General features: G+C 43.0%; 4 protein-coding genes and 1 long non-coding RNA gene across 10 annotated transcripts; 1 reads left to right on the top strand and 4 right to left on the bottom strand.

Moving 5' to 3' along the window:
* Positions 1 to 74301: 74301 nt before the first annotated feature.
* Positions 74302 to 75234, bottom strand: LOC308345995 (small ribosomal subunit protein uS5-like). The gene has a single exon (XM_080808620.1). It carries the CDS (start codon positions 75219 to 75221, stop codon positions 74340 to 74342), a length of 882 nt encoding a protein of 293 aa, XP_080664746.1. The 5' UTR covers positions 75222 to 75234; the 3' UTR covers positions 74302 to 74339.
* A 20284-nt stretch (positions 75235 to 95518) lies between these two features.
* Positions 95519 to 98526, bottom strand: LOC308346449. Its single transcript, XR_013967182.1, has 3 exons — positions 97735 to 98526; positions 97343 to 97387; positions 95519 to 96344 (listed from the first exon to the last, which is right to left on the bottom strand). It is a non-coding gene; the product is annotated as an uncharacterized lncRNA (long non-coding RNA).
* A 71423-nt stretch (positions 98527 to 169949) lies between these two features.
* On the bottom strand, positions 169950 to 325441 carry LRRC28 (leucine rich repeat containing 28). Of its 3 annotated transcripts, none has more exons than XM_080807662.1 (10): positions 325291 to 325441; positions 321235 to 321462; positions 307323 to 307363; positions 292164 to 292201; positions 290984 to 291121; positions 229449 to 229655; positions 212785 to 212887; positions 193783 to 193958; positions 192033 to 192192; positions 169950 to 170420 (listed from the first exon to the last, which is right to left on the bottom strand). In XM_080807662.1, the coding sequence occupies exons 2-10, from the start codon at positions 321400 to 321402 to the stop codon at positions 170348 to 170350; spliced, it is 1104 nt and encodes a 367-aa protein (XP_080663788.1). In that variant the 5' UTR covers positions 321403 to 321462; positions 325291 to 325441; the 3' UTR covers positions 169950 to 170347. The 3 variants fall into 3 exon arrangements, with proteins under 3 accessions (XP_080663788.1, XP_080663789.1, XP_080663790.1); XM_080807663.1 differs by having other exon boundaries at positions 321387 to 321462; positions 325291 to 325360; XM_080807664.1 differs by lacking the exon at positions 229449 to 229655 and having other exon boundaries at positions 325291 to 325366.
* Positions 325442 to 327218: 1777 nt separating this feature from the next.
* TTC23 (tetratricopeptide repeat domain 23) lies at positions 327219 to 431225 on the top strand. Of its 4 annotated transcripts, XM_080808302.1 has the most exons (12): positions 334004 to 334081; positions 346700 to 346899; positions 352661 to 352784; positions 356107 to 356257; positions 356682 to 356807; positions 376289 to 376466; positions 393806 to 393911; positions 411295 to 411422; positions 416133 to 416282; positions 423978 to 424100; positions 429743 to 429825; positions 430695 to 431047. In XM_080808302.1, the coding sequence occupies exons 1-12, from the start codon at positions 334030 to 334032 to the stop codon at positions 430807 to 430809; spliced, it is 1536 nt and encodes a 511-aa protein (XP_080664428.1). In that variant the 5' UTR covers positions 334004 to 334029; the 3' UTR covers positions 430810 to 431047. The 4 variants fall into 4 exon arrangements, with proteins under 4 accessions (XP_080664426.1, XP_080664427.1, XP_080664425.1 ...); XM_080808300.1 differs by lacking the exons at positions 334004 to 334081; positions 423978 to 424100 and adding an exon at positions 327219 to 327433 and having other exon boundaries at positions 430695 to 431225; XM_080808301.1 differs by lacking the exons at positions 334004 to 334081; positions 423978 to 424100 and adding an exon at positions 327515 to 327655 and having other exon boundaries at positions 430695 to 431225.
* A 2173-nt stretch (positions 431226 to 433398) lies between these two features.
* SYNM (synemin) lies at positions 433399 to 460303 on the bottom strand. The gene is made up of 5 exons (XM_080808298.1): positions 459396 to 460303; positions 452747 to 452871; positions 442428 to 442495; positions 437280 to 439729; positions 433399 to 436373 (listed from the first exon to the last, which is right to left on the bottom strand). Exons 1-5 carry the CDS (start codon positions 460203 to 460205, stop codon positions 436035 to 436037), a joined length of 3792 nt encoding a protein of 1263 aa, XP_080664424.1. The 5' UTR covers positions 460206 to 460303; the 3' UTR covers positions 433399 to 436034.
* Between the last annotated feature and the right edge of the window lie 12996 nt (positions 460304 to 473299).

Genomic DNA, 473299 nt, shown 5'->3' with positions numbered 1-473299 from the left:
TTTAGTGACGCGGCGCGTGGCAAATCGCCGCGCGTGGCCGCCGGCTCCAGCCAACCCGGGACATTGAGGGGCGGGGCACCGGGGGCGGGGCCGGGGCTCCGGGGCGCGAGTTCGACAGACGCCCGGAGTCTGGTGCCAGGCGGAGTCCTTCGACCGGCCCAGACACCTCCTGCCGAGCTCGTGGGGCCGCGGCCAGCTTCCTTCTCCCCCCACCCCCGCCCTCCGGCCACGCCGGCCCCCCGCAGACCCCTGCTAGCCACGCACGCGCCCACGCCCTCATTGTGGTCAGGGCCGCACCTGTGCTCGCGTCTGGGCCGCCGCCCGGTCACCCTCACTGAGCAAGCACAATGGGACTCCGGTCCCTGGCGTTCCGCGGCTGCTCGGACCCGGGCCCGGAGACAGTAGGACTTGCAGGGGCCTGGAGTGGGCAGCCCCTTTCAGCCGGGCGAGCCCAGCGCCCCACGTCCGGGTAGAGACACAACCTCCTACTCTCCAGTATTTGTAATAGCGAATTACTAGCGGGCATAGCTATAGTATGCCTTGAGCACCGAGCTATGGGCCGAACATTTTGCACGTGAGAGCTCTTGCATTCCTTACAACACCCTCATGAAGTAGATTCACTTTCTATTCCCATTTTATAGAAGAGGAAAGGGAAGCTGAGCGCTAAAGTGACCCTTTGAGGTCACAGTCTAAGAGGAGAGCATTGAGGATTTGAACTCCCAATCACTCTACATACGTACGGTGGTCTTTTCTGAGTTTTCTGAGGTGCAAAGGAGACGTGCTTGGGACTGCCCTTCTGTTTTGTGGGTTTATTGGTTTTGTTGACGAAGGTCATCAGGAGGTTGAGCCATTGTTGTTCCTCGCATCTTGAATCCTGCTAATCTCAAGAGCTTCTACAGCCACGCTGCCTACATCTGCACCCAGAGGTGCCTATGCAAGGAACACAAAGCCAAATGGTTATTTTAATCGGAGGATGAGAAATTCAGTACCGCAGCACTTTGAAACAAAATGATTGGGGTGGGTGAGCAGATGTACAGAGGCTGGGCAGAGGAACTGGGAAGTTACAAAGGAAGCTGGAGGCTCACAGGCTTCCTCTCTCAAGGACGGGGCAAGGTACTGGGGAGAACCCATTACAAAAGCAGCACACAAACACCAGACACTGGAAAATAAACCTGGAGTTCTGCTCAGAGTCCCATAGTACCAGTTTTCAGAAGAACCAGCAGCAAGGGCTATAGGCAAGTTTTGAAAACACATTAAAATTTGCTGTAAATCAGCGAGTCATGTGAAAATGCATATTTTCTTAACCTGCCAGAAGTTGCATAAGACAGCTGCATTTGACTGCTCCAGGAAAATAGAAGACTTTGATACTTTTCCTTCAAAGCCTAGGGTCTGAAATGGAAGGGACAGTGAGCAATAGGTCTCTCATTCCCCCTGCCTTTCTACCCTGTAAAGAGAAGAGAGGCAATGAGAACAGACTGTTCCAAAAGAGATTTTCACCCTCTCATTGCTCCAACCCATCTCCCACCCCTTTAGAAGCTGACCCTCCTGGGACACAGAAGTCTAGCTGAGACTACCCACCCCCTACCCATTCAAATGCTATTGGCCACTCCAGAAAACCAGACAGAAAAGCTGGTCATGACTTCAGCCAAAGTAGAAATGGGGGGAAAAAAAAAAAAGTTTCTTCAGCTAAGAGAGCACCTCTCTCCCTGCCACCTCCTGTATGTCAAAGCCCTTGTCTGAGAATATCAGGGAATGGTAAGAAGGAAGGAAGGAAAGAAGGGAAAGAAAATGGAAGGAAGGAAGAGAAAGTGTAAAATTCCAGAGCACAGCTATTGTAAAATACATTAGCAAAACATAATCACTATTATTTGAGATTAAAATAACCAATTTTAGAAAATCATTGCTGCTTCTATTCAGGTCTCAAAAGCATGTACGTGAAGTTCAGTGTCTCTAGCAACTTCCAGCGCTCACCTTGGCATAGATCATGTGCAGAACACTTGTGTATGTCACTGGCTTGGAGGGAACTTGTGAGAAGCAGTGTCTTCCAGTCCTCCAACTCTTTCCAGCCTCCTTCACGCACTCAGGTGTCCAGGTATGTCTGTACTGAAAGGACTCAGCATTTTAGTAGGCACTGTGAAATGGAAGTGAAAAAGAACAGCCCTTTCTTTGAAGGGGCGGAAAGGCCACGGGAGAGATACACCTTAAAACACGAGCCAGTCTGCTAATCACTAAGAGAGAGGTTTTCCAGGACACCAGAAAAGCACAGAAGATGAGTATCTAAGAAGGAAACATAATTACTGAGGGCTCCTTAGAGGAGGCAGTCCCATAGTGAAACTACAAAGCCTTCTGAAGGATGAAAAAGGGGCCTTCTCATTGTCTTGATCTGAAGAATAAAATTCAAGATCTCTTGGAGGCAGGGATCCCTGACCACCTGGCCAGCATCGCCCTCATCTCCTCCTGCCAGACCCCTCATCATCCTCATTCCTAAGAAGTTTCTCTGCATACACCAGGCTTTATCTTCCTGTGTGCCTGGTAAAACCCCCCTTCTATCCATCAAGTCTCCACTTGGGAATCATTTTCTCTAAGAGCATTGCTGTAACATGGTGCCTAGTTAAAGTGCTTCTGTATGTACGTCTGTCTCCTCGCCTTTGGAACTCCTTGAAGACAAGAACTGTGATTCATTCTTCGTGGATCCAAAATACCTAGCACGGTGCCTGGCCCATAATAGAGAAGGAAGTAAAGTTTCCTTAAATATTTATGAGCAGACTTTAGGCAGAAGGAGTGCTGTATGCAATGAGTGTGGCTCAAGAGAGAAACCATGGCTAATATCATGTGCCTGAGGCCTGGACTCTGGATTAAGTGCCCAGGAGTGGTAGGAGAAAAGGCTGGGAGAGTGAGACAGTGCAAAATCTTAGCAAATCCAGCTAGGCCTTTAGATTTCTTTCTGAAAGCAAAGGGAAATACTGACAAATTTCAAATGGTGGAATAATTTGATCTATGACATTTTGGAAGGATCGCTTAGGGCAGTAGTTGGGATTTGGTGAGAGAGACCAAGACTGGAGGCAGGATGACCAGTGAGGAGGCACGGCCACTGCTGTGACAGCACCCCACACAAATAGTTCCCATCCCCAGAGATCTCCACAGACTGTCTCCACACATGCTGATGCCTTCCTGTGTGTCTCTGTCGAGGGCATACTTTGGCCCTAGGAGAGGGCTTGGGTCAGCAGGCAGATACCCCAACTTCCTCATGCCTCAGGAAGACAGTTCTGAAGCATGCTCCCCAAAGTCTCTCAAGGGTGGGGAGGGGGGCCCCAGCTGTCCTCTGTGGTGACCCACTCAGCCACTTTTTATTGTCTCTCCTCATCTCCCCTATCTCACGTCCCCAATCCCTTAGAGCCCTAGCCAGGATCACCTTCCAAATAAAAAATCCACACCAAAATCCTTGTTTTGGTATCTGCTTTTAAAGAGACTCACTCAAGACAGATGGTAACTGAGGTAAGGAAGAAAAAGGACCTAAATGAAGACAGTTCCCTGACAGGAGAGAGGAGGAGGAAAGCAAAGGGATAGCTGAAAGGTAGAATTGACCTGCTTGCTTTTGCTGAATGAGGGGTTAGGGAAGGTAGAGGAGTCTCTCTTTGTCCCCAGGTTTCTGGTTTGGGCTCTCAGGTGGATAATAGCAGCATCATTTAAGTGGGGACACTACTGGAGGGGGCTGGACAGGTGAGGGTAATGAGTTCCATTCTGTTTATGTTGAAATTGAGGTGGTCGTGGGATAAAAGTGTCCTTAGCCTTTTGGGGTTGGAGAAAGATATAATTAGATGAGACCAGATAATTCAGGGAGGGCTTTCTGGAGGAGGAGAAATTTAATCAGAATTTTGAAGTTGAAGTATAAGGGCTGGAGAAAAAGGGAAATAGCTTGTGGAGTGGAAGAATGATGAGAGGGATGGACAGTAAAAAGAACGGATTAAATAGAAAAAAGCAAGGTTATCTCAACCAGGGAAACCTCAAAGGATTTTTAATTTGTGAGCTGCTCGAAGATAGGAACCATGCTATGTTCAATCTTGTGTCCCTGACCCTTACACAAAGTTAATATTTATTAAATATGGTGTCGACCTGGCAAAGTGTCTCAAATATTTTTCACGAAGTCTGTCTTGTATGAGTACAGATTAAAAATGGAAGGTTTTCAGATGGAAAAGACACATGAAACGATGCTCAGCATCACTCATCATCAGGGAAATGCAAATTAAAACCCCAAAGAGATATCACCTTACATCTGTCTAGATGACTAGAATCAAAAAGACAAGAAATAACAAGTGGTGGTGAGGACATGGAGAAAAAGGAACCCTTGTGCACTGTTGGTGGGAATGCAAATTGGCACAGCCACTGTGGGAAAAGTATGGAGTTTCCTCCAAAAATTAAAAAGTGAAAATACCATGTGGTCCAGTAATTACACTGCTGGGTATTAACCCAGAGAAAATGACACTAATTTGAAAAGATATATGTACCCCTGTGTTTATTGCAACATTATTTACAATAGTCAGTATATGGAAGAGACCTAAGTGTCTATCAGTAGATGAATGGATAAAGAAGGTGTATATATGATGGAATATTACTCAGCCATAAAAAGAAGGAGATCTTGTCATTTGCAACAACAGGGATGGACCTAGAGGGCATTAATGCCCAGTGAAATAAGTCAGAGAAAGATATATCCCATATTATTTCATTTCTATGTGGAATCCAAAAAGCAAAACAAGTGAATAAACAAGTAGAGAACATAGAGAACAAACTAATGGTTGCCAGAGGGTAGGGATGTGGAGAGATGGGCAAAATGGGTGATGAGGAGTTGGAAGTACAGGCTTCCATTAATGGAATAAATAAGTCCCGAGGATGAAAGGTACAGCACAGGGAATATAGTCAATGATATTGTAATAGTGTCGTATGATGACATATGTATAGAGATATTGAATCACTGTGTAGTGCACCTGAAGGAAGTGTAATATTCTGTGTCAACTATACTTGAATTTTTAAAGAGATGTAAAACAAAATGGAAGGTTTTAAATGTGTTGCCCCAAATTAGTGAATTTTCCAAATTTAACTTTGTGTCTCTTCAAGAAATATCACATATAAAAACTACATCTTACTTGTAAAGCCACTTGCTTTACTTGTTTATTTTACTTGTAAACCTGACATGAGATTTAATGACTTGTAAATATTTGAGAAAATCAAGATTCTGTATTTAAATTAAACCTAAAGACAAAACATAATCCACTTCATGCTGAACATCACAGGTTTTTTAGAGTTAAAATCATTACTGTATGTGTGCGAAGAGAGAGACCGCTAGTGCATTCTTTTTCTATTCCAAGTTCCATGATGAGCACTCAGATCGAAATATTATTTTCCAGGGGTTCCTCGGTGGCTCAGTTGGTTAAGCATCTGCCTTCAGCTTAGGTCATGATCTTGGGGTCCTGGGGTCAATTCCCATGTCAGGCTCCCTGCTCAGCAGGGTCCGCTTCTCCCTCTCCCTCTCCCTCTACCCACTTCCTGCTCAGGCATGCTCCAGCTCGCTCTCTCTCTCAAATAAATAAAATCTTTAAAATAAATAACTAAGTGCCATTTTCCAGTAAAGGAACCAGAGCTCCTTGGAGAGATGGTTGATTCCAGGACTAGGAAAGGAAAAAAAACTAGGTAAACCTATGGTGTCAGAAGGCAAGGGTTTTCTCAAAAAATGGTGGGGGCTTGTCAAAGAGACACTGCCAATGGCAAAAGCTACACCAATTTAAGTAACAAGTAACACTAGCATTGAGTATAACCTATAGAATAAAATAAATATCCATGAGCTCATACTGATTTAAATAATTGATTGAATAAATAAACGAGGGAAGAAGTACAGATCTTGCTTAGAGGAGAATTCCCATTGGGGTGGGGGGAAATGCAGAAGGAATGGGAGCAATACATAAACCCCCTTTATGGAAACACCACAGTTAACAACCTGTTGCAGGCAAGAACTACTAGTAGATGCAACAATTAGTGGGAAGAGGGTGATGAGAAACAGGACATTCAGATAGTCTCAAAGTAGTTCCCTGTAAGACATTAATTACAAACAGGAAAATAGTAACTTCTCAATAGAGAAGCCCAGCAGACGCCACCTTAACCAAGTAAAGGAGTAACAAAGTATATGGACTTCATGGACCCCGTGACATGTGCAATGAGAGGGGCACATCCCTTCTTTGGCGTTCTTGCCAAAAGGTTATAACCTGAATCTAATCGTGTAAGAACATCAGACAAACACCAGTTGAGGGACATTCTATTAAATAACTGACAGCTACATGCAAAATAGGATTCAGGATCGGATCCTGGTGCAAAAAAGAGACTGTAGTGAGAAAACTGGCAAAATCAGTATAAAGCCTGGAGTTAATAGTATTACATCAACGCTAATTTACTGGTTTTGATAATTGCACTATCTTTATGTAAGATAACACTGGAGGAAGCTGGGTGAAAGCTCTGTATGATATTGATAACTTTCAGTTCAGTCTAAAATCATTTTAAGATAAAAATTTTTTTAGGTGAGAGAATATTTTAGTATCCTATCATTTACTCAACTCCACAATAGTAACTATCATCTGAAACTCATATACCTGGTAGAAAACATTTTTACAGTATCTTACTATAAGAGGCTTAACTTCAAACTGGCCAACATCCAAACTATCGGTGAAATGTTTATGTATGTTTTGAGATGGTCATTGTTCTGAATTAAGAGGAAAAGAAAACACAGAAGATAAAATGGTTCCAGTTACTACACAAAGCAATAGGGTCCATGGCTGCCACGTGGTTGTTGTAAAATATCAAAATGTAAAACACACACACACACATGCACACAGACACACACACCACACATGTTTAACTTCCAACGTTACCTATTACATCTTTTTCAGGCCTTAAAAATGTTGTTTTCACTTTTCTTATTTGAATATCATGTAGGCTTTTATTCTCGAATGCCTGATGATGAAAAGGATGAATTCAGATTCTCAAAGAAGAGGATAAAAGAACTTTCCTTTGCTCAATTTGTATTCTTATGTGTCAAAGTCTACATAAAGATTAAACAAACTTTAAAAACGTACGAAATGGAATCTTTGACAGCTGGATGTTTTATGCGATTGAACTTCAAATAAGTCTTTCGATTTCTATTATATGTTGTCATTTTGTTATACTGTATTTTTTATCTTCCGCACAGAGTTTATTCAGACTTTGTGATTCTCTCCACAACTAACAATACACTCACTTGTCAATTATAGTCACTCCAAACCTTGAGTTTATTCTGTTCACTTTCTACATTCCATCCAAAGAGAAGGTACATTTCACTACCCTCCCCAGTATCCCATTCATGTCTACCCCATGCATATGCAATCATGATTTCTCTCTATTGTCCACTTTGCTTGTGTAGTTCTGTCATAGATGTTTCTTCTAAAGACTGCAATGGTCCTAGTTCCCCCTAGTAATTTCTTTCAATATGCATCCCGAGAATTACCAGGCTCTACCATGTCTAATAGGATGTCCATTTAGACCTGTTCTAGACCTATATGTCCCTCAAGATCCCATAGCAAAGTCAGTTCTCTCTGTGATGGCCACATTATACAAATCATTCCCAAACTGCAACTTAAAATCTAGCAAGGATTTTTATCTGTCAGAACTTTAGAAGACTGGGACAAATCTGGGAGTCACTGAAGAGGTAAGGCCACACATTGTAGAGTCAAAATGTTCTTTGTTTAAATCACACCTTTGCCATTTCCCAGGCATGTAACTTTGGGCAAGTTTCTCAAGCTCTCCAAAGGTTGATTTCTGGATGGAAAGTTATTTTGAGGATAAAGTAATCTACATAAAGCCCCCACAGAAGCACCTACATGTACCCACGTCAGTCGTAGCTATGCATGTGGTTGTTTCTTGATGCATTCCACAAACTTTTCCTGAGCTCTTACAGATGCCAGGCCCCTTGCTAAGTCCTGGGACTACAGAGAAGATCCGTGTTCTCATGAAGTTTCTAGTCATGTAGACAGACAATAAAAAATAAATAAACAAGAAAATGTCAGATGATGATGATAAGGACCATGACAAAAATAACACAAGAACATGCAACTGGAGTAATGGAGTAGATACCTTAGCTGGGGGTTCAGGGAAGGCTTCTCTGAGGCAGTGACACATAGCTGGGTGACAAAGGAGCCGAAAAAACGAAGACCTGGGGAAGAGGGTCTCGGGCAGAAAGTAGAATAAAGTCCCTCAACATGGGACTGAGCTTATTTTGTCCAAAGAACAGAAAGACGGCCATTATGGCTGGAGGAAAGTTGGGGCCTCAGGAAGGTTGGTAAGCCATTGGTGTCTTGTGTTATCTAGGTAAAACAGTAATAAAAGAGCAATAAATTAAATTGCCGACACGTAAGCCCAAATTGTTCCCTTCTCATTCAAAATGTGCAAGAGAGGCAACTGTCTATCAGAATGTTAGTCAGCAGTTTTTAGCTTCAAGTGACAGGGACCCAAGTCAAATCAATTTAAGCCAAAAATTAAAAGAGGGAGAATTTGTTGGCTTTACTGAAAGATTCGGGAGTATTTCCAATTCCAGTATTGCTGGATTGGAAGCCAAAAATTACAAATCCATTCTCTCTCTCCTCATTTACCCAGTTCTGTGCCCCAAAATGCATGCTGTGAAACCTAATCCCCAGTGTGATGGTATTAGGAGGTGGGTAGGGTCTTTGGGAAATGATAAAGTATTGAGGGTGGCTCCCTCACAAATGAGATTAGTGCCCTTAGGAAAGAGGACTCCCTTGCTCCTTCGGCCATGCAAGGGTAGAGTGAATCCAGCAGCCTATGAAATGGGCTCTTACCAGACATTGAATCTGTCTGGACATTAATCTTGGATTTGCCAGTCTCCTGAACTGTGAGAAAAAATTTTTATTATTTATAAGCCACCAAGTCTATGATATTTTGCTATGTCAGCCTGAAGGAACTAAGACAATTTCCCCTTAGGAAAAGCTTTCTTTAAATTTTATTTGCAAGATCCCAAAGGTGAGCCTGGCCTAGGTCACATGACTGGTTCTGATCCAATCACTGGGTGGGGTTGGGGGGGTTGGATGGAAAGCTCTGATTGGTCACTTTCAGGTCACTAGCCTCTCCCAGAGTCCTGGCTGGGGGGTTGAACTCACCAAAACTCCATGTCCAAATGGACTAAAAGTGAGGGGTATAATTCCCCCCAATTGGGATGTTATTATCAGAAGAAGGAGGCCAAATCCCAGGCAGACAGAAAGAAACTAGACATCACAACATCTGAGCAGCAGGTGTTGATTGTAGGCTTATAGTTAGACTATCTGTTGTAGGAATTTGGTCACTCCTCTCAGTGCTAACCCTGGGCTCCCAAGGGCAAAGAGACACAAAATTTCAGTAAGAAACCCAGCCGGCATGAAGTACCATGTGCTACCTTGACATCTTTGGCCCTCCCAGAGTCCTAACCATGAGTTCCCAGTTCTCACCAGGCATGCATGCCCACTGCCCAAGTTAGCTCCTTCATCAGCCAGACCCAACCGGGTCCTGAACCTAATAGGTTTCGTATACCTGCTGGTCCACACAATTATCCAACACACAAATCACATTCTCCTGTAAGAACCAGGGGCATCTCACCCTTCTGTTACTATAAAACTTTTCTCCCACAGCTCTTCCTGGTTCACCCGCTCCCCAGTGCAGCCCCCATATGGCCCTGCATGGGGTGGACAGAGCCCAGGTCTTGGCACTGCTCTGTTAACTGAGCCCTCACTTCACTCTGATAAACCACAAGAGCTCCTGCCCGTGATTCTGTGGGCCTCTGGGCAAACTGGCAAAGCTTCTCCATACTCTTGGCTCCCAACCTCTCCTCTCAGATGATCTTCTTTAACATGAGGCCTGACACCAACCCCAAGACATCTTGTGGATCATTGCCTTGGCGGGAGTCTAGCTGAGGACCTAACACATAGTAGGCTTGGATAAATGTTCCCTGAGTAAAAAGAATGGATCTTTGTCTTCAATCAGGCAACAGCAAAGTGTGGAACATTTTGGTCTGATGCAACTGCTTGAAAACTTGGTTTAAGTTAGAGCCAAAGTGACCAACCCAGAAAATCTGAGAATGGAAAATCTATTTTATCCTGGGCTGTACAGAGGAAGGAAATACTGGAGGTCAGAAGCCATGGTTTTCAATGTTCACATTAGAGAAGTATCAAAATGGCCCCCTCCCTTTTTTTTTAATGAGGCTTCATTTTTATGCTTACATTTTCAATGAGGTCCCTGTTTTTGTCAGAAATTTCAACCTCTGCTGGGTAATTGCACAACCCCTGGCTTCACTTGGCCTGCGTAGCCTTGGCACAACTGTCTTTTTTTGGTACATGCTGTAGGCAAGATTTTTATGAGGCTTGATTCTAGTCTTGACTTTATTTGATCATGTATATCTGTAATTTGGCACAGAGATTAAAGCAGACAGCACCTCTCAACACCGAGAGGGTGAGTACTAGAGAAAATGGCAACAAAGTATTTAACGTATACATATCTTTCCAGAAATCATGCTGCTTGTGAATGAAGCACACTGTTTCAAGGGGCTGGGTCCTCTCCTTGAGAAGCGTTTGCAACTGTGCAGCAGTTTGGGTAAGTTGAACTCAGCCGGCCAAATAAACGACTGAAGAGGTTCGGCAAAATTCTTCCCTAGCATTCTGTGTCCTGGCCTTTGGATCTGCGAAAGGGTGAATTCTTGAGCAACTTCTCATCAGAATACCTGTTCTAGAATGGAACACAGTGGCAAAGCTGAGGTTACAGAAGGACTCCATTTTTTTCACCTTTTGGATTTAAAAACATGAAAAGGTTTGTTAACACGCTGCCTTGGCAAGGGCATCTAGAAACAGGCACCCTCATATATTGTTAGTGAGAGCGAAAATTGGCACAATCTCTTTGAGAAGCAATTTGGTTAATATCGGTCACAATTTTACATGCACATACCCTTGAACCAGCAATTCCATATCTAAGAATCTACCCCATAGAATATGTATATTCATTGCAGAACTGCTTATAGCAGCAAAATAATTCAAAAAAGAAATGAATACCTATCAAGGGGAGATTGGATAAGTGACACATAGTACAATTGTGTAAGAGAATATATTCAGCATATATATTCAGTATATAGTATAGTATATACTATAAGAACATACTGTGTGTATGTGTATATATATATGTGTGTGTGTGTGTGTGTGTGTGTATATATATTCCAAATTTATTGACAACTGTTACAGAAGATGCAATTCCAACAGCACCTACCATCTGTGGTTTTAAGGTATGCAGAAATCTGAGTTATGTTAGACTACACAAGAATATAAAATACATTAATTCAAGCTACAGTGTAAAAAGAAATAGTATAACCTCATTAAATTAAATGTTTTCAAATAGTTTTTTTTTCCTTAAGCACTAGGTACAGACCATTTTAAAAATCCAATAACCAAGATTAAATTCAATGAGAAACCCTATACTTATTGTGGGTGGCTCAGTTGGCTGAGCGACTGCCTTTGGCTCAGGTCATGATCCTGAAGTCCTGGGATCGAATCCCGCATCGGGCTCCCTGCTTAGGGGGCGGTCTCCTTCTGCCTCTGACCTTCACCCTCTCAGGCTCTCTCGCTCTCATTCTGTCTCTCTCTCTCAAATAAATAAATAAAATCTTAAAAATAAAGGTGTTCACATTAAGACTCTTCAGTCCCAACTTTCACTATATAATATATACATAATTAATAACATAGTAATGTTGTTTGTGTGTGTGTCTGTCTGCCTGTCTATCTAGACTAGTGGTTTTCTTTTTTTTTTTTTAAGATTTTATTTATTTATTTGACAGACAGAGATCACAAGTATGCGGAGAGGCAGGCAGAGAGAGAGAGGAAGAGGAAGAAGTGGGCTCCCCGCTGAGCAGAGAGCCCGATACGGGGCTTGATCCCAGAACCCTGGGATCATGACCTGAGCCGAAAGCAGAGGCTTTAACCCACTGAACCACCCAGGTGCCTCTAGACCAGTGGTTTTCAACAGGAAGAACATCTGATAATATCTGGAGACAACTGGAAGGGGGGTCTAGTGGGAAGAGGCTATGGGCATCTGGTGGGTAGAAGCCGGGATGCCACTACCCATTCCATAGTGCAGAGAACAGCTCCTCCTCCCTAAGAGCAAAGAAATTATCCAGAACAAAATGTCAACATTGCCAAGGTTGAGAAATCCTTCTCTCAAATTTTCATAAGTAACAACAGTGGCTTCCTCTGAGAAGGGAAACTGGAAGACCAGATAGAACCCTTTCATCCCAGTGGAAATTTTACCTGTGATATCGTCTGTATTTACTGTACTACATATTAAGCAGTTTTTTAACGTGCATTCTCAAGCTTTTTCAGGCAGGGTATCAGTTCGGTTCCACAAGAGGCGCTTGTCTATTTTTGTCTCAGATCTCCTCCTAGCTTAGAGCAAAGGACAGATGCAGTGAGTAAGCTTGAGGACAAGAAAAAGTGCTTTGAATTCACAAGTTCCTGGGCCATTTCTGGTCACCCAGGGACAGAAATATCCCTGATGCGTTGACTCTAGAAGTGAAGAAAAGTGTAGCTTTCCTGTACTGCTCTCCTCTGCTCATGTTGACTCTAGAACTCGGCAGTGCAGAAAGACAAACGTTCTTTTCCTGCCTCGCATGTATTGCTAAGATAAATAACCTCAGGGATATACCTCTCTTATGGCCTGAATGTGCAGTTTTTATAATCCAAGCCATAAATGATCTCTTAAGATACTTTAAACACCGATTTGAGGTTAGCATATAAAAGTTACCCACAAAAGTTTTTGCGGGTAGGTCTACAAGGATGTCCATTGCAGCATTATTTATAAATGGCAAGAATCTGAAAATAAGAGAGGGATCTAAGAGAAATGATATGTAAACTATATCCCAATTATTCTACAGAATATTCTGCTACCATAAAAAAATGAAGTCAATCCAGAGTTCCTGAGTGGCTCAGTTGGTTGAGTGTCTGACTTTGGCTTAGGTCATGATCTTGGGGTCCTGGGATTGAACCTTGAGTCAGACTCCCAGCTCAGCTGGAAGTCGGCTTCTTCCTCTGCTCCTCCCCCTGCTCGAGCTCTGTCTCTCTCTCTCAAATAAATAAATAAAATCTTTAAAATTAAAAAAAATGGGGTGCCTGGGTGGCTCAGTCATTAAGCCTCTACCTTCCGCTTGGGTCATGATCCCAGGGTCCTGGGATCGAGCCCTGTGTCGGGCTCCCTCCTCAGCGGGAAGCCTGCTTCTCCCTCTCCCTCTGCTGCTCCCCTGCTTGTGTTCCCTCTCTCCCTTTGTCTCTCTCTGTCAAATAAATAAATAAAATCTTTAATAAATAAATAAATAGAATAAAATTAATGAAGTCAATCCACACATGTTGATATGAGATGATCTCTAAGATATGTCACTTGAAAAAAGCAAGTTTCAGAACAGTAGATATAACAGGCTCCTTTCTGTGTGAATTACAAAAAAAGAATCTTTTAAATTCCGTCTTGGCATATGCACATTTCACTTTCTGGAAAGAATAATAAGAAACTCTCAACAGTGGTTAAGTCTCTCTTTGGGGAAAGGGATGAGGACAAGGGGCAGAGGGAGTGTCACAGGCAGCTTTCATTGGTATTTCATACCCTCACACACTGTTTAAACATTGACTGTGTACCTGTGCATACATTATTTAAAGTTTTTCAACAGAGGTTGTCAGGATGGTAGGAGCAGGGACTGCCTAAAATATTTTTCTTCGTATTACTTTTTATCTATAAAAATGTACACAATATATAAACATTATACAGGTATATAATATACAATATTATATGTACAAATATATACAAACTAAGAAAACATCTACAAATGTAAAAGAGGCAAGAGACAGTGGAAATTCAAGAGACAGTTGAATTTAAACTGGTTTTTAAAAATTACAGCCAAGTCAATTTACAGGAAAAGGGCACAGAAGAGCCTTTTTAAGTGAGCGATGCCATTGAACAACTATACATAGAATATGTCTTCTTATTATAATTATCATGTACATTTATTATTACAGTCACCATTGTCCCTTTTCTTAAAATTTAATTTTATTTTTTCAGTGTTCCAAGATTTATTGTTTATGCACCACACCCAGTGTTCCATGCAATCCGTGCCCTCCATAATACCCACCACCAGGCTCACCTAACCCCCCACTCCCCTCCCCTCCAAAACCCTCAGTTTGTTTCTCAGAATCCACAGTCTCTCCTGTTTCATCTCCCCCTCCCATTTCCCAATTCACCTTTCCTTTCCTTCTCCTAATGTCCTCCGTGTTATTCACCATTGTCCCTTAATCTGTTAGCATTTTTGAGCATTTACTATCAAGCAAAAAGCACTGTGGTTCATTCCACAAAGGAAGCTGAGACAGTCTAGACAAGGACACAGACATATACCCCTTGACTTACCCATCAGCTGAAGCAATAGATTTACACTGCATTATGTCTGCAAACCAGCTAACCTGGGCAAGAGGACTCAGGCAGCTCCTTGGCAAAAATTAGATGCATGAACTGAGCCAGATTCCTCCCTTGTGGACCAAGACCTGAAGACTTCACCAGCACGCTGAGACCCAGACTTGACAAAAGAGGCTTATTTCAAATAAAATGCTCATGATTACAATGCACTCAAGCAGGTACACATTTCTAAAACCATGTAATATGGTGTCTAAATATATCTTTAAACAAAAATTTCTCCTATTAGAAGGGAATGTAAATCTTAGCCAATTGTGGGCAAAATGGGTTATTTAGAGTTGCATCTTATCTAATTCAAGAACTTCTCCCCTCCTTTCTCCTTGACAATGACCTATACTGGGGTTGGGGTGGGAAAAGGGTGATGCCAGTTCCTGGCCATTCTCTGTAATCGGTTGGCATTCCACAGGGTCCACAGTCTGCTCTGGTTCTTAAAAACAGTTATCCTCCTGTGTCGTCTGTCAAGGCTGGGGTACAGTGTCCCTCACCCAACTGTGAGGTTCCTCCAGGTGTTCTATGGGTCATATGAAGTGTGTAGTACCTTTTGGGACAAAGATCCATAAATAGGCTACCTAAGTTTTTGTTCCAGTTTTGTGGTTTTTGAACTCTGGGTACACAGTAGAATCAATTGGAGATCTTTAACAAATGTCTGAGCCCTGTCCTTCCCCCAGATCTCCTGATTCAACTGGTCTCGGAGGACAGCTTGGGCATCAGGTTGTTTGTTGTTGTTTTTTTAAATGTCTCCAGGTGACTTTGATATGTCTCCCTAGCTGAAAACCCTGCCCTACTTCCTCCAGACAACCCACTCAGCTCTCTAAGGTCTCAGGTGAAGAGTTGGGCCCCCAGGTGGCCTCCTGATCAATCAGATTTCATCCCTTCTTTACCCTCGGACATGACTTATTACTGTGCTAGTTCGTGCAGACACAGCTTTGGTAACAAATATACCCACATGTGTAATGGCTCAACATGAGACATTTTTTTTTTGCTCAGTCCAGGGAGTTCTGGATAGTGTTATGTGCGTGGTAGGGGACTTTAAGCAGATCTCTGGAACCCAAGGTGGCTGCAATTCTGCTATCCTTAAGGGTCAGCTTCCAAAGTTCCTCTGGAGGTCACCAAAACAGTCAGCTGAATGGGGCCAAGAGCACAGAAACACATGTATGCAAGCTTATTGATGGCCAGGCTTGAAAGTGGCCCTTAGATATTTTTTCCCATTCTGTTGAGTAGAACCAGGTATGTGGTCACGTCTAACTGCAAGAGAATCTGGTAAATGTAGTCCAAACATGGTGCCAAGAAGAGGAAAATGAATTTTGATGAACTCTGAATCATCTCTACTGCAATCACTATACAGTTGACCTTGAACAATGTAGGGGTTTGGGCACTGCCCGCCAACCCCCACAATTGAAAATCCAAGTGTAATTTTCACTTCCCAAAAACTTGGCTACGAATAGCCCACTGCTGACCAGTAGCCTTACCGATAACGGAAACAGTTGATTACCACCTACTTGGTATGGTCTTGGCTTTATAGATTGTATTTTTAAGGTAAAGTAAGCTAATGAAAATGCGGTGAAGAAAATCATAAGGAAGAGAAAATACATGTATAGTACTGTGCTGTATTTATTTACAAAATTGGGTACAGTTCAAATGCAGTTCAAACACATGCCTGTTCAAGGGTCAACTCAAGTTACCACCCCTCTTTGCCTTCATCTTAATTAGCTGGCAACACCCTAACTGGTGATGAGCTCATCACCTGCCCTCTTATTGCCAGCACCTAAATAGCTGAACACAGTGAGACATGGTTTCACATTTTGTTTATGATTTTAAACCTCAAATGGGGACCCAACGCTTGTGGCCATCTGACATTTCCTTGGTAAGCTGACTCTCCTACTGGCCGGTGTGACCATTTTATACCTCAACCTCTACTCAGTCTCAGTATGTTGAAAATTGGGCTTGAGAAACCCAAACGTGGTCTTCCCCCATACTTCCCCATGTCAGGAAGCAGCACCATCCAGCAAGTTGCTCAACCCAGACACGTGGCCACCATCTTGATTTCCCTCATTCTCTCCCCTTCATCCAACCCATCATCAAGTCTCATCAGCTTTGCCCCTAAAACATATGCTAATCCCACCCTCTCCCACCTCTCTGGGCCAAATCACCATTATCTCTCACTTGGAGAACAGTCCACTGGCTCATGCCACTCCTACCCCCTATTCTCCATAGACAGCCATGGAGGAGTGGGTATTCCTGAAATAGAAGCACTAACATGTCACTCCCCTCCTTGATCCCCTAGAGTGACTTTCACTGCACCTATAGAACTCAACATGGTTACCGTGGGCTACTTGGTACCCTCTGCAGAATTCGCACCCCTTCCAGTCCAATCCAACAACCCTCCTCTCCCAGTCCTCAAGCCTCAAGCCTCTTTCCTTCCACAAGATCTTCACACTTGCTGTTCCCTCTGACTAGAATGGTTTTTCTCTTGTCTTTTTAGGGCTAGCTCTTAAATGTCCTTTACATCTCAGTTTAAATCCCAGGGAACAAGGCTTCCCTGGCCACACTTCCAAGCAGGTGCCCTTATCTCTATCACACTGCTTTCCTCACGGCTCTCACACCTATTTGTCATTAGTTTTGTGTGTTTATATTGTTCCAAGCTATGAGATTCTTAGCGCCAATAGAGGGTATGTCTAGGTCTGTTATGTTACTGGCTCTCCCAACTGGCTCTGACCCCCAGAGTTACTGGCTCCGACCCCCAGAAAGCCTGTTATGTGACATCACTGAGAAGGTGCCAGAAGGGGAGAGTCCACTTGCAAGGTCATCATTGTGAGTTCCACCAAGGGCCCTCCAGAGATGTTGGAGAACTCATATTTCATCTTCTTGGTAGCTGTGACCAACAGGGGTGGGAGCAAAGTTGATGGCGAGAGCTCTAAAGGTACCTCTTCCCTTGCCTGGATTCCTTCAGCACTTCCCCATTTCTGTGCGCTGGAGGCACCTCGGGTCCCATTGTGTCTTTCCTCCTAGATGGCACGGTGTACACAGCAGCTACTGCAGGGTTGTACACGGAGCTCCTTAGAAATTCTTGTAGGGACAATAAACAGATGTCATGCTGGGACCAAGGCATTCACAAGCCCCAGGGGAGTTTCCCTCTAGGGACTAGAGGCAGGAGCCCCATCCAAGGAGCCCCTCCAGAGAGGTGGGAAGCCAGGTTGTACAGGAAACTTGAGGACCAGCACAGCTCATCAACTCTAATGTCACGTGATATGTGACAGCCCAGAGTCCTCAGTCGAACAGATGCTGGGGCACCTGTCCAGCATATCTGTTACAAATTCCAGTGAATGTCCCAGAAAGAGCCCAGGGTCAGCTATCTGAAGGTAAGAAGGGGTTTGGGTAACCACGGGGTCTTCACCTACAGGTCACAGCTGTCCCTGGCCTCAGGCAAACAGGCCAGTAGCCACTAGTGTGTGGCACCCATAAGTGCTGTAGCCCACAAGTTGATACCTTGATCATTCAGCTGTTGGACACTCTGTAAAGCATGTGTTGTCAGTCACTGTGGTGGATGACACTAGTGCTTAAAATTCTGAAAGGAGCTTTACAGATGGGCTATGGTCCCAGCAATTATTTATACAGAACAACTTCTGTACAAGGCAGAAAATATCCTGGATGGTATCAGGGCCCCTTCACTCCACATCTACCATCAATGGACAGTTTTTTTTTTTCTTTTCTTATCCAAGACATTTTGAAAGAGGTCATGATCAGCATTGTATATTATTTCAACTTCCAGTTAATAGTTTAATAATTAAGTTGGGACTCTATATTGTCTAATAGATGCAGTTACAACAAAAATGGGGATGGCTTATACTAACTTCAGGAATGTGGAACCCTCGGTGATGGAAGGAAAAGGGGAGGAAAGAGGAATCGAGAGGAGGGACTCTTAGTTATTTCTGTTTACATGAAAAAAAAAAAAATCCAAACCGCAAAGAGCTAAAGCAAATATAGCAAAATACCAACATCTGTTAAATCTGGGAGGTGGAAGCTTTCTGGATGAGTGCAATATTATTTTTTGTACTTTTTTTCCCTAAATTTGAAACATTTATAATCAAAATAAACATTTTTTAAATGATGGGCTATAGAAGGAAGTAGACTTTATGGAACATAGGTGCATATTGGGATATCTTAAAGTTCTTCATATGCTTATTATGCCTTGGAGATGAGAGAAGGGAGGTAGATGTCCCATTTAGATATGTAAAGCATAATAATAATTAGAGCAAACACCTACATATGTGCTTGGTATATGCTAGGCACAGTTCTAAACCCATTACTCATTAGCCAGATGCCAGTGCAAACCTCCATCTGGGGACCAGATAACACAACCAAAAAATGGTTTCATTACTGGGGTTTCCACCTCAGACTAAGTGAAATGAAGCAGGAAAGCACTGGGCCAGAAAAGATTAAGCTTCTGTTTCTCAGTGCATGGGTCTCAGAAGTAAGTGAGCCAGGGAGAAACAAAGCTCTTCCTCTGATGTAGCATTTGGTGGGAGTTGGACCTGTGGAAAATATGCCCCACTTCTGAAAAAGACCAGGGACCAGATGCTATAAGGGGACAGAAATGCTGGTATGGCTGCCGTTCCCAGTTACTCTCCCTTCCCTTGAAGACAACCACTCTCACCCTGCTTACCCTACTGATCGCTCTGGCTTGTTTGTGACACTTGCATTAATGGTATCATTTGAAGGGTGTTCTTATGTCTTGCTTGTTTTACTTCACATTATATTTGTGAGCTTTATTTAAATGATTGCACATACCTATAGTTCATTCATTTTCATTGCTATAGAATTTTCCAGCATATGAATATGTTATAATTTATCATTCCATGATACTATTGATGGACATGTGGTGAGTCCCCAGTTTGAGGCTATTTTGAATGGTGATATACTGAATGTTCTTGTGTCCTGTCTTTGGATACAAGTAAATATGTGCATTTCTGCTGCATATATCCCTAGGGTATGCCTTTGTTCAGCTTTTGTACACACATCAAACAGTTGTCCAAAGTGATCACACCAATTTCCACTCCCTCCATCAGTGTGTGAGAGTTCAAGTTATCCCTGAATATCATCAAAACTCAAATTTTTCTGGTTGTTGTCATTTTTTAATGAACACCTAATCTATGCCTCTTTGGCTCATATTTAGTATTTTTTTCTAGGAAAGAGATTTCTGGGGAGAAAAAAACCTCCTCTCACTTTGTTTTTCTTTTTCAAAAAGTTTTTTCCTTGCGTATGTTTTTTCCTTACATATGTTCTATTCTAGGTGATGTTTTTTCCTTTCATGCTTTCTATTCTAGGTGAATCTTTCAACAAATTTTTAAGTTCTGTAGAAATGTTAGTAATTGCTAGCTTAAGGATATGCACATTTACAATTTTAGTGGATCTGGCTAAATTGTCCATCCAAAAGACTGTGTGAATGTGTAGTTCTACCAACAATGAAGAAAAGTAACTATTTCCCTTCACCTTCACCACACCTGGATATTAATAAGTTCTGAAATTTTATGACAAAGAATCTTATTACATTTAAATTTGCATTTTCCTTGTTAATAAGGAGGAAGGTTAAGTATTTCTCACGTATTTATTGGCCATTTTCATTTCTCCTATGACTTGTCAGTTCATATCTTTGGCTAGTTTGTCTACCTATTTTGATTTCTATCTCTATCTGCAGGGTTTTTTATATTTTCTAGTTGCACTGTCCAATAAAATACCACTAGTCATATTTGTCTACTTAAAGTGAAATTAATTTAATTAAGTAAAATTTAGAATTCAGTTCCTCTGTCACACTGGTCACATTTCAAGTTCTCAGTAGCACATGTAGCTAATGGCTATCCTGTCGAGTAGCACAGAGAGATTATTTCCATCATTCCAGAAAGTTCTATTGGACAGTGTTGGTCTAAATAGTAATACTTTTCCTGTACTGATATCGAAATATTTTCTCTTAGGCCATCCTTGTATTTTGACATTTGAGTACTTTCCTTCATGGTACAGAAAGAATACATTTTTATGCGGCCAAATAGATTAATCATTTTTTATACAGATCTTGCTTAAGAAAATCTTCAGAAGTTATGAACACATTTCCCCATGTTTTCTTCTATTTAGAAGATTTGTTTTGTTATGCAATCTAAAAAAAAATTTTTTTTATCGTAGTGTGAAATAGGAGCCCTGTTGAATATACTCACAATTTTTAAATTGTGCTTAAAAGGAGAAAAACCAGAAAATTTAGTGAACACAATAGCCAAACTATGGAAAGAACCTAGATGTCCATCAACATATGAATGGATAAAGATGTGGTGTATATATATATATATATATATATATATATATATATATACACATACATACATACAATGGAATACTATGCAGTCATCAAAATAAATGAAATCTTACCATTTGCAATGACATGGATGGAACTAGAGGGTATTACGCTTAGTGAAATAAGTCAATCAGAGAAAGACAATTATCATATGATCTCCCTGATATGAGGAAGTTAAGAGGCAATGTGGGGGGTTTGGGGGATAGGAAAAGAATAAATGAAACAAGATGGGATCGGGAGGGAAAAAAACCATAAGAGACTCTTAATCTCACAAAACAAACTAAGGGTTGCCGGGGGGGAGGGGGAAAGGGAGAGGGTGGCAGGGTTATGGACATCAGGGAAGGTATGTGCTATGGTGAGTGCTGTGAAGTGTGTAAACCTGGCAATTCACAGACCTGTACCCCTGGGGCTAATAATACATTATATGTTAATAAAAAAATAAAAAAATTTTAAAAAAGAAAATTTAATGAACAGTACTAATTATCACTACCTCTTATCAAGGCAATGAAAATTTCCTTATAATTTGAGTTTGCTAGACATTTCTTGCAGGAACAGATATTAAGTTTTCTCAACTGGTTTTTCTGTGCCTCTCAAGAGGACCTTTTTTTTCTTTCTTTCTTGAATTGGGACAAATCCTACTCTTAGTTGGAGGTAATATATTATTTTTAATTCACTAATGGACTTGATGTGCTAATATGGTATTTAGAATTTTAGTATCTTTGTATTGGTGTTTTGCTAATTCATTTAAAGACTGTCCATCTTTGAATGGCTTGAATTTTCCTGAACTAAGAGCTTTCTGGCAGGGGACAGTGTAGAAAGGAGGAATCGGGCCAGTATTGTCTTCCAAACTTCATAACTCAGAGACAGGCTCCTTCTCTGCTACCACAGAGACAGACTACTTCCTGCAAACATGGCTCAACTTTGCCATTCCTTGAGTGGCTCTACTCAAAGAATCTTCTTTGAATCTGATCAGGTTCAAGGGTGTTTCTGCTGCCAGTCTTGCTTACTATAGATCTTGATATTATTACTGAAAATAGGAGATAAAAATTTACACTTCAAGGAGATCTTCTTATTAATTTTTACTGATGCTTCCAGATCTGCCCCCCTGGACCTCAGGCTATCTGGCCACTTGCTGAGCCTTTTTCTGCAAGGCTGCCCATTCTTCTTGTAGCTTTGTTTAATATCAGCTGTTTTGACATTACTTGCACATATTTTGGAGTCTGCATATAATATCTGGCTGTGTTAGGTTCACTGAAAATAGAGTAAGGTTTTTTTTTTTTTTTTTTTTCCCCTTCTCCTTTCTGCTTTTGCAGGATTTCCTGAAGGGCCACGGGAAAGATGTTGATTTACTCAGCCATGTTCTTATTTGAAGTCTGACCCTGTTCTTTGACCCTGAAGTCAAAACATCCTGTTGCCACTGCTCTTGAATATTCTGAAAAATGAATTCCTACCTATGTCTTTCAATATTTCAGTTACCTAGTTTTTATTGATTTGGTTTTTATTTTATAAAATAAAAGAATGAGAAGGTAATAGTGAAGTAGTGAATTGGGGTGGCAATTGACTCTCACTTATTATGGAATTGACATCAATACTTAGGGGGAGAACTTCTCCCTGTCCCTAACTCTTTGGTACAGTAATACAAACAATCAGTAGGTAATATCGTGGTCAATAATTCAGAAATATCATGATCACCTCTTTTTTGTTTTACTTTCTTCTAGATCTATATTTTAGGATATATCTTAGGATAAATACTATTACTATCCTTCATTTTACAGATGATGAAATAAAACTCAAAGAGTTTCGGTTCCCAAGAGCCGATAGCCAGGAAGATGCCCAGATAGGATTTGAATCAAAACCCACCAAACTCTGAAGTCCGCATTCATTTTATTATAGTATACCATACCCTATACTGTCCATACTATGTGCCATAGTACACTATATACTATCTGTACTACAAGCCATACTATACTGTCCTGTACTGTAATATGCAGTCTCCCCACTTTTCTGAGGTGAATTTGCACTTCTTGAAAATATACACACTATAAAGGCCAATTAAATAGCCATTATTGAGTTTAAAGACATGTACATTAGTTAAGTCATTAGGTTGCTAACGGTAGGCTGGTAATGGCTTTTTCCTTTAAAAAATGCATATGGTGTTAGTTTTCGTTTTTATTTTTTTGTTCTCTCAATGTTTGTTATTTTAATTCCTGTTTGGTTAACATACAGTGTAACATTAGTTTTAGGTGTGCAATACAGTGATTCGACACTTCCATGCATCACCCAGGGCTCATCAGGACAAGTACACTCCTTAAACCCCACCCCCTATTTTCCCTATCCCACCACCCACCACCCCTCTAGTAACCATCAATGTGTTCTCTACAGTTAAGAGTCTGTTTCTTGTTTACTGACTATTTTTCTTTAATTTTTAATTTCCAAGTAATAATCAAAAATAAGCCTTGCAAGGGAAAAGCTTTTCCCCCTCAAATTCTTAAGTTTCTTACAGGGACTGAATTTAAAGAAATTAAATAGAGCAGGGACATGGGCAGGTCACAAGGCAGCAGGATGCCAAGACAAAAATCCAGGGTTCCGTTCCTGACTCTGACTCTGTGGCTCAGGAGCCTTGGGCAAGGCTTACATATCCTCCTGGGATTCCAGTTTTCTCATTTTCAGAAAGAGTGTGTTGGACTCGGTATCTTATGTAACATCTCCTTTGGGGCAAAAATGATATAATTTCATATTTTTAAAAATGGGACTATGTGCATTATACTGTTACAGTTGAAAAAAAAAAAACAGAGCTTACCAAAGTAGTATATACACTATAATCCAAGTAACATCTTATAGGAAATGCAACACATTAAAAAAAATCTGTATCTCTGGCTGGTAGAATTTTCTTCTGTGTTGCTTTTCTGCCTTTTTCAATCTCTGTACAGTGAATATGTATTATTTTTGTAATCCGAAAAAAAATGTATTTTGTTTTTTTTAACACATTGGAAACTGCAAGAGAACCAAAAATAGAATAAAACAACCTAAATTTTAGTGTAACCAGGATACCAGACGAAAGACCCAACATCCCACATATTATGGAATGTTTTAAGATGTCAGGGGGTCAGGATCTCATCTGACAGATGCACTCACCAGCAACCCGGTCCCTCTCAGCAGCATCTGGGGACAGTGTTTCCACAATGACTCACAGGGACAGTGCCAGCCAGCCAGATCACAGCCTTTTCCACTTCCAGCTCCAGAGTTGTGACGGCCTGACACTGTGGTTCTCATGGAATTCTGAAACAGGCCTGGCTTCATCATAATGACTGTCTATTCAAGGCAGAAATGGGAAGGAGGATATGACTAATGACATTTGGAGGGAGTATGGGAACAAAACCAAAAATTACAGTGACTTTCTGGTTGGGACACACTGGATAGGAACAGAACTGTGTATTCACAAATCCAAGAGTCTGTGGTCTGGCCAAAAGACCAGAGGCAAAAATAAACAGCAGACCTGTCCAATTTGTCAGTTATGAGTGATGGGACTTGAGAATCGGAATGGGAGTTGGGCAAGAAGCCTTTTGACAGGTAGACTCCTCAGCCCTGGGGATAAACTTCCTTGGTCTGGGAGCCACAGAGAGAAGACCCACTTTGGCATAAAGGACTCTCTCAGTTTTCCTGTGACTATGTTTCCTCCATTTTGCCCCAAAACTACCCCCATGGTACCTCACTATGCTCATGGTAGATTCAAATAAAATCATCGCCGTTTCATAAGCTTAACCAGTTGTGTAAAACCGACAACTTCCAGGCACACCAGTTTCCATGTATTAAAATAGGTGTTCTTTCCCATTGCTTCTCGGCCTTTTAGCTAAGATCAAGTGTAGTATCTGTTCTTACCGGTTTAAAATAGGTGTTCTTACTTTGGATCTGTAGACCTGTAAGTGGTGTATGGATAGAATTCAGGGGTCCTTCAACCTGAATGAGAGAGCAATTGCATGTTTCTTTTTACTAGCTTCTGACTGAAATTAGCATTTCCTTTCATAATGCATTTGGCAACAAGCTACTGTAATATTACCAGTACCTTGACATGGTCACCAATAGAGAGTAGGGATTTACTCAAACCACGTTGCAATTGTTTCACATATTTCAGAATGTTTTTATGCTCATTACTACTTGAAAACTAAAGAACTTATTAGACACATTGCTAGATCTTGTCACTTAAGGCATTAATTAAGAAATATATCTATTACTATAAAACAACATCACAGAAAAATATTCTAATAACTATATTTACTGTTCTCTCTCTCTCTCTCTCTTTTTGGTATTTGTCTGTGTTTTACTGTGTATACTTGAAAACATTATTCTGAGAAGCTGTACAGAGGTTTCAAAAGGTGTCCAGAGGGTCCAATGTATAAAAATTATTTAAAATGTCTGCAATAAACAAGGTGATACTTTCTTTTTCACCCACATTAAATGTGAGGCTAAATCTTTAGCATTTCACTACTGCTGAAGATTTCTGCTTCCAGCCAAGATAGAATAGCAGGGGCTGGATTTACTCTCCACTAGGAAAACTTAGAAACTGGGAAAAATATACAAAAAAAATTTTTTTTTCAAGACATTGGACATCAGGCAACAAAAGATTGTGATCCTGAGAGATAGGAAATGAACAAGGGGAATCCTACAATCCCCATATTTCCAGAAGAGAATTTCAAGAATTTCAAGACATCAAGGCAGGGGGAGGCAACACAAGTTGAGTCTGGCAGTCTCCCTGGATTGAGGAGCTGGAAGTCTGAGAGGCCAAAGTGGCTACAGAGTGCAGAGCAGAGTATCAGACTAGAAAGAGTTGCATGGAGAGAAGACTCTGAAGATTTTCAAGGAGTCCCCTCAAGTCTTCATCTGAGGATAGATCAGCACATATGTGAGAGAACATGACCCGTAACTGAAGAAAGAAGCACCTTAAAGGATTAGAAGAAATAATTCCCAGAACTCAGTTGAGCAGGGAAGAGTTTACAATTTATTAAGCATTGGTTTTGCCTCAAATAGTGGGAAGAAATTTAGCCCTAAACTATACACCGCTCTGGTCTCTCCTATCTAAGCTTAAAAGTAAGATCTGAAAGAATCAAACTGATCCCAAGTAATTGAACTGAATTTCAAAACAAAACTCAAGTATATTCATAGGACTAGGGATACTAAAATTCTTGGTATGGAACAAGGTAGAATTCACAATGCTGGTATCCAATAAAAACTATCTACTTTGCAAAGGAGCAGGAAAATATGAATCATAGTGAGAAAAAAATTGATAGAAACTGACCCCAAAATGACATGGATGAAATGATTACTAGCCAGTAAAGACAGTTAATTATAACTATTTCATGCATTAAAGAAAATAGATAAAGATTAAGCATGTGAAGTAGATACATGGTAGATTATATTATATATAGAGAGAGAAAGAGAGAGGATTGGGTTCAAGATGGCAGTGTAGGCAATAGCCAAACTATGGAAAGAACCCAGGTGTCTATCAACAGATAAATGGATAAAGATGTGATATACATATACAGTGGACTGTTATTCAGCCAACAGAAAGGATGAATACTTGCCATTTGCATCAATGTGGAAGGAACTGGAGGGTATTATGCTGAGCAAAATAAGTCAATCAGAAAAAGACAATTATCATATGGTTTCACTCATATGAGGAATATAAGAAACAGTGCAGATGATCACAGGGGAAGGGAGGGAAAAATGGAATGGGAAAAAATCAGAGAGGGAGTCAAACCATGAGAGACTCTTAACTATGGAAAAGAAACTGAGGGTTGCTGGAGGGGAGGTGGGAAGGAGGATGGTTTAACAGGGTGATGAGCATTAAGGAGGGGATGTGATGTGATGAGTACAGGATGTTATATGCAACTGATGAATTCCTGAACTCTACATCTGAAACTAATGATGTTCTATGTGTTGGCTAATTGAATTTAAATTTTTTAAAAAAGATGACAGTGTAGGAAGATTCTGAGATACTTCTCTCCCCTGGATACATAGAATAATTTACTCTGAAAAAAACCCAGAAAAGTAGATGAAAAGACCTCCCCAACAAAGGACAAAATGGACAGCATGAAAACGGGTGAGAAAGGCAGAAACACTGTCTCAACAGAAATACTCCACCTCAAGCACAATGATACATAATCAGGAAGGATGTCAAGCACTGGACTTTTTTCCCTGAATAATGAGGGGTCTATGCTCCATATCAGACTTCTCAACTCTTAGATTCTGTGTGACAGAGAAGAGCTCCCAAATGCCCAGCTTTGAAAACCAAAGGGGATTATATCCAGGAAAACCATAGAGTTATAGGGAATGGGGAATCTGTACCTAAAGTTCTTATGTACAGATTCACTTACCCCAGGACCCAGTGCACAAATACCAACTTGAAAAGCACCCAGACCATATGTGAAAGAGACCCACTTACTAAGTTTTTTTGGTTTTGTTTTTGTTTTTTAAAGTAGCCTCCACACCCAGAGTGGAACCCAACACAGGGCTTGAACTCATGACCCTGAGATCAAGACCTGAGCTGAGATCAAGAGTTGGATGCTTAACTGACTGAGCCATCCAGGCACCCTACCCGCCCCCCCCCCAAATTACTAATTTTAAAGCGCCTGCCAGCAAGCCAGGAAACCACTGGGACTTTCTTCAGAGATAGAGATACTGGCAGATTGCACATGTGCAATCTTATACTAGCTTGCTAAGGTCAGGTGCCAGTGGGTACCATTTTGGAATTACCCTTTTAGCCTGCTAGAGCTTGTGGGCATGTTCAGCTGAGAATCTCGTCCACCCCTGCAGTGCAACCACACATCCCAACTGGGCCAGGGGACACACTTGCCCACATCTGCATCCCAGTAAAGCTACTAGTTGCAGCCAGGCTGACCATCAAGTCTACCCAACACAGCAGTGCAGCTGTGTGTCATGGCCAGGCTGGCACCAGCCCCCACCCACTGTCACACGGCAGACATGGCCCTGCCACAGAGATGGGCATGTACAGGCCATAGAGGAGATGGCCCTATCTCCTGTGGTCAGAGAGGAGAGCTCTTCCAGGCACCACATGGCATCTCCTACCCAAGTCCACTCCTTCAAGACTGGGAGAAGTGGTTGGCTCACCTAATATATAGAAACAAACACACAGAGTCAGACAAAATGAGAAGACAGGGAGAATATGTTCCAAAAAAAGAAAACGCAAAACATTAAAAAAGAAGACATTAATGAAATGGAGATAAACAGTCTACCTGGTAAAGGGTTCAAGACAATGGTCATAAAAATGCTCACTGAACTAGGAAGAAAAATGGATGAACAGTGAGATTTTCAAAAAAAGAAAGAAAAAATCAAAAAGTTCCAAACAGAAGTTACAGAGCTAAAGAATACAATAAATGAACTAAAAAATACACTAGACTAGATGAAGCTGAATATCAGAACAGTGAGCTAGGAGACCAGAGAAAAACAACTTATTACATACAAAGGAAACCCCTGAAGGCTATCAGCAGATTTTGAAGCAGAAACTTTGCAAGCCAGGAGAGAATGGCATGATATGTTCAAAATGCTGTGAGGAAAAAAAATCTTCCACCCAGGAATTCTCTACTAGGCACAGTTATCATTCAGAATTGAAGAAGAAATTAAGACTTTTTCAGATAAGCAAAGGCTAAAGGAGTTCATCACCACTAAACAAGAAATGTTAAAGGGATTTCTCTAAACTGGAAGGGAATGGCAATAATTAATAACAAGAGAACTTGCAAAAGTAAAAAACTCACTGGAAAATATAAATATATTGTAAAGATTGTTGATCAATCACCTATAAAGCAACTATGAAGGTTAAAAAACAAAAATAGTAAAACTGATCAAACTGCAATTATTAGTTAAGGGATATATAAAGAAGAAGTAAAATGTGATATCAAAAATATAAAATGTTATGAGAGGGAATAAAATGTTTTTCAATATGTTCAAATTTAAATTTCTGTGAACTCAAAACAGACTGTTAATGTGTACCTCAAAGTAACCACAAATCAAAAGCTTATAAAAAGAAAGTGAGAAAAGAATCTAACCATAACACCAAAGAAAACCATTGAACTATGAGGGAAGAGAGAAATAGGAAATGAAAGAAACAGAGACTATGAAAATAGTCCAAAAATAATAAACAAAATGTCAGTAAGTACACACCTATCAGTAATTAATTAAATGTAAATTGACTAAACTCTCCAATCAAAAGACATAGAGTAGTTGAATGCATGAAAAAACAAGCCCAATCTATATGCTGTCTATGAGCACCTCAGAAGTCTCAGAAGGACATACACAGACTTAAAGGGAGGAGATGGAGAAAGATATGCCATGCAAATGGAAACAAAAAGAAAGCTGGTGTAGCTGTACTCAGACAAAATAGACTTTATTTATTTTTTTAAGATTTTATTTTATTTATTTGACAGAGAGAAAGAGATCACAAGTAGGCAGAGCAGAAGGCAGAGAAAGAGGGGGAAGCGGGCTCCCCGCTGAGCAGAGAGCCTGATGTGGGGTTTGATCCCAGGACCCCAAGATCATGGTCTGAGTTGAAGGCAGAGGCCCAACCCACTGAGCCACCCAGGTGCCCCAAGATAGACTTTAAAACAAAGACAGTAATAATAGACAAAAAAAGAGCATTACATAATGATAAAGGAGTAAATCTAACAAGAAGACCTAACATTTATAAAGACACATGCACCCAACATAGGAACACCAAGATATATAAAGCAAATATTAATGGACCTAAAAAGAGAAATTGACAGCAATACAATGATAGTAGGGGACTTTAACACACTACTTACTTCAATGGAGAGGTCATTCAAACAGAGAATTAGTAAGGATGGATTTAATAGATATATACAAAACATCCTACAGAAAAAGCAGCAGAATATACATTCTTCTCAAGTACATATGGAGCACTGTCCAGAATAGATCACATGTTAGGCTACAAAACAAGTCTCAATAAATTCAAGAGGATTGAAATCCCATCAAGCACTTCTCCAACACAATTGTATGAAACTAGGAATGAATCCCAAGAAGAATACTGGAAAAAAATCTCAAAAATGTGGAGGTTAAATAACATGGTACTGAGCAACCAATGGGTCATTGAAAAAATCAAAGCAAAAATTTAAAAAATACATGGAGACAAATGAAAACAGAAAGAAACTTGAAGAAAACCAAAGCACTTTGTAATCAAATTGCTTAAAATCAGTGATATAGAGAAAATCTGAGGTACTTGGGTGGTGCAGTTGGTTAGGTATCTGACTCTTGGTTTCAGCTCTCATCGTGATCTTAGCGTCATGAGATCGTATGCCATGTCAGGCTCTGTGTTTAGAACAGAGTCTGGTTGAGAATCTCTCTCCCTCTCTCTCTGCCCCTCCTGTTCATGCTCTTTCTCTCTCTCTCAAATAAATAAATAAATCTTAAAAAAAATAAAGACAGAAAATCTTACAACATCCAGAGAAAAAAGATACTGTACAGAGGAACAAAGATGATGATGAGATATTTATCATTGGAAACAATGCAAATGAGAAGAAGGGGGAGCAACATCTTCAAGTACACATATACACAACACATATACACATACACACAAATCTAAGGCCAGGTCGTTTCACTGATTGTTCTACAAAGCATTCGAGGAAGAGATATTATCAAGTTTACAAACTTCCCCAGAAAATTGAAGAGAAGGACTATTTCTCAACTCATTCTATGAAGTCTGCATCACCCAGATACCAAAACCAAGGACATTACAATACAAGAAACCACAGGCTCAGCTCTTTCATGCACATAGATGCAAAAATCTTAAACTAATACTTGTGAATCAAATTCCTCTGAATAATCTAAAGTTCCCCAAGTAGCCTCATCTTCTTAATTCTTTATTAATTAGTCATCAGTTTAGTCTGTGTTTATTGAATCTTTTCTACACCAGTCTCTCTGGGTGTGGATGGATAGATAGATAGACATACATAGGTAGGTAGGTAGATAGATATAGATAGACTCCAACTTACAATGGTTTGACTTACACCTTTTTGATTTTACAATGATGTGAAAGTGATAAGCATTCAGTAGAAACCATACTTTGAATTTTGAATTCTGATTTTGCCTGAGCTGGTGAATTGTGGTACAATACTCTCTCATGATACCAGGTAGTAGCAGCAGTAAGCCACATTTCCCAGTCAACCATTCCATCATAAGAATAAGTAACTGATACAACCATTCAGTACCTCTACAACCATTCTGCTTTTCACTTTCAGTACAGTACTCAAGAATTTACTTTAGGGGTACCTTGGTGGCTCAGTCATTAAGCATCTGCCTTCAACTCAGGTCATGATCCTGGGGTTCTGGGTTGGAGCCCTGCACTGGGCTCCCTGCTCAGCAAGAAGCCTGCTTCTTCCTTCCCACTCCTCCTGCTTGTGTTCCTCCTCTTGCTGTCTCTCACTCTATCAAATAAATAAATAAAATATTTAAATAAATAAATAAATAAGTTACTTTAGACATTACACATTTTATTAGAAAATCACTTTCTGTTAGATGATTTTGCTCAGCTGTAGGCTAATATAAGTGTTCTGAGCACATTTAAGGTAGACTACATTAAGCTATACTGTCTGGTAGAGTAGGTGAGTTAAATCTATTTTGACTTAAAATATTTCCACCTTAACCATGGGTTCATTGTAACATAACTCAAAGAAGATCTATACGTGTGTGTGTATACTTACATATATACATATATGTAATGAAAACTCTTGAAGGTGGCTATTGTTAATCATATTATATAGATGAAGAAAATGAAACTCAGAGAGATTAAGTCCTCAAGATCACATAACTACTAAGTGAATTTGAGTCCAGGTCCTCCATGATGCTCTTCTGCTTGCTAAGGAACATAAAACTTTTTCCCTAAGGAATATTCTAGTTTCACCTTCAGTCCAAAATGCTGTCCCAAATTTTCAGCTCCCATCAAAACATCAGACATTGGTTTCTGTATTTAAAAACAAAACAAAACAAAACACTTTCTTCATGAAACTTGGCCCAAGCCATTTCCTCCCACTTATCTCCTACCAGAATAAAAGTTCCTTTATTGGTATTGTCATAGCAGTTTTGACCACTTGGATGTTCTCTAACTTCACCCCACTTGCATTTTTGCTACTTGGGTGTTACTTTTAATTACTAAATTAAGGGCAGGGTAGAGTCTTATTTCTAAATCTCCTTAACACCTCACAGAGGGTTTTATACATAGGAGATGATCAACATGATGACCTTGAATGAAAATAAGAACAAAGACAAGGTAAATGGCAAAGCTTTTAGAAGAAGTTAAAGGACAAATGTGTCTTCTTAGCACTAAGATTTCTTTCCATAGGTAGAAGTAAAATAAGGAGAAACTGAAAGATTCCAAATTTTGGAATGTGATGTTGATATAAAAATATTATTTTTAAAAAATATTTATTTATTTATTTATTTATTTATTTATGAGAGAGAGACTGAGCCAGGGGAGGGGCAGAGGGAGAGAAAGAATTCCAAGCAGACTACATGCTGAGCATAAAGCCTGATGTGGGACCTGATCCCACGACAAGACCATGACCTGAGCCAAAACCAAGAGTTAAATGCTCAACTGACTGAGCCACCCAGCTACCCTGATAGAAAAAGATTCTTATCTGAAATTGGAAACAGGAGGGAGATGGAACTTTTCAAGATATGTTCATTCATGAGCATTGTTTTTCTATAGAGCCTAATTTCTGAAAATGGAACTAGAGGAAGGGGGAAAGGTGCTTCTCAGATAGAAATTAACTTTCACATTTTATTTCCCTTTTACAAGCTAACTTTTCCAGATAATTTCCTACCCAGTTAGGTTGGACAAAGACAGTTTAGACCTCACCACAAAAATAGAGTGTATGGTATACACAGCTGCCTGCCATAGTGTGGTAACAGGCTTTGATAATTTACATAAGCACAGAATTGTAATGAAACATGTAAAATAAAGACTGGAGTGTAGCAGTTCCTGTGGTGGTTAAGGAACAAGTGTCATTGTGGCAAAATAATTTTTAATTGGGTAAAAATGTAAGAAATTAGAAATTCTAAAACCCACTGTCCTTCTTGCTTTTTGCTTTCCGTGTTATGCCAGGGGAAGACATGACCGTCTTTTGGAAAATTTCAAATACTTTCAAACATTTTCAGATAGCCACAAGTTCATGGAAGGTAAAGAAGCTGAATGCCCCAATTTTCCATGCATAGAATAATCATTATTACTAAAGTAATCTGTATGAAACATACAGTTCTGCTTTTAGACATGATGGCATGAATGATATTATATTTATTCTCATGCTTAAACAACTAGAAAACTGGACAAATATATATAAAACAATGGTTTTGAGAGATTGACAACAGGTAGCACAGGACTATACTTCTCAAGAGAGAGGAAACAGGGATGCCTGGGTGCCTTAGTCAGTTAAGTTTCTGCCTTCGGCTCAGGTCATGATCCTGGAGACCTGGGATGAGTCCCACATTGGGCTCCTTGCTCAGTGGGGAGACGTCTTCTCCCTCTGCCTGTTCTGCCTGCTGCTCCCCCCACCCCGCCCTGCTTGTGCCCTCTCTCTCTCTGATAAATAAGTAAATAAATAAATAAATAAAATCTTTTAAAAAGGGAGAGAGAGGAAACAAAGCAGATGAGCCCTGTGATTGCCTCAGCTTATAGCCTGGAAGCAGGTTTTAGGCTGCAGTGCAGGGATGGGGGATCTACAGATCCCCTTCCCTGAGGGCTTACTGAAAAATGGGAGTTAAGATCTTTCAGCTCTAGGGTTGGAGAACAGGGTGCCCCCATTTTAATTTTCATCCTCTAAAGCAGCAACAAAAGCCTTTGAGGGAACAAAAGCCACATAGATGAACCCCAAAGTAAGTGACCAAACTTACTGAGTTAGGGAGTCAGAGTTTTGAGAGGTCAAGACAGCTAGAGCAGAATACTAGAGATGCACAGAAAAAGATACTGGAGATATATAATGGAGTACCCTTGAATCTTTGTCTAAGTACTTTCTGCATAGGTATGGTATCCAAGACCAGAGAAAGAATCACTAGAAAGCAGTTGTTATACATTGAAAGTTGTGTTCCCTCCAAATTTATATGGTGAAGCCCTAACTATCAGTGTAGCTGTATTTGGAGTAAGAAGGTAATTACGGTTAAATGAGGTCATAAGGGTGGGGCCCTGACTTGCTAGGATTAGTGTCACTGTAAGTAAAGACACCAGAGCATTCCCTCTTTCTTTCTCACCTTTCTCCCCTGCACTGCCCCCTTCCACTCCTTGCACACACTGAGAAAAGGCCACGTGAAAGCATAGCACAAAGCTGCTCATCTTCAAGCCAGGAAGAGAGCTATCACCAGAAACCAACCACTGCTAGACTTTGACCTGGGATTTTTAGCCTTCAGAACTGTGAGAAATAAATGCTGTTATTTAAGCCACTCGGCCTGTGGCATTTTGTTATGGCAGCCTGAGCAGACTAATATAGTAGTAGACTAAATAATTCTTGGAGCTAATACAGTAGTGGAACTAATTCATGGTCCTACCAGCCAACATGGAAAGACCATTTGACACACAAGGCTTTGGGTGGTAGTGGGGCTAAGTTACCCTAAGACTAAAGACTGCTCTGAACTAACACTAACATATCTTAAAAGTAAACGTTGAAAGGATCGAATTGATCCCAAGAAACTTAACTGCATGTCAGAGCAATGATTAGCACTATTTCAAAAATACAGTAGAACCCAGCACCAAGCTTCATAAAATATGCCATGTCTAGCATGAAGATAAAAGCTAGCATTTATGGGAAGAAGTAAAAAAAAAAAAAGTATGCTCTGTAAGTAGAAGAAAAATTAGTCAATAGACACAAAAAGTTGATGAAGATGATGAAAGTATTATAAAAGTATTTGATGAAAACCATAAATGATGATAGAGGAAACTCAACAAACCCCAAGCAGAGTAAATATAGATAAAACAACATAAAGGCACATAATAATCAAATTGTTAAAACTAGTAAAAAAGAGAAAACTCTTAAAAGCAACTGGGGTGGGGGGGAAAGTGGGGAGAATATTACATACAGAAGAACAGTGATAAGAATGAATGACAGCAAATTTTTAGTCACAAACTGTGCAAGCCATTAGAGAATGGGGCAACAGAATCAAACTACTGAATGAAAATACCTGTCAACCAAGAATTATACACCCACAAAAAAGATTTTTTGAAACAGAAAAGCAAAAAATGACCCAAAAAAGGCAAAAGAATTTCTTCCTGGTAGACCTGTGTCATAGGAAAGATTAAAGGAAGTTCTTAATGAAAAAAGGAAACTCAGGGTGCCTGGATGGTGCAGTCAGTTAAACATTTGACTCTTGATTTTGGCCATGGTCATGATCTCAGGGTTGTGAGATCTAGTACAGAATTGGGATCTGCACTGGGTGTAGACCCTGCTTAAGATTCTCTCCCTCTCCGTTTGTCCCTTCCCTCCCCCCACTCATGTGCACACATGCTCTCTCTCTCTAAAAAAGAAGAGAGAGAAAGAGACCCAAAAAATAGAGAAGAAAAAGGAAAATAATATCAGATGAAAATATGTATCTACACAAAGTAAGGAGGAGTACAGGAAAATCGTGGTCGAATAGAAAAACGTTTGTGCTGTAGTCTGGCCATGCATCTATTCATCCCCATGTGGTAGGTGGGATAGATTCATGGCTACCTTTATTGGTTTGTGTGCTGGGTACCACTTTGGGTTCTGAAAGTTTGCCTCAAAGTCTGAACAGGTGCAGTGGTTTTAATTGTAGATACAAGTAAAAAGCTACAAGCCATTCATTCTAGATTATCTGCTGTGTGCTCCTGACTTCCACAAGGACAGTTTATAGCATTAGTAAGAAGCAACAGGAGTATTTGTTGCCACACAGAGTGACAGGAGTAGGCTGTAAGGACACGTGAGGTGGGTCTCACTGTGCCTAATCTTGTGGTGGGTACCTCTTATGCCACCTTCTTTTTTTTTTTTTTTTTTTTTTTTTAAAGATTTTATTTATTTATTTGACAGACAGAGGTCACAAGCAGGCAGAGAGGCAGGCAGAGAGGCAGGCAGAGAGGGGAGGAAGCAGGCCCCCCGCTGAGCAGAGAGCCCGATGTGGGGCTCGATCTCAGGACCCTGGGATCATGACCTGAGCCGAAAGCAGAGGCTTTAACCCACTGAGCCACCCAGGTGCCCCTGCCACCTTCTTTTTAAAAAAAAATATTTTATTTATTTATTTGACAGAGAGAGATCGCAACTAGGCAGAGAGGCAGGTGGTTGGGGGGAGCAGGCTCCCTGCTGAGCAGAGAGCCCAATGCAGGCCTCGATCTCAGGACCCTGAGATCATGACCAGAGCCAAAGGCAGAGGCTTAACCCACTGAGCCACCAAGGTGCCCCTCTTACGCCTCCTTCTATCTGATCTTTTCAAATAGTGTTCTCCCCAGTTTATAGATGAAAAAACTCAAAGACAAAATAGCTACTGAAAAAACAAGATGCAGAACAATGTATACAGCAAATTTCCCTTTATGGAAGAAATAAGGGGGGAATAGAAAAAAAATAGATGTATATTCACACACATTCATATTTCCTTATTTTTGCAAATAGAAACACAGACACTAATAAAAGTGGTAATGGGAGAAACAGTGGTGGAGGGAGACAGGAGTGTGGTAAAGAGAACAGAAATGGCAAAATTCCTTTCCTTTCTTTTTACTTTTTTTTTTTTAACAGCTTTGAGTTTTAATCTATATAAATGTTTTACATGGGAGGAGGGAGACAAAATGGCAAAAGAGTAGGGGACCATGTTTCATCTGGTCCTTTGAATTCAGCTAGATATCTATAAAATCATTCTGAACACCTGTGAATTCAACCTGAGATGTAGGAAAAGAATTGCTGGAATTCTACAAATAGAAAAGCAGCCACTTTTTGCAAGGTAGGAGGTGCAGAGGAGTGAATCTGAGGGGATATATCAGAAGGTAAGCAGTGGGGGGAGCCTCTGTAAACCCGCTACCAGAAACTGATATAGCCCAGAGCCCCAAATCAGATGCTTTAGAAGTCTGCTCCGGTGAGACATGTCCCTGCCTGAAAGGTGCTCAGGTGACAAAGCGGGACAGAATCCTAAGTGGGACAGTGCGGTTCAGGATGCCCAGGGTCACAGAAAGAAGAATGGGGGCGCCTGAGCCAGCAGAGATCCCAAACACCAGAGAGGGGAAGCCAACTGCGAACAGCGAGTGGGCTCTCAGCTCAGATTGCCATAAATCATGAACCTAACAATGGGAGGGCTGCTCTTTGAGTGGGAGCCCTTCAAAGGGCAGAAGTGTGGTGACCCTCAACCTTGTGTGGGGGGGAGGGAGCAATGCAGATGCATGCAGGATCAGGTGTCCACTCTCTGTGTGTGTGGGGGGGGGTGCCTACAAGCTGCAGGCCATTGGTGACTCTCCTCCCTCCCCTGGGAGAATTGGCAGGGGTGCCACTGCAGGATTCTGCAGAGTTTGGGACACACAGTAGTGAAGAGTGCTTTTCCCTGAAGGCTTATTGAAAAGTGGGAGTCAGGATCTTTCAACTCTAGGGCTGGAGAACAGGGTGCCCCCATTTTAATTTTCATCCTCTGAAGCAGCGACAAAGGCCTTTGGGGGAACAAAAGCCACATAGAGGAACCCCAAGCAGCTTACACTGAACCTGGCCCCCTGGCAAGGTGCAGTGCAGCTCCACCCAGGTAAAGACACCTGAAAATCAGCACAGCAGGCCCTCCCCCAGAAGACCTTCTAGAACATCAAGCTAATACCAAGTTTACGGAGCATACAGAACTGCAAATCTCCAGTGCTAGGAGAAAATAGTATATAGAATTCAAGGGTTTTTTCTCTTGATTCTTTTATCTTTCAGTTTAAAATTTTCCTTTTCTTTATTTCTTTTTTTCCTTTTCCACTAGTTTCCTATTTTATAAACTCTGTTTTTAAGTCTTTTTAAAATTTTCATTTTAACATTTACATTTTACAGATATGTTCTTCATTTTTGGCTTCCTTTCACTGTATTCAATTTTATTTTTGTATATATAAGTTTTTCTTTCTTTAGGGTTTTAGGACTTAGTGTCTTCTAACAAACAGATGAAAATACACCCAGGACCAAATGTATCACCCTGTTCTGTCTACCTGTTTGATTATAATCTCCCCCGCCAACACACCTTTTTTTCTTTTGCAGTTTCTGATCTCTTCTGATTTGTCTAGTGTATATTTCGCTGGGGTCATAGTTGATATTTTTATTTTTATTTTTTATTTCTTTTTTTTATTCTCTCATTTGTCTATTCTTCTCTGGAAAAAATGACTAGAAGGAGGCATTAACCAGAAAAGAAAGAACCAGAGGTAATACTCTCTGCCATAGATTTAATCAATATGGATATAAGTAAAATGTCAGACCTGGAAGTCAGATAACAATTATAAAGATACTAACTGGGCTTGAAAAAAGTATAAAAGACACTAGGGAATCCCATAGAGTAGAAATAAGAGAACTAAAATTTAATCAGCCCCAAATTAAAAATACTTTAACTGAGATGCAGTCTAAAATGGATGCTCTCATGGCTAGGATAAATGAGGCAGAAGAGAGAGAGAGTAGTATAGAAGACAAAATTTTGGAAAGTACGGAAGCTGAGGAAAAGAGAGAAAAACAACTAAGGGATTGTGAGGAGAGGCTTCAAGAAATCAGTGATACCATAAAGCAAAACAATATTAGATTGATTGGGGTCCCAGAGAAAGAGGAAAGAGAGAGAAGAACAGAGGGTATATTTGAGCAAATCATAGCTGAGAACTTCCTTACTTTGTGGGAGGAAACAGGCAATAAAGTCCAGGAGGGACAGAGAATCTTCCTCAAAATCAACAAAAATAAATCAACAGCCTGACATATAATTAAAGCTGTGAAGCTTGCAGATTTCAGAGGTAAAGAGAAAATCCTGAAAACAGCTCAAGACAAGAAGTCCTTAACCTACAAGGATAAAGACATTAGACCCACAGCAGACCCATCCACAGAGACCAGGCAGGCCAGAGAGACGCAGCATGATATATTCAGGGTGCTAAATGAGAAAAACATAGTGCCAAGATAATTTTATCCAGCAAGATGTAATTCAGAATGGAAGGAGAAATAAAGAGCTTCCAAGACAAACAGAAACTTAAGGAATTTGTGATCACTAAACCAGCCCTATAAGAAGTACTAAAGGGGAGTCTGTAAGTGAAGAGAGACCCCAAAAGAACATAAACCAGAAAGGAAGAGAGACAATATACAGAAATAGTGACTTTACAGGTAATACAGTGCCACTAAATTCATATCTTTTAATAGCTACTCTGAATGTAAGTGGGCTAAATGCTTCAATCAAAAGACACAGGTATTAGATTGGATAAAAGTAAGACCCATCCATATGCTGTCTACAAGAGACTCATTTTAGACCCAAAGACACCTCCAGATTGAAAGTGAGAGGGTGGAGAGCCATGTGTCATGCTAATGGACATCAAAAGCAAGCTGGGGTAGCAATCCTTATATCAGACAAATTAGATTTTAAGCCAAAGACTGTAAAAAGAGATGAAGAGGGACACTATATCATCCTTAAATGTTCTACCCAACATGAAGCTATAAAAATTGTAAATAATCGTGCATCTAACTTGGGAGTAGCCAATTATATAAACCAATTAATAATAAAATTAAAGAAACACATTGATAATAATACAATAAAAGTAGAGGACTTTAACATCCCACTCACAGCAATGGACAGATAATCTAAGCAGAAGATCAATAAGGGAACAAGGGCTTTGAATGACCCATGGGACCAGGTGGACTTCATAGATATACACAGAACATTCCATGCTAAAGCAACAGAATACACATTCTTCTCAAGTGCACATGGAACATTCTCCAGAATAGATTATATACTAGATCATAAATCAGGTCTCAACTGGTACCAAAAGATTGGAATTGTTCCCCGCATATTTTCAGACCACAATGCTTTGAAACTGGAACTCAATCACAGGAGGAAATTTGGAAGGGACTCGAACACTTGGAGGCTAAAGAGCATCCTACTAAAGAATAAATGGGAAATTAAAGAAGAATTTTTAAAAATCATGGAAATAAATGAAAATGAAAACATGACTGTTTAAAACCTTCAGGATGCAGCAAAGGTGAGCCTAAGAGGGAAGTACATAGCAATACAAGCCTTTCTCAAGAAACTAGAAAAGTCTCAAATACACAAGCTAAATTCACACCTAAAGAAACTGGAAAAAGAATAGCAAACAGAGCCTAGACCCCACAGGACACAAGAAATAATAAGGATCAGAACAGAAATCAATGAAATAGAAACCAAAAGAACATTAGAAGAGATCAATGAAACTAGAAGCTAGTTATTTGAAAGAATTAATAAGATCAATAAAGTCCTAGCCAGACTTATCAAAAAGAAAAGAGAAAGAACCCAAATTAATAAAATCATGAATGAAAGAGGAGAGATTACGACCAACACCAAAGAAATAAAAACAAATTTAAGAACAATTATAAGCAGCTATATGCCAACAAAATAAGCAATGTGGAGGAAATGGATACATTCTTAGAAACTTATAACCTACCAAAACTGAAACAGGAAGAAATAGAGAACCTAAATAGACACATAACCACTAGGGAAATTGAAACAGTAATAAAAAATCTCCCAACAAACAAGAGTCTAAGGCCTGATGGCTTCCCAGGGGAATTCTACCAAACATTTAAAGAACGAATACCTATTCTTCTGAGGCTATTTCAAAAAAATAGAAGTGGAAGGAAAACTTCCAAACTTGTTCTATGAGGCCCACATTACCTTGATCCCAAAACAAAAGACCCCACCAAAATGGAGAATTACAGAATTATAGACCAATATCCCTGATGAACATTTATGCCACAATTCTCACTAAGATACTACCCAATAGGATCTAACAGTACATTAAAAAGGTTATTCGACCAGAGGGGATTTATCCCTGGATTGCAAGGGTGGTTCAACATTCACAAATCAATCAACGTCATACATCACATTAATAAAAGAAATGACAAGGAACATATGATCCTCTCAATTGATGGAGGAAAAGCATTTGACAAAATAGAGGATATATTCTTGATTAAAAGTCTCCACGGTGGAGGGATGAAAGTACTGTACTTCAATATCATAAAAGCCATATATGAAAAGCCTACAATGAATATCATTCTCAATGGGGGAAAACTGAGAGCTTTTCCCCTAAGATCACGAACATGGCAAGGATGTCCACTCTCACCACTGTTGTTCAACATAATACTAGAAGTCCTAGCCTCAGCAATCAGACAACAAAAAGAAAAAAAAAAGGCATTCAAATTGGCAATGAAGAAATCTAACTCTCATTCTTCAGAGATGACATGATACTTTATGTGGAAAACCCAAGAAACTCCACCCACAAATTGCTAGAACTCATACAGTAATTTAGCAATGTAGTAGGACATAAAATTAATGCACAGAAATCAGTTTCATTTCTGTAAACTGAGACAGAAGGAAGAGAAATTAAGGAATCATTTCCATTTACAATTACACCAAAAACCATAAGATACCTAGGAATAAATCTAACCAAACAGATAAAGGATCTATACTCTAAAAACTATGGAACACTTATGAAAGAAATTGAGGCAGACACACACAAAAAAAATGGAAAAACTTTCCATCCTCATGGATTGGAAGAATAAATATTGTTAAAATGTTTATGTCACCCAGAGCTATTTATACATTCAATGCAATCCCTATCAAAATACCATCAAGATTTTTCACAGAGCTGGAAAAAATAATCCTAAAATTTGTATGGAACAAGAAAAGACCCTGAATAGCTGGAGAAATATGGAAAAAGAAAACTCAAGCTGGGGGCATCACAATGCCAGACTTCAAGCTATATTACAAAGCTGTAATCAAGACAGTATGGTACTGGCACAAAAACAGGCACATAGATCAATGGAACAGAATAGAGAACCCAGAAATGGACCCTCAACTCTGTGGTCAACTGATCTTTCACAAAGCAGGAAAGAAGATTCAATGTGAAAAAGACAGTTTCTTCAACAATGGTATTGGGAAAATTGGACACATGTAGAAGAATGAAACTGGACCATTTTCTTACACCATACACAAAGATAAACTCAAAATGGGTGAAAGACCTAAATGTGAGACTGGAATCCATCAAAATCCTTGAGAACACAGGCAGCAACCTCTTCGACCTTGGCCATAGCAACTTCTTGCTAGACACGTCTCCAAAGGCAAGAGAAACAAAAGCAAAAATGAACTATTGGGACTTCATCAAGATAAAAATCTTCTGCACAGCAAAGGAAACAGTCAAGAAAACTAAAAGGCAACCTACAGATTGGGAAAAGATATTTGCAAATGATATATCAAATAAAGGGCTAGTATCCAAGATCTGTAAAGAACTTATCAAACACAACGGCCCCAAAACAAATAATCTAGTCAAGAAATGGGCAGAAGAAATGAGCAGAAGACATGAACAGACAAACAAATGGCCAACAGGCATATGAAAAATGCTCCACATCACTTGGCATCAAGGAAATGCAAATCAAAATCACAATGAGGTACCACTTCGCACCAGTCAGAATGACTAAAATTAACAAATCAAGAAACAACAAATGTTGGCGAGGATGTGGAGAAAGGGGAACACTTACACCATTGGTGGGAATGCAAGCTGGGACAACCACTCTGGAAAACAGTATGGAGATTCCTCAAAAAGTTAAAAATAGAGCTACCCTATGACCCAGCAATTGCATTACTAGGTATTTACCTCAAAGATACAAAGGTAGTGATAAAGGGGCACATGCATCCCAGTGTTTATAGCAGCAATGTCCATAGTAGCCAAACTACTGAAAGATCCAAGATGTCTATCAACAGATGAATGGATAAAGAAGATGTGGTATGTATGTGTATACACACACACACACACACACACACACACATATTACTTAGAAAAATTACTCAGAAATATTACTCAGAAAAAAGATGTGGGGTGTGTGTGTGTCTGTGTGTGTGTGTATGTGTGTGTGTGTGTGAGAGAGAGAGAGATTGTGTAAATATATATATATACACTATATATATATACATATATATACACACACATATATATATATACACACTATATATCTCTTGATGAATATATATGATGAATATTTACTATTTACATCAATGTAGTTAGCAATGGAGGGTGTTATGCTGGGCAAAATAAGTCAATCAGAGGAAGACAATTATCATATGGTCTCAGTCACATGTGGAATATAAGAAACATCAAAGAGGATCATTGGGGAAGGGAGGGAAAACTGAATGGTAAGAAATCAGAGAGGGAGACAAACCATGAGAGACTCTCAACTACAGGAAGCAAACTGAGGGTTGCTGGAGGGGAGGTGGGTGGGGGGATGGGTTAAGTGGGTGATGGGCATTAAGGAGGGCTTGTGATGTGATGAGCACTGACTGTTATATGCAACTGATGAATTCCTGAACTCTACATCTGAAACTAATGATATACTATATGTTGGCCAATTGAATTTAAATTAAAAATAATAATTAAGACTTAAAAAAAAGAAAGAATTTGTTTTACATGTTCAAAAAGTAATAATTAATTTAAATGAATGGAAAAGAGCAAACATTAAAGCTGAACATAAACTAATGAGAACTGTATTAAATTGATAAAATATTCATACAGAGAATATTATTTCAAGTAACTTAAACTCAGAGTCCTCTGGTCATATCCTTAGAGATGAGTTTATCATTTATTATGCTGTAAAATGAATGAAAGCAACAAAATTATACCATAACAGTAAGCACAATGGAAAAGTTCCTGAACAGAAGTCCTGTGTCTATTCTATCTGTTCCTTCATGGAAAAAGAGTTTCCTCTATAACTTTCAATATCCTGTGTAAATAAAAAAGCTGGAATGTAATAATAAAAAGAAATATGAAATATCATTTTGATGGCCATTCCCCCAATAGTGAAAATATAATAGCATGGTATCAATGAAAATATTAAAAAGATAATTTTTTCTTTTTTCTTTTTTTCCTTTTTCTTATGTAGGCTCCATGCCCAGTGTGGAGCCCAAAGCAAGGCTTGAACTCATGACCTTAAGATCAAGACCGGAGTTGAGATCAAGAGTTAGACACTCAGTCAATCAACCAAGCCTCCCAGGTATACTGAAATGTCAGTTTAATTGAAGAGTTGATTGACACAGTTGGAAGAGGATGTAACAGTATACTTCCCACTGTAGTTAGTAAATAAGAACTTGAGGTGCTTAAAAATTCTTAGATTTCTTGCATTGAAACCAGAATTTTCAGAGAAACGAGTAAAATCTGAAGGTCCAGTTTTCAGTGTTGGCTATTTGTAGTATGTGGGCCATAATTTGGGGCATAATCTGGGCCCCCATAATTTGGGGTCATAATTTGGGCCATGATGGTACTGGTTTGGTGAATGAATAAAAGTTTCAAAAGCAATTTAAAAAAAAAAACACTTTCTATACAAAAGAAATGTTTGATACTTTCCACGATCTCTGCAAATTTTGGTGAATGAAAACAAAGGGGGTAGTGGTGTGTATTAAATTATGTCTGTCAAGTACTCACTGTTTACCATGGACATTGCTCAATTAAATGATGGAGAATTTACTTATAGTTAAATCAAAATGACTACCAGTTTTTGAACTTTAGCTTTGGTACTTGCTATTGTCAGATATGAATATCTTATTTTCCAGAATTTTTAATAATGTTAATTATAATAGCAAAAAGAAACATTCCCATTTTTAACTTCTTAAAATATATATTTAGAGCAAAATATTAATCTACTCGTTTAAAAAATATATATTTAAGAGTTAACTAAAGTAATTTTTTGAAGATTTTATTTTTTTTTAAGATTTTATTTATTTATTTGACAGAGAGAGAGATCACAAGTAGGCAGAGAGGCAGGAGAGGGGGAAGCAGGCTCCCTGCTGAGGAGAGAGCCCGATGCGGGGCTCGATCCCAGGACCCTGAGACCATGACCTGAGCCAAAGGCAGAGGCTTAACCCACTGAGCCACCCAGGTGCCCCACGATTTTATTTTTTTTTATTTGAAAGAGAGAGACAGCACAAGCAAGGGGAGGGCAGAGGAAGAAAGAGAAACAGGCTCCTGGCTAAGCAGGGAACCAGACTTGGGGCTCAATCCCAGACCTGATACAAAGGCAGGTGCTTAACTGACTGAGCCACCCAGGTGCCCCTCAACCAAAGTAATTCTTTATATTTACAAATTGAAGGGAATAAAAAACCCACTCATAACCTTTTTAGTAGATAAAGGAAAAGTATTTGATAAAAGTTCAACATCCATTTTTGATAAAAACTATCAGCAACCTAGAATTAGAAGGAAAAACTTTTAACTTGATAAAGCAGCTACAAACACCCTACAGCTAATATATTTAATTGTGGAAGACTGAATTTTGCGCTTAGGATCAGTGTGTTGGAGAGTGCATAGCTGATGTATTAAGTGAAGAATATGCAGATTACGATCTGCTGAATGAGGAGGCACAAACCACCCACATAGGATTATCAGGTAGCTCCTTCAGCATCCTAGTTGCTACTTTGGGCAAGTGAAAACTGAAAGTACAGTTTCAATATATTCACCCAAAGGAAATAAAGTCACAAGATTTATTACTTATATATACCAGAAATAGTGGGAGAGAGACACAATGAGACAGAGAAGGGTAGTCCTCCATCCCAGGACATGACTGAGCAGGGGATAGAAACCAGAGTAGCAAGCATCTATTACTTATAAAGTGGCTGGGGTGGAGGTCATTAACCTTGGGGGGCTCAACTCTATGTTATTTTAAAAGGTGTTCTGGAGAAAGCAAAGTGGGAACTTGTGGTAGGAATCCTGAGCTCAGGTTCTTGTCTAAATGTCCAGACTCTGGGTGTGAGCAGAGTTGTCATACTGTAAAATACATAGGCAGTAACTCAAAATAGCTGTTTCCTCATCACAATGGAGAATATGGCAAAGATGTTCCCTCTTAACGCTTCCTTTCAATGTCACACTGGTGTTCCTACTCAATTCAATAAGTCAAGAGAAAGAAATGAAAATTATGTAGATTTGATCCATTTGGTAAGGATGTATCATAAAATCAATATAAAAATAATTGTATTTATAAATAAAAATTGGCAGTTAAAATGATAGTACCAATTATAATAACAACAGAAATGTTAAATAAGGATACATTTACAAAATATATGAAAGAACTGTAGACTAAAATCTCCAAATCATTGCTAAAGAAAATTTTAAGAGACATGAATAAATGGAGAGATATACCATATTCATGGATAGGAACATTGTTATAATGTTAACAATTTCCATATTAATCCATAGATTCAATGTGGTACAAATTAAAATCCCAGCAGGCTTTGTTTTTGATGAATGTGTGTGTAGAGTTTGACCAAGTGATTTTAAAACACATGGAAATTCAAAGGACCCACAATAGTCAAACTTGAGAAAGCACAAAGTTTGAGCCTTCATACTGAGTTTAAAACTTAGTAAAAAAAATTACAGTAATCCAGATAGCATACTATTGGTTTAAAGATAGTGATATATTTCAATGGAGCAGAATAGAGAGTCCACAAGGTGACCTACACATAAGTGGTCAATTAAATTGCAGCAAAGGTGCCAGGTAATCCCATAAGGAAAAGACTGACTCTTCAATAAATGCTGTGGAAACAATTGGCTATTCATAAACAACAAAGAAACCTAGATTCCCCATATCACATCATACACAAATTACCTAGAAATGGATCACAGTCCCAAATATAAGAGCTAATGGTACTATATTTCTAGAGGGAGATGCAGGCATCTTTGCGTCCATGGATTAAGCAAAGATTTCTTAAATAAGACATAGTCAGTATGAGACATAAATGAAAAAATGATAAATTGAACTTCATCAAAGTGTAAATCTTTTAGTATTCAAAGATATTTTTCAGAAAATGAAAAGGCGAGGTGCCTGGGTGCCTCAGTGAGTTAAACCTCTTTCTTTGGCTCAGGTCATGATCTCAGGGTCCTGGGATGGAGCCCCACATCAGGTTCTCTGCTCAGCAGGAAGCCTGCTCCCCCCTCTCTCTGCCTACTTGTTATCTCTCTCTCTCTAATAAATAAAATCTTAAAAAAAAAAAAAAGAAAATGAAAAGGCAAGCTACAGAGTAAAAGAAAATATTTACAAAACGTCTATGTGATAAAGGACTTGTATTCAAACTATATAAAGAACACTTACAATGTAAGGATAAGATGAATAACCCAATTAAACATGATCAAAAGATTTGAACAGATACATAATTGAAAAACATATAAATTGTAAATAAGTACATGGAAAAATGCAAAATATTATTATTCAGTAAGGAAATACAAATTAAAGCCACAATGGGATTCTACTACATACCAGCTAGGATATCTAAAATGAGAAAAACTTGACAATGCCAGATAGAGCAATAAGAACTCTCACACACTGCTTGTAGGAATTCAAAATTGAATAGATCCTTGGAAAACAAGTAGTTTGGTTGTTTCTTATATTGATAATATACATTTACCATAAAACCTGTACAAAACTAGCAATGCTAGATATTTACCCAGCTAAAGTGAAAATATATTTCTACAAAAATATGTGTGCTGAAATGTTCATAGGAATTTTATTCATAACAGCTCCCAAACTGGAAAAGGCCTAAATGTCCATCAACTGGTGAAAGGTTAGACAAATGGTGGTATATCCATTCAATAAACTATCACTCAGCAACAGAAAGTAACACACTACTGATACCTCGAAAAAGACAGATATATTGATTGCAAAAGCATGCAAGCAAACTTCTTGGGGGTGACAAAAATGTTCTAGATCATGACAGAGATGGTGGTTGCATTAGACAAGCTTCACCAAACTGTATACTTACAAGTGCTAAGTTTTATTGTATGTAAATTATACTTCAATAAAGAAGAAAAAGTTGTATTTAATTTTTCTTCAGCTTGGTGCCTGCCACATTGTTAAGACCCATTTAATGTTAACTCCCTCCTCCGTTCCCTCAGATGACAGTATAATTATGCCTCCAAAGCTTCCCTTCTCCCACCAACCAGCCCAGGTTTTTCTCCAGGGAAGCACACTTTTCCACTTACCCATCCTCTTCAAGAATTGGCTTGGGCACATTAGAATATTCTATTCCCCTGACTGCAGTGATTGGTTCAAGGATGGGCGCGTGGTCTAATTTGAACACATGAAACTCAGGAGATGTTTTCTGGGGGATTCTGGGAAAGAGCTTCATTTCTCTCCTGTGGGAACAGACTCTTCCTCCCGAAAGTGGATGTGAGGATATGTGTGAGGGTATGAAGTCTGGAATGTTCTGATGGCATTGCTACTACTTGGAAGGGGACTGGCCTGGGGTAAAGTTAGCCACAGAAGAAGGCCAAGCTAAGAAAATCTTTTTTTTTTAATTATATCAATTTTCCCTAAGGCTGTTATGACAAAGCCCCATAAACTAGGTAGTTTAAATAACAAAATTTTATAGCCTCATAGTTCTGGAGGGTAGAAGTCTGAGATCCAGGTACTGGCAGGGTTGTTTCTTTCTGAAAGGCTGTGAGGAAGACTAAGTCAGGCCTCCCTCTAGCATCTGGCAGTTTGCTAGCAATCTTTGGCCTGTAGATGCATCTTCTTGATCTTTACCTTCATCATCACATGCTTTTCTCCCTGTGTGAGTGTCTATCTCTGTGTCCAAATTTTCCCTTTGTATAAGGACACCAGTCGTACTGAATCAGGGCCCACTGCAGTGATCTCATTTTAACTTGGTTACCTCTGTAAAGGCCCTAGTTCCAAATAATGTCACATTCTAAGGCCCTGGGGTTTAGGACTCCAATGTATCTTTCGGTGTGGGGGTGGGGTGGGGGAGGACACAATTTGACTCAAAATGGATCCCTAACTCTGAGAAGGGGTGAGTCAATTAATCAAACAGTACCTAAAGATTGCCTTACCACTGGACTTCTTAGTTCTTGGAGTTACTAAATATCATTTTTTTTACTTTAGAGCAATTGGGTTGAATTTTCCCTGTTTACATCGTAAAGACTCCATTATTGTAGACAGGCATCTGGGGAAGAATTTCAGAACTTTTTCAAACAATGGAAAGGATATATAATTCTTTATATATAAATGAGGTTCTCAAAGAGCTGTCCCCAGGAGCATCAGCATCACATCAGCTGGAAACTTAGCAGAAACACAAATCCTCAGGCCTCCCCTCAGACCTACTGAATCCAAAAATCTGGGTGTGAAACACCCTGTGTTTTGACAAACCAGGCAGGGGATTCTGATGCCCTCTTAAGTCTGAAAAGCACTGGACTATAAAATAGACTGTGGTTTGATAGGCACAAGCTAGAAATACTTTGTTATTCATGCCACAACCACAAAGGACATCATTTGTGGGGCAAATGAGCTGAGGCAGGAAACTATTCCACTGCCCACTATGCTTCTTTCCTCCTCTGTGAGTGTGTGTGTTTGTTTATTCTTGATTGTGGTAAAAGATACATAACATAAAATGTACCATTTTCGCCCATTTTAAGCACATTCACAATGTTGTACAATTATCACCACTGTCCATCTCCTGAACTTTTTCATCATCCTAAACTGAAATTGTGTCCCCATTAAACAACTTCTCATTTCCTCCCCTCTTCCCCCACCTCGTAAACTCTCTTCTACTCTCTGCCTCCCTGAATTTGTCTATTCTGGGTATCTCAGGGAAGCGTAATCATACAATGTTTGTTCTTTGTGTCTGGCTTATTTCGCTTAGTGAAATGCTTTCAAGCCTTATCCTGGGTTTTTGTAAATGTCCAAATCAAATGCCTTCCATCGGCTTCAGCTTATAACCCTCAAGTTTAATCCTGAAGGGTGGTCATTACTTTCCTGGTCTAATCTACGACTAAACAGACTTTTTCAGAGCTAGTGTGCCACCCACATTTTGACTATATCTCATCTGACCTTCCTTAAACATTTGAGGATGAAGAACCAGTTGCCGGGGACTCGGGTTGGGCATCCATAACACTTTAACAGATTTGGGAAATGATTTCTGTTCTTTGTGCCCTCTAAATACTTCAGATTTCCTCTAAGAATTTGACCTTTGATTGTGTGGAACCTGTAGATCACAATGAAAATCTTGAATTTCCTCTTTTTAAATTTAAATTCAATCAGCCATCCTTAGTTTTTGATGTAGTGCTCTCTTAAACAAGGAACCAAGTTTTCATCCTGGCGGCAGCTCGGGGATGTCCACAGTGTGGGGTGACAAATATTGGACCTCCACAACAATCACAGACCTATGCAAAAGGTGCCTTCCTCCTAGTCCAGTTTCAAAAGACACATGAAATAATTTTGCAGAAAGTGCTGCCGCTTACAACTAAAATAGATTCCAACCTTTGAGTTCCAGAACAAAATTCACTGTTTTAGCACTACCCTATTAACACACTTATTTTTACTTTTTATTATAGAAAGTTTCCAACATGGACAAATGCAAATCTCATGTATGCTTCACCATTTATCGACATTTTGACAAACGTGTTTAATGTATCCACACCTACAACCTGGTTTTTTCGTGGTTTTTGGGTTTTTGTTTTGTTTTGTTTTTTGCTGGAGTGTTTCAAATAAAATCCCCAACATTATCTAATGTCACCTGTATATTTTTCAATATGACTCTTTCACAGAGAGGGACTACTCTGCACGTCCATAATACCATTCTCATTCCTAGTGAAATCACTCCAGGTCCATCAAATACCCAGGCCATAATCAAATGTCTCCCTTTGTTTCAAATATGGTCCTTACAATCGCTTGTTTGAATTAGGATCCAAGAAAGGGCCACAAATTGAATTTGGTATGTCTCTCCAACTCTTTTAATCCACAATAATTCCTTCTTGCTTTTGTTTTATGCCATTTGTTGGGGGAAAAAAAAAGGCTTGAACTATTTATATTGAAGTATATGTTTCCAGACTCTGTATTTGATTATTTCCTTGTGGTATTGTTTAACTTGTCCCTTTGCCTCTCATATGTCCTGTAAACTGGGATTAGATCCTAGAAACTTGATAGATTCCTTTCTTTTCTTTTCTTTTCTTTTCTTTTCTTTTCTTTTCTTTCTTTCTTTCTTTCTTTCTTTCTTTCTTTCTTTCTTTCTTTCTTTCGGATAGAGAGAGAGCATGAGCAGTGAGGGGGTGGGTCAGAGGGAAAGGGAGAGAGAGAGAGTCACAAGCAGGCTCCACACTGAGTGTGGCTGGGGCTCGATCTCACAACCTTAAGATCATGGCCAAAGAGGAAATCAAGAGTTGGATGCTTAACTGACTGAGACAGCCTGGTTTCTGTTCAGGTCTCGTGCTTGTTTGTTTTTACTTTTGGCAAGAATTTTTCATAGGTGGGGCTGTGTATTGTCTGTTGCACCAAATCAAGGGGTGAACCTAATGTTTGGCTATCATATTTTTAGTGATGTTCAGATTGATCCGTATATTTAGGTGTTTTCTGCCTGATTCATCTTTTTCAAAGTTCTTCATCAACATTTCATCTCGCAACTTCAGCACCCATTGACAGTCATTGCAGGATGTAACCAAAGTATTCAAATTCTCAAAGTCCAAAAATGCATTTCTAGAAATGTATTCTAAGAGGGAATAATATTATATGTAACAGAACCTTAGGAACAAAGATGTTTGTTGCAGCCTTATTTGAGTAGCAAAAAAGAAAAGGGAAAGTAAGAAAAGAGGAAGGAAAGAGGGAAGGAAGGAAGGAAGGGGGGAAGGAATGGAGGGAGGGAGGGGAAAGAAAAGGAAAATGAACAGAAGCGATCTGATAATCCAAAACAAGAGAGAGAGAGAGAGACTGGTTTACAAAATGGCTCTAAATTCCATAGTGGAATAAAATAGGTATAAAATTATGAGTGCTGGGGTGCCTGGGTGGCTCAGTTGGTTAAACATCTGTCTTCAGCTCAGGTCATAATCCCAGGTCCTGGGATCAAGCCCCATGTTGGGCTCTCTGCTCAGCGGGGAGCCTGCTTCTCCCTCTCCTTCTACCTGCTGTTCTGACTGCTTGTGCGATCTCTCTCTCTCTGTGTATGTCAAATAAATAAATAAGTGAAATCTTAAAAAAAAAGATTGTGAGTGCTTTTTGGATTCTTTGTTCTTTCTCGTAATTTCCAATTTTCAAAATAAATGTATGCATTACGTTTATATTTTTTTAAAAGTTGTAACAAAAAGTTCTTAGCCAGATGGCATGGTACAGCAAAAATCTGGCTATTTGAGAGGAGAAGAGAAGGGAAAAAATATTTCTCAGATCATTTCTGGATCTAAAATTCCATGATTCTCTGTTCTCTCTAGTTAGCTACCACTCAGAGTAAATGGAGAGCAACTTCCATCACTGTGCACAGGCCGCCATTACTGAATCCTGGTGACCCTGTGTTCCTTGCCCCAAGACTAACCTCTCTGCCTCTCTCCAACCCAAATCTCCATCTTGGAGAAAGATCCAGTCAATTACATGGTTATATCAGTTATCCCTGTCCCAAAAATGTTTATGGACTCTACGCCATCGTCTTTTTGGGGTCCTTAGATAGTATTTTTAAAAATCTGGGGGACGTTTTCTTAATACACAGAACACATGCAAAATTAGATTCCACAGAATTATTACTTATATAATATTATGCATATTATATATAATATTATACCGAATACGGAACTATCTGGATCAGACATCTTGAGCGTTCTTTCAGATATTACAAATAGTGAAAGGTAAAAGTAATATAACCCTTACATATGTTGTTCCTTCCATCAAGAATGTTATTTTCGGGGTGCCTGGGTGGCTCAGTGGGTTAAGCCTCTGCCTTCAGCTCAGGTCATGATCTCAGGGTCCTGGGATGGAACCCCACATGGGGCTCTCTGCTCAGCAGGGAGCCTGCTTCCTCCTCTCTGTCTCTGCCTGCCTCTCTGCATACTTGTGATATCTGTCAAATAAATAAATAAAATCTTAAAAAAAAAAAAAGAATGTTATTTTCTCCTTTATGCAGCTAACTTTATTTCATCCTTCAAAGTTCAGCTGGGCCATCACTACCTCAGGAAAGTATTTCTGGACATCTCAGACTAGATTTAGTGCAGCTTTATGTTCCTGTAGTTCCTGGTTCTTTTCTACATTGCAAGAGGCAGCTGCACACTTATAACTAGATAATGGCTATCTGCCCTTCTAGAATGTGTGTTGTCTGGGCATAGGGATTGTGTCTGATTGCTCAGATAGAATCCCCACTTTCTTATTCAGTGCTTGACACATACCAGGAATTCAATACATATTTGTTGAATGAATGCATGAATTCTCCATCAAAACCAATGAGTTGGCTTCAACTAGGGTTTCTACTAGTAAGATTGAATTGACTACAATATATTTGCTTGACTCAATTAAGAGATCTTCATAAACCTACTAGTCCCAGATCCATATCCATGGACGATGCCATGTGTAGCTCATCTCCTCCAAGTTCATCCTTTCTCCATGAATTCTCCTCCTCATTGAATGTCTTCGGCATTGACATATTCATTCTGGACCACATCCAGTGCTAAGAGTCCTGAAGCTGTCTGAAGTACTTACTCAATGGTTCCTTGGGCCGGAGAATGTTTTTGTTTCTTCCAAAACCCCACAAAGGATTCAACATGATAGACAGTGGTTGAGTCTTGGTGGCTGACCTCGACTAACTTATCTAACATACTTCTTAAGTATCTGTAAAAGGAAAAATAACTTGCTCGGGGCGCCTGGGTGGCTCAGAGGGTTAAGACTCTGCCTTCGGCTCAGGTCATGGTCTCAGGGTCCTGGGATCGAGCCCCGCATCGGGCTCTCTGCTCAGTGGGGAGCCTGCCTCCCCTCTCTCTCTGCCTGACTTGTGATCTCTCTCTCTGTCAAATAAATAAATAAAATATTAAAAAATAAAATAAAAAAAATAACTTGCTCTGAGAGTTACTTCAAAGTTTGATAGTTACTTCAAAGGTAATGAAGCAATTTTGTCAAAGGTGGTCATATCTAACCTGTGGAGCTTGTGGTCTCCTTTCAGAATGATGAAAGCTAGGGACTTCCTGGAAAATGTTTCTCAGCAAACTGCAGGTTTAGTAACCTTGGACTAAGGTTTATATTGAGCAGAATGCACAGAATGTAGTGTAAAAATAGAGTTGTTTCATAAAAGCCAGTGATGTCTTCATATGTGATCATTTTATGAGTTCATATCCAGGATAGGCTATATAGAACCTGTGTCTCTGGGTGGCAATTATTTGAACAGTCTGGGAGATTAGAGGACGAAGAAAGAAATTAACGTGGGGTACCTACCACACAGCTGCATGGGGCAGGGTCGCATGTACACAGGATCCCATTTCATAACGCAGCAACTCTAGAGTCAGCTGTCATTGGCTCCATTCTAGAGCTGAGGAAAATGAAGCTCAAGGAATTAAACAACTAGTCTGAGGTAATGTCATTACTCAAGAGTGGACTCAGAATTTAAACCCAGATCGGTCTGACGTATAAGCTCTAGATCTCCCTGCTATACCGATGCCTCTCAGACCCCAGCCCAACTTTGTATAATTTTTGCTGCACACACCTCACTTTGGGTGACCATATAAGAATGTTGCTTGCAAGTCCTATAATGCGCATTTTCCTTCTAGGCACCAAGACTTGGAGTGCACAAACTATGAAAAGTGTCCCTGGGCATGTGACAAAGGAGCATTTTGGGGATAAGAATAAGAAAGTTAGCTCTTAGAATAAAAATAAGAGTGATCGAGGAGGAGTCAAGATGGCGGAGAAGTAGCAGGCTGAGACGACATCGGGTAGCAGGAGATCAGCTAGATAGCTTATCTAACCATTGTGAACACCTGTAAATCCAACGGGAAATCGAAGAGAAGAAGAGCAACAATCCCAGAAACAGAAAATCGATCACTTTCTGAAAGGTAGGACCTGCGGAGAAGTGAATCCAAAGCGACGGGAAGATAGACCCCGGGGGGAGGGGCCGGCACCTGGCAAGCGGCGGAGCGACGGAGCACAAAACCGGGACTTTTAAAAGTCGGCTCCACTGGGAGACATCGCTCCAGAGGCTAAACTGGGGGGAAACCCAGGCGGGGTCAGCATAACCCCAGGACCCGCGGGGTCACAGAAGGACTGGGGGTGTCTGAGTGCCGCAGAGCTCGCAGGTATTAGAGTGGGGAAGCCGGCTATAGCGACAAAGCCGAGGAGTGAGCTCTAAGCCCGGGGTTACCTTGTGCCGGTCGCAGGCTGGGTGGACTCGGAGCGCGGCCGGAGGCCGCGGAGACAAAAGCGACCCGGCGCTTTTCTCCAGCTCCAACAATTGACTGCCTTCCTCGAGGCGCGACCGCAAGCCAGGGAGGCGGGGCTATTGGGCGCTTTGCTCTGACAGCGCACTGAGGAGCGGAACCCCAAGCTCTCGGCTCCTTCGGGCCGAGAGATTGGGAGGCCGCCATCTTCATTCCCGTCCTCCGGAACTCTACGGAAAGCGCTCAGGGAACAAAAGCTCCCGAAAGCGAACCCGAGCGGATTACTTAGCCCGGCCCCTGGCAAGGGCGGTGCAATTCCGCCTGCGGCAAAGACACTTGAGAATCACTACAACAGGCCCCTCCCCCAGAAGATCAACAAGAAACCATCCAAAACCAACTTCAGTCACCAAGAACAGCGGAATTCCACAGCAGGAGAAAGCAAATCCTACCTGGACAAAATGACAAGGCGGAAAAACTCACCTCAAAAAAAAGAACAAGAGGCCGTACCGAAGGCTAGAGACCTAATCAATACAGACATAGGTAGCATGACAGATCTAGAGTTCAGAATGACAATTCTCAAGGTTCTAGCCGGGCTCGAAAAAGGCATAGAAGATATTAGAGAAACCCTCTCCGGAGAGATAAAAGCCCTTTCTGGAGAAATAAAAGAACTAAAATCTAACCAAGTTGAAATCAAAAAAGCTATTCATGAGGTGCAATCAAAAATGGAAGCTCTCACTGCCAGGATAAATGAGGCAGAAGAAAGAATTAGTGACATAGAAGACCAAATGACAGAGAATAAAGAAGCTGAGCAAAAGAGAGACAAACAACTACTGGAACACGAGGAGAGGATTCGAGAGATAAGTGACACCATAAGACGACACAACATTAGAATAATTGGGATTCCAGAAGAAGAAGAAAGAGAGAGGGGAGCAGAAGGTATATTGGAGACAATTATTGGAGAGAATTTCCCTAATATGGCAAAGGGAACAAACATCAAAATCCAGGAGATGCTAAGAACGCCCCTCAAAATCAATAAAAATAGGTCCACACCTCGTCACCTGATAGTAAAATTTACAAGTCTTAGCGACAAAGAGAAAATCCTGAAAGCAGCCCGGGAAAAGAAGTCTGTAACATACAAGGGTAAAAACATTAGATTGGCAGCGGACCTATCCACAGAGACCTGGCAGGCCAGAAAGAACTGGCATGATATATTCAGAGCACTAAACGAGAAAAACATGCAGCCAAGAATACTATATCCGGCTAGGCTATCATTGAAAATAGAAGGAGAGATAAAGAGCTTCCAGGACAAACAAAAGCTGAAAGAATTTGCAAACACCAAACCAGCTCTACAGGAAATATTGAAAGGGGTCCTCTAAGCAAAGAGAGACCCTAAAAGTAGTAGATCAGAAAGAAACAGAAACAATATACAGTAACAATCATCTTACAGGCAATACAATGGCACTAAATTCATATCTCTCAATAGTTACCCTGAATGTTAATGGGCTAAATGCCCCAATCAAAAGACACAGGGTATCAGAATGGATAAAAAAACAAAACCCATCAATATGCTGCCTACAAGAAACTCATTTTAGACCCGAAGACACCTCCAGATTTAAAGTGAGGGGGTGGAAAACAATGTACCATGCTAATGGACATCAGAAGAAAGCTGGGGTGGCAATCCTTATATCAGATCAATTAGATTTTAAGCCAAAGACTATAATAAGAGATGAGGAAGGACACTATATCATACTCAAAGGGTCTGTCCAACAAGAAGATCTAACAATCTTAAATATCTATGCCCCTAACATGGGAGCAGCCAACTATATAAACCAATTACTAACAAAATCAAAGAAATACATCGACAGTAATACAATAATAGCAGGGGACTTTAACACTCCCCTCACTGAAATGGACAGATCATCTAAGCAAAAGATCAACAAGGAAATAAAGGCCTTAAATGACACACTGGACCAGATGGACATCACAGATATATTCAGAACATTCCATCCCAAAGCAACAGAATATACATTCTTCTCTAGTGCACATGGAACATTCTCCAGAATAGACCACATCCTGGGTCATAAATCAGGTCTCAATCAGTACCAAAAGATCGAGATCATTCCCTGCATATTTTCAGACCACAATGCTCTGAAGCTCGAACTCAATCACAAGAGGAAATTTGGAAAGAACGCAAATACATGGAGACTAAACAGCATCCTTCTAAAAAATGAATGGGTCAACCAGGAAATTAAAGAAGAATTGAAAAAATTCATGGAAACAAATGATAATGAAAACACAACAGTTCAAAATCTGTGGGACACAACAAAGGCAGTCCTGAGAGGAAAATATATAGCAGTGCAAGCCTTTCTCAAGAAACAAGAAAGGTCTCAAATACACAACCTAACCCTACACCTAAAGGAGCTGGAGAGAGAACAACAAAGAAAGCCTAAACCCAGCAGGAGAAGAGAAATCATAAAGATCAGAGCAGAAATCAATGAAATAGAAACTAAAAAAACAATAGAACAAATCAACAAAACTAGGAGCTGGTTCTTTGAAAGAATTAATAAGATTGATAAGCCCCTGGCCAGACTTATCAAAAAGAAAAGAGAAAGGACGCAAATAAATAAAATCATGAATGAAAGAGGAGAGATCACAACCAACACCAAAGAAATACAAACAATTATAAGAACATACTACGAGCAACTCTATGGCAACAAATTTGACAACCTGGAAGAAATGGATACATTTCTAGAGATGTATAAACTACCACAACTGAACCAGGAAGAAATAGATAACCTGAACAGACCCATAACCAGTAAGGAGATTGAAACAGTCATCAAAAATCTCCAAACAAACAAAAGTCCAGGACCAGACGGCTTCCCAGGGGAATTCTACCAAACATTTAAAGAAGAATTAATTCCTATTCTCCTGAAACTGTTCCAAAAAATAGAAATGGAAGGAAAACTTCCAAACTCATTCTATGAGGCCAGCATCACCTTGATCCCAAAACCAGACAAGGATCCCACCAAAAAAGAGAATTACAGACCAATATCCTTGATGAACACAGATGCGAAAATTCTCACCAAAATACTGGCCAATAGGATCCAACAGTACATTAAAAGGATTATTCACCACGACCAAGTGGGATTTATTCCAGGGCTGCAAGGTTGGTTCAACATCCGCAAATCCATCAATGTGATACAATACATTAATAAAAGAAAGAGTAAGAACCATATGATACTCTCAATAGATGCTGAAAAAGCGTTTGACAAAGTGCAGCATCCCTTCCTGATTAAAACTCTTCAAAGTGTAGGGATAGAAGGCACATACCTCAACATTATCAAAGCCATCTATGAAAAACCCACCGCAAATATCATTCTCAATGGAGAAAAACTGAAAGCTTTTCCGCTAAGGTCAGGAACACGGCAGGGATGTCCGTTATCACCACTGCTGTTCAACATAGTACTAGAAGTCCTAGCCTCAGCAATCAGACAACAAAAAGAAATTAAAGGCATCCAAATCGGCAAAGAAGAAGTCAAACTATCACTCTTTGCAGATGATATGATACTATATGTGGAAAACCCAAAAGGCTCCACTCCAAAACTGCTAGAACTTATACAGGAATTCAGTAAAGTGTCAGGATATAAAGTCAATGCACAGAAATCAGTCGCATTTCTTTACACTAACAACAAGACAGAAGAAAGAGAAATTGGGGAGTCAGTCCCATTTACAATCGTACCCAAAACCATAAGATACCTAGGAATAAATCTAACCAAAGAGGCAAAGAATCTATACTCAGAAAACTATAAAGTACTCATGAAAGAAATTGAGGAAGACACAAAGAAATGGAAAAATATTCCATGCTCATGGATTGGAAGAACAAATATTGTGAAAATGTCTATTTTACCTAAAGCAATCTACACATTTAATGCAATCCCTATCAAAATCCCATCCATTTTTTTTAAAGAAATAGAACAAATAATCCTAAAATTTATATGGAACCAGAAAAGACCTCGAATAGCCAAAGGAATATTGAAAAAGAAAGCCAAAGTCGGTGGTATCACAATTCCAGACTTCAAGCTCTATTACAAAGCTGTCATCATCAAGACAGTATGGTACTGGCACAAAAACAGACATATAGACCAATGGAACAGAATAGAGAGCCCAGAAATAGACCCTCAACTCTATGGTCAACTAATCTTCGACAAAGCAGGAAAGAATATCCAATGGAAAAAAGACAGCCTCTTCAACAAATGGTGCTGGGAAAATTGGACAGCCACATGCAGAAAAATGAAATTGGACTATTTCCTTACACCACACACGAAAATAGACTCAAAGTGGATGAAGGACCTCAATGTGCGAAAGGAATCTATCAAAATCCTTGAGGAGAATGCAGGCAGCAACCTCTTTGACCTCCACCGCAGCAACTTCTTCCTAGGAACATCGCCAAAGGCGACAGAAGCAAGGGCAAAAATGAACTATTGGGATTTCATCAAGATCAAAAGCTTTTGCACAGCAAAGGAAACAGTTAACAAAACCAAAAGACAACTGACAGAATGGGAGAAGATATTTGCAAACGACATATCAGATAAAGGGCTCGTATCCAAAATCTATAAAGAGCTTATCAAACTCAATACCCAAAGAACAAATAATCCAGTCAAGAAATGGGCAGAGGACATGAACAGACATTTCTGCAAGGAAGACATCCAGATGGCCAACAGACACATGAAAAAATGCTCCACATCACTCGGCATCAGGGAAATACAAATCAAAACCACAATGAGATACCACCTCACACCAGTCAGAATGGCTAAAATTAACAAGTCAAGAAATGACAGATGCTGGCGAGGATGCGGAGAGAGGGGAACCCTCCTACACTGTTGGTGGGAATGCAAGCTGGTGCAACCACTCTGGAAAACAGTGTGGAGGTTCCTCAAAAAACTGAAAATAGAGCTACCCTACGACCCAGCAATTGCACTCCTGGGTATATATCCTAAAGATACAAACGTGGTGCTCCGAAGGGGCACGTGCACCCGAATGTTTATAGCAGCAATGTCCACAATAGCCAAACTGTGGAAAGCGCCTAGATGTCCATCAACAGATGAATGGATAAAGAAGATGTGGTATATATACACAATGGAATACTATGCAGCCATCAAAAGACATGAAATCTTGCCATTTGCGACGACGTGGATGGAACTAGAGGGTATCATGCTTAGCGAAATAAGTCAATCGGAGAAATATAACTATCATATGATCTCTTTGATATGAGGAAGTGGAGATGCAAGGTGGGGGGGTTTGGGGGGAGGTAGGAAAAGAAAAAATGAAAAGATGGGATTGGGAGGGAGACAAACCATAAAAGACTCAATCTCAAGAAACAGACTGAGGGTTGCGGGGGGGAAGGGGGATGGGAGAGGGTGGTGGGGAAATGGACATTGGGGAGGGTATGTGCTATGATGAGTGCTGTGAAATGTGTAAACCAGACGATTCACAGACCTGTACCCCTGGGGATAAAAATACATTATATGTTTATTAAAATAAAAAAATTAAAAAAAAAAAAAAAAAAAAAAAAAAAAAAAAAAAAAGAGTGATCTTGTTTCTCTTGCAATTCACCTCAGACAAAGATGTACAATTCCATTATTATTATTTCTTCTTCTTATTATTATCATTATTCAAAAGAGAACATTTAATACAGCAGTTCTTTTTTTTTTTTTTAAAGGGATTTGTTTATTTATTTGAGAGAGAGAGAGAGCACATGCACATGTGTGAGGGGGAGGGGCGGGAGAAGAGGGAGAGAGAATCCCAAGCAGACTCCATGCCAAGTGTGGAGCCCAATGCAGGGCTCCATCTCACAGTGCGGAGATCACGACCTGAGCCAAAATCAAGAGGTGGACACTTACCCAACTGCGCCACCCAGATGTCCCTAAGACAGCAGTTCTAATCCCTGTTAGACTCATTGCTTTCCTTTAAAACAAAAATTTTGTTTTTCTTGAGATCCTGCAACAAAATTCATGGATAACCTACCTACATACATAATTTCAAAATGATTAACATGCCATAAATAAATACAACATAAAGAAGAAAGAAAGAAGAAATTAATTTATAATAAAATAACATGTATTTCAATATGTAGATACTCAGGCATGTCCAGGCTAGAGGGACGTAATGAACTAATCAGTTTTTTGCACCAATATGCAGAATCACACTTACAAATACAGCCTGAGCCTAAAGTGTTATATTGAGGGTTTGAATAACATAAGCAGTGTTGCTAATGGAGATGTGATCTTCTGAAAAGGTGAACAATTCTCAATGGAGTTTCAAACAAAATGAAATACAGTCTTTTCTAAATTTATGTGATAGTTGCATTCCTGGAAAATTCAGTGCATATTAAAATGTGCAAATGTTACTTTCTGTTTATATGTAAAAGAGAGTATTATAAATGCAGATAATTACAGACAGATTTTTCCCCCACATCAATGTCTGGGAGGATATTCCAAAGTTGTGTGGGATGAGGGACAATATTTTGCATTGCACAGTTGCCCCATAGACATTGTCTAGTATTCTTGGTCTTTACCTTCTAAATGCCAGTAGTGTCTTCCCAATTATTGTAACTACAAACATTCCCCCCTACCCCCAACCACATTCCCCAAATTTCCCATTGTGAACCACTGATCTAATATGTGCTGGGTACTCTGCTAAATTCTCTAGAAATATCATTAGTGATTTATTATTATTTTTGTCTTATTCAACAAACATCACATCGCTTCTTACATGCTAGATGCTGTGCTATGCTGTAGCTATACAGTTGCTTGTTCGCAACTGTACACAGTTGCGAACAAGACAGTCAATGGTTCTTGACCACAAAGAGTGAATGATCTGGTAGAGGAAACAGATGACAAAAACTTACAAATGAATATGTAATTAAAGACTGTGTCAAGTGCTATGAAGGAAAGAATTATATACTGTGAGACAGAATAACACTTGAACCTATTTTAAAGAGGAGTATCAGGGAAACCTCTCTGAGTCAACAGTTTAAGCCAAGATGTGGAGGATGCCAAGGAGCCAGAAATGAGAAGTTATTCTGCGCTCCTTACGGAGGATGGAAACGAAGCCTAAGAAGTACTCAGCCCAAAGGTTCGATGCTCTTAAATTGCTGGACCTATTTGAACTCAATTCTCTCGAGTTTCAAAGGCCATTAACTTTTAGATTAAAAAAAAAATGGGTGGAAAATTCCTCTGTAAAATGTATGCAAATGGCCAATAAGCACATGACAAGATGCTCAATGTCATTAGTCATGAGGGAAATGCAAGTCAACATGACATTGAGATGCCACTTCATACAAAAATGGGTGTAGTAAAATACACACACACACACACACACATAACAAAAAACAAACCTAGAAAAATAAAAAATGTTGTCAAGGATGTGGAGAAATTGGAACTCTTTTGCTTAGCTATTAGGACTGTAAAATGGTTCATCCATGGTGGAAAATAGTATGGAGTTTCCTCAAAAAGTTACACATAAGAGGGGCACCTGGGTGGCTCAGTGGGTTAAAGCCTTTGCATTTGGCTCAGGTCATGATCCCAGAGTCCTGGGATTGAGCCCCGCATCAGGCTCTCTGCTCAGCAGGGAGCCTGCCTCCCTTCCTCTCTCTCTCTCTGCCTGCCTCTCTGCCTACTTGTGATCTCTGTCAAATAAATAAATAAAATCTTAAAAAAAAAAGTTACACATAAGATTACCATATGATCTAGCATCGAAAACAGGCTCTCAAAGAAAGCCTTGTACATGACTGTCCATGCAGCACTCTTAGCAATGGCTAAAAGATAGAAAAAACCCAAGTGTCCAACAGTGAATGAATGGATGAACAAATTATGATATACACACGCAATAGAATATGACTCAGCCATAAAAAGGATTGAAATTTTGATACATACCACAATGTGAAAGAATTTTGAAAACATTATGCTCAATGAAAGAAGTCAGACCCCAAAGATCACATATTGTATGATTCCATTTACATGAAATATCAAGACTGGGTAAATCCATAGAAACAGAAAGAAGATTGGTGGTTGCCAAGGGCTGAGGGAGGAGAGAGTGAGGAAAAACTGCTTAGTGAGTGAGGGGTTTTACTCTGGAATAGTGGAGATGTTCTGGAACTTAAAAAGAGGTCGTTGTACAACGTTGAATGTTCCGAATGCCACTGAACTGTTCACTTTAAAATGGTTGATTTTATACTTTGTGAGTTTCACTTGAGTCCTTTAAAAAAAAAATGAATGAGTATATTCTCTTGCCTTTTTAGATTATAGCCATCTGCTTCAGAAAAGACCTGCCTTGTTTTTATGTATTTTCTTCCAAATCAAGTTATATGGCCACGGAGAGAATGTGGCTCACCATAAAATTTCTTGTGAGAAAACCAGTCAGAATAATAGAAAAACTCTACTTACGAAACTTTGGACGTTTCTGAGCTTCCTTGACTCGGAGGTGAAGGAGGGGCAGGGCATATGGTGCCAAGAGGACACCTGTGGGTCTGGTGGACAGATGACACAGTTTGAGGGAACCTTTCCCTCTCCTCAGGGAAAGAACACCATGGAGGAGAGGAGGAAGAAAAGGGCCGTGTGGTGGGAAGAAACCACAGGGCAAGGAGGGCCAGCATTTGAGGAAAGCTTTCTGTGGTGTCTGCTAGGGAAGTTCAGAAGCCCACCCTCTAGAAAACACCAAAAGTTCTACATTACTTGTAAAGATTTCTAGTGATAGACTTGTTTTCTTCAAGAATATGGAGGAATGTGTAAGGATGTGAAACTCAATTGGTCACAGGTAGAAACTGAAAGTTAAAGGAGTTAATTTCCCTGAATTTTCTCTGTGAAGGTAGAGGTCATGATATTGTCTGACAGGGAAGAGGACCAGGTCACTGGAAGGATTTGGCAGAGGGCACCCAGTCCCAACTAGTGAGGACACAGCAGGGACTGGGATCCAATTTCTTACAGTCCTAAGATGCCTACTTTCTAAGTCAGGATTCACTTGTAGACATCCAAAACTGTCTTGGGTTGAGCAGAAAGGAATTGAACACAAGGAACGGAGTGCTTACAAGTTCTTTGGAAAGATTCAGGACGGGCCATGAGGAACAACTTCCAGCCCATTAAGGCATGACTGGTGTCACAGGGCTGCCACAACTGGGGGGAATGGGCAACCAGAAGCTGTCTTAGACACACTGCCAGTAGGTCACAATCTAGTTGCAATTCATTAGTGCAATCCAGGGTTCAGAAAGCTGCTTCAAAACTGACCCTCAAGCCAAGTCATGATTGAGGACGTACACCAGCAAAACTCAGTGGTCTTTGCTCTGTCTCTGGAGGTCAAGAGTGAAAATGGATGGACTTATGCTTCAGGACAATCAAACACATCTTCTGCGAACACATTTGTCAGGAGAAGCAACAAAGATATGGTCTCCACATTATGTCTGCCTCCCAAACTTCATGCGAGTGTTTTCAACAGGCCAAACTGAAATCATTTTTGAAAGTTGAACCATAAGGGATCCTGGAAAAAGCAATTGTTAAATGTCCAGGCTTGAAGTACAGAAAGGCCCCCAGAGGGGGCAAATGGACCGTAGGCCGAAACACAGTATCTTTCTTGATTTAGCCTCTCTTTAGATTATTTCTTAATCTTCAAGGTATTATACAGTAACATCAGATCAAGATTTGTATCAAAATGTAGAAGCTCTAATTATCGTCCTCAGTCTCCTATAGATTGCAAATCCTAAAGAGGCTTTGTGAAGTATTGGTTTCTTTACTGAATTTCATCAGACCTAAGAGAATCTGAGAATTCAGGAAAAGTAAGGGATATCATGTTGTTCTCATACTAAAAATGGAGAAGGAAAAAACGAGAGAAATCGAAACCCCTCAATGCTCATATTCAAAATTGGGGCACTCAGACACAAAATATCCCGGAGTAGGAAGTAGTTGCTATTCTAGAAGGAAGCTCCTGAAATCATATTTTCATAAGTTTTTGAAAGAGTTCATGGACCATAACGTTAGACGGGTAACTGAGCAGGCTTTTTATGCCTGGGGCAAGTTCCAACTGCCCCTCCAATTTGCCCCCCTAATTTGCCAAACCATGGAAAAACAAACCTGCAATTAGAGTTGTATTTTTAAATCGTCTTAAGTTTTATGTGGCAGTTTTTTTCTCCTATACACAGTCTCGCCAAAACGCTGTTATTTTCACAGAGGAAATACAAAGAGTGGGTTTAAAATTACAAGTCCCATTTTAAGTCAGAAAAGGGAAGTGGGTTCTCCGGGGCAGCGTCTAGGCTGGATTCTCGGTCGTTTTCCCAACCTCACGATGCCGCACGTCCAGCACCTGGGAGAGCCGAGGCCTCCCTCTCAAGTGCGAAGGCTCCTGCTTGCAATGCTTCTGCGCAGATCGCATTACCTCATTGGCCACTAGCCACGTGTGCGAACACGGACGCCTTTGGTTGAGGCTGATAAGGAGGAAGTTTGGTCCCCGGCTTCCCATCACTTAAATGTCAGAAATGTTCTCATTGCCTCCACTGGTGAAATGTCCCTGACCCCTACCCCCCCCCACTGAAGCTCATGACATTTTATGTGTTCTAGAAATGACAGAAGACAGGTCCCTCTGGGATTCATGCGCCTCAGCTGGGATTTTCACACCATTCGCCATGTTAACATGAAGCAACAGCTGGGTTGAAGAAAGCTGATAAAAATAGCAACATCATACTGCAACAAGCTGCATGGAAAAGAGGGGAATCGAGTATTTGACTTTTTTTTTTTTTTTTTTTCCTGAGTCCAGAGCTGTGTTTCTTGGAACATCTACTTACTCGGAAAGAGCAAAGCGAGTTTATTTTCCATCGAAGTGTCATCTGGGAGAACGTGGAGAGACGCAGACTGTTCCCAGCTCTTCCAGGGTCCACACTCACGGGCATCTGGTCTCCCTGATTGTTAAGTGGGAGGTCACGTGACCTGACAGCGGCGCCCCTCCCCCTCCCTGGACGGTTCAGTTCAACGTTGGGAACTGGGTTTTCCAGGTTGCTGTGTGTTGCTGCAGAAACTTCCTGTGTTATCCTATCTTTCCATTCATTAAAGTGTAGTTTGCAATTGAACATTCTGACATAACATAGCTGAGATTTTTTGGCAGCGAAGTTAACCATATTCAAGACTTTCCTTCAGACGACATTAAATTTTCATATCCTCATGAATGCTTGCCACCTTCTTTTAATAACTTGAAAAAACAAGCTTCTCTCAGGAACTTCATTGTTCCAATATTTTCCCAGCGCACATTTACTTCTTTTAGAAGTGTGTTAGGTGTGTGTGTGTGTGTTTATAGAGTCAGGGTGTACCTAGGTGGGTTAGAATGCGGCATTTAACTTATAAAAAGTCTGCAACATGAATGGATCTCAGAGGAAAGTTATTAGAAGTCTAGTATTTTCTTCACAAGATCTTATTTTTCTCCTTCTAAGCCATTTGGTCATTTTGCCACAAAATTATATTTTGTTTTAAAAAAAGGCATATTCACTAACTCTAAGCCCTGGGGTTTGAAAATAGCCTTTGAGAAAAATGTGTAAAAAATTTACAAAGGGGAGGTGGTAAAATGAGGTTTTCTTTCCCTTCCTCCATAGTGAAAACTTCAGTCTTACTATTTAGGTTACCTTAGGAGACTTTCTTTTTTAATGAAAAATGAATTGGTTTAAAGTTCTAACTACTTAGACAATTGGAGATTTTAAAAACCCATTCTTAACGAAGATGCAAAGGAAGAGAGTGCCAAATGCTGTGGAAAGCCCAGATGAATTTGTAAGTGCCCACACAAATGGGAAGTTGGTACTCCTCTTGGATGGCAAGTGGCTTAGAAAGTTCTCTAATTCTCTATTCTAATGTGGTGTTTGTTTGCAGGCTGAATTATGGCAGCAGAGTTACTGTTCCCCAAAACTTTACAAAGTGTTATGTAATATAACACAATGTGGTTAACAGAGATTTTCACCAAGTTATGACATTATTGAGCCCAACGAGCTCGACTTCAGTTTCGAAATTGAGATCTGGTTCTGCTTCTGGATCCCTGATCTGTCCCTCAGTCCTCATACACGAAGCATAAGCAAGCCGAGGACCATAACAGCGATGGGGTCAGTGGCTTACTTCACCTTGAATTCACACAAGCCAAGTTTCGTGTCCATTGGCTTACAGATGAGGAAAATGTTGCTTGGAGAAGTTAAGGAACTCATCTGATGTGATTGAATGGGATTGGAAACCGTGGCTTACTGACACCACAGTTAATAATACAACAAAAGCGTTTGGTTTTGTTACCTGAATCTTTGGGTTTGTCCCCTGTGGCTTGTTGGTATCTCTTGTCTTTAGGTGAGTTTAGATTAAGTTAGGATGGCTTTTATCCACTTCTGCTCCCAAACATGTGTAACACCACACAGAAAATTTAAATAAAAAAAAATCACAGATGGATTTCTAGAATATAATTTCTCCAACAAATGATTTTATAAATATATCAAGCCCAACTTGCTTGGTTAGCCAGATGCTAAAATTGTATCACAGAAGTTCGGGCAGCTTCTGAGGAAATGGGGCTGCTTCCTGTGTGCATTTGTCAAGCCTGCTGTGGCTTTAGCCTCCCCCACCCCCACTAGGGCACACAGGGCCAGAGTGTGTGTTTTGGGTGGACAGGCGGGGTCCAGCCCAGCCAGCAGCCCAACAGTGCAGAGCTGGGGAGCAGTCGGAGAGCCCCGGGAGCAGAGGCATATGGGTGCCCTTATTTCCCAGGGGAAAAAAATACTATGGGAATTATGAGCCAACAGCCAAATGTGCATAGCAATCAAAGGCTTGGGTGGATAAAAGTAGGCCATGGAAAGGAAGAGAATTAGGGGTGGTGTGGGGATGGCAAGAGAGAGACTGTGAGATGTAGGGAGACGTGTTAAAAGGCAGAGGGAGAAAACCATGTATGTGAAGGGAAGGGTCAGTGCAAATTAACTGGCATTCAGAGATAATTGCCTCGGTGCCCAGGGATATTCTGGAACCCTCCCTAACACTTCTTGTTTTAGTCAGGCTACTCTTGCTTGGGGGTGCAGAAAGAACCTTAAGTGAACAACTTCTAGCTACAGGGAAAGGAATGAACTGCCTTCAGCCACCAGACTGTGGAGGCGAATGGAGCCGGGACCCAGCTGAGAGTCCACTGCCCCCCGGCACTCCCTCTACCTCTCACCTTGGCCTTTCTGCGTGAGTGGGCTTTGCTGGTTCAGACCACTCCTCCCTTCCCTCTCTTCCCCCCCCCCCCCGTCCCCCACCTTTCACCTCTCCCCTAAGAAAGGTCTTAGGAGGGTTTGGTCCTATGCCCACACCCTGGGCCAATCCCTGCAGCGGGGGGCAGGTGAGGCATGGTTTTGGCGGTGTGCCCATCTATGGGGGAGGTGGGGGCAAGGTTCCCCACTCACCTACTCCACCGACCCCCGGGCAGGGCAGCCAGGTTTGCTGGGCGGAGGATAACAGCATAGGTCTGTTGTACTGTCCACATCTTTTCATCGTGTTCTGACAATGGTTCGATCTCTCAAAACTCAGCTGAGAGCAGCCACGTGTCCTTGTTGGGGGTCTTATCAGGATCTCGGGGGTGGGGGTGGGTAGAGGCAGTTTCCACCAAGCGTGTTCAATTATGTGATTCACTTGATTTGCTTTGAATCACAGTATTTAATATGATGTGAAATTTCCAATAACGGCACAGAAGGGCATACAGTGTTTACACTTATCAAAATGGGGCGTGGATGAAAACATACTGCAGGAATAGCGTTTTTAAGAGGGAGCTCCTCCGACTGTCTTGCCAACCACAGAATCCATTCCTGTCTGGAGGGAGGCTGACTTGGTCTCTCCAGCTATCTATGGGGTGAACGGAGGGTGGGTCATAAAATGGCCAGCCGCATTCGGGGAGAGCCTGGGAGGAGCCCCCCACGAACCGAGTGCCTACTGTGTATCAGGCACACTGGGAGCCTTTTCCCAAAGCGGCCCCATCTCCTCCTCCTGACAGCCCAGCGAGGTTCTGCTGTGTCCTGGGCTATTTGTCACAGATGCACCCACTAGAAGCCCAGCATCCTGGCGGCTGGCTGGGACTCTCTTTCCAGGTGCTTTCAAGTGCACTGCCCGGCTAACAGTCCATGACAGTCCACCGTGCCTGCGTCAACGTGTGGAGAGGATTGATGAGATGGTGTTGGCAAAGCTGAGCACGAGAGAGACACTCCTTCCTGTTCTGAAACCTTATTAGGAGACCGGAGAGTTCTTTCAATCCAGAATCCGCTAGGGAAAACTGGCTAGGCTGCTGCCTTGAAAAAAAAAAAAAAAAAAAAAAATTGAAGAAGAAGATGAAAAAAAAAAAAAAGGACCCGTGTGTTTCCATTTCCTGCCTAGAGCCAGGCTTTCAGCAGAAAGTGGTGGGGGTGAGTAAAGGGCTGGCGACCACAGGCCAAACACCTCTGGTGCCGTCAACTTCACTGGGACTTGGTTGTGACAAAGGCTGACCTGCAGGGGGTTTTGGGTGAGGGAAGGAGAATCACAATTAAAAAAAAAAAAAAGTTCCTGGCAGGGTGCCTAACACATAGGATACGCTGAATGGGAGCCGCTAGTGTTACAAAGGGAAGCGTAAACATCTGCCAACTTATTTTTTTTCCATTTATTTATTTATTTATGTATACCCTTAGCTTGGAGGCCTAGCTTTGCTCAGCGTTTTGGACGCAGGCCAGGTTAAATTAACACTCTTATCTTCTGGCCCCTGCTGTTGGCGGCCTCCCTATGGGTCCCGGGGGCCTCCACTTCAGGTTCAGCCACGTTCCCGGTCATCCCAGGCTGCCCTTGGCCAGGGGTCTCTTGGCCCACTTGCAGGAGAGACCCCTGCCCCCACCCCAGCTCTGTGTCTGGGGCCCGTCGGGCTCAGGATTCTGTGCAGCAAAAGGAAGTTCATGGGGAGGCCCCAGGCCCCAGGTCGCAGACATCTTGCCGTGATGGGGAAGGAGGGGACACACATATTCAAAATAAACATTTCTGCTGGGCAGAAGTTCACCCAATTTTGCCAGAGTGGGCTCGACCAGCCGTGTTGGATCCATCAGATAACAGCCATACCGTGGAATGCTACCACCTGGCTTTCTTAGGCTCTGGTTCTCAAACTCTGCTTTGCATTTTAATCCCGTAGGGACTTGGTTAAAAAAGGCAGGTTCTGATTGAGCAAGTTGGAGCTGGGGTCTGAGATGCTGCAGTTCTCACAAGCTTCTAGGCGATGCCAGCAATGCTGATGACCGCGGAAGACCTAAGGCTCCAAGACCATGATGTAGCAAACTTTCGTCGTGGTTCCGGTCACATGCTCTTTTTTTTTTTTTTTAAATTGAGCTAATACTTTTCTTCATATTGACCTGGCTTTTAACTTCAGTACATGTGTGTCACCGTGAAGTCACAGCTTTGAGGAGTGAATTTTGCCTTAAAATGAACGCATAACTGTGAAGATAAAGAAATATATGTCTGCAATCATTTTATGTTCACCAGTGGTATAACACAGCACTGTGTTCTAAGAAACCTGGTAACAGACCTTCTGGAGGAAACTAGAGTCTGGATTGCCCAGAACTTGTTCTTTGGACTATTTTTTTTTCTTTTTTCTTTTTTCTTTTTTAAGATTTTATTTATTTATTTTAGGGGAATACAGAGCGAGCATGCGCAAGTGGGGAGAGAGGCAGAGGGAGAGAGGGAGTCCCAAGTGGACTCCTCACTGAGCTCAGAGCCCAACGAGGGTCTCCATCCCAGGACCCTGAGAATGTAACCAGCGCTGACACCAAGAGTCAGATGCTCATCTGACTGAGCCATCCAGGCACCCCTGAACTCTTTAATTTCAGCCGAGTTGATGTTTCTGCAGAAGCACAGGGGATTCTAGAGGGAAGTCGGGGTGATTTTTGGACAAGGTATTCACTGTAGCAAAGAGCTCCTTCCTGTGCCCCCAGCAGGCTGTGTGGGGGGCAGATAACCTCCTATTGAAAGCAGGGACACCTACAAGGGTGGCTGGCAACAGTGGCTGTCATCCAAACTTGCATTCCCAGTCACTTTTTCTGTTTGGTTGCAATTTTGTGAAAATCTGCAGAGAGACCAGAAAATAGGAAAAAAAAAGAAAAGAAAAAAGAAAGAAACCCGAAAACAAACAAACAAAAAGCCACACACAAATTCCCTTCTGACTCTGAGGTGCTTGTTTACAAAGTAAAAAGTCCCTGGCGAATCGTTTCATTTATAATTAAATCTAATCATAAGCCATTGTGGCTAAATTAATTTTGAGCTAATTCCACGGGAACTCCATGTCCTGTATCACTTCTGAGCAAAAGAGCTTGGTGTCGTATAATCTGACTCATTCTGAGGCCAGGGCTCCACGGACGAGCTCCAGGAGGGCAGTGAATAAATACTTTGTGAAAAGAGCTGATGTCCGGGACCCGTGGAAGCAAGAGACGCTGCCATGACGGGTCCTGGAAGCTCTCAGAGGCTGTGTGAGGGTCCCTCAGCGGAGACTGGTTTTCTGCTCAGAGCAGAACCTCTGAATAGCCCTTGACTCATGCAAAGCTTTCCACCAGAACCAGATCTGCTCTGGCTGCAGCCTAGAGGAACAGGTGTCTGGGCCACAGGAAATCTTCGTACAGGTGTTTAAGTCCTGGGAAAACCATGATGTGCATATTCTCCTACTTCATCCCCACCTGAGAGGTCTGTAGGGTTCTCCTTTTTTGTCGGTATAATAAGGATGCTTAGAAGCACCCCAAGTGGTCACCCCAAGGCCAAGTACAATGGAAGGTTCGGAATTGGAGTTTCTATTCAGACCCCGTGAGTCTGGTCATTCTGTAGCCTCTTGGAATTGGGGACCCTCCAGAACACTTAACCCCATGCAGGTCCCCCCAGTCTCCCAGCAAGGATCTGGGACGTTTCTCTGGAAGCTCTTTCCTTTCAGATTTGAATATTGGTCCCTCACACTTGAGCACAAATGATTCTGAGAACAAATTTTGGGCTCTTCTGCTCTATGGTGGTGGGAGTGGGAGCCCCAAGGGAACCCAAAGACGGGAAGGCCTCAGAAAGGGGACGCTGAGGATGCCAAGGACAAGCTTGGAGTGATTCCTTTATCCGTGGAAGAAATGGCCATACTCGGTCTTCCTCAGGTTCCTGCCTTTCTGGCTTTGATTTACTTGTGTAACTGGAGGAAACATCTTCCCAATTTGTCTGTAAATCTCTCTTGGGCTGTGTTTCTGATTTCACTTGCTCGGTTTGCTATGGGGTGATTGCATCCAGCAAAAGACACAATGTGCTGAGGCCCACAAAAGGACAAATCCGTGAACATCCCGCCGTCTCCGGAATGAAGGCTCCGAAAACATGTGGGTCTTAATATTCCTGAGCAATAAGCACCTGCCTGTGGGTGTTTTCAACCAGATTAGATTAGGATTTTTTCCTGGTCATGCCAGTGGTTTGAATTATGAAGATGACCTTTGAAAGAATTCACGGAGTGGGTCCTTTACAGCCTTTCTGAAGTGATGCATTTTAATTTGGATCGGCTTCCCAAACAAAAAGATTAGGTCAATGATAGTGTTCCTGTGTTTCCTGTGGGCTTGGCCTTCCTCACAGAGACAGGTTGTTTCTGAAGGCAAGCACAGGGCCATTGGTCAGAAAATGTGGAGTCCTGGGGAAGCAGCACGGTGAGGCCGTTTGCCGGTGTTGGGGCCTGGGGAGCGTGACATGTATGTTCCTGAGCAGGATGGAATTTCCAGCTGAATAGCCCGGGCACCTCCCCAGCTTTTACTTTGGCCCCAACTGTGTATTAAGTGTGACTGTCATCTCTTTCAAATGCTCCTAACAGAAACCTGAACTGATGGGCCGATTCTGTTTCTAATCAAAGGAACCCGGTGGCATCAGCGAGGAAGGCAATCCCCTGCCCAGGGGGAGGATAAGAGCTGGACAAAGGGGCAGGAGCCATCTCCATCGGCGATCTGCTGCTCCCATGGGTGAGAACCGGCCAGAACTGCGCCCAGAACTGTTTTTTCTCTTCCTGTCCTGTGTCTTCTTTGTCTTCTCTAGGGCTTGCGTTTTGACCTTCCCAAACGGCTGCAAAATAGCAATGATTGCTTTCCCTGGGGGGAAGGTGACCTTTAAGCGGAAATACCATCCTTGTGAACAAGAGGCCACAGGCTAAAGGGCACCACATGGAACCCCAGGGAGCTGCCTTATGTCCCCACCTGGTGCCATGACCGTCCCTCAGCCTCAGAGTGCCTGCCCCTTCCGAGTCTTCTCAGGGGTGGATGGGAGGTGGTCTCTGACGTTCACATCCAGAAATGGAGGTCTTTGCCTCTCCCCCCTTGCCCTGCCCTAAATTATTTCAGCAGAACCTGGTTTTACCCCGAGTCATGGCAGGGAGGGTGGGGGACACAGTCTAATATTAAATAACTTGACTCCTGGCCAGTCAAGCGCTCCTGGCGCAGTGGTATTTCCTTTCAGTCAGTCGTGACTTCTAGCCAGTCCTCAGAGGAGGACTTTCATTGCAGTTGTGATCTCTCTTACTGCTCCCCGTGCCCTTGACCCTTGCCACGCCTCCCCACCTCCTCCTCAAGGCTGAATGTCTTTGTGCCCTCAGCCTCCCTCCCGCAGGCTGGCTCCCATCCTCGGGTGAGAGAACCTTCTCAGTCCACCTCTCATGTGTTTCGCACGTGGGAAGAGGACCCTGGTCATTCACTTTGCTTTTCTAGCATTTTCTTTGGAGAACTGCCGATGGTATGAGTCTCTCCCGTAGGTGCTGTGATGGTCAGATAGTTCTTTTCCCAGCCTGGCCCGCGACAGGGGCTCAAAGCAGGCTGCTTCACCTCTGCCAGGCGGATGCACCAGCACAGCAACTCAGGAGGCAAGAGCCAGTGGGGGCCACCGCGGTGGTGGCAGCCGAGCCCAGGCCCTGGGACAGAAGGTGGATGGTGCTCAGAGCGAGCGGTGGTGCTTTCCCATCAGCCCTGTTCTGTGTGGTGGCTTGACTTGTTCTTTAAAGATCAGCACGGAACCTTTTTCCTAGCTCTCACCATGATTCTGTGAGCTATCCCATAGTCTTTTTTTTTTTTTTTTTTTTTTAACAAGCTTTAGTTCACTTTATTTTGCTTGTATAAAACTATGTGGTAGCCACAGCTGGAGCCTGGGTCCTCTGCACAGAGACTCTGGTGTGGGTCTTCACAAGATGGTCTGTGAACTCCTGATAGGGAGACTTGGTGAACACAGTCTCCTTCCAGAGGTCAGGGGTGAGATAGCTGTAGGTCTTGGAGATGGCATCGAAAGTAGCCTTGGCAAAGTTCCCCAGGGTGGCAGTGCAGCCCCTGGCCGAGGTGTAGCAGTCGTCGATACCGGCCATCATCAGCAGTTTCTTGGGCACAGGGGCCGAGACAATGCCAGTGCCTCTGGGGGCGGGGATGAGACGCACCAGCACAGAGCCACAGCGGCCAGTCACCTTGCACGGGACAGTGTGGGGCTTGCCAATCTTGTTCCCCCAGTAGCCTCGCCGCACAGGGACGATGGAAAGCTTGGCCAGAATGATGGCCCCGCAGATGGCAGTGGCTACCTCCTTGGAGCACTTGACACCCAGACCGACGTGTCCATTATAATCTCCGATGGCGACAAATGCCTTGAACCTGGTCCGCTGGCCAGCACGCGTCTGCTTTTGCACAGGCATGATCTTCAAGACCTCGTCCTTGAGGGAGGCTCCCAGGAAGAAGTCGATGATCTCAGACTCCTTGATGGGCAAGGAGAAGAGATAGATCTCCTCCAGGGACTTGATCTTCATGTCCTTGACCAGACGGCCCAGCTTGGTGACGGGGATCCACTCCTTGTCCTCGGCCTTGCCCCCGCGAGCTCCGCGGCCTCGGCCCCGGCCCCGACCCCGGCCACGGCCCCGGCCCCGGATGCCGCTGCCGAAGCCTCCGCGGAAACCTCCGCGGCCTCCCATTCCAGGGCCCCCGGGCCCTCCGGGCCCTCCCGCAGCACCGGCGTCATCCTCCATTTGGTGTTCTCTCGGAGAGGAAGCTATCCCATAGTCTTTTAACAGACTCCTTTTCGCATAATTGGGCCAGAATGAGTTTCTGGTGCTTGCTACGAAGAACATTGTGGCAAGGGGCACTGTTTCCCTCTTTTCTCTATCCTTTTTTTCCTATTTATCCTATTTCCCTCGTTGACCAGTGTCCCTTTCACAATTTGAATTTCTGAATGGATTTTTTTTTTTTTTTAAACAGTGGCAATACTCTTTAAAAAGCCAGTGCTTTGGTTTCTTCAACAGATAAACGGAACGGGAGGGGGAAAGACGGGGAAGGGAAGGAAGCCTCTCACAGAGACCCACGTGCTCTATGACACCAGAGCAGGGATGGCCGCAGCATGGAGGGACCTCAGCAGATGAGCCCCCAGCACCAACTGGTGGGGAAGCCAATGTTTCTGTGCCACAGAGGGGGTGTAGGTGTGCCTCAGAGCAGGCTGGGGTGCTCTGGTGGTGGGATCAAGAGGACACAGAGGACCAGCTTGATCCGGCAACTGGAGATTGGAGGGGCCATAGATGAAGATATGGTAGAGTAGATGCTAATGTCCTGGGGCCAGTGAACATTGGACAGTTTGGTCACAGCCACACAGTGCCTCCCAATTCATAATGCATCTTCCTCAATCTTAACACCTAGACAGAAGAAGGGAAAAGAGGCATGGGAGGAAATATCCCTACCTGATTCAGTTTTTACCCAAAGGGCACTGAAATAATCTTGTAACCGGATGCAAACAAAGGCTTGGGAGCTAAGTTAAGTTGGATCAGAGAAAAAGAACGTAAGTTATTTACCTGCATGAGTCTGCAGGATTTATACCCTCTTTACCTCCTGTGGATAGCCTAGCTTTGATGTGTGCTAGATCTGGAAGGGCGTGGGGTTTCAGGGTAGAGACCCATCCTTCCGCCAACTCAGACATGTCTTTCTCTTTAAGAATTCCAGGCTCTCTGAACCTGATGTGGTCACATTTCTGAACTTATTGGCAAGATGCTCGTGACTGCAAATTGGCCTTGGAAAGTAATGCCTCTAGACAGGTCATCTAGAAGGGCCAGGATCCTTATTCTGGGAAATTCTCGACTTTCCTGGGAAGAAAATGCTGCCTTGAATGAAAACAAGGTGAAACAAAACCAAAGAAATCGATATGGTTCCATCCGCCTTTGCCACTTCAGCCTCGGCTTTTGGAAACTCAGATTTGGAGGCTGGAGGGAGCTCCCTTAGCAAGGCTTTTGTTTTTGTTTTTGTTTTGTTTTGTTTTTGTTTTTGTTTTAAAGATTTTATTTAATTATTTGACAGACAGAGATCACAAGTAGGCAGAGAGGCAGGCAGAGGGAGAGGGGGAAGCAGGCTCCCGGCTCAGCACAGAGCCCGATGTGGGGCTCGATCCCAGGACCCTGACATCACGACCTGAGCCGAAGGCAGAGGCTTAACATACTGAGCCACCCAGGAGCCCCTTGGTTTTTTTTTTTTTTTTTTTTAAACATCAGCATTCTTGGGTGATCAGGGCTAGCCCCGGAGCCCCAGTTTGCTTTGCAGGTCTCTCTTCTGGGCCCTCCAACCTCACATTGTTCTAGAAACATCTCCTCTGATCAAGTAGAAGTGGACAGATGGACCCCACCATGTCCCTTGCTTAACTGGCACCTTTCCTTAGACTTCGCAACACTTGGGCTGATCCTACACATCCTCCTTTGTGTGCTCGGGGCTCGGGGCCCTCCACCTTCGAGGACTGACAACCCGCCTGTTGTGAACTCGGGGCAGGGGTTTTGACAGGTGTCCTGGGCAGCCTTGGCTCACTTCTTCAGGAGCCTCACTTCATCACACCATATTCAAGGAACTCTCTTATGCCACAGCAGGTGACAACTTAGTCATCTCTAAAAAGCCACACATTTTCTCACCTGTGCCTTCGCCATGTTGTCTCCTCAACCTAGACGCCCATCACCCCCTGCCGGCATTCCCCACCTGCCTCCTGCAAGACGGTGTCCTGGGCTCTCGTAATGACAAAGCACAGCAGGACAGAGAAGCCAGGGAACAAGGGAAACATGAATGGTGAAGTCTGAGAAACCACCGTGAGCTCAAGATCAATCAGTTCATCTAAAATTGGGTGATGAGTCAAGGTGTGGCTTAGGCACTGAGCAGATACATGACATTGATGGTTTCTCCAGTCTCCGTAGTCTTCGCTTTCTCTTCTCTGAGCCGATGGGGCTGGATGGAAAAGCCCTGTCTACCACATGACCTTGCCACTGTGATTCTGGGCTTGCTTTCAAGATGGCTCACTCATGTGGCTTTTGAAAGGAGGCCCCAGTTCCTGGCCATGTAGGCTTTTCCACAAGGCTCCTTTCGTGTCCTCACAACGTGGCAGCTGACTTCCCGCAATGCGAGTGACCCGAGACAGATGGGCAGAAACCACAATGTTTTTATAACCTAGCCTCAGAAATGACATACATCACTGTGCCTTAGCCCATCAGTCACACCAACCAACCCTGATCATTGTAGGAGGGAATAAGGGCAAGATACTAGTGGGCGTGGCTCAATGGCGGCCATCTTGGGTGCTGGCTGTCACAGTGCTCCCAGTCCAAATTTAGTTAGGCTCACCTGCCTTACCCAAAAATCTGTTTGGGCATTTCTTAGCAGTGCCTTCCCATGGGTTTCATGGCCTGCTGATTTGTTGCCCAAGAATGGATGGATCCCGTGGAGCTGGATATTAGGGAAAATCCTCGTGTGAACAATGTAGAGAATTAACAGACCAACAGGAGTCAAGAAGGGGGATTTGACGACGGAAGGCCTTGGAATATCCGGAGGCACATGCAGTGTAGGAGGGCCTGGAGTGGAAACTATAGTTGGAGCTAAGTACAGGACCACGTGACTTTTTTTTTTTTCTTTGAAGGCAGGAATAAGTCCTTCCTACTTGCCACTGAAGTAAGTGTGTTAGAATTAAGACCTTGACTTATATTAATGTGCTTTCTTTTTTCACTTCTTCTTTGTTATTTTCCCTTATTTGGCCACGGTTTTCATGACTTTCACGAGTGGTAGCTGGAACGAAGGAGAGGGGAGAGACTGGAATGGAGAGAGAACGCTCAGCCTCAGATATCCAAACAAGCCCAGAAACGAGGGGATCGAAAGCCAAGTTTTCAGCTGCAAGATCAGGCCATTGAGAGCGGAAAGGTTTTCCTAAATCCAAATAGACTTCTTTTAAATATAACAACCTTGGAGGATGAATGTGAACTTTTTCCCAAACATCACAAAGTAGGGAAGGATGAGCAAGAAAAGTTCCCAACTTCACAGGTAAGGGAATGACCTTTCCTGGGTGGGGATGTGGAGGACAGAGATTGGAGATTTTGGTTTTTTTTGTTTGTTTGTTTTTTATTTATTTTTTATTTTTTTGCAGCTCCGAAGTGGCATGGAGATATCTTTAATCAATAAAATTAGACAAAGACACTATTCGTAGGGTTCCGGGTGAGATTAGGGATATACCAGACGGTCTGAGGAAAGATCCAAATCTTGTGTTCCATTTGCGGTTTAGAATTCCAGGCAGACAGTGCCTTGTAGGGCGACCTATACCCACATGGGGTGACTTCAGCAGAGAGAAATGCTGGTGTAGCACGTTTAGGCAGAGAGGGAATCTGAGCTCCATCAACCAGGCCCCCTGGGTCTAGCGTGTGGCTTGCACAACATCCAGAAGTTTCTGTGGAGGTTGGGAAGAGGGAGCAGTAGTGTGTGCTAAGTGGGCAGGGGAACAGGCAGAAGTGGTAGCCTGGTAGGAGACAAGATCCTCAGCTGGAGGCCAAGGCAGGGTCATGGTCAGTAGCAGAACGAGTCTGGCTTGGAGCTGTCGTCTAGGGACCAAAGGCCGACCCCAAGCACCTCCCCAGACAATCCAACTTAATTGGAGGACAAAAAAACAGACCAGGTATGCCTAACCTTTTTTGCCATGAGGAGTGTAAGCCAACTTTGTTCTGCTAAGTGAAACCCTGAATCGATGGAGTAATTATACAAAAGAGATCAAGTCGTTAAAAGGGAGAGAATTTACCTCCAAGCAGTAAGAATAGTTGTTTTATTTGTTCCTTTGTTTTGCTTTCTGCTTTCAAGAGAAAACAGAGCATCAAGAGGCAGTTGAGTTTGATTAAGTAGAATTTAACATTTCTGCCATTTGGGTCATAGCGGGTGCATTTTAAACTCAGCTTACCACCACCGAAATGGATATGATATGAAGTGGGATGAAGTCGTGGCAGTCATTCAGTTTAAGGAACCTGGGTAGCATGACTAGTGGCTACTGATTTACAAACCTTCCTCTGGAGGGTCTAGAATATATAAAGAATGCCTATGAATCAACAATATGAAAAAGATGAATAGCCAATTTTCTAAGTGGACAAAGGAGTTCAACAGGCCTCTCATGAAGAAGATCCATGAATGGCTAATAACCACGTGAAAAGGTGTTCAACACCATTGGTCATTAGGAAAAGGCAAATTAAAACCACATCGAGACACCATTTCACATCTACTGGAATGGCTAGAGTAAAATACAGTGAAAGCGGAGAAGTATGTGGGGCAACTGGAACTCATAATCCAATGAATCAAGAACTGGTTAGGTGTGTCTTAGAGTGGTGAACATGTATCCCCACATGATATCCCCACATGACCTAGAAGTTCCGTTCTCAGGTATTAACTCAAAAGAAATGAATACATAGGTCTCCACAGAGACACATACACAACTGTTTATAGTAATCATATTAGTAAGAATCAAAAACTGGAAACCACCCAAACGCCCATCAACTGAGCAGATTAAAAGAATGTGCTATTTCCTTTTAAAGGAATATTACTCAGCAATAAAAAGGAACCATTTACTGTCCAACCTATAATGTGGAGGAATCTCAAAACACATTTTGCTGAGTTAAAGAAGCCAGACCCCCAAGGGTACATACCATACAGTTCCAATTGTATGAGTTTCTAGAACAGGCAAGATGGATGTGTGTTGACCCAAATCAAGAAGTGGGCAGGAGCACGTGGGAATGTTCTCGATGATGATTATGTTCCATATTCTGGGTTTGTTATCACCCCTCATCTAACTGACTACCTTATACTTTAATTGATTATACCTTAATCAAAAAAAAAAGAAAATTCAAAAAAACTCTTTTTTCAGTTTTGGCCCAAATTCTTACAGCAAATTAGCCAAGCAAACAGAATTAACACACAAGTCCCAGAAGGTTCTGAGTCTTTGGGGGTGCACCTTCCCTCCCTCTGTCCCTTGGTCCATTTCAAGCGCATAGACACGCACATACTCACACACACTCACACGCACTCACACACGTACTCCCGTAGACACTGCGCGTACCCCCACAGCACACCCCCTCCCTCGCAGGGAGCCCGCAGGATCACCTCCCTCCCCCCACTGCCACCCTGTCCCTCAGCCAGCCCTGCCCACACCCTCGTCCCCCGTCCGTGGTCTCCAACTGCACTAAAGTCATCTCCGGTTCGAAACCTCAGCACAACCTAAATCATAGTTTGTGTGTGTTTTTTTCAGTGAAATACGGATGCCTTTGAAACCACTTTCTCCTCTAAAGGCCTCCTCCTTCCTTGTCAACTGAAGCTCAGCCGTTTCATAAATAATGTAGCTTCCTCTCTCATCTCAATTACAAATGTGGACGTCTCCTTGTTTTGAAGGATTGGACCGGCCTCTTTTGGGTCGCCTCCTTGTTTCTCAAGCCCGGCCAGCGGCCACCGAGACGAAGGGCTGGGCCTGTGCACCAAGCATGTGCTGGGTCTCAGTCACCTCATTGGAAGTGCACTGGTTGCCCTCTGCCTCCCTTTTCCAGAAGCGTAACTTGGCAGCTGGGCTCTCTCCCTCTAGCCTGTGGGTCTGTGGGGGAGGTTCCAGAGTGCAAATGGTTCCCCTGGGGAGTGGACATTTCCACAGGAACCGAGTGTGCCATGTCACCAGCCCCGAGTGACAAAGATAGCTGATGTCAGTGTCCAAATCTCAATGGCTCTGAGCCCCTGCCTCCTTTACTGTAGGAATTCTGAGACTCCCGCCCTCCAAATATTTACCAATTCAGCATCTGATGGTTGCGTCCCATCCCAGCGAGCCAAACTGGATGTCCATAAAGCCAGGCCCTGCCCGCATGGCCTAGCTCTGCTGATGGCCTCAGCGGGGCTGGGCCGACCTGCGGCTGGAATCTGGGTGCTCGCCATCCTTCCTGCGGATGCTAGCTGGGCCCCATTGAGGGAATGAAGAGCATCCTTGGTCCATCTCCTGAGCTCTGGACCAGGTACTTCCTGGAGTCTGGCTCATCTTCTTAGAATTTCTAGCCTTTCTGTTTTCCTCTCAAGTTTTCTGGGTCCTCGGTGAGGGCCATTCCACACCTGACCTGGTCTTCACTGCTGACAGCAGCAGCGAGGTCCCCTCCCGAGAAGAAGCTGGTCTTTCTGGAAGTTGTTAAGGAGGCCAGTGGGTGAAGCAGCCATACCGAGAGCGGGTTCAGCCACGGACTTATGGGTGGGCTCCCCAGAAATCAGCCTTGGGAGGTAAGACCCAATCAGTGTTCCTGAACACATGGCCTGACGGTCCTGAGGTGGTAGAGGGAGAGGCCAAGGGCATCTCTGAGTGAGTCCGTGTGGGCATTTCCCCATGGAAGCAAAGGGCTCCTCAGGGAGGTGGGGCTTCCCTCCACCTGAGGACTTGGGACTTGCACACCTTCCACCTGCAGGATGAGACACACCTGGGCTGGCGGTGCTGTCCACCCTGGTCCAGCACAAGTGCCACTGAGGGCAACTGCTGAGGAAAAGCTAACAATCTGACGTGTGATGTGGCAAAGGACATATCATTAAAATTCACCCTCATTTCTCTGGTTTCCATTCTTGAATTAAAAGAAGAATCCACTTCCCAGCTTCCCTTGCATTTTAGATGAGACAGAAGGAGGGGCGGGTCTGCTTCACGTTCTCTGAGAGAGTAGGGAGCACAGCCTTGCCATGGGCACCTATGTGGCCTGTAACAAATGCTAGAGTGATGGTGACAGGTACCAGCGGGCCACCAACGATCATGTAGGCTGACTTTTCAACACAAACTATACATGGCAGTCAGATAAGACATCTACGCCCTAATCACGGAACCTATAAATATCTTATCTTACATAGCAAAAGGGAGAGTACAGATAGGATTAAGTTAAGTGTTCTAAGATGGGCAGAGGATCCTTGGTGACGCAGGTGGGCCCAATGTCATCACAAATGTCCTTATAAGAGGGAGGCAGGAGGTCGGAGAAGGAGATGTGATGATGGAGGCAGAGGTCAGAGTCATGTGACTGCCGGGAAGGAGCCAGGAAGCAAAGAGTGTGGGCAGCCTTTAGGAGCCAGAAAAGCCAAGGAATGAGATTCTCCCTTGGACCCTCAATTAGGATCACTACCCTGCCGACATCTTGAGTTTAGCCCAGTGAGAACCATTTCAGACCTCTGGCCTCCAGAGCTGTAAGATAATAAATCTATATTCTTTTAGGTTCTAGGTTTGTGGTCATTTGTTACAGCAGCAAAAGCCAACTAATGCACTATAAGAGTTGGCAGCCTATCGAATGGTATCTTCCCGGTGCTGAATGGAATGAGGGGCAAGGTGGCATAAGTTTGTTTGTTTTTGAGACTCATTTATTTATTTTAGAGAGAGAGCATGATTGATTGTGAGCCAGAGGGCTAGAGGGAGAGGGCGATAAATCGCAAGCAGATTCTGTCCTGAGAGTAGACCCCAACGTGGGGTTCGATCTCATGACTCTGAGATCATGACCTGAGCCAAAACCAAGAGTCAGATGCTTAACCGACCGTGCCACCCAGGCACCCCAAGGTGCTGTAAGTTCTTAAATAAATAGATTAGCTGTCACTTTGGTCACCAGACCTCTTTCCTCTCCCTTCCTTCTTAAAGTTCTGGGAGCCTGCTAGCTGACCACAATAAGACCCTCGGATAGAAACTCTGATATCTCAACCAGTCTTAGAGACAGACTAAATTTAAATCTCTTGGGCGCCTGGGTGGCTCAGTGGGTTGAGCCTCTGCCTTTGGCTCAGGTCATGATCTCAGGGTCCCGGGATCGAGTCCCGCATTGGACTCTCTGCTAGGCCAGGAGCCTGCTTCCCCCTCTCTCTCTGCCTGCCTCTCTGCCTGCTTGTGATCTCTCTTTCTGTGTCAAATAAATAAATAAAGTCTTTTAAAAAATAAATTTAAATCTCTTGATCAACTCCAGTACCTCGCATGGTTCATGAAAATAAGAGGTAACATTTAAAACTAACTTTTGCACACTTCTTTGTTAGTGACCTCCTAGTTTAGCAAGAGGGAATTCGGATTACTTAGAGTTGGTTGAAAAAGGGAAAGAGACAATGTTCATCTCTTGACATTGAGGTTCTTAAAAGTCCGTTCCAGAAATTAGAGTAAAACTTTTTGACTTTAAGACCCAGGTACTTGAGAAGAAAAAGTCTTCAAAATTCCAGAAGACTTTGTTACATATCAAGAATTGAAGCCAGAAAGACTAAAAAACATAGAGTTTTGTTTTATTGGGGTAAAATAGACATAACAAAATTTACCGTCTTCCTATGTTTCGGCACATTTCACAATGTTGTATGTCTGTCACCCCGACTATCTTCAGAACGTTATTATCTTCCTGATCTGAAACTTTGAAACAATTTAACAATTTTTCACCACCCCACCCCTCTAGGCCCTGGCAACCACCCTTCTGCTGTCTGCCTCTGGGCAATGGACTACTCCATGGGAGTTTTTGGTTTTAAGCTGTAAAGGGGGGAAAGGAGCAGGGTATAACATACGGACCATTTCGGGCCACTCAGGAATGCCGTGTGTCCTGTTTTCTTGGGTTGGAGGAAGAGTTTGGAGGGAGAGGGAAAGTGAGAGGTTGGAGGCTTGAGTGTGTGGCCTCTGTACCCTCTGTCCCTGGAGTGAGGAAGGATCGGAACCCCCAGCAGGCTTGGGAATCCCGGCATAGAAGGAGTTTGCTCCGTACCTCCCAAAAGAAGGAGGTCAGCATGCCAGCCAGAGGCCCCAGCCTTTGGTAAGATGGTCCACGGATGTTCTCATGCTCCTAGTGCCAGCAGAAAAGGCTGAGCATTTCTCCGTAGAGACCAAGTTCATTGTACTCAATGGTAAGCCCAGGGTGACCAGGTCCTCCTGGAGGGATGAGGTTCATCTTCTCACTACTGAGCAGAAACGCAGCTCTTCAATGCTCTGAGCTCTGCTGGAGAAAGGAGGGAGAGTTACTTTCCTTGCATCTGAGTCATCGCTGCCAGTTTTATACCCGCTGCAAATACCCTGGCCCCAGAGAGTCTGTCATCTCGCCTAAGGGGCTTGAGACTAGCTTCCCTTGGCTTCCCTGGCTGTTTGGCTCCGAGCTGGGTGTGGCCCGCACGCAGGAGCAGGAGTTCCACGTAGAAAGCTGTTTCAGATTTCTCCCTTGGGCAGTGTGCCACACGCACACACTGCACAGACCGCTGACAGCCATGCCCAGCGCGCAGGCGGGCCCCCCAGCTCCTCCACGGCTCGGGCCACTTGCAAACGCCCACCCCCCTCCTACCCTCTCTTTTTCCCTGCCCCTTCTCCCCACACCAACTCTCCCTCCGGCTCCAGGAAAAATATTTGGATATTTCACGACCCTCCTGTCACGAACTACGCTCAGGCAGAGGAAAGAGGATGAAGGTGGGGTCCACAGAGGCCCCAGTGACCTTAGAGCCCTTCGTTCCTACAGCCAGAGCCTGGGGAGATGGGCTGGGCATGCTGCCACCAACAGGCTGTCCCACGGAACACGGCGGAGGGGAAGCACGGCCGGGTGCTCTCCAGGACTGGAGGTCTTGCAGAGTCTGCAGGATCCACGTGCCTGCTCTCAACCTCCAGCAGACAAGCTCCTGGAAGGCTGAGCCGGGCTCGGCTGCTTTGAGGCCCTCCAATCCCTGCGTCCTTCCACGCAGGGTGCCTCCTGGCCCTCCTCCTCCCCAGCACTGGGGGATCCAAACCTCCCGCCTCTCCCTGCAAAACCGCAGAACGTCCCGGAGCCCAGGCTGGCATAGCTCGCAGAATGAGAGGCCCCAGAGGGCACTCAGGGACCCATTTGGCTGAATTTCCACAAGAGCCACTGGCCTTTTTTCTCCGAAGGAGAAAGGAAACAAGGGCTGCAATTTAAAATCAGTCTGGGCTCAGTCTCCCCAGGGAGGAGAGATGTGTTCCTTTTCCTAAAACACCCCTTTCTTTGCGTGACCCTTATGTCCCCCCTGGCTGTCTGCTCCCGGCACCACACGCTGCTCAGGCCCCCACCAAGGCTTGTCCTCACCAACAATCTCTCCCGTGGCTTCAGAGGCCAACACGAGCACTCTGAGCCCCCAGAAGCTTCTGGAAGTTCGCTTAAAGGCACAGGATGCCCCTGGGAGGAGGGGCTGTGGGACTTAGGGGTCTTTCCGTGAGGGACAGAAGTCTCTGAGTGTTAGAGAGAAGGGCATTCCCCCTTTGTCACTCAGAAGAGAACAGGAAGCCGCCAAGTGAGCTGAGGGGAAGAAGTGGATGACGTTGGCTCTTCAAGCTTGCCTTGGTGCTGTGGGGTTTTGTTTGCTTGTTTCTTTTCGCTTTTGGTTTTTTGTCTGTTTTTTATCTCTACACCACTGAAGTATGGCATAAGAGAAGGCCTGACCCCTCTTCCAATAGCTTTGATACATTCCAGCCAATGTTTCTACTCTAATTAACATCATTTTTTTTAACTCCTCCTAGACAAGACCATTCTCCAGGCCACAACTTGAAGAGCAAATCCAAATAACAAGCATTTTCTTTTTTCTTCTTGAGCTCAAATATATAACCCCAGACCCTGAGTGGGCCCAAGCGCTGTAGATACTCATAGAAAGCTGCCCCCTAGGCCTGAGGTGGACCTCAGAGACCCTCCCCCAGGAAGGACCCTGAGTCCTCTCATGTCTTGTGACACTGTCAGGCCCTTTGGGTCCTCGGTTCCTCACCTGTAGGACAAGACATATGGTACCACATTCTAGCAGGCTCTTGGGTGTTCCTGGAAACTTCAAAGGCTAAACAATGAGAGCTAAACTTCTTTTAGTGATTCCTGTGTGCTAGGCACGGGTCTAATTAATCTTCACAATTGCCTCATGAGGTAAGTACTACTGTTAACCCCATTTTACAGACGAGAAAGCTAAAGTTGCACAATGAATAAGTGGCAGAGGCGGGACCCGAACTCAGGCCATCTTCAGAGTCTGGCCGTGTTCATCTGTCTCAGCTGCAGGCCGTTGATCCCATGCAGGGGGGTGCCTCAGTATTGTCAGACACTCTAGATTTTCAAGAGAAGCCAGAAATCTGGATACTTATGTGAAATTTCCCCACTGAAAAGTGTCATCAAGTAATTCAATCCTTTTACAAATCTTATGTGAGGAAAAAAAAATACCACTATCCTATCTCCATCCACACCTGGCTCATCTCCTCACCTGCCTGTTTGCAGCCGCTGGCTCAGGCCAGGGAAGGCAGATGAATTGAATCTCCTAAGTCAACATTCCGTTGGTAGTGGCTACACCGAGCGCGATGCTGAGAAGGATTCTGAGTGTGAGTCTGGCCTCCATGAGGTAAAGTTCTGCCATCCATTAGTCATGTCTGCCATGGGCACAGCCTGGAAGAAGGACGGCATCTGCCATGAGTTTGCCTTGACTGGGTTAGACATTATACAGAGTGGACTAAGGTTCAGTTCCTGATCCTCCAGAACTTAACTGTTTATGTCCCCTCCCCCACCTCACCTTGGCCCAGAGCACCTTCTGTTCGAGTAAGAGTTTGGTGGTTAAATGTTCTGGGTACCAAACACTTACATTCCTCACCCTTGTGAGAGAGGTGTAGTCACACGCATTGGACTCTGGGTCAGTGCCACTTTGGCCAGAAGCTAGGACTCCTGCATCTTTCATCATTGCTGCAAGAAATCCAACCTCTCCAGGGTGCTCTGTGACCTCCTTGGCGTGTCAGTGGCCCGTGGTGCACAGCCTTGCACACACACATTATTTTCAGTAGAAAAAGCCTCGGAAGACAAAATCCTTTTCTAGAATGCCTTCCCGCTCTCCCTGCTGTGGGGTTTCTTCTACATCTGGCACACCCCTCCCATCTCCTTTCAGGGTCTGACCCCACTAGCCTTTCCCTCATGAGGGCTTCCTCAGAGAAATTCTCAACCCTTCATCCCTTTCTGGAGTAGCCATCTCCTGTGGCTTTAGCACATTCTGTAGAATCACCCTTTATCCTGATTTGCATAAAAACGGATTTTTCCCAACAAACTGAACCTCTCCTTAGGGGATCTCATACCAACTCCTAACAGAAAATGGAACTCTCAGGCGTCATGGTTCCGCTACAGTCACACAGAGGCCGCCCTTGACACAGATGTGTGGCATTTCTGATAGACTGGTGGCCTCACCCACATCCTGATTTTTTTTCTTTTCATCGTACCCATATTCGGTTAGAGTCTCTTCAGCCTGGTATAACTCTATTTCCCATCTTTGTGAAATTGGTTTTTTCCATCAAATGATGAGGAAGCTGAGAGTCAATCCTATTTCTTTCACTTCATTCACACATTGGATAAATGTCACTCAAATGCCTGCTGGGTACCAGACACTGTTCTGGGGCCCTGGGACCTGGGATACTGACCAGAACAGAATTTCTATGCTCTTGGAGCCCCCTTTCTCTTTCTTTGACTCATGTAACCATGGGTTACATGACACACTAGCCTTGAGGATTCTCGAGGTTTCCTCGGGCACAGTCACACACTTGGATCTTGCCCCAGCTTGCGCTGGCTGCATGCTTTTGGCTTTGGTTTCTCTTCGTGGAGGCTTCATCGTCTAGCTGCGTTGACACGTACCCTGAAGAAGAACCACCCTCGCCAGGCCCAGGCATTGCCACTTGATCCCAGACCAAGCATTCTAACTTCCGGAGCCCCTTCCCTTATGTGTTAAGGACAGCCAGCTTCTCCATGTTGGGGTGTGATGAATTGTAAGTGGAGGAAAACATGTCAGCCTGATGCAAATGTTCCTTATCATCATAGCACGATCATGTTTAGAGATAAAAATTCAGTGTCCTCCTTCTACCACCCCCCCCCAACATTTTCTTATTGCCCTGATTCTTCCACGGGTCTCCTTTCCCTGCAAAGAGAAGGTACCACAGAATACAAATACCAGGGAATCAAATTCTTGGTTTTGAAGTTTCAAGATCAACTTTTAAAACTTATAAAAAGAGAAAATAGTCTTGGGAGTCTAGACTTTTTGTATGCAAGAGTGTTTATTAGTCATCACTCTCCTGAGAAAGACATAGAACCAGTAGGATATATATATAGATAGATATATACACACACATATACATATATTCTTATGTATATACATGATCTCTCTCCCTTATATCTATCATCTATCGATATCCCATTTTTTAATCTATTGTCTGTCTATCCACTGAAATGTGTAAGGAATGGGCTCATGTGATTATGAAGGTTGAAAAGTCCCAAGATCTGCAGTTGGCAAGTTAGAGACCCAAGAGAACCAATGGTATAATTCCAATCTGAGTCTGAAGGCCTGAGAACCAGGTAAGCAGATGGTATAAGTTCCAGCCCGAGGAATGAACAAGACCACTGGTCCAGTTCAACAGTCAGACTTGAGGAGTTCCCTCTTTCTCTGTCTTTTGTTCTATATTCAGGCCTTTAACTGATTCGATGAGACCCACCCACATCAGGGAAGGCGATCTGCTTTACTGAGTCTACTGATTCACATATTAATTTCATCCAAGGGTGCCTGGGTGGCTCAATCAGCTAAGCATCTGCCTTCAACTCAGGTTATTGTCTCAGGGTCCTAGGATCGAGCCCTGCATCCCCTCCCTCTGCACCCCCCGCCTGTGCTCACACACACTCTCTCTCTCTCTCTCCCCCTGTCTCTCTCAAATAAGTAAATAAAATCTTGAAAAATTTAATTTCATCCAAAGCATCCTCACAGACACACCAGAAAAATGTTTGACCAAGTTTCGGGGCATCCCATGGCCCAGTCCAGTTGACACGTAAAGTTAACTATTAAAAAGAATGAAGTTTTTTGAAGGGAAAAAAAAAAAAAGGGTTTGCTGAGTTTCAAAGAGAAATGAAAGAATTTTAAGAAGTTGCAACATAAGTTTATTCCCTAAATAGCAGAATGGGAAGAGGACAGAAGTAGCCAACTAAGCCACCTGCCATGTAGACCAGATTAGGGTTCCCAAGGCCAAGCACAAAGGAGCTGTAAGAGAGAAGCCCATGATTCGCCCTGTCCTGCCAAGATGCCTCGGGCTCTGGAGAACATAAAGAAACCTCTAGATGAATTTGGGGAAATCTTGTACCAGCTTCCTGAAGGAGAGCAGTCAAGAAGAGAGGGGTGTGGGGACTTTTTTTTTTTTTTAAGATTTTATTTATTTATTTGAGAGATAGAGAGAGAGAGCACAAGTGAGGGGAAGAGCAGGAGGAGAGGGAGAAGCAGACTCCCCACTGAGCAGGGAGCCCAACTTGGGGCTCAATTCTGGGACTCCAGGATCATGATGTGAGCTAAAGGCAGACGCTTAACTGGCTGAGCCACCAGGTGCCCCCGGTGTGGGGGACATTTGAGTGAGAGCCTGGGCTGGGTTTCCTGCAGCCCCACGGAGATTGAGAGAGCAGCCAAAACCCTGTATGTCCCTGAGATGCATACGGCAGCAAGCAGAGAGGGGAAGCTGGTGGCCTCAAAGGTGCCGGGTGTGTGACAAGAAGACACAGTCACCAGTGGCCGATTGAGCCATATCCAAACCAGAGGCCAGATGGGCATATGTTCAGTCCCATAGACACTGACACGAGGAAGTTCTGGCTGCTTCCGGATACCAGTGGACATCAATGTTAAATAGTGAACATTGAACAGTGGGGATCAGAACAAGATGGCTCTTGTCCTACCCAGGAGAGTCTAGACTCTAGTAACAGAAAGCAGTAGTAACAAGCAGGCACCTGGAGGAGCTTGGTACCTAAAAGTTTGCTTCTCTTTCACTTCGGTCTGATCCATTGGAGGTCCTCCTGAGTAGCTCCCTTCCAAGCGACAGCTCAGGGGTCCGATAAGCTGCATTTTAGTTAGGACTTCTGGGGTGTTCTCAGCAGGGAAGAGAGGACTGGGAAGTTCCACAGAGGGTTTTTCATTACCTTAGCAAATACATTATCTCCCGCATAACCCCTAGGCCCAAACTCATCACATGACCCCACCCACCTACAAGGGAGGATGGGAAATGCACTCTCCCTTTGTGCCCAGGAGGAGGGAAATGAAACAGGAATTAGGGAAGCCTCGTATTGTCTCTACCACCACCACGAGCCAGGCATATCCAGGACACGACAACCCATAAGTCTGCCGTGGAGCTGAGATGTCATCCCAGGGAGGAAACCCTACATTGCAACAAGTTTTAACCTAAATTGAGAAGTCCCTGAATTCTACTGGGTTTTTATGAAAATGACTAGGTTACAATTTTTATCATCAGAGAGAAATAAGGAAGGAAGATAGGAAATAGATTCAGGTATAGAAAAATAAATGAAGTTGAATCTTTATCCACAGGAGAACATGGATCCTTATGTTACTACATGGGTTGTTATGTTATTTTGGGTTATATGTTTTTATAGCTGGAAAAAAGCTTACAGTTGGTCAGACGTGGGATAGCATAGAAGTCTGAGGCATGGGAGCATGGGTTCAAATCTGCATTCGGTCCCCTGCTAGATGGTGTGAGGGGGAGGCGGAAGAGGGGAAGGGGGGGAAGGAGGGGGATGGGGAAGTGGAGGAGAGTGGGGGGAAGGGAGAGAAGGAGGAAGCGGAGAGAAACCACCACCCATTGAGCTCCTACAATGTGCCAACCAATTTACTTAACTTACCTCATTTAATCCTTGAAATAACGTTATTGGGGATCTTTATCACCATTTCATAGATGGGACAATCAAGGCTTACAGAGGTTGAGTAACTTGTGCAAGGACACTGGGGAAGTTTTAGAATTCATCCACACCGGGATCCAACACTGGCCTTGTACCCTCGGACTGACCCTGGGCAAGACACTTCCTGGCTCTAAAATATGCTTCCTCTGCCTATAAAAGGGGAATAGAAATAATGTCTGTTGCAAACACACAAACAAAACGTCCACACACCCTTTGACCTTCCTCCAGCCAAGGAAGGTCAAGTAGGGTCTCTATTCCCTCCCCTTAAATCTAAGTTCGCCTTAGTGACTTGCTTGTGGCTAGTAGCATGAAGCTCAACTTCCCAGGCCACTCAGAAAAGACCTTGTGGGTGTCTGCCTGGTTCCCTTGGGAACACTTGGCTTTGGAGGCTTGAGTTGTTGTGATGGGCTGAATTGTGTCTACCCCCCAGATTCATATGTTGGAGTGCTAGCCCTCATTACCTCAGGATGTGACCTTCTTTAGAAATTGCAGCTTTACAGAGGTAATCAGGTTAAAATGAAGTCAGTAAAATGGGCCCTAATCCAATTTGAATAGCGTCTTTGTAAAGGAGAAAAATTCAGACATGGAGACAGACGTTCATAAAGAGAAGATGATGTGGACACGGGGAGAAGAAGGCCATCTTCAAGCCAAGAAGAGCCCTGGAGAAGATCCTTCCCTCAGGGCCCATAGAAGGGGCCCCTTGATGTTGGACTTCCAGCCTCCAGGGCTGTGAAACAATAAATTTTTGTTGTACTAAGCCACCCAGTCTGTGGGACTTTGTTATGTCTGACCTTGCAAACAAAAACAACTTTTATATGAGAACCCCGACTTCCCTGGGGCTACCATGCTGTGAGGAAACCCAGGCCACACGGAGAGGCCCCGTTTCTGTATTCTGGTGACAGTCCCCCTTGACGTCCCAGCTGAGAGCCAGTATGTGGGACACATGAGCAAAGATGTCTCCAGATGATCCCCCACGTCGCCCCTAGCTACAGACTTACTAGTGAACCCCAACCACCCTTGTCCTGATGAGGCGCCCAACATGACCCAGGAAGTGGATCATTCCCTATCCCTGAATTCTCAACCCAGAGAACCTTCGAGCACCATAAAATAGGACTCTTCCGCCACCAAGGTTTGAGGTTTTACATAGCAAGGAGACTGGAAATGGTCTCACAGCCCGTGAGGGCCAGAGCCGGGGTTCTGTGACTCCGGAATGCAGGCCTTTCTCCACTCCCCAAAGCCGGCTCAACAGTTTTGCTGTCTCAGAAGGTGTCTGGGTAGGAAGGTCTTTGCTGAGTCTTGTCTCCGAGGAAGCAGGCTGGCCCATGTGGGCTAGACTCTGATTAACCCGTGAGGTCTGTCTGGCCCCTGAGGAAGCTCGCTGGGCTCGGCCTTCCTCAAGCGTGGGGGCAGCCCAGACTCCCAAAGGCAGCCATGGAGTCGGGGTTTTCTGAGGTCTGATCACTGGGTCGAGGGCTCCAACTGTGGGTGCCGCTCGTGCCTGTTCCCACGGCCATGGTGCTTCATGGCTTTGTATACGGAGAGGTGCCAGGAGGTCGACTGTCATCTGGACCTCAGATCGCCCGGGTTTAATTCTGGCCGAGCAACGTCTTAGCCGCATGGTCCTGGGTAAGTTCTATGAGCTCCCTAAGTCTGTTTCTTCATGAGCAAAATGGGAAAATACTAGCGGTCCCCTCGTAGGGGTTCTTAAGAGGTTCCGTCAGTACGTTCTCAAAGGGAGTATCGAGCTAGGGCCGAGCATCGAGTCAGCCCACAGCATAGGGGAGCTGTGACCGCTGTTCACCAACACGAGCAGTTTGCTTGTAGGAATCCAAGTGGGCTTCCTGGAAGCTTCCCTGCAAAGAGGAGAAGGGAGCTTAAAATACAAGCCCCCCCCCCCCATTCTGAGCTCTTTCAAAAGTTATCGAAAAGAAAAAAAGATGCCCGACACACGTAAGGCAGCATCATTATTACTGGCTTTATTATTCCGAAAAGCCCTGAAAAACTACAAAGGGTAGCAATAGGGCACAGGGCTTCACTTCCTTCCCCATTTGCGGCCACCGCTGTCTGCCTGTGGCCCCCACCAGGGTGCGGGCAGGAGTGGTGGGAGGGCCACGTGGCCTCTCCTTTCCTGGCTGGCACAAGAAACATTCATCGCCTGCCATCCTGATGAGTCCTTGGAGAAAGAAGGCGGACGGGGTGACTCAAAGTGTACCATCTCCTCCCCCCTCCTACGCCCCCCCCCCAACCCGGGCACGCTGCCGCCCTGATGAGCCCCCTCTTCCAAGAGTGAGGGTGAATCACTGCTCCAGGCCCTGGGATGCTCTTGCGCCCTTTCCCTAGCGCCATCCCACAGTGTGTGTGTGGGGGGTTGCTTTTAGGGATCAGAGCGAATTCCTGCCCCACAGCGGCACTTTGTCAGAAACCATCCCTGGGCAGGCTGCTGGCTGGCTGCAAAGTCTCCCTCCTGCTCCACGCGGGGCAAGGCTTGTCCAAATATTTGGCTTGATCCTGCTTTCTGATTCATCATGTGCAGGGACCTCTGTAATTTCATCTCCTGCGTGACTCAGACCAGGGCCGAGCGCAAGTGCCTGGCTCCGGAGGCCAGGCCCACGGCCAGCGCCCGCTGCTCCCCGCTCCCCTCTCCGGGAGAGATGCGGGCGCCCTCCAGCCCGGCTCGCCTCCGATTAAATCGCTGTTGTCTGAGATGATTAATGAAGCCCCAAACACGCCTCAGCGCAAGGGTGTGAGGTGCACTTTGTACCTTTTCCAAGTTTCTTTTTTTTAAAGGCTAAATCCATTTTCATCTCAGAAATTAGATTGGCTCCAAAATGACAGGTTCCTGACAGCAGCAGGCGGGGTATGGTTTCGCCTAAGACATCTCCCCCTCCCGCCCCGGGGTCCCCTCTCTCATTCCAAGACCCTAGAGAGAAACTCTGTTCATCTTCCAGAGGAGGAAAGGAGGCAGCAGAATGACCTAGATTCCAAGTCCGCAAGACAGGTACAGCTGTCTCGCCTGTCTTCAAAAGGCTGCCAACGCCCGGGGTTCCCGGGTTTTGGAAGGAGCCGGCAGGAGGAGGCTCTCTCGTGTTCCTGCTCAAGCCCTCCCTGCTTGGGGATGACGTACGTGGTCATTTTCTTCTTCGGCAGGTTTGTCTGCTTAGGAAAGGCCACCAGTTGGGCCGGTGGCAACTCGCGGCCCACAGGGGTACCCCTGGGTGATGCTACCTGAGTAGGGGTGCGGGAGAGGGGGTAATGTTGATAGCAGAGCTAAGGCATTCCCTCTGGAGGTGTGAAGGACAAGGCAAGGGGGCATCTGGAGAGCAGAGAGGAGGGGGGAATGACAGCTCAGACCCTGGGGTCTCCAGGACTCAGAGACAATGAAGTTTAAGCCCACCTTCCACCACTGTCCCGCTCTGTGGCGTTGGACAAATGACTCACCCACTCTGAGCCTGTGTCTTCATACATTCATTCATTTAATGCCTGTTTCCTGAGCACTCCCTCTCTGTCGGCCTTAGCCCGCCCCCTGGGCCCTCATATTCTAGACATTCCATAAACACAAGCACGTGCTTATGTCACCCTTCAGGGGGTGGTAAGGACGAAGCAGAACAGAGACAGCGAGCGAGGTGGGGGCCAGGATGCCCTGGGCAGGCTCTGCTGTGTTGGGCTAGGTACAGCTGAAAGAGGAGGGGGTCCAGCCGGGGAGCCCGAGAAGGTGCTGGCTGTGGCGCTGGAGGGACCCGGAGAGAGTGAGCATGAGGCAAGAGAAGGCCTGTGTGGCACGCTGTGGGAGCTCAGTAAACGTCCTTGGTCCTGGGGCACCATGATAATTCTCCCTCTGGCAGTGAGCATGGCGATATGCTTGGGGCCGAAGACGCTGCAGGGGAGGAAGAAAGGGCCGGGAGGAAGGCAGCTTAAAGGCCGGGGTAAAGGGCGCCCATCGGATCCTGCCATGCCACCTCCATGCCCGGCCTCTGAGGCCCAGGCAGGCTCCGCTTCACACCCAGCCCCAAAGGTCAGCTGGCTAGGGTTTCACAAGCAGGCATTCCAGGTCTGGGGCCCACACAGGGAGCACCCTGCCCGTGGTCAGGCCTCCAAGTTCCCGTCCAGGGCCAGCTGCCGGAACTTTGGCCCATCCCTGTTGGCCTCAGCTGCTGCCAGGCAGGGGTGGGGTGGGGAAGCGAGGAGAGAAGCGGGCCCCTGGGGGCAGCTGTCCTCCTGTAAGAACCTGAGTCACGCCCCAGGCAGGGAGCACTCCGGGCTCTGCAGGGAGGGGATGCAGAGCTCACTGCGTGCGTGCGTGCGTGCGTGCGTGTGTGTGTGTACATACATATACAGGACTTATTTCATGTATTTTTAAATTTAACTTAATTTATTTTCCCAAGATCCTGGGTAGCTGCTATTGTTTGTCCCCATCCGATAAGTAAAGAAGAAGGAGACCCAAGGAGGTCAGAAGACACTGAAGCCAGGAAGCAGGCGGCAGAACAAAGGTTCGAACCCTGTGTTCCGTGCGCCTTCAGGCAACCGCCATGGAGCCAGAGGATGCAGCCGTGGCGTTGGGTGGGCCTCTCTGGGATCTTGGATCTCGTTAGGCTCTACCGACTCACACAAGAGAGAGTGTCCTGTGTCCTGTTGTGAAGTCTCCGGGAGAGTCAACAGAAGGGAGTGGAGTTTCCACAAGGGGCCCCCCGCCCACCCGCCGTCGCCTCTCTGCCCAAGTGGGCGATGCCCGCACAGTGCCCCTGTCCACCGGATGTCCCTGGGCTCCGGGCTCCTGCAGGAACTCTGCACATGGTGGGTGGGCTCATTGCAAAGCCCACACTCAGCGCTTTCCACCGCCTTCCCCTTCCCCTTTCACTTCCGGACCCTATTTGGGTCTCTGCCTGCCTCCCCTGAGGGCAGACAGATTGCTGTGCTCATCTTGGGGTCCGTGGTACCGGGCAAAGTGAACCACCGTTGTGTCGGGGGGATGCTCCCTCTCCTTTTTTCACCTTGATTTCCATTAGGGAGATGCGAATGCACAGCAAACCAGGCCGTGAGACTCAGCTGAGAAGTGCAATCCTACCCAGGCTTCCTGGGCTGTAGCTCACAGGGCAGAGGCTGCCGGCCACGCAGAAGACTGCCAAGTGACAAGTGACAGGGGCAGCAAACCCACCTCAGCCTTGGCTGCTGCAGCCCGCCAGCCTGCAACAAAACAATTCCTCCAAGTGGGAATGGGCTCTCAGAGCGAAGCCACAAAGGGGAGGGCACCTTTCTGATGGGGGATGGAGGAGCTTTCCAGAAATAAATGAAAGTCGCCCTTACATCTTGGGGAAGTTTAAAGACACCCAGAGAATGAAATCTTAGATTTTTTCCTTCCTGAAAGGCTGAGGCTGGGCATAATTCTCTGCTTTTGTTCCGCTCCTTTGTTGAGTCAGTGTTCCTGGCCATCCTGTACCTGTGGTTTTATTGTCATCCGTTTTGGAAATGGGTAGGGTATAAATCAGTCCGTGAAATTTAAAAATGTAAGCTCTTTGGTCTAGCATCGAAGTAGACAAAGAAGAAACAGGGACTTAATAAATGCCTTTGGAGGCTTGTGATTTGCATGGGGCTTCCAACAAAAGGCGAAGTCTTTGCTTTGAGGTTACACACACGGAACCCGGGGTGGTCCTCGGGCCTCTGGTCACAGCACGAGCAGTGCTGGTACCTTGATCTACAACCCTGGAAAACGCAGCTGCTGGGGACCGTCTGTACCGTGGCCACCCCGGGGAACTTCCTGCAGGCAGCAGTGGATGGTCCCCTTGATCACTCCTCTGCAAAAGTGGTCCGGAGAGGGTGACACAGACCAGCTTGGTCGCTCCCCCACCCTCCCCATCCCCTACTCTATTTTGCCACCACTGGCTTCCCCAGCAAAGTCTGACAATATTTGGGGAGTCAGAGCTCCCAGGGGAGCCTGTTCTCATGTTGGGCATATGGTGCTACAAATGACTGGGTCTTGGGGCGTCAGCAACAGAAGAAGGAAAGCAATGTGTGTCCCTGTCACAGTGGAGGGCTTGGGAAAGGCGGCACCAGGGACCATGGGTTCCCTGAGTTGGGGGAAAGATCCAAGGAAGGATCGTGGAATTTTGAGGCAAAAGATAAAGCAGAATGCTTTGTATACTTCAGTTGTGAAGAGAAAAAAAATGTTACGGCAAGCCACTCACCTGCTATCCCTGCTTTTTATTTGCAAAGGCAGCTATGATGAAAACCTGTGAGGGAAGTCAAGGTCAACAGGCAGTCCTGAGTCATTAGCCATACATAGATTAGTAGGTTAATACAGAACAGTCTCGACAGATGAATTACACCCAGAAGCTGTGTATGAGTCCTTGGAGTTGACATTGAAAGGTTCAGTTATCATAGGGAGAGTGATGCCTGCTTAATTTTGATAGGGCTTAATTATTTTGATAAATGTCCTTGGAGTTTAACTGTTTCTCTTCACCTAATGTCAGAATGAAGAGCTCAGCCCCAGCTGGGCTGGTCCCCTCTCTCCCTAGCCCCTCTGACATCCTTGGGGAGGATCCTGGGGGAGTAGAAGTCTAGCGTTTCAAAAGGATACATCCTCCTCAGCCGGGACTGTTAGGACACTTTCGATCAAAAGTGACAGAAGTCAACTTCAAACAAGTCCATGAAATTTATGAGCAGGAAATTGGGTGCTTCCTTGGAATCAAAGGTGAAATCAAACAATTGGGCCTCTGGAGAGGTAGGAACCAAGCCTAGAAGATGCCAAGAATGCAGGAAACGATTTCCTGTCTGTCTCTGTCACAGGCCGCCTCTGGTCTTGCCTCTGCTTCTTTCCACAGACCCGTCTTCTCTGTCACATGCGGTTGGATGGAAGATGGTCTTTGCAGAGCCTCTGAGTTTCCTCTCTCCAGCCTCTGTCACCAAGCACCAATCGGTACAGCCTGATTTAAGTGTTCATGCCTGATCCAGCCCTCCGGGATCCGGGGGCAGGGCTGTGTATCTAGATAGGCTTCCTGGGAGGGTGGATGGAAAGGCTCAGCCCTCAGAGAACAGACATTGTGAGCAGGTCAGACACTCTGAAAAAGGATATGTCCTGTTCCTGAGATCAAAATGGCACCGCCAGAATTTCTTGATGCCAGGAACAGCTTGACAGAACCCTGGCAGTCAGGAGGCCTGGCTCTCCCACACTTTCTCCCCTTCTTTTTATTACAACTTGCTTTAGGAAGGCATCTGGGAGTGGCTTTCTTCAGTCCGACCATTTTTCTTGTACACTGCAAAGCTCGGTTGTCCCAGATGGGCTTTAGACATACGTGCCTGGGCTGGGCAGCAAGAATTGGAACCCCAAGACGGCCTTTTCTCCTCTCGAATCCTCCTTCGCATGGGGGATCTGTGTAGGGGGTAGAAAGTACATCGTTCGGTATCAGACACGCTGGATTCTTACCCACACTCAGCCACTTACTAATTCTGACCTTTCTAAGCCTTGGGTTTCTTGTCTGTAAAATCAGATAGTGACCTGTCTCCCTCAGGGTAGTTGTGAGAACTTGAGATCATCATATGGGAGACCTTTAGTTCACTTAGCTCAATTCTAGGCACAAGGAAGGTATTCGATACACCTCAGCCCCCTTAAATCCCCTCCCCAGCACAGGAGCTCTTCCAAAGGCAACATTTTTGTTCTTCCTGTCCCTTCCCCACCAGAGCAACTTTCAGCCCAAGTCCTAGTGGCAACTAGTGCCATCCACAAGCTGACTGAGGCATTACCACTCAGGTGTGCTCAGGTACCTGGGATAACTGGCTGTCATAAATATTTAAAGAGGTTCATTCATTTGTAGTCAAGAGTGGAATGGATACAACATTCCCTTGAAACCACCATCAGAGACATAGTCTGAGAGACCGGGCCATGGCAACTCTTGAACTTTTTTTTTTTTTTTTTAAGATTTTATTTATTTATTTGACAGAGAGAGAGATCACAAGTAGGCAGAGAGGCAGGCAGAGAGAGAGGGGAAGCAGGCTCCCCGCTGAGCAGAGAGCCCGATGTGGGCCTTGATCCCAGGACCCTGAGACCATGCCCTGAGCCGGAGGCAGAGGCTTTAACCCACTGAGCCACCCAGGCGCCCCAACTCTTTAACTTTTGAGTTATGTGTGTCGAGCAAATGAGTCAGCATTAATAGAGGATTCAAAAACCTAGCAGAAATCAGACCACATAGAAAGAATGAAGAAAGAAGCCCACAAGACCCAGGAGAATTTCTAAAGAATCTTCTCAGAGTGGTTTGAACTGAAAACCAAGGGATTCCATCCTGTCTCCAACATGGCCACAGCCCATCCATCGCCAAGGCCCTTTGGACGGGGCCATTCACATCTGCTCCCCCCTCTCAAGAGTCAGATCCTTAGAACATGACTTAAAGATGGCGGAGCCTGGGTTGTAAGAGGGCCCTTGACTGAGAACCTCTCCAGGATGTCACAAAGGAAATCACGGCTCTGTGAGCAGAGACGGGGGACATGGCCGCTGGGTAACCAAAAATCAACACAGGTTCCCCATGCCCAGTCCTGTCTATACGGCCTGCAGAGTATTTTCCAGATATATTTCAAAAGTATTTCTCAAAACCATTCCTGCCTTTCTGATTCCCTGGCCTCTACCACATCACAAGGGCTCCTTAGCAGCTACAGCACAGGCCCTCCCCGCACCGCGGGCCTCTACCCCTTCCCCTCCTCCCAGCTGCCAGACTCACTTCCAGAAACACACACTGACCTTGTGACCCTCCTGCTCATAGACCTCCCATGGCTCCCAACCACCTGCAGAATAAGAGAAGGTCAACATGGGACCCCAAGCCCGCTGCGGGCGCCATGCTCCCACTACTGGTTTCGGCCGCAGGTGGACCCTCTCCCGGCGTGCCTTGATCCACGCTCATGCTTTCCCACTTGGAAAACCACTTCTTTTCCTCTCTACGCAGCTCACTCTTGCTCATGTCTTTTCAGGGACCCCGTCTAACATGGCCTCTCCTCCTCTGAGGTTCCCCGGGGCCTCCGGCAGCTGTGATTTCAGGATCTCAGTCCACCCCGGTGACCTGAATGTGGAGGGCCTCCTGCCTGGACGGTGAGATCCTGGAGAGTGGGGACTGGGGCTGCCCAGCACCGTGCACAGAGCCTGACACAGCGGCTGGGCGGCTCCCGAGGTCCACGCTCCTGGCCCGCCTGCCCTTCTGCTGGGTTCCCGGTGCCGCCTGCCTCGGGAGGCTGGGAAAACCCCAGCTGGCGCCATTTCCTGTTCTCCACATCCGCGCAGATCTTCTTTGTCCCAGGCTCTTCCTCTCCGGAGACCTCCTTATCTGGGGACAGTCCAGTGCACAGCAGCGCGCCCGGAGGAACCGTCCTGCCGATTTCCTGCCTCAGCCTCTCTGGGTTTGAGTCAGAAGGTCTGAGTTCAGAGCCAAGCCCTGAAGCTCTTTCCAGCTCGGTGACCTTGGCCACTGCTTTCACCTCTGTGAAACGTCAGTGTCTTAATCTACAAAATGTAGTCTTGTTTGTTTCACATAAGTTTGTTGTCAAAAGTGAAAGCGTGTCTCCCAACCCATGCTTTTCCCTGCAAGGAATCTCTGTGAACGCTTTATGATGCATCTGCCCACACCTTTCCTAGGCATTTACGAAAAACTTAAATTTTATCATGTTTTGTCCAAAAAAGAATCCCATATACATATTCTTCTATGCCTTGCTGTTTTCACCCCACGGATCTGATGCTCCTTCTTTTGATGCTTACCTCGCAGCACAGGAATGACCCAGAGTCTGTTTAGCTAGGCTCTTCACAATAGACATTTTAACTGTTTCCCTTAAAAAATTTTTTATTATTAAAGTTTTTGTTTTGTGATAATTGTAGCTTCACGTGTGGTTGTAGAAATGCCACAGAGAAATCCCATGTACGCCTCACACAGTTTCTCCCCAATGGCGGCGTCTTTCAAAACTCAACACAATGTCACCACCAGGATATTGTCACTGGTAGCAACGATGAAAATGCTGAAGATTTCCATCACCCCAAGGGACCTTCCTGTCATCTTCTTTTGGCCCTCCCTCCCTCCCTCCCATCCTCACCCCGACTCTCTGCACCCCTCGTCCTTTATCTCTGGCAATCATGCACCCATCTTCTATTTCTACAATTTTACTATATAAATGGGAGCACGTTTGAGATTGTTTTTTTTCCACTTAGCATCTTTCCCTGAACATTCACGCTGCTTGTCAGAAGTATCAGTATTTCGTTCCCGGCTCCCCAGGACGGATCTGCCAGTTTGTTTACTCATTCATGGTCGAAGGGCAGCCACTTGCTTACAGTCTGGAGATATTACCAATGACGCTGTTACAAACATTTGTGTCCGGGTTTTTGTGGAAATAGCGATTTAATTTCTCTAGGATAAATGCCCCAAAATTGCAAATAGGGAGTCATATGGCAATTGCATGTTTTGTTCTATAAGGAACTACCAAACTGAATTCCAGAGTGGCCATCCAATTTCTCTATTAACATTTCATCTATTAACATTCAGTGTTGTTCCAATTTTTTATTTCAGTCATTTTAACAGGTAAGTAGTGATACCTCAGTGTGGTTTTCATTTGCATTTCCCTGGTGCCTAACGATGTTGAGCATCTTTGGGGCAAGGTCTCCTCCTATCATTTTCTAATTGGCTTTTGTTTTGCTTTGTTCTACCGTTAAGTTTTGAGAGTTCTTCGTAGGTTCTTCTAGATGCCGATTCTTGGTCAGATAGGTAGTTTCCAGATATTTTCGCCCAGTCTCTAGCTGGTCTTTTCGTTCTCTTAAGAGCATACAGTATAGAGCAGAATTTTAAATTTTGACAAAATTCCATTTACCAGTTTTTTCCTTTATATACTGTGCTTTTGGTGTCAAGCTTAGGAACTCATGGCTTCACCCTAAACCCCGAAGATTTCCTCCTATTTTTTTCCTAAAAGATTTAGGGTTTTTACATGAAGTCCATGATCAGTTTTGAATTAGGTGTGAAGTTTGGGTCCAAGTTCACTTTTTGCCTATACATGTTCAACTGCCCCAGCGCCGTTTGTTGAAAAGGCTATCCTTCCTCCATTGATTCGCTTTCACATCTTTGTTAAAAATCAGTTGGACGTTTTTGTGTGAGTCTATTTCTGGGTTCTCTGTTCTGTTCTGTTCATCTATTTGTCTATTTCTCTGCCAGTATTGCACAGTCTTGGTTACTCTTCTTTTTCATAATTTACTCTTTTCTTTTCAAAATTGTCTTGGCTATTCTTAGAAGTTCATTTGCTTTTCATATACATTTTAGAATAATTCTGTCAGTACCTACAAAAAAAGTCTTTGTAGGGGTTTTTTGATAAGAATGTGTTGAATCTGTGTTTAAAATGGGGGAGAGCTGATGTCTTTACTATGTTGAATTTTCCAACCCATAAATCTGGTCTGTTTCTCCATTTTTTTTTTTTTTTTAGATCTTTGGTTTCTTCATCAGAGTTTTATCATTTTCAGTATGTAAGTCTTTATGCTTTGTTAAATCTGCATATAAGGATTTCATTTTTCTGAGCAAATGTAAATTGTGCTGTATTTTTAGTTGCTAATGCTGTCGGTATATAGAAATACAATTGATTTTTGTATGATTATCTTGGATCCTGCAACCTTTCTGAACTCACTTATTAACTCTAAAAGGTTTTTGTAGATTCCTTGGGATTTTCTATGTCATTTATAAATAAGTACATTTTCATTTTTTGTGTGCAATTAAGCTGTGTCACTTTTATTTAATATTCTTAGATTGGGGACACTTTTATTTCTTTCGTTATAAATTGGATGCCTTTTATTTCCTTTTCTTGCCTTATTGCAGTGGATAGAAGTTCCAGTATTGTGCTACATTAAGAGTGATGAGAGTGGACATCTTTGCTTAGTCCCCAGTATTCAGTTGTGGGTTAAGTATAGTATCAGCTATAGGTATTCTGTAGGTGCTTTTTATTAAACTGAGGGAGGGGAGTGCCTGGGTGGCTCAGTAGGTTGAGCCTCTGACTCTTGATTTCAGCTCAGGTCATGATCTCAGGTTCATGAGATCGAGCCCCATGTCAGGCTCCCCATTCAGTGAGGAATCTGCTTAAAACCCTCTCTTCCTCTCCTTCTGCCCCTCCCACTGCTTGTTGTCTCTCTCTTTCTCTCTTTCTTTTTCTCTCTCTAAAATAAATAAATAAATCTAAAAAAAAATAATAAACTGAAGGAGTTCCTAGCTTGCTGAGAGGGTTCTTTCTTTTTTTTTTTTTAAATCAAATTATGAGTGGGTATTGTATATTGTCTAATGTGTTTTCTCAGTCCATTGATATAATCATATGATTTTTCTTCTTTAGCTTACAACATGGTGAACTACATTGATTGATAGTTGAATACTGAACCAGCCTTGCATATCTGGGATATACATTTGGTCATGGTGTATAATTCTTTTCCCAAATTGCTGAATTCCATATGCTAAACTTTTGCAACTGTATTCATGAGTGACATTAGTTTTGTAGTTTTATTTTTTTATAGTGTTTTTGTCTGGTGTTGGTGTCAGAGTAATAGTATCTTCATACTACTTTCATTTTATGAAAATGAATTCAGAAGTGTTCCCTCTTCTTTTGTTTTCTGGAAGAGATTGTGGAGAAACGGTGTTAATTCTTTAAGGGTTTGACTTCTGTGGTGTAACTATCTCAGTCTGGAAATCCCTTTTTTGGGCATTTTAAAATTAAGAATTTCTTTTTCTTAATAGTTACAGGACTATTCAAATGATCTATTTCACATATGGATGAGTTGTGGTCATTTTTGCTTTTCAAGAAATTGGTCCACTTCTCTAAGTTGTCAAATTTATATCTTTGGAATTGTTCATGCTATCCCATTATTATCCTTTTGACATCTACAGTGTTTATTTCCCTTTCATAGTGATATTTCCCATTTTGTTCTTGATATTATTAATTTGTATCTTTTTTTTTCTTTGTCAGCCTTGCTAGAAACTTGTCAATTATTGATCTTTTCAAAGAATTATCTTCTTGGTTTCATCAAGTTTCTCTCATTTTTCTCTTTTCAATGCCATTGATTTATGCTCATAACCTAATAATTTCTTTTCTTCTCACTTTGGTTTATTTTTGTTACTCTTTTTATTAGTCTTTGAGATAGGACCTCAGATTATTGATTTGAGACTCATCCTTTCATCTAATATAGCATTTAATGCTATATATTTTCCTCTGAGCACTGCCTTAGCTGTATACCATGAATTTTGACGTATTGTATTTTCATTTTTATTTAGTTCAATGTATTTAAAATTTTCTTCCTTGATATTTCTTGTTTGACCCATGGATAATTTAAAAGTGTGGATTTAGTTTTCGAATTCTGGAGATTTTCTTGTTATCTTTCTATTATCAAACTATTGATTCATAGTTTGATCCCATTGTGGCTAGAATACACATTCTGTATAGGTTCAATTCTTTTAGTTCTGTTGAGGTTTATTTTATGACCCGGGATATAAACCATCTGTTTCATGGGCTATTGTTAATAATGTATATTCTGCTCTTTGTGGAATTAAATGCTTTATAAGTATCCATGAGATCCTCTCAGTCAATAATGTTGTACTTTCCTATGCTGCTGAATTCCAATTGTGCTATCAATTCTTGAGAGAAGAGTGCAAAAATCTCCAACTGTTATTATGAATTTGTCTGTTTTCCAGTCACTTCTCTTTTCTTTCCTTCTTTGCTTCACATTTTTGTAGCTCTGTTGTTTGGTGCAGAAACATTTAGGATTATTGTGTATTCTTGGGGGATTTACCTTTTTATACCTGTGTAATGTCCTTCTCTATGCCTGGTAAATTCCTTCACTCTGATGTATAATTTATCTGATATTAAGACAACCACTCCTGCTTTCTTTTTAAAAATGAACTTTTGAGGGACGCCTGGGTGGCTCAGTTGGTTAAGCAGCTGCCTTCGGCTCAGGTCATGATCCCAGCGTCCTGGGATCGAGTCCCACATCGGGCTCCTTGCTCCGCAGGGAGCCTGCTTCTCCCTCTGCCACTCTGTCTGCCTGTGCTCACTCTCTCTCTCTTTCTCTGACAAATAAATAAATAAAATCTTTAAAAAAAAAATAAAATAAAAATAAAAATGAACTTTTGATTTTTGATAGATTTAGAGTCATAAAAGAGTTGTGAATATTTCCATATATCCCATGCCCATTTTTCCTTATTAACATCTTAAATTAGTGTAGTATAATTGTCACAAGTAAACAAACCAATATTGATACATTATTATTAACTAAAGTCCATACTTTATTCAGATTTCCTTAGTTTTTAGCGAATGTCTTTTTCCTGTCTGGCATTTTCCACTCAGGTTACCACATTACATATAGTCATAATGTCTCCTTAGGATTCTCTTAGATGTGACAATTTCTCAGATCTTTGTTGTTTTTAGTGACCTTGACAGTTTTGAGGAGTACCAGTAAGATATACTATAGAATGTCCCTTAATTGAGATTTATCTGATGCTTTTCTCATAATTAGACTAAGATTATGAGTTTGGGGAGGAAGACCTTGAAGATAAAGTACTATTCTCATCATACCATATAAACGGTACATACTATCAACATGATTTGTCATTGATGTTAACCTTGATCACCTGGCTGAGATCATGTTCGTCAGGTACTCCCTTTCCATGCTGTCCTCTTTGAAAAGGAAATCACTATGCACAGTACACAGCTAAGGAGTGGAAATTTATGTTCCACCTCCTCGAGGACCTAGTTATCTACAAATTATTTAGAATTTTTCTGCTTGGGATGTTCCTTTATATTCTCTGTTTATTTATTCATTTTTTTTTTTAAGAGAGAGAGAGAGAGAGTGAGTAAGGGAAGGAGGGGCAGAGAGAGAGGGAGAGAGAGACTCTTAAGCTGGCTCTGTGCTCCGTGCAGAGCCTAATATGGGACTCATGACCCTGAGATCATGACCTGAGCCAAAAATCAAGAAATCAGAAGCTTAACTGACTGAGCCACTGTGTCCTGTATTCAATTCTTGTTATAGCTGTATGGTCTCAAGGATATTTATTTTATATTCTGGGCTGTAATATAAGACTAATTTACTTTGTTGCTCAAATTGTTCCAGCTTAATTCTTGGGAGCCCTTTCAGTTGCCTCTTGTGTCCCTTTGCCATACTCCCATCATTGTGTTTTATTTTCTGTTAATTTGGTGTTCAGTACTTCCTTACTTTCTGGCCTTACAGAAAGTAAGGATCATCTAGTATATTCCCTGACCAGATGTAAAATTGGCCATTCCTCCAGGGAACTCTGTCTCCTTTCACTGGAGAATGGTATTAGAAGCCAAGATCTGGACACTAGGTGTGCTCCCGGGATGTCAATGCTTCTGGGCCCTCTTGGCTGAGAGAATAGGGAAGTCTGTGTGTGTATAAAACCGGGTTGTTGTTTTTTTTAATTGAACTATAGTCAATATACAATGTTGTATTAGTTTCAGGGGAACAACGTAGTGAACTGGCAATTTAAAACATATGCAATGCTCACCACGATAAGCGTAGTTACCATCTGTCACCATACAACTTTATGACAATATTATCGACTGTATTCCCTATGTTCTACTTTTCATCCCTGTAACTTATTTATACTAATCTGTGTGTATACACACACATCTCTATAAATAGTTCTATATGTGTGCATCTGTATTTTTATTAAGTTAATCATGATCTCCACCGGTATTTCCAACTCTAATCTATCACCCCATGGATCATGCTAGCCTTCTCCCTTTGCTTGTCTGTAATGTCCCATTCCATCAGTGAGAAACTTGAATTCCAACATCCACCTATCTATTCACTTAATTGTTCAATTCTAGTATTCATGTATATTTGTTTCAGACTGTTTGACTCATACCGCTGTGGGAAACAACTTGATCAATGAAAGTACAGTGCTTGTATACAGTTCTTATTGCTTTTGGTGATAAAATTTCCATTCATTCCCAAACTCACTTAGGTCAGCGCCTTCTCCCTCATCCCCTTCAGGGATGCTATTTCGTGCATTTGTAATAGAATTATAATGTTTTGTCACAGTCTGCCTTCCATCCTGGGATCTCTTGACCTCCTAAATGATTTTCAAAAATTTGCATACATTAAAGATCACTCTGTGCTGTAAAGTTCAATGTACTTTGATAAATGCCGTGTCAGAAATCCACCATTACAGTTTTCTACAGAATATTTTCTTAGCCTTAAAAATAATACCCTGTTCTTCACCTATTCAACCCTCCTCCCACTCAAAATCCCAGCAATCAGCAATCTGTTTACTGTATCTACAATTTTACCATTTCCAGAAGTCATATATATGAAATTATACAGTTTTTCAAATTGGCTTATTTCAATTAGCAATGTACATTTAGGACCCATCCAATTTTTTTGTGGATTTACAACAAATTTCTTGTATCTCAGAATAGTACTCCATTGTCTGGATGTACCAAGGCTTATCTATTCACCTATTGAAGACATGATGATTGCTTCCAGTTTTTGCCAATTATGAATAAAACTGCTATCAACATCCACATGCATGCTTTTGTATAGACATAGATTTTCAAATCTATAGGTAAATAACTAGGAGCATTATTGTGGATTGTAAAGTAAAACCATGTTTAACCTTGTAAGAAACCACATGTCTTCCAAACTGGCTAAACCATTTTGCATTCCCACCAACAATGAACAAGAGTTCCTGTTATTTATAGGGCCCACAGCAATTGGTATTAATTGCTTTCTTTTAAGTAATGTTTGCACAACAATGTCTTTTTTTTATCTTTCTACTTTCAACCTACTTAAATCATTATAGTTGAAGTGAGCTTCTTGTAGACAGTGCATAGTCTGGTCAATTGGTCAAATCCACTCTGCCAATCTCTGTCTTATAATTGGTGCATTTAGAACATTTACATTTAATGTAATTATTGACCAGCAAGGTCTTGACTGTCTTTTAATTTTTGTTTTCTATTTGCTGTCTCTGGTTTTTATTTATTGTCTTCTTTCTGTCGTCCAGTGGGTACTTGGACATTTTTAGAATCCCATTTTTATTTATCTGCAGTATTTTTGTCATCTCTTTGTGTAGCTGTTTTAGTGGTTCCTTTAGTTATTACATTGTATCTATCTTACTTATCATAGTCTACTGGTGTTGACATCTTATCAGTTAGGAGGAAGTTTAGAAACTGTACTTTCCTTTCTATCCTTTAACCACTCCCTGTTCATAATATAATTTTCTTACGTATGTTCTCTATATCCATGTAGAACTGCATCAGACAGTGTTATTACTTTTGCTTTAACTGTCAAACACAATTTAGAACACTCAGGGGAGGTAGGAAAATGTATTATTTCTGCTTATATTTTCATTATTCTTTCTTTGTTCCTATTGTTCCAAGATTCTTTCTTTTACCATCTCCTTTCTGTTTAGGGAAATTCCTCTGGTCATTCCTTTAGGTCTCTGGTGACAAATTTTCTGAGTTTTCTTTCACTTAAGAGTGTCTTGATTTCCCCTTAATCCCTGAAGGATATTTTGCTGCATATAGAATTTTGGGTTGTAACCTTTTCGTTTTAGCACTTGGAAAATGTAGTGACACTACTTTTTGGTGTCCTTGGGTATTAGTTTGTGGTTTTTTTGGGAGGGGGTGGTTTCAATAAGAAATCTACTATCATTTGAATTGTTTTTCTCCTATAAGTAGGTGTAATTTCTCTCTTGCTGCTTTCAAGATTTTTCCTTAGTTTTTAGTTTTCAGAATTATCACTATAATGTGTCTATACTAAGGTTTCTTTGAGTTTATCCTTTTTAAGACTTGATCAGCTTCTGGAATCTATATATTTAGTCTTTTGCCAAATTTGGGAAGTTTTCAGCTGTTTTTTCTTCAAGTATTTTTTGATTCCAGCCTGCTTTCTCCTTTCCTTCTGGGACCTCGATGTCGTAAATGTGAGATTTTGTTGTTTGTTGCTGTTGTTGTTATAATCCCACAGCTCCCTGAGGCTCTGCACAGTTTTTTCCCTCCGTCTATGATCCATTTGTTGTCAGATTGGGTCATGTCTATTCTTCTACCTTCAAGTTCATTGATTCTTCTGTCCTCTCCATTCTGCAATCTCCACTGAGTTTCTTATTTCAGTTATTGGATTTTTTGGTTTTAACATCTCCATTTGGCACTTTAAAAAAAATTTACTTATTTGAGAAAGAGAGATAGTTCATGTGTGTACAAGCAGGAGGAGGGGTAGAGGGAGAAAATTTTCAGCAGACTCCCCACTGAGCATGGAGCCTGACCTGGGGCTCAATCTCATGACCCTGAAACCATGACCTAAGCTGAAATCAAGAATCGGGCACTTAACCAACTGAGCCACCCAGGCACCCCTTCCACTGGCACTTCTTTATTTCTTTGCTTAGATTTTTCTATTTTTCATTCGTTTCAAATGTGTTTATAATTTGCTCTCTGAAGCATTTTTAGGCTTGCTGCTTTAAAATCCTTGTCAGATCATCTCTCATCTCATTATTGGCATGTATGGATTGTTTTCTTTCCTTCTAGTTAAGGTTTTCCTGGTCCTTGATATAATAAGTGACTTCCATTTGAAATCTGGACATTTGGGGTATTATGTTGTGAAATTCTGGATCCTATTTAAGCTTTTGATTTTAGCTGGCTTCTGAGATTGCTCCAGCAGCAAATGTAGGGATGCTGTTTCACTACTACCAGGTAGAGATAGAAGTCTAGGTCCCCCAACTTGGCCTCTATTAAGACTCGAGAGAAGGGGTACCATGTGACTGCTGGTCCAGGGTGGGAATTCCAGTTCTCCATTAGGTCTCCACTGGTACTACCCCAAAGGGAGGGAGATGGATGCCTCACTACTGGCAAGCAAGGGTAGAAGTCTTGGTTCTTCCTGTATTTTCCACCGACCATGCAGAGGGCAGGGAGCTAAATTTGCTTTTTAAAAAAATTGCTGTCATAAACGAAGCTGTGCTAAACATTTGTGCTCCAGCGGGGGGATCTAGACTCTTGGAGGTAGAACTGAAGGTAAGAGAGAATTCTCATGGCCCTTTGAGAGCAATGCTTTCAAACTGAGGAGTCCATGGGGTGCTAGGGACTAGGGTGCTAGGGGTGCTAGCTGCTAGTAGCCTATGAACACAGGGAGTTGTATGAGATGTTAGGCAGCAGGGGCTTTGAGTTCTCCACCTTGATTCACCTGAATCTGCACCCCCTCTCCTCTCTCCTGTTCACTCAGCTTCTGGATACGATTTCATGTGGAAAGGGAGCTCCATGGCTGAAAGGGTTGGGAGGTGGCATTTGGAAACCACAGTGAAAATGTCTGAGCTGCCTTCCACTTGCGAATGTCTGTGATGGTGTGAATCGTAAAATGTCCCAGCCACGTTTTCCAGGCTGCTTTCAGGAGAGGAGACATGAACTTGAGTATAACTGGCTCTGAAAGCCTTTGAAAACGGTTTGCTGCAGATTCATCTTAAAATATCAAACCATCGTGGTGCATTTGAAATGGCACTTGATTTATAACAAATGTAATTAACATCGGTTGTGTGAAGTAAGGTGCACCTGTACCAAAATTCCCAGGCTCGCTCACGATTTGGAGAACAGCTGTTTGGAGGGCCCCTCTGAGAGCACTGCTAGATTGGAAAGGAGGGACAGGTCAGGAGGCTGCCAGGGCAGGAAGAGAGTTGCAGCAGTGTTCCCAGCCTTAAGAGAGAAGTCCCTTGCTAATGGAAGTCTTTTACCAAGCATCTCTCCTCCCGATCTCCCATCCACTGTTCTCACCCCGCATGTGGGTCTCACTTCCAGAGGCAGCTGCCTCACATTCGGCTTGTGACACTTTCAGAAGCTCTGCTAATAAATGCATATCGGAAAAGCGTTCTGCCCATGGGACCAATTTCTTTTTCCATCACCCGTGGCTTCTCAACATGAAATTAAAGGCAGCAGCAACTAATTGCGGCTGGTGGCAGCTCTGAACGTTGAGCAGCTGCCAGGGGACCCGGGCTGTGTGCCTCCTCCCTCTGACACTCCTTCTTCCCATCCTGGGGTGGAGCGAAATGTGGGACTTGGCTTTAATGAGACAGACATCGTTCTGTTAGCACCCGGCTAGGCTTCGGCTAGTTGGCTGAGGCCAAGGGGGCCTGCCCGCCATCAGCCTTGCCCGGCCTGGGGCATCAGAACAACGTCTGCGGAAGGTGGTCCTCTTGGCCCAAGCACAGCAGCCCGAGGGGTCATTCTCAGAAGTCTCTGGAGGTGGCGCTTCTTTAGGCCTTGCCCCACGTGTAGGGCTTCACAAAAGATGTCACCAGCCCTCTGTCCCCCCTCAGGACCATGAGTGTCCCCGTAGGCTGCCCTGCTCTGTGACTGCAGGTTCTTCTGTGTTGAGGGAGAAGCTGAGAGAGAGGGCTTCTCATGGTGCCCTTGTGGTCCTAGCCAGCACCTTCGGTGACATCTCGCAGTCACACAGTCACACTCAGGTGTGCAGAAGCGAAGGCAAGTAGAATTTGCCCAGGCTCTGGATATAAGCAGTAAGAGAAACAGAGGAGTCGAGGACGTCATCACGGCTTTTGGCCTGAGCTAAGAAAGGACAGAGTTGCTGAGGAGTTAGGAGGAGGAGCTTTGGGGGTGGAACTCAGGAGTGCTGATTTATAAGCGGATTTATAAGCCCAGAGTTCAGGGGAGAGGGCCAGGCGGGAGATAGAAATGTGGGAGGCATCAGCTGGCTTGGACATTCTTTCCCCAACTACTTCATACCTGGCAAAGGCCCCATCCCCCCCCCCTCCAGGGGTGAGTTAGGTGCTCCCTCCCTTGGGTGCCCTGCCCACCTGCCTTCTCTCCCTTCAGAGAAGCAAGCTGGTGGGCAGTGGGTCACTGGGGCCGGCAAGTTCTCTCTGGGCCCCAAACAGAATATCCTCCAATAAGATCCCCCCAGCCCACTCATGGCTACCCACCCACACCGGCCAAGTGTCACGGAAGGAATGTAGTGGCAGCTGGGCCCCGATCACAAGACAGAAACACCCAGGACACGTATGTTGGGCCGGGAAGTGCCTCATGAAAGGGAGAAGCCCGAACAAGCCACAGGGTGTGGGGGTGGGGTGGGGGTGCGGGTGCGGGTGGGGTGCGCGGAGGGGGGGGCTCAGAGGAAACGGGCACTGGTGACTCAGCCTGCAGTCTGTGGGACGCGTTGTTGTCAGAGAAAACAAATTCCTCAAACAGGTTTATCTCCTTGTGGAGGAGGGATAATCAGCAGCCTGAAGTGGCAGCCGAGGGAGGCCATGTGCTCTGGCCTCAGCAGACAGAGTGGCTTATGCCAGGGTTCAGCCAGGCTTCCGGGAGAACCCGGTTCTAGAAGGGGGTGTCTGGTGAGCCCGTGTAGGAGAGAGGCCCCCCCGACACACACAAGCCAGATCGGTCCCAGCTCCCGTCGCCCTGGGGTTGGTTCCCACAACGGAGGGGCACAGGGCAGACAAGGTAAAGTCAATGTCGGCACACAATTTCTGAGGCACTGTGTGGAAATCTCCATGGTGACACTTGGAGCTTTCAGCAGGAAGCCTGTTGGGCTTGACAATACTGGGAGGCAACCGCTCTCACACCGACAGTCCTGATGGCCCCTGGGTTTGTGCAGTGCACAACCTGCCCAGCCATCCCTGAGGGCCCCGGGTGTGGGACCCAATTCTCCGTCTATATGGCTGCAATTATGTTACAAGAGACAGATTCCCATCCTCAGCAGGTGGATTTGGGAGAACCCATCCCTGGGGAGCCACATGTAACACTTAGGAAAATAAGACCAGGTGGGTCCTGCTCAATAGAACAGGTCAGAACATAATGGTTCAGTGGAACATTTCTTAGCTTTCCCTCTGCTCGTTCTTTTTTCTACTCCAGCGGTTCCCAGAATGCAGTCCCCCAGCAGCAGCACCTGAGAAATTGAAAATACAAATTCTTGGGCCCTCCTAAGACCTGCTGAATTAGACACTTAGGGGGCAGAGCCTGGCCACCTGTGTTGAACAGCTTTTCAGGGGATACTGGTGCCTGCTTGTTTGAGAGGGACCCAGGCAGTGTGGGGACAGCTGGCTCTCAGCCTTGAAACCACCTGAGGAACTTTAAAAATTGCCAGTGGCCTGGGTCCCACCGTAGAGATTTGGTGTTCATTGGTCGGAAGTTCGGCCCAAGCGCTGGGATTTTCATGGCTTCCCCGGTGAGAAGCTCCATTTCCAGAAGGGCTTGGCTCAGAGTTATCATCTGGAACCAGGTCTGACCCTCACACTGGGGAAGCAGTGCAGTGAAGAGAGAGGTCCTTGGGCTTTGGGGTATAGCGGAATCATCCCAGGATTGTGAGAGATGCCTGCGGATGCAGATTCTTATGTACCTTCCCCCCAGATCCTATTTCAATGGGTCTGGAGTAGGGCCTGGGATTGGCCTGGTGTGCAGTGCCCAGCGATTGGGCCGTGAGCTCAGGGAACCCTCCTTTGAGAACCACAGGTCAGGACCACCTGGTTCTGGTTCTGTCTCCACCATTCACCAGTCACTTCATCAACTGTTGCCTCATCTATGCCTGGGGAGAAGCAAACAGCAACTGCCCGGTCACCTAGGGCTGTCCTGAGATCACAGGGAGACGGTCAAGTCTGAGCATTGTGGAGGGCAGGGCAGAGGTAAAGGTTTGCTGGACTGTCCCCCTTTCTGCCCAGGATTGAGCTCACACGGAAGTCCTTCATAAAAGTGCCTCGCAGGGGTGAGGGAGCCGTGGCTGAACGAGCAGAACCGGAGTGGGTGGGCACGGCTCACAGCTCCTGGCGGCTTCAGGGAGGGGCTGTGGGCCCAAACCAGGCTTTGGGATGTGCGGTCGGAGCGGCGACAGGTGCAGGGTTCCGAGAGCCAGATCCGACACAGAGCAGCCGTAGGTAACCAGGGAGCCCTCATTTCTGATGGGCCCCACCAGCTTTGGGACTTGGGATTCTGTTCCGCTGCCCCTGAACACAATCAACCACAGCCACTTTGCCTGCTAAGAGTTTTGTTTTCTCATAGAACGAGGCCAGAAGCAGACAGCACTGGTGTCAAGGGGCGGGGTTGTCAAGGGGTGGGGTTGTCAGGGTCCCAGACTCCTTTGAGCTCTGGGCTCTGCCATCCTTAGTCACCAGGCGGCCACCCCTGGCCGGATTTCGCTTCTGCATTCAGGCAGGAAGAGCAGGAAGCAGCCAGGAGACAGGGCGGGGACTGTGTCTGGAACCAGCTCTTCCCCCGCATCCCTGCACCCCTGCCACGTGCGACTCACTGGCAACCTCAGTCACACTGGTGACCTCGAGCACATCCAGGTGCCGGCTCCCAGGGAAGCCGGAGGTGCAGCTGTCTAAAACAAAAATCCAGGTAGGGAGACAGGAGGCGGAGTCTGCTCTTGGCCGGTCACAGTGGACTCTTGACACCTGCTAGGACTGCCTCCGCATGGAGGTCACGGAGACCACCACAGGGCAGACCGGCTCCTCCGGCTCCTCCCGGCCCGGGTGTGGCCCCACACAGCCCAGGCTGCATCCAAAGAGACTGTGCCATGGGGAGAAACACACTGGCGGGAGCTCAATGAGGTCCCCAAGGATGCGCCCAGAAGCCTTGATTTATTTCCATGATGTTCTCCGACTGCCCACTGGTATGTCTAAGAATCCAAGGACGATCATGGGAACAATGGAAGGGTTGAAAGTGCCAGGCATCAAACCCTGACTCGCACACTTCCTTCCCACCCCAATTCTCAGATCCTTTCAATTCCCTACCCTCCCTGCTCAGCAGGATTTGCATCCATGTCCTCCTCTCTTCTGAGCTTCTAGATTGGGGGGTGGGGCTGGTGTCTTGGTGTCTCTGGAGCCTGGCAGCTGTACCCCCCAACCCCAAGCTGGGGTCTCCATCCTGCAGCCTCCCCCCTGCACGTCCACCCCAGGCTCCCTACTCAGTGTCCGTGCCTGGCCGTGTCTGACCTTGGCCCACGCAGGGACCTTCCTTGGTCAGCATTTCTTCAAACCTGTCAAGAGGAGATATTAACGTTGCCTGGACTCCGGCGGGGGCAGGGAGAGAAACGCAAACAAAAGACCCAGCACTCGGCAAACCTAGACAGGCCTGGAAATGCTTCACAATCAAATTGCTTTCTCCCCCTTTTGAAAACAGAAATGGAGGGAGAACGGCAAGGATGGAGAGAGGGGAACGAGGTCGCATCTTTAATGGGCAGGGAGGAGAACGAGAGAGGACGGGGAGAACGCCTCTGCGGAGGGCACGTGGGAGGGGGCTGGGAACAGCTCTCCTGGGAGGCTGTGAAGTACACCTGAGGGGACAAGCATGTGGCAGGCATGTGGTCGGCAGGCATGTGGTCAAGCATCGTGTTACTTATTGAGTGGTCTGCAAGGCGGGGGGGGGGGTCCTTCTCGGGCTCTGCCTCGCAGGGGGTGCTGGAAGGGACGGGACTGTGGGCGTGACTCGGTCCCACTGATTTAGGAGGGAGGAGGGCGGAGAGCACCCACAGCCTCTGAGCAGAGAATCTGGGTCACAGCTGCTGCCACTTCATCCTGGCAGTGACCTGGGGGCTGTCTCAAGGACCCTGATTTCACTGTCACAGAGGGGAGTTTCCAAACGACGTTCATCACACAGAGCAAGGCTTCTGAAGGAGGACCCTGTCTTCCTCATTAAACGTGGCCTTCCTTCGCAAACACCTCTCTTCTCGGTGTGGGAAATCGCCGTTGGTTTTATAGCCTAGAGTCTCTGGGTTCTCCGAGCTCCCAGGAGTCAGGCTCCTAGTTTTCTGGCTTGTCACAGTGATGTTGTCACCTTTCCACGGGGACAGGTGTCAACCACCCTTTTTTTTCGTTCCTCTAACTTGGGGGAGACATGGTGGGGAGAAGAGAGGGATGCTGATCCCATGATTTGGGATTATACAACCAAAACTCTAACAGTGAGGGGATGTGGGGCTTTGATCTTGGAGAGAAGTTTCCAGCGGCAGGGTCCCCTGGCTCCTTGTCTCCAGAAGGATGGTAGGAGATTTATTCCGAACGTGGCTCAGCCCCACCGTGGAAGAGGGTGTGTTGGTGAAGGTAGGAGCCAGAATTCAGAAACCAGCAGTAAGTGTTTTCCTGAAACCATGGGTTGTGCAGAAGAAATGCAGGCCAGCCCTGGTCCCAGGCCAGGGATTATCTTTATAAATTATTTATAAAAAATTTATAAAACCAGTACCCTCCATGGCACCAAAGTTCATACCCTACAGCAATGGTTCTCAAATGTGGTTCCTGGAAATGTGTTGGAAATGCATATTTCGACCTCCTGCCTAAGACACGCTGGGGCTGGCTAGCTGGCTGTGTTTGGACAAGATCCTGCAAGGGGCTCCAATGCGCCTGAGAGTCTGAGAACCCTAGCACACGGAGAAGGAAGGAAACAGTGAAGGTCAGCTTCTCGCCCTCAGTGCTCCTCTCCCAAGGGAACCTTTCTCAACTCCTGTTCTCCCACTAATGGGAGGAGGCTTCTACACAGGGCTCCTGCAACGGCTTCACCTTTTCACTTAATAGATATGGCCTGGGTCACACCCCCCGATGCCCACCCCATCTCGGAACTTATGAAGCGACCTTGGTCCTTTTAACACCTGTGTGGAATTCCATTCCAGGGAGCCAGGGGCATCAGTCATCCAATCATTGCCCTATCAGTGCTTTGAGGCTGTTTGTAGATTTTTTTACTATTTCAAAGGCTGGTGTAATGAGCATTCTTAGAGAATCTGTGGGCAGGCAGGTAGGTTTCCCCTGCTATCCAAAATCAGAGCTCTTCCTATGAAAAATTTCATAAGCCAAAATGGCAGAAAGCAAAGAAACAACTAGAATTCGTTCATACGGAAAATTGTTCGAGGGTTCCCAGACCCCAGAGAAATCTTTCTAAGGTTTTCTGATATCTTAGGACATACCATGTTAATGGATGCAAGGAATAAATTGAGGTAAGACACAGATGCTCCCAGATAAATTTGAAGCTCTGGTGGTCCAATGCTGAGATGTTGAGTGTAATCCCCAGGGAAGGAGTACAGTGGGGCCTTCCTTGTTGCTTGGGGTGTGCACTGTCTCAATAATGGCTTGTTGCAAAACCTGCACTGGATGTTATTTTTGTTTTTCGAGAAAAAGCAAAAATCTTTTTGGGTTTCTTCGTTTCAAAAACAGGTACTGCTATAGGTCTTTCGTAAAAGTGAAGAGGTATAACGTGAACTTTCGGAAAACGGGGGCTACCTCTACCTCCTGGCAATATTCCCTAGATACCTCCTAAACAGGTTCCATCAACTTATACTCCCTTCCAAAATATAGAAAAATTTCCCTTTCACACTCTCTCATCAGTACGGGAATTGTAAAACCTTTTCCTTTTGCCGCTTAATAGGCGAAAGTAGAGACTCAGTGTCTGATTTGCACTTCTTGAACTGTGAGTGCTCTTGGGTGACTCTTTGCAGTTGGTAGCTACTTACATTTCTTCTGTGAACTTCCTCTTCACAGCTTTTCTTTCTTTCTTCTCTCCCCTGCCTCCATTTTTCTTTTGGGTTCTTGGACTTTTTCTTATTGATTTGGAAGAGCTCATTATATATTAAGGAGAGTGGCAATTGTCACATTTTACATGTGGTTTTCCCTGGCCATGAAGGAATTTTGTTGAATGTTAAATTTATCAGTGTGTTCCTTTCATACATCTAGATTTCTGTCATGCTTTAAAAAGTCTTTTCCACCTTGAGATTTTATTTTTTTTAATATCCTACATTTTCTTCAAGTTCTTGGGTAAGACCCTGAGTTCCAGGACTAGACAGTCTGAGTTCAAATCCCAGCTCTCCCTCTTCCGTGGTGACCCTGTTCCTCACTTTGCTTCTCTTTAAAGTAGGAATAAGGGCATTTACATCATGAAACCAGGTTGAGCGTGTGCTTCTCTCCTCACATTTTCAACACAAAGAAGGTAAAAAGTTTCATATTAACCAGAGAGGTTAACAGGTGGTCCTCTGGGACAGAAGGCCAGATGAGATGGATCCAGGATCTCCCAGCTTCAAGAATGAGTGGATTTTCTCGAGCCAGGCTCCATGTTTGTGTCCTTCACCATGGATTGTCTACCTTCCAGGGAAAGGACCAGTTCTGGTCTGGAGTCCAGCAAGCCCCAGAGAAATTGTGAGTCTCTGGAATGCCATTAGGGGCTCAACTGTGTTCCCCCTTCAAAAGCCATATATGAATGTCTTAACTCCCAGGACCTCCGAACAGAATATTTGGAGATAAGGCCTTCAAAGTGGGAATTAAATTTAAATGAGGTCATTAGATGGGCCCAGATCCAATATGACCGATGTTCTTATAAGAAGAGGACATTTGGACATAGGGACAAAAGGAAGACCATGTGAAGACACAGGAGAAGATGGCCATCCTGAACAGATCCTTCCCTCAGGGTCCTCAGAAGGAATCAGCCCTGAGGACACCTTGATCTTGGACTTTTAGCCTCCAGAACTGTGAGAAGACAACTTTTTGTTGTTGGGTTGTTTTTTTTCTAGATTTTATTTATTTATTTTTGAGAGAGAGAGCAGGAGAATGAGTGGGGGTGGGCAGAGGGAGAGAGAGAGAGAATCTCAAGCAAACACCCTGCTGAGCACAGAGCCTGATGCAGGGCTCGATGCCATGACCCTGAGATCATGACCTGAGCCAAAGCAGGAGTCTGACGCTTAACTGACCGAACCACCCCAATGTCTCCAACTTTCCACTGTTTAAATCCAGTGTCTGTGGTTATTTTATTATAGGCTCCCAAGCAGATGAGCCCAGATGCTCAGAGGACACACTCTCTGGGCAGTCTGGCTGGGACCTGTGACTCTCCAGGTCCCAGGTGGGGGTAAGGGTTATCTGGGGGTCTCGTGTCCCCCTCCCTGGATCCGAAGACCATGACCCAGTTGTAGACAACTGTTCTGCTGGCTTTCTCCTCCCCCCTCGCAGTTGCCCTCCCAGAAAGACAGTATGTGAGGCTTTGGCTTTGGACCGAGATGAAAGCCAGAGGACAGGTGCTCAGGCACAGCGTAAGGACCCTGCCGTCACCGGGTGTGGACAGGCACATCCACGGGGACTTCCCGAAAGCAGCTTCCTCCACCGCAGACCCCCTGAGGCTCACTGACAGCTGCAGCAGAAACAGGTGTGGGGACACAGGAAGCTGGCAGCCCCCACTGGCCCCGGGATAGGTGGGTGGCACACAAGGGTGGATAGTGGTTAATGTTGGGGAGGGTGATAGGGACAAGACCGTGTGGCCCCTGTGGTGAGATTTCCGGTCCTCCCGGCTTGCCAGGGCCTTCTGTGGGTGGTGGTCATGTCCTCGGCACCACCAGAACGCTCCTGCATCTGTCCCCCTTCCCCTGACCCCTGCAAGATGGCTACCCAGATCCCAGATGGGGAGGGAACCAAACCGAGGGGAAGAACAGGGACGGGCGGGGCAATCTGGGAAAGCTGGAGTGTGGCTTCAGGGATGGCAATGAGGGTCCACAAGCTAGAGGAGCAACATATCTGTGTGGAGGACAGCCCTGCTGGCCAAGTTCATGCATGAGAGACGGCTGGTGCGTCCCTTTACTCTTCCCATAGGCTTCAATGAAGCTTCTCCATACAGGGCTGGGTAGAGGTTTCTGGAGCCTTCCACAAGATGAGGGCCCAGCCCCTCTAATACATCTGGACCTCTGCATGGGTAGGAATCCTCCCCCGGCCCTGAGAGCCTGCGGATTCCCCACCTGCTCCCCAGGGCTGAGCCGGGCTGGGAGTGGCACGGTGGGGAATGTGCCAGTCCTACTGTGATTTGGCCCCGAGGCCCAGACAGGCATGGGTGCTGCCCCCCACCCATCCCTGCCCACCATGAAGGCCATGTCTGCTCGTGAGCCAGCTGCCAAGGAGTGGCTGCCAGCAGCTGCCCGGGCCCCCGCCAGGTGTGTGTGGCCTGGGGCAGGCAAATAGCCGGGCAGGCCGAGTGCCACTTGTAAAGCTTAATAACCCGGTGCAGCAGGATAATCGCCCTTCCTGAGAGGCAGACGTGATCTCATTAGCGATCATACAGGAGGCTGGACCAAGACTCCTTGCTCTCTGGAATGGGGGAAGTGCTCCAAGCCAGGGAAGGTGCACTGTCTGCTCCAGGTGCAAAGGGGACCAAGCTCCAATTTGGGGAAATCATGGAGGGATGGGCAGGGAGACTGGGCTCTTGGAGACTCCTCCAAGAAGGAGAAAGAGACTCAGCATGCTGGGCCGGCAGAACACGCATGGCTCCTCCCCTGTCCATGCTTATTCCCACCTGTGAGGCTGTGCCCTGTATTCCCACCCAATGCACCCCCTCCTTGGACCAGACAAACCCTCCTCTCCTGGGAAGAGCTCTCGTCTAGGCCTCCCTGTCACCCTCTCTCTCTCCTGTCACCTGTACCACCGGGCTTGGAAGGAAAGAACGACCCACCCCTCACTGCACAGGGGAGGTTCTAGAGTTTGTACTGGGTTGTGTGGTTGTCAGTTTCCACTGCTTGGCCCAATTGGTTCTCCTCATCACTTTCCTCTGTCCAGGGTATTCCTACCCTTTTGTTTTTGTTCTTGTTTTTGTTTGTTTGTTTTTTGGATGCACGGCCACTTTTGGGAACCTGGTGGAAGCTATCAAAGTGTTTCCAGATTAATATATGTAAACATAAAATGTTGCATTCCATATCTAGGAGTTAATGGGATTCTCCGAATCAGACCCTCCGTGGATCTTTCAAGCCTGTGATTTCCACAGCGTGCATCAGAATCATCTGGGGCTTGTCAAAATCAAAGGCATCCCCAGGCTTACCCGCTGGTCTCGGGTAGGACCAGGAATCTTCACTCTGGCCAGGTCCCAGGTTGCTGGGACACCGGTTCCAGAATAAGACTTTGAGAAACACCAGTGGAACAGTATGTGAAGCCCAGTGGAGACAGCTTCAAATCCCCTCCTGATTTGTTGCTTTCTCGGATGTACAGAACTTGACCTCCCAAAGGAAGTCGCAAGCTCCTGGAGAAGGGACCTCAGCTTAACTCTTTCTGTATGCAGCCCCAGTGCTCCAAGACCTCACCCATTAAGTTCTCACTGATTATCAAAACTCCCTAAGATTCCCAGAGGAGGAGTCCCCCCTCTGAAAATCTACAACCCAACCACGGTGGGGAGACTTGGTTTCTCCTTCTATTACCAGCAGGGTCAAGCAGCATCACCTTGCTAGGATAGGATGGGATTCCGTCCCCTCTCCTCCCTTCATCTACCATTGGGGGAACTTTGCCCTCGGGGTTCATCTCTGGGAGGAGGTAGAAATAATCACCAGGGCTCCCGACTTTCCTGCCCAGTCTCCAGCGGCCACACACAGGCTGCCCATTGCAAGATGACGCGTGTGTTGGCATGGTTCTACCTCTGCGTTAGTGAGTTTGAATTTGGAATTCCAATCTGATTGACTAAGTAACTTTTACTCTAATTAGAACGGTAGGGTTTGTTCTTAATCGGCAACCATTTAATCTTTCGTCTCATCAATTGTACAAAGGTCTTTATGAATATGTAGATTGGGCAGGGAATAAAAGATTATTTGACCTTGAAGAAACACATATAAAATAGGTGTACACTCTCCCGGTCTCCCACTCCCTTTTATTATGCAGATGCAAAAATTGGTTCAGCTTCAAATCAGGCTATTGTGGGTTATCGGCAATCTTGCCGCCAATTAGGATACAACATTCTGATGAGCCAGAGAAGTTTAATAATTAGAATAGTATTCACATGCGAGCTGCTTACTGTGAATTTGCATGTAAATAAAAACGGGGCTATCAAAACCCGACAGAAACAGCCCACTGATGAAGCAAATTTCCAAAGGGTCAAATGTGAAAAAGGAAATAGGTCCGCGGAGGAACAGGAGAAGTGTCAAGGGCGGAAAGTGGAGGCCTCTATGAAGAACACATGCTTTCGGGTCGATGGCCTTCTGAACATACCTCCCTGCTTCCCTTTTAGAAATATTGATCCAGTGTCCTCTTCGAGCTGGTTAGCTGGTTAAGATCCTGGCCTGGCCACCAACAGGCTGGGACCTCCTCGCGTCTCAATGTCCTTGTCTGGAAGATGGGGACATTCCCACCTTCCTCCAGGCCTGTGAGGCTCAAGTAAAATGGGATTGAATGTGGAGCTCCTAGCATACAAAGACTGCCCAGAAAATATCCATTTTAAAATTTCCTTTCTGGGGAGCCTGGGTGGCTCAGTGGGTTAAAGCCTCTGCCTTCGGCTCAGGTCATGATCTCAGGGTCCTGGGATTGAGCCCCACATCGGGCTCTCTGCTCGGCGGGGAGCCTGCTTCTCTCTCTCTCTCTCTGCCTGCCTCTCTGCCTACTTGTGATCTCTGTCTGTCAAATAAATAAATAAAATCTTAAAATAAAATAAAATTTCCTTTCTTCCTTCTGACAACATACATGGAAACCTTGGGAGGAAATATTTTCTTAGCAGCCCCATCGACCCACAGGGAGAAAGTTGTTCTTGTCTCCAAGGAGAATGGGGGGAAATAACAAACCTATTTAGCAAACCATTGGCTTTTGTTGCACCTAGTGGGGTGTATCAGTCACAGCCCAGGAGACGGAAGTTCATGGTTTGCTGGGTTTGGACCTGGTGCGGTTGCTAAAAGCCCCCTGTTTGCTTCCAGAACACCCTGGTTTGAACCGTAAATTATACAGACACTGCTGTAAGAGCAGAGCTGCTCAGGACCATGAGGAAGGTCTTCAGAGGCTGTGTGGGACAAACGGACAGGATATCTGGAGGCCACTGGTGGCGGGAGAGCGGGCACGGTTCCTGGGGAATCATGTGTCACTACGTGCTGGGTGGTGATGGATCCTGGAACCCCTAAAATCATCAGCATGTTACCTGTTTTTTATTAACCTGCTGTGGAGTTGGATTTTTGAGTGAGACACAGGATGGCTGAGGATGGCCTCAGGGAAGGTGCCCAGGAAGAAGGTGAGGGCCACCCATGGGAGCCCACATCTTTGGTTACAGCTGGGACTCGTGTTCAGCTGGTGGTCCCAGTGATGCTGACCCAGCCAGCCTTCCAGACCATGGCGCAATAAAGACTACGGGTACTCCCACTGTTGGCTGCCCCAGCCCTTTTCCCGGGCACCTTCCAGGTACCCATATCTAAAGGATTAACACTTAATGCATCCCACCACCACCCCCGCTCCCTGACCTCCTCCCCCCTCCCCCACACTGATCACTGCCACATCTTCTGACTGGGAGATGCCCCTCCCATTCCAGGGTTAAGCATGATGACAGCCCACCTCCTGTTGCCTAGATCTGCACCAAGCTCAGGATCCATGTTCAAATAAAATTTCCCATGGCAATGTGTCCTGAGGATTCAGCCTTGTCATCCTCCAAGGGGGAACCATATACACCAGTTTCCAACTTGGTCCAGTAAGTACTAAAGCAAATTTCACAAAGGGGAGAGCTAGCCACCAGAGAACCCACTGTTCTGCTCAGTGATTTCTTATCAGGCTTCAGTGGTGTTGGAGCTGGTGGGGAGAGGCCACAGCCCAGGGAGGGGCGTGTTTTCCTGGCTAGTGTGTGGTGTGAGGTTTGGCTCCTGGCCTCTGACAGAGTTTGCTAATCCTTTCCACGCCAAGAGCCTGGGAGGAAGGGCGTGTGTGACGAAGATGGGGTGGGCCGTTCTTCTGCTTGCCATTCTCTGGAGCAAAAGGGGCCCACGTGACTATTATTACTTGTAATCTTTCGACGGTGAGCAAATGCGTGCTGAGCCATTTCAATGGTTAATCAGTTTTCAGATGACATATTTCACATTCCTTTTTGTATCCAAACACCAGTGAGAGAACTCCTGGCAGTAAGACCAACTCCATAGATGTTTGAGTGAGGGGGAAAAAAAAATAGTGACACAGTTTTTCCATTGCAAATCAAAAAGATATGATCTTGTGTTCGTACAGGGAAATGTTGGGGGGGGGGACAAAAACAAAAGTTGGCGTGTGTATACTAATTAAAAGTGTGTAGAAACAGCTCTAAGTACATCAGCAAAATCAGATGGAATCTCAAAGCTACGCCACAGGTTGGACTCCCTTCTGAATGCAAAGTTAAGTTTTAAATTATTCTTGTAAATATTAATTAGTGATCCGGACCTATAGTTCCAGGAAGAAGGTGGCATTCCCTGGGCCTATCCAAGTGTTTCACTAGTGTCTGGTGCCAGGTCCTCTCCCAGGGTAGTTGCTGAGGCCACCATCCCTTGGGTGACAGATCTGAAGAAGACCTCAGATGGAGGGGGCGAGGGGGAATGTTCTCCAAGATAGGGGGGTGAGGGAAGGAGGCAACGTAAGGCCCACTAGGAGTCACAGCCTGTGCACAAAACACACCCAAGCACAAAGGAAAAAACGTTCCCTTGGGTGTTTGATTTGTGTCTCACTGGACAAACGGCATTGGCTCTGGTATTGGCCTCCAAAGAATAAACAAAGAGTTTGGAGATGGGATAGGAGTGAGGCCTCACTAAACTCCACTTAGCACTATTTGAGTTAAAAAAAAAAAAAAAGAAAGAAAGAAAGAAAAAAGAAAAAAAAAAAAGGACATGCAAGCATTTCCTATTCCCAAAGGAACTTATTAATTATTTTAAATATTTAAATGGGCCTCACCCGTGCACACAGCTGGACTCCAAACAAGATGTCGTCTGGTCCCTAGTCCCCTGGGGTCACCAGCACTACTCCCTCTCTTTCCATCCCCCCACCACACGCCAAGGTAATGGCAGCTTCGGCTGTTCCTAGCTGGGTTGTGCAGAGAGACAGGAGCTCAAAAGATTCATCCCTGGACTGTTTCTTTCCTCAAGTCCCTTGTGATCGGCCAGAGACGGCCACACACTCATTACTTTCAGAAGTCATAAAAATACTCTCAGAAAGTTCTGGTGGGGATGAAAACAGCAGAAGACAGGCATGTGTTTAACAACAGCAACAAAAGTCCAAGAGAGCTTTTTGCAAATCCCCTTTGCCTCACTGGGAGGGAGGAGCAGGGTGGGCGGGGCTTCTGGGCGTTGGGGGTGGAGCTGAGGAGGGGGACAGAGACTCCAGGTGAGCCTGGGGTTGGCCTTAGGAGTTGCCAGAGGAAATAAATGTAAGATGCTGGTGAAGACTGGATTTCAAGTAAGCAATACTTTTCAAATATAAGTATTCCTTAAATACTGCGTGCTGCTTCTGCAGGCAAGGAAGCCTCCGAGTAGGTTTGGGGTGGGGCCGGACCAAGGTGAACTCCCCTACCAGCTACCACGGTATTGGAGCCCTCGCTCTGCAGGAGACAAGTGTCTCCCTGTCATTTGGAGCCATCATCTCCATGTTCTTGCTATACGCAATAGAAACCCGAGACCCAAAGGGCTTGAATGAATTACCCAGTGTGTTTGCCGTTGCCACCCAATCAGTGGCAGGTCTGGGTTCCCACTGAGACCGGGGCAGGGCGGGGGTGGACGTCCTGCAGGGCACCTCAGGAATATGCTGAAAGCAGGGAGAAGCAGCGGCATCTGCCTGCGCCTGACTCCAGCTCAGGTCCCCAGGCTCCTTGCTGCTTAGATGAAACACCGCAGGCATCGCTGGCTGATGTGTGCCCTGCCCTGCCCAGTGGATCACCAGCGGTAGGGTCCTCTTCATTCTTTCCCCTTTGGAACTGTCACCGCTGGAGACATTTCCGACGTCCGTTGGAACGCAGGTTGGCATCCGTGCCTCTGCCTTGTCCACATGAAGGGGACTATGAGCAGCCCCATCACAAACCCACCCACCCAGGAGTTGAAGCCCCAAGTCAGTATGCCACCTGCCTGGGAGAGAGTTCTCTATCCCTTGTGGACCTGCTTCCAAACTGGGTCTCAAGAAAGTAGAGAAATGGTGCGCCTGGGTGGCTCAGTGGGTTAAAGCCTCTGCCTTCGGCTCAGGTCATGATCTCAGCATCCTGGGACCAAGCCCTGCATCGGGCTCTCTGCTCAGCGGGGAGCCTGTTCCCTACCCCCCCCAACCCCCCGCCTGCTTATGATCTCTGTCTGTAAATAAATAAATAAATAAAATTTAAAAAGAAAGTAGAGAAATGGAGGACCAACCAAGCCTGGGAGTCGGCTCTAGGTTGAACCCATTTAACCCCCAAGAAAAATGAAGTGTGGGGAGATCAAGTTCCCTGCCTAAGATCACCCAGCTCTTCAGTGGAAGAGCCAAGAGTTGCGCCCAGGCCGTCTGACCCCAGATCCTCTGCTCGTCCATCTTTCCGGAAGACCCCGTGGTCCCTGTGTGATGTCGCAGTCCGCCGTTGCCTGCTGTCTTCCCAGCTGCTAGGTGGCTATGGGTGATACAAGCCTCCGCAGCGGTGTCCTGGAGAAGCCCTCCTGTCCTCGCACCCAGCCACGCAAGTGGTGGCATTCAAGGACAAAGCCATGCACCCTTCCACCTTCTCTGGTCTGGAAGGAGCCTTCTGAACCAAGCAGATGTAGTAGTATGGTGGGAAACACAGGGAAATTCAGGGCAAGACCAAGCTACAAAGATGTATCGCTGAGTCTATGTATAGTGATGAAAAGGCAGGCTTTGAGCATGCTTACGAAAGAAAAAAAAAAAAAAGAAATTTATTTCCATAATGCATTTCTGTGCAGTGGGGACAATTTCAACCTCTCTTGTCTAGAGGAGAACATTGTGGTTGAAACGCTTGCCCAAGCTCACACAGCAGATGACAGGGCTGGGATGGAGCCCAGACAGCTCGCTGCTCTATCCGCGAGCCAACAGCCACGACAGCGCCTGGGAGCTGGTTAGAAATGCAGAGCCTCGGGCCCCTCTTCAGCTCCCGATCAGATTCTGCTTCTGTTCTAACACGGTCCCATGTGACTTGTCTACACCTTCCAGATGGAGAAGTGCAACCCGGAGGACTGTGCTGGCGGAGTTTCCTGGACCATGTGGGTGATATCTATGAGAGTGGCCGGCAGGAATTCTTTTGTTTATTGCTGCGTGTCCAGCCCCTAGTACAATGCTTGGCCATACAGTAGATGCTCAATAAATGTTTATGGAATGGATGAGTCGATGACTGAGTGAACCGAATTTGGGTGTGTCTGGTTTAGGCTCCAGGCTCAGAACTACCTTGCAGCCCCTCCCCTGTTTCACCACGGGGTTTCCACTGGGTCTGGGACCCCTCCTCCCCAGTCATCTTGTCAGAAGTGGGAAGGGGGTGAGCGTGGGGATTACTCCCTGTTTGGGATTATCTGCGTCCCTCCTTAATGGTAGTGATCAATAGTGGCAACACTGACCCAGTGTTGGATCAAATCATAAAAACTGACATCTCCCGAGAAGCAGGCGGTTTCCCAGCCACATTCCTCATTTCTACCATTTGCTCATCGAACCTTCCCCACCTGGGGTGAGGGGGAGCTCTTGTTCTGCCTGCCACTCCCATATCTCGGCCGATTTCCTATATACCTGGGAGTTATTTCAGCAACATTCCTCCAATGTCTGCAAAGGGTTTTATTTTTGCTCAGTGAAAAGCCTTCAAAGCCCTCTCCCTGAGCTTTGAGTTTGGTGTGGACGATCTGAAACATTTAATGGGAATTGTTATTTTTTTTTTTTTCAAGGAGGAATTATTCTCAGCAAAGTCTGGGACCGGCCCGAAGGAGACAGCCAGACATCTCCAGGTAGAACGAGCTTCCCGCTGTTCTCGGGGAAATCAAAGAGAAGCCGGCAGCTCCCGCCCCTCAACACGCCTGGCCTGACCCCAGCCTTTCATGCCCAGCTGCCGCAGGGAGGAGAGAAAGCACAAAACCAGAACAGACCCCCAAAGTAAAGGCTTAAAATGAAACCATTTTGCAAGGACAATACTCTGTTCTTTAAACTCTACCCAAGAACAAATAGAAGTCTTTTTTCAATGGAAAGACTGGATTCCGGCTTTCATCCTCAGAGGCCTTTATTTTGGGTACCTCCCCCCCCTTACCTCCTTTCATTATGTCAGAACTTCTTAGAGGCCAGGGTGGGGGCGGGGAGGACAGGAGCCTCCAACCCGCCCCAGATGGGGACCTGCGGCCCCGGTCTGGGGACGCTTGGTCTTGGGCCAGCTCGGGTTTGGGGTATCATGAAGGGTCTGCTTTTATCTGGGCCGTCCCGAATGAGACGAGTCCAAGGAAAGCAATCATGGTGCAGGTACCCCTCCCCATCCCCAAACTGGGGAGCTGCCCAGCCACCTCCTTCGCAACGTGCATTCACAGAGAGGGTCATCACACAGTCGGTGTAACTGGGTGGAAATCTGGATGTTAAAATAAATCATTGTCACTGCAGCCCACTTAGCAGTGTGACTCTGGCTCCCTGCCCTGTGCGTGGAGCGGATGCACACAGGGAGGTGACAGGGAAGGCTGTGTTAGCCACACGGCCATGCCAGGCAGCCCGGAGGCCCAGGATGACTCAGGGAAAGTCTCTGGACTTCAGGGTTAGATGCCGCTCGTCACAGTAGCTAGGAAAAAGCACTTGCATTTGGCTAAATGCTAAATTCAGAGAGGCAAGCCCGGGTTTGGAGCCAGCCTGGGTTTGGAGCACAGGAGACCCCCCTTCTCCCCAAGGGATCCATCCCAAGACCCCCAGTGGATGCCTGAAACCATGGATTTCTGATTCATACGTATATATGATAAAGTAGAATTTAAAAATTAGGCAAAGCAGGAGATGAACAACAGTAACTAATAATAAAATAGAGCAATTCTAATACAAGTTACATGAATGTGGTTTCTCTCTCAAAGTAGCTTACTGCACTGTATGCACCCTTCTTGAGATGATAAAATGCCTACGTGATGAGGGGTGCCTGGGGGGGGGGCTCAGTCGGTTAAGCATCTGCCTTCGGCTCTGGTCATGATCTCAGGGTCCTGGGATCGAGCTCCACATCGGGGAGTCTACTTCTCCCTCTCCCTCTGCGCTTTACCCCCCTCCCCGCTCCTGCTCTCTCTCTCTCTCTTTCTCTCTCAAAAAAGAAAATCTCTAATAAATAAATGATCTTTTAAAAAAATGCCTCTGTGATGAGATGGCGTAAGCGATGTCGCGTTAGGTCACTACTGGCCTTCTGAGGCAGTCAGCAGAAGGGTCATCAACCAGAACACAGTTGACCACCAGTAACTGAAACCGTGGACGGGGAATCCACAGATAAGGGGCGAGGGGAAGCACTGTACGAGATTGCTGCTCCCTTGGGAACGAGCCTTGACAACCAGGGATGGTGAGGCAGGCTCCGGGTCTCAGCGACCCAGGGCTGAACCCGCTCCTTACCCCCTGACTCCAGGCATCAGGGTACCTCCCATGTGGGGAGTCATTCCAAATGAAGGAGGCAGGAAAGCCCAGCCCTTGGTGAGAGCCCAGGCATCAGGCTCCAGGCCGGCTGCTTTCCTGCCTCTCCCAGCATGGAGCAGATGCCAGGTGTTTCCTCATGGTAGGAGGGGGCCACGGGCTGGGGGGGGGGGAGCGGAACCAGTGATTGGAGCAGGTCCATGGCGAGAATCCTGGGAACCAGGGACCAGAAGGGGTGATGGGGGGAGGCTCCAGGGAGCCCTGTGGTGTCTCTGGCCCCGAAGGCACTGCCTGCCTTGTATCCTGGGGTTTTGTGAAGCCGGTCGCATCTCCCTCCCTGGTCTTCCTGAGCCGTGACTGAGGGGCTCCCCAGACCGTGATGGGGCTGATCTCTTCATCCAGCTCGGCTCCTCTGCTGTGGGCCGAATGCCCAGGCCCCACTTCAGATGGGTCCAAATCAGAGCCCTGGCATGAGGCTGGGCACACAAGGTGGGGACGTGGAAAGGCCCGTGGCTTCTGCTCTCCTAACCGGGCTGTCCGCCATCTTGGGAAGATGGCGGAGAGAGCAGGTATCTGGAGGGGCAGGGGCCAGGGAGGGAGCGCCAAGTCAGGGGGCAGCAGGGAGGGCCCGAGTGCCTCTGGCAAGAATTGGCTCAGGGCACACACGTCTCCCCAGCTTACTGCCCTGGCTCTGCCTCCCTCACTCGGCACCGTCCTCGCCTGCATGTGCCCCTCACTCTCCCACGGAGACAAGCTCTCCCGGGAGCAGGGAGCAGGGGAGACTCGGGAGGCTGACTGCCCTTGGCCTCAGCTCCTACTGCTCCAGCCTAGTGCCAGGTATACGATGCCGGGGGGCATTCTGGCACGTACCCATGCTGTAGGGAGAAGGGGGGTGACAGGGACAACACAGGGGAGCAGAAGACAGTCCCCAAAAGGGACTGGGCTGGCCCAAGTGCCAGTGTCCCCACATGGTCTATGACTTGACGACCTCCATGAAGGTGGCCCTGGAGGGAGAGCTTCAGGCCATAGAGGTCAGATCACTGAGAGATCTTCGTGCTTTCTATGTTACAGCCAAGGACTGGGGGACACAGAGGAATTACATATCTCTCCAAGGTCACACGCAAATTAATCTCAGAGGCTCATCCTACAGTAGCTCAACACGACAGAGGGCTGACTGAGCCCCCCACATACACAGCAGAGGGGATTTGCTGAGTGTGAGGGCTGGCAGAACAGGGTCCTCTTCATGGCAGCGGCCTGCGGCTGGTGGGGGACAGAGAAGGCTGCTGGAAGCAGTGGGCCTTGCCTGGAAACAGGAAGGATGAGTTGCATTATATCGACTTGGGAGGGCAGAGAGGTCCCAGGGTGAGGGCAAACCCACAGGGACAGGTGGCAGCCTGAGCTGTAGACGATTAACCCCCTCTGACCCCAACTGGTTCCTTGGATGCACTGAACACAGGTGAAATCAAATCCACTTTTGTTTCCTGTCTGGGTGCCCTGTGGGACTCGAAGCCCCAGGAGGGCTGCATCTGGGTGGCCCAGGGCAGGGGACACCTCAGTCCCTGCATCCAGCATGGTGCCTGCCCCCCTCCCCAGGACGGACTGGCAGTGGATGGAGCAAAACTGGGTCCAGAGAGCAAGAAGAGCCTGGAAGAGCCTCGGAGCTCTGTGCGACTTTGGAGGAGTTAACTATCCAGGAATCACCCTCCTCTTCTTTTAGGCAATGAAAAGGAGCGGGCTTTGGTCATGTGCACAGGGAGACAAACATGGGGCTTCCTTCTCCATGGCTGTGAAGCAGAGGGAGGGAGGTAGACCTTCCTTCTTACCAAGTCACTTTGGGCATGCCCCTTAGCTTCTCATCTGTGAAAGGAGACAGCACACGGGATGAACACATGTCCCTTCTCTCTCCTTTTACAGTAACAGGAACTTGTTTCTGAAGTGAAGCTTCGTTCAGAATTCCAGTATATGAAACAGACGAGACCAGAGCTTCCTGGCTGAAATTCGGGTATGTCACATGGGAGATGGGGCGAGGGGCAGGAAGCCCCCCAAGTTGGCCTCCTCGCTCTGCTGGTTGTCTCTACCCCCACCCCACAGAACCCCCAGGGTTCTGGGGCCCCCATTCAAATATCACTCTGGAGGCTTAGAACTCTCTGGAACAAATTCAGATGCAGCAAACAGAGCCACCAGCCGGAAGCCTGATCCCCCAGCGTTCAAGAAGCATCCGGCAGGTCTCTGCAGGTAACCGGAGAAGCGATCCCCGGGGGTCATCCACCAAGGGTGGGGCAGCGAGGGGTCCAGCCGAGCAGACACAAAGGCCCCAGCAGGCTGGGAGGAGGGCTGGGTGCAGGCCCGAGGAGGCCCCTGGGTGGCTGGGTTCGCATGTTCTCCTGCATCACTGTCACCGGGCTCCTCCCCTGCCATCCCCAACAGACTGCTCCCTGCTCCCGCAGAGGTGGTTTCTTGCCGCGCCCTCCCCCTGCGGGCACACCCTGCAATTCCAGCTGCTGCCCTGCCCCGGCTCTCGGCTCTCCAGCGTGCCCGCCTCGGCTCCCCACTCTCGGTGGCTAATTGCTGGGTTTGCCCTTCACCGTTTCCTCATGCGGTAACACTAAGGCTCATCCCTCCCAGCTCCAGGGTGCTGTTTTAGTAGCTACAGAGGGGAGGGAAAAAAAACACCAGGATGGTTTCAGCAAAACATTTCCCTGAGCCTGGGAGAAGAGGGCATTTGCGGACAGGCCACTGGGGCTTCTCAAACTGAAACATGCCCTCGCCAGGACCCAGGGGGTTTTGTTAAAATGCGGACTCTGGCCCTAAAGGTCCAGGGCGGAGGTTCCGAGTGGCCGACCACCTGCCGGGCGCCGGTCTGCAGGCCTCCTCGGGGTGAGGAAGAGCACCCTGGGAGTCAGAAGCCAGGCCCAGGGCCTCACAAGTGGCAGGGAGGATGGGGAGGGGATGCACTTGGGTCCCACCCCAGGACAGGCGCTCCTGGAACTACAGAGACCCCAGGGTCCTCCTTGCTCAAGCTGCCGAGAGAGTGTCCGCTCTTCTGAGGAGAGGATCGCTTTGATTCCTTCCAGAGGTATCGATGGAGCACTGGCCTGGTGCGCCAGGCAGAGCCGGGGTTCCCGGATTCAGAGTAAACAAAGCAGGCACAGCGCTCCCTCAGGGAGCTTCTGGGCTACAGGGATGGGAATGGGACCCGATGCTAAACAAGATAAATAAGCCCAACACCGAGTGTGTTTTTGAGCACTGAACGCCATGGAGAAAAACAGAGCAGCAGAAGGACATTGGGAATCCAGGCAGATGCGGGCAGGGGTGCGGGGCGGGGTGCTCTTTTAAATAGGGTGGCCATAAAGCTCCCCGGGGAACCCCAGGCAGACTTTTAGAAGGTAAATTTCTTATAGGAGCCAAAGGTAGAAGCTCTTGAGAAAAAACAAGTGGAAATAATTTCTGAATGTGTGACAAAAACATGAGCTCCTCTGGGAGGGGTCTCCGTCCCATGCGTGGCTGCTGTGGGGTACGGTGCGGGGAGGGGCGGTGGTCAGGCTGTCCCAGCATTGGCTGACTGTCCATCAGGATGCTGGCAGGTGGCACGGATGGGAGGCAAGCTGTGGGCTGGGAGCTTGGGGTCTGTGGGGTCATTTAATGATCCCTGCGGCTTGTCCCCTCGGCAATGGGTTGCCTTCCTGGTCCTCCGCCTCACTCTAGAGGAAGTAAGACGGAGGCTGTCCCAGGTCCTTGGCCCCTCCAGCTAGGAGAGTGACCGCACACGGCCACCTGCCCCTACAGCTCTGCAGGGTCCCTGCCATGGAAGAAGTTACCAGAAACCCCTAGAACCCAGGGAAGAGCTGGGGGGAGCCCCAGCAGGTTCTGCTAAGATGGAGAGAGGTGGATTGAATCACGATTGCTCTGATTTTCTCGGTTTTCCATTTTAGCTGCATCCCAGGGGTTAAATCGGGCCTCCAGCTGGCCTAGGGGTATCTTGACAGCCCCCATGCTGTTCTACAAGGGGGCCCCTTCCATTCCTCACCAGGGCCTGCCCTGCCTGTGGCCTCTGGGGGCCTCTGTTTCCATCGGTTCAGGTCTAACCCAGGACGGAGGTGGGGGTGGAGCGAGAGGAACCGAGCCAGGAAGCTGCAGAAATAGCTTTCAGGGGGTGGGAGGGCGTGGTGCTCGCTGAAGGCCGAACACCCACGCTGGGCGTTGTTCTCCATCCTCTGGGGCTGAGCGGATCTCAGAGGGAGGGCCACTCTCCCCAGGAGTCAAGACCCGCATTCAGTGAGGTCCTCACCCCACCATCCCGCCCTCTGGTTCCTCTCACTGATCACTTCACCACTGGGAGGGGACGGCAGTGTCCTGCCGGCAGTGGGCTCTGATAAGGGGATGTGACCGGAGTGTCACTGTGCCCAGCACACCCGGGTCCCTGGTTGGTGTCTAGGCTCCATCTGACCCTGTCCCACCACGGGGCACAGATCAGATCCAGGCACGAGTGTGGCCAAGGGGACACCTGTCTTTGGCATCCCTTTCTGGTCTCAATGGCCTTTTCATGTCCTGGGCTCACCTTGGCCCCCATGGGTCAGTTTCAAGGCTGTGCCACAGGCTGGGGCCCACCTCGGGGCAGCTGGGAAGAGGAGCACCCAGCATATGGGACGGCAGCCGGCTGCTCGGAGGGACTCAGGACTAGGAGAAGCTGTGAGCCCTCAGCCGGGGCCCAGAGTGAGTGCTAAACAGGCAGAGGGAAAGCCCAGGAATGGGACTGAGGAGCAGCCGCCTGGGGGATGGAGGCAGTGTGTGAGATGGTCTCCACTGCTTCGGTGGGTGCCCTGTCTCCTAGTTACCCGCCTGCCAGTCTCCCGATGAGGTCCCCAACCTCGCAGGGAGGCCAGACGGTCAGATCTCCATGTGGCTGTGGACACGGCTGGCCACAGCCTGCGGGTGCTCTTCCCCGTCAGGGAACCAGGTACCAGGTGGGGGAGGTGATAAAAGCCCAGGGCGAAGGGGGACTGGACGGGGCGAGCACACTGGGGAAGGAGGTGGATCTAAACAGTGCCTGTCTGAGCCCTCAGCTACTGAGCCCTTCTCAGAGGTGAGGAGTGTGTCAGCCCTTTCTGTCATCCAGGGCCACCCCCTGTATGACCTCCATTATATTACTTACCTTCCCTGTGCCTCGATATCCTTGTCTGGCAAAACAGGGATGGGGAAGAATCACACCGATGTGGGGAGGCTGGGTGAAGAGGTAAGACGCTCCAGCATGTCAGACACTGAGAAAGTGCCCCCAGGCTTGCAGCAGACATCATCACCGGGTGACAGGGATTTGGGAGCCACTGAGACCCAGGGAGAGGTGACTTGCCCAAGGTCACACAGCCAGCAAGGAGCTCGTCACACTGCCAAGAGCCCACAGGAAATAGATGGGGTTTTTAGCCTCCCTTCGTGGCAGAGGGAGCTGAAGTTGACCTCACTGCACAGAAATCGATAAGCAGGAGGCTGTTAAAAACCACCTCCCCATCAAGCCTGCCAGGGTCGGGAGCTGAGGGTTGCCCGGCCGGAGGGCACTCAGGGCTGGTCCACACAGGGTGGGCAGAGCACGCACACGGGGTTCCCGGGGACGAGGAGACAGGGCTGCTCCCGCAAGGTTCTGCACACACACCCCAGCTCCCCGCTCAACACGGAGCATTCCGGGGAGAGAGAGTTCTCCCTGCCGGCTCCACATCCAGAGGAGGCCAGCGGCTCTCAGCAAAAAAAATAAGGCAAGTGTGAAAACAGCTTTTTATGCCAATTGGGGCCCACACTTCCAGGAGAGGCCTTCTCTGGAGGTCACCCGCTCACTGCCCTTGCCCAGCCTGGTTTGAAATCACAGCCTCTTGGCAAGAACTGTTACGGGTGGGGCCAGACCCCGGAGCGAGCTGTTCGGGGACTTTCCGAGTCAGGGGTGCTGGTGGAGGTGCTGAAACAGTCCAGGGATTGGCCAGGATGACTAGATCTGACCCACCAAGAACCTAAGAACCAGAACGTTTTGGCCGTGACTGGAAGGAGAGTCAGGTGATTTTTCTGGGATTACTGAGAATGTTTGGACCTCAAACCTGCCAGGACAGGCTAAGTTACGCTGCGATAACAAAGAGCTCCCAAATCTTGGTGGCTAATAGCAACGAAGTTTTCTTTTTCGCTCACAGCCCATGCTCATGATGGTCAGCAGGGGGATTGCTGACCCCTGTTTTCTCTCCAGGGCCAGGCTGATGGGACAGCCACCATCTTGGACTTTGCCAGCTTCCGTTTCAGAGGGAAAGAGGCCTCTGGAAGGTCTTACACCAGCATTCAGACGCACATGGCTGGAAGTGTCACAAGTCACTTTGATCACCTCCCAGGACTAGTCCCATGGTCCTCCGCAGACACTAGGGGGCCAGGAAGTCAGCCCACTGTCTGTCCAGTCACTGGGTGGTCAACAGCACTAATGACACCATGAGCCTGCCCCAGACTCCACTCAATCAGGGAAACCCCCTACTCACCTGCTCAGCCCCTCCTGTCCCCCACAAAGCCACACAACAACCCACATCGGGATCTGATTTGGGAGCTCAGAGCCAAGTTTGCGCCAAGCCCCCTGGCTGGGCCACCACTGTTTCTGACATTCATGTTTGAGCTGATAATGTTCTCAGACCTCCAGGGATGAATGCACCTTGTTTCTTATTCTTACAAAAAAAAGTTATACAGGTATATATGTGTGTGTGTATATATACACACTGTATACCTTTGTTTTATATACATACATAGATAAGCATAGGTACACACATTCAGCAAAGGTCTTCAAAGGCCCCAAACTTTATATGTATATAAACATGTCATGACAGGGGCACCTGGGTGGCTCAGTTGGTTAAGTGTCTGCTTTCAGCTCAGGTCATGATCCTGGCTCCCAGGATCAAGCCCGACATTGGGCTTCCTCCTCTGCGAGGAGCCTGCTTCTCCCTCCTCCCTCCTCTGCTGCTCTCCCTACTTGTGTGCTCATGTGCTCATGTGCTCCCTCTCTCTCAAATAAATAAATAAAATCTTAAAAAAAATTTTCACTGTAGCTTTCCTTTGGGTCTGGCTTGCAGCTCTTGAGAAAACCTGGAATCCAAGTACCTCACCACTGTGAAACCGAGGGGGCTGTCAGTGGACAGTGGAGGTACCCTGAAACCATCTTGCTCCAGTCTAGGTCTCATCAGGCAGACGACCAGAAGATAAACATGGGGCCAGGAGGTCAAAGATGTCTAGTGTCACTAGCTAGAATAGGGAGGTGCCAACGACTCCCTCTCTATCTGGGGGAATTTGGGACATCTGATGCATTGTTCTGCAGCATCCATTCGCACTCAGGTCCCCTGGGATTAGTGTGCCCTGCCTCAGTTTGAGCCAAAGCCATTCTGCCCCAGACCACTCATTACTACATAGGACTGTGAGTGCTCTGGTCACTTAGTCAACTTACTTTCACTCACAATCCAGAAAGCCCAAAAAGTAACACCAAGAGGGGCCAGGTGAAGCAGCCAACAGGACCATCGCCCCCCCCCCCGTCTCCAATACAAGGGGACATTTTCAGTTGATTTTCTGTCTTTCAGAACCTTTACACATTCATATCCACCCCTCCATGCATCCATGTACCCCCACATCCATCCATCCACCCATCCATCCATCCATCCATCCATGCAGCCATGTATCCACATATCCATCCATCCATCCATCCATCCATCCATCCATCCATCCATCCTTCCATCCATCCCAGAAACATTTTCCTTTTCTTCTTCTAGCTTAGTAAGCATCTGCTATATGCCAGGTGCTCTGTGTATCAACTCAAGAAACAATAATGACCAAGCTGAGATGTTGGCTGCAAAAGAGAACAAATGATTGCCCTCTGATCCTTCCAGGAGGCAGATTTTGATCCGAAGAAGGGACCCAAGTGGTAAGAGGAGGGTGCAGAGGGGAGTGGCACAGAACAGTGAAGCTGACGCTGCAGACGGTCTTCGCTTTACTCACAATTCACGGAGCAAAACTACCAGCCAACACTCCAACTCAAGAGAAGTCTGTGGCCACAGGGCGAGGTCTGTCAGCCCTTCTGCACACTGTGTGCATGGAGCTGTCCTGCCCTATTGTCCCTTGAGAGTGGCTCAGCTGGCCCCTGTACTCTGGGCTGCACCTGTCTCTCCCCGCCAGGCCCTGTGACAGGGACCTTTCCCAACAAGATCTTCCAGAAGGCCCGTGGTTATGATTACACTTGCATGGTTATTGGCCGGCTTCCGGGGCCCAAGGGAGCTCTCACTGGGGACACCTTTTGTCCAAACTCACCAATGAACTCCTTGAAAAAAGAAAGGCCACTTGGCATCTTGAAAAGATGAAGGCTCAAAACAGCTCGACTCTGATTCTGTGTTCACGTGACCTCATGCAAGCTTCCATTTCCTCATCTGGAAAATGGGAGATTTTATAGATCGGGACCCAGAGGGGGTCACAAGGATCAAAAGAATGTGTGTCAAGCTGGAAAGGTCTTTCAGACGCTGGTGCTGTGACCAAAAGGTCCGTGATGCTTACGTCTGCTTTATTTCATGGTACACAATAGGTACTTAATCAATGCAGGTGACCGTGAAGCAGGACTGGAGAGTAAGCAGGTCAGATTCTGCTGAGGTGCTAAGAGGTAACACCATGGGAAAAGCCAAGGGAATAACAAGGACAGGACAGGTGGCCCTGCTCTTGGGGACACTGGCTCACAGATGGTGCCCCCTCTTCGCCTGCTCCCTAGTTGGGGAGCCAGGAGCTCCAAGAGGAGTGGCCCATGCCGGGCCAGGAGGCCAGTGGGAAAGCAGAGCTCGGCCTCCCACTGACTACAAAAGTGGCCAGAACAGTGTGCCTTAGCGTGAAATAATCAGACAGGCAACCGGGACTGGGGCCGGGACCCCGAGAGGCACACATCTGGAGCCATAGATGTTTGCCAGGTTCCTGGAGGAACGTGGGGCAAAGGAGGGGAGAGCTTTCCTTTGCTGACTGCCAACCCAGGAGCTCACTTCTGAGCTACTTCTCCCGGGGGGGCGGGGTTGGGAGAGGGGCTGAGCACCCCCAGTGGACAGCTCCTCCCCTCCTCAAAGTACATGTGGGACACAGATGTCCAGAAGACAGTCTAGAGAGAGCCCAAGCAATGAGCTGCCCACCGGGGTGACGGATGGAGACCTGGTCGGTGGGCTCCGTGACAGAGCAGCAATGAGTCTCGGGGGTGGGGGCTGGAGTTCCCATGTCTGGGCCAGGAAGATGGCAAAGGGCTTCCCGCGGGTGTGGCCACGTTAACTCCAGGCCAGGAAACCTCCTTCCTCCTGGCTCCGTGGTGGGCCCGCTGCCTTCTCCCTGCCCAAGAGGGGCCTCCACCTTCCCCTCTTGGCTGAGGAAGAACAAGGCCTAAGCGGGGGGCCAGACCCTCGTGCCAATCTGGCACTTGGCCTGAGGTGGACAATCCAAGCTCCCCCACCGGCAGGGAGGGCACTGCTAGAGCATCCGGGGCTCAGATGGGGGCCCAGGGAGCCGCCCACCGCCCTCCCCCCGACTCCCCGCCATCCACCCAAGGCCCCATTGTGGGTGTCAGTGACTCAGAGGACGTTCTGGTTTCTGTCGGATTCTTGAGGCTCAGGCAACCTGATCTTGAAACAATGACAAGCTTTGGAACAATCCTTCCTGGCTCCCGGAGGAGTATTTCAGGCCTGGCCAAAAACGCAGCAGAATGGAAAATGATGTTGGGAGGGAAAGGTCAGGTTCTGGGCCTCCCATGGCCGGAAGCAGGTGGCTGCTCAGGCCTGAGGGCCAAGTGACGTGGCCTGCAGGCACAGGTGGGTGGCAGTGACTCCACAGCTCCGTCTGGGTCCCGGCTACTGACACGGAACCAACAGCATGCCCGCTGGCGTTCTCCCCACTCCCGTACTGGGACATCTCAGAGTAGGACCCAGCCACAGGCTGCGGCAGGTGCCGGAGGAGGGCATGGGGGGGAGGTGGCAGGATAGATAGCAAAGCCCGGTGTCACACACAGCAGTCAGCACATGACAGATGCCTTCCTCGCTTAAGGAGACGTCACATGCATGGCCAGCACTCGGACACCCCCTGTATGTAAGCCGGGGGTGCGTTTATTATGACGGCCTCTGGACCCACTTTACAGATAAGGAAATTGAGGCTTCCCTGATGGAGCGTAGAGCAAAGGCTGCGATGCCTGTTCAGCTCTTCCGCTGGGCAGGAGACACCTACCGGCAACTTCTCTTCTTTCTCCCCTGCCAGCTTGGGAAATTGTCCCTCTCCACCCCATGACAGGAATTGTCCAGAAGTGCCAGGAAGGTTCATGCACCCCCCACCCCAAGGCCTTTTATCCCATGGAGAGGGGATCTTGGGGGTAAATGCCCCTTGGAGTCTTCTTGCCCATATCTCTCTAGGGTCCAGTGGGTTGAGCCCATTACTGGCAATAGAAACAACTCATTGTACATTTTCAGGGGCCCCCCTTCCTCCTCCAGTTCCCTTCCCCATCTCTACCTGGTGTTTCCCGGGCTCACCTCAAAAATAAATACCCCATGGAGGCAGCAGGAAAAAAGAAAAAATAAATAAATAAAATAAAATACATCACCCACAACCATATCCTCGTTGTGGGTCAGTTTTGGGGGACACCCAGAGAGAGAGAGAAGGACGGTGCTCTCGGCCCACTGTGCCGTGGGTGGGGCTGGGGGGTTCGAACATGAGTATTCAACTCAGAATCAAACCAGAACGAGGGAATCTGCTATAAAGAAGCATACAGGTGACTTTTCATCAGTTTAAAGGGGGAACAGCCGTTGGGTAGAACTGTAGTAGTCTAAATGCTCGGGGCTGCAAGTAATAGGAAATTCAGCTCAAACTGGTTTAAGAAATGCTCTGGCTGGGGTCCAGAGCTGAGGGGCTGTGGGTAAGGTGAGGTGCGGTGGGCTTCCCTGTGGCTCCTGCTCCTTCCCCGTCGTTCCTCTGAGTGGTCCCCCACCCCCATCCCAGGAGTGGCCCATGGCTCACACCCACTCATGTTGATGTCCAGGGAGCTTTGCTGGCCGGGGCTTACCCTGGGCCCTCGACCAAGAGAGCAAACTGGCATCACCCTAAGAGACAACCTGAGTCCTTGAGACGGAAAAGGGGTAGTGGAAACTGAGTGAGGAACCAAACAGTGTCTACTAGAAATTTTTTTCTTGGTCTAAGTTTCCCCCTGCGGAGTTACCCTTAAACCTTCCATCAGTGTGAGCCGTGGCTCTCCCGCGGGCACATGCTAGCAGATGACAAAGGCAGTGAACAAGTGGCAAATTAATCCTTATGGAAAAGCCCAGAAAGGACTAACCTTTCACAACATCTCTGTGTATAGTGAACCCGTGGACTGTGGTTTAGCTGTGTGCAAACATGATGAAGTCGTATTGTGCAAGTAAATGTGTTCCTAATTTGAGGGGCAGATTTCAGTGGAAGAGTGTTCTGAGGTCTTTTTCCAGCGAGCTGGGTGTCCTGTGGTGTCCCGCCATTGACCTGGCCACTCGCCTGCGTCCGTGGACAGCCGCGCCATGGCCAGCGTCCGAGTAGCCGTTTCCAGCGGCCCGTGGTGTGCGGTGTGCAGGGACTGGAGCCCGCCTGTATGGGATCCAATGATATCCCTTCCCCAAACCCAGCCACGAAGTTCAAAAACACCTCATTTAAATAATTCCCAGCTCCGTCCGTGTCCTCACAGAATGAAGACAATGCTCCCAAATGTCGAAGCAACTTGACCTTGGAGTTCCAAGTCCCCACCTTCCCTGGAGGAACTCGAGATGGCTTGTCCTCCCAGAGTGGCGGAGTCAGGGGTGGAGGGTACACTGTGGCTGCCGTTTGTAACCGTGTGGCCTAGAACCACCAGGCCCACCCAAGAGCTGGTGAAAGGTTCACGCCTACCTCGCAGGGCTCCCAGGGGGACGATACAGGAACTTGGGTCAGGCCCCAGGCACGGGGCAGTTCTCCGAGCCTGCTGACCCCCGCTTCCCCTTCGCTGAACTACTCAGGGAACAGTCCAAGGTAGAAACTCCACCAGCTCTTTGAACAGAGAGCAGTTTACCCTAAAGAATCGCCAACTCAGGGACGCCTGGGTGGCTCAGTGGGTTAAGCCTCTGCCTTCAGCTCAGGTCATGATCTCAGGGTCCTGGGATCGAGTCCCGCATCGGGCTCTCTATTCAGTGGGGAGCCTGCTTCCTCCCCTTCTCTCTCTCTGCCTGCTTCTCTGCCTACTTGTGATCTCTCTCTGTCAAATGAATAAATAAAAATCTTTAAAAAAAAAAAAGAATCACCAACTCAGTTCATGAAGGGGCAAAAAAGGGGAAACTGAGGTAGCACAGTTGGGGAGTGAGTGTGGGAACAAAGAGGCCGGGGTGAGATGATTAAAGCTGAGGGCTGAAGGAGCCCATGAAGGGAGGAACCGGATCTAACAGGAGGTGGGCATGGCTGGCGGCTGCTGTTCTCTGCCACTGTGGGGGTGCAGGCGAGAAATGAGGGAGCGGGTTCCAGAACGACCCTGTGCGTTTACTCCCAAATGCGCTCTGTCTCCTCCAGCTCCTTGGCCTTGACTGTGATTTGTTCCTTCTGTTGGTATTCCCACCTTTGGGCCATCCTCCCCGCTTACCTGCAGGCTGGACCTACTGAGTCACTTCTTCTAAATAGAGTATCTCGAAGGTGATGGGTTGTCCAAGATCATTAGACAACCAAATGACTGTGACCTCCCTCGAACCTTCCTTTTGGAGCCCTTGCTCTCTGACAAGCTAGATGCTGTGTTGGGAGCAGCCCCCACAGGGTGGCCCACAGGGCAAAGAACTGATGTCAGTTCAACCAACAACCAGCAAGCCCCTGACACCCGTCCATGGTCACGTGACAGAACATGGCCACAGATTCTCCAGCCCCAACTGGGCCTGAGAGCCTGCCCCACACCTTGAGGGCAGCCTTCTGAGGCTCTGAGTTAGGCTGCACTTGACTCACAGAAATTCTCGACCCACAGAAGCTGAGTGAGATAATAAGGGTTTGTTGTGTTAAGCAGTTACATTTTGGAGTGATTTGTTACACAGCTATCGCTAACTAATACATGGGTTCTCCTCGGTCTTGTCTGCTCATTCCTCCAACACACAGATACGGAGCTTCCGCAAAGTTGTGTACCCTGTGCTGGTGCTGATATTACAAAGATGACAGGAAGGATGACAAGGCCCCCGGGTCCCAGCCCTCAGAGAACCGGTGCGGCCTGCATTGGAGAAGGACGTGACCATGCCCAGGATTGTGCGCTATTTCCTCCTCAGGACTCTGTGGGCCTTTTTATGGACATTGCCTCAAGTCGTTTCTCCCATGGGTACAGCTTTTCCCACCTGCCCCAGCGAGACAGCATCTTGCCTGCACTTGGGCACCTACAGTCCCACATTTCTCCCCCACGGAGAAGTGTGGAGGTGCTAAGACACCACAGGCTTAGACACATCTTAGGCTGCTGTGACGCAGATGTGTCCCAGCTATGCCATGAGCTCCCGGAGCAGGCTTGGCAGAGCGTCCCACAAGTGCCCAGCCCAGCCCCTGGCACTAGCAGGTATCCAAAGATGGAATTAGGGTTGGTGTGACTAAATCTTGTCTTAGTAGGTCTCTGAAGCTCAGCATCCGAACTGGTGGCTACCTAGGCCTGGGCAAGCCGCTGGGGACCCCAGAGAACTTCCCCAGGATCCCCTTCATACCCTCTGTCTTAGTCTATTTGGGGCGATAGAACCAAATACCACAGATGGGGGGCCTTATACACAACAGACACTTCCTTCATGCAGTTCTGGAGGCTGGAAGTCCCAGATCGGGGGCCAGCTGATTCAGCTCCTGGTTCCTGTGTCAGCTGTCTTCTCCCTGTGTCCTCCCATGTTAGAAGGGAAGACGGAGCTCTCTGGGGTCTCTTCTGTGAGGGCATTAATCCCATTCATAAGGGCTCCCCCCCTCATGACCTAATCACCTGCCAAAGTCCGCACGCCCTCACACCATCCCACTGGCGGTTAGGGTTTCAACATCTGAGTTTTGGGGGGACACAAACATTCAGTCTGTAGCACCGTCCATTCTAGACCTACTTCCCCCGATGTGACCGCCTCCCACCAGTACCCCTATGATGTCAGGACAGCTGACAAACTCTCGCCTCCGCTGGGCAAAGATGATGTAGATTCTTTATTTCCCAGAGCTGGTGACAAAGACAAAATGTCTCACCCCTGGGAAGGTGACAGCTGAAGTGAGGCGGGTCTGTCCTGAACCAGGGATTCTGCTGAGCCCTGCTGACCTCGGTTCTCTTCCTCTGTGGCTCTGTCAGGGCCCAGCCTCGCCACGCAGACTCGGCCCGTCTTCCTCCCTACAGGTGCCGTCCTGAGGCCTTCCTGGGAAGCTCTGTGATTCTTCCCAACTTTGTGGGGACTAAACAGGTGACAGAGACAGACACTGAGCCCTCCCCATGACCAAAAACCTCCCACAACTGGTTTCCCAGGGAAGCCTGTGGGGCAGAGACTGGCCTGCAGGAAGGTCGTCAGGGTGTCCTCTGAGGGTCAGCCTGGTGGATGAAAAGGAAAGTGACAGAGCAGGACTGGGCAGAGGGAGAAGGTGAGCTGTGGTGTAGTCTCCGGGTGGTCTGGGGCTGGGCTTGTCCCAAGTTGGGGCAAGGGGACCAAGGTTTATATCCTAAGGAGATCAGTCACTAGACGTGGGCTGCCCTTAGACCTTGAGGTTCTAGGCTTCTCCTTCCCTGAGCTGTAGGCCTCCTGGCTCAGCTGCAGAGGTGGAAGGTGGCAAGGGAAGGGAGTCCCCTATCTGTGGGGGCCGAGGAGGAGAGGGATGCGAGTGGACGCTGTCCGGTGGACTCTCATGGTGAGCCCAGAAGCTCAGGGAGACGAGCTCCGGCAGCAGAGCCTGGATCTGACCCATCCCTGAGCGTCCGTGGCCCCTGGACTGAGCTTTGCCTGGGGCAGGTGCTCAGCAAAGCTGCCGGTGTTTGTCTTTGCCTCCTCGTTTTCTGCCCCTTTCTGCACTTTGGGAACGACGCGCTGCAGGGTGCCCGGACGCCCTTAATTTAAGGGCCACCCACTTCCCGATGCTCCACCCCGGCCGCCTCCAGCTCCACTCTGGAAAGAGTTAGCTCCCTCCCCACCCCGTGGCACCGGCGGGAACCCCCCCACCCCGGCCTGCCGTATCAGTGACTGTTGCCACAGTAATGCTGTGTGACACATCACCCCAAAACTCAGTGGCCCAAAGCCGTAAGCATCTATGTGTCTCACAGGTCTGCAGGCAGCTGACTTGGGCTGGGCTCGCTCGGGTGTCTGGAGATCCGCTGGCTGTTGACTGGCCTCATCTGGGGCAGCAGGGGACACTAGTTCCGTTCCGCATGTCTCGGCAATGAGCAGGCCAGTTAGGGACATTGTCGTGGCCGTGGCAGGGAAGCAGAATGATCAAGGTCCATTTTGCCAGTGCTTTCCAAGCCTCCACGTGCATCACACTTGCTAACAGCCCATTGGCCGAAGCGAGGTCATGTGACTGCCCAGGGGTCAAAGAGGGAGGGCCCAACGAGCTACTGAGGACAAACCGGCGGGGGCGTGTCGGGGGGGCGTGTCGGGGGGGCGTGTCGGGGGGCGTGTCCAGCGCAGGTTGGGTGAGAAGGAGAGGACCTTCCTCAACAAGGGATGCGTGGGTGTGAGGCCGTGCAGGGTGTGCAGGACCGCACCAGACTGCCCCAGACAACCCAGGTCCCTCCAGCGGTGACTCCTTGTCAGCCTTCTGTGATGTCCCCATTTACTGCTTCTGCTGTGCCTCTGCACGTTTCCTCCCTAGGACTTCTCCTCCCCTTTGTACTGGCATGAAATGTGTCTCCACACAAGGTTCCCTCCAGAGGGGATTCAGAACGTGGAACAAACACAGGGACTCGGGGCATTCAAGTCCTCCGGGATTATCGGTGGCCTGATTCGTGCACGTGCTAGGCATTAACTGGGGGTTGAAAAAGTCTTCATTTTAGTTTCTTTGATCAGTTTACCTTGAGCTCCAGGCTTCATCATGCTGGGCTGGAGGGAATGGAACCGCAGTCATCTGGGGACTTCTGCCTCAAGAGAAGCAGGGGTCCCAAGCTCTCCATCATTGGTCTGCCCTTGGGGGTACCAAGATCCTGGCCTCCAGCCTGTCCTCCTCTTCATGCCTGCATTTCAGGAGCATGAGAATCTGGGCAAGGGTAGGGGCTCTGGAAGCCTCACCCCTCCAAGTACAACTGGGAGGGCTCAGATGTCCACTGCCTGAGTCCTTCAGACACATCTCCCCAAGGAAGAAAGCAAATTAGCATCACAAAAAATATAAAGAACAAAACTCAGTTGAGTATCCGTTCCTATAAATAACAACCACTAAATTCGAATGCTTACTTACTGTATTTCTAGCATTGTTCTCAGCTTCTTACCAAAAATTAATCCAATTGGTTCTCACAACTGTATGGGGCCAGAGTTACTCCCATTTTACTGGTGAGGGAACTGAGGCACCATGGTACAAGTCATTTGTCCAAGGTCAAATAGCTAACAAGGATCAGAGCTAGGATTTGAATCCAGGAGGCCTGCAACACTTGACCTGTTCTCTGGCCTCTCTGAAGAGAGACACAGCCTTCAGTGGGAATGCCAAGCGGTGAATCTTGGCTTCCTCCCTATGCTCAGAGAGAGCTCTCACCAGGGACTGGAGGCTGACCTTGATGGTATCCACGTGCCTTCACTCTCTTCTTTGATCTCAGAGCTGAAGGTCTTCACAGAGGCCAGAGAGGAGCATTTGGAAAGAGATCCAGGACGTCAAAGCCAGGGTGAAAGGTAACCTGGACACATCTGTTAATTCGGGTAAATCAGTCTACAGCATCAATGTACAACAGTGATCCCCGGGACACCCAGACTACTCAGAGAAGGTATGTTTGCCATAAGTATGTGTGTGTGTGTGTGTGTGTGTGTGTGTGTGTGTGTGTGTGTTGGGGGTGGGAGGGTGGGAGTGCCCTGAGGAGGCCCCCCAGCCCTTGCTCACCTACACTCAAAGGAACCTGCCTCTATGAAGATACCAAACGACTGGAAAGTCTGTTCTCACATAAGTGGATGCTAGTATTAGGGTGGGCATCAGGGATGGCTTAATCCAGGGTCTCTGGCCCCATATCTCGGGGATTCTCTCTGCTTTCCCCTCCTTAACTGTATGGGCTTCATCCTCAATCTGGCTTCCTTCATGGTGGCAAAATGGAGGTAACAGTCCCATGCCTCACACCCACATGCCCAGATATCCAGAGGAAGGAAAGGTGTTTCTTTCCCTGCCTGCCGTTAGGAGGGAAGAAATGTTTTCACATCTCACTGTCTCCACCTGGGTCACACATCCTCACCCAACCATTTGAGGACCAGTTCTGGGGCCCAGGGTAAAGCCGTGTGCTGATTGGCTGAAGTGTGGATCCCTCAACCAATCACAGTGCCCGAGACAATGGGCTACCGCTGGGGCCAATCAGTCTGAGCAATGCAGCGATGCTTGGGACAGGCCTGGGGACCGGGGAGGGACAGAGTTTGGTGGGCGAGGGACAAGAGACCCCAGGTCTACAAGGAGAGGAGACTGGTCAAAAGGGAGTCTCGCCCCAGAAGATCAGACTCATCAGCTCAGATTGGTTCTTTGTCTCGGAGGCTGGGCAAGTAGATTGACTTGTGTTCAGATAGAGAGACAGAGAGAGGCACTGGGAGCCTCTCTCGCACAACCCCAGGGCAGGCATTGAGGGCCCTCCTGCCAATATCCCCTGGCTTGGAGGGGCATTTACCATACATAGAGCCTTTCTAGAAGGATTCCCTGTTAAGTGGGGCCTGGCTTATAGGGGGCTGATGGCAATGGAAGGAGCCCCTGCTGGCTGCCAGACCAGTGCTCTCAGATGCTTTTGACAGGTACAGATTAAACATGTGTTTAAACAAGGCAGCAGTCAGGGAGGCAGGAGAAGCAGGTCGAGCGTCAGTCTCCAGCATCCCTTGGGCTCCTCAGCTCCCTCTGCTCCTTGCCAGGATGAGGCACGGGATGCTATTCAGGGGGCCAATGCTGTCACCAGGTCTAGAAATAGTGTCATTTAGGCGTCGGCTGGTTCTGAAGGCCTTTGTGGTCCCCCTAAAGCAGCATGCAGAACCCACCATCAACTTCAGATTGGGTGAACGCAACTTGCTTTTTATTTCTTTATGTGACGTTATCATCATCACTAAAATGATCATGTTGTGGTGTGGAAGGAGCCACGGGGCAACTTGGCCAAACTCCTAGCCTCAGAGTCAGCAAATGATGGTCTTTTCTGGGGATGCAGGCAGTGGCCAGGAGCTCAGGAGAACCACATTTTGCAAGAAAGGATTGACGAGCTCCATCTCAGCAAAGCCATATTGCAAGTGGCACTTTCCAGTCGGTAAACATATAACCAAGTAGCAGAGAAACCCCAGACCATATTCACAAGACAGGCCACCCCTGTCAAAGGGGCCAGAGTCTTGGGGGTGGGTTGGGGGCACAGTATTAATACTGCCACTAGTATTATTCTTTCCAAGTCATTCCTGGGGTTGGCGGGAGTGGAGGCCTGGTGGCACAGGGAGATGTGTTTTGCTGTCTAACCTTGTTTGGGGTTTCGAGGCAGCCAAGTAACTTGTGTCAGCAGTTAGAAGTGTGTCAGGCCAGTTGTCCCCAAAGTACAGAGCAGGAGGAGAGGGAAAGCAGCCCTGGGTTTGGTGGGAGTACGAAGTGAGTGGAGGCAAACAGGACGCCCACGTCACAGGCCACGCACATCTGCTTTAGGAGGGCTTTGCATGTAGCCACAGGCCAATCAGCCTGACCTGAGGCTCTGCTGGAAGATTATCGAGAAAAATGGAACAATAAAACCACTGTTACTTAATAAAAGCAGGTTCCCGGCACCCTGGGACCTGTGTGCCTGGAATGAATCTTGTAGGTACATGGAGACCTGGTTGGGTCCTGGGGAACAGACATCAAAGGGTGTCTCTGAGCCCTCACTGCCTGTGGCTGCAAGCTTCCTGCTGTCTAGCTGCTCACCACCGGCTCTCCTGCCACCGTCCGCTCCAGTCAGGCAAGGGATCTGCACAGGATGGACGTCCATACAGACCTGTTGACCACCTAGCTAGGAAGCTGAGAGGTGTGTGACACAGTATGGGTAGCCCCCACACAGCATGCCTGGCTGGTTGGGAGGGAAGAGTTGGCCTGGTCTGTGCTCCGCCCACCCAATCCTGGTGCCTCCAACTGTGTGTGTGTTTGTCCATCTGGTCCCAGCTGTCCACCTGGATGCACCAAAAGCTCCCTCGGAGCAGCACGCAGTACCATGCTGGATGAAGGTGGGGACATGGCCAATTTGAAGCTGAGAGATTGAGAAGGACAACCTGAGCCTATGGAACCATCCAGCTCCCCAAGTCGGGTCTGGGTAAGCATCAGCACTCATTTTTTTTTGAGAATCTGCTCTTTTCCTCTTTGTTGTCTGCAGAAAGATCATTGAGTCTGTTCTATCTTTCATTTGGAAGGTATCTTTATCTTTGAGCTTCTAACCCTGGCGCATCCAAGCCACAGAGCGGCAGTTGGCGGGGAGCCTGGGGAGACCTGATAGGGCCTTGCAGGACACCTGGAAGGCTGCCATCCCTTTCAGAGCAGGGATAGAAATTCTTGTCACAAACCTCTGGCCCTGTAAGGCCCACTGAATGCCTCCAGACAAAGCAAATGCTTTTTGACTGAGACATTTTCAGGGGCAAGGATTATTTTTTGGAGCAAGAAGCTGTTGATGCTGCCATTTGACCCCTGCAAGCAACACATAGCCCAGGAGATGCATGTCACTCAGTCTGACAGTACCCTATCTAGCTTCTGTCACTTCCCAATAATGAGCGCGGTTGCCCTTTGTCCCTTGACCAATTGTCCCTTGACCTTGATCAATTCCTCCAGCCACAGCCTGTCTTGATGCCCAGCATGCCTTGGCCGGAAATGACAATGTTTGCCAAAGAACAGAGAAGAAGGTTCTTGGGGCCTCTCCTCCCTTCCCCTGGGCCCAGTCCATCCTCTTGCTTTGTAGGAACGTGATGCTGTGGGACAGTGACAGAGTGGTCAACCAAAAGCCCAAGCCCATGTCCGGGCATGGCGGGCATCATTTCATTTCTTATGACTTACGTTCTCATTCATTCCCTTCATTCCTTTGTTCATTCTAGAAGACACTTGCCTGGCCTTTGTCATTAGCCAGGATGGTAGGGGTCCCTAAAGGAGTGACAGTTGGGTTTCCCTCTGTCATGGCCAGAAGCTGCCCCTCCTCCTCTCCCCATCTGGGTCTTAGAAAAAAGGAGGTGAGGAGCCCAGAGACTCTCATGGAGGACCCTTTTCCTCCCCAAGTAAACTGCTTTCCTCAACCCAGCAGCACAGGGCAGTACTGAAGGGACTTCATGAGGCCCACAGGATAGAACCTTGTCCTTGTCGAGCTTGGTGGGGGCACGTTCCTGGGGAGGACTGCTATGGCCAGCACCCCCAGACTCCCTAGCTTAGTCGCCATATTGCAATGTCCTGGCCGGGAGCACAGAATGGATCTAAACAGGGTCACATTTATCCTTATCTGATGATAAATGTTGTCTCCTTCCTCTCTCCATTTCCCTTTTCTACTGAGATCTTTTCACTCCAAGGGCTATAGATGAATATACTATGAACTTCTCAAAGGTGTATGGGCCACGTTCCCTACGTACGAGTCTCTGGAGGGCTGAGAACAGTGCCTTAAATATCAGAGCTACCCAGCAAATATTTCTGCAACGATAGGACCCTGCATGGGAAGGACTGACGTGGGAGGAATGGAACGCTCCTATGGAAAGGAGGAAGTGATCTATAGCCTTAGAGAGCTATGAATAAAATGTTATGACTCAGGGAAGGGAGAGCTCACCGCTGACCAGCAGTGGTGAGCAGGGACACTTGCCCTGAGGAGGGAGGCATGAAGACATCCGACCCAGGGAGCAGAGTAAGCCGAGGGTGGCAGGGTGTGTCCCATGGCTCAGGCTGGACTCTACACTGTCACTGTCACCAGCTCGGTTAAGGAACAGGCCTTATCTGGGCATGGAGGCCCTTACCATAGGAGACCCTATCCTCCTGCATCCCACGCAGAGCGGGGCAGGGCCTGGCGGGAGGATGTGCTGGTGGAGGCTCCCTCCTTCTGTTACTCTCCCTTTTTATGGGGCTCATGTGAGCCTGGTTATAGGGGGAATACCCAGGCCGCTGGTGCCAGGAAGTCTGGTTTGGAGTGCCAGCTGTTGGAAGGAGTAGGTTGGGAGCGCCAGCTGCTTGGCAACTGGAGATCCTGGGCCCCGGAAAGGTGCAGAGAAACCACCTGTCCCCCAGGGAAGGGCTGAGCCATGGAGGGCAGCCCCTCTTGCTGGGAATAGGGGGCCCAAGGCCCGGGTGGCTCCAGGTCCAAGCAGCACAGTGTGAGAGCTTCTCGACTAGCCTTCTCCTTCATTGTAAAGACACGGTGAGGTAATCAGCTGCTCACATCTAGGCAGAGTGAGTAATTTTGAATTTGAGAAAGTAAGAGGATAAGAAAGCATTCTGCATAAGAAATTCAGGAAAACAAGGAACAGACGAACAAGTCGATACAAGAATGACTTAGCATTAGAAGTAACAGCAGGCCAGACGTGTGTGTGTGTGGGTAACAGAGTGGCCAGGACAGTCTAAAGTCCTGTAGGACAGGGGACGTTTGATGCGTGAGGTTGCATGGTGGGGAAGCGCCTCCTTCCCCACCCATCAGCGCCCAGGGCCTTCCATCCACAGGACAACCCAAAGCATTCAGCCAGAGGTCCTACTGCTCCCTGGGGGGCGGCGCCCCTGCTGCCACCCACCGAGGGGAGAACCAGAGCAAGGTTTCGTGAGATGACAGTGGGGGCTCAGGAGCGATGGGGGTGGGGGCGGACCTGGGTTTGAGGAATCCTGGTGGGCGAAAGTTGTTTGGCTGGTACCTTTCTGGGCTTGAGAAGTTACTCCACGGGAGGGGTCAAGGGTGATTCACGTCTGAGGCCAGCGGGGGCTCCCTGGTGACAAGGGCATGGGTATGGAAGTTTGGGATGGGGGCCAGAGCTGGGTGCTGTTGGACTTTTCGCTTTTTTCCCTAAAGCTTCGCTCAAGGGATCATTTACATACCGTAAAACTCGCCTGTTTTCAAGTGTAGAATTCAGCGGTTATTAGTGTATTTACAGAGTTGCACGGCCATCACCACAACCTTGTTTTAAGGAGTCCCTGGAGCTTTCCTGAGACCCAGGAGTCCGGCCAGGCCTGGGGGCGTGGTCAAGCCTGCCTCGGGGGCGTGGTCGGCCTAGGCTTCGGGGCGTGGTCAGGTCAGGCCTCAGGGACCTGGTCCGGCGTGGATGCGGAGTTGAGAAGGCCCTTTGTTTAACGCGAAGGTGGAACGGTCAAGACAGAGCACGGAGCAGACTTAGTTCAGCGCTTTGGGGACGGTGTTAACTTAGTGAGTGGAAGGAGGAGGAGGAGCCATAGACAGAGAGAGGTAGGAGGAGGAGCCTGTGGGACCAGAGACCAGGGGTGAAGACCACGGGTGATGCGGAAGGAAGACCAGAGGCCTGGGTGGCTGCATTGCGGGAGGTGGGCTGCCAGCCCCCGCCGAGAGCAAAGCGAGAGGCTGGAGCGGGAAGATTTCACAGAAACCTGGGCACCGGGGCACCTGGGTGGCTCAGTTGGTTAAGTGACTGCCTTCGGCTCAGGTCATGATCCTGGAGTCTGAGGATCGAGTCCCGCATCGGGCTCCCAGCTCCACGGGGAGTCTGCTTCTCCCCCTGACCTTCTCCCCCTCTCATTCTCTCTCTCTCTCTCTCTCTCTCTCTCAAGTAAATAAATAAAATCTTAAAAAGAAAGAAAGAAAGAAACAAACAAACAAACCTGGGCACCTCGGTCTCCTTTGCCCTGCCCTCGTCACCAATCCTGGCAGAGTTGCCCTCACTGTCTTGTCCCCTCCATCCATTTCTGGTCATCTCCAACCAGCCTCATCCTCACCAGCGCCACCTTCCCCCCACCCAGTCCGGGGCCCACCTCCAGTCCACTGTCCGCAGCGTGGCAGTGTGATGAGAGGTCCACCCGCCCCAAACGCGGCTTCACGGCTTCTCGTGGTTCCGGGGAGAAGACTTCAATCGCGTTAGTAGCGCTGCTGCCAGACCCCAGAGGTCCTGCCGCTCTGTGGGCCCTGGCCCCACTGCCTACCTGCCCAGCCTGCCCAGTCTGCCCAGTCTGCCCACTCTGCTCACCGCACTCCAGTCGCCGGTCTCCTCTCAGTGCCCCCCGGAGATAGCCAGGCGCTTCCCCACCATGCAGTTCCTCTGACTGGAACATTCTTCCCCCCAGCTCTTCCCATGTCTGGTTTCTTCTCATCTTTCAGACTCCCTGACCGCGACGGGTCCATAGAGCCCCTTTCCTGGTACCTTCTGTGTGCCTTCCTGACCCACGCCATTGGGGTATATTTTTGTTTTACTGTCTATTTTCTTTCACTAGACTATCAGCTCCCTGGAGACAGGCCCCAGCTCTGGACTGTTCACCCTTAAATCCCTAGAGCCTAGCACCGTGCCTGCTACTTTGAAGTGTGTCCTGCAGTTGAATGAACAGATGAAGAAAGCCTAACTTTATCTCATAGTTTTCCTTGGCACTGCTTTCGTGGTATGACAAATGTCGGACAAAATATCCACGCTCCCAATCTTTCAGGACTGCTAAGGAGAAAGGGTTCTTTGCAGTATTGTTACGTGGCTCTGGCTGGTTTTTTAGGGCACTGGAAAGCCTTGGCTTTCTTCTGATCTTGAGGCTTTTTTTCCTCACAGACTTGGTCCCATGCAGCTCCCCACACCGAGTTGTGCCCCGGACCAGAGGGGGTCTGGCCTGAAACCCAAAGGTGGTGGTGTCCCCCAGTCTGCATCTACTGGGGGCACGGCCTTTGAAGCTACCCAAAGCCATTTCCAGCCCTGCCTGTGGGTTTCTTTCCCAGAACCCGAAACAACTCTCCTCTTGACTCTTTGGTTTGGCTTTACGGCGGGTTGGATTTTCTCACTTCTCATGTCTGGAAAGGGAATCAAGTTTCTCTCCTCACCCTGCTACTTTCTGCCCCCTCTGTGGATTCTGGGACATGTTGCCAATCCGTAAATGATGTTTTAGTTCTTTCTTTGTTGTTGTTTTGGAGCCTTGGAGCCTGTGTTCTTAACACCAGGTGCTGAAAAATTAAACTTATCATCAATCGCCATCATCAAAGCAAGGTGGGGTAGGACGGTTTCAACTAGTCCCAAATTTCCTGAAGGAATTTGGCTTCTCATCAGTTCTCATCTCCTGAGGCTGATGTTACTAGTAGAACAACGCTCTCTTCAGCAACCCAACACAGTTTGGGATTACTCGATTAAAATGCCAGGCAAGGGTCTCAGTGCTAACCATGAGAAAGGAACCATTTCTTTGACTGATAAAACCTTAGCTGTTTTTTGCATTTGGACTGTGGGACTCTAAGAATAGTATATTTTTTCTGGAAGCGGAGTTTTAACAACCTAGAAAGCTTAATTAAGCTTTCCTGCTGCACTTTTATTTAATTGAGTTAGTAGCAGGAGAGTATTTTTAGAACCGAAGTGATTATTCATGTAACAGATACACGTCTGAATATTCTTAAGCCTCTATCTAGGGCAAAACGTAACTGAGGAGTTGACTTCACAAGTCTGAAAGTATGACCAGTGGTTTTTACACATGTCATCATTGTCATATCTATTTATTTCATTCATTCATTATTTATACCCTGCGTTCTTTCTCCTAAGTACAAATTTCTTCCTTTGTCTTTATTTTAATTTTAATTTTTTTTTTTTCAATTCCCTCAGTGTTTGCTGGTCCGAGTGAGCTCCTTTCATAGCCTTCAGTCTCTTTTGGATTTTTTTTCTTTTATTGAGAGGAACCAGGATATCACTCAGAGGTGAATGCTTTGTATGTTACTTTGAATGGTAAAAATAATATTAAAAAATTTTGGCCCGAGGGAGCTGCCGGTTAAAAAGAAAGCAGCCATTGGACTGAAACTATGAAGTGTGTGGTGTCCCAGCAATTACGGTGACAAAGTACCAGATGGCACGTTTTCAGATGAAGGCTCAAGCTAGATTAGATCTTTCAGACTCTAGTGAAAAACAGGACATTAAAGTGGTCCAAAATAAACTTTCAGATTTGTCTCAAAGGCTCCTGGTGTCCAAGTAGAGGAAAGGTGATTTTAGTATTGATAATGTGGAAAATGCACTTTGCAAATAATGGCCACTACAACTCCTGGTTAGATCGCTGAAATATCTCTGTGCAGATAATGGGAATCATCTAACAGGAACAGAGTAACTGATCTGAAGTAGATGTGATCCATGTTGGCATAAATCATCTACGAGTTTGGCAAAGGGGGTGAGAAGAAGGTACGAGAAACCTGAGGGCGGGGCGGGGCGAGATGAATTCTATTTAAGGAATTCTCCACATTCTCTGAAATGAGTTTGCCGGTTCAGATCCATCCGTGAGATCCACGCAAAGATACGGGACTGGGCAGGACTGTCCCAACGGAAGGTGGCATGTGAAGACAACTCCTTGAGGTGGCCACAGGGCACAGGCAAAACTCAAGTCATTTCTTGTTCTTTTTGATATTTGTGGTATCAGATGCTGCTGCTCCTGAAAGCCACATTTCCACGCTTGTCTTTATTTTTTAAAATATATATTTTATTTATTTATTTGCCAGAGAGAGAGAGAGGGGAAAAAGCACAAGCAGGGGGAGCGGGAGGCAGAGGGAGAAGCAGGCTCCTTCCTGAGAGGGAGCCTACCCTCCCCGCAATGTGGAGCTCAATCCCAGGACCCTGGGATCATTTACCTGAGCTGAAGGCAGATGCTTCACTGACTGAGCCACCCAGGTGTCCCCCATGTTTGCCTTTGGAGTGAGTTTCAGAATTTCCTTGTCCCTCTTCCGCTGCCAAATGCTGCAAATCCAGGGACCTGTTGGAAAGGCACCGTTTCTTCTGAAATCATAGATCTCATTCAATTAGGGCTTGTTGCACGACCTGCAAAAACTTCAGGGCTTCTCCTCATCCTCAGATATCCCGTGGCTTAGCGTCCCGCAGGGCACACCAAGACGTGCTCCCTTTCTGTCTAAGGTCAATGACCGAACCCAAGTGACTCAGGAGAGCCGCTGCCGCCACCAGAACCATCCCCCACCACCTCCTGTCTCAGGGAGGAGAGCACCTGCAGGGTCCTGCGAGTCCTAGCGGCACCGCGGTTTGCCCGAGGCAGAGGAGAATACCGGCAGCATTAAATGCAATTTCCTTCCTTAAATTCGGACTCATTTCACTAAGCAGGATCCATATTGTTAAAGCAGAAAGAGGATGAGAAGAGAGGCGCCTGGGTGGCTCAGTCAGTTTAAGTGTCAGACTCTTGGTTTCATCTTAGGTCATGGTCTCAGGGTCCTGAGGTCAGGGTTGGTGAGATCCAGCTCCAGCTGGGGCTCCACGCTCAGCGGGGAGTCTGCCTGAGACTCCTCCTCCCTCTCCCTCTTCCTCTGCTCCCAGGCCCCCTCTCCCCACTGCCACGTGGGCGCTCTCGCTCTGTCTAAAATAAATAAATAAATAAATAAATAAATAAATAAATAAATAAAATGAAATCTTTAAAAAAAGTATGAGAAGAAAACCTAGGTATTGGCAAAATGACGCCCATATGCCCACTTTTTGTTTTAAGTAATGCCTTCTTCCCCAGAGGGTGGTATTTTTCCTCACTTCCCCCACTTTCTTTTCTCTTTAATCTCTTTGCTCTTCACCCTTCCTAAGTCTCCAGGATTCCTGTCACTTGGACGTGGGCCAGGAAAACTCCCCCAAAGGTGCGGTTTGCACCTCAGCGCCTGACTCAGGGCCCTCCTGCGGGTCCCTGGTCTTTTCCAGGCCATTTTCTCTTTGCCTTAAATGCGGCTCTGGCTGCCAGCTGCCTGTTTGAAAGCCAGATTCCAGATCTTACTTTTTGCAGCGACCCCAGATTATCAGGCTAACTAAATATTTGGGTCGTGAATCGGATGTGAAGGCAGTGAATTTAATATGAAACAGCAGCTTCATTTTGGTCCAATTCCAGCTCATTTTGTTGTTGTTGTTGTTGTTCTAAACACAATACGCTACATGGCAGTGTTTCGAAGAAACCTCTTTATTGAAAACTGTGAGTGGCCGTGGCGTATTAGACAGTGACACAAATAAAAGCACACAGTGAATTAAACCTTCTTTCAGGTCTCTAGTCCCAGAGAATGTGACATTAAATAAAAGGGTGAAGTTTTCCGAGATTGCTCAGATTGCAGAGTTTAGGTGATAATGTGTGTTTCTAAGACTAGAAGCAATCGACTGCGGGCCGAGAGAAGTGTCCTTCTCCGTAAGCTTTCCCAAAGGAGCTGGTCCTAAGGAAACTGAAAAAAAAAAAAAAAAAAAAAAAAAAAAAGTTTTTTTCAACTGCAATAGAGACTTTTGTCTCACAATACATTAAATATATATATCACATTACATGATATTGGTAGAAATGGGATACAATACAGTCAGTGATTGTATGTATCGGGATTTATCAATGTGGGTTTTCACAATATATCAGTGATGAAAGCGAATTATAAAATAGTACGTATAATAAATGATATATAAATAAATAATAAATAAATAAATAATATATAATAATATTTAAATAATATAAGTAATATGATAAATAAATAATGAAAGATGCCACTTAAGTAAGCCCACATGGGTGGGATTCATAGACAATTCTGAGTAAAATGATAGGCAAACTCACCCAGAGTCTGGTGGGGATGGAAGGGTTACTAGAATGGGACAATTTCTCTTCATGCTTTCCTCGAGCCTGTCGTGTTGCGTTTGTAATCAGAAAAAGACTAATATGAATTATAAACTATAAAAAATACACGGATAGAGGGTTCTCTCAGGAAGACTGAGATTAAGGGGTATTCCTCTGGTAAATAAAAAAGACGGTTTTTCCTTTTAGGAGAGTCTACCGAGTGCTTTTATGCATGATTGAATTATGTAATCAATGTATAGGACTCATCAGTAATAGCTCAAAACACAATTTACCCAGATTATTTCAAATAGTAAGATCCTACTAACAATATTATAACTGGATTTTCTATTTTTTTCTCTACCAGTCCAATCAACTAAAAATAAAGTACATAGACATGAAGAAAGCGAGATATAACTACTATCTCTTACATAGCATTTAAAACTCCTTATATTTTATTTAAAATCTAGACATAGTTTGGGTTTACTCAATTAGATGGCATATACTCAAAGAGGGGTATTATTTGACCAATAAATCTAACAGTGCCTTTTATCAGTTTCAGAGAATTATGAACAGCCTTGGATGAAGGTATTTTTGGACTACCTGATAAAATAAACACAAATATTTAATAACTATGCTTAAAAGGTAAGACCTTTAGGAAAGAATACTTCCCTGTAGGGGCGCCTGGGTGGCTCAGTGGGTTAAAGCCTCTGCCTTCGGCTCGGGTCATGATCCCGGGGTCCTGGGATCGAGCCCCGCATCGGGCTCTCCCTGCTCCATGGAGAGCCTGCTTTCTCCTCTCTCTCTGCCTGCCTCTCTGCCTACTTGTGATCTCTGTCTGTCAGATAAATAAATAAAATCTTTAAAAAAAAAAAAAAAGAATACTTCCCTGTACATTTCTGTTAGAGCTAAAGAGTGGTACCAAGACAGCACTGCAAACCAGGAGAAAAGCGAATAGGACCTCCTAGTACTTTACAGAATTTTTCATGTGATTGTATTTTCAAACACATTAATTTCATGGTGTCTTACTTACACTGGGCTTTGGTCTGAGAGGCTGGTGCTGCAATGGTGGTTGATCAATGAATTAAGTGAGTCGGAAAGCTTACCAACTGGAATTTTTAAATTACTGCAGCACTGGCCTGATGCTGGTGTGAACCCGTGAGGATGGACTCTGAAACTTGATACGTTGTTAACGCTGAGTTTCCATCCCTTTCACAGCCACGGTGACTGCAGGTCCCATTCATGGCTTCTGGAAGGATTGCTGGTCTGTCCAAAAATAGTTTATCAACAGATATGCAAAGTTGCATCACTGTCTTTGATTTTAAAATTGAGATATAATTCAAGGTGCTTGGGTGGCTCAGTCAGTTCAAGGTCAGGACTCCTGATTTCTGCTCAGGTCATGGTCTCAGGGTTGTGAGATCAAGCCCGAGTTGGGCTCTGTGCTGGGCATGGAGTCTGCTTGAAGATGCTCCCTCTCGCTCTGCCCCTCCATCCCCCACCACCTTGCACACCCATGCATGCAATCTTTCAAAATAAATCAATAAATAAAGTTGAAATAAAATTCACATACCATAAAATCCACTCCTTTGAAATGTAAGACTCGACAGCTTTTAGTATACTTACAAAGTTGTGCAACCATTACCACTAACTCCAGATCATTTCCATCAGCCCAAAACAAAGGACACACCCATTAGCAGTCAGGACCCCTTTCCCCCTCCTCTCACCCCCTGTCAACCCTTCATCTACTTGGTTTCTACGAATGTGCTTGTTCTGACCATTTCATATAAATGGAAATATACAATATGCAATATGTGGTCTTTTGTGTCTGGCTTTTGTCTTGTTTTCAAGGTTCGGCCATGGTTCTTGCATGTGTGAGTACTTCATTCCTTTTCAGGGCTGGTAACATTTCCTCCTATGGATAGACCGCATGGTATTCATCTGTCCATTCATCCATGGGCATTTGAGTTCTTTCTCCTTTTTGGCTCTTGTGACTATAAACATCTATGGATGTTTGGATGTAAGTTTTCAAAATCTTAGGTACCTAGGAGTGGAATTGCTCATAGGGTAATTGCGTGTTTAACCTTTTGAGGAACTGACAATCTGTTTTCCAAAACAACTGAGTCAGCATTGTACAGTTGATAATCTCCCCCAGCAATTAGGTTTCAGTCACTTTATGTCCTTGGCAACCCTTGTTACTGGCCACCTTTTTGTTTATCCTAGTGGGTGTGAAGTGGCATCTCATTGTGATTTTGACTTGCATGTCCCTAATGACTAATGATATTGAACATCTTTCATGTGCTTATTGGACACTTAGATACCTTTTTTGGAGAAATGCTTATTCTAATCCCTTACCCAATTTTTATTTGGAGTTTTTTGTATTGTTGAGTTGTTAGACTTCTTTATATACTAGGCCCTTATCAGATATATGATTTGAAATAATAGTTCCCATTCTGTGGAGGTTTTTCATTCTCTATAATAGTGTCCTTTGAGTAACAAATGTTATTAATCTTGATGAAGTATAATTTATTTTTTTCTTTGGTTGCTTATGCTTTTGGTGTCATAGCTAAGAAATCTGTTTATCTAACATCACGAAGCTTTATACCTATGATTTCTTCTCAGAGTTTTTTATTTTAGTTATTGCATTTGGTTCTATAATCACTTTGAGTTAATTTTTGCAGGTGGTATGAAGTAATGGTCCAGTCTGATTCTTTTGCATGTGGATATCCAGTTATTCTAGCATCATTTGTTAAAAAATTTATTCATTTCCTCGTTGAGTTGTCTTGACATTCTTGTCAAAAATAAATTAACTATAAATGTGATGGTTTATATGGATTCTCAATTTTATTCCATTGATGTTCATGTCTATCTTTATGCCAGGATCATGTAGTCTTAACGTAACTGTGTAGGAGGTTATGAAATTGGGAAGTGTGTGTCCGACTCATTTGTTTCTCTTTTCAAGATTATTTTGGCTGTTCTGGGTCTTTTGTATTTCCATATGAATTTTAGGATCAGCTTATTCATTTCTGCAAAAAATGTAGCTGGTATTTTGATAGGGATTTGCACTGAATCTGTAGATTAATCTGCGAGGGACTGATCTAACAATATGGCAGTTTCCCTATCCATGAACATAGCATTTCTTTACATTTATTCAGGTTTTTAATTTTTTCAGTGACGCTTTGTAGTTTGCAGTGGGTAAGTCTCATACTTCTTTATTCCTAAGTATTTTATTCTTTTTAATTACTAATGTAAATATAATTTAATTTCCTCTATTTCCTTTTTAGATTGTTCATTGCTAATGTATACAAATCAATTAACTTTCATATGTTAATTCTGTGTCCTGTTGACCTTTTATTAGGTCTAATTGTGTGTGTGTGTGTATTCCTTATGGTTTTCTACATACAAGATCATGTCATCTGAAAATGCAGTTTTAATTCTTTGTTTGCAAGCTGGATTTTATATTTCTTCTTGCCTGTTGCCTGGGGTAGAGCCTGTATTACAAAGATGAATAGAAGTGGTGAGAGAGGACGCTTTGTCTTGTTGTTGATACCGGGGTGAAAGTTTGCAACATTTTGCCACCAATATGTTAGCTATGGGTTTTTCACAGGTGTCATTCATCAGGTTGAGGACTTTCCCTTCTAGTTTTACTTTGTTAAATATCTAAATGTTAAAACATTCATCAAATATCAAATGTTTTTTCTGCATCTATTGAGATAATCGTGTTGTTTTTGTCCTTCGTTCTACTAATGCAGTGTTATACATTATTTTTTTTTAATCTCACTCAATAGAGGTTTTTTTAAATTCTTTTTTTTAAATTTTAATTATACATTATTTTTTATTAAGAGTTTGTGAATAACTGGTGTTAACTATTCCTCAAATGTTTTATAGAACTCACCAGTGAGGATATATTCATTCTCAGACCTTTCTTTATGGGAACCTTTTTGATTACTAATTTGATCTCTTTTTTCAATCTATTTAATTGTTTTTTTCTTCTTGAGTCAGTTCGGTGGTTTGTGTCTTTGTATAAATTTCTTTATTTCATCTGAATTTGCTAAGTTGTTGGCATACAAATTCCCTTATAATCCTTTTATTTTTAAAGGGCTGGCAGTGGGTGCCTGGGTGGCTCAGTGGGTTGAGGCCTCTGCCTTCGTCTCAGGTCATGATCCCAGAGTCTTGGGATCGAGCCCCGCATCGGGCTCTCTGCTCAGCTGGGAGCCTGCTTCCTCCTCTCTCTCTGCCTGCCTCTCTGCCTACTTGTGATCTCTGTCTGTCAAATAAATAAATAAAATCTTAAAAAAAAAAAAAGGGCTGGCAGTATCTTTCATTCCTAATTTCAGTAATTGGAGTCTTCTTTATTTTTTTTTCTTGTCTAGCTAAAGGCATTTCTATTTTTTTTTTAAGATTTTAAAATTTTATTTATTTATTTATTTATTTATTTATTTATTGAGAGAGAGCACAAGTGAGAGAAAGAGTAGAGGCAAAGGAAGACAAGTGAGAGAAAGGGTAGAGGCAGAGGAAGAGAGAAAATCTCAAGCAAACTCCCTGCTGAATGCAGAACCCCATGTGGGGCTGGATCTCATGACCCTGAGGTCCTGACTTGAAGGGAAATCAAGAGTCAGATGCTTTACTAACTGAGCCTCCCATGCGCCCCTAAGGGAATTTCTACTTTGTAGATTGCTTTTTTCTAAGAACCAACTTTTGTTCTTTTATTTATTCTTTTTTCAAGTTTTGGTTTTAATTTTCTGTCTTTTCCCCTTTATTTCGTGTATTTTTACTAAAATCTGTAATATTCCTTTGTTCTGCTTTCTTTAGGTTTAGTTTGCTATTTTTTTCTAGTTTCTTGAGGTTGCAGTTTACATTATTCTTCTAAGACCTCTGTTTTGTAAACATGGACGTTTAGAGCTATATTTTACCCTTTAAGTATGGCTCTAGCTAGATCCCAGATGTTTTGATATATGTTGTATTTTTAGTTTCATTAATCTTAAGGAATTTTCTAATTTCCTTTGTGATTTCTTCTTTGATCCATTGGTTCAATTAGGAATGCATTGTTTAATATTCACATACTTGTGAATTTCCCAAATTTCCTTCTTCTATTTATTACTAATTCCATTCTATCGCTTCTCGGCCTTTTGGCTAAGATCAAGTGTATTACTAATTCCATTCTATTGTGGTCAGAGAACATACTTTGTATGAGTTTAAACCCTAATAAAAATATTAAGTTTGTTTAATGACCTAACATATGATTTGCCCCAAGGAATGTTCCATGTGCACTTTAAAAGAATGTGCATTTTACTGTTGTTGAGTATAATGCCCTACAGATGTCTGTTAGTCTTACCTGGCTGAATTGTTGTTCAAGTCTTTTAATTCTTTGTTGACTTCCTGTCTAGATGTTCTCTCCATTGCTGCAAACGAGGCACTAAAGTCTCCAAATGCCATTATTGAATTGTCTATTTTTCCCTTCAATTTTATCAATTTTTGCTTCATGTATTTGGAGCTCTGTTGTTAGGTGCATATATGTGCATAATTACTTCTTGATGGATTGATCCTTTTATCATTATGTAATGATGGTCTCTAGTAACAATTTTTGTCTTCAAGTCTATTTTGTCTGATACTAATATACCCACTCCACTTTTTAGTTTGCATGGTAGATCTTTTTCCATCCTTTTACTTTCAATCTAGTTGTGTCATTGACAAAAGCATGTCTCCTCTAGGCAGCATTTAATTGGATCATGATTTTTATGTGTTCGGCCATCTTTGTTTTTCAACTGGAGTGCTTGATCCATTTACATTTCATGGAACTACTGATAAGGTAGGATTTAGTCTGCCATTTTGCTATTTCTTTTTCTATATTGGGTCTTATGTCTTTTTGTTCCTCCATTCCTCCATTACTTCCATGCCTTCTGTTGTGTTTGTTGATATTTTCTAGCATATCACTTTAACTCCATTGTTGTATCTTTTGCTATATATTCTTTAGTTATTTTCTTATTGGTTTCCCTGAGTATTACAACTAACATCTTAATGTATAACAATCTAGTTTGGATTAACATCAGCTTAATTTCAGTAGTTTACAAAAATTTTGTTCTCATATAGGTTTGTTCCCTCCCCTTTCGTTTGTACTGGCATTATCATACATATTTTGTGTTTTTTTTTTTCACTTTGTGCCCATCAATAGGCATCTCTATCTATTCATCTGCCTATCAATCAATCTATCTCTATATATATTTGCAGTTGTCTTAAATCAGAGAAAAATGTTACAAACAAAAAATGCATTTCTGTTGTATTTTATATTTACCTATGTAGTTACCTGTATTAGTGCTCTTTATTTCTTCATGTGGATTTGAGTTTTTGTCTATTATCCTTTCATTTCAGCTGGAAGGGTTCTCATTATTTTTTTTGTAGGGCAGGCTTGCTAATGATGAATTCTGTTTTTGTTTATCTGGGAATGTCTTAATTTTTCCATTTTTGAAAGATAGCTTTGTTGATATAGCAGCAAAAAAGATATAGCATTATTTGGTAGTCATGTACTTTAGTACTTGGAGTATGTCATCCCACTGCCTTCTGCCTCCATGATTTCTTTTTCTTTTTTTTTTTTTTTTTTTGCCTCCATGATTTCTGATGAGAATCCCCCATATATATCTTTTCTCTTGCTACTTTCAAGATTCTCTCCGTGTCTTTATCTTTTGACAGTGTGATTATATGTCCAGGCATGGATCTCTTGAGTTTATCCTATTTGGAATTCATTGAGTTTCTTGGGTATGTAAATTCATGTTCTCCACTACATTTTGAAGTCTTTAGTCATTATTTTTTCAAATATTCTGCATCTTTCTCTTCTTCCTTGATGGGACTCCCATTCTTGGGCCTATAAGGCTCTATTCATTTTTCTTCATTCTTTTATTTTTTTTTAAGGTTTTTATTTATTTGAGAGAGGGAGTGCACTCTCTCTCTCTCTCTCTCTCTCTCTCTCTCGGAGCATGAGAGAGGGGAGGGTCAAAGGGAGAAGCAGGCTCTCTGCTGAGCAGGGAGCCCAGCAGGGGATCCAGTCCTAGAACTCTGGGATCGTTACCTGAGCCGAAGTCAGTCGCTTAACCAACTGAGCCACCCAGGTGCCCTTCTTCATTCTTTTAAAATTTCTGTTTGTCACACGGAATAATATCAATTGACCTATATTCAAGTTTGCAGATTCTTTCTTCTGCCTGCTCAAATCTGATGCTGAGCTCCTATCAGGAATTTTTCATTTCAGTTATTATATCTCAATGCCAGAATTTATGTTTGGTTCTTTTTTATAATCTCTTTTCATCGATATTTTCTATTTCGTGAGACATCATTTACATACTTGAGCTGCTTAATCATATTTAGAATAGTTGACTTACGGTTTTCGTTTACAAAGTCCAATGTCTGGACTTCCTCTGGTAGCTTATTCACGACTTTTACCCCTGTGTATGGAACATAGTTTCTTGTTTCTTTGTGTGTTTTTTTTTTTTAAAGGAAAACTGGATATTTTAAATAATAATGAGGTAACTCTGAAAATTACATTTGCTTACTTTTTTGCCAAGGATTTGATGAAGTTGCTGGGTTTGTTTGTATAGGGACTCATTTCTGTAAAGTCTATATTCTTTGCAGTGGTCACTTATGTTTCACTCAGGTGGTTTTGTGGTGACCTAATGATTGAAACCCGAAACCAAAAATCCTCCTAGTCTTTGTCAAGGGCTGTGTGTGCATGTTGGGACACCCTTCAACATTCAGCCAGGAAGGTACACTTTGGCTTCACCTAATGCTTGTACAGATGCTCAAACCTCAGGTGAGAATTTAGAATGTTCTCAGGCCTTTCCTGAGGCATACAATCTTTGGCTTGTGCAGAGCCCTATGTATGAGCATTATCATCCAAATTCATGAAAATATCAGAGATTTTTCAAAGCTGTTATGGATATCTCATTCCTTAGCTTTTCCTTTTAAGTTTTTGGTTAGCTTGCATTTGCTCTGATGGCTCTCCACTGCTTCAGGCAGCCACAACTGCCTCTGATGTATTCTCTTTTTAAGATTTTATTTATTTGACAGAGAGACAGCGGGCATGAGAGCAAAAGCAGGGGGCGTGGCAGGTAGAGGGAGAGGGAGAAGCTGGCTCCCACTGAGCAGAGAGCCTGATGTGGGGCTCAATCCCAGGATCCTGGTATCATGATCTGAGCCAATAGCAGATGCTTAACCAACTTAGCCACCCAGGTGCCCTGCTCTGATCTTCTTTTTTTAAATAAAGGTCCCCGTAGAAGAGGCTTTTCACACCCAGCAAGCTTTGATCAGGCAAAATAAAGACAGCCTTGCAAGTGAGATCTTTCAGGGAGTCACCAGACAAGTTAAATAATGACAATTCCCTGGGAATGAAGCTCTGAAGGAGCTCTAACCCCCTTCCTTCCCCTCCAGTGGCTTCTATGCAGGTGATTCTACATTGATTGTAGATTGTTGATTTTCAAGGATACAGTAGTGTTGAGGGGTGGGATGCAAACCGGGCAAATTAGAATGCCACAAAGCTTACAGTTCTTACTGAGATTCAGCTATTTCTCTTGAATAAATATTCCTCGGATTGCTGTAATCCTTTGGTTAATTTCCAGAGTTCTGAAAAAAAGTTGATTCTGACATGTTTTGACAATTTCCTTCTTGCTTTTATGGAGGGGAGAATTTTTGGAGGTCCTTACTCCATCATTTTTGCTGGCTTTAAGCATTTAATGCCCTTTTATTTTTAACAAAATGAATCTGGCTAAAACAATGAAGCCACCATCATCAACATTTCTAGGCATCCACATGATTCAAGCTCAACTATTCTATAAACAGAAATAGCTGTGAGAACCAAAGTGGATACAATATGAATTTTAGAAAATGTCCACAGTCCAAGTGAATGTTGCCATAGTTTTGCAGTAGACAGATGCAGAGTTTTTAAAAATCCTTTCATTATGCAAAAAAAAAAAAAAAAAAGGAAGATAGATAGAAGATAGACCATGGATTATTAGACTCCAAAATTCTATAAGAAACAAAATCTGATTTTTTTTAAGATTTTATTTTTTGAGAGAAAGAGACAGTGAGAGAGGGAACACAGCAGGGGGAGTGGGAGAGGGAGAAGCAGGCTTCCTGCTGAGCAGGGAGCCCGATGTGGGGCTCAATCCCAGGACCCCGGGATTGTGACCTGAGCCAAAGGCAGATGCTTAATGCCTGAGCCACCCAGGTGCCCCAAAACCTGATACTCTTTAACACAGGTAGCAAGGATACTCTACACTCTACTGTAAGGTGAGTTGGGAAAATACAAAACAAAACAACAACAAAAAAACCACTAGTCATTCCTTGCAAGTCTCTTAATTACATATAGAAATGATCTCTAAATGCTGTACCTTCTGCCCAGCCACCACACTGGACAGCCAGTACTTTTCTGTCTGCAAAGTACAAGAGACCATATAGTCATGCTTCAAAGAGAACATCTTAGGCTGTAAAGCAGCCTCTTTTCCCGACCAAGGGTAACAGTCACTGAGCTATGATTAGTCTCCTTTTCAGAGACACTGGCATTACATTCAGCTCTATTAGCTGATGACACAGGGAGGTGCTTTCTGGGTAGGGACAGTGGGACTTGAATGATCTGTAGATAGACATAGAGCTATTTTCCAAAAATACAGACTTTATTTAAAAAAAAAAAATCCCCTTTGTTTAAGAGAAGGCAAGCAAGATATTCACTAAATTCCTGGAGAAATGTAGGAGGGCCTCATTAGGAGTAAGCAGGAGTCAGTGGAAACTACAAAAATAATAAAGCATAGTAAAATGGCCAGGGTTATGTAAGGATACATTTTTAAATAAGATTCCTCAAAAGAGTGTGTTTACAAGTCTGTGAAGCAAATTTACATCTCAATATTTAATTACATCAGGTTGCATTAGTGTTGGCCCAGTTAGGAATCCACGTTTATAAATCACCTGAATAAAAATGTTTTGACTTCTGCTGAAGTAATGCATCATTTCAAGCTTTCTGCAGTAAAGATAAAAAATGGCTGATTTTTCAATTCAGGAAAGAAAAACCTAATTTTACTCCTAATAATTTTTAAAACCGGCTTTCAAAGTCCCCAGAGATTACAAAACAGGTATATATTTTAGGGAAAACCATACGCCAAGCCTCATAGCAAACTGATGGTGAAGTCTTTATTTCTGACTGTAAACGTTTCAATTCGTAACCCCAAATGTGGAAGAGAAGTGAGATGCACGTGAAGTTAGCCAGACAAGCCAGATGTGGAAGGTTTTAGTGAGTGGTAAGTACGTTGACCAAGATACTGAATGTGTGCCTCTCTTTTCTGGAAGAGGAGGGCCAGATAACAAAGGAGGTCATCACTCTTCTCTATTAACCAGAGTGGACTGTCCACCAGCCAGCCCTCTTTTGTGTACTGTCCATTTTAAAAAGTTCTTAAAGTGTGCTCAAAATAGGTATTTTATTCACCGAAGCTGCAACATTTCACTTACACTATGTTACGTAATCAAGGATTTGGGGATGATAACACTTAGGCATTTTGAAGAACACTGATAGGGTACTCCACTTAAAATAGCGACCCTCTTTGCCCTATGTCATAAGAAGGCCTATACCCATTAGGGTAGCCTAGATTTAAAGACTTACCCTGAAGGGGCCCCTGGGTGGCTTAGTTGGTTAAGCGTCTGACTCAATCTCCGCTCAGGTTTTGATCCGGGGTCGTGAGTTTGAGCCCTGCATGGAGCCACACCTCAGATCACTGAGGTAAACTTTACCCAAGCAGACTGTAGTTTCCAAGTAAGTCACTTTTGTTTGTTTGTTTGTTTTTGGCATTCCTATAATTGCATAAAGTATTTCTCTACCTAGTATACCCGTTACTTAAGAAAACACACATATATTAACTTTAGAGTTTTCTGCAAAGCTCTGGACTCCATTCAAAGACATAACCCATGGGCCATTTTTCTCCAGTCTACAACATTCCTTTAGCGTATCAGAGGGTTAAGAATGACATCGGCGATGGCGGTACAAAATTTTTCATCATCAACAGCACCAAGGAAGCCAGATTACTAATTCCATTTCTCATCAGTTAGGCTGGGGTCCGCCCTGAGGATTAGGATTGAGACTGCCCTAAAACGTTGGTGGCTGCACATTGTTCGTAACGGGCACAGAGGATGCTCCGCTTAAGTGTCTCTGTAAAATTTCCAGCAAGTTAAGACAAGACAGAAGTAGCACATATCCTTATCTCATCAAGCATCCCGAACGTCCGGTGATCACCTTCCAGAGCTCCGTTTTAAGACACAGGATCGCAGAGGGCGAAATAGAATGATGTTGTGAGATATTTACCATCACTTAAATGAGAGGCAGCAGGCACTTGGGCCTGAATCACATTTGTGAAGTTTCCTGCCGCATTTCCCCGCGGCCAACTTATATACATGCAGAGGTTACGCTAAAACTTCAATTATTCCAAAGGATGAAAGAAGTGTTATATTTTGATACAGATCTTCAGTTCCTATTATACTAAAAGCCTTTGAAATGTGAGGGCTGACCAGGCCAAGTTATGAAAGGGACGAGAGGAAGGAAGAACAGTGGAAATGCAGTGGGAACACACGGTAACGTTCTGTCTTCACCGTTCCACGGGGAGAGAGTGTGCTTTCCGGGCAGCAGGTGGTGTGACTGAAAAGATCACACATTCGTCAGGAACCGTGTAGGATTTTTAGCACTGCGAGAGCTTAGCATTACAGATTTAGGGCAGCTAATAAAATTCCAGAGACCAAGTTTTTGACAAGTCTGAAATTTTTTGGAAATAATTTTCCTACCAAGTAAGTCTTCTTGGTTCCCCTTTTAGTTCTGCGCTAGAGAAAACTCTGTATAATTAAAATTAAAAAAGAATCGCATCGCAGCAACCCGATGAACATCTGGCAGGAAAGCCACATTCAAATGCTCTCCTTTCAAAGGAAGAGCAAATATGTGGCTCTTCCATTAAGAGCATTTCTTCTGTCAGAGAATCATCTCACAGACTTTCCATTTATGGGTTTTTTTCCCCCCCAAAAGTCCAAGGCTGAATTTGGGCCCGCAATTTTTTCTGTATTTCCTCAGTGGTATCTGGACAAGAGTGTGTTAAGTACATAAGAAATCTAGGGTCAAAATGAAGAGAATCTAATACACCAGGTATTTAAATAAATGGGCACAGGTTGTACTTAGAATTACCTGGCAAAAACCCAGGAGCACGAGTAGCTGGAGCCTGTTTTTCATATGTAACAACAATATTTCAAAGATAATATAAATTTAATCATCAGCCCATCTCGCAAGAAGCACTAGAGGACATATTTTGATGTGTTTTATCTCTCCCTTTCTCGTTAGCCAGAAAACGTTTAAATCTGGAAAGAAGATCAGATCTTTTAAAGCCTCAAATATTCCTCAAACTCATATAAAAAAAATCATTTCGAAATAGCCTTTCAAAACCAGGGTGTATTTCATTTATCATCTGCATTTTTGCATTTAAAAACCCTCACAAAGTTCTCTTAATGTGCTGCAAAACTTATAAACCGGGTTGTAACTTTCTGGAGGGTGTATGCTAGGACCCTAGCAGGGCCTCCACTGGAGTCTGACTTTGCTGCCAACTCTGGCGCCCGCCCCCCCACCCCACCCCCCGCCCCCGCTGCCCCACACCCCGCCCCCCTCCCCGTGCCTGTTATTCAATAGTATGGCAGCCATAGAGCTTGCAGAACTTAGGTAAAAGCATGGAGGATAATCTCCGGGAGGAAAACAGTTCCCTGGGTACAAAAAGGAAAGGCAAAGAATAAAAGTATCTTGAAGGTACGTGTGTTCAAAAGTTCATTTCACTCTGTTATCAAATTAAAGTTCTTCAAGCAACAGGAACTTGGCTTTCAAGATCTGGGGAGGCACATCACACCGAATAGTTTGCTTATGAGACACACTCACGTGAAAAGAAAAACACGGAAGACAAGGGGTCCTTAATTTGGGGGAGGATATATTCCAACGTGGGGTGGGGGGGGGGTAGGGTGAAGGCATTTCAGCTCGGAAGCTCCATCACGACATTTCCAGAGAGTTCGGCAGCTCCCCCCCCAGCATTGCACAGGACAGGATGTGAGGGCCTGTTCCGCCAGGCTGGACGCAAACAGGGTGCGATCTGCAGGCAGCCGCGGTGTCAGGCTGGCAAGGCTCCTGGGGCTCGCGGGTGTTTATCAGCTCAGTAGGTCAAAAGTCTGCAGACACTGGGTGGAGCAGCAGTAAGCCACGAAGCTCACTGTTGTCCTCCTGGAAGGGGAAGAAAGGGAGAGAACACTGTGAGTTCAAGATTAAAGTCTCTGGATTCTTTCCATTGGGGGCCGTCTTTTCCTTTGTGAAAGTGAAGAATGAGGCCCCGCCCAAAAAGCCACCACACAAATGTAAATTTCCTTTTAAAACTGAGCTCTGGAATCAGGTGAGGTATGCATGTACTCATTTTATTAGCGGTTTTCAAGTGACATAATATCCCCCAAGTTAGCAGCTAAAGGGAAAAAAATAAGCTTTTTCCACGTTATGGTCTGAATCCTGCTTATTAGAACCAACAGTGCAATAACAGAATTTGAAATACGGTATTAAAAATCAGGTCACAGGGGCGCCTGGGTGGCTCAGTGGGTTAAAGCCTCTGCCATCGGCTCAGGTTATGATCTCAGAGTCCTGGGATCGAGTCCCGCATCGGGCTCTCTGCTTAGCGGGAAGCCTGCCTCCCCCCTCCTCTCTGCCTGCCTCTCTGCTTACTTCTGATCTCTCTCTGTCAAATAAATAAGTAAAATCTTTCTTAAAAAAAATAAATAAATAAAAAATGAAAATCACGTCACAGAACACATCACCAATTTAGCCAGAACACTTAATATTATTGAAGAAATTTTGAAAAAAAAAAGGGGGGGATTTTTTTAAGGACTTTATCCTACACATGTATTCACACAGGATTGTTTGAAGAGGTAATTTCAGAATCTCCGTAAGAAAATTGGAGGGGCTTCTTCCCGCAGAGCGGAGGAATCAGATCTCAGACTCTCATCTGGCACCTTTCCATACTGAGTCATGAGCCCTCTGACCCACTCTGGACAGCTCCAGCTACGAGAGGCCTGGTTTTCCCACCAGCAGTGCTATCCTCTGGAGTGAGGAGAGAATAATTTACTGTTGTTTCTACAAGACCTGCTGTGCTGATTATCGTCTGTTTCCCCAGCCCCTAATCCAGTCTTTGCTTTTCTCTGTTGCCCAAGAAGCTCACCTCCACAGACCCCACCACCAAAGCTGCCTGAAGGCTGGTTTTTGGACTGAATTAGGTAGGCAGAGGCATAGCAGGACAATGAAGGGCAGAGAGAGAGGAAAGTTGAATATTTTTCTTTTCTTCCTCTTTTTCAAGTCTAGTTAATTGAGGTATATTAACATACAAACATACAAGAAAATTCACCTGCCTTAAGTACACAGTTGAATGAGATTTGAATACAGTTATTTAACATCAAAATCAATATATGAAATAATTTTTATTCTCCAAAGTTTCTTGTCTTCCTTTGCAACCAACTGCCACCCCCCTCTTCAGCCCGCTGCCCACCAAGTATCGGGCATCCACTGGTCATTTTGTTTCTCTGTAAGTTTTTATTTACTTTTCCCTGGGCTCTGACAGTCTTCCAAAAGAAGCTTTGCTACCATTTTCATCTTGATTGGTAAATGCCTTCGAGGCAAGAACCAGACCTACCTCTGTGGATACTTTTGTCTTACATTTCTGGATCAGTCCTGGATTCCCTTACCAACTGGTTTCCAGCTAGGTTTGGCTGACCGGAGGATAAAGCTGCCCTAGGTGGCCCTTTTTGTAGTCCAGTAACACTTCAACACTCAGCCAGGTAATGCCCACTCTGCCTCAGCTTTTGCTTCCTGCTTGCAAAGGGCCTCGAAAATCAGCCAGAGCTCAGGACCTTCCGGGTCTTTTCTGAGTGTGTTTACATCCCTATGCATGCATGCGGCCAAACAGACTCCCAGAGACATGTTAGTGCTTCTTAAAGCCCCTACAGAAACCTTATTTCCCCAATTCCCCTTTTCAGCTTTATGGTTAGTCTACTGTTGGCCCCAACAGTTTTTCACTGCCTCAGGCAGCTGTGACATTAAGCAGTGGCCTCTAATTGGTTTGACAATTTTTGACAAACACCCCCAGGGAAGAGGCTTTTTGCATTGGTGAGCTTTGATTGAAGTCAAAAACAGATAGGCTGTCAGCAACCACCAAATCAGGACAATGACTGTGCTCTCTGGCAATGGACCTTTGAAGAAGCCCTAGCTCCCTTCCACCCCTGCTCAGTTGTTGTCAGAACGCTGGTTTTACCTGTGATTGGAGATTCTTGATTTTCAAGGTTAAGACTACAAGATGGGGCTGTGATACTTTATTACATCACAAAGATCTCTGTTGTGAGCTTCAGCCACTTTTCCTGTGTAAATGCACACCAGATTGCTGTAAGACTTTTGTTAATTTCCAGAGTACTGGGAAATTTGATGGTGAACATTTTTGCTGGTTTTCTTTTTGCTTTTGTGTTAAGATTGAGTATTGATACTCCATCTCTACCTCTCTGACTAGAGCTCCTACTGGGCAGCCCTTCTGTTGGCTCTGGTTCTCAGCAGCTTCCAGATCCCCCTTGTCCTTCAGGCCTAAAGGATAAGGATGGTAGAGCTTCCTACTGTTGTAAGTTTCCAGGGGCGTTATCATCCTTGTGGGTGCTCTGAATCCTGCCTCAACTTCTGCAAATAGTCTCTCTCCATTCATCTCTCTTCAAAATCCTCTTAATGTGTGTTTTCCAGCCAGTTTCCCAGCTGATTTAGTAAGTGTTACAAGAAGGGGCCTAAGAAAACAGCCCATCCAGATGGAATTCTGGAATTGGGTTGGCCAGTGCATGAACAGCCTTCTTACTAGGGAAAAACGGGACACTGCTAATATGCAGTGTGGTGTGGCGTCACGAGCACTCAAAAGTATCACTCAAGGAGACTGCCAAGGCAGGCTAAAGCGCTGGGAGGTCAAGTGGCTGTGGCATCCCAGCGAGTTCAGAGATTGTGCATGAGATGGCTTCTTCTGATGGCTAAAGAGATGATCGCTCCCCACCCCCCATCTCCAGCCCCACCCCCAATTAAGCACAGTGCCTTGAACTCTCAACTCAAGGCATAAGTGGGGAATCAACATTTCTGTTGGCTCTAAAGGAATTCTTATTCTGTGAAGCTACAGGAAGGACATATCTGAAGCCTGAACTTACAGGGTGCAGAACCCATGCCACCAAGACAAGAGTACATTTATGTGGAGTCTTTTCTATTAAGGTAAAGGTGCTGGCTGGGAAGGGGTAGGACCTTGAGACTTGAAATTGAAACTTCTGCCCAGACACAAAGCTGAGAACCTTGAACTTCTAATATCTCTAAACATTTCTTCACATCAGAAACAGCCTTTCTTACCTTCTGACACAACGAGTATTTCCTTGCCTAACAACATTTCACTGACTTCATCTGGCGGGGGGGGGGGGGGGTGTCACCTTAAAAGGAAACGCCTAGTCTCTTCAGAAGCCACCACCACCACCAGTCACTGTCTCTAGGCCCACAAAGGGTGTAAACTCCCAGCACAGTCTAGAGAATTCGTTGCAAGGCTGCTAATGGGGGAGAGAACATACACGAAGTTGCAGGATCTTGCCAAATTTTATGAGCAGGAGCCTGAGGAGCAAGTGTGCAAATGGATTCTAAGTAAATTCGCCAGCAAGACTAAATCTAAGGTTGGATCAGGCCAATGAGAGTGTTCACATATGCCTCAGGATTTAACGTGTTAGCCCAAGCACCTGTAATGGTTGACACAAGCCCTGAGTCAGTAAAGGCCTACAGTCAAGGGGGCAGCGATGCTGACACTCCCACTGCACACTCTAGAGGGAAGAGATCAAAGCTTTAGAGAAATGGGGACTTTGAAGTGGGTCCAATGTGGTGCAACTTGCTCAGCCACCTCCTGAAGACCTTTGGGAGAGCCAGGAAGGCACTTCCTTCACCAAGACCCAAAAGTACGCATCGATGAGGGGAAGCAGCGCACACACTTGATACTTAATAGGACACACGCCTACTAGAGGTGAGAGAGAAATCCTCCAAATTCTCTGAAAAGCCAGGGGTCTGTTGCATGGGTAAAGTTTCAGAAGAGTGACATTTAGAACTGCCCTATTAAGAAATAGATACACACTGTGGTCCCTTTGGATTTTCGGGGCAAAATATATTTGTGTGGGGATTTTTGGTTCTGCCAAGATGGAGGAGCCCAGTCTTTTCAGGTCCTTCCTCTTATGTTAAAACACAATGAACTGGCCATAACACAACAAACAAGTGTAGGAAGGCTCTGAAGAAGAGAAAAAAGGTGGACAGCTTAGGGACCTTGGGACCTGAGAGGCAACACAGCAGTGGCGAGTTCCCTAGGTTTTCTTATTACCTCTCCTATAGCTAGATAGGATGCTTGTAGAAACCCAGCACCACCAACAGGCACAGGGAAAAAAAAAAAAACAACAAACCAATCTCCAAGAAAAGCCTGTTCCCCCTAGCCAAAGGACCAGGACAGAGAGATCGGTAGAGGCAAAGTAAGTAGTTGCTTTGTGCTGGATATGGGGGAATACAGAGTGATAGCTCAAGAATACAAGGTTTCTTATAGGGTGAGAAAAATAATTTACAATGGACTGTGGTGCTGGCTGCACATATCCATGAATATAGTGAAAACTGCTGAATTGTATACTTTAAACAGGTGAATTGTAGGATACGTGAATCATCTCATTAAAGCTGTTTTAAAAATAACAGCACTGGGAGGAGAAATAGACAAATCCTCAATTAGAGTGCATACTTCAATATCCCATTCTCAGCAACTGACAGAACTAGTAGACAGAAAATCAGCAAAGACAGCAAAGACAGAAAATCAGAAAAACCAAACAACTCAATTGAACCGAAGAATCTAACTGACGTATATAGAACACTCCGCCCAACAACAGCAGAATACACTCCCCCCCCGCCCATATGTCCATGGAACATTCACCAGGATAGACTCTATCCTTGACTCTAAAACATAATTCAACAAATTGGAAAGAACTAAAATTATACAGAGGACACATGTGGTTTCATCCCTGATAAAGAGTGTAGCAATCATCACTCCTGTTCATACAAGAACAAACAGAGAACAAATTAAAAATCAACAACTTTTCTTCCAGCCACCAGGGAATAGAGTGTGTAGGACAAAGAACAACCTTGAAGTCTAGAGAGACCGGTGAATCTGGAGAGTCACAGCTGAGATCTGCTCACCTGGACAGAACACACTAGAACTGCTGGTGGCTGAGTGTAGGCTAGCCTGGGAATCAGATAGTCTTGGCGCTGTAGTCTTAGCATTGTCCCATACATTCCTGGGTTTTACCTATAGAAACCCTATAGGCTGTCATGGTAAAAATTTAAAAAAAAAAAAAAAAAAATCCCCTTGCAGCCCAGTCAGAGGGAGGAAAAGAAGCGGTGATTGTGTAACATGCGCAGAGCATTCCAGAACAAAGGACAGCTCTCCAGAGGAAAAGAATCTATCAGAGCCTTTTCCCAGCTGAAGAAAGGCACTGTTCCCACTCTAGCCCCCTCTAGTCTACCCACTTCGCCTAAGTGGGAAAAGCAAGTTATGAGACACAAGAGAGGCTTGTGAAAGTCACAGCCCAGATATACAGGCCCACTAAGATATTGAGATACAATCATAAAATCTCAGAACGCTTCTTCACCTCACACCTCAGCACTGGAGCAACTGGTTCCCAGCATAAGAACAGTGGATTACAGATAAAACAAGTGCAAGATGCTGACTCTCTGAGGAGGACTACACAGGGAAGCCCAAATTCAAGTGAGGAGACCAAAACAAGGACACTGAAAGAATTTGCATTTGAAGCCTCTGGCACCTACACCTTCAGCAAATGTAAGACACAGCCCGACTCCGAGCTTGGTTAACATAAAATTTTACACTAAATGGCTATTTACCTCAGTTCTTTTTACCCAATACAACATGTCTCACTTTCGACAAAAAATTACAGACATGACACAAGGCAAGAAAAAGCACATGTTGAATCGACAAAGAAAACTTCAGAACCAGAGCCAGGTATGACACAGATGTTAGTATTAACAGGGAATTCTGAAACGTAGAACAGAAAATCCATGATCTGGGGGACCGTTTCTAAAGGTGCAACATTTACATAATTAGCATCCCAGAAGGAGAGGAAGGAGAGAAAGGAAAAGAAATTTAAGTCCTGATGGTGAAGAACGTCACAAAGTGTGTTATAGAGCCAGTAGTGTACCAGCACCAAGCAGGATCAATATCAAAAACAAAACAAAATAACCCCAAAACAACTCATAGGCATATCATAGTCAAACTAGAAAAAAAAAGAAAAAGGACATTTTCAAAAAATCAGAGGGCAAAAAAAAAAAAAAAAAAAAAAAAAATCAACAAAAAAACCCCCCTTATCTATGGAAGAACAAGTACATGAACTATAGAGGCCTTATTAGAAACCACGCAAGCAAGAAAAGAGTGGAGTAAAATAATTAGTGTGCTAAAAAAAAAACTACCTTAGAATTCTATACCCAATAAAATTATCCTGACCTATGGAAGAACAAGCATATGAACTACAGTGGACTTATTTCGTGCAATCAAGAAAAGAATGGAAAAAAAAAAAAAGAGAGAAAGAAAAGAATGGAGTAAAATATTTAGTATGCTCAAAGGAAAAAAAAATCACTACCTTAATCCTATACCCAGTAAAATTATCCTTCAAAAGAAAGGAGTATAAAGAGTTTTTCAGACAAGCTGATAACTGAGGAAAATTCACTGCCAGACAGACTTGCCCTGCAAGAAAGGTTGGAAAGAGTTCTTTGGTGAGAAGGAAAAGAATGTATGTCAGAACCCAGATCTAAAAAAACTGGGAAGCCTACTGGAGAAGGAATAAAGGTAACATAAAATACTTTATTTTTCTAATTTCCAATTATCTACAGTATAATTTGCTTAAAGTAATAAGGGTAGCAACATGTAGTGTGAGTACCACAGATGGATAGTGACATGAACAACAGCAATTTCCTAAAGGGTGACAAAGGAATGTGGAATGTTCTGTTACAAGACACCTGCACTACACATTGAGTAATAGAGTATCCTTTGAAGATGGGCTTTTGTGAAAAAATGTATATTGCAAATGCTAAGGAAACCACTATACATTTTTGAAAAAGGAGTAGAATTGGTATGCTAAGAGGGAAGATAAAATGGAATCATGTAAAATGCTCAATTAAAACCAGAGTAGACAGAAAATGGGGGGGGGGTAGAGAAAGTTAAAACAAATATAAAAAATTGAAAATAATTATAAACACAGTAGATATTAAACCAACTAAATCAATAATCACTTTAAATTTGAATTGTCTAACTAAACCAATTAAAAGAAAATACATCAGTGGATGAAAAATGAGATCCAACTATATTCTGCGTACAAGAAATCCACATGAAACATACAGATGTGGACAGGTTAAGAGTAAAGGGAGGGGGAAGGATAAAGCACGTTAACACTAATGTTAAATAAGGCATGTTAACACTAATCAAAAGAAAGGTGGAATAGTTTTATAAATTTCAGATGAAGTGGACTTCAGGACAAGGAAAAGTATCAGACATAAGGAGGGGCATGACATCACGATACAGGTGTTAATTCTCCAAAAAGATGTAACAATGTGAAATGTGTGTGAACCTAATAACAGAGCATCAAAACAGTTGAGGCACAAAATGATAGAACTGTAAGAAGAAAAAGACACACTATTTGAGTGGGAGATTTCAACACCCCTGTTTAAGTAACTGATATATCCAGAAAGAAGAAAAAAATAAGGGAAAATATAGTTGAACTCAACACCATTAATCAACCGGACCTGACATTTATAGATACTCTATCCAACGACAGAGAAATAACACATTCTTCTCAAGCTCATGTGTAATATTATTCAGCAAAATAGACCACACTCTAGGACATAAAATCACAGCATAAAAAATTTAAAGGAAGAGAAATCATACAAATGTTGTTCTTAGACCACTACTGGAACTGAATTTAGAAATCAATAATAGAAAGACAAGTGGAAAAATCCCCAAATATTTGAAAATTGAATGATTAAATTCTAAAAAATACAGGGGTGAAAGAACAGGTCTCCAGAGAAACTAAAATGTTTTGAACTGAGGGGCACCTGGGTGGCTCTGTTAGTTAAGTGTCCAATTCTTAATTTTGGCTCAAGTCATGATCTCAGGGTCATGGGATTGAGTCCTGTGTAGTCTGCTTGAGCTTCTCTCTCTCCCTCTGCCCCTCTCCCAGCTTGTGCTCTCTCTCTCAAAAAATAAAATAATCTTTAGAAGAATATTTTGAATTGAATGAAAGTGAAATACAACTGATCAAAAAATTGTGGGTGCAGCAGAAGCAGTATTAAAGGGAAGCTCGTAGCAAATGAAACACATGTATCAGAAAAGAAGAAAGCTCTAAAATCAATAATCTGAGCTTCCATCAGGAAGTCAGAGAATGAAAAACAATTTATGCAGAAAGTCTAAAGTAAGTAAAAATCATAGAGCATATTCTCTGTCCATAATGGAATCAAATTAGAAATCCGTAACAGAAAGACAACAGGAAAATCTCCAAATGTGGAAATAAAATAACACAGTTCTTTGACCTCCTCTGACTCTTGGGTCAAATGACTACTTTCCCATGGATTAAAGAGGCAGTCTCAAAGGATATAAAAACTTACATGAACTGAATAAAAACGAAAATACAACATATCAAAAAATTTAAGACATAGTAAAACAGTGCTGAGAGAGAAATTTAGAGTGCTTAAATGCTTGTTAAAAAGAAGGAAAGGTCTCAAATCAATAATCTGAGCTTCTACTCTAACCCCCTACCCCCCTCCCCAAAAGGCAAAGTAAACCCGAAGCTAGCAGAGGGAATAAATAATAAAGAAATCAATGAAATTGAAAATTTTACTAGGACTAAGAAGATCAATAAAAATTGATACATCTTCAGTAAGACTGACAAAGATAAACAGAGGGAAAGAAATGAAACAAGTGATGTCACGACAGATCCTGAATCCATTAAAAATAAAAGAATATTATGAACAACTTCATAATCATAAATTTGTGAACTGAGAATAGATGAATTCCTTGAAAACTACAAACTACCAACCAACACTCAGTCAAGATGAAATATCAGCCTAAATAGTATAAATAAATAAATAAAATAAAATAAATAACTATTAAAGAATAGTTATAAAATAAAATAAATAACTATTAAAGAAACTGATTTTGTAATTAAAAAAGAAATTTCCAGGCTCAGATGATTTCACTGGAGCATCTATCAAACATTTAAAGAAGAGCTAGGAGGAATTTTTACACAATCTCTTGCAGAAAAATAGAAAAGGAGGAACACTTCCCTACTCATTTTATGAGGCCAGTATTACTCTGACTCTAAAGCCAAAGAGTACAAATCTAGAAAACTACAGACCAGATCTCTCACAAACACGGATACAAAAATCCTCAACAAAGAAATCCTCAACTAAATTAATATAGAAATGTAGAAAAAGAACAATACTCCATGATCAAATGGGAGTTATTCTGGGTACGTAAGACTGGTTTAATATTTGAAAATCAATTTCATCCACCATTTCAAAAGGTGACTTAAAAAAAAAAAATCGTATGATATCAGTGGACTCAGGAAAAACATTTGACAAAATACAACATCCATTCATGATAAAATGTCTCAGCAAACTAGGAACAGAGGGGACTCTTCTACAATTTGATAATTAGAATCTTAAACAAACAAACCAAAAAACCCTACTGCTAACATAACACTTTAAAGTAATATTTACTTTCACCACCTTAAGCAACAAAACTTGAAGTTTTAACCAGTGCACTAAGGCAAGAAAAAGAAATAAAAGGCATACAGAGTGGAAGGGGGAGAAGTAAAACTATTTCTACTTTCAGATGGCATGATATGATTGTCTACATAGAAAATACAAGGGATCCTTAATATATACTCCTAGACTCTTAAGCAAGTTCAGCAAGGTTGCAAGCACATTAGATCAAAACACAAAAATAAATCACATTTCCACACACTAATAATGAACACATGAAAATTGGAATTTAAAAATATAATATATAGTCACAAAGAAAGGGAAATATTTGGGTGTAAATTTAACAAAATAAGGATCTGAACACTGAAAATTATTAAATACTGATGGAAGAAATAAAAGAGCACCTAAATACATGGAGAATCATGGTATTCATACACTGGCAGAATCAACATAGCAAAGATGTTAATTCTCTCCAAGTTGATCTATAGATCAAATGCAGTTCTTTTTAAAATCCACCACAACGGTCTTTTATTCTGAGACAAAGATAAGCTTATTCTAAAATGTATATGGAAATGCAGAGGCCCTAGAATAGTTAATACGATCTGGAAAGAGAAGACTAAAGTAGAAATATCACTTTATCTGATATTAAGACTCAATATATAACTACAGAATCAACACAGTTTGGCGCTGAGAGACAGACACAGATCAATGGAGTGGAATGGGGAGCATCCTTATAACCTTGGGGTAAGTAAAGATTACTTAGGACACAAAAAGCACTAAATATAAAATTAAAATGGAAAAATCTGACTCGACCAAAATTAAAACATTCTGCGCTCCAAATTACACTCCTAAGAAAATGAAGAGGAAAGCATCACTTTTGAGATTTTCTCAATTCAGGAAACTACATAAATGTTAAGTCACTAGATACTTTGTTTTACCTTAATTAAAAAAAAATAAAGTTGGTTAGAACCCTATTTCAGATAATTTGCTAGACGAGAATGTACATATTTGTATACATCACAACTGAAATGAAACTCAGACATAAGATGATCTTAAATGGTAAGTGGATTTTTGAGGATCAGCTAATCAAACTTAACTCTCCTTGCTTTAAAAAAAATCATTATGTTATGTGACAATCACTCATAGAAGCAATACATTTCTGGGGCACCTGGGTGTCTCAGTGGGTTAAGCCTCTGCCTTCGGCTCAGGTCATGATCTCAGGGTCCTGGGATCAAGCCCCGCATTGGGTTTTCTGCTCCGCGGGGAGCCTGCTTCCTCCTCTCTCTCTGCCTGCCTCTCTGCCTACTTGTGATCTCTGTCTGTCAAATAAATAAAATCTTAAAAAAAAAAAGAAGCAGCAGCAATACATTTCATGCCACTGAGTTTTTTAAAAATGAAGATTTTAGGTAAAAGAATTCAACTCCATAAAGATTTTTTCTTTTAACTTACTGAAATGTCATGCCCATTGGCATCATTAACGCCTTATGATATTTAAGGGAGTAGGGGTGGGTAAAGCGGAGGTGTCATATTTGTGCTACAAAAAAAAAAAATCCCAACTCTGTGTACTTACTTACTTTTGGGGAGTGATCTAACAACACATTGTATCTGCTTGTTGCATTAATGATCTAAGTTGTTACAAGTTCACCAAGTCTACCACCTAAAGAATGGATTTGTGCTGGTTTGATCCTTTAAGATTCCAGAAATGTGGCTCCAGAGACAGGATAGTTTTAGGGAGAAATTCTGAGCTAAGCAATAAACTCTATGGTTAGGAAAAAGATACTAGTAAATCCTACAAAGAACATCAGACATGACATTTGTTGCTTTAGAATCTCTGAACTTATTTATAGGCGAGGCAGGAAAAAGCGCATTTCAGCTTAGTTTTAAAATACAGAAATACCACTATTCTTAAAAAAAAAATCACAATGTGGTTGGCACATACTGGAGCCCAAAATATCATAAGAAATATGGTATTTTCTTTGCAAACGTGCTTCCTGATTAGAAACAAAAAGCATAGCTTTGACTCATACAGAAATTCAAGCCAGAAGAAAAATAATATTTATTAGACAGAATTTATCAGATGACATCCCAAGCCTGTGCACATATTAACTTAAGGGAGAATCATCTCATGACATATTTACATTTGTACATTTATGTTAGCGGTGACTGTCTCTCATGGGAAGATCCTGTGTGCAGTACACATTGGCTTCTGCACTTGATGGGTCTGTGCCCTAGAACGTTAGGGGTGATCTATGCATGGGGAAAGAAGTATCAGCTGGTTTGGTCACAGCTGAATCCCTTGTACCTAGTACCGAATTTGGCACATAACACATGATCAATACATAATTGTTGAGTGATACAAGGAGGAAAAAACAGTTAAGAACAATTCACCTCATTTGTTGAAGAATATTTTGCCTGTGCAAAGTTTCATTAGTCACCTTAAGAGGGTGCCAATGACAAACCAGTAGACTGTGGACTCTGAGAAACAAACCAAGGGTTTTGGAGGGGAGGGGGGTAGGGGGTTGGGTGAGCCTGGTGGTGGGTATTAAGGAGGGCACGTATTGCACAGAGCACGGGGTGTGGTGCATAAACAATGAATTTGGGAACAGGAAAAAAAAATAAAATTAAATACAATTAAAAAAAAAAGAGGGTGCCAATTCTGCTGAAAGAAACACAAAAATTCCAAACACAAGTAAGCAAATAATGCCAGTATTAACTGATGTTAATTGTTTCACAGAAGAAAGTACTAGCCATAAAAAGCAAAGGTAAGGAAATGAGAAACATCTCCTACTAAGTGATCTGACCATGTAAGAATCCGAAGAGATTGTTTACAGATAAACTAGAGTACATCAGAGAAGGGAGTGCCAAGTTGTTCGGAAAGACAGAGGGAAGCCATAAGACAAAGAGCTCTACGTGCCTCTCACAAACAGGTCTATATCCCACGACAGTCACCGAGACAGCTGGCTCTTTCATGTCATCCCTCTGGCCTCAAAGACCAAGGAGAATTCCCGAAGAAAACCAAACTCTAACTCTGAGCTTGAAAGCAGTGGACAGCAGCCATTGGTGTGGTTACCTACTTACCTGCTTGCAGGGGAGGTGATCTGCCGTTATTCTGAGCAATTTGGAAGTAACGCCAATGGCACTTTTAAAACAGGAATAGGAAAAACAAAATTCCAAAATTCACGTGGAACCAACAAAAATAGCCAAAAATAATCTTGAGAAAGAACAAGACTGGAGGCATCTCACTTCCTGACTTCAAAATATTTTACAAAGCTTCAGTAATCAGAACAGTATGGTACTGGCATAAAGACAGATACACAGACAAATGGAAGAGGACAGAAAGCCTAGAAATAGACCCACACATACGCTGTCAACGGACCTTCCACAAGGAAGCCAAGAACACACGATGGGAGAAGGACAGTCTCTTCGAGAAATGGCGCTGGGAAGCTGGACACCCACAGGCAAAAGAATGAAATTGGACCTTCGTCCTGCACCGTGCGTAAGAAGATCAACTCAAAATGGATCAAAGACATATGCAAGACCTGAAACTATAAAACTCCTAGAGGAAATGTGGTATAAATAAGGGGGAATCTTGACATTGGACTTGGCAACGATTTCTTGGATATGACACCAAAAGCACAACAACAAAAGTAAAAATAGGCGAGTGGGACTGTATCACCCTAAAAAGCTTCTGCACCCTAAAAAGCACACCTGGGTGGTTCAGTCGGTTAAGAGACTGCCTTCAGCTCAGGTCATGATCCTGGGATTATGGGATTGAGCCCCACATCGGGCTCCTTGCTCAGTGGGGAGCCTGCTTCTCCCTCTGCCTGCTGCTCCCCTGCTTGTGCTAGCTCTCTCTCTCTGACAAATAAATAAATAAAATCTTAAAAAAATAAAATAGAAAAATAGAAAGCTTCTGCACAGCAAAGATCACAATCAACAAAAGGAAAAAGCAAATTACAAAATACTGAAAAATATTTGAGAACCCCATATTTGATAACAGGTTAATATCTAAAATATAAGGAACTTATATAACTCAGTAGCGAAAAACAATCTGATTTAAAAATGGGCAGAGGACTGGGGCACCTGGGTGGCTCAGTGGGTTAAAGCCTCTGCCTTCGCCTCAGGTCATGATCCCAGAGTCCTGGGATCGAGCCCCACATCGGGCTCTCTGCTCAGCAGGGAGCCTGCTTCCTCCTCTCTCTCTGCCTGCTTCTCTGCCTACTTGTGATCTCCATCTGTCAAATAAATAAATAAAATCTTAAAAAAAAAAATGGGCAGAGGATTTACACGGACATTTCTCCAAAGGCAAATGGCCAACAAGTGTATGAAAAGGTGTTCAACATCACTAATCATCAGGGACATACAAATCAAAACCACAATGAGATCTCACCTCATACCTGTGAGGATGGCTATTATAAAAACCACCACCACCACCACCAAAACAACCAAAACACCAAACAAACAAAAAATAACAAGAGTTGGAAAAGATGTAGAGAAACTGGAATCACTGTATACTCTTGGTGGGAGTGGAATATGGTGCAGCTGCTATGGAAAATTGTACGGCAGTTCCTTAAAAAATTAAAATAGAATTATCCTGTAATCCAGAGATCCCACTTCTGAGTACATAACCAAAAGAACTGAGATCAGAGTCTCCAAGAAATACCTGTACTCCCATGTTCACTATGGCATTATTCACTGAAATACCCAAGGTATAAAAACAACTTAGGTGTCCACTGATGGGTGAATGGATGAAGACAATATGGTATAAATGTACAAAAGAATATTATTTAGACTTAAAAAAAAAAGAAGGATGTCCTTCCATAGGCAACAATATGGACAGACCTGCAGGACGTTAAGCTAAGTGACATAAGCCAGCCACAAAAGGACAGGATTTCACTTATATGAAGTCTCTAAAAAAGTAAAACTCTTAGAAGCAGAGAGTAGAATGGTGGTTGCCAGGGGCTGGGGGGGCGGGCAGAGATGGGAGCTGTTCAGTTTCAGTTACGCAAACCGAACAAGTTCTAGAATCCTGCTGCGGAATGTAGTCCCTATCGTTAAATAATACTGTACTGCGCGCTTGAAAATTTGTTAGAAGGGTACATCTCATGTTTAAATGTTCTTACCACAATTTAAAAAACACAAGGAAATAGAGTGCCAATGATCTGATTCAACGGATCCTTAGCTAAGAGGTCAACTTAGAGAGATTCTACTTTAGCCTAAAATATTACCAATGGTCATTTCTAGTGGGAGTGCTTCCATTTGAAATAGGTTCCTTTTGCAGAATTGTATTTTCTATGACAATGTATGAATTAAATAGATACACTTTGTCCCCCCCTACCCCAATAAAAATAAAAAAGAAACCACGGGTCTTACTCATGTTTTAATAAACAAACATATTTTTAATTTCTAAAGCAGTAATAGTTTGTTGTAAAAATTTAAATCTACTCAAATGAAACCACTGTTATGTTGAAAGCAGTTTTTACTATATATAGTGTATATTCATTCATACCCATATTTGACAAATACTGGGTCACAGTATGCAACCTGTTTAAAATCTTTTTTGTTCTGTTTTTGTTTTTGTTTTTGTTTTTAGAGAGGGAGAGAGAGAATCTTAAGCATGCTCCATGCCCCATGGGAGACTGATGTGGGGCTTAATCATACAACCCTGAGATCATAACTTGAGCCAAAATCAAGAGTTAGACACTTAACTGACTAAGCCACCCAGGCGCCCCTAAAAATATTTTTAACTAAACTGAAAAATTTTTGCTAGAGAACCTTTTCTTTTTTAATCTGTATAAAGTTTTAAGCAAAGGATTAAGAAAAATCCCTCTCTCTATATATATATTTCAAATCGTTGGTTTGGTGCAATTGTAAAATACATCCTCTCTGGCAATATTCAAGACTCGATAGTATATGGAATTGAAAATTAAAGTCCCTCCCGACTACCCTATAACCCCACATGCCTCCCTCCCAAAACAACCAGAGGAAAGAGTTAGAGACATATATTCTGCTGGGCCTCTTAGTATACACGCGCGCACGCACGTGCACGCGCACACACACAGGTGCACGCACACACACACACACATTTCAAAAGTATTTTGTTCAGATTATTAGAACATATCTTCATTTTGTATTTGAGTACTGCTTCAACATTTCTTCATGCTATATGGTGATTCTATTAGTAACTAACCGCAGTGTAGCGTCGGAAACACAGATATGAAGCAAGACTGCTAGGGTTCAAATTCCAGCTCTGCTATGAAACCTTGGCCCAGGTTCTGATATTCCTGCACCTCAGTCTCACCTCTCCCCACCTGCTGTAAAATGGAGATGATGTTAGTTTGAACCACATGTAAGGGCCAAGGTACATGATTACTATGATTCAATCTTGTTTTTAAATTTTTTAATTTTATTTTTAATTTTTTTTTCCTGATTCCGTCTAGTAACAGACCTATCTTCTAGAGAAGTAACCGAGCTCAGCTTCCAAGCTGGATCTCCTGACCCCTAAGGCCAGGAAGTTCTTCCCACTCCAGCCTATGGCCTCGTGGCACAAAAACAGAGATGTTACAGCACCAATACCTAAGTGTTCACTTCAGTATCTGTTACAGCTAAACCTTCCCCCAATGATATGGGAAGAACCACTGGGATTCTGGGCCATTTGTAGCTCCTGTCCCAAAACATTCTGGTGATTTAAATGAAACCCTTTGAAAGTCTATGACAATTAATTTTAGTTGTCAACTTGACTGGGCCATGGTGCTCAGCTGTTTGGTCAAACAACCAATCTAGATGCTGCTGTGCAAATATTTTTAAGATGTGATTAACATTTAAATCAGTAGACTTTGAATAAAGCAGATTCCACTCCATGATTTGGGTGGTCCTCATCTAATCAGCTGATGACCTGAAGGACAAAGCAAAAAGGTAGAAAGACTTTTCTTTAAGACAATGACCTGCTTGGGGCACCTGGGTGGCTCAGTGGGTTAAGCCTCTGCCTTCAGCTCAGGTCGTGATCTCAGGGTCCTGGGATCGAGCCCCACATCGGGCTTTCTGCTCAGCAGGGAGTCTGCTCTCTCTCTCTCTGCCTGCCTCTCTGCCTACTTGTGATCTCTGTCAAATAAATAAAATCTTAAAAAAAAAAAAAAAAGACAGTGACCTGCTTGAGTTTCAAGCCTATGCCCTGCAGAATTCAGACTCAAGACCACAACATCAACTGTTGAATTTCCAGCCTGCCGGTCTGCCCTATAGTTTTGGATTTGCCAGCCCCCCACCACTCTGTGAGTCAATTCCTTAAAATCAATTAATCTCTATATATACAGATACAGATAGAGATTCCATTTTTCTGGACAACCCTTAACTAATACAGATAAAGCTACTGGGAAGTGAGAAGCTGCTGTAACAAATACTTAAAAATCTAGAAGTGGCCCTGAAATTGGGTGACAAGTAGAAGGTGGAAGAATTCCGAGCTGCATGGTAGACAAAGCCTACACTGCCTTGAAGAAACTGCTGGTAGAAATGCAGACATTAAAGAGTATCTGGTGAGGCTCACAAAGGACAGAGGGGGGCTGTAGACAGAGCTTCTACTGTCTCAGAGAATACATACATCGTCGTCACCAGAATGCTGAGTTGAAGGTGCATTTGCTGAGGTCTTGGGCAAAAGGGGGGGATGTGTTACTAGAAACTGGAAGAAAGGTGAGGGGATTATAAAGCACACAGGACTTGGCGGAACTGAGTTCTGCTGGATGGAAAGCAGAACTTGTCAGCAACGATCCTGGATGTTTAGCCGAGGAGATTTCTAAGCAAAGGGTGGAAGGCATGGCCTGGTTTCTCCTTGCTGCTTACAGTAAAATGGTAGAGGAGGGAGCTAAGTCAAGGGAACTGTTAGGCAAAAAGGAACCAGAATTTGAAGATCTGGAACATTCTCAGCCTATCCATATTATAAATAATGAGAAAGCTTGCTCTGGAGAGAACACCAAGGGACAACTGTTCATACAGTCAACCATTTCAGCGGAAATGCTGACAGCCTGGACTGAAGGGGAGAGAGATGGGGACAGAATGAAAAAGGCTGTCAGGCTTCAGGTATTCTCCTAGCAGGAAAGGAGCAAGAGAGCTATCAGGGAAAGGGAAGAAGGACCCTGGGGATGGGGCAATTTTCTTGGTTTTAGAAGACAGGCACCCCCCAAGACCAAGGCGGGTGCACCACTGTGGTGGGCCCAAAGGACAGAGCATCTAGCCAAAGAATGTTATTCTTTAGCATTAAAATCTAACAGAATTTGCCCTTCTAGGTTTTGGACCCGTTTGGGACTCATTACCTCTTTTTCCCTTCCGATCTTCTCCCTTTTGCAATGGGAATGTCTATGCTACACTTGTCCAAACATTACATAATGGAGCAGATAACTTGGTTCATAAATGGAGAAGAGTCCTGCCCGGGGATGAATTATACCCAAGTTTTACCCATACCTGATTTAGATATTTAAGATGAGATTTTTGAACTTAAACAAGTTGATATTGGAATGCGTTAGGATTTGGGGGGTATTGGGATGGGATGAATTTATTTTGCATGCGAGAAGGACATGAACTTTCGGACCAGAAGGTTACGGGTTGAACTGTATCCTTCCAAATTCGTATGTTGAAGCCCTACAATGCGACGGTATTTGGAGTACTGGATGGTATTTGGCTTTCTGGAGATAATTAGGTTTAGATGAGGTCATGAGGATAGGGCCCTCATAAAAAGAAGAGACACTAGAGAGCTTGTGCCCGTGTGCTCACACTCTCTCTGCCACATGAGGCAGCAAAAAAGCGCCATCTGCAAACCAAGAAGAAAGCTCCCTCCAGGTGCACCTGACTCCGGACTTCCAGCCTCTGAACTGCGAAATGAACTTCTGTTAGTTAAGCCACTCAGGTATGGTATTTTGTTACGGTAGCCTGAACAGAGGAATACGGTGACATTATCTGGGATCAGGATCATTGCAGGTGTAATTAGTTAAGTGAGGAGGCGTCAGTAAGGGCCCAGCCTACTGGTGTCCTCAGCAAGGAGGGAGGTGTAGACGCAGAGACAGACATACACAGAGAGAAGATGAGGTGAAGACACAGGGAGAAGACAGCCATCTCTAAGCCAAGGAGAGAGGCCTGGAACAGACCCTTCCCTCAACAGCCCTCAGAAGGGACTGGCCCTGCCAACATGCTGAGTTTAGACGTCTCGCCTCCACAACCGTGCGGCAACAGATATCCTCTTATTTAAGTCACCCAGTTTTGTGGCACTTTGTTGCAGCATTCCTAGCAAATGAATACGCACCTCTGAAAAGCTCGAGTAACCTGATTTCCTAATGGGAAATATAGAACTTGTGTAAATCATGATTGTGTGGGGGAAAGCCAGACATGTTGTTATAATAATAAATAACCTTCTATGCTGATGTTCTCCATTTTAATAAATGAACATAAGTTTGGGGAATGAACACTTGCTATGCTTATAAGGATTCAAAGTCATGAATATACTAGTCGTTCTTCTCTGTTATGGATATTTGAAAGTTTGGGTGTCTATTGTTTAGGCAAAATACTATAATTTCTTTTTACTGAATTCTGTATTAAATTTAGGTTGAAACTAACACTTGTGTGGGACTTGGTATTTTAGAAGAATATCCAATATGTTCTTTTAAAATAATGCCAGATGTCTACATTAATTTCGATATTGGCTGATACAATGCATTATTTTATGACAAGCAATGCGAACTAAACTGAATATATTATAAAACTTAAAAATATTATTATCAAGACCTTTTAGAGTTTATGATATCAAAAATATTGATTTTATCTTCAGCAGTAAGCTACTGAATTCAAGTATTTGGTTTTCAGTTACAAAAGAAAGTACTTTAAAGACTATGATAGAAACTGATGTCAATGCTTTTAATACAATCTCCATAGCAACATGGGAAGGAACAAAGTCTGGTGGACCAAATGAAAGCCACAGACTCTCAATTTCAACCCTAGCATTAACTCACCACAGAAAGCCATGTTTACATCTTGGCATTTCATCTTTGCTATAAACACAGGCACTGCTGGCTTTGCTCAACAAACGGGCATTGCCCAAGTCCTATGTACTGGATATATTCATTTTATTATGCTAAGACTATTATATTTACGTTCTGAAACAATACAAGATTATTTGCACTGAATTTCTAGTTTGTAGCAGAGAAATAAGTAACAGTACATAAAATATTCAAATACTGAATACATTCCCCAAATCTTACATAAAGATAACACAAAAAAATGACTTCATTTGAAGGATCTACTTTATTTTCACAAATTAATTACCATGAAAAAAAAGAGAGTTTATCTTTTTGAATAGGTATTCAGAATTTTATCAGCTACTGACAGAGTATCCTGACCTTATGGAAGTATCTTCATTTTCATATTTTCAGTAAGAAAATGTCTTCTATAGAGAATTATACAATAATGCATAAGGGTTTTACTAAGTTTAATGAATTAGGTAAGATTATCCTATGACGGTAGCTTACTGATATGAAGAGCATTTGCTAAAAACACATACACACAAGAAATTTTTAAAAGTCTCGGAGCCAAAGAAGACTAGATTAAAGTAGTTAACGTTTACGTAGTATTATTACATGCCTGGGCTCCTTCCATGAATGATCTCATTTAACCTCACAGTGTCCATAGATATTATTATTACGGTCACTTCATTAATGAGAGGCTGAAGCCCAGAGATGTTAAGTGCCTGGCCCAAGGGCTCCCAGCGGAGGAGGGCGAGTCAGGGCCTGTGCACCTGACCGCCAGGCACCGCGCCGATTTCGTCTGTTCATTTTATCCATGGCTTAATACACTCAGACACTGACTCAGTGCTTTTAACTATTCTAAATGACATTTCACTACATTTGGTGATGTGATCACCTCGGACTGGAAGGAGCAAATTTAGAAAGGTTTGGAAGAAGGCTTCTTGTGGGCAGGCACAACGAAGCAGGAAATATTAAAAAATACAGAGAGGGGAGACAGGAACCAAAACGTCTAACAAAATGGGATTATTCAGGGTAGGAAGAAGAGAAATGCAGTTTTGCAAGGGAGTGGGGTAGACAGATAGTAGAGGGGAGCTACCGTTTGTTGAACACCCATTATATGTCAAGGTTTTACCTTCACCATCTGCTAATCCTCAAGATGGCCCCACCCAGCCGGCTGTTCTAGCCCTGTTCTGAGGCTCAGAGAGGTTCGGCACCCCGCCCAGGCTCCCTCCTCGTCCTATAAAAATGCTTACAAAGGAAATGCTTCTTGGCACTGAATAGGGGTAACGAGTTATCTGAAAAAGTTACTAACCCAAAATACCATTTGATAGATAAGTGAGATGTTACAGTGGTTTTTTTTAAACTTTAAAAAATGTAAACTTAGAAAATCCTAAATTTAGACTATCTATATGCTGAGGTTGCGCTAATGGGGGATTTTTCATTTGATGTCCTAATTTTAATTGTCTGGTTTTCTTTTTTTAAACTACCAGTACAGGGGTTTTTACTTGGTGAACATTCTTAGCAAATTCAAGGCACTGTTCCAAGAAACAGAGAGTGGCAAGAGAATGGCATTTGGAAGTGTTAGAAATTCAAAACAGAAACACACACACACACACACACACACAGAGGCACGATGTTCACCATGCACTTTCTGTTAGCCACGCCAATTAAATAGAAGGGCTGGGCTGGTCCCATTATACAACAAAGATTTTGTTCTTACATTCCTTATTGCCTGAAGCCTATTGTGAATAGTGGAAAAGCAGGAAAGCACTCCTTACAAAGAATGAGCTATTCTAAATCATATATACAATAAAGCTGTTCTGTATATGATCAAAAATGTAATAAAGGGAAGTCCAGTTTTCTCGTGATGCTGAAAATGTGCTTTTGTGTCGTTCAGCTGTATCTCAGGAAGCACTGTATGCACCTTGACAGCTGCTGACTTAACAATACTTTCATGCAGGGCCTCCACCCCTCGCCCAGGTGTAAGCCCTGGTGCCCACTTAGGCATGATTACCCCTGGTGCAGCCCTGCCATCGGCGTCTCTCTCAAGGGAAAGAGCTTGGGGTAGACAATCGTAAACATGGGCTCACTACACCGGTGACAGTGCCCCAGGGGGCAGTGCAGCAGCTCCAGGAGACTTCTGGGTAATGAGATTGGAGACAGAAAGTTCAAATCTGGAACACAAGAGAAAAAATCAGGCATGAATTTTTTAAAAAAAAATCAGATTTCCTTAAACTAGGCTTAAAATATGTTTCTTTGTTACGAAGTCAATTCAGTTAGTTAAAAAGTATTGCATGGTGAAAATATTATGTGATAGGCACTGAATTACTTTTTTGATACTAAGAGAAAAACCCAAATCTACTCTTTTAAGAGCAAAGAGAAGCTATCCTGAGGTAGAAGCAAGAAAAGAATAAGACCCAATATTCTTTAAGAACAAAGATTTTTAAAAGGCATTAATTTACCCAGAGAGGGTTTGTACAACTTCCTATGGGAGACGGAGAATAAAAAAGGACCGCACCGAAGACTAACACTGACTTGCATTAAATTCTTCCTAAATCGATTGGGCATTGAGCATTACTCAAGCTAAATTATATTTACTGAAAAGAATGAAAATGGGAAACAAATCAAAGTAAAAGAAAAATAAGGAAACCAAGCTTTTCCTTATTTCACTCCTGTGAACTACCTAAATTGATAGAGAGGCTGCCTCCTCGTCCATCTGGCCTGAGCTATACAAAAGAAACGTTTAAAGCAAAACATCTCAGTGGCCCAGGCAATCTTGAGCACAAGTGTTCACTGGATTGCCACAGATGGTCAACATCCAGAAGACAGAGAGGGAAATTGTCACAATGAGGTGAAACCTAAAAATTACTGACTCATCTTTGGGAAGGAAATACAAATGATCTCATCATCCTTTACATCTGTCTGGACTTTATCAATAACCATTTATAAAAATGGAATTTACCCATAGATGAATAATTACAGTTTTCTTTTTAGTATTAAAAAATAACTTTGTGTTGGACATTCCTAGAAGGTTAATAGGAGATGTTTTTGAATGGATTTTTTTTTTAAAAGCAAAGACCAAACATTTAGCAGTTTTTAAAACATTTGGAATGTATCTTATTAAAATTGCCTACTGCTCTCTTAAAGCATCTCGGAGATCCACAGCACAACGCCCATGAAATCTACATACTGCCAAATCCTCTCCAAACCAAGAGTTAACATGCTGTGGAAATACTGCCCAAGACCCCTGGTATTTCCTCCCTCTAGGTATGTAATTTCTCAGATGTGAGGAGCCTGCATGGCGAAAACTTGTCCCAATTCTGCTTCAAGGATAAGCCTTTGGCATTTTTTTTTCCTGCTCAAGAAAGTGCCTCTGCCAGCCTTCTCACTTCCACCAGATATGTGCCCAAACACCAATTTCCTTCCTTTAAACCACAAGGTTTAACTTTTAACCTCGGTCCTTTATGACTGAAGATCACACTGTGGCAAATGCTCCTCTGTGTCCGTAGGGGATGCCGAAGGGATCAGTGTTGATGAAATATTAAAACCATCTTTTTAAATGAAAAAAGAAAAAAAAAAGTCCCACTGCATAACAATGTGAATGTGCTTAATGTCACGGAACAGAGAATTTAAAACTGGTTAAAACGGTAAATTTTATGTGTATTTTAGCACAATAAAAAACATGGACACCCCCAACAGGGAGCACGGAGCACAACTTCTAAGGTCACCCAGTAAGAGGCGGAAAGAGAGAAAGTCCCGTGTACCTTTAAGGAAACTGTGGTAGGTGTGATGGAGACTCCTCATGGCCAACTCCTGCAGAGGCAGGACGTGATCGTTCTCTGTCCCTATGGCCTTCACCTCGGCAGGGAGGAACACGGTGAGCTGCCCCGATGAGAAAGAAAGCAGCTTCACCTCGGAAACTTGAATGGGAGCACCACAGCTGCAGACAGACACATTCGCAGTAGTATTAGCAAAAGAGGGAAAGGATATATGTGCCAATAAAAATGTGTTAATCAAAATATACATTTAAAATCTTAAGACACTGCTGAATTGCCAGAATTCTTTTCAGAGTGAACAGATGCTAGCCAGGGTTCCTTAATAAAGCCTGGCACAGAAATGTAAACTCATCAGTTGGAACTCAGCTATCACATTGCTGAGGGCCAGTTCCTTCCAGTAAGGACAAACTCTGAAGGAACTTTCCTTCATAAGATCTACACAGTTTGCTCTGGAAGCGCCCTCTATCCTCATTTTATTATCCTTTCCAAATTCATGCTTATTGAAATTTTCAAAATGAAAAGGAGAAAAGAGTACTCGGTTAAGTTACAGCACTTTGGTTTAACTGAATTTTTGTGGCAGGGGAAGAAACCCCACGAAGCAAAGTGATTTTTAATGGTATAAGATAACTTTATTGGATTCTGCCATCAACTTGTGGGGAGAAGATTCATAGCAAAGCCTATTGAGTACACTAAGTTATGTCCTAGCCCCTACAGCTACTCAGAACCGGAAAGAAGGCAGAGGCAGCTTCATTCCTACAGCTGCACAGTTGCCAAAACTAAGAGGTCTGACCCCATCCTACCTTCTGTCTCAGACCACCAGGTTACCTATGAGTCTCAAGACTTTCCTTCTCTAATGACAAATGGGTGCCAACAAAACTTGTATCTGGTGTATCTGGAGAGATACACCATGAGGTAATCTCTCTGCCCTCTACTAGAAACAGGCAATGAGGGAGAGGACACAGGCTTGGGCTGCAGAAGCCCATGGGTCATTTGTGTGGCTTCATTTACTCATTCCTTCCACCAGAAAATGTCTCCAGAGATCAGCTCTACAGCAGCCAGTTAAAGACACTTAAAGTAAAACAACAAAAAAATACAATAAAACCAAAATAAAATGACTCCTTCCCTTGAAAATGTAATAATTACAATATAATTGTTCTAATGTTGGGTCAGAGAAGAGACAGTGACTGACCATCCAGGGGATTAGGGAAGATTTTTACAGAGACAATATCTGACTCAACTGACTTCACTCAACCAATTTCTCCATCTGGCTCAAAAGAAAGAACCTCAGAAGGCTACTCTGGGATACCGACCTGAGTCAAACCCACATCCAAAAGGGAACCACGATTTCAAATTCGAAAATTCTAGTATGGATCTGCCTTTTTCAACAGCATGACATAGTCTGCATCTGGCTCCTTTCGTCAACATCACATTTCTGGGATTCATCCGTGTTGCTGCACGCACTACAGTTTATTAATTTTCATCGCTGTGCCGTAACTGATAAACATATGGACTGTTTCCAGGGTTGTGACATTACGAACATATTTTTGTGTATATTATTTGATACATATGAGCATACAATCCTGTTGGGCGCATATGTAAGATCAGAACGGCGCTTAGAGACAGATGATGAAAAGGTAAAATCTATAATGAAACAGAGCGAGAGGGGAGTGAGAGCTGTATTAATCTGAATCGGTCTTTCGGAGGAGATGACATCTGAGCAGAGACCCGACTGAAGGGAACAGCTCAATCAGGGAAGGGGAACTTCGTTAACGGGATGGCAGGCACTTTAAATTGAGGACAAGGAACTAAGAGCTCAGGGAGTCCAAAGCAGCTAGAGGTTGCAGGAGAGAGAACCTCAGAGGAGAGAGATGCACAAAGAGAGAACTCTGGAGATCTGCAGAGGGTCCCCCTTGAGGACTCAGATGAGTACCGATCAGCACAGGCATGTGAGGAAACTGGGACTGGAGAAAGAACCAGCTGAAAAGATGAAAGAAAGGTTTATCTTTTTCATGCAGAATTGAATAGATTGCCTGCTCTTATCAGTCAGACTTGAACCTCACAGTTCATGATGCATTAGATAGAGTACATGGAAGGGTGTTATCTCAGTAGTGAGGAATAATTAGCACTAGATTGAACACGATTCTATTTCCATTTAACAAATCCTAAAAGCCCTATCTGAAAAGATAAAACAGTTTCCAATGAAATTAATCGTGTCCCAGAACATATATCAAGAATAGTTGTATGAATACAAAAATATCCAGCACGTAATGTGGTAAAATTCACACTGTCCAGCAACGAATAAAAAATTATCAGACTTTCCAATAAGCAGGAAAATATGACCTGTAATGAGAAAAAATCATGCAAGTAAAATCAACCAAGAACTGAGAGATGTTAGAACTGGCAGTAAATGTCATTATAATAATAATTATAATTATTGTCTAGTACAAAGACATATGACATACAGAGCTGTCACCTAAAGCAACTGGAAATAAAAGAGCAAATTAAGACTTAATAGAAGAAAAGCAATAAAGAACACCAAGAAAATCAATGACCCTACTAGGTCTTTATCCAAAGGATACAAACATAGTGATTTGAAGGGGCATATGTGCCCCAATATTTATAGCAGCAATGTTCATAATAGTCAGCATATGGAAAGAGCCCAGATGTCCATCAACAGATGAATGGATGAAGAAGATGTGGTATATATACACAACGGAATATCACTTACCATCAGAAAGAATGAAATCTTACCATTTGTAACAATGTGGTTTGGAGCCAGACGGTATTATGCTAAGTGAAATAAGTTAGAGGAAGTCAAATACCACAAAATTTCACTCATATGTGGAGTTTAAGAAACAAAACAGATGAACATAGGAAAAGGGAAGGAAAAATAAAATAAGATAAAAACAGAGAGGGAGGCAAACCATAAGAGACTCTTAACTATAGGAAACAAACTGAGGGTTGCTGGAGGGGAGGTGGGTAGGGGGATGAGGTAACTGGGTGATGGGCATTAAGGAGGGCAAGCACTGGATGTTTTATGCAACTGATGAATCACTAAATTCTACCCCTGAAACTAAGAATACAATATATGCAGAATTGAATTTAAATAAAGAATTTCAAAAAATTAATGACATAGAAAATTAATGACATAGAAAAATCAATTAAAAGGTGGAACTTTGAAAGGATCAATAAAATTGATAAATTTCTAACCAGAATAACCAGAGAGAAGACACAAATTATCAATATCAGGAATGAGAATGGAGACATTGCCTGCTTTTATAGATAATAAAAGGGCAATAAGCAATTTTATGCTAATATAAAGTCCTTGAAAGACAAAAATTACCAAAGCTCACTCAAGAAAGAGGTAAGATTAACAGCTCTATATTTATTAAAGAAGTTGAATTTGTACTTAAAAGGTTGGAAAACTTTTCAACTCAATCTATGAAACTAGCATTCTCCTGATTAAAAAACAAACAAACAAACAAACAAACAGACAAAAACATTATAAGAGGAAAAAAGCCTGAAAAACTCAGCATCACTCTTGAACATAGCTGGAAAAAAATCCAAACAAGAGTTTAGCAAATTGAATTCAACAATGTATGACCAAATGAGGTTTATTTTACCAATTAAGACTGCATTAACATTAGAAAATCAATGTAATTCACTATACTAAAATTAAAAAAAAGAAAAGCCATATAATCATTTCAACAGATATAGAAAAGTTGTCTAACAAAATTCAACACCCATTCAAAAAAAAAAAAACTTTAGCAAATTAGGAATAGAAGGGAAATTATTCATCTGATAAAAGCTATCTATGACAAAACAACAGTTAATATTATACTTGGTGAAAGACCGTTTTCCCAGCAAGTTCAGCAAGACAAACACGTCTGCTCTCACTACTTCTATTTAACATTGTACAGATAGCCATTGTATAGCCGGGGTAATAAAGCATGAAAAAGAAATAAAAGGCAAGCAGATTTGTAAGGGAGAAGTAAAACTGCCTTTATTCCCCCAAAGACATTACTGTGTACCCAGAAAGAGCAACAGAATCTACAAAACAAAACAAAACAAAACAAAACAAAAAAAAACCCAAAAAACAAAAACAAAAAGCAAAACAAAACAAGAACAACCAAAAACTACTGGAATTATTAAGGGAGCTCAGCAAGTCTGGAGCACACAGGTAAATATACAAAATTATTTGTACTTCTATATGGTAGCCATGCTTGTTGGAAATTGAAAAAAAATTTAAATGACATATACAATAGCATGAAAAATATGAAATAATTAGGGATAAATCTGACAAAAGATGCCCGGGACCTGTTCAGTGAAAACTACAAAATACTTCTGAGAAATGAAGATATGTATTGTAATCAAGGATTGAGAGGCTCAAAACTGCTAAGATATTAATTCTCCTCAAATTCATCTATAGATTCAACACAATCAAAACCACAGCAGTTTAAAAAAAAAACAACAACAACAAATTGAAACTCTAATTCTAAAATTTATGTGGAAATGCTGAATAATTAGAATTATTCAGCATTCAATTATTTTTTAAAGTTTAAAAAAAATTTGGAGGACTAACACTACTGAATTTTAAGATTTACAGTAAAACTATGGTCATTAAAACAATGTGGTATTGGTGTCAAAATGGACCAATAGATCAATGGAGCAAAGAGAGTTTCTGGAAATAGATCCACACATTATAAGGACAACTAATTTTCAACAGAAGTACAGAGGCAGTACAATGGAGAACGGACAGTATTTTTAATAGATGGAGCTGGAACAGCGGTATACTCATACGCAAAAAAAAAAAAAAAAAGGGAACTTCAGCCATACCTCTACCATATACAAAGATTAACTCAAAATGAATCATAGATCAAAATGGAAACTGAAACCTTAAAAATTCTAGAAGACAACCCACGAGAAAACCTTTGTGATTTGGGTTACACCAAAAGCAAGATCCATAAAGGCACAAATTGATAAACTGGGCTTTATCAAAATAAAAAATGTCTACTCTCCAAAAGGCCCCATTAAGACAATGAAAAGACAAGCCATGGACTGAGAGAAAATATGTACAAAGTATATAAAAGATAAGACTTGTATTCAGAATCTATAAAAAAACTTCCAAAACTCTGTAAGAACAAAAATACTCAAGAAAACAATGGGGGAAAGACTTACATAGACACTATGTCAAAGCAGATATATGGACGGCAAATAAGACAAGCAAAGATGTGCATTCTTATTCACTAGAGAAATGCAACTTAAAAACATAATGAAATACTACTGCGGAACAATCAGAATGGATAAAATTTAAGACTGACTATTCCCAAAGCGGCAAAAATAGGGAAGAACTGAAAATCTCTTATATTGAGTTGGGAATGTAAAGTGGTAGTTATTTTTGAAAATCTGTAGTTCCTTCAAAAATTAAGGATATCTATGATCTCTACTCTACTCCTAGATATTTATCCCAGCAAATTTAAGACCAGGGCCATTAAAGGACAGTCTACATATGTCCATAGCAGCTTTATTTGTAATAAAGTAAAAAACTAGAATCAAAACAAATGACCGTAAGAATTGAATAGAAGTAATCTGTGGTATATCTGTAGAATGGAATTCTACATGGTGATAAAAAGGAATGAACTACTGATACACACTACATCATCAATAAATCTCCAAATCTTTATGCTGAGTGAAAGAAGCCAGACAAAAACAGAGAATACATTGTTTGACTGCATTCATATAAAACTCTAGAAAATACAAATTAATGTACAGTAACAGAACATAGATCAGTGGTTGTCTGGAGACAGGATGGGGGAGAAGGAATAATTACCAAGGGGCATGAGAAAACTTTGTGAGTGATGAATATTTTTATTATCTTAATTTTACTGATGGTTTCAGAGGTGTGTGTGTGTGCGCACGTGCTCACGTTCTATATACAAATATAGCACACACGTGCGCACGCACACACACACATTAGGAAAAGCAAAGCAAAATAAATGCAAAGTATGAATAGGATATTGAAAAAGCTAAGAGCTGAAACTGATGAAAAGGAAACAGAGAATAGAAAGCAAAAATAAACCCTAAATCTGGTTTTTCCAAATAAAAAAATGTGCCTGGCATGTACTGATTAAAGGAATAAGAAAGAAATTAAAATATACAATATTAGAATAAAAGAGCGGCTGGGGCAATTGGGTAGTGTAGTCGGTTAAACACCCAACTCTTGGTTGCAGCTCAGGTCATGATCTCAGGGTCATGAGATAGAGCCCTGCATTGCGCTTAATCTACTTAAGATTCTCTCCCCCTCTGCCCATTCTCCTCTCTCTCTCTCTCTCTCTCACTCAAATAAATAATCTTAAAAAAAAAAAATAAAAAGGAACTAGTAAGAGATGAAAGAGATGAACAGATTTATAAAGAAGTTTCACTTCTTGTGATGGCAAGCCAGGTAACAGTAACCAACAGAAGACATTATCAAAAGCTGGATCAAATATCTGCTTTTCTGCCTCAGAAAGCATTCAGGAAAAATTATAGAGAGCCAAGATCAAGATAAGACAGAACCTGAGGAACAAGCCGGCATTTGGGGCTACTTCTTTCCTAAGGGTGTTTGTCAATTACTGAAAAGACTGCTTGGAAGCAGAGCAGCATTTAACAGTCTAAAGGGAGCTACAGAGGCAAAAATTGACGTCCAGAGCCCATTAAGGCAGATGCAAGACTGATAAATCATCCACACAAAGGGCTCCTGGAGTAAGCAGGAACTGAAGGTAGAGGGCATCTCAAGGGCTGAAGCCTAACTTCAAATCATCTCAATTTCTGAAATGGATTTGAAACTGTCAACAACTGAAAAGAGCCTGTGAATGGACAGAAGGTCATTGCATCGGTCAGGAAGAAGGAAAATTTTAAGAGTTGTTAAGGGGAAGGAAGCCTCTAGAATATAGGGTGCATGAGTAAGAAAGTTAGTTGGAAAGCGTCCCCCCTAAGACCTATTTGGGGGCATGGCCACCACAGGAATGTACAGTGCCATGGGGAAGGAACATGCTGCCGGGTGCAGGCTGCAGCTGGTCCACAGAAGCAGCCCATCAGGTAGCAGAGAAACTTGATGGAGACGCTGGCCTGCTGCTGGGGGTTGGAAAACATGCTGGAGGCTAGAGCTGGTTCACAGAATCAGCTCCCTGGGTGGTGACAGATCACCAGGTAGTCAGCAAGAGTGGTCTGCCAAGGAACAGAGAAATTTGCTGGAGAGTGTGGGTTTCAGCTGCACTGCTACCGGGTCTCCCTTTGCTAGCCACTGCACAGAAAACAGCAGCACAGAGGCAGAAAGAGAAACCCCTTCCTCCTGTTCTGACCCTGAAGTGTCCCTCCTCGGCCCTCTATTGAAAAACCTTAAATTAATCCAGATGATGAAGGAAAAAGTTCTACAGGAGCCAGTTTCAGGGAAAAAGGTAAATTCGGAGTTGAGAAGCAATAGATTGGTAAGAAGACACATACTTGAGTCCTCTCCGGGGGGAGGGGAGATAATATAATTTGGGGTCTAAGATAATATGACAGTTCTTTATATACCACACCTGGCAGGCAATCAAAACTAACCAGGTACAAGGGTAGAGAAATAAAACAGCCTAAAAGAAAATCAAGAGAAACAACAGGTATTAAAAAAGAGTTTTTAAAAAGATGCAAACTTTACAACAACCATTCTTAATATGTCTAATAAGCTCTAAGATTGAGAATTTTGATGGGAGCTGTAACACATATGGTGTTAAGACTACAAAGAAATCTGAGAGAACAGTACTCCAGATAGAGGAGAAACAGGTGCAAAGAGGCAGGAATCTGGTGAGCTCAAGAAGAAGGGAGGAGGGAAATATGGCCGAAGTGGAGGTAGGAAGGTAGAGAGTGGTAGGAGAAGAATTCAAAAGTCCGACCTAGAAGACAAGTCATGTACAGGCTCACAGGTCACAAGGGTGATGGCTGAGTAGCGATAACTGCATCTGGGTTATGACCTGGCTAGGACTGTCAGACACTTTGTAGAGAACAGACTCAAGGTGGTTAAGACAGAAGAAGACTACTGTTAGAATCCAGGTGAGAGAGGAAATGGCAATTTAGTTCAAGGAAACAGTAAATAGAAATGGTGAGAAGTGGCAAGAGCCCCGGTATATTTCTGAATGTACAGCTAACAGGCTCCATGATGAGTTGGCTGTGGGACGCAAGAGAAAGGGAAATCAAAGAAGACCCCCAAGCTTTTGGGCAGAGTAACTGGGAGAATGGAGCCTCCATCAACTGACATGTGGCAGATTGTAGAAGATTGAGTTGGGGGTAAGGGAATTAGGAGTTTGACTATGGATATGTTAGCACTTAACTGTACACATCCATGTGGCACTGCCAATTGGATGCTCTTGGATGTAGGAGTCTGGAGGTCAGGCAAGCGGTCCAGGCTGAAACTGCTTTTGGGAGTCATGCATGTGTAATATTTAAAGTATAATCATGATCGTATGAAATAACCAACCAAGAAATGTTTCTTGTCGGGGATGCTTTCAGCATTTCAGGGGCACACATATTCGTAATTGTTTAGAACTTCTGTGTGCACTGCAAGATATTAAGCATCCCACCAAATGTCAGTAGAGACCCAGTCTTAAAGCCATCCCCCTCCCCAACTTATACACATTTCCAAGTACCATGAAGTGGAGAATTGCTATTTTTGGTTACAGATGGAGAAGAGTTTTGAGTCCTGAGCCCAGTATGTCATGAACAGGGGAATGAGGATGAGCCAGTAGAGAAAGCTGAGAAGGGATGGATAGTGGCAGAGGAGGGAACCAGAGAGATGGTGTTCTGAGAGCCAGGCGAAGAAGGTGTTTCAAGAAGGAGAAACTGATCAAGTGTTGGACAGGTCAAGAAAGATGAGAACTAAGAAGTGAATTTGGCAACATGGAAGTGACTAGTGACACTGAAAATGCTGGCTTTGGTGTAGAATTGGGTTATCCTAGTTTAACTGGTGTGGGTGGATGGGAGCATGGAAGGAAGTGGTGATAGTAAGTACAGACATCTCTTTCAAACAGTTTTTCTCTAAAGAGGAGCAGAAAATGGGGAAGAAGCTGAAGATTAAGAACAAAATGTTACATGAAACAAAGCAAGTCACAGGGGCGTGTGCACAGCATGACCCATTTACAAAAAGACAACACTTGACTATATATATATATATGTGGAGGTACTTACATATATTGAAATCATAACTAAGTATAAGTGAATCATAAATACAAAATTCAGAATAGTGGCTAACCTTGGGGGAAGAGCGTACAATTGGAGAGGGGCATACAGAAGCTGCAAAATTATTGATAATGTTCTTTTGGAAAACTAGTGAAATTTACACTGATGTGTAGGGTCAAAATATGGGAGCCTTCTAACCTTCTAATTTTAAGAAATGACCCTCTTCCCTCTCTGTTGATTCAAAAGGAGGAGAAAGTAAGCAGGGAGGTGCCTATGGATGTGTGTGGCCTTATGTTTCCTTGTGGATTCTGAATCACACGCCTTACTCTAGGCAATGGTGTCTTTATTAAAAGGCACCATGGCCACTCCTACCTACAGGCAAATTGGGCCTGAAAATTTCTATATCAGGGCATTCTAAATACAAATCTTACTCATCCCCAAATCTAATTCTTTTATAAAGTCTTCCCTGATACCCTCTCTTACCAATGATCTACCACAACGTTTGAAGTTTCTATCACACATTTTCTAACTATATTATACGTGTTCTTCTGCTGTGAATTCATCTAATGTGTTCAATTTTCTCCTCTATCTAGCAGTTTCCATATTGATAGCTAAGCAGTTCCAAACACAGATTGGTTGTTTTGAGTCATCACAAATAGATAAAGAAGTCTGAAAGAGAAAAGATAAAAAGGAAATGGGAAAAAGAATACTGAGTCATCCACACGGTGTCAAAAAGGAAATAATTTGGGGTTCTCACAGGGGTTCATGAGAAGTCTCAGGACCAGGAGATGTGCTAGTGACCTCCTAAGCATTACAAATATCTATATTTGGTTGATCGCTACATTTCAGGAAATGATTATATACGAAAAATGGCAGTAATCCGTCAAACAGGATTTTGGAAAATGTGTTATTTACAGATTAAATTAAATGTATCTTGAGTCATGTGTGTGTTGGGTGGGTACCATGAAGTGTCACAATAGATACCAGTTGAGTGTGTTAAAATGACAGACAAGCCACAGACCAGGAGAAATTATGTGCAAATCACATATCTGATGAAACATATATTCAGAATATATAAAGAACTCTCAATAGTCAGTAATTTAAAACAATCCAATCTGTAAAAAAGGAGTGAAAGACTGGAACACACTTCACCAAAGATAGATGGATAGCAAATCAGCACATGAAAAGAGGTTCAACATCAGTAGTCATTAGAGAAATGCAAATTAAAAGCATGAGATACCATTACTCACTTATTGGGAGGTCTGAAAGATTAAAACAAAAACAAAAACAAACCAAACTGACAAGAACTTTCTTAAGCTGCTGATGGAAATGCAAAGTAGCCCAGCCACATCAGAAAGCAGTCCAGCAGTCTTTTACAAAGCTAAAATACACTTACCATATGACCCCCAGCACCTGCATTCTTGGGAATTCCATCCAAGCGAAATGAAAATTTATGTTCACACAAAACAGACCACTGTTTCCAAGGGCTGGATTGGAAGGGGAGAGGTTCATTTCAAAGGGACATGAGGGACATTTTTGAGGTGAATGAAAGGTCCTGTATCTTGATTATAGTTGTGGCTTTATGACTGTGTGCATTTGCCAAAATTCACAGAAATGTTCGCTAAAAAGTGTGAATGTTACTGTAGATTATACCTTATTAAAACAAACAAAACCCAACAGTATCGTGCTGCAGAGGCGTGGTCCTGGAGCCCTCTACTCTGTTAGTCATTAGCCTTTTGTTTTGGATTATGAGATCTTAGGCGGGAGGCAGACTTGGAAGTTGGGGAACTCAGGGGACTTCGCCCAACAGTTCTTCACCAACGTGGGCAGAAATACTTCAGTACTGTCAATAATTCAACAGCTGGCATGGGTGCACTAGTGCAAACCAGCTACACACTGGCCTGTCAAATAATGCCAAAGTTTACATAAAAATTTTTGCCTTTGGGGACGCCTGGGTGGCTCAGTTGGTTAAGCGGCTGCCTTCGGCTCAGGTCATGATCCCAGCATCCTGGGATCGAGTCCCGCATCGGGCTCCTTGCTCAGCGGGGAGCCTGCTTCTCCCTCTGCCTCTGCCTGTCTCTCTGTCTGCCTGTGCTCACTCTCTGTGACAAATAAATAAATAAAATCTTAAAAAAAAAAAAAAATTTTTGCCTTTGATCTTTACTTTGCCTTTATCCCTCTTCCTTTCAAATCCTCTGTTCAGCCCGTGTGATCACATAACCACAAGAGTCTGCAGCAGCACATCTGTGGCTTGGTATGAATATTTCCGTGGGTGGGAAGGATATTACCCTTATGAACCACTCTGTGAAGATGAGGAAATGAATCTCAAATTTACTTTATAATGATTGTTTCTTTCCTAATACAAAGAAAATTAAGAAGAGGGAATCATATCCGAAATGCTACTTACTATGCAGTGTGGTTGCGAAGTCTGGAAATGCAGGCAAACACACAATAAATGATTCTTCTGATGATCTACCACAACACATGGGGCAATGATTAAATTTTTGCATTAAGATGGCTAGGCCATGGTAGCCAGATATTTGGTCCAATACCCAGACTAGATGTTTTTGTGGAGGTACTTTTTGGAAAAGATGAACACTGAAATTGGTAGACTATAAAGCTGATCATTCTCTATAATGTGGTGGGCCTCACCTAATCAGCTGAAGGCCTTGAGAGAAACAGACTGAGTGAGGTCCCCTTCCAAACTGCCTTCAGACTCAAGCTGTCACATCAGCTTTCCTCTGGGTCTCCAGCCAGCCCCGTAGGTTTGAGACTTGCCAGCCCCCACAATCCTATGGGCCAATTCTTCAAAATAGATCAACCTTCCATCCCCGCACACATTCAATTGGTTCCATTGCTGTGGAGAACCCTGACTCGTGTACATGGTAGAATAATATTATTTGTTTTCAAACTTTATAGCCACACTGTAGTATGAGAGCCCTGAGCAAAACCATAAAACACTGAAAATGCAGAATAAAACCCAGGCAAGTCATTTGTGAATATTTACTTCATACTATTATTGCCTTAACAGCTGCTGCTGCCTAATACAATTGTGCATGAACTGTACATGGACACTGCCCAAGGAATTTAACAATATAGAGTAACAAATAAAGGTTGAGGGAGCTGAAAGCCAGATTTTCCCTAATGCTTTCCTCATCTCCCATCATTAAAAAGACAGGTGTCTGGCTGAAACCACTGAAAAGGCTCACGTTAAACAAGTAAGTGGATTCTCTTTTTATATAAGGTCTAATTTCCCTTTGACAATTCCTTTAGCAGAAGTTCCTACTCTTCACCACTGGATATAAAGGGCTAATTAAATTCATTTTAGGATACGTCTATTAAATGCCTTCTCTGCTTCACAGTGGAGAAGAGCCACAGCTATGAGGAATGCAGGCTGGGAGGGAGGAATTCACACGAGTAGGGGACCTTTTTGTTGGGCATGGCCAACCTCCCTCGACCTCATCAGACATGAAATATCCACCCCGTTATGTGAAATGATGCAGGAGTGAGAAAGGTATTTTCCGCCTCTGCTCTCAGGGAGCTAGCAGAGGGGCTCAAACATGCAGAGGTGATTCTAGACCAAAGAGGAGAGAGGCAGTGTGCATAGCACAGAGGTTCAGAGCATGGACAATGAAGCAGATGATGACGCCACCACAGCCCAGCTTGGTGAGCTGGGAGAGTTTACTTAATCTCTCCGAGCTTCAGTTTCATTTCTGAAATGGGGATAACACCACAAGGGTTGCTGGGAAGATGATCCCTCAACACATTGCCTAGCACAGAGTAATGGTTAAATCAGGTTTATAGCTGTTGTTTTCTACTGTTACAGTAAATTATTCTTCTGCTAATCTGCTACAATACAGTGTATGATGGTTAAATTGTATCATCTTGCCTAGATCACAGTACTAGGCTGGTCAAACACCAGCCTAGATGTTGCCATGAAGGAATCTACTGTTACAAATTAACATTAGCATGATGATATTCCAGGGAAACAGAATAGGGATTTGGCTCTGTGAATGCCCAGGGCACAGGGGGTTAAACAGTTCCCACTGGTCAGAGTGCGGAACTGACTCTGGAACTGACATGGAAGGGAATGACAAGTGGCGGAACAGGTGGGACAGGTATCTGCCTTGGAAGCGAGGGTCACTCATCTCCGAAAGAAGTCGTTACGAAATGGATTGCTAGCAAGGAGGGATGGAAGCCCCATATATGCCCTGTTCACAGTGAAATGAAAATCATTATTAGCTGGCAATTATTAAGCCTTGCTATCTCTGACTTCCAACACGGTAGTTTTTATGACTTTAGATTAAATGTTGGGGCGGTTCCCCAAAAAACTATAGCTGAACCCTTAAGTGAGTTAGGAAAATGAGTTGAAATCTGTTACAAATGTTAGTACTTTGAGTTTAGTTATGCAGAATAATTTATAGCAATTATCACACAATTCTCTTTCAGCTCAATGTTTTCAGAGCTGCCATTCAACATTGAACCCTAAAAGCGAAGTGAACAGTGATATCATTTGCCACTAAGATTGTGCTCTAGAACATGTGTATGATTTAGCACATGAACTCATGTGCATTTTCACAGTTCCCATTTTACCTAACAGCATGGAAAAAGAATTAAGTTCTTGTACTGAAAACACCCAAATAACTATCTTTTAATTCTTCAGAAAGCACACAAAGTCATCTGTACGTTTATTACTGTGGGAACTGCCACTAGACTTACCCTCCCTTTGAACAAAAAAGGGTTGTGTGTGTGTGTGTGTGTGTGTGTGTGTGTGTGGTTCTTTTTTTCCCCCAGTTTAAATTACAGGAAAAGAAATGGGAGAAGTGGACAAGAAGAAGGGAAGATGCTATGCCACCCAGAGAGGATGGCCTTGGTCTGGGTGAAGAGTCTGCCACTTTGACAGGGCCTCATTTAAGGCTTACTTCTGTTCTGGCTGAGAACGCATTTATTTTGCTTTCATTCTTAAAAAGTATTTTCGCTGGCTGTTAGGCTGACTGTTTTTTGTTTGTTTATTTGTTTGTTTAGCACGTTAAAAATGTTGTTCCACTGTTTTCTGGCCTTCATAGTCTCTGATGAGAAGGTAACAGTCTTTTGTACATAATTTGTCATTTTTCTCTGGTTGCTTTCATGATTTTCTTTTTATCTTTGGTTTTCAGCAGCTTTGCCTAGGCATCGTTTTCTTTTTAATTTACACTGCTTAGGGTTTGCTGAGCTCCTTGAAAATGTAAAAAGTCTTTCATCATATTTGAGAAATTTTCAGACATTTCTTCAAACATTTTTGCTGCATTTCTCTTAGGAAAGAGAAAAATTAGGAAAAGTCTGTTCCTTCTGGGACACCAATTATACCGCTATTAGGTTTTTTCCTATTGTCTGGCAGATCCCTAATGCTGGGTTCATTTTTTTTTTCAATCTTTTTTCTCTGTGTTCTTCACACTGAATCATTTCTATTGATCTAAGCTCACTGACTTTCCCTCTGTTAGACCCATTCAGCTGTTAAGCCCATCAAGAAAAGTTTTTATTTCAGATACTGTATTTCAACTCTAGAATTCCCATTTGTTTCTTTCCTATAATTTTTTTTAAATTTCCTGATCTTTTCATTCATTGCAAACTTATTTTTCTTTACTTCATTGTGAATAGTTGTTTTAAAATTCTCATCTGTCATTTCCAAGAGTTTGGGTCCTCAGGTTGGTCTCTGCTGATTGTCTTTTTCCTTGAGAATGGGTCACATTTTTCTTATTATTCCTATGTCATGTAATTTTGGGTTGTATTTTGGACACTATGAAAGTTATGTTGTAAAGATGGTGGATTCTGTTACATTCCTCTAAAACTTAAAAGGAGTGTTAATATTTTTGTTTTAATAAACAATTACTTTGTTGGAATCAAACTGCACACTCTCTTGGTTGACAGCTCAAGTCATACTTCGGTATTTTTATCTGTAGCCACACTGCCCCACAGGTATGATTCAGGATCAGATATCTAATATTGCTTGTTATTAGATGAGGGGGGGCAGCCCCCACATAAAAACAGACTGTGATATATAGGCTATTTATTTATTTTATTTTTAAAATTTTATTTATTTATTTGGGAGGCAGGGGAGGAGAGCAGAGGGAGGAGAGAATCTCGAACAGATTCTGTGCTGAGTGCCGAGCCCAAGATCATGACCTCAGCCAAACCAAGAGTCTAATGCTCAACCAACTGAGCCGCCCAGGTGCCCCAAGGCTATTTTCTCAGAGTGCTGGTTTAACTCAGAACTCAGAATACATTTCTCATATAAACAACTCTGTTACCTTAAGTGGTTATATTAACAAACCATTTAATCAAGTCATTTAACCAATTTGTACCAAATCCAGCTGTAATTGCTTATTTACATAAGAAAAAGCAAAGCAATGGTTCTGTTTTCCTTTCTGCATGGAATCTGAAAACTGAAAAAACAACTGGCATAGGGTCACTTTAAGCATCAAGTTCTCCTAGGTAAGTAAATGTGCCCATTACCATTTTCTAAAACTCTAACAGGAAAGACTTCTTTTTCTGGGTAAAATACAGAAGAACTAAAGACCTTTACTCCTATAGTAACAGTAAGAAAGACCCAGACAAAATAAAAACTGTGCTTTCCCATGAAGCTGGCAAAGAGCTTTGGATGCAAGGAAGCTGTGATAGCCCATCTCCAAGTGGCGCCCATTATCCTCCCCTCCTAGTTCTCCCCTTCTTAAATGGTCTCCTCCTGCAATGGACAGGGTTGTCCTGTGTAATCAACAGGGTGTAAGAGGAATGACAGGGTATAACGTCAAGGCTAGGTCATTAGATAGTCCCATGCTCTAAATTTCTATCATTCTACCTCTCTTAGGCTATTTATTTTTTGTATTAACAGTTACTTTTATATATTAGGATAAATATCTAAGTTATCTTTTTCTTTTCCACAATTCTTAGCACAGTGCTGACTTGCTACTTAATGTTCAATAATTACATGACAAATAAGTGAATATATAATAAGGAGGTGCTAACTTTATTTCCATGAATATCCAAGATAATTGTGTGAGACTTCTAAGATTTCTTGAAACTGTACAACATTTGTTATTTGCTATATTTACAGTTCTATATCCAATTCTGCATTTTCCTTCTGAGATGCAAATTGTACGTATAGCAGACGTTTCATATTGTGCCACAGCCCCTAAAGCTCTGTTTACTGTTGTTCTAATTCTCTTCAACTCCCCATCAGAAGATGTAGTTGTTTCAGAGATGGTAAAAGACAGCAGAAGCTAGTGTGTTCTTATATTCCAGGCCTACATCTAAGACGGAACGTGTGAGAGCCGTGGAGAAGCAAGTACATTGATCCTTAGGTTCTCAGTTTAAATATCATCTCCTTAAAGAGAATTAGCACCAAGTTTGATCAATTACTTATTGTTTATTTGGAGTCCTGGCTAGATTACATGGCCCACAAGGCCAGGTACTTAGAATTGCTCATCACCATATGGCCCATTATCTAACATAGTGACCAGAGTAGTTGCTCAATAAACATTCACTGAATGAACTCGGTGAATGAAGATCCTTGCTCAGAATCAAGAAGCAAACTTTCTAGGCCTCATGTACCCTTTTGCTCTTTATATTAGGTTTATCTCAGAACCTTGTTCTACCCCTGGCCCTTCCTTCTCCCAAAGCAGCCCCACTTTGAGTTGGAATAGGGAAGTCCCTCTGCATATATTCAGTAAGAGAGATAAAGGAGATCAAAGAAGGAGGACCATTAATTAGGTTGGCAGGCTTTGGTAGCTACCATCTATTAGAATTCAGAGTACGGGGCGCCTGGGTGACTCAGTGGGTTAAGCCTCTGCCTTCGGCTCAGGTCATGATCTCAGGGTCCTGGGATCGAGTCCCATATTAGGCTCTCTCCTTGGCAGGGAGCCTGCTTCCTCCTCTCTCTCTCTCTCTGCCTGCCTCTCTGCCTACTTTTGATCTCTCTCTGTTGAATAAATAAATAAAATCTTAAAAAAAAAAGAATTCAGAGTACATTTTCCCATATAATATCATATAATTTCAGGGGTGCAAAATGGATTAAATGACCTTTTAATGCACTGGCCAGGAATATAACCACCAGAATTGCTTCTAGAGAGAAGTACATCCTGAGTTAAACCAACAGACTAAAAATGCCTTTTGGATCACAGTTCATTTGTAAGTGGGGCTGCCTCTATTCCCAAAACTACTAATATCACAAAACCAATTGTTTGATACTATCCTTTGAATAATTATTTTTCTTATTACTACTTCCAAAGGAAGATGCTATAATAAATTATAATAGTAAATGCAGACTACTAGCTAATAATTTTCATATTTCATCCTACTACTTATTTTCTCAAAGAAAATTAATTATAAAATTCACTACTTCTGCTACCAGATACCAATCCAAGGATGAAAAAATGTCTCTCAGCATGTATAGAACTTTCTGGCAGTCAATCACATCTAAATCTATACAACAAAGTAGAAGGCTCTTTATCATAAGTAAAAGCTATTCCTTAATTGTGCTGGAGACTTGAGTGCAGTCTCTGAAGGCTTAGATGTGGGAAGAACTGCCTTCAGCCTTGGAGCTCGCTTGCATCATTCCGTGTATCTTGGTGATGGAGGGTATTTTATTTTCCACTTGGAAGAACTGGGCTGTATTACAGATCCTTTAAGAACTCATTAGGATTAATGACTGAGTAGTATCACAGCTGTCACATAATCAGCTGTCGAAAAATCACTGAGCTAAAAACCCCACCGCACGTTCTATCATCTCTCTCTGCTTCACAGAAGGTTCCGAAATACGTCTCTGAAGTTGCATTTCGTCAGCCTATACGAGCACTTCGAAGCGTCATTGAAGGCTCTTCCAAGATAACAACGGTATAATTTTTCCTAAGGGAAGGCCACTACTCCAAGGAAGGCTTCTCTGGAGCAATGGCTGCTCAGGGCCCGTGCCCTGGAGCCAGGCCAACAGGGGAGTGGCTGTGCTCATGCACAAACTTAGTGTCAGCTCTCTTCCTGCCAGAGCTACATATAGTAGGAGCCAGCTGATGCCGGGTGTTGGAATCACAAGGACAGAGCCAAATATGCTGGCTAAGTAGCCTTGAAGGTATCCCAAGTATCCTTTGGCTGTTTATGTGAGGAAAGGCAGGTTAAAAGTAGGTTCTGGTAGTTGAGCTGCCCTGTATTAATCTCACACCACTCTGGGAAACACTTTAAGATGATTCTGTCCCAACGTTATAGAAGGAGAAGCTGAAACCTTCTTTCTAGAAGCCTGTCTGGGAAGGAAAAATTATTGCTGCTCTGAAAATAAAGGCCTATCATTTCCTTTGAACTGAAACATCTGTTTTGGTTGCTAGAATCATGATTCGTATGAAGAGACTATTTCAAATGTTGCACTCCAAGTATTTCGAAACGGTCAAGTTCTAGATACTAGGGCTCTTCCTACAGTAGAACTGTCACTGTAGTGGAGTGCAGAGGAAGAAAAGCTTTTAAAAGTTTACGCTGATTTCCCCAGTTTCAGTGACTGAGACTATGGAGCTTATAATGGTACACATGGACTCATTTTTGGTTGGAAAACAATCAACAACTTGCTCACTAACTGTCCTTGACGTATAATACTATAAATTGCTTGCCCAATATTCTTAGCTTCTAAAGGTATTTGGTTTGACATAGTAAGGCCAAAGACAGAATTGAACAGGGTGATCCAAAATGGTTCACCTATTTCTAAGTTACATCAGGACCAAGCAATGAAATTGAAATGAACGTGGCAAAGAGTTTAGCGAGAGTATAAAAAAATGAAATCAGCCTTACCCACTGCACCCGATGACTTTATTGTACAGATAGGATGGCAAGCCTTTCAGGTGAATGTTGTTATCCACGTACACATACTGTAGTTCTCGAGATCGACCTAGATCTGGATTAGAAAGAAAAGTACTATAATTCCTAGAAATATGTACCAGGATAATGTGAAATGTAAAATGTAATCTATGATATTAGGGAAAGTCAAAATTTCTGTTCTGGAGGACAAATTGTTATAGATTTAACTGAACTCTGAGTGTGAAACTATGTCACCTGGAATGTTAGATTCTGCATCAGAAAACGTGACCGTAGAAAAATGACTTAGCCCACCTGGGCCTTGATTTCTTGAACTGCGAAATGAGATAATTAGGAAGAGATTATGATGAGATTTCCTTCCCACCTAAAAATTCTGTGACCTTTTACAAACAATTGTAATTTAAGGATAATGGCGGTTGTAGGTCTGCATTCAGTTTCATTTTCCTCCAATGGAAAAAAAGGCAATATGAACAAAGTCGGCACGTCAGATCAGCCCTCCTTAGTTCTACCCCTGTACCACCTACTGTGTCTCACCTTCCCTGGGCAGAGAGGGGGAAGCAGAGGTGAGGGAGGGCTGGGGAGCAGACCCTGGCTGGGCTGAAGTCTCATAGCAAGGCCAGTGTCAGAATGGAAAAACTGCCCTAGGCTATAGGGGGAGGAAGAAGCAAAGGGATCCCTAAACGCCAGCCCCCGAGTGAGGGGTGAAGATGCGGCGGACAACACTTGCAGGCCAGCGAGTAAGCACTGGAATGGGTATTGTTACAAAGAAAACCACTGGTCCAGAATGGAGTCGCGTATGCTAGGCCACGTCACCAAACCGGGCCTTGATACCTAACCTAATTGCAGTTTCAACCTCCCCCAGGAATGTAACCTTTAATCAGTCAACATGGAATTTCCTTGTGAGTGCTAGGAAATTTACTGCCTACACCCCATCCATTCCCCTCAGCGGGGCAACCTTGTCTAAAACAATGCATTCTCTCCCGATAGTTTTCTTTTAACTGCTCCCTCTCTGTCTTTAGAAACTTTTCCTTTCCTGCAGCTTGACGGAGCTCGTTTCGACTTGCCAGGTGGGAGGCTGTCCCATTATCACCTCATAAAGCCAATGAGATCTTCAAATGTACTCAGCTGACTATTTTGCTATTTAACGGTACGTACCAGGAATGGGAAGAGGTAAGAGAGAGGGTCCAGAAAGAAGGGTCTGCAACAGAACAGGTGTGCCAGAAAGAGACAGATGCCAGATGTTTTCCAGGAGCAGCTGGGCAATGAGGGAGCAATGGCTGGAAGGAGGGGCTTGGTGAAGAGACAAGCACAGAGTACGGAAGGTGATCTCTGGCCAACATAGGCGGCAGAGACACTTCCAAGTGTTGAAGTCATCCCTTCCTGCCTTCCGTGTGCCCAAGAATGTTGGGTGGAGGAGGGGGGTCTTTGTCTTCACTGCCATAGAACAGAGTCCTCAGCAGCCTTCCTAAACCCTCTCCTCCCTGAAGCAAGAACACTATCTTTGAAAAATTTTCTGGAGTTTCGCTTGTGCCAATAGGCAATAGGCTGACGGCCATCTCTCCCACGCCCCCTCCCCCCACTCCTTACCCCCAGACCTGCAGTTTGGGAAAGACAGAGGCCCAGATAGCTGAATTAGGAGGTTCTTAAATGTATTTACATTTCAAAAGGAAACCCATGTACCCATTAAGACTTTAAGGATAGAAATATGAATACAGTATAATATAGATGGAGACAGGCAGGAAAAATGACACAAATCACTGCTCTAGGGAGGCCTATAGAAAGTCTTATGGGTTCACAGATGGGTTCTGGACAATCAGTTCCAGAAAGGGGGAGGGGGTGACAGAAGACTGAGGTGAGGAAGGGTTCCTTGTGGAAGCGGGTGGGGAAGGGGCCATATAGCCTCCTCCTTCCCACTGCTTGTCCTATCACAGTGATCCTGATAATCCATCCAGGCCTAGCACTGGAGCAAGACGCAGAAAGAGGAACCAAAGCTGGGAGTGCTGGGGGGCATCAAAAGGGGAAGTGGCAACTCTCAGGGAGAAAATATAATTTTCGGGCTCCTGGCTCGAAATGCCCCTCCCCAGTGTGGTGGCTTAACAGTATCTAACAAACAGAATAGGCAGAAATGGTGTGTGATTTCAGACAGCAAGCCACAGAAGGCACTGTGGCTTCCTCTTTACTCTCTGCCTTGGATCACTCATTCTGGAAGAAGACAACTTCCTGGTCATGAGGGCCCTCCCGCAGATCTCTGAAGAGGAAATGGGGCCATCTTGGAAGCAGCGCCCCCACCACCTCACCCCAAGGTCAAGCCTTCAGACTACTACAGCGCCAAGGCTATGTAAATATCCTGTTCCTCCTCAAAATCTTGCATATTAATTTCAGCATCCACCAATGGATCTCGTTTGCAACAATTATTGTACAGTATTTATCTAACAATGATTTTCCATTACCATCTTTCTGTCTGCATTTATTAATTGCCATTCTGTAAGGAAAAGCCTACCCTTCCTTCCATTTATTTGACTTTTATTATCGGTACGGATCCATGGGTATTTATTTTATCACAAGGTCTAAAAACCCAATACCATTAGGACTTATTTTATCAGTCAAAATGTTCCAGTTGGCAATTAGGAGCAGCTTAAGGTTGGCTCTTATGTTCTTCTAACAAGTTTTCATCCTTTTTTGAGCACTTCCTTACTTTCTGCCACAAGATGTTCCACGCTCAGCTTGTGTTCAACTACTTTCTCCAAGGAGCCTTGATTCCTTTTCTTGGGGCGTAAGTGTTTACAAACCATGATCGGAGTGCCATGTGTGCTCATTAGTATGGGAATGCCATTCCTTCTAGGAGCTCGTAGCAGACAGACCTATAAAACATATGGAAGTGTACGAATCCACGTGTACACGTGGACGTCTACATCAGTACTGCTGGAGGTGTACCCTTGGCATCAATCACTCGAAGTGGACTTGCTAGGTCAAAAGATGGGCGGATTCTTGGTGCTTCCCTCCTCAAGGATTCTACCAGTCTGCTTCCACTCCAGCAATGTATGAAGGCACTGCCTTTCTCACAGTCTCAGCTTTTAAAACATGTTATCCTATTTAAAAGTTTTTGTCATTCTGATAGGTGAGAAATGATATCTTGGCATTGTCTTAATTTGCATTTCTCTAATTATGAGTGTGAACATTTTCAAATATGTCTGAGGGCCATCTTTACATATTTTTTTGGTGAATTGTCTGTTCCTAGCTTATGCGTCTGTTCTCTCACTTATTAGCCACGTGAGCAAAGCTTCAGTTTGCAAGGCGTTAAATGGCACAGTAGTGCCTAGCCTCTCAACCTCACCAGGTTGTTATGACAACTGAATGTGAACGTAATCTGTGAAAGTTAAATCACTACACAATATTTTTTGAAGCATCAGAATATACAGTACATGTAAATAACGTATAGTCTTACGTTAGAAACGTGTATAACATATCTACTGGCATAACGGGCTAGAAATTTATAGAACATAGATGGAAAAAATAGAGATAGAAATACCAGAATCCACTTGCACTGGAAAAGTCCTCAATATTACCCAAAGAATTCGTTTTCTAGATTTCTTTACTACTTCTCTGATGTGCCCACAAATCCTATCATCACAAATAGACATCTGTAGACTTGAAAGGCATATAGAAAACTGGAATTTTTCAAAAAATGAAACTACATTGATAAAATGCAAAAAGCTCTGGTTTCAGATTTGCCTTTTGGAGCCCCTACGGGACTTGAGGAAAGATTCTTGAGCTTATGCGGCAGTGAAGAGTGGAGGATACGAATTAATGGAGTAAGGACAGTCTTGGAGTCCGACGACCTGGGTCTGAATCCTCGTTCTTCTATTTACTAAATGGGTGTCCTCAGTTTCCCTAACCATATGAAGGAGAAAATAATGCTCTTTTTTTCTTCTTAAAGATATATTTACTTATTTTAGAGAGAAAGCACAAGTGGCAGGAAGGGAGAGGAGGAGGGGGGTGGGGAGAGAGAGAGAATCCCTAGCAGACTCTCTGTTGAGCATGGAGCCGGATGCAGGGCTTGATCCCATGACCCTGAGATGGCGACCTGAGCCAAACCCAAGAGTTGGACACTCAAATGACTGAGCCACCCAGGCGCCCCAATAATGCTGTCTCTTAAGTTTGGTGAGAATTACTAACAAAGTTCCTAAATTATCAAGCAGAATCCTTGGCATACACCTTCTCCAATATATGGCAATTATTATTATTCTCATTATTAGTAGGTGACATATTTGGAAGTGTGGCCCTACAGCAGAAGGCCAATTAAGAGAGAATTCTCCTTGGCATGTAGCAAACGGCACTAACACTTTTCTACAGTTTAATTGCGCAGAAAAGAGTCGGAGGCAACAGCCTCTAGAGACAGCGATGCATCCCCTCGAGTCAAGGGCACAAAAATGGGACATGACAGAGGAAGCACCTCTCCCCTCTAATACACACAAAAGAGCTTGTGCAAATGAAATGAGGCTACACGCAAGGATCATAATACAAAATTAAATAAAAGCTGACACTGGCTACTTCCTATATGGTTTTGTCCTTTCCTATCCTAGTTTTATAGGGGAAAAAAATGAAGAGTCGATGATTTTAAGATACTATTTGGTTTAGATCTTATCTTAGATTTTTCGATAGTCCACAGAATTCTTTTCCTATCTCCTGACCACTTCGGGGAATGTCCTGTGTTACGTATGCCCCTAATGGACGGAACTGTTTTTCACTGAAGCTGAAAGTTGTGATCAAATCCATCACACAGGAGTAAGTGTAACACCACACAGTCATGAGTATTCAATATAGACCCTTAACCTTTCCACATGACACAATCTTGTCCAGAGTAAGAAAGCAGTACCGACATCACAGGCATCAGAACGCAGTCTGAATCCTGGCTTTCTACTTTCTAACTGACTCAGGACACGAGGGGCAAATCCAACGCTCCTGGCCTGTTACCTCCTCCGCAAAACCAGACAGTACTACTACTCTCACAGGCTTGTCAAGAAGCCTCAACGATGTATACAACACCAGAGGCATAATCACTGGTTCTCGATACATCTCATCTTTTACCGCTCTCCTCTGATTACAAGGAAAGATCACACAACAGTGCAAGATCATAAAGAGAAGTGGGCAACTTTTGCTCAGGCTGGCCCAGCACAGCTGACTGGCCAGGCCGAGACCCCTAAATACCTGGCAAGGTCACAGGCTGTCCCGGCAGAGCTGTGACAGGCTCATGAGAGCATGCTCTCGGCCAAAGACTTTCTGCTCGCAAAACCCCAAGCACCATGGAATGGCATTTTGTAATCATAATGAGGCTGAAATATAAGTATTTTCTGTCTTACTAAACTTTGAAATATCCTTTCTGTTCCTAAGAGAGAAATTTTTCACTTAATCATGAACTTTGGAAGAGACCATTTGCGTACTAGCTAACGAGCTGGGTTGTTTTCTTCCTTCCGTTAATTTTAATATACTCCAACCTTGCAATCAGTATACCAGGTAATACTATTTTTTAAGGTTCCTGTGCAAAAATGCTCAGTACGTGAACTTTATAAAGCAAGGAAGCTGTCCATATGCATGCAGAGATGCTAAAGCAACAAAAGAACTTTTTCATGTGGCTTTTAATAGTGCTGTACTGTGTCTAAAATGTTTCCCCTTTTTTCCAGATGCACAGATCAAAGTATTGTTAAGTAAGAAATTAGCAAAAGCTAGCAGTCCTGCACAAACTCCAATTCTTTTTTATTTATTTTTTTTCCATCTTCAAGGCCCTGGCATATGCAGTGCACATGGCTGAAGAAGGAACAAAACGCTCCTGTGTAGCTAGGTTACTGTTCTTTTTTACTATAAAAGCAAGCACGGAATGACAGCAAGGGCCAGAACTTAATAGGTAGGATCTGTTTACTTCACGCTTACCAGTATGAAACTCATTTATTTTATCGTAAGGTGAATGATGTATCCTCTTCCACAAAATGATGGGGTATCAGAAACTATAACATCAAAGCAACAGACCCATATAGGTTATTTGGAAGACTCTGTCCATGTGTCAAGTGTCAATCAGTCAGATAATAGTACTTATTAGTCACGATTACATTTTTAATGTAATTATAACATGTGGGTTTCTTCACAATGAATTCAAAATAATTTACGGTGCATTCCAAAATCATCTTAAAAACAAGTTTAAAAATTTACCTACATGGCTTTTACAAAGAGAACTTTGCAACTGCTTTTTCAGAAGAATGACTTTTAAAGTGTTAGTTTCTTTTTTAATTACTGAAGTACAGTTGACATACAGTGTTAGTTTCTTTAAACATACGCACACATACTCCATTAAGTCTTTTACATAATCATATTCTTTCTGATCTACTCAACTTGCACAAAGATTTCACAGTGAATTATAATTTAATAAGATGCTTTCTACATAGATCATCGATAATTGTGAAAATAAATGGGTTTTAATGAATTTGAATGACTGAAGGCTTCTTTTGCTGTTGGTTTAAACATTCAAGCATCACCATCTCTAATTCCTTTTTTTTCTTTTTTTCAGCACCTCTATTTGTGCTGCATAGTTCTAGTGACAAAGAAATTATTACAAGCAATGAGCCAGACACTGTGCTAGATGCTTGGGGTACAAAAGTGAAGACACACACAGTCCCAACCCTTTCTAACAGTCTAGCAAAACAATAAAAATAGCTCATGTTGACCCCATGCTTACATAGTACTTATGAGTGACAGAGTATTTTAAATGGATCTCATCTAATTCTCACAATAGCGCTATGAGTAGGTATTCATTTTACCCTGTTTCTGAGACTTAGACAAATTAATTAGCCTTTCTAAGCCCAAGATCACACAGCAATTAAATGGCAGAGCCAGAATTTAAAAGCAGATAGCCTGGTTCACTGTGATGTTAGCTAGACAGCCTCCCCAAACACGTCATTTCCATACAAGCAGGGAACTCCCACATCACATAGGAGGTGGTACTCCCCAGCATGGGGGTGGGGTGCCAGAGGACAAGCACTGTGCCCAAGCATCCAGGTGTGACGTCAGGAGATAGAACCAAGGAGATAGATGTTGAACAAAAGAGCCCTTTGCTTCCTTTATTTTTTTACTTTTATCCTCCTTGTTTCCTTTAAAAGATCATATAAGTGGTGAGGGTAGTTTGGACTTAGAGATTTACAGCAGTAATTTCAAGAAATACCAAGAAATCCCTTAGAGAAGATCCCAGAGAAGGAGACTTCATGCTGACTGCCCAGCAGACTCAGGAATTACAACACCGAGTCTTCCAGCACTGTGGCCGCCAGCTGGAGAGAACAATGTCTTCATTCTGCATCTCAAGCTGCTGCCCAGCTGGACTTGTACCTGTTTTTTCCCCTGCCCCCCCCCCAAAACTGAAGAATTTTACTGTAAACTATGACTGATAGAAACTCCAGATTTTTGCTTTAGAGTCCACTGACAACATCTTCCAGAGTTCCCTGGGACTGTACATTCTTGTCACCATTTTTAAAACTCAGTTCCAAAATCAAAGTAACAAAAACTTTGCTGGCAAAGATTCTGCTCAAAGATATAAACTTCCTACTACTTATTTTTTTAAAAATATATTTTTAATTTCCTTAAAAAGATTTTTATTTATGAGAGAGAGAGAGAGAGAGAGAGAGAGAGGAGAGTCAGAGGAAGAAGCAGAATTCCCCACTAAGCAGGGAGCCCGATGCAGGACTCAATCCAGGGACTCTGGGATCGTGGCCTGAACCGAAGGCAGATGCTTAACTGACTGAGCCATCCAGGCACCCTCCTACTACTTATTTTTCTAAATTTCCTGTCTGTATTACTATATTCCCTATGCTAGGGCGCCTGGGTGGCTCAGTCGGTTAATCATCTGCCTTTGGCTCAGGTCATGATCCCCGGGTCCTGGGATTGAGTCCCGCATCAGGCTCCTTGCTTAATGGAGGGCCTGCTTCTCTCCCCAAGCTCCGCTTGTGCGTGCACTCTCTCTCTCTCTCTCTCAAAAATAAATAAATAAATAAAATCTCATATATCCTATGCTGTACATTATATCACTGTGTGTTATTTCTTTTATTACTGGAAGACTGTGCCTCTTAATCTACCCTTCACCTATTGTGTCCATCACTCCACCCCCTCCACTCTGGCAACCATAACTTTATTCTCTACATCAATCTATGTTCTCTGTATTTATGAACAAAACTCATAGTTTATAAGTTTCTTAGACTGTTAGTTTGTCTTGCTTTTTAGATTCCACATATAAGTGAATTCATACAGTATCTGTCTTTCTCTGTCTGACTCACTTCACTTAGCATAATACCTTCTAGGTCCATCGATGTTATCACAAATAGCAAGATTTCCTCCTTTTTTATGACTAATACTCCACTGTCTGTATATCTTACATCTCCCCTGTCTATTCATCTATCAGTAGACACTTAGGTGGCTCTCGTACCGTAGCTATTATAAATAAGGCTGCAACGAACATAACGGTACATCGTCTTTTTGAATTAGTTTTTTCTTTTTCTTTGGATAAATACCTAGAAGTGGATTTTCTGGGTCATAATACACTTCTATGCCACTTTCCAGAGTGACTACACCAATGTACCTTCCCACCAACAGTGCACAGGGTTTCCTCTTCTCCACATCCTCACCAATGCTTGCTATTTCTTGTTTTTTGGATATTAACCATTCTGACAGGTGCGAGGTGATACACCAAATTGTGGTTTTGATTTGTATTTCCCTGACGATGAATGATGTTGAGCACATTTTCATATGTCTGTTGGCCATCTGGATGTCTTCTTTGGACAAATGTCTATTCAGGTCCTTTGAACACTTTTTAATCAGTTTGTTTATTTTTTGACATTGAATTTTAGGAGTTCTTTATATATTTTGGATGTGAATCCTTATTAGATACATCATTTGCAGTATCTTCTCCCATTTAGGAGGTTACTTTTTATTTTTTTGCTGGTTTCCATCATGGTGCAAAAGCTTTTTAGTTTGATATAATTCCACTTGTTTATTTTTGCTCTTATCCTTGCCTGAGACAGATCCAAAAAAAAATAATCACTAAAACCAATGTCAAAGGGGTTAATTGCCTGGCTTCTTCTAGGTGTTTTATGCTTTTAGGTCTTATATCTAAGTCTTTAATCCAATCTGAGTTTAATTTCATATATAGTATAAGAAAGTGGTGAAGTTTCATTCTTTTGCATGTTGCTGTACAATCTTCCTACAAAAATTCTTGAAGAGACTAGCTTTTCTTCACTGTATATTCTTGCCCACTTTGTTGGAAATTAACTGACCAGGTAAGTGTGGGTTGATTTCTGAGCTCTCTACTCTGTTCTATTGACCTACACATCTGTTTTCGAGCCTGTGCCATACTGTTTTGATTACTACAGCTTTGTAATATGATTTGAAATCAGGTAGCATGACACTTCCAGCTTTGTTCTTCTCTCTCTGGATTGCTTTGTCTATCTTTTGTGGTTCCATACAGATTTTAGGATTGTTTTTTATACTTCTATGAAAAATGCCATTGGTATTTTGATTGGAATTGTATTGAATCTTTAGGCTGCTTTGGGCAGTATGGACATTAGAACAATATCACATTTGTACCCTTTAAAAAATGAGCAGCAGTTCTCTCTTGTTTTAAACTGGTATTTAAGAAAACAGGGCAGATCTTTTCATATGAATCACTTCCCCAGCCCCAAATCCTATTCCAAAACTTAGAGAAAAATATACTCTAGTGAACTTTTCTCTTCACCCATTAGCACAGTACAGCCAGTGTCTGCCTATGCTGCAGAAGCCATATTAAATAATCATATTAACTTCCTAAGAAAACCTTAAGGCAACAGCAAAGACCCACTGTGATGAAAGAAATACAAAGCAGAGGTATCATTAAGACAGTGGAAAAGGGTTAGATGAGTAAGCAGCATGAAGACAAACAATTTTTGTTACAAATACTTGCAAGAAGATAGGGTCCAAAAGAGACCATTGAATATCCATTTTCATGAAGAAATAAAAGTTATAATACCTATTACGGAAACAAGGTCTGCCTGGACTTTAACAGAATAATTCTCTCTCACTTTTTCCCGTTATTAGTTTTTGAGCCTTGTTATCAAACCCTTCTTTTCTCCTTTTTCATTATGCCTTTGATTAGAGATGTCCCCAACCATCCCCACAGAACATGGAACAGAACACGATTTCAGTGGCATGTCTGGGTCTCTCCTTGGAAAGCAGTCATCATAACTTCTACTCAAACACAGGACTAATTCCAACCACCGGGACTTCTGGTCTGTACTAGAACAAATTTTTTAAGCCCTGGGACTTATTTAAGGCCACACAACTTTGCAAACAGTTCCCATTAAACAAAGACCTCAAGGCAGTAGCTCTTCAAACTGCTGATCAAATGCATTCATGGTTCAGCAAAGTACAGTTTACATTCATCTCTGAGTCTGAGATCACAGGATTATTAGCTGGTTTCCATCTAGTTTCCACACTGGTTTGAAGTTTAGTAGGTTCACTGTGTGGACTTAAATACTTTCTTAAAAATAGGAAAGAGCAATTCTCTTCCTGACTTTCTAAGTCAGAGCGCACAAGAACGAGAAGCAATAAAAAACCAAGCACAGTTAACAGATTTGTGTCTAATACGCCATTTGCAATGAAAGAAGGGGCTGCTCCCAACTTGGTATAAACTGGAGGGAGCTCCTGTTATGGGATCAAAGGGCCGGTTTTACCTCCCTATCAAAGTCACGGTGTATAATCCATAGCAGCAATGGAACGGTCGCCTCACCCACAAGTGCCAGTCTTCGGCACACGGAGTAACTCTTCCAGGGGGAAACAACACACTGTACTACCAGACTCTCCAAGGACTGGCTCTAGGACTGGATTTGAAACCCAAATGGTTTTCTATCAGCAGAAAGATATTTTCCACTAAGCTCACTCCATGCTAGTTTGTGTACTAGAATATTCTATACATCTCATTGTCATTTGCCAAATGTTCTTGGTTAAGAATTCGCTCACTGTTTTTCTAACACTCAAAAATTCCACCTCCTGGGGTGCCTGGGTGACTCAGTCGGTTAAGTGTCTGCCTTCAGGTTAGGCTGTGATCTCAGGGTCCTAGGATCGGGCCCTGTATTGGGCTCTCAGCTCAGTGGCGAATCTGCTTCTCCCTCCCCCTTTGCCCCTAACCGCCCCCCCCCAACTCATGTGCACCCTCTCTCTCAAATAAATAAATAAAAATCTTTAAAAAAATGTGGGGGCAACTTTTGTCTCCTCATTTTCTTAAACCACAGGAGTTACTGACATTGAGTTTAAATGACACAGTGCTTCCTGGGGGCTAACTAAAGGATGCTCTTCCATAGCCAATTTGTGCCTGGGCAACCTCACAGTACTTACATCTATTATTCATCATTAAATAAGTTGTGAACATTATTGAATAATCGGGCTTATTAACTATGCAAGAGAGACCAGGAACACCTGGTAAAAAAGCCTTAGAGGAAAAAAACAAACCAAAAACCTTCCCTTTGTATTTTCCTACACTTTCAGAAGCCCAGAGGTGAGTCACAACTCTGGGAGCTATTTAGTGTGAAGAACTATATTGACTCAACAGCAAATACTCTCATTTCAAAACCTCTAGTAAATCTCATAGCTTGAGGCTCAAATGATTAGTCTCCCCGTCCTCTTCAGTGATGGTCACCGCTGTGGAGAAAGTTTCTGCTTGTAGACTAACCTGTCACTCAATCATCATGGTATCGTTAGAACAGGAACATCCTTCTTTCTTGATGCATCTCTTCATCTTAAAAAGAATGTCCTCAAAGAGTGTTATGGTTTACCTAGTCTTACTCATTACTTAAGCCATCCTACATATACCTTCTGCAGTTGTTTTTTGAGGACGCTAAAGTAGGACATTCTTTTAAGAAGTCCCATAAAAACTTGTTTTTCTTCTAAGCCAACTTTCTGTGGCAGGCAACTGAATTTAGTAAGTAACTCCCCAAAACAGGATTCCGACCTCCAATAACAGGCAGTGATATACTAGCACCCATTTCATAAGCCTTCAAGTTCCTGTACTGTGCTCACAGAATCACACTGAAACAGAAGAGACTTCTATATGAACACTTCAGTTGCGTGTGTGTGTGTGTGTGTGTGTGTGTATACACTATCTCCTAACTACTGTAAAGAGACATCCCTATTTGCTAGGTTTCCAAGAACAGTTCGGTTGTTGAGGAAAGGCAGTGCCCACAGCTGGATGCTCCATTTGACTCCGTCCGCCATGGTTCACAGCCTTAGACGGCTTCTAGACGGTTTATCAGAAAGGAGTTCAAAGAAAGCTTTCAAGTGCACAAACTCTGTGGCGGGACAGCTATGGATTTAATTCCTTTTCTCCAAAAGACCTAGTTGAATTCCTTTCCAAAGCCACCTTCGTGGTATTAAAAAATAAAACAGAAAAACAAAACTCCCACAAAACCCAAAAACAAAATGGAGAAGATCGCTGATATTTCTGTCAGATTCACTTTCGTCATCTTCACAGATTATCCTGTTCTCCAACCTCCCAAAGCCCTCTTTGGCTGTCTCATGGCGGTGCCACTCTCTGGCGGTCACTCCCACTTCTCTACAAAGGTTCACCCCATATAACAGGGGACAAAGGCCACCAATGCTTGTATCTGCTTCCTAACCCTGGGCTCCTGCTGTCCTCAAAGAATCAGTCTGAGGCCCGGGCGGAGCCCTGCTTCAGGCAGCCTGTTCCTTTCTAAGTGGACAATTTTCACCCTCCTCCTCTTGCTTGTACGTCTTTCTCTGGTAAAATCAAACCTTATCCACAGGCCTAAGTCCTGCCAGGGCCGTGAGCCTTGTGAGCCGGGATGGCACCCAGAGGAATGTGAAACTGCTTCCATCTCCTGGGTGTCTGCGGCCCCAGGCTGGAGAGCTGCGGTCACCTTGACTGCTGTGAGGGACCCTCCTCAGAGCCCAGGGCAGATCCTCCTTCCTCACGTGCTCTTTGACACCATATCAACCAGTTCACAAGGCAAAACCTCTCTGAACACAGAGGCAAGGTTTTGGCGTGACAAGACATCTAGAGACAGAGAGCAGTCGGCAAGGCTGTACTCAGCACTGAACCCAAGTGCTGAAGAAGAGATGCCCACTTCTTGCCCACATTGGCGCTTACCACAGTGCACAAAGACGACACCCCGGCAAATAAGTAACTGAGACGCTACAGCAGAAGAGCAGCTAGGCAATGTGTAATGGACTGTCCCTTTGACCCAACGATCCTTTCTATGACCTTGCACCAGGCACTGCCACTCATGCCATATGCTGCTGGATGCATTCAGCATGCCATACAAAGCCAACCCAAAGTGGTCAAGTTCCTATTGGAATGGCTTCTCTCTTCTCCCAACATCACTGTCACCACCCCCACACACAGGCTTGGCTGTGTCATTGCTAAAATGATAGGTCATAAGAGTAGCAAATGACCAGGGTAATAAGGAACGATGGCTGGATGAAAATAGTGAGGTAGGGAGAATAGGTAAGATGAAGGGCTTGGAGCCCAGCTGGACTTGAGACAGAACCTACCGGCTAAAGATTGGTAAACAAGATTCATTTAGTTTAGAAAGTTTGATTATAGGGGCGCCTGCGTGGCTCAGTGGGTTAAGTCTCTGCCTTTGGCTCAGGTCATGATCTCAGCGTCCTGGGATAGAGCCCCGTATTGGGCTCTCTGCTCAGCAGGGATCCTGCATCCCCCCACCCCCACCTCTGCCTGCCTCTCTGCCTACTTGTGATCTCTCTCTGTCAAATAGGTAAAGTCTTTGAAAAAAAAGAGTTTGATTATATGTGGGATTCTCAGCAGAACCTGGGCTCTAGAGCCCTAGAGCTAGATGGCGTTCTGGTAAGTGCACCTTTGGTATTGGACATGAGAGCAGAGCTGTGGATCAGAGCCACAGGCAGGATGGAGTCAGTTGCTGGATGAATGAATGGTTTAGACTTGAGACAAAGCGCATCTGATGGAAGAAACTAGAAAACAAGAAAAACAAGTTTTGAACAGCATAAAGTTAAGGAATCAGGAACTCCACGGAGGTTGAAGGGGCCAGGCAAAGTAAGAAAAATGGCTAACACCAAGAAAGAACTAGGTAACAGGTCTCTGGCCTAAACTTTTATATGATTTTTCTTGCTGTATGACCTGCTGATGATAGACAGATTAGAAATAAGTAACTGGGAGCACCTGGCTAATGTCCAGATCGGGCAGGTGAGACAAAGCTATACCCTCTGGCAGACAGACCCTACTAACCAAGTAGAGACAGACACTGAATTGGGCCAACTAGAGTGTCCATATGAGTGTTTGAATACAAAATGGCTGCCCAAATTTGACACTGGAGGTGGCTATACAACTAGAAAGATGTTCCGCATAGTTCAGCCCTATTCCTATCTTTCTTTCTTTTTTTTTTCTTTTCTTTTCGAGGAGGGAGAGAGGTGTGGGTGTAGGGGCAGCAAATCTTCAGCAGGCTCCATGCCCAGCACAGAGCCTGACATGGGGCTCGATCTCATGACCCTAAGATCAAGACATGAACTGAAGTCAAGAGCTGGGTGCTCATCCAACTGAGCCACCCAGGAGCCCCAAGTTCAGCCCTATTCCAAATGAGGTCCCTTTGCAGAGGGATCATGCCTGGGATGTAGAGAGAGCATGTCAAAGTGGAAAGAATGAGGAGTTTAGATCAGACAGAGTCTCTGTCTCTCACTAGCTGTGCTTTTGGATAGGTTACTTACCTTCTCTGAATCTCAATTTCCTAATCTGTATACAGGTTGTCAATAAGTTTTGTAATAACAGGTTCTGTAATAATTAAATTAGAGAGTCTCTGTACCGTGCCTAACAGAATACCTAATTCAATAAGTGATTGTTCTTACAAATAGTTGCAGTACTATTACTCATGGAGACACTCCCTATAGATGTGGTCAGTAGTAACAACAACAGTAATAGTAATAATTCTATGAACAATAGTACCAGCAACTCCAGACTTAACAAGCGAATCTGTTTCTGGGAACACCTGAGAGTCAAAGCATGGTTGCCTGTAATGGGATGTGCAGCCTGACCTCAAATGCTGACGTCAGACCACTGAGTTCTACATCACGCAGATCAAATCATCACATCCTATACTTCCCTCCCCCACCTTCCCTGATTCACTGATCGGCATTGCCTGCAACATCCTGGCCATCCGTTGGTAGGGAGCTGGCATCGGTACAGGCAGCAGCTCTTAGGAAGTGGTAAATACAAGTTTTGGGGGTTACTAGGGACGGTATGAATATGAGGAGGACGGAAATTTTAAAAAGCAGGGTATGGTAATCCAAAAGCTCTACCTTCTCAGTTGGGTCATCTGCATTTGTACAGGGCTGTAGTGTTCTTACAGACATGCTATTTTATTGGACTTCAAAATAACTCTAAAGTCAACAGGATAAATGCTATTATTTACAGGTAAGGTAAATGAAGCTCAGAGACGTTCTGGTGGTTTACTCCAGGGTGTGCACTGTGAGGTGGGGTACCAGGTGAGAACCTGGATCTTTGGATTTGTAGGTTGGTGCCTGACTACTTGCAATGGTTTTACGACCTGTGGTTTACCCAGCAGGCATTTTATTTTTTAAATCTATTTATACTTGATATTTTTCTCACTTGAAAGAAAACTCTGGTTTCTTAGAAATGTAACTTGCTTCTGAAATGGTCTTATTTCATTTTGCTAATTTTATAAGTACAAAATTCAATTATATTTATAGAAAAGTAATCTTTTTAAATTGGATAATTATTCGGTATTACTCAAACTGATTTTCAGATTTCCCAGTTATTTTTAATTGAAAATAATATGTGTACTGTATTATGGTAGAAAATATTTCCTCTCAGGGACTAGTAAATTATTCACTTCGCTGCCATCAGGGATAAATTATTCATTACAAAAAATGCTTTTATGAGTACAATCATAGGAGGCTTACTATGACAGTGTAGGGTTCTGTGGGGCTTCCTATCTTAATTTTTTTTTTTAAATGGCACATTTGTTTCTTACAAGTTAACAAAATAATGCAATTCTCAGTGAAAATAAATGTATTCTTTTATGAAAATGGGCCTGCCACAGAAATCTACAGTGAATAATATGTTATATGTTAGCCAGTGTGACATTTCTAGCTCAGCAGGCAGTTCGGCCAATTGTAAAGTTTTAAAAATTGTGTAGTCTGGTTATCTGACAATACTAATCATTAGGATACCCAATACAAATTTTTCTCTGTAGAATTCAACATCTAGATAGATATCTTTGTACCAGTAGCTATGCTTTCATATTGCTCAATATTCCCCATCAATTTTGTGGTCTTATATATACATACATATATGCTTTCATTAGAGTACATCATCTCCTATCACCTGTATTTTTGTCCCTATGCAACATTTACGCACAGATTTCCGTTTTATGATACGAAATCCCGGGCTGAAACCAACTTTGTTAACCGGAATTGATGCTTTGTTCATGACAGAAGTGGATTTAGAGAGGCAATTCAAGATAAGCAGAACGAAGGAAACTACCCTATCCTTCCTAGTCAAGCACACAAAGGCTTTCTGTCTCCGTCTTTGGCTTTTTTGGCTTTGCCAGCCGAACACGATCACTTACCAAGTGGCAAAAATGCAAGACGGTTTCCAGCCATGGAGAGCTCGTTGAGGCTGGGCAGCTGGCAGAGATGACGCGGCACGCACCATAGACGATTGCGGTCCGCGGTGAGGTACTGCAGAGAAAGGCACAGGTGAAGCCTCTCGGGTAAATTTAGCAAACGATTGGTAGAAATGTCTAGTGTCTGCAGCTCCTTCAAATCGCCAACCTCTACAACCAAAATCAAAATTAAGATAAATCGCATCCTGATTAGATTAAATAAAATGAATCAATACCGTTAACAGTTCAAAACAAATAAAATCAGTCGCTGCGGCAATTTCCATAGACGTGAATGCCAAGGTAGGCAAACAATCCGACAGAGGTAGGTGTCTTTAAATTAGCCTGCTAGATTTTTTTTTGTTTTGTTTTAATGGAGAAGAACAAGGGCCTAGAAAAAGGAGAGACACAAAGTAGCGAATATGAGCCAGAAGTCTGTTACTATGGTTTCTGCTTCTTGATGAATCAAAAGTTGTTGCTGGTGTGGGAAAAGAACACTTACGGTCACTTCCAGGTACCTGGGCTTTGCTGCTCTTGTGATTTTACCTTCTATCTAAGTAAATATTAGGAGACTTAGAAACAAATTATAGTAACCCACCAAAGTGCACTTTGTTTATGTGAACTAGACAGAAAACTATCTGGACTGAGAATTGAGATGCCTCTTGGAAATGTTCACAATGGCGAAGAATATGATGAGATGAAATTGTTGGTAGGCAACAGTTTTAGACACTGTTCAGCCACGTGGTTCCTTTTTTAAAAACCCACTCCAAGTGTACACATCCTATGAAGATTTACTTTCATTCCATCCAAATGAAGTCCTCCCATTCACTTGAATATTCCCTCGTTAATGATACTGATACTAGTAATCTGTTCCATGGTGAGTACGGTTATGTCCCTGTATTACGCCAAATCCCTGGGTCTGAAGGTTGGGAAGTTCTTTAAAAGGTACTTCATCCTTTTCAGGAAAAATCAGCGCCATGAAGCCTCTCCAGGCACAGAAAGCTCTGCTAAGCAGTCTCTAGGGAATGGACCTTTACTCTGTGAGTATAATCCGCTCAAGGCTCCACAGCAAGGGTCCTGTTGGTCAAGTCTACTTCTTCTACATTGTGGAACTTCCAAGTTGAAGACCACGGAGGGTGTCTCTCGGCTTTCTCTAATCCTGACGCTGTTCCATGAGCCATTCCCCTCGGGGTAAAGTTTCCCATGTTCCCACCACTTTATTGCAACCCCCTGGGCACATCCCAGTTTGTTCAGGGCTTGGGTTAGTATTAGTAATGTCTTCTCTCCTGGACAGAAAATCTCCCCGATGGGATGCCCAGTTACACAGACTACATTTTCTTACTGCTACAGACCAGGAGCTGGCAAACTCGGACTCACAGGCAAAATCTCTATGCCGTCTGCAAACTAGTTTTTACATTTTTAAAAGATGGCCAAAAAACCCAGCAAAAACAGGAACAAAAAAGAATATGTAGCAGAGACCATATGTGGCCAGCAAAGCTTAAAAATATTTATTATCATGCCATTTGCAGAAGAAGTTTGTCAGTCTTCGTTAGAGACAGTTACCCAGAGCATTTTTAGTAACTATTTTTAATAAAAGTAATACAAGTGCAAAATGTATTAATTTCTAGTTATTTTTATATTATTACAAGGGATTTGTGCTGGGAAATTCATACTGCATTGCCCAATTTCCCCCCTGCTGAGCAATGTAAGCATTTGAATATGGGCAGGGAGGATTCAGGCAACCGTCTATGGTGTTTAATTGGAGTTTTGTTCTGTTTGAACCTAACTGATGCACACGGGAGTCAATTTCATTCTTGGTTCCATTAGCACAGTATTTCAGTTAGGTATGCCTGCCAATCTACCTACCTAATTCACACACAAAAAATGTTTCTAATTTGGGATGTGTGAGGTGAGGGAGTTGAGGGAGGAATCATCACGTCCTAGCAGTGGGTAAGCAGCAACTAGAAACCTTCCTCACCTTGCTTTGTAAAGTGACTACAGGACTTAAACAGGACAGAAGTGCAACCAATCAGCTACATACCATGGGGTCAAGGTGCAGAGAGAATTCGACAAGGTCTCTGCCATTGAGAATCCCTGGACATACAAGAGACAATGTTTGGGGCAGCTGGGTGGCTCAGATCATGATATCAGGGTCCTGAGATCGAGGCCCACCTTGGGCTCTGGGCTTGAGATTTTCTTCCTCTCCCTCTGCCCCTCCTCCCACTCACATGTGCTCTCTTGCTCTCTCTCTCTCTAAAATAAATAAAATCCTTAAAAAGAGAGAGAGAGAGAGACGATGCGTGATAGGAGGTCAGAGAAAGAAGAGGTAGATGAGAGGTGGAAGACACTTTTGCAAAATGTATTGGAGGAGCCAGGCACTTGAATAGCTGAAAAGGAAAATGGACACAGCGGGGCCAGCAGGGCTTGGGGGCGGGGCTGAGCGGTCAGGAAAGGAACGGAAGTGAAATAATAATGGAGCAGGCCCAACGGGCTGTTCGGAGCCTAACAAGTATCAAAGACACCCATGGGAGAAGAGTAGGAAATAAGTTCCTTGCGAGGCCTTCATGCAGACACGAGTGACAGTGAAACTGGGGAGAGATGCATGGACTCACAGCAGTGAGAATTTGACATCTCTTACAGATTCCTCCAGAATAACAGCACTCTTTAGAAGAAACCAGAATGATGGATATATAAAAAGCAGTGGAATGGAAAGGGATTCTAGGCTGAGAAAGCAAGTAGACATTTGACTAGAACACCAGCAGTGTGACAAATGTAAAGAATTCCAGAGGTATTTTAAGAAAAGCATCAGGTACGCTTGATTAGAAACAGAAAACAGTGGAAGAAAAAAATGTTCCAAGATGATGTTAAAGCTTCTAGATTCTTATACTCTTAAGTATGGTGATGCCAATCCTAAAAACTTAATTTTTTAATGAAAAAATTAAAATTATATCAGTACTTCTGAATTGCAGTATCTACTGAACCACATATTGAAAGAAATTCAAAAAATGTATTAAAAAATCCCATGGGAGCAAGCAAAATAAATTATTTTAATCACTGGTTACAAAATAACTAAATGTGTAAAAAAATGTTTGGATATGGTCACAAAAATTACTAAAGCTTGCAACTGCCCACCATTTTATTCTTTTAATAAAGATTTATTTATTTATTTATTTATTTATTTAAGAGAGAGAGCAAGGGAGCATATGAGCAGACACGAGTGGGGGAAGGGACAGAGAGGGAGGCAGAGGGACAAGGAGACTGTGCACTGAGCAGGAGCCCTACACAGGGCTCAATCCCAAGACCCTGAGATCATGACCTGCGCTGAAAACTAGAGTTGGGCGCTTAACCAACTGAGCCACCCAGGCACCCCAATTGCCCACCATTTCAATTCAGCATTGCCTTACTGTATTGTGAGATGGGGAAATAATATTTGATTATGATTCTAAATTTTCCATAATGTGATGATTTACTTTTTACAGTGGTAACAGATCAATATTTATACTCTGCTTTGGCAGACATGCACACATATTTCAGAGATTAAAATTAATAACACTTTTGACCAAAAAAGGAAAACACATAATGTCAGTACCAAAGGTCAAAGTACTGAGGGATGGGAAAGAGAACGAAAAGTTGACATTTCTTACTTCCTATGTGAGATGAATAAAAGCATTTTATTAAATCTGAAACATGCAGGACTGCACATATTAAATGCATGAGTACAACAAAAGGACATTATTCTTAGTAGCTTACAATATTTTGGCCTTTTCAAGTGTTATAAAAAACTTAAGCTATTATTCCCATTAAAGTACTGAGTTGAATACTGTCTGTAATGTGATTGGGAAATTAGTGATTTTGTCAAACTGTGAAAGTATGTGGGAAAGAGAGAAATAAAAATTAAATAGCTTCTCAGATAGACTCAATTAAGCATAATTTTTATGACCATTTTATACTAGGCCGCAAATCTAGGACTACATATGGCATCCTAACTTCAATAATTGATTAAGAAATATACTTGCTTAAGCTCAGCCAATGCAAAGTATATTTTTTCCCCCCAAATTTTATTCAAGTTCTAGTTAGATACAATTCAGTGCAATGCTGGCTTCAGGGGCAGAATTCAGTGATTCATCACCCACATACAACACTCAGTGCTCATGACATCTAGTGGCCTCCTTAACACCCATCACCCATCTAGCCCATCCCCCACCCATTCCCCTTCATCCCCCTCAGTTTATTCTTTAAGAGGCCTTTTTTTTTTTTTTAAGATTTTATTTACTTATTTGACAGAGAGAGATCACAAGTAGGCAGAGAGGCAGGCAGAGAGAGAAGGGGAAGCAGCCTCCTTGCTGAACAGAGAGCCCGATGCGGGGCTCGAGCCCAGGACCCTGAGATCAGGACCTGAGTCAAAGGCAGAGGCTTAACCCACTGAGCCACCCAGGCACCCCTCTTTAAAAGTCTTTTATAGTTGTTTCCCTCTTTTTTCTTTCTTCCTTCCTTCCTTCCTATCTTCCTTTCTTTTTGTTGGTGTGGGAGAGGGGAGCACATGTTTAGAAAGCAATTGGGTCAAACAAAAGTTATCTAAGATTCTAACTTAAATACAAGAAATAGGAAATAAGCCTGGTGTAGCAATATATCAGGTAGAAATAAAGAAACAGAATCCAAAGTGTGGGCTCCAGTTAAAAACTTGAAAACACTCAGCTAACATAAATCTAGCAAAAGTGCTCAAGTCTGAAGATGGCACCGAGGCCAGGGCAACAGGATGAAGTAACTCTTCCTTCGTTCCTGAAAATCCAAGATTCCTGCTTCTGTCACATCAGTCAGACTGAAAAACTTGGAGCATCTCTTGTAGAGCAGGTAGGCTGACAATAAATTCCCAGGTAAAGTTTTCCTTTACCTGGGAGTGCCCTTCTACCACTGTAATTCCTAAAGACTATTTTCATCAGATACAGAACTCTGGGGTGACCCTTCTTTCCCCTCAGTACTTTAAAGATGCTGTTCTATTGTCTTCCAGCCTTCATGGTGTCCAAGGAAAACCCTACAGTCATTTGAATTGTGGTTTCTTTAGGTGCTTTCGAGATTGGTTCTTTAACTTTAGTTGTTAGCAGGTTGATTATGATGTATCTGTAAATGACTTCTTTGAATTTATCCTAGTTGGGGTCAGCTGAGCTTTTTAAGTAAACTCTATACGCAACATGGGGCTTGAACTCACTACCCCAAGAACAAGCATCACATGCTCTACTGATGGAGCCAGCCAGGCCCTCTTAGCTGAGTTTTTTTTTTTTTTTTTTTTTTTAAGATTTTATTTATTTATTTGTCAGAGAGAGAGAGAGAAAGAGAGAGAGGACGCACAAGCAGGCAGAGTGGCAGGCAGAGGCGCAGAGAGAAGCAGGCACCCCGCTGAGCAAGGAGCCCAAAGCGGGACTCGATCCCAGGACCCTGAGATCATGACCTGAGCCAAAGGCAGTGGCTTAACCCACTGAGCCACCCAGGCGTTCCTTAGCTGAGCTCTTTAAATCCATAAATGTATGTCTTTCACCAAATTTTCTGTTATGCTATTATGTCTTCAAATGTAAGAGTTACTGAAACTGGGTAAATGTAATAGACTATTTTTCTCCTTTTAAGTGTTTTGAGATGTGCATGACTGCTGAAGGCAAAAATCGTTAACGTTACTGATATGATTTTCAGTGTATATAGATGTACTACTTCTGGTAAGTATAACACAAAGGTTGATGGAGGAAAGCAAAAGGGATTCCCAAGTAGATTTTGAAAGATATCTATAATGTAAGTTCTAATGCAGAAAAGAGACAAGCCCGGGTTACCTGGATGGCTTAGTCAGTTGAGCATCCAACTCTTGATTTCAGCTCAGGTCATGATCTTGGGGTCAAGCCCCAAGTCAGGCTCCACTCTCAGCTCACCGCTGCTCTTCCCCCAACTTGTGCGCACGCTCTCTCTCTCTCTCTCTCTCTCAAATAAATAAATAAATAAAATCTTCAAAACAATAAAATAAATAAAGAGATAAGGCCCAAAAGCCAATAAATGAATTCAAACAGAATACTAAAATACATTTGAGTAATAACAAGAAAGGCAGGAAAGAGGGAATAAAGAGACAAAATCAGAGGTGACAAACAGAAAACTAACAATAAAACAGTATGCCTAAATCTAATAAGGTCAATAATAACATTAAAAGCAAATAGCCTGAGGACACCAATTAAAAGAGATTACTGGATTGGATTTAAATACAAGAAGCTAGTATAAAAGGAATCCATTTAAAATATAAATACATGGATAGATTAAATATAAAGTGATAAAAACACATGCCAGGCAAACCATAACCAAAAAAGAAACAAAAAGAAAAGCTGGACCTTCCAGCAGATGGAGTGAGGAGGCTGCCAAATCCTCTGCCCAGAAAGTAACTACAAAATTACATGAAATTGTCAAAAGCAACCATTTCAGTACTCTGGAAACTGACCAAAACTTTTCAACAAATGGAAAAGCACATATTCATGAAAAACTATGACACTTCCAATAAGAAGAAGAGAAGTATGTGACAGGCTCACTTGGGGTGGTTCCCATCCTTCCACCCAGCCTGGACAACAGTCCTAATACGGCAGGGCAGGGTGCAAACAACTGGCAGCTTCACCGCTGGAGGGGGCTGACATGATCTGGAACAAAAGGTGAAAAACCCACACCCAGTACTGTCCTTAATAATTAGTAATAATCTTGGTTGCAAGTGAACATGAGAGGCTGAGACATGTTCTTGGTTGAGGTAAGCAATAAATTGGGCAGGTAGGCCAGAAATTTAACAGTGAAGCAGCCCAACAGAAAATAATAGGGTACTCTTGTACCCTATTACTGCCTAATTATTGTACCCTATTACTGCCTAAATGTAAATGGGCTTTTGAACCCACACACAGATCTATTGACAGAGGATAGAAGCCATACCTCAAGGTGTTCAACCGCCAAGATACACAGAAACAGGCACAAATCCTAATAAGCTAAGCTTAAAAATTAGAACAAAAATAAGGAGGGGAAAAAAAAAAAAACACACAGAGACATCACCACAGAGACATCAATGGTCACATATTGTGGGGAAATGGATTTCATATTTTTAGCCAAGGCAAATTACTATGCACATCAAATAAGTAAATAGAAATAGCAATAATTCTCAGGTGGGGGGAAAATCAGAATTCAGAATTCCTACTAATATATTATTTAAAATGTCCATTTAAAAAAATTACAAAACATGCATTAAAGGAAGGTATAACCCATACTCAGGAAAAAAATGAGTAAATAGAAAATGATTCTAAGTGTACCCAGATGTTGAATTTAGCAGACAATTACTTCAAACCAGCTCTAATAAATACACTGAAAGAAATAAAAAAGTGGCACCTGGCTGGCTCAGCTAGGTAGAGCATGTGACTCTTGATCTCAGGATCATGAGTTCAAGCCCCACAATGGGCCTAGAAAAAGAAGGAAGGAAGGAGGAAAGAAAGGAACGAGGGAAGGAAGGAACAAACAAATGAACAAATGAATTAAAAAGAACAAGTTCGGGGTGCCTGGGTGGCTCAGCTGGTTAAGCCTTGAGCTTGGGTCATGACCCCCAGGGTCTTGGGATCGAGCACCAAATTGGGCTCCCTGCTCAGCGGAGAGCCTGCTTCTCCCTCTCTCTCTCTGTCTGCCACTGTACCTACTTGTGTTCTCTGTCAAGCAAATAAATAAAATATTAAAAAAAAATAAAAAGAATAAGTTCAAAGAAGGAAAGTATGATGATAGTGACAAAACAAACAAAAACAAAAACAAAACAAAGAACCCTGAAAATCAATTACAAGAAGAAAACTGGAAAATTCACAAATATGTAGAAATTAAATAACATGTAACTGAACAACCGTGAGTCAAAGAAGAAATCAAGAAAATTTTTTAAAAAATGCCTTAAGACAAATGAAAATGGAAATACAACACACCAAAACTTATGAGGTATATAGCAAAAGCAGTTCTAAGAGGGAAGTTCATAGCAAAAAATGCCTACATCATGAAACCAGAAAAAAATCAAATAAATAAACTTAATTTTGTATCTTAAGGAACTAGAAAAAGAACAAAGCCCAAAGTTCACAGAAAGAAGGAAATAATAAAGATCAGAGCACAAATAAGTGATATAGAGATTAAAAATAGAAAAGATCAATGAAACTAAGAGCTGGTTCTTTGAAAAGATAAACATAACTGACAAACCTTTGGCTAGACTCACAAGAAAAAAATAGGAGGACTCAAATAAATCAGATCAGAAATAAAATAAAAGAGAAGACTTACAACCGATACCACAAAAATACAAAGGATCATACGAGACTACTATGAACAACAATATGACAACAAATTTGACAATCCAAAAGAAATAGATAATCTACCTACCAAGAATGAATCATGAAGAAACAAAAGATCTGAATATACCACATCCTTTACTCGTAAGGAGACTGAATCAATAATCAAAAACCTCCCAGTGAACAAAAATCCAGGACCAGATGTCTTTTCTGGTGAATTCTACTGAATATTCAAGGAAAAATTAATCCCAATCCTTCTCAAACTGTTCCAAAAAAACAGAAGAGAAGGGAGCACTTGCAAACTCATTTTATGAAGCCAGCATTACCTTGATACCAAAACCAAAGAGAGATGCTCCAAGAAAAGAAAATTACAGACCAATATTCCTGAAGAACAGACACAGAAAGTGTCAACAAAGTATTAGCAAACTGAATTCAACGATACATTAAAAGGATCCTATCCCATGAGGAAGTGGACTCTAACTCCAGGGATGCAATGATGATTCCACATCTTCAAATCAATCACTGTAATAACACCACATTAACAAAATGAAGGATAAAAAGCATTATGATCACCTCAATTGATGCAGAAAAAGCATTTGACAAAATTAAACATTGTTTTATAATAAAAACTTTCAACAAAGTGGGTACAAAGGAAATTTACCTCAACATATTAAAGGCCTTATATGATGGTCACAGCTAACATCATACTCAACAGTGAAAAGCTAAAAGCTTTTTCTTTAAGATGAGGAACAGACAAGGATACCCACCCTCATTACTTTTATTAAACATATTATTGGAAGTCCCAGTTAGAGCAGTTAGGCAAGAAAAAAATATAAAAGGCATCCCAATTGGAAAGAAAGAAGTAAAAGTGTCGCTATTTGCAGATAACATATACAGAAAATTCTAATGACTCTATCAAAATATTGTTAAACTAATAAACAAATTCAGTAAAGTTCCAGCATAAAAAAACCAATCCATAAAAATCTGTTGCATTTTAATACACTAATAATGAGCTATCAGAAAGAGAAATTAAAAAAATAATTTCCTGAAATCTTGCCATTTGTGATGATGTGGATGGAACTAGAGGGTATTATGCTCAGCGAAATAAGTCAATCAGAGAAAAGACAATTATCATACGATCTCCCTGATATGAGGAAGTTGAGAGGCAACGTGGGGGGTGTGGGGGGTAGGAAAGAAATAAATGAAACAAGATGGAATCAGGAGGGAGACAAACCATAAAAGACTCTTAATCTCACAAAACAAACTGAGGGTTGCCAGGGGAGGGGGATAGGGGGAGGGTGGTTGGGTTATGGACATTGGGGAAGGTATGTGCTATGGTGATTGCTGTGAAGTGTGTAAACCTGGCGATTCACAGACCTGTACTCCTGGGGCTAATAATACATTATATATCAATAAAAAATAAAAAATTATAATAAAAAAAATTTTTAAAAACCAATTTCCTTTCCAGTTACATCAAAAAGAAAAATAACCTAGAAATAAATTTAACCAAGGAGGTCAAAGACCTGTACAGTGAAAACTGTAAGACACTGATGAAAGAAACTGAGGAAAATACAAATAAATGGAAAGATACACTGTGCTCATGAATTTAAAGTATATTGTCAAAATGTCCATACTACCCAAAGCAATCTACAGATTCAGTGGAATCCTTATCAAAACATCAATGGCCATCTTTCACAGAAATAGAACATAAAATCCTGAAGTCTGTATGGAAACACAAAATACCCAAAAAGCCAAAGCAATTTTGAATAAGAACAAAGCTGGAGGTATCATATCCCCTGGTTTCAAGCTGTATTACAGAGCAATAGTAATCAAAAAGCATGGTATTGGCATAAAACAGACATATAAATCCATGGAACAGAAGAGAGAGCCCAGAAATAAACCCATGCATAGATGGTCAATTAATTTACAATAAAGGAGCCAAGAATACACAATGAAGGAAGAATAGTCTCTTCAGTAAATGGTGTTGGGAAAACTGGACAGCCACATTGAAAAGAATGAAACTGGCCGCTATCTTACACCATACACCAAAATAAACTCAAAATGGATTAAAGACTTGAATGTAAGACCTGAAACCATAAAACTCCTAGAAGAAAATAGGCAGTAAGCTCCTTGACATTGGTCTTGGTGATTTTTTGAACCTTACACGAAAAGCAGACAAGTGGGACTGCATCAAACTAAAAAACTTCTGCACAGCAAAGGAAACCATCAACAGGATGAAAAGGCTATGTATGAGAGGGAAAAATATTTGCAAGTCTTATATTCGGTAAGGGGGAAATATACAAAAACAATAATAACAATATAACTCCTACAAATCAAAAGCAAAAAATCCCAAACAATCTGATTTTAAAATGGGCAGATCTGAATAAACATTTTTCCAAAGAAGACATACAGACAACAGACACACATAAAGATTCTCAACTTCACTAATCATTAGGGAAATGCAAATCAAACCACAATGTTGTATCACCCAATACCAATTAGATTGGTTATTATCAAAAGACAAGAAATAACAAGTGTTGATGAGAAGAAAAGGGAATCCTCATGCTCTTTTGGTGGGAATATAAATTGGTGCTGCTACTATGGAAAACAGTATGGAGGTTCCTCAAGAAATAAATTAAATAAAAATAAAATTACCATATGATCTAACGATTCCACTTGTGCACATTTATCCAAAGCAAACAGAAACATTTACTCAAAAGCACCCCCATGTTCACTGCAACAATAGCCAAGATGTGGAAACAATGTAACTATCCATGGATAGATGAATGGATAAAGAAAATGTGCAATGGAATATTATTCAGCCATAAAAAAGAATAAAATCTTGCCATTTGTGACAACATGGATGGACCTTGAGGGCATTATGCTAAGTGAAGTAAGTCAGAGAAAGACAAATACCATAAGATCTCCCTTACATGTGGAATCTTAAAAAAAATGTTCAAGATACAGAGAACAGAACAGTGGTTGCAGGCGGTGGGTAGGCAAAAAAGGAGAAGAGAGTCAAAAGGTCCAAATTTCCAGTTATAAAATAAGTCATAGGGATTTCATGTACAGCACTGGTAACTATAGTTAATGATACTATATTGTATATTTGAAACTTTGTAAAAGAGTAAATTTTTTTTTTTAAGATTTTATTTTTAAATAACCTCTGTACCTTGCAAGGGGCTAGATCTCACAACCTCAAGATCGAGAGTTGCACATTCCACTGACTGGGCAAGCCAGCTGCCCCTAGACAGTAAAGCTTAAAAGTCCTCATCACAAGAAAAAAAATTTTCTAACTATGGTGATGGATGTTAACTAGACTTACTGTGGTGATCAGTTCGTAATATATATAAATATCAAATAATTATGTTATACACTTGAAACTAACGTAATGTTTTATGTCAATTATATCTCAGTTAAACAAAGATGAAAGATATTTATTACCATAATAGAAGGCAATAAAGGAGATACAGAGGAATATAAAAGGTGTGAGTTGTGTAGAATACAAACAGGAAAATGGCTGATGTAAATACATCCATGCCAACAATTACAGTAAATGTCAGCAAACAAAACAATGCAAATCTAACAAGAATGTCAGATGGCCTAAAAAACAATATGCTCTCTCTAAGAAGCACACTTTAGATGCAATTGTACAAACAGGCTGAAAGTAAAAAGGATGGAAAGAATATATACCATGTAAAAAAAAAACAGGAAGAGGGAAGACCAGCTAGTTTTGTATCAGAAAAGTCAGACATCAAGACAGGAGAAATACATATGGAATATATATAACATATGGAATATATATATGGAATATATATTATATAATATATATAAATCTGGAATATATAACAATTTATAACTATATGCACTCTAAAAACCAAAACGTACATAAAGCAAAAACTGACAGAACAGAAAGGAGAAGTAGATATTTCAACAATGACAGATGGTGATTTTAATACATCACTCCCAAGAACTCATAGAACATCAGGTCAGATGCAAAAGACTGGATGCAAAAGACTGAAACCACATGGACCTAATGGGACATTTACAGAGTACCACAGCAGAATACACATTCATTTCAGGTGTACATGGTACAGTCTCAGTACAGACCATTCACTAGACCAAAAAACACATCTCATAAAGGAACTGAAATCATACAACGTACGCAGGAAGGAGTCTGGGAAATTGCCAATATTTGGAAATTAAACAACACACTTCTAAATAACCCATGAATAAAAGAAATTTCAAGGAAAATTAGAAAACATTTTTGACTAAATAAAAACAATACAATGTATCCAAATTTATGAGATGCAGTTAAGGGTGGACTTGGGGTAAAATTTAAAGCTTTAAATGCCTACAGTAGAATAGAAAGTTTCAAACTCCTTGCCTAAGCTTCCACCTTACCAAAAAAACCCAAAAAACAAAACAAAACAAAAAATCCTGAAAACTAAACCAAAATTAAGCAGAAGAAAATAAATAATAAAATGTATAAAAAGTATTCAGGTCCCACGGGGTGGATGAAGGCTGGTGTACATGGGGAACAGGGGAATCTTAGGGGGTACAGGAACTCCTCTGTGTTTGATTCTGGTGGTAGTTACACAACTCAAAGGGTAAATGTTCATGTTAAAATAAAAACTAAAAACAGGAACACAACTCATTTTCAAAAATAAAATTCTTTCTCAAAGTAAAAAATAAAATTTACATTAAAGCAAATTTTTAAAAATTCCATGCATTGATTCCCTAGACATTAGAAATAAGTAGAAAAAAAAAAGAAGTAAGTAGAAAAATAATCCTTGGTATAAAATATATATAATTCATCAGTTCCTTATCTGTTTTTATTTCTAGTAATGAGCTACTTGCATTTTGCTGAAGGCTTTTTTAAAAATATGGCATTATTACAATTCCCTTTTAATAACATTTCTATAATTACTTTACCGTTGATAAATTTGGACACTCTTAACATTTAACATGGACACCTTCAAAAATATTTATTGCTAGAGTATCTTGAAATTAATGTAGTCTTACTGATGCTGAGTTACAATGCATTCTTTCTGGAATACTAGTGGAATCCGACTCTTTTCAGCTGGTCTTCTGTCCCCACACCACTCCCCATGGAGTAAACATCAGTGAGTACACTTTATTTCTTCACTGTACCTAGAATAATCCTACCTTCACAGCTGCTACTACTGTTTACTTTTATACTAAATATGCAATATCTTAAAACTTTTCAGCTACTTATAGAATATCCTGAAAATGATTTCATTATTGCTACATAGTAATTACTTACACTAAGCATAAAAATAACATTAGAGTGCCAATTTCAAAGGAAAAAACAGTAAGTCCCCTTTAAATCATCACTCTCTGCTGATACACACTGACCTAACCTAAAATTTAAGTGGGAATGGGAAGGAAGCCACCCACTCCATGCCAAGCCAATGACCACAGAGAGTCAATAACAAGGCTTGGTGTTTTCAAGCACTGGCTTTTTCCAGTACCGCGAGAAACAGCTCTAATTTGAGCTCCAAAGCACACTGGGTTAGCAAGAGGATACACAGAAATAAAAGGCAATATTGCAAGGCCAAATTCCATCCTATATACAGTAAGTGTCTCTCTCTTTATATTCATTCTCTTCCTCTTGATTGGGCTGTGGAAGAGACATACTCTGGTACATAGATATACGTTCAAAGAATAATCCTACTACTTATCAGCTGTGCAACATTGGGTTATTTACTCAAATATTTAGATCATTGACTTGACGGTTAAAAAAAATCATCTGTAAAAAGAAAAGACAGAAGAACATGCGCCTCAAGTAATTAAATGAAATCTCTGGTATAATTCAATAATGCATGGCAGAAAACAATAAATACAATTATTGGCTCATTATACCATATAATATTCTAAGTGTAAATCCTAAAGATGGATGTTTTAAATTGATGTAGTTTTGTCACAGAAACAATTGCGAACACCGTATGTGTGTTTGTTATGTCGAGCATACAGAGAGAGGCTCTGAGGAGGGAGATTAAGGAAATGGGCAAGACTACTTTCCTTGGTCAAATAAAAAAATAAAAACCAACTCAGATTCCCATCACCTGTCAGTCCATTTTGAAGGAGGGCTCACAACAGCATCCCCTTGGGTTAACAGCAATTACCAAATGATACAACCTCTTCGATATTATTTGTGACAACTGGGATCAAATCCCACATATATTCTAAAGTCGTAACAAACATGTAAATTACTATTTCTGTAAGAAGTTTAACCCGCTTATCTGACATAAGAACTAGAATTCTGTAACAGTGAATACTGTACTTGTCTTTTTCAATCCAGACTGATCACTCTGCAAATAAGCAGTCCGTCTAGAAATGGCCTTCTTTCCACAGGTGGGCTGGAACATGTTTACAGGTAAAAAGAAAGTTTACCCTTTAAACCCTTTAAAATTATTTTTTTAATAAAACTAAAAAGGATATAATAAAGCCTTTCATTTTCTCAATGATATTTTATGAATTGGCTAATGGCCAAATCTAGGGATACCTTTAGAAGCTGTCATTTCCTCCACAGGGTAGAGACAGAGGACAAAGGCTGGATAACTGTGACAGGCCAGCCACATTGCAAAATCTGCCCCGAATGTCCTCTCTACCCACACTGATCCACGCTGAGCTCAGCACCGTATCATTTCCTGCCTGAATTCACCTGATAGCCTCCTTAACTGGTCTTCTTGCTTCCATTCTGCTCCCTTCCCATCCACTTTCTACAGAGAAGCCAAAGTGATATTAAAATGCAAGCCAGATCATGTTCCATCCCTGTCCAAAACTCTGCCCTGGCTTCCCTACTGCACATGTGCATCAAATCTTACACACCATGTTACTAGCAATGAGGTCCCCCCATCAGCCCCTGGCCTGCCTCTCTCATCCACCTCTGACAATCCAATTACTCTGCCCTCCTTTCTGGCCCAAGAAAGTGTCCAAATCACTTCTTCCCTCAGAGACTCTGAATTGGCTGTTACCTCTGCCAGGAATATCCCTTGCCCAGCTCCTCAAACTGTGGGCTCATTCTTGTCTTTTGGAACTTCAGGGTCATATTTTCACAATGGCCTTCCTGGACATTGTAATTAAATAGGACCACATATTCTCAATTATAGGATCCCATTTATTTCCTTCCCTGCATTTACCACGATCTTCACTTATTTTATTTATTCATTGATTTACCTATTAAACCACAGTCAGTGCCTCCCATTAGAAAATAAACACGAGAGCAGGAGTACTGACTGCCTTATTTATTGCCATTGCCCGAGCACCACGCAGTTTCTAATTCAGTAAGTAGGTGTTCAGTAAATATTCTTTGAATTAATTAATGAATCCCTTAAACTGTCTCACTTGTTAAACAACCACAGACTAGACTTGCAGCTGCAAAAAAACTCTCACAATTTATTATTCTAATTTGTTTACCAAAATCATAAATTACAGAACTTTGATACAACTCACAAATCCTTGACAAAGTAAATGTGAAAAAAAAAAGAAAAAGAAAAAAATGAATGTGAAATCCAAGACCCCCAGAAGTTTATTGTACATTAAAGAGAATTTAAACTCCCCCCAGTGCCTTGTAACTATCTCCGTGGACACAACTGATGGGAATCTTCGGCAAAAGAGATCGTTGACAGAAGACTAGCAGCTCATACATTAAATAGCCACGGACTGTTAAGCATTTTCAAATTCTTGCATGTGATTTTCTATAGTTGATACAATTGTAGAGAAATAAATACACATAAATTTACAAAGAATATCATGAAATCACATAACTAAAATTTCAGCAAAAATTTTAGAAGGTATATAAGCAAATATTGTCAGTCAAGGTCATCAGCCAGCAAAGCAAATCCAATTATATGTTTTCATTCTTATCTTTTGAAATTCCTGTTTTGAAATTGTCTTAAGATCTTGATACAGAATTGCTTCATGGAATCCAGGACTCAAATCCACCCTAAAGAGAACAGTATTTTCCATCACCAATTTTATTACAAACATGCCTCAAACTCTGAAGGCATATCCAAAAAAAATTTTTTTTGATGTTTAAATAAGAATGGCATCTGCAGAATCACATAGATTGAATATGTTCAATGACAGCTTAGGGGCATTTTTACAACAAAGTTGTTTTCACGTTTTCGGAAATTACTTAAAAACTTCATCAGCAGGTCTTATTCAAACTTAGAAGCCACAGAATCTTGTTGGAATGAGTGTGTCTATAGGATAATTAATTCAAAGAAATTAACAATAATTTGACTTTGTGAGCTCAGAATCTGGGTACATTTGTTCAAGTATGACATCCTTTTCACATTTGGTCACATTTGGGAAGGCGTAATCACATCTATCCAGTTGGGAAAAACTAAATTCATTCCTTAACTGGTCCATTTGATGGACCATCATGTCAGGATGCAACTGGACTGAAGGGAGTGACTATTCTGGGGTCCCAAACAGTACCAGTGTGTTTCTCCATCTTCATTCTTAACCTATCCCACTGCAACTGCATGCTTACTTGTATATGCTCCCTCCTGTGATGGAAGGTGCATAATGTATTTCTAGGCCACCATGAGCTAAATGAGGGTTAGGAGACTTGCTTCAGAACCTACTTACCAATTATATTATTTCCAAGGGAAACAGTTTACAGATTAAACAGGAACTTATAAACAACATTTTCATTATCTTTTGTAATATACAACTTAGGGTCTTTCAGTATAAGACAAAACTGTCCACTACCATTAGGAGCTTGCTCTATGTAACTCTGAATGTATGGAAGGTTACGTTTAATAACACATAATCACGATGGAGAATAAAATTAACAATACCAGAAAGTTCACTGGAAAAAAGTCTGTTAAGTGTGCATTTGCTTCATATAGGTAATATACAAGAACTTTTTAAAGTTAAGAACATCAAACTAGCATTTAAGACCTCCTCTTAATTATGAAAGATAACTAAGTATTATTTGGGAGCTTTAAAATAAATGCTGTGAAACTTATGACATCTGAAAAACACAAAAGAAACTGATTTGACTTAAATATTTATGTCTGAGTGTCAAGCTTGCCAATCAATTCCCAACAGAAATTTTTAAATGTGAAAGATAGTATAAAATAACATTGTTTTGACATTTTACCTGGTGCTCTGTGTGTGATTAAATTATACACTAGACTCTCATTCAATGTTCTTCAAAATAAGTAATTTACCAGGTGTTTATCGGTTATCTAACCAAATAGTCAATTTGGCATTTGAAGGAGCTAGGAAAATGTCAATGAGAATTTTGCAGAAGACAAGAAAAAGTATCTAGAAAGTATTCTTGCTAAGTGGCAATTATACCTGCCTGCTAGAAAATAATGGCATATAGCTCTTCTTCAGATATATTGTCTTTAAAACTTAAAAGCATTTATTCTAAACTTAGTATCTTTATTACTGTTTTATGTCAGTACATGGATTACTACTTAGAAAAATCCTTTATCTGCCTCACTCTGCAGAGTCATGGAGACAACTTATGCAGATTTTCATTTAATGTTACATTTCAGTGATTGTCTGTTTCACAGAATTCTTCTAGGGAGGTTTTTACCTCCTCACTGAGGATAGCACATGGGGGGTTTTGGGTTTTGATCGGAATGAGGTCACAAGGTAACTGTTGGCATAAATATCATAGTGTCATGATAGAGAATAAACATTTATTTTTTAAAATTTTACTACTTTGCAGAGAATAGCTAAAAGCAATCCATATTTCACTATCTGAAAAGAATGATATTATTAAAATGATTGCTTTCATCTCACTTTCTAAACTCAAATTAAAACAGGGAAAAATTTTAAGGAGAAAAATTTTAGTGTGTATATGTTTCAAATTGATCCATTCCAGTTTATTTGAAATTGCCCTAAGTAACTACCTTGAAAAATAGAAAACGTTGATAAAAAGAATGACCTCCACTGATACTGAGAGAACACTTCAAAACCACAGGAAAAACATATCATGAAAAACATATAAACCTGAGTTTTTAAAAAAATTTCCATTAATTAAAAGAATTCCACATTAAATTCAAAATACAACTCTGATTTCTAAATGTGTACCCTTTACATTATCATTAATAATTTAATTAATTAAATAATAATAATAATTAATTTACATTATTATCACATCACTTTTAATGTGAGAAATCTGACATTAGAAAATTCTGAATTTGTTCATATTGGCTGTCTATCTTAATAGAAAAGCAACAAGTATCTAGATTTATGACCTGTAGCTATTTAGAATTCTAGTGGAAATCACCAGCAGAATGAAAACAAAAAGGTACTCAATAGTGATTAACGTGGAGGATACAGTTGAAATGAGGGCACAGAAAAATGTTAGCTTTTCAGTTTTAAACTTTCCTATAATGTTTAATTATTTATTTCTATGCTCATGTGTCACTTCTATACTAATATAAAATTAAATGCTACATTGGACACTTTGGGATTCCTTAGAACAAGAGATGCAACAATTCTAAACACCTGTAATATAGATTTTTTTGGGGGGGGGGTTGTGTTTACTTTGGCTAGGAATGATCACACACAGACTTGTGATTAAGATTCTAAGAATGTGGACTTCCTAATGACATTTCAGTTCACTGACATACAATGCAATAAAAAATAAAAATTTAGTTGCTGTGATGCAAATCTATATTGCGGAGAGTCCTAAAAATTCTTACCAAAAAAGCCAAAGTGTAAACAGTTTCTGTTAAATATAAGGATTACACAAAATTGTATGCTGCTTCCAAAGAAAACACATAAAATATATTTCTTCAGATTTCCATTTATTCCTGATCCTTTGGAAAAATACTGCAAAGGAGTACCACTGCTTTGTTGTAAGCTAGTCAATATCCACCGGAGTTCAAAACCTTTGACTGTGCTCTATAAATCTTTTGCTGTGCACTGCATTAAGAAACCTTTCAAATGCCCCTCAATAACAGGAAGTAGCAGCACAGTGGAACAAAAAGAACATTAAAAACTCGTAAGCACATAAAGAATACCAAACAGTTTAATGTGAACATATGATTTATGCCCTATAAGCTGCATTTCTTTCAGAAATGAGTTAGTTGCACATAAAATATCCAAGAATATTAAAATTTTCCAAATTATATTGTTTTTTCATTTAATTATTTGAACTGGCAGTTTAGTAAAAAATAAGAAATTATGTCAAAACAACACCCTACAAGCAACTTTTTTAAAAAAAAGCTTTTTTAAAAAGGGCCCACATTTAATTTTTCTGTTAATTTTATCTAAACCAAATGTTTGCAATCATAGTTGCGGTAGAGCTTCTGGAATATCACTCATCTAGAGCGTGTTTACTCCCAAATATGTTCACAAGAACACTAGTTTAGAGCAATGCTCCCATGGTTGAGTAAGTTTAGGAAAAACAATATGCTATACCATTCATCAAATGCACTTTAGCATGTTAAAGAACAGTTATCAAGGCAGGAAACTCATTTAATTGTGTTTCACCAACAGTCTCCCATTCATTTGGCCATGGCACACTTTTTTCACAAAGCATGTAGAGAAAGTTTAAAAAATGCTGATCATCAACATTTAAGGCATGTTTTCTCCTATGTAACTCCCTAAGAAGGGTCTAGCACTCTAAATTTTAATACTGATCTTTACTTTTGTATAGGAAAAGTAAAAAGGAATTATCTTGAACTCCATTGAAGTGGAAGAAAATAAAAATGTGATACGAAATTCTGGCTTTATTTTAATACTAGTGGTCAGCAAAAACATGTATGTAGGACATCGGTGAGACTCTGATTATTATAACTATAGGCTGTCAGATTAAAAAAACACTGCCCTGAGGTCCAAGCCTGTATCAGCCATGGGCTTTTCAATACAATTTTGCAGATTTTTTTTAATTTTTGCAGCCCTTCTGAAGAATGTTCAAAGAATTTTAAAATTAAATCTTACCTCCCATCTGTCTTTATAACTCTTTTCCATCACACATCAACTTTTTGCTTTCTTCCTTCTAGGCAAACAGGCGTTAGCCCCTTATGCCCAATCCTGCCATTATAGTAATTTTAAAGTTACTAAAAACATATGGAACAAGCCATATCCATAACCCCTTCAAATTCTTTCGCAAAGATATGATTTTCATTATTCCCAGAGGAATTGCTTCTACCATAGAAATTCTTCAGAAAAAACTTCCAGGTGGAATATTAATAAATGAAATTAAAGGAGAAAAAAAGCCATCCTGGTTTGAAATGACCCAAGAAAAATACGGGTATAACTACTGATCAAATAATTCTGTATTCCCTTTGTATTTGCTTTCAATTAACAGATAAATAGTATATATTACAGAAGTTAAATTTTCATGAGTGAAATGATTTTTAAGCAACTTTGAAGTTTAGTAAAACTGTCAATACAGTCCCTAGAAGCTTTACAAAAAGCTTACTATTTGACTCAATTTGGCATTAGAACTTAATTACACCCATACGGTATTAACATTTGTAGGAGATATGTGCTCATTCCATTAATGGCACATAAAAGTTGCTAATTTGATGCTTTCTTCAATTTTTCAAAATGTAATGCTTTTTGTTACAAATTCGTATTTTAAAATACAAGTTTCATGGGTGGGAAACAGATTATTATTAGGCAAAGATGTTTCTAATTACTTAATCTTAATCATGACCATTGTCTTAGTTGGTGCTTAACAAAAAGGAGTGCCACAGAGTTTCAGACTTCAAAACTTTCTACATGGCCCCTTCTCATTATGCACAAAGTATAGTAATATCCAATTTTTTGCAAAATCAGGTAATAGTTGGAAAAAATTAAATAGAAAAATATGATTGGGTCAAAGCATGTGGACATATAACTACATGGGAATCTATAATTATCTCAAAATTAAAACTTTAATAAAAAGGCAAACAAACATATGAACTGCCAGTGGGGCTACAACGGGATGTAGAACTATTTCCGACCACGAATATTTTAGGATAGTAGCAACTTTCCACTGCAAGTTCAGCCTATAACTAGACTGTAAGAAAGTTAATTAGGTTAGTGATTCAAAACACCAAAACACTCCTGGCATCACAGAAACAATACAGGAACAGTAGGACCTCAAACAATAAAATGAACGAATTTACTCTTCTGTTGCCTAGATACTACTGTCTGCTGATCTGCTCTTGTCCTTAATAAAAAACTCAATAATTTTGTGTGTGTTAAGTAGTCAAAACTGAAGTTATACTGTGCTCTTCTGGGAATTATTACATGAGTTGCAAGCTTACTTGTTTTAATCTGTTTTATAATAAAAATCTCATCTTTTCACCTTCTGAAAAGTTGAAAATCTACAAAAGCCATTTTTTATAGCTATTATTATTTTATTCTTTTGGGGTAAAAAGAATAAAAATTGATGTTAAATAATATCCTAAATAAAAAAAATTTTTAAAAATAGTGCCCTATGTACATAAAATCCAATGTCTGAAGTTATATATAAATATTATGGCTTTCTGAGAAAGCTATAATCAAAGATTTACATTTGTCTTTGATAACAGTTTTAGACATGAATCTGCAAGAATGGAGCAAACTCCATTGTCCCAGATGAGCCGCACTTGAGAAAAATACTAAGAATACCAAAAAGACTTCTCAAGCTATGCTTGAAGAAAGAATAATTAGGTAACACATGACACATGAAATTCTACATTTTCACCAAGGAGGGTGATGTTTAAACTTATCCTAGAGAAGAACTTAAAGCCCACGTTGGGTAAATGGGGCTATGAAGACTTGCACACACTTTAAAGCAGTTTACTTAACCAAAGAAAAAGCATCCTAAGATGCTGAAAGAACACAAAAAGTATATTCTCAACTGTTTTTATCAATAACTATAGACATAGAACCTTGCCCAGTAATGTTAGAATATAAGTGCCAGAGAACCAGGGGTAGAAAGATATTGCCATACAATGCATTACAAAAATAGGAATTCTAGAGCTCCAGGAGCTCCTTCAACATTTTAAACCGTTAATTAAATAAATGGCTTGTGAATATTTAAAAAGAGTGGTGCACCTATTGTGATGTGAAGAGCTTGGTGTAGTCTTTCCACCAAAAGGAAGCATTAACACTGGACAAAACTAAAAACAACAACAACAACAACAACAACAACAACAAAAAACACTATTTCAGGGCTCTGGAAATTAACCAAAGGCAGACTGTCAATTCAGAAATGTCTGTTCTTGAAAACCTGTTAAACCTTCATTCCAGAATAGTGGGAGCCTACAGCCTTTTCTTGCTTGGGGTGGCTCCTACCCAATCCTATCACCAAGCTCAATCTTAAGAACATTAGTTTACCAAGACAGGGCTGACTGAAAACCACCAGCCTGGCAGTCAGAGAGGGCATCCTTGATTTGAGGCAGGGGACAAAATCCCACAGGTTTTTTTCAGCTACAAGTAGCAAAACTCTGTAGGAAAAGGATGAGGAAAATAAACAGCATCTGTTTTGTTACCCTGTGACTGCAGATCCAGTTGGAATGAGTGGTTGAGGAACCAGAAATTTAATTAAGAGATTCTGGAAATAAGAGACAAATAAGTGCTAGATGTGTTCTTCACAAGTCCTTATACAACTGGGAAGCTATGTGTAGTGCAGGGGAATCCAAGAGAGTCCATGGAAAGTAAAAGCCAAGGCAGATGTAATAACTGACTGCCTTTGAGTGCACTCTCTAGTCCAAACACATGTCAATCAGCAGAAGACAGAAGTCTTATAGGCTTGAAGTGTTTTAAGAAAGCTCTTTCCAAATCAATGACTACTCTTAAACTATACACAGTGGCAACAGCTACAAATCCGGGTTAAAAAATAAAAATAAGACTAAAATCTGAGTGGAGTCATCAGAGGCTATATACCACGGGGCGGGGGTGGAGGGATAATTCTGCGATTTAAACCCAGGAAATTAACAAAAAATAAACAAATAAATAAAAACAACTTTCAGAAAAATCTATCAAAATCCAAAGTCACCACAATATATTACCTACACTTTCCGGTTTTCAACAATAACAACAACAAAATACAAGACATGGAAAAAACCAGCAAAATGTGACCCACTGCCAGGAGGAAAATTTTTGGGCAGTGAACAGAAATGGACTCTGAATGAATCCAGATGTTGAAATTGGCAAAGATTTGAAAGCAGTTGTTATAAATATGTTTAAAGAATCAAAGGAAACCACGTCCAAAAAACTAAAGAAAAATATGATGACAATGTCCTCAACTGATAGAGAATCTAAACATAAAAATATAAGCCATAAAAAGAGCCAAAGAAAAATTCTAAAAGTGAAAATATAGTAACTGAAATGAAAAATGTACTAGATAGTCTTAGGAGTGGATTTGAAATGGCAGAGGAAAGAATCAATAAACTCAAAGACATATCATCAGAAATTATCAAATCTGGAGTACGGGGGGAAAAAAATCAAGGGAAACTGACCAGAGCCTCAGAGACCTGTGGGATACTATCATATGCATAATGGGAGTCCCAGAAGGAGAGAAATGGGAGAAAGTGGTAGAAATAATGTGAAAGGACAATGGCCAAAGATGTCCCATATTTGATGAAAAATATTAATCTACATATCCAAGAGGTTCAATTAGTGCCAAGTAGGACAAACATAAAAAGATCCATACCTAGACATATAATTGTCACATTCCTCAAAGGTAAACACAAACAAGAAATCCTGAAAGCCAAAAGAGAAAAATGATTCAAACATAGAGGAGAACAATACAAGTAAAAACTGAGTTCTTATCAGAAACCATGGAAGTCAGAAGACACTAAAATAAAATATTTAAAATGCTGAAAAAAGTTAATTAAGAATTATATATTCAGTAAAACTATCCTTCCAAAATAAAGTCAAAATAAAGACATTCTCAGATGAACAAGTGAAAAAAAACATTTGTTAGTAGACTAGCCCTGTAAGAAATATTAAAGAAAGTCTGTAGAGCTGAAACAAAATGATACCAGATGGTAACTAAAATCAACAGGAAGGAATCCAGTTCTTTTAAATTTACTGAGACTTGTTTTATGGATAGCACATGATCTGTCTTGGAGAATATTCTATATGGCTAGAAAACAGTATGTATTCTGCTCTTGTTGAGTGGAGAGAGAAGTACAAGCAAGTTAGTTCAACTTGGTCAAGAGTGTTTGTACAAATTTTCTGTATCCTTAGGTTGTTCCAGAAGATGGAAAGAGAATGTTAAAATCCTCAACTGTAATTGCTTAGCGTTCTCTGCCTCTTGGATCTCTGCAGTGAAGTATATACATTCACAACGTTACATCTTTCTGAAGTACTGACCATTTTATCTTTTTTTTTTTTTTTTTTAAGATTTCGTTTATTTATTTGCAAAAGAAAGAGAGCAGGAACAGGGCGAGGGGTGACTGAGCCACTCGGGTGCCCCTGACCACTTCATCTTTATGAGTTTTTTTTTTTAACTCCAGTAATATTTTTTGTTTTAAAGTCTATTTTGTCTGTTCTTAAAATAGCTACTACAGTTAACACTGTGTTCAAGGTTTACCTTTTTCCTTTTTATTTTCAACCTATTTAACCCATTTCCATTTTTTTTACTTCAAGGTTTATCTCTTTTGGGGCACCCGGGTGGCTCAGTCGGCTAAGTGTTTGCCTTCAGCTCAGGTCATGATCCCGGGGTCCTGGGATCAAGCCCCTTCCCCTTCTCTCTACGCCATTCCCCCCACTTGTGCTTTCTGGCTCTCTCTTTCTGTGTCAAATAAATAAAATCTTAAAAAAAAAAAAAAAGAACCTAAAGTTTATCTCTTTTGGCAGGATATAATTGTATCTTTGCTTTTTATCAAGTTGGAAAATTTCTGCCTTTTGATGGCAGTGTTTAGAATATTTACATTTAATGCAATTATTGGTAAGGTTATATATATGTAACTTGACTATTTTTTATGATGTCCCATGTCTTTGTTTCCCTCTTCTTTCATTACTATCTTTTGTCTTATCTAAGCATTTTTGCACACTATTTTAATTTTCTCTGTTGGTTTTCTAGCTACACTTGAGTAATTAGTGGCTGTTTAGGGATCACAATATACATCATTAACTAATACTTTATTTCAGGTAAATACTAGCAGGTAAGTATCTGGTTAAAATATAGCAACATTGCTTCAAGAGAGCTCCATTTCCAACTTTCTCACTGTTATAATTACTGCCTTAAGTAATTTTTTTTAGAAATTAAGAAATACTTAACAAGCTTTTTATATTTCCCATACACTTAACACGTCTCTTAGACCATACACAAGGGCAGAGGTTGGAAAATTGTTTTGTGCTGAAGGGTCAGATAGTAAATATTTTAGGCTTCACAGGTCACATACATTCTTTGTTGCATGTTCTTGGCTTTCCCCCCACTTTTATTGAAAAACAATTGATAAACATCATTGTATAAACTAAAGGCATACAGCCTCATGGTTTTATTTACACATATTGTGAAACGATTACAATATTTTCAGCTAACATTCTATATCTCATATAGATACAATTTAAAAAGAAAAAAGGAAAAAATGCTTGTGAGGAGAACTCTTAGAATTGACTCTCTTCACAACTTTCTTATAAATCATTTGGCAGTGTTGGCAATAGTCATCATGTTGTACATTACATCCTCAGTATTTAAATATACCTTATAACTGGAAGTTTGTACCTTCTGACCATCTTCCTCCATTTCCCCCTCATGCCATGCTCTGAATCTGGTAACAAGTTTAATCTGTTTCATTGAGTTTAGTTTTCTTTTTTCAAATTACACAGAGAGATGAGATCACACATACTTCTCTTTTTCTGTCTGATTTATTTCACTTAGTGGAATGTCTTCACATTCTCTCCACGTTGTTGCAAGTGGCAGGATTTCCTTGTTTTCTAGGGCTAAATAATATTCACATCTCTCTCCGCCTGTCTCTCTCTATACACACACACACCACACCTTCTTTATCAATTCACTCATCAATGGACACTTGTTTCCATGTCTTGGCTATTAAATAACACTGCTATGAACATAGGGGTAGAGCTTTCTTTTCAAGTTAAGAGTTTTTGTTTCTTTTGTTGGATCATGTGACAGTTACATTTTTAATTTTTTGAGGATCCTCCATACAGTTTTCCAGAGAGGCCATATCAACCTATACAATCCCACCAAAGGTGGACAAATTTCCCCTTTCCTCCACATCCAGGCCAGCATTTGCTATCTCTTAACCTTTTTCATGATGGCCACTGGAACAGGCATGACGTGCTATCTCATTATGGTTAAGGAAACTACATTTTCCTAATGACTAGTGATGTTGATCACTGTTGGCCTTTTGTGTATCTTTTTAAAAAATTTTTTTCAGTGTTCCAAGATTCATTGTTTATGCACCACACCCAGTGCTTCATGCAATATGTGCCCTCCTTAATACCCACCACCAGGCTAACCCATCGCCCTACTCCCCTCCCTTCCAAAACCCCCCGCTTGCTTCTCAGAGTCCATAGTCTCTCATGCTTCATCTCCCCCTCCAATTTCCCCCAATTCACTTTTCCTTTCCTTCTCCTAATGTCCTATGTGTTATTCCTTATGCTCCACAAGTAAGTGAAAGCATATAACTGACTTTCTCTGCTTGATTTATTTCACTCAGCATATCTTCTGTGGAGAAATAGCAATTCAGGTCTTTTGCCTATTTTAAAATTGGGATATTTGGTTTTTTTGTTATAGAGTTGTAGGAGTTCTTTATATATTTTGCTTAGTAACCCCTTATCAGATATGCAGCCTGCAAATATTTTTTCTCATTCTATAGACTGTCTTTTTATTTTAATAGTTTCTTTTGCTGTGCAGAAGCTTTTTAGTTTGATCAGTCTCACTTGTTTATTTTTTATTTTATTGCTTTAGCTTTAGGTGTCATATAAAAAAAAAAATCTTTACTAACACCCATGTCCATGGTTTTATTCCCATTTTTTCTTCTCAGAGTTTCATGGTTTCAGGCTTTGCATTTAAGTCTTTAACTCATTTCAAGTTTAATTTTTGTAAGTGATGTAAAATTGTTTTGTATGTGAATATCCAATTATCCCAGCACCACTTACTAAAGAGAATGTTTTTTCTCCATTGAGTACTCTTAGTTCCTTTGTCATACATTAGTTGACTGTATATACTTGGGTTTATTTCTGGGCTCTCATTCGGTTCCAATGGTCTGGTTGTCTGTTTTTATGCCAGTACCATACTGTTTTGATGACTACAGCTTCATAGCATATCTTGAAATCAGGAAGTGTGATACCTCCTGCTTTGTTCTTCTTTCTCAGCATTTCTTTGGCTACTTGGGGTCTTTTGTGGTTCTGTATACATTTTAAGAGTGTTTTTCCTACTTCTGTAAAAAACGCCACAGGAATCTTGGTAGGGATTGCACTGAATGTATAGCTGACTTTCAACAGTATTAACATTTTAACAATAGTAATTGTTCGGGCACCTGGGTGGCTCAGTGGTTTAAAGCTTCTGCCTTCGGCTTGGGTCATGATCCCAGGGTTCTGGGATCAAGCCCCTCATCGGGCTCTCTGCTCCACGGGGAGCCTGCTTCCTCCTCCCTCTGCCTGCCTCTCCACCTACTTGTAATCTCTGTCAAATAAATAAATAAAATCTTTAAAAAAAATAGTAATTCTTCAAATCCATAAATACAGGTTACTTTTCCATTTATATGAGTTTCCAAACTCTTCCATCAATGTCTTACAGTTTTGAAGAAAGCAATCTTTCACCTCCTTAGTTCAGTTTATTCCTAGGTATTTTATTGTTTTTGATGCTATTGTAAATGGGTTCCATTTATTTCTTTTTCAGAAATTTTGTTCTTAGAGAAATGCTGATTTTTTAAATGTTAATTCTGAATACTGCAACTTTACTGAATCCCTTTATTAGATCTAACAGTTTGAGTCTTTAAATTTTCCTCTATATAAAATGTCATCTGCTAATAGAAATTTTATTTTTTCGTTTCCAATTCTGATAACTTACATGTCTTTTACTTGTCTATTGCTCTAGCTAGGACTTCCAGCACCATGTTGAATAAAAGAAGTGAAAGTATGCAACCCTGTTTTTCCTGATCTCAGAGGAAAAGTTTTAACCTTTCACCTTTGGGTATGATGTTAGCTGTGAGCTTGTCATACATGGTCTTTATTATTTGAAATACGTTCCTTCTATGCCTAAGTTGTTGAAGAGTTTTTACCATGAATAGATACTGAATTTTGTCAAATGCTTTCTATGCGTTTACTGAAATGATTAAATGATTTTTCTTGCATTTTATTAATGTGATGTATCACATTGATTTGTGTATGTTGAACTACCCTCGCATCCCAGTGATAAATCCCACATAATCAAGGTGAATGATCCTTTTAATGTGCCGCTGAATTTGGTTTGCTAGTATTTTATTGAGAATTTTTGCATGTATAGTCATCAGAAATAATGGCCAATAGTTTTCTTTTTAGTAGTGTCCTTTGTATGGTTTTGGGATCAGAAAAATGTTGGCCTTTGGGCACCTGGGTGGCTCAGTCAGTTAAGCATCTGCTTTTTGCTCAGGTCATGATCCTGGGGTCCTGAGATCAAGGCCCACCCTGGGCTCCCAGCTCAGTGGGGAGTCTGCTTTTCTCTCTCCCACTCTTGCTCCACCTGCTTATATTCTCTCTGTCAAATAAATACACAACATGTAAAAAAAAAAAAAAAAAGTGAAAGAAAAATGCTGACCTTGTAAAATGAGTAAGGAGCGTTCTCTTAAATATTCTAGAAGAGTATTAGAAAGGTTGGTGTTAATTTTTCTTTGTTTGAAAAATTCACCAGTGAAGGCATCTGGTTCTCGGCTTTATTTCATTGGGAGATATTTGATCCCAGATTCAATTTCTTTACTAATTGGTCTATTTGGATTTTCTATTTCTTCTTGATTCAGTCTTGGTAAGTTGAATGGTTTTTTTTGTTTGTTTTTGTTTTTACAGGATCAGCAAATACATGTAATAATCTCAAACATTTTCATTTTCTGTTAAATATTACACCATTTAATAGTTTCATGTTTTAAAAAAGTGTCTTGTTTATTCTACTTATTAGTTACTCATCTCTTTCCTCTTTTTTTATCTTTTACAGTTTATTTTTTTTGCCTTTAAATAACTTTTTTATTATGTTAGTCACCATACGGTAATCATTAATTTTTGATGTAGTATTCTATGATTCACTGTTTGAGTATAACACCCATTGCTCCATGCAATACATGCCCTCCTTAATACCATCACTGGGCTCACCCATCCCCCTAACTCCCCTCCCCTCTAAAATCCTCAGTTTGATTCCCAGAGTCCATAGTCTCTCGTGGTTCATCTCCCCGTCTGATTTCTACCCCCTTCATTTTTCCCTTCCTTCTCCTACTGTCCTTCATGCTATTCCTTATGTTCCACAAATAAGTGAAATCATATGATAATTGTTTTTCTCTCTTTGACTTATTTCACTTAGCATAATCTCCTCCAGTTTCATCCATGTTGATGAAAATGTTGGGTATTCATCCTTTCTAAAGGTTGAGTAAATATTCCATTGTATATATGGACATCTTCTTTATCCATTCATCTTTTGAAGGGCATCTTAGCTCCTTCCACAGTTTGCTACTGTGGACATTGCTGCTATGAATTTTGGGGTGCATATGGCCCTTCTTTTCACTACATCTGTATCTTTGGGATAAATACCCAGTAGTGCAAACGCTGGGTCATAGGATAGCTCTATTTTTAACTTTTTGGGGACCCTCCCCGCCAAAGTGGCTGCACCAACTTGCATTCCCACCAACAGTGTAAGAGGGTTCCCTTTCTCCATAACCTCTCCAACATTTGCTGTTTCTTGTCTTGTCAATTTTTGCCATTCTAACAGGTGTAAGGCAGCATGTCAATGTGGTTTTGATTTCAATTTCCCTGTTGGCTAATGACGTTGAACATTTTTTCATGTGTCTGTTAGCCATTTGTATGTCTTCTTTGGAGAAGTTGTATATTTCTAAGAACTTTGAGATCTTTACTGTTTCTATCTATTTTTTATTAAAAAGGGTTTATTTATTTATTTTGAGAGAGAGAGTTCACCAGAGCAGGGGAAGGGGTAGAGGGAGAGGGAGAGCAGACTCTTTGCTGAGTGCAGAGCTCCTCTCAGGCCTCAGTCTCGGGACTGTGAGATCATGACCTGAGCCAAAATCAAGAGTTAGGTGCTTAACCAACTGGGCCTTCCAGGTGCCTCCCTACTGTTTCTTAATGTAGATGTTTACTGCTACAAACTTTGCTCTTAAAACTGCTTTTTACTGCACCCCATAAGCTCTGTTATGCCATATTTTCATTTTTGTCTCAAGTAACTTTTTAAAAAATTTATTTGACAGAGAGAGAAAGAGAGCACAAGTAGGGAGAGCAGCAGGCAGAAGAAGAGGGAGAAGCAGGCTCCTTGCTGAGTGGGGAGCCTGAGGTGTGACTCAATCCCAGGACCCTGGACTCATGACCTGAGCTGAAGGCAGATGCTTAACCGACTGAGCCACCCAGGTGCCCCTATCTCAAGCAACTTTTAATGTCCTCTATAATTTCTTTCTTATTCTGTTGCTTGTTTAAGGGAGTGTGGCTTAAGTTTCATGTGTTTGTGAATTTTCCAGTTTTCCTCTTATTGCTTTCTAATTTAACACCATTGTGGTCAGAGAAGATACTGGGTATTATTTCAATCTTCTTGAAAATACTCTTTTTGTGGCTTAATATATGACCTACCCTAAAAAATGATCTACATGCACTTGATAAGAAAATGTATTTGCTGCTGCTGGATAGAATTTTCTATGTATGCTTGTTAGGTCCATTTGGTCTACCATGTTGTTCAAATTCGATGCTTCTTTATTTGATTTACTGTCTGGATGATGCACCCGTTATGAGAATGGAGTATGAATGTCTCCAAATATTACTTTATTACTGTATATTTCTCCTTTTAGCTCTGTTGGTTTTGTTTTGTATATTTGGGTGCTCTACTGTTGAACCCATTAAACATTTACAATTGTTATATCTTCTTGAGGTATTTATGCCTTTAATATTATATAATAACCTTCTTTGTTTTTTTTTTTTAAAGTAGCCTTTAAAATATAAAACCCTTTCTTATCTTTAAGTCATTTTAGAAAAAGGCCATAGGCCAGAACTGACCTGTGGGTCATAGTTTGCCAAACCCTGTGTTAGACTATAACATAAGTCTTATTAAATTAAAGAAAAAGAAAAGGGAAGACACACAAGTATATTCTCTGACCACAACAGAATTTTAGAAATCAACAGAGAAATTTGAGAAGTCCCCAAACATTTGCGGAAATTGAATAACACACTTCTCACAGGTCATGAGTCAAAGAAGAAATCATGAAGAGAATTAGAAAATATCTTGAATTGAATGAAAACAAAATACAACACTAAAAATCCATGAGAAGCTGCAAAAGTAGTACCTTAATAAGCATATTTGTACTTTTAAAATGCTTGTACTAGCTAGAAAGATCTAAAAATATATAAGCTTCCACCTCAAGAAGTTAGAATAAGAAAAGTAAATCAAACCCAAAGAAAGTTGAGGAAGGAAATAAAATCAGAGTAACAATCCATAAATTATAAAACAGAAAAATAACAGAGAAAGCCAATGAAACCAAAAGTTGGTTCTTTTAAAAGAACAACAAAATTGGCAAACATTTAGTTAGACTAACCAAAGAGAATGAGAGCAAGAGAGGGAGAGAGCAAGGGAGAGAGAAAGAACACACATTATCAAAATTAGGAATAATTCTATATAAATTAAAATAATTGTATAAGAACATTATAAATAACTTTGTGCAAAAAAACAGATAAGGTAGATGAAATAAACAGATTCCTTAAAAATTATCAGAGATTAAAGGAGATGGGGTGCCTGTCTGGCTCAGTCAGTAGAGCATGCAACTCTTAATCTCTGGGTTTTGAGTTTGAGTCCCACACTGGGTGTAGAGATTACTTACAATCTTTTTAAAAACAGAGATTAAAGGGGGGGGGTTGAGGGGAGGTAGGAAAAGAAAAAATGAAAAGATGGGATTGGGAGGGAGACAAACCATAAAAGACTCAATCTTAAGAAACAGACTGAGGGTTGCGGGGGGAGGGGGGACGGGAGAGGGTGGTGGGGAAATGGACATTGGGGAGGGTATGGACTATGATGAGTGCTGTGAAATGTGTAAACCTGACGATTCACAGACCTGTACCCCTGGGGATAAAAATACATTATATGTTTATTAAAATAAAAAAATTAAAAAAAAACAGAGATTAAAGGAAAAATAGAAAACCTTAATAGAGCTATACAAGTAAAGAAATTAAATTAGTATTTTAATGAAAATTAAATTTTAATTAATTAATTAATGATTTTAATGAAAAATCCAAGTACATATTACTTCATAGGTAAATTTTTTCAAACACTTTTTTTTATAAGTAGTACTAATCCTAAAGAAAATTAACAATTTCATAATCCTAATATTTATATGGAAAAGAAAGCACCCAAAATAGGTAAATAAAGCAATTTAGAAAAGAAGAAAAAAGTTGGGGAACTGGTTCTACTTCATTTCAAGACTTATTATAAAACCATGGTAAACAAGACAGTGTAATTGGGACATAATGCCAGATGAGTAGGTTAATATAGAGTCTAGAAATAAACTATTATAATTATAGCCAATTGATTTTTGATACAGGTACCAAGGCAATGAGGTAAAGATAGTTTGCTTTTTTTTTTTTTAATAAATGATGCAAGAATAGGTAGATACCCACATACAAAAACAAATGAACTTAGACATAATCCATAACCTCCATCACACAAAAAGGTCAACTGAAAATTGACCAGACTAAATGTAAAAGATAAAACTATGAATCCTACAAGAGAATTTAGGAGAAAATTTACAAACTGGGCTTCATAAAAATTAAAAGTCTTTGCTCTTCAGAAGACATCATTAGGAAAATTAAAAGAGAGGCCAGAGACTGGAAGAAAATATTTGCAAATCATGTATTTGATAAAAGGCTTGTATCTGAAATCAATAAAGAACTTGTAAAACTCAGTAATAAGAGGAACAACACAATTAAGAAATGGATACTTCACCCTTCGCCAAAGAACACACAGAAATGGAAAATTATCATATGAAAAGATGCTCAATATCTTTAGTGATTACGGAAATACAGCTTAAAACCACAGTGAGAGGGGCGCCTGGGTGGCTCAGTGGGTTAAGCCTCTGCCTTCGGCTCAGGTCATGATCCCAGAGTCCTGGGATCGAGCCCCACACTGGGCTCTCTGCTCTGCAGGGAGCCTGCTTCCCCTCTCTCTCTGCCTGTCTCTCTGCCTACTTGGGATCTCTCTCTCTGTCAAATAAATAAATAAATAAAAATCTTTTAAAAAATAAAAATAATTAAAAAAATTAAAAAAACAAAACAAAACCACAGTGAAACATCACTACATAACCCACTAGGAAAGATTATAGGTCTTTTATAATAAAAAAACTGACAAAGCATGTGCTGACGAGGATACGGCAAAGAAAGAGCCCTCACACATTGCTGTGGGAACGTGAAATGGTACACCTACTTTGAAAGAGTATGTTTCTTCAAAAGGTAATATACAGTTATGAAACACTCAGAAATTCTACTTCTAGGTATTTATCCAAGAAAAATTAAGAGGTATGTCCCACAGATATTTGTACACAAATATCCCTAACAACACCATTCATAACTGACAAAACCTGAAAACAATCCATCAACTGGTAAATGTAGAAAGAAAACACTGTATATCCATACAATGAAATATAAAACAGATAACTAAAGGAATGAACTACCAAGACATGGAACTACATAGACTAACAACAAAAACATTAAGCTAAGTGAAAGTACCCAAACACAAAATACCATATATTATATGATTTTATTTACGTGAAATCTCCATGAAAAGCAAAACTAGAGAGACAGAAGATCAGAAACTTATCTGTGTCTTAGAGTGGGAGTGGAGACTGATTACAACTGGGCATGAGGAAACTTTTTGTGATGATGAAAGTGTTCTAAAACTAGATCATGGTGACAGTGGTACAAATGCAAGTTTACCAATAATTCAGGATTAACGATGTCCATTTGAAACACACTGAATCTTTATATCATGAATTTTATGGTAGGTGGTAAAATATACCTCAATAAATCCGTTAAGAAATGTTTACAAAAAGGAATGTGGTATTAGTTTGGAACCAAAACATTTATTAAGAATAAATGAAAAGAATCTAACTTCATTTGCTTTTTGACAAGGTTATTAGATTAGAAGACCATAATCATAGTACATCAAGATTCCAGCATTAAAATTCTTGATGTAAAGTTAAAGAAAGTACTACAGGTTTCTTCTGTATGCCTATATGCTATTAGACATTTTTATACATTAGTTTGATAAAGGACTTGATTTTCCAATGTCTAAGTGATTTAAGAGTAGGAGGGACAGGTAGTTTGACAGCTGATAAAATCATGACTGGATATGATTTCATACCCATTTATTAGCAAAAAAAAATTCAGTTTCACAATGCCAAGCACTGGACAAAATGTTACTGGCAAAAACAACCCAGGTCTGGGTTTCTAAATAACACTCTCCAATGAAAGGAACCAGGTTTGAGACACAGAAAATACAAAATAAGCCCAAAACATCTTGTGATGGGAGCGAAAAAGGAAGTGAAGTGCTTGAGAAAGGATGGGGAAATGTCAAAAAGACACAGGAGCCAACGAGAAGGAGCTCCAAATGGCTAACATTGGGACAATTTGAACAACAAAATAATGGCATTGGTCTATAACCCATAGAATAAAATAAATATCTATGAGTTCTTACTGGCATGAAGAAATAAAAGAGAGAAAATTCCTTAGAATTTCAACTAATATGGGGGCATCTGAGTGGCTCAGTCAGTTTAAGCCTCTGACTTTGGCTCAGGTCATGATCCCAGGGTCCTGGGATGGAGCCCCACAGTGGGCTCTCTGCTCAGTGGGGAGTCTATTTGTCCCTCTCCCCCAGCTCATGCTCTCTCTCTTAAATAAATAAATAAAATCTTCTTTAAAAATAAAGAATTTCCATTAATAAATGTAGAAGGAATGAGGGAAATACAAATGTTATATTAGGCAAACATCACAGTAATCACTGTTCAGTCAAGAATGCTGATGAATGCTATAATCAGAAAGTGAAGGTCTGAGGAAAAACAGCTTAATGACATAGTTTCAAAGTATTTCCAAGATACTTTTCAATTATAAAGGGAAAATGAAAGTGGAGAAATCCAACAGCCATCAGCTTAACCGAGGGATAAAGGCTGATCACCAGCAATTGCAAGAAATAAGACACAGTGATATCCTGTACCCCCCAATATAATGCACTCAGAAGAAAACAAGATCCTTTTGGTGGTATTCTTGCCCAAAATACATAACCACAATCTAATTATGAGGAAAACAGCATGTTCCATACAAGGTCTATTCCTGTGCTAAGATTCTAGGATTCCAAAGGTAATGAACCAGCATCATGGCTTCCCCAAAATTACCCAAGGAAGAAAAGTACAGAAGATAACAAGAGGTAAGACTGCAAGACAGAAAAATTTAATTTCCCAAAACATGAATAATGGGTATGTTTTTAAATGCATATTATATATCATGCACATACATATTTAACAGATGACTAAAACAGGACTATCAAATTTCTATAACACAATATCTTAGGGTCCCATGCAGGATCCAGTGTGACAAGTCTCTCTCCCTGGGGTGCCCAGATAATATAGTCTTTTCTCCTTAAACTTTGACTATGGGAAGCAGCAAACATTTGTCTCCATCTTCCATTCCAGATATGTGCCTTTTCCCTCTCACTTTGTTTTCATTCATTCAATATTAATTGACTACCCATGTGAAAGGCAGGGAATCAAAAGCTGTGGGAGATACAAAGATAAATAGGATTAATCACTTCATGTCTCAAATTGCTTCTACGGTTTCTGATACTTTTAAAAATAGGATTTTTGAAATTATCCAGTTTTTTCTCTTTTCTTTTTTTTAAAACAGTGGAATCATTTGCCCGACTCAACTAACTACATCTTCCCTGGAAGTTGAAGTACCTAAAAGACACTTTCAATCCTGACTTTTATGAAAATCACCTATTTACTTGTCTTTTCACTATTAACACCCAAGTAAGCATCCTTGAAGACTATGACTTAGTTTTGTTTATTTGATAGCTTTGTATTATTGGAATCATATATCATGCATTCTGTGTGACTAGCTTCTTTTAGTTATTATGTTTGCGAGATTCAAACATATTGTGAAATGTAGCTACCTGCCTCTTTTCACTATTGTATAATATTCCATTGTGTAAATTAACCACTTTCATCTTTTCTCTTGTTAAAGGGCACTTGTGTTATTTATGGTTTGGGGCTACTATGAATATTGTGAACTTAATGGACATTACTATACATGTCTTTTGGTTCACGTATAAGCATAAATCTCAGAGAACTGCCTGGTCAGAGTATGTACATCATCAACACTATAGGACAGGACAGGCTCTAATGCTCTACGAGTTCATAAATGCTTAGTTTTGTCATTCTTTGGGGGTCTAGTTGTTATTTAGTGGAATCTCATTGTGGTTTCAATCTGCATGTCCCTGATGATTAATGAAGCTCAACATATTAACATACATTTATTGGGCATTTGGATTTCCTCTTTAGGGAAGTACCTATTCAAGACTCCTGCTGATTTTTTAAGCTAGGTTTTGGTCTTTTTCAATATTGATGTATAGGAATTCACTATAGATATAAACCCTTTGTTGGATATATGTACTGCAAATATCTTCTCCCATGGTGAGACTTACCTTTTCATTACTTGACCATCTATGTCAAGTAGCAGCAAATTCTGCCCCCCATGCCGATTCTTGCCAACCATCCAAGTCTCTATATAAAGCTTCACTTATTATTTATACGCATCATTAACACATTGTCCTTGATCACTTTCAGGCTACAATGGCAGAGTAGCTGGGACAAAAACAGTATTCCACTTCCTGTTCAATTTTTGTAAATGTTCCAAGTGCTTGAAAAGCATGTGTATTCTTCAGCAGAAAATGCTACTCTACACATTCCATTAGACGAGCATTAGATTTGAAAAACAGGTTATAGAAATAATTTGAGACCTAGGATGATGTCATCTTTTGCCTGAAAAAATTTCTATTCGCTGCTATCAGGCACTTGGGGACAAAAGCAATCTGAATGCAATGTCAGGAAGTTTCATGATTCTGACAGCCCAGGTGACTGGAAGCTGGGCTGCAATCCACACAAAGGCTGCTTTTTTTCAGATTCACCTTATGAAGTGTTTCACCTGCAAAAATACCTCAGTCTATATTCCAACAGATAAGGAGTTTTTAAAAATAAACCCTCAATACTATTATTATACCTAAAAAAATCAAGAATTTCTTAATATCGTCTAATACACTATCCATGATCAACTTCCCCTAGTATTTACAAAACAACATGTTTTTACCACAGATTTATTTACATCAAAATCTAAACAAAACTGAATAACTGCAATTGGCCGACAGGATTCTTAAGTCTCTTTTAATTTACAACAGTTTCCTCCCCCTTTTTTTCAAGTTTTCATTAAAAAAATTGGATACCTAAGGGGCACCTGGGTGGCTTAGTCAGTTAAGCATCTGCCTTCAGCTTGGGTCATGATCCCAGGGTCCTGGGATCAAGCCCTGCATCAGGCTCCCTGCTCAGTGGGGAGTGTGCTTCTCCTCTGCTGCTTACCCTACTTGTGTGCACACTCTCTCAAATGAATAAAATCTTTTAAAAAACTGGATATCCATTACAGAATTTCTAACATTCTAAATTTGATTTATTGTGTCTTCATGATGTCATTTAAAATATCTACCTGTTCCTTGTATTCCCTGTAAAATGCCCGTTATAAAAGCTTAAATAGATCCAGGTTCAATTTTCTTTGGTAAGACTGTATCTTAAGGGTAGGGCTATATATTTCCAATTGCATCACACTGGGAAGGATATAATGTCTGCCTGACCCACTTTCAGTGATGTCAAGATTAATTAGTGGATCTATGTGTCACCAGCCTGATCCATCCAACACAAAGTTCTCTATCAACTTCTTACCTAGTGGTTCAGGAAGCTATTAATGATTTTTGCTACATTGTATTACTTCATTAGATATTACAAAGTGCTGATTTACCTAATTTCAACATTCTATATTTATTATATAGAGAGATTATATATTTGTTATATAATTTATATTTGCTATAAATTATAATTATATATGACTTAAATATATATTTAATAATATAACATATTTAATATATATTAATATATAAATCTATAATTGTTATATAATTATATATTTGCTATAATATATAGTATCGTACATTATATTTATATTTAATATATCTATATTTATGTAAGTATATACTTATATATTTATATTTAACAAATATATAACAAATAAATGTGTATTTAATTTATATATACTTACATATACAAATATATACTGTTATCATTGTTATATAATCTTATATTTGTTATATATAATTGTCGATAATTCTTCCACATAGAAAAACTCTCCTTCATTCCACTAGTTACCCTGAAATATAATTGGTTTAGAAAAGGCAGAATAATGTTTAATTCTTTCCCTTTAAATTTTCAGAGAACAAGTTGGTACGCTACCAACCTCAGGAGTTTACCAATAAGTTTTTTTTTTTTTAAGAGTAACATTATGAACACAGAAAAGTTTATATATCTGATGCATTTCGATCCATTCCAATTATCATTCTCTGATGGTCAAACTGACTACCTTTGACTCCTGTAGCATTTTCACGTGACCCCAAAAGTCTTTGATTAGTTCCCTGTTTCCAGGCACAACATGTCTTGTGCCTCAACCAAGCTACTCAGGTTTGTTTCTGTGGGAAATAGCTTGTGAAGATTGCGATCTCTTTGACCCACGAATTCTCTACCACTTTGTTAGCTCACCAGTGCCTTCAAGAGACTTTTCTTTTTCCCTCTCCAGTTTTTCTAATTGTCCTTAAAAGAGGGCTGGACTGAATGATCCAGTCCGCCAATTTTGTAAACATTAGTCTTCAAATAAGTAAAGCAGAGAGCATAAGGAAACAGACTAATTGACGACTCTGTGAAGGAGAGTACCAGAAAGCTTTCTTACAGACAGCTTCCCTCAGTTGCATGTCATGAAAAGGAAGACTAGTTCAGAATAATCAACTAAGCTGTGGCAGAACCCAGAAAAGCTGCAGGACTGGAGACTGAGATCACGGTTCAGAGTGGTTTTGTTCCTGAACCCAAAGATTGGTTCCAAAGGTAGTTTTCTTAATTCATCAGCTAAAGAATCTGCAAAATATCACCCTCACACTGGACTAAGAGCAAAAGTAAAAGTCAATTAGGAAGCAAAACAGAAAATAACCATTAACAGGCCTAATTAGCATGTTTACGAGTGGCAGCAAAATGAGGAGCCAGATAACACCCACCAACACATGGTCTGGACACTAAGATTCTTACAGACCGTAATGAACAAGTCTTTAATACTCCAAGGGCTAAGCGTATGTATCTAAAGCTGATGTAAGAAGGGAGGGATCCTACAGAAAAAAAGACAAGGGCACCATTCTTTAAAGAATTCTCCCCTTGATCAGCAGAAACAGGAACTCCTTCCGTTAGATGGTTAACATACTCGAACATACTAAGAATCACTATATGACTTCAACCATTTTTGTTCCAGTCTCACATACAATTAACAGTATTAATGGGTCTTCAGTAAAAAGCACTCCCTTCTGCAGTTGAGTCTCAGAGGAGGCCACAGCCATGGCCGACCCAAACCTGATGGGAGCCCTGTGAGATCCTAACCAGGAGGTCCAGGTAAGCTGTGTCTGGACCTCTGATCCACAGACACTGACATAAGAAATGTATGGGCTTTCTTAAACTGCTAAATTTGTGGCAATTTGTTATGCAGCAATAGATAACTAATATAGTACCACAGACTAGTACGATGATTTTAACTTACTGTGTATCACTGCTAACAGCTTGGAAAAAACACTGCACTGAGAATCAGAACCTAGTGTAAGTCTTGATTCTACCTGAGTAACCTTTCTGTGCCTCAAGATTCCTTATCTACAATCAGGGATAAAACCTGCCCTGAGAGTAAAAGAAAATGAGCAAAACACAGGGAAAGTTATAAAGCACTAAATAAACCCAAATCCAATGGCTTCTCATCAAGAGTTCTGCTACCATCATCTCTCACCTGGGTTATTTCTGTGGTCTCCTAACTTGACTCCCAGGCTTTGTCCTTGGCTTCTTCTGTACACAGATGCCTAAGTGATCCTTTTAACCTTAAATCACATCATCTCGCTCCTCTGCTCAGAGTCCTCTAGGGACTTTGCATCACATGTGGAATAAAGATCCATAACGACGAAGGTCAGACATAAGAAGTCTTTACTGTTAATAAGTACAGTATATTGCACCTTAGCAAGATTCTCAATAGCAGTATCTTGAGCTTACCTTTACAACCAAAATGGTAGTGGAAGTCAGAATAGTGGTGCCTTGGAAGAGCACCCTTGAAAGGGGGTGACTGACCAGAAAGAAGCACAAGGGGGCTTCTAGAGCCCTGGTAACATGTCATTTCTTGATTGGGGTGCTGATTACAAAGTTATATTTATTTTGTGAAAATTCACTGAGAATATGCTTTCATTTTTTATTTTTTTAAGATCTATTTATTGGGGGAGATCCTAAGCAGACTCCCCGCTGAGCATTGAGAGTAACCTGGGGCTTGATCTCACAACACTGAGATCATGACCTGAGCCAAAATCAAGAGTCAGATGCTTAACCAACTGAGATACCCAGGCGCCCCCACCACTGAGTATATACTTTAAATCTGTATGCTTTTCTATACACAACACCGTTTTACATTTTAAAAATGAATGAACTGGATTAGAATCTTTGATTCCCACACTTACTGGCTGTGTAATTTCTAGCAAGACAGTCTATCTAAACTGCTGGTTACTCATCTTAAAAAGAAGTATGAAACAATAGTATCTATCCCATACTATTAAACTGATAATTAAGAGAAAAGGTAGTGTTAAGCACTTCATAGCATGCCCGGCCTAGTTTAAATACTTAGTAAATGCGCTACCAGTAATAACAATAATCTCTTGATTATCTGGAGAAGGAGCAAAATATACCACGTTTTAGAGTAAGTGTTAAGAAATTATTATTATTATTATTACTACTACTACTACCAGTAACAATATGACTCCAATGCATTTAAAAGATTAAATTTACTAAGCAAAAATAACTACATAATAGATTCCACTCATGTTCAGAATTACATAGTAACCAGTAGATACCACTTTCTGTCTTGGACAACAAAGACTACCCCACCACCCATCTCTAAGTCAACCAAAACCTTTAGAACAGTGCCCCCCTTCCTCAGGAAAGCAAAGGAAAGTCAGTCTCTATGGGATGAGGATTTTTTTTTTAAAGATTTATTTATTTTTAGAGAGAGAGAAAGGAAGAGAGCACTTGGGGGTGAGGGGAAAAATGAAAGGGAGAGAGAGAATCTCAAGCAGACTCCCCACTGAGTGCGAAGCCCTATGACGTGGGGCTCAAGCTCACACAACCCAGAGATCATGACCTAAGCCAAAATCAACAGTCAGACGCTTAACCAACTGAGCTACCCAGGTGTCCCAGGATGTAGATTTTAAGAGTACGGGAATAACTGAGAGGTAGAAGGATGAGATGAGAAAGGGAAGAATGAGGGAGGAATCCTGATGTTAGGATTGGGCGTCTGCCTTATTCCGTTATTTATGAAAGTTGAGCAAAAGTTCATTTTAAAAACTATTTTTATAGACTAGTAACCTTCTGACCACTTTTGGTCAAGAAGTTTTTGGTCAAAAGTTTCTTATACTTGGGGTGCCTGGGTGGCTCAGTGGGTTAGGGCCTCTGCTTTCGGCTCGGGTCATGATCCCGGGGTCCTGGGATCGAGCCCCGCATCGGGCTCTCTGCTCAGCGGGGAGCCTGCTTCCCTTCCTCTCTCTCCGTCTGCCTCTCTGCCTGTCAAATAAACAAATAAAATCTTTTAAAAAAAAAGGTTTCTTATACTTTTTTTTTTTTAAGTTTCTTATACTTTTAGATGGCAATTTTACAATGAGAAATCTTATGGATTCTAAAGTTGATGTAATTTGACTACTTAAATTTACATTAAATCCATTTTGTTCCATGTTACAACTAATGATGCTTTAGTATGATTTGAAGCACACACATTATATTCTCCTCCATATCCTACACACATCCTCCCAAATATGAAAAAAGAATCAAATGTTCATCCATATTCATCAAAAGTCTTATAAGGGATGAGACACTCTCCCTCTCTGTGAAAACATACTTCAGATTTACCTGCCTCCAGTGTTTACCTACAGTCTAAGGCCAATTAAAAAAAGATCGCCATATGATAACGGACTCTCTCTGCTTGACTTATTTCACTCAGCATAATCTCTTCCAGTCCCATCCATGTTGATAGAAAAGTTGGGTATTCATCCTTTCTGATGGAGGCATAATACTCCATTGTATATATGGACCACAGCTTCTTTATCCATTCGTCTGTTGAAGGGCATCTTGGCTCTTTCCACAGTTTGGCGACTGCACCATTGCTGCTATGAACATTGGGGTACAGATGGCTCTTCTTTCCACTACATCTGTATCTTTGGGATAAATACCCAAATAGGGTAATTGCAGGGTCATAGGGAAGCTCTATTTTTAATTTCTTAAGGAATCTCTACACTGTGGTTTCACTTACTTGTGGAGCATAAGGAATAACATGGAGGACATTCGAAGAAGGAGAGGAGAAGTCAGTTGGGGGAAATCGAAGGGGAAGACAAACCATGAGAGACTGTGGACTCGGAGAAATAAACTGAGGGTTTTGGAGGGGAGGGAGGTGGGGGGAATTGGGTGAGCCTGGTGGTGGGTATTAAGGAGGACATGTAATGCATGGAGCACTGGGTGTGGTGCATAAACAATGGATCTTGGAACACTGAAAAAATAAAAAAAAATAAAAAATAAAAAAAGATCACCATGGTGGATAACCAGCCCTCATCAGACAATGAAAGACAGCGTCTATAAGAAACATACAGAAGTCTGAAGGAGGAAAAAAAAGTGGGGGGAAACATATCCTCAGGCTCTTCTCTAAATTCAGAGGTAAAGGGCCTTTAAGAAGACTGAGGATATGCCAAACTAGAAGCCCCAACAAGGAGGAAAAGCTGCCAGGGCTCAAATATTCAAGCAAGCAGCCACTGCAGACCCACCTAGAGTAGAACAAGCATTGCGTGAGGGAGAGCATTAAGAAGGCCCAACACCAAGCAGCAGAGATGCCCAGCAAGCAGGGGCCAGACGTGGTGTGTGTGTGTGTTTTTAAATATCTCAGAGTTTTGTTTCATTTCCTCACACAGAAGCATGTTACGTATGTGTATTACCAACTCTTTCAAAGTATGCTATTTTGAAAGGCCATACAAATGTATAAAATAATTGAATGGACTTAACTAAATTTGATGTATTATTTACTAAAAAAGAAAGTGGGTTTTTTTTTAAGTTTACAAAAATAAGAAATTAAAAACGTAAAGATGAAAGGTAATTTTGGGAAAGGAAACGATACATCATTTAGTGTACATGTGTGTTTAAACAAAACTGACTTTTATTTCGGTGGCCGTGGGTTAGCTGAGTTCCTTTAAATAGTTCGGGATTTGCGAAGCGCAAAGCTCATGTAACATAATCTGTGTTTTCCGCAAATCCCCATCGGTCTACTTACTTAAGAAACCCATGCTTCCTGGCTGGATGCCGGCATGCCAAACCTGCCCAGTCGTGCATAGTTTTATTTCTGTTACTAAATTAGGAAACCAAAGCGGGCAATGTCTGGGCCAACAGCAAAGAGAAAGGCTCGGCTTCATTAGTCGGCTTGTCTTCTTAAAAGCCGGATCATTTTAAGATATTTAATTTTTAATTAGAGATACCAAAGTAATTTAGCCTAATAAGGAGCAATACTAAGAAATAATTAAGTGAAGACAAAGGCAGAAATACAAACATTTAACAAAGTATTCTTCTGAATAGCCTTAATCATGATGTTGAAAATAAACTACCACCATTCAAGGCTTAATGTCTCAATGACGGATACTGAAACACTGCCTTATTTTCTTAAGCAGTGAGGAAGAAATAGGAAGTTATTCATCACAATTTTTACAAAGATCTACTAACATACATTATGCAGAGCACTGTTTAGAGAAACTAAGTGGAGCATTCAGAGACCTGAGTAAAGGAACACAAAGCAGGATTTCAAAAGAACAAAGTCACTTTGTTTATTTTCAAATTTAAGAATGACAGAAAAATATAGAAGGGAAAAATCCAATTTTCCACATTCCAAATTTACTTTCCCCTAATTAGCATATCAGAGGGATTTCAAAAGACGATAGTTGTTAAATAACATTCCTTAAAGCATTTTAAACACACCTAATACTTTCTCAAAAACTAAAGCTTGACTTGTAAGGATGCTGGGAAAATTTTAGTTCTAGCCATATCTGAGTGATATTTCTTACAAACATTTTGCTAACTACTGATACATTTCAAAGTAGTATTTATTTTACTTTAGTTCTATGCAAGAATTTAAAAATTCAAATATATACTATAAAATCTGTATTTTATATGGATGAGATGTATACAAATACCAGAATTTACACATTTATAGAAAGATTAAAATTTGAGGGTTATAACAGGCCCTGAAAGTCTTGATTATCAAATATGACTTAAAAGAAAAAGATGTTCACAATATTTACTTCCCAACCTTTAGCAATACAGACTTTTATATTTATAAAGAAGCCACAAAGAGAACTCTTCTAGTCACCATCCTAGTTGTTTGGTATCCTTTCATCTAACCTTTTTATACATATTTCCATGATTTTTATACAACACTGAAATGCATTTAGGTAATCTGGTGTGAGACAAAACCCCGAGCCTTTCTCTTCTTTTTTCTCAACTCCCACCACCACAATCTGGCCATCAGTGAGGAGCAGACACAGGGGTTGGACAAGCAGAAGCAATCTCCCTCAGTCTCAAGGCTATCTTTCAACTGTCCATCCTACTGGAGTCACAATGCATACCCTGTCCATCTGGCCCCCTTGTCTGGCCCTTCACTGTCCCTATATTACTGATAAAAGGCACCCTTCTGTGGGAGACACAATAAAATTAGAGACACAATCTTCAAGTCATAAATTACACAAATAAAAATAAAAGCGAGTAACAGACTGATTAGAAATTATACTCGGGACGCCTGGGTGGCTCAGTTGGTTAAGCAGCTGCCTTCGGCTCAGGTCACAATCCCAGCGTCCTGGGATCGAGTCCCACATCGGGCTCCTTGCTCGGCAGGGAGCCTGCTTCTCTCGCTGCCTCTGCCTGCCACTCTGCCTGCCTGTGCTCGCTCGCTCTCTCTCTCTAACAAATAAATAAATTTAAAAAAAAAAAAAAAGAAAAAAAAAAAAGAAATTATACTCAATAGTGTAATAATCCCCATTGATCAGTGTAATAAAAGGTCTTCCAGACCCTCATTTTTACCTCCTTACTGCTACATAAAGAAACACGTATATAGATGAAATACCCAAAAAGAAGAAAAAGTTGATTCTCTCTGGTTGTAAAAAAATCAATGACATTTATTTTTCAAAAGAAATTTGAAAAGAAAACAACAAAACTGAAAGACTCAAAACTTCCTATATAGCTACAGTAATCAAGCCAATGTGGTATTGTCATAAGGACAGACATAAAGACTAAGAGAACAGAACATTAGAAATAAACCCGTATGTTTACAGACATGTTTACATGTTTACAGACAACTGACTCTCAACAAAGTTACCAAGAAAATTCAACAGACAGGATAGTCTTTTTTTTTTTTTTTTAAGATTTTATTTATTTATTTGACAGACAGAGATCACAAGTAGGCAGAGAGGCAGGCAGAGAGAGAGAGAGGAGGAAACAGTCTCCCTGCTGAGCAGAAAGCCCCATGCAGGGCTGGATCCCAGGACCCTGGGATCATGACCTGAGCTGAAGGCAGAGGCCTTAACCCACTGAGCCACCCAGGCACCCCCAGGATAGTCTTTTTAACAAACTGTGCTGGAACAACTGAATAGCCCATATGCAAAATAAAAGAATATGAAGAGACAAGCCACAGACTAGGAGAAAATATTTATAGATAATATATCTGATAAAGGACTTGTACTCAGACAAGAGTAGGGTTGACAAACTTGCTCTTAGGGGCCACTTAATACACATATTAGGCTTTGTGAACCACAGAGTCACTGTCTCAACTACTCAACTCTGCCATGGTAGCACAAAAGCAGTCACAGACAATATGTATATGAATGGGCATGGCTGTCTTTCAATAAAACTTTATTTACAAAATCAGGTGAAGGGTCAGATTTGGCCCATAGGTCAGAGTTTGCTAAGCCCTGGTCTCTGACATCTCTCCTTCCAGGTTATCTGATTCTCATTCTATGAGAACTATTTCACAACTCTGTAAGTTGTAGATCATTGATAGCAATGTAAAATAATCCTTGTTTATGAACACAAAAATAAATTATGTCCCATGGAGAGACAACCCTCTGTCCCTGTGGAGAAAACCAGCTTTGCTTCCATTTGAACATCCATTTCAATATGCTTAATCTGTAAGTTTCTGTTCTCTGCATTCTCCTTTGAACTGGTTATAATACCTTAACAGTTGCCTTATTAACAAGTTAAATAAAAGGTTTAACATATTTAAAAATGTTTATATCTGTATGGAAATCATGATCTGACCTTTTTTGTGAAAACTATCCTTTAACATTAGAACATATAAAGAACTCTTACAACTAATAATAAGAACACAAACGACTTAGGGACACCTGGGTGGTGTCATTCAGTGTCCAACTCTTGATCTCACGGTCCTGGGATCCAGTCCCCTATCAGGCTCCCCACTCAGACAGGCTCTGCCTGTCTCCCTGTCTCTGCCCCTCCCCCTGCTCACGCTCTCTAAAATAAATGGATAAGTGGGGCGCCTGGATGGCTCAGTGGGTTAAGCCTCTGCCTTTGGCTCAGGTCATGATCTCGGGGTCCTGGGATCGAGGCCCGCATCGGGCTCTCTGCTCGGCGGGGAGCCTGCTTTCCCCTCTCTCTCTCTGCCTGCCTCTCTGCCTGCTTGTGACCTCTCTCTGCCAAATAAATGAAATCCTTAAAAAAAAAATAAAATAAAATAAAATAAATGGATAAGGAGGGCATGTATTGCATGGAGCACTGGGTGTGGTACATAAACAATCTTGGAACACAGAAAAAATAAAATAAAAAACAACAACAACAAAATGAAATACATGGATAAATCTTAAAAAAAAAGAACACAACAAAATTGAGCAAAAGATTTCCATATAGATCTATTTCACCATAGAAACGGCAAATAAGCACAAGATAAAAATATTAGTCTGTTCAGGCTGCTGTAACAAAAATACCACAAATTGGATGACTTAAAAACTAAAATTTATTTCTCACTGTTCTGGAGGCTGGGGAATCCAAGATCAAGGTGCTGGCAGATCCAGCGTCTAGTGACAGCCAGCTTTCTCATTAATGGCTATTTTCTCACTGTGACATGACATGGCAGAAAGGGTGAGGGAGCTTTCCTGGGCTTCCTTGATAAGGGCACTAATCTCATTCTTGAGGGCTCTGCCCTGATGACCTACTCACCTCCCAAAGGCCCCAATTCCCAATACCATCACCTTGGGGGTTAGGATTTCAACACATGGATTTTGTGAGGACATAAAATGATGCTTAATCTTCAGTTACTAGGGAAATGCCAAATAAAATCATACTGAGTTGCTACTATACAGCCACTAGAAGAGCCACAATAAAAAGACTGAAAATACAAATGTTGGCAAGAATATGGAGGAACTAGAACACTCATACATTGCTAGCAGGAATGTAAATGGTACAGCCACTCTAGAAAACAGTTTAGCATTTTTCTTTCAAAGTGAAAAATAGAGTTAACCACACAATCCAGCAATTCTACTCCCAGGCATTTACCCAAGAGTAAGGAAAACGTTTGCCCACAAAAAGCTTGTGAACAAATGTTCATAGTAATAGTATTCCTAACAGCCCAAATTAAAAACAACTTAAATGGTCAATCACCTAGTGAATAAACAAAATATGGTATATCCATACAATACAATGTTACTTAGCAATAAAAAAACCCAAACTATTAAAACATGAGACTGCATACAAGAACATTATGCTAAGTAAAATAAGCCAGACAAAAAGACTACATATTACATGACTCCATTTATATGTAATTTCTGGAAAAGGTGAAACTATAGAAATAGGAAGATGAGAAGTTGGCTGGGGGTAAGAACAAGGGCTGTCTTAACAAACAGGAACTGGAGAACTTTTGGGGACGATGGACATATTCTAAAACTCAATTGTGATGAGGGCTCCTTAACTGTGTACATTTAAATAAAATTCATCAAATGGAATATGTAATATGGTAAAATTTTATGCTATGTAAATTACAGCTCTATAAAGATTTTTTAAAAAATCAATGGGAAGTAGTTTACATAAATTAGTAACCAATACCAGGAACAACATTACTGCTATTGTTATAAAGATTAACAAGGTATTATTTAGAGGACTTTAAAAAGTGATGTGGAGAAAACAAGTTGTGTACAGGTCACACTTTGTAAATCGATTACACAGAGAGCCCTGGTGATAAGGAAATCAAAGTGCTATTCCTTGCTTTACTGTTTCTATATCATAACTTTACAGAGTTCTGATTTAGAAGTAGTTAGAAATTTAAACTGAGCCCTGGTGATAAGGAAATCAAAGTGCTATTCCTTGCTTTACTGTTTCTATATCATAACTTTACAGAGTTCTGATTTAGAAGTAGTTAGAAATTTAAACTATCGATAGGAGATAAACAGACATGATATATAAATGCTCATAACTTGTAATAGATCATGTCTTTTAGCATCAGAAACAGATTTTTTACACTCATTCCATGCCCTTCATAAAATGAAACCTGTTAGCATTGGCATAAAATCAAGGATGTTGGATTTTACTGGTAGAAGGTATATCAGAACCCATCAAGTTAAAACCTATGTACCACACTGAGTAAGAAAATGGAGACAGAGGAACTCAGTGACATTAAGTTTATAGGGTTTTGCTTTATTGAAAGTTCATGGAATTCTAAGTGTAGGAAATTCAAACAGCTTTAGCCATAAAGTCTGAATGCAATTTCATAAGATGTGATAGGCAAAACAAGAGCATTCAACTAAAATAGTTACAATGATTGGCACTTTGGAAAAAAATTCTTAAGAAGTACAGAATAGGTAAAATTGTACTAAATGTTGAGTTACAAAGCCAAATTGACCTACTATGGTAAGAATCTCAAAAGACAAACAGAATAAAAGTTTCATTTTTCTCTTCCATTTAAAATTAACAGTACTCTATAGTCTATATTTAATATATCACTCACTAAATGCAATATGAATATTTGGCTGTTAAATTGATCAATAGTTTAGGGATTTGATATGTGTAAAATATATAGTCAATTATGCCACTGGACGATTTCTCTTTAAGTGAACAAAGCATGGGAATCTATCTCTGAAGAAGAGCAGCTCCTCTTATGTACAGACTGTAAGACCATATTCCATGTATATAAAACAATATTTGTGACTTTCCACTGATTATGCAGAAAAATTAGTAAAGGAGAATGGTCTCACATACTCAAATAGGTAAGATTCAGTTACCTAGTGAGAGCAGGCAACAGAAGAACTGCACCACAGAAATCATAATTTGGGTTTGGGATCTATACCACAATATGCATAATTGTGCATATTTTTAAAAAATGTTTTCCAAGATATTTGCTCTGCTTTAAAGTAAACGTCCTTTTCAAGTCATGCAAAGAGAAAATTATAAAAATATTTCTTTGGTTACTCAACTGAAGACTTAATAATTCAATTTTCAATCTTACCTGATTTTAAAAAAAAAACTTTCATTCACAAAAGTACACATTTAAATTTTAAAAGGAGGAAAAATGGATACGGGAAAGAAAAATTCTGAGATTATTCTAAACATCCATATATATCTTTCAGCTATTATTTCCAGCAAACTCGATTATTTCAACATTTTAAAAAATGACTATAAAAGTACAGTAAAAACTTGCTTAAGGAAAACAGATTTGTGTTAAGAACCTGAAAGCATAAGTAAATAATATGACTTCTACAAAACCTGCTATTACTCCCCAAAAAATAAATACTAAGACACTGATACTTTAAGTACACACTAAAGTAATAAGTACCAAACCTTTGAAACTAAAAAGAAAAAAGTCATCCAAACAAGACCTGCCAGGGGCGCCTGGGTGGCTCAGTGGGTTAAAGCCTCTGCCTTCGGCTCAGGTCATGATCCCAGGGTCCTGGGATCGAGCCCCACATTGGGCTCTCTGCTCAGCAGGGAGCCTGCTTCCTCCTCTCTCTCTGCCTGCTTCTCTGCCTACTTGTGATCTCTGCCTGTCAAATAAATAAATAAAATCTTTAAAAAAAAAACACACAAAAAAACAAGACCTGCCAGACTTTCCCGAATGTCAGCAGATCAAGTGAAGAAACAGAGAAGACACACAACCAGCTAATGACACTTGTTATAAGCATATAAGGACATTCATTTTTTAAACCCTTTGACACTTTGAAGCCACATTTTTTGACTTTGTTTCCTCATTTACAAATACACAATGAAAACTAACACAAGTTGTTTAAAAACAACGTATCTGTATAAAATTCTGAGTTTTTAAAAAGGAATGATAGAAAGGATTAAACAAAGAACTGTGATATCAATTGTGTGTGAGGGGGCTGGTAACAAACCGTATCAAACTAAATTTTGTTTAATTGCTTCTCATTACATCAACCCTTGGCAAATCATAAAGCTTTTCATTCACTAAAACAATCATTACCTTTAAAATTACTTGCACAATAGAAAATATGACTTAAAACCTTTAGCACATTAAAAACAATTTAAAGATGAAGTAAGCAACAAGTATGTTCAAATAAAATATGAAACAAAATAAAGGTTTTATATAATGAAGAAAATATTTTTTAGGAAACACTTATTTCAGCATATAACCTATATTCTGCCAGTTAGTTTTTCTTCACAATTGCATAGTTTGACCTAAAACTATAATTTTCTCATCATGTCACAAAACAACATACTGAAATCAAGGTATTAAAAAAAAAAGACAGCTATAAAATAACCATGAAAATATAATCTTTTAAAAATATATCTATTTAAAACTTGCCTCTTCTAAAGACTGGTTCACAAATACAAATCAAATCACTATAAAAATATAAACAACATATTTCATGCTCAAAAGCTCTTTAGTAAAAATGAACTAGGAACCCCAAGTTTTGCCAAGATACCAAAGCTATGATAGAAATTACTCCACACCACCTTGAAAGTACTGCAAGTTGACTTACGTCCAAAAATAACAATTCAATCTCTGAATTCCCATTAGGTTGTGCCTAAAAGAAAATACATTTTATAGGTTCTCAAAAACATTCACTTCAAAAGATTAAGATCATTTATATTCATCAGCATTGTTTTTAATATCCCTAATTCCTGGTATTCATGATAAACGTATGGTTATGAACCCATTATGGGCTTCTCTCTCTACCACCACAACACTTTTGGCAAATTATTTCAATGAATCATTTTAACTGCTGAAGTCATTTTTCAAATCTGTAATTTAGAAAGATAATCTTAAAAGGAGTGTGTATGACAGACTAGAGCTAAATACATTGCAGAGATAAAATAATGGGAAATACTCGAATCCAAATCATTGGATCCTGAACACCACTGACACATCAGCTCAGTCCCTCAACCTTGTGCATGACTTCTCCTTAAATCCTCTTTAGCTGACCTCTGCACTGTCTTCACGGCTCCCACCATTATTATGCTCATAATAGACCATGGTGGGGAAAATTAATTGTACACAGAAAGGGAAGAATAACAGTACTGCATGTAAAGTAAATTTGGAAGTATTCCCCTTGGGATTTCAAATTGGGTCGCTGCTATTATGATGTTAGCTGCTTTTAAATCTTTTCACAAAGGAATGGGCCATGGAAAGGAATTCAACATGCCTTAGCCAGTAGTATGATTGATGGGACAGGCTTTCCAAGTCTGAAGGACTAACTTTTCTCCTTTTGCCTTTTTTTTAAAAGTATCATCACAATGAACTTTTGTTTTTCAGACATTTGGCACGTGTTCTGCCATTTCCCTTCACATCTTTCCTAAAAAGGAGTATTTTCTGTATTTACTTGACACTGAAAAGGATGCATGTTCCAAAAAACAAAACGTTTTTTCTTTTAGAGGACTCTTAATGGCCATTTTTATTCCAAGGTTTTGGCCCAATTTTTAAACCTTGGAAAAGTCTGTAAATAAAATTTTAAAGTTTTAGCTCCTTTTGTAACCAGATTGTACAATATGTAATAGTATCGAATATAAAATATTTTTTCTCAGAAATCCATGTGTTTTAGTATACTGAGATGTTATATAAAAACCTGAATAAAAAAACTATATGTTACTGTAAAGTAACTAATATGTATTTAACTATGTATAAAGTTACCTTGCTAATAGAGTATTATGTATAACAAAGAAACTAATAAAGTAACTTTATGCTTGAAAGAGACAATGAAAGAACAGATTATAAATGTGAGTTTAGGACTCTGGTAGACAATTTATTCAATTACCCGATGGTCATCTAGCAAGCTGAGGATGGGTAAATTGTTAGATTTTATCCCTCTGCCCATTAGTTGTCAAATGGATATCTCAACCACTCTGCACTGTACCCTGATGACTGAACACTAACACACTCAATAGTTCTTTCTCTAACCTCTCTACTCTCTTCCTTGAAAGTACAAATATTAAAGTGTTAGACAATAAAACATCACAAACTCCTTTGAAGTCTGGGTCTAGATTTTGTACACCTTCACCGTCCCTACTTCCTCTAGTACATAGCATGGTACTTTGAACCAACAAATATTGTTTTTAAAGATTGACTGATTGATTGATTTATCAGAGAGAGAACACAAGCAGGCAGAGTGGCAGGCAGAGCCAGAGGGAGAAGCAGGCTCCCCGCTGAGCAAGGAGCCTAATGCGGGTCTCGATCCCAGGACCTGGGATCACAACCTGAGCCAAAGGCAGCGGCTTAACCGACTGAGCCACCCAGGCATCCCTGAACCAACAAATACTTTTTGTTAGGCAGATGAAACCAGGAAGTCAGTGCCCCAGGTAATGTAAATAACCCCACAAAACAGAGGAAGTCTATTTATATGTATTGCTGACCATAGCCTGGGGACACCAGAGGGGGGCTCTACCAGAGATTAATTATTTAGATTCTTTATTAGTGAAAAAATGTGCTAGCTAGTTAATTTACCAGTACTGATGTGGAATCAGTGAAAAGCTGAGTCTCCCTAGGAGAGTAAATTAGCCCAAATAACCATGGTAGCCACCAAGGAGGGTAATAGGAGGTGAAGAGCCATGATAATTTGGGGGAAGGGGATACAGTAAGATCCTTTGTGTTCTGAGGATTCCCTTTGAGTTGATCTCTGAGTAGCAAGCACAGTGGAAGAGATGGCGATGAAACCAGGCCTGCCCCCGTGTTCCTGGAGCCACCCAGCATCCTTAGAAACTAACCTAGAGAGCCCCAATGTGGATAACTAATGAGCAGTCTGTACCTACAGGAGTGGGGTCAGCACTTCTGAAGAAGCACTGCAACCTGTGCTATCATCTGTCAGATGCTGCCAATAGAGTCTCGACAACTGGGGTAGTGAGCAACAGCGAAAGCCCTAGCATGACCAGGCTCCATTCCTGCTGTGTGCACTACAGGAAGAAGGCTGATCTGTTCCTCCCTGCCTCCACATCAGACCAATGAGCACAGAGATTTCCGATCAACTTAGATGGCTACAAGACAGGTCTAAGAAGAGATACTAAATTTCATTTCAATAAAGCAATGAGAGGCTCAACTGGAAGAAAAACACATTTTAAGAAAAAAAAAAATAAACTTGACTATACTTGAAGGCTGAGTTTCTGGAACAATTCATACTATTTATATGCAGCACGTATTTCTGTGTTTGAGTATTTTATTTTTGCAGACATGTGTGCTTTTGTGTGCTTTCATGATTTTTAAAAATTTTTATTGTTAAAACACAACATAGACTGCTTTAACATTTTTAATTTGGACTAAAAATCCTTCCCTTTGTGGGATGCAAAACAACTTTTCAAGGATAAAAAAGTTTTTTTTTAAATAGGCTGATTTATATGCCAGATGTAAGCAACATCTTTTCTGACTCCTGGTTACATTTTGTTGTTTGTTTGTTACCACAGCCTTATCTCGTGGGAGTTTACAGCAAATCACAAAAGCATCAGGCTTCTGTTGACTATCAAGAGTGAGCGGATGCTTCTAATATCTATTGGCCCTTGTGGTCTTTACCAGAGGGTGAATCACAAAATGTTTGGCAAGCAAGCTCTGCACTGATGGAAATCTTTCCTTCATAGTCCTTTATTTGCAAGTGCATGGCATTTGTCTTCCTAATAAATCACATAATTTTACTTGATCAAGTTAGAAAAAGCCTTCGGAATAAAATGAGTTTAAATTTGCTCTGTAACAAATACTGTTCCAAGTAGAAGGCAATATACAAATGTTCAAGGGGTACATAATTCATATATATGAAAGCATGCAGGTTAGCGATCGGATGAGAAACTGAAGAGCACGTAATGGACTCCCACTTCCAGACATGAGAGGGTCACTGACACCAGACTTGCTCCCCACCAAAATACAATAAAACTACTCAAAAATAGATGAGGCAACTGTGTTCAAGCAACAGACAGGAAACACAGAACTTTGATCCTTGAAGAGGTGAGCCCTGTGTTGGGACGTGGCTTTCTACCAAGGGGGGCACTCTGGGCCACGGCACAGGGAAGTGGAACCCAAGCAGAGCTCAGCAGTCTCACAAAGCAGAAGAGCCAGAGATCCGACCCGGAGAGCTGAAACAGCTGGAAAATGTAGGACAGGGTACCAAAGGGGAGAAAACTGTGAGGTGAAAAGGTGCTTAATAAACGGCACGCTGGAGAGAGCAAAAGAAGTCACTGAGCAGAAGACGGAGCAGCAGATATATCATGCAACCTTCAGATCAAGAGAAAAAAAATTTTTTTAGAAGAACAAAGCCGCAGTGACCTGTGAAACAATATCAAACGATTTAATGTGTGTGTCTAGAGCTCCCAAAAAGAGAGGAAACAGGGCAGAAAAATATCTGAAGAAATAATGACAGAAAACTTCCCAATTTGGGAATCAAGAAAACCCCAACCAGGATATTTTTAAAGTCCTACATCGTGGCACATCCTAAACAAACTGCTAACAAAAGATAAAGAGAAAAATTTCAACACAGCCTAGGAAAAGGTATATACAAGAACAATGATGCAGACTGCGACTGATTTCTCATCAGAAACAATGGGGTCAGAAGATAATAGAAGGTCACCTTCATGAAGTGCCAGAGAGATATCCTGTCAATTGAGAATTCTATAACCAGAGAAAATATTCTTCAAAAATAAAGACAGCTTTGCACAAAGAAAACTGAGATAGTTCATTGCTAGAGGACCTGAACTACAAGAAGTACTAAAGGAAGTACGTCAGGCTGAAAAGAAATGATACCAGATAGAAAATACATCCCCAGGAAAGAATAAAGAGCATGGGTAATAGGTGTGATGGGTAATAAATTGAAAACAAAAAATATCTTTTTTGTTATCTTGATTTCCTTTAAAAACAATTGACTGTTGCAAAATAGACATATATTGTAGGGCTCATAACATATAGAAATAGTATGATATAAGAACACAAGGAGGGTAAATGGAAGTATACTACTGGGAAGAGTCTTACAATTTATATTAAGCAGTACAACATCCTAAGTAAATTATAACCAGTTAAGGTTACGTGTGTGTGTGTGTGTGTGTGTGTGTGTATCCACAAAAAGCCTTACACAAGAATGTTTAGTATTAGCTGTATTCATCATAGTCCAAAGTTAGAAGAAACCCATATGTCCATCAAGAGGGAAATAAATACATGAACCATATATTCAAACACTTGAATACTACCTTGCAAATTATAGAAGAACGGACTACCGATACATGCAAGAGCATGGACACATCTTGAATAGAAGGCTCCACTTATATTATGCTCACCAGCAGATCCCATTAATCTGTGGTCACAGAAATCAGAAGAGTGTTCACCTACAGCAAACAGACTGGAAGAGACATGAGAGTACTTTCTGGGATAATGGAAATGTTCTATATCTTGACAAAGATGCTGATTATGTGAGTATATATGTCTGCCAAAACTCAGAATTGTACATTTGTGCGTTTCACTGTATGTAAATTTTACCTCAATTAAAAAAAACTGTAAGAGAAGACAAAAATATGAAGAACAAAGATTAAAAATATAAGAGGGTCTTCAAGGATAACTGTCAAGTTCCATGTTGGGTATATGGGGGTTCATCATTCTATTCTGTCTGCTTTTGTATTTCAAATTTTGCATAATAAAAAGTTTTTTAAAAGCAAAGGCAATAATGATGTATTAATACATTTATATTAATGTATTGTACAATGTATTATTAATAAACAATAATATCCTGTATATTTAAAATTTGCTGAGAGTAGATCTCAAGTGTTCTCACCACACACACACATACACAGTAACTGCAGGAGGTGATGGGTACGTTACTTAGTTGGATTGTGGTAATCATTTCACACTGTATACATATATCAAAAAAACATGCTGCATACCTTAAAAATATGATTTTTATGTGTGAAAAATAAAGATCAAAAATAAAAATTTTAAATATCACAGTAAAAAAAAAATAAGCTAAAATATTCATTTAACCTTTTCCTTATGGTATTTGGATACAAACCTAAAAAACTCATTGCCAAATAAAATACAAAGTTATTAAAATAATAATTTTTTTTAAAAGGAGGCCTGCTCAGAAAAACAGTGCTTCAAGATTCCAAAGTTCTTATACCATAAACCATGACTTCAATAATTTTATCTGGGAAGATTTTTTGAGTGATAATTATTTATTCATCTTGGAACCAAGTTAAATCCATATTCTTAAGTTAGCCTTACCTTTCAGGCCAGGTTAGGGACTAAGTCAGGAAGCCATTTAAAGCAGGTGTATCAAGAACCTTTCTTCGGGCCATGGTGTGTGTCTGCCAGAGTTCATCAGAGCCCCATGCATAGATGACTCAGAGCTACTGCTTGGGTGTTCTCTGGTCAGTGCTTCACTGCCCATATCCATATCCCCAGGGCGGAGGCTTTTCCTATAGAAGTCTGCTGCTCCGCCACGTGTGTATAGGGACAACAAGCACCCCCTCATCTAAGCAACCCTGAACCAATACTTTTTGGGAGTTGATGTTTAAATGCTTAGGCCTCTCAACACCTGAGCAGGATGATTCCTTGGGTTTTACACAAGATTAAGCTCTCAGTGCCCACTGTGGTGGCTGGTGGAGGAGTTCAGAGCATGCCACCCCAAAATATGCCAGTCTGGCATATTCATTATTTTGAGTTAAAGGACCTGAAAACTGGCAGATGCAAGAAGGCATTTTGACCTTCCCTTTTCTTTCTAAAAGCACAAAATCAAACTCCCGTGGAAAAGGGGTCCTCCCTGCACCAGAGGAAGGAAGACATTCTTATCACCAGAGATGGAGAGCAGAGGCCAAGCAAGATCTTAATAAACCAACCTTGTTAAACTAACCCTTACGTTCCTAGTCACTGCTTCTAATTAGCTGTCCTAACCCAAACACCACTGTCTTATCACATTTTCACAACTATTACTCTTTGTCCAACCTAGTGTGTAAGTGTTTGGCTTTAACTGCTTCTTTGGGTCTTCGTTTTTCTGATGAAGGTTTCTTTGCACAGGAAAAAATTACTAAATAAAATCTGTATACTTTTCTCCTGTTGCTCTGTCTTATGTGAGTTAATCTTTGAGCCCAGCTGGAGACTCTAAGAGTGCAGAGGAAAAACTGTACCTCCCCTACACTTGCTTAGTCACATACTCTAGGCTGTCTCCACATTCCTCTATCCTGTCACCACTTAACACCAGTGTTCTCTGTTCCTCCCAAAGAACTACCTGTGCTTGGTGAGATGGGGGAAAGGGGGCGGGGGAGACAACATCAAAGAAAAAGGGTACAAAGAATGTTGTAGAGCTATCTTAAGCACAAAGTCTATGGGCCTTAAGGACACAAGCAGTGATTGGGATAATAAAGAAAACTTAGAAAGTCTCTGCCTCCACCTTCTCTCTGTATATCTGTTTCATCTTTCTTTTTCTGTTTCCCAGTCTGCGTGGCTACTCCCCAGCACCTTGCAAGATTATATACAGCATTGTGCAACAGCCCAGAGAGAAAAAGCGACTGATTTTCTTTTTCTCATTTCCCCTGATGTCTCTTACTCTCTTTACTTCTCCCTCACCAGCCTCTTCCAGAACTCCCAGGGTAACAACTGTTCTGTTTGTGTCAGGTACCTACGCCAGCACCAACCAACTGTAGAGATAAAGCCATGTCACAAGGTAGGAAAATGGTAGTACATTCAATCTAACAGAATGGGGGAAAGGGACATCCCAGAAAATGGGTCCCAGTCCACATGGCTGCCACCAAAAGGGTACTGGCAGACAACTCAATAGAATCAACCATGAGTCATGGATGTGTTTGAGAAACTGCTGAAAACACTGGACCTTCTTCACAGCAACACAGACATACTCATAATTATCAAATTGTGTGCAAATTTCAGGGCATTCATGAAACCCTTATAATTCATTTTAGGTCTAGTCTTAAAACTATATATGCACCTAGATTTTTTAAATGTTTCAGGTTTTTCAAATATTGGTAGAAAATTTTTCAAATTTTAAATATTGAAAATGAAATTATATTCAAAGGTTTTTCAACCACGACAAATGCATGTAATGAAGTGTCAGCTCTTTCTAGGGAGTGTAACATGTAGAAGTCTATACATAACAGCCTTGACTAGGCTGAAGGGACTAACAATCAAATATCAACTGGTGTCTACTGTCATCAAATAAAGAAACACAGGAGTCCCTCACTTTTTTTTTTTTTCTTTTTACTACACTTAAACTACTTTCCCATTGCATATGCCCAACATGATGAGACACTTCGGGGATATGTACCTAGCCCCTCAACCATTCAAATCATAACATATGAAATTACCTCATAAAGAGAGAAATAAAGTGAATCAAATAATTAGTAAGGTCTAGTCCATTGCTACTGATAATGGCCTAGAAAGAAAAAAATCTACACATGGCTCAAGTCAACAGTTTCTATTCAAAATACAGCTATTACTATATATATAATTTTACTCAAAACAGCCAAAACCAAACATATACAACAGACGAAAGCTATGGAAATAAAACCAGCAGTAAATGCTTAAAATCTACTATGCAACAGGTGTGATATAAATTAAAAATTAGATGCAAGCAGTCAGAAAACCTATACCCTTCACTGGTCATTAGGAAGCAGTCAATGATATTAGTAGCACATCCTTAACCTCTAAGAGTATATAATGGAAGGAAATGACCACATTCTACCACAAAATGCTCTTATATTACAGGAAAAAACAGAATAATAGAAAACAAAGAACAATGGCTTAACAGAATTGTATTTCTCATTTGCTCTTTGAATATATATAAAAGGGGCTTCTGAATACAGTATTATAGCCATGTATCTTGATTTTACAACAGATCTTGTAGAAGCTTCATATATAAGAATTTGAAAACCCAGAGTATTATCTTTACTGATACATTTCCTAGGCAATCTCCAAAAAAGAATCTAATTTCCTGAGTATCTGAATATATAAACTTGATGAAAGCTAGAATGATAAAACACCGCTGAGCCTGATTACATACAATAAACTCTAAAAGATCAGATTCCTACACTATATTGAAATTTTTTGTATTAACTATCGTTGGAAAATGTAAGACAGTAATTATATAGGGTTAAAGAATTTTTCAAGCAGAGTCAACCACTGTACTATTTTTATAAATAGTGAATCTATATTATTAAGGCCGGTACATAAAATCTAAAAATTAATGAGTTACTGTGTTTCACTTAGAAATGTTTGTACTTGAAAGACGTCAGAGAAAGTATTTTTTATATCACAAAGAAATATTATAGACTTTTTCATTCATGGATTAAGCATGAGTAGCTTTTATCATTCTCATGTGACCTTGAAGTTCTACAACAGGTACTAATTTGTAATTCTGGTTGAGTCACACATTTCACCTGGATACACTAAGAGACTGGTTGGTGTTCCTGATTACTAAGTAGAAATAATCTTTGACAATGTGACATCTGCATTTTTATCTGCTCATTCTTGAATGCGAGGTAACTTTCATATAATATTTAAGGCACAAGATTTTTTATTCTTTTTAACATATTTCACCTTTTTTTTTTAATATGGGAAATGACATATGACAGAATTTGCGAATGTGTGGGTTCACAAAGGAAGGTCCCTTTATGTCCCTTATAAGAAAGTCAACTCGTTTAATGGTAGCTCAGGAGAATGCAGAATTTCAGTATTATACATATGTACATCACCTTCTAGGAGGATATTCAGTAGGCAGAACTGACAATTAGTTCTGGGACTCAAACTTAAATTCTGCTATGAAATTCTAGTAAGATTTATTAAGTCAAAGTTAATATACATAAGTTACCTTGCTAGAAACTGACAGAAAGCACTGTATTTCCTTTTTGGGTACTAAAATGATTGCCTCATCAAAGTTCAACTAAATTCTCTCACATAAAATATTTAGAACTGAATTACTTCTTTGTACAAATATTTCATGAGAGGAGTGACTTGAAGGGGAACTGATCGCAATGCATAATTGTAGTAATTGTAGCTAAAAACATAAATGCCACCTTCTTATGTCCATATCAGGTAAAAGACCCTTAGACACATTTCACCACATTCCTTATTTTCATCTTCAAACAAATATCCCAAATCACAAGTATACCCAAAGTTCACTGCCTAGACACACAGCAAGAAACAGAAATAAAAATAGATTTGTAAGTAGATAAGAAACTATTGTGTGCTACAGACTGTGATTACCTGGAGGTAGGAATTGCAGTTGGTTATTAGCTAATCGAAGATGACGTAAAGCTCTCAGACGACCAATTTCTGGGCAAACAATTTCTAAGGCATTGTCACTGAGATCCAAACACTGGAGTTTTACGAGGGATCCAATGGCTTCAAAGAGAAAAGAAAGGTTAAGGCAAGATTAATTTGACCCAAGTGTTATGACAAATCTTAAATGCAAGTACCACTAATTAAAATGTCTTAATATCCCTGCTGCTGTTGCACAAATAGTAAAAACACAGGTTAAAGTATATTTTATAGGAGTGATAAGACTTCAACCTTGATATAAAATATGATAAGTTAAAAAGCACAAATAAAAATGTAACAGTGTAAAGCATTGCTTGAATAAAAAAATAATGAAACGATATATAAGGTCTTTTTGTCTAACCAAAATTCTTAGCTGGATTTATTAAATTTAAAACTTAAAAGGAGGCCTGGGTGGCTCAGTCAGTTGAGTGACCAACTTTTGATTATGGCTCAGATCAGGATCTCAGGGTCGTGGGACTGAGCCCCATGTTGGGCTGCACACTTGGCAGGCAGTTGGCTTGAGATTCTCTGTCCTTCTCCCTCTGCCCCTCCCATGCACACATGCTCTCTCTAAAGTAAAATAAATAAATAAATCTTTATTTTATTTTCATTTTTTAATTTCTATTATGTTATGTTAGACACCAGACAGTACATCATTAGTTTTTGATGTAATATTTCATGATTCATTATTTGTGTGTAACACCCAGTACTCCATGCAATCTGTGCCCTCCTTAATACCCATCACCAGGTTAAACCTTTTAAAGAAATTAGAATTTTAGGGTGCTTGGCTCACTCAGTCTGTGGAGCATGTGACTCTTGATCTCAGGATTATGAGTTTGAGTCCATATTGGGTGTACAAAATACTTAAAATAATAAAAATAGATTAAAAAATGAAAATCTTTAAAATTTATCATTTTATTATTTACCTAACAATTTATCCAATAATCATTTACCTTTTATAACCATTTGACTTATTATTTATTTAATCAAAATTATTAACTGAACGTACTAATCTTTGAAACCAATAAATTAAAGATGATTTATAAGTAAAATTCCCTAATATTCCAATCAAAATTTGTTCTACTATTATAAAGGAGAGCATAAACTATGGTACCTCCTAACTTACCTTCTGGAACCACAACTATGTTATTTGAGTGAAGGTACCTGGGGTGAAAGAAGAAAAAAAAAAAAACAGTTGTTATCATCCAGTACTTTGGCTAGATAACCAATCTGTAAAATGCTCACTTAGAAATTTATCAAATAAAAAGGGATGAAAGCTTTCTATCATATCGTACTCTAAGTGCATGACACAAAACCTGTGGTCATCACAGATAACTAATACCTTAAGAATGATATTTTATGCTGGAACTGCAAATATTAAACCTACTTACTGATTTAAGTTGTTATTTTAAAATAAAAGCATGCATAACAGATATATTTTGAGGTATTTTTTTTAAACTCAAAAAACAAATTACCACTTTTTCTAGTTCATTTTAAAGTGTTCAGATTTTCAGAAAAACACGTATTGCGTCAAGAAAATCAACACTTATTACGTAAACGAAAATGCAACTTTCAATTTCTAAAGGACAACTTTACAAAATAAATCAAAACTATTTCCAGCTAATATACTGACTGAGAACCAAGAATGGAGAGATTAAATACTGACCATTTACAGTATCTATAAAAATACTCAACTGTCAAGCTATATAATTTATTTCACAGCAAAAGGAATCTCATAAACAAGAATCAAATTCTTTTCTTAAAAAAAAAAAAAGTTACCCCTGCTGACAAGTCCAGACAAGTCTAGTAAATAACACTTTTCTCACAGAAGTATCTTTAGCACACTCTGGTGGAGACTTTATGCAAACAGCAGCAGCCAACTATTCAGAGCAGAAGAGACAACTGGAGATCACATAACAATTTTAAAATAAATTTGTATCACTGATTTTCAGACATGAGACCTAGATTTTTTTTATATTTTCAAATCTACCACTGTATTTGTTATATGTCATAAAAATGTCTATATGTCATAAATCAGTGTTTATAAAATATTTTTAAAAGAATTTTGAACTTTTTTCTACATTTTTAAGTTTAACATCAAATGTTAAAATGTCACTAACACAAAATAAGAAAGATACAAAAGTAATACATTCACAATTATTTAATGCTGCATTAAATAGATTTTGTGTAGGTATTAACCTGCTGGGCCTAACACAATTTAAACAATTATTCCATTCTATCATATATTTTATTCATTGTTTTGTGTATATAAAATGATCTCACATTTTAAAATCAATGTTCTTTAAGCATTAGTTTTAGGAAGGAATACCTAACTGCTTTATGAGATGACCCTAAAATTCCTTTGGGGCCAAAAGACCGTATGTAAATAAATGTGCGAGCACACATGCATACATACACACCCATTTGCATTTGTCACACAAAAGTCAGGGTTCCTGGACACCAAAATAAAGAGACAACTGATTTTTCAGTTACCCACAAAATACTTGCCTAAACTCAAGTTCTACATATGCAAAACGACCTTAAAATGAATGCCCAATACCAACGTGAACTCTAAGAAACTGGGCTTGTCTCGGTGGACAATGACAGGCAACTTTTGAGAGGAGGAACACCAGAAGAGGTCTAGTTTGGGTAGTAAGGCAAGAAGGAAGGTTTTTGATGTGCAAATTGTTTTTTAAAACTTCAATAATAACAAATTATTACATGTGGAAAAAAAAATGAATGCCAAATCAAAACATGAACTAAAGTGCTCACTGTTATGAATGAAATTTAAAAATGTATTTTAACATATTAAATTTACCTACATTAAAATGAAGATGCAGTCTACAGAAAGAATAGAATGTTCCCAACCCTAACTACAAAACATAGGTGTGCGGGACCACCCCTACCAAGTGAAACACCATCTCAACTCAGGTTATCCTGCTGTGCAAGTGATAATCATCACTGGTGGGATGGGTCCGAGAGCAGGCTCTGAAGCCCGAAAGAGTGCACCTCAGTAGCCATGTGCCCAAGGGAAAATTACTCAACTTCTCCCTTTCATAATCTATAGGAGAGAATAATAACACCAATAAATCAGGATATTGTTAAGGATTAAATGAATCAATAAATGTAAAGCTCTTAGGACAATCAGAGTACCATGAATGCCACTGTAATTGTTATTATAGTTATTGTGAGTATCTATAACCAATGGTTTAGCAATTTTAAGTCACTTCTCTCTACTCATTTCTTGTAATTTCAGAGTAGTTGAAATGTTGGTGTTTCAATGTAACTAGTTTTCATCATGATCTCCTATAGTGCAAGGAGTTTTCATTCACTGTTGGCAGGAATGCAAAACAATACGGCCACGTTGGAAAGTAGTTTGGTAGTTTTTTAATAAAATTAGATATACACATTTACTTAATAATGATATGCCAATGTCAGTTTCTTACTTTTGACAAATGTATCATGGAATTTTAAGATGTTAACAACAGGAGAAACTGGGTGAGAGGGGTACTAGAACTCTGTACTCTCTTTACAACTTTTCTGTAAATATAAAATTGTTCTAAAATAAAGTTGACCTTTTTTTTAAAATTAAAAGAATAGAGCATTTATTTCCAGCCATGATGGAATAATAGGGACCAGATTTACCTGGCTGCTATAAGCAACAGGAAAATTGGATGGAACATATGAAACAATCATTTTTAGATATAAAAAACAGGCAATTAGGATTATGTTACCTGAGAGAGAAGAAACAATGCAAGCCATACGATGTCCCTAGCTTTCTACCTGGAGGGAAACTGTGAACTGTGGTACATGAATGGGATCCCAAACAAAATATATTTAAGTCTCACTGAGTTATGGAGACACAAGTCAGAATTCAAGGAAACTGAGGCAGCTGGAAGTTGTGGGGTAGTGGGGTGGAGTTATAAATGAAAGAAAGGATGCTACATGGGAAAAAAAAAGAAAAAAAGGAAAAAAAAATCTTTAAAATTTTAAGTAAGGACCTTTGACTCGTTGCTGAATTCTAAAAGGTAGCCTAGGCAAAAAGTGACAGAAAACCTATCAGCTGAGTGGTCCAGATATCATACAGGGCTGGAGGCATTTAAGTTATGAGCAGCAAGGGTACCAAGCCCTTGTTGATTATTTGGCACATTCAAATCAGATCCTATAAAGGCCATGCCCTAGTAACAGGGCTAAACTAAGTAGAGTAGAGGTTACTCTAGACCTGTCCTAATGAAGTGTAAACAAAAGCCATGAAAGGATCAAACTAAATTGTAAATTACCTCATGCCAGAATAAAGCACACACACACAAAAAGAAAGAACAAAGTCTAGAAATGCAGCAATGTAAAACTTGAAAGGTCCAGTGTCCAGCCAAAGAGTATTAGATATGCCAATAAATCAAGAAAATGTGACCAATAACCGTGAAAACAGTCAATACCAGCATGTACAAGAGAACACAGACGATAAAGTCAGCAAACAAGGACAGAAGAACAAGTATAAGAAGTATATTCAGACATTTAAAGCAAAATAGGAACACTGCAAGAGAAGTGTTAAAGTATGAAGAAGAAGCAAACAGAACTTCTAGAGACCAAAAATACAATGAACAAAGTGAAAACATCACTAGGTGGGGTTAACAGCAAATTAGAGACTGAAGACAGAGAAATAAAATTTGTCCATACTGAACCACATAGAAGAGAAAAAGACTGAAAAGAACTTGAAAAGAGTGTTGATGATTAAGTGAAAATATTAAACAATCTAACAAACATGTAAGAGTTCTGGAAACATGGACCAGAAAGAGGACTGTAGAAATAAATATCTGATGAAATAATGTCAAAAAATTGCTAAAATTGATGAAAACTATAAAGACAAAGCCAAGAAGCTCAATGAACGTCAAGCACAAGAAAAAAGAAAACTACAACGAGGTATATCAAAATCAAATCCCTGAAAAACAGTGTAAAAATAAAAACCGTCAAAGTAGTCTAAGGGAAAAAAAAAAAAACATGTTACATGTAGGGGAACAAATATAAGAACGATAGTAGATGTTGCTTCAGAAACTATGGAAGCCAGAAGATAATGAACATCATAAAAGGGCTAGGGAAAAAAAAAATCAAGAATTCTAATTCCAGAAGACCAAAACAAAACTTCAAAACTAGGAAGATGAATGTAAAACAAAAAATATAAGACTTTCAGAGAAAAAAACTAACGTGAGATTTTTCTCACAGGAGAAAACCTTGAGGGCCTAAGGCTAGACAAGGAGTTCTTAGAATTGACACTAAAAACATGATACATAAAAGCAAAAATTGATAAACTGGACCTCATCAAAAGGTAAAACTTTTGCTCTCCAAAAAGAACTTCAAAGAAGATGAAAAGACAAATTACACATTGGGAGAAAATATTTGTAAACAACATATACAACAAAGAACTGGTTTCTATACTATTTAAAAGCTCTTAAAACTCAAGACTAAAAATAAATCCAAATAGAAAACGAGCAACAGACACATGTCACTGAAGAAAAGATACAGATAACCAATAACTTGAAAAGATGTTCAGTGTCATTAACCACTAGAGAAATATAAATGAGAGCCATAATGAGAAACTAGAACAATCACATATTGGTGGGGGAGAATATAAAAAAGGTACAGCCAACCTCGAAAATTATTTGGCAATTTCTTAGGAAACTACAAATCCAGAGCAAAAGTGAAAGAGTAAGGACCTCCAAAAATTCTTGAACATAAAATCAACAAGAATATAGGCCAAACTGATAAGCTTATGTGCAAAACTCTGGAAATTAACCAAAGTGATACAGGGAGGGTTTATTTAAGAAAAATGGCACGATCTCAATAAGCACAGTGAGCTGTGAACTTTGAGGCATTTTCACTCACTCTCCAGCTCTGCCGAAGCATGGGGGGGAGCAAAAATCAAACAAAAAACCTAGTGATTAATCACTATCAATCAAAGTGAAAAGCAGCAGCCTGGCTAGCACCTGACGGGGCAGAACGAGGGTAGAGCTCACACCCAGAAAACTGTCATCATTTGAATTGTTTCCCGGTTCCCTGGAAGACCCCACTTGCAAAGCTGTTTTTAATTTGATCTGACTAGAAACTTGCCTCTTCCCCAGTTCAAATAAATTATGAGCAATTGTTTCACTTCACAGCTACCTGAGCCAATAGACAGCAGGTGGAGCAAACAATAGGCAACCAAAAACTTCAAATGGAAAAGTTGGGTAAGATGTGCATAGGAGCTCTGAAAAGCTCTGGTGTATTTCTGGAAATCTAGAAGGTCTAAGGCAGGTCCAGAAATATGCAAATGCTCAGGGAAGAGTTGAAAATACCCTAAGCAATCACCTCTGCTGAACTTGAGGCTCCTACATGAGCAGGTGAAGGCTAAGGTGAAGTTGTCAAACGCCGGCTGAGAGGTGGAGGCCTATCACCATACAAGAACAAAGCTCCTCAGCAAAGATTCGGAGACTTACTGTATTCGGGCAGCTAAGGAATTCTCTGCCTAATCATTAGTTGACCACTAAGGTAACTGAGAAGATACTTTAAAAATAATAATAAAAAAGGAAAAGAAAGGAGAGAACTCTTTCAATTCATTCCCAGGCCAATATTAACTTGATACCAAACCAAGATATCATAAGACCACAGACCAATTTCCCTCATGAATACAGAAGCGAAATTCCTCAACAATATACTACTAAGCCAAATCCAGCAAATATAAAAAGGATCATATCCCACGACCAAATGGGATTTACCCCCACTGATGCAAGGTTGGTTCATTCAACATACAAGCATCAATCAATGTAATACACTATATTAACAGAATACAGAAAAAAATGTCATCTCAATAGATGAGAAAAAGACCATTTGACAAAATCAAACACCCTTTTGCGCAAAAAACACTCAAGGAACAAGTAGTAGAAGGGAATTTCCTCAATTACATAGAGTACCTATGAAAACTCTATAGTTATCATCACACTGAATGGCAAAATGACTGCAAGCTTTCCCCCTAACACAAAGATATCTGGTCTCACCATTTTTATTCAACATTCTATGTTATAGTCAAGGAAATTAAGCAAGAAAAAGAAATAATAGGGTTACAGATTGGAAAGTAAGAAATAAAGCTATTGGGGTGCCTGGGTGGCTCAGTCAGTTGAGTGTCTGCCTTCAGCTCAAGTCATGATCTCAGGGTCCTGGGACTGAGCCCCAAGTCAGTTCCCTCACAGGGAACTTGCTTTTCTCTCTCCCTCTCCCTTCTCCCTCTCCTCCCCGCTCATGCTATCTCTCTTTCTCAAGTAAATAAATAAGATCTTTAAAAAAAAGAAAAGAAAAGAAAACTATCTTCATTGACAGATGACATGATCTTGTATACAGAAAATCCTAAGGAATACGCAAAAAAAAAAAAGTTAATAAAAGAGTTCAGCAAGGTTGAAGAATAACAGATCAACATACAAAAATCACTAGGATTTTTATATATTAGACAATGAGTAATTCTAACATGAGTTAAGAAACTCATTCTATGTATAATAAAATAAAAAAGAATAAATACTAAGGAACAAATTTAACAAAAGAAGCTCAAGACTTTTACACTGAAAAGTGTTCAGTGTTCAAACAAAAAAATGTTGAAAGAAACCAAAGATCTAAATAGAAAGACATCTCACATTCATAGATTAGAAGACATTGTATTATTAAGATGGCAACACTCTGTATATTGAACTAAAGAGTCAATGCAATTGCTATCATCAATTGCAGATGACTTTTTTAATAACATGACAAGCTGATGTTAAAACCTGCATGGAAATGCAACAGACTTAGAATAGCTAAAACAATTTTGAAAAACAAGAATAATGTTGGAGGAATCACCTTCTCAATTTCAAAACTTACTATGAAGATACAGTAATCAAGTTTATGTGCTATTGTTAAAAAGACAGATATACAGATCAACGGAATAAAATTGAGAATCCAAAAATTTGCCCGCATGTCCATGGCCAAATAATTTTTGACAAAGGTGCTGAAACAATTCAATGGAGAAAGAGTATCCTTTTCAATAAATGGTGCTAAGATATTTGGACCCACACATGCAAAACAGAAGGTAGACCTTTATATTGCAGCTTATGCAAAAATTAACTCAAAATGGATCAAAGACCTAAATGCAAAAAAAATAAAAAGTTTCTTAGATATGATACCAGAACACATATTGCCAAATACGTCTTGATAAAAAACTGTCAAGAAAATGAAAAGATAAACCACAGAATGGAAGAAAATATTTGAAAAGCATGTATCTGATAAAATATCAAATGTATAAAGCATTCAAATGTATAGATTATATACCTCAGATATATAAAGCTATCTCAAATATATTAATCAAATATATAAAGCACTCAAATATATAAAGAACTCTTATAACTCAACAATAAAAAATATTATCTTATTTATTTACTTATTTTTTAAAGATTTCATTTATTTATTTGGCAGAGATCATAAGCAGGCAGAGAGGCAGGCAGAGAGAGGGGGGAAGCAGGCTCCCCGCCAAGCAGAGAGCCCGATGTGGGGCTCGATTCCAGGACCCTGGGATCATGACCTGAGCCGAAGGCAGAGGCTTTAACCCACTGAACCACCCAGGCGCCGCCCAAAAATATAATTTTAAAATGGAAAACAGATCTGAATGGACATTTCTCCAAAGAAATATACAAATAGTAAACCCATAAAAAGACATCATTAGTCAGAAAAATACAAATCAAAATTATGGTACCAAATCATACCTACTAGGTTGACTATCATCAAAAGGAAAGAAAATAACAAATGATGAAAATGTGGAGAAATTAGGATCTCATTTATTACTGGTGGAATTGTAAAATGATGCATCTTTTGGAAAACAGTTTGGCAGTTCCTCAAAAGGAACTTAAACAGAGTTTACCATTGCAATTCCACTCCTAGGTATAAACCCTAAAGAACTGAAAATATATGTTCATACATAAACTCTTACATGAATGTTCACACTTGCATTATTCAGCATAGCCAAAATGTGTGAACAACTCAAATGTCTATCAACTAAAGACTGGATAAACAAAACATGGTATATCCATGCAATGGAATGTTATACATCCATTAAAAAAAAAAAGAATGAATTCTGAAATATGCTGTGACATAGATGAAGCCTGAAACCATGCTATGTTAAAGCAAGAAGACCTAAAAAGCCACATACTATATGATTCCATTTACACGAAACATCCCAGACAATCACAGCCATAAAAATAGAAAGCAGATTATTGGTCACCAAGGAGTTAATAGGGATTGAAGAAAGGGAGGAATGAATGCTAAATGGGTTTCTTTTGAGGTGATGAAAATGTTCCAAAATTAGATAGTACTAATGGTTGCTCAACCTTGTGATTTTACTAAACACCACTGAATTGTATACTTAGAAGGGAGAATTTTATAGTATGTGAATTATATCTCAACAACAACAAAATGAAACATGTAATTACCATATGACTCAGCAACAGTCATCTTAGTCATTTATCTCAGAGAAATGAAAACTTAGTCATAAAAAAACATGTATACAAATGCACCAAGCGACATTATTTATTACAGATAAAAATAAAACCACCAATATGTCCTTCAATGGGTAAACAATTGAAGAATCTGCCTTATGTCCATACCATGAAATAGAATTCAGCAACAAAATGACAAAATGACAGAGATAGAGAACAGAGTAATAGTTGCCAAGGTTTGGGGGACCACAGGAAACGCGATTATAAAAGGGTAGCTCAAACAATCCTTGCAGTGATGAAAGTACTCTCTCTATCTTAACTATGATAGTGATTACACAAAGCTACACATGTGATAAAACTGTACACACACACACACACACACACACGAATACACAGAAAATGAACACTGGATAAGATAATACCAGTGTCAATCTTCTGGTGCTGATCTTATACTACGTGTATGCAAGACGTGACCAGAGGTGGAAACTAGAAGGGTACACAGGATCTTGCTGTATTATTTCTTATAATTACATGTGGATCCAACATTATCTCAAAGTAAAATGATCTCAAATTTTAAAAAAGATGGAGAAATAAAGACTTTATTTCAGTTAAACCAAATCTGAGAGAATAATACAGGAATTAATATGAAAGACAACTTTTCTCATTTTAAGTTTCTTTAAATAAACAATCTAAATTCAAAGTTAAAATAATGACTTTGGCCAGTTATCAGTTTAGTCTGTCAGCTCCAAATCTACCTTCTATGACTGGTCTAATGTTAGGTTGTCAAAAAGAGGGCACTGGAGTGACTCTGCCAGATGACAGCAGCAGGAAGGCCCTCCCTTCTGGGGCCAGTCGCCCTTCAATTGTTTATTTAGCACAGGAGCCAAAGCCCAGAAGCGCTCACCTCAGCAGCCCTCTTGGAAAACCTCAAGCCACATTCTCACACTGTGAACTCCCACCCAGCTCTGTAGCAGTTCTTGGCTGCACCGTCAGGCCACCCTCTTCCCATCCGGCAAAGTACTGCTACAGACCAGCTTTGACCAGCCTCAGGCAACAGTCTTACCACCCTGTGGCCACTTCTGTGGTAGTCCTGCTCACACTTCAGGCAACTGCCTCCCCACCAGCCAGGCTGCTTCTACAAACCAGCTCCAGACTACCAAAGCCTTCCTGCAACAGTGAGCTGGTATCACGGAGCAGCTCCAGCCTAAATCATCTGGCAAGCTCTTCCACCACCAGCAGGCTGTATGCTCCTGTGGCAGCCAGACCTCCACTGAAGGGGTCTAAATATCAGTGTAGGGGATGGAGCACTCCTAAGTCATCAGTCCTTTCACTGCCTACTTTCCCTCAGCCCAGAAGTAATATCTGTTCTTCATACTTAACTAATTCTGCATACCATAGGTCCTTTATCTTTTTTTAGTAGCTAATAACATTTTACTAGTCAACAATTCTTTATATTAATTTTCCCTGTTTAAACTACGGGTATGGTTTCTATCTCCTAACTGGACCCTGACTGACATACACGTGATATGTACACATATATGTATATCGATAGATACATACAAACACACACATGCATAAGACATACACTAGCACAAAGAATGAAGCATTGATGTAAGGTTCCTACATTACATGTGAAGTGGTGCATTATGAGAAGGTGGACTGTAACAGGTTAAAGAAGCACAATATAAACAAAACACTGAAATAGAAATAGAGTTAATAATTTTACTACCAATAGCGGTAGTAAATGGGATCCTACATGACACTAAAATAATTTTAAAGAAATAAGGAAAAAAATAATAACAGTTGAGACAAACAGAACACAAGTTGTAAGATGGTTGACTTAAACTCAAGCATATCAGTAATTACATGAAATGTAACATGATCTAAACACTCCAGTTAAATGACCCAGATTGTCAGATTGGTCAAAAATCAAAGAACCAACTAATGTTGACTTCAATAAACCAACCTGAATTAAAAAGACACAGAGTGGTTAAAAGAAAAGAACGTAAATTCCAATTCAATACAGGAAAATAAACTCCTACCAGACTGATCCTCTGGCAGATAACAACTAAAATGCTAAAGAACACACACACACAGGGCTCTAAGGCACTGCAGAGTAAACAAAAACAAGCCAATTCTGGCAAAGAGTCTAAACTTAGAATGAATGGCATTGGGTGAGTTTGAGTTTTGCCTTGCTTTTTATTTTTATTATTTTTTTAATTTTTTAAAATATTTTATTTATTTATTTGACACAGAGAGAGATCACAATAGGCAGAGAGGCAGGCAGAGAGAAAGGGGGGGAAGCAGGCCCCCTGCTGAGCAGAGAGCCCAATGCAGGGCTCGATCCCAGGACCCTGAGACCACGACCTGAACCGAAAGCAGAGGCTTAACCCACTGAGCCACTCAGGCACCCCTTGTTTTGTTTTGTTTTTTTTAAACAGCATTTAGTTGAAGGCAGGGTACAGACAGTTACCATGCAAAGCAGCTAAAATTCTGATAAAAAACTTTAGACTTACTAGCCTAAAGAATAGGAAGACAGAATTCAGGGCAACCACAACCACTGGCAGGTAACGGGAGAATACCAGACAAAAAGAGTCAGGGAGGGAGAACCCCAAATTCTATTTCTAAACTTTGCCTAAAACAATGGCAATCCCAGAACCATGCAAATATAGAAAAAACTCCAGCTAAAAGTATAAGAAGTACACCAAGATTTCAGCTGCCCTCCAGGAAACAGTTTTACTGCTTGAGTCAAACCAGTGAATTGCCTGCTAAATCAAAAATATCAACATTCTTTGAATGAATATAACAGATTCCAGTTGCCAAGACACAATATTCCCAACTGTCAGGATATAATCAATTCAACGTATGAAAACACAAGAAAATGTGATCCATTAACAACAACAACAATGATATCAAGCTCAAGATGACCAAGATGTTGGAATCAGCAGACAAGGAATTTTTATGTAGTTATTACAGCTATATATAGTGATCTAAAGTAATATATGCCTGCAATGTAAAGACGGGAAATTTCAGTAGGAAGGAAGGAAGGAAGGAAGGACAGATGAATGAACAAATGAAAGAATGATCTAAAATTGAAAAAATTACTGGATAAAGCTGGATAACAGAATGAACATAACCAAAGGGAAGAGTTTATGAACTTGAAGAAAGATCAATATAAATTATCTAATCTAAAACACAGAGAAGGGGCACCTGGGTGGCTCAGTCAGTTAAGTCCCAAGGTCCTGGGATCAAGCCCCATGTCCAGCAGGGAGACCACTTCTCCCAGCTCACTGTCTCTCCCAGCTCCATCCTCTGCCCCCTACCCCTGCCCCACTTATGCTCGCCCTCTCTCTCTCGTGCTCTCTGTCTGAAATAAATAAAATCTTTAAAAAAAAGATAAAATGCAGAGAGAAAAAAGACTGAAGGAAACATGAACAGTGCCTTAGAGGAAGGCAGGACAACATCAACAGATTAACATATGTGTAAATGGTGCCCAAGAAGGAGAAAGGGAATAGTGCATAAAAAACATTCAAAGAAATAATGGTTGAAATGTATCAAATTTGGGAAAAGACATAAATTCACAGATTCAAGAAGCTCAGCAAACTCCAACATAAATAAATACAGAATTATACCAAGGTACATCATAGTTACATTTCTGAAAACCAAAAAAGAAAATTGAAAGTAGCCAGAGAAAAATGATGTATTAATACATGTGAAAAATGACTAAAATCCCACTAACTTATTATATATAATATATGTAACACAGAATTATATACTATTTATTCATTTATATTATAGAACTTATTTATATTACAAACATATATATAGTGTTATTTCTCATGTAATGCTATATGTTATACATAATTACATATGTATAATATAAAAATATTTCTAAAGGGCTCAAAAAAAACCACTATCAAGTGTGAAAGCAACTACCACTGTACACATGACACAGTTTGGAGTATTACTTTGCAGTCTTCTTCATCTTCATGATTGTTTCACTTTTTTGCCTGAAGGCCTCAAGAATTTTTTTCCTTCAAGTCTAAAAAAGGCTTTGAATAAATTCCGCACCCATTACTAATAAAAATCCTTGAGAAAGTAGAAATTAATGGTCTGGTAGGTAGCCTCCAAGACGGTCCCCGTCGATCTCCACTACCTGGCATGTAGGCCCTTGTGTGGTAAGCCTCCCCTTAGTGTGAGCTGGACGAACTGACTTGTTTCTAATGAACAGAATACAGCAAGAGTGATGGGATGTCACTTCCATAATTAGATTAGAAAGAGACTGTGGATCCTGTCTTGCATACACTCTCTTGCTCTTTTTTTCCTTGTACTGATGGAAGTCAACTGCCATGTTGGGAACGACACTACAGAGAGGCCAACTGGCAAGGAACTAAAGGGAATTAGTCCTCTGGCCAACAGCCGACTAGGAACTGAGTCAACCTTTAGGCCAAAAACCTGAGATTAACTGAATCTTGCCAATAACCACATAAGTAAACATAGAAGAGGATACTTCTTTAGTTGAGCCTTCAGAGAAAACAGCAGCCCTGGGCAACAACCTTGATTGCAAGCCTTGAAAGTGACATTGAGGCCAAGACACCCAGCTAAGCCAAGCCCAGATTCTAGATCGTCAGAAAATATGAGATAATAAGTGTTCATTATTTTAAGCACCCCTACCCACAGTTTAAGCCACTACATTCCGGATAATTTGTTAAGCAGCAACAGATTGTTAATACAAATGAATATTTATTTAACACAATAGATTACATATACATTCATTGTAAAGCCAGTATCTTTCTTATGGGGTAACCCTGGAGGCATTCCCACTAAGGTCACAAAAAAACAAGGATGTCCACTGTCTCAAGTACAATTTCACACTGTTCTGGAAGGACTAGCCAATGCCATCAGACTAGAGAAAATAAATAAAGGCATAAGTTTTAGAAAAAAAGAAACAACATTATATGTATTTTCAGACATGAGAGTATACCTGAAAAACCGTGAGGAATCAACCATAAAACTAACTCAATAAGATTCCAGCAAGGTAGCACAATACAGAGTTAACACATGAAAACATAGTGCTCATATATTAAAAAAATAACCACTTAAAAGAGGTAACAGGTAAGAAAATTCATTTACAATAGCAAAAAATATATATTAAATGCTTAGGAATAAACTTCAGGAATGTTCAAAACCTATATGAAGGAAACTGTAAAGAGCTTATAAAAACAAGTAGACTTAAAATAATGTTAAGACATCTTCTTGAAAATATTCACTGAAGTATTTAGAGGTTAAAAAAACATGATGCATGCAACACTCCTGAAAGCTTCAAAAAAATGTATATATTTATATATGTATATGTATGTATATTTTATATATATATAATGAAATTTAAAATTTGATAAAGCAAATGGGGTAGAAAAATCACCAAAGATGTTTAAATCTAATTAAGAGGGAAAAATCAGACAAACCAGACAAACACTAATTTAAAGACATTGGGTATGTTTGGGGGGGTGAGATTGGAATAATTTAAATATGCAGTGTACATTAAATAATATTACTGAATTCATATTACCTTTTTTTTGAGAGAGAGAGAGAAAGAGAGAGCATGAGCAGGGGGAGGAGCAGAGGGAGAGGGAGAGAGAGAATCTTAAGCAGGCTCCATGCCTGGTGTGGTGCCCTACACGGGGCTCGATCTCACAACCTTGAGATCATTACCTGAACCAAACCAAGAATGGGAAGCTTAACTGACTGAGCCACCCAGGTGTCCCTGAATTAATATTAATTTAAATGTGTGATAATATTATAATTATGTGCAAGACTGCCCTTATTCTTAGAAAATACATACTATATTTAGGGGTAAAGTATAATAATATCTGAAATTTGTGTGTGTCTGTATGTGCACATGGAAGGACTGGAAAGGGAAGGAGGAAGGGAGATGATAGGAGACAGAAAGAGAAAGCAAATATGGCAAAATGTCAACTGGTTAAATTTAGGAGAAGTATATATGGGTATTGATCATACTATGTTCTCAACTTTCCTGTTAGTTTGAAACTTTTCAAAATAAAAGAATTGGTGGGGGAGTAGAAATGACATACTCCCAGCTTAAAGATGAAGGTGTAATGTTAGTTTTCTTTCCTTTACCTCTTGAAAATCATGCCAAATAATAAAGAGAACAAGAAATAGCAATGCAAACTCCTCCTTCAACAAAATTAGGAGGGAGCTGGAAGGAAAGGGGAAGATTCTAAAAATCCTCCTTACAGGTAAATCAATAGATACTAGATACTAGATACTAGATAATAGATAAGTTAGTGCACCAAAAAACAAAGGTGTAAACATATTATTTAGCATTATGGAGGTAATCATCAAAAGAACTAAAAAACAAATGAGTTACAGAGAACACAGGGAAGTAGGTTTTCACTCTACATTTTAAACCTTTTACACTGTTGGACTGCTTATATCAAATAGCAAATATATAGTAGCAGTAACAGCAATAAACTTTCCCAATTACACTGACTGTCCACAAGGATTCTGTGACCAAGAAGCTGCACCCAGAAAAAAAAAAAATCTTTCATAGTTTTAAAAAGTTTATCTTTACCACCTTAAGGTGAGATATTTAAAACACAACTTTAAGTGGTAAAATACTTTAAAATATTATTGGGTTTAGCAGAATTACCTACACAAACACTATGACCATGACACCAAAAAAATAATAAATACATTAAAATGAGATATCCTCTTATTTCAAATAACTTAAAATTATTTTCATTGTTGTTTTTTTAAAAAATTTGAATAAACAGACTCACAGTTCCACAAGGTTTGGAAGCTTCTGAGCAAGGTTTTCTGGCTGAAAATTAAAAACTCAGAATTAAATTTTATTTTTGAAAAATGTATAAACATTTCTAATGAGCTTAAACACAAAGTACTATCTTTTGGGGGGGGTGTAAATCTAGAGAAAATAATGCAAAAATAAAGCAGGTCTGGGTTTTATGCTCAAATAGGCTATATTACAATTTAAACCTATAAATTTGAACACTTAAAATCAGTGTCTCTCAGAGAAACTAGAAACCTTGTATTCCACCACAGTCACAGAAGAAATTAAACTGTTCTTAACAAGACACACACACAGGAAGAATGCCGGCTGACAACAGAGCCAGACACTGGGGTGACACAGCCATGGTACATCAAGGATCATTGGCAACTATCAGAATCGAGGAGAAAGGAAGGAACAGATTCTCTCCCTCAGAGCTCTGAGAGGGAACCCACCCTGCCCACACCTTGACTTCAGAATTCCAGCTCCCAGAATTGTGAGAGAATAAATTTCTGTCGTTTTAAGCCACCTAACCTATGTAGTTTGCTACAGCAGCCCTAGGAAACTAACATTCACCCCCCTAAACTCCCAAATCACGTGCCTTGGAAAAAATTAGGGAAATCCCCAGGTGCCAGGAATGAAGACCTAACTAAGCTCAGGGTGAACAGAGGAAGCTGGAGTCCAGGATCCAGGGGAGTGGCGGACGGGGCCACAGGTCCGAAGGGGTGTGGTGCAACAAGAACAGCAAACGGGTCATGGGGAAGACAGATTGGGACGAACCTAGGTGCCTTACACAGAGCCAAAGTTTTGGAAGGACTGGCCCTTGTAAAGATCAGAAACTCCCAACTCAGAGAAATTTAAGAAGGCTTCTCTCGACTAGAGGCACCGAGTAAAAGGAAAAGCTTCCTGCAAGTAACTGAAAGCCAGTCTGTCTGTCTGTCTGTCTGTCTCTCTCTCTCACACACACACAGAGTTCAAATTTACACAAAGACAGGAGTTGTTGAGATTAAAGGAGCACACTGAGTCGGAAGTAATACGTATCTCTATCTATATTTTATTCTACGCCCAAACATACTGTAGGGTAGGCTAGATATCAACAACGAAGAATCAGGAATATTTTTTAGAAGTAACTAGGTATAGCTTGAGTCCTGAAAGACAAACATACATTTTCAGAGGTTGCTGTGGGGCAGGGAGGAAGTTCCGGTTAGCTTCCAGGCACAAGAAGCAACATACAAAAAGGTGGGAGAAGGAGGCATGTCTGGGAAACTGCAAATACGATCTCTTCTGCTTTCACTCCCTAACAGTACTCCTGAACAGATCTGATGTTTTCAAAAATCCTGTTATAAAAACAACTGTGTTAGGGGCACCTGGGTGATTCAGTCGGTTAAGCCTCCAACTCTTGATTTTCACTCAGGTCATGATCTCAGGGTTGTAAGATCGAGCCCCATGTAGTGTTCTGTGGGCATGGAGCCTGCTAGGTTCTCTCTCTTCCTCTGCCCCTCCCCCTTCTTAAAAAAAATCATGTTAATTGAAAAATGAAAGTGAAAACTAGACAGATTTATATTTGTAACAAAGTAATTTTTCATATAGGAACTTAGTAACAATGATTATCACCAGGGAAAGGACTAGGGTTGCTATTCTCCATCTAGTTAGTATTACTTGAATTTTTAACAGTGAGCATGTTATGTCTCACATAATCGAAAAAGATTACATTAAGATATGTGGTACCCACAGCATAAACTGCTACATAATTGAGTAATCAATCATAATCATCCAATTTGGGTTCTAAAGAGAAAAATACCATTAGTTTGGTATGTCTGGGCCATAGGGTACACAGGTCTATAATGATTTTGCAGAGAGTGACATGAAAACAGATCATTAGAGCTTATATCTTATACTATGCGAAAACTTTTTTTAAAAAATCTGAACAAAATCCACTGGTTTATTTTCAACAAGGAAATGACATTACTAATTTCAGTTGGCATACTGATGTATTTAAATTGTAACGGCATCCAAAGCTGCTTATATACACATACATCCTTGTCCTTCTATTTTTTTTCCTTGTCCTTCTATTACAGCCGAATATTGAATACGAATACTGTTACGAAGACAACGAATCATTTATTGAGTACTCATTTTTTATAAAATCACTTGTATTTAGTTTTCAAATGCTGATTCTTCTTCTTCTTCTTCTTTTTTTTAACATGTTTTAATAGCAATATATGCAATGAGATCCTTCAGGAAATGTCTTTCCTCAGATGTTACTCTTCGATCTATTCAAATCCTCAAAATGTTTTAGTATCGGTATCTCTTCTATTAAGGAGAATACACACTTCCATTTATGGGCATACATACAAAGCTTCCTAAGCAAACTAGGCAGCTAGGGATGGGGGAATGTTGGGGGGGGCAGAATTACAAAGGGGGGGTTAATAAGAGGCTTAATAACAGCTGTTTCTCTGAAAAGGAAAGATTTATTCAGAAAAAAAGCTTCATCTGTTTTATCTGCAACAATCAGTATCACACATCTGGCTGACTCAGGATCTGTGGTCATTCTTTCCAGATGCCTATTTGGTCCCATTAAACATTATTCTAATCTTCCCATGAGAACTTAGCTCTTTCAAGCTACACAGCTTCACACGCAATTAAGCACTGAATAATGTTTCTCCTGCTAATGGTGCATTACCCTATCTTTATTAATGAGTAGATACACTGTGTTTTTATTTAAAAATAAGCAAGCTGACCTTAAGAAAACTGCAGTTCATTAGAATACTGGGTGAAAAAAAAAAACCAGAAACAAAACCAACCCCTTATTAGTACCTGCCCAAAAAGCCTTGACAAATAAGCAGCCCATTGCATGGGCTGTGGCTGACACCTACTGGTAAGCATCCCTGAATTACTTCTTACTAGTTAAAAATTGTTTTCTAAATTAAGCCAAAATTCTCTTCACTAAAACCCACATTACACTTCAGTAAATAATTTTTCTTTACAAATAATGTAAAAGTAAACTTCAGCAAGCAAAGTTAAACATAAAGTTTACCTCTAATTTTGAATCAATGATGTTTTACTACAACCTTTTAAGGAAAACTGCCAACCCCCTTAAATGGAAACGTTTTTCAATTATGTATCTTGGAACCAATACTTCACATATGTTGCAAACACTATGTTCAGTGATGTTCTCTGGTGGGCATCGTGTACCAGTTACTTCTTTTTTCTTCTCTTTCTGGGCACCTGGTAGGACTGCATTTTTCTCTCCAAGCTCGGTACAGCTAAATGACTTATTTTGGTCAGTGAAATTACGTTGACGTGGTAGTCTTAAAGAGCCTGAACTGTAAGAACTAAAATGCACTTAATTCATGACTTTGAAAGGTGTCGTGACAAAAACTGAAAAGTGCAGTGAGTGTATTGTGCTGGTCTGTGAAAGAAATTTTTTTTCCTTCAGTACCAAAACTTAATTAACTTTTTTTAATTAAAAAAATAAAATTTTGAGGTGAAATACAAAAAATTACATAAAAGTTCATAAGTTCATACTAACCACATGATGGAAGCTTTGTCAGCCTTCCTCCCTGGCTGTGGACACCATAAACCAGAGTCCCCAAGCAATATGAGAGTCATGCAGTGTGAGTAAAAGAAATAATTGTGCTGTTAAAAACCACTAGGATTCAGGGTTCAGCAAAACCTGCTCCATCCTCACCTCCAAAAACACATTTCAAAAAAGTCATGAATTAAATGAATTTTAGCTCTTACAGCACTTATAAAAAGTCAAATGAAGCTGGACCTCTACCTCACACTACATTCAAAAATTAATTAAAAATGGATCAGTGACTTAAATATAACCACCTAAACCATGAAACTCATAGAAAAAAATATAGGGGTAAATCTTCGTCATTGTGGATTTGGCAATAGATTCACAGATAGGACACCAAAGCATGAGGAACAGGAAAAAAACAGATACAATGCACCTCGCCAAAGTTAAAAACACTTTTGTGCACTAAAGCATATTATAAGAAAGTGAATTACAAGAAAGTGAAGACAACATTTAAAATGGGAGAAAATATTTATGAATCATGTATCTGTTCAAGGTCTAGCATCCAAATATATAAAGAACCCTTACCAAAAAACCACCAAACAACCCAATTTGAAAATGGGCAAAGGATTTGAATATTCTCTAAATATATACAAATAGCCAACAAGCACAGAAAGAGATGTCCAACATCATTAGCATTAGGGAAACGGAAATCCAAACCACATGCAGTATCATCTCACACCTACCCACTTCAACCCACTGTAATAATAGTATTTTAAAAACTGTGAAAGAAAAGTGTTGGTGAAGCTATGGAGAAATTTGGAAGTCTGGTACCTTGCTGGTAAAGTAGTTCAGCATTTCCTCAAAAAACTAGAATTACTGCATGATCCCACAATTCCACACCTAGGTATACACCCAAAAGAATTAAAAACAGGTACTCGAACGTGTAATTGTAATCCCTATTCATAGCTGCACTCTTCATAGTAGCAAGAAGGTGAAAAGAGCCCAAACATTCATCAGTGGATGAATGGGTAAATAAATTGTGGTATGCACATGAAATGGGTACTTCCTGAGTCATAAAAAGTAATGAAGGACTGATATATACTACAATTTGGATGAACACTGACAACACTTTGCTAAGTGAAAAGAAGCCAGACACTGAAGGTCACATATGGAATGATCCCATTTATATGAACTATCCAGGATAGATAAATCCGTAACAACAGAACACGGACTGGTGGTTAGCAGGGCTGGGGTGTGGAAGGGCATAGGGAGAAATTGCTCAATGAGTAAGGGGTTGTAGTTTGCAGTGATGCTTAATGAGTAACTGCTTAGTGAGTAAGGGGTTTAGTTTGAAACTAGACAGAGGCAGCAGCTGTTCAATACTGTGAATGTACTACTGAATTGTGCACTCTAAAATGGTTAATTTTACATTAAGTTCATTTCATATCAAAAATTATTATTTTTAAAGACTGTATTTATTTGAGAGAGAGCACAATCAGTGGAAGGGGCAGAGGGAGAAAGAGAAGCAGATTCCCTGCGGAGCAGGGACCCAGACGTGGGGCTCGATCCCAGGACAAGATCATGACCTGAGCCGAAGTCAGACACTTAACCAACTGAGCCACCCAGGAGCCACCCCTCCTTTTTTTTTATTTAAAAAAAGGTTAATGAAGTTTTGGTATTGAAGGAAAAAAAGCACTTCATTTACAAACCATCACATTACTCAACAAGCATTCTAGTTGGATCCGTCATTTGATGTCATTGTTCATTGGGAACAACTAAGGTAGACCTCTTTTCACTGCCAACAGCATAACGAGTTCCTCTTGTAATATTACAAATATTAAATATTAAAAGTTCCTCCTTTTAATATTTATCATAGAGCAGTATTTCTCCACAGAGGAGTCAGACACTAACTAGCAGGCCAGTGGGAACAGAGAGATAACCAGCACACCCTTTCCTCTTCCATAGTCATATAAAGGCTTCCTGGAGCCCTGTTATCATTTGCTCCCTAATGTCCTTTACCATTTACCCAGCTGTCCCTCGGTTCACTTCCTGTTAATTACTCACTTTCTTCTTTTTAAATTTTTCTCCAAATAAACTTTAAGTGGCCCAAAAAGGCACCAGTCTTGTCTTAAACGCTTGTCCTATTTCCTTGGTATTTCCTGGAGACAGAAAAACACGGTAGATTCTCAATACTTGCATCTGCCAGCATCACATCTCTGGTGGTTAATTTCTTCTTAAATGAGCAGCATGAAGGAATGGTATTACCTATGGTTTTCATTTGAGTTATCCTATGAAGCATTATATACTTTTTTGGGGAGAGAGGGGGGTGTAGGGGGAAGATGGGGTGCTAGAGAGAGGGAGAAGAGGTTGAGAAGAAAGGTGCTCGAGAGTATTAACAGCTTACCAACCCCTCTTGCTAAGAGAAGAGCACTCCTAGCAAAGGCTGTGCAATCACTCATAGGTCAAGCACCACTCCAAGTTTATATACGCTTTGTAAGCTACCCCTGACATCCTGTTTCCCAGCAAAAAATCCAAGTGACTATGCTGTGCAAACAATGGGTAATGTATTCATAAGCAATACAAAAAAGATAATCCAAAACATATGTCAGGGTTTTACCGGAAAATACTAGTTATTTGGAAATGTGAGCATAACATCTTTAGTTATTTGTTTTAATGCATCCGAAAGGAAAGCAATGAAAAATCTGCAGCAAATATCCAAATTTCTCAGAGTATCTTTCCCAAAATAAGGTACCTTATGTCACGAGTTCATTAAAACAAAAATTGCACTGGAAATTCACAGAGTGCTTGAATACAAAGCATTACAAATATTAGCAAAGCCACTTCAAAGGGGAGAGAAAGGGAAAAAATGAGGTACAGAGAATTTTTCAAATACTGGACAAATTATGTTGTTTCTGAAGTTGTCTTTGAGGTGCCTAAAAAGAACCCTGAGATAATTTTTCTTCCCTGCTTCGCACTACAAATATGTAGCACTAACTTAGTCGCAATTGGACTTCCATGATAAAAATGATAAAAATGACATTATTGATTTTATTTTTTTTCAAGTTTTTATTTAAATTCCATTTAGTTAACATACACTGTAATATTAGCTTCAGATGCAGAATTGCAGTGATTATGGGGGCCTTGCACCCCAGCAGTGGTTGAATCTGGAAAGGTCCAACAAGTTACAGACAAGAAGCCCCTTATGTTGGAATTCAAAGTGAACCAAACAAACAAAAACAAAACTTAATCCTCTGTCCCAAATTTTTCTGCCACACTTGTTGGCCGGATGCTCTTTTACCATTTCCTCACTGTTTTCCCTTTAAGATGTTCTGATGTTCATTTAATCCAGATCCTACTATTACCAAATTCCAAGGGGGTGGAGGGCACAGCTATGTAACTTTCCCAGACATGGACCCCTTTCACCCTCAACCCAGCCACCAGCTGTAGGAGCCACCAATGTCAGCACAACATAAGGGCAGGCAGGCATCACCATCATTGTAAATCAAAGTATCTAGACTCACTGATTAATACAACCTGAGAGCTGCCTAAGATCTTACTGGTACTATATGCCAACAATCTCATTCTTACAGTTTGTTAGGATTTTGTTTATTCATTTGAGGGTGGGGCGACAAGCAGGGAGGAGGGGCAGAGGGAGACAGAATGCAGACTCCCTGCTGAGCAGGGTAAGCTCAATTCTAGGACCCTGGGATCATGACCTGAGCTGAAGGCAGATGCTTGACTGAGCCGCCCAGGCCCTCAGTAATCTCATAATAATTGATTTTTAATTGTAAAAGAAAGTATTTAGTGGAAAAAAATATAAACCAAACTTAATAGCGCCTTCCTTTTTTTACTTCTACAGACTTAAGTAAGGCTCTTTCTCTTCCAACCCCCACTCTCTTGCCTGCCCCCCATCCACAGCTATAATCACTATAAGATTGACCTAAGCCCTTTTTAACATCTTAGCTTATTGCCTATAAAGTAGGGATAATAATAGTGCCTACTTCACAGGATTGTCTTGAGGATTAATTAACTTAATACATGTAAATTACTTAAGACAGTGCCTGGGACTTACTAAAGACTCAAATGATATTATCATTTTATCAGATTTTAACCAATCCCATAATGATGAATATTGAGGTTTTCACAATTTTTCATTCTATCCAATGCTGTGATGAACATCCTGGTTCACTTGACATTTGTTCCATTGGGTAAATTCTTACAAGTGAAAAATGCTGATTCAAACACGTATTTATGCAAAATGTTGTCAGATGTGGTCAAACCACCCACCAAAAACATTCAGCCACCTCCACTCCGTCTGACAGTGTGTGAGAGCATCTTCTTAGTCTCCCACATCAAGTACCTTCAATACTAAATACTAGTTTTTGCCAATCTAATCGGAAAGGATGATCAATGTTTTACCTTCTATTGGAAGTTAAAACATCTTTTTCTGTTCTATCTATAGTCTTCTATAATTTGTCTGTTTATATTCTCCTGTTTATATTCTCCTGGGTCAACAGGAAACACTTCTGTGCCTTATGCCCCATCCCAATTCAGGAATATGAACAGACTTCTTATTCCCTTTAATCCCAGGATATCACTTTTAAGTTAAATTCTGTATTGTTGCATAGATTAACTGATTGATCAAGATCCATCTGCTCTTATCGCTCAGACATAAGCCAAATTCCCCTCTTTCATTAAAATTTAGACATCTCTTTCTTGTCCATTCTGGCAACAGGTAAAACTGGCAACAGGTGAGAGTTCCATTAGCATCTGGGTAGGTCACCCTTTCATGGCCCCAGGAAAACCTGCCTACTGTCCTCATTAAGAGAAGCTGGCAGATCCATTAAGTGCTTTTGTTTCCACACTGAGATTTCTTTTTTTTCCCCTCAAGTCTCCTGTGGCCTTTTATTTTATAAATGAAAAAACCCTGAAGTCCAAGGAGGTTAAGCACACGGAACCCGGGGGTCTGTTACCTCCTAATACTGGGTTTGGCTACCAAACACTGAAACAAGCCCTTTGAGGACTGTAGTCCTCAAATGCTCCCACTGCTAATTCCCTCCCTTCATGAACTTCCAGGTTAGGAGGCAGAACTGGTGACTGCTGCTTCCAAACTATACTCCAACAATTAGAAAGACTCCAGCTTCTTCTGGTGGGGGAAATGAGGGGGGACAGAGGTAGCCTTCACCTCAGCCTCCTTCATCCTGCACTCATATCCAGACCTTACCTGAAACTTCTCCACCACTTAAGTCTCTCTCCACAACCACTTGTCCCGTCCCCCTAGGTGGCTTACTCAGTCATGCCCAATACAATTCTTCAGCGTCAGTGGGTCTTTTGACCCGTCTCCATTCTCCCTGTTCATTCACTCCTCCTTTCCTTCTTTGCCTCCAATCCAGCTCACATTCCTTACCCCATCCTCCATGTCCCCAGACGTTCCTGCCAAATTCCTGAACCTCCTTAGTCCCTCTGCACTTGCACTGTATTCACCTGGAAAAAACCTAAGCCTGCAGGCAGGCAACAGTCCACCCTCCTCCTACCTCCGACAGTTGGGTACTGCAGGAGAAAATCCCCTAAAGAAGCAGATGGTTCCACCATAAGCCTAGCAACAGACAGCTTGCTGACTAATGCCAACAATCCTACTGTCTTTCTCTAGTCAAACCGCCATGTGACTCTTCACAACAATCATTTCAAACCTGCATTCTCTACAAATCTTCAGTCCCCAAGCAGATGGCCTTGCTGGGCAGAATGTAGACTTCTCATGTCAGCTGTGCTCAGTTAGTGGCTTTCTATTCCACTCTGTGGTTTCCTAGACCACCCAGACAGCTCCCTGGAAGGGAAGGAGGTATGGATTGAGCAAGACTCTTGCCTATCCTGTCTCCTAAAGAAGAATAATTTCAGTTTTACCTGTGATTTAGTGAACTTTCTGAATGAACGGTTCTGCTAAAAGGAGTGAGAAACATTCACTAGATCTACACATCCCACCTACGTCAGGTTTGGTGTAGAGAGCGCCAATATACAAAGCCAACAGATGGAGAGCTGCTCCGGCTGAAGTGAGGACACACTGCTGCGCCATCTCCCCAGAACTCCCCACCTCAGCCCTCTTTAGGAACCCTCAGTTCCTCAGTTCTTAGGCACTGAAGAACAAAAACCAAACAAACCAAAAAGCCCACTGCTCTCAGCAAAACAGGCACCTAGACTTGTCCTCTGAACCTTCTGCCATTGCCTCCTAGTTCATACTTTCCCTTCAGCTTGGGATGTGAACAAATGAAAATTCCATGAGAATTCCGTAAGAATTTGTTCCAAATAAGAGCCTTGAAGAGTACTGGGTACAGAGCAAATACTCACTGAATACATGTTGAATGAATACTTTTCCTCCTAAACTCCTCCCAATGTCATTCCTCAGTGTCAATGTAAACAGCATCTTCTCCAAAAAATCTCCCATAATCCTGCTACACAGAATTAGATTATAGGTTCTACAAGTGTTGGGCAGTACACCAGGCACAGGGATGCAGAATTTAAGACAGAGACCTTGACCTCGAAGGCTCTCAGTCCGGAACACTTATACCTATATTAATAATCCTTACCTTAATCTACTTCATATTCATTTATCTATTCATTCAAGAATTATGTGACTACCTATCACATAACAAACACAGAACCTATATTTCCTATTGTAAATATCTTCTAACTTCCACAAATGTGAGACTTTACAACTCTTTTAAGATAAATGTTAGGAACCAAAATCATGTTTCCTAACTACTACTTATTCACCTATTAATTACATAACTAAATTCTTATATAAATTGACTCATGTCAAAAAAAAGTTTTAAGTGGCACCTGGGTAGTTCAGTTGGTTAAACGTGGATTTTTTCCATACAGTATAATTACAACTATATTTTTCTTCCTTATGTATTGCTTTTTAAAAAAAGATTATTTATTTATTTGTTTATCTGAGAAAGAAAGAGTGAGTGCATGAGAGTGCATGGGAGTAGCAGGGGGGAGCAGAGGGAGAGAATCTTACACAGACTCCCTGCTGAGCATGGAGCCCGCATGGGGCTTGATCTCATGATGCTGAGATCATGACCTGAGTTGAATTTGAGTCGGATGCTCAACTGACTGAGCCACCCAGGTGCCCCCTTAATAACATTTTCTTTTCTCTAGTTGACTGTATTGTAAGAACATAGTATGTAATACATGTAACAAGCAAACCATGTATTAATCAACTGTTTATGTTATCAGCAAGGCTCCTGGTCAACAGCAGGCTATTAGAAGATAAGTTCTGGGGTAGTCAAAAGTTAAATGTCGATTTTTGACTGAGCATGGGGTCAGCACCCCTAACCCTGGCATTGTTCAAGGGTCAACTGTACTGATAAAAAGTACTTTAAAATGGGGCACCTGGGTGGCACAGTTGATTAAGCATTTGACTCTTGGTTCCAGCTCAACCTTGGTCTTGGGGTCATGAGATCAAGCCTGGCATCGGGCTCGAGGTCAGTCTGCTTTAGATTTTCTTTCCCTCACTCTCTACCCTTCCTACTTGTGATCACTCTAAAATAAATAAAAAATAAATAAATAAATCTTTTTTTAAAGTACTTTAAAATGTAAAATATGCCTACCATTGACGCATTAATCCCACTTTTAAGACTTGACCGTACACACAAACACACATGCACAAATGAGGATGTATATGTACCTCCTGGCCTAGAGGTTAGTGGAATGAGAATACCATGAAGTAAAGAGAAATCCACAAAGAAATATATATATATTGTGATTCTATTTTGTTGTTTAAAAAGGGGATAAAGTATTTAATTACATAAATACAAGTAAAGCAGTAGAAGGACACAACCGAACTATTAACACTGGTTACTCTACAGTATATAACTGGCTGAAGAGATGACTACCTTCCATATGTTCCTCTACGTTCACTGATATTAGGGCATGTATCATTTTTGTAATTAAAATATGAATTTAGTCTTTCAAATGCATAAAAAAAGCTTTTGCTGTGTTTTAGTTTTAATGCAGCATTCCCCAAATTCTGAGTATTTAATATACAATCATCCTGCAAAATATAAATCACTGCCCTATACCAAACACCTTGACGGGGGAAAGGAGAAGGGCAGAGGTGTGCATCATCGACTTCTCTTTTCACAGAAAGGCTTCACAGAGTGAGGGATGGGGAGACAAGGGAGGGGGAATGTTGAAGAGAAATGATTTAAACACAATAAAACAGTGTTAATAAATAAATAATAAAACAGTGTGAAAATGGAAATTACTGGCAGATTCCCAAGCTTCCTACAAAAAAAAAAAAAAAAAAAGTCAATGAACCCACAATGGTGTTAAGATACCATCTGTTTCCAATGACATGTTTTGTTTTGTTTTTCCTTTGGACAGTATTATAGTTGTAAGTCAAATTCCACATACCAAATCTAACATAGGAAATATACCTTATCAATAACACCAGCAAACATCCTCAAAGTCTGAAGTAGAGTTTAGAGCACTCTAGGATAAGTATTATTTCATCTGCTTTCAAAAACCTGTGTGTTAAGCCAGTCCTAGACTACACTGGTTTTCAGTACCATCTGGGAATGGAATGTCCACTACAATCCCTACCACCCTGATCTCTGTATAGCACTCGACAATTTAAAAGCTCTTTGATGCACATGAATTAAATGTTCCAGCTCATTAAAAGGCATTCAAATAAAACACATACGCCTATCATTGTAAACATATGCAACAATTTAATCTTTGATGAACAAAAGAGCAGTAAAGTATGAATTTGAAAAGTATGCTTATAAGCCATTATGAATATTGGTTCCAACTGTAGAGCAGATACCTAAATATTTTCATAAATTGAAAACTGCAGCTGAGGAACCATCACAAAACCAAAAGCACACTGTAACTTTCAGAAATGAAGGTCAATTTCTTTGAACAAACTCAACTCCAGTGGACTTTGACTAAAAGTTAAGAAGTAATCCTCTCTTCTCACAGCTTTTCCTTTGTACATCAATAACAAACACGGGAAAATCTGGGCTATAATCCTTGACAAATTATTTCTACAACACTTCTTCCTCAAAGTGGGGTAAAAACCCTTGGTAAATATGGTTTCACCTCATGCAATGATGATTTCACAAAAAGGATTACTATAATTATGCTATTAAAGTTTGATCACTAAGATAATTAAAATTTTAAAACTGAAAAATCTACTTTAAAAAAACCTAAGTAGGCACTCAAAATAACATGTAAGCCAAAATGCCAAACACGATAAATGAAAGACATATTTCCATTTACTGTCAAATACAGCAAAGATAAACAAATTTTACGTTCTCTACTCATTGGAGGTATTTTAGACAGATTAAATAAAACTTTTCCACAAAAACACTCCATTTCAATGAAGCCAGTAAGGCATACTTTCAAATAGGCAGAATGGTCCAATATAGAAAAAGGGATGAAAAATAGGTCTGCTCACAAAGAAATAAGACATCATAAAATGAGTAAGAATAAGAATTCAAGTGTAAGACTCAAACAAGGTTAAGTGATAACCAGAAAAGGCCACATAAAGCACATACATTTAAAACAGAGACTAAATTTTACAATAAGAGTAGGAATAAGAAGCCAGAGTAACACATTCTCTTAAGAAAATTTTTAAACAGTTTTTAAATCTGATATGTAATAAAACTTAATATGTAATGAAATATATAATAAAGCCCTATATGTAATAAAAAATAAGGTTATAATGATAACTATCGCTTATTCTTACAACACAAAGAGTGAATCAAATGTTATCTCTACAGCAAAAATTTTTTCAACAAACTGGATGATAGTCCAATTCAACATCATTTGATTTTCACAATGCAATCATAAAGTTTTTTTTGGTTTGGGAGGATACTTTTGTTATGTTCTTCCCCCCAAAAGAAAGGCTATATATCAAGCTTCCCAAATGCATGTTTTAATATCTTAATCTTCAAATCATCTCTTTTTAAATGCAACTCAAGGTCATTCATCTTTTTTGGCCTTTCTCTTCTTTACTTTTTAACTGGTCCAATGGATATGGTAACATCCAAAAATCATCTAGGAAACTTATCACACAAAGAAAGCAGAGACAGATGCACAGGCTAAGTGAAGTGGGGTTCTGGAATAGAGACTGATTCTATGAGCGGTACATTTAGTGAATATATTCCTTTCCCTTACAACTCTCCCTGCAACCCCATACTGCAGGGACCCGGATAATGAATCTTCAGCTAATGGGAACCCTCTGTATTTGCATTTTTAGTACCTGTTTATATAACAAGAGGGGATGTACAACTTGGTCTAAATATCTTAGGATAAGTAAGCTATATCTTGGTCAGGCCCACATTATAAATGTTTTAAATGCAATATAATACTGTACCAAGGTTGTAAGGGAGTTCCTTTTCATATAGAGCCTCTCCAAGTACTGTAGTCCCTCATCTTTCAGTAACTCCAATGGAAAATGGTGCAGATTCCTATAATTTAAGAACAAATTCTTGTGCTTTTCCAGCCTTGCCACAGAGATCGTCTTACAGAGTTCAGATGCCATGACTGAACATATCCCATCAGGCACGCTGCAGCACTACATCTTGTCAAAATTGGTCCATTTCTAAAGAGAGCAAAAAAAAAATTGAATAATTATGATACTGGTTATAAGCATTGCCAAATAAACCAGTTAGCACACAGAGCTATTCGCAGACACTAAAAAGAGAATTACACATTCAATTCCTGTATTTTTCTTTCCTAACGACTAAATTTGTCACACATATTTAGATTAAAATGAGCAACTATTCATTAAACATGCCTTCAATATTTAAGCTTACTTAGCATTTAGCAGCCACAGTCCTAATGGAAAAAAAAACAGTTCTTGAACTTGAGACAGGAATGCCTAACAGAACGGAGACCAGTTTTATAAACTGCAACTAAAGAAAGCTGAAAAATCAGATATGGCAAAGCCATTTCCTTCTTGAACTCCTTCATTTTATGTTTAGCTTAAGGTATTTCAAAAATATTTATAAACACATATAAAAATATATCTAGATCACTGATACCTTCACTTTCTTCATTTCTATAGAATATTGTCATATATTCTTATTTTCTCTTTCTTTTATCTTTTTCTTTCTTTCTTTTTAGCTTCATAGAGTATCAGAAGTAGTAAAGAAGCATGTCCAGGAACATACGGTTTTATTATTTCAATGTAAGAAGAAATACTGACCAGGAAATAAGAACCTTGTATTATTTTATTACAATCTTTCCAGGCCTCAGTTGCCTGACATTTAAAAAAAAAAAAAAAAATGGAGACAGCAATTTATTGGTAAAGGCCAGAACCCAGAACAGATTAAATTCCCTTCCAGGGCTGCCTGGGTGGCTCAGTGGGTTAGAGCCTCTGCCTTCGGCTCAGGTCATGGGTCCTGGGATCGAGTCCTGCATCGGGCTCTCTGCTCTGCAGGGAGCCAGCTTCCCCTTCTCTCTCTCTGCCTGCCTCTCTGCCTACTTGTGATCTCTGTCTGTCAAATAAATAAATAAAATCTTTAAATAAATAAATAAATTCCCTTCCAGCTCTGAAAGTGACGGGTAGGAAGAGAAATAACGTTTGCCATCTTACCAACTAGGCACAGAGCAGAAACAAACTTCATTCACATAAGAAACAAACTCAGAGCTTCAATAATTTCTCCAAGGTCAAACAGCTCATAAGGGATAAAAGCAAGGACTCTCTCCCCCCACTCCCCCCACCCCCGCCTTGGGGTAGAGAAGAGGCTTGTCCAGTGGATTTTAAAGCCTGGGTTCTTTATATACACACACTCACAGGGCTCCATAGGATACTAAGGAAATGTGAAAACACTAAAAAGTTGAGATTTGTTCAAAGATTATACTCTCATTCCTGGGCATCCTTTCTCAAACTCAAGAGAAAGTACCTTTCAAAGGATTTTTTTTTTTTAAACTACTTTCACTAGGAATTAACATCAAGTTAGTGCAAAATGTAGTAACAAGCTTTCGATAAGCAGTTTTGATAAGTTTTTTTGTTATTTTCTATTATTTCCAAACTCCAAATCCTAGCTAATAAGAAAGCACTTGTCATTTTATCTAAAAGAGCAGACAACATGGAAGTCAATAATATCCTCAAAGCAACATGAGAATTCAAATCTTTCTCCTACTGATTCCACCTACACACCTACCTATTTTTATGAGACATAAACATACTCATCTTTCTACATTTTAATTCTCTCACCAGTAAAGCAAGGGGGACCTAAGCTAGAAACAACTTCAATGATTCTGTGTGGAAAGGGAAGTTTCCTGCGTTACAATTCATTTAAGTAGTAAACTTGAAGCAGGTTAGAAGTCTCACAAGTGCCTCAAACTGAATATATTTTGATTCCCATGACCAGTCCAAATTCTCCCCAGTGTTTCTCATCTCAATTAATGGCACACACCTCTATCCACCCAACTGTGTAAACCAGAGAGCTGGAAGTTATGAATGATTCCATCCTGTCATTCACCTGCCCCCTCCAACTGGTCTTAAAGCTGGCGGTTTCCACCTCCAAAACACATCTCAAATCCATCCACATCTCTCCACCAGCCAAAACCAAAAGCCACTGTTATCTCCTGGCTGACCATCTGCATTACTGGTCTCCAGGTATCCACTCTAATCATTTTCTAATACCTTAATCACTTAGCAGGGAGCCTTTAAAATGTAAATCCCATACCCTTTGAGGGTAAACTCACTCCCTAGTGCACACAGATCAACTAAATACCACCAGCAAAAGCTTTTTTAGAAAATCAAACTCTTATCAGGGACTGAGAGCTCCTCACAATCTGGTCCCCTGCGCCTCTCCAGCCTTATCAGGCAGCACCCTCCCTGGCTTCCCACCAAGCTCCTGGGCTTTTCTAGTCCTTTTTTCCCAGTCTCTTTCAGAGCCAAACTCTGCACACCATTTGCTTTTCTCCTTTTAGCCTGGAAAACACTACCCCACCAACTCTGAGTTTCAAAGTAAAAATCACTTCCCTATCCAAAACTATTCTCCTGGTATTCTTTCAGAGAAACCCATTTCTTTTATATGTAGGACTCCTTGCAATGTGTAATTGAAATATTTATTGGTGTACCTGTCTATTGTCAAACTACCCAAGAAACTGTAAGCTCCTGAGGGCAGAGATCTTGCTTTCTTCACTCGAGTATACCTGCCTATGCACAGTATCTAGCGCAAAGCAGACCCTCAAACGGCTGATGGGTGGATGGAAGTAGGACATGTAACACTGCAAGGTGGATATTTTTCTGTAATCTATGGTCATCTTGCAGATACTACATCCTGAGTGTCAGCTATGTGCCATAAAGATCCTAATCTTTACAACTCTGCATTGCGCTAGACATTTTTACCCTGTTTTATAGATAAGGAAGCAGTTTCTCAGAGAGTAACTTGCCAGAATTCTAACGCAGGTGGATCAACCTCAAAGCCCATGCCTGCCTTACACTATAGCCTTTCAGGCATTTCAGTGGGGGCTGTGTTTCTCCTCTACTATCATTTTCTTAAGTAGTAGGCAAAGCTTACACAAAGGTAAGACTACAAAGCAAAACCATATCCCAAATCCACACTCCTTGATGGAAGATCCAGAGAGAGAATTTGGTATAACCTAATTGTTTTCCTTCTGAATCCTTAGGGCTGGGAATGGGCTGCCTTTAAATATCATTACACCCTATTAAAATGCACTGGCTACCAAGGCAGTTTGGAAGATAAAGTCTCCGCAAATGAATTCTGAAAGCTGCTTATAATAAATAATGCTAATGGTTTCCCAAAACGCATTCATTTGGCAATATACAGCCTGTAACAGGATGGGTAATTTTCTTACATAAATTCCCTTCACTACCTCTTATCTACGATTAAAGACAAATGGTATACTTAACTGTATTAACTGAACAGAGTCAACTGCACCTCCACAAGTTTTCTGACATGTAAACACCAATCCACTTTATTCTTGTTTAAAACAAATAAACAAACCCTCCCACCTCAAGAAAATTCCACACATTTTAAGCAGGCATGTGTAAAAGGAAAGACGACCCTCCAACCGACTTCCGTATTTAATTCAGTAGAATACCCACTCTAATTTCCTAATGTTGGAGATTAGAGAATTAAAAACTGTACATTAAAAGCATTTGTAAAAGGTTGTTTTCTCAGGAAGTCTGAAGCAAAACACCTGCCGCTTTGCCCGTGTTAACCAAACACTAACTAAGGTCATTACGGTTTGGAAGCGGCGAACCCAGTGGCAGGGATTTCGCAGACCCGGCATCGGGATTCTCCGGCCACGGAGGGCGGGGAGGGCCCGGCAGCTATGGCGACCCGAGGCCGGGACGGGCCCCCTCGGGCCAGGGACCACTCGCCGCTGCCCGGGCCAGGGGGGCCCTTAGCCACGCGAGCCATCCGACACGACAAGCGGCCGCACTCACCTCGGCGCCGGCGGAGCCAGGGCTCCGGGCGCAGGCGGCGCTGAACTGCAAGCGGAGGGTCTGCGGGAGGGGCGGGGTGCCGGGGGGGCGGGGCGAGGTGCGGACGGCGAGGGGCGGGGCGGGACGGGGCCGAACCCGCACCACCGAGAGTGGGGGAAGAGGGAGCTGTGGAGAGAAAGAAGGAGCATCGCGATAATTCGTCCCTGTTCTCGCGGTTTTAAAACTGCATGGACGAGAAGTTCGTTTTCCAAGCGATGTGCCTATTGGCCAAGAGCGCGGCTTCCTCCAGACTGGCCCCGCCCGCCGCTCAATATTGGCTTCCGGCTCCGGCTGGAGTTTTACCGGGTTGGTTGCAGTCTTTTGCTCTGCTTTTTGAGGGGGCGATTTAGCGCGCTCGAACCTCAGGAATTGCCTGTACCTGATGTGTTCTTTAATTCATACATTCGTTCAAGTGCTCCGGCTCTCATTCACTGTATGCATTGGGGAGTTCCCACAACAACAATAACACGCGAGCGCTTACTGTGTACCAGGCAGCGTTCTAAGAGCTATGCATAATCTCATTAAACCCTCACAGCAATCTCATGACACAGGTAGTTTTATTACACTTGTTTAACGAATGAAAAACTGAGGTCCGGTGGGTTGATGTAAGATGGCCAAGGTTAGTTATCAAATGGTGAGCCTAAGCATGGGATTTAAGGGCTCGCTGTGCACACAGGTTTGTTCCAAAGGTGAGGCGGGTAAACTAGTCTCCACTCTTGAAATACCCGAGGACTGTTGTGAGAAACCATCGCTGAAAAGGACAATAGCAGCTTAGTAAATTAAATATTACCGCACTTCCTAGCATGCCTGAGTAGGCCGTCAATAAATATGTTTTCAAGACGAAAATTCCTGTCAGGCGAAAGAGACATCAAAGGAAGAGAGCTTTATCCCGGTTAAAAAGAAAAGAATTCCAAACATTGTTAGGGAACATTTAAAAAACAACTTTATTTTTTAAATATTTTGTTTGTTAATTTGGCAACTTTCTGAAACGAAGAGTTTTTGTAAACTTCCTCTCCTGAAACTGCTGCCATTCATTGTTCTTTGAAAAGCTTGCTGCTGATGAATTTATCAGCGATGCATTGTCAAGCAACCTTGACTTCTTAACCAGTTTCGCGTTGGTTTTTTAAATTACGGTTAGCGATGAATAATCTCAAAAGGAGAGTTATACTAAATAACGCCTACTCCAAAACAAGATATGAGTTATAATGAAATGCTAATTTCCTATTTACTAAACCTGGTTTTCAGAAGTTACTGAAGTATATGGCATGGGGAATGTCATGTAATTCTAAGAATTTTGATACACATTGCTAAATACCTAAGAATTTGTAGTGCTTAAGAACTTTTTGCTAGGCTTATAATGAGGAAACCTACAGTTTGTGTAAAAACAAAAATAGGGTGTTAAGAATAGACCCAAATAACGAGTCTTGCTCCTAATATTGCAAAGTGATCCCAAAATGATGAACAATAGGACGACAAATTTTTAAAGTAATCAATGTTAGCCACGTAGTCTTCATTTCTTTAAAAAATAAAATATTTTAACCCGTTAATTTAACATCTGATGTTTGATCATAAAAAAAAGAATCCTCTTACAGTAACTTCTACGCCCCTGAAACTGACACAAAAATAGCCAAATGATTCTCTGTGTCAGAATGGCCATTTGAATGTGTCTATTTTCACATTTTGCCTCACTCAAAATTCTCTAAGCTAACGATTTTGCGATCTTGACAATCTTTAACATCAACAGGCAGCGATACCACTTTAAGAAAATTCCAAGAAAAAAAAAAAAAAAACGTTTTAAAATTCCCACCTCTGGCTCCCCAGGATTGGGTTGCAAACTTCGACAAAATACTGTTCTCCACTCCCCATTGGTACATGCTCTATCATTCATTCTTCGCCTGGAGTTTTGTGAGGTACCAAGTTGCTTTACGGGAAAGGGCTACTATAATTTAATCTGGAACTGCCCTGCTTTAGACTTTTTCATGGTTATTAATTTGTACAAAGAATCACAAACTGGTACAGCGGGAACCAAACTGGCAAATCAGGCTGCCGAGACAACTGTGTAATTCGCTGGAAAAAGAAACGGAGAACCTCTTCTGCGTTCGGGGTAAATTGACAAAGGATTTTACGACACAGAGATTTGAGAGTTAAAGAAACTTTTCCGGTTTTTCGATAGTTTTAAAGGAATAAGCGTCAAAGGAGAATTTAACATACAGGCACAATCTAAGAAGGACAGGAAGAGGAGTTTTCAGAAAGTGTTTTTAGGGTGAGGTTGGAAGAATGTTGTTTCCAAATAATCAGTGGATTTTGGGATGCTAAAGGGAACAAGGTAATAAGAGTAATTATAGATTATTATATACCCTAAAAAGCTGTGGTTTGTTGTTGTTGCCTTAATACGGATTTAAAGGGACACTTAGTAATATTACTGTAATTTTTAAGTGAAATGGCTATTTTTGTATATTATACCCAGCATAATAGACAATTCATCTACCAGAAAATAGAAAAGATAATTAGAATCAGTTTTGGATCCAAATTTTGTGTATCTTTGTAGATTAGGAAATTCAGAGACAAATCTGCCAATGACCGAGGAAAACATAATATTGTTATAGGAAGCAGAACCAGTAGGTAATTAAAGTAAGGATGAATTCTCAAAAAAAGAAATCCAACATTTGTATTTTCTAAATGAGATTTTCATTAAAACTAAAACACAAAAGTTCAGGACAGTCTTGATAAACAAGAATAACTTATATTTGAAATAGCAACATAATACTTTTTTTAGGATTCAGCCCAATATATAATTCTAAAATACAGCATCTTAAAGATTCTTCAGGTATTAATTCAACTAACAAATATGCTTAGTGGCACATCTATCTCTCTCTCTACAGGGCATAACTTATAGTAGATATGCAGTAAGTATTTCTTGAATGGCTTCTGTTATATGGAGATATGAAATAATAAAATTAAGTCCCTCCAGAAGCTCATACTCTAGCTGGGAAAATGAAGCTCAAAACATTTAAGTCAAAACTTCTGGAAAGTTCTGGATGCATAGATGCTATTGTAGACCACAGGCACTTCAAGAGTGTAGATCAGTGTGAGCTAAAATATTCAGGGGAGAGCTTCACAGTGAACTTATGAACCAATTCAGTAGATCAAAAAGAAGGGAAGTGGCATCCCAGGGAGTAGATGAGCTCTTAGCAAATATGTGTAAGCCTAAAGAATAATTACCTCAGACTGCAGCACAGGGTTCATTTGGAGACTTTGTTTTTTTGTTTGTTTAAAAAAAAAAAAAAAAAAAGCAAAAGGACATAAGTTGCATGAAGAGTCAAAATTGCCGGAATTAAAGGGTTTGGTCCTGGGTTTTCAGTAGGAGTGAGACCTAATGAAAATAGTAATGGAAAAATATTAAACTGATAATGTAAATTAAGATGGTTCTGAGAATAGAGACCGGAAATTAAAGGATTAAATACTGTAAATAATGGAGTACAGATTGGTAGCAGCCCCCGAAGAGATTTTATCCAAGTAACTTTCCTTTCCCATGGTGGACTAACAAATCTTAAGGCATGGCCTTGTATTCTTCTAAAGCACTGAACTTATTTTGTTGTTTAGTGGTACAAATACAAATTTTACTAGGTGTGGTGTTAGAGGTGGTGCAGGTAACACAGCAAACATGATTGTTCAGCACCTTGGCTCAGTTCTTGCTCCTTTTGCCTCAGGATTTAAGTGTGTTTCTTGGTTCCATTCAATTGAATTGAAGGAATTTCAACCAAGAAAAAAAAGACAAAAACAAAAACAAAAAAACCCCCAACCTTATCATTGAAGAACATCATAGGAGGATGGGAGGTGTTCTTACTCGACTGTCGGCTTTCACTTGACCTGTTTCTCTGAGATGAAACTAAATTACATGCACTCAGTGGGTTGCCAGCACGTACCAGATTTCTTTCCTCAGTGTTGGGCAAACAAAAGTGAATCAAGGATTAGCTACCTGCCCCCCCACCCCAAAAAAGCAGGGTTCTTTAGAGACACCAAGCAGGGTGCTTGTCTCCTGCCTCAAACCTTGCTTCAAAAGATCCTAAGTTGTTGATCAGTGGTTCTTACTTAGGTGGACCCAGAAGGAGGAAGCTTTGGTTCTGGCAAAGAACTCTGAGACAGAGTCACCTGCTGCAGAGGACCAATGTGTTGGGCTGCAGTGCTCATCAGATCTACTCAAACATCTCTTTACTCCCCTGTATATCCTAGTCCTCTTTGCAGTGCAGGGAAAAAATGAAATGTTAGCACAGGGTACCTGTGTCACTTCTGGCCAATGGTGGTGAAAAGTTCATCTACAGATTTCCAGTCTCTTGGTCTGCCATGACCCCTGTTAGTTAAAGCTTGGTCAGCTCGGATGTCTGAGTCACTCTGTGAATCACACAATCCCACTCCCCAAGCCCTACTCCTAAACCAAGTGAGTCCAGTAGCATGAAGGAGTTAATATGTTACCTCATTTTAGGCCGTCGAATCCTACCCACCCCACTTTTAGCAGGTTTTCCTCTGGGGACATTGACATTTATTTAAGTTTTCTTTAGTTTAAAATTAAAAAAAAAAATTGCCCTAAGTAACTGAGTTTCAGGTATCTCGTGTATGAGGTGTTCGGAGAGAAAACTCACACCAGGAAGAGTGTTTAATTGTTCCTCCAGTAAACATCTATTGAAGCCTAACAGGTGCTAGGCACTAATGCACTTGAACTATCTATTCACAGAACCATAATATTAATTTAGGATTAGTTTTCAAGAGTTGGGAGCCTCTGCCACATTATCTTTGGGAATTGGGGCTGATCTAACTTAGAACTGTAGGGGCACCTGGGTGGCTCAGTCAGTTAAGCACCTGCCTTTGGCTCAGGTCATGATCTCATGGGCTGTGGGGTGGAGCCCTGTGTGGGGCTCACTGCTTAGGATGAAGTCTTCTCCTACTTCTGCCCCTCCCCTGCTCATGCTCACTCGCTCGCTCGCTCTCTCTCTCCCTCTCTCTCGCTCACTCTCTCTCTCTCAAACGAATAAATAAAATCTTTTAGAAAAATAATAAAATAAATAAAAAATAAATAAAAAGTCTTGTAGTCATAGATATTTAAAAGCCAGAATTACACATAAAACTGCATTGTGGTTTTACAAAAAAAAAAAAAAAACACTAAAAAAACTAAACTAAAAAAATTTAGTTTTACACAAAAAACTAAAAAAATAGTTTTTTAAGCTATTTTTAATAGCTTTAGTGAGGTATTCTTTACAGACCATAAAATTCCCTCATTTTAAGGATACTACTCAATGACTTTTTAGAAAATTTACAAAGCTGTACAAGCATTACCATCTTTAAATTTTAGAAATTTCCTGCACCCTAAAAAGATTCTTTGTGCCCATTTACAGGCGCTCCCTACTCCTACCCAAATCCAGACAATCACTATTGAACTTTGTGTCTATAGGTTTGCCTTTTCTGGACATTTAATGTAAATGGCATCATACAATATGTGGTCTTTGCCTCTGGCTTTCACATCACATAAAGTTTTTAAAGTCTACAACTTGTATCCATACTTCATTCCTTTTCACTGCCAAATAATATTCTGTCATATGTACAATATACCACTTTTTGTTTATCCATCCACCAGCTGATGGACATTTGGATTGCTTTTTGTTTCTAGCTATTGTCAATACTGCTTCTACTAGGATGTGTGCAAGGTTTTGTGTGATCAGGTGTTTTCAGTCTCTTGGGTATATATCTAGGCATGGAACTGCTGATTTATGTGGTAATTCTAGGTATATTTGACTTTGTGAGGAATCACTCATTCTACAGTGAATGTACAATTTTACTTTCCACGAGCAGTGTTTGAGGGGTCCAGTTTTGTTACATCCTTGCCCATGCTTCTTATTGTCTGTCTCTTGGATTATGGTCATTCTGGTGGGTGTGAAGTAGTTCTCGTTAGAGTTTTGATTTTAATTTTCCTAATGACTAGTGATTTTGAACATTTCATGAGTTTATTGGTCATTCACATTATCTTCTCGGGTAAATTGTCTTTTCAAATCTTTTGCCTATTGTTTACTTGGGTTATTTGTCTTATTATTGAATTGTATTTGTTACATATTTTGAATTAAAGTCCCATGATCAAAATGTGCTATATCCACAAATATTTGCAAATGTGTGCTCCGATTTTATGAGTTGTCTTTTAACTTTTGTGATGGTGTCTTTTGAAACAACGAAAGTTTTTAATTTAGATGAAGTCCAATTTATCTTTTTTTCTTATCAGTTGTGCCTTTGGTATTGTACACAAGAAATCTTTGTCTAACCCAAGCTCATACATAGCCCTTTGTTTCCTAAGACCTTTAGAGTTTTAGCTCTTACTTTTAAGTCTTTGATCCAGTTGGAGTTCATTTTTGCATATGGTGTGAAGTAGGGTCCCAACTTTGTTATTTTGCATGCACTTTTCCAGGGGTTCATACATAATTTGTCAAAATGACTATTCTTTTCCCATTGCATTACCTGGTACTCTTGTCAAAAAACAAAAAAACAAAAAAAACTGACCATAAATGTAAAGGCTTTTTTCTGGACTCTCAAACCTATTCCATTAAGCTGTACATCAGTCCTTATGCCAGTACCACACTGTTTTGATTACTGTAGCTTTGTAGTAAGTTTTGAAAATGGGAAGTGTGAGTCCTCCAACTTTGTTCTTTTTAGAATTGTTTTAACTATTCTAGGTCCTTTAGATTTCCATATAAATTTAAGGTGAAATTCTGCAAAAAAAAAAAATAAAAAAAAAAGGCAGCTGGGATTTTGATAGGGGTTATATAAAATCTGTAGATCAACTTAGGGGGTATTGCAATCTTTTTTTTTTTTTTTAAGATTTTATTTCTTTATTTGACAGAGCGAGATCACAAGTAGGCAGAGAGGCAGGCAGAGAGAGAGGAGGAAGCAGGCTCCCTGCCAAGCAGAGAGCCCGATGTGGGACTCGATCCCAGGACCCTGAGATCATGACCTGAGCTGAAGGCAGAGGCTTAACCCACTGAGCCACCCAGGCATCCAGGGGGTATTACAATCTTAATAATATTAAGGCTTCTAATCCATGAAGATAGAATGTGTTTCAATTATTCAGGTCTCCTTTGATTTCTTTCAACAATGTTATATAATTTTCAGTGTAAAAGTTTTGTACTTCTTTCGTGAAATATATTCCTAAGTATTTTATTCTTTCTGATGCAACTGTGAATGGAAATATTTACATTTCATTTTCAGATTGATAGATATTCAGTTTTTGTTTATTTTGTATCCTGCAACCTTAATGAAATTGTTTAACAGTTTTAATAGGATTTTGCTGTTGTTTTCATTTTGTTTTGGGGTGTGTGTGTGTGTGGTATCTCCCTTAAAATTTTCTACACATAGGATCATGCCACCCAGTAATAATATTTTATTTCTTCCTTTCTAATCTGCATGCCTTTTATTTCTTTATCTTGCTTTAGTGCAGTGATCAGAATATCCATTACAGTCTTAAATACAAGTAGAGACAGCAAACATCCTTGCCTTGTTTCCAGTCTTAAAAGAGAAGCACTCAAACATTCACCATTAAGTATGATGTTAGCATGAGGTTTTTTAGAAGTTTTTATTAGCCCTTTATCAGGTTAAGGAAGTTTTTTCATAAGTAGGTTTTGGATTTTGCCAAATTTTTTTTCTGCATTTATTAAAATGATTATGCAATTTTGCCCTCTCTTCTAGTAATATAGTGTATTGCATTGATGATTTCAGATGTTAAACTGACTTTACATTCGTGGGATAAATCCCCCTTGGTCATAATGTATAATTCCTTTTATATGTTGCTAGATTTGGTTTTATAGTATTTTGTTCAGGACTTTTTGTGTTTACAATCATAAGGATATTGGTTTATTGTTTTATTACGTCTCTGTCCAGCTTTGCTATCAAGATAATACTGGCCTCCCAGAATGAGTTGAAAGGGATTCCCTCCTCTATTTTTGGATAGAATTTGTAAAAGAGTCATATTTCTTCTTTAAAGGTTTAGTAGGATTTACCACTGAAGCCATCTTGGCCTGGGCTTAGCTTTATATAAATATTTTATATTAAACTATTTACTCATTATAGTTCTATTCAGATATTTTTATTTCCTTTTAATTTGGTTTTGGTATTTTGTATCCTTCTAGGATGTTTTTCCGTCTCATGGCTTTTTGATGCCTCAGCTTACATATGGGCAAAGTTGCTTTTTAACAAGTACACTCTCATACAGTCATAATGGTTGTTATTTCCCAGGAGCCACTGCCCTGGGGGTCCTGCCCCTCCCTCAAGCTTCCCTACATCCCCCAACAAGTCAGCACCTAATGGTTAACATCTGTAACAGCAGGGGACCTTCTGACCCTAGTTCCAGCATAGTTGCCATCTATATAGACTGGTTGGTCCTCCTCCTATACCAGTTATTAAATTTTTGAACATCACCTCTTGGAAACGGAAGACCGAGACCCCACTTCAGACTTGTTCCTCCTATTTTGATCTGAGCCTGATCATGTGCTTCAGCACTCCACTGGACAGGTCTGGCAGAAGGAATAGCATCAGTTGATTGGATATGTCTGACTGACAGTTGTGGGCACTGATAGAGAGGCCTGGGAAGCTTTCCCCAAGGCTGGCAGGGAAGAGGGTGCCGTGTGGGGCCTGGGCTGATTTCTAATGTAAATTTAACCCCCAGCTATGGCTATTACAAAGAAAAGAAAAGTAGCTGATGATAAGCATGTGGCTCCAAGTAAGTGAAAGGAAGACTATGTCTGTGCTAACAGATGTTATTATAAGCTCCAACACACATTGAGAGAGACACATACTTAAAAGTAAGGTCATGGGTTCAAACATTTCCAGAAGCCAGGCGGGGGAACGGGATTCATTTAATCGGCTCAGAGATGCACCTTTTGGTGTTTAAACATCTCTGAAATTGGAATGCATGTTACAGTTGATGGCAAATCTTTGTGTAATAGCAATGTTGTTCTATTCTTTGTGGTTATAAAGTAGTGGTATATCTGATAATCCTATAAAAGTGATGGTAATTTAGGTTAGATTAAATTTAGGAAATGAGTGCCAAGGGGCATGGGCTGGGAAAACCACATCCCTTTATGTCAGCCTCTCACTTTGAAAGGAGAGATGTGGATCCTTACAATAAGAAAAAAGCAACACGGGAGCAAGGACAGATGGCAACTACTTTGTTGCCTCCCTGTCCCGGAGCAATAGGGAGTGATAGCCGCTGACACCTTACTGCCAAGCCTCCTGCCATTCTCCCCTCGCTGATGTTGCCCGAGATGACATGGGCCCAGTGTGGAAGGTGTTCTGAGTTTTCCTAGGAAGCCAGAAATCCCAAAAGCTAGATCTTCTTTTGTTTGTTTTTAAGATTTTATTTATTTATTTGATAGAGATCACAAGTAGGCAGAGAAGCAGGCAGAGAGAGAGGAGGAAGCAGGCTGCCTGCTGAGCAGAGAGCCCGATGCAGGGCTCGATCCCAGGACCCCAGGATCGTGACCTGAGCCGAAAGCAGAGGTTCAACCCACCGAGCCACCCAGGCGCCCCCCAAAAGCTAGATCTTAACACGTATGTGAAAAATTCCACTTTTAAAATAATGGCTTAATTTTTTTTTTCACCCTCTGGCCGAAAATTAAAGACAAAAAAATGTGTGCAAGTTAGATCCGGTCTGTTGAGTACTTGAATTATAACTGTTGCTTTAAGGATTTAATATTAGAGACAACGTGAGAAAAACCACTTTTTAGAGTTAAGCCGAAAAAGAAAGAAAAATCAGCTCAATTTCAAAGTTTAGCACTAGGTTCAAGGCCCAGAATAGAAAATATTACAGAACGTATTACTTATGTAGCTTCTAAAATTTCCTCTCTGCCTCCCCTAAGTAGAAGATAAAGTGTGGTTAAATCTGTCAAAGATGTTACTTTTCCGGGTTATAAAAGCATATGATTGTTTTTAAAATGCAGGCTTAGGTTTCCAAAGCAAGAGTATTTGCTTCCCAGTGCTAAAGATGGGTCAGTGAAAGTCAGGATGATGTGGTGGGAAACCACCAAATTATTAGAAGACCCGGGTCCTGATTCTGCCTGTGTGACATTGGACAAGTCATTTAGTTTCTGTCAGCTTCATTGTCCTCAGTTATAAAATAGGGATAATCATAACTTCCTCCGTACCTCCCATGGCTGTGGTAAGGGCCACAGAAGATAAAATATGGGAAAGCATGAAGTGTTACATAATCATCAGTTGTGATGGTATTTTAGTATTGCCCAAATCACATGAGTAGTTGGACCAGCACACAGACTTGAATCTCAGATTCCCCCTCCCAATTGCCTGCTCTTTTTGTAGACCACAACACTTACTGAAATGATCAAATCATCAACCAGTGGGATGAATAGATGAGAAGGCTTAAGTCAAGAGCTTATTAGAAAAAAAGCCAGCCATTATCTTGGCATCCAAGATAGCACGGAGTCTCTGTACAGCAGGGTTTCAGCAAAGCTTAGACGTTGAACCTATGGCTTAGTCTTTCATGTTTTTGAAGGGCTACCCAGGAATGAGTTTGGCTGGGACTGATTGACGGAGTTTTGCGAATCTCACACACTGGTCTTCAGCTAGTTTCTTTCCTCTCTCATGTTTTCAGTCTCTGCAATTTCATGAAGGAAAGAAAAGCTCCCACGTTCTTCCTTCTTGGTGAAACTGTAAAGCTCTCTTTTGGATTATGAAGGAGTGGTCACTCTTTACCTTGAGAACTATGTCCATTCTAATATCTTCAGCACTCACCTCTAGCCATCTCAAATCCTCTTTGTATGTAGACATGGAATAAATCACTAATCTTTTTAAAAAGGAAAGGAAAAAATGTGACCTTTAAAAAGATGTCCCTCAGAACTAGTGGTATATTTTTAACTTCTTTTTTGTTTTTTAAATTTTTTAAGTAGACTCTACACCCAACATGGAGCTTGAACTCATGACCCTGAGATCAAGTGTCACATACTCTACTGACTGAGCCAACCAGGTGACCCAACATATTTCTAACTTCTAAGTTGGAGATTCTTATATAAATTTTCTCCCACAGCCTCAAATTCAATCTGGCTGAAACCAAATTGATTGTCTTATCAAAATGACCATTTCCCTTTACTCACTACTTCTGTCCGTGGCATCACTGTGTTTTAGGGATCAGTAAACTTTTTCTGTAAAGGGCCAGACAGTACATACTTTAGGCTTTGAGAACGATAAGGTTTCTCTCACAGATACTCACCTCAGCTGCTGTAGTACAAAAGTGGGTGTAGATAATATGTAAATTATTGTGTTGTGTTCCAATACAGCTTTATTTATAAAAACAAACAGTGGACAGCACTTGGCCCATGCCATAGTGTGCCAAAGCCTATCTAGAGTTCCTGCATGAAAAATGTCAGAGTCAGTCTTGACTATCTCCCTTCTTTAATTTTTACATCCAAGCAGTTCTCAAGTTGTCATAATTATTTCTTTCCGTAATTCTTCTTATCCTTCCCTTCACTTTCCTTCTCACTTCCACTGTGCCCCTGAATTCATTCTGTGCAATATTCAGTGATTCGTTTGACTGGTGGTAAGAGGTAGCTGCAGAACCATACCCACTTACTGAAGAGGGTACCAGAATTTCTAGGGAGAAGTTTTAAGAAGGATATAGAATATTCTAATTTTATTTTTAGAGAAAATGCCTACTTTGTCAGAATAGAAACTATAGAAAGTAAAACCTGATGAAATCTTTTTAGATGGTAGGTCATGGTTAAAAATGGTTGTCAAACATGGCTCAAATTTAGAATTCCCCAGGATGTGCAGTGTTTACAGTTGGTGATGTGTAATGTGATATTAGGTGGAACACAGACCAACTTTTAAAATATTAATACTTATGTTTTTGTTTTACATCTGATCTTAGCCAAAAGGCTGAGAAGCGATCTTATGTTTTTATTTTAATGTGTATTGGAGAAAATATGACATCAAACCATAATATCACTGATTATTTATTAGGGTAAAGCTGAAGTAATATTCAGGTTTTTAAAAAGTTAAAGTCTTAAGGAAAAAGTTAATATTGTAGGCAGAATACAGATACGCGAACAGTTATCAAGATGGTAGGAGACTATCTAAAGTTTGAAAATCAGTGGCCACTTTGCTTCCTGTGGTTCCCATTACATTCAACTATCAATTAACAGATCAGTCTCAGCATTTTCATTTCTCTTTCTTGAAAATACCTTCAGGGGCTCATCACTATCTGCCAAATAAAGTCAATCAAACTCTTAGCCTAAAATCATTGTCTTCTAAACCTGGCTCCAGCCTTCCAGTTCTCCTCTATCTCCTTGCTTCCCAAACTGTGCTCACAAAGTACCAGTTGTGGGGCGCCTGGGTGGCTCAGTGGGTTAAAGCCTCTGCTGCCTTCAGCTCAGGTCATGATCTTAGGGTCCTGGGATCGAGCCCCATCTCGGGCTCTCTGCTCAGTGGGGAGCCTGCGTCCCTCTCTCTCTTTGCCTGCCTCCCTGCCTACTTGTGATCTCTCTCTGTCAAATAAATAGATAAAATCTTTAAAAAAAAAAAAAGTACCAGTTGCATAAGATTTAATGAGTATTTCAGAAAAGAGGATTTTGTGGTCCAAAAAGCTAGGGGAAATGTTGCATACTATATCCCTCTGAGGTGTATTCACAAGGAATTATATGACATTAAAGCCTTTGAGAAGACTTGTGGTAATAAAACTTGTCCCTGTTTATGGTAGAACCCTCCTTTTGTGGAACCAGTGTGTGTGTTTACCAACCAAGTCGATCATCTTTGTCAATAACCCTCTCTTGTAGATGGTGCATTAATGTCTTGTGGGTCTAGTGTACTAGAGGGGTTGGTTTGCAACATGCTGTTCTGTATCCATGTCCCCAACCCCAGATACAGCTAGCTAGATCTCCATTTCACCTTGCTCTTCTGCCTTTGCTAATTATTCACGCTACTTGGGGTGCTTTCTCCTCTCTGTCCTTGATCTCAAAAGCTTTTCAACCAAGCAACCCAATTTCCCACAACAGTAATGGTTCTTATTTCTGAAGGCTTCACCACTTTCCACTCTTCCATTTTTCTTACCACCCAGTATCAGTAACATGGTAGTTGTGTACCTGATCTTTTTTTCCTGCTAGATTTTACATTTCTTGGAGTTACCGTTTTCCACTAGTGCACTGCTCATAGTAGGAATTCAATAAATATTTGATGAATGAATGACAGTAGGGTGAAATTTGAGATAACTTATCTGTAGTAAATAATAGAATTGGAGTTTGAAGGATCTGCGTGGGGAGAGAGACAAATGGGGAAGGATCTCTGAAAGCCTGATTAGATAGATAGATAGGGATCTATAGATAAAGATATGTACCTATATCTATATCTATAGATCTCTATCTATAGATATAGATATACCTATACTTATAGATCTCTATCTATATCTATCTATATATAGATATATCTATATCTATATATATGTCTATATCTATCTATATATCTCTATATCTATATATATATCTATATCTATATATACACACACACATACACACACACACACACACATATATATATTTGGAAACAGCTTTATTAATTTATATACAAGAGTGTACAATCTGATAAAATTTGACTTATGTATATAGCCATGAAACTACCACCGCAATCAAGATAATAATATCACTATCACCCCAAAATGTTTCTTCATTTTCAAATGATTCTTCGAGATCTCTACATCCTCCTCCTCCCTGTATCTTCTCCTCAGTCCCCCTCACCACCATCCCAGTCCAAGACAACAACTGATTTGCTTTTGGTCATTACGCGTTGGTTTGCATTTCCTGGAATTTTATATGAAGGGAGCCACATAGTATGCAGTCTCTTCCTTCTGGCTTCTTGTAACTGAACCAATTCATGTTATAACATATCTGTTTCTTTTTATTGCTGAGTATTATTGCAATATATAACTATACCACAGTTTGTTTACCATTTACCAATGGATGGGCATTTGAGTTGTTTCTGGTGTTTGGCTATAAAAAATAAAACTCCTATGAATATTTGTGCATAAGTTCTTCTATGAACATATGGTTTCATTTCTCATGTTAACATCTAGGAGTTAAATGAATCATGGGCAAGGAGAATATTTATCTTATTAAAAAAACTGCCACGTTGGGGCGCCTGACTGACTCAGTTGCTAGGACATGTGACTCTTGATCTTGTTGTAAGTTGAGAACCCACATTCGGTGTAGAGATTACTTAAAAAAAAAAATAATAAAATCTTTACAAAAAAGAGACTGCCAGGTTTTTTTTTTTTTCAAAGTGTTGGTAGCATTTTGCATTCCCACCAATAGTGTGTGCGAGTTAACATTCCACCTGCTTAAGTATTGTCAGTCTTTTCAATCTTAGCCATTCTGATTGGTGCAAGTAATATCTCATTGTGGCTTTCCCTTGTATTTCCCTAATGACTAATGATGTTGAGCATCTTTTCATGTGCCTATTTGTCATTGATATATTTTCTTTGATGATGTGTTAAAATATTTTGCCTGTTTTTATAGTGAGCTGTTTGTTTTCTTATATTTAAGTTTTGAATCCTTTACGGACTCAGGGTACAAGTCCTTTATTAGATACATAGTTTGCAAATACTTTCTTGGAGCCTGTGGCTTGTCTTTTCTTTCTCTTAACAGTTTCTTTTGAAGAACAAAATTTTCAATTTTGATGAAGTCCTATTTGTCACTTTGTTCTTTTTTATGACTCTTTTGTATCATGTTTAGGAAATCTTGGCTTAATCCAGGGTCACAAAGATTTTCATATAGAGATCTGTGTTCCATTTTGAGTTCATTCTTGTGTATGGTGTGAGGTAAGGATCAAAGATTTTTGTTTTTTATTTTTATATATAAATATCCAGTTCTTTTTTTTTTTTTTTAATTTCGGAGGCAGAGTTTAGTGATTCATCAGTTGCATATAATACCCAGTGCTCATTACATCAAGTGCCCTCCTTCATGCCCATTGCCCAGTTATCCCCACCTTCCTCCCCTCCAGCTACCCTCAGTTTGTTTCCTATTGTTAAGAGCCTCTTACTTACGGTTTGTCTCCCTCTCTGGTTTCTTTTATTTTTCCCTCCCTTCTCCTGTGATCCTCTGTTTTGTTTCTTATATTCCACATATTAGTGAGATCATATGATAATTGTCTTTCTCACATTGAGTTATTTCACTTAGCATAATACCCCCTAGTTCTATCCACATTGTTGCAAATGGCAAGATTTCAAGTTTTTAATGGCTGGGTAGTATTCCATTGTATATAGATACGACATTTATCCATTCATCTGTCCATGGACATCTGGGTTCTTTCCAATATTAGTTGTTCTAACACCATATGTTGAACAGACTGTTCTTCATTGAATTGCCTTAGCAATTTTGTCCGTGATCAGTTGTTTATATATGCTGAGGTCATTTCTCAGCTCTCCATTCTGTTTCATTGATCTGTTTGTCTATCTTGACAGCAATACCAAACTGTCTTGGTAGCTTCATCTTATAATGGATCTTGATGAAAAGTCGTGTTCATCCTCTAACTTTATTCTTCTTTTACAAAGTCATTATGGGTGCTGCAGGTTCTTTGCATTTTCATATGAACTTTAGAAAAAGTTTGCCAATTTCTACAAAAACAAAACCCCCTGTGGGATGCCTGGGTGGCTCAGTCAGTTGAGCCACTGCCTTTGGCTTGGGTTATGATCCCAGGGTCCTGGGATTGAGTTCCACTTCGGGCTCCTTGCTCAGTGGGGAGCCTGCTTCTCTCTCTGCCTCTGCCTGCCACTTTGCCAGCTTGTGCTTGCTCTCTCTCTCTCTCTGTCTCTGACTAAATAAATAAATAAATAAAATCTTAAAAAAAAAAAAAAAAAACCAAGAACAAACCATTCAGGGACTTAGGTCTGAATGGCTTTAAGTCTATCTATCAATTTGGGGAGAATTGACATCTTAACCATATGAGTTTTCCAACCCATGTTGCATGGTATATGTTTAAGTCTCCTTTAATATCTCTCAGCTATGTTTTGTACTTTTATTTTTTTTTAAGTTTTTTTTTAAATTTATTTATTTGTTAGAGAGAGAGAGAGCGAGCGAGCACAGGCAGACAGAGTGGTAGGCAGAGGCAGAGGGAGAAGCAGGCTCCCCGCCGAGCAAGGAGCCTGATGTGGGACTCGATCCCAGGACGCTGAGATCATGACCTGAGCTGAAGGCAGCTGCTTAACCAACTGAGCCACCCAGGCGTCCCTGTTTTGTACTTTTAATTATACAAGTCCCATTCACTTTTTTGGAAGATTTATTTCTATTTCATTTTTTAAATTAACATATAACATATTATTTGTTTCAGGGGTACAGGTCTGTGATTCATCAGTCTTACACAATTCACAGCACTCATCATATTTTTGACACTATTATACACAGCATCGTATTTTATTTGATTATCCACTGGTAAAATATGTAAATGCAATTTTGATATAGTGTTTTTGTATCCTACAACCTTGTTAAATGTATTTATTCTAGGAGATTTTTTCCTGCATATTCCATCAGGTTTTCTACATAGATAGTAAGAGAGATATACTGTCTGTGGGTAAAGGCAGTTTTACCTCTTCTTTCCAATTTAGTTCCCTTTTATTTGTTTTTCTTGATTGATTGCACTAGCAGGCACCTCTAGTACAATGTTAAATAGAAATGTTGAGAGTGAGCCTCTTTGTTTTGTTTCTGATCTTAGGGAGAGAGCATTCTGTCTTCACCAAAAACTGTAGGTTTTTCTTAGATAGATGCCCTTTATCGGGTTGAGACAGTACAATTTTATTCCTACTTTGCTAAGATTTTTTTTTAATTAGAAATGGACAATAGATGTTTGTCAAGTTCTTTTTGGGTGTTCATCAAAATGATCATGCAGTTTTTCTTTTGTAGGTTACTGATATCATGAATTACATTGACTGCTTTGTGAGTGTTAAATCAATTTTGCATTCCTGAGATATACTCTACTTGGTCATGATGAATTTTCTCTTTTACATATTACTAGGTTTAATTTGCTAATTTTTTTTTTTTGCATCTACATTCCTGAGGAATATTGATCTGCAATTTTCTTTTGTTATTTCTTCTTGTTTTGGAATCAGGGTCTCATAGAATGAGCTAGGAAATATTCTCCTTTTCAATTTTCTGGATTGTATGAAATTGGTATTATGTCTTCCTTAAGTATCTGGTAGAATTCACTAGTGAAGCCCTTTAGGCCTGGAGTTGTTTTTCTTTTTTCTTTTTCTTTTTTTGGAGGGAAGGTTTTAAAAATACAAATTCAGTTTCTTTAATAAATATAGTGCTATTCAGGTATCTGTTTCTTCTTGAGTGAGCTTTAGTATTTTGTGTCTTTAAAAGAATTTGTCCATTCATCTAAGTTGTCAAATGTATTGGCATAAAATTTTCATAACATTCCTGTATTAAACATACAATATTTATAGAATCTATAGTGATGCCATTGCTCTCATTCCTGAGATTGGTGATTTGTGTCTTCTTTCCTTTTCTGATTAGTCCGGGTAGATATTTAATCAATGTGATTGGTCTCAAAGAACCAAATTTTGGTTTCATTGCTTTTTGTCTCTTGTTTTTCTATGTTTATTTCATGGATTTGTGAGGTGAGCTTTATTATTTACTTTATGCTTTTCTTCTGTTTACCTTGAACTTATTTTGCTCTTTTTTTCTAGTTGCTGAAGGTAAAAGCTAAGGTCATGAACTTGAGAACTTCCTACTTTTCTTATATATGCCTTTAATGTCAAAAATTCTCCATAAGGACTGCTTTAGTGGCATTCCCAAATTCTTATGTGTTGTGTTTATATTCATTCAGTTAAAACTACTTTCAAATTTCTTTTTTGATTTCTTCTTTAAACCATTGTTGGATTTTTTTTTTTTAAGAAGCGTGTTATTTAGTTTCCAAATACTTAAGCATTTTCCAGGTATCTTTCTGTTATTGACTTAAAATTTAATCCCATTGTAGTCATACAATATATTTTGTATGTCTTAAATCCTCATAAATTTACTGAAACTTGTTTTATGACCCAGAATAGAACCTGTCTTAGTTAATGTCTATGTGCACTTGAAAAGAGTGTTATTCTACTCTCCTTGAGTAGAGTGTTCTAGTAAATGTCAAATCAAGTTGGTTGATGATGTAGTTCATGTCTTATGTATCCTTAACTGACTTTCTGCCTATTTGGTGTACCAATTATTAAGAGCAATATATTTAAATCTCAGACTGTAATTGAGGATTTGTCTATTTCTCCTTGCAGTTCCATCAGTTTGGGGTGTCCTATTTCAAAACTGTTATTAAGTGTATAAACACTTAGAATGATTATGTCTTCATGACTGATTGACCTTTCATAACTATAAAATGACCTTTTTTTCTGATAATATTCTTTGCTTATACAATTTACTTTGATATTAATAGAGACAATCCAACTTTGTTTTTGACTAATTTTAGTATATAATTTTCCATCACTTAACCTTTAATCTAATTGCCTTTCTCTATTTGAAATGAATTTCTTGGGACGCCTGGGTGGCTCAGTTGGTTAAGTGGCTGCCTTCGGCTCAGGTCATGATCCCAGTGTCCTGGGATCGAGTCCCACATCAGGCTCCTTGCTCGGCGGGGAGCCTGCTTCTCCCTCTGCCTCTGCCTGCCACTCTGTCTGCCTGTGCTCGCTCGCTCTCTCTCTCTTACAAATAAATAAATTTAAAAAAAAATCTTAAAAAAAATAGCTTTGAAATGAATTTCTTATAGGCAACATACAGTTGGGTTTTACATTTTTATCCAGTCTGTCGATGTCTATCTCCTAAGTGGGGTGTTTAGACCATTTACATTTAATGTGATTGCTGATAGAGTTAAGTCTGTCATCTTGCTATTTATTTTCTATTTGTCCCATATGTTCTTTTTTCTCTTTCCCTACTTTTTTCTAGTTTCTACTGGATTGTTTTTATGAGTCCTTTTATCTCCTTTGCTGGCTTATTACCTAAAATTCTTTATTTGGTTATTTTAATGGTTACTTGGGGTTTATAGTATACATCTTTGACTAGGTCTACCTTCAATTAGTATTATACCACTCCACATACAGTGTAAGAATTTGACAATTCCATTCCTTCCTTCCTAGCCTTTAAGCTACTGTTATACATTTCACTTATACATATGTTACAAGTCCAACAGTACATTATTTTTTGTTAAAAAAAAAAGTTGATTATCTTTTAAAGAGATTTAAGTGATCTGAAAACAGTCTTACATATTTGCCCATGTAAGTATCATTCCCATTGTCTTCATTCCTTTGTGTAGATCTAGATTTCCATTTGCTACCATGTTCCTTCCTTCTGAAAGACTTCCTTTAATAATTCTTGGAGAACACTGGAGTGCAAATCTGCTGATGATTAATTCTTTCAGTTTTTGGTTTTGAAAGATATCTTTTCACTGGTGCAGAATTTTAGCCTGACAACTTTTTTTCTTTCCATACTGTAAGTATGTTGTTTTACTCCCTTCTCGTGTGCTTTTTTTGCCCAAGAAATCTGCTGTCATCTATATATTTATTTTTTCATACTAATATGTTTTCCTCCTATGTTTAAGATTTTTCTCTCTACCTTGGTTTTAAGGAATTTGGTTATGCTGTGTTTTGGTGTAGTTTTCTCTGTTTCTTGTGTGTAATGCTCATTGAACTTCTTGGATCTCCAAATTTTTGCTTTTCCTCAAGTCTGGAAAATTTGGGGCTCTTATTTCTTCAAATATTTTTTCTGTCCCTGCAACAGTCTGCTGTCCTATAGAGACTCAAATTATATATATTAGGCAATTTGAAGTTGTTTCATAGCTTATGATTTTTTTAGATCATTTCTATTGCTAAATCTACAAGTTCAGTCATCTTTTCATTTGTAATATCTAATCTGTCATTAATCCCATCTAGTCTATTTTTCATCTCACATGTAATTTTCATATCTAGAAGTTGAATTTCAGCCTTTTAAAATATTTTCTGCGTCTCCACTTAACTGTTTAAACATATGGAATACAATTATAATAACTACTTTAATACTCTTTTCTACTAATTTAACATCTGTATCAATTCTGGGTTTTGAGTGATTCATTATTGTTCTCATTATGGCCCAGGTTTGCCTGTCCCTTTGCATGCGTAGTAATCTTTGATTAGATGTCAAATTTTGTGAATTTTACCTTGTTGCATGCTAGCTATTTGTATGTCCTATACATCCCTGAGTTTTGTCTTCTGGGGGCAGTTGATTTACTTAGAAATAGGCTGATCCTTCTGGGTCTTATTGTTATGCTTTGTTAGGTGAGTCTAAGCAGTGCTCAGTCTAGGGGTAGTAATTTCACACTACAGAAACAAAACCTCTCAGAGTGCTTTACCCAATGCATTATGAATTATGAGTTTTCCAGTCTGTTTGGTGGGAACAGGCATTGCCAGCCCTGTGTGAATGCCAGACACTGTTCCTTTCAATATTATTAGAAGGATTCTTTTCCCAGACTCAAATATTTTTCTTACACACATACCGATCAGTATTTTCCCTCCATGTTGTAAGGATCCCTCTGCTAATCACAGGATCCTCTCTGTGTGCCTCTCTAGCCTCTCCAGGAATCTATCCTATGAACTCTAGCTACCTATTCTCCCCAGGTCCTCAGCTCTAGTTTCTCAACTCAGAGAGTCTACGTGGTTACTTCTGTGTTTCTGCTCCTTGTATGTCCTAGAAACTTTCTCAAAGCAATAAGCTGGGGTAATCGCGGGTCTCACTTTGTTTCTTTTTTCCGTGATCACATCTGATATCCTATCTCTTGAAAACCATTGTTCCATAACATCTTTGTCTGTGTGTGTGTGTGTGTGTGTGTGTGTGTGTGTTGGTTGGTTGGCTATTTCAGGCAAGAGAATAAATCTTGTCCCTATTTCCCTGTCTTGACTAGAAGTGAAAGTTATTAAATAATAATAACTTATTATTAATAAGTTATTCCTTGTTAAAGTCATTGTTTCACTGCTTCAAGGTCAATTGGGGTCAATTGGGGTTCAGGGGATATAATCTGGGTTCTTTGAGAGTTGTTTGGGCTTGCTTGATTTCTCCTGTATATGCATCTATAAAATACATGTATAAATATGTATATTTTAATGACCAAGGAATGTTTGGTTTAATTAAAATTGGAAATCAGCCTGATAGTTTTACGAAGAAGTTAGTACTACTTATCAGGATCTTTTTGGATGGAGTGCTACTAATTTCAAAGAACTTATGGGTAGAGTGTTGGAATTTTCCTAGATTTAGCGTCAGTTTCGAAAAATGCATATTTTGTCTAAGTAAGTATGGAAATTACCATTTAACACCCTTATTTTCTTATTTAGAGGACAATGTATATAAAAATATGCAAGAATCAAAGGAAACCCCCATATCCAATCACCTAGATGAAATTGTTGCTGCTGTCAGCATAACGCCTAGAAAGAAGATCCAAAACAAGCTGCCTCAGACAGCGCTATTCCAACCTCCTCGAGAGAAACTCCACCATTGTGAAGAGAAAGCGAAGTCCTATTCTAGCAGTCACGAAGTAAGGACCCTTCCTTTTCTATGCCTGCACTCGGGTAACTGATGAGAGTTTAGGTTACATTTCTAGCCTCAGGAGTTTGGTACAAGAGAGTATATGGAGTTAACGAGCGGGTGTAGCCCCTCCAGGCTCCAGGCACAGCGCTTGGCACAGTCAGCATTATACTTGCTGAATGAATGCTCAAATGAACAAACCGGTTTACCCTGACCTGCGGCGAGGCGAGCGTGTACTAGACCAACTGGTTGCAGGTTTGACCTCCTGGAGTCTTTTTCCACCGGCGCGTACATAGTTCCTGAGCTCCCCCTAGTGCCGGGTGTAGGCACTGCAACAGAACACAAAGGTGGAACTTCTACAGAGCTTAACAATTCTTACATTTTTGATCTTCTTGTTTCCCACATACATCGTTCCCATTCTGTCCTCAGAGTTTTGCTCATTCACTCGCTCATTTCAATATGCGTTCCTCTACCACCACTTACGTGGCAGGTCCTGTGTGGGGTTGAGCGTGTGGCTCTTGATTTTGGCTCCGGGTCCTGGGATGGAGCCCAGTGCTTCTGGCTCCTTGCTCAGCGAGGAGTGGGCTGGAGAGTCTCTTTCTCCCACTGCCCCTCCACACTCAAATAAATAAATAAATCTTTAAAAAATAACAACCCCAGCAAGGAATCGTAAGAGCCTGAACTCCAACAGAGGCAGCTGCGATGCTGAGATATGACAGGAATTTGGAAATGTGAATCACAGAGGCGATGAAGGGGTTGTCGAGTCCAGAACCAATCGTTGGGGAGGGGGTGTATCCAGTTCATGACCTGGCTCTGAGCCTGCTTGGTGGTGGGAGGCTCGCCAGTGCGTTTGCCTAATTGTGATGACTACAGGATGAAGAACAGGATTATGGAGAGGAGATGTGAATTTGGTGGTTTGTTTTTTGGGTGTTTTTTTTTTTTTAATTTATTTATTTGACCGACAGAGATCACAAGTAGGCAGAGAAGCCCGCAGAGAGAGAGGAGGAAGGAGGCTCCCTGCTGAGCATAGAGCCTGAGGTGGGACTCGATCCCAGGATCCTGGGATCACGACCAGAGCTGAAGGCAGAGGCTTTAACCCACTGACCTACCCAGGTGCCCCGTGAATTTGGTTTTGAACATGATTTTAATCATTATCCAACCCATATTTGTTCAGTATCGACTATGTGCCAGGCTCTGTGCAAAGTACACAGTGGGCTGGCAGCCTTTCTCACCCCCAGATCTACAAGAGAATTAAGCCTCAATTCTTAAGGCTTAATTAAGAAGCCTTAATTAAGCAGTCGGCAGTCAGCATTGTAAATACACGAGCAAGACAGAAGTTGTGACATTAAGGAAAGAGGCGGGGCCTGTCTGTGAGGAGGGAACATATGAGCTGAGACCTTAGGAAGGGAAGGAGCCAGCATGGAGGAGTTAAGGGAAAAGAGTTCCAGGGCGAGGGAACAGCACATGTAAAGTCTCTGAGGTGGGCACGAGTGTGACGTGTTTGCAGTGAAAGAGGGGACTGTGGTCGAGAGAGAGTTTTCACTTAGGACCTTACAGGCTGAGTGTCCTGGGAGGCCTTAAAAGTGTTTGCGGGAGGGGCACCTGGGTGGTTCAGTGGGTTAAAGCCTCTGCCTTCGGCTCAGGTCATGATCCCAGGGTCCTGGGATCGAGCCCCACATCGGGCTCTCTGCTCAGCAGGGAGCCTGCTTCTCCCTCCCTCTCTGCCTGCCTCTCTGCCTACTTGTGATCTCTGTCTGTCAAATAAATAAATAAAATCTTTAAAAAAAAAAAAGTGTTTGCAGGAAAGTATTATCATGATGTAATTGGCTTTTAAAAATATCCATTTTTTTCTACTTTTTAAAAATATTTCCAGATTTACAGGACAGTCCCCAAGATTTACCAGTTAACATTTGCTTTATTTCTCTGTGTGCATGTCCTAATTTTTCTGACTGTCTGAGAGTAAATTACAGATATTACTGTCTTTTACCCCCTGAATACGTTAGAGGATACTCTCCAGGTAACCACCGTCCAATGATTAAAGTTAGGAAACTACTGTTGGTATGATATTGTCATGTAATCTATAAACCTTATCCATATTTCTTGAAGTATCTCAGTCATGTCTTTGGCAGGAAAAAAAAAATCAGACAGATCCATGCTCTGCTTCATAAACTCATGTGGGATACAGTTGTCAACTCTTTTTAGCCTTCGTTGATCTACTAAAATGGTTCTTTAGCCTGTCTTTGTCTTTAATGATCTTGATATTTTTGGAAAAAGTACTGCATTCGTCTGCTCTGGCTAGACTGGCTGACTTAACAGACATTTATTTCTCACAGTTTGGGAGACTGGAGAAGTTCAAGATCGGGGTGCCAGCAGGGTTGGTGTCTGGTGGGAGCTCTGCCCTTGGGTTGTAGATGGCTGCCTTTTTGCCATGTGCTCACGTGACCTCTCTGCAGGGGGGAGGGAGGAGAGGTGTCTGTTCTTATAAGGACACTAATCCTGTTGGATCATGGCGCCACATTTATGACCTCATTTAACCTTAATTACTTTCTTAGAGGCCCTCTCTCCAAATGCCACCTTGGGGTCATATGTTGAACATGAATTTGGCCAGGGTTGATGGGGGGGGGACACAAATATTCAGTCTCTAACAAGTGCATTCCAATTCTTTTATACAAAATCTCTCAAATTGCTTTGGTCATGTGTTTCCTCCTGAATAGATGCAAGTTATTCATTTGTGGCCAGCGTCCCTGCAGACACGACCTAGGGGCCTTAGTGCATCATAGTGGGAGGCATACAGTGTCCTCTTGTCTCCTTACTCTGACACTAACTTTGTTCACTTGGCTAGATGCTGTCTGGCAGGTGGCTTCTCTATGGAATTACTATTCTTCCCTTTGTAATGAATCAGTGTCTTGTGGGAAGATTCATCAAGACCCTGTATCTATCCCATTCCTCATTAAAACTTCACTCCCTAGTTTTAGCTTCCATTAATGAGTCTTGCCTGAATCAGTTATTACTATGATGTTTGTCAAATGGCGATTCCCTGACTTAGGCATTCTTTCTGCATTTATGTGTTGGTGTTATTATAAGGAAGAGCTTTTCCTCCTTTGCACTTTGTTATTCCCTCATTTATATTATTTATGGGCTCAGGAAATTGTGTTTCAAATATGTTGCAATTCATTATCGTCTCCAAAACTTAAATTGTCCTGTATTTGCCAGTATTGGCCCCTTCATGCTGGCTCCCTCCATGTCCTTGGTACATCCCCATTAACCTTCCCTAATTTTTTTAAAATTTTATTTATTTATTTATTTATTTGACAGACAGAGATCACAAGTAGGCAGAGAGAGAGGGGAAGCAGGCTCCCTGCTGAGCTGAGAGCCTGATGCGGGGCTTGATCCCAGGACCCTGGGATCATGACCTGAGCCTAAGGCAGAGGCTTTAACCCACTGAGCCACCCAGGTGCCCCATTCTTTCCTAATTTTTTCACATTCATCTGGCACTTTCCTTGCTCCAACTGTGGATTCAGGGACTCCTGTTTCCTCTTAGCAAAGAATAGTGCTTAGACACCAACATCTGGGTATTAAATACTCATTTTTAAATATATATGTGGCCAGACCAACTGATCATCAGAGCTGCATATTTTAATGTTAAGAAATTTAAGAAATTGGGGCACTTGGGTGGCTCAGTGGGTTAAAGCCTCTGCCTTCGGCTCAGGTCATGATCCCAGGGTCCTGGGATCGAGCCCCACATCGGGCTCTCTGCTCAGCAGGGAGCCTGCTTCCTCCTCTCTCTCTGCTTCCCTCTCTGCCTACTTGTGATCTATGTCTGTCAAATAAATAAATAAAATCTTTTAAAAAAAAAAGTTTAAGAAATTGCAGGTATCCCAAGAACAGTGTTGTGGAAAGAGCTCTGGACTTGGGTTCAGGGAGCTCACTGGTGAGTTCTGACTCTACCATTTGGTGGTAAATCCTCTCACCTCTCTGCATTGACATTTCTTCTTTAAGTTAAGGGCATCAGATTAGATTATTTCCAAGGCTCATCCCAGTTATGAAACTGCCTGCCTACTTGTACTTCTGTCTACCTCCTCCCCATGCCTGTTGGATGCAGCCACTGGCACTGGCAGAATAAAGATCAGAAAGCCAAAGGGACATTTGAGCTTTGCGTTCTAGCAAGGAAGAAGGTGGAGGGAGCACAGGCTGCTCTTGTACCCCTGTCCCAGTTGCAGATAATGAGGACCAAGGCTATGATGGGAGCAGGGGATGGGGGCTGACTTTCAGTCTATGTAGCCCCCCTTCTTAGCAATCTGCAGTTGGGATAGACTCATTCTCAGATCAGGTCCTCTCTCTTTCTGGTAGACTATCTGTCTAGACTCCCCACATTTTTCATCATTTCTTTCTTTTTCATACACTACTCATTTGCTGTCTCTCCATGGAAGCCATTCCCTTAACTCCCAGCACTAGCTGGGCTCTACCTGCCAAGAGAGGACCCATTGCCAAGATGGCTCACTCCTCTGGTTGACTAATTGGCATCAGCTATTGGTGCCTTTCTACCTGCGCCTCTCCGTGGGACCACTTGGGCTTCCTCATGACATAGTGGTTAGGGTGTTATGCCATAACCAAATACCTCAGACCGGGCGGCTTCCCCAACAGAAGTTTATTTCCTCAGAGTTCCAGAGCCGGCAAGTCCAAGATCAAAGTGTTGGCAAGGTTGATGTCGCTTGGAGGCTTAGCTTGCAGAGGGTGTCCTCTCGCTGTCCCCCATTCTTTCTTTGTGCGTGTCCCACCCTGGTGTCTCTTCCTTTTCTTACAAGAACATCAGTCATATTGGATTAGGGCTCTACCTTAACGGCCTCATTTCACCTTACGTCTTTAAAGACCTTCTCTTCACGTACCATCACATTCTGATGTACTTGGGGCTCCAACATTTGGGGTTGGAGGGCGCATAATTCAGCCCATAACAAGTTCCAAATAGAAAGAGAAAATGGAAGCCTCTAGTTCCTTAAGACCTGAGCCCCCAAACCTGGCACCGCATCATTTCCTCCATATTCCCTCAGCCCATGGTAAAGCCCAGATTCAAAGGGAAGGACACATAGACTTCCGCTGCTGGATGGAAAGAGTCAGAGAACTCTGGAGTGATTTTTTAAAACTACCAGCCTTGCTGGGAATGTATTGCTGCTCTGAGCTGACCTGGACCTGGAGAGGCCAGCTCCCTGTTCTCTTTGTCCCGACACCGAGTATAAATGGACTTCTCACTCCTTTAATGAAATCTGTTCGTCAGTCCTGCCAACCTCATTGCCGTGCTGCTGTCCTAGGCTGCTAAGAAAGGTATTTGAGTTGAGAACCAGTGAGCGTTCTTTGAAAACCCTCTACCGACTTGCCCTGAGCTGTAGCTCAGGTGCCTGAGCTGTAGCTGCTGTTCACAGCTGGGGAGCTAGAAACCCTAGGGAATGGTGATAAGTCTGCCCTGGTTTTTCCATGTCTTCTTGATTTATCGTCTTTTTCATAATGTACTCCAAGCTTAAATGTTTTAGAAATGGAAATATACCGTAAATTTTACTTCTTTCTGCCATTTATTGTCTCTTTTACGCCACCCGATGAACAGCCCCCCCCGCCCCAAAGACATCTTTGCCTGTTTTGTTCTCTGATGGACCCCCTAGTGCTTACAACCATGTCCAGCACTCAGGAGGCATTTGGGAAATACGCACGGGATCAAAGTGCAGGTTGACTCCGTGTTTTCGGTTGTCTGACTGGTAAAGCCCATTTTCTCTCCATCGCAGTATAAACAGGCCATCCGCGAGCTGGTGCGCTGTGTCGCACTCACGAGAATTTGCTATGGCGACTCCCATTGGAAACTGGCAGAGGCACACGTCAATCTGGCTCAGGGCTACCTCCAGCTGAAAGGTGAGTTCCTCGCAGACACGGGAGGATCACTCCTTGGGTTTCCGCTCCTCCATGCAAATGTGACTCACAATTGCCTAGAAGGATTCATTAGACTTTCTTGAATTGTCTGCTGTCCACACATTGAAGAGCCCTCTCCTTTCAGGAAGAGTCAGTAAGATTTTTTTTTTAAAGATTTTATTTATTTGACAGACAGAGATCACAAGTAGGCAGAGAGGTAGGCAGAGAGAGAGAGGAAGGGAAACAGGCTCCCCGCCGAGCAGAGAGCCTAATGCGGGGCTCGATCCCAGGACCCTGAGATCATGACCTGAGCCAAAGGCAGAGGCCTAACCCACTGAGCTGCCCAGGAGCCCCAGATTTTTTCTATGATCTATAAAAAGAGAAGGAAGATTTGAGCCCTTTGGATGACTTTGGAGGACCCTTTTAAAAACATTTAAATTCAATTAATTAACATATGATGTATTACTGGTTTCAGAATACAGGCCTGTGATGCATCAGTCTTTTCTTAACACCTGGTGCTCATTACATCGCCTGCCCTCCTTAATGTCCATCACCAAGTTACTCCATTCCTCCACCCCCTTCCTCCCCAGCAACCCTCAGTTTGTTTCCTATGATTAAGTCTCTTATGGTTTGTCTCCCTCTCTGATTTCATCTTGTTCTATTTTTTTGGAGGACCCTTTTTTATGATCTTAAAAGTAGGGTTCGTGGGAGAGAATTTGTTAGCTTGGAAGGCACTGTAGAAGGGGCCCAGTGGAGTAGGGGCCTAAAATAGGATCCATCCACATTTGTTTTGACGGAGAATCTCTTGCCTATACAAGGCCCTTCTCCTCCCCCACAAAAAATACACAAACCAAGAGACTAAATCAAGCTGGCAGTGAATAAAAGATAATGTATCAGCTCATACAGCTTGAAAAGCCAAGGCCAAAACTTGCTGTAGACTTAGCCGGATCTGGGAGTTCACACAGTGTCATCAATTCTGTGTCTTTCTCTTATCCCACCGCTCGGCTCTGTTTCTCTCTGTGTGGACTTCAGGCTTAGCTAGGCTCTGCCCACATGACAGCAGCAAGGCTTGCGAAGCTTTAAACCTCCCTCATCAGCATTCCCAGGACAGAAAGAACATCTTTCCACCCAAATCTCAGGGTTTGGGGGTTCTAATTGGGCTGACTTGGATGGTATGTCAAGGGCGAGGAATAGTATGGTATGTCAAGGGCGATGGGCTAGGTCTGCCTCCACTGGATCCTGGGGGACAGGCTGGCCTTGGGCAAATTGCATGAACTGAGTGTGCAGGGACCCAGGTGTCCCCAAAAGATAACAGGAAGGGGGATGGAGTCGGGGAGGGTAAAAACAACAGGATAGCATGTCCTCTCCATTCTGACTGGGCGTCCTAGGACGAGGTGGAAAGAATACGTCCCCATACTCCTTTCTTCAACAGAAAAGCAATGATAATGATGATAGTGACACTTTAACTTCCCACGACTGACCCAGTGAATACATAAAATAATAAGAAGTGGAAAACACCACAATGCTCAGCACAGAATTACCACCCAGTACATTTGGCTAAATCTGATTATCAACCGGTCCCACCTAGTAGATCAAAGACTGTTGGAGCCAGAGGGGACCCTGGAAATCATCCAGTTCAAACCCTAACCCCTTCCTATATTTTTAGACTCAGAGGGAACGGGGGAGCCGAAACAGCTTGCCACAATTTACGTGGTTAGTAAGTAGATGGTCCAAGACTCAGACCTCAGATTTTGCATGCCCGTGCCAGTGGCCTGGCATCTGGGATTTCAAATGATGCTTTTCTTCCGCAGCCTGCTACCTTTTTGCATGATAGTCTTTCTTTTTCAATTTGGGGTGAAAGCAGCCTCTACTCTTCGTGAAGGTCTTATTGAAAGCCAGGCGCCATGCTAACCATCTCCCACGCATGTTCTCATTCATTGTTCATCACAGTCCTATACGGGGCATAATATTATCATCGCTATTTACAGTTGTGGAAGCTGAGGCTTCAGAATAAGTGGTGGTTCAGGGAACTCATTCTGGACACTTGGATGTCAGAAGCCAGTGTTCTTAAACCTCAACCCACACGGCCTCGGGTAGACTGAGTTCCTTGAGGGAATGTACCAAAGTTGGTAATACGGTGCGCCATTATGTTTTGTCATATCGCATGCGTAATTGACACTAGTAAATTTCATGTAGGTTGATTACATGTGTGCTTTTAAAAAATGAGACAAAATTCTCTGAAGTAATGAGCGCTGGGTGTTGTATGCAACTGATGAATCACTAAATTCTATCTCTGCAACTAATAATACAGTATATGTTAATTAAATTGAACTTAAACTAAACATTAAAACAAACAAGTGGAAAAAAACTAGACAAAATTCTCTACGCGTTCCCACATGGAGAACATACCCTGGATTTTCTCCATCAGAAAATATAGTCTTCTGTTTTATAGATACAGGAACAGAATTAATTTCATATTTTTGGCAGCTTTTTTTTTTTTTTAGAGATTTGAGATATAATTTCATACAATGGAAAAATATAAGACCAGAGGTGTATGGATGTGGGCAGAAGAGAAAATGTTCATGGGGAGGAGGAGGATAGGGGTATGGGGAGGCGAAAAGCCCTGAAACCTAACCCGTGACCCCCACTGTCACCCTTACCACAAATTAATAAGCCCATGGAAGAACTCTGGTGTGCACTGGGGAATTCGTGCTTGGTAGTGATTATTTTTCTCTTTGTTTCATTTTGTTTCATGTTAGTCAATAACGTTATACAAATAAGAGATTGTAGCACATTAGCCCCTTCAGTCATTGGAATAATATTTGTAAGTTTTTGTAGATTGTCACTGTATTTGTATTACGTTAAAATACATCTCTGAAGTTATGATTAGAGATGGACAAGGAGAACATTCAGAATTTTTAGTATTTCATTAAGACCGCTGTCACAAAGCCAGGATTAAAAAATTCATGAATATCTAGTTTCCTGCCCAGAATGCTATAGTCCTTGCATTCCATTTGTTTTCTTATAATTATGTAGAACATATTGTATCTCTGATATTGGTGAGGTTTCAAAGTTGTTCAGTTCCCGCTTGCTCTGTTTACTTCTTGAAAGGCCATTTGGGGAGAAAGTTGTCTTATGTACTCAGTGGAAACCACTCCTTTGGTTTTTACAGTCAGGACAGTATTTCACACTGTCCTGATCCATTTCTGTGTGTCTCTTGCCAATGCTTGAAGGAGACCTTGTTCGATTTCCCTGCCAGAGATAACTCTAGTCCTGTCCCGCTGACATGAAAGAGAAACTGAGACCTCTTTTTCTTTGTCCACAGGACTGTCGCTGCAAGCAAGGCAACATGCGGAAAAAGCCAAAGAAATCCTTATCAACTCCATTGAGCCTCCCTATAACGACAACACAGATGTTTTCAAGTGTTCGATTGAGCTGTTCCATACCATGGGGAGAGCCTTACTCTCCCTTCAAAAGTATCCTTTTGTTTCTAATTTTTCCACCTAGAAATGCCCGCCATAGTGATTATATTTAATTTTCTTTCTTTTTTTTTTTAAGGATTTTATTTATTTCTTTGAGATAGAGAGAAAGAGCAGGAGAGAGAGAGAGAGCATGAGCAGGGCACAGAGGGGGGAAGCAGACTCCCCGCTGAGCAGAGAGCCTGAAGCAGGGCTCAATCCCAGGACCCTGAGATCATGACCTGAGCCAAAGGCAGATGCTTAACCCACTGAGCTCGCCCCCCCCCCCACCCCCGCCCAGGTGCCCCTTTATTCTCAAGGCCAAATCAAAAAGTGACTGGTAGTTCAGGAAGGGTGAGGGGAAGTTTAAGAGCCAAGGATGTCCAGGAACTGGGGGCCCAGAATCTAGAACCATGTGTGAAGTTTCCTGAACACAGCCCAGATTTAAGGAAGCTTCGGAGAATTTGTCGAAGGCAGAGCGACTTGCAAAGGAGCTGCTGCAGTGTGGAAGGATGATAAAGGAGGAATGGATAGAAATCCAAGCACGGATCAAATTGTCATCTGCACAGTAAGTTTCCAGCTTCAGTTGTTTTGAACACACCATGACCAGGGGCTCTTTGCCAGAAGAATCTTCTTCAGGCAGAAGGAGCTTCTCCACGATGCTGTGTCCATGGCTTCCCTGTGGCCTTTGTCCAGAAGCAAAAGAGAACCACCGTCATGTCACAGCAGCCACATCCAAGGCACGTACATCAGTGACACTTTTTGTCTCATAAGATTTTATTTATTTATTGGTTTGAGAGAGGGCACAGAAGGAAAGGGAGAAGCAGGCTCCCCCCAGGACCCTGAGATCACGACCTGAGCTGAAGGCAGATGCTGAACCAACTGAGCCACCCAGGCGTCCCCATCAGTGACACTTCACTAAATAAGGTGGTGCTGACATATTCACCCCTGGGTCCTAGAGTTCTGACATCATTCTTTTGACTTCCTGTTTCTTGTTTGCTCTCCTGGACCGCCTCCTCCGTGTGTGTGTGTGTGTGTGTGTGTGTGTGTGTGTGTGTGTGTTTGTTTTTTTTGTTTTAAGATTTTTTATTTATTTATTTGACGGACAGAAATCACAAGTAGGCAGAGAGGCAGGCAGAGAGAGAAGCAGCCTCCCTGCTGAGCAGAGAGCCCGATGCGGGGCTCGATCCCAGGACCCTGAGATCAGGACCTGAGCCGAAGGCAGAGTCTTTAAACCACTGAGCCACTCAGGTGCCCCCTGTGTGTTTTTTTAAGATTTTATTTATTTATTTGACAGAGAGAGAGAGAGACATGAGAGAGGAAACACAAGCAGGGGAGTGGGAGAGGAAGAAGCAGGCTTCCCTCTGAACAGAGCGCCTGACACAGGGCTTGATCCCAGGACCCTGAGATCGTGACCTGAGCTGAAGGCAGACGCTTAACCGACTGAGCCACCCAGGCACCCCCCTACTCCTCTGTGTTTAAATCACCATGTATTTCATACCACAGAGATGAGGAAGATATTTATAATATGCATAACTAGGAGAGAGCTCATATCTCGAATCTGTAAGGAACTCCTATATATCAATAAAACAAAGACAAGCAACTGAATAGACAAGTGGACAAGAGACCTCACAAAAAGAAGGATGCCCACATGGCTAATAAGCATACTAAATGTTCTACCTTATCAGTCATCAAGGAAGTGAAAATTAAAGTCATGAGCTACTACTACAGCTCCACTAGAATGGCTTAATTTTGTTTTAATCTTTTTTTTTATTATGTTAGATTAGCCAACATATAATATATCATTAGTTTTTGGTGTAGTGTTCAGTGATTCATTAGTTGCATATAACACCCAGTGCTCATCGCCACATGTGCCCTCCTGAATACCCATTATCTGGTCACCCCATCCCCCTACCCCCCCTCCCCTCTGTAACCTTCCGTCTGGTTCCCAGAGTCAAGAGTCTCTCATGGTTTGTCTCCGTCTCTATTTCTTCCCGTCTAGTTTTCCCTCCTTTGCCCTGTGGTCCTCCACGCTATTCCTTATGTTCCACATAGGAGTGAAACCATATGATAATTGTCTTTTCTCCGCTTGACTTATTTCACTTAACATAATCTTTTCCAGTTCCATCCATGTTGATGCAAATGGTGGGTATTCATCCCTTCTGATGGCTGAGTAATATTCCATTGTATACATGGACCGCATCTTTATCCATTCATCTGTTGAAGGGCATCTCGGCTCCTTCAGCACTTTGGCTATTGTGGACATTGCTGCTATAAACACCGGGGTGCATGTGCCCCTGATTTTCACTGTCTGTATCTTTGGGGTAAACACCTAGAAGTGCAATTGCTGGGTCGTAAAGTTGGCTAAAGTTTTTTGAAAGACTGATAATATCAAGTGTTGGTAAGGATGTCAGGCTCTCAAATACTTTCTCATATGTTGTCATTTAGAATATATTTGGTATAACTGCTTTGGAAAACTGGCTTAATCTTCAAAATCTGAATGTTCATCTACTCTATGACATAGCAGTTTCCCATAAATAGAACAGAAATGCACACATATGTTCACTGAAAGACAGCCAAGAATGTCCAAAGCTACGTTATTTGTAATAGCCGAGAATCAGAAACAACCCAACTGTTCATCAAGAGCAGAAGAGATAAAATTGTGATCTGTTCGTACAAAGGAAATGATCAAACTGCTCCTCTGCTTTCCATCACGGATGACTCTCACACAAAATGTGTCGTGCAAGAAGCTAGACCAAAGAATTCACACTGCGTGATTCCATTTATGTAATGAGAGGAGGAAGAGGGCAATCAGTGGGAGGGCCGGCCATCCAGAATTTCTTCCCACCCAGAAGTAGGTATTCTATCTTGTATTGTAAGACAGAAAATAAGCAAATCAGAGGTCCGAGATCTGATATATGTTGCATCTGTTGAAACCTAACTAACGATACGAGAACTTAATGTCCAGAAAAAGAGGGTAAACTATCCTCAGCCAGAATCCCCGCACCTCCTCTAAGACATCTTTCCAAATAGCAGTACCAAATCTTGCCAGCAGATGGCGCGCCTCGTACACATCTGTGCTGAGTACCCAACAAGAATGTAAATGTTTCCAGCTGTCCTACAAAGTTACTTTGTGTTTAGCTGAGTTGTGTTAAACTTCACCACTTCTTTCAGTCCTGGTTCTTCACAGTGACATAATCCCTGGAACTTGCATGTTTCAACTGCATGGTTTTCATCTGATCACTCTGCTTTGTTTCCTCATTAAATTATGAATATTTTGCCTACACAGAGCTGCTTTAGACATTTACAAGGCTTTGTTTTTGTACATTTCTGCTTATGTTCACAAGCACAAGGGCCTTTTCTTTTACCAGGTCTCGATGGTAGAAGACCAGGATAATTTCTCTGGCAGCTCTCATGGGATCTGTGTTCCTCTTAAAAGGGTATCTTTCATGCATCCTCTCCCTCCTTCTGCCTCGCCTTTTATGGTACCCATCAGGCCAGGCTGGTTCTTTTCTCCTTGGGCTGACAGATAAATGCTGCGGGGTGACTCATGCTCCATGCCTTCTATCCCTAACTGTGGGCTGAAGCCTTGTCCCTTTTACCTGCCCTCCTCTGTTCTAGCGCTACTTTTTATTCACAACTTACTCATTAACTTCGGAGAATGAATCCAGAACATGTTCCTATGTGCCCCCTCGTTTTTCTAAATGTGATCGAGAAACTCGGTAGTGAAAACGGGCAACCCCTTCCCCTGTGTTAAGAATTATTTTCTACCCTGGTAGTCACCTGGGGAGCCACCCAGGTGCCCCAGTATTTTGTGTTTTAAAATAATCTCTACACCCACTGTGGGGCTCAGACTCATGACCCCAAGATCAAGAGTCACATGCTGTACAGACTGAGCCAGCCAGGAGCCCCGATAGACCCTTTTTTAAAAAGTAGTAATTATAGTTACTATCCAATGCAACGTTTCTCTTTGTGCAGTTTCATCTCGGAAATGATTTGGTTTTAAATATGTGCTTATATCGCAGTCTAAGATTCTGTACTTCAAGACTGCCCCTGGTGTGCAATATTCTTTCCTGTTCTTGTCCTGTGCCTTGGGAAAGGCTAAACATTCTTTGTCTTTGCTTTTGTGAACCACCTAAGCTAAAATCAAGATAGTCTTGTGTTTTTATTTATTTTTTTTAAAGATTTTATTTATTTATTCGACGGACAGAGATCGCAAGTAGGCAGAGAGGCAGGCAGAGAGAGAGGAGGAAGCAGGCTCCCTGCCAAGCAGAGAGCCCGATGCGGGGCTCGATCCCAGGACCCTGGGATCATGTCCTGAGCCGAAGGCAGAGGCTTTAACCCACTGAGCCACCCAGGCGCCCCTTGTGTTTTTATTTTTAAGCTTGACTTTGTTTCTTTGTTGTGCTTCTCCGTAATCCAGTATAGCCTTGAGATTTGGAAAGTGATTCTAACATAAGCTTTTCCAGGAGGGAAGGAGATGAGGAAGGTTTCTCCCTTGGCTGGTATTCCCTGGGAAGGGGTAGAAGGTAATGGAATAAACAGTGGCATGTGGGATTTAGTGTTTATCTACCTGTCACTACCTCATTGGTATGCTGAAATTCGACTTAGTTCCATAGGCTTCCCCATAAACTGTCCCCAGTGGCTGTTACTGAGAATTTTTGATACTTCAGTAATTACCTTTACTCTCTCGCTTTTAGATCCTACAGTGTTCAAATCAGTAATCTCTAAATCTTGCTTTCAGGGCTCAGCTCTTTTTTTTAAGTTCATACCATCACCTGGAGGTCCTTGGTGTCTAAGCTTGTACCTCTGTAGATGTGTTTATTTAAAGAATCCCCTTCTCTGCCTCTCTTTTTTTGTGTATAAAGGCTCTGACGAATGCTCATGTGTTCAAAACCCTGCTTCTCCCTTTCCTTCTCCGGGAAATGCCCTGTACTTCTCCAGAGATGTTTCTCGGGTCAGCTCCTCCCCTGGGACACTATTTGCCTGGCATACCTTATGCTTGTTTCACAAAGAAGGAAATGATTTTTTTTTTCTGGTGCTCTTCTTCGTCCTGTATTCCTTTGATTAAAGAAATGCTCTTCCCTTACACAAAATCTGATTTTTGAAAAGTCAGGGGTTTGTTTTTTTTTAATGCAGAGAAGCACAAAACTTCCCATGGCACAGATTACCTTCATATACTTTCTCTGCTCTCTATTTCTTGAAACCCTTAAAGTTTGAAATTTCAGAGCATTATATTTTTGTCTTTCCCTTTCTAACACCTTCTAATACACATTTCCTTACCTCCTTCTAATACACATTTCCTTACACAACTACAAATAATAACGTGATTTTAGGCAGCCATGCCAGCCACTGATTCTTGACCACCTTCTGTGTTAGGCTCTTGCAAAGCACCTTTTAGACTGGGTCTCATTTAGTCCCACGTGCTGGGCACTCTTCCTAGTGCCATTTTCAAATGGAGCAACCGATGGGTTGGGAGGTCGTTTCCCAGGGTTACACAGCTGGGAATGGCAGAGCAGAGCCAGGCCGTCCACCAAACTTGGGTGTCCGGGCTCCTCACCATGGCCCAGATCACATTCACTGTGCAGAACAGAGACCCAACAATATGGTCTACAGAGCAAAGCCTTTAGATGTGTGTGCCAGAGGGTAGGCAGAAATCCAGATGTAAGCCTTTTCTCCCTCTAGCTCTAGAAAATCCCACTTGTCCTCTTTCTGGATTGATTTCACGAGATTTCGATTATCAGCAACCTTCCCACAAATCCCTTGCTTTTCGTTGTTGCTCTGTATTCTTGCCAAGTTCTGGAGCTTTTATTTATTTATTTTTAAAGATCTGATTGATTTTTCTTTTAATTTATTTGAGACAGAGAAAGAGAGAGAGCATGCATGCACAGGGGGGAGGAGCAGAGGGAGAGGGAGAAGCAGGCCCCCTCCTGAGTAGGGAACCCTATGTGGGGCTCGATCCCAGGACCCCAGGATCATGACCCGAGCTGAAGGCAGACACTTAACTGGCTGAGCCACCCAGGCGCCCCGAAGATCTGATTGATTTATTTGAGAGAGAAAGAGAGTCTGAGTGGGGGGAGGGAGGAGAAGCAAAGGTTGAGGGGAGAGGGATCAGCAGCCTCCCTGCTGACCAGGACTGGTGATCCCAGGGCTGAGGACCCGAGCTGAAGGCAGACGCTTCACCAGCTGAGCCACCCAGGCGCCCCCAAATTCCAGAGCACCTTAAAAGGAGACCCTCTGTTGTCTTAGCAATGCCAAAGAGATTGCATTCATTTGTGGCCTGTTGAAACAAGTCTCCATCCCTGTGAGATCTTCTGAAGCCTATCTGAAATGAGATAGCGTCTCATCACGCGCTCTGGGGAATTACTGCGGATGTATTTTCATTCAATAAAATATGTTGTGGTTGAAGTTGTGGACCTGCCAAATTCACATACTGCCACATTCTGTTGTTCAAAACTCTCTATCTTTTCATCTGTCTGGTGTTTCCTAAAGCTGCCTAAACATATTATGGGCACGCTAGACAATAAATCCTCAAAGCGTTCCCGGCAGGCAGAGAAAAGCGGAAAAGGAGACAATGTTGCCATCCCAAACATTACGCAGAGCGAATGAGACCGGCGAGATTACCTGAAATGGACTGAGGCTTTAAGTGAGTTGGGCGGGGCGGGGAGGGGGGGAGGCAAGGCTCTCACGTAAACATTCCCTGATAGGGTACCCCCTCCATTCCTGTTTTATTAAATATATTGTGAAGCTAAAGTCGTCTTATTTCCTGTTTCGTCTTTTCTTTTACGTGAGCAGCATACTCTCGATGAGCTGCAGAAGGCTCCTTGGAGATGGCATTAGCCTGATAAGCCTCTGCTCCTGGCGGTCACTTGGGTGCCAGGACCCTGGACAGAGAGCCGGCAGCAGCCTCAAGGGGCGGGGCCTAGACTGTGCTTCATTATTGGCACACACTGAACGAGAGAGGGTCGCATTTGTTCCTCTTTGCGACAGCATGCAATTACAGATACTGTTAGGCAAATACGAAACACACTCACGAGCTTACCAAATAGGCCATTTCGGGTACAGGGAGACCTGTTCTGTGTCCTTCCCAATCCCGTGTTCTTCCCCCAACGTTACAGGCAATCATTTATGCTTAATTTCGTGTTTTTCATTCCTCTGAATGTGTGTGTGTGTGTGTGTGTGTGCGCGTGTGCGTGTGTGTATGTGTGTGTAGCCATGGAACTATGCAGTATTATTTCTCATTTTTCAAATTTTCTAATTACTTTTGTATTTTTGAGATGTACCCGTGTCAGCTGTTACATAGATCCCTAGTCTCTTCATTTTATTTATGTATTTATGTATGTATGCATGTATGTATTTTTAAAGTAGGGCTTCCCACCCAGCATGGAGCCCATCGCAGGGCTTGAATCACAACCCCGAGATCATTACCTGAGCTGAAATCAAGAGTCAGACGCTTAGCCAACTGAGCCACCCAGGCGCCCTTCTAGTCTTTTGATTTTAAACCCACACATTGTGTTTTATCCACCAGACTTTCCCCCCGATTTAATCATCAGTGCTCACAGGGCAAACGTGTGAATTCAGTGGGATGAAATTCCAGTTTCACTCTTGCACACGTCTCTTTGGGCACACATTCAAGATTATCTCTGAGGTCTGTGCCCAGGGCTGGAATTACTTACTTGACAAATATCCACATTCTCAGCTTGACCAAGTTCGCCCAAACACCAATCTATGCTTTCACGAGAAGGATATGGAAATTCCCCATTACTCCACATTCTTGCCAACACTTGATACTGTCAGACCTCTTATCTGTGCCAATCATATGGTTTCTTTAACTGCCTTTCCCTGATGGCGAGGTCGAACATCATTTTGTATGTTTGCTGGACATTTGGAAATCATATTCTGTGAATTGTCTATCAGTGTCTTTTGCTATTCTTTAATCGGGCTGTTTGCATTTTTCTTATTAATTTGTAGACATTCTTCATGTTTCTGGCAAGTTATTTGCTCCTTACATGTATTGTATGTACTCCCAGGGTGTAATTTGGTCTTTTTACTTTCTTTATGTTGGCTTCTGATGTACAGGAGTTTTTATTTTTAAGATGACTCAGTTTACCCAACTTTTCTGTTCTGATTTATATTTTATGTATCTTGTTTTAAAAAGTCCTTCTCAGGGCACCTGTGTGGCTCAGTGGGTTAAGCCTCTGCCTTCGGCTCAGGTCATGATCTCAGGGTCCTGGGATCGAGCCCCACATCGGGCTTTCTGCTCAGCGGGGAGCCTGCTTCCCCTTCTCTCTCTGCCTGCTGCTCTGCCTAATTCTGATCTCCCTCTGTCAAATAAATAAGATCTTTAAAAAAAAAAAGTCCTTCTCTACCCACAGTCATGGAATTACCTTTTCTTATGTTTTTCTCTCAAACATATCAAAGTTTTGGTTTTTAAATTGAGGCCTCTCTATCCCACTTAGAACTTTCATGTACATAGTGTGAAGGATCTCATTTTTTTCTCCTGTGGATGACCTAAGTAAGGGGGTAAAAAGGACTTTCAGCTACAAGAGAAAGAAGGACTCAGGGTTTGAAGAATTCAGTGCTTTGAAGCTTGGGGCCAATAATAGGCTGACAAAAAAAAAAAAATCTTTTAATTTTGGAGTGTTCAGAAATGGCAACAGGTCACCTTCAAGTATGGACGCCTCGTGTGTGATTGTGTCCCTTCGGGGCTGGCTCCCTGCTAAAGTTCAGCCAGCTGGATGTCATGACATTTGTGAGATGTGCTTTCATTTGGACATTCAGGTTTCAGGGACAAAACTATGGCCAGTGAAAGTCACATGTTTGTTCCTGATGAATTTGCCGGCTTCTGGGTTCTGGGTCTCTGTCCCAGTGATATTCAAATTAAATTTCCAGGCAGGGAGACAATAGAAAGTGGGACTTGAGCACAGTGTGATTTAAAAAAAAAAATATATATATATAGATAGATAGATAGATAGATAGATAGATAGATAGATATAGTGCTCCCATGTCGAAGTAGCTGCTGAGGGTGAGTATACCCAGTGTTCTTCTATTAGGGGGGCTGAAGGAAGAGAAACCTCCGGGCCTGGAGTTGGCCAGCAGGGGTTCCATATTCATTTGCAAGGGCTGCTGCTGTAAGAAAGTACCACCCAGTAGGTGATATGAACAACAGAAAGGTTCTTCTCTCATAGCGCTGGAGGCTGGAAATCTGAGCTCAAAATGTCGACAGGAACTGGAACAGATGCTCCCTCCCAGCTTTTGGGGGTTCCTGGCAATCTTTGGTGTTCCTTGGCTTATAGATGCATCACCCCAATCTTGCCTCATCTTCACGTGGCCTTCTCCCTCTGTGTGTGTCTTTGTGTCCTTTTTGTAAGGACACCAGTCCTATTGGATTAGGCATCCCCCTACTCTATTATGACATCTTCTTAACATAACTAATTATATCTACAACAACCTTATTCCCAGATAAAGTCACATTCTCAAATACTGGAGGTGAGGACTTGAACATATGAATTTGGGTGGGAGGATACAATTCAAGCCCTAGTGAATTCCTACAAGGTTTCCTTTATTCCATTTTTTATAAAATTTCAGCAACTTCCCCAAGCTTTAACTAGATCAGTAGTTTATAATATTCTTGCTACCAAATCAATGTGAAAATGTGCTTTTTTTTTAAGATTTTTAATCCTAACTTTATTCTGGAATCTATGAAAATTCAGGTATGAACTATAGCCTCAGTGCGTCTAAGCTAATGGATCTGTATTTGAAGGTTGTTTCTTCCTCCCTCCCTCCTCAGCTTCTCTTTCCTTCTGTCAGGCAGCCAGCAGCCACTCTGTGTCAGACACTGCAAGATGCTGGGATGCCAAGACCAATGAGGCAGCCTTGGACCCTACCTTCATAGGACCTAACACTAAAGAGATTGGCATCGAGTTACCAGGCAGTTATAATATAGCATGGAGAAGGTGTGTTTCCTGAGCAGGGAAGGTTCATAGCTCCATGGGAGTGCAGTCGGTGTTCATGGAGGAACCCAGCCCAACCTGGGGTGTCAGGGACAGAGCAGGGATCAAGAAGAGAAAGCCCAAGTGCTCAAGCCTCATCATTTAAGGACACACTCACTCTAGGGTGCCCACTCTACACTTGCCTGCCCTTGAGAATGAGTGTCACCTTAAATGATGTTTCCTACCTGTCTCTCTGGTCCCACTCTCATCCTGGCCCTTGTCAGGGAAGCCTTCCTAAAGGAGGAGACTGTTAAGCTAAAATTAAAAGAGGATCAGTAGTTAGGAAGATGAATGGAAGTTTGCCAGGCAGAGATGGAAGAAAGAAAGAACATTCCAGCTAGCAGGCCCAGCAAACACCCAGGGGAAAGATCCACACAAAGGGGGAGCTGAAAGGAGGCTGGCATCAGCGAAGTCAGAGGGGAAGGTTTAGGTGACATGCGAGAGTCATCTGAACTCATCAAGTCCAGGGAAACTCAGGTCCCAGCAAAGCCACTGTCACCTCTGCCACCATTGTACATAGTTGGATGAGGGAGAGAGCCTTTGCGAGAATTGGAAAAGGTGACCTCTCTTCCAGGCAAAGATAGCTTTGGGTCTAAGTGCACAGTTCATTCTGCAGAGTGTGGGCTGGCCTGAAACTCCCAGGTGTGCCCTCAGGCGGGTGTCCGACGGAACTTAGGCACAGAGGAAGGAGCAGGAGTCTGTGGGTGCAGACCCAGACCCTGCAGGCAGGAGTTTGAGCTCCTTAGTGCTGAACCAGGCCTCTCAAACCGTGCCCCAGATGGCCTGGTTGGCAGCCCTCAGCTTGGCTGGGGGATTGGCTTTTCTGTTCTAGCCCATCTTTAACACATTCTGAATTCCACTCATCTGGGTAACTTTGGAAGCTATATAGAACTTACTTTTCTTCTATAACTCACCAGTCCTCAAACTAATTTCCTTAACCACAGCCTATTGGCTTGAAACAATCAGCCAAAGGAAAAAGATTCTGGGTTCATCACCAGTTTCTGGATTCTTCCATATCTGCATTCTGCAGAGGTCATAATAAGAAATATATTAACATATTTAAGCTTACAGGGTATTTACCAGAATACAACATTAAGAATGATTTTCTATGGCTTTTCTCTCCATGAATTTCTTGCTTTCTCATTAGGATTATACTTTTCATAGACCTAGGCCTTTCCCCAGGGACCCAAGCCTTAGAGCTCATCAGAAAACATGCTTACAGCTCTGAAAAATAAGAGTGAGGCCAGTTGTAGCTCAGTGTCCAAGCCCAATTTATGGCTTCCCCTTGGGAATGCCCATTGCCAAGTGCCGGGTGCTTCAGGACCCACAGCATTCTCTGCTTTCCTAATCTCCTCCCTAAAACAGGTGGGTAGGATTGCCTAATCATGCAGGACCAATTTAAAGCCAAAGCACACATCTTTTTCTGACCTGCTTTGTGCTGGTTAGCTATGACTGGCTCAAGGATGATATTAAGAGAAAAATATTTTGATTTTTGTTTAACATTATTACGGTTATTTTTTAGACAAAAATTACTAGCTTTACAGATACCACTAAATCACATCTATATTTAGTTTCTCTTCCAAATGTTCACAAATTTTTTAAAGGACAGATTTATTGAGCTGTAATGAACATACCATACAGTTCACCCAATTGAAATACACAATTCAGTGGTTTTCAGCATATTAACAAGAGTTGTTCAAACATTACCACAATCATTTTGACTTTTTCATCCCATTAGCAATCTCTGTTATCATGTTCTCCCAGCCCCTGACAACTACTAATCTATTTTCTGTCTCTGTGGATTTGCCTGGTTTGGGACATTTCATATACATGGAATCATATAATGTGTCACCTTTTGTGACTTGGCTTTTTTTTTTCCTTTTTTTTTTTTTTAACAGTGTTAGTTTCAGGTGTACAGTAGTAGAATGATGCAGCACTTCCATACATCACCCGGTGCTCATCACGAGTACCCTCCTTCATCCCCATCATCTATTTTATCCGTCCCCACCCATCTCCCCCTGGCAACCATCAGTTTGTTCTCTAGAGTTAAGAGTCTGCTTCTTTTTTTTTTTGTTTTAATTTTTAAAAAACAGTTTTAAAGATCTTTTTATTTTAAAGATTTTTGTTTATTAGAGAGAGCAAGCACAAGCAGAGGGAGGGCAGAAGGAGAGGGAGAAGCAGACTCTCTGTAGCAGGGAGCCCAATGAGGGTCTTGAACCCAGGACCCCAAGGTCATGACCTGAGCCAAAGGCAGATGCATAATTGACTGAGCAACCCAGGCACCCAAAGATTTTTTTAAAAGTAATCTCTACACCGACCATTGAGCTCAGACTTACAACCCCAAGATCAGGAGTCCCATACTCTACCCACTGAGCCAGGTAGGCACCCCAAGAGTCTGTTTCTTGATTTGTCTGTTTTTTTTTTCCCTCTGCCCATTTGTTTCTTATATTCCCCTTATGAGTGCAGTCATACGGTATTTGTCTTTCTCTGACTGACTGACTTTGCTTAGCATTTTCATTATGCTCTCTAGCTCCATCCACATCATTGCAAATGGCAAGATTTCATCCTCTTATTGGCTGAGTAATATTCCATTGTAATTATGTACCACATTCCCCAGTCAGTGGACATTTGGGCTGTTTCCACAATTTGGTTATTGTAATTAATCCTGCTATAAACATAGGGCCCCATGTATCCCTTTGAATTAGTGTTTTTGTATTCTTGGGCTAAGTATCCACTAGTGGGATTGCTGGATGGTAGGGGAGATCTACTTTTAACTTTCTGAGGAACCTCCATACTGTTTTTCACAGTGGCTGTACCAGTTTGCATTCCCACCAACAGTGCATGAGTGTTCCTTTTTTCTACATCCTCATCAACAACTGTTATTTCTTGTGTTGTTGATTTTAGCCATTCTGACAGGTGTGAGGTGACATCTCATTGAAGTTTTGATTTGTATTTCCCTAATGGTGAGTGATGGTAAACATCTTTTTATGTGTCTGTTGACCATATGTATATCTTCTTTGGAGAAATGTCTGTTCATGACTTCTGCCCGTTTTGTAATTGGATTACTCATTTTTTGACTGTTGAGTTGTGTAAATTCTTTATATGTCTTGGATACTAACCCTTTATTGGATATGTCATTTGCAAATATCTTCTCCCATTCCCTAGGTTGCCTTTTAGTCTTGTTGATTGTTTTCTTTACCATGCAAAAGCTTTTTATTTTGATGCAGTCCCAAGAGTTTATTTTTGCTTTTGTTTCCCTTGTCGCAGGAGACATATCTGCAAAGAAGTTGCTTCAGCCAATGTCAAAGAAGTTACTGCCTGTGTTCTCTTCTAGGACTTTTTTGATTTTGGGTCTCACATTTACATCTTTAATTCATTTTTAATTTATTTTAGTGTATGGTGTAAGTAAGTGGTCCAGTTTTATTTTCTCTGTCTTTTTTAAAGATGTATTTATTTATTTATTTTAGAGAGAACACGCGCAGAAGCAGGGGGAGGGGCAGAGGGAGAGAGAGTCTTAAGCAGACTCTGCACTGAATGTGGAGCACAATGAGGGGCTTGATCCCATGACCCTGATCATGACCTGAGCTGAAACCAAGACTCAGACGCTTAACTAACTGAGCCACCCAGGTGCCCCCAGTTTCATTCTTCTGCATGTTGCTGTCCAGTGTTCCCAACACCATTTGTTGAAAAGACTGTCTTTCTTCCATTAGATATTCTTTCCTGCTTTGTTCAAGATTAATTGACCCTAGAGTTGCGGGTTTATTTCTGGGCTTTCTCTTCTGTTCCATTTGTATCAATACCACACTGTTTCGATTACTGCAGCTTTATGATATAACTTGAAGTCCGAAATTTGGTATCTGGTGATGCCTCCAGCTTTGCTTTTCTTTTTCAAGAATGCTTTGGCTATTTGGGATCTTTTGTGGTTTCATACAAATTTTAGGATTGCTCTTGTTCTGTGAAAAATACTGTTGTATTTTGTTAGGGATCATTAAATCTGTAGACTACTTTGAGTGATATGGACATTTCAACCATATTTGTTCTTCCAATCTGTGAGCATGGAATGTCTTTCCAGTTCTTTGTGTTGTCTTCAGTTTCTCTCATCAGTATTCTATAGTTTTTAAGTACAAGTCTTTTACCTCTTTGGTTAACTTTATCCCTTGATATCTCATTATCTGTGGTGCAGTTATGAATGGGACTGTTTTTCGTAATTTCTTGTTGTGCTGCTTCATTATTGGTGTACAGAAATGCAGTGGATTTCTGTACATTGATTTTGTATCCTGCAATCTTACTGAATTCATCAGTTCTAGCAGTTTTTTGATGGAGTCTTTGGGTTTTCTATCTATGGTTTCATGTCATCTGCACATAGTGAAAGTTTTACTTCTTCCTTGCTGATTTGAATGCCTTTTATTTCTTTTTGTTGTTTCATTGCTATGACCAGGATTTCCAGTGCTATGTTGAATAAAAGTGATGAGAGTGGACATCCTTGTCTTTTTCCTGATGTTGGGGAAAAGCTGTCAGTTTTTCTCCATTAATGATGATTCTAGCTGTATGTATGTATGTATGTATGTATATGGCCTTTATTGAGTTGAGCTATGTTCCTTCTAAACCTACTTTATTGATGATTTTTTATCATGAGTGAATGTTGTACTTTGTCAAATGTTTTTTTCTGAATCTACTGAAATTATCATGTGGTTCTTGTTCTTTCTCTAATTGATGTGATGTATCACGTTGATTGATTTTTGAATATTGAACCACACCTGCAGCCCAGGAATAAATCCTACTTGATTGTGGTGAATGATTTTTTAATGTGTTGTTGGATTTGGTTTGCTAGTATTTTGTTGAGGACTTTTGCGTTTATGTTCATCAGGGATATTCACCTGTAGTTCTTTCTTAGTGGAGTCTTTGTCTGGGTTTGGTATCAGGGCAATACTGGCCTCATAGGATGAATTCAGAAGTTTTCCTTCCTTCTCTATTTTTTGGAATAGTTTGAGAAAAATAGGTATTAACTCTTCTTTAAGTGTTCAGTAGACTTCACCTGTGAAGTCATCTGGTCCTGAACTTTGGTTTGTTGGGAGTTTTTTGATTACTGATTCAGTTTCATTACTGGATATGGGTCTGTTCAAATTTTCTATTTCTTCCTGTTTCAGTTTTGGTAGTTCATATGTCTCTAAAAATTTATCCAGTTTCTTCTAGGTTGTCCAATTTGTTGGCATATAGTTTTTCATAATATTCTCTTATAATCGTCTGTATTTCTGTGCTGTTGGTTGTTATTTTTTCTCTCCCAATTGTAATTTTATTTATTCAAATCCTTTCTCTTTTTTTCTTGATAAGTCTGGCTAGAGATTTATCAATTTTATTGATTTTATTTTCAAAGAACCAGTTCCTAGTTTCACTGACCTGTTCTGTTGGTTGTTTTTTGTCTGTTTGTTTGTTTTGTTTTGTTTTGTTTTTTAGTTTCTGTATCATTTATTTCTGCTCTAGTCTTTATTATTTTCTTCCTTTTGCTGGTTTTAAGTTTTATTTGTTGTTCTTTTTGTAGCTCCTTCAGATATAAGGTTAGGTTGTTTGAAACTGGCCTTTTTCCCTTGACATACTTTTTTCAGGGTTCATCTATGCTTTACCATGTTTATCGGTACTTGATTTTTGTGTTTTTTTAAAGATTTTATTTATTTATTTGACAGAGATCACAAGTAGGCAGAGAGGCAGGCAGAGAGAGAGGAGGAAGCAGGCTTCCTGTGGAGCAGAGAGCCCGATGTGGGGCTTGATTCCAGGACCCTGGGATCATGACCTGAGCTGAAGGCAGAGGCTTTAACCCACTGAGCCACCCAGGCGCCCCTATCGGTACTTGTTTTGATGATTGAGTAATATTCCATTGTATGGATATACCACATTTTATTTACTCATTGCTCAGAATGGACATTCCTTGGAGGGACGTTTAGGTTGTTTGGACTTTTTTACTCTTATGGATAGTACTATTATGGACATTGTGTAAAAGTTTTTATGTAGATACATGTTTTCATTTTTAGGGGTGTATACAAAGGAGTGGAATTGCTGGGTCATACTGTAATTCTGTGTTTAAGCTTTTGAGGAACTGCCACTATTTTCCAAAGTAGCTGCACCATTTTACATTCCCACCAGCAGTACGTAAGGGTTCCAGTTTTCCCACATGCTTGCCAACACTTGTTACTATTTTTCTTTATCATTATTAACAGCCACTGTCCTAGTGGGTATGAAGTAGTATCTCACTGTAGTTTTAATATGCATTTCCTTGATGGTTAATGATGAACATCTTCTCTTGTGCTTACGAACATTTGTATATCTTCTTTGGAGAAATGGCTATTTAGAAACTTTGCCCATCTTTAAACTGGGTTGTCTTTTTATTTTATTGCAAGAGTTGTTTATATATTTTATATATTATATATTATATATGCAAGAGTTATATATATATATATACATATACTTATATGTATATAAATTCTTAAATTTATAAAACTTTCCCACAAACTATTTTTTAAACTTCCTAACTCATACTATTTTTGAAGATGAGTGGTCAATTAAATCTGATATGACACCACTCAACCACTAAAAGTGATGTGATAGCATTCATTGCCACATTTTGATATATGATTAAGTGAGAGAAGCAGTTTCTAAAACATGATGATCCATTTAAAAAATATTCATAGAAAATTATCTGAAAGTGTATATATCAAGGTGTACAGCACTCATCTTTGGTTGTTGCGATTATGTATATACATTTTTATTTTTATAAATAAAATTAAATAAATATAAAATATTTCGTATAAATACAATATGATATACCTTTATATAATTTATAATTATATAAAATATATAATTTGTAATATATGTAAATATTACTTATAATCATATATAAATTATATATAATCATAATTTATAATATAAATATAAACTATTTAATTTAATTATATATATTTTTTATTTTTCTGTATCTTTTCTTTTAATGACTATGTATTATTCCTATAATAGATTATTCTCAAATTCTTTAAAAACTCAGCTGGATAAGAAAATGCCTTCCTCAGTGGCATATGAGTTTGACTGATTATGCTCATTATTTGGACTTTCCAAAATCATAAGTGGGTGAGTGTGAAACCACAGTAGAGCCCATTTCAACAGAAGAACAACCTGAAGCTGTAGCACTTAGTTCCATACAGACCAGTGGTTGGGAGGGAAGGGATAAAAGGTATATGACGTATAGGCACTTAATACCAATCTGTATGACTTGCCTCAGTGTGCAAAGCATTTCAGACATCTACCTTGGTTCTGCAACAACAGTATTGAACACCAAGATGCAGAGACATTATGCTTCTGCCCAATGTTGTGCGGTCTTGTCTGCAAGGATGCTCCAGCTACAGTTTGGGGGGCATCTGGGTGGCTCGGTCGGTTGAGCATCTGACTCTTGATTTCAGCTCACGTCATGATCTCAGTGTCATGAGATCAAGCCCCACATCGAGCTCCACACTGGGCTGGTAGAATTCTCTCTCTCTCTGTCTCCTTCTGCCACTTGCACCCTCACTCTCTTTCTCTCTCTCCTAGAAACAAAAAAACCTACAGCTTGGGTTTTTCTATTCTTGCTGCAGTACTTGTAACTGACAGTCCTGCCTCTCATCCTGGGTTCTTCTTTTTGTAAAATTGTCTCCAAGGGTCCAGTATCTGAAAGATGACTTTCTGATACCTGAAAAAAAATGGGTTAGCCTGGAGCAATATGCTGTGCTTTTGGCTGGGGGGGGGGGGTAGGTAAATGGTAAATGGCTACAAGTTGTCCCTGTTCTCCACTGCTCCAAACTCTCAAATGCTTTTCTTTCATGCTCTATCTCGGGAAACGAACAGTTGTTGTTATATGAATTAACTTATGTCTTGTTATTGTTTACTTTTTTCTCATTTATAAGCTTGATTACTAAGCTTTCAATATTGCTTTTTCTTAGAGCTGTTGCTCATGGGGTACCCGGGTGGCTCAGCCAGCTAAGTGTCTGCCTTTTGCTCAGGTCATGATCTTGGGGTCCTGGAAATGAGTCCAGCATTAGGCTCCCTGACTGGTGAGGAGTCTGCCTCTCCCCCTACCTTTCTCTCTGCTCATGCTCTCTCTCTTTCTCAAATAAATAAAATCTTTAAAAACAAACAAACAAAACCGTTGCTCAAATGAAGTCATCCTGACGTTTGTATTTGCTTTATTACCCTTCTATGATTTTAACAGCAGCTTTGCAAACAAAAGACTTATTATTCCTTGGCACACGCTTCATCATTTATGAACACGAGAAAGGAAGAAGATTTTTTTTTTCCTTTGCTCAAATATTTGTGGCATTATTGGAGTTCTCTAGGCTAAAGTAGATGGAAAAAAACTCTGAAGTCATTTTAAAAGCTTTCTCTAGATTCTAGACCAGAGGTTAGCAAACTTCTTCTGTAAAGGCCCAGACAGTAAATATTTTAGACTTTGTAGGTGTCTGTTGCAAGTATTCAACTCTGCCATTGAGGTACAAAAGCACCCAGAGACAATGCAGAAACAAGTGGGTGGGGCTGTGTGCCAATAAAACTTTATTTACAAAAATAAACAGTGAGCAGACCATGACCATGACCTGAGCCGAAGGCAGAGGCTTTAACCCACTGAGCCACCCAGGCACCCCAAAGTTTCTATTTCTTAACAAATATTTTAGAGAAGAGTGTTTTTTAAATGTCTGCTAGTATGTTTGATGAACAAAATACACAGGTATGTTTTTTTACGTGACAGTGTTTTATTCCAGAAAGGGACAAGAACCTTTTCCCACTGCCCCCTTAACTTACAATTTTTAAATTAACATTTTTCTGATATCAGAGTAATAGAATTTTATAGAAGAAAATATGGGAAATTTAGAAAGCATAAGTAAGAAAAGTCAAAATCACTACCAACCCCTTAAAGGTAACTACTGCTGGGGTGCCTAGGTGGCTCAGTGCGTTAAGACTCTGCCTTCAGCTCAGTTCATGATCTCAGGGTCCTGGGTTTGAGTACCGCATCGGGCTCTCTGCTCAGCGGGGAGCCTACTTCCCTCTCTCTCTCTGCCTGCCTCTCTGCCTACTTGTGATCTGTCAAATTAAAAAAAAAGGTAACTACTGTTCACATTATTGTCCATTTAGATGGTTCTTAATGCGTATCGTACATATAGATTAATCTATAACATTTCTACCTGCATGAGATACTATACAAAGCATTTTTGTATTCTGCCTTTTATATTTCTATGTCGGTAAGTCTGGATCAACATCAACTTTAAGGGCTATGTGGCATTCCACAGGAGCGATATACTTACTGTTATCTGCTTGGAGGATCTCCTATTTGTGTATTTTAAGTGCTTTGTACTTTTCCACTATTACAAAGAGTGCTTAGATAAACATCCCTGTACGTGCCCTGCCAGAGTGTCTCTTTTTAAGAGAAACTACTAAAGTGCCATTAGCAGAAATAAGTCTGTACTTATGTACGTAGAATTTTGATACAGAAAAGTTTACGCTCAAATTATATCCTTTCTAACCGTTAATGAGAGTGCTTTATGCCCTCACCAATACTGGGAAATTTCTGTAATTTCTCAGCAGATCAGTTATCAGCATCTCGGCATCCTTTGTGCTAGCTCTTATTGTTTGTTAAGTATTTTATGTTCTTTAACCCAACGCCTACGTAGCACTTACTGTATGTCAGAGACTGTTCTAGGTGTTTTTATGAGTATTAGCTAATCTCATCTTCACTGTAACCCAATAAAGTAAGGCACTGTTACTATTCTTAACCTAGAGATGGGAAAGCTGTGAAGCCACTGGAAATTCACACATCTGGTAGCTAGTGGAGCCGGGATTCGAAGCTTCCTCGTTGTTCTAAACTCCACCCGCTTGACCATCGTGCCCGCTGCCTCTTTGGAGGAAACAAAACCTTAGCTGGCTGGAGAGTGAACCTGGACAACAGGCGTCAGAGAGCCAAATCATAACCCTTAGAATTATACATTTTCCCACCTATATGTCTTCTAATTATTTAAGAAGTAATCTCTTTGATTTTTTTTTTTTTTAGGATGTATCAAAGCCAGAAGAAATCAAAAGAAGCTCTGCCTCACTACCAAGAGGCTTTAGAATATATTGAGATCAGTCGAGGTGAAAAAAGTCTTGAGTGTGTACCAATATTGAGGGAATTAGCCGGTGCCGAACAAGCCCTGGGACTTCACGACGCATCCGTCAACCACTTTCTACAGGTAGGCTGTAATCTACGGGCCACCAGAGTTCTTCTGGACCCACTGGTTTCCATGGACACGAGTGGAAGAGCAGCTCAGAACACCTGGTTTTGTTGTTTGCTCTGGATAAGAACATCTTCGTCTAGGTGACCGAGTGGATAAGTATGGGAGAGGGGTCCTCTGTTGCCAGGTGCGCGGTCCTCAGATAGCCCGAGACTCCTTGAAGACAGCTTTTCTCCTATTAGTGCCATGATTCAAGTCTTATTTTCTGAAGTTCTTTGTCTTCTCATGTTTATTTAGAGCTTATGTTATCAAACTGATTAGGGTTCTTTTCTAACCATCTAAAACCTTCTACCATCTAAAATTTTCTACCACTCTAAAATCTTCACTTGAAGCCACTTGGAGTTGTCATTTATTAGCTCCTGATCTCCTTTATCATCGTAGGATTCCTCTGTGAGTGTGTCCGTCGGGGTTCTCCTGAGAAACAGAACCAACAGGACATATATATATAAAGAGAGATTAATTTTAGGGAATTGACTGATGCAGTTGTGGGGGGGGCACACGAGTCCGAAATACCGAAATACGTAGGGTAGGCAGGCCAGCTGAAAACTCAGGCCCGATCTCTATGTTATAGTCTTGAGACAGAATCCCTTCTTTTCCAGGAAACCTCAGCTTTTTGCTATTTAGGCCTTTGACTGATTGGATAAGGCCCACTCACATGCTGAGGGCAATGTCCTTTACTCCGAGTCTGATTGTAAGTGTTAATCACATCTACAAGATGCATTCACAGCAACATCCAGACTAGTGTTTGACCTAAAAACCGGGCACCATGGCCTCACCAAGTTGACACATAAAATTAACCATTACAGTGAGTTCGATGTTTTTGTATGGCATCATCTGCTAAAAACACATTTTAAATTGTTTTGTGTGAACATTTTTCCCTGTTAAAGTTGTAAAATGTAGACCAAACTATTCTTATTTCTGATCAGATGCAATGACATGGGACTAAGAGTTCTGGATTGCTCTTTCTTTTTAAATTTGTCGGACCATGTATACACCCTCCCAGAGTTTTTAGAATATCCTATTCTGTCATTCTTATCTGGATTATCTCTCTTTATTACTGTCACCCTATGACGTAGTTTTATGTCCAGTTTATAGATAAGGAAGTCAAGAATTAGAAAGGTTGAGTGATAGGCCCAGGAGTACCATCGATGCCAATAAATAGCATAACCCAGAGTCAAACCCAGTAGTTTTCAGGAAGATTTTTCTAGCTGGTATGTAACAGAATGGGCCAGGGAAAATGTGCCAACAGTGGAAGTAGGGAGAACAGTTCGGAGGCTACCAAAGTAGCAAAGGCTGAAGACGATTTTGCCTTGGACAAGGATGATGATAATAAGGATGAAGAGAAGCAGACAGGTTTGACAAAGATGTACGAGGCAGGATTGATGAGGTATGGAGATAGATTGGATGTGGGGAGAAGAGAGAATGGGGATGAATCAATGATGACTCCTGGGTTTCTGGTCTGAACAACTGCATGGATGTTTGTGCCAGGTACAGTGGGGGTTGGGGAGCAGGCGTTGACAGGTGCTGGAGAGATGGCGAGCTCGGGTTTCGATGTCGGGTCTGAGATGCCCATACAGGTGGAAATGTCAGTTACATAATCGGGACTAGAGCTCAGAACAGGGGTCAGGAAGTCATCTACGTACATGCAGTTAGTTGCCTTGGGAGAGGATGAGATCACCCAGCGGTGTGGGGGGTGGGGGAGGTTATTGAGTGAGAAGAGAAAAGGATACAACAGAGCCTTAAGTAACTTCAGCGTTCATTGGTCAAGTCAAGAAGGATAACCTGGCAAAGAGAGCAGAGAAGAATTTGGCAGAAAAACATGAGCAAAAGTAAAAGTGAAAGTGGTATCTTCTGTGTCTTTTGATAACTTTTGCTGTTCTGAAGGACATGGGGCAGTTGGGAGAATAAATGAATGAGTATTCCTAAATCCTAAAGTGTTTAGCAGAGTGCCTGACACATAGCACTACACAGGATTTTAAAAATTCCCCTCTTTCCTTTCTTTTTCCTTGATGACTTGGTCAAGGGAAACACTGGAGCAGTCAAGAGGCAGAAACCAGATTGTGTGGTGAGTGAGATGTGAGGAAGCAAACATAATAAACATAGGTACCTAATTTTAAAAAAAATTTTAATGTAAATTCAATTTAGTTAACATATAGTATATTATTAGTTTCTGGGGTAGAATTTAGTGATTCATCAGTTGCATATAACACCCAGTGCTCATTACATCACATGCCCTCCTTAATGCCCATCACCCAGTTACCCCATCCCCCAGCCACCTCTCCCCTCCATCAACCCTCAGTTTGTTCCCTAGAGTTCAGAGTCTTATGGTTTGTCTCCCTGTCTGTTTTTATCTTATTTTATTTTTCCTTCCCTTCCCCTATGTTCATCTGTTTTGTTTCTTAAATTCTGCATTTGAGTGAAATCATACGGTGTTTGTCTTTAACTGACTGACTTATTTCACTCAGCCTAATACCCTCTAGTTCCATCCACATCATTGCAAATGGCAAGATTTCATTCTTTTTGATAGCCGAGTAATATTCCATTGTATAAATACCCTACATCTTCTTAATCCATTCATCTGTCCATGGACATCTGGTCTCTGTCCATGGTTTGGCTATTGTGGACATTGCTGCTATAAATATTGAGGCACAGGTACCCCTTTGAATCACTATTTTTGTATCCTTTGGATAAATACCCAGTGATGCAATTGCTGGGTCATAGGGTAGCTCTATTTTTAACTTTTTGAGGAATCTCCATAGTGTTTTCCAGAGCGGCTGCACCAGCCTGCATTCCCACCAACAATGTAGGAGGATTCCCCTCTCTCTACATCCTCAGCAACATCTGTGGTTTCCTGAGTTGTTAATTACAGAGACCTATTTCACAAAGTACTAAGAGGTGAGGAAGACCAGCCCAGGCAGAGGGAAGAGCGTGTGCAAAAGTCTGAAAGTGAGATGTAGCTCGACTTCAGGGAACCAAAGCAAGTTCCCTCTGTCTGGGCAGCGGGATGGTGAAGGCCCTAGATCGGTATCATTCAAGTGGGGTGTTGAAAATCATGGGAAGGAATTTGAGCTTCATCCTAAGGGCAGTTAAGTGTTTTCAAATAGGACGACTGACATCATGAGATTATCAGTCTTGAAGGGTCACAGTGTGGAGAATGGACTGGATGGCAAAGAAATAATCAGGGATGTATCAGGAGACGGCCACAGCAGACCAGGTAGGGGATGATAACACCTGGACTCAGGTATTGTCATGAGGATAAAAACATGGACAGAGTTGAGAGATGCGTAGAGACTAGAAATAGTGAGCTAAGGAGTTGAGGAAGTGAAGGAAACGGAGGAGTCCAGCGTTGGGCCAAGTTTCTGGCTAAGGTCACTGTATGGCTGGTGGGACCATTTCCGGAGTTTAGGAGCTCAGTGGACTGGCCATGTTTTGTTAGTATCCATAATTCTGAATATTCTTATACAAAATGCTTTTTTCTTTGATTATTTGCTGGTATAAATTTCAGACATTAAACCACCAGGAGGAAAGATGTGAATGTTTTATAGTTCTTGATTCAGGTCGACATTCTGCCAAAGGGTAATTTTGATTTATCTAGCCACCAGACGTTGGTTTCCCTTTGTTCTTAACCGAACCAGTTTCATACCAACCTTGCCAACTCTTTTACACTATTTTTCACTCCCATGTGATACAATATAATCTCAAATTTAATTTAAAATTTGTCCTTAGTCCGGGTTTTGTAAATGTTTCCTGACGATATCCAGTTCCGCCCTTAAAATCTCCATGCAATCTTTGCTGTACCAGTTTCTAAAGTTCAAAGGAAGGCATCAAGTGATAATGTGCTCAGAGTCCCCCAGGAAAGGTCATAATCCATAACAAAATCCACTGGAATGGAAGATAGGTGACTTCTAAGACCCAGCAGTAGGCATTCCAAAGATTTGAATTTGGTTTAGAGAAGCATTTCCCAAACTGTGTTCCAGAGAGTATTAGCATCTCACACATCTCACAAGAATTCATAGGTCTTCCTAAGAAAGATGTTTGTGATTAAAATAAATTTGGGAACTATTAAGTTAAAACTAAACGCATGTCTCTCTCTAACACATGGTTTTACAGTGCATTGGAAATACCAAATGTGGTACTGAGAATCAAGAATCATACATCTATGAGACACTAGTGTTCCCTTGGCCATAGTTTAGGAAATACTGGTGTAGAGAAAGAAATTGGAATTTCTAAGAGCAGGGATCATCAAAAGGATTCTACCTTCCAGTGTATTAGGCCTTATCACCTCTAGGAGCCCTCGGTACTATGTGAATGGAAAATGGGTTACGTAGTCCCTCTTGTTTGTAGGGCCCAGATCACCATTTTTTTAAAAAGACTTATTTATTTATTTGAGAGGTAGAGTAGGGGAGGGGAGCATAAAGGGAGAGGGAGAGTTTATCAACAGACTCTCCACTGATCATGGAGCCCAATGCCAGGCCCAGTCTTGTGACCCAGAGATCATGACCTGAGCTGAAACCAAAAGCTGGGCTCTTAACCAACTGAGCCACCCAGGCACCCCCACCCCCGCCCAGAGTCACCATTTTAAAGTATTTTGCCACATTCGTTCTCCCTATCTGTCTATATAGACACACATGCACACATATATATGCGCAAAGTGGTAACTATTTACACTTTTTAATGATCTGAAAGTATTTGAATATATTGTGTCCTTCTATCCCTGAGTACTTAACAAGGATAGTCTGAGGCAATCACAATACAGTTATCAAATTCAGGAATGTTCTCATTGGTGGAGGCCATATCCTCCTTTGTCAGTTGTCCCAGTACTGTCCTTTATGGCCTTTTTTTTTTTCCGTCCAATACAAGATCCAGTCCGGGTTCATGTGTTAGCTTTAGTCATTATGCCTCTGGTCTTTAATCTAGAACAGTTTCTCGGCTTGTCTTTGTCTCCTTTGACATTGACATTTCTGAAGGGTACAGATCAGCCGTTTTCTAGACTATATCTCAGTTTGGGTTTATCCAGTATTTTCTTGTGACTAGGTTTGAACGATCCATGCCCAGCCAGAATACTGCAAAAGGATATTGTATTTTTTAGGGTAGTACATCTGGAGGCACATGACATCCACCTGTCCTTCATTAGTGACACTACGTTTATTACCCAATCAAAGTGATTCTTCCCTGTATGGGAACCATTGTTCCCTTTGCAGCCAATAAGCATTCAGTAGAGAGACAATTTTAAGACCACATAAATATCCCACTCCTTTGCACAGTTTCTCAACATTTAACATGCGTTGATGAATCTTTCCCATCACTCTCTACAGTGATGGTTGCAGATGAATGATTTTCCATTCTGCCATCCCATCCACATTTATCCGTGGATGTCCTACTCTTAGGAAAGTCCCTCCCTCCTCCCACCAGCTTATTTATTTGCTGTGTGTATGTTTTCTCTTTCCACCTAGCAGTATATTCTGGAAATCACTTTATAGCAATTCATTCATCTGTACAAAGGTATGATAATCCAATTTAGGGACATACTGTGTTTTTCTCAAATCGTTTTCTGTTTGGGCATTTCGATAGGTTCCAGTATTTTGTAATTGCAGAAATGTTCTAATTAATAATCTTACTCACATATATTTTTATATTATTGGAGTTATATCTTATATCCCTAGACATGGGAATGCTCCGCCAAAGGGAGCCGGTTGTGTGGATAGTTTAGCTGGATATTGCCTTTCCTGGGGCTCCTACCATTTATACTCCCACCAGCAATGTCAGACTGTGCTGTTTCCCCAACAGCCTCTTCCCAAAGACCGTATCGTCAAACTTTTCATTTATTTCTATCTGAGAGGCAAGAAGTGAAGTTTCCGTATAGTTTTAATCTGCACAACGAAATTGCCTGTCTTTTCATAGGTTCACTGGATTTCCTTAATATATTTTTTATGAATTTTCTTTTCCTATCATTTGTCTAGTTTTTAATAGAATTTTTATCTAGTTTCCCTTAACTGTTAAAAGTCATTACAGGAACCCTGGGTGGCTCAGTCAGTTAAGCATCCGCCTTCAGCTCAGGTCATGATCCCAGGGTCCTGGGATGGAGTCCCACATCAGGATCCTTGCTCAGCGGGGAGCCTGCTTCTCCCTCTGCCTGCCACTCCCCCTGCTTGTGCTCTCTCTCTCTCTGACAACTAAATGAAATCTTTTAAAAATTAAAAAAAAATAAAAGTCATTACATATGACACATATTGCCCCTTTATCTATAACATGTCTCATAAATATTTTCACCCGATTTGTCATTTGCGTTTTATTTTGTTTATGGTGTCTTTATTTTTTTTTAAAGATTTTATTTCTTTATTTGACAGACATAGATCACAAGTAGGCAGAGAGGCAGGCAGAGAGAGAGAGGGGAGGAAGCAGGCTCCCCACTGAGCAGAGAGCCCGATGCGGGGCTCGATCCCAGGACCCTGGGATCATGACCTGAGCCAAAGGCAGAGGCTTTAACCCACTGAGCCACCCAGGCGCCCCTTATGGTGTCTTTATTGAGATAATTTGTATACCCTAGAATTCACCCTTCTACAGTGTACAATGTAGTAGTTTGGTCATATTCACAAAGCGGTACAAGCATGACCACTATCCAATTGCAGAACAAGTCTCATCACCTCAAAAGAAACTTGCACCCACTGTGAGTTACTCCCGCATTTCTTCTACTGCTCATCCCCTGGCAACCACCAGTCTACCTTCTGCTTCCGTGGATTTGGCTGTTATAGACATTTCATAGAAATAGAATCCTATAATATGTGGCCTTTCATGTCTGACTTTTTTATCTAGCATAGTGCTTTCAAAGTTTATCCATGCTTAGCAAGTATCAGTACTTCATTCCTTTAAAAAAAAAAAAAGATTTATTTGAGAGAGAGAGAGCACTCGTGAGCTGGGGGAGGAGCAGAGGGAGGAGAGCATCTCTTGCTGAGCCCGGGACCAGATGCAAGGTTCCATCCCACGACCCTGAGATCATGGCCTGAGCTGAAATCAAGAGTCAGATGCTTAACCAGCTAAGCCCCCCGGGGGCCTCTACTTCATCCCTGTTTTATGGCTGACGAATGTTCTGTAATACCGATGGGCCACATTGGTTCATCTCTTCATCAGTTGATGGATGCTTGGGTTGTTTCCACTCCATGGAGATTACAAATACTGCTGTTCTGAGCATTCACGTACAAGTTTTTACATGGATATAGGTTTTCAGTTCTCTTGGGTATAAGGAGAAACTTGACTTGGGTATGAAGAGAACTTGACTCTTTGAGGAGCTGCCAAGCCATTCTCCAAAGCAGCCTCAGCATCCGAGTCCCACCAGCAATGGCTGAGAATTCTACTTCCTTCACATCCTCGCTAACACGCGTTAGGATCTGTCCTTCTGATTTCAACCATCCTTGTGAGTGCGGAGTGGTATCCTGCTGGGATTTTGATTTGAATCTCTCCAATGACTCATGGTGTTCTGCCTCCATGGATACGTGTGTGCTCATTTGTCCATCTTGGGAGAAACGTCGATTCAAATCCTTTGCTCATTTTTAAATAGGGTTACTTGTCTTTTCATTGTTGGCTTATAAGAGTCCTTCCTATGGAATATTAGACACTAGACCCTTATCAGATACACGATGTGTAAATATTTTCTCCCATCCTCTGGGTTGTCCTCTCACTTTCTTGATTGCATCCTTGGAAGCATAAATTTTTTTACTTTCACTGAAGTCCGGGGTATGCTTTTTCTTTTGTTGCTTGTGCTTTCGGCCTCACGTCTAAGAAACCATTGCCTCATCCAAGTTGATGAAGGCTTTTATCTGTTTTCTTCTACGAGTTTTATAGTTTAATTTTTACATTTAAGTCTTTGATCCATTTTGAGTTCATTTTTTATAGGATGTGAAGTAGGGCTCCAACGTCACTCTTTTGCATGTGAATATCCTGGTTGTCCCAAGACCATTTATTAAGAGGACTATCTTTTCTCCACCGAATTACCTTGGGACCTGGGTCAAAATCAATTGACCATAAACATAAGGGCTTACTTTTGGACTTTTGATTCTATTCTGTTGATCCATATTTCTATCCTTATGCCAGCACCACACTCTCAATTAATGTTGTTTTGTAGTACATTTATGGGTATTATGAATAATGCTACTATGAACATTCATGCACAAGTTTTATGGTAAGTTTTGAAATCTGTAAGTGTGACATCTCAGACTTCTTTACTCTCTTTTAAGATTGTTTTGGCTCTTCTGGCTTCCTTACATTTTTATGTGAATTTTAGGTTAAGCTTATCAGTTTCTGGAAAAAAAAACAAAACACTGAGTCCATATTAACTTCCTTAAATATTAAGGCTTTCCATACATGAACATAAGATATCTTTATTTATTTAGTTCTTCCCTGGTTTCTTTCAACCATGTTTTGTAGTGTAGGTTTTGTACTTCTTTTGGGAGATTTATTCCCAGGTGTCTTGTTCTTTTGGTGCTCTTAGAAACAAAAGCATTTTTTTTTTCTTCATTTCCTTTCCCGGCTGTTCATTGCTAGTGTGTAGAAATACAAATGGTAGGTTTACCTTACATGCTGCTATCCTGCTGAACTCATTTATTAGCTCTAATATATTTTCTTGTAGATTCATAATGCTTTTTGGCCATGCAAAAGCTTTCTTAATTGCTTTCACATTTTCAACATTTCCCTTCACTGCATTTGGATTTTGAATTTTTTAAAAGGATTTTTCTGTATTAGAGTTGTAGAGTAATTCACTCATTTTTATAATACTTGTAAAAATTTAATCGGTGACTTTTAGTGTTGTTTATTCTTGAGTTTAATAAAGATTGGAGAGTGTTTAAATAAATACTTACCAATCATTGTTGGAGAGAGAGCTTTGTGAAGTTGAAATAACATTGGGTGTGAAGTCAGAAAATCCGAGTGGGAGGCCAAAGTCTTCTGTTTGCCAGCTCTTTGATTATACAAGTCATTTAACCTCTCCAAAAAACAAAACAAAACAAAAAATCCAGTCCTACAAAAGGCCCTATCCATTTCACAGAATTGCTCAAAGGTTCAAAATGGAAAGGGCTTTGTGAACCATTAGGCCTGTTGCCAGTATAAGCTTCTTTTATTTATTAACAGTAATTATTAAACATTTATCAAGGCTCCTCTTTTCTCTAAGAGTTTTACCTAGACACAGAAAGGTACAGTGTGGCTGCAGCTCTCCACGGGAGCCCTTGCCTGAAAGCCATTTAGTAAGTACCCGCAAAGAAAAGGGGTTTTGTTATTTTACCCTCTAGTTTTTCCGTTCTTCATTCCTTTGGAGTGACAGAAATGCCCAGAGAGAAAAGACCTTTTATTTTCCATAGAATGTCGACAAGTTCCAAAGTATTTCGGGAACTAACCCATTCAAGTGGAGAAAAATACCAAGCCCCACGGAGCCACCACATGGGGAAGGCGGTGGTCCCCGGCACCAGTGACGTGGCTGCTCTGGGCCCCATCAGTCCCCTTGCCGCAGGGGTCTGCGGACAACCTGCGGGCACGATTGTTTTTCAAACTGTTCATGGTGGATTTTGGCAATAAACCCGTGTTTTCCTCTCTGAAAGAAAACTCCCAGGATCTCATTTCTGTGAGGACGTCCGTGGGTGTGTGTGTTCAGTAGAGGGATGAGTTGACGCCCCACGAGCATCGGCTGCTTTTCGACGTCTCTGATAGTTGACTTGCCTATCTTTCTTTTCCGTTTTCAGGGCAGCTCTGCCTCTCAGTATTTCCCAGATTTGCGGGCAGTTGGATTTACAAAGTATCGCAAACTAATTTATCAAACTACCAAACACTTGGAGGTCAGAAAATGTGGCTTCGGGTTCCTCTGGGCAGCCTTGGCCAGACCCAGGGGACGGGTGACAGGTGTTCACACCCGGCTTCTGCCAGCTTCAGACGACACCACAAATGGCAACACCTCTGATTGGTTCTGGTTCATTGCTGTGTATTTGCTGTAATGCGCTATTTATAATTTCCCAAATCTCTGAAAATACTACCCTTTCTTGTTTAAAATTAGAAAAGATGCAGAATGCAATTATGATTCTGTGCATCATAAAACTTTTCCAAGAATGACATAAATCCAGGTGCTATATTGTTTCTTTTTAAGTAACTATTTTTTTTTAATAAAAATGATAATGTTCTTTATATTTAAAAGATCAAGCCATGCCGAAAAATACAAAGAAATGAGTTACAAGTCATCTGGAGGCTCCCTTCCGAGAAGAGTCAGTGGTGATACTTGTATCTTTCCTCTGGATATGTGCCTATGGGTATAGACTGAGAGACAGGGGGACGAGAAAGAAAAAAAGAGAAAGAAAGATGGATGAATTCGATGGCATAAAAACAAAAAAATTTCTCTGTGACAAAATATCACAAAGTCAAAAAATAAATATCAGAGAGGGAAGATAGAGAAAGAGTTCTTATAAAAGCGAGGTGAGGGGTGCCTGTATGGCTCGGTGGGTTAAGTGACCGACTCCTGCTGAAATGGAGCCTGTGTTGGGCTCCGTGTTCAATGGGGAGTCTGAGATTCTCTCTCCCTCTCCCGCTTATGCTGTCTCTCTCTCTCTCCCTCTCTAAAATAAATAAATAAAGCTTTAAAAATCTAGATGGAAAAGACAACTCCATAGAAATAGAGATAAAAGGCAGGAACGGTCAGTTTACAGAAGCGGAACTACAAATAGCCCATAACTGTACAAAAATAATGGTCTACGTCATTTGTTATTAAAGAAATACACGGTAACTGAGCATAACAAGAGTCTGATGATGCCGGGGATGGCAAAGGTACAAGAAAGCAGGCATCCTTACGCACCGCTGGAAGGAATGGGGATTGGCACCACTTTTGGGGGGAAAACAGTTGATATTCCCTCTACAATTTTATAATGCATTGACCCCTTGACCAGCCGGTTCTAGAAACTTACCCAACAGATAGATGTGTACACGTGTGCAAAGACGTATACGCAGTGAAGCCGTGTCGCTGGCAACAGCGAGGCTTTGGAAATTAGACACGCTTAGAATCCATTAATAGGGGACTGGTTATGAAATGAGGTAGAACACCATAGAAGCACTGGGAAGAATGATAGGTGTGTGTGTTCCGTCTTGAGAGATGCCCAGAGGACATGATTACTTTTAAAAAGCCAGACGTAGACCAGAATGTTTATTGAGTCAACAACTGGTCAGACCCTGCAAGGTGCCAGGCACAGTGGTCTGCACTGGGACTCTGATGGAGGGTCCCGCCCTCAGGGGCAGCCTAGGGAGTGACATAGGCCTTAGCTGAATAGTCACACAGATGAATGTGAAAGGCAACTGTGACCTGCATCTGGGGAGACGTCCCCGGTGCTGTGAGAGCTCCCAACAGAGAGGCCGGAAGAGAGGGGAGAGGAGGGCTACGAAGCTGGGGGAGGGGGCGGCAGGGTGGAGTCAGGCCCTCAGCGCACATGAACGTCTATGCAGGTGTGCGTTTGCATAAGCATGTCAGTATTTCTAAGAGGACACACGGGGAAACTTGGTAGTGATCGCTGTAAGAAGTCAGACTGCGAATGGGGAGAAGAGGGTGAGGCTTATAGACAGAGGGGAGAGGGTGTTTTAACTTACCACTTAGGATCTTTCAAAATTATATAATAGGGGTATTACTCCTATAATCTAAAAAAAAATCTAGCTATGTTTTAAGAAAACACACACTAGTAACCAAGAGCAGATGAAAATCTATGTTCTCCACATATCTATTTCGGTGCTAACCCTTACAGAGAGGAGGACTTTTTCTCCCCAGCCTTTTGGAAGAGCTAAAATTGACAACTGGAGAGCGGCCACAGAGGACTCTCTATTAAAAGAAACCAGCTTCCTCTGGGGCCCTCTGAACTCTGAGTTTTTGAATGCCCTCCGCACCCAGTGATTTCCCTTTCATCTACTCCCCACCCCCACCCCCCGGGAGTCCCAGCCACATCTTTCTCTTAGCCAAGGCTCTCCGGCTGCCCCAGGCCCCTGCGGGGTGGGCGGCCATGAGAGGCTTCCCTCCCGGCCAGAGACTGGAGAGGAAAGGAAGTGTCAGCCTGGAGCTGTAACATGACCCTGTCTTGTACAAGGCCACCAGCCCAAAGCTAAAGGGTGGGACGACGGGCTCTGGCAAAGGCCAGGACGGAAAGCCATGTAACTACACGGCTGGGCAGTTCTAGAAGTAACACAGCAAGCTCACACCTCATAGTGACAAGGGGACTGGAATCAAAGATGTCACATGGTAGAAAGCACCTTTAAAAAAAAAAAAAGATTTTATTTATTTACTTACTTGACAGAGAGAAAGAGATCACAAGTAGGCAGAGAGAGAGGGGGGAAGCAGGCTCCCTGCTGAGCAGAAAGCCCTAAGTGGGGCTTGATCTCAGGACCCTGAGATCATGACCTGAGCTGAAGGAAGAGGCTTAACCCACTGAGCCACCCAGGTGCCCCAGAAAGCACTTTCATCATCTGCTCCATCCATCACCCACTGCCTAACTCCCCACTACGGTGCTGTCCCTCTGTGGTTAGTTCTCAGAAGCTGCTTCGGGACCCACACATTGGCAGCCCGGTCTCCCCCTAGCCAGCCCATTCAACTGCTGGGCCCAGTCTACTTCCCAGCACCTATTTCTCTGACTCTCAAGTAACACTTCATTATGTTGATTAGAAAATCATCATTCTGTAACTTTTACTCTCTTAACAACCAGATGTTAGACGAGAAAAGGGTGCAACTGGGAATCACAGGCCTTAGTTTGAATCTTTGTCCTGCAATGGACCCCTCGATGTGACCTTTTCAATTAGCTGCTTGATCTCCCGGATAATTCATTTTCCCCATCAATAAATCGGGCTGTCGACGTCACCTTTACGGCTCATTCCGTGACTCAGCGAGCAGGTGTATATAATTCATGGAGCACTATGGCTAACAAAAGTCGGAGCTGAACCAATGTGAGTTTCCCCCTTCCCACCGTCCTCCCCAGTGTGAGCTTTCAGCTGTACAAAGAGCTCCTGCCAGTTACTGAGTTGGAGACTGATCTTGCCTTCCCCATGAGTGTTCCTGTCCCCAAGGTAAAGAGACCCAGTTTAGGTCCGCAAACGTTGCTTGAGCGACTTGTGTACTCTCCACTTGGCTATGGGAGGGGAGATTTCTCTCTGAGTGATCTACTTATTACCAAATGGGAAAAGAATCTGTCCTTCCCTCCTGCCAAGAGTTGGGGTTCCGCCATCAGAACCCTGCATGTTTTAAGTTGAGTGTTCACATAATGGGGTCTGCTTGCCTAAGTAGAAGCATCCTTTTTACTAGTCATCAAGTTTTCCCTTCAAGAACGATTACACATTTCACAAATCCAAGGGGACAGCCTGAGTTCGATAAGAGCCTGCCAGCCCCAACTCTGGCTGGGTCTATTGGCAGCTGGCTTGGCCCTGTGGACTCCGTGGCCCTGTGGACTCCGTGGTTTCCCCCAGAAAGCAACAGCTGCTCTGTCCCTTGGCAGGGCTGGAGGTGCTTGGCCTTGTGAATGAGGTTTTTCAATTAAGGACCTTGCTCAAGACGGGCTATTAAAGGCTTGGTTTTGGTTTTTGTTATTAACCCAGTACAACATGCTAACAGCTCGAGATTTAGAAATATTAAACACTCCCTTCTCAGCTTCAAGACGACAGTTGATAAGCATATAACCGTAAGATACTGCAGACAACAAAGAATGGGAGGAGAAATTTGAGGCCTGGGAGATTAATAAATAATGAGGAGCGAATACAGTCAAGCCACAGATCCCCAACGGGGCCCATTACTTGGGCTCCTGCATAAAGCCAGACAGGCAGGCATGGCTCCTGTAATTCTGTTAACACTAACAACTAGTCCTTAAATGCTCTCAGATGTATACAACGGGGGTATTTATATTCTCGCAGCAAACAGAGTGTTGTTCCAGAATAGTGAGCAGTGGTTTAGTTTGGCAAATTGGGTAATCTAATCACTAGCTTGGTCAACTGCCTTTGTGCTTGCTCCCTAAGGAGGCCTCCCGTTCCCTGCAGAGCTGTGGTTCTCAATCTGCATCTCCCGGAGTCCTCCTCTTCCATGGAGGGTCTTTTGGGGGCAGCCAGGTGGGCGCAGCTAAGTGAACCTCCAGGCCCTCTCCACCTGCTTCAGGTAGAGTAGCTCCACTTCTAACCTGCTCTGGTCTTTAGAGAACATGGAAGATTGTACTTGAAATGAAAGGGTTTTGGGGTTTTGTTTTGTTTTTTACTTTAAAACAGAAACTTGAACCTCAGCGGTGCCATGATGTTCTGCTACCTTTTGTAAGTTACTTTTCTACCCGCTGGTATGTTTCTGAAATGTAACCATGTTAATACACCCCGGTAGAATTCAATCCTCATATGAACAAACCGCAATAGATTCGCAATAGATTTATTCCCCTTCTCGTGGCTGATTATATGATTCCCCTTTTTTCACCATTTGAAATAAGGCCTCAGCGAAGTTGAGAACTTTTTTTTTTTAATAACAGCAGTGAGGGGTGGTGAGCTCTGAGCTGGCCAGGAAGGGAAGAGACAGCAGGAGGGGGCCGGTGGGTAGTGAGAAGGGGGGAGTGGAAAGAGGACTGGAAATTGCATGGCCGTGACAGAGGCAGGACCAAGAGTGATGAAGGACACAATCTGGCTTGGAGAAAGCAGTTAAAAATGAAGGGAAATTGAATAGGATTGCATTAAATTCAACTGAATTTAATTCTACCGAATCCATGAGATACTAATCTTGCACATTTTAAACATCATGGTTCTTTTTCCCTCCTGCATTCCCCCCACCCCACCAACTCCCTCAATGTCCAACCAGCGTATGGTTTTTAGAAGTTTCAAGAGCATCAGATATAAATTAGATCAGGGATGGAGTTTCTGAAAAAATAATAAATGCTTATATTAGTATCTCACACAGAAAAAAGTTGAGGTTATGACAATTTTGTGAAATTCAGATTCCCTTAAGCTCTCAGGATCCACTTGCTTGATTTGATATCGTGAGCATTTTTGCCCTTGGAAGAGTTTCCTTCCTGTCTCCAGAAGCGAAAGGCGACCTATAGAGCTTTCAGAATGTGTGATTATTCATTTGAAAATAATTTTGATAGACATCTTTTACATTGCCTTGAATTATGATAGTGAGTGGAAACTACATATGAAATCTTCTTTTATTTTGGATTTGGGTTTTCATCAATCTAAAGTATTGCGTGTGTTAAAAGTCTCTGTAACAATATGAGTTGAATCTTTTCTTGCATCGCTGGGTGTTCTCCCCAGTGGTGGATAGTGGACATAGTTAGCCAGGGGAAGACCCCAAGTAAACAGGATTCAGTTTGCCTTTAGGGTGAGGCAAGCTTTTTTTCCTCTCTGTTTCCCTCTCTGCAAACCCTGACCATGCGATGGTTTGCCTCTGTCCCCGTGGCTCCGATTGTCTTTACTTTTTGGAATGTGCATTATTTGGAAAGCATTTCAGGTCAGAGCTCCAGGCCAAATTGAGGATAATGACTAATTGGTAGGTTGTGGGAATTACTTGATTCAATTTGGATACTTATTTATATCCTATAATAAGAAAAATACTTTTAAAACATTGGATATTTGTTAGCATTTACAAATATGAAATTCTGGTTGTTCTAACACAACGATTAAAGTTACTATCAGCAATCTTGATTTGGAGTAGCCCTTATAAAAAGTCTAGAGCTGGTAACTCAGCTGATTTTCAGTATGACTAATGAGGTGGCAGTCTAGCGTCTACTCAGAAATGGGTTCAGCTGATCATCAGAGAACCAAGTCTCTATGTCTTTGCTGTCTCACTGTTTGGTCTGGACTAGAAAGGTCTTTTTTTTTTTTTTTTAAGATTTTATTACTTATTTGAGAGAGAATGAGCCATGGGGAGGGATTGGGAGAGAGAAGCAGACTCCCCACTGAGCAGGGAGCCCACTGTGGGGCTCCATCCCAGAACCTGGAGATTGTGACCTAAGCCGAGGGCAGATGGTTAACAGACTGAGCCACCCAGGCGCCCCTGGACTAGAAAGTTCTAATAGTATGGCTTTGTCTCCTAGGCCAGCTCCCATGGATTAGTCATAGCTCCTGAGGCCTGTGGGAAGTGTGCTGGCATCAATTAGTGATGTCTGCCACCAGGGGCCAGGGTGGGGTGGGGGGAGGGGGGATAGGGAGGGGAGCAAATATAAGGTCAGAATATCAAGATCTGAGTTTTATCTCCATCCTTTATTAGCTGTGAGCTATCATGGGCAAGTCACCTGTTCCGCAACCTCAACTTTCTCAACTACAAAACATGGATAACAACAATTAAGAAAATTAAAAGGATACTATGAATGAGAAAGAAATTTTAGCTGCTGTTAGTGTGTCTTGCCTATCCCAGTCTGGAGTTTCGCCTTTTAAATTTGCGGTATTTTAGTATTTCTGTCACCCTCTTGGCAGTTAATTGCAAACTACCTGCCATCTTGCTTTAGTGCATTGTATGACGTCATGCTCACTTCCCAGGCCTTTCCCTACTGCCCACACTTTCTAGCCCCGGCCCCTCCTGCCACAGGCGATCAGTAATTATGTGTTTATTGAATGAACATAAACCTGTTACTAATAGCGTTTTTAAAACTTTCAATGTTGACAGTCTTATGAATATAGCTTTCTTTTCTTTTTTAATTTTCTATCTTTTTATTTGGAGAGATGTATTTTGCATTTTATTTGAGAGGATTGTTTTTATTTTATATTCAAGGGGTCATAGGTTTTATTTTTTTCTCTTAAAGAATTTTAAATTGGGCTTTGTTTTCAAGGAACTGAGCTGTTTTCTGTGCTCTGGCAGCCCCATGGGCCAGTGTGAAGAGGATGCAGACCAGTGGGCTTGGTGGGTCAGGCACTGGGGAGGCTGCGAACGCCTTCGGGGTCCCCCTTTCTGGGCTGAGCGCGGGCAGGGGCCTGGGCTCGCCCACTTCCTCTGCACATCACAGGCACTCTGTAACCCATCTCCTTCCTTCTGGAAACCTTCCTCCCCGCCTCCCCATGCCCCCTCAGTTGACACCACACTACCACACTCTTAGGAGCCCAGACTTTACTTAGCGATGCGCCTTGGTCACAGCTTCAAGCCTTCTGGACCACCCTCTCTATCTGCACTTCCCCATGCCTTTAAGATCCAGGTCTCCTAAAGAATCGACTGTGCTTCCACAGAAATCATATTGTCTACCTGGCTAGAAAGGTCCTTGGCTTTCTGCTTATGGCTCACTGCAGGACCAGTTCCCTATTGCTGCCACCAAGCAAGTAGATAAACGTGTTTCTTCTTTCCCTGATGACAGGCGCATCTCATCGTGCTGAGCAAAAACCCCTCTCAAGAGGAGGCAGCGGTCTCTGCACATTTTGTCGCCCACGCTGCTGTAGCTTCTGGGAGTACCGAGCACCAAGGTGAGCGCAAACCTTCTGTGGGCGGGGCTTGCTGCCCGCTCCGTGCCCCACCTACCCACCGCCCCTGTGCCTGCGCATGCGCTGCTGGGTCTGTAACCCTGCTGATTTCAGGATGGGTGCACTGGTGGGCAGGGTCTGTGGCAAAGGACCCTTGGAGAGCTTTGGCGGCTTTATGTGGCCCTGCTTAGCTGTGCCACTCCCTTAGCTGCAACAGTGTTCTTTGGTTTCTGTCCTATTCGGCCTTTTTCTAATCTTTTACTTTCAAATCCAGTGAATTCTCCTCCAGCCAGAGCTATTAAGAGCCCCAGAGAATCCATGCTGGGCTTACAGGGAAATCTGCTCTGCTTTCAAAGGTGATCTATTTTTAAAGATTGTTGTGGAGCTACTGTGGCAACAGATCTGGCTTGTCGGAACCCCAGCCCACAGACTTTCACAGGACTGGGCTTTCCATCAGGATGAACTTACATGGTTTCAGGAGTCCAAGAGGAAGTTGCTATTTATGACTCACATGGTTTTTCTTAGCCCCATGTAAAAGGTAGAGCAGCGAGCTTGGGGAGTTCTTTAATCCACAGTTCTGGATTCTGAGCATACAGTATGCCTCTGTTGCTGGAGAACACATATTACAGTGACTTTTGGGGGGGGGGGGAGGCAGTCAGAATATTTAGAAATAAATAAAGAAGACCTATATGGGTATATTGCAAAATATCAGATAAAAATAGTCATGTACTATAATAAAATAAGTAAAATAATGGGCCAGCAAGCCTAAAATTGAGATCCAGAATAATTGGGGTTCAGGGTACAGGAGTTGGGCTAGGATGTCGAGGCTGGCGGGTAGGCAAAGACGAAGGGGACACCTCTTTGAGCAGCTTGGTCTGCACGGATCCCTGGGTGAGGCAGGGGTTCCAGTCCAGGGAGGAGCTGGTGAAGGGGATTTCAGGGTTTATCCATCCGTCCTTCCCACCTTAAGACTCCTCGTTCTGGTCTCCTGGAGCAGCCTGTCTAGGGATAGAGAGAGAAGGCTGGAAAACTTTCAGATCCTCTCTCCCCGGAACACTCCATATATAACAATCCACTACAAAACCTTCAAAGAGCCAGCAGTTTTTTTTTTTTTTTTTTTTTTAATTTTTTTTATTTTAATAAACATATAATGTATTTTTATCCCCAGGGGTACAGGTCTGTGAATCGTCTGGTTTACACATTTCACAGCACTCATCATAGCACATACCCTCCCCAATGTCCATTTCCCCACCACCCTCTCCCATCCCCCTTCCCCCCCGCAACCCTCAGTCTGTTTCTTGAGATTGAGTCTTTTATGGTTTGTCTCCCTCCCAATCCCATCTTTTCATTTTTTCTTTTCCTACCTCCCCCCAAACCCCCCCACCTTGCATCTCCACTTCCTCATATCAAAGAGATCATATGATAGTTATATTTCTCCGATTGACTTATTTCGCTAAGCATGATACCCTCTAGTTCCATCCACGTCGTCGCAAATGGCAAGATTTCATGTCTTTTGATGGCTGCATAGTATTCCATTGTGTATATATACCACATCTTCTTTATCCATTCATCTGTTGATGGACATCTAGGCGCTTTCCACAGTTTGGCTATTGTGGACATTGCTGCTATAAACATTCGGGTGCACTTGCCCCTTCGGAGCACCACATTTGTATCTTTAGGATATATACCCAGGAGTGCAATTGCTGGGTCGTAGGGTAGCTCTATTTTCAGTTTTTTGAGGAACCTCCACACTGTTTTCCAGAGTGGTTGCACCAGCTTGCATTCCCACCAACAGTGTAGGAGGGTTCCCCTCTCTCCGCATCCTCGCCAGCATCTGTCATTTCTTGACTTGTTAATTTTAGCCATTCTGACTGGTGTGAGGTGGTATCTCATTGTGGTTTTGATTTGTATTTCCCTGATGCCGAGTGATGTGGAGCATTTTTTCATGTGTCTGTTGGCCATCTGGATGTCTTCCTTGCAGAAATGTCTGTTCATGTCCTCTGCCCATTTCTTGACTGGATTATTTGTTCTTTGGGTATTGAGTTTGATAAGCTCTTTATAGATTTTGGATACGAGCCCTTTATCTGATATGTCGTTTGCAAATATCTTCTCCCATTCTGTCAGTTGTCTTTTGGTTTTATTAACTGTTTCCTTTGCTGTGCAAAAGCTTTTGATCTTGATGAAATCCCAATAGTTCATTTTTGCCCTTGCCTCTGTTGCCTTTGGCGATGTTCCTAGGAAGAAGTTGCTGCGGTGGAGGTCAAAGAGGTTGCTGCCTGCATTGTCCTCAAGGATTTTGATAGATTCCTTTCGCACATTGAGGTCCTTCATCCACTTTGAGTCTATTTTCGTGTGTGGTGTAAGGAAATAGTCCAATTTCATTTTTCTGCATGTGGCTGTCCAATTTTCCCAGCACCATTTGTTGAAGAGGCTGTCTTTTTTCCATTGGATATTCTTTCCTGCTTTGTCGAAGATTAGTTGACCATAGAGTTGAGGGTCTATTTCTGGGCTCTCTATTCTGTTCCATTGGTCTATATGTCTGTTTTTGTGCCAGTACCATCCTGTCTTGATGATGACAGCTTTGTAATAGAGCTTGAAGTCTGGAATTGTGATACCACCGACTTTGGCTTTCTTTTTCAATATTCCTTTGGCTATTCGAGGTCTTTTCTGGTTCCATATAAATTTTAGGATTATTTGTTCTATTTCTTTAAAAAAAATGGATGGGATTTTGATAGGGATTGCATTAAATGTGTAGATTGCTTTAGGTAAAATAGACATTTTCACAATATTTGTTCTTCCAATCCATGAGCATGGAATATTTTTCCATTTCTTTGTGTCTTCCTCAATTTCTTTCATGAGTACTTTATAGTTTTCTGAGTATAGATTCTTTGCCTCTTTGGTTAGATTTATTCCTAGGTATCTTATGGTTTTGGGTACGATTGTAAATGGGACTGACTCCTCAATTTCTCTTTCTTCTGTCTTGTTGTTAGTGTAAAGAAATGCGACTGATTTCTGTGCATTGACTTTATATCCTGACACTTTACTGAATTCCTGTATAAGTTCTAGCAGTTTTGGAGTGGAGCCTTTTGGGTTTTCCACATATAGTATCATATCATCTGCAAAGAGTGATAGTTTGACTTCTTCTTTGCCGATTTGGATGCCTTTAATTTCTTTTTGTTGTCTGATTGCTGAGGCTAGGACTTCTAGTACTATATTGAACAGCAGTGGTGATAACGGACATCCCTGCCGTGTTCCTGACCTTAGCGGAAAAGCTTTCAGTTTTTCTCCATTGAGAATGATATTTGCGGTGGGTTTTTCATAGATGGCTTTGATAATGTTGAGGTATGTGCCTTCTATCCCTACACTTTGAAGAGTTTTAATCAGGAAGGGATGCTGCACTTTGTCAAACGCTTTTTCAGCATCTATTGAGAGTATCATATGGTTCTTACTCTTTCTTTTATTAATGTATTGTATCACATTGATGGATTTGCGGATGTTGAACCAACCTTGCAGCCCTGGAATAAATCCCACTTGGTCGTGGTGAATAATCCTTTTAATGTACTGTTGGATCCTATTGGCCAGTATTTTGGTGAGAATTTTCGCATCTGTGTTCATCAAGGATATTGGTCTGTAATTCTCTTTTTTGGTGGGATCCTTGTCTGGTTTTGGGATCAAGGTGATGCTGGCCTCATAGAATGAGTTTGGAAGTTTTCCTTCCATTTCTATTTTTTGGAACAGTTTCAGGAGAATAGGAATTAATTCTTCTTTAAATGTTTGGTAGAATTCCCCTGGGAAGCCGTCTGGTCCTGGACTTTTGTTTGTTTGGAGATTTTTGATGACTGTTTCAATCTCCTTACTGGTTATGGGTCTGTTCAGGTTATCTATTTCTTCCTGGTTCAGTTGTGGTAGTTTATACATCTCTAGAAATGTATCCATTTCTTCCAGGTTGTCAAATTTGTTGCCATAGAGTTGCTCGTAGTATGTTCTTATAATTGTTTGTATTTCTTTGGTGTTGGTTGTGATCTCTCCTCTTTCATTCATGATTTTATTTATTTGCGTCCTTTCTCTTTTCTTTTTGATAAGTCTGGCCAGGGGCTTATCAATCTTATTAATTCTTTCAAAGAACCAGCTCCTAGTTTTGTTGATTTGTTCTATTGTTTTTTTAGTTTCTATTTCATTGATTTCTGCTCTGATCTTTATGATTTCTCTTCTCCTGCTAGGTTTAGGCTTTCTTTGTTGTTCTCTCTCCAGCTCCTTTAGGTGTAGGGTTAGGTTGTGTATTTGAGACCTTTCTTGTTTCTTGAGAAAGGCTTGCACTGCTATATATTTTCCTCTCAGGACTGCCTTTGTTGTGTCCCACAGATTTTGAACTGTTGTGTTTTCATTATCATTTGTTTCCATGAATTTTTTCAATTCTTCTTTAATTTCCTGGTTGACCCATTCATTTTTTAGAAGGATGCTGTTTAGTCTCCATGTATTTGCGTTCTTTCCAAATTTCCTCTTGTGATTGAGTTCAAGCTTCAGAGCATTGTGGTCTGAAAATATGCAGGGAATGATCTCGATCTTTTGGTACCGATTGAGACCTGATTTATGACCCAGGATGTGGTCTATTCTGGAGAATGTTCCATGTGCACTAGAGAAGAATGTATATTCTGTTGCTTTGGGATGGAATGTTCTGAATATATCTGTGATGTCCATCTGGTCCAGTGTGTCATTTAAGGCCTTTATTTCCTTGTTGATCTTTTGCTTAGATGATCTGTCCATTTCAGTGAGGGGAGTGTTAAAGTCCCCTGCTATTATTGTATTACTGTCGATGTATTTCTTTGATTTTGTTATTAATTGGTTTATATAGTTGGCTGCTCCCATGTTAGGGGCATAGATATTTAAGATTGTTAGATCTTCTTGTTGGACAGACCCTTTGAGTATGATATAGTGTCCTTCCTCATCTCTTATTATAGTCTTTGGCTTAAAATCTAATTGATCTGATATAAGGATTGCCACCCCAGCTTTCTTCTGATGTCCATTAGCATGGTACATTGTTTTCCACCCCCTCACTTTAAATCTGGAGGTGTCTTCGGGTCTAAAATGAGTTTCTTGTAGGCAGCATATGGATGGGTTTTGTTTTTTTATCCATTCTGATACCCTGTGTCTTTTGATTGGGGCATTTAGCCCATTAACATTCAGGGTAACTATTGAGAGATATGAATTTAGTGCCATTGTATTGCCTGTAAGATGATTGTTACTGTATATTGTTTCTGTTTCTTTCTGATCTACTACTTTTAGGGTCTCTCTTTGCTTAGAGGACCCCTTTCAATATTTCCTGTAGAGCTGGTTTGGTGTTTGCAAATTCTTTCAGCTTTTGTTTGTCCTGGAAGCTCTTTATCTCTCCTTCTATTTTCAATGATAGCCTAGCCGGATATAGTATTCTTGGCTGCATGTTTTTCTCGTTTAGTGCTCTGAATATATCATGCCAGTTCTTTCTGGCCTGCCAGGTCTCTGTGGATAGGTCCGCTGCCAATCTAATGTTTTTACCCTTGTATGTTACAGACTTCTTTTCCCGGGCTGCTTTCAGGATTTTCTCTTTGTCGCTAAGACTTGTAAATTTTACTATCAGGTGACGAGGTGTGGACCTATTTTTATTGATTTTGAGGGGCGTTCTTAGCATCTCCTGGATTTTGATGTTTGTTCCCTTTGCCATATTAGGGAAATTCTCTCCAATAATTGTCTCCAATATACCTTCTGCTCCCCTCTCTCTTTCTTCTTCTTCTGGAATCCCAATTATTCTAATGTTGTGTCGTCTTATGGTGTCACTTATCTCTCGAATCCTCTCCTCGTGTTCCAGTAGTTGTTTGTCTCTCTTTTGCTCAGCTTCTTTATTCTCTGTCATTTGGTCTTCTATGTCACTAATTCTTTCTTCTGCCTCATTTATCCTGGCAGTGAGAGCTTCCATTTTTGATTGCACCTCATGAATAGCTTTTTTGATTTCAACTTGGTTAGATTTTAGTTCTTTTATTTCTCCAGAAAGGGCTTTTATCTCTCCGGAGAGGGTTTCTCTAATATCTTCTATGCCTTTTTCGAGCCCGGCTAGAACCTTGAGAATTGTCATTCTGAACTCTAGATCTGTCATGCTACCTATGTCTGTATTGATTAGGTCTCCAGCCTTCGGTACGGCCTCTTGTTCTTTTTTTTGAGGTGAGTTTTTCCGCCTTGTCATTTTGTCCAGGTAGGATTTGCTTTCTCCTGCTGTGGAATTCCGCTGTTCTTGGTGACTGAAGTTGGTTTTGGATGGTTTCTTGTTGATCTTCTGGGGGAGGGGCCTGTTGTAGTGATTCTCAAGTGTCTTTGCCGCAGGCGGAATTGCACCGCCCTTGCCAGGGGCCGGGCTAAGTAATCCGCTCGGGTTCGCTTTCGGGAGCTTTTGTTCCCTGAGCGCTTTCCGTAGAGTTCCGGAGGACGGGAATGAAGATGGCGGCCTCCCAGTCTCCGGCCCGGAGGAGCCGAGAGCTTGGGGTTCCGCTCCTCAGTGCGCTCTCAGAGCAAAGCGCCCAATAGCCCCGCCTCCCTGGCTTGCGGTCGCGCCTCGAGGAAAGCAGTCAATTGTTGGAGCTTTCAGAAAGTGATCGATTTTCTGTTTCTGGGATTGTTGCTCTTCTTCTCTTCGATTTCCCGTTGGATTTATAGGTGTTCACAATGGTTAGATAAGCTATCTAGCTGATCTCCTGCTACCCGATGTCGTCTCAGCCTGCTACTTCTCCGCCATCTTGACTCCTCCCCCGAGCCAGCAGTTTTTTAACCAGCTCATTGGTGCTTAAAATTCCTTTCGCAGGGGAAAAGACCCTTCCACTCCCAACTAGTAAGACAGTTAAGATGCCAGTGCATGTTTGATGGAAATCCCTAGACTAGCAGGAGTCACAAATCTAAGTGTCTATAGGAATCAAGTAAGCCGTATGAGTGACACAGAGAGTCACGACAATACGGTAGCAGCAGCAAGCATAATCGTAAATGACAGCTACTGTTGGTTGTAACATGCGAGAGACCGTGCAGAGGGCTGAGAACTGTAGCCAACTGAAGAAGCCGTACCCTACCGAAAGTGAGCAGCGGTATCTCTAGCCCATTACCACCAAGGGGAAGGCAGGCTTCTATGGCAGATCTGCCTTTTCAAGAGAAGGCAGAAATCTAGGTTTTTATGTGTAATTGATGCTAACTAACTCAAATAAGTTTCAGACTCTGCGTAGGGCAAAACAAGTGTGAGGGCCAGACCTGTAACTTCTGCCCCGGAGATCAGGTGTGTAATGAGTGCTTGTCGGACCCTTCCTGGTTTCCTCAAGGCCTCATGGGTTTCAGACAACTGGACGGTTCTGGGGATGGAGGAGTCTTGGGAATGCCCAAGAGAAGGCCAAACAGCTAGGGGCACGTGGGTGGCTCAGTCGGTTAAGCGGCTGCCTTTGGCTCTGGTCATGATCCTGGGGTCCTAGGATTGAGCCCCACATCATCGCATCATCAGGCTTCCTGCTCAGAGGGGAGTCTGCTTCTCCATCTGCCTCTCTCCCACTCGTTCTCTCAATCTCTCTCTCTTAAAAAAAAAAAAAAAAGAGAGAGAGAGAGACAGAGAGATAGAGAGACTACCAAACAGCGAGGAAACCAAGGCCAAAGACCCTCTTTGCCTAGAGGGATTCCCGTTTGCCAGCATCTCAGCTAGTTAAAAAAAATGTATGGATTGGGTAAGGGCTGATAGAACTTGTGTCCTGAAATGTTTTTCCCTCTAGCTGCAAAGTTAGGCCATTCTGCTTCTCATGACTCACCGAAATCAGACGATCCAAGTATATATATATATATATATATATATATATATATATATATATATATATATCTGTGTGTGTGTGTTTATACAGACCTATATTTTTATTTTTATTTATTTATTTTTACATACATTTTTTAGTTAAATATAAGTGTGGGTATTGTAAACTGAGAATGACAGTGATACCATAATACGATCTGTGAGAATTTAATGACCTCACGTGGTAATAATAGTAGTAACAGCTAATGCTTAACATGGTGTATACGGGCATGGTTCTAACCAGTGACATTTATTAACCCAGTTAATCCTCACAGCATCTCAGTGATGTTGGTATAAGTCCTTCCAGTGTCTGGTGGAGAAACCGAGGCACAGAGCGATGAGGCAATTTCCCCAAGGGCGCATAGCTGGGGAGCAGCAGATTTGAGCCCAGGCTCTTGACCTCCTTGTTACATTAAAAGGGCTGCACACGCCCCCTTTCCTTCCTTGCTCTGCCCCCCGCCTTAGGCCTGTGGAGGAGTCTGTGGCATTTGGGACAGAGAGAGGACTAGAAGAGCAGAAGCAGCCCAGAGAGGTGGGTTGGGAGAGCCAGGGGGTATGTGCCAGTCCAGGAGCATGCATGGGCTCTGGGCTCTCCCTCTGTCTTTGGCGGCCCGAGCCCTGCAAGCGGACTTACCAGGCAGCATTCGAACTATAGGAGGAGCATAAAGATGTTTTGAAAACTTCCCCCGGGGGGCAGGGAGCTGCGCCTGGCTTTACAGACTAGGGAAGGGGGTCCCTTCAGCTTGAGGCTTAGTGGCTTGGTTGCTAGAAACATAGACAGCAGGAATCGTGGTGAGAATAAGGTCGCTAGTCGAGCTGGCCTTGTCTCTGAAGTTGCTGGAACTCACACACGTGCTCACTTAATCCTTTTCACAAGCCCGACTTTTACAAGTGAGTGAACACAGCCAGCTCCCCATCCCTGCCCATTCCCTCCATTGTATTCTGTCTACTCCTCACTCTTCCCAAAAAGGACACAGTCTGTCTCCGTCTGTAGGGTGCTTCCTGATGACCCCTTCACTGGAAGTGGCTGGCACCGGGGGGCCATGAGCAAAGTTTACTGGAGCCTTAAAGGCGAGTCAGCGCAGAGATCGCGCAGTGAACCCGGGGGATCAGAGCAGCTGCTTGTCAGGCAGCAACATGAATCCTGGAAACAGGTGTGGAAAGGAGCACCAGCCCCCGTCCCTAAGGCATCAGGCCATCTAAATGGGCACATCAGAAATGAACACAAGCAAGGAGAAACCCCACGCTCTTCCTACTGTGTCCACTAGTTTGAAAACTGCATCTGTCACAATCCTGGTTTCCTCTGTGGCCGAACGTGGGAAAGGCTGTGGCAAGTCCACTGACCTTGTGCAAGTCACCCAGTAGTGTGCCATCTGGAGTTTGATCCGGCTCTTACCTACGATGCCTAAGTGTGGCACAGGCCTAGAGGGCCCGTGTCACAGGCATGGGAGTTAGCGTGCCTTTGGAAGCAGGGATGAGCTGGGCCCCGGCCAGCCAGGAGCTGCTGTGAGTGGGCAGAGCATTCCCACCACCTTTCAGGGAGCCCGGGTTTTCTAGTCGTCTCTCTGTTATCCCGACAGGCCAATGCCCCCCAGAGCGGGAATGAAGGAAACAGGCCCAGGCCTCTGCTGCCTGCAGCATGGAGAAAGGAAAGGGGGAAATTTGGAACTTACCTTTGTCTGAAAACTAAGGGGAGCTAAGGGGAGACCAACCCCCCAAACACACACACACACACACACACACACACACACACTCTTGGCTTTTACCCAGGACGGCAGGACTGTGATGGACTTTGCATCTAGAAATCCCAGCCAGATCCCCTGGGAACAAATCTGCATGTTCTGCCCAATGCCATGGAAATCCACAGGCACAAGGACCTCAGCTCTGCTTCCCTGTGCTTAAACCTGTCTGTGCAGAGTACAGATTTTTTTTTTTTAAACATCATTAATGAGAAAAAATTCTCATCTGGGGATTCTCTGTAGCCTTCTCCCTAAATGCCCTTTGAAGGCATTGCCCTCGGACAGCCAGAATGCCCCTGGCCCAGAAGCCAGCATGTTTCAGCCTCCACGCTCAAGCGAATCCCTTTGCCCTGTGCCTTTCCTGCATTCCTTATGCAGACAAAACTGCCCTAGAAGTCACGAAGGATTGGGATTGCATAAGGACTTCAGGCTCCTGGAATGTCACTGACCTGAGCCTGGCCGGCTTCCCGGAGCAGCCATAGACAAACTTGGTATTAACAGCTCTCCCAACCCCGCTAAGTGTTCAGGGCATTGGCCTTGTGTTTATAACTCTTCTTCTAAAGGATATTAAAATGAAATGGGCGGAAGCCAAGTACATTTCAGTGTAAACCTTTGAGAGGCAGAGCCTGCCCGGCACAGGCGGCCTTGTTTGGAAGTGGCTCCATCTACAGCCCGGGCTCTGTAGGGTCCAGACCCAGCAGGAGGGAAGGGGCCCGATCAGAGCCTTGGGGGGCAGGGGTGGGATCCCTGGCCATGGGGACCAGACTCACGAGCGCGGGGCGCATTCCCAAGATGTAATTCCCAAGATAAATTCCCTGGCCCCCTCCTATCCTCGGCTCTCCCTGCATTTTGCGCAGTAGACATAAATTAGATCAGTATCAGAAGCTAGGCACTGCCTCTTGATGAAGTCTCGTGTTTTATAGACCTCCGTGACCCTCCCTTCTCTTAACTCTTCCTCCTGCGGACTGCCTTCTCAGCCTGCCGCTCCGCTGGGTCCGACCCCAGGCGCAGCCCACTCCCCACCCCCCAGCGTTATGGATGCTCCGCTCCACGGCCCCGTGTGTCCCGTGGAGACAGGAAGCCAGACAGGCTCTGGAACACACATACGCCAGCTCCAGTGGACTCCGACAGGTCACCTGGCCCCCAGGAGCAGCCAGAGTCAGGGGGACGTCACCTGCCCGTGGCCCTCCTCAGCTGCCCCGGCTGGCTCCCTCGCCCCACCTCCAACCTGGGGAGGCCTCCGGGTGGGGTTCGTGCATGGTACAGCCCTGCTGGTGAAAATGAGTGTGAGCCACGGCTGGCCACGCCCACCCACCTCTCTCCCTTTGTCTCCCTTCTTCCCTTCTCCGTCCTCCTCCCTCCTCAGCCTTCCCAAAGCCCCCCTCGAGCCCCACGTGCTCTGAGACACCCTTCCTCAGCTCTTAGGCAAGGCCCATTTCTTGCTCCAAAATGCCCAGCCAGCCCGAGCCTGGCCTGCCTCTGAGCTCCACAAGCGGGTGTCAGCACCCGTGCCTGTTCTGGGCTCTCAAGGCCAGATGAGGAAGGGGAATCTGCAGGGAGCCAGCTGGGTGGGGCCAGAGAAGAACCCTTGCCCTCTCCCCCACCATCTTTAGTTTCCTCTCAGAAAGCTCTGGAAGGTATCTTACTTCACATCCCATCTAGAGGACCGAGGGCCAGGGCGTGTCCAGGGTCACTCTGCAAGTTAGAGGCAAAGCAAGGCTTAGAGGCCAGGTACTGCCACTTCACCATGCTCCGGAACTAGAGATCAGTGACAGTGTCCCCGGAGGTCCAAGGAGCCCAGAGGACAGACAGTGGGGTCTGCAGAGTTGGCCGCTCTTGGGGGTGGTCCATGCGAGGGGGTTGCCTCCTCCTCTCCCCAAGTCTGTGCTATTGGTCTCTCTTCACAAAGGGACAACCTGGGGCAAACCGAAACCCTATCAAGCCTTGCTTACAAACTGCCTTTCACCTTTGCGTCTGAGAACAAAGTCTGTGGCTTCAATCCTCTGCTAGGGAAGACGAGGTACGTGTCCTCTGTGATAGCCGGCTCTTCACTCTTCTACTGGCTAATAATTTGTCTTCAGAACTTCTCAGAAAAGCCTATGGTATTTATACCCTGACTTGGCTTCCAAAAGGATTTTTAGGGCAGCTTCTGGAAAACATATGTACTTTACCAGGGAGCAGGGGCTGGAGGCTGCTGGATACTTGACCACCACGGGCTGGCCACTGCCGGGTGGGACTGTGAGTGGTGGGGAGGTAGACATGAGATCCGCTTCTTGGTGCCAAGAATATTGGAGGCAGGCGGATCCCCACAGGGATTGAGCCCCTGACTGGGCCTGTGGGTGGCCTGGCACTGTGTGGGCGCTTCAGGAACGCTCTCCCACTCAAGCCTTACCCACCTGCCGCCATCTTGGTCACCTCACGCTACTGAGGCACACCTGCCCCCCACAGATGGCTTTGGACTTCCTGGGATCACATGGCTAGTAAGTGGCAGGTGTGCCGCTCCTAGAAGCCATGTCCCGGGCCTGGGAAAGTGTTCTTCCCAAAGAGGGTCTCCACTGTGGACCACACACCCCCACCAGGGCTGGTAGGTGGTCTCAGGGCAGCTGCCTGGGCAGAGCCCAGGGCAGCCCCCAACAGGGTCTAAATGGGTCCCATCTGTTTGTTTGCTAGGTGACAGAGCTCCCCTGGGTTAACGCCAGGCTAGCTTCCCTGCGGTCCTTAAAGCTTTTGCTGGGAGTACGTGGTATAGATTCTTTCCCAAGACTGTTAACAAAAGAGAATTGTCACGTCGTACACGCAGTCCTCCCTCTTAATGAAAGCTGCCCTCACTGTTCAGCTCTTGCCTTAGGACAACCTTAAGAAAATGAGCCCAGAGTCACTGGAATTTGTTTTAATTAAAAGCCTCCTAACCTCCAGTGTGTCAGACTCTAAGCCCGCATTCCTCTTGCTCTTTGAAAGAAATGTCTGGCGGGGCCTCTAGGAGACATTAAGCCCCCCTGCCCACCCAGCCACACTTCCTCCCTGGCGCTCACTCACATACAGCCTAAACATTGTGTTGCATTGGAAACGGGAGAGGACTCCTGACCTGGGGACACCTGTGCCGCCGGGGCTCAGATTTACAAGCTAAGTCATGCTTCTGTGCTTTAGAAAATGACCTCATCTTCTGCCAAGGCCACCGGCGTCAGGTTGCAGATGATTCTAGAAGAGGTTTTCCAAGTTGGGGGTGGCCATTATGAGCACACTGAAATGGCCGGCTCCGTGTGTGTGAACACACACCCGGCTTCAGGGCACGAGGTCTGGGCTGGGGCGCGGCATCTTCCCACCCTGCTTGACCTTCCGTCTCCATGGAAATCACTTGCCCACCGTGGACCCCCAGGGGGATGCCCACTCCCAGAAGAACAGAGTGCTCATCAGGGAGTCACTCCTTAGCCGTAGTAACAGGACAACTGTGCTCTCCCCATGAAGACTGATCATGTGGTTCGCAGGTCAGACACCTAATTTGGGAGTTAGACAGGTGAGGGAAACATGTGAGAGTCTCGCAGTAAAGGAGTTTTCTTGTATCCTAGATAAAAAAAAAAAAAGTAGTTTTAAATTTAGAGACATGGAAGGCAGCCACAGGGCATGCCCAACACCTTCTTCTGTTCCCAAACTGAAGGCTCTTCTGATCTACAAGGGCCCTGACAGGATCCTGGTGTGTGGCCAACTTATATGGGCCAACAGCTGTCAGAGAACCCCTCCCCCACCCTCACCCCGTCTGACCAGTGACCTTGCAGGCAGCACCTTCAGAGGGCAGACTCCAGGGCAGGGCCCATCTCCGATGTCCCACCACCACCACACCTGCCTTGTGTGCACGTCAGTAACCCCGCTGCCTTAATAAATAAATCACTTCCTCCCTCCCCTTCCTTCTTTCCCTCACTCTCACTCCCTCTTCCAGAAATCCACATATGCTAACAAGCATACTCAGGCCTCCCTGAGTCAAAGGTTGAGCCATTTATGTACTAGTTTGAGTTAGGCCAACAGCTCCCTGTCTCCCAGCATCTCTGTGAGATGAACTACACTAAGGGAAAAGAGCAGGTGGCACTCAGGTCTAGGGGTACTTTCTAGGGTACGTAAATGGGGTACTTTCTAGGGGGGCAGCTGGTCAGCATGTGACTCCTGGGGGAAGGGATCCTAAGAGGTAGCAGGACTTGGGGCTAGAAAGGTAACAAGCTCAATGGCGTCCTCCTGTGTCTGAGAGACCGGCTCCTTGCTCAGAAAGGGGAGGGAACTATTTCCATCCCTTTTGCCGCCTCCTCTGAGTAGGGTGCCACTTCTGCCAAAGCCCAAGGTCTGAAACTCAGTCCCTCCTTGCCCAGCCCCAGCTGCTTCCTATATGCTTGACATCTGCTGTTCTTTATGGTAAGGACTCATCTCAGGGGAACAAGGCTGAGACTCAGAAAGATCTTTGCTCTTCAAGAAGGGCTCAGTTGCATTCTTTGGTTAATTCCCAATTAGACAGAATATTAAAAGAGCAAAAGCACTCCACTCCTAAATATCCCTGTTAATTTTTAGACCTGGAATGTTCATCTCTGTAATGCTTTTAAAATCAACAAAATAAATGCGACATCATCCCCACATTTGCTGTCATGAGATTATCAGAGTAGCCAAAATTAATACTTAGTTTGCACATTAAATCTGTAATGCTTTCTCCCATGAGTCCACTACAAGTGAAGAGATTTTCTACTTGGTAGAATTTTCTGCTACCAAGAGAAAATTTTGAGTAAATACCCAAGACATCCAGCTGCTGGTCTAGTAGGGGACAGACACCCCCCCCCCAACTGAAAGAAAGGAACAGGGGACTCCAGTTCAATCAACTTCTGTCTCGCTACAAACTCTGGGGGCCGGCTGGCACGGACACCTCTCCAGAAAACTCCACCTCCCAACAGAATTCCTGCTTCTGTCCGGCAACTACCTAGGTGCGAAGCAAAGTAAGTCTTGCAGAGAGCTGAAACTTAACTTGTTCTCAGACCTAACTTTTCTCTTGGTTGACTAGATTCGGTAGACGCATTACGCAGGTGTCTCCTTTCTAAAACAGATCACATGGAGAGTACTTGAATCAATTCTTGAAACCAGCATGCTCAGTGTGAATTTCAGGTGTTCTCAAAACTCTCGAGGTGTGCATGAGGCACCAATGAGCCCAGGCTTCTGTGCCTTTTGACCACTCTTCCTTTTCATAGTGCTCCTGTCCTGTTAATGTCTCAATGTCCACCTCCTCTTCTGGTGTCCCTGCTGGTCAACCTTGCATGGGCCACAGAGGTCGTCCATAACCACGATCCTCCAAGCTTTCTCTGAATTCAAATGATGACCATTTACGAAGCACGGACTAGGTGTTAGACGTGTCCTCAGTTGTTTATATGCATGAACCCACTTACTCCTGACAACCCTATAAAGAAGATGCTAGTGTTATGTTCCCCCTTTCCAGATGGGGGCATTGAGGTCAGTGACTTGTAGAAAATGGCAATAATCATCTTGGACGACATCAGAGCTGGCACCCGAACCCAGGCCCCCTCTGAGTACAGCCTCAGGAACAGCCACCTTCTCTGCACAGGCTGACCCAATTCCTGTTCCTCCGTGACTTCTGGAATGCTGTATTCATGCAGGCCTCTTTGGAAGCACCTGGCACTCACGTCACAGTAGGAGCAAAATGAATTCAAGGGGGGGATTCTTTGGAAAAGTTATTAAAATAGAGAAAACGCTAGCTGGTCTAATCAAGAAAATAGCAAGGATGCACAAATACAAAATTGAAGGTGATAAAGGGGAAATAAGCCAGTGCAGAGGAAATGCAAAAAAGCAGAAGATTGTGTTTTATCTTTTTGCTCGTATGTATTTGCACTACACGATACACATGAGATTTCCGAGAGGCGATGTCCAGTCAGCCACTGTACACGTGGGTCATCGTCTTCTCCGGCAAATGTTGCGTGTTTGTCATGTGTCGCCATGAGGTCGTCTCCAGCAGGGGCTTCCATGGGAGTCCCACGTTCCCGGGAGAGGAAGATACTGCCTTTTCCTCTGCCGGAGCGGGCGTCGGTGGTCCTGCTTGCCGCTTGTATTAGTAAACAAAGTTCTCCCGGCACACAGCCACTCCCATTCATTTATGTGTTACCATTCATTTATGGAAGCTTTGGTGCCTCGACAGCAGAGCTGAATAGCTGAGAAAGAGCCCGTGTGCCCCCCAAAGCCTAAAATATTTACCATCTGGTCCTCCACAGAAGACGTTTGCTGATGGCCTGTGCTGGAACCCTATGATTTCTCCAGTTTCAGACTCATTCCTAGTTAATGTAGATGTAGTTGATGTAGATTCAGAACTCACTCATGTACCTGCCCCATATATGCCATCCCCGTTTCAGATGCTCTGTTTCTAGCCACCGATGGCCTCTGGTGGGACAACCATGAGGCCTCACCTCGGACCAGTATAATTGCTTTTATCTCCATTGTAGGGATTTCTGACTGTGTTGGTTTTTTTCTGCTGCATAACCAATGACAGTTGCTTAAACCCATTGATTAACTCAGTTCGTTAGGTCAGAAGTTTTAAAGCCCCATTTTCTTGCTGGTTATTGGCCGGGGACCTCCCTCGGCACCTACAGGCCACTCTTGGGTCCTCATACCGTGGTTCCTTCCATCTCACCAATGGAGAACCTCCTTGTCCAATCCCTCTTATGCTTTGAATCTCTCTGGCTGCCTTTTCTGCTACCAGCTGGAGAAAACTCGGCTTTGAAAGGGATCAGGTGAGTCAGTAAAGCCCAAGGGATAATCTCACTTCCTTAAAGTCAACCATGTCATTTCGTATAACCTCATCACAAGAGTAATAGCCCATCCTATCAGGCAAGTCCCACCCACCATCACAGGCGAGGGATTCGACAAAGGCAAGGGGCATACGGTGCCATCCTAGAATTCTGCCCAGCACACTGGCTTTTTGTCAGGAGCTCTATTCCATCTTCTTCTTTTTTTTTTTTTTTAAGATTTTATTTATTTATTTGACAGACAGAGATCACAAGTAGGCAGAGAGGCAGGCAGAGAGAGAGGGGGAAGCAGGCTCCCCGCTGAGCAGAGAGCCCGATGCGGGGCTGGATCCCAGGACCCTGGGATCACGACCCGAGCCGAAGGCAGAGGCTTGAACCCACTGAACCACCCAGGCGACCCTCTATTCCATCTTCTTACCACACTGAGTCCTCAGGCCTCATCTCTAGTGCTCCTCCTCATAGAATAGACCCTCATGGACCATTCAGGTTCAACCCCTACTCACTGCTCCAGCTTCTAGTTCCTTCTTCATTTTCTATACCTGAGGTTTTCCTTTTCTTGCTTTCAAGGTTGGCATACATTTAAAAACATGTTCATCGTATTATGACCGGTATGTTTATGTGTTTGGAATGGTCGGGCGTCTTCCTTCAGTAGCATGTCAGCCGTATTTTCCCAAATTTTAATGTAGAATTAGGTTCTAAGATAACAGAGCCCATGGAAGCCCTACCCTCTGTGAGCAACAACCAGAGTTACAGGAAGAATTAATGGTTAATCAGCCTGAAAACGTTACCAGAGTGTCCAGGTCTGGGGAACATTTCCCCCATTGGCATTAGCTTTGCCTACTGTATTGCTGGGAGAGCTAAAATTTATGAAAATTGCCATATCCTTCTGAGACCTCAATCTTTCTTGAAAAACGGGCAGATTAGCCTGGTCCTCTTGTCAAATCATTCAACACCACTAAAAGCATATTTATCCTGCCCCCATTTCAACTCCGCAAACAATCTTCAAATGTCGTTATGATGCTTTTCTTCAGATGTGGCCGAGCAGTATTTTCAAGAGAGCATGGCGAATCTTAAGGATGCTGAAGGGACGGGAAAGGCCAAATTTCTTTCAATTCAAGATGATTATTGCCATTTTCTACAAGTCACTGGACAAAAAGAGGTAAGTGAGTTTGGCCCAGAGTCGACTACTCTGTACTCCGTGTACATGAGTTGACATCCAAAAGGCCACTCCTTCGTGCTGCAAGCATCTGTCAAACTCACTATGTCCGAGGCATGTGCCAGGCTCCATGGGGACAGGGGTAGATAATCCCAGGAGGCCTCTCTTGGGCCCCTCCCAGATACTTAGCCCTGGGAAATGAAAACTATTCCTGAGAATATAGATCCCATGGCCCCCAGCCTCCACAGAGGATCCTAAAAGACTAGAAACCTTGGAAACCCAGTGGGCAGACCCTGCTTCTCACAGCCTGTAGTTCTGGCTGGGATAGAGGGTGACCATTAATGGGGCTGATCCCTCTCTCCTTATTTTGGGTTATGGATGGAATTTACATCCCTAATGAGAGCCACACAGCACAGAAGTTACAGCCCACAGTCCATGGAACCATACAAGCATGCTTTTTTATGGCTTGTAAAAATGGAACAAGACCCAGAGTTTATATTCACTGGTAATTAAACCCTTGGGAACATATTCTATGCAAAGCCAAACAGCTACCAGAAAGCTGCTTGCTGTGGCTTGAGATATAGATATAGATATAGATATAGATATAGATATAGATATAGATTTTTTTTTTTCAAATGAACCTATCAAAGCAAACCCTTGAGATGAAAAGCTTGTATTTCCTCTGCTGGTCTGTAGACTTAACCCCCCCACCCCTCTCTCAATGGACAGGAGCTTAAGGAATGTGGGTTTTTAAGCTAGAAGCACCCGTGTTCATCAGGCTGAAGTAGGACCACAGTAGCCATAACGAATGGGAGTTTGCATATTTTTCTGTATCACCCTAGAGTAGAAAGGGACCTTCCAGGGGCCTCAGCTTCTAGAATATCTGGAGACATTCTGTGGAGAGCACGCGGGTCAGGTCACGGGGAAGTGGGGGAGTCTGCTCACGTCATGCCTTACCCCTTCCAGCTCATCGGTCATTTTTATCTCCAGAATGTACTGGTTGTCATGTCCACCTCCGCCAGTCATCACCTCCTGCCTGGACCGCACGAACAGACTCTGGTCCCCCAGCTGCCTTTTCCACTTTGCCTCCTTTTACTCATCCATTCTGAATAAGGAAGCGAAGGTGACCTTTTCAAAACACAGATCTGATCAGTGAACCCCTCTTGGCAGAATACTCCAGTGGCTGCTCAGTGCCCTTAAAATAAATCAGAATCCTGTACGTCTCACAACACCTTCAACTCGATCTGGATTCCGCTGACATTTCCGGTCTTAGTTCCGCTCCATCCCTGAGTCTGCTCAGTTTCAGGCCACACTGGCCTTTTCTAATCCTCACTCCCGCGAGCGACCAGCTCTCGTTTCCTGCTCGTCGAAGGCTCTTCCTTGCAGATCCATTCTGACCGCTCATCCGCTGGCCCAAGTCCTTTCCCCAGCCTTCATTAGATTCTTCCCATTATTGTTCATCACAGAATCCTTTTGACACAATAATAGGATAAGGGGCGCTTGGGTGGCACAGTCCCTTGAACGTCCGACCCTTGATTTCAGGTCAGGTCATGATCTTGGGGTCATGAGATCGAGCCCCCTGTCGGACTCCGTGCTAGTCGAGGAGATTCTCTCTCCCTCTCCCCCTCCCACTCATGCTCTCTCTCTCTAAAATAAATGATTATAAAATAATATGAAAGGCATGGTATAGGAATAATATAACAATATAATAAGAATAGTAAGTTATGTGTGGACGTGTACTACCTATCCGCTGACTGGACTGCATTCTGTAAGAGCAGGGACCCTTTTGCTGGTGGTGGGGAGCCATGAGCAGCTGGGTGGGTGGAGGCTTGGCTCTGGGTCACCTGGTGACTGCTCTGGCTGCCACAGGGCCTCTGCCCTCTCCCTTCCCGCCCCCTGTTCTTGTCTGGCTTCCTGCTCTGGTGTCTGTCACCGACGCCACACTTCACCGCCCTCGCCCTAGTCACCCAGATCAGTGGTATTGAACTAAAGATGTACCTCGCTCCCCTCGGCCTCCTTGGGAGATTTTAGCAAACTGGCTCTTTTTGTTCAGTCCCCTGCCAGTCCTTCTGGTGCCCTGGTAGGGATAGAAAAAGCTGCCTCTTCCTCGGGTGGCTGCAACTGATGCCAGAGCACATTGCTTGGAGAGCACACACAGGCTAGATTTCAACTGTCGTCGCTCTCTTGCCCTTGTGCAGGACACAACCTGCCCCACCAGACATGGCGGCCTTGCACAGTGCTCAATGTGGTCGCAGCCCTCTCCCTGTGAGTACTTGCAGGAGGTGGCCAACAATGCCGGGCCCCGAGGACAGTCCCAGGCGTAAGCATGGTATTGTGCTCAGACCACCCCAGATGCGGTCACTGCCCCTGCCTGGGCTAGAGCCCTGTGCTAGCAGGAAGGTGATCCTTGGGAAGGAAAATGCCTTTAAAGGTCAAATGTAAGTGAAGGTCACTCTGTCACAGGTTAAGACATGTGTGGGCTTATCTTCTAGCTTCATGCTCGATCACCTTCTACTTTCTTTCCTGCTTTCCTGCTCAAGAACCTTCTCCAACTTCTTATTCCCCATAAGAAAATCCAAACTCCTGAGCCTGGCATGAAGGCCCTCCACCAACCACCAGCCCAGCCCCTGACTCCCGCCTCATCTCCCCCCTGCTCCCCTTCCTACTCTCCCCGCTGCAGTCAGATGAGCCCGCTGGCTGCCTTGCCCTTCTCCCACCTCACCCCTGGGCTCCCAGTTTCCCATGTACCCTCTCCTCAGCCCACACAGGTCCTATTTTTCCTTCATTCCTCTCCATTATGCTGTTCTGCCTCCCACAGAATGACACCGTCTCTGTTCCCACCCATGCGACCTCTCTTCCGTTGCCATCTCCACCTGCCATTCAAGTTCATGCACGTCTGTCTCTAGTTTCCCCTGTCAGGCTAGAAATGGCGTTGGAAACCTCATTTAGCAAAAAGAGTCTGGCTCTTCTTTCCATCACCGGCTCCTCAAAACCTGACGACCAGTTTCCACGGACAAGTTGCCAAGCCCAACACCTGCACCTTGCCAAATCCTCATTCACAGACGCTGGGGGTGGGGGGCTGGACGTACAAAGGACATGGTGGGCTTCGGCATCAGGCAAGTTCCCCATACACCGAGGTAGGTCACACAGTTCACAATTTACAGTTTCCCTCCTCCGAGGGTGATTCCATCTTTCCGTGAAGAAATTGTTTCTGCCTCATCGGTGCCTTGGCCGTTTCACACCCCACACCCCACACCCCACACCCCACACCTAGCACTTAACTCGTATTATTGCCCATAAACTGAGTAAAGCCTTGCCAGCTCCTTCTATCTGTGGAAGGCTTATCAGGATGCCTTCAGGGCTGTATGGGGAAGCTCTTTAATTGGTTCCAGCCTTATTTGGCTCTGAAATTCAGCGTTTGTATCCCGCAGCCGTAATCATGCTTTCATGGACGTACAAGACCATGGAAGAACTTCAGTAGACATGTGGGCAACGGACAGGCAGGACTTTCCCTCTGTATGTCTTGGGGTCTGACTGAAGAGATTAATATCAGAAGATCCTGGTTTCTGACCAACGCATGTGTTTTATTCGATGTTGGCGTAAATAAATCTGATAAAGCACACAAAATGTCAAACATATTTAATTTTTTTTTTGCCACGTTAGAATGTTTGCTTTTAGTTTCCTAAAGTATTTCTTATGAGAAATAGAAACGTCTGGAATATGTTCTGGATGTTTTTTAAGTACCTGGATTGCCAGGAAACTCTAATTTTCACTTACGTAAGAACGTCACTGTGCGCAGAGGGAAAAGAGCCTGCAACTGAAAAGGATTAAAATATGGGCCAGATTCAGGTCCCAGGTCAAACACTGGGGAGCGGTCTGATCCTGAGCAAGTTTCTCCACTGCTCTCTGCCTCAGTTTCCTCCTGTGTTCAGTGAGGATTAATACTTACCTGAAAGAGACAGAATTAAATGAGCTCACGCAGGTAAACTGTTCAGCGCAGTTACCTGTTAGCTTCTGTTCTTATTACTCAGCTAAAATGAATTCCCGTAATACCTGGGGTGGCTTTGTTCTCCACGTGTCCTTTGTGCGTCTCTCTCCATGGTTAACATCTCCCTGCCCCATATATGCCATTTCCTGTGTCCTGTTTAAAGGGGAAAGTAGGCTCAGCTCATGAGACACAACCCAAACCCAACCCCTGAAAAGTGAAAATACATATCAGTTACAACATGTTCTTTTTTTCTTTTTTTTCTTTTATTTATTCATTTGAGAGGGAGAGCATGAGCAGGGGAGAGGCAGAGGCAGAGGGACTCCCCACTGAGCCAAGAGCCCAATGTGGGGCTCGATTCCAGGACTTGGAGATCGTGACTGGAGCCGAAGGCAGCCACCCAACTGACTGAGCCACACAGGCACCCCCATTTTCTTTTTTTAAAAGATTTATTTATTTATTTATTTGAGAGAGAGAGAGAGAGAGAGAGAGAGCGAGCGAGCGTGTGAGTGGTGGGGGGAAGGGCAGAGGGAGAGAACATCCCAGCAGACTTGCACTGACTGTGGAGCCCAACACGGGGCTCAATTCCCTGAGCCGAATCCAAGAGTCAGACTCTTAACCGGCTGAGCCGCTCAGCTGTCCCCAGTTACATCATTTTCTTAAGGGCCGTTGATCTTTATGAGCCTTTGAACTTTCTAACCAAACTTTAACCTTCGTTCCTGTCACAGAAAGCAACCTCGATCCTGAGAGAGTCCCTGGAAGCCAAAGTGGCAGTGTGTGGTGATCTCAGTCCCGAGGTGGCCGAGACCTACCGGCTGTTGGGTGGGGCCGACCTGGCCCAGGGGAACCACGCTGGGGCCCACAGGAAACTGAAGAAGGTAAAGCTGGTCTCAATACTAACCTGGTGAAAACCCTCCCCACGGCGAACTTTCTCTCCCTCTACCATGCTGTTTTTAAGTGAAACTTTATCAGTGGTTCATATAGATAAGATGACCACTTCTGAAGCCAAGCTAAGCCAACACTTCTTGGATAAACAGTAGAGTCATCCTCTTATACACATAGGTTGTTAAATGAATTATCAGTGATTTTTTATTTTAGCATGCAGTTATTTCTAAATTTTTGCCTAGGGCCATTCATCAATCTTTTATTTTATTGTACTCTTTTTGTAGAGTCAGTTTATGGAGGAATTTTTAAATCGGGGGTTTGTTTGTGTGGAAGGTGTGAGGTAAGGATCTAACATTATCATTTTTTCAAATGGATACCCAGTTGCCCCCCACCCTTTTGTCAAAGATCCCATCTGTGCTCCAGTGATTTGAGAGAACACATTCATCATGTACTACACTTCTGTGTATGCTAGAGTGGATTTCTGGATTTCTGGTCTCTTCCATTTCTGGTCTCTTCCATTTGTCTTTTTGTTTATTCGAATTCCAGCGCCTCATTGTCTTAATTATAGAGATTTCACAGCATGATTTAATAGCAGGTAGAACACCACTCTCCTCAGGGTTTTTTATCTCCCTAGAGTATCAGGTTTTCTAAACATTTTTGCATATTTATTTTTCCACATGAATTTTAGTATCAACTTGTCTAGCTCCATAAGAAGTTTGGTGGTATTTTTTGGAGGATCATGTTATTTATAAACTTCTGGAAGACTGAGAACAAGGGATGTCTTTATATTTGTTCATGTCTACTTATGGATCATTCAGGCACATTTTAAAGTGTTCCCTATATAAATTCTGCACATTTCTTATTAGGCTGATTTCTAAACATTTCCTTTTCCTTAGTCATAATGCTGTTATAAATGGAGTTCTATCTAGTATTATATGTACATGTGTGTATATGTGTATGTAAACTGTTGGTTTCTCTCTGTTAATTTTATTTTGCTATCTTGCTTAATTCTTTTCTTGTTTGAGTTAATTTGAGCATCAATTCTTTCAAGTTTTTCAGGTGTACTCTTACATCATCTGCAAATACTTTTACTTTCTGTTTTCCAATTCTTTTGCTTCTAATTTATTTCTCTTGTCTAATTGCATTGGCTCATTCCTCCAGTACAGTAATAAGTAATGGTGGAGGTAATAGGCATTCCTGTTCTGATCTTAGTGGAAATATCTCTAATGATTCTGCATATAGTAGATGCTGGCTTTGGACTAAGGTTTATATATTTTATCACGATAAGGAAATATCTGTCAAATTCTATTTTCTTGAGTTTTTTTTTATTAGAAATAAGTGCTGGATTTTTATCAAAGACTTTTTCAGCATCAATGGAAATAATCATATGATTCTTGTTAGATCACTTAATATGGTGTATTTTATTATAATATTGAACTAACCTTGTATTCCTGGAATAAATTCCCTTAGTCAGACTGAACTATTTTCTCAGTATAATGTTGATTGTGTTTGCTAACATTTATTTTAGGATTTTTTGCACCAGTATTGGTAAGTGATATTTGTTTAAGTAACAATGTTATATTTGCTTCATAAAAATAATTTGAAAATTTACCTTTATTTTCTATGCCTGAAGGAAATTATGCACACACTAAAACTATCTAGTTTTTGAAGGTTTGTACCCCCTGTGAAACTTTTTAGGCCTGGTGCTATTTTTGAATGGCCGGGAATTTCTAGATAATCTTCTCTATTTCTCTATAAAAAATTGCTCTTTTGAAGCTTTCTATCTCCGGTGAGGTCATTTTAGTGAACTGTATTTATCTATTTCACTATCATTTTCAGAATGATTTGCATGGAGATTTTTAAAGTAATTTCATGAATTTTTAAAATGTCTGCTTTTTTCATAGTTCTCTTCTCATTATAATTTCTTCATTTTTTATTTGGATTTCCTCACTTTTTCCATTGACGGAGTTAGTTAGTGGTTTGTCTATTTTGTCAGCTTTTCAAACTGCATAGGTCAATTGCCTTCCGATTCTATTTCACTAATTTCTGATTTTATTTTTATTTTTTCTTTTCTCATGACTTATTTTGTTTTACCTTGTTGGAGTTTTTCCTTTTTGAATTGGGACTTGAACTCATTTATTTTCATTTTTACTGAGATAGTGTTTTAGGCTGTGGCTTTTCCTTTTCTTACTGCTTTAAATGCGTCTCATAAATTTTGTCATGTTGTGTTTTCATTACATGAATTAGTGTTAAAATGGGGAAATCCTGGGAACCTCTAAGTACCATAACTGACCAAACCAAAAGAATTAACTTTAGTTCTGAGTGGGCTGCCCTATGCATTGAACCTTCTTCTCTTTTTAGGACTTTTCTGAATCTGTGGCAGAAGGCATCAGATTTGGTAACATGCATGGTGCCTAGTTTTTAACAAGATGATACATATATCTATTATCACATAGTCAGTGTTAGTTATCGGTCACCTTTTGTGCACCAGTAGCTGTGCTCAGCAGACCTGGGGAAAAACAACGATCAAGACAAATATGTTTCTTGTCTCCATGAGACTTTCCAGTCTAAGCAGGAAGATATGTTAAACTAATCATTTCAGATAATCTAAACATTATACATGTGCCAAAGACATTATTGAGGGAAGGCAGAGGAGGGAAGCTAAGATGGCGGTTGCCCTGGGCTTCTCCATCTTCCACTTCTGAGCTCATACTTGTTGACTGATTGTTATAACCCCTGCACTGTGCTGAACGATTTACACATATTGACTTATTTAAGCCCTATCATGACCTGAAGAGTCGACACCTCTACTCTGTTTTTTACAAAGAGGAAACCTGAGGCTAAAAGACTTGAGTGTCTCAGCCTTGATTGCAAGGTCAGGAGTTGGCGGAGTGGGGCTTTGGCACCAAGAGGTGCAGGGGAGGGCAATCTATTCTGCATTTCTCCTGGTTCACATCACGGGCTTCTCAGCAAGATTTTGTTTGAATGAGGACTTCCTATCCTTAAAAAAAATTTGGGAACCAGTGACCCGGTGGGAAGAATGCCAAGATCAAAATAAGAAGGAATCTTTGGATTACCACTGACAGAAAGCAGTCAAACCAGCTCAGGTATAAAGGGGTGTCTCTTGTCTTATGGTTTCCAGGGAAAGGCCAGGAGGTAGATGATTAGCAAAGCAGGACACAGCTAAGCCTCAGGAGAATGTTCCAAGGCTCTCTCTGCCCCAGACTCCTACCTGTCATGGCAGTCTCCCTTTCAAGATGGAGATCATGGCTGCCAGCCCTCCAGAGTTTTACTTCCTACCCCTGAGCCATTTTCCAGTCATAGCTTGAAAGATCCTAAGGAAAGGGCTATAGACCTGACTTGAATCATGTGCTCACCCTGAATCAGTCAGCTGAGGCCAGGGGTTTGGAAGGATGTAAGAACATGGCGCCCTCATGGTGGCTGGGTGGCCCAGAGTGGAGACGGTACAGGAAACACAGTCCCATAGTCAGAAAACCTGGGACAGCGTCCTAGACAGAGCCCCTCCCTGTTGTTGAAACACGTGCAATGAGTCCACTAGGCATCCAGTAGCTTCCTCCCTGGGAATATTCCAAGCCAGTGAGGGAGTTACAGATTGTAAACCCCCAACTGTGGTATCATGTGCTAAGTTCTCCAGGTCCACATCGGGATCTGTGGGAGGGAAGGGGCTTAGGGAAGGTGTCCACAGATAAGTAGTCCTAAGAAAGAGTGTAGCCCAGCAGAGATAGGAATTCCCAGGTTGGAAAAAGAAGTTCAGGGGTGAGAGAGTAAAGCCTCTTTAAAAAGCAAAAAGTCGTTAGGGCTGACCGTCTGGCAGGAAATCGTCCAAGAAAGACATGGGGGCAAGTCTCGGCAGCCATGTTTGTAGGTTAAGGGCCAGAGACGTGATCCTTTAAGCAGGGGTCCCAAACAATGGCCAGCACACTGTCTGTGTTTATTTCATTAGAGTTAAGGATATAAGCCAAGTTAAAAATGGTGTTTACAGATAGTCATAAAACCTGTCATCATTTTATAAGTGATCGTAAATCGATTGGAGTATAGGGAATATTAACCGAGCCCTCACTAAGGGAAGTCTTACCTGTACCAAGAAAGAAACCTATTCTCCTGAGTAAAACTAGATTACAAAAACACTTACTTGTAATTTCACTGATAAAACAAACTCGAGGGACTTTGCTCTTCCTCTCCCAGAGTGGCTTGTACGTGCCTACACAGTAAGCCTCCATTTTTGTCTCTATATTTAGAGACAGAAACCCGCAATATATACCGTGTGGTCCTTTGCAGAAGTTTTCTGAACGTTGCTTTAAGCAGCTAGGAGCCATGAAGGGAGTTTTAAGCAGGACACCACAGGTCTACATTTATACTTTGGATTTAGAAAAAGAGAAATCATAGTGAGGACCGTGTGGAGAATGGACTGGAATGGGCCAAGAATCAAGGGCAAGAGGCTTGAGGAAGATGAGAAACCTCTGTGAAATGGCAGTAATAGCAACGCCCAGACTTCCTTCCCCCCACATTGTGCCAGGGATGGAAGGAGGGGGAGGGCAGGGAGGCTGCTTTCAGGAGCAGCAGGATCCAGTGGGGCTCAGGGGGCCACAGAGCCCCGGAAGGAGGAGAGGGCAGAGCTCTCCTGGCCGAGACACTGCCTGCCCTTGGGAGCCTCTGCTGTGATTCCTCTTCCGAGGGTTCAGCCTGGTCACTCACCTCTGGGCCGGGGAGGAACCCCAGGAATGGGGGGAGCTGGCACACTTGAGTAGGAGCCACACGAACCTTCATGAGGACCCCGTTGTCCCCCTTGGGGCGGAGAGGTACCACGACCGACCTCGGGCTCAGGGCCAGGCTGGCTGCTGCCCAGAGTGGCTCATACGTCGTTCCTCATCCTCACAGCCCTGTAGGTCAGACCTTAGGAGCCCTGTCTTCAAGGGAAGGGGCTGAGCTGCCAGGAAACAAGTGAGTTGTACATGGGCAGGTTCATCTTAAGTAAGGTTCACCAGGCGTGGGGTCTTAAAGCCCTGCATGAGGGTGACCTTCTGAATCCGACTCTGGGGCAGGGGGCCTGGGGCCCAGGGATCTGCATTTTAGCTTCTGGGAGAAGGTTGAGATCACTGCTCTGGGCCCCATGCCCACCCATGGGGCTTAAGATCAGGTTGGCCTCGAGACACTGTCAGGTTTCATCAGTCCCGAAGGCTGCCCTGGACGTCAGAGACATTTTCTCCCTTCAGTCTGGCCTCATTAACCATCAGCCCCGAACACCATGACTTTGACATTTTAAAGCTATCAGGCCATTTTCCAGAACACGGGAAGAAAGGGTTGAAACTTGTTTGTTGGTCATGCGGGCTATGGTCCATGCGGTCCTCACTGCCCCTCCCCTGCTTGTGCCCATCTGAGGACAGGGCTGGCTACGCTGTGAACACTGGGGCACACACACAAGATGTGAAACACGCCCTGCACATCTGCCCGCTGCTGAGCCTGGCTTTCCCAGTCGCCGTACTTAGCACTGGGCTCTGTGGAGCTGGCGGCAGGTTTCTAAAGCTCCCGGCCGAGAGCTTCTCTCCTTTTTATCACAACAACAGCTGTGTCCCCCACGTTGTCAACTCTGGAACAGGAATCCAGTGAACACTGGCTTTTCCAGATGTGCCCTCATGAGCTGAATGGCCCGGGTATGGTCCTGTGGGCACAAAAAACAAAACAAAACAAAAAAAAAAACAACAACAGGAAGGCACGAGAAACAAAGCAGACCGTGGGATTAAATTACCGAGAGGAAAACCATATTATTGATCTGTTTTTCAAAGGCATCTGCCTGCAGGGCACAAGGGGAGAAATCTGTTGGCTCCAGATGGAAATTTCCACAGCAAAAGTTCTATGTGCTTTTGCAACATAGAGCCCTGGTTTGATTCTAGGATGGGTGTCACTGCCATCATTTTCATCCCGGTGAAAAGCTGCAAAAAAATCTTTCCTAAAGACAGTCTCCCAGATCAGTAGCTTCTCAGGACTCATCCTGGACCCAGGGACAGCGTGAAGTTGGGGTAGCCAATCCCCTAGTGAGTACTGTCCTCATCGGGGGTCGGTCCACTGCCTGACTACCTCACAGCTTCCAACAGTAAACATTTCCATAAAAGAATAATGTGATGTTATGTGACCCCTCTCCCAGTATGATGAATCAGTTGAAGAAAGGTGGAGGAAAATGGCTTTTATTTGCAGGTTGTAGATGAGAAAGCCATCCCTGGAAAGGGTCTTGTGTGGTCATGGATTAAGACCCTAGATCGGCCGTTCCTCCAGCCGGCCAAGCACCCAGAACTTTCTGTTTGACAGCTGTCTTTTATACATAATCCACTCACTGTCATTCCGTCCGCAGACCACCGAGTTTTACTTTCCCTTTAGCCTATGTGGTGTTTTCCTGGTTGCCCCGGATACCAGGAAATCCAGGGCACTTTTGGAGTCCCCACACAGCCCCGTGTTCGCCACCCTGTTTTCAGGTGCGGTCTTATTTATTTGTCCTTGATCCTGATTTTCCTAACGGTCACTGACTAAACTCATCGCCGGGCTGCGGCAGATCCCCTCCAATCCTTTTTGGGAAGAGAGGAAGGTCATGACGTGAATTTCACATCAAAAAATCCTGTTCCTAAAAAAAAGAAAAAAATCCTGTTCTTGGGTTGAGAAGCAGGCTGGAGGACGTTCCAAGCACTCCTTCATCAAAGCTGTTTGTAAGTCAGTTGATGCGGTATAACCGTGGGAGCGGATGGTTAAAGGGATCACGGTCATCCAGTTTTGACCTTTTGTGGGGGAAAAGGTGGAGCCTCCCTTGCCGGCTGTAGGCTAGGTGGGAATGAGAAGTCCACCAGCTGCCAAGAAGGGGCCCCACGAGCCCACGCACTGCACCCCTCCACCGTCGCTGTCCCTTAGAAAACACAGACGGCCCCACGCAAGGCTATGTTTGCTGTGGAAAACGCCTCAGCTATGAGAACTATTGCTTGTGGGGTGCTCAGTGCCTTCAAAGTCCCTAAACTGGCCTCAGAGTCTGGAGGGCGCAGAACTGCGGGTCAGGACACACCATCTGGCCCGAGACTAGCGAACTGTCAGAGCCCCACTAGAGGACGGACAACTGTGAGTTTATGGGTGCATGGCCAGTGATGGAGGGAAAGGCAAAATCTCCCACGGAAATTCAGCGTGACCTTAAAGAAGTGGAAAGAGTGATGGTCAGGAGTGGCTGGTGTGAGGGGCACCTGGGTGGCCAGTCGGTGAAGCGTCTGCCTCTGGCTCAGGTCATGATCCCGGGATGCTGGGATCAAGTCCCGAGTTGGGCTCCTTGCTCAGTGGGGAGCCTGCTTCTCCCTCTGCCTGTTGCTCCCCCTGCTTGTGCTCTCTCTCTATGACAAGTAAGTAAATAAAATATTTTAAAAATATATTTAAAAAAGAGATGGCTGGTGTGACCACACCAGCTCAGGAAGGACCCAGGTGACACGGCTGAGCTCCACATCAAGAGGGAAAGCAGCCCCGAAAAGTCAGCCCAAAAGGGTTAGCTTGAAGAGGTCCGGACCTCTTGTTCTCTCTGGCTCCGAAACGGGCACGTCCGGCTTCTGTACAAAAAGCCGGCTGCCTTGCCTGACACGTGGGTGCGCAGCCGGACCCCCCACACAAGCAAGTCCCGCTGACGCGTTTGTGTTGTTGTGTTGCAGCTGTCCTGGAGAAAGATGATGGTAGCTTGCTCCAAGACAGTGGCCAGGGGATGGAGCAAAGTCGTGGGGGAGTCGAGGGATGTCGATAAGGATGTAGAAGCCACGGCACATGGCAGCTCGGAGGTGAGGAGTGAGGGAGACGAGGATGCCGTGAACACTTCCTAGGGGGGCACTCAGCAGACACTCAGGGAGAGCTTTGTGGATGGGGTCCGCTCTCGGCAGCTGTGTGAGTGGCAGTCCATGGGCCCCCCCCCCTTTCTTCCTCATCTCCCTTGTCCCTTGTCCTGGGGCCCCTGGTCCCACTTTAGCTGTCCTTGTGTCATGGGAGGCTTCCTACCCACCTGTGCAGCAGGTGGGGCTCAGAATTAGTGGGTCTCCAGGTCAGGGACCTGCAGGGGAGTGTGCTTGCGAGTATGTGTGCATGTGTGAGTGTGTGTGTGTGTGTGTGTGTGTGTGTGTACCTGAGAGAGAGAGAGAGAGAAGAGAGAAGGGCAATCAGTATCCTTCCTCAAACATTTCCCAGCCCTCCTTCCTGGGAACCCCCACCCCCCGACAGCTCTTCACGGGGCTGACTCCCCGTCTTGCAGGCCTCAACTCACACGTCACCTCGCGAAGGCCTTCAGTCTGCCCCTCTCTGCTCTGTCACTGAGGGGGACACAGGGTGATGGATGGCGGGGGCTCTGCAAACACCTGCCACAGGAACGAGTGGCCACGGAGGATGATGCGGGCCCAGTGAGGGCAAGGCTGGTTCCTGGGTAGGGCTCGGGTGTGCCCCTGTTTCTGCAGGAAAAACGCCAGCTGGTGAATTGTGTTCCGGTTTGTCCTTTCGGTTCTCCCAAGGTCATCATTTGAGTAAATCACCTCGGCCGGCCTGGTAAAGATTCGTCAGTGAAAGCCTCTTTGTGTTTTTCTAAACCTTGAAGCCATTTCGCCCTTCCACATGTTTGGGGTTCTGATATCTTTTTTTTCTTAATACCAGCCTTGAGAACTGACGTGAACACAGAGGCACAGTTCGTGAGTTTCTGGGTAATTCTCCGCCACAGGCAGAGAGTATCTCCTTTGACGGATAACGTGTTAAGAGGAGTAGTGACTTCATATCGTGAGAGTCCTTCTCTATAAACGTGCCTTTCCCTGGCTTTGTTCTTCATTTCATATAAAGACAAAACACATGTGATAGCGTGACAGGCTTGGCATAGACCCTTACCAGGCGGGACAGAGTCTGTCACTTTACCATAACTAAGCCACGTGGCCTAAGCTGGCTCTTCAGCTGATAGCCTTGCGGCCGGGCCTCCGTTAGTGAGGAGGACACGTCCCCTCAGCGATTCCATTGTCTGACGTTCCCTGATAAGAAGGGTGAGGCAATTCTAGGACTTAAGGCTGGAGGTTGATGGTGGAAGGGAGGGCTAAGGCCCCCCCCAATCCAGTTCTGCTGGGAAATAAAGGAATGGCCTTGAGTCCTGACTGCAGGTGGTCAGGACAAATGAGTGGCTTCAGAGGCGCTCATAAATACGTAAACAGAGATTCTGGTCCAAACCAGGAGATAGGCTTCTTCGTGAGTTAGGGTAGTTTGCTGTTGGGGTTTTCTGAAGCCCAAGTAGACTGAGTCAGCTAACCTCCATCCCAGACCTGCCCCCGCCAAGCCACCCCCTCCAACCACACTGGGAAGGGTGCGAGCTCCGGGGCCCAGAGGTAGACCAGAGCTAGGAAGACACCAACCAATGGCTCCTATCCCAGCTGCTTTATCTCCGGGACCCCTTAGGAATCTAGATCTCCAAACTTAGTCACTTCAAAAAGAACTTTTTTCAATTCCACATCAAATGCTTAAGGTTGTTTCTGAACGGTCTCGGCAACCACGAATGACTAAGCGAAGCAGCACTTAGCCAACAGCACTCTTGCAACTACTGAACTTGCCTGGCTTCGGAGGGCGAAGGTTTATCACGCTGCACCCACCAGGAAGCTCCCTTGCTGGAGGTTTCGGTAGCTGATGGATCCCTGGAGCCCTGTCGTCCAGCCCCGTCTTCGGGCTCCATAGAGTCTGAGTTCAGAGGGGTGTTTACAATGCGTGGCTCCCAGTAGGTTCAGTGAACAACCTATTGACTCTGTCTCTGTTCATGTCTATATTTTTAACAAAAGAATTGAAACACCTATTTCACACAAAAATGCTTAAACAAATTTAGCTAAGGGGAGCACAACGTTGAGAAATTGAATTTACGTTTCTTAGAGAAATAGGAGGTTACGTAAACATTTTCTAGCAAGGGTCGGAGAGGGGTTATTTCACTCTTCTAAAAAGGTAGCTCTTGGAGACTATTCCAGCTCATGGGTGAATGATTCTTTCCTGATGTGGCACCTGGTTCGGTGTCTGTGGGAGCCATCCTTGCAAAGAAGATGAGGCAGGGGCTGAGGACCCATTTCCCTCTCTTAGTTGGCAACCCTTTACGTTTCTTCTCACTTCAGCTAGAATTTGGGGCAGATCTTCTTAATGAGGATAAGGAGCCTTTATAAAAAATCTATTAATGCCAGGAAGAGAAGAGTCTTGACTACCAGGGGTCTAGGAAGTAGGGATGGGGATGGTGGGGGGTGGGGGGCGGCTCACCTCTCTTGGGCTTGAGTATTGATCATGACCCTCTCTCCTACCTCTAGTCTCTCTACAAACATTTTCCCCGGGGAAAAGGATCAGCACCCGAGGTCTAGAATGGAGGTTGCTGGTTAGACCAGTGAGAATTTGTCTAAGCTCTGTCGATTGCCATGTCATTGTTCCCAGGAATCTGTGAATATTTAGCTAGTAGGCTGTCTTTCCCTAGGGGATGAGGGGCCAGGGAGAAACTTCTGGAACCAAAGGGGTAGGATGGAAATTCCTCCTGACTTTTGGATTTTGGAGGCCATCTGTTAAGGCAGGGTAAATGGAGACCTCAGACTGTCTCAAATAATGATTATAATGTCAGTAAAATTCTAATGTCACGGTGAACGAGTTAGCACCAAGGCATGTTGACATCAGCTCATCTCAAAATGAGTTGCATCGGGGGCACTCATAAATATGTAAACAGAGGAGTTGGGTGGGTTTAAAATTAGACCTGATCTTTTACACTGAGTTAAGGTATTTCTGGCCACATAGGAGAAAATGGAGTCCGTTCTGGCAAGAATGTTAGCCCTGGACGGAGGCCTCTTACTGCCAAGCCGGAGCAAGGGGAAAGCTTGCTTGCTTCCTGCTTACAATCCCTTCCTGAGCACAGTCTCTGCCGGGCCCTGCGTGGAGACGCCCCCAGGCTTCCAACAGTGGGGGAGCCACGCAGGAGAGGAGGGCTGGAAGAGTTCCCATCAAGTGTCGTGGGTGTTGGTGAAACCCATCCCCAAAAGCAGTACAGAACTTTCTCAGGTTCCTGCCTTTCCCAAGTTCACAGTTTATCTGTGGATTAAAGCAGTGTTGGCTGAACCCCGTGGAATGAGCAGCACGTTGCCTAGGCCAGACCTGGCCATGGCCCCAGTGCACATTCAGAATGGTTGGGGCTTGCTGGATGGAGGGGGTGAGATTTTGGAGAATTTGGATCATCTGCTAAATGGAATAACAGAACCAGGATGCTAATTCCTGGTGTTATATAATTCAGCCAACAGAGTGACGATCTGTTATTTTAAAAGAGAACCCTGTCATAGCTTCTTCTAATAATATTTCTTTCCTCCAGAAAGCCCGATTCTCAGATTCCAGAACCACTTTCTCAGTTCCTCAGATTGAACCAAACATTCAGACGGTTTTGATATTTTCCACATCTTACAAAGACAAAGCATTTTGGCTGTTTGCATTTGAATTTTCTCGAAGACCTAAAAACGGTTGGCAGATCAGAACGAATCAACAGTCTTCAGTACAAAGTCCTCAAACCCTCACACTTTTTTTTGACTCAAGCTGTTACCATGTAGAAAAAACAATTCAATATTTTAAAAATATCAAATATTTCAGATATGCAGGAAAGCATGAAGAATGTAACAAACACCTTTGAGCTCATTAATTAAATAAAAGCAATGACATGACCCTACAGTTGAAGTCCCCACTCTTCCCTTTCCCACCCCATTTCCAGATGACCACTGTCCTGAATTTGATATCATTCCCATGTTTTCTTAATTATTTTACTATGCCCTTGCTTTACATGCTTCTTAAGCTTCATATAAATGATATATGTAATATATATTATAATAATATACAATATATAATGCATTCATCTGTAGTTTGCTTTTTTTTTTTGTCTATGATCATGAGATTCATCTACATGGACACATACAAGCACATCAAAAATCTATATGATACTTCACAAATACAATACATATATGTCACAATTTACCTATCCATTAATAAATATTGCCAAGTTGTTCTAAAAAGTGGTCATACCAATTTCAACACCCACAATCAATATAGACAAAAGTTTTTCTTGCTTAATACCTTTCACAGAGCTTGGTATTATCATGATCAGGCTAAGATTTTTGCAATGTAATAGGTGAAGGGACAACCTCATTGACGTTTTAGTTTGCGCTTCTGATTACTAGTGAGCTTAGGTGTGTTTATTAACCACTTAGTTTTCAACTTGTTTGAATAATCTGTTTATGTCTTTTAATTATTTTCTATTGGTAGGTTGCTTTTCCTATACCTTATAGGAGTTCTTTATATGTTCTTAATACTAATCCCTTCTCAGTATTGTCTGAGTATTTTCCCTCATTGTCTTTTGTCCTTTCCCTCTTTGTGCTTTGCTTAAGGTGAATTTTGATGCATAGATGTTTTGAATTTTAATACAGTTAAATTTTATCAGTCTTCTACTTTTGGTTTGTCTGGATCTTGTCTAAGAAATACTTCCATGCCTCAAGATGATAAAGATAAATCTTCAGTGTTTTCATCCAGAAGTTCCACTTATTTTCCAGTTCAGTTCTTGCCCCTAGACCCTTCAGGGCCACTTCTGTCATCTTTCAAGTGTTGGACCCCCTTCCGTGTTCTATTGGTCAATTTGTCTATCTCTGGATGAAAACCATTTTTGGGTTTTGGCCATTTGGGAGCACAACTTTCATCTTTATCCTTTCCTTGAGTTTTCTCTTGCCCAGTCCAGGCAACCAAATGGCAACCCAATATGGAGAGGGGAGAAGTCAAGCCAGAGCTAGCCCTGGGTAAAGACATAGGCTGGACAGTTAACTCCTAAGAAATTACTGTATAGTAATGAATATAAAAATCACATACAAGATAAAGCATTTTTTAACAACAGCAACAACAATAGGCAAAAGCATTAAAAAACTTTTCTGGGCTATTATAAGGCTCATTTTATTTTATTTTTTTAAGATTTTTTCTTTATTTATTCAACAGACAGAGATCACAAGTAGGCAGAGAGGCAGGTGGGCAGGGTGGGGGGAGCAGGCTCCCCGCTGTGCAGAGAACCCGATGCGGAACTCAATCCCAGGACCCTGAGATCATGAGCTGAAGGCAGAGGCTTAACCCACTGAGCCACCAGGCACCCCAAGGCTCATTTTAAAATGGAAACTAGAGGCCATCCCCAGTCAATAACAATGCTGTTAGCTTATTTTCTAAAATGATTATAAACATAGTTTGCATACAGCTTGTCCCAGGGAGTTCTGTGAAATGGTGTTAAAACTTTACACGTGTTTCCTGGATCCCTCAGAGGATGCAAACTGAAGGTCAGGCATGGGTCTTTATTCCATTCAAGAGAGACTTGTTTTTCCTGCAAAACGCTTGCAGTGGCATTTGTATGACCTCATGATTACTACTTGGTGTCCTGCAGTGTCTTCAGATTCAGACCCTCTTGTACGGACCGCAGGACAAGAGGACTCTGGCCACCCAGCAGACAGTGGACGTCCTGTCCAAGTGAGTTGCCTTCCACTTCCACTGTTTCCTTTGCCATTGCGATCTCAAAGGAAGCTGGTTCTGTAAGGGTCTGTGGAGCTTTCCGTGGAAAGTTTTACTAACTGACTTCCCGTAACTCACCAACTGGGCAGGACCGTGGTTCCTTTGAAAACCCAGCTGTAAAATAGCTCCCTTGCCCAGATACTAAGAAGAGATTAGCTCTTGAATCGTGTCAGAAACACGTATTAGGATTCTCCCTCCTGGAGACCAGCACCTGCCCATCCTCTCCCCTGCTGGAAGGCAAGTGCTCTGGCTTGGCCTGCTGGAGGCCTGCTTTGGCTTCCCTTCGTTCTCAGGGTGCCTGTCAGGGTTGGGGGAGGGGTGGCGCACAGAGAACCCTCTGACTTCTCCATGGAGGCTGGTCCCAAGTCTTTCTCGGCCAGTGAGCAGAGAACAGGCCGCGCCCTCACAGAGCCTGGGTCGCCCAGAGCCTGTGGGCAGATCGCCAAGGAAAGAGCCTGGAAGCACGGAAGGCGAGGAGGCGGCCAGCAGGGGGCACTGTCTCCAGGCTGACCCCCTGAGCGGGGACCCCTTTAGCCCTGCGCCAGCGAGGCCTCCAGCCCCAACCTCTCTGCCTGTGTTCCGCTCACTGAGCCAGCCAAGGGCTGATTCTCTCAGCACAGTGACAGTGGTGGCGAGGAATTAGAAAGCGGGAGAAAAAAAATCCGGTGCCAGGATTCTCTTCTATCTTCCCTCCCCAGGCCCCTTCAGGACCTGGAGCTCCGCAACTGCGAGGCCCCCCCTCACCGCGGCAAGGGCTGGGCCTGGTGGGGGAACCGTGAGGAGGTCTGAGGGACACCACACTCACCCCACCTTCTGCTCCTTTGCAGGGCCCCAGAGGTGGCTGTGAAGTCCAGGCAGGCCCCGAAAGCCAAACCAGCGTTCTACACCGGCGTGGCCCAGCACACTGTGCTGGGCAAGGCCAGGCCCAACATGGCGGACTGAGACCACCCGCCCCCCAACTCCCCTCCCCCCAGAGAGAGCTTTGGTCACGCCTGGGCGCTGACACTGAAGGTGCCCTGTCAACGTCTCCAGCAAGAAGATGGAATTCGACAGACTGTCAGGGCTGTTTGCTCCCGCAGGCCCCAGATACTGTGGATTTCCTGCGGGCCACGTTTTGACAGTGGACACCCTCGGGGGTGATCTGGTGCTTCTATAAAGAATTTTTCTTTTTTTTAACCGCCCAAGTGGTTTTTCTTGCCAACAAAATTTTTTACCCATCGGCGCTACTGGGGCTGCAAAGCCTCTCTTCACAAGTTGACAACTTCTGGTGTGTGAATACAGGGTACGGTACCTGTGCATAGAGAGCCCCTGGCCTAGACCTGGAGTCAGATTTGGAGCAATAAAATTCTAGAAAAAGTCCCCCCTCTTACAGGAAGATAATAGGGATTGAAAACAAAATGCTAATGAGCGGAATCTTGGAAGTGCTGGGATTGGTTTTTTGGAAATGAAGCCTGCCTCAGAGTTGTTTGGAGCCTAGAGAGGGGCACGAGGAAGTTTCTCTTTACTCGTGCATTCACCAAACGGGGCTGAACACCTGGTGAGAGCTGGGGACACAACAGTAACCAAGACACAATGTCCCCGTCCCCTCAGAGCTTGCCCCCCAACATGGACGCAGCACTAAACATAATGGTGAGACTGGTGACAGAGGGAAAGAGCCCAGTCAAGTGAGGCAGGGAGTGAATGGTGGTAAATGGGCTAGAGGTCAGGAGAGGCAGGGTAAGGGAGTGAAGGCAGCTGAGCAGGAGTGAGGCTGGCCTGGAGAGGCTGTGGGGGAGGGCCGCTGACTCCCCTGGCCTCTACTCCCGGCAGAAGAAACATGGCTGCTGTCTGGAGCTTTTTTTTTTTTTTTTTTTCCCAAGTCGGTGCAGCCCTTGGCCCCCTGCTCCCCTGGCTTTCTTTGGGTTCAACATGTGAGGTGGGGAGGGTGGAGTGGGACAAGCGCTCGTGTCCCACAGTGGTCTTCAGTCTCCTGTGGGGGCTGGGGGAAGCCATTGCCACTCAAGAATGGAAAAGCAGAGTGGGAAATTTTGAGCACTTTCCTTCACAGTGTCAGCAATGAGAGCCAGTGCTAGATAGAGGAGGGCAGAGTACGCAGTGGGTGGGAATGGGCTGTGGGTGGCGCTGTTCCTGCTCCTTCCCACCCTCATCCCACGGACCGAGGCCAGCAAAGCTGCAGGCTAGTGGCTAAGATGGCAGTGGGATGCGGCACAGACCCCCTTCCTCTCCAGCACCCAGTGGTGCCACTCTGGTTCCATTTGTGCAGGATGCTGCCTCAAGAATTGATGGGGGAAATAAACCCAAAAGGCCATGACACGGTGGAGAGAGAGGCAGGGTCCCCGGTCCCCTCTGGAATTGTGACAGCTGCCCCAGCCACCCCCACTGGTACCCACTCACCCAGACGGGCCTGCGGTGGGACGAAGTCAGGAGGCGTGGTCACCCCTCACCAAGTGTCCCATCTGATTGAAGACGGGGATTTCAGTGTGGATGGTGGACTAGGCATTTTGAATATATACCACACTGGAGTCAGCCAGGGACTGAACGTGTATGTCCAAAATTCCTAATGATGCCCTAATCCCCAGTGTGAAAATGGGGCCTCTGGGAGGTGATTTATATGTGAGAGTAGAACCCCATGGATGGGATTAGTGCCCTGATCAAAAGGGACACGAGACACGATCGCTGTCTCCACCACCTTAAGACCCCACAAGATGACCATGGGGCAAACCGGACAGAGAGCCCCAACCAGGCACCAAATCCACCAGCACCTCGATCTTCAACTTCCGGCCCCCAAAACTGGGAGAAATAAATTTCCATTGTGTGAGCCTCCCAGTCTATGCTGTGGCCGCAGCCTGGGCACACAGGAGTCCATGCTGGGCTTCTGGGGGAAAAACAGTGAATTCTTACGGGACTTCTTCCTTTCTGTCTTTCGTGGAGGATAAAGTCTTGGGGTCATAGAAACTAAAATGCATTTTAAATAATAGCATCCCTACCCCAGGAAAGAATGAATTTAGGAATGACCCGCCCAAATGTCTCCTGTCTATTAAATGTGTTAACTTCAGCACAAGAGGAACACTATAGATGTTCGTGGTCTTTGTGGTAAAAAGTTAAGGTAAGGGTATCTAAAAACTCTTCTGTGTCTCAAACAGCTGCAAGTTTTTCAAGCACCTAAGAAACAGCCATGATTTACTAACCCCTCCAGTCTGCACTGGGTTCACTGGGTGAACCAACCATGCTGGTGTGCCTCGGGCTGTCCTGGTTTTAGCACTGAATGTCCTACGTCCCGGGAGACACCTTCAACCCAGGCAACAATGGTCACCCTATGGCACTAGCCTTCCAGGCTCTAACAACCACATTCTTACCACAGACCATCCCGTCTGTATTTGGATACAATCCAGGCGGGTTTTTCTCTGTCCGCCATGCTTTCTAGTTCTGTGTGAACAATGCCAAGTTCTAATTCAGGTAAAGGACTGGAACTTCTCATACAGAGTCTCCCCAGTGAATCTGTGCCACTATTTAAAAAAAAAAAAAAACCCATGCATGTAAACACATATATTTTAATTAGAGTTTACATAGAAACCACAAAAACAGCTACTAGAAAACATTCATTCTCTCCAGGAACAAGGTGGGGTTTGTTTTTTCCTTCGATTTTTATTTTTATACATTCTTGTGACATCTCCCTCTGTAGGGAATAGGAGTTTAGAAAGATCAGCTTTTTCGATGATTCCATCCTAAATATACATCCGAAACCACACAATATTGCAACCACCAGCGGGAGGGTGAAAAGCATTCTGTTAATACTGTTCTGTGTCCACAATGGTAAATATGGGTTCTCTCCCTCCCCCAGAGCTGATTTCTGTTGGCTCCAGAGCGACTGGTTTTAAAGGACCCGGAGCTGTGGGGCTGATCTGCACAGCGTGGAGCGCCTGCCCTGCTCCGAGACTGAGCAGCCAAAGACGGCTCGGGAGTCTGCGTCGGTGAGCACTCCCGGCAGGCTACTCTAGAAGATGTGCGTTCTAACACAGAGATATAAATGAAGGCCTCAGATACTTTCCAAATAGAGGTGGGTCGTGATAGGAATCATCTGTCCTCGTTAGTATTCATTTACCAGATCACAAGGCAGGGGAGGGTCATTAAACTAAGCCCACTCTGACTCACAGAATAGATTCTCCCCATCCTCAGTCTGTCTGGCCATCGAACCCGAAGGCTGTCACCTTGACCAAGAAATCAAGGTGATTTCTATACCTTTCTACTTCTACAAACACCGTCACCCACTACCGCTAACAAAATCAGCCCATCTCTGTACTAGAAATAAGGAGTCTCTGTTGGCAAAGCTGTCGCCTCTGGACCAGTCTGTGACAGTTACTGGCTCATCCGGCTGACAGCAATGGTTGAAACGGGCAAGTCAACTTTGTCTACCCCCGTATTTGGTGTTTGTCAGATCATCCTGAAAGCTTTGCTGCATCCCACCTCCACTTATTAAGACAATACACTCTCCCTGGACTATCGGCTGTTGCCATTTCTGGGGGCTGAGATGGAGGTCTTGGGGGCCGCAGAGCCACACTGTGCAACACCCCCCACCAATCCTCGTGCCATAACCAGCCCCCCCCATCACCATAACCCACTCGAGGCTGCTGTCACTTCGAATCGTTATTCCTCAGCTCACTACCGGCAGCTCTAACTTCTGTGTTAGAGGAAATACAGCTTCAACTTTATATGCCAGGAACAAGCTCGGATTAAAATAATGCTATGCTGTGAGAGATACTATCTTTGCGTGAGGCCAGACCTTTGCAGATGGAAGTCTTAAAAGCAATGCCCTTATGTGAAATAAAAGCACCCTCCCTCTAGTATCTTCAGCTCCGCGTATGGACTTGAAGGTCGGCACCCTGTGGCCCGGGGAGGGTAGGGCCTTTGCCTTCCTCCGGGGGCCCCTCCTGGGTGCTTCAGTGCTGGAGAGCCAGAGAGGGGCCCAGCTCCTTCCCTGCAAACATCTTCTTCTCTTCAACATTAGTATTCTCTCCCCTGAGCGAACAACCCCAATGGTAATGATTTCTGTTAAAACCGCAAAAACTTCCTCGAGGTCAGTGGTGGTTCGCCATCCCGAAGGCTCTGAGCTCAGAAAGACCTCGGCCCCTTCCACAGTGGGCTCAAAGGGCTTGTTTGGGGGGCACTGTCCGCCCTGTGCTCCCGGGGTCACTGCACGACCATCTGGGAAGCCAAGTTCTCATCCGAGCATCAACATTCTCTTAATGGTCTTTGGGATCTGCCTCCCACCAGGGAAATTCAATGTTTAGGTGCTTAGGGCTAACATGCAGAGAAGCTCCAGAACTTGGGTTGTAACAAAAAAGGCTATTTAGACCACACACTACTTAACCACCTAGTGCTGCAAGAAAGTACCCGAAGCTAGTTCCAAGGGTCATTTGCCCTGCACACGCGGGCCCAGTGCAGGGTTCTGGGACCTGTGCACACATAGCAGGTATATTAGGGACTTGAAAGATCACATTAGGCTGAGGCCATCCTCTTCATAAATAAAACACTATATATTTTTTTTCATAAAGCTCTGCACATAGAAAGCAATTCATTCATGTCTTAAAGTGAATTTAACTTTTTCCTAAAGATAAAAATAATTTAGAGCCTTTTTTTTCCCTAATGGAAGCAATCTGCCTCTTTCCTAGGATTTCTTTTCGAGAAGACTTAGAAAAATGTATACATTTTTCCTTTTCGATGCTAGTCTTACTACTTCATATGAGCACATGCAAATAAGATTGACTCGTAAATATACTACTTGGATTTTGTTACCATATAGGCATCTGACCTATGGATAGTTAATTATGATTTTAGACAGACATGAGGCATTTCTGTGACCAGGAGCAGAACTGGTAGAAATTGTCTCTAGGAGTGGAGAGAAAGCTCCAGGAAAAGGAACTTTGAAGACTAAAATGATAAAAAATATTTCTGTCAAAGTTCCAAACTCAAAAATAAAATTCCAACGCCTTTAAAGGCGTGAATTAATTTGAAACCTTTACAGATGATAATGTAAATTGACATCGCCCGTAGCACTCTGGCGAAAGAAAAAGGGGCGTCTTAATAAAGAGTGAGCCTCCCTCCTTCTAATTAGTAAAGGCCTCTGTGTGTTGCCATGTTACCAAACACCATTGAAAATGAAATATTTATCAAAACCAGTGTCCCTCACTGTCCTCCTCCTGATTGTCTAGATAGAGGAGGGCCACTTTCTTTTCATCCGAAATCACCGACCTTTGGTCTACCATCCTCTGTAGCTGCACCGTCTTGTCGAACTCAGCCTGCTCCTTGCCCTTTTCCCCGGGGACTTGGTGTCCATCCCCAGCAGAGCCCTGAAAGCTCCCGCCAGCCACCCAGGCCTTCCCGCCGCCCCCATCTCTCCAGGCACCAGGGTCAGGGGTGCCACATGCGGATGCTTCCGTCCCCACGGGGAAGACGACTGTGGTCTCTCGTGTCCAGCGGGGGGTCACCTCTATGTTACTCACGTCCACCTGAAAGGGAAACGGAGTGTCTTTGGGCCCCAGTGCCACCTGCCTTAGCAGTCTGTGGCTGTCTGCTCATTTGCCTCGCTCGGGGGAGCCCACTGAGCCGGCAGGTGCAAGGGTTTCAGACACGGGTCCTTGGAAGACCACCGTTCGGAGGTTCTGGATGCTGCGGGACCCAGCCCAGTGCACCTGCTAATGCCTGAGGCCTCTTCTGCCCCTGGTGCATCTCCCACACTGGCCTCCTGAGGGAACTGGGAACCGGCCCTTGGGAAGGCGCTCTCTCCGGTCATCAGGATCTCTCGATGCACAGAGTACCTACGAGCAGCCTGGCTCCCGTCTACCGAGCCCTGTCTGTGGGTACTGCTGTCCCATTCGCTAAGTGCTCCGGGCAGGGGGATGATCTGTTCAACGGCTGGATGTCCCCGAGGCTTGATTTTGACCTGCCCGATGCATCTGCCTTTCCCTGACCAAGCTTCTGTGACACCCAACCCCGTTCTGTCTGGGGCTGTGACCTAGATTTGCTCATGGAACCCCCCTCTAGGGCCGACCTGAAGGGGCCTTACAGAAGTCTGGGGACCCACGGACTCTTCAGTTTGAAGATAATCACTGCCCTTCCCCACCCTTAGAAATGGGGCCTGAAAAATAACTTCCCTTTCGGCGTGAGACTATTTGGAGCCAAACACACTGTACCTCCCCACATCCGTGGAAAGCTCCATGGGGCCAGGCTCTCCTGCACTGCCCCCCGCCCCCCCCCCCCAAACTCCTGAAAGGCAGGGACAGATCCTGGGAGGAAGACTTGACTTCGGATACTTGACTTTGGTCAGGATCCAGGGTGAGGTGCCTCCCAGACCAGGTGGCGCCAGCCAGCTGCCTGGCTCGGGTCACCTGACTTGGGTCACCTTCTCCACTTACCTCCACCACCTGTGCCGTGGGTCCCTCACGGGAGACGTGCTCAGTCCTCCAGATGCCAGCGGGGCCTACCTGAACGCGCCTGACAGACCGGCTCACATCCTCGAGCACGTGCGACTGGGCGAAGGCCCTAGGGCTGGTGACTTCCACGGTGGCCGACACGGGCCCCTGGGACGTGGCCGGCTCCGTGCTGGGGGAGGCCCGGCCGGCGTCGTCCTCCTCACCGTGGGGGCGGTACAGCTCCTGCGTGGCCCAGCGCCTGAAGCGGAGGCCGGCCCCCGGGCCCTCCGCCGCACTCTCCCTGTCTGGGCTCCCGGGGCCCGGGCTGTGCCGCCTGTCCAGACTGTCTTGTACCACTGACTCCACAACCTTCTCGATCTCCCCGGCTTCGTCTTTGCTCAGCTCCTCCAGATCTAACTGATCGGCATCCACGGTTTTTGAGAGGTTGACTTCAGCAACCAAGGTCACGGCCCTCCCGCCAGAGGTGTGCACTTTCTTGACGTCGACGGACACGTTCCCCGGCCCACCCTGACCCTCTCTGGTGAGGGCCGACAGCTCTTCCTTCACGCGCTCCGGAAGGCTCTCCTCCAGCTGCCCGATCACTTCCACCAGCTGGTGTCGAGGCTCCTTGAAGGCCCCCTTGATAGACATATGGATCTCGTGCGGTATCTTAATTTCCTTCTCGATGACTGTGGGTTCGGCATGGAATTCACCACTTCTAGTTTGTTCTTTCCAGTGAGTAGGACCCGTGTCCTCCTCCAGCGGAGCTTCCAAGACGTCTGGTGGTTTCACAACCGTCTCTCCCAAACCATCTTCCCTCTTGGTTCTTCTCCGAGACCCGGGCACAATCTCATCTTGCCAAGAATACCGGATGGTGGACTCTTCTTCAATGTGGATCTGCCCGTACACGGAGCCCTCGTCCCTGTCCTGCCCCCCGGGGTGCTCATCGGGCGTGGACACAAAGTAACTCTGCTCTCCCCCTTCCGAGTCGCCCGCCTCTGTGACTTCTTCGACGTGGGTTACGCTCTCGTGGGGCCACCTGGTCTTCTTACGCTGGTTTCCCGAGAACGTGACGTCTCCTCCTCTGTAACCTTCTTCCTCCTCAACAAGCCCCTTGGAGCCTGGAGACACATCGTCCACCTCCTCCACTTCGAACGGGGTAGAAAACTCCTCTGCCTTCTCGCCACTGACGTAGCTCATGGGTTCCTCGATGATCTCCACGTTGACGACCCTCGCCCTCCCCTCTCTTCCTTTCAGACCCAGGTTGATGATGTCTCCTATCATCTGCTTGGCCGCCTTTCCCTTCAGGTCCACCTCCTGAATGTCCTTGCTCAGAAGGTAGTCCAGGCCGGCTTCGTCTGACACATCGACCTCCTCCGTCAGTCTCGACTCCACGACTATCTCGGTCTTTGTTTTCCCGTCGCCGGGAAGCTCTTTCCTGTCCACGTAAGTGACCTTTGTGTCCGGAAAAGCATCAGCAGACACCTCTTTCTCCGGAGACTGGGTGAATTGCTTCAGGATGCTGGACACGATGTGTTCTGCTACGGTTTCGGTCGTGGACTCGCCCTTCGGCGAGCTGGCGGCGTCGCCGGGGCCCAGCCTGAACCGGGCCTCCCGGGTTTCCACGCCTCTCCCGGTACCGTCACGAGTGTCCTCCCGTGGGGGCGTCTGGAAAGCTTTCGGGGCCACCTGTGGCGAGCTCTCCCGGGAGACTTCTAGACTGATCGGCACCTCTCTCTCTCTCACGCTTTTCTCCTGCGCCGACTCCCTCCCTCTCCCCTTTTCCCTCAGCTGCTGGCTTTCTCTCATTCTTGCTTCTTTATCTAACTTTGTCAGCTCTTCCCACCTTAGGTTTCTCTCCTCCGAAGCCCTCTCTTTGGAATCGAACATTTTCTCTTCCCGCTTTTTCTGCACGGTTCCTGGCCTGTTTCTGTCTTGCTCCTTCGTGGCGTCAGCTTCTGTCTTTGTCACAACGACGGTCCTCTCACTCGACCAAGTGCTTTGGGAAGAGCCTGCCGACACGTCGCCCCGGGGTTCTCGGTAGGACTTGGGGGCCACAGCAGACTCTCGGGCCGCACGAGCGGAGGCGTCCTGCGGACCTGCGGTTCTCGGCCTCTCGGGGAATGTTTTCACCGGAGCTTCAGTATTTCTTAAAAGACTGTGTGTTGAAGAGAAAGTTCTGAAGTTGGTTGGACTCTTGGAGGTTTTATCATGCGAGTTGGAAGTTTTTTCGTAAGTTGTTTCCTGCCGGGTGGTAGTACGGGAAGAATATTCTGAACCCAGGAGGCCTCTTCCGGCTGCACTCCCAATGGTGGGCTGTGCCAGCCGGTGAGGGCGCCGCGTCAGGCTGTGGCTGAAGTTGGCTGCGGGTGCTTTCTGCCTCGCAAACCGATTCCTCTCATTTTCCCTCTGTAACACCGAGCTGGCGTATCGATAGGATGTGCTCCTGAGCTCTGCAGAAAAGGACAGGGATCATTACCTTCTTTCATCCCAAAAGCGTCACCACAGGTCAAATCCCATCGCATCATCATAAAAGCGTACTGTCACAGCAGAAAGGGCGTTCTAAATGAGAGACTGTCAATCTCCAAATCATTTCATCTGGTGGTTTTAAAAATCCCATTACAATAAAACAGCACGACACGTGCTTCGAACCAACACCTTTCTCTGGTTACTGGTCTGAAAACGTCATGGATCTTCACAAACGTATCAAAGGCGTGATCGTAGAGCACGGTACACGCAGCAGAGAGGCCCAGGGTGCCTGTTTCCGGGACTGAGATGTCACAATGTCATGGTAATTTGGAAAACATTCATTTTGACTTTGTTGACCTAAGTTTCAGCGGATTAGAGCTTTAGTACAGGATTACTAAGCACCAGCGAGCATTGCCCCTCCGCCATCCCATGGGCTCTTATTTGCCGTTGGTTTCCACGTTGGGCCAACAAGCCCTGCAGAATTTAACTTTTTCGAAGGCTCCCTGACTTCCACCTTTACCCTTCTATTTTTACAAACTTCTCACTTGATAAGGAGAAAGAGCCGGAAGCCGACCAGGCACCAGCACTACGGTCTGTTTTAATGTCAGAATCCTGGGTGTGGGAGGCCAATCACGGGGCTCCCTGCCTGGCGTGGGGTCACCCACAGAGGGTGCTACCCTGGGCGTGTCCAAACTCCACGGCTAGGGGACCCGCTCTTGGAAGTAGCGGCTGGTCTTTAGATGGTGCCCGGAGAGCGCCCCCTGGTGCCTGCCACACCCCATCTGGCTGAGCCAGGGAAAGCCTACTCCCCCAGCTTGGTGTCCCCGTCATGGCAGCCAAGGCCAGGGGGCCCTTGAGGACAGATCCCAGGACACAGGAGAGAGGCCAGGCCAGGACATTTTCTATGAAGATTCCTCTTTTCAAATCAACATACTAATCCTAAACAGAGATGCTCCGGAAGATGAACCCCTGGAAAAGTGCAGGAAACATCTGGTTTTTAATTAAGGTCCACGGAGAAATATGAAAGATGACAGACTGGTTTCAGGTTTTATCACCTCGTGGGCAAGTGGCCAGGATTATTCTAGACCATATTACAGGAGAAACAAAAGCGTCTCCATAAGCACTGAGAAATTCACTACATAGGAACACATCTGTACATGTACTCAGTGAATAGTTAATGGGTATGTATATCATACAGGACAGAGAATGATCTGGAAGCTCAAAGCTTCATGAAAGATTTCATCGCCCGTCCTCTTTCTTCTAATGTTCCTTGCTTTTGGCATAATCTGTAACTGCCAGACTAAGTTTAGTTTACAAATACTGTCTCTGTATCCTTTAAAAAGCTTGACAAAACAATCAAGGAATGAAACAGAGGCTCCCAGGAGCCCTCCTGCTGAGCTCTTCCTAGACCGGTGACCACAGCTCAGCAGAGATCCATTAAGCCCTGGCCCTAAACTGTTGGTTCCCCTCCCAGTCTGGCCCTACCCCTTTTCTCCTCTCTCCCTTCGAAGTGAAGACTTATGTATCCTCAAGTACAAAATGTAGCTACGTAAACCTTGAAATCGGGGGAACGGTATCTTTGGCTTTTGTCAACCTTACTGGCAAAATCAGAAGGCAAACTTGTCGGATGCTGTCTACGACCAAATCCGAACCAGTCACAGATACCTGGAACCAAAACGGTGGTTCTCAACCCAGTGACCTTTCAAAGCTGTGAAGTGCCCAAGAGGGATGCAATTTTTGAAAAATAAGATGGACAGTGTTTTTTGTTTGTTTATTTTAAATCTGCCATCTATCCAGATTGGCTGTTAACCAAATGTTCTCCGGATACAAGTACCAAAGACAAGCATTCCCAAAGCACCACGATTTTGAATATGGTAACAGTCAGGGAGACTGAAACCCTGCTGAGTAAGCCGGAGACTGGGCGTATTGTACGTAATTCAATCTGTCCTTCCTTGGCCAGAAAGCCCTTTAAATTCCATAGGGTTTTAAAAGCTTTTTTTTTCCCCCCTAAAGTCATTCTACAGGTTCTTAGGGTCCTCCTAACGGATGCTACCCTGTTCTGTGGGTTCTGCGGCTACCGGGAACATGAGCTTTATTCTGCAGCCTCCGGCCTCCATCAAGACAGACCTCAGGGCTCCCAGGGACACTTGCCGCATACACCAACCTGACCTGCCCAGGCCGACCTGGGGCAATACAAATGGTGTAACCGTTCCCACCTCTGCCTCTCGTGGGGGAGCAAGTTCCAGAATGATGACTCCATGCTTCACAGAGTAATACCTCCCTATACTTGTGTTAAAGCTTTAAGTTTTCAGTGTGTAAAGGGCGGTCCCTCCAAAGGGTGGGATACACAAGCACCTGCCCAGTATCTCCCCTTCCCTTCACCCTTCCCGCCTCCATCAGCCCCTTCGCCTCCCTCCCACTACTGGCCAGAGGAACAAATGAGTTTCCTAAGCATTTCCCCACACATTCTCATTTACATTCCCATTTAAACCATGACCTGTTAAATAAAATCTATTTGGTACTTGAGAGAGGGATGAATAACGCTCACCTGAAAAAAAAATCCTATCTAACCCCAGTTCTTCCAGGCAAATGATGCTTTCCGATTTAACCATTTAATAGAATGAAACTGTTCAGATGGAAAATATCCTAAAATTAAATAATTGGCTTTTCTTCTATTTTTACCTTGTGGTATGTTTTCAATGCGCTCAGTCAAGATTATCTCTGGATTGCTCTCGCCTTCCAGTAAGGCTCTGTAAAAATAATTAAAACAAAAAAAAAACTCATCAGGAAACAGAAGAGTGAGACATGCTGCTATAAGTCGCAGTACATAGTACTTGGTCGGTGACCCCACTGCCACAGTGTCTCGTGTTTTAGGACTCGTGTCTGAAGATACGGCATCATAGGGGTGTGAACCCCACTCGGTGGGCCTGGCTGGACAGAGCGATGAACATAAAGAGTGATGAGGGCTACAGAAGTTTTGGAGAGGCAAGCCCTTCTGGAAAACCCTTCTAAACCCAGGAGGAGGGGAAGAAGGAGATAGACCAGTGAAGACCGAGGAGGAGAGGTCAGGGGTCTGTCTGGCTCCTCTGGGAAGCAGGGAGGGGCCCACACATGGCAGGTCACCCCAGGCCAGAGGGCCCCAGGCCAATTAAACCCCCCACTGGAGTCCTCCTGGAGTCCCAGGTTGGGGGGCTGATTAGGAGCAGAGCAAGGACTGCCATCTGTTTTTAAATAAGGCAGCAGGAGGGCATGTGTGGTTTTCACGCTGGGTTCTCTGGGGACATCTTGGAGCTTAGGGGAAGGAGAGAGATGGAAAGCCGTCAGGCAGACAAGGAAAAGGCAGAGCAGTAGACCCCCCCCCCCCACCAGCACCACCCCAAGGGGCCTCGGGGCATCCACAGAAGCATCCCCTTATCTCCTTTAACAAAACAGCAAAGAGCACTTGACTGGGTGACCCCTTCGGCCACATCTAGAAGTCTGAAATTGCAGACTCCCCCTGAAGCTGTCATTCCCATGCACAACCGGGAGCCCCGAGGACAGAGTGCAGGGGCCGTAGGGCTGGGACAGCTCAGCATCGGTCAGCACCAGAGGCCCGTCACACGGAGAGACCCCTAGGACGCCGGCTGCTGCGGGCACAACAGTTGTTCGGTCGCTAGAGCAACGTGGGAAGTCATCACTACCTTCGGTTCCAAGGAGTACACCATGTATGACAAAGGGCAGCCAGAAGCAGGGCCCACTCGGAAATAGCGGTAACCATGGAGAGCTGGGCACCAAGACAAGGCAGGGCCGCCAGATCCAAGCAGGGACTCGGCGGTTCGGGTAAACCAGTGCCAAGTTCCATTCCCGCTGATTCAGACGTGGGGATCCCCGCGAAGGCGAGGACCCCACAGGCAGGTGGAGGGCAGCCAGGGAGGGCCCCCCGCCGCGGGGAAAAGTCAAGAGTGGGACTCCACTCGAGGGGTCCATGGGTGGACCCGCCACGGAGGCAGGGACTGAGGTGCACACAGGTGCACGTTCTGGAAGATGAGGGGCCGGGGCCGCAGCCCTTCCAGTTGGGGCCAAAGCCAGGAAACCGGACACCAACCCGTGAATCCCACACCCTCCTGACCCAGCGTTTTAGGTTCCAGGAACACAAATAGCCTCCATTGCCGAGAAAATTCTGCGGTCGGTCAGTGTATAATAAGGGGAAGGGTCTGCGCCTGAGGCTGAGGGCTGGAGAGGCGGGGGGCCACAGCGCAGGGGGCGGGGCTTGGTGGGAAGGCCAAGTTCCACCTGAGGTCTTCCCTCGGCCCACTGGGCGGGGAAGCTCCGGGTCCACAGGGCTTCTGCCTCCTCCAGCCGCCCCAGCCAGGACACAAAGTACCTGTGAGGAGACCAGGTCAGCGGAGAACTCAGTGGCAGGGCAGGGGGCTGGGGGACTAGTTTCCCTCACCCCTCAAAGAGGATTGCTTTTGCCCTCTTTCAGGGGAAATCCAAACCACCATCCAGTTTCAGCGGAGTTTAGGACCCTGAGCAGGACGCACTGGTTACCTGGGAACGGCTGCTAGTCCCTCCCACCCCAGGGATGTGTGTGGTCAAGGGCTGGTCACCAGGCCCGGCTAAGACTGGGCACCTAGCATGGCTTGGACACTCCCCTCGGCCACCTCTGGAAGCCGTTCTAGCAGCCCCCACACAGGGCCAAGCATCCGGCTCTGGGGTTAGAGGACTGCAGGGCAGGGACAGCATCTTGGCTAAAGGCACCCAGCTCCTTCCCCAGGATGGAGAGTCTACTGGGACCCTGGCAGCCTGGGCGCCCCTGCCAGGCCCAGGACGACGGCATTGTGTACAAACTTTCAAAAGAACAAATCCTGTGGCCAGACCCCCTGGACTATATTAACACGAGCACATTCAACATCTTTTGGTGACTTGCATCCAAACGCCTCTCTGGGGCTCTTCCAGAGCCTATGAAACTTCTCCTGGGCAGGAACCCAGTCCTACTCTGCAGGGCTGGCTCCTAGAGGGCAAGGGCGTGGGTCACCTTCCCCACCCCAGCACCTGGCACAGGGCCTTCCGGGCACCATCGAAGCACCCGTCGTTTAATTCCCACCTTAATTAGCAGATGCCTCTCATGCCACCCATGACATCCTGCCCTCTGCCAGCACAGCTCGCAGGACTAAGAGGACAGAGGCACAGATGACATCGCTCAGGAGATGCCAGAAATTTCCTCAAAAGCTCCAAAGGGCACATTTTTAAGGAACAGACTCATGCAGCTTTAAGAAAAGGGTAGAGCATTCCCTGGTTATTTTGAGAGCACTGGAGGAAAAAGGCCTCCAAGCCGTGGTGACTGTGTGAAATGCCAACCCCCTGAATCACGAGCTATTAGGGAACGTTTCATACAGCCCCACAGCTTGGCGGCCTCTGAAGCAGGATAATAAGCAAACACGTGTGGGAAAACCAAGTCCCCGGCCTCATTAAGGTGTCCAAGACCGCTCCATAGCGCGTAAGTGAGCTATAATGTGGCCTCTGGCCAGGCTCCAGGCCCTAATAGACCCCACTGGTCATCCGAGCAGAGCCCAGGGTAGGCTGCGGCTCTCTGTCCAGGATAGATTATCCTAATGGAATTTCAGGGCGTGTCTGCTGTTATTCTGCCCTGGGGGCACAAGGCACGGCCTGTCCCCGATAAATGTGGACAAAGGGAAGAGGGACAGTTGAAGGATGTTTCCAGAAGGGATGTCAGTGCAGCCAAATGGGATGGATCACAAAGTGCTTCCCGGCCAAACACAGGTGGGGAGTGGTGGGAGGAACAGGGGATGGGAGCTGGTAGAAGCCTCAGAACGGTCTCCCTGGCCTCTCAGCTCCAGAGAGGGTGGGGAACCCCCTGCCACCTTGACTAGAGCAGGGCTGGGTGCGGAAGGGGAAGCAGGGAGAGAGGACAAGCATCGCCATCCGAATTGGAAAGGTCCTGCCCCACACCACGGGCAGATAATGGAAGATAATACTGAGGCCATGCTGCTTCTGGTCATTTCCTCTGTGCTCAGCTCTAAACCACATATCCAAAGGCATTCATCAGTTCTAGAGACTGAAAAAAAAAAAAAAATCAAATGATAGACAGACCAAGATTACTAATAAAACAGAGAAAAAGCAGCACTGGGAGTGGTTGATGGAGAAACTTCCCGAGCCAGGAAGTTTGTCTGGTTTCAAATCCTGCGCCTGCCGCTTCCTAGTACTGCGACCCTGGGCAAGCCACTCAAACCCTCTGTGCCTCAGTTTCCCCACTGCTGAAATAGGCAGCATTCACAGGTGTGTGGCGGTGGCTATTCTGGAAAGTTCTCGCAACAAAGGCTGTCACAGAATAGGGGCTCCATCAATGGTCACAGTCATTGTGATCATCATCTTCTACCAGCCCGAGAAGAAAGCTGACTTTCAGTTGAGAAGATGATGGAAAACCTAAAATCCTGGTGGACGGAGAGCAAGCCGTTTCTGTAGTGATGGCGGGAGGGCTAACAACCAAGTGTACGGGTTACTCCTCTCAGCCACCTCTCCTTGAAACTACGAGATTTTATAAAGTTCAAGCATTTTGCCTAATAACCAGCTAAGTCTCCGTGTTAACACACGGTTCTAAGTTTTCAAGAGAGCAGGACTTAATTTAACAAAACAAAATGGATTTCCCCAAGCGCTGGAGAAATTCCAAAGAATAGTTTTCCTTTGAACAGGTGCATGAAAGGGGGAAGGTGGGCCCCTTCTCGTTAGTCATTATTTCATTATCCATTCATTATTATTACACAATAACGCAGGGGCCGGAAATATCATTACGACAGGGAAATTGCCAGCAGTAAGCATCATCTCTACTGCTTTATGAGCGGTCCAGATCGAGATGGAGTATGTATTTCCTCCAGTTGAAATACTGTTTCTTCTCCCAGCCAGCAGAAGAGGAAACAGGAAGCGCCTACGTCCCCGCTGTACAGACACACAAAGACCGTGTTTTGACGTCGTTGTGTCTGACCTAACCTTTTATTTATTTTTATTTATTTTTAAAGATTTTTATTTATGTATTTATTTGCCAGAGAGAGACACACACACACACACACACACACAGTGAGAGAGGAAACACCAGCAGGGGGAGAGGGAGAGGGAGAAGCAGGCTTCCTGCAGAGCAGGGAGGCTGACAGACATGGGGTTGGATTCCAGGACCCTGGGATCAGGACCCGAGCCAAGGCAGATGCTTAACGACTGAGCCACCCAGGCGCCCCTGACCTAACCTTTTAAAAGGACTGAGCCCGAAAGCGCCCAGGCAGCAAATCTTTGCATTCCATTTTCATGTCTGGCCAGCCAAGACTCCCTTCAGCATTTTTCTTTTGAAAAATGGTCTGGCTCTGCTTTCCATTTTTTCAGGTGACATTTAGAAAACCTGTTATGTATTTGAGCCCCAAAACCTTAAAAAAAAAAAAAGGCTCTCTTTTAAATTTTGAGGGAGAAGGCATATCTGTCTCCCATTCTGAAAGCCAGGACGGGTCTCTTGCGTACACGGTTTTCAGAGCCCGCGGTTTTGTGGGTTTGGGACTCGGTGTATTCCTGGGTGAGCAGCTGCTTCATGGAGAGGCCTGGCCTCTGGTGGTCTGGTCTGCCAGAGCACGTGAGGAGCGGCCGCCTTCTCCCAGGGTTCCAGCCAGGAGCCTCCCAGTCCCCTCCCAGTGCTCTTCCCAGCCCGGCTCCAGGCCCTTGGTCAGCCTTCTCGGAGGCTCCCTTGGCCACCACCCTGTGAGCTCCTCCCACCTGAATCTCCACTGACTGCAGGGACCCCCTGAGGCTTCCCTGCACCCAGTCCTCCTGCATGCCAGTGGCCAGGGGCCAGCAGGCTCCCCACTGCCCTCCCCCTGCCTCCCCCCCCACCACAGAAAGTCCACCTCATCTGCCTCCTGTCCCAGGCCTCTGCCCAACCGCCTTGCACTCTCCTTCCTCCCCCTTGTTTTCCGATCGGACTCCCCCACCTGGAGCTCCTTCCTGAGTCCCTTCCTGCCCCTCCACTTCTCACTGCTTATTTCCCCACCCCCTCTAGGCCAACTCAAATCTCACCTCTTTTGAAAATCTCTCCTGCCAACCTCGGCTGGAAGCTCTCGGTCCCGCCTCTGAACTGTCTCTATCTGACCCAGTAAACTGTAAGGCCTGAGTGGACCGGTCCCGCCCCCCCCCCCCGTGCGCCCCCGACTCCCCACAGCCCCTTCTCCTGCATGTCTGTTCACATCCCCACCATCCTTCAGGACCCCAATCAAGCTCGCCTCCCTCCTGAAGCCTTCCCGGATTCTCACAACTCCCTTCTCCCCCCAAGAAATCCGGCACTCGTGTGTCTTGCAAGGCATTTGTTTCTAACGGTGTAGGGGGGAGGGACTTAGGTCCATGTGGCCTTGTCCACAGCACCTGACCCTCAACGCCAACCCCTACTCTGTTCTGTAGGTTTGTGGGCTCCTCTGAGCTGGCGTGGCGCCCTGCCTGCCAACGTCCTGGAGGAGCCAGAGGGCACAGGCCCTGCTCACAGAACACGGCCTCGCAGCTGTGGCTCTTGCCCATCCCTCAAACACAGCCCTCCAGGCCAGGCCCCCAAAACCAGGCCTGCCCGGGAAACCCAAACGCCTGGCAGTGGCCACAGATGCCACACTAGCTCAGTCCTTGGGTTCTCGCCCAGACGACCCCTCTGCCTGGTCGCGCTCCCCACGTGATCTTTTGGAAGCCCGCACTGCAGGCCTCATCCACCACCCCCCGCCACAGCACCCTGCACACCACCCGGCCTGCCCATCATTCACCTGCCTCTAGGCCACTGTGAAACCGGCTCAGTGCCTTCGGGATGCTCCTGCGCTGCTCTGGTGACAGTGGCGGACACCCTGAGTCACCAGGGATCTTGTCTGGCTTTGACCAGAGGGTCTGGAATGGGCCTTAGAGTCTGCATTTCCCACCAGCTTGGGAAGCCAAACGATGCCAATGCTGTCAGTCTGTGGGCCCCTGGAGCAGCGAGGCCCCGCAGCCGTGGTTCTCTACCCTGGCCACAGTGGACAAAGTCTGGGCCCTTCCTGTGCCAAGCTGATCGGAACATTCAGGAATGGGCCCAGGGGCCGATGCTTTAGCAGGTTCTCCAGCTGAGCCCCAGGTGCAGATGAGGCTGGGAACCACACTCCCCTCAGTGCTCCACGTAATTTCACTGGGGACAAGCGGACAAGGGCAAGCCCTGGCTCCTGGGGCTAGCCCACCTTCTCTTGTACTCCCCCTGGTGTCTTGACCATCAGCCAGCCCCAGATTACCGCCCGTTGTCCCCTGTGGTGTGGGAGGAGAGGGCTCGTTCTCACACTCACCTGCCGAACAAGGTACCAGTGTCTTCCCGGGTCAGTGACTGGCCCACTAGGTTTGAGGACATCCTCCAGCCTTAGACGCTGGGGTTTGCTTTGTTCGAATTTTGTTATTTTACTGAATTGCATCTTTACTTACAAACTCTACGTCTACATTTAGTTAAAAATGACACTATTCTGTTATCAGTGTTTCTTATTCACTGGGAAGGCCAACCGGAAAGGGCCCATATCTGGGTTCCGGAATGCGTGTGACACTTGAGAGCTGGCCCCAGCAGAGCTGACAAGTCCCAGCTGTACTGGGCTGGGCTTCTAGCTCACAGGCTCCTCAGCCCCATCGCTTACACGTGAGATGCTAAGTCAACACACCGACATCAACTCCGCGGCCGCGGGGGATCGGCCACTGCAGGGAAAACCTGGGGCAAATCCACCCGATCTGGGTCAGGAGCGGGAAGCTGTGCCAGCCACACCATCAGCCACCCCTGGCCCCTCTGGACAGGGCTGGAGGAGTCGCACTGCACCGGGCCCCGGGCCGTGGTCCCCAGGAGGCTGACGGTCCCTGCTGCCCTCCCTGGGGGAGGTGTGGAAGGAAGATCAACTCCCTCAAAGACAAGGTTTATAAAGATCAAGCAGGCACCTGTGAAGGGGTCAGAAGAACAAAAGGGCACTAACACAAACATGCATGTTCACCCCCATTCTCAGAATTGGGGCAGCAGGACCGAACACGGGAAGAGTCACATAAGAGATGCCAAGGGCTTCTCTGCAGGACACAAGGCAGTGACAAAAATGCTAGGCGCTCGGCTCGTACAAAGAAATGGGTTATGTTCCACTGCCTGTATGTCTTTTCGGTCTGTGGGCATCTCCCAGACTAAATCCTGAGTGCTGGGAGGCAGGGAGGCAGGCAGCCGTTCTAAACCCTGGGCTCGGGATCTGTGGCTAGGCAGGGCCAGGCTCCTCATTTTCCCTGTGCGAACTTGGATGTCAGAAAGACAGACAGTGAAATCAATCACCCGCTTCCCTGAAAGTACTGCGGCCTTCTAAATTCCGAGCAGGAAGCCAAGTCAATCCCTAATTGGGTTAGAGCAATGCCACGAACAGACAGAGGCCATAAACTCTGTCTCGGCCAACAATCAGGCTGCCGACGTGAGCACAAAGGCTCCGCATCAATGCCCTTGAAAAAAGCTCCCTGACGATGCCCTTGAAAAAAGCTAGGGTGTGAACAACTACCAAAAAGTTGCGTCCTGGATGCTCGGGCAAGATGCCCAAAGGCCCTCCAACTTCTCACGACAGAGAACGAGGGGCAGGACCGAGCAAGGAAAGAAAGGGCTCGAATCCCAGAGGGACAAAGCACGAGATCAAAGTCTCCAAATCCAACCTACGGAACTATTACGACAAGGAAGATCCAACTGCCTCTGCACAGAAAGGAGTCACGTGACATGATGTCACCTAACACAGGCACAGCTGTGGGTCTGCTGGGACAACCCCACATCTGCTCTAGGCCGGTGCCAGTTTGGGGCACCTCCCACCCCAGGGTCACTCCATGTAGCTCCTGGGACAGTGGGCCCTTCTAAGTTCCAGAGTACTTTTCCCCCCCAACCAGGGACAGGGACAGGCACATGGCCCAGTGGAGCCAGACTGCAGGGCCCAGGAGTTCGGCTGAGATATATGAGCAAAGAGCCCCCTCCTCTGACCAGGGGGGCAAGACCAGAAGGACAGAGCCAGGAGCCGGCTGGGGCCCAGCCTGCCACAGTATGGGCAGAGCCGAGAAGGGAGAGACCAGGGAAAGCAGCAGGGACAGTCACTGTGGACCACATCCAGACCTACTGCGCCGGCAAGTGGGGACCTTTTCCGTCAAGCATGGAATAAATGCCTTTGTTGGCTTGAGGCAGTCTGAGAAGGGCTTGGGTCAGTCCTGATTAATGCTTCCTTCCCCCCAAATGAAGCCTGTTTTGAAGTTTTCCTTATTAGTAATTCAGATCACCGGACCCAGCTTGATTTAATTTTGTGATTTTCCATCCCATGAGATTTCCAAGGAGACCGTGAGAGATGGCCCTTGAGAAGGACGGGCGGGCTGGGGCCTCCTCTGTCCTCTCTCCATGCCCTGAGCCCCCTCCCCTCCGCAGGACGCAGCCACATCACGGCGCTCAGAGCAGGGACCCGGGAGAGCCCCCAGTGGCTTGCCTACCTCTCTGTCCAGCTGGGGCTCTTCCAAGAGCTGCTGTGTCCTAGGCAGGCCTTGCCCCTTAGGGGCTGCATCGGGCTGAGGTCAGGGACTGCCCAACAGCCTGCTCCCTCTTCCCTGACGGTGAGAAGGGCCCTGATGACAGGCTGACTGAGGCAAGTCTTCCAGAGAAGGCACGGTGAGGCTAGCCCAGGGCTGCAAGGCGGACCACCTGCACACCCCAGCCAGACATGCTCTCTTAACCCAGGCCACTTGGCCGTTAGGAGAGCAAAGTCATGATCAGGCAGCCCACAGGGAGTGCTGAAATGCGCTTGGGCTCTGTCCAGGCTCTGCCTCCCACCAAGGGAGGGGACCTTAATCCCTTCTTAGCCTCTCCAGGTATTAACGCCCCCCCCCCATCTGTTAGCAGTGATGCCGTCAGAAGATGGCATTTACCACCCCATCTTCTTCTCACTTGCGGAGAGGCGGGGTTTCCAGAGCTCAGTCCCACCCACGGCTGATTCATGCTCTGATGTCCCCTGGGAATGAAGGGGGCATTGTGTCCACTTCACATGATGTAGTGGGCAAGGCACAGATCTCTCACCAGTCTGGGCCCCTGGCCTCCAGGCCACCTGCCCTCACCAGCGAGAGGGGCGAGTGGTTTCTACCCACCAGAGACGGTATCGCGGGCAGTGAGCAGCCGCAAAGTGCTTGCGCTGTGTCTCACAGGCAGTAAAGGCTCGAGAATGTTAGTGGCTGGTACTGTCCTTCCAAGTGGGAAATCTGGGTATCTCAAAAGTCCTTCTGCTGTAAGTGCCTGAGATCTGCCCCCCTCACCAGTCCTCACAGAGCATGAAATCTGCAGGAAACACAGGGCACCACCCCAACCAAAGACCGCTTACCCCCGGGGGCAGGAAGGGGAGAGCCAAGGAGCAGCATCGCTTTCCGGACTGTGTTCTCTGCCCAGCCCCCCATCTGTCCCCTTTAAGGGCGTTGAGACTGTTTCTTCCAGAATGCTCACCCCCAGTTCAAGTCGTCATCTTAATAAAGCCAGCTGCCTAGAGGACCAGGCTTGTCTTCCGGAAGAAAGGCAGTGCCTCAAGGCCAAACCCATGGGGAGTCAAGTCAGAGCCCTGGGATTTGAAGCAAGTGTGATGGGCACTCGGAAGTGGACTTTTTGGGTCTGAGTCCTGGCCCCCCACTTTCTAGCTCCCTCACTTCTCTGAGCAAGGTTGGTCCCCCTATAAATGCTGTACCTAATTCCTAGGATCCAAGGAGTCGACAGGTGCGAACCTCTTGCCTAGTGCCCAGGACACACAAACCCCAGGCAAGGGCACGAGTTCTGTGAGCCCCATCACAGGGAGGGTGGGGGGCATCTGCTCGGCGGTCTAAGTGTGGCACCCACCCTCCTCCTCTCATTTTGGCCCTGTACTCCTCGCCTGGCCATGCCAGGGGTCTGCTCTCTGATCATCACACGGCCCCAGGGACTCCAGAGGCTACGGGAGATTTCACCCAAGCAGCATCCTTACCGGTATGTGGCCACCTCCAGGCTGAGGCTGGTCTTCACCTGCACGAGCTCCTGGTAGTCCCGCAGCCGGTCAGCCATGGCCAAGGTGAGGGCCGCCTTCTCATCCTCCAGGCAGGCTATCACTCTCTAAAGAGAACAAACGGTTTTTAGATGGGAGGGCTGGAGTTCTGCTTGGTCAAACTGAAGGTACCCACGGTTCAGGATGCAAAAAGGAGGGAAAAAAAGTCTCTAGGCTTATAAAAGACACAGTCATTCTAAGGGTGATCTTAAATACAGTCTCTCTTCCCCATAGAAGTTTTCTTTTAAAGAAATGAAATCTTGCCATTTGCGACAACGTGGATGGAACTAGAGGGTATTATGCTCAGCGAAATCAGACAACTGTCATATGATCTCCCTGATATGAGGAAGCGGAGATGCAACGTGGGGGGTTTGGGGGGTAGGAAAAGTATAAATGAAACAAGACGGGATCGGGAGACAAACCATAAGAGACTCTCAATCTCACAAAACAAACTGAGGGGGGCCGGGGGTAGGGGGGTAGGGAGAGGGTGGTGAGGTTATGGACATTGGGGAGGGTATGTGCTATGGTGAGTGCTGTGAAGTGTGTAAACCTGGCGATTCACAGACCTGTACCCCTGGGGCTAATAATACATTATATATTTATTTAAAAAAATTAAATTTTTTTTTAAAAAAGATGTTTTTTTAAATTATTATTATTGCGTAGGGACGATTTTGACAGGGAACTGACTGCTCTGTTCCCACTCTCTAGTGAGAACGAATGGTTAGAAGTTCCTGAAAGCATCTTTGTCTTTCAAACATTATCCAGCTGCTTAGGAAAGTCAACACCGCCAACCGGTCTACAGGGATCCTCTTCAAAGCGAGCCCAGACCACAACACGGGGCTTTCACAGTATCTGAAATGGAAGCCCCTTCAATTTGAAACACAATTTCCCCCCAGACACGTAATTTCCCCCAACACTAAGCAGGTTCTCTCACCGAGCTCTTTGTTTCACCTAGAAAAGCTGCCCTGGTGAGACAGGAGATCCTCAGGGCGTAAATATCAACGTGGACCAGGATGTGACTCTTTCTTGACTATGCTCAGAAGACATCATTAATGAGCACTCCCTCCCACGGGCTCCTATCATGCTCACAGCCCTTAGGGCACGTCCACTCACACCTGGCTAATTACGTCTGCCCGTCTGTCCCTCCCAGCTGATGGGCGTGGCCCGCTATCTCGTGCATCCCCCATCTCTAGAAAAGCGCGCATCCCCTACAAGTCACCCTGTACACCATCAGTGAACTGCACTTGAAATGATCACGATAATGCCTGTTGCCTCCTTAAAAACATGCTATTTTAAATCGACACTGTCTTTGAGCTTGTAAACACAGCGGCTTCGTCTGTACCATTTTACGGTTTCACGTCAACACTTCAGAGTTGCTCTGGGGAATAATTAACTGAGCAAATATTTAAACACTGAAATGAGTCCATATTCTTTAACTTCTGGTTTGTAATGGAAAACAGCCTTATTTCTGAAGACAGTTAACTAAACTGGCTACATTTTTAGACATTGATCTTTGGGGAATTCAAAGAAGACAGTCAGGAGAGGGGATCTGTTTCCATTCCCTTTGTAATCCCTCCAGCAAAGGCACCAGGCGATACGCTGAAGGTCTGCAGTAAATATATAAGATCCGCAAAAACCGACAAATTAAGATCTCACGCTGGATCCACCACTTTAAACGATGCGTGATTGGCATGTAAATAATCCTACCTCCCTAAGAGTTCTGTATCAGCTAATGATTGTTGCTAGGTTCTCTTTGTGTATATAAAGCACGCTAAAAACAAAAACTGAAACCATTTAAGTTTGAAAGCTGAGGAGTCAATTTAAGAATCTCTAGCTAGGATCCCAGGGTACATCTACATTAATACTCTCCAAAACTGGCATTGTAAGTAGATAGTGAGGCTTGCCTAAAGCAGACCATTCCAGTCTTGACTTAAGTGACAGGGCTGCCAAAATTTAGCCGTGATATTTAAACATTCTTCGGGCAAGTCTTGGTGTTAAAACCCTATGTCCCCCCATTTTAGAGGGAGTATAATCCTGAGTACACATCCTGACATTACACCTCTTCACTGCAGGAGATGAAACCTGAATATCAAAACTCGGAAATCTGTACTGATCTTTTTCTTTAAAGAGAACTTCAATTATTGTCAAACTGTTTAGGGAAAAAAAAAAAGTTATCACAAGCACTCGGTTCTCTATCCATGAACATCCTGAGGAGGTCAGAATCCCCCTGCCATGCCAAACCACAGGTAGGCACAAAGACTGTCTCTTCCCAGAGGGCACAGAATAGATCTGCCCCCCACAAAATAGGAGGGGGGAGAAAAAAACCCACACTGTGTTGAAGTTAAAATAAGTATAGTTCCAACCACATTTCCGTGTGATTCAACTCTCCCAAAACTGTCAAAGGAAAATGACTTGGCTTTTGGAAGCAGGAACGTAAATAAGACCTTTTGGCTCCGGTCTCCATAGAGACTGTAACCGATCCTGCTGGTTGAAGCAAGCTTCGGCTTGGCGTCGACTTTGCCAGAAGTTTTCGAACCAGAGTTCGAACACCCAGCACTGCTGATTCTAACCAAGCAAGAGCAGTCCCCCACCTAACGGTATAAAAGCTGGGGAGAGAGGTCACCTTTTTGAGTTGCTATTTCGGGAACTTCCGGAGGGCATCACGGGTGATGATGCAATGGAGGTCTGTACCAGGGACAGCGTGCTGCTGGGCGGGTCCGAAGAAAACTCCTTGTCCTCCCCCAGCGGGAGCTGCTCTCAGCTGAGCGAGTCCCACGGACAAAACAGGAAGAGTGCGAATGTCACGGTCACTCAGAATCCTGACTGGTGGAGCTCGAGGGATTTTAGATACCGGGACGACCTCCCTGACACATCAAAACTAAAACTAAATGCATCTGGAATAACAAGCGTTAATAGAAGGCTACATTTTTTTTTTTTTTTAAGCTCTAGTCCAGATAATATGCTCAACTGCAGACTCAGGATGGTATCTCTCAGTATGAGGTGGGCATCTAAGAGGCATCTCAGAGTGAACCCTGATCTCCCACCCAGATGAGCCACATCTCCTGCTCCCAACGCCCTTCAGCAACGAGCACTCCTTGTTTTGTTTTTGTTTTTCCCAGTGGTTCAGGCAACAAGTTCTAGAGTCGACTTGGGACGTCCCCCACCTCTTCTACTGCCTCCAACCCACTGAGGCTTCGACCTCAGAGGACAGCTTCCTCTCAGCTCCTCATGGCTGCCCCTGGTCCAAACCTCCAGCCTCTCCTGCCTTAATTAGTACAGAGGTCCCCTAAAGAGTTCTCCCTGCTCCCAACTCTTGTCCCACACAAGCCCCAGAGCAAGGACATTCGGATACAGCCGGTCACCAGTCACCTCTCCTCAGTGTCACCCATGCTCCTCAGAGCCAAAGCCCAAGTTCTTGTAGAGGCCACTCTCCCCCGCCCACCCCGCCTGGCCACACCCGCCTCCAGGACACCCTGTGCTGTTTCCACCTCAAGACCTTCAAAGGCAAGGGACTTTCTTCTCTGTTTTGTTTTGTTCAGGCTATATCCCCGGCACTCAAGACCCAGGCTCGGCCCACGACGTGCTGTCGCGGTCAGATGAATGAATGAACCCAACGTGGGCACCCTGAGAGCTGTTCCAAAAATGGGGGAACAGAGACACAAACGGGGGCAGAGCCAGAATTCAGGCCCAGGTGGGGCAGCTAACCCCTCCCCCCTTCCGGTCAAAAGAAATTTCTCATTTGGTCACATTTTGGGGACTTGGAAGCCTTTTCTAGTCAGCCTCAAAAGGCTAAGAGCTCAGTCTCATAAGCAAAAATCCAGTGTTTATAGGGGTTGGGGGGGGGTCAACCAAAAATGTCTTGAGTTTTTGTCCAAAGCTTCTTCCAACAAACTGGGAGACGGTGAATTACTCGGGCTTTAGGTGATCACAACTGTATACAAAATGCTGGGGACTTGGATGTCAGTTCAGCAAACTTCTCTCTAGCAGATCTGGGGTGCGGGGCCCAACACACAGGCCTTCGGAGAAGAGCTGCTTTTCCCAGAAAGAGAGCTCCAGCCAGCGTCTGGTTCTCTTGGGCCGCAGAAGAGGCCACGAGGCAGGGAGACAGTGGGCACTGAGTGGGGGAGGGGAGGGTTCCCACTAAACCACAGCGTAGGCAAAAAGTAAACGAAACACAGCTGCCACGAAAACTATTCTGACAGCCGGCTGGAAGGATCAGAAAGTGTTTTAAGGTTTCGGATGGACGGGCACCTCTGGGCCAGCCCTTAGGAAGAACAATTACCATTATTCTATGAAGGCAGAATGCTGGCTTAACGTTTCTCTTTGATGGAACAGAGAAGAAAGGAAATGTTGGATCTGGGGTTAGTGGCTCAGACACTGGCACCTGAAAAGAACATATGTGCCTCAGTTTCATCATCTGTGAAATGGGGCTCCTATTAGAATCCACCTCATAAGATCCGGCTGAGGACTAAGAGTGCGTAGGTAGGTATCAAGGGCCTGGTTCCTGGGGTATCTGGCATGTGAGAAGCACTTGATAAAAACTCTTAGTAATGAAACATTCACTACAGTATATTAGTTAAACCCAGTTTTATGATATGTTCAGTCTCCCCAGAGTGATCTTCTATAGAATGTGAAAAAATCGAGGGCTTGGGGTTAAATCACAGATACTCTTTAACAAAATCCCTAGTATTTTTACCTTAAAAAAAAAAAATACTGATGGGGGACGCCTGGGTGGCTCAGTTATTAACATCGGCTCTTCAGCTCAGGTCATGAACCTGGGGCCCTGGGACTGAGCCCTGTATCGAACTCCCTGCTCAGCAAGAAGCCTGCTTCTCCCTCTCCCACTCCCCCTGCTTGTGTTCCCTCTCTCTCTCTCTCTAGGTCAGATAAGTAAATATAATCTTTGGGGAAAAAAATGCTAATGGTTTGGTGTTGAATCTTTGGGATGCAATTTGAAATTCGCTGGCTTTAAAGCTAATTGGGGAAAGATCTGAGCTATAGATAAGGGCATATTCAGTGCGGTGAAACATACAGATTGGAAGTGGAAAAAACAAAACAAAACAAAACAACAACCAAGTCCCGTCGACATTCCTTGCTCCCTACTTTTAAGGCAAAGACGGTAATTCCAATGAGAGAGGAATCACCAGACAGACTGCTGAGTCTAGTCCCCCCGACTAAGACCCCAGAGAAGGCACTTCCCCGGTGGGCCCCTCCCCCATTCAGACTGCGTATCCCAAGCAGAAATGAGCCAAGCAGCTCCCACTGCAAGGGAATGGTGAGGAGAATGCTTTTGAAAACTATGAGGCAGAGGCCCAGCAAAACCCACATTCCACAAGATTACATTCCAAACAATTTCGTATTGTACTGCTTTATAGGATTTCCCATCTAGACTCCAGCTTTTTGAATACTGAAACCCTAAGGCAGTGCTCAAGACCTAGGAGCAGTCCATAGATATTTGCTGACTATTTGTGGACACCTGTCACATCACCACGGTCCTCTGTGTTCCCTTTACTCCTGCATTTAAACACACACACACACACACACACACACACACACACACACACACACACACACTCCCTCTACCACAAACCTTTAACCCCAAGCTACAAATTATCCCCTTAAAATATTTTTGAATTTTTGTGGGTGTTGTTTTAAAGTGTTGTCCTGAGAACTACTGATGGTACGATTTGGGGATATTTTCAATTCTGGCCTCCAGGAGCCAGGACCAGGGCCCATCCTAGTACCGCACTGGGACAATAACCGGCCACAGGTGTCACCCTGTCAATGTCCGTTGGGGCTTTGCTTCTCTGAAATAGTAACTGTTTATATCACATCCTGGGAGCAGCCCCTTTCCACAACTTTTCCACTACCCAGAGATCTGATGTCTGCTGGGGAGACTTCGAGAAAAACATCCCCGAAGGATCTCTTGCCTGCATGAAGGCGGCAGCCCCTCCCAAGAACGCACAAGGCAGGGGCCCAGAGAGCCAAACCCGCCGCCTCCTACTGGGAAATCACTCTGGCAAAATAAAAACCGTTTTACGCTATGATTTAAGTTTTCCCCAGGGGTGCCCTGCCGCCAAGGGGCTGTCATTTTGAACAGCTGCCGGTCGGGACTTGACGTTGCCGAGACACCTCCCAACACCGAAGGAACGAGCTGTCGCTTCTGAAGTCTTTTCTGGAAGTCGGGGGGCTTCTTGCTGGACTTTCATGTGAATTAGGTCTACGAAACACGGGAAGTTGAAAGGGAGCCTAGAGCTGGCTGGGTCCTGGGTCTTTTAACAGTCTGCACCCGCTCAAGGCAAGATCGAAAGAAACTGACAACCTAACACGATGACAGGGACGGGATTCTCCACCGGGACCCGCCACCCGGCACTAGCTGACCCGCAAACCGCGCTCCTCTTCCGACGCAGAGCGGGGGACCCCCCTTCAGCGCGCAGCTGCCAGGGCGGGTCGAACTCCCTCTGGCCCGGCCCCCCACTCGCCGGCGGCGCCACGCCCCGGGCGCACGCAACGGGTCCAAGCAGCCCCGCCGCCCCCCACCACCCTGACCACAGGTAGGGGCCCGGGGTGGGGCCGTCCACCGCGCACGGACCTGCCGTTCCTCCGCCTGCAGCTCGCACTCCTCCTGCACCCGCCGCAGCTCTTCCTCCAGCAGTGCGCGAAGCTGCCCCAACTCCAGCGCCTCGCGCCGCAGCGCCTCCGCCTCCTGCGCGCACAGCCGCGTCTCCTCCTCGGCCTCGCGCCGGCTCTCCTGGCCGCGCCGCAGCGCCTCCTCCAGCTCGCGCACCTCGTCCTCGTACATCTGCACGGTGTCCCGCCACGACTCGGCCACCAGCAGCGCGTAGCTGTCGTGCACCTCCCGCAGGCGTTGCGGGGGCGCGGCGGGGCCGGCGGCGCGGACCCGGTAGCTCATGGTCAGGCGGGCGGCGCGCGCGCGCAGCTCCCGCACGTCCTGCTCGTGGGCGGCTTCCAGGCCGCGGCGCTCGGCCTGCAGCCGGCCCAGCAGCGCCTCGAGGGCGGCGCGCGCGCCCAGCGCCTCCTGCAGCTCGCGCCGCTGGGCGCCCAGCTCGGCGTCCAGGCGGCCGCGGGCGGCGCGCTCCTCCTCGCCCAGCCGCTGCAGCTCCCACAGCTCGCGCCGCAGCGCATCGCGCTCGCCCTCGGCCAGCGCGGTGGCCCAGCTCAGCTCGTCCAGCTGCTGCCGCAAGCCGCGCGCCTCCTCGGCGAAGCGGGCCTGCCCCTCGGCCCACAGGCCCTCCTGCCCGCGCCGGCCGCGCAGCTCCTCCTCCAGGAGCAAGTTTTCGCGCTCCAGCTCCCGCACCCGGCACACGTAGTCGTAGAGCCGGGCGTTGAGCTCCTGCAGCTCGGCCTTCTCGGGGCCCGTGTGCAGCCGCCAGGACAGCATCTTGCTGGGCGTACGGGGCTCTGGCTGCCGGCCGGTTCCCTCCTGCCCTGGTCTTGTCCCCTCTTCTGAGCCGCTCCGGCCCCGCCGCTGCCCGGGAGGCCCGCAGACTGGGGCAGGAACCCGCGCGCCGCGGCACTTAGCGGACGGGGCGGGCGGGAGTGTGCTCGGGCCCCCGCCTCCAACCAATCAGAGCGCGGCCCGGCGCGGCCACTGCGGCCGGACGGCGCCCCCTGCCGGAATGACAGCGGCCGCGCGGGCTCCCGGCAGTGCGATAACAGCTGGGGTGGGCGGCTGGATCGCTGGGCAGGGATCAGAGAAGGGATGCCGGGGACAGGTCCCAGTTGCTGCCGGACACGCGCACCTGGAGCACCCGAGCGTCCTGGCGCTGATAGAAAGAAACAGAAGCCTCCACTAAGTGAGATAGAGCTGGTCGCTTATGGGAGACTTCTCATCCGCGGTCCTGAATATCCGAGGCCTTTCTATTGTTTGAAAATTATGTATATACAAATTCTGGAACGCTGAAAAGAAACTAAAAAAACATATTACCTAACACATCACCCAAAAAACTTATATATATGCATATAGTATGCACGTATAAATCTAGTATACACACATATACATACACATACATAGACGCACATTGGATAGTCTATGTTAATACATAAACACATATTCATTTGCCAGTTTCAATGTACAGCCAAGACTTTTCTTTTGATATGGGTTGACTCGAGTTCCATGCCTGCCTTATACAAACTACCCACAAAGTACATAGTCTACGCTTTCCAATATCAGTTTCTTTCTTTCCGAATGAGAACTAAAAGAGACTGTGAAGTGCTCCAATTGCAGAATTTTCCAAGACACCTCATACCTCCCCAAACTTTTACAGTTATCACTGCTACGCCTCATGTGAGAGCTGTCTTTTTTCCAACATCGTGCCTCAACTTAACTGCCACGGAAAGCACAGCTCTCTTTTGCCTGCTCTAGCTTTTCAATAGTTTTCATGACAGTCATTCAAGTTACAATAACAATTAACCAGTACTGGTGGCACTGAGGGACCTGAGAACACACATGCCTGGCCCTTGGTTGGGGGACTGGACTGGTGGGGACAGAAGCGCTTAGGGGAGGCCCCTCTGATGGCATATATTTTGCGGGTGGCGTGGAAAGGTGGGCTAGTCAGCAAGCTGGTTCAGGGAAGTTCCCCGGAGATAACTTCAGGGCTCTCCTTGGGACAGGCATGAGTCTTCAACCCCAAATGAAGCAGAAGTGGTCCTTCATTTTTCTAGAGAACTCCGATCACAGACCCCATTCTGCATGTGGTAGAAGTGTGTATCTTTCCATTTAGAATCCCTCCCCCTTTCTGCCAGGGCTAAGTTAGGGGAAGAGGGGACGAGGCCGAGGTATGGGGCTGGGACTCAGGACCCCTGTCATTGTTTGTCCTTCTCCCTTTCACTCAGGCCTACATCACACCCGGCGCTTTCTTGTCAGACCACGCAGCTGCTATGATGTCATCACCCAGACCTGTCTGGGGGCCCCACCAATAATGAGCATCTTTCCTGGACCACAACCGGGACACCAGGAGGCTGTAAGGAAGTTGAAGTTCACGCAGTTCCCTGGACCCAGCAGACAGCCATTTATTTTCAATTCTTCAACTTGCCAGGCTAGCAGCCGTTCTGCTGGCCCGCCTCTCCTGGCTTGGCAGAGTTGGAGGGCCTTCTCGGGGACTGGTGGATCTTCCAGCAGATGCTTTCTTCTGACTCATTAGGTTTTCCTTGCTCCGATGCTCATAGGGGTCTTAGATTTTGAAAGTCAAAACTTTCCCCCTATTTCTGCTCTAAATCCCTATCCTTGAGAAATGACTACTATAGGACACAGCAGCCCCTTTTGGGAAGGAGGTATAAGGCAGCAGGAAAAAGCAAGAGAAAAGCAAGGGAACCACTGGTTAATCCTTCAAAATAATGTCCTGCTGCATTACACTTAATTCTCATAAAACTGTAGTCAGAGAAGGTGTGCAACTTGCCTGAGGACACAAAGTCCTCAAAGTGGAGAACAGAAGTATTAAAAAGTTGTGACCACAGGAGCAAACTTAAGCAGGCAGGATCCCGGCCAGGAAACAGAGGTGCACACAAAGGAAAGGGAAGGATTAATGGGACGTAATGAGAAGACTATTTACAAAGGGGTAGGTGGGATGCAGGTGCGTCAGGAATTAGCAAGAACTAGAAGTCAAAAAGCCATTAGCACTCCAGGGGTAGAAGGAGGGAAGAATGTTGGCTGAACTCGGAGGAGCCTGGAGCTCTGGAAAGGGGGCCCCTAGAAGAGCAGGAGCTGCACAACGGAGCAGAGGGAGAGAGGGAGCAGATAAAGAAAAGCATAAACCTTCTCTCTTCCTACCCTCCCATCTCCTGCAGGTGCCTCTCATTGTGGAACCAGAAGTCACTGGGGCCTCAGAAGTGTGCTGGGGCCAGCTCCAACCGGCTTGTGAGAGCCAAATGTTAAATTTTCAGGAATTTTATGAGCCAGTTGTTAAACAAAGCCGCTGTTGAAAATAAAATTACAATTTACCGTGCGCCTTGAAGGAGAGCGGCAATTTCCCCAATCTCCCGGCAGGGGGCGCTGCGTGAGGCCGGAGAGCCTAGAAAGGGCTCCAGGGCCCCTTCAGGCAAAGGTCCCCTCCTGCAGTCTGTGTTAAGGGGCGCTGTGGACCGGAGGCAGCCCTAGAAACAGGGGGGCTTGCGTAGGGCTTGGGAAGTGGGAATAGCAGGCCTTTTCTCTACTTGGAAGACCGGAATAGCGCCCCGGGCCCCATGGGCCTCCCAAGCAAGGTGGGATAATTGGGGGAAGGGGGTTGATGGATTTTCTTAAAATAGTTCATCCCATTTCCAATCCATTGCCTGAGGGGAGGCAGAAAGTCAAAACAGAAATGTCTTCCTGGCGAGATTAAAAGGCTTGAAGAGACCTCCTGACCAGACCACAACCAGGAAGGAAATCCTAAGGAATGGCAGAGCTGGAGGCTGAGGGAAGTTGGGGCTCCCAGGAGACAAGAAAATTTTCCCCAAGGTGGGGATGGAGAGGAGTGGGGATGGGGAGGAGTGATGGAGAGGACAGTACTTCCTTGAGGGCTTCTAGAGAGGGGAGCCTTGTACCCCTTTCTGGGCAGAGCCCCTGGGAGACAGCAAAATTCCAGCTACATTGTGAGCTCCAAGAGTAGGGACCTTGTGCCCAACTCCCCAGGTGCACCTCTGGGGGGATGGCAGGCCTGAGAGGAAGGGCTGCCATCATGTATAGGAAAGACTTTTGGAGACACCCACCCCCAGCATTAGTGAGGCCAAGAGCCAGAGCCCCACTCAGAAATGTCAGAGGACCTGAAGGAGCCATTCAGACAGAGAAGGGATGACTCCAGCAGGGCCACAACCAGCTTGAAGATGCCTTTTGTACAAACTCGAAAAAGGTGGATGAAAGAGTCAGAGGTACATGGCTGGACCAGTGAAGAGTCCTTTGGTGCAAAGAAAACATATCCCCTCCTCAGGGTGGAAGCAGTCCCACACTTACATCCACAACTTAGGAAGCCCAGAATGGACTGGATTTCAGTTCCACCCACCCATCATCCAAGTATGTTTATGCAGTGCACAACCCACTCAGCTGTCCATGGCGGCCCACTGTGCCAGCCTCCGCCTATGTGAATGAAGACTAAGGGCTCTATGGGGTGGAGTGAAAAACTGCTGGATACAGCACAGACAGGTGACACAAGGACCAGGGAGGCCCCAACCTCAGTGCCTTAGCACTGGGTAAGTCCTCAACAATTCTAGTGCAGCCCCAAGGAAGGAGGATAGAACCTGGAACTGATAGAGGTTAAATTTTCATCCCCCTGGTGGGAATCAGGGCCCTAATTAGAAATCAAGTTGAAATATAGGGGGAAAAAAAATACAGATCTGCTGTTGTTAATCCTGCACACCCAAGTTTGGTCTGGGAGGCACGCTTGCCACCCTGCAAGTTTGGCTAGGGAGTAAATGAAGCACGTGGGGCGGGGCAAGTGCAGTGGGGCTGGGCTGGGTACAAGGGTGTAGAGTAGACTGAGTTTCTTCATGTCCTGGCTCTTACTACCAGCATGACCTTGGGCACCACCATCCACTTCCTTATCCATGTCACAGCAAAGACAGAATAACACATGGAGAGCCTCTGGGTTGGACGAATTAGTCCTTACACTAGCCCTTACCATGTGCCAGGCACAGTCCTGGCATTTCGGCAGTACAGCAACCGAAGGAAGTAGGTACTAGCGACTCTGTTTTAATGATGAGGAAACTAAGCCACAGAGCCTTCCGCTTTGCCCAAAGCCATGCAGGTAAAAAGTAGCAGGTTTGAGCTCTCCCTGCTCCTACCCATTTCCACTAGACTGCCTGTTGTAGATACTGGGGGACGCTTGTCGCACATCACCCAGAAAACATTGGTCATCCTCCTGGGCCAAGTCCTGCAAGCCAGCAATGACACAGAAGTTCATAGCCAAGGGTGTGTCTCAGGGAGGCCAGGAAGAGATGCCCAGGACCCAGGGGTCCAATGCAGGGGACGGAAAGCGCAGCAGAGTCCACAGCTGAACGGGACTAGGGGGCAGGAGAGCAGTCACAGGCCCGTCTTTGAACCTTCCAGACTCCATTTCTTTGTTTGTAAGGTGAGGATAACTCTTCCCTCACAGGATTGCTACAGCGACTAAAGGACTAGGAGTCTTTTGCCCTACTCCTTTCAAAAAAGAATTTGCATGCAGCCACTCTTGCCTGGAGCCCAGAGTGTTTCCCCACTCGGTCACGGCTCTCTGGCTATTTCAAGAAGGCAGATCATTTGTTTATCCCTGTTTCATAGGAGCACAGCAGGTGTTTATTGGGGATACGTATAGACCGCCTTTTTAAAAGGGGCAAAAATAGCATTTGTCAGATGAAAAAAATGTGCAGTAACATAACCTGCATAACCTCCCTCTCTTAATTTGGAAAGTCATGTCATATACATTACAAATGAACTTGGGAAGGGCCCCAGATGGCAAAAAGATCTCCCCTGGTTAATCTTCCCAAGAGAAACAAGACTCACATTTCATCCTAAGAACTAAAAAAAGAAGGATCTGCCCTCAAAGAGGAACAGCACGTTTGCTATCACTGCCCTCGCAAACACACTTTCCGTGGAGTTCGCTGGGGTGGCCATGATCAGATCATTCAAAAGCTAGTTTACTAAAGTCCCCTTCCTGTGTCGGACCCTGGGGACCCAGAGCAGAGGGAGACACAGCCCTGTTGCTCATGGACTGAGGGTGTGGGGGGAATGTAGAGGCTTGGAGAAGGATGCTGTCTTTCCCCAGTACCCCTGGAAGTGTGAGCTTCCTCTCCTTGACGGTTGCTCAGCAAGACTTCTCTCTGTCTCCCTCTCGATGCTCTAATCCAATCTCGTGACTCTAAATACCAGCCACGTGCCAGTGACCTTCAAATGTGTAACTTCATCTCGTACTGTTCTTCTGCTGTGTCTAGAGTCAGGGCTCTGTTCAGGACATGATCTACAGAGGTCCGTACTCTAACAGGAGAGCCATAAGGGTGCTTGGGGTCCCTGAATATCTGTGGTAATTTGGAGCTGGCTCTGGGTACTCAACCACTTTGGAAAGAGGTGGTATTCCCCTTTCTCCAGGATGAATGGCTCTCATCCCTTGAGAGAAGGCCCGGAGGAACACAACTATATTTATTTGCCCTGAAGTTTGCCAGATCCTGCCTTCGCCAGATGGGTTCTGGGTCTGAGAGCTGACTCAGGACTGGATATGGGGCCATGACTTACCATAAGAAAATTGAGTGATGACTTGGCGTAAGGGTGGTTAGGATTCTGTATTTATTAGTGATGTTTCTGTCAGCAGCCCCATTTATCTTTCCCCTAGGAACACCATGTTCTATGAATCATCTCTGTAGATCCCTTAGGTCATCTCCCCTACCCCAGATTGCCACTCCAGCATTGCAGCTCATTACAGTAACGGCATTCCTCTTGTGTCTGATACTTCCCCAGTGTCCCTGTAAGTGTGAGCTTCCTCTCCTTGATGGTTGTGCAGCAAGACTACAAGGCTGCCACCTGCCCTCTGCTTAGGCCTGTGTCCAGAGTGTGTCAGTGGTGCCTGGATTAGCACCCGCAGCATCGCCTAAGAACATTCTAGAAATGTACATTCTCCAGCCCCAAACCTGGACCTACGGACCCTCTCTGTATTTTGACACGCCCTCCAGTTGATTTTAATGCATGCTGAAGTTTGAGCACCGTGGCTTCATTATTGTCCCCCCCAGAGAAACCAGTTGTATATCCTCTCCTACCATTTGTCTGTCCTCCTGCAGGACATGGCCACCAAGGAGCCTCTCAGCTCCTTGCACCCCGCCACATGTGCCTTTCCACTTTGGTAAATGGACTGTGCACGCAGCCTCCAGGGAACGTGGCTAGCCTGGTATGTTTCTGGTCTTAGGCCCACTTCTGCTATCTTCTGTTTCCTTGAGTTTGCCCCCATCCTCCTGCCATCTCTACTTCATTTAATGTGGGCCATCCCAGCAGCACACTGGCACAGTCACCCAGGGCCCCTGTGGCAGGATGGTACCCCCACCCCAACAAATTTCCCTGGACCCAGCTTTCTAGCAGGTCCAGACCCAGCACCTGCTCATCCCTGCTGGCAGCCGGGGCCTGTAGCAGCTCCGGGGTAGAGCTCTTTCCCTTCCTACATGGGCCTAGCACCTTCCCTATCGTGTATGCTGATGTTTCTCCCTGCATCTCAGTCTAGGGGCCAGGAGGGAGGTGGTGGTCAACCCCAAGAGCAAGCATAGTCCTGGAAGGCACCTGCCTCATGTGTGGCCTCTGCATCATCTTCTTACAAGAGACAAGAGGGGGCTTTATATTCCAGCAGTGGGAGTGGGTCACTTCGTGGGTGCAGGGGAATATGGAGGCCCGAGGTGCTTACCTGCGGTACTCAGGTACTAGCATCCCAAATCTCTGAGTCCCACTCCTCCCCCATCGGGACCCTGACTTCAATATAGGAAACGCTCCTGGAATGAGAACCCAGGCTTCTCAGAAGTATTGTCTCCTCTATGCACACTTACTGTGCCTCATCTTTCCTTCCGTCTGCAGAACAAGCAACTAGGTGCTCTGACTCTCACACTTGGCTTCAAATCCCTGAGCAATAGGTCTGAGGTGGACATTTCCTCTCTCGCTGACTCAGTGGCACTTAGCAAATCACTGGATTCCACAGTCCCTCTAGTTAACGTTTCCTCCAACCCTCTCAAAAGCCCACAATATTGCACCAGCTAATGCCTCCCTTTCTGCCTGAAATCCATCCCAATTCATCGAGGTCTTAGCCATCTCACCATGACAGGAACTATCAATATCCTTACCCACTAGCAGGGAACAATCCTAAAATGAAATTAAGGAAAAAATTCCATTTGCTATGTCACCAAAAACAAAACAAAATACACACACACACACACACACACACACACACATCAAACTTAAAAAAAATACATAGAGATAAAGTTAACAAAAGAAGTACAAAACTTGAACTCTGAAAATTATAAAACATTATTGAAATAAGTTAAAAATGACCCAAGAAAGTGGAAAGACATCCCATGTTCATGGATGGATTGGAAGGTTTAATATTGTTAAAATGGCAAAACACGTATATACATACACACACACACAACCCATGTGTACACATATATCTATATTTTTCCGTCATCTAGCTAGCTAGCTAGCTGTCCACAAACATGAGTCCATACTGATGCCCCCAATTCCAACCCACAATATTCATTATAGGCTTCCTTCCCCCTTTATTTGTAACTCTCTTCTCTGACAGTGAGAAGCCTAGCTGTCATTATCTGTAGTATATTAACTTATTTGTTCAATCCTAGTGTACATGTGGTTTCTCTGTATTCTCTTTAAAATCTAAGTCAGAACACTCTTCTTCTCAAAACCCTCCAATACCTCCCCATTTCACTCAGACTAAACCCAAAATCCTTGGCTTAACCTATGACCTGCCAAACATAGATCCCTGGTACATGTTGATCTAGCCTCCCTTGTGCTTCTACTCTAGATAGAAGTATGATGCACCCCAGAAGCAGAGGTGCTAGAAGGGTTTTAACTGAAAAGAGAGAAATAAGAGAACATCTCAGGAATAGCAGAACTATCCCATACCTTGACTCTGGTGGTGGTAACACCACTGCATACATTTGTGAAAATTCCTTGAACTACACAGTTCGTTGTTTTTTTGTTTTGTTTTGTTTTAAGATTTTATTTATTTTTTGACAGAGAGAGAGAGAGAGACAGTGAGAGCAGGAACATGAGCAAGGGGAGTAGGAGAGGGAAAGCAGGCTTCCTGCCAAGCAGGGAGCCCAATGTGGGGCTCGATCCCAGGACCCTGGGATCAGGACCTGGGCTGAGGGCAGATGCTTAACGACTGAGCCACCCAGGCACCCCTTGAACTACACAGTTAAAATGAGTAAGTTTTACTGTATATCAAGCACACCTCAATAAAGTTGATTTTTTTTTAAAAGGCTGATATATGGAACAATATCACCCACTAGAAACATCAGTTATCTGTTTCTAAAATATTTTTAAATAAACACATAACTGGTAAGGTTTTCTATGTTTGCATTCACATCTGCCTAACATCATGTCTTTTTTCACTGTGGTATGTTTCTGTAATGGACTCTGCTGGGTTTTAACAGAGGATCCAACGTGATCTGTTGGAGCTGGCTGTCTCTCCCTCCTCTCATGGTGAGCAAAATTGTTCTCCATCAGTGGACTTCAAACTGCTTTGTTGGTGATCACAATGGAAAGTAAATAGGGTTTACACTGAACACACATGCGGGGAACTGAAACAAAAGTTCTACAAAACCTTACTTACCCCTCCAATACTTTCATCTTTATTAGATGCTGGTTTGGATCTACAAATTTAATATGAGGACTCACTGATGGGGTGTTAACAATAACTTCGAAACTCATCTAAATGATGCCAGCTGTAATTTTAATCTGTAACATTGACTGACAGTTGTCAACACCTGTGGGATTTCTAAATGCAATGGCTAATGGGTCAGGTATGAAACACTCTGTAACGGACCTCCACTAGTCGTCTCCCCGCTCTCTCAGGGAAATGCAGCCCTGATCCCCGGCCCACGCTTTCTAACCACTTACCAGCTGCTCAGGGCTAGATCTCAAAGACCAACTCACAGGCAGGTAAATCAGTGGGTGAAGATGGTTCTCCGAAACACACGGACGTTGACTCACCAATTGTACTTAGCATGTTCTCCCCTGGATTTAGGGACTGTCTGATAACATAGACATGGTCGGGTAGCTACTTTGATTTCTTGATCAGAGTATGAGCTCCGCTGTAAAAACAGCTGTGGCAGCTAAGGCAAGTAGCACTCTCAGCGAAGCCACCAGAGTCCTCCTTCTGGACAGCCCCAAATTCTAGTCATCAGTAGCCAAGAAAGTGATTCAGAGCTTGGGCCTGTGACTAATACTGCTGTGCTTGAACCTCATGCAGTTAGGTTTGGAGACATTGGGGTCAAGGCATGGACGTGCCGCCCAGCCCCATCTCATCTGTCCCCGTTGGCCTAATTCCATGTTTACTTTTAGGCCCAACTCAAATGTCACTGTATCCACCAAGCCTTCCCCGATGCTGCCTGTGACTAAAGGTCTTCCCTTGAACTCTAGTGTCTTCATTTGTAACTCGGGGGAAATGTTCTCCAATCTCCCAGGTAATCCCATTCAGCGTATTCTGCTCCTCCCCATTCCTACGACCTCGTGGGCAGGGATTGTGAGTATAATTTTCACCCCGGAATCTCCATACTGCCTTGTCCAGTCCTTGCTTTTGGTAATCACCCAATAACTAAAAAGTCGTTGCTAAATTGAAATGTCCTGAAATATGGAAAGTCCAGGTTCAAGTCCCGATTTGGGTATTAACCAATGGTATGGTCTTGGCCAACTTACTTGGTATCTCTGGGCTGCAGCTTCCTTGGCTGTAATTGAGGGGAGCTGGGCTACGTTATCTTTAAGGTTCTGCTGTATCCAGGCCCCATGAAGGCTCCCAATGATCCTTCTTTCTGTTATTCACTCCCTGACTCTGCCAGGGAGAGCTGGCACGACCCTTGAGTTTAAGTCACTTTTTCCTTTGGATCATCTCCTCTGGGCAAGGTCAAAAGCCATGGCATGAGCAGCCTTTGGAGAGGCCTGCAGTGGGGAACTGAAGTGTCGGGCCAACAGCCTTCAAGGAACAAAGGGCTGCCAACAGCATGGGAGTGAGTTCAGAAATGGATTTGCCAGCCCGGTCAATTCTGAAGATGACTGCTGCCTGGCCCACCGCTCGACGGAAATCACTTGAAAGAACACAAGCCAGATTAAGTCTGCAAACAAGCCTGGACTCCTAAACCTCAGGAACTGTGAGATAATAAATATTTGTTGGTTGGAGATCATCTGTTAGGCAGCAATAGATATAACTAATAGGAACAGTTTCAGTCTCTAAAATCCTATAAGCCTACAAAGTCCCTGTGCTGAAAATAGGCGATTGCATTCGGGGAAAGCCTGATTTATAACAATTGTCAATCTTCCCCCTCCCGCCCCAGCTAGAATCCGTAAAGAGAGAATACAAAATATGTCAAAATATATTTTCAAGTAACAATGTTTATTTTGTCTGTGCTTGTAAGAGTTCCCAAAGCTATGTTGATTTTACTTCACTGAACCCTTTATTTCACAGATGAGGGTGGAAATACAGATAAATTAGGTGATGGGAATAATGCAGATGTTCTTCATTTTTGCAATACTTGCATTCCTCCAGTGGTGAATAAAAACATGGTACAAGGTCACCTTTTTGTCTCCAGGTTCATCTTGAGAAACTTGTCTGGACCAGAGATAGCAGGTGGGCACGTCTACCCAGGAGGCCCCCGGCCCAGTGAAATCCCAGGGGGGTGTAGGACAGGGCAGCGGTGAGAAGCATGCTAGGTCATCTCCAGAAAAACATCTGGAGGCTGGAGAGGGACAGCCCGGCAATGGGGCTACCATGTCAGCCTGGATTAAGAAAAGCCTTGAGGTGGGGTGCCTGGGTGGCTCAGTGGGTTAAAGCCTCTGCCTTCGGCTCAGGTCATGATCCCGGGATCCTGGGATAGAGCTCCACGTTGGGCTCTCTGCTCAGCGGGGAGCCTGCTTCCCCCTCCCTCTCTTTCTGCCTCTCTGCCTGCTTGTGATCTCTGTCAAATAAATAAATAGAATATTTTTTTAAATTTCTTTTCAGCGTAACAGAATTCATTGTTTTTGCACCACACCCAGTGCTCCATGCAATACGTGCCCTCCTTAATACCCACCACCTGGCTCCCCCAACCTCCCACCCCCCTGCCCCTTCAAAACCCACAGATTATTCTTAAAAAAAAGGAAAGAAAAGCCTTGAAGGGTGCCTGACTGGCTAGGTCTGTAGAGCATGTGACTCTTGATCTTGGGGTTGTAAGTTTGAGCCCCATATTGGGTGTAGAGATTACTTAAAAAAATAAATGAAATAGTATCTTTAAAAAAAGAAGGGAAAGTCTTCTGAAGTTACAAGAAGCGATAATTCAGACTAGGGAAAACAAATACCATATGATTTCTCTTATATGTGGAATCTAAAAGACAAACAAACAAAAAGATAGACGCAGACTCGTAAATACAGAAAACAAACTGGTGGTTGCCAGAGAGGAGGGCGGGTGAGCAAAATCGGTAAAGGGGATTAGGAGGTACAAACTTCCAGTTACAAAATAAATAAGTCATAGGGATGAAAAGTACCGCATGGGAAACGCAATCAGTAATAGTGTGATAACGTTGTATGGTGACAGATGGTAATTACACGGAGCGTTGTGTAATGTATAGAATTGTCAAATCACTGTGTTGTACACCGGGAACTAATCTATTGTATGTCAACTATACTTCAATTTTTAAAAATCAACAAGAAAAAAAATATGTGACAAGGGATTTTCTGTCTAAAAGGAGACCCCTGGGGTGCCTGGGTGGCTCAGTGGGTTAAAGCCTCTGCCTTCGGCTCAGGTCATGATCTCAGGGTCCTGGGATTGAGCTCTGCATCGGGCTCTCCGCTCAGCAGGGAGCCTGCTTCCCCCCTCTCTCTGCCTGCCTCTCTGCCTACTTGTGATCTCTGTCTGTCAAATAAATAAATAAAATATTAAAAATAAATAAATAACTAAATAAAAAATAAAAGGAGACCCCAGTCCCATCCTACAGGGGGTGGGGAGGGGCAGGAAAATAAGAGCATGGTTGGTAAAGATGTGTGTCTCCGCTGGGTGTGGGCATGAGCCCTAGTAGGGCCCCACCCCATTAAAAACAAATTAGCTGACGGCCTCAGGAATCTGAGTGGAAAACAAGGGAGGTCATGAGTCGGGGGTGGAGTGTGGTGTGTAAAAAGGGGCTAAGAGGGGCGCCTGGGTGGCTCAATGGGTTAAGCCTCTGCCTTCGGCTCAGGTCATGATCTCAGGGTCCTAGGATCGAGCCCTGCGTCGGGATCTCTGCTCAACAGGGAGCCTGCTTTCCTTCCTCTCTCTCTCCCTGCCTGCCTCTCTGCCTCCTTGTGATCTCTCTTTCTGTCAAATAAATAAATAAAATCTTTTAAAAAGTGGGGGGGGGGCTAAGAGTCTAAGGAGAATGTCTGAAACTAGTAAAACATATCGAGAGGTCTAATTGACTCAATCACATAGCCCTGGCTTGGGGCATCCTGAAGGACATCAACAGTAGAGACTTATGGAAAGGACAGAAGTGAATGTGATAAGGAAATTAGGAAGAGAGGCATGGACCAGTGGGAGATGAGTCCGGGGCATTGAAAGTATATTCCTCAGAGAGCATCGGCTTCATTGAACAGGGTGTTAGGGCAATATTCTTTCAGGTAAGTAATACTGACAAGGAGAGAAACCCCATCAGGTTCTGGTGTTGCTACGGAATATAGAGGAGGCGGGGCAAAAAATTAAAGGTGTGAGGACAAGGCTGAGGGAGGAGCTGACTCCATGCCCAGCCTGTTGGTCGAGGTTGCAGGGGTCACTCAAGCCCAGAGGGTGCCCTGGCTTGGCTGCAAAGCTCCTATGGTTTCA

The sequence above is a fragment of the Martes martes genome (assembly GCF_963455335.1).
Source record: "Martes martes genome assembly, chromosome: 7".
NCBI classification, from domain to species: domain Eukaryota; kingdom Metazoa; phylum Chordata; class Mammalia; order Carnivora; family Mustelidae; genus Martes; species Martes martes.
Note: the sequence above shows the minus strand (reverse complement) of the source record. Positions and strands in the feature narration are given on the sequence as shown.

Excerpts from the sequence above, each read along its gene's own strand:
- LOC308345995 (XM_080808620.1), bottom strand. The coding sequence starts at position 75,221 with ATGGAGGATGACGCCGGTGCTGCGGGAGGGCCCGGAGGGCCCGGGGGC.
- LRRC28 (XM_080807662.1), bottom strand. The coding sequence starts at position 321,402 with ATGGCATCTGAACTCTGTAAGACGATCTCTGTGGCAAGGCTGGAAAAG. Across the intron at positions 212,888-229,448 it reads TCTTGCATTTTTGCCACTTG|ATCTAGGTCGATCTCGAGAA; the intron begins GTAAGTGATCGT and ends TTTCTAATCCAG. Across the intron at positions 170,421-192,032 it reads ATGGCAGGGCTGCACCAGGG|GAGGACAACAGTGAGCTTCG; the intron begins GTAATCATGCCT and ends TTCCCCTTCCAG.
- TTC23 (XM_080808302.1), top strand. The coding sequence starts at position 334,030 with ATGGCTATTACAAAGAAAAGAAAAGTAGCTGATGATAAGCATGTGGCT. Across the intron at positions 416,283-423,977 it reads CCCACAGGAAACTGAAGAAG|CTGTCCTGGAGAAAGATGAT; the intron begins GTAAAGCTGGTC and ends GTTGTGTTGCAG. Across the intron at positions 424,101-429,742 it reads CGGCACATGGCAGCTCGGAG|TGTCTTCAGATTCAGACCCT; the intron begins GTGAGGAGTGAG and ends GGTGTCCTGCAG.
- SYNM (XM_080808298.1), bottom strand. The coding sequence starts at position 460,205 with ATGCTGTCCTGGCGGCTGCACACGGGCCCCGAGAAGGCCGAGCTGCAG. Across the intron at positions 452,872-459,395 it reads TGCAGGCGGAGGAACGGCAG|AGAGTGATAGCCTGCCTGGA; the intron begins GTCCGTGCGCGG and ends TGTTCTCTTTAG. Across the intron at positions 439,730-442,427 it reads CATTGAAAACATACCACAAG|AGCTCAGGAGCACATCCTAT; the intron begins GTAAAAATAGAA and ends CCTTTTCTGCAG.